Here is a 576,716-nt window from a genome sequence, read left to right on the forward strand (position 1 = left end):
AAGTAGATGTAATGTCCTGATGCAGCAGTCTCAAAGAAACTGGGTTTAGACACTACTAGAAATCTTATTTACTGGACACGCTGGAGAAACTTCCACTGTTCAGTGTGCAAACTGTTTAATTTTTGACTGACCAGGCACAATGGATGCTTCTTTTTCAACATTAGCACTACTATTTCCTCCTACTATTTCAGTAATATTAATGACTACTCATATGACTAATTTTTTTTTGCATGCATAAATGTTTATGGAACTGAGCTTGCAGTATATTTTAGTAAAAGTAAAATTCTAGTCAAGTTAATTAATTGTGAAGTGTTACTTACCCATTTAATAATTCCTGAAGAATTTCAGAAACTTTATAATATATTTCCATAGACATTTATTAATATTTATCTCACAGTTCATTAAAAATATAAAATGTATGTTGCATATATATATATATGTTCCTATAAAGTTATGTATTTTGTGTTAATATGTATTTCCTTACCCTGCAGTGCAAGTATGGCTAACAGTTGGGCTCAATGATCATAAAGGTCTTTTCCAATTTAAGTGATTCTATGCTTCTGTGATCTACAGCTCACGACATATTGACAACTCTGAGACAGACCGTTGATTCTCTATGTTTTGGTTTCTGCTGCTCAAGGTAAGCATCTATTTTCAAAAACATTATCTGTCATTTCTCCAAGTTGGACTTCATGATAGGAGGAATTTTCATGTATCAAGGCTGGATAAGCACCACATTTTCCCTCTGCAACAAGAGAGGGTCCAGACCTAAGAGTATGACAAAATACATACATAATAAATAGTTAAAGATCCGTTTCAAACGTATTATTAAAAAAAAATAATAAAAGAAACAAACAGCAACTCCAGCAGAGACCACTAGAGTTCTCCTTCTCCCAAATATCCCTAGCACCATCCTAAACCCTGTTTACCCCAGAAACCTGAACTGTGGACAGACAGAAGAGGAGAGAGAGAGAGAAAATTCAGACACAATAAAACTCTGAGGGGAAAAATATGTGGAAGGAGGAGGCAACAGCGGCCTGGGGAAGGGATTGAAAAGTTTCCCCTGGCTTAACTTCTCCCCCCCTGCAGCAGCAGAAGCAGCGCCAGCAGCACAAGGTGAGAGAGACTTTTAAGTCTGGGGAGGAGGGGTGTGTGTGCGGGAGGGGGGGTGAATTTACAGCCCTGTGGATATTTCTGTGTCTGCCTCCCTGGCTTTGGGGTGCGAGAGACGCCGTGTCTCATGCTGGGTGGATTTTTTTTTTTTTTTTTTTAATATGATGGAGGATTATAAACATGGCGCCTTAAAAAAACTACAAAATCATGTACACACTGTTCCAAGGAGATGGGGGAGAGGGGACAGGGGAAGGGCTGGGCACCAGGGGAGGGGGCAATCCTTCCCCGCGGGGTGCCGTATGAGGAGGGGGGAGCAATTATACTTAATAATAAAATGTGTGGGGCTGCGGGGGGGAGATGGAAGGCGGGATTTTTTTATTATTATTATTATTTCATTTTCGGAGTGGGCAGGATTATCTGGCAGCCCGCTTGGAAACCGAGGAGGAGAAGGGGACGGCGGCGGAGCGCGTGTGATTATTAACAGCGATTATTTTTGTCCCCACACCTTCCCCGGTCGAATTTCGGCTGGGAGGCGGCGGCGGGTCCCCCGCGCCCCCGTGCCGAGTTGCAGCCAGCCCCGGGGCCGGGACGGGAGGAGGTGGGGTGGGGAGAGGGGCGCTCCGGAGAGAATCGCCGCTTCCAGCGCTCCGCGCGGGCCTGCAGGGCGCGGGGGAGCCGGGGACTCGCGTGAGAGGCGAGGCCGGGCAGGGTGTGGTGCAGCCCGGCCTCAGCCCCGTCACTCCCCGGCCCCGCTGTCTCCCGCACGCGGGGCCACCGCTTTGCTCCCCACTCTCCCCCGCTTTCCTTTCGCTCACACACCCCCGCCGCCGCCGCATTTCCTCGCTGGGGAGGGGGATGCCTGCTTGGAGGACGGGTCTTGGCCCGAGTAATGGCAGCTGCTCGACAGCGCCGAGGCTCCACAGGAGAGAGACGGCGGGGCCCCCGCAGGCCGGGCGAGGGGCCATGGCTGCCGTGCCCGCGGGGGGCAGGGGAGGGGACGGGGAAAGGGTGAACCCAGAGCCCCAGCCCTCCTCCGCCGGCGGCTGCGGGCGGTGCCACTCCCGCGGCCGGGACGGCCTCGCCGCCCAGCGGGGCACCGGGGGCCCGGCATCGCCTTGGCCCCCGGCACAGCCCCGGGGGCTTCCTCGCCTCTCCCGATTGCTCTGGGGCAGAGCCTGGGGGGTAAAGGGGGCGATTTCTCCGCTCTCCCCCACCCCGGTTCCCCGCGGCCTCCGGGGCAGCGCCGGGAGGGGCCCTCCCGGGGCTGTGCCGGACTCGGCGGTTCGGGGAATGCGAACTGGCGACGGGCTCGCTTTTGTTTGCGTTCTGGAGATCTTTGTGTGTGTGCACCCCCGAAGTCGTGTCTGCAGATAACTGCCCTCGGTGCACTTTGTGGGGTGTTCGCCTTCGCCCCCTCCCTCGGGGCTGCTCAGAGGCCTGTCTCCTTTTTCCTCGGGGAAAGGATGGAAGTGTAGGTGGGGGAGTGCCCGTGGTGAGGATGATGGGGAGCGTCCGTGCGCTTTCCTGACCTTCCGTGTGTTCCAGACAACAGCCCCTCTATAAAATGCTGATGTTAAGGATTTGGGAAACTTCGTGTGTCTTTTGGGGCTTATCCGGAAACCAGCAGGCTTTGGGAATTTGTTTTTGGTCATCTGTGAACTTTACAGATGCTAGAGATGGGGTGGTTTGAGAAGAGATAAAGGAGTGAATAAACTTTAATTTGGTGCTGTTTGGTTTTATAATTTACCTGGAATCATCTGGCATGGTCTCTGTATTGTTGGAGTAATTCTATTCATTGTAGTTTTAAGAAGGCCTTATTGCAGTAGGAAAGAAAAAGTGGAAATGCTTTCTTGTCCTACTTAATGCTGATATTTTTTCGTTTCTCTTGCTTTTGCAGGAAATAGTTTAATTCTTTAGGGGTGAATGCTGAGGCAGGTGTGAGGAGGAGGAAAATGGGAGGGGAAATGCCAGTTTATGGTTCAGGTTGTACTCCTTTGGGTTTTTCGAGTTCCTCATCCTTCAGTATGAAGGATCTGGCATCTCTCCACTTTTTTTTTTTTTTTTTTTTTTTTTTAATTATCAACCACTCTTGAGTGTGCTATGGAAAGTCTTTAGGGAAGTCGACTGTTTGCTGACTAATATGCTGTATAAAAGTGGAAGTGCCCACAAAATAATTTCCACTTTTATGGGATTTATGGCATTAATTAATTCCCACTGTGGATTTATGGCCTTAAAATGCCAGCTTTTCCATGCCTAAACAAACCCTCTCTGCTTTGACCAGATAATTGCATGGGGAAGGGAGGGAAGGGAATGCTTCATGGGGTAAGCAGTTCAACAGAGAGCACTTTCTCTTGCTGGTGGTGAGTTTGGTTTTAGTGAGTGGGGAAAAAAGTGACTGTGTTGATGGCTCTGTTGATTGTGCTATAGATGGTGTCTGCAACTAATACTTAGTATCAGGTTCAGTAGCAAAGGTGTGAGTGAGAAAAATGACTCTTCCTCTCCACCTCATGAACTAGATAATGTGATGGAAATTGTCGTGTGTTGAAGTCAAGTTTGTAAGGGGAGTTGTGAGTCTATGAATGTTGGGAGGGGGGGGTCTTAAAACTTTCGTGATGTGCTAGAAGATACTCTTCAACAATTTGAAGCTTTGTAGCAAAAATTTTACGAGTAGTTAATCTCTGAAGTTGTTGTTTGTTTTGTTTTTTAAATCTAAGCAAACACTTGGCAGCTATTAAATATAAATATAAAAAAAACCCAAATTGAGTTTGTTCACCAGAAACCAAAATAGTTCTTAATAGTTTCACATAGTCCTTCTGTAGTATGAGGCAGAGCAATGCTTCATAACTTTTCAGGAAAAAAGTGAGCACTATTGGAGTGACAAGAATTTCATTAGTGGAATTGCTGTGCACACAATGTAGTAGTGTAGTAGTTCGTGTGCTGTGTGTCCTTACTGTTTGCAGGCAGTAGGAGTTCTGTAGGCGTCTGCTGTTCTAGTGTCCTGGGTTTCCGCTGCCTTGGAGCAGAGAGGAGAAGGGACTGTTCAGCATGACCTGAGGCTCCTGCAGCAGAAGAGCCTGGGTTGTGTTTTTGGCCTAAGGTCATCTCAAAAGCGAGTGAGATGGTGAAAGGCTGTGAAGTGTGCTTGGTATTTCTGCCTGCATGTAAATAAAACATACTGGGTGCTGTTAGTGATGTGGTGCTCCCTGAGCAGATGGACCATGAATCTGGCCTCAAACTCACCTTGAAGTGGCTCAGGCTCCATCTAGACTGTTGTGCATTTCTACCAGTGCACCACAGCTTGGGGACCACTGAACTGTGCCATCTGCAGTCACTGGGTTAGAATAAAACACCCCAAAAAGGAAATAGATAAAAGATAACATTGAAGACATTTTCTCAATTTTAGGCCTCTAAACATCTCCGTAGATGCCTGCATTATCTAGTTAGCTAGCAAATTGTTTCATTTCACACAGCTTGAGAATGAGGGGAAATTTTAGAATTAGGAGACATGTTTTGAAATTGAGTACCCAATTTCAGTCAGCTAAAGTTCACAAAGTTTGGACATACCTGTAACTAATTTTTGTAGTAACTGCCTCCCACAGTATTTAAGAACATTTATCTCTGGAAGTGTGTGAAGACTTCAGGCAGTGTGAATTAGTCTGGGCTAAAAGTTCTGGAAGAGGGACAAGGTTATGATGAAGATGTCTTCAGGAAATTTTTTATTTGCTTCTTAAATGACTTTTTAGCTAGATCCAGATTAGCATAAATGTCAGTAAAAGAGGTCTTTTACCCATAATGCAGGTTGTCACAAATGCTAACTAGAACTATAAAGAAAATTAATCTGTGCAAGGTATATGTGCCTCACTCCAGTGATGAACTTGGCTCATAAAATGTGGAATTCTTTAAAATTACCAACAAAATGCACACAAGATTTTACTTACCTGAATGAAGTAGAGTTTGGAGATTTTTTTCAAAAGTTAGGTCAGAATTGTTGGAGTAATTCTTTTTCTCATATTTATCCAGCAAATATATACATTTGTTAAAAATCCTGACTACTGATTTTATTAATTGCAGTGATTTTCCTTCCATATAATAGGACTTTGTTTAGCTATCCTTCTTGCAGTGATTGTTTAGGAGGTAATGTAAGATCATGTTCTTTATCTGCAGAGGGTTTTGTGCCTTGGTTTTTGTTGGGTTTGTTTAGTCTCAGGATGTGGTGAACGCTCCCACATTATGTGTGTAGTACCTGGAGCATGGTGCCCTTGGTAGCTGGGCAGTGCAGCATATGTCATCTTTTATATAGCTCATACATTTTAGGCTGTCAGTGTTGCTTGTGCTAAACATTGTGAACAAAGATTATTCTTGTCAGGTTCTGGATCATTTTTCATCAGTTGAATGTAAATTTAGCTCATAATTGGGTTATTGTTCTAAGGTTTAATCTTCCAGTCGCGAGAGTACAGCCTGCAAAGTAGGTAGTTTATAAGATGATGTAATGACTCCATTTTTCAGGAATTTCTTTATTTGTTATTGCTGAGAGCATATGAAATACAAAACAAATGTGGAAACCTCCACGAACTCCTTCATTTCTGAGTGTAATGGAGGTAACCACTGGACACCAGGGTGGCTGTGTACAGCACAATAAGCACTGGCCTCAAGCCTGCACAGGTGAACTCCTGTGGCACATGGGGTTGTCTGGTTTCCAAGGCCTCTCCACATGCAGCTCCCAGAAGTACCAGGGCTGGATTGAGCCCATTTTTTTCACCATATTTTCAGCTGTAGTATTTAAACATAATTTTATCATCTCTTTAAACCAATGTGTGCCATGAAGTAAATTGTGAAAGCCTGAACTCTGTCTTTTGATTTATTTTTGTCATGCTGTGAATATCGGATTATATGGGGAAAAAAAAGGGGGGGGGTAAACCTAGCATTTTAGTAAGATTTCATTCATATTTTTTTCTTCTCTTTTTTTTGTCCCTGAAATGACCAGGGTCTTTTAGTCCTGTGGGCAGGCTACATCAGGCACAGTGGTTATACATCCTGACATGTCCATGAACCCAAGTTAAAGCTCATGGTGTCTAATTTTAGCCAGCTTTGGTAATATCCCATCAGAGCCTGATCCTATAGTTCTACCATGCAGATAAATCCAAAGTGTAGCTATTGAGAGTTTTGTGTACAAAAAGACGGGTTTTGATTTTCTTCCAATGTCTCATTTTATACTTCACTAAAATGCAAAAGGTGTCTGTAATGAAAATACAGAGAAATGTAGTTTGAGTTTCAAGTAGGTTATTGATAAAAAGTAGTATTTGTAATTTCAAAATTAGAAATGTATTAAAAATAAAAGTAAAATATGGTTTATTGGTGTACTTACTAACAATTAGGATATCTTTGCATGTACCTTTACTCTGTATTCAATTTTAAATTGCAGGATTAAATAATTGCAGAATAAAACATTGTGAATTGATGATTATTAGTCTTCATACAACTCTCATTTATACCATCATATAAAACTAATATTTAACAAATAATTTTAACACCAGACACATTGAAATTTGAAGTACTAAAATCCACTTACTCATTAAAAAATTAATTTGAACATGCCAACAAAAATAGCAGTAATATCCCATTCACCGTTTTTGTGGAAATTGTATTTTTTGCATGCAAAGAACTGGGCTCACTGTCTTAATTAATTTTTTATCTATAATAGAATAGTATTGATTTGACGTCTAGTAATTTTGAAAAAGAAGAGTTAAACATATTCCTTCTTACCTCTAATTTCTCCTATGTTTGTTACTATGTTAAATATAAACCAGCTTGCATTATATTCAAATCCATGGTTTTAATGCAGCTGGCTTAACGATGTTTTGGTTACAGAGCAGAGGGCTCTGCTAGTAGGTGTAGTGTAGTACTCCAAAGCAGTGTTTTGGCAAGTGGGTATTTGTGCTTTTGATCCCATGCACTTAGGGCATGGCATTGTTATCTGGTCTTTTAAAGAGAGCTGGATGGAAGTTGCGTGCTGTGACTCATGGGACATGGCACTTAGTTCACTAATTTTAGCAGAGCGATTCTTGTCTGTCAACCTTAGGTTTTATTTGAACCTTCTGGAAAAGCAATGAAGTGAAACAAAATGGAGTTGAGAGAAAATGATTAGCAGAATCCTGAAGTAGCTCAAAATAGTACGCAGTGAAAAAGAAATTAAAAGTATGTAAGATATGTTTATTGCTCAACAAATCTTTAAGATCTGACTGATCAGAGAGCTTTATCTTTCTTAGCACGCTATCATTTTCTGTTAAGTCTCACACAACATTTATGCATTCAGTAAGAGAGGATCTCACTCTACAGATACCTGCTTGCAGTTACAGATGCTTCTCAAGCCAGAAACCAAGCACCAGCCAAATCTGCACTGGCTGCTTGTGCCTTATTACTGTTTTCTTGGTGTCATTGCTAGTAAAAGAAAACTTCCAAAGAGGACAGAGTCTGTGCCTTGCATAACACTGCAGTGTGTGCATTCACATGCACAAATTAAAGTAGAAATTCTGCCTCAGAATGGAGCGGGGTTTCTCCAGTTTTCCTTCTGGTTTGTTGTTAATTTTGTGATCAGTAGCTTATGAGCTGTCATTTACTTCAGAGACAAGCTTAAACCCAGAGTTTATGCACCATCTCCTTCCCCCAAGCAATTACTAGGATCCAGGTTAAAAATTGTACAAAATCAAAACAAAAGAATTGCTATTTCATAAAATGTAATCACAGGCCACACAGTCACTGATTGTTCACTGATGAAAATTGATATTCACTGCAGAAAATTCATTGTTACCCATAGATTAATATTAATATAATGATGGAGACCTTGATCATATAAGCACTTGTTTCCCACAGGCATGAAAATGCATAGGCCTTGGAGCATACTGATGAACAAGTTTAGTTCCACAAAATAGTTTTAAAAATTAAGACTGTACATATGACTGCAATATTCAAGGAAGAACACAGTCAAAATTAGTTGTGCTGATATAATTTTATGTAATGCTGTATTTTTGATTCTTCTATGGAGTTACATAGCAGTGTTACATTGGCATTTTTATGCCTTTTCAATATCAACAGCATGATTTGGTTTTTTTGCCCATGCTAAATTTTACATGATTGTTTATTTCCATTGAAGTTAAGGCACTTTTCCTACATGTACTACTACAGTCTTTGAAGGAGTTTACAGTGCTTAGAAAAAGAACAGAGAAAGTGTGGATAATATTTTTCTGTTAGTGATTTCTGCCATTTTCTGTATATCTTAATTCCTGTGTGTTATGGAAAACCTTAATTATAGATAAAGAAAATGGTGAAAGAAGAAATTACTACTGGAAAAGCCAATACCATTATGAGAAGAAAGGTTATTCTTACATCAGGAAAGGTAGAAAACAGGTATGTCAGGGATCTGTGTATTTTAACATAGTTTCAAAGTTATGGAAATTGTGAAGGTGCAAGCAGGTTAAGTAATCAATTTATTTTTTATCATAGAACATAAATTAAACATCTGAATTCTGAAATTTATCTCGATTCATCCTGTTTTTATCATTTACCTGCAAACAGTAGGCAAATCTAGACAATCCTTTTTGTTCCATGCAACAAATTGTTTAGAGTGGGTAATGTTCTCCTCACCTTGTGCTTCTATTCATTCTTTGCTAAACATTCAAAATTGCAGGAAACTTTCTTTTTAATTAAAAGCAAAGAATTGTTATTATTTCTTTTCCGAGGAACAAGACTGACACCATTTTTAGCTTCATGTAAGTATAGTTGATAATTTAGGACATTGTTAACAACTGGCTGCATGGACTTATCTCAGGAAGCTTCAGTGTCAGTCATTGCATGCAAGCTGACATTTGAATACAATATGGCACACTGAATAATTTGGAATTGTCTCTAATACTAATACTAAAAAAAAAAAAAAAAAAAAAAAATTAAATTTTTTTCCCAAATAAAAATAGCTTTCTTAAAACCTCTTGGTGACAGTAAAATATGAGGAACAGTGAAAAGGGATGTACATTTTGCTAACAGATAACTCAGGGTGTCTGACCTCTTAGCAGTCTGACTAGAATGCAATATCAGGCTGTTTGAAAGCTGCCGTATTAAAATATTGTTTGGTAGGTTGGGTGTTTTTTTATGTGTTAAAAGAAAATGTTTTGTTTCACTGACATAACTTTTTGAAGGAGAGTGCTGATGCATACCTGGGAGTGTTAGAAAGTGAGAAACATGGGCACTCCCAGTCTGTAATTTTGTCTTTCAGTTTTTTAGCTTTGTGTTCATCTTCTGCTTACACTGACCTGAAGAGACTTACAGGAAATATTTGTTGTAAGAAAGAGATTCTTCCTTTTCCTGCACACTTTCTACTCTGCTGGCTCCCAGAAGGCTTCTTTGTAAATCTCCTAATTGGAAGCATACTCCTAACTTCTCTCTGGTTCCAGACATGAAATTTCCTTTTGTTATTGAACTTGCACCTTTTAGGAAATACAGATTAAGAGTCAGTCATCTCCAGGAGCCAGTTTTATTGTTTTTGGGTTTTGTTCAATTCATGCTGATATTCTTTTTCTCAATAGTTCTAAAAAGTAGCATAAAAATTACCCATTTTCCAGTCAATCAAGTATTAGCCTAAGTTGTAGCACTAATTCCTGAAAACATGGAGCTTTCAATAAAATGAAAGTCCTTTTGTTCCTCACACAGGCACAGGAGATACCAATAAAAATCAGCTAAAGTTGCATGGTGGCACAGATTCTTGGAGTGCAGGTGCACCAAGGAGTGAGGAGCTGAACATGGTTTGCTCTGCCAAGTTAGTGGATAAGCAGTTGCAGTATTTCCTGGGCCAGTGGGAAGGAATGGTATCCAAATTTCCACTTGGCTCTTCTTCTAGGAGAACTGCCTTTCTTGATCAAACTAGTGTGTCATGTAATCCAGAGCCTCGTTTCAAGCCATCAGATGTCTCCTAAAAGGTGTCAAAAATGAGGAAATATTCTGAGTAGAAAGCTACAGAATACTTCTTTTCCATACTATTCCAAACAATAATAATTTAGATTATATGGCTCCAGTTTTTACACATTTAGAAGTTTTATTTGTTCCATTTTTGAATGTTTTAATTTCTATTTCCTGTTATAACTGAATATTTTAGCTGTAATGTTGAAACCTACTGCTTTTTAGGTCAAGCCTGTTCTGTCCTTTCCACATGCCTTGCAGCCTTCCACTGCAGTGCTCTTTCTCTTTGCACATATTCCAAGAGCTTCTTCCAAGGTTGCAGGAAAGAGCCATGTTACACCTGCTTCTCTGAGGGATTTGATGGAGATAAGAGACCTGAAGGGGTGAGTTAGTGAAAGGATGTAGTGGTTGTCTGCTTAGTACCAGTAAGAGCTGGGAAATGCACATTTGAATAGAAGAAAGGGAGAGTTTGTTGTGAGATGCACATTAAGTGGAAGTCGAGGTGCACCCTTGTCACAGGAGACAGGACCACTGACTTTGTTAATGTCATTTGATGCAGCTCTCTTGACTTTAGTGGAGCAATATTAGTTTACACCTGCAGAAAATTTTCCCATGAATCTCTGGGAATGAGAATATAAAATGAAGTGTTTATGGGTGAGTGACAGAGAGAGTGCATGTGAGAGAGAGCGTGCACGCACACACTTTCAGGCCTGATTGATTGTATGAAAAAACCCTGGAGTTGAAAGAACATTATTTTAAATTAACATTCATTATCTTCACGCGTGAGATAACAGTTCACTTTGGACCAGATCCTAACACCATTATGTTTCCTGAGCAGAGACTGCTTTTTTTCTTGAGTGAGGTTATTCAGTATGAGAATGGCAAAATGTAGTCAGATCTTTGACAATTAAAATATATGGATTAGTCACTATATATTAGAAAAAAGCTGTGTTATTTCTGTCAGGAAAATGTGTATTTTTTTCTTTTTAAAAGAAATGGTTACATTTTCTTTGAAATGTGAAATAAAAAAGTAAGGTACCTTTTTTTTTTTTTTTTTTTAGGTCTCATCTTATGCCTGCAAAAGCTTGCAGCCATTTTAATTCATGCTGCATTCATTGATCTAGCAGTTAAATCATTTAATCACTGTGCAGCTAGGTCATCTACCTATTGGACACTGTTAAAGTGTTCAGTAATACACTTTGGGTTATTGCCTCCTATATGTCACTTTTGAAAAAAAAAAAACAAAAAGCAAACAAACTTATGAACACCCCAGTTAACTGATGAATATTATAAAGTAAAACGCAATGTGAATTCATGGTCTTACCAGTCAACTCTTTTTTGCTCTGTACATAAAATAAGTAGAAAAAAGCATATTGTAGCAAACAAAGGAAAAAAATCTGATTTTGATAATGTTTGGCAGTTCTTTTAAATACAGAGTTTTCTAACATTAAGTCATCTAATTAGGCAGCAGCTTGTATGAAATATTTTCATAACAAGCATAGTTTGTGAGCTATGAAAATGAAAGCCACATTTTAAAATTATAATCCCAAATAACTTTCTGAATTTAAATAATTCTCTGAAATTGATTATTCTGTAAGTATAATCATGTGAAAGAAAGTGGGAGAAATTTCTGTTTTATGTCAACATCAACTAGACAACACCTTAGACTTAAATGCTGCAGCTATAGAAACCCAATCGTCTAAATACATTAAAAGGGAAATAAGTGTAGCAGCAGCTAATAGGTGGCAGTGAAAAGCAGAGGAAAATGTTGTGTGCCTTTAAGTGTCCTGTATTTTCTGAGAGGAAGCTACTCACAATCAAATAAATCTCCTCTTGGTATGCACTAGGCAAGTATCTTGTCCAGAGAGGGATGGTAAATTCTTTAGCAGTGATGCACTTGGCACCATCAGTTTTTAAAGGGTTACCCATGTGCTTTCCAGTTATTTCCCTGCAGAAATGAAAAGACAGGTTCATGCTCTTGTGAGGTACTGTTGTCTGAGTGCAGGTGGAACAAGGAAGTCGTGTTTCATATGAAGATAAGAACTGTATTTCCCTCTCGTTCCATGAAGGCTCAGAATGCAGACATGCCAATTCCATCTGTTTGTGTCTGGATCTCTTGGCCTATTTCCTTGTGCTTTCCTGATCTACATTGAAAGCTTCACCAAATGAGAAGTTATGATCATGTTAAGTATCTCCCTGTAGCTTCAGCAGAGAGACTCTAAACAGAGGAGAGGGTCAGTTGTTCATCTTATTTGGTGTTTTCTTAATTAGCAAATTTTTTAATGGTTTCACTCTCTGGCTTCCAAGAGCTCCTCTGCTTTATTGTGTTAGTTTATTACAATTTTAGTACAACTTCTTGTTATACTTTCATCTGGGCATTCTGGGATGTCATTCCCTTTTTGAAGTAATGTCATGATATATGTGAATATGAGGAATTCAACAGTTGAGGAGGAATTTGAGTAAAGGTTTAACAAATGCCATCCCACTGCTGAGTAAGATCTCAGTGAGACACTTTTTATAGGAATGTGGTACTTTTGCTCTCTTTCGTTTGGAAGAACATTGAAAGGGCTGCAAACTCAGAGGAATGTCCTGTGTCCTCACTGTGTATTTCTTTACCAGTAAATAGGGAATTCAGTCATGGAAGGCTACTGGGTGAGCTTAAAGAAAGAAAGGTGCTGAAATCAGCAGCATGTCAAAGGAAAATGAGAATTCAGTGACAATAAAAGCAAAGTGTCAGTGTTAATGCAACATATTTTCAGGTTTTGAAGAACTGAAGATGCCTCTTAAAAGCTGTTTTGGGTGGCTGAATTGCAGTTTAGGAGCTGTCAAAGAAGGCTGAAGTCCTGGCAGGAGAGCAAACAAGCATCCCTTGAGCTCAGCCCGTTCTGGTGGGTGTGGTGACCAGATGATTATCAAACAATACATGAAGTGCAATATTGCAGTGGGTATCAAACCTTTTCACATGTATGTTGCTAAATTTAAGAAACAAAAAGAACTCTTGTCAGCTTGAAATTACAGTCCCGGTTTCCAATGTTTCTTCCTAGTTCCACTGAATTAATGAAATTAACTGAGCTGCCAGACCGGGTGGAGAGCTGCTGGTGAGCGCTGTCGCAGGAACCCCAGGTCGGGCAGAAGCGCTGATTTACAGTCGCTTTGTCTTGAATTTAAATGATGACCTTCACTTCCTGCATCTCAGACTACAGGAGGCTGCAATGGACGTAGCTTTGAGAAGGTGTTTGCTAATGAGGCTCTGGCACTTCTGATAGCTATGCTAGATAATCAGAAGGTGATAGATGATGGTGTATTGTGTTTGGGAATTTCATTTAAAGTGTATTATTTATGTACTTACAATTTTGACCCATTCAAGGCATTTGTATGATCTGTTGGTGTTTTCCACGAGAGTAGTGATGTTGCCCTGGCTGAATTCCAGTTTGGCTAATTACATTCTGAGTACCTATATTTCTGTAAAATTTCATCTGGATTTTGTTACTGTTGTTTATTTAAATAGTAATGCATATGTAATTGGAAACTTATAAAATAACAGCACAGGATAAATAAGTTAGGAAAATCCCTGCTCCAAATTACATTTGGTATTTGTGCATGAATAAGTATAGTATGGCGTGATACAGTACAGAAAAAATATGAAGTGGCATATTCAGTAATAGCATTCATAGAAGAGGTAGGTTTTCAGAGTTTATGAAATAGGTTAAGTTGCTGAGTAGTGTGCAGTGTTAAACATATGATATATTGTGCAGCAGGATTGGCTATAATTCACTGGTAGGAGAAATAATGCTTGTTTGTATTGTAGTTAAACTGTGTATATTTTTACAAGGTTATCAGACATGGATTTTACATGTGTGTCAACAAGAGAGTGGGAGCCAATTTGTGTGGTGATGTCAAAAGAATTTAGGCAATCACAGATCTGCACATGGCAATCATCTGCTGGCGCAGAAATGTTTCTTCTACATACAAAGGCACATTTTATCATTTACCATTCAGTCTCTCTCAGAATCCTGCTTAAATTACAGTAGGAAGCCCTTGCTGTTTGTTACTGTAGAGTAAGAGGTAGGTGAAAAAGAACACAAGCCACATCCTGTTGTGGAGAGTTATTTTGCAGATATACGAACTTCAAAGCTGCAAGCTTGCTCTATGAACTGATTGATAATAATAATCAATATTAACCTGGAATGGATTTCCAGAGGAGATCAAAATAATCCAGTATTAGGCCATACTGCATAACCATAGCAGTCTAATATTTACAAGAACTGTTGCCGTGTTCTTCCAAAAATAACTTGTCTGTTTAGAGATGCTTCATCCACAGTGCATATGTACCCCATTAGACAAAGATATTAGAAGTAGATGGAAAAACAGTTTTCATTTTGAAAATGATTTCAAGAAAAATACTTGTGACTAGTACTTCTGAGTGAAATCATACCCAACTCAAATAGATTGTTCACAAAAAGAGGTTTGGGGTTTCTTTGGTTTTCTAGAAATGGGAAAAATATTTTGAAGATACCTTAGAATTTACATATTAACACTTATTGCTAGGTGTTTCTTATTGCTAGTAGTCCTTTTTACATAATCTTCATTTCTAGTAAAAAGAGTAAATAATGTACTATGTACTTATGCAACAGAAAAAATTATGACAATGTATGGGCTTCTGAAAACTGCTATTCTTTTAATTTTTGTCTGTTCAAAGGCTTGGCCTTGTTTTTGGAAATAATTTTTCTGTGTACCCCGGCTGAAATAATTTTACCTATTTCTTCTGTATCAAACTCAGTGAAAATGCCATCACAAGCCCTTGTGACAGCAGCCAGCCTGCTGTGTGTAAGTGAAAGGGTTGAAGCCCCATCTGTCAGTGCTCTGAGACAGACAGGTATCTTACCCACTTTAGTGTCTGTCTAGTTGGAGTTTTCTGTCATCTGTGGACTTTTTCCTATGAAAAAAAATCAGGAATACTTCAACAAGGAAAGCCATCCAGCATCTACATGCTGCACATTATGGGAATAAGATCCATGTGGCTTCTTACCTTTTTTTTTTTTTTCCTCCTGTATCATTTATTAAAGCTGTTGTGGAATATCTGCTTAAGGGTAAAAGAGTTTGAATTATCACTTAGCCTCATTAAGGTCTTAGGCTTGGTGTTTACCACTTCTGTTTTCATCAAGGCCACTTCCTCAGAGGCTTTTGCAGGAGACACATATGTTCTTATGAATAACATTCTTCATTTTCTGTCTCAAATCATGGTAGAATTTTACTTTTTAATCAGCAGGTTTTCTTTAAACTCAAAATTTTATTGCTGGTGATCTGCCTCTAAAGCAGAATTTGTTATTTTATACTTTTATGTCGTGGGTTGTCTACTTCTGTATTCTCACATTTAAATGCTTCAGGCTATTCATTGTGTGTTTTCTGGGGTGTTTAACAGTTCAGCCATTTCCACACAGACTGTCAAAGTCAGTTGGAGACTGTCAAAATTTGCTATCAGACTGCTAAGATGAATCTCCCACTGTCACTAGAGAGTACTTCTTCAGAGCACAAAACATTGTTAAGAAATAGTTGAGGCACTGGAGGTGATGCTATCTGTAGCTCCATCAGTAGCTTCACCATGTGCTCTGAGAATGGTTTCTATAAAAGATTCCATGCCCTCAGGAGCTTAGTGGCCAGGTGTAGCTGTTGAAGTCACTATGATGAACTGTAATAGTGCCCTCAAAATAGAGAGAGTTGATTTACCAAGAGGCAACTTTTTAAAAATATGTTTTGTTCACATAAACATTTTCTATTTTGATTACTTTGTTCTCTTTCAGAATTTTTAAAATTTGTCTGAGTTTTCTTTCTATGGTTGGGAGGAAACCAAAAGTGGCACAGTCAGTACCTTATATACTTATTCATTACAAAGATAAAAGGCTGGTCTTAAGTGGAAGAACATATATGCAGCCCAGTAACTTGAATATACATGAAGAATTCATGTCTCAAAGAATTTTGGTTATTGGTAAGCAACCTCTCTTTATTTTAGCTGTAAATTTAAACTTTGAACAATGAGCATGCTTAGACTAGTGATGTGCTCATTAGGTTAAAAAAAGAACAAGATTTTAATAGGAAAAAATTATCACAAGACAAAACAGCACATGATCTCATTAACATTTATGGATTGCTAAACTGCAGTTTAAAAGTCACATTTCTGTCTAAAGAAGTTTTCCACAATAGTCATACAAACAGCATTTAACAGTGTTGTTTGAGTTTGTTTACTTGGGTCAGATTTTCAATGTTCAGAGTGATTAAAGTTGCAGTTGTCTGCAAAGGCAGCACTAATTAGCTGCAATTGATGTTAGTGGGACTTTGAATAAATGTTGGTTCTGAAAATCTCATCACGTATGGACTTCATATCTGTTTTCAGTCATCTTTGAAAATCTGGCCCTTAGGATAGTTTACATCTTCTCTTGTTTCAGTGGTTTTCCCTTAGCAGTTCCCCATTTTACTGTGCTCAGGAAGGTCCATCAATTTTAAACAGCATTTTGTAGTAATTTCTGTATCTAAGAATTTTTACTTGTCAGGAGGGATAGATTGACAGAAGAGACTCTGGCTTTCCAAGCAGTATTTTATTTCTTTGCTCTAAGAACATAAATAGTTCTTTGGATGGTACTTTTCATGCATAGATGTTTAAGTGCTGCAGAAAAGTGATTAGTGTAATTAGTTTTGCATTTGGAGATGGTAGTGTAGAGATATGCAGTGACTTGCCTGAAGTTAACTAGCACAGGAGGCGACTACAAGTCAGGAGCCCTGGTGCTCAGTCTGATTCCTTCAGCAAATGGACTTTCAGAGTGCTTGATCTATCCACACAAAATAACCAGACAAGAATCTTCTAAATGTAGTGATTTGGTACTTATGCAGTGTGAGTCATGTTCTGGGATGCTGGCAGTGTTTTTTTGTGATATTTCCGTTTCACATTCAGCTTCGGGGGCTCAGCGGGGGCTTTTGGTCTGGTTGCCATATGAAGTTCATTGGGGGTGACAGGGGAAAGCAGCTTAATGTGCTTATGTTATTTTTGTCTATAGTAGAAATTTGTGATGGGGACTGTTTCTGTTTTGCATAAAGTCACCAAAATAGTGCATTGACTGTAAGCTAACTGGAGGTGCCCAGGACTATTTACAGCAGAATTGCCTGGACAGTGTTAGTTACTGAGTGTAGTTATTTTGATCTCATAGAGAGCAAAGCATAAAAACCTCTTACCAGACTTCTGAATTGCACACCCTGTTAATTGTGGTGCTGAAGTTGGGTACCTTCACTAGGCCTTCCAGGGTCAGCTTTTTGTGTAATGGTTCTTCAACAGTAAAATTAAAAAAAAAAAAAAAAAAAAATAAAACCAACAAATCTTACAAAGTGCTGTGGGCATAAGGCATAAAAACGTTCAAGGGTACAAGATCCCCTGCCAAGATGGTTTGAGGAAAAAACACCATGGAGTACTTACCACTCCTCCTCTTGTCTTGCTTTCTCAAAATTGACTGTAGAGGAGTGTCCGCTGTAGGTACTGTGAGAACTCTTGGGCCAGTTTGTTTGCTTTTCTCTACCCCATAAACTGAAGTGGATTAGAGCAAACATTTCAGGCAGGAGAACAGTCATATGGTCAGTTTTCCTTAAATTAATTCCTGTAACTTGCTCAACTGAGGTTTGTTCCTGATCCCAAAGGCTAGAGACCCTTACCTCCAAGGATTCAAGTAGGCAACTCTACTTTAGTGGCCCCAAGCTAAGGACAGATTTCTCTTTAGGATTTCTTCTCTTCAGCACAAGGAAAAGGCTCAGGATACTTAATGTTTCAAATTAAAAGATTCTCCAGATGCCTTGTAGCAGTCAGTTCTTCTAGTTAGAGCTTGATTTTGAGAAAGAACTGGTGTTGGTGGGCCTTACAGGTGTCTTAGATGGGAAGGCATCTGTTTGAAACATGCAGATCTGTTTGCTGAGTCAGTAAAAATACCTAATCTTTGTTACTTTTATTTACAGCCTGCTTACATTAATAAGCTAGGATTTAGATTTGTTGTGAATTAGATGTTGACATCAGTGTTCCAACAGAGATGCTGAAACAATGCTGTTACTTATGTTACCTTCTCCATCTTTAGCCCTGGAGAATCCCATATATTTAAGTAGCTTCGTGTCATGCACCAGAAATTCAGTAAATGTGTCTTTGATCAATCCCTGTGGTTCTTATGATCTCTACAAATATGTCTAGAGGGAGGTGATTGTGGAAGAGAGTAAAAAGCCACTTAAGCCACAGTATTAATGTGAGGGTGACAGCACACAGCCAAGTGTGGATTGCAAGCCAGGCAGTAGGATCTAAACATGAGCATTTCAGATGGAGGAACCTGATGTGATGTCTATATCACACATGTTGTGTTGTTACTGCTTTTAAGTGTTTACTGTGTAGGGCAAATATGGCCAAACTGGCTCACCCTGTGGGGATTACACACTAAAATTCCTATGTGGACATGAGCTAAAACTCCTGTACCCTGTGCTTTGGAGAGCTGAGAGCTCCCAAAATGGAGGCTGAGACTTGTCACAGTGTTGAGTGCTAGGCTGGTGTTTGCTTCAGTGACCCTTGTAGACTGGTTTCTTCCAAATCCAGTGACCAGACTTTATTCAGCAGCATCAGCATGGCCCTGCTGCCAGGTACATGACTGGCAGCCTCACAAGAGCTGTACCTGAAATATTGTGAGCCAGGAGCTGTGGCTGCCCACCATGGGCTGGGGAGAGTAACTCATCAGGTTTCTGTCATGATTTACCAGTCTCATTTTTGTGCTTGTAACAGATTCTGAATATACTTCTCTATGGCATGGTAAAGTAGCAGCATCAGCACTTTGCTGTATTACGAGGCATTTGGAGTATAAATTAGAGGGGGAACAGTTGCTAAGGCATACACTTCCATTTCATTCTGTGAACAGGTCTGCTTCTAAAGCAGAAAGAGATAAAGATAATATGCCAATACTTTTAGCACTAGAAGAATAGAAAATCAGAAGTAAGAAGAGATGAGATGGAGAGAAAGTGGTATTGATAACAATGAAGGCATGTGCAAAAGCAAAAGGCAAGCAGATTTAATATGCTAAATTGTTTAATAGCTCAGTAAAAATGGCTGGAACTTCAAGTTGCTGGTATCCCCACAGTAGCAGGAAATGGAATTTTGCTTAGGTTCTAGAAATAGTGAAAAACACTTGCTACTATGATATTCGGATTAGTTTTAAAGAAAGTGCTACAATAAAACTAGCAAATTTTGTACTTAGTAACTAAATTAACTTTACTTTGAAATTGAGAAACTCCTTATAACTTGGGAAGGAATGTCATGAGAAATTGCATCATTTTCCTCTAGAGAAATAGCTTCCTTTAAAATCTTCACCAAGAGACAAGTAATCTTGCTAGCAATTCTCGTTCCAGCACTGTACTGCTATTTTTTCATTCAGAGTGAATGTCTCAACTCTGGGAAGAGTGAAATGCATTTCAAATTTACATTTGCCCATAGCCCATTTTTTACTTTTTGCTGTGACATCAGAAGTTCTGTTGTCATCAACGAGCTGAGGCATTCACTGTGATACAATCTGGAGCTGCCCTCAGAGCTTTTGAGAGAACTGAATATTGTTACAGAAATTGTCTGGTTTCAGGCTGTAGCTCAGAGGGTGCGTATGCTGTTGAACATGAGTCCCATGCTTGGAAACATTCTCTTGGATTTCTTTCTTGGTATAATTAAACAGGAATGTTCACTCATTGCATCTGAGTGTTCACTCATGGAATCTGAATGTCCACCGTTCAAGAGTGACTGGAGAGTTCAGTAATCAGCATGTGTATGATGGCGTTTTTTCCATTTTACCAAAAATGATGATTTATGAAATCTCAAGAAAACAGATAGAATTTTTTTTTAACTGGTTAAGAAACATTCCTGGTGTCACAGAAAACCTGTAGCACTGCCAAGAAGTGAACTTGGACATACCTGCAGGACAGACCTTCTTAAACAAATGTATCTGCCATACTGTTGAAGCTGGCTGTCAGCAACTGGCCATGCATTGTCATTTCTGCTTAAAAAAGGTGGGAGTGGCACATGTGACAGGAGACTTAGTACCAGAATAGTCAGTGCAATCTTCCTGCAGCTCAGCTTTTCTATTTCTTAGACTTTTAGCTAAGTCTTCCAGAGGGCTTATGAGGTCAGGCAGTCTGTTTTAATTCTTTCTCAAAAAATAGTTGCACAGATTTTACACAAGCTTTTCCTTTTCTAAAGAAAAAACAAGAGAAAGTAGAATGAGAAGAAAACTTTCTTGTCTAGGATCATAAATTATTAAAAATACAGTTTTTCTTAATTGAATACATAGAGACAATAGAATTACTTCTCACATTTCCTCATGTAGCTTACTTGAAACAGCAGCTAAAACACTCCCAATAAAAAGAACTATTGCATTTTTAAATAATGAGATTTGCTTTCCAATATGTACTTCTGTTGCTTGTTTTCTTCTGACTGTTAGCTGTGGCCACTTAAAAACATAAGTCAATTTTTTTTTTATTCCTTCTAATTAACATTTTCATGTTCACTATATGCACTAAATTTTCAAAGCAGTTTTGGGGTGTATTAAAAGAATATTTGTAATTTATTGGTTGGTACTGCTTTTTACAAAATCTTTGGGCTTTTTGAGATGCTGGCAAATGGGGGGGAAAAAGGCGATAAGGATCTTCAAGAAAATCAGGCAGAGCACAGATGAAACATCTCGTATCCCTTTCCCACGACTGCAGGAAACAAGATACAAGAAGGAGAGGGGAGGATGTCAAGGAGGTGGCCTATAATCCATGAAAATTTATAGCAAATGAGTTGGACAACTGAGAAAGCTCTTGGTGTGGGAAAATGACTAAAATAAACTGAATTCAGCAGAGAAGTAGTCAGATACTATGGCTAAGGAGAAGAGCAGTGAGCAGGTCATGAATGTGGGAGAAATAGAATTTAGGGTACCAACATTCTATCAGTGTAATGGATTACCTGAAGGAAATAAAATGCTCCGATGTTTCCCTTGTTCTTTGTCTTCTTGTTCTTTGAGAATAGGAATTTGCAGGAAAATATATAATGTGGAAGAGGAATCCAGTATTTTTTTAATTATGAGAGGAAAAAAATGATGAAGTGTACTACTCCTTCTTGGATGAGATCCAGGGAAGGCAAAGCTGTTGTTTAGGATTCTGAATATCTTTATCCTGTTTTTAATTGAAGTAGATGTACACCTTGTAACATCCCAAAATAGTTATGAAGGCATTTTGTAGTGTGAGATACATTTTAGCTGTTACTGACTACTTTCATTTCAGAATTACTGAAAAATCTATGTGTTTTCCAACTAGCTGCCCTATACCAAACAGATTTTTTTCTTCAAGAAAAACAATCGAGTGTCTCAAATTTTTGTGTACTTGTTATTTATCATGTAAATGATAAGTCCAATGCAAAATGCATATAATTCTTCATGCCATCATATTATTTCTTGTTTCACCGTCTGCTACCTCCTGTGCTATAAAGTGCAGTCTCTTTGTAATACAGTTTGGATTTTTTTTTTCCCCAAATTGAGCGATTCAAAGATATTACATGAGGGAGAAGCAATTTATGTGATGTGGCTACATTCTTAAGCTATAACAATGATAAATTAGGAATGTTGCTTTAGGAGTTTGCAGTCATTTTGCTTTTGATATGATTTGAAGAACTGTATTGCTTTAACTTGTTTTATTCTTCACATACTGTAGAAATTTAATAGTATGGTTCTGTACAGATTCTTGACTGAATTATGGCTAAATTTTTTCCTTAGACTAGTTTGCTGGAATATATTAATGTATAGATATCTAATATAATTTATTTCCCTGGCAGTGTTGTACATTTGTATTTGATTTATATTTACAAAGCCAAAATCTTATAATAAATAATAGAAGCAAACTATTTGCATAGCTTTCTTTTTGATCTTTGTTTTCTTATCTGCATAAACATTACTGCAGGCTCCTGGGCTGTACCTGTGGTAAATGGATGTTTGATGTTTTGTATTTCTGTTCCATCTTATCTGTCTGTTTATCAGCCATGGAGTCCAGCTCCTCTTCCAGAACATGCTTATTCATAAAAGCTATTGGCTGTTGTCAGGATTGAGACTGGAGGGCTCTAGGCAGTAATGAGATGTGAAACTTGGAACTCATATCTTTAAGACATCCATCTACCTGATTTGCTGCTGTGTTGAAAAGATTGTTTATTCATCTTGGTTGTTTTGAATTGAGTTTCTTTTAGTTGATTTTTAGAAGAGAGACTGTAACTGGAGCAGAGAATTGAACTGAAACTCTGCTTCTCTTAAAATCTTATTTAGAATTCATGTCAGAACTGTATTTTTCCCATATGCAGTCTTTCAGAATAATTTCTGTAATCCTTGGGATAAAGCTCTGGTGCAGGATTATTTCTGACTCATGATGGTGGAGTAAGGGAGGAGAGATGGAGCTTGGAGATTTATCTTTGCTATTTACAGGTCTTGGACAGGCCCTTTAACCTTTCAAAGACTCAACTCCCCCAGCTTTAGATTGTGGACAGGCGTTTGAAATTCTTTGGAAAATTTTACCAAAAAATCAACTTCTGTAGGATGCTAGGAATTGCATTAGAGAAAATTAGTTGCCCAGTCACCTGGTCTTGGTATCTTCTTGGAGGTTTATCTATGAGCTTTGGAAATTAAATATTTTTCTGGGGCTTGGATAATATTTAGTACCCTGGAGCTCTGTATCCTATAACAAGTCCAGTTTTGAGTGTACTGGCCAAATACATCCATTTGTGGTTTGAGCTGTGGGATTTTGCCATGGAATCAACCTGAGGACATTACCCCATGGAGGATAATGCTTTCTTCTCCAGAATTAGCCTGAATCATCCCACAGACTTTTTCTTTTGCCACTTTCTTTCTGGAAAGCTCTCTGGAGCTCCTGCTACCATCCCATCATCACCCTGGTTTCTGAGCACAGTGGTGCCAGGCTATCTCCAATGAAAGCATTTCCCAGTCCTGCACTCGTGGGGATCTGTCTGAGGAGCTTTCTCCCTCTCAGGCCTGACCTTGTGGGGCCTCTTCTTTGCCAGGCATGTGTGAACAAGGACTTTCTGCTTGTCTTTATGCTCCTGTGTGGTGGTGGAGGGCATCTCATGACCATCTCCACTCTCACACTGGTCTGGACATGCCCTGTTCTGTCCTGGGGTCATTCAAACCCATTGAGAGTGGTTTCCTCTGCTTTCTTACAGTGCCATTGTGAGAATTGTCACCTGCATTTAAAATGTTATGAATGAAGGCCATTTCCATTTTTGCCTTTAACAATGTATTGAAGAGTTCATAAGCTCTTTAACTAATCCAGAGCTTTGTGTTAGTAATTAAAAAAATGAGTGGTGGCAGTTTTCATCAGAGCTGAAGGTCACTGGAGGCATAATGTATTAAGAAAATGTAGCACATAATTTCCTTTCTCCATATTCTTTTGTGAAAATTGAAATAGGTATGGTTTTTTAAAATATCTTGTTTTTGTAAGAATTTTGCTTTCTATAGTCAGTACAATTAAGAGTACAATTTAAAAAAGAAAAACCACTGTAATTTTAATTCTCGCTTCTATAGGGATGAGAAAAAATTAAATTCCAGGTAGAAACTAATGGTCAGTATCATAGTGATGAATATTTATTCACTGGAGGTTTTAATAGTGTACATGAGAGTTAGTTTCTCCTGCCTAGTATGATCTTAAGCTTTTACATTTAATGGGTAAGTGAGGCGCCTGGACATTTGGTCCTAACCTTAAAGAGTATGCAGCTATCTAGGATTTGAGGGTTTGTGCCATGTTAGAATAAATATGTAATTATTTGTGCAAGTGGCAGCACTCCAGCAGGGCAGCTGAGCACTTCCAGCCTGGGTTGTCTATCAGCTGCTCCAGCTTTGGAACACCTCCTTGCTGTGGAGGATGGTGCTGAGCATTGCTGAACCCCAGGTGAACCATGCTGTAGTCAAGAGCCCTGGTGAATCACACCTTTATAGGCCAAATATAAGAAGATCCTACCTTAACTTCCATAAATGACTGCAAATACTAAGGCAGAGATGTCACAAATATTTGGGTTGTGCATCTGTTCATGATCCTACAGCAGTCCATAAATGATGGTGCAGAACCTAGGTGCACATTCACAATTGTTAATCACTTTTTGTAGGGTTTTTGCAATAATTCAGTTATTAAAATTAAAAGTACTTCAAGATTTTAATAAAAAATCTCAGGATGTTTAGCAGTGTTGGTACACACTTGCCTACCCCTGAAATGGGGCCTCAACTCCCACTCTTCCAGCATCCTCACCAAGTATGAACAATTATGAAAACTCTGCTGACCTTTCTGACACTAGAGTTTAAATGAGTCCTTAAAATACACTGTCTTCACTTTCTTGTTTTAAAACATTAGCTTGTTAACAGACTACTGCCATTCTATCATATTTTTAATGTAAAGCAAATAATATTTGTCTGGATTCACCATTTGTAAAGAAACTATCCTGGTGATGTGTTTAGCTTGGCTTTGTTTGTGCAGAATATTTGTGTGTAAACTTGGCAGATACAGTTTTTCAATGTTCTTTTTTGTCTGCAGTACTTCAAAGTGTTCCTTGTATCATTTCATATATCACTTAGTCATAAACCCTCTGAATATACATTGTGAGAGGCTCAGAAAAGTGTTAATTGTATTCTACTGCAGTGGTAGCCAGAAGGTCAGGATGTAAAATTAATGTATTTCTGCATAATTTGAATTTTGTATCAAGGCTGATTTTGCATGGTTACTACTCAAAGTAGCATGCTAATTTATGGCTAACATATTACATATTTTTCCTGTAAAAACAAGGAGGCCTTTCCTTTCTCACAGACAGAGGCATGCTATCTAAACATTTCTGCAGTAGAAATAATTAAATGCGTTGGTAGATTTTTGGACTCAGCTCAAATGTGTGCAGAAACTCTATAAAATTGAGAAAAACTTTATTTTGAAAGCAACCAACTAGAGATTTTTAGGTGAGGGTCATTAGCTTTTATTGTTATTATCAATATGTACATCTGAAGGCATTTTGAAAGAATAATTAATTTATTTCTTTAAGGAAGATGTGTATTACCTGCCTTCCAATACATTTTTATTCCTCACTGGTGAACAGTTGAGTATAATTATCTTTGGATTAATCAGTTTTTGAAGTTTTTTCCAGTGATAATGTATAGAGAGGATTAAGAGAGAGATTACCAAAGCATTAGGACTTTTTAATGGTTGTTTTTAAGAAGGAATCCTTGCCTTAAGTCAATTACAAAATTATTTCCTTGTAAGAAACTGTTGAGCAAACTAAAAAAAATAAAATCACGTATGACAGGGTGTGTGTCCTGGAGCTTGAGAGGGAGATGTGCAAGCAGTGAGGTCCTATTTTGGTTTTGCACCTTCTTTTCTAACTCTTTCTTTCCTTGTTATGTGGTAAAGCAGGGCTGTCTTTTTACCATTAGAAATTTTGGAGTTCCTTTTTCTTTTTCTCTGTTAGATGAGCAGCAATAAAGGAGAGGAATAATATCCCTTCTCACATCCTCTGCTACCATTTTTCACTGGGGAATAGTTTTGTTTTCCTTGTGCTCATTTTTCATGGGTATTAACTTGCTCTATAGTGTTCTCTAGTTTGACCTTTATTTTATGTTTTGCTTTGGATATCATCAGAATGATGATACAATTTAAATACAGTTCTGTAAGGCTATTTTAATTGAATGTTTGAGTAATTCTGCTTGCCTCTGTAATGACTGAAATTAACTTGATCTGAAGCTTGGAAAGACTGTCCTATGTATGATTTCATAATTTGAAAAATAATGAAATTAATACAATGTTCTGTTGAGCAGATCTGAGATCACAGTTCATTTGCTTTTGGCTTTAGGGAACCAAAGTGCAGCCACACCCTGAATTCCTGCTGGTGAAAGACTTCTTCTAAGCCTCCAGTTACACCAAAAATGTGTGACATAGTTCCAGCTCTGGGAGCCACAAGCTAACCTTCTCCTGCAGGAATCTGCTTTCGAGTCATGAGTACTTCTTTTTCATGGCTGATTACAGTAGCCCTGGTTTAGTTCCGGGCTTGGATCACACCAGACAAAGCTGTGTGGATAGTGTTAGGTAGCTCTGTAATACCTCCATTCCTTTCATGGCTTTCAGTGTTTCTTGTCTGGGATGTTGGGTTTTTTTCTCATTTCAAATTTATTGGAGAGGCTGGAGATTAAAGGGTTGAGAATGGCTTAGACCATACTCTAAGATGAGAATAGTTAAACTTAATATCACAGGATACTGGTGGGATCTACTCACCATTGCTCTCCTTATTCTTCTGGTACCTTGGTGTCCCAGTGTGGAGCCTGTTCTGCAGTTTGCAGTTTGTCATTATTTGCTTAACAGGAAGAAATTCTGCTTATCTGAGCCATTTTTACTGGCATGTTTGTATCCATGGCTGCATGTGAGAAGGAACAAGCCTGCCATTTTCATTATACTTCCAAAGTGGCAGAAGTTTCCATTACAGATCAGTTTTTATTATATCTGTCCAAGAGTCATGCTCTGCTTATATCAGGGAAATACCACCTGCTAAATGACACAGGGTACTCATGCAAAAAACTGTGCATGTGAGTCCTAAAACCCATAAAGGTGGAAACAAAGAACAATCTGTCATTTGAGATATCAAACAAGACTGATTTTTTCCAAATGTCCATTGGACTTTGCTTTGAAACATAGCTGATTTTAAGAGTGACCCTTATTCCTTGTCTATAACTCATCACATGTGACAAGTGGAATAGGAAGGGAGTGTACTTTACATGAGATTTGCCCATGGGTCTGGCCAAAACCTAGAGACCCAGCCAGGATGGTTAGCAAAAGGCAATATTTGAGCTGGGTCATAAACCTTGAAAAGGCAGTCATAAATCATAATTAAGGTTTTTTGTTTCCTCAGTGGTGTAACTCTTCAGAGAATGGAGACTGAAATTGTTTAGCAAAGCCCATTTTTTTTTTTTTTGTGTTCAGAGAAGTGTTTAGGAAACCTTAACCAGGGTTTATTAAGCATATCTCTGGGAGACAAAAACAGAATTGTCTGCAAGCAGCATTGATAGGCTGACTGGTGTGGTCAGAAAGGATATTTAATTTCAAAGGATAAACTACAGGATTCTTTTTTTCTTTTTTTTCATCTGAAGTCAAACTTATCTTGTTTATGCCTTATCTAGTTTAATGTATGAGAACTGTAAATTCAGCGATGTTAAGTAAACAATTTATTTTGGTTTGATTCCATTTTCTCTTTGTTTTAGTAAATTTTGTGTTTGTTAGGATTACTGTTGTGTCTTAATTTAATACAGATGTCTTCAAAGAGTAAAGAAAAATCCATAACTCTTAAAGAGACTAGCTGAAGGGGAAAAAATGTCTCTGGAACTCCTTTTCATTCCTCTGTGGTCCTGCCGGAGGGGCTTGGATTAAAGGATTGTATCAGGAAGTCATCTTGCTGCAGTTGGTAACCATAAGAGAGAGACCAAAAACCAAAGAGATAAAGACTTAATGTTTACAGTCATTTTAAAATTTTACAAGTTCTATTAAAGTATAGAAGCCTAAATAATATAAAGAGGAGTGACAGGTCCTGTCTGTGAGGTGATGGGGTGGGATGGATGTGTATTCTGTTTGTTTTGGAAATGAAATAGTAAAAAAAATTAATTTTGAGATATCTAGTTATATGAAATTAGAGGTGAAATGATCAGGCGGTATTTCTTTCTTCTTTTTCATCTTCATAAAACAAGATCAAGAAATCAGATATTTATGAGTAACTTGTAATTTTATAAGGTATAAATAATGTTTTGGACAGGGGGCATTTAGCCTGTAGAATAGGAGGTCATATAGTTAAATGTAATGGTTCAATTTTCAAAAAGGGCTTGATGATATAAAGTCTGATAACAGTGGCAGCAAAGCATGCCTAGAGAAGGCTAATCAAATCTCACGATTTAAGATGTAAGCGCATTACCTGTAGCATCTGGAAAGGCCTCCTGCCTCTGTGTCACCTGCAAAGCTTTCTGCAATTAGTAAGGTTCCTTCTGGTTCTTTGTAGTGCCTATTTTGTTTGAAGCATTGCTCCTAGCAGTTGTTAGGGGTAGGATACAGTCTCCTGTATGTCATCATGTCATACCAAATGCTCACACAGAACAGTGCCCTGCTTCCCTGGGCTGCTGCTGCTGCCTTGAATGACACCAGCACTGTCTGAAACAAAAGATCCTGGCGATGTGATGCTGTGAAACCACAAAATTGCCTGAGCCAACATCAAATAGAAGTGAACTTGAACGGTTTTTGCACATTACTTTGAGAATTAATGCAACTCTTTTATAAAAATCAGTTGTTATATTTCATGCAAAAACCCCCCATCTCTTATAAGTCGCAGTAAGATAATTGAATGCATGAAGTAGGCAATTTCTTTTGACGTAAAAATGGAAGTGTATTTTATATCTGATTTTTGCTTTAGCTTTTTATTTCTGTGGTTTGCTCTAAATAACAACTGCTGGTTAAAATATTTTATTTGAAGTGCAGTATGAGGAGTATATACAGAGTTAAATCCTATGCGAGGTCCTCCTTTGTAAGTAAAACCTATAGGAATGAATTTACATGCAGTTTCCTCTTAATCAGGAAATTAGGAAAGAGTAACATGTTTCAGCAGATAGAAGAACATTGTATTAACCCTTAAATCAAAGGAAGACATAAAGATGGCTTCTGAGGCTGAAGGCCTGAATTAGAGTGTCAATTGTCTCCTAAGTGTGAAGTCCTGGATGACTTCTCCAAAGTGAAGTCCTGGAAGGGACTGGGGCATGGCCTGTGAGCAGGGATGTAGGGAGTGGGATGTAGTTCCATATACAGCCTCTCTGGAGACAGAGCCTGAAATCTGTGTTTGAGCATTTTAAAATTTATTTTACATTCCATTTTATAACTTTCCATGGAGTCCATAAAAGTCAAGGTCAAATTGAAGGAATAAAGGAAGGTGTTTATTTTAAATTATTGAAGACAAAGACATCAGTATGGAAATTTTTTACTGCTTATATGTTTGCAGCTTCTTTTTATTGAACTTGTTAAACTGTTTGGAGGTAATCAGAAAATTCATGTAGGAATCAAGCTCAGACCAACCAAATAAATTTGATTAACTGAGTGCTGATAAAGACAGGAGGGTGAGATGATGGTTCCAGTAGTGATATGATACAGAGGACAAAGGGCTCAACATTATAAAAAGGGATGAAAAATTTGTACTTTACTTTAAATGAAGGTACTGCTGATCTGAAATAAACAGCCTTGTGACCTAGGAGTCAGAATTAGAGAAAGTTAGCCTTTTGAAATAACTAAGGATATTAATTTTCTTTTCTAGCTCAGTTTCTACTTGAATAAAGCACTGTTGTAAAACACTGAAGAAAATTCTGCAGTTATGCTTTTGCAGTTTCATTTTGTCTGGATAGATAGCCACATTTATTAAAATCACACTTCTTACAAGAAAAATTAAGAAGTGTCTTACACTGCACTTTTTCTTAATTAAAAACTCAATCTGAAAAGAAAAAATTTCAAAATACACATTATTCCCATTGAAAATTATAGTGTATATCAGACATTAATCAGCCCTTTTACTAGAATTACAATGATATTACTCAGGTTATAAAGGAAGTATCCCTGTCTGTATTTGGGTTTTTTTTTAGGAAAATTTGCAGTTATTCAAGCTTTTCTCAATGAAAAACACAACTGCACTTTTTTTCTCAAGGCAGATGGGGAAAGTAAGATATTTTCAGTTATTCAAAGATGTCCATATAGAAAATGAAAGCATAATGATGAAATTTTTCATCCAAAAAAGGCAAAGTAGCAGAAAAATCAATAATGTGCTGGCTAGAGCCCTTAGCTGAGATGTGAGAAATTCAGTTGCAAGCACGACCTTATACCAGGCAAGTGCAGGCACTGGTTAAAGCAGGCAGCTTGAGTGCAGTGTGTGTGATTTAAATCCAGCCACATCAACTTCTCATCCTAATCTACTTTGTCTTCCCTGGAGAGAAATGGTTAATTTTAGGGCTTAATTCATCTGACCTATTTGTGATGTCTGCTTCACAGCAAGATGAATTGTAGCCTTGAGTAGATCATGTCAAGTGTGAAGGGAGTGTGGAGTGATTAGCTCAGGAATAGATGTCTGCATTCAATCCTTTTCCAGCCTCTCCCATCGGAGGCTGTGCTAACAAAAGGACAGAGCTGCAGGAGGACTCCGGCTGTGGAGCTGGAGCTTCAGCACCCCTCACCTGCTGTGCCAGATGCTCCAGGTGAGCTGAAGGGATCTCGGATACATTCCCACATATCTACTACTGTATTTCCACAAACCACCTGGGGACCAATAAAACAACATTTTTCGAAGGAGAGAGCTTTATGAGAAAACTCTGCAGCTCAGAGTTCATTTCTACTCTAGTGTGACTATATGCTTCACTGAAAGGATCATAAAGCACTTGGACTAGGAAGAGGGAGCACACATGCGTTCAGCAGCTTTGCCAAAAGTAGAATAAACATTTCTTGATTTGGGGAGATGAAGTTTCAAATGTCCCCCTCTGAATGACCACATTATGGAAAGAATATCAGTTTTGTTTGTCAGTGTTATTTCCTGTTCTCGAGTTGCTTAATATGCTCTCATTTTTGCAACATAGCTCACAGGGAAGAGAATTCTTGGTGTAGTGCTTCTCCTCTTTCTTTGCATCAGAAATCTGCTCATTTGAGAAAGCTAAAACCCCAACAAACATGCAGGGGCTGAAAGTGCCTAGCTAAACATTTCAGCAGGTTGAGGCAAAAAAGAGTTTTTATCTGTAAGGAAAGTTTGCGTGTTTCCTGTCTCAAGCTAGCTGAACACACTGCTGTGCAAAAGGGGTTTTTGCTAAGGCTTTTACTTTTTTTTTGCTTTGAAAACCAGATTTTCAGCCTTTCCAGCACATTTTAGGGGTAGAAAGTTTCTTTCTTCTGTGAACAGGTTAGGTAACTTTTGTTGGCCACATTTTTTTCTCAAGTAATTATACTTTAGGGGCCTTGTGTTACATCTTTTTCTGCCTGCAATTGCTTTTACAGCAACTGGAAGCCCTGCTGAATGGGGTTGCTTGGTGCTTTCCCTTCTCTGTTCTTTCCTCAAATGCTTACACTTCACTTAAATGCTGCCTATTTGCCTGTTACCATAGAAAACCTTATATGCTGTAATGTGTTGGACTTTTTGCCTAACACTGAATTTATTTTTCTGTGTGGAAAGTGCTCGTAAGAAAATACTGTAATTGTTTAACCTGTATGAAATAGCTGAAAGACTGTTTATAATAAATAAGATAGTGTATTCAAACCAGGTAGGACAAAGAAGGGGATGAGAAACGGAAATTCAAATGAAACTGCCTTTTTTTTTTTTTTTTTCTTCTTTTTTGTCATCCTCTTGTGGTATTATGTAGATCCCCAGCCAGATGGCTACTGGCTATAAGCTGTGCGTGGATTCACAGGATTTTAGCTCCTCTGTTGGTTTCCCATCTGTCATAAACTCAGAAGCTACAATCCAGAGACTGACATGAATATCAGTGTCTTCTTTAGCACACCAAAACCATTATTGTTTCAAGGCTGCAATAAGAGCATGAATGAAGACAGGACACTCTCTGGTTTAACAACCATGCTACTAGACTGGACAGTAGAATTTCTTGCAGTTGGTTTAGAGTAGTGCTTTAAATTAGTTTGACCACTGTGGTGGCAGCAGTCTCCAACAAACAATACCTGAAAAGTCTCCTCAAAAGTTTGGTTCTGTCGTTGGAACTCAGCAAAGATTGTAAACCCACAGTTGATTTCAGTAGGAAATCTCATGTCTAAAAATAAATAACAGACTATTTGCAAAAGAAAAAAAGGTGGTAAAAGTCAGACTCTCTCAGCACTAGGAGAACAGATGTGAAGTGTTTAAAAACAATACCTTTTTTGTCTTTCTTCAGTTTAAAATGACCGGTTCAATTTCCCGTAGGTTTTCCTTCAGCATGTCATCACCTGGATGAACACATTCTGTTTCTATTAATGAAGGTGAAAACAGTGAAAAACATTTTAAATGTCATGGTATAGAGTAGAATAAATCATTGGTCACTTTGTGGTCACCCACCGGGGCCTCAGTGTCACTGAAAGAAAAAAAAACTTGCTCCTCAGTGTAAAAGAAGCTCTCATAGTCTGCTTTATGTCTTGTTGTACTCAAAAGAGCAAAATGAAAAATTAAATTAAATGCTAGGAAGCGGGCATGGACAAGTGAGAAATAGGGGATGAGCACACTCTAGAAACCATTTTAGAAGGAATTTTAGCATGTAAGTGTATCAAAGAGAAGCAGCCATATAAGCCTGTAAGGAAATCACTACTATTATGAAGTCCTCCCAGATTTAGACATGGTGTTCTTCATTAATGGATATGACTTACACGAGAAGAAAAGCTACACCCCTGTGAGAAAATAACCACTTTCCTAAGACGTAGCTGTCTGAAATCAAGCAATCCAGCTTCAAAAACCCTGTCAGGAGCAAATGACCCTCTCCATTTCCACTTTGCATTCAGTCCTGTAGGACAGGGAGCAGCTTAAGAGGATGATGGAGTGTTAGACTGTGTTTCAGGTGGTTCCTAGTGCTTGGTGACGTAGCCCTAAGTTAAATGCCTCTTTCAACATTAGGCATCACAACTGGAGTCATTCCAGGCAGGTGCTTTAACAGCTCAGTGGACTCCAGGTCTTCTGCCTAGGTTGAAAAAACCCCACATGATGAAAGAAGATATTGATTGGAAAGATTTCCAGAATTCCAGTATTTTGTTTCCTGCAGAATAGTGTATTGTAAATCCAAATTCCAAGTCAACAGGTTTGGCCTTTGTGATAACACCATAATGTTATGATATTCTTGCAGTTCATTTTCTTTGCATTACGTAGAAAAGATTTTTGCAGAAATCACAACAGGAGGCTATATTTCATGAATGACATTTTCTGAAATTTAGAGGAAGCTGATTGTAGGATTAGTTAATTTTTCTGGGCTTTTACTTCTGTTGATAGCCACAGGGATGGCACACTATTCAGTTATGTCCTGCACATCTAGGAAGTTCCCCCACCCTGTAGGGCTAAGTCTCAGTGTCAGAGCTCCCTATCATTCATCTGCATTCAGGTTAAAGGAGTAAAATAAAACCACAGCCAAATGTTGGTAGTAGTGAAAACTGAAATAATCTGAAAAATGAAGTCCTAGTTTTGCTGACAAAATTATTAATCCCATGTTTCGGTGTCTGAAGGAAATGGCTGAGAACAGAACAGCGTGGTCCTGTTGCCTTTAATAAACCTCAGCCCTAGATAATGATAGAGCAGGAAGAGCTCTTGAGTGTTCAGGAAGTAATGTCCTCCCCAAAGGGCCCTTGTGACCTGCTCTATGTCATTGACATCACCATCAGTGCTTGAAGAAGTAGGTTTCACATGCACCCGCCAGAGGAGACACAGAACATCATTCTGCAAGTGGCAAGTGCTGTAGTCCCAAAACAACACAGGGCTCTTTGTAGCTCCAGCACATGCCATGGACGTGCATATGAATATAATAGCAAGCCACTGATCAAAGTATTCATTTTACCAAAGAAATGGTACAGAACAGATATAACATGCAAGAATCAGGCTGATTTGAAATGGATTTTCAGGAAAAAATGTGTAATTCTGTTCATCCACAACTGGTCCTCGAGAAGCCTTGGGAAGAATTCTCTGCATTAAAAAATAAACACATGTAAGCTGGCTTCAGGTAAGAGAAGATGAGAAATAGGAGTTGGAAGCATCTGAAAGTTATAGGTAATAGAAAATATTATAAAAAGAGATCACACTAGAACTCCCACCAAGGTCTTTGAAACAGCTCAACAAATTTGAGAGTGCAGTCCCAGATTACAGTGTTGGGAAAAACTCTGTGCCAGAAAAACCCATTTCCCAACCTCTGCCACCCAATGAGCCACGCCAAGAGCTGGTTATAAAGTTAAGTGGTATATTCCTGCTCCCTGCTTTTAAAGAGCATGTAGGAAGGACATACCAACCTGAAATGGTAGAATGAGGTTTTCTTGATATCACCTATTACCAGGTTTGCTGAGAAACTGGTGTTATGTGAAGTAATGGCAACATACTTCCATCATCTGCTCTGATCTTTGGAAGATCTTTCTTTCTTTGAGTAATGTTTTGACTTTTCTCTTTATAAAGTTTATGATTTTGAAAGTTATTTTCTTCATTTTTTCCATTTGTTAACTTTTGCAGCAAAGATAAATAGAAAAGATCATGATTATACTCAGCTGTTTTCCACTTCAGGATTTGTTTAGTTATGAATGCAGTTGTTTTTCACTGTACATTGGTTTTCATGAAAACTGCTGTTCTCACTTGTCTGTAAATTGTCCTCTAGGCAAGCTTTGTCCTTGTCCAGACATGAATGTTTTGGGGGGAGAGCTGAGGGCAATCTGAAGTAAGAAAGTGCAAACTTAATAAATTACCTGTTTTTGAGGTATAAAAAATATACCTAAGGAATAGACCTTAGAGATGGATAGGGATTAGGCTTCACTAGGAAGTGATGATGGAGTTGGTTTGGGGCAGGATGAGAGGAAAGCTGTGTAGGAATGTGTGTAATTAGTGAGTTTGGGTACTGCCTATGAAGGAGAGAACATATGCTTCAAATGTACTTCAGATTGTACTTTTAAGCCAGATGTCTGTGCCCAACTTAGGAAATACATTCTCTAAAAAACATAGAAGAGAAAGCTAAGCAAGATGAGCACTAGGGGAAAGGCTTCCATTTCCACCATGGATTGCTCTTTCTCTTGATGAACTGTCCCACAGCTGGGAGAGCATTGACTGAAACTTTCAGGTCCATTATTTCTGATATTCACCTTGAATTTCAGAAGCAAGATCTAAAGATCAGATTTTACAATTTGATCCTCTCCCTGCCTGAAAGTTTCTTTTGATTAATGCTGTAGAAGCGTGTAAGCTTTGGCAGTGTTTTTCTTAGGCTCATCTTACCTGCGTTACAGATCAGTGTGTATTAACGCTCTAAGTTCTGAGTATATTTCTGAAAGTTTCAAGGGTAAGCCCAGGCATATTGGCCTTGAAGGAGCTTTAGTTTGGAAACCTTAGTTGGTTCAGAGTTGTGCTTGTTTTCTTTCTATAGTACCAGTTTTCCTGCAGATGAGTGTTGACAAGAGAAAGTCTCCTCTGAGTTAATGTTACTTGTGGCCTGATTGCTGGAGAAAAGTGGTCATGCCTGCATAACACACTCACTTTTAAAATAACTCAATATCTGAGCAGTTTTAGAAGTTCTGTAGCTGTGCTTTTATTTACAGAGAGGGAGAGGCCAAAAAGAAGAGCTTTGAAAGAAACAAGTCCAGGCAGACTTTGTTTTTGTTAAGGAGCAACAAAAATTGATTCAGCTGCCTTTTGTCAATAAAAATGCAGCCTGGTAGAGGAATAGTTGTTACAAACATCTAAGGTTTAGGTCCTGTTGCTACCACCAGAATCACAATTTGTACTTTAAAGATAGCATCAGTTGTGTGTAGTTCAGAGAAAGAGAAAAAAAAAAACTCCAGCAAATTGGAATCTCACATTAAATTGGAAAAAAAGTCAACATCAGCTCAGTGTTACACCATATAGCCTACATAATCTGCAATGAATTTATCTTTTTCATGATTTAGTACTTTTCCATACATTCATGATTCTTTGACCTGGAAAATATATCTCTCTTTCTCATTGTTTAGTGTGAAACGGACCTTACGCAGAATTACATTACCTGCTAATATACCATGAAAAATCATTTATTTATTTATGTCATCATACCTTATTTATTATACCTTACTTACTGACAGAGAAATTTACTGCATCGGTTCAGTTGAGGCTTACAAAACAACCAAGCTCCTTAGCTTTCAGAGCAGAAAGGAAGATGATGATCAAAAGCTTGCTTTCAAGAGAAGGAGCTACTCTTCTCATTTATATTTCTTAGCATTTTCTAAGATGTCTTCCACCTATCACTTTTTATTAGAGGGAGTTGCAGAATCAAAGTGGCCTCTATTTATCATCCAAACCGAAATTCCAGCCCTCACCATCAGCCTTCTTTGGCCATGATTTTTCCTGTTTTACGACCAAGTGAGCATTGGAGCCTGTCAGGATGCACAGCTGCATTAATCATCTCTGCTCACTACAACCAAGTGAGAGGACAGGAAGCATCTATTTACTAAGGGCTTGTCTACATGGGGAAACAGCCCAGACTCCTCATTAGGAGTTAACTCCTTCCATGGATTCTCCTTCAGCATCTTTCAGTGGTTTAGCTTCAGGCTGCTTTGGAAAATATATGGGAATTGGTAGTGGGTGGAGTTAAACCACAGAAAGCTTGTGTTAGTGTGCAGTGTGTGTTCAGAACATGATCCTCTCTCCACGTGCCATTTAATCTCCTGTAACTGGCCCTCCTCATGCTCTTAGTCTGTGGCAAATGGAAGGTAAAATGTGTTGGCTGAAGCCCCTCTCATCAAGGCAGGTGTGTGTGGCTTGCTTGTATCGATGTGCCTGTGCATTTGTACAGGGGAGCCCAGAGTGCTGCTGACAGCAGCTTGGACGCAAGCATTATTTTTGATAACTCCCCAAAAAAACCAAATCTGATGAGACCTTATTTTTTGTGATCAAGGACAAGACGTGTAGGATGATCTTTTTACACCTTGTATGAACCATGTATTATTTAGTGATGTTGAAGGTACTTGTGTTGGACCATCTTTTGTATAGACATTTCCTTTGCCCCAAGATGAGTAGTCTTATATTAGTCTAGTACATCATCATCCTGAAAATAAGAGGCTTTGCTACTATGGAAGCTGAAGTTTATCTTCCTGAGAAACTTGCATCATTTTGCAAGACCTGTGTTTTTAAAACAACTTGCAAGCTCCATTGTGGAAACCATTTAGCATAACTTAATTTCATTAGTTAAGCATTAATTAAACCAAACTAAATTTCTTTTTTTAGAAGTTCAGAAGTTTGTTAAATGTATTAACAGTGTATGCATTTTCAGTGGTCATATAAAATAGGAGTAGAATAGAAAAGAAAAGAATATTTCAGTTGTTAGAGTCCTACAGTAATCATTTAGTCCAACTGCCTGACCACTTCAGGACTAACCAAAAATTAAAGCATCTTATTAAGGGAAAATGCTAAATGCCTCTGAAACACTTAGAGGCTTGGGGCATGAACCACCTCTCTAGGAAGCCTGTTCCAGTGTTTGACCACCCTGCAGGTAAAGAAATGCCTCCTAATATCCAGTCTAAACCTCCTCAGAACTGCTTTAAAACATTATTTTCTCAGTAAAACAGAAACTTTTGTGGTTCTTGATGTTCCTGTTTAACTGTTAATTCTCTTACTGGCTATAAAAACTAACTCTCTATGCACTGAATACCAATTAAAAGTTGAAATATTAAGGAAAATACTGCTTGTTTTAGAAGATCAATGTGGAATCTTGTCTTAACACAGATCCATAGCAAAAAATATGTTATGAGCTTCAGCTTGCCTAGGCACAGTCCCGAGAGTAAAACATGATGACCATCACCAAAAAAGTCATTTGAAAGAAGCTGGTGTAGCTACATTGCTGGTTACAGCTTTGGCTCTTTGCTTTCAGCCCTTGCAAGTACATTACTTTCTTTGGCAGCTATGCTTTTCTTTTTGTCCAAACTTGCATTGCTAGATAAAGTTTTATTCAGTGATTTCTGCCAGACAGGAACAAAGGATAGTTTCTTTCAAATATTAGGTTGGCATTTGCTGTTGTCTCTGAAATTCCAGACTAGCATTGGCTGGAAAGGCAGCAGAATGTATTTTAGTCCTGTGCATACATTTGTATTTGATAGCCAACAAGACCACTTGGACAGCCTTTGTTTGGAGTATATGGCTTTTATTCAGCCATGTACTTTCTGAGCATCTTGCGTTGATGCTTCATATCAGATTTTGTTATACTCTATTTGCACTTACACTTTTAGAAATTCTCTTTTGGGATGGCACCTCAACAGTTGTATCAAGTTCCCTCTAACAGGGTGAGTTAATTAAACAGGAAAGTCCAAGTTTGGCTCCAAAAGCAAAATAAAGAGTTCTACCATTTGTATACTGATGATTCAAAATGTCTGAGCTTAACATTCAAGTGCTGTATGCCTTGGCCCCAGTGAAGGACACTTACTTAATCATTATGAATGGAATACAATACAAATGAAATAAATGCAGTATCAGGGATTAAAATAGACCTTGCACATATGTGTAGTAAAAGTATTCTTGGGGCCTTTAATTCTGTAATATCCTTGGCTCAGATTTCTACAGTGGCTCACTGCCATCCTGAAATGGCACAAGGTAGAAGCAAAAGCTTTCATGTATTCTGTGTACAGGAGTTGGGGAAAATTAAATTGCAGAGAGAACAAAGAAAACATTACAGTTTTATATTCATGCAGTCCTGTTTTGTGTCTGTACTGCACTTCAGGGGGCTATGCAAAACCTCACTCAAAAAGTTGCATGACATCAAGGTTAGAAACCTTGCAGTTGGGAATGCAAGAGGTGGAACTGCACAGATCAGCAGGGATGTTGTACTTGCACATGGGAAATATTTAGGATAATTATGCTAATAAAATTTCCTCTTTTGAATAGACTGTATAGTCCTTAAGCTAACAATGAAATAAAAATATTTTCATCAGGAATGACACACATTCAACATGCAAAAATCTATGTTTTAATAGCTTCCAAAATCATAGCAGTACAGCCTGAACTGATCTCCTAATTAAGAAAAAAAACCATTATTTATTTATAATCTATTTTTCTGAGTTTAGTTTAATTGCCAAAAAATTTTGCCTATTTCACTCACAAGCCTTTGTTACATCTTTCAGGTTCATTAAAATCATTCAACACATCCCTAAGTTTTTCATTGTGAGGATGTGGCAATACAACAGCAGTTGAAAGTTTACTCCAAAACCCTGGAAAATCAGCAGAAAGGCATTTGTTGATTTTAGTGGATTGGGATTAAGTCCAAAATAAATATCTAATATACCAAACCATTTGCTTATTCTTCAACATTTGAAAATGACTTTGTATGCAAAATCTTTATTTCTGATAACCCTCAATCTTACAAAAGAGAATCTCCTGCTACCAGATGCCCAGCAAATCCTTGGTTATGCCTATAATCTTGCACACTCATGAAGACAAATAAATAGTAAGCAAAATATGGAATTTCTCCTACCAAAAGCTTTGTCCTCACCCTAGCAGCTTCTCCCCACATTTTTGGATCACCAGCTATGGAAGATAGACATGAAATTAAACCGTCTCTTGCTTTTACCCCATGCATGACCTATGCTGCTGCTTAGTCAAGACATTTTTACCTGTACCTTTCCTATGTAAAAATAGAATAATTACCACTTTTAATCACAATTGTTGTAGGAGGGGAAGACTAAGAGTTCATACTCCCACTGCACCAGTGATGAAAGATAAGATTTAACAGCAGTTTAAACTGTAAACTAAATTTTAAGCTTGTAGAAGTTCACAGTACAATGGAGAGCTGTATGAAGTCCAAGAACCCAAACTCTGCATCAATTTGCAAATCTGTATTTTAATGGTAGACTCCTATATAGTACAAGAACAAAGCTAGACATTTGGAACTCTTTGTACTGCTTTGTACAGTTTTATACCTGCTATAAAGAGTTATACTTTAATAAACACTAGACCCCATATTATAAAGTACTTACAAATATGAAATTGAGCCTGTGTTTAAGTTCCCAAATCACCCAAACTTAGCATGAAAGCCACAAAAACTAGGACTGAGCCTAGCTTCTTCCTGCTTTTGAGCCTAAAATCTTTCACTGTGTATTATGGAAGAAACAATAGCAATAGTCCCTCACAGGGCTGTGAGGCCAAAAGGCAGCAACCACTAGCTGAGCAGTGGCAAGGATGAGCTCCTTAAACCTTCTTTCCAGTGCACTTAAGTGCACACGAAGTCCCAGCCAAATGGTGGCTGATAGCAGGGATGGAGTTTAACCTGTTTGACTTTGCACTGGAAGGGCCGAGCACCACAGGTAGCCTCACTTAGAGTGAAGCACAAACACAAGATTTAACAACCTACTGCTTGTCAGCTCTTAATTAGCAGCTCCCATCAGAGCAGCAGCACCCAACTGCAACGCCGTCTGCTTCAGTGCAAAGTCCAAATTACCAGTGGAGTTTTCAGAAGCATCATATTTTGCTTGGACAATGGTGTTTAACAGCTACCACGTGGCAAGATTTGACTACCTTTGAGTTTTTTCTGTGTGCAGGGAGAGTTTCTAGCTAAACTTAGTACTTGATAGTATCTGCTAAATTGGATGCAAGCAGCAAGTCAGGAGGTTCCTTGGGCTAAATCCCTTCACTTGCTGCAAGGTGATTTTTGTTTCTTTTGACTTGCAGTTCAGATTTCCATATCCAGCACTGTTGCAGCAGACAGCTGCACAGTATTTGGTTCAGCCAAGTGCGTGCTGATGACTGGTGGCATTGCTGTTGTGACAGTGTCCACCTTGCCACTGCCGTGTCACCGCTGCCACGCGGCAGTGAGGCTGTGCTGGGGACCTGGGGAAGATAAGCCCTGCTGTGTGTGTTATCTTGTGTGTTCACAAGATAAAGAACAGGTTGTTGAGCCTGCCTGTGAGAAGCGTGGGTAACATTTGGCTCTTGAGGAAAGCTGCACACAGTAAAGCAGCATACTTTTCAAAATGTGTTTAGGACATTAAAGAGGGATTCAAAATACAAAGTGCAGTAAAACCATACGCAGAGTGCATGAGGAAAAGTCGGAGAGTTGAAAATTGAGAACATAAATAGTTTGCTTTGGGCAGTTGAGGGTGTGATGGAAGTGTGTGAGCTGGTGCATCAGCCACATAAAACTTTCTCTGTTAGGAGGATATTTCTTATATTCTTCAGGTCGCATGGATGCCTACAAAACCTAAGACAGATCCTGCTGATATAAATTCCTACATTTTCAGTCATCTATGTTTGTCAACCTTTCTCTCAGAAGCTGTATCCTACCATAAACTTGCTGACAAAACATGAATGAAGTGGCATAGAGCAAATAATTTTGTATGGACAGGGTGTACCATAGCTAAATGAGCACAGTGCCCAGCAAATCAGAAAAAGGAATTGAATATTTACTTCAGCTTTTAGTTTTTCTTTCCAGGATTTTTAAATGAATGTTATAACAGAAGAGGAGAATGAGTAACATTTTCAAGCATTTATCTGTAAATGTACAATCCAGTATTGTGTTTTTAAAGAGTCTCTGGACTTCAAACTTGTTTAAAAGACTGCATGGGTGAATCAGCCTCTTTGGATACTTCACCTCTGAGCCATAGATTTTTACACATGCTCACACGCACTGCATGTTTATGCTTGTTCTCTCCAAAGTGTGTGTGTGTGTGAGCCCACACATAAGCACATAATCAGGAGTGATAAATACAGACAAGACTCTAATGTGTCTCCCATTAAAATGTACACTACTATTTGCATGAAAAAGTTGTTCCTGTGGAGACACTGGGAAGATTTTCTGTTGCTTGGAAGTAGCACTCGAAGGCATTGATTGGATAAAAGTTCCCTTTAAAATAGTGTAATAATGTAGAAAACTGCTTATATTTTTGCAGGAGTGCAGGGAGTAGACTGTTGTGGTTAGTTTTACTGTAGAGGTAGAGTGACTGTGGTGAACAGCAAGAAATAAGCCACAATCTTTTAAACTTTTTCTGTAATGTAAAAAGACTCTATATTTTTTCTACACCATGCAATTAAAAGATTAAAATAACACTAAAGTAGTCTGCGCTTTTGGGAAAAAAAAACTCTATTTTTGTATTTTTGGCAGTATGGTGTGTAAGAGCTGCTATTTCAGTAGTAGAGTGTCAACTCTTGAGTTTAACGAAAGTGCTCTTAAATAGTAAACCAAAGTTATGAAAGTGAAATGTATATTCTTTGAAGGCAGAACACCTGCTAAAATTACTGTACCTTGAATTAAAAAAAAAAAAGGAAATAGAACAGGTGTGATTGCTGTGTCCCACATGTGTCCCTGTTGCTGTTATTTGCAGACAGAGGGGAAGAGCCATGGCCATGCCCGTGTGTGCAGCAGTGGGAGCCAGCAGGGAGCCATCTGGGGGGCACCCACAAGGGTTGTGTTTTGGGGGTAACTTCTGGCCCAGTGATGTGACATCCCTGCAGCATTCAGGACAGGAGGTGGACACCTGTCCTGAGGGCTGTTAGCCATAGCCCAGGGCATGGCCTGGGCGTGCTTGAAGCCAGCACAGCAGGATAAGGATGGAGTGAGGGGCTGGTGGGAGAGTGATCCCATAGGGCCTTTCCCACTCTGCAGCTACAGGGCTCCAGGAGCTCGTGGTTACAGTGCTCCTTCGCTCTCCCTCTCCCTGCCTCCAGCATGGGCTTCTTCTCCTGCCCTGGAGAAGTGGGAATTCCTTATTCCCAAAGGCCAGCCTTCCCTTTGGCTGCAGTGGGGCCATGGCACCGCGCAGAGGTGGCAGGTGGCTTCCCCAGGACCCTGCTCTGTGCTGTGCCCTTGGGCGCAGGCGTCAGGGGGGTGTGAGAGAAAACCCCACTGTCCTCTGCGCCGGGTGAGACGCTGGCATGGCAGCCATATGCTGGGCTGCCAGAAACAGGGGCTATTTTTAAAGGAGTTGGGATTGCTAAATAAACTGAGAACTGGTCTGTTGTTTCACACTGCTATCGGGGTCAAGAAGGACGAACGCTTGCTCCTTGCATGGGGATGTGATGCTGTGCAAGAGACCCCGTGTCCAGCTTGCTGGCTGCCCTGTCGTCTGACAGCTTTTGTACAGAGGGTTTGTGCAGAACTGGAATAAGAAGAATGATCTTTCAGTCATGCCTGTGCTAGGAAAGAAGTTTTGTGCTAAAACAATAGGTCTGTAAAGATTGCCACATTTTGTGTTAAGATCTAACTTCTTTTGCGCTTTACTCTATTTATCTTAAAACTTTTTTTTTTAACTTGCAATGTTCTGTGAAATTAATGCAGAGGAGCTTACAGGGATGAAATGTCTTTTCCTGCTGTTCCCAATGGAGACTTTCTTTCTCTGAATCATTGTCAGGTGATGCTATCTACTGCTGTCACTCTTAGCTGAATGTCTGTCACATTCCTTCTTATCCTTCCTTCAAAACTGTGTTCTTGGCCTTTTTTTTCTGGGACATCCCTCTAGTTGCCCTTCCTTTAAACCCCAGAGGGAGGAGATTTCTAAAGCTGAAATGTGGGATCGATGTGTGACCACATCACATCATCTCAAGTGCTGCTCTGTTCTGCCCTTCCCTGATATCTCCTGCAGCCAGGAAGGCCTCACAGACCTGGGCGTGTACATACCACTTCACAACATCTTTTTTATTTTCCTTATTTTTTTTTCTTTAAATAGGCTACATAGCATTAAGTATAATGCTTTTAAATAATTTCTTATCCTTAATAATGGAGTGAATGTTGCCGTTCATTTCATAGCACCTGTAAAGTGTCGCCGAGCTTATATCAGATCTAAAACTTGAGAGCCCTCTTTGATAAGTACCTGTAGGTCCCATAGACTTGAAAATTACATTGCTGCAACTGATGGAATACTCAAATCTGTTTCCTTTTTCTGAATTTGAGAGCAGGGACACTTTTAGTACTTAAATTCCCATCTTTAACATTGCACAGATGGTGAAATGTTTTTGCATTTTTTATATTATTTTGGGTTACTGAAGTTAATATTCTGCTAGCTACAAATATCTGTGTGCATACCACAGGGTTCATTCCGAGGACAGAGCTCTAAAATAAATTATAGACCTTGGTAGCACTCATAAATCAGTCATTTTTTCATTGAGAAAGTGGTGGCAGTGGAAGAAAGTTATTTAGTGATCAAAATGCATCGTTAAGCTTTTAAAAAGGGATTCGGTGCCTGTAGTGGAGCTGTAGGCGATTTATGGCTTATCTGTACTCATTGCCTCCAGCTTTTGGAAAATTTGTAAACAAAGCCAGATGCTCATTATGTTCCTGTTCAGGGTTGGTTAGATGGGCAAATGCCATCAGAAGCACTTTGGCCCTGTTGGGTTTTAGCATGTTACAGAAAATGGAACTGCTCCAAAATATTTTTTTAAAGACTTATCATCCATGAAAATATACTTCGGTTTTCTCCTCATAGAATGGACTTTTTAAAAATAGCTGTAAATGATAAGAACATGAAGGGAATACTCCAAGGACTGTGTTTTATGTTAAACTGTGGGTCCAGCTTTTTCTCTGTGTCAGAATTCATGCTTATGCTGTATGATGTAGTCAAGTACCACACGCCCTTTTTAAGGGCTTCAGGCAATGCAGGAGTCTGTGGCAGCTTCAGGCTGGGGTCGTTTTGCATTTTTACCAAATATAAGGAGCTGAGATATGACCTAAATTTGCTATTGATTTCATATATTTTACTGCTTGCTTTTGGTCTTCTGTTTCAATTGCATGATGTGAAAGGGGTTCTTGTAAACTACTTTTCTTTCACTTTGTACTACTCTTTAAGCACTTGAAAACATATTGTTACATACAAATTGCATGGCTATGCAACAATGCATTTTTCCTTGTAATCATATTTCATGTAGCTTGTTTTATAATTCTTGGTTAACTTTTTGGTGGTTTTTTTTTTTTGGTTTTGTTTTTTTTTTTTTTTTTTTTTGTTTTTTTTTTTTTTTGTTTTGTTTTTTTTTTTTAATTTCTTGGCTGCAGCTGACCAGGTGAACAGGTCATGGCACGCCTAACGAAGAGACGACAGGCAGACACAAAGGCTATCCAGCATCTTTGGGCAGCTATAGAAATAATCCGGAACCAGAAGCAAATTGCTAACATTGACCGCATTACAAAGTAAGTGTCCTGCTCCAAACAAAGTCTTGGTGAGGGGGAAGGTTGATGCTATTAAAAGCCCTTGGGGACAGAGATAGTAAGCATAGTGAGACTGTGAAACAGTTACACGTAATTCTATGTTACTAATTAATTAATTATATATAAAAAAACCAAATTTACTAAACTGAGCACCCAAAGATCCAAAAGTGAGGTTTAATTCCTTGAATTGAGATCTTACCCTGTATTTGTTTTGCATAACCATCTTTAGGAAATATGTAACATTTCTAGTACTTTAATTGAATTTAGCATTTTGGAGTTGATAGCTTGGTCAAAATACAAGAAATAGATATAACAGTTAAGGAGAAAAGGGCAATAAAATCTGTAAATAATCTGTTTCTTTAGGAAAATCTGAGAGGTTAGTGTAGGACTTTCCCAGAAGGTAGAGAGAAATATGAAGTGTTAGGTCGCTCAAATAAATAAGAAGCCATATTTGCCAAGATGTGTATAAGATGCTCTTAAAGAAGACACGAGATGATTACGACCTTTGATCCATACTGTCAAAATATTCATCAAGGTGTATTAGGTGCTGGATGCACAAAAAAATATATATTCTTTGTTCTGTGGAGCTTGCACTGTGTAGAAAGGTCTACAATATAACTTGTAGCAGCCACTGTAATAAAAACTGAGGTTTTTGTGCCCCTCTCTGCTTTGTGTGCATTTCCAGGCTGACATGTACATCACATTTGTCAAAGTAATCAATATGAATAATTTAAAAGAACTAAAGTAACCAGTTGGCAACTCTTCAGTTGTCAGAACCAATGTGAGCTGATAATGAAGGCAGAGACCACTAATGAGGAGAGTTACAAACAGTGCAGGTGACTAACAAAGTGAAAGTCATTATAACATGGCCCATGACAAGGGTCCACTGACAGAGTTTGGAAGTTCTGGGGTGGAAGTGACAGGCAAAACTGGCTTCCTAAGTGGAAGAAGTGTAACAGTTCAGGTTCTCCAAACATAATGAACAGTGAAGTGCAGAAGGAAAGATGATGTCCCAAATGAATTAATGTGTACCTGGCCTCAACAAGAAGCAAAATGGACCATCAAACTGAAGAGCACCTCTCCAGAGATGGGGAATTCCAAGAGGATTTGGAAGGAGATTGTATTTTTGGGAATTTCACTTTTGAGGTCACAGTGGAGTTCTAGAATACATTAAAGCATATATATATTTTCATGATGTCTCCACGGAGACAAGTGGGTAAGCTAATGCTATACAATTTCCATTTTAACATTTCAAATTACTCTAGGCTACATATTAGCTGAGTTTGTTAGCTGTTTATGCTCTTTCTAGATGTAATAAAGGGAGACAGGCATGTCTAGCTGGGAATTCATCCCACTCTTATGAGAGATGCCTAGTTTAAGATAGTGGGAATAACATTTAGCTGGGTAAAGTTAGGTCAGACAAATTACAAACAAGGTTGAGAAAACAAATACTCAGATGCTAGAAAAAGAAGTACTGCTCTTGGTAACTGATGGGTAGTTTGATTTTTTTTTAAAGTCTAGGTCCAGATTGTATGAGTAATTTCCATTCAGAAAAAAAAAATAAGTGACTAAACAGAAATGCAAGAAGTACTTTGAGAAAGATGAACAAGGTGTTAGCAGTGAAGAGTAATCTAAAAAGTGCTCGGGCATTGTAAATTCTCCCCATGCACATCAGTGACAAGAGTGATGAACACTGATCTAGTTTCAATTATGTGACATTTCTAAGGAGATAACTTTTGACAAGGAAATGATAGAGACCTTTTGAATTGCAGTATGGTACCAGTGGTTGATGAAGAAACACAGATGACATAGTAAATGAGTATGCATAATACATAATATTCAAAATAAAGTTACAAAATTACCATGTCATCAGAATATCTCTTCTGATGAAAACTGAGCAGCTAATATATTCTTCCAGGCTCAAAATCATTTGGCCAGGTCAACTGCAATTCTTTAAAAGATCAATCAGTGTCTGGGCATATAGGCTAACATACAAATACTAAGAATTTTTAAACACAGTGGTCAAAATTGAAAATTATGAGCACATGTACATAGTTGGAGCTATAAGGAAGGTTTTAATATTTGTACTAGTAGCATTTTTTAGAAGTGTTAATACCTCTTGGGATTGACAGAAAGTAATAATAACAGTGACATTATGGAAGCATGTCATATTCCTGAGTAAGAATACATAAAAACAGCAAGAGAATATTTTTTTTGTAAATCCATGTTTAAGGTAAGTAACAGTCTTCCTATGTGTCATATAGTGGATGACAAATGGCTGCTTTCAGATAATTTCACATATTAAAAAGATGATTCATTATTTGGTTTTTGAATGGATTTTCTTTTCTCCTGATTTAGGCATTCATTTGCTGCTAGAGACAAGTTGTCCTGTGTATTTTGTGACCTGTTAGTCTAAACACTTTATAGCAAATTGCTATGAAGAACTGTTGCTTTCTTCATTGGATGGTTTGTTACTTCGAGCAAATTGATTTGTTGGCTTTTCTCCTAATGTACATTCAGCATGGTTGTCTCCCTCTTCTTTATATATTCTTGTTTATTTAATTTAATTCTTACTTTTCTCTTAGTCTTCTGGTGCTGAGTAGAAGACAATGTACATCTCAAGGAACATTTACTTTTAATGACCTGGGAGGAAATGTTCATAATATAAAAAGAGGATTCATTGTTTGTAGATTATGAACTGTTCCAACTCAATATGCAAAACAGACAAATTTATATAATACATGCAAGTATGCAAATTGTTACCTGTACACTTTAAGTATAATTGAAAGAAGATTACTTGTGTAAAGGAAGACTTCCAGAAGGTATTGTCAATGGAGAGTAGACAAGAAAAATCTACAGAACTAGGCACACATTATCTGTAGAGAACATAAGAGTAGGAGGATAGTGTAGGAGGAGCCTAGAGCACTAGAATGTACTTCTGATATTATCAGGAAAAACCTATAAGGAAAGAGGCCCTTTAATTAAAAGTAGATGAGATCAAGTATGCTTTGCTTTTTAAATTGATGAGGGGGAAAGGCAAGAACAGAAAAATGCGTGATTAGAAGTGATTGAAAACTGTCTTACATCAAGGGAAGAGTCACTTGGAAAATTTGAATATGCAAGTTAGAGCCTTTAAGAAATTAATTAGTAAGCTTTTTGAACTTCTGGCAATTTTTTTAGAAAAGTCATTGCATACAGAGAAGTAATAAGAAGCATAAGAAAGGTGTCTGTTTTGTAAAGAATTTAAAACGCAGTTATGAAAATGGCAAGAATATAAGAGAGTTAATTGGAGTGTTATATAAATACTTAAGGCATTGGTAGGGAAGAGACCACACTGCACAGACTTGATGTCTCAGAAAAAAAACCTCAACAAATCATCATATGAAAGGGATTCTGCAGTTTTACTGACTTCCTATGAGGGTACATTATAGTTGGAAATGCACTTTGCATGGGTTGGAGAGAAGCATTCTTCAGTAACTTGCAAACTGACTGAAGGACTGAAAACCAATACTAACAAGGAGCAAGAGCGATGTGACTTTAAAAGAATTACTACTTTGAATGCAAGCTACCTTTGGAAGAGAACTTTAAAATATATGTTTAAGTTCCTAGCTTTGTACATAAGCTTCAGTATATTCAGTGCATTTTTATTTAATGATAGAGCTCTCTTGAAGGCAGTGGTAGCATTTCTGTAAAGGTACAGAAAACAAATATTCTCACCTGGCTTATATTGTCACAAGATATCTCAAGTCCATGAATTGCAATAGTTTACAATTTGACTACAAGAACTAGCTAATATTTCTAAATCACCACATTTCTTAATAACAAAATTGCATTTCTAAGAGGTATTTATCAAGAAATACGACTTCTTTTTCTGTCTAGACTTGATATTGGGTTAATTTGACCCTAGTGTATCAATTATTTAGATGAATATTATTGGTATTAGTTATGCTGTAGGCACTAGTGAAGAAATGGCTTTCCATATCCTGTGAATTCTCTGTCAAAAGTGCAGCCTGACAAATTGTTCATCCCTAAATTGTGTTAAAAATTATAACTATGCTTTGACTTCCTGTTTTTTCCTCATTATCTTCCATCTGTTCTGGTTTTGGGGTAACCTCAAGAATTGATTCTATGGAATAAAATGCCTTAAATACACTGGGAAAAAGGCATGCATATTTAGATTAGTAGGATAAATTATTGACATTCAGTTGCATAGCAGATTGGTAAGTATTTCTGTACAGACATGTTTTTAAAGTTCTCTTTTTGACTATTCCAATCTTCCAGTTCCTTTTATATTGTTTTCTCCATAATTCCCTTACAGATAATTGGACTCCTAAGATTTAATTAACTATTAATTAAATATATACCACTTTTCTCACAAAATATTTGGTTTCCTCAGTAGCAATTATATGAACATTTCATAATCTTTACGATTAGTTCATTAGCTATTACGTTAATGTTATTAACATACCCAGTTGGCAAATCTGGTGTTCTATTGGCAGCTTTCAAGATTTTTTTTTTATTGTAAACAGATAATTATTCTGGTTTCTAAACTATTCCATGAAGACTAATGTATAGAACCAAAACATAATTCTTTTCTTCTGCACATCCTTCTTCATGATTTTTTTTTTCCTCTTTCCCTTTGTGGCATTTCATGATTAATTAAGTTGATTAGCTTTTCTTTCTGTCTCTTATATAGGCTGTGTCTATTCCATCTCCATGTACTATGACAGGGAATGCTCTGGCACTCTCTGGAGCAGTTATGCTGGGGCTACATCTTGTTGCCTTTGGCTCACAGAGTGTTTCTTTGGCCCTGGCATATTCTTTGTTTGTTTTATATGTGTGTGTGGTTCCTCAGTTCAAAGTGCCAAAAATAACACAGCCCACAGCAATGCTTGGGCATTTCAATTCTTGAAACCTGAAGATAGAGACACGATAGTTCCATGTGCAGGCATCTGAGGACGCACAGCGTGCTGCAGCAGGGCTGGTGCCCTTGGCAGAAGGAGCTAGTGTTGCCATGGTTCACTTTTGGGTTCTCTGTCACGAGCAAACCAACCCCTGGGCCATGCTTTGCTTTTTCCTTGGGGGAAGAACTTGTCTTTCTCCAGAATGGAGCCTGAGAATAAGTTAGTTTGGGAATGAAGCCAGGAGTGCCTGTAGGACACAGGGTAGAGGTATCACAGCTTTGGGGGGGATAGAGCTGATGGATAGACCACTAGCTAGAATATGCTATAATTGGACACTTTATATTATTTTCAAATAAATACTGAAACCATCCATTTAATCAATCAGAAAGCTGTAAAGCTGTTTTAACCCATTGGTGATACAAGAAAATACTGTTTTTTCATTAACAGATACAAAGACTTTCATCTTCTTCTGTAATTGGCTTTCAGATAGGGTGGTCCAGTACTAGGTCCCTAAATTATCATAGCTGTTTTTCCCATATTTGTTCTGTGGACTCATTCTTGCTATATTGTAATTCAATATAGGTGCAGCCAAGTCAGAGCGTCAAACAGGAATGAGCAGATCCCAAGCCAGTGTCGAGTAGACTCTGTTAGCTCTGTGCAGACTGACATTAATCAGCATTGATGGGATAGCATGCCAGAAAGGAATTGCCCACTATGAAAGATTACTGTAAAATAATGAGATTTTTCTGGTCCCATAGTTGAGATGGAGTTGGTAACAGTTGTAGATTGACTGTGTGACCCTCTCAGTTTGACATTTGGACCTAGGAGGGGGATTTCCTCTCCAAATATCAGTCTTTGGAATTTTTCTAGTCAATGTCTGAGAAGAGTTGAAGTTCATATATCTTGTTTTGTTGCCTTAGTTCTTTTGCTCTTCTTTTTCTAGGCTGTCTACTTAAACATAAAACAATTTATGGAAGCAGTGATTAAAGTATAGTTGAGAATGAGCAATTTGTTCTCAGGTACAGAATAAACACAACTGAGTATAAATAAGAAAATTAGCAATTTGAATGGATAGGGAATAATCACACAAGTATGTAAATAAGAATATGTGATGAAATGGCAAGAAAAAAAATTGGAAGAAAAAGATTCTTACAGAATTTCTTATTTGAAGCTTAGATACTTACTAGAAAAAATCTTTTACTATTCATAGTACTCTTGATGAAAATTTAAGTCTTCCTAGTACAAGCTCAGAAGTGGGATTTTTTTGCTTTGTTGGTTTCTTAACCTTTGTCAAGCCATTCCCCTAAAATATCTGTCTTTTTGTTGCTGGAAAGCAGGCTTATCTGAAAGCAACTGTTTGAAGTAGAACATTCCCCTGTTAGGCAAGAGAATGCAGTGATCACTCCTGTTCACTTTTTACCAGAGTTACTGGCTCCTTTTCCATATCTGTACATCATTTTCATGTGTGCTTTAAATGTGGCTATTTGAAGCAAACAGTGTAATTGAAGCCGTGGCCAGTACACTGAAGATTTTTTATTGTGCTATGCAGTGTAATAGGAATTCCTAGTAATGCAAGGGGTAAGCACAAGTGTGGAGTCCAAGGTCCAACAATAAAAAGCATGATACCTCCTCAGCAATCCATGTAGTTGCTTCCAGAGGCTGCTTGTCTATGCAGTGTTCACCTGTGAGAAAACTGACTTCAGTTTGTATTGGATTGGCAGAATTATAGGTAATATGCATTACAGAATACATCACTGGGTGGTGACAGGGTAGAAAACTCTTAGTTTTCAATACCTCCTCATGTGTTTTCTGTTACAGGTAAAGACAAGGCACTTTTTTTCTGTCTGACTCCACTATGTCAATCTTCTATGTAATTTCTTTTGCTTTCCTTCTCTGTTTCTTATGATAAACTTCAGCTACTTCTTTAAGCTCCAAACCAGTGTGTGGTTTTTCTGTTTTCAGAAAACTGTTTTTATGTTAAATCAAGAGAATGAACTGAGGAAAGTTTTTTGATTGAGTTTGGAGTTTTAAGTCTTGTAAATCCCTAGTCAGAGATCATACTGCAGAAAACAAAAGTCTTCTCTGTTTTTCAGTAATTTTTGGAGTGACTTAGTTAAAAATCATTGTATTAATAAAACAAAACCAGTCTAAAAATGATCATTTGATTCCCTAATAACAGATTTTTTAGTACAAGTACTACTTTGGTCATATATAGAAATTGTATTATGGGTGCATAACTAGCAGTTACAAGCATAGCAATACATTGCAGAGAAATATGCTGGACACCAAAATGCTTGACTTGTTTGACACATTATTTTTTTTATACTGATGGCTTTGCAGTGAGGTTAAATGATGGATTCAGGTTAAATTTGTTTTAGATTTTCAAAAGCTCAGTTATATTCTATAAAGTAACAAAAAGAACAGTGAGAGATGAATATGTGCAGAAAAGTACAGGGGTGCTCACCTGCTATTGCATCATAACTGATACACAGTTTTGCTTGTCCATTTGTACTGAGACTGACCAATGAGGTAATACTCACCAAGCTAATAATGATTTTGAATATCTAGGTTAAAAAAAGAAGTTGAAATAAAAATGAGAAACTAAGCTAAACACTTTTTGTAAAAAATCTTAAGAAGGAATGAAAGATTGTGATATAATTGCACAAGGGGTGTTCACAATGGCATATGTTCATTGAATTTCACCCGTGTTCTGTGTAGATAGATACATTCACCATACAATTTTTACCTATCTGTTTATAGGGTGTTTAGTCTTAATTTTGTTTAAGATTCTGGATTCTGGATTTTTTGGTTTGGATATTATTTAGTTTTAATATTGCTCAAATTAATGGTCCATTTTAAGTGCTGCCTTTAGACATAATTGACTAAAGAGAGTGGAAACAGGGATTGCAGGAAAAAATGTAAACTTTTCTTGTAAAAAGGCTATCAAGATCCTATCTGCATTTGTTCTGAGTAGTGGTGGAATTAAAATTGCTAAATTAGTAGATTTGGTTGAAGTATTACCATAAGTTTATAATGTATATTAGTAATTACTCTTTTTCCCATTGAGCTCCTTTACTGATAGTTTATTTCTTCAATTTGTGTAACAATTCTATTTAATCATGTTAATTAAACTGGTTAAAGGAATACATAAAAAGAAGTCCACGTGTATTAAACAGTGTTATTTGTAACTTCTTAGGGGTGATATTTCCTTCAACTTGGTACTGACACATTGTCCCCTGTTGCTTCCTGAATTGCTGGGTCTGCTTTCCAGTGCTGGCTGTCAAAGACTAGTTCAGTGCCTGGTGTGGAAAAGTCTTCACCAGGGACTGACAGATTGCTCCAGCCTTGCTGCCTTTTTTTCCTGCTTTATGCAGAATACAGAGGAGGGAAAGGATGCTGCAGCTGGCTGTGCAGCCATTATACCTGTAAGAGTTTAGCATAAATGGCTATTTTGTTGAGGACTAAAGCTTGAGGTAGAGTTTTTTGTGTATTTGCTTTGATCAGAAATATTACTGTAGGCACATCTTGTTCCTACAGTTCATTCTGCAAAAAAATAAATAGTTGCTCAGATGTTCTGATGAATTTTGCTTGATCAATTTTCCTTATCTGGTAATTCTTCTCTTAGGAATGCTCTTACATGGTTTTGCTAGAGTGGCATTTTTCTTTTCCTGTCTCAGAGGTCAATGTACTTCATTGATTCAGTAGGTGAAGTCATCTCTGGGCTGAGCATGACTATGGTAAATAAAGTGATTCACACAAACAGCACAAACACATCGTTATTAACCACAGCCATACTCCTTGTTTGATGTTTGTTAATAAGTGCATGCTCATTTAAACTGTCTTTATTGAGTGTTACTATAAAAGCTGTAATATTCAATGTTTAATACAATATATGCAAAGTATGAGCTCCAGTAGGAATACTGAGAAGGAAAGAGATGGAATAGATTTGAAAATCACTGTCCCTTTTTCATGTACTTCATACTTCTATTAATATTCATCTTGAAATTGTATAAGTTTACACAGGAAATTACAGAAAAGGCTAACTTTATTTCTAATTATTAAAAGCAAACCAATTTTTATGTCACAACAATTATGGGTTTTGCTCAAATTATAACATTTTTGTAATATTTGGAAGTGGAACTTCTAGCTTATGTTTGCTTTCTTTGCTGTAAATAGATGTGACTTTCTATTAGAACTAAGAGATAAAAATGAGTGAGACATGGCCATTTAACAGCTTGTTATCTGACCTGAAGTGCTCATCAAGGCTTTCTCTGTAATCAGTGGAGAGAGAATGCTCTCCAAAGCACTACTCATACCATCTATTTTAGGCTGTGGTTTCATATTTCCATTCATATAAACAATATCATCACCAAGAGCAGCAGCCCTGCCCTGATGGCTTTTCCAGCAGTTGTGCTGTTCCCTAGATGGTAATAAGGTGAACATTTGTGTGACAGAGTGATGATTCTGAAACTCAGCTACACTGAAAGTAATCTAACAAAAAAAAAAAAAAAAAAAAAAAAAAAAAAAAAAAAAAGAAAAAGCACACACAAAAAACCTACCCCAAAAACAGAAAGAGAAAGGTTTTGACCCAGATAAGAATGGAAATCAAATGAGATAGAAAGCTCTAAAAAGCAGAATCATTAAAGCATTCAAATCTTCTTTTTTTTTTAACATATTTTGAATTGAGATGGTGGATATGAGCTGCCTAAGTATTTAATTTGCAAGGTATTAGCTAGGATGTTACACTCTGAGTCATGTAATACTTTTGTCTCTTTAGTACATCCAAAGAAAGGAGCTGGGTGGAACAGTGGTCCTGCAGCTACACGAGCATTTGTCCCTGTGCATGCAGTGTCCCTGAATGATGAGTGCTTGTTGCCAGTCATGCTCAGTGCACACATGTGTGCATTAACAGCAGTGCCACATATGAGCTTTTAGGTTGGAAAAATGGGAGTAGAGCCCTTTTTTAGATAAGTTCCTCCATAAAAAAAGTGGTGGCAAGATTTTTCTGGATACAGGTGAATGGCTTGGTAGCTAAATTACTTGCTTTTTGTGGTCATGCTGGTGGGTTACACAATCTAAAGTGTATAGAGGAGTTCTGTGAGTGGGAGTTTAAATTACTGAATCAGGGAATTACCCGGCTTAACATTACTGTGCTTTTTACAGAAATGACCCAGGTGATTACCATTATAGGTGCATGCATGGTGCCTGGAATATCTAAAGCATGCACAAACAAGGTCACTCCTTAGCTTCCTTTTAGCAACAGCAGCACAAACATCAGGCAGATCTGAATTTAGCTGAACTGCTGGATTTCACTGTTGCACTATCAAGTTTATGCTTTTTTTTTTTTTGGTGTTATAAAAACATCACACAAAATTAGTTTCCACATTCATGCAAATTCTGACTTTCTAGACTTCAAAGGAGAGATGAAACAAATTTTAAAAACATTTCCTGCTTGGATAGTATATGTGTCTTCAAAATGAATTTTGCAGATACTGATGTCAGAGGGAAATGTAAATGCATGATTTCTCTGTAATTCTTGGAATTTTGGACTGCATAAAATGTAGATCATGTAAGAATTTTATTGCAGAGGCAGCAGCGCTGTCAGTGCCTGCGTGGTCTGTGCATGTGCTGTTGGTATGTGGAGTGCAGTGGAAATCAAATACAGCCTGTTTGTGTACCTGTACTTTGTGGAGTACAAATACACAGTTAGAACATTGTGCCTTGATTGTTTTTATCTTACTGAATATAATCCGTAATTGAAACTTCAGAAAGTGTAAACACATCAAAAAGGGTCCTAGAAAACAAAAGCAAGCTGCTACGTCCCCACTGTAGCCAGTTCCACTTCCTCTGTGTGTCTGTGCTGTCTTCAGCTCTCAGTTTCTGGCAAGCAGGGAATATCTGTGTCAAATACCCATAACGTTTAGCCTGTGTTTTATGGGAGTTGATTGGTACCAGGGTGCTACATGGTGGAAGCAGAGAACCTGAGCTTCAGAGCTGAGACCTTGAGATACAGCTGTGAGCACAGATCTTCACCTGGCTTTCCACAAAGAGAGCTGATGGATTCCTGAGATCTGAGCCTGTGTATTTCAAGTTCTTAGGTCATGGAGCTTTATTTCTTAAAAAAAAAATTAATCACAGCCATCTCTTCAACTTTTTATTTCAGTATGACCAGCTGGCCTATTCTTTGCAAATTATTTTTAAAAAACTCTCAAAAGAAATGTGTGGGCCTTCTATAAAATAGCTGTCATGCCCTGAAACTGAAGCAAAAGGCATCATTTCTCACTAGAGGTAGGAAGACAATATAAAACTCAGAACAGATTTTTGGCTGCTTTCCTTCTATTTTATGTATTATTCCTTAAGGTCTGTCCCTGAATCTCGGACATTTTTATGTACCTGTAGGTAACATTTAAAATTAATGGCAGACTTTCAGTTGAGTTTAATGGGATCTGCTGTATTTTCTCAGATGTCAATTTTATCAGACCTCAGTTTATCAGACCTCAAATTTATCAGTTCTCAACTCATCCCTGGATGAGTTGCTCAGCAGACAGTCTGCTGGCAGCAGTAGGCTGCTACTTCCCTTTGCACTGGGGAGGGTGGAAGCATCCAGCATAGAGAGAGATAATTGATCAGACCAAGATTACAGAGTTTGCCATGAAAATGAACATCTACCTACCCTTTCCACACTGTTGTATTTTTGCAGCTATTTGAGATATGTATTTTATTTCAGTCTTGTACAGATACCCTTGCTGTAACATTTTTTCAGTTAATTTCTTTTGATTGAGTTCAGGTGGCTGAAAATGCAATTCCTTATGAGTTCAGAAAAACTGAGATAGTTTTAAAATACCTGTGTCTCCTTCCTTCCTTCCTTCCTTCCTTCCTTCCTTCCTTCCTTCCTTCCTTCCTGCCTGCCTGCCTGCCTGCCTGCCTGCCTGCCTGCCTGCCTCCCTTCCTCTACAGCAGTGCCCATGTAAACCATTTTCTGCCTCTCAGTAGACCACAGATGCCTTCAAGAGGACTCTTTGGGAGCAAAGTTAGATATTTTTCCATGCTCTGTTTTGAAGCCACACAGATTTGACTCTTTGAGAGAGGGTTTACCTTCGTGCTGTGTCTTGCAGAGCACCAGCCAGGAGCTGTGAGCTGTGTGACAGCTGTAGGTGAAAAGTTCACCATCTGATCCCCTGCAAGTGCTGGCTACTTCTGTGTCTATTTTGCTCCCATGGTGATCACAGCTTTAGAGTCTGCTTCCTCCACACCCCTAGGATCAAACCAGACTTCCTTCTTTAGTTTTAAGGTGTGTTATGAAGCACAGATTTCGGTTTTTATAGAAAGATATTATGAACACTGGCTAATTTGAGAAAAGTATTTTGAAGTTTTAGGAGTGAATTGGTGATATGCTGACAGACTTTGGTGCTTCTGGAATGTCCTATAATGGCAGGTGATTTAGAGGTGGATCAGGTACTCCTGTGGTCCAGTTTGTGTAGCAAAGGGAGGTGGCAAGATCCAGTTGTCAATTGTTAGGGCAAGAGATAGAGGAGATTTTGTTGTTGTGAAGACAAGGGTCTGTACCAGGTTTCCCTGCATATCTTTCCTCCCCAGCATTCAGTGTGCCTCAGGTGGGGTGTGCAGCAGGTGCCTGTGTGGCCCCTCTGAGAACTGCTGGAGGCCCCCCTCCACATGTGCTGACCCTTTGGGCTCTCCCTGTGGTGCCTGAGAGGTGGTCAAGACTTTAGGATGGGTAACACTAATAATATAATAATATAAACAGAAGCATATGATGATATTTTATTCTTATTTATACCTGACTACTGTTCATCTGCAGTCCTGAAGAGGTTTGAACTTGCTATTTCACATTTCTCTGATTGGTATTTTGTAACCTCCTCTAAAGTTTTTCTTTTGCCATCAGACAGATGCACACATCTATTAGGTATATGCACATGTGCATCTACTCGATTCTGTTGGTAGTATTTTGTTTCTGAAGGTCACCACATTTAAATATACATTTGATGGTATGGCAATGAGGTTTACTTAAGGGTGGTAAAGAACAAACTCCATGCTAAAGGTCCTTATCCTTTGCTTTCCAAGTGGTGTTGCAATAATTGAAAACATGTATTATTAGGCCCTTAGAAGCTGATTACAAAAACTGTAATTTTGCTAGATTTGCTAGATTCTTCTGTGCTAATGTCAAGGAGATCTGCCCTGCCAGTTCATAAATGGAGAAAATACTGACCTATAAACACTCTAATTTTCAGCAGCAGTTCAGTTGCTTCTGTATTCTGCAGACAAGCGGCCTCATTTGGTGAGATTTTGAATTTAGCACGCAGATTATCAGGCCTAACCTCCACTTTTCATCAGAAAGACCCTCATTTTATATAGTAGGGATTAGCACAGTTAAATTGTATTTTGAAACTGTTTCTTCAGCCCCCTATGTGATTAGGGCTGGTTTTCTGATTTAGAGGATTTTACTTTGTCTCTGTGCCTTATTCTCACTCCTTTGAGTGTATTTGCTTTACTTCTTGTGGCTGGGTTGTATTGCACTCCCAAATCTGTTGATATGGAGGACTGGGCAAGAGCATAACAAACCAGTATTCCTTCAACTCCCTGTTTCCAAGGTAAGGCTAATCAGCTTTTGTTGAAAACAGCAGCCAGGGATTGCTGTATCTCCCGTACTTGTTTTTTAACTTGTTGGTGCCAGATGCTTCAGTGCATGCAGAGCCAGGAAAAGACTTGCATTCAGTGGATTAGTGGTGTCACTTCCACACAAAGGCAAAATTTCAAGGTTGTTTTTCCCTGATCTAGTAATGAGGCTGATGTAGTAGCTGGGACTCCAAACATCATGCTTTCTGTCTCTGAGCTGGATTTTAATTCATTCTGTGTTTTCAGCATTTTTCATGATGTGACAGTTCTTCACATTTCATTATTAAAGAACTTTAACTGTCTTTTCTGATTTGAGTCCTGTGCCTTAGTCATGTCTTTGCTTACCTGCTGTCCTTCTGGCTGAAAAGAAACAAGATAAATTTTCATCCAAACCCTACAGTGTTGTTTTCTAGTCTTTGTCAATATCTAGTCATGTACACTTCACAGGTTTTAATAAAATAAAAATCTGGGGGAGGGTTCATTTTTCTAACAGCAGTTCTACTCTTTGAAGTAAAACCATTCTCTTTACATGTGTGTTCTTTGCTATGAAAGCTGATAGCATTTTATTTTAAAAATAGAAAACATAGCCCTTGTGACTCCCCGTGGCACAGTCTGAACATTGACTAAATACTCTTCAAAAAGCCACTGGGAATTTACTACTCCTGATTTACAGCTGGAGAAAATGGGGAGATAGTTGAGCTGGTAGCAGTACTTTTACTCTGGTTGAGAACACAGACTGGATTTGAGAAATGGGCGATTCTGGGCCTTGTGCCTCTTTTCACTAGTGCACAACCTGCTACAGTGGAAATAGGCAGATTAAACCTCTCAGCTGATTAGAGTTGGTTTAAGGCTTTCTGGTTTGCATTATATATGTCTTCTGTTCAGAGATAAAAGTGAGAAATCATTAAACCTGTAGCTTGCATTTAAGAATTCTGTAGGGCTGTGTTTCTGCGACCAGGGATGATACAGTGCAAATACATAGATTCTTCAGCAGGATACCCTGAGGTTTATGGCACTGGGTTAATACCTGATTTCTGTTCTCAGACCTATAGCAGCCCACCATATAAGTGTAGGGAAATCACTTCTGTGCACAGAGTCTGATTTGTTCTGTCAGTAAAACAGGAAGAATGATAGTTAGCCTGTTCTCTGTATTTTGAGACCTATCAAGGAGTTGAATTAATTACTGACACATGAATGCTATGGCTCTGTTGGGGACATTGTTAGCACTGAGTTAAAAATGGAGATTTGGTGAAAAAAGAGTAACATTAGCAAATGTTAAGAAAGATAATTTGCACTTCAAAAAGCTAGTTGTGTTTGCATAAATGTGTCCATATGTGCACACACACATGAAATACATGTAACATGATTATATAAGCAAATGAGCTGTTTTCATGTGGCTTTAAAGCTTCAACATTTTATGCTTCTATAGACCAGCGGTGTTCACTTGCACTCTGTTTGAAAATGAAGTCAATAGACTTGAGTCTATTGACTTGAGTCAAGGTTCACACATTGGAGTTTGGAGAAATTTGAAAACTTATTTGTGGTGTTTAATCTCAGTTGAACAGGTGCTCACATTGAGTTTTGTTTTCTGTAGAAGTAGAGAGGGATCGAGTTGGGCAGATGAGCATCCAGCCAAGATGATACAGACCTGAAGACCTGCCTTATCTTCTGATTTTGGCCCTTTGGCCCTATGTGCAAACCACCAGAAGATTAATATATATTAGCTTGGAACACAGACTTGCACAGAATATTGTTATTTCTGTATCAGTTGCTTACCTTTTATACAGTGCTGACATGCACACACCAATTAGGCTTGGACCATGTCATGGTAGACATTGTAAAATATGGTAAATGGCATCATCTGCCTCTAAGAGTTTTTATCCTAAAAAAATTAAACCCCAAGACCCTGTAAACATGCTGCATTTATGTAAATGCCTCTGATATCACACAGAAATTCATACATGTCCTGTGCTGCTCTGATTATTGTATAATTTACTGTACAAATATATACTTCAACTCAGTCAGAAAACTACTATGCTATTTTATATACAGTTTAGAGCAAAACAAAAATATCAGATTAGCATAAACCAGTTCTACCAAAAGCTTAAGAGAGAGAGCAGGAAAGGAAAAGACCTTTATTCATACAAAACAGTAAATAGTTTGAAAGTAAAATGTCTTCAAAGGGAGAGGTTGATCGAAGACTTGACCATTGGGGTGGTCTTCACTCCTTATTGCACATTTGTAACCTCTAAGGCATTAAAAATTCCTGTCAGCCATGTTATTAAAAAAAAATCTGAACAGATTTAATCCTCTTTTTTTTAATGCAATGCTACTGCTTTAAAATAAATATTTCTTGAGTTTGCTTGTGATCATAATTACATTTTTTGTGAAGGTATTTGTGATGACAGTCACAAAGGAATTGTGGTTGATGGAATTCATTATGAAGCAGGAAGGCAAGGATACTATAGCTGACAGCTTTGTCTTAAAGCAGGCAAAATTACAGATTTCACTCTTAGGAAACAGGTCAAGACAGAGTACCTGGAGAAACAAAAATGGAGAGAAATTCAGTTAACTCTGTAACTTTAAGAGATCCATAACTAGGAAAATATTGTCCACAAAATAATTGGTTCCAAGTCAATTCATGTATCTGCTGATTACATGAGACTGCAGCTCTCCGTGTGCAGCAACTTCTGGATATGTTCTCAGAATTTTGTTAAAAAACCTGAATTGTAATGACCTTAATGCAGAGAGGTCATCTTTATTTGAGAGAAGATAATTTTATGTTATTTACTCCAGTTAATATTTGGTGTTGGTCTAGAAGCAAATTATACTGGATAAAGGTCAACACTACACAGCTGAATCTCATGTATATACACAGTTAAAGCTACATGTGTTTTTTTTCTCACCAGGGCAGTTTGTCACAGTGTGATCATTGTGATTGACTCAAGAAAAGGAGAAAAACCACTTAGCACAGTAACTTGAGCTGCTGGGTTTTCATATGTGATATATAAATTTCACATTTTTCATAAATGTGTTGTACACACAAGCATCGCAAAGATTCATTGGTACATTCATTGGTACATATGTATGCTATAAGGAAGTGTTAGAGAAATGCAAGTTTAAAGTAATTTAAAGGGCACAAATGGAGGTGGCAGATACAGGCCCAAGCAACATATATGTTAATTTTGGGATTTTTTTTGGTAGAAGTTTACTGTGCTACTACTTGTCTAAATGTGTACATGAAAGCTGCAAGAGGAAAAAAGCTGATCTGAAGTAAATGGGGAAGTTACATAAATTTTGACTGTTTGAAAACAATCTAAAAACTTAGAATGTGTATTATTTTAACTCATTTGCAAATGTGTGTATTTTGCTGACACATTTTATAATTTAAAACTAACACTGAAAGACTTTTGTGCTTTGTGTGCAGGTATATGTCTCGAGTCCATGGTATGCATCCAAAAGAAACCACACGTCAGCTGAGTTTAGCAGTCAAGGATGGTCTCATTGTGGAAACCCTGACCGTGGGGTGTAAAGGGTCAAAAGCTGGTATTGAGCAAGAAGGATATTGGTTGCCAGGAGATGAGATTGTGAGTATAAAGTCTTTGAGAAAATAAATCACGATTTCTGATATCTTAGCATGAAACTTGTTTTAATTTATATTTCAAACTATTTATAGATTCTGTGTTGGTGCTTGTGAACAGGGAAGTAATGCACTCTTAATTTTTTTTTAACCTTTTCTATTCCATAGAAGCTCTTTCCTCTTGAACTCTGAGTTTTCTGCTATGAAAAACTGGCCAAGTCCTTTGCTGGGTTATGCCTCACTTTTATGTTGTATTCTCTTCTACAGTTGTACAGGAAGACAGTAAATATTATTGGTATTACTTGAAATCCTCAGATGTTCTCAAATCCCAATGGTGTATTTAAAAAAAAAAAAAAAGAAGTCACAAACTTTTTAATCTTGTTTTAATCTGAATCTGAAGAACAAAGAACACCCTTTCAGGAGTGCAACATGAAAGTATAAAATTATATGCAAACACACATGAAAAGATGTGTTTTACTGATATTCATGAACACCAGGGCATTCAATTAGAAAGAATTTTCTTAGCAAATCAGCTGCAGGCATCCAAATAGTGTTCCACTGGATGTCTAACATAAATATTAAAATCCATTTAAATAGGTTGAAAGTTACATGAAGAGAAAAAAACCCATGTTTTTGAATCCCTCCATAGCTGTGGTGGAGCACACTCACAAAGTGAGGGTAGTCACATAGACCAGGAAAAAGCTTGAACAATTGTTTTGCCTTGTTCAGAAGCCTCATCTCTTTATTTACAAGACAATATTTTCCTAACTAAAAAGAGTTTTGCAAAGCTTTAAAATACCTGAACTGGGAACTATTGCTTTGGAATATAAGTTGCATTAAATACTGATTAAAGGGTCAGCATTGTCTCAGACATAGCTAATACATTAAATTTTTAAAAAACCCAGAAAAACTCTAAAAACCACCAAAATTGCTCCTTGCAATATGTAAGTTATCAGTAAGATCCTGAAAGTGAAACAATGTATTGGTTTTGGTTTTGTGGAAACAAGCAATATCCATAACAGAAAACATTATCATCAAAATTATCTCACTTACACGAATTTAAAGTATTGAAATACCTTCATTTCAATGCATTGTATTTAATGTACATTATGTCACTGTTAAGATTTTCATTCTAATATCATTAGAAACTCTCAAGGGAACCTTTAAAGGGCATTTTACTGTTCTCCCTGGAAGGAAACATTTCAAAACTCCAGCTTAGCTCTTTTAGGTGTTTCTTACATGAGTTTTATCTGTTTAGAAGTGATATTAACTGTGTAGACTCAACAAGACATAAAGCCTGAGATCTGTGATTATCTCAAGTATTCTGTATGTTTGTTTCCTCTATTTTTAAGAGAAAGGAAAAAAAAATTATCAAAATGCCTCACAATAGCCATTTCTTATATAATCATTCAAATAATGTTCCTGCTGCTTATTAGCAACATTTGTCTAACAAAACATGAAAGAATTTGCATCCTGTAAATTCCCAGTGAGTCATTAGAATTGCACAATTATTTTATGTTTGAGCAAAAAACGCTTTTTTCTTGACTGAAGATGCTGTTCAAGTCACATGATTAATAACCCTTTAGTTAGAAGCAGACTGCATTTTGTGTATTACTGCTAAGCACTCATACTTTGGGCTGTGACCATATGTGTGGTGGCTGTCTCAGTAGTTCAGAACACCACACTTGACTTAACAGTTTTATGCAAAAATAAAAATCAGCTTCTGATCCAGGCCATGTTTCAAAAGTACCCAAACCCAAACTTTTTGTTCCTAATACTGAATCAAAATGCTGCAGACAGATGAAGCAAAACACATTGACTTGGTATAAAGTCATTCTCTTTGTTCTTTTATTCAGAAAGTTTTAATGAGTAACAAAGTGTCATTGTCATCACTCAACATCAGATCAAGTATTTTCCGTTCTCTGACAATTGGTGCAAACCCATCGAGTTTGGTATGTTCTCTGCTTTGGACACACGGGGTAGTTTTACAGATGCTTTGTCTGCACTTGATCAAGAGGCAGTTTGTAGTTCTTTGTAATTCAGCACTGCTCAAATCTGGTACTAATGACTGTTGAACCATGAACTCAAGTTACATTTCAGTGAGGATAAATACACAGAATTCTTTTTGGAGATGCGGAGTTGCGCTTGGAGGAGATGGAACTCTTCAAAGCAGGGTTGTTAATGTTAAAATAGGGAATTCAGGCTCAAACTTTGGCACTTACAGACCTTTGACCTAATTGTCAAGTTTGGTTTGACTGGTACTACTGGAACTTGGAAAGCTCAAAACAGGAAAGAGAAGACTTAAGAACCAATCCACCACCCACTGACATCAGTGCAGGAATGCTTTTGCATTTTAGCTTCTTTCCTGGCACCACAATGGAAGTCAGCAAACAGAGTCTGCTCTAAGGAGATAGCAAAGGGACACATTCTTATCATCCCTCCCCCCACTTTTTATTTGAATATTTGCTTGATGATTTTTTACACTTTTGAAGTTTTGGATCTGAATTTTAGCAGGGGAGAAGATTACTGGCCTTGGCCACAAAACTGCTGAGCTTCTTTGTCTGTTCCTGTAAGAAGTGCCTGACTAGAGAATGCCACATGACCTGAAAGTGCTGGTTGTGATGGTGACTGATGGCTAAATAGTGACAATAATTGAAAGTATAGAGATTATGAAAATACAGCTCTACTTGGAAAATATTAATTTGATAATCTGTGGTGCTTGCTTAGGGGTTTCCAAACATCTGCCCTATCCAACAGGTTGACATAATGATAGATCTATGCAGTAAGGACATGATCTCTGATAGGGTTACTCTTAGCCTTCAGAAAAATTATACTACTTTGCTCTCATTATTCTAGCAGTATGCTAAAGCATACTGCTATACAGTAAAAAAAAAAAAAAGTTATCAAAACCTCACATATTTAGTATTATACAAAGGACAAGCTGACATGCAAAGACAAAACATTTTGAGGACATCAGGAGGTTCTTCCAAAAGGGAGGTCTCATGAAAATTAATATTCAGAAAAAATGGAAAAAAAAAAAAAAAAAAAAAAAACAAAAAACTAATGGTTGGATTTAAGAGTGTAAAATTATTCTGTCAGATATATGTGGGAGAAATATTTTTATGTAAGTTACTAAATTTAAAATGTGGAGTCAGTAACAAAATGTACTGTATTCCAACTGACATTTAAAGATTGGTGCCTAAACAAGAACTTTGCTGCAAATATTATACCTCCAGGGCTTGTGCAGGTATTCATTGTGTTTATTCATTTGCCATGTCTCCAGATGTTTTGCACATTTTCAAAATGTGTTCTCATCTTACAGGCCTTCTTATCTTGCAGATGATTAATGCATTTGCACAAAATAAATGAGAGAAGAATTTATTTTCCATTTTTATTCAGGATTGTAGTTAGGAATTTTGCATTTTTCTGTTTGTTGATGCACTATTATACAGTTGAACAAAATCTCTTCAGCTTCTTGCCTTGCAAGGGAAATGTCACTCCTGAAGTCTGGTAATGGAAGTTTACTTTTTTCTTTTTTTCGAAATTCTTTATTTCTATTTCTCACAGAACTTCTGGAATTTGAACATGCTATTTATTATCAGCATAAAAAAATCTTCTTGCTCTTTGGGTTTAGAAAAAAAATTGTAAATCAGTGTTGTTAACTATGTTTTGAATGCAGTTGATAAAATAGAAAGGAAATGTAGTTCTTCAAGAAAATAAGAATGAATCTTCTTACCTATTCATTACTATTTTCTGTTCTGCCATGATTTTATGTACTTTTATCTGTGTAACATAGTACTGTGTCTAACCCCAAGGAAAGAAATTGAATTTAAGTACCAATGTCCCATGGCTTAATGGGGGGATTAGATGCAGTTTTTAGAGTTAGTTTGTCTTACTCATTTACATTTTTCTACAGTGTGCACTGAGCTATTTTGAGCATTTTAATGTGCTACTTCTTCTCCTCATGATTAAAGTCATAAAGCTGCTCTGACCCAGAGAGAGGCTTCGTGAATGTATAATTTCAAATTTCCTGTGTTCATGAAGCCAAACAATATTGTGCTCTTCTAAAATGGAGATGTGTTCATAACATGGGTTCATTGTTTGCATCTGATTGCAACATACCCCACAACACTGCTGTGGTTTAAAAATGGTTCATAGTGGCCAAAGACTCTAATGAGATGTGAAGAGTGAGGCTTCACACTTACTTAAGGCACTGTGAGCTATTTCTTCACTGAAGAATGCATAAAAGATGATTATATTTTCAAGAGATTATTCTTTTATAGAGTTCTGTTTTCTGATCATTTAATTGATTGTCTATAGAAAGAGGCAGCAATTCTTCTGGGTAGTTAAGTCTGACTGGGGGGTTCAGTTACAGTCCTGTGTATTTGGTCCTCTCTGTACCTAAATTATTGCCTTGCCAATTCTTCCCTCTAAAGAGGTTTTAGTTTAGTGGAGAGCATACTGTTTGGAGGGGAAGTTTCCTTGCTTTTTCCTGCTTTCAGAAAACACTAGAGATACAACTTGCTTTTCCCCAACACACACATGTATTCTCAGTGTGCTAATTCATTACTGGGGATTTTTCTGGTATTTTAAATTGAGAAAGTACTGGTGCTTGCTCAAAGCAACTCCAGATACTTCCAAGTCACAAAGCTGCCTAAATAATCCATCTCTCCACTCTGTCTGTATTCCCATCATTATAACATTTGTTGTAACCCACTGTCAGCACTGTGAGTCTTGAAGGTGATTTCGATAACCCAAGTGATCTCAGGCACACACCCAATTATTTTTGTTATTTGATGTGTTGCAGGTTTGATTTTGCTAGGATCAGTCTATGAGAAAGGAGTATTTTTGGCTGTTATGTTTGTGTTAATCTAAATTACTTTAGATTGAGCAAAGGCTTGATTCCTTGCTTGCCATGCTTAATTGCTTTTGTAATTATATTGATTTTTCCATGCTAAGTCAGTATTGGTAGCCAGAAGCTGTTTTTTGAACTGACTGTGTCATCTTGAGTCTCCATAAATGTGAAGATAATTGTAAAAAGCTTAAGTACTGTCACTGTGAGAGTCTGAATCTTTTCTGTACATAAAATACATTTTAAATAATAATAATAAAAAAAAAAAAAAAAACCCAAACAACAAAAGAGAAAACCAAACCTCAATGCAAAACCAGCCTGAATAGCTACCAGTTCCTGCTAGCAAGCTGGGGGCTTCTAAATAACTAGGCTGAGGAATGGTTTTAATGTGCATCCCATTCTTTTCAGTTAGGGGCAGAAGGATAATATGAAACAGCAATAGTGACAGCCAGTGCCTTCATCATGAAAGCTCTTACAACTGAAGAGCACAAAGAGGAAGAACATGTCACACCAAATGAAGAAAAATCTCCTTCAGTATTTAAAAAAAGTCTCTGTTTGCTTTATCCATCCGTATTGCCTTTAATGTGAAGTCCTGCATGAATTCACTGATCCAAAGCCAAACACAGCCCAAGCCATATTAGTTAATATTTTTTACATATTGAACAAATTGTGAATTTTCCAGGCTGGAATGTTCCAGAGAGATGCCTAATTATTGTGAAAGTGCCAGAGTTCTTTACACTTGATGATTCACTGATTGATCCCATGAGAGAAGAAATTCAAACTGGCTTCCATCTCTTAATACCACACATCAGGGAGAGAATGAGGAGGCTTTGAGGTCAGGCCACATGCCAGCCTGGTCACACAAGAACACTCAAGGAAGATAAGCTTCTGAAACTCTTTGAATCTTTTCTGTCTGTCTTTCCATCCTTTAAGGTCCCATCATTCGGAGCTTAATTTTCCAAAGGCTGCCATCAAATCAATCCTTCATGTGCTAAATGCAATGAATTTTCTTGCAAATTATTGTAACAAATTGCAGATGTGATTCTGCTTATTAATAAACTAAAAATAAGTGGATTTGTGAAAGTTCAGAAAAGTAAATATATTTAAATCATCAAATCAAAGCATAGACTATTTTGTCCTAGAGAAGCGAATTAGACTTTTGAATTCCCAACTCATGGAAGAGAAATTCTTTCTGCATTAAAGCCAAGACCCTCTGCTGTCTTTGCATTAAGGCTGTTAACGTGCAGCTCATGACAATGGCCTCACAGCCATTCCAGTGGTTCTTCCTGCCTCTAGATGGTTAAGAATAGTGAGCAATTCTCTGCATTCCTTTTCCAATCTTGTTTTTCTCTTTCCATCTGTTCAGGGGTATTTCTTCCCTCTCCTCTGCTCATCTTTATTTTTTGTTCTCTGGAAAGGGAGTTCAGGATCTTCACATTGCTGAAGGTGACACTAGTAGACTCCATCTGACTGCAGAGGGATGCTGCTTCTTTTAAACTGGTGAAACAACCTTGTCAGCATCTTCACTTGACTCTCTCAGCCTTGCCAACTTGACTTTTAAAAATTCAGTTGATGTAATGCTGTATTCTTCTTTGAGGCTTTCACTCTCCATTCTGGAGTTGAGATACTGATAATGTTGTTCACAGATTTCACAAAATGTTCTTTTTGGATTGAAAGGATGTTTTTAAGAATGAGTATTTACCTTTGAGTTTGAAGTAAACTAGTCAAACTAGTCTGTAGAAAGGTTCCATCATGGGATTTAAATTATGCTAATAGAATAATGACATATATCAGTCTGTCTTGAGTTTGTTTTGAAAATAATGTATCTTGGGTTTTTTCTACCCCTTTTGTGCCCACCCTCACCTAGTAGAGTTGTTTGTATTAACTTTGTGGGTTCAAAATGCTCTGTATCTCTGGCATCTGATTTGAATCTTTTATTATTGTGCCATGCTGGTCACTGAATTAAACTTCATTGAAGCTGATGGGCTTATTAATATTCATGCTTAATTCACAATAAATGCAATCCCCATGCCTTTCTATCAACTGACAGCTGAAACAATACCAGCCACACCTACAGCACAGGACACACGGACAAGAGATTTAAGGAACCTGTTTAGGAGGTTCTGCTGTTGGTTCAGATAAAATGTTTCTGTGTGTGCTGAAACATTACCCTAAAGAAAAACTAAAAAATAAGACCAGAGAAGCAAGGTAAACTTAATTTAAGCAAGAAAAGGAAAGAAGACTATTTTTGTGCACAGTTCTTGAAAGGAGACTTGGAACAACAAACAAAGAGTTGGTTTATTTCTGGTCTGGATTTCCTTCTTTCTAGGGGAACAAAACCATAATGTGGACATAAACAGCATTGCACCTGATAAATTCCTCACTCCATTACTGATTTATCTCCCTAATGAAAATAGCCTACAAACCTCCTCTTGGCTCCTAAGTTAACCTAAGTTAAAAATTGTGACATTAATAGCAGAGCGAATCCAGTTTCTGAGGAGATAAGTTGAAAGTTTCTATTAACCTTGAACTTGCTTGGAATGTGAAGAAAGAAAAAAAACCATTTTCACTTGAAATTATTTTCTATTTCTAATATCTTGGAGGAGAACACTTGTATTGTCTCACCTTAAATAATGTATACTGCTACTACCCAAATATGATATTCTTGGGAAGGAAATTGAGATTTATTCATTACTTCAAGAGCACAGCTCATAGGCTGAGCAGATAAGTGTGACAGGGGTTTAAGCAGTCAGTTTGGCTGCTGACATGCTACTGCACTTCTTGGAAAAAACTCCATATTTTAGCACTGGGAGCTTGAGTCTGGCTCTGTACTTTGGGACCTATCACCCCAAATTGTCCTGAACACGGCTTCAGGGCGGGAAGATGAATAAAAATCTACCTGTCCTGGCAGAATCCAGAGAACATTTGGGTGGTTTCTGCCAGAAATGGAAGACTTCTAGGACAAACTGGAAATAAATTAATTAGATTAAATTCAGTGAAAGAAAGCCAAAAGAGTTCTGAGAGGATGTGGAGTTCTCTGCAGAACCTGAGTCTTCCTGCATAGTGCATCAGGAGAGGAAACAGTTACCAGTGAAGAAAATGGAAATGGATTGTTACAAGCTCATACATACATGGACTACGGAGAAGGAGATTTTGATCTCTCCCCTGACTGGTGGTTTTATGTTGGTTCTTTTTAGAATAGAAAAGGTTTCTAAAATAAGAGAATTTAAAAACCATGTAAAACAAGAAATTCCGATTAATTGCTGAGATTGCTAAAACCTTGGCCATAATAAATAAATAAATAAATAAATGCACTTGAAAGAAAGCAAGACACCTCAGTAGTTATGAGGACATATGAATTCATAATTATTTTGGATTTCTTCATGATAAAATATGAATAATGAGTACTTCCAAAGTGTCCTACAGGGGCACTTTATGGGAATACATTTTAAAGATAAAGCTCAGGTCTGAGAAGGAGAGAATCCATAAAGGCAACTGATCTGAATGGATAGATTATCCTGTCTGTAAAAGCACACATTGTAGCTACCTGCTGTAGTAGTTTTCTAGAAAAAGAAGGAAAAGATAAAGTGAAGCAATTTTCACAAAGGGATTCTAGCTGCTGAAATTTTTTTGGCTTTGGAAGAGAGATGGATGCTTGTTTATTTGTTAATTCCTAAGATGAGCAAAAGCAGTAGGAAAAACATAGATGCAAAACAGGAAGAAATATATCTAGTAAACACAGGGATACAGAAAAACTGCAGGGAGAAAATAAGCTTATTTTGGTGCTGGATTTACCCCAAAGCATTGCTCTAGCATTAAACGTAAAACATGTGACGATCTAAGAAACTTTTATCATTGGAAAGCAATCGTCCTGATCAAATATAGAACCTTTACAGTAATGATGAAAGGGAAATACTTTATTAAACAGCTAACTCACCATTTACCTGCTGCAAAGATGGAGTAAGTCCTCTGAGCCATCAAGGAATTAATCACACCTTCCTCGGTTTGAAGCCTAACCTTTTCATCATTGTTCTGATGAAAAGATAAAAGCAGATCCTGTAGGCTACTGAAAGGATGTTTACAGGAGGATTCATGCTTGCTAAAGAATAGATGGAGCCAGGGACGTGGCATGAAGAGAAGACTGACCAAAGGGCAGTGGGAAGACTGCCCTCACAGCAGACCACGGCCTCTGGTGGAAAACACACAGAGTGTCCCCACTGCATTTGAAAAAAACACTGGAAATTATGTTCCATGACACATAATGTTTGTTCCACCCAGGTGTTATTTGGTGCATGCTGATGTCTGAATGGAAACCAGTACATATGCCAGGGACCCCTGATAAGCTGCAGATTTCTTACTGGCTGCTGTGCCCAATGAGATAGAGCCTGTTTAAAATAGGCCAGTGTGCATCTACCACATCCACTTGAACTCTCTGAAAAAAAAAAAAAAAAAAAAAAAAAAGGGGTAAGGCTCTTATCTGTGCAGCTCTACAGATAATCAGCCACACTTTGTAAAACTCCTCTTACTACAGAGCAGTTACTTGGAAGTTGAACAGAATTGCAGAAGTAGTGGATAGATGAGCAAAGGGAGGCATTTCAAAGCTGAGCTAAATGCTGGTATTGCGTTTCTGCAGCTCATCAGGGCTGTTAACAACCCTGATGCTCCTGTCCAAGCCTGCTTCAGGTTGCCGTTTGTGTGGGGCAGGGATTCCAGTTATTTACACTGTGAGAGAAGTACAAAACAGATAAATTAAGTGGGCAGTAGCTATTTGCAGGAAATGTAGAAGTAAGAAGCATTTCTTCAGGTTTTGTACTGGAGGACAGAAGTCTCATAGGTAGTGCACCCCCACTGTGGTTCCTGATAGTCGTGAGTCATAAAGATGTACTGCAAGGTTTTAGCAATTACCTTTAGTAAAGCTCATGTCTAATTGAGAAAGCTTTGATGGAGCAGATGCTGCCTGAAAAAGACAGAAAGGAACTGATTTATTAAGAATGGAAAATGTGTTCAGACAGAAATAGATGCTGCTTTGTTTAATGTGAGTGGGGGCATAGTTTCCTGCAGCATACTCTGAGTCCTCTTAAGGAGGGGACCCAGACACCAGAGGAGAGTAATGAAATGGTAGACAAATCCATGCTAGAATGCAGTACCACCATTTCTTATATAATAAAGGCTTTTAATTTACAGCAGAAAGTTTGAAATATGAAAGATTAAGTAAAGACAGGAATTACTTCCCAACAGCAGTTAATGACGGATGCATGTTACAAAACCTAAGCAAAATCAAAGATTTGAAAAAAAGAGCATAATTCTTGTGAGGCATTTATTTCAGTGTATCTTTCTACTTGATATGAACTGGTAGTCAATTTTGTTGGGTTCCAGTGAAGAGTTATTGAAGGCCAGCAAAAAAAACCTTGACATCAGAACCCAAGATTTTAAAAGCTTCTCTCTTAGTTGAAGGGGGGAATATGTAAAGAACTCTGATTTTAAGGCTGATAGAGGTGAGAAGAGATGGAAGTGTTCTTTATGGCTGTTCCCAAATCCTAAAATATCAGAATCCAGAATATTTGTTTCAGAAATTGTGTCTTTAAATTGGGCATGGCCTATCTCATTATATGTTAAAGAAATTAGAATCTAAGAAATAGTAGGAACTTATTTATTGACATTCTTTAAAGGGTTATGAAATAGTCATGGAAAGATTACACTAAAGTCTTGGCCTGGTGATGAAAATTACTTGAAATAAATGTAGCATGTAAATACTACTATTTTTAAATAATTTATATTTTTAAAATTACTTCTATCTGCTGGCAGATTGCTATTCTAGATTCCACCACTGTGACTGACCAAAAGTGGTCAGTGGTGGGTGAAATCTACTGTGTATCTGCTAATACTTTTCCTTTAAACTAGTGAAAAACTGCTGTAAGTTCCTTATCCAGTGGGCAGCTGGAGCTCTAGGGACTGTTAAAGCATAGAGAACATGCAGGGCTGACAATGAGTCTGTGCACAGGTGGGTCTGAATGAAAATCCAGTGATCTGGAAGGAGCTGTGTGTGCAGGAGTGTAGGGGAGAGAGAGTGGAACACCACAGCAGCACACATGTAAAAGAAATGCTGGAGAAGCACTTAGAACATCTGGGGGAGGGGTGGGGGGGGAAGTGCAAAGAGTGCTATGGGACAAATGCCACACAGGAAATGCTGGGAACCATGAACTCCATGGGAAATTATTTCCTTCATTTGCTTCAGATTGAATTTAGGACAACAGAACTGTGTGTATTCTATTCGTAAATGAACATGATCGTGCCAAAGGGGTAACTGACTTATAATTGTCTTTCCCATCTATGTGACCCTTTTTTTTTAGCTTACTGGATGGGTCCAAAGGATATCCATAATTTGGATTGTTTGGGAAATCTAGTTCAACTGTGTGAAACCAGCAAATCCCCATAAGGGGGAGTTTCATGAATAGAGTTTTGCTTTTTTCCCCCCTCCCTTTTCCTCTCTCCACCTGATAGTAGTGACTTAATACCGAGTATCTGGGCTACCATTAAGGGACTTGGAGAAAACTGATTAACAGGTAAGAAATGAGCTATGTTAATGGAATGTGCATTATAAAAAGGCAAAGTGGTCCTTTTAGACAAAGTCTAAGAAAGGAGGTTATACTGTTTTCATGTGTTATACCTACATATAATTTATATGAAAATGAAAATTTATTACTTGTTTTAACATCTTTTTTTTTACAATAATTACGGGCTTGCTGTGGTATGGAAGTGACCTAATAGTTACAATTGTGACCTCTAAGTTATTGTTAATTTTACTGTCAGTATGTGCTTCACATCTCCTACTTAATGGTATGCTAATTGTACAGCAGGATGTCACATTCTCCAACATACAGATTCCCTATTTCAATTACAGCTAAGTAAATCTCCATTACTAATGAGTAAGCATTTCTTTTCCATGTACATTTGCATTATAATGGACATTTTCTTTGTGCACTAAAATTATTCTTTCCTTGACAACAACTATGTATTTTATTTTACAGTAAATGCTACGACATGATGATTCATTCCTTTCTGTTGGGTTTATCTGTATTTAAATTGTCAAATGCTCTGGATAGCCTGACATTTTCTATCCCATGTTATTTTTCTGTACTTCCAGAATAAATGTATGTATTTTCTTTAAGACAACCTACTTAAGACAAATGACAAAGAAAAGTAAGCTTACATGCCAGTCATAAATTAAGATGTATATTTGAAATTGTTGCAGTACTTCACTCATGTTGCCGAGTGAATCTCAGCTATTTATGTCAGTGCAAAGTGACCTTTATGATATAATGTTTGACAGATTTGAATATAAAGAACAAGTGGCCACGTGTGACACATATGATGGCAAGATCCCGCTCTGCTTAACAGAGCGTAGCTCTTTGGCTATTACACACAGTCCCCCAGACTCATTTGCTGTCCTGCTGGTGCATAGATCCACGACTGCAGCGGGCAGCTGGGCAGGACGAAGGGGGAAGGTCTCCTGTTGGATCTGGAGCTTTGCTGCCAAATCCGCTCCCTCTCGGGGCCAGTCGCTGGTGCCGCTGAAGCGCTGAACTTGGGCAGAGGATTCCCTTTGTCTGCAGCACAGTGACCCGGGAGCCCTTCCCTGCCCTGAGCCAGGAATCTCAGTCCCTGTGGCGGAGATCCTTCCTCAGTCTGCATGGCCCTGGGAAAATGTGTCACCTTTTATACACAAACAAGGACTGTGAGTTTTATTGATAAAGTGATAGCCTAACCTTTGATGATATACAGCAAAGGTGTTGCTTTGCTTTTGGTGGGGCAACTCCCTGTGCAGTAAATTATGTTAGAAGAATCTTATTTAGATGCCCAGAGAAGGTTTATGTATCAAAGAGAGTGCATTAATTAACAATCATTAATATTCTTGATGATTTTTAAATTGGCCTGGTGGTGGGTATGTATATGGATAAGAATGATGGGTATGATTCTTTTAATCATATAAGTACGTGGGATATTTTAAAGAAATAAAATGTGGTGAAAGTGTCAGGTAGCATTCCAGGAATGCAGGAGGAAATGTATGCAACCAAAAGTTAGAACTAACAGATTGATTTCCTGATCACTGTGCATGAATTCTTTCTAGCCTTGTGTATATCCTGATAATCAGATGGCTTACAGTATAGATACAAAGTTTGTTTTGTTTTTATTTTGAAAGGCCTACGGTATGCAGCCTTTTTCCCAGACAGCAGCAAAAAACAAGGTGAACAATTTTTGCACTATGTGGTTTTGAATTCTGTCATATTTTCTATTACGTTTCTGTCTTCCATTAGGATAGCTTAGTTTACTCTCTTAGCCACCACCATCATCCATATCACTCCCGGTCCCGAGCTGAGTGTGCCCCCCGTGTGTCCGGGGCTCCGGGGCTGGCAGTGGCCGCTCGGATGTCGCAGCTCCCGGCGCTGTCACCGCGGCCGCCCTTGGGCCGCCGCTTTCGGGAGCGCCCGGCGACACCTGGCGGTGCGAGCGGGAACTGCAGCCCCGCCGCGCCCGCGGCTGCCGGAGCGGCCTGACCTGCCCGACCCCGGGCGCTGGCGGCCAGAGCTGGGCGCAGCTAAACGAATCCCATTTCCTGCATGAAAATAAAGAAGTTAATAAATAAATAAAGTGCTGGGAGCACATTCCCCTCCCATTCACACTTAGGTAAAACGATAGAAGCAATAACCAACATTTCATTGCTGTTGGAGGAAAATTAATGCCTCTGACCTCGCTATTGAAGTCAATAGGGCAGTTGTCCACAAGGGTTATGTACCTTTTTTTATCTTTTTTTTTTTTTAACTAGCTTTTCAAATATGTTGCACAAATGACTGTTTTATGTATACTTATGCACTAAATATACTGCATTAAACTAAAACTTTTTTCTGTGAAAAACCTTGCATTTAGAAATAATGAGGTTTTCAAAACTTTAGAGTGTGAATACTGAAGGAAGCCTCTTCTGCTGTTTTATTTAACGTCATGGTTTCTGGCTTCAGTGTATGGTTCTTCTTGCCAGCAAATATATTTCCGTATGTTTATGAAATTCCACATCTCTTTGCCAGCATATTTCTTAACAATGGAATATCTGGGAGATACGAATATTTAACTAGTACAAACAAAAATTAAGAATCTTGGAATCCTGATTCTGTGGTGAAACTGCAGGACCTCTTGGGGTCTTCTCAGTTTAATTTTTATCTAAATATACATTCAACCAAAACTGATTATTTTTCTTGCCTAATGGACGCTTTACTGCCACCTGATTTTTTTTTTTCATCTCCTACATACAGTTAATATAAATGAAGTACAAAACACTACTTTATCCTGATTTCTCTCAGTCTACAGGCAAATCAAGTACACCAACAATGCAGTATCTTTAGTTGTTTACAAAATATCATAAACAAAGGGCTCCCAAAGTACACAGCCACTGGACTTTGGAAGGGGAAAGATTTGGTGAAATAAGAATGTGTTCTTTTAGCCAAATTTGGTGGTATTATGCCATTTTGAGATACACAGAATTTGCCAGTAAAATGAAATGAGGAGAAATGACAAAAGGTCATGTTACACTGTTAATCTGCACAACAAAGGAGGGCAAAGTTCTGAGTTCAAAAATCACTGGTTAAGATTTCATAGGGTGGTTTTTTTCCCCCCTCTAAACTTGCTACCCCTGCAATCCAACATTCGTGGTACATCAAGTTTAGTGCAGGCAGTCTGGGTTGGGGCTGTCCCAAAATCTCTGTGTGCATGGGGGCTCTGGTCAGATGAGTTCTGTGCACAGCACGGCCGCTCTTCAGCACGAGGGACTGGAAGTGCCACTTGAGCGTGGCACTTCTTACGCTTCTCCGCTGGAGGAGACCTTTCACACAAGGACTGCACTTCCCAGGCACAGAATAATGAAAATCAGACAAATGCCAGTCCTGGCAGTCGGTGGGAATTGCTAACTCCACCTTTACAACGTGACATTAAAACCAGCTTGATCAGATTTTTATCAAGATAATTTATTGAAGAATAGGAGTAGTTTTTTTCAGAGATCTGAACCCATTGGAAAGTGACATTTGACATGAAAAGGCATTGGGAGTTTTATCTGAGATATGACAGCTATTTTGTCTTTTAAGTGTAGAGAAAACTGTGGCATTTCAGATAACAAACATAAACATTTCACACTGGCCACTGGCAATTCTGCTTGGTTTTAGAACTATAGATTCCTAGAGCAAAATTCTGCCTCCAAATTATATGCATGCTGCTCTCATTTATTTCAGGAAAGCTTGTGCACATGTTTCAAAGGTCAGAATTTGGCCGTTGGGGGTGAATTTTCAAGGAAGAGTATATTAAAGACACCTGTGCATCAGCAGAACCATATCCTTTGTCTACTGCAGAACATTCCAGGAATGAGCCCAGTGCTATTGAGCACAGCAAGTGAAACATTTTATATGTTTTGAATTGCATTGGGATTGCTTAGCAGGAACATTTCTTGCAGTAATTGGTTCATGATTTCATTTATTTCTTGTAACTCAACACTTTGATGCTGAAAAGTTGTCAGTTTTAAGAGAGTAAAGACTGGAAGGGACCGCCCTTCAGAAAATTACAGTTAAAAATATAATGTAACAATCAAACTAAGGGAAATAGTCCAAGAAAATAGGTGTGGTCTGTTGAGGTGCACAAACTTTTGTTTGCAATCTAATACAGAGAGGTCAACAAATGTTTTACACAAAGGTAGAAAACAAACCCACTTTTTATTGTGGACAGGGCTCATATTTGAAATTGTAACTAATCAGACAATTGAAAAAATTAATACTTGGCATTCATATTCTATTGGAGTTAGTGTGTATTAAATTGATGAAGATCTTTAAGCACGTAGGTTTTCCCCTGATTTTTAAACATTATACACTTCTTAAAAATGTTTATAATGTCTAATTGCTGCTGGATTTCAAGACATATCAATTTTGTTCTTAGTTCCTGCAGATTTTGACAGAATGTCATACCAAAATATTTTGTATTTTTTGTAGGACTGGGAAACAGAAAATCATGACTGGTATTGTTTTGAATGCCATTTGCCTGGAGAGGTGTTGATATGTGACCTGTGTTTTCGTGTGTATCATTCCAAGTGTTTGTCTGATGAGTTCAGGCTTAGAGACAGCAGTAGTCACTGGCAGTGCCCAGTTTGCAGGGTGAGTACCTATGAGATTTCATGTGCTGATTAGAGGATTGATATTCATTAATAGATTTATGAAGGTGTCCAGATGGTCTGGCCAGGTTATTGGGTAAAGAACTGAACATTGAAATGATGGTTCATACCTAGAGCATCTGTACAGAGGTACCAAAATGTGGTGCATGTGGCAGATGGCTGTTTTTGAAGACTCCAGCAAGTTTTACTTGCACAGTACCCTGTGCCAGAGTGTGTGCACCTGAGTGCAGTAAACTGTGGGAACCTTCAACAAGAGTAAACAAATTGCTGTATAAGATGCTACTGTTTTTACTTAATGCTGTTTTAATGAATCATTTTTGTATTTTGATGACTTGCATTCTTAATATTTTATTGGAACGGTATTTTACATTATAAAGCCACAATCATGTTACTGATGAGGCTAGTATCAAAAATATGGAGTTAAATCCTGCTTTTCATTTACTGATGTGAATTCTATTGGTGCAAAAAGGGCAATCTGGATTTCACTCATGGCATCCATATCTATATTGGTTTTTCTTTAAAAATGCTATTCTTATGAATATGGCAGGGAGACAGCAAAAAGCATTTCTTATATACTTTCCAAGAATAGGCAGATATGTTCTCTACATGTCATTAGAAGATTAAACATTCTGGTCAGGATGGTGCTTACTGGTACCTAGCCTTGAATCAGCCAAATACCTGTTGCTGTTGTCATCTCTGTGTCACCTCCCCAAATGGAGCATGTCACTAGGCTTCCTACAGAGCCAGGCTCCCTTCCTGTGGAAGGAATAATGCATATGAATGTTTCAGATAAAATTGTTGCTACAGAAAGGCATAAAACTGCCAGTTCCACTCTGCTTCGGATTGCTGGAGAGAGAGGCACTTCCTTTGCTAAAAGCTTGGATTAGCTGTAGAGCCCCAGACTGACCTCAGGATGATCTGTGCTGCAAGGAATGTAAGCTTTCAGGCACTTTGTGGGATGGGGAAGCAGTTGTTGAAAACATGTGGATTGTTTCGTTTCAAAACAGCACTTTTTGACTGCTGTTACCTTAGCATGAGTTCCACAAAACCTGTTGCTGTTGCCTCGGACTGGGAGCTCTCAGGGTTTAGGGAAATAGTAAGAATATCAGGCCTGCCTCAAGGAAGCTGAAAGTAATGAGAAAGAAGTAGTGGCAGGGAAAAAAATTGTTAAGAATAAAGACATATACTGTATCTCTCCGTATTGAATTGCTAGCCTTTAATTTAGCTACTCAATATTCCCTCTGTTAAAAACAAAAAGAATGACCATATATAGATGAATTATTTTCATATTTTTAAATAAATCTCTTTAATAATTGTTGGGTCTTATTACAAGTATTGGTTATTCCTATAAATAGTTAAAATTAGGTAAACTGCATCCAGTCTTCAGTTTGCTAGGAATTTTAGATGATGCCTAGTGAAGGTAGAGGATGTGGATAGTTTATGCCACCTTGTGTATGAGGTGGTTTCATAACATCTGTCTTGTACCAGAGTGGAAATGCTGAATCATTGCTTGGAATATGCTCTGATACATCAGCTTTGAGAACAGTTTGACTTTCATCATGAAGCCTTGAAGTCCTTTATGGCAATGATATTAAATAAATGTTTACCTTAAAAAAAATCCTGTGAAACTTGAGCCATGTGCTCTCTGCCTATCCTTCTGCATATTGGTTCCTTTTTTGTTATACAAATATTAAGGAGAGGATTTGGGGCTCTTAAATACTTCCTGCCCCAGAGGCCTTTGGCTTGCTTAGTGCCTCAGGTGATGATCAACCTATTTTTGTGGATATTGTGAACACCATGGCATCCTTTCTCCCCCAGTGCCAGCAGCTCCTATTTTTCTTGTTAATTCAAATCACTTCAAGCCCTAATTCTGCAAACTTGGGCTAAGGAGGCTTGCACAGTCCCTGTAAGTGTGGGAGTCAGCATCCTTGTGTCAGTAGTCATCCTTCAGTATTCTGTTACTTTCTCCCCACCCTCCTAGGAAATGACTGCTCTAATTTCATTTTAAAAGCAAGAAAGTGGCCTATATTCAAAAAACTAATAATGTGGAGAGAGCCCTGGCTGATGTCCAGAGGGCATAACAGAGCTTAACCATCTTGCATGAGGGCAGTGGGGGATTCACACTGTGTTATCAGCAGTAAATAAGTATCTTCAAGAAAAGTGATAGCTGGGACAAAGAGATACATATATTTTCATATTTAATTCCATAAGTGGACATGGCACTTTTCACTTGGAGATTTCAAAGCTCTTTACAAAGGTGAAGTAAAAGTATGTTTAAAACATAATGTATTGAGAGAAATAATCGAAGAACACTTCATTCTTATGTAAAGATTGCTCTTGTAATGCTTCCAAAGTCAGCAAGCCTTTGGATTTTTCATTTCACAAGTGCTGGTTGTATTAGTTTGATCAACCAGTGCAGCTTTATCTTGCACACTTGGCTACTCAGAAATATTTTATAAAGGCCATTGCTAAGGATTTGTTCATAACTCTAAAAAATATTTTCTTCCCATATCATTTATAACAATCCCTTTCAAACCTTGTTCTGAACTCTGTTTGCCTGCTCATGGTTTTTCTCCATTGCATCCATAAAAACAATGTCCAGTTCCTCATTTGTTTCTTTTTTAAATTGATGGGACCGCTCTGAATATTTTTGTACCCTATATAACTCTCAGCAGGAGTCAAAAGTCAAACAAAGTTCAATTCAAACCACATTGCACTGATTGAAATTTTTCCCTGACTGTTGACTAATCATTGTCTTAAGTGAAATAAATTGGCGTTATCAGCAAAATTCCTGGTAGACAAGTCACAAGAGAAAAACTTAATATTGAATGAGCTTAGAGATTACATTTTTCACTACTGGAATAGTCCGTTCCAGACAGGGTTAGTCAACTCAGCCTCTGAAGGAAGGATGTAGAAAACTTGTACATTCATTGCTTCTCTTCAGTTATATAAAACAAGGGAATTAATTTTCTTCAGCTGTTACTTTAAGTACCTAAAGACTACAAAAAGTACTGCCAAAATACTAATTATTTGGAGGGGGAATAGATATATATGAAATTATGAGTAGGGGAATTTTGATCATGTTGTTGTAACTAGCTATTATTATTTCTTGTCTAAAGATCCAAATTAAAAAAAATATTATAAGAAGGCAAAATTAAGCATTTTGATATCTCATTTGTCAGAGAGAAATAAGAAACAGAAGGGAAGAATTAATCATGTGGTTTTGCTTGACTACTAAATTTTTTTACAATCATCTGATCAGAGATTGGTCTTCCATGCATGTTCTTTGCAAGGACATACAGCAAATTTACCTGTCATAGTCAGAGTGGGTATTCCAATATTCTTGTGGTTTATACATAAGAGACCAAAGTAATCTGTAGAGCTTAAGATATTAAACACTGTGTTGGTATCTATTCTATAGATAGGCTTTCTCTGAGTGCTGGTACTGTACTGAGCATTTCCTAGAGTACATAAAAATAAACCATTATGCAGTTCACAATCAACTTCAGGCAAAATTTGACAAGTGAGAATGACAAGCAGTGGCAAGTTAGAAGCACAGGAGGATGGAGGTTACTTAAGTGAAGTTACACAAGTGCTTAGATCAGGGGGGTTTAGGTACCAGCTGTCAGTCAGGGTGGTTAATGTCAAATACAAGGAGGGAGGAAAGAATCTGGCTTTATTGGCTTATTTCATAGCGTTATGGTAGGAGTTTGAGACCTGGATGGGGAAAAACATATCCTTGAAACAGTATTTGGTGTGATCACACAAATAATAGTCATGGGTTGGTGGGAAAAGGGCAGTCCTAGTGTAGGACCAGTTTTAGCAGCACAGAGGCCACACCTGTGAGTTGTTAGTCCTCACCAGTCCCTCCGTGCACCCTGGAGTAAATCAGGGAGCTGACAGAGCTGGGCACTGCATAGGGACATACTGAATAAAGTAGAAAGGAATTTGTCCACAGCAGTGAGAAAACTGGGTAAGCTCCACTTAGAGGCTCCTGCCACCTTCTTTGTGCAGATAAAAGCATATTTAATTCATACAATGCTTCATATTCAGAAAGTGCTTAATGCACCATACATGTAGAAATCAATTTGTGGATTCAGCTGTAACATTTCCAAAAGCACCTGATGCTTTAAAAAGTCTAATTTTACTGCATCTGATCATGAAAGAGGCAAATCTTAGGGCATATTTTGCTCCTGCAGAAGCTTTTCTGTGTGATGCTTAAGGCACACAGTGCATTGATTGCTCTGAGACCCATTCCATGTGCCTGCATACCTTTCTTAATGGTACAGGAAACCTGAGGACCTGAGGGTTGGAAGTTTGAGAGGGCAGCAGAGCAGTAAAGCTTTCCATATGTAGCACCAAATTCCTCTGGCAATTTAAGCCCTAAAAAAGTCCAAGGGCCAGTGTGTAAAGCAAGAAGTTTCTGAAGAGCAGTGGTGAGTGTGTGTTAGACTCATGTTTATAGTTCCCCTCTGCAAATAAACCCCTGGAAATCTGAATTGGTTCTGAAAATGCAACTGATGCCTTAGAAACACATATCTGGCATTGAGCAGCCTTCACATAATCCATCACTGAACTGAAATGCAGCTCTTTGATGTGTGTATACACAGGACAGGTGAGAGAGGAAGGGAAAAATATTCATTAATGGGAGATTATAGGGAAACAAAAACCTCTTTAAATGGTACAAATATAATTTAAATGCCTATAGCTAGACAGAATGCTGGCGCTGGCACCTTGCATTTCTTAGAGTTTTCTTTTTTTTTTTTCTCTTCAAATGAAAGAAAGCAACTGCATCACAGTGGCCACTGCCACCCTGGGAGTTGAGAGCTAACTCAGAGTGCAGAGGTTTGTCACTTCCATCATCCCTAGTGCTACTGCAGGATGGTGTTTCTGGGAAGTGCTCCTGGCTTCTCTAGCTTCATGTGGTTGGTAAAGTCTTGCAGTGAAGTCCTGCACTATAAGCATCTCAGAATTGCTAAATAAGTCACACCTGCACAGTAGCAATATATTGCTACCCTCTTGAACAGCTGGGCAGTATAGTTAACCTGGAATATTGAATATAAAGAACAATGTAACCTTTAGGTACCAGCTTCTAAGAAACAGATGTGCTGCAGAGAATAAGGCTCATAGAAGGTATTTCCTGCACCCACAAGAAAAGAGTCAGGCTGCAGGCTTGGCCTTTCACCTACCAAATCTCATTAATCTCCTACATGAGGATTGCTGTTGGGAAGGCTATTACTTCACTCCTTCATCCCCTGTCTAAACACATAGGCCTGACCAAGTCTTTCAGTTTACCTTGATTCAAAGCAGGAGGTTTGCAGATTTCTCTGTAGCAGGGTGTGACAGGAATTGTCCCTGCTGCAGGTTAACCCCAGCAGGCAGCTAAGCACCACAGGGCTGCACGTCCACGTCTCCTCAACTCCCAGCTGAGAAAGAAAACAAAACAAAGGTGGTGCAAGGGCAGTCACCCCCAACCAACCCTCATGGATAGATCAATGCCCAGACAGTTCCTGAGTTAAAGATGGCTAAATTCCCCCTAGGCCCCCTCCTCTTCCTTTCTATTGCTGAGCAGGAGGTTATATGGCATGGAATAGCTCTTTGTTTTGTGCAGGTCATCTGCCTTGTTGTGTCTTCTCCCAGCCTCTTGGGTTCTCCCCAGTCTGTTCACTGTGGGCACAGCGAGAAACTGCCAAGGCCTTTGCACTGTGCAAGCACTGCTCAGCAGGAGCTGAAACATCCATGTCTTACCAACACTGTTTTGGTCACAAATCTAAACCACAACACCACACAAACTGCTGTGAAGACAATTACTTTCATCCCAGCCAGACCTGCTACAGTCCTATATTAAGATAATTTATCCCACAGATAGGTATCTAAAAGTATAAGGATCCTGACATTTTGGGGGCTGGATTGAATCTCAGCAGTCTCCTTGAAACAAACTTGAACAAGGTTTCCAGTAGAGTATCTTAGTAGATCTGACAGGGAAAAGAAAGTGGATCTTGCCACTATCATTGTTTTTGTTTCCTGAAAGTAGGAAATTAGAAGACCTAATTTTCATTTATATTTGCTTCTACATCACTCTGCCTATAAAGGGGGATCTGAAAGTGGGTATATTATCTTGTGTCAGAGCAATATAAATAGATTTTATGCAAATCATAGTCCCCATCTAGTATTATCTATTTTCTTGCTTTAAGTAGCTCTAGGTTGACGACTCTGAGAACACTACAAGTCTTCAAAATACGAAGGAGGGTTTTTTAATTAAAAACTTACACATTTTCCATTATAACTTCCAAAGAATGTGTGAATGCTACCTCCTAAATGGCTAATTATTGTTGAAAAGTGAATGAAGTGCTTGAAATGTAACTGGCTTTCTACAAAGGGTGAGCAACCTTGCCATAAAAAGACATTTTGCTGGCTCATAGGCTCCAATTCCCTAAATTTATTACCTTTCAAAATTTAGTAGAGGAACATGGAGATCAAGTTTTTCTTAAAATAAACCAGTGTAGGGAATTGAAGGAAAAGTGGAAAAATTAAAGTTTGCCAGAATTGGCAAGTTAATTATATCATTTTCATTGGTGCTTAAGATGATATTAATTGCTGACATCAATAACTATACAAAGCCAGCTATCTATCTTTTCTTATGATCTCAAGGATAAGACTGTAAACCATCTATCTCAACAGTCTCTTTCAAACTGTCTTGCCCAGCAGGGCATGAAAAATGGTTCACATGAATTCAGAAATACTTTCAAAGGATGATAAATTCCAGAGCCATGTCAGAAAAAGAGGTGCAGGACTAGTCAGTGCATGTGAGTTTTATTGTGTCCTTATAAGTTTCAGTCTTTTAAAATGCTGTGTCATTAGCAAGCACACAGCACTCCAGTGCCTGAAATGACAAAATGACAGCAGTGTTTCATAATGCAGATAATTTAATGCACATTTGGGTTTTCATTTGCAGTGGCAATGTTGGTTTATGAGAAACTGAGTAGGTGATTTGAATTCCAGCAGAATGCACGTTTCTCCTGGTGGTCAGAGTGAAACATGAATATACAGAATATGATTCAGATATACAGTGCAGGATAAATTCTCTGTCAGTCCAGAGTTTCGAAGGAAGGTCAGGCAACCATTAATATTATGAAAATAATGCTTAAAGGGACTGTAGGTTTAGAAAAACCTGGGGCTGGCCCTTTCCACAAGAGAGAGTTTGTCCCAGTCAGGAGGAAGCTGTAGTGTTGTTATGCACAATGCAGTGCTGAGTAGGTTGGTGACTGAACTGGTATTTCAGCACAGTTTGGAATGATTCTAATTGCTGTTAAGCAATCAAATGAGCGGCTTTGCAGGTAGTGCTGTGTACAGTTTTGTTTCAAGAAAGGTAGTAAGTACAATCCTGAGAGGTATAGGCTGCAAGTTTGCTGTAGCACAGAGGAACAGCCTGTGGTTTTCAGTGTCCTCAGTGTCTTGTAGGAGGAATATGAACAGGGGACACACAATCAAATCCTATCGGCATTTTTTGTGCTAATGTGTAATTTTACTCTTGCCAAGTAAATTTGTAAAAGCAGGTGCTCTGTACTCAATGTGTGTGAGCCCTATGTCCAGAGTCATATATAAGTAATTCAATGAAAAATAGCACACTTCTAGTAACTGATAATTTTTAAGCCTATTTTATTTACATGTTAGAACATGGATTCATTTTTTTCTTGTGTTTGCTAAGCAACCATCATCTTCACAATTATGTGGATCTTGCTAAAGACCATCAGATTTTGAGGATGCAGGTGTAACTGAGCCAGTTTGGTCCATACAGTTTGCACACAAGTGGTGAAATGAGGCATGAGAAGAGGAGAAAGCCTGGCAGTCAGTGCACAAGGAGGTGTGAGGAGGAGTGAATGCCTAGCAGGAGATGTGAGCAGTTAGAAACACTTCAGGGAAATAGACCTGGAGCCCATGCCACATGTTTCACTGTGCTTTTGTTTTGGAGAGCTACTGTAGGTGAAAGCAGGGAGGAGGTAGTACTTTGCAGACAGCTGTTGTAGGGCTCTGCAGAGCTGTGCACAGCTGCTGTGAGCTGGGATTGGAAAGGCTGCTTTGTAAGAGCACATTAGGCATTTGCAGAGACACCTTCTCTCTAGCAGCACATTTTCAGTATGCAGGGCTTCCCACTAACCTGGTTATACTTTGAAGGGTGGGGTAAGTCTTTATAATAGTCTAAGACGAGAGGGAAAAACTCTGGATCCTGAACTGCTAAAAAGTAGTGATCTGTGTTCCAGAATCTGGGTTACATTTTGTTAAGGAAGAACCACAAAGCTCCCAGACTGCTATGTTTCTTGAGCAGTAAAAAATGCTCTGAGTTTCTACTGGCTAGAGCCAATTTGTCTTCCTCCCAGATGGTGTCATTTTGCTTAGTAAGCACAAAATTTGTAGCTGGTACAGGATATTATTTTTAAAATTATTTCTTATTTTACTAAAATTATTAATGCCTTGCTAATAAAAAGACCATTAAATAAATTTTCAGCTGCTCGCTAAAATGACTTTCTTCATTGCTTTATTTTAATTAGACACTTTCTTATGCGAGGTTTTTGACAAACTACTATGGATACAAGTGGAAATAAAACTTGCAATTTTTCTATAGCTGAAGTTCTCAGCTCAGGCATAATTCAAAGTAACAGATATAGTCATAGTGGCATGTTAGTGTTACTAACTTCTCAGAAAATATTTTCCCTAAGAAATAGTGTTTTATGTGATTCAAAGTTACCTTTTCAAATAAAGTGTTAATGCAGAGAAAATGTTTATTGGCTGGATTTTGAAGTCAAGTTTAAAATACTAATATGATCCTGTTTTTCTTTGGCAGAGTATCAAGAAGAAAAACACAAGTAAACAAGAGATGAGCACATACCTGCGGTTCATCGTGTCCCGCATGAAGGAGCGGGTGAGTCTGAGCGGGGAGCTTTGCTCAGTGCTGTGCTGCACTGCAGAGCATCACTGTGGTTGCCCACCTGTGACTGTACAGGAAGGAGGGCTACAGGAGGGTGTTTTTTATTTCTCCTGTCATGAACACTCCTGTCATACACTAACCAGGCCTTGAGGTTTGGATCAGTGTCACCAGGTTATGCCACAGACCCGTGGCTGCTCGGACATGGACACTTTTCAGGTCTGAGACACACCTAATCTCATGGGTTGTGGATCCCCAGTTTGCCCTTGTGTAGTCCCCACCTGAAATATTCCAAACTATTGCACTTTCTAATCCTCTTTTATGTGTTTTAAGCAGATTCTAAATAACAAACACTGTCTCATGGTCCTTTCAGGCTATAGATCTAAACAAGAAAGGGAAGGACAACAAACACCCAATGTATCGAAGGCTGGTGCACTCAGCTGTTGATGTTCCTACTATACAGGAGGTAGAGTGACTTGCTTTCTAACTTCAACACTGGTTTTGGTGTCTTTTAATAGTGAAAGTCTAAAAATTCCTAATCCTGTTTAATTCTCTTTATGATCAGTATTTCAGTTTTGTATCCAGCATTAGATACGGAAGCTTAACATGTCAAACTTCTCCTCATAAATAGGTAATTGAGTGAAACCATTTTCAGTGGTGCCTGGTTTTCAGACAGAGTATCCTCAATTGCTTTTATACTAAGGTTACACTAGCATCTGCAGGTAGCTAAAGTCTTCAGAGAAATTATTGTTTAACTAAATCAGTGAATATAGATTCAAGTGCCTATGTGTGCTTCTTTACCCAATGTTTTTGACCATATTCTGATTTCAGTCATTATGCCCTTGTGTGATGTCAGCTTTATAAACATCTAAATGATTCATAAAGAACCAATCACTTTGTTGATCATGAAAAACCAGACTCGCCCAAAACATCTGTTTTGCATTAATTGTTCCAAAAATAAAGTACTAATAAATATATTGTCCCTTTTTTCTGAGCCAAAGGTCTGATCATGACTCAGATAAATCAACTGCACATGACCATAATAAACAGGATATTCATCTTTACTCATTCCTGCAACTGGATTGCTAGGCAGTGCTGTGGTATATCTTGCCCTTTACAAGCACAGATGTGAAGAGCCTTTGTTTTATTATTAAAATGCACAAATAAACAATAGCTTCACTGACAGTATTGGAGACCAGCACTGCTGCTTGTCTAGAAGTGCTGGCAACACTGGTTGAGCCTGAAAATAGGTCAGGCCTTTCTTTCACTCTGTCAACTTCTCCTGCTTCCATAGAAGGTCTTTTGGCTTTGATAGCATTCTACAAGATGATGCTGTTTTTTTTGATAATTGGAATTGTCATAGAGGTTCTTGAGAGAGCACAGCTGAAAATGCCGCATTCCCCATTGGACAAAGCCATACTAAGAAAATGAATTGCATGGCTCCATGTAGGCATTTTTTATGAGGTTGGAAGACTGGGACAATCAGCTTTCATCAGATAACACAGACTGTCAAGTGAAGATCCTGGAAGCTCAGTCCTGAAAGGCAGTCAACATTGATTTGAAACTAACTGATATTTTAAGGTACAAAATGTTCAACTCAGGGAACATATTTCAGTTTGAACAAATGTTCTGTGCCACACCTTATACTGCAGCTACTGCAGCTTCACCTTGTTACAACCAGGAAAACCTTTTTTAAACTTGGTCAAGTATTAAAGGATCTGTTTTACTTCTGGGCATTGTATAAAGGGCAGCCAGTGCTCAGGTACTAACAAACCAAAGAGTTGTAAGTATTCCTCTTGTATGCAGGAAAAGCAGTGTCTGATCTATGTTGCATAATGCAGACTTCTGTGAAAGCTTCTCTGCATAAAGTAGGTAGAGCACTTTGAAGAGTTTTCTCACAGCCTTGTGTTTTCTTTTGTGTAGAAAGTAAATGAAGGAAAGTACAGGAGTTATGAGGAGTTCAAAGCAGATGCTCAACTGCTTCTACACAACACAGTGATTTTCTATGGAGGTAAAATACTATATTTACTGCTTGCCTTGTTTGATTTGTCTTTATTTGTAGGAAACTCACAAGTCCAGGATGAATTTGGTATTAATTAGTCTTAAGTGTGAATGAGATAATTTGAAAGCCCATAAAAATCAAAGTGCATAAGGACTTTTTAGGGCCTTTTCTGGCCCACCTACTACAGAACTATTTTCATCCTCCCTGACTAAACCTCTTAGTGAGAATTACACTTTTTCCATTCTACTTCTTCTTCAGCAAAGCCCTAAGTCAGTCTATACTGCAGATTTTTGCCAATATACATATGTTATCCTAGGGTAGGGTTTTCTTTGCTGTGTCAGCAGGAGCATGTACTACAGACATATTTCTTTTACTTTTGGGCAATATCTGCCATATTGTGACAGCAAATGTAGCTACATCCACACCAGGAGTGTGCTGCTGGTGCAGTGGGGAGGTACAGCCATCAGAGAAGCTGCCAGGCACTGGGAAGGTAATGAGTGACTGATTGGAAGGCAAAAAACACCACCACCATGTCCAGAAGCTGTAGCCAGGTCCTGTTTTCCAGAGCCACCATCTCAGGAAGGATGTGGTTCTCCACTGCAGACGTGGCCCCCATCAGGGGGACTGGGAGGAGAGTGGCACCAGTCTGTTTGCAGCCCCAGGAGATTCACACTGTGGCAGGTGGGGAGAGATGTGAATATGCCAAGAGAGGAATACAGGGAGACTCAGTGATAAACAGTCTGTGAAGCAGCACTCAGAGCACAGAGCAGAGAGGAGAGGTTTTAGGACATCTGCAGTGTGACATTAAGACACAAGCAGAGAAAGGAACTGAGCCCATACTAAGAGCAACTGTGTCTCCCTGCTGCTGCTCCTCCTCAGATACGTACTTGCATTGTTCAGTGTAAAAGCAGTATTGTAGCATATAAATATGACACAGAAAACAAATATTGAACTGATTGTTAGAAAATTTTAAATGGAAGGGCTGCTCAAGCGATTAAAATATGTTTTTTCTTCTTAAGCATGACAATTATAGCATGAAAGTCACAGCAATGAGAGCTGCAAATCTTTGTGAGCACTGTGATCATACTGTGATTGTTTATACCATCTATTTTTAATTTATAGCGGACAGTGAACAAGCTGATATAGCAAGGATGCTTTACAAAGACACCTGCCATGAAGTAAGTACTACCAAGTAAACAAGATGTAACCAAGATACTTCATTTTCATTTCAAAACCTACGAAATTATTCTTCATATTACAAAAAAAAGCATGTGAAATTGAATTATAAATTTTCTCCAGACAGCAGAAAATATAAATTTCCTCTAGCAGCTGATTCAGAATTCCTTTTACTTTTTCTTTAGGTTTTTGTTGTTGGTTGGTTGGGTTTTGTTGTTGGGGTTTTGTTGGTTTTTTGGGGTTTTTTTTGCAACTAGATGATAATTTTAAAAACACTGATATTCAAATATTTAAAAATAATAAAGCAATACAGATTTGGACTAGAAATATTTACTTAAGTGGGTTATTATTATAACTTACTAATATAAATTGAATCTGAAGTGAGATTCCTACCAAATTCTGTAATTGTCATTAAAACATTTCTCCATATTCAGGGGAGACCAAAAAATACAACTGAGGATCTGGCACACTTTCTCCTTTTGTACAGTTGAATTACTTCTTTCAAAATGTACTTTAAATATTTGATGAATTTTAAGAACTGTTCTTTGCATTTCATCTATAATAGATCATTAATATGTCAGTTAGTCTTCTCCCTCTGCCTCGGTTTTCTGAAACACGAATGATGTTTCTTCAGGTTGTCTTTCAGCCTCTCACAGCCCACCTTTAGTTTGCATGGGCAGAAATAACTCCACCAAACTAGCAAGCAGGGCTGAAAAATTTTACTACTTTAGAGAGAGGGACGCTACTGAAATCACGTAAATAGGATTTTTTTTGCTTATTTACCATTTTTTGTTTTTCAGCTGGATGAACTGCAGCTTTGCAAGAACTGTTTCTATTTGTCAAATGCGCGACCTGACAATTGGTTCTGCTATCCTTGTGTACGTTGCTGACACAGATTTTTATTTGTTTTCTTTTCTGTTTGAAAGCGTGCAGTTTTGGTGTCATTAATGCATTGAATATTCCATTTCAGAGGGCTTGTTTCAAAAGCATGGTTAAGACTCTGTAAGCCTGGATATTTTACACAAGTGAAGTGTTGATTGAAGTTCAAAGCTGTAACAATGTAGGTTATAAAACTTGGGTATCAGCCAGTTACAACAGTTTCACAAGAAAATAAGGAGCTTACAGAACTAAAACTTTGCTCCTGAATGAAACTAGAAAGACAAGTTAATTTTTAGGCTGCTTAAGATCTCTGTTTTCAATAGACAGTTGCACCCTTTTCAGACTTCGCGGTTTTGGGTTGGTTTTTTTTTAAGTTGATCCAAGCAATCTATCTAACAAGGAAATGTAAGAAGATAAAAATGAAGATAGCACTAGACACAAACAGTAACCATACTTTTAAGGTACTAGCATATTATCACAGCAGAATACTTGTGGGAGATAGCAATATAATATTTCATATCCGCTAATAAATACAACTTTTTTTTCCAGATACCTAATCATGAGTTGGTTTGGGCCAAAATGAAAGGCTTTGGGTTTTGGCCAGCCAAAGTCATGCAGAAAGAGGACAATCAAGTTGATGTTCGCTTTTTTGGCCATCACCACCAAAGGTAATTTATTAATTCCATGTGCTGCTTTTTACAACAATATTACAAGACTTTATCTCATCTGTCATGTTGTAAATCCTGGTTTAGCTTGTTGCCAACATTAGAAATACTGAATACTTTGCCATAATTGTTTCAGAAGATTTAAATTTCAGTCTAACACATCTGAAGTGTCCAAATTCAGTGGCTTAGAGGTTCTCTTTCCACAGTTGCCAGAAGGATGTTCCTTAATGCCATTTTAATTAAAAACAGTAAGTGAACTTCAGCTGGTTCTTCAAATGTGTAGCAGTCTCCTAATCCAGGCCAAGGTGAAAACTGGACAGAAATGTACTCCTTCTACCAGCAGTATTGACTTCAGGCAATTTCTCATTTGAGCTGAGGCACTACAATTTTGTGGTTTAGTACCATGATATATATCACAAATGTTTGTGTCTCACTGCTAGATCATTGACAGGCCTCCTGCTGGGAGCCAGTTTGCAGTTTCAGAGAATCCCTCTTTACATTGGAAACTTGTCTCTTAGAGATCAGATTTTTGTTCTCTCTCCAGCTGGTTGTTCAACATTTGGGAAGTTTGTAGCAGTGTGACAATGGATGTACTGGTTTGGATTATTTTACTCTTTTATTTATATGCCTATAATGTGAGGAGAAGAGACATTTCTAAAGTAATTCATGGTATTTGGGAGATGGTATATTGTGGTGCATCCCAAAAGGACCTAGACGATTCAGTAACAGAGTTTTAGTAACTGTTTATTTAAATTGCTTTCATGTAACTTGCACAGTATGTAACATCTTTTCACTTTTTATATGAACTACCAAAACTTTCTAATAATTATAAAGTGAGTTATAAAGATCTTTAGTGGTGCCTCAGTCACAGAATGTTTTCCCCTTGAATCTGTTCATGTATATAGTTTAATTTGTTAGTTATCTTTGGCTTTAAGTTCACACAGTTTTAAATTACTTAATAAAGTATCCTGGCACCTGTGGGATGAGGTGCTTGCAATTTCTTAAATGCATGCTGATACAAAAGGCAAAGGATGTTTAACTGCAGTGCCATTGCTTAGTTACTGTGCTGGGCTTGGACAAAAGGCCAAACTCCTGGTTGGTATAAATTGGCATTGTTTCTTTGTCTTTACTCAAATTAAATTTATATTGCAAGAATCAAGAATCTTTTCACAAACATGTCATTTGTTGAGTATTTAATCTGTTAGGCAGATGTGCCTGGCAGTGACTCTATATCCAATGTCCAATGTTGCCTGGTGCTTGGTATAACCTTTCAAAATGTCAAGACCTGCCTATCTAACTCTCTGAGGATTCTCTGAACATATTTAAGTGGACAAGGTAACTTTGGAACCATGTTACTGCCATGAATTCCAGTCCAAAGAAGTACAGCAGTCCCCATGGAAGTTCAGTCCTGGTAGACAAGGGCCCAGGACACAAAATGTCTCTATTCAAGGTGATGAGTTGGTGCATTCCTTGACAGTTTTAGGAAAGAGGTCAAGAGCTGAATTGGATTAGCATAGGAACCTTCAGTAAAAAAAATTTCTGTGTCTGAGGGCATTTAGCAAGAGAACAGGTAAGAGATCGTGCTGGGGAAGGTTTGTGGCTCATCAAAAATGAGACTTTTAGCCATAGCACCAACAGCTAATGAGTATTTATAATAACAAAAATTAACAGCATGCAGTCCATTTTTTTTGAATGTGTTGAGTTTAAAAAAAAATCAAAAAGGAATTGTCAGTGATTGACCATTGTGAAAAACTACTTTTGAAGTCAATTTCTCAGGTTGAGATCCTTCACCTGTATTTCATGTTTCTGAACCTGTCTGTTCTGTGTATTCAAAAGGGCCTGGATCCCCTCTGAAAACATTCAAGACATCACAGTTAACATCCACCGGCTGCACGTGAAACGCAGTATGGGATGGAAGAAGGCCTGTGATGAACTGGAGCTGCACCAGCGTTTTCTTCGTGAGGGGAGATTCTGGAAATCAAAGAATGAGGACAAAGGGGAAGAGGAGGCAGAGTCAAGTATCTCTTCCACTAGCAATGAGCAAGTGAGTGCTGCTACAATATTAGCAATTGGGGCAATTCATTAAGGAGTACAAAGACGTGTTTTTGATTAATGTGCTGTTAATTAGCCTTGTGCTCTGTCTGCAGGTTTGTGAGGACAAGAAGGCTTAGCCTCCCTATCACTTATTCTCCCTATCTCCCTTATATCCCTATCTTGCTATCAGTAATAGCAAGAATATAGATTTTCCTCTTTCCTCAGTTTCTTGGATGACCTTTGTGAAGTTTCAAAGCACTTGTCATGTACAGCACCTTGATGAGACAGATCAAGATTTCTAAAGTTAAATAGGAATGTTCAAGTCAAATGTCACAGATATCAGATGGACTGCAACACTGCCTTCTTGGAGCCCTATCAAGGGACAGCCCTGTGGCTGCTCAGCCTTTTCACAGCTAGAGTATGTTCACTTTGAGCTCTATTCTGCCTTCAGATCCACAAGTAACACCAGCCATGACATTTTCAGCAGGTCCAACTAAAGTTAGGTGCAAATGTTGTACTTGAGGACCACGTGACCAGCAACTGATTAAAGTAATAAAAAATAATTCTGCAAAACAAGAAAAATTACATTGTCTTAACAAAGAGCACAAATGGCCAAAATCCAAAACTTTGCATTTCCACATTGACATTCCCTTATCATAGCTGATCTTTATTAATCATTCATTGTCCAAGAGGGTGTTATATATTCACTGCTTTTCAAAGTTTGCAGGATGCTTCTCTGTATTTTTAGCAGCCCTTTCCCTGGCAACATCTTTCCTCATTTAAAACCACTATCCTTCCTCTAAGTCTGTATTCAAAAAAATTGGTGTATTTTGACCCTCTTCCTTTGTCTTTTTGTCAAACAGGTCTATCACTCAATCTAGAACTAAAAACATAAAAGTTTATAAACCTCTATGTTGTGGTGGAAGGTTGTTCCTTATCAAAGTGGTTTTTAGGGGTTTTTAGCCTTTGTAGCCCATTTATTTAAAGTCTTGTGTGCTGTCATACAACAGCCTGTTGGTAAAACAGGAAAATCGTCACAAATAAAAGATAACTGATATTTCCCTGTTTTTCCAGAAGTGTCAGTCACAGGGTCTGAAGTGTCCATTTACATATTTTCTCTATGATGCCAATTATTTATCCATGACTTGGCTAATGCTTATACCTGTTTTACTGGTTTCCCAGATACAGGAACACAGGAGTAGCCATCAAACTCCCTGTTCTGCTGTAGTCTGCAATATCCTGTTACTAAGACTAGCTAGTACTGCATGCTTCAAAAGCAGGCATAAGACCTTCTCTACAAGCACTGTAAGATAATTACCATCCGCTTAGATCTCATCCTTGTTTCTACTGCGAGACTGACCTTTATTCTAAAGCATAAAGTTCCATACACCTCCAGTTATAATCCACTCTGGATGATCTTACCATATTTACATACTTATATTCTCTTTATAATCACTGCTGTCTTCTGGCATCCAGCAAGATCTGATTTCTAAATATGGGTCACTGATATCAGAATATCTCAGAAAACAAATGTTTGAACTTGTGTGTGCAATGGAGAAAGGAATTATTAAGAGTATTTTAGCAAATGCATGTTGAATGGTAGAACTTGTTCTTTAATTTTGTTCCTTCATGCAGTCATAGTCATCAGTGATAATGTAGAAAGTTTATTGTGTGCACTTCTCATTTAAGAACATTTCATTAACATTTCTATTTGATACCCTAAATAATTGCAAATAATGACAAATAAAAGCCACATCAGTCATGTTACAATAAAAGCCACTTACATTAACTGTTTTTTTTGGGTTGATTCAACATGCTTTTCTTAATGTTCACAGCTGAAGGTTACTCAGGAACCAAGAGCAAAGAAAGGACGACGTAACCAGAGTATGGAACTCAAGAAAGAAGTGAGTAACCTCAATTACTGTGTTTATAGAGATAGCAAAGTACAAAATGTCTGAAATTTTAATAGACATTCCTTCAATTTCAGTCACCTTTTAGTGATGTTACAGTATTAGCCTTGGAAGTTCCAGTCCCACAGCTTGGTACTCCTTGCTAACAAGTGTAACTGTGCCTCCCACATGCAAGTAATGTGTGTCATCATGAGAATACCCTGTATCGTGAATACAGCAAGCCAGCTTACAACATTTCTTTTCTAATAACAAATTCAGGATATCAGTGAGTCCATGAACAGCAGAAATTAGGAAGTGCAATCGAGACTATTAAGTTTATGAACTACCTTACCCAGTTTGCGGGGCTTCCCCGTGTATCCCGCTTGCGGGATCAGGGAGCCAAGGGCTGCGCTATTGCGCGTGTACACAAGGGGGCACTTGCAGAGAGAGCCGTAAATCTGTTCCCGAGCCGCCAAGGACTTTTCCTGGCCTCCTTCCAGCTGCCCGAGGAACGCTGAGAAACATTTGCACATATGTGTGTTCCCTGCCAGAGTACTCGGGATGCCAGTGCAGAGCAGGGTGCAGGTACTGTAGCAGCAGAGCTCTCTGTGGTGGCTGGAATAGGGACATGGCCACTGCTAATTCCCAGGCAGCTGCCTTCCCATTGTACCTGATCCTGCAGGAGGAGGATTGACATGCCATGGATGTCATGGATGGGGGCAGTGACACAGTCGGTGCTCCCTGGGGCACAAACTTTGTTTGAGTGCAAGATAGGGAGATTACAGGAGATGTCTTGCCATTCTTACTGTGTTTTCTGGCAAGCAAATGCTGTAATTTGCTTCATATATTTATGTCTTAACATTTGCCTTCTTGGCTTTGATCAGTGATCCAGAAGTCAATCACAGTGACCTCTTAGAGAGTAATTGATTGCAAAAGGGAATACACAGCCTTTTGAATGATGTGAGCAGTGCCTCATCACACAGACAAGCACAAAGTCCAGTCCTGAACAAGGCTTTGTCTCTACACTGCTAAATGAGCATTAAAACATCTAACCTTAATAAAAAAAAAAATATCATTTGTATCTTCAGACACTTCAAATAGCAATAAACATTTCCAGGAGTATAACTTCAATCTGCTCTAAAGAGCAGGAGCAATTGGTGTTACATTGTAATAACACAGACAGCTTAATTCAGCAGAGTACACTACAGAAACAGTGACTTCTTTCTTGATAATTGTGTAATTATACAGAGCTTCTGTGGTCATCCAAGTCTGGTTCCATATTATTGGAAGCAAGATGTAGACTCTCATTAGCCTTTCATCTTCAAAGGACCTTTGAAGTACTGATCAATCTTTGCAGCACTTCTGTGGAGTCAGTGGAATATCACAGACTCCAGTGCAGCCTGTTGGGTCAGAGTAAGCCCAGAGTTTGCCAAAACAATGCAGGAGCCTAGGCCATGCAACTACAGTCTCTTTAGGCAGAATATTGTGGGGGAAAAATATCTCTAGCAAACCTCTAGTAATCCCAAGGAGTCGGCACAGCCTCCAAGGTTTTTCATATTTTTGGGGAGGTGAGGCTGGCTGAAGTCAGAAAAGCCTGACCCAAGAGTCTTCCCACTCTCAAGTTGGTTTTCCACAGGGATCCCACATTTTTTCTTCAGGGGGAACTGATCAGTTAACAGGTTGACTTGTTCTATTTTGATATCTGATTTACAAGTTTGTTCTTTCTCTGCAGGAGCCAGAACCTGAAACTGAAGCAGTAAGTTCAAGCCAGGAAATTCCCACAATGCCTCAGCCCATTGAAAAAGTTTCAGTCTCAACTCAGACCAAGAAGTTAAGTGCCTCTTCTCCAAAAATGCTGCATCGGAGCACCCAGACCAGTAATGATGGAGTGTGTCAGAACATGTGCCATGACAAATACACCAAAATCTTTAATGATTTCAAGGACAGGATGAAAGCTGATCACAAAAGAGAAACTGAGAGAGTTGTGCGAGAGGCAGTGGAAAAGGTAACACTTGTTGAACACCACCTACCCTGGATTGAGGAAAGGCAATTTTGGGGATTTTTTCACATTCTTTTCTATTTTTGTAACAACCACTCTTACCAAAATTAATAAAAAACGTTTTCCAAAAAGATCACATAAAAATAGTCTCCATTATTGCTTTTTTAGACCATTTCTATACCAATAAGCCTACTTTAAACAGAAAACTCTTGGCTTTTTTGATTCTTGTCCAGTGAAATCAGTTTGTGATCCAAAACTGAAACTAATTGTTCATTCATGAGTATCTGTTTCCAAAGCCTTTCTCTCCATTGTTAAGTGTGATTCTAAACAATGTCATTGTTTAACCGCTAGTCATAAATAATTCTTTTGTCCATCTTCTGACCTAAAGATCAAATCGGGTCACTGAAATTTGTTTGAATTTTCTTATCTAATAATAACTTGTTTAAAATTCAATGTCTAAGCTTGACCTGGTCACCTTTGGCTAGGGCAATTTGGAGGATGATTTGTCTGACCTCACTTAAGTTCCTGTCTTAAGATAAGATGAATTTCCTTCTGGATGAAGGACTGTGAAATGAACCTAGGCAGTTCAAGTGTTAATCCTGTAGGATTAAGACACTGAACATTTAGATACCTGAGCAGGTGCAGAGGAACCTCACAGACAGTGAATACTAAAAGGTACCTCTTAATGAACTCAGAGATGTTCTATTTTGTATTTTCCATTGTGCACTTGCTGTAGATTTATATGCAGTTGTAGATTTGGAAAAAACAAAGTATTTTTTAAAGAGAAATTAATAAATTTATGAACTTATATGCAAATATGCATAGAACTTTTTTAGCTGTTATTGTAGATGCCTAGCAGAGTAGAAATACAGTGACATTCTTATTTTGATTAAATCTGATTTTGTTATATCTCTAATTGAGTAATTTTTATTTCCTAAATAGGAGAAATCTCTAATTAGGTGACCTCCACCTGCATCAATAATAGAGGTTTGAAGAGTAGAGGTTTAAATGAGACACTTTTAATTCCAGTAGCTGTCCCTTGACTTCTTTTGCTGACTGTCTTTGACAGCTGCGTACAGAGATGGAAGAAGAGAAAAGGCAGGCTGTAAACAAAGCTGTGGCCAATGCACAAGGAGAGATGGACAGAAAATGTAAGCAGGTAAAGGAGAAGTGCAAAGAAGAATTTTTAGAAGAAATAAAGAAACTAGCAGGTCAGCACAAGCAACTGATTTCGCAGACCAAGAAGAAGCAGTGGGTAAGTGTCAAAAATTCATCACAAGAGAGTAAGTGGAAATGTATAATGCATCCTGCAGGCAATTGAAGGGATTTCTTCCTTGCTTTTAACTGAACTGCTCTTTCATTGGTCTTTAAGCATTAAGGCTTTTTCCTTCATATTGCTGTTTCAAATCTTCTTCAAACTTGTTGTTTTGATTACTTGCCATCTTAATTTGTTAGTGCTAACAGCAACACCTTCTCGAGTCCAATCAGATCTTAGTATCAAAAATATTTTTTTCTAAATGCAGTTTTACTCTGTATAAACATGCTTTCCATTATGTTAACACTTCTTGGATCTTGAGACCTCAGAGGGTACAATATCTGGCTGCATCAATTTGGATTCCCCTGCTAATAAGGCTGTTAGTGATATCCTTTTTGGCCTTTTCCTCTCCTTGCTTTTTCTATAGCTCTTTTATATTCCTTTATATTTAAGACATAGCATTCTGAAATGTATTCCTCTCTTGTTTGTTCCTTAAGTGCAAATCTGCAGCATCAGCTACAAAAACCATGTTGGTGTGCCCTCTAGAAACATAGAAATAGACATCTAACTTACTGTTCTGTTACACACCACAAACTTTTCCCTGCTTTTATTTGGACTGTGGCTGGTGTTTTCTCAGGCTGGAGTGTGTCCTCCCACATGGCTGTACAGCACTTAGCCAAACACTGCAAGAACCATAAACTGTGCTGCTTGCCAGGAGCAGAGTGCAGGTGAAAACTGCTCTGCTCAGGATCTGGGACCTGGCACACACACAAACTCTGCTATTTCTTTGATAACTTTCACAGAACAGGGGAGCAAAAGCTGTACCTGAGGAAGTTACACAGCACTGTGACACCTGCCTGTAACACACAGAAGGGTGGGCACAGGATTGTAGCACTGGTGGGGCTGGAAAGGAGCAGGAGCCTCTAGGAGATGGCATGAGCCAAGGGACAGCCAGTCCTGCCACCCCCCCTGCAGCCCCGTTTGCCTTCTGCTATAAAGGGCTGTTTTGCTGCTGCTCAGCCTCATTAGTCCCTGTGCTTACATGAAACAATGGTCCCTGCAGGGAAAACTCTGCTCTGAAGAAGAGTGGAAAAAATACTCAGGCGAGGCAGTCGGTCGCTGACTATCACAGTTATGAGTTTTGGTTTTTGGAAAGAGAATAATTACTTCAAATGCCAGAGCTCCTGTAGAGTCTTCAATTCTGTTCCTCACAGAGGTTTTATTGTGGGTGTTAGGATGGTGCAGTGCTTGGGTCTCTGTCAGTAAGAGAATTCCTCCCTGTCTACCTGTCTCTGCAGACCAGATAAGTTGTTTTTGACTGACTTGAACGAGATACTGTGTTCAGTATGTCACCAACTGCTGTGTGCATGTGCTTTTCTGTGGCACTGGAGAGGGAAATGGAATTGCCTTTGCCCACTATAAAATATGGCAAATTAGCTCTGTTCTGTCAGAAGTGAAGAGCACATATGTGAACCATTGTCACCATTCAGCTGACATGCAGTAACTCGGGCACAATAACATCATTGTGAGGCTGGACTCTTAGCTCTAGCTGCTTTTTGGTGGTTTTGAAGGTAGAATTTTCAAAAGAGACTGACTGGAGTTATCTGCTCCAATGTGCCTTTACTATATCCTTCAGACTAATCAAAAAATGCCCTGGTACCACATCACTGAATTTATTAATGAGGGCATAAAGCTTCTCTACTGAACAAAACAATCAAAAGATAGAAAGAGTATTTGACAATCTTGCCTACTTCTGTGGCCTCAAACTATCTGTCAATCACCACCCTAAATGAAGGCATCATGCAGGCAGCTGGTTTGCATGTGGCAGGAGAAGGAGGGTCAGGATAAACACCTCTGCATTCAAGCTGATGGATCTGCCTGCCAACACACAGCCCCAGGCAGCTGGACTTGGTCCAATTACACAACTCCCCAGTGATTCTTCCTTCAGTGGTACTAATGACAGTCCCTGGTGTGTCGTACTGCACTTGTACACTGCTATTATAATGATACCTCCTTACCAAAATCTCATGTAATTAACACACATACTAAATTAGTTTTGGTGGCTTTGCTTTTTAATTAGGAGCAGAGACCTCAGGTTTTGTGTAATGCTGATGTCTATGCTTGGGAATACAGCTGCTATTATTCACACTGTATTTGTCTTTTTCTCATACCTAAAAAACAAGTCCAGTTGGGACAAAGGGATCATTTTGCTGGTGGTGTACAGGGACAGGAGATGTGCTTCCAGCCCTCAGAAGACTAATGAATAGTTAAAGAATAACAGTTCTTCTTTCTCTAGCTGGTCACAATTGGCTTAGCCCAATTTCATTTTTATACTTTCAGAAAAAATTGGTTTAATACAGATACCTCAAGTAAATAGCAAACAAAAGGAAGAAATGTAAAGGCAGCAGTAACAATAATGAGATTATGCAGCTCCATGGCCTCCAAGGTTCAGGCTGGAATGTTGGTTTTGATAATGTTTCTGTTTTAGTTTCTCCAAGTTCTTTTATTTGTGTATAAGACTTACTTAAATTGGTGCATAGATTGTTTTTCCATTGACAGCTTTTAACCTTTTTTTCTCAGTCAAATTTATTTACACATATATTTATTTTAACTTGCAACAGGTGGTCTTTAAGTGAATGAGCATTGTCTGATGTGTACTGTCTGAAACAAAACCCCAAGTGATTGATAACGTTTAGAAAGAGGAAAATACAAAGAAAAGAGGAGGCCTGAGGCCAGCTGGCATTTTGCCTCCAGTGCCACATGTGCTGGCACCAGCACAGATGACACTATTTTCCTTTTGTAAGTGGAGATTTACATCCCACACTTATGGCCAGCATATGTAAAGGGAAGTGCAGGACTCACAGATCAGTTGTCCTCTCCTGTCATAGCATTTTTTGATCTCTCCAAGCCAGCAGATGTGAATTTGGTCTCTGGGCTGAGGCCCGTGCTGTACATAATGGAGAGAGCCACAGCTGTTCCCTGCACCTTTCCAGCAGATGATCCTAATGGCTCCCACAGGCTTGTGGGCAGCCAGCAACATGAAAAACCAGGAAAACTGCTCTCGAGAGGACACTTGTTTGCAGACATTTTTACAAATAAACTTCTCAGGAGCTAAATTATGAAAGGAAAATGAAGAGGTTCCCTTCTCACACAGCTAGGGCAGTCCCTTTATTGCTGATGTAAATAAATGGTTATCAGTTTAGCCAATGTAAATGTTGGCTTTCTTGGATCTGTCTTTCAGTAGTGTGGGTTGTTGTGGTTTCTCTTTTGAGGCAGTTGGGTTTGTTTCCTTTGTAATTCTCTGTTTTATTAGCAAAGCTGTAGCTAGACAGGACATAAAAAATAAATTGTGTGTTATTCTGTGGTTTGATAGCAGCCTGCACAGACTGTGTGATATCCCTCCCCCTGTTCCCCATCATGCAATAAGCATTTCAGACTGGATTCCTAAAGATGCCTCCTGATTTTGAGCAGACCAAATTCAGAAAGACAAATTTAAGGCCATTAGAAGCTGACTCTCCAGGATGCAGAAGTATAAATGGTACCTTAAGCAGCAATGCCACCTTACTTTATGCAGTTTTGTCAAAATAACAGTTCATGCTTTTGCAGCACTGCCTTAAAAGGGCATAAACCTGCCTGAAGACAGGGCACGCTGTTTCTGGAGCTGCTGTACCTCCTTGATGGCCACCCATGGTGCTGACCAGCATGTTGCATTCCCTTCCTTAGTTCCTCAGGGGCCGCAGGGTTATTTTCCAAGTAGCTCTTCCAGCTATCAGAAAGCTGGGGGTGTTCTCTGTGTTCCAAGGTAGAAATCTTTGCTGCAGCTTTCTCCAGAACCAAGTAATTCTGTATAAATCATAGGCTATGCAACGTCTTTCTTTCAGGAGTTTTGTGCAGTGCTGGCAGGCACAACAAAGGGCAAGAGCCCAGGTAGCCAACCTGTATATTACAGGCCTTCTTGGGTTTATCTAAGGCTTGGAGGAAAAAACACTTTTTTGATCTGCTCAGTAGCACTGATGGAGCACAAGGTTTTCCCTTCAGGAGGTGGCAGTGCTGGCTGCCAGTCAGCAAACCCTGGTGACAGCAGTGTCCTTACAGGCTGACCCTAGATGGGCTACAACAAACCAATAATTCTTGTCTCTTGGGATGTTATTGTTGTGACTTTTGAGATTTTCTAAACCAAAAGGATCTTCCCCAGCAACCTCTGGACAAGTCAGGCTTATAAAGAAACCTCAGAAACACTGATTTTCAAGCCTGTGCAGAGCCTGTTGTGCCAGCAGCGCCTGTTGATTTATTGTGGCTTTTAAGACATAGATCAGGGTGCTATTACACAAATGTAGGGTAAAAGATGGTTCCTGCGCTGTGTGCCTGAAAAATGTCACTCCACCATTCTGAGAGATGAGTTTTCTTAAGTGAGAGATGATTTTTTGAAAAGCAATAATCCAGACTCTGGAAAATAGGAAAGCATTGTGTGGGTTTGCTGAAGATTGCTGCTTCACTCAGCACGTGTGAAAAATGCCTGGATGCCCCCGAGCATAAATAAGAGGAACATTGCTCTGCACGTGCTGGTGTGTGCAGGGGTGAGGAGGGATCCTGCCAGGGGGGTAATCCCATCTCATTTGTTCTCCCCAGTGCTACAACTGTGAAGAGGAGGCCATGTACCACTGCTGCTGGAACACTTCCTACTGCTCCATCAAGTGTCAGCAGGAGCACTGGCATGCTGAACACAAACGTACCTGCCGCAGGAAAAGATGAAAGAGTTACTCCTCCCCTAGAGCACCACCCCAATGATTGCTATTCTCAGACAGAGCGGTTTTTGTTTCCAAAAAAAAAAAAAAAAAAAGCCAAAATTGTTTAGAATTTGCTTCCCATTTTGCACCAGCCTTTAAACACTTTTCTTAGAAGAAATTTTGCACAGTTATTTCAGTCTTCTGTTAAAAATGCTCCTCCAAAATTTTGTCGGCAAAATGAATTGAATATCTGTTGGAGCAGGTTACTTCAAATAATTTTAAACTAGAGGATTTGTTGCATTTTCAGCAAATTTTAAGACATTTTTAGGTTTTACAGAGATTTTAATCTTTAAAAACAGCAGATCTAAAAACAGAAAAAATGATGCAAGTTTAACAAAAGTTTAACATGTTTAAAAAACATTTAAAAACTAGTTCTGAATGTAAGAAGTACAGAACTGTTTCAGAAAAACGAAGCATACTACCTTGATGTAACATTTATTTCTTAACCTTGTTGAGCTGGTTTTGTTCAGCTTAATTTTACTGTTTAAAGGCATTATCTATTGGTTATACCAGTGGGTACATGATTGAATTTAGGGAACAGGGTTGACACAGCAGGTGCTAGTCCTGCATATTTTTTCTTAAATATTTCCCAACTGTGTTTTATTTTCATTATTTCTTTTCAATATATAACTTTTATAACAAAATATTAGCTTTGATCTTGTAGTTTAAAATCACAGGGAACTGGGGTAATCTTTTACTGAGCTGGATCTTAGAGAAAAATGAATATTTAAATTTTGAAGTTTGCACATTTCGTCTTTGTTCTAACATGAGTGCTTATAACAAGAATAAGAAAAGCCAAAAAAAAAAAAAAAAAACAACAGACAAACAAAAAACCCAACTACCTTTATTCATACTTGGAATTTTGAGGCATACAAATTACTTTATTGCGCCCCCCTTCAGCCTCCCAATTCAATGTCATTTGACCACCTCTGATCTGGTGTCACCTGGTCCATTGTAACTGATAACAAAAGGAGAAAAAGCACTTAAGTTTCACAGAAGCCGTTATGTTTGTAGTAATGGGTCATTGCCTAATAATGAGCTCCATCACTGTACTCAGAATGAAGAATAATGCATGTTAATTTTCTTGTATTAAAGATGCCGTGATTTGTAAAAAGTCTGTATTTTGCGGAATGTCTGGATTAAGAAGCATTACCAATAGGAATGGATCGATAGTTGAAAAATGATTTTCTTTTTGTTTGTTTTATATATAGATATATGAATTGCATCCATGTTCAGAGACAATTTTTTTAAATAGATGTAAAGCTTACTTAAATAGCTTTTCTTTTAAAGTGTCTCCACATTTTAGTTTCTTTCAAAGATTGGTCTTATACTGAGTCATATGCCCATTAATCATCCAGCTATTTTTTGAGAAGTTAGAGGAATAATTTGTAAATATTTATTTAGATCTTTGATATTTATTGAAAGCAATTACATGATGGAACGATGGAAGCTGAAGAATCAGGAGGAAAGCCTTTTAAAAAGTTTTCTCTAGGATTTGTCAGGGTCATTGTAAAGACAAAAATATAACTAAGACTTCTGTGAACTACCACTGAAATTCTGACCTTTTTTACTTACAGTGGTGATATAAGTTAATTGACTAGATACCGCCAAATAATGCCCAATATGTTGCAGAAATTAAGTGGTAAGTTGATTGGAAAAAATAGTAAGTAGATGGTAACTTGTATTACCACAGCTGCATTATTGCCTGATAAATGTGTAATTAACTTTTGTCGCCTCTGTGTTGTGACTGTAAAACACTTCACAACTAAAAATCAATCTTGTTCGATTACTTTACAAGTTCCAAAACTTCGATCCACCCCTATGAAAGCAAGTATTGTGGAAATATTTTTGGTGTAAAATCATTCCAGAATATGTAATATTTAACTGATAGCTGCATGAAAGTAAGATTCGTGTTACTTTGGCTTTTTTGTCTCTGTTGACACGGTTGCACATTTCCAAGTTACTACAGCGTGAAAACTGTGTGTTTTAAAGAAAAAAAAAAAAAAACAAAAGAAAAAAAAAAGATTGTGGCCTGGTTTTGTATAAGTTTTAGGTAAAATTACAATTGATTGTTTTAGGAACCATGATTTAAAATTAATTTTTCTGCAAATCATAAAGCTATATTAAAGTGTTGAGCTTAGCCACTATGCACATTGTAATTATTCATTGTGGCTGTCCAGTTTATGATGCATTCTGGCATTTTGTAAGCTGCTCTGACTAGCAATATATAGAGTCATTTAATGTGTTAACATTGGTTAATAAATGTATTTAAAAAAAAACCCTCACTGAATGTGTCTGTGTTGATTTTGGCCGGTTATCCTCACATCCTGGGGTGGGCAGGCATGAGGCTGCTGTTAGTACTTGTCCTCACCAAGGGAGGCCTGAGCTCCCAGGAGCCTTGGTCCTGACTCGAGGGGAGCCAGCAGGGCCAGGGAAGGGTTTCAGCATTTAACATGGCTCTCAGCACCGACAGTGAATCCTTGCAGCCCGTGCAGGGCCAGCAGGCCCCAGGGGCTGCACCCCAAGTCCTGGTTTTAGAGCCAGATCCTGCACTGGCAGCAGCCAGGCTGGGGCTCAGCCCTGCTGTGCCCTGGGCTTCCCCTCACCAGAGGCCCCACTCTGCCTCCTCCCTCACCCCGTCACCAGCCTGAGCCTGTGCCTGTCCTGGGTTTTATCAGTGAAGTAATTCCCTCTGGGGGACTGCACGAGCCCAGCTTCACCTGAGTGCAGCGCGGTTTCTCCTGCCAAGCCCTGAGCAGCCAGTCCCATGCTCTTGTGAAGCCACACTTGGTGCCACTGAGGGGTCTGAGGGAGCTGAGGGCCCATGGAGAACGTCCTGCAGCCACCCAAGAGAAAGGGCCACAAGGGGACGAGCCAAAGGCAGAGCGGGTCATCCTGGAGCTCCACCGGGACTTCAGGGCAGCCGGTGGGACGCTCTGGGAGCTGGATTCAGTGTGGCAATTCAGAATTTCCTTATGGAAATTAAGACCTGGCAAGACCTGCAAGTCCCAAGGGATCCCTCAAAGTCACTTTTATTGTTTCGCTATCCAAACAGTTCTGTTCTTACATGAGCCATGCTTTATTCCTTCATCTTGATGAAACTCAATTAAATGTCACAGCATCACATAAGCTGGCAAAGCAGGATCAGGAATAAGCAGCATGTCCCTTCAGCTCCTGTCCCAGGGCATTTTCCCTTTTTGATGACTTCAGTCACTCTTCGATCTCAACACTGCTCACCAGCACTCCAGTGGCAGAAATCCCCAGTGAAAATGCTCCTCCCCTCCCCTCCCCTCCCCTCCCCTCCCCTCCCCTCCCCTCCCCTCCCCAAAAAAGATTTTGCCCGTTCACAAGATTTCTTTTTCACACAAATTTTTCCACATTACTGAACATTCAGTCCTGAAAGCAGAAGTGGTGAAAGTCACCCAGTGTCACAGCCTTTAACCCCCTACCCAATGCACACACCTGCAGCTATTTGCATTTGAAAACACACCTTTAATGCATGGACAGCTAATTACTGGCTAACCAGAAAGGCTCCCAGTTCTTAGGTTTGCAGTTTCCAGTGGCCCCATCATCCCTGGAAGCCACTCAAACTATTGCAGACCCTCTTTTTAATGCTTTAAATTGGTTAGGCCCACTGTTAGAAGCTTGAGTACTGATAGCATGGCTAGAAATTATTCCTACTAAAACAGGGATACTAGATTAAAAAAGAAGTGATCAATCAATATTTGGATGTATATATATAGATATATTATTCAGGTATAACAAAATTATATCAATAATCACATAAAAGATTTTGGTTGAAATCCTAAAAATTAAACTTGCCAAACACTTTGAACCTGTCTATGTGGAATGTCATTGCATCCCATCCCATCCCCTCCCCTCCCCTCCCCTCCCCTCCCCTCCCCTCCCGTCCCCATGTGCATTTGCCAGTTCAGTTGACACCAGTGGGGCCAGGATAGGGATCAAACAGATCCCTGGACATGCCAAGGCACCTTCCCTGCACTGTGTCACACAGATCATCTGTGACCTGCCCTACTCCATCCCTGTCCCACACTGGGCCCTGTCACTGCCACCTGGCAGAGGAGCAGAGTTACCCTTGCACTGCCCCAACTCTGCGAGTTTCCTTCCATCAGGAATCTCAGGGTGAGTGGGGGCTTCTCTTTGTTCCTGCAGCGTCACCACTGCAGGCGGTGGTCCTAGAGCATCAGTCTTAAAGGCTTGAACATTTTATTATTGCCTTTTTCTATTATTATCATTATTGTTGTTGTTGTCATTAATTAATTAATTTTTATTATTTTTTTAAACTCTGGCTATTCCTTTATTTTAATGAGGAGGAGCTGTGGTTTCTGCCTCCTGCTTCCTTTAGGTGGAGTGAGCTGCCCAGCTCATGGCTTTGCCTTTCACAATCTTAAATGACCAAGTATGTGAAATATGTTTGGGATTTATTACTGGTAGTTAGGGGCCACCCTGTCAATTTTAGCCTCCTTGAGTGTGAGTACATATGTGATCTGTGCCTGTGCTTCTCAAATGCTTTCATAAATGAAATTGAGGAGGGTTATCTAAACCAGAGAGGCCCTTCTTGTGCTGTTTCATGTTAAGGAAATGCAATTGCAAGTAGAAAGGTCTATCCGTTTGTGAGAATACTAGAATATTGTTGGGTTTAAGTGGGAGATGATTATAGGTAATGTAAAAGGAATAAAACCAACTATCTTGGACTTTCCAAACCCCATATTTTACCCTAATAAAACCTATTTCCAGATGTCAAAAGCCTCAAAAGTATGATAGACTGAGTAATGCTCTTTGAAAAACAAATGCTGGTTACTAGAGGTTCAAAATTATAAAATCAGAAAGAGAACCAAGAGAAAATTAACTCTGAGTTGTCCCTCCTGCTCCCCATGGCCATGCTTGCCCCAGAACCTCTCCAGCACCATGACCCTGGAGCCACTAATGAGGTATAGAAGATATTTTATCCGTTCCAGGATGGCAAACAGCAATGAAGAGGCTGAAATTAAGCACAGCATCTACTTTGCAGATAATTTGTACGTAGAAGGGGACTGATAATTGAAGATTATTCAGAAGAAATGCCAAGAGAGCCAGAACACTGCATGCTAAAAGGCAGAGCGATGTGTTTGTTTACAAAGCCACTGGCCAGTTGCTGTAAACTCCCTGAGTGAAAACTAAGCTGGCGTGAAGCTTCAATGGAAATAGGATTTACCCTAGAGAGGTATCTAAAAATAAACTCAGTTCTGCATCAGAAGACGCTGTGAATCTGGTTGCACAAAATGCTTTAGTAGTGTTTGGAAAAGGACTTCTGCAGAAGAAAACAATGTTTATTAATAAAGCCAGAGCACGTTCATTTTTAACTATTTCGTTAACAGGAAAGGTAGCTTTTTCAAATAGCCACTGTAGGTGGTGTGGGGCCCCACTTGCTGCCACAATCTGGCTCTGCCTCTCTCCTGCTCTCACTCGATGGGAGCTGTGGGAGCCACCTCTGCACTGGGCCAGTTTTGAGCCATGATCCCACCATGCCTGACCACGGCAATGTGCTTTTGTCCCTTGTAACAGAGCCTTCAAGGTGAAAAATGGCTTCATTAAAAGTGAAAACTAACTCAGTACCTCTTGAAGAAACTCTTGAAGTCCTTGTCACCAGGAGAGAGGGTTTTGTCTGGTGTGGGCCGCCTCTCTGTGCCTCAGCCAGCTGGGGCTCACTGTCCTCGTTGGGAGGTGTGGGAGCTGTGTGGATCTGCTGTGACTGGGGAGGGAGCAGAATGAGGCCTCCAAACCCCAGGGCACAGGCAGGGACATCCCCTGCTGTTGGCCCTGCAGCTCAGCCCCTCCAAGGGGCAGCAACACTGGCTCCTTCCCAAAGGAGAAGCACGGCCAGAAACTCTGCCATGCGTGGCTTATGTGCTGGAGAGAGAATTTCTTTGGCTGCCACAACACTTGACTGAGTGACAGAGCCTTTTCCTGTCTTTTCACAAGTCCGTAAAGGCCACAAGGGCTGGAAAGCCTTTTAGTTTTGCCCCAAAGAAATGCAAGATGTGCAGCTCAGTCATGCAATTGCTTGTTCTGTTTTCCCACTGACACTGGAGCCAGCAGCATTTTAACCCTGAGCTCCCCAGTGCCAGTGGCTGCCACAGCAGGGAGCTGCTCCAGGCAGGCTGGGAGTCAGCGCTGGATGCTGAGCCGGAGCCCAGCACTGCCCAGCCCTTCCCACCAGCAGTCCAGCAGTTCCTGCTGCCTCTCTCTGACAAATCTGGGTGGGGGCAATGCTGCACTTGCAAGGAAAGCCCCCAAGCCCTGGAGTTTCTTTCCCTCCAGTCAGTGGGGTGGCATCAGGATTTTGGGGCCAGGAAGGGGAACAGGAGGCAGCTTACACAGCAGGGATTGCTGCAGAGATTGGATCTGTCCTGAAATGCCACAGACCATGAGAAGCTCTGAGCCACCCCATGCTTCTCCTGATGCAGGAGCCTCCCTTGGAAAACTATGGACAATTGTCACAGGGAGGGGCCCTTCAAGCAGCAGAAGCTCAAGCCTAAAAGCCAGAAGCATCTCAAGCTCCTCCTCAGCCTGGCACAGCCCAGACTGCCAGCCTCTGCCCCTGGTACTGCATCCACTCCCAGAGCCTTTCTCTTTAGCCCAAGGCTCATGGAAGTACATTCTCTGTACAGAATCATCTCCAGAGACAGAACCTATTTATGGGCTCCTTTTAACAGCTTGTTCAGATTTTGAATTTTTTTCCTCTCAGTTGTGATCCTGCTCTGCACCTCCCTGGGCAGAGGGAGTGTTTCCACTTCTCCCAACTACTGCTACTTCACCATTTGGTGAAGAAAAGCAGTGTCTGGAGTTCCCTGTCCCATTACAGACCTAATTATTATTCTTCCTGTGACTCAGCATTTCCAAATCAAACTGGGACTTTGCCGCATCCCAAAATGAAAGGCTGCATCCTGACTTTGTGTTTTTGTGCATCCTGACTTTGTGTTTCTCCTGTGGATGCACTGGCTTTCACATGCTGGAGAAATAAATGGTGCTGGTAGTTGTAAGTAAAGTCCAATGACAGCACATGTGACTTATGCAGGCATAGCAAGATGCAGTCACACCAGTTGGGCAGTAAAGTTATGGCCCTGTTAGGTGCTCCACTGGAAACAGGAGTTTTAAATGAAAGTTTTCATTTAAGAAAACATGGGGTTTGTTAAAAATTTTTCATAACTGAGTGATCTCCAACAGCAATTTTATTATGGCTTAAAACAGTAGTTAAAAGCCTCTTGTACTGTAAAAAGGCTTTGCTCTAAGATTAAAAAAATACTTCCCTCCTCTGAAGGAAAGGAAATAATTATAGCTGAGACCACACTTCTTCTTTCTCTTTGCTAACCAAAGAGCTTTTGAGAGAGGAACTAAACATTCCCATTCAGTTTTTGTGGCCCTACACCCTGGACTGGCAGGATAGGCTGTGGGTTTCCACAGTGCATGCCCAATGTCTGCCCTGGCAGCCAGAGGCATTTTCAGGCTGTGCAAGTCCATCCCTGCCCCTGCAGCAGCCAGCCAGGACTGAGCCATGCAGGGACCCTGCAAAGCCACACGAGGGTGTAGCCCCACCCCAGCTCACAGCTACTTGTGGTTAGGAGAGAGGGGGTTATGAAGAAAAATTACTCCTGTGGACTTCAGGAAAGTACCCAAACCCAAATGTTTAAGAGAAGCATCCTAGAAATGCTAATGAGCATGTGTCTGCAATGGAAAGTTTAATTCCTTTGTGCATCCTCAGCCACTTATTTCCTTTGGGCAGTTTTTGGCTCAAATTCTTGTCTCCTGCTGCTCTGTGAATACTGCCCATTCCATACTCACCTTCCAACCTGGCTTCATGGAAATGTTATTTTCTTCTTGCCTGCATCTGCTTTTCCTACTCTTGTCTTCTCCCAAGGTTTCTGTTCTTCAGTCCTGCCACTTACATGATACAGACATGGTTGTTTTTTAGTTTCCCAAACCATTGGGGTTGGGATAAACTCAGTCCATGCCTTGCACATGTCTGTCCTCCTACCTCCATACACTTCCTCTCTTGAGACTTACTGCAGAGCCCTTGGCTGAATTCAGCAGGGGTAGCTCATCCAAGCTTCCAGTCAGAACCTGGGGCTAAGGGAAGTGAGGTGTGTCCCAGCATCTGGAGCTTCCTGATTAAAATGCACTCCCCTAGGCGAGAAAATTAAAATGTAGGCCCTTAAAATTGTGTGCCTGATGTCACATGGTTAGATAGTTTCAGCTGCTTGATCTTTACTTCCATATGCACAATTTTCTTTTTGCAGGCCTCCCCTTCTACGCCAAACACTCTTCCTAAAACTGCCCTTCATTTATGGCTTCCCCCTCTGGTGTCTTTATTCTGGTAGCTCAGTACAGCTCTGATCTTGGTGCCTTTCCCAGCATCTCCAAACCTCTCCCACATGCTGCCAGTCACATTTGGAAGCCACTCCCTGTGAAGATTCCATCAGTTTTGTCCCCTCCTCCAGCCACTCTCCACATGCCAAAGCACAAAATTAAAGCAAGATCAGCTTTGTGCCTTTAGGATCCACCATTAATTGCTCATTGCCATAGAATATTTTGCAGTAAATTTTAAAAAATATTATTATATGTGTTGTGGGATCTTTGGGAAAAAGACTTTTTTTCCCCATGCGGATGATAGAGAATACAACAGTGCCTTTGGAGAAACCTTGTTTGTGCAGACCAGAAGGAAGTAAGGAGCACTGACTTTGACTGGCATGATGCAGCATGACCTGCTTAGGGAACCTGAGTGAATCTGAAATGCCACACAGTTCCCAGTGCCAGGGTGATGACAGAAGATGCAGAGATGGCCTCATCCTGGTCTGCTGTGTAGGAAAGGGGGAGCAGCTGTTTCAGAGATGCTGATCTCAACCAGGTGCAGCACAAATGAGGCAAAGCTTGAGAGGGTTTTTGTACCAGCTTTAAGGTGATACCCCTCAAAAGAGAACAGAAAAGCCACGAAAAGGAGAACCCTAAATCATGATGAGTGGTGCTTTTGGAAAGGTGAGCTGCCAAATGGAGCACTCCAGATGTAAAAAAATAACATACATTTATCTTTAAGAAAAAAATGAACAATATATTATTTTATATTTTATCCCCCCAGAAAATGATTCATTTCTACTTTCACAATGTAGAATCTGGTTGCTTTTTTCTCTTTTCCCTCTTCAAATCTCAGTTTTCAAGCAAAAATTTCTTCCAATAAGAAAAAAAAAAAAAAAAAAAAAAAAAAAGAAACAAAAAATTCAAAATCAGTTGGCTCTTACCCTGGGGACCAAGGGGTCCATCTCCCTTGGGATGATTCCTGTAGGCTGCACCTCTCCCCCACTGCCCATTCAGCCACAGCCCAGCCCAGTCCCCTCAAACCAGGAGTGTGCCCTGGCAAGAGCCACAGCTGGATTTGCCTCTCCAGGGGTGCACAGGGTTCAGTGGCCCAGCAGGGGACTGCGAGAAGCTGTGGGGGAGAGAGCTCAAAACTCCTCCAAACTCAGCTTTGCTCACAAGGCGACTTGTGAGAATTTGTTGATTTCTGTGCACCCCCCTCCCTCCCTCCCTCTCTTGATAATAACAGTGCATAAAGCAAATCTTTGTGTTGAACACCAGAAAAGGAAAGCTGTGTGGTCTTTTATCAGATGTTTTTCCAATTCTTACATTCTTAATATCAATGTCATAATGAAGAAATTATGCAGTTTGTATTGTGCATGATTCTTCTAATCCTACTTTTTTTTTTTTTTTTGAGATTTCCCACCAGCTTTGGAGTGTTATAGCCAAAATAATTTTTAAAATATGGAATTGAAATATTTTAACCTTCTAAAAACCTTAATCGCATTAACATAAAAATCAATCCCCTTTTTGCTTTAATGAAACGATTTGTAAAATTGAATCAGGAACTATGTGCTGTTCTGCCATCCACTTGCTTCTCCCATCTCTAACTTGCTTTCTCCTTCCCACAATTTTTGGGTCTCTCTCTCTCTGCTCAGGATAATTGTGGGTCCACAAAACTGCACCTACCTCTTGTGATAAGCAACTTGAAATCTGAGCCAGCAGAGATGGGATTTTACACCCTGAATTTCCCAGATAGGTCTCCAAAGACACGAGGACTGAGAATTTCACCCTTCGAAATCACATTTGGAAAATGAGAGCTGTGGCAAAACCTTTTCTCTGCTACTCAGCAGCTGGGAGCCAGCTCTGAAATCAAGGTCTTTTTGGAAAAAGCCAATGGAAATAGGCAGATCACATTTCCAAGATAACATTTCCATTGCCCAAGGCTGCTGAATCGATAGGGAGGTTCTAGCCCCACATGTGAGTGACCAAGCTGTAACCCATAAACTTCCACTGGCAGAAAGCTCCATCAGAGCTACAAAACCTGGATCAGTAATTTCCTTAGGTGACTGATTAGCAGCATGACAGTAGCAAGACCTTGCAACAAAAGTGATAAGTGACAAATTTGAGGAGTTTTACAGTACTAATGCTTGTTATTGCTTCTCACAAAATGTTACCAAGCTTACAATAATCTTTACACTTTCAGCAAAAATGTGAACAGTATATTTGAATATATTAAAAAGAATTAAAAAAACATTTCACAAAAAACATTTGTTGCCATATGAAAGTCTTTCAGCAATAAATGCCCACACCAGTATTTAAACATTGTTAAAAGTATAATGATTTGTACTAATAAATTATGCAACAAGAGAGGTAAACAAAATAAAATTACAGTATAGCTCTCCATGTTCCTCCACCGAGCATCCACAGCTCTTGGAAGCTCCATTTTAGATGACTAATTAAGAAACTGATATTTTCAGAGCAACAAAAATAAAAGCTTTTATTTGTTCATTTGAATATAAAACAGGCGTTATCACAGATGTACAAAGCGTACTGGTGGTTTAACATACAAGAAGGTTGCTGTCCTTTGCACATAAAAATTTTTGTTTGAATCTGTGATTGGCTGAGTTACATGAATTTCTCTAACCAGTCACCACACTCTATGAAATAACGCTGCTAACATTCAACTGATAAAAGGGACAGTCTTCCCTTGGGTAAAGTGTCAAGCAGGATTAAATATATATAATAAACAAGCACCATGAGGAATCTGCTCCTGTTTGATTAGTTTTGTGTTTAAATGTTCATTGTGTACCCTCTCTTTTTGTGCATGTGCATCGAGTTGATTACATGGTTTTGTCTGACTCCAAAAGCACAAGGTCACAAGACAAACATTTTATACATTCTCATGAATGGTTTATCTACAGTACAGTTTCTAATACAGAACAATCCTTCTTTATTGCTCAGTCTGATGGTGCTTAAATGTTTCCCTCCTTTTGCTTGCACAACAAAACCAGAAACTCAGTTTATCATTTCTCTTAACTCAGGATTTAACAACCACAGATGACAGGTTGCAGAAGAGAGCTGTTATTAACTGCGTTTCACAACTGCATTGCAGTTCTTTTATTCTCTACAGATGCAAAGTTGACTTCGTGAAGGTTAAAATGATGCTTTGAACGACAGCGAGATTTGTTTTGCAGTACTGAGATCAGCGATAGCAGGACTTCACAAGTTAGTTCACACACTGCAATTATGTTTGTAATCAATCAACATCTTGTCTGAAACCTTACAACAACTTGCCATTAAGAACAGATTTTATTCTTTTTAGGGAGCAGAAAATGAATTTGACAAAGTATGGGATTGGTCTGCAGAGCAGGAATAGGGCTATTCACAGGACAGTGAGGGCGGAAAAGATGGCCTGAAAGAAAACGCGTCTGACGTGGCGAGATGCTCTGTACTGTACATGCAGACTAAAACGTCCCTACCTTTTAAAAAGATTTTTAACACCCAGCATTGAGACTCCCTTATACGTGATATAAACATGATAACATTTGCCCTGCAACAATCTTAGTCATGCATATCCGGTAATGAGAGCCAGCACATGAACGTCATTTGAGACAAATAAGAAAAGCATTCTTGGACTGCAGCTGGTAAATCCCACTCTTGATCACAAACAGGTCAATTCAGTTACAACCACATGAAGGAAGGGCAAGGTTTTAAAAAAGGGGGCATGGGGGGCAGGGAAGACAACAGAACTGGGGAATCAAACCCCTCTTTTCTCCAAAGGTAGTAAAATGAAGGCAGCTGTGATGCATGTTTTCCTACTCTTCTCCCATGATGGCCTCAGGCTGGAGACCACGGGACTCCTCGGTTCCTTAACCAGGCAGATGGGTTCCTCTGATGTTTTAATGTGTTTAGGGACTAGTTAGCAGATGCACGATCTGTGCCAAAGGGTGGTGGTGACTGTTCGCTCCTCTCTGTTAAGGAATAAATTAAAGACCATCGAAACAATCGTTTCCTGTAAATGTAAACTGGAAGCGTTGGCCACCGAGCTACGTGTCCTAGCTGAGAGGCAAATTGATAACTCTGTGCAAAAAACCCCAAAACTTTTCCTTATAGCAGTAAAAACACCAACTAAAACAATGAAAAAAATTGTGCAACAAAGTTCTGCAGCTAGACAACAGTGCTATTCCTCAACCTGCCTTTTCTAAGTCTAACAAGTGTATGCACATGCCAGCACGAATATTTATTGTTGCCTCCATGGCAAAGAAAAGAAAATTATTGTAGTGCATTTTTAGTCTTAAATTCATTCACTGCCTTAAAGGCAGCAATAATTCCACTTGCTGGTATCTAGAGGATTCTTTTTGACAGGGATACTTAGCAATCCAGGATTGCTTTTTTTCTTTTTCCAAAAAATTTGTGAGTAACATTTGATTATCTACAGTGGGAGACACCATGCAAGTGACAAGTACTGCATTTTAAACTTTAAAATCTTTTGTCATTAGTGAATTTATATTTCATATATATATATTTGATGTGATACTATCCACTCAAGATAATACAACACTTTGTTTTTTATATTAGCAAACATTTCAAGAGTTTAATATTCTTGAATGTTTCTTCTCTTTTATACTTCTAAAGAGATCAAAATAAATTAAACGTTTTGTACATAATTACAGAAGAAGTAGTTAACTTATTTTATCTTTTTAGTTTAGTACAAAGATATTTGCAAGCTCATTGCCGAAATACACCTTATTTATAAATTTCTTCCATTCTAACGCTAACAGCAAAGGCTCTTTGGCCTTTGGGCTTTCAGCATCTCTGACAGAAAGCTGCAAGATTTCTAATTGAAAGGTGCTACTTTGGGTTTTCTCCTCGTACCACTACGTATTTTCCTAAGATGTGGGATCTAAAATGGCTTAAGTTAGTAATGGATCTGTATTCATCAGCCTTTTATGACATATTAAAACAAATGAAGGAAACAACTATTTGTATTAGTATGCAAATTGTTTAAAAAGAATCCATTTGGAGGGTAGAATAAAAAAAAATCTACTTCAGCTTACGTAATGTAAAATACAAAGCCACATTTACTCAAAAAGCAGTATTGTCCAATAAGCAAAAAAAAAAAAAAAAAGTTTAAAATGGGCTTTTCCAACACACTAAAGGGCCTTACCCCATAGTCCTTCTTTTCTAAAATTTAGTGGTAAAAGAAAACATTTCACATTATATTTCCTGCCAATCGTGACTGCTTTGAAAAGTCGTAATAGAAACAGTTCCATTCTGATGAGTGTCAGTATCTTATCTGCACACTTTTTTAGTGGACACAAAAAAATTTTATACATCTATAGTAAAGTCTATGGAAGCTTTAAGGTACAAGACTACATGTTGTAGGCCACATAGATGGGATCTAGCTGGTCTGCCAAAAATCCATCTCGTAGGTGCATACGTTGTTTCTCTCCACGGGAGTTGATAGGAATTACACCAATGTCCACAACCACCACCACCCCTACAATCAGATAGTGTTCCTCCAGGACCACGTTGGTGACCAAAGGAACAAGGTCCAAAGCTTCTTGCTCAGATCCATCCAGCTCAACTACAACGACCAATAAATTTGTCCAGGTAAACACCGCACTGGAACAAAAGAAAAAATAATATTAGTCATGTTTTTTTTTTCACCCATTTCATTTTTTATCCCTTTTTTTGCACCTTGGTTACCTTTTGTTGGAGCTCCTGAGGCTCTTTCCATGTGCTCAGGACAAAGTGTAAACAGCAAGAGAGAACATGCTGCAGGCAGGGGCAGAACAGCCCCATGAGCTCTCTCTTTGATAATGCTGCAATTTTAAGCATTAGGCTGAACTTTAGAGAAACTTGCCTGCCATGGAACAGCACATGGTTCCCTCTGAAGCCAGGGAAGTGCCACAGCTCTGCTGTGTTCATGGAGTGATGTGTGTATGGAGGTGCCTCCTCTGGGGTTTTTTGAAGAGCAGCCCAAAAAAACAAGGAGGTTAAGAGAGCAGGCACCAAGAACAGTAGGAGCATAGTCTGAGCTGAAAGGTCTGTGGGATATCTCCTGCTACTGAAGGGTGTGGAGCCCTGGGAAGGCACATGGCACAGTGCAGGCTCAGGGGTGCCCAGGGAGGGGGCATCCTCCCCATGCCCACTCGGCAAACACAGCTACGCGCCTTCGGGACTGGGCTGGCTGCTGTCCAGGCAGGTCAGAGCTCAGCACAAAAAAGCTGCAATTCTTCTGGACCGATTGATTTCCACAGAAATAAGGCTGTGTCTCCATCTGCTTTATTTTGGCTGTTTTATTTCTGTTGGGTTTAAGGGGACAGGAGTTTTAACATTCCTGATTAACAGCTGAGACCATGAAGGGAACACCATTATCTTCAGTATCTCCTCCTTGCTAAAAGAACTTTGTAAGACCTCAAAGTTTTGGTTAAGCCCTTGAGCCAAAGCAGGTAAATTTTGGGTTCTGCTATCTGGGACCATTTCTGGCTAAAGATAATGCATTTATCCTTCCAAATATGGAGGCTGGGAGGGTATCAAAGTCTGGTGTATGCTTCCACCCAGAGTAATTTTATAGCTTCCTTCCATCCTCATCCTCCTCCTCCTCACATCTCCAGAGTCTCCAAAGACTTTTGCATTTCATGGGAGATCAGCACAGCTGAGCCACAATCTCATTCTTCCTTGCAGTGTTTAAGACACTTCTTCCTCTAGCTTATTCTACAGAATAAACAATAATATTCCACACATGTAGGCCATACATCAAGTCCTGTACTTTAGTTGCCATTACCTCATAAAATCAGGGGATAACTTCCCAGAACTGTCTTGAGCATAAGCATCTGAAAGTCAGAATATATTTTGTACATAAGCCATCTTCAAAAAGAGCTTCTTACCCTGAGGTCAATGCTTGATTGAGACAGAAGTGCATTGTTTTAGTCTCCTAAGACAGCTCTGAAAACCCATGTACTGTGGAAACATATCTTACTTTACCCAAAAATTCGGTACGAAAATGTGCTCTATGTTGATGCTTGACAGAATAGATTTTAGAAGAAAAGTACTTAACTCTTAAAAAAAAATTCAGATCCTGCCAAAGTACTTTTTGATTGAATTGTTATGTGCTTATTGATCTGGAAAACTAATGAGCAGCCAAAGCAAGGATGAGAAGGCCCCTTTTGACTTAATACTGCTGTGAGATGAATTTTCATTTGTAATTATGTTTTCACAGACATTCTAGTAACTTTGATTGATGCTGAATATTAACAAAATAAAGTATCAATCTGCACAGGTGACCATCTCCAGAGAGGTCCTGGAACTTTTACTGATTGCTGTACAAATAACTAAATTAGTATTATATATATTTTAACAAAAAAAACTGGGGAAGTTTAATTGAAATGTAAGTTAGCATTTAAAATCATGCCTGGAAACTACTGTTAGCTTGTTACTTGGGAAAGCAATTCATAACAAGATTCAGGAGCAGGTCCCTAAAACATGGTTTAGAATAAATTAGTTTGTCTGAATTCAGGAAACTGATTCCCAAAACTTTCATGAAGCTTCTATTAAGCCCTAAAATCAATGACACTCCCAAGAGGTTTCAATATAATTTAAAACTCATTTCATATGTCATGGTTCTAAACTCACTGGTGATCACTGGGAGTAAAAGGAAATATTGCTCTTTATATTCTTACTGGCTGAGATGAAGGTAGATTAGCCAGTCTCTCTTATACATGCATCAACTTTCTAGCACTGATGAATAAAAAATCTCAAACCAAAAGCTAGGGATCAGGAAGGCTGACCTTTCCTTAAGAAATAATCAAGTCACAATAATCAAGTCACACACAATAGATGCAAAACAGTTAATGCACTGGGAATGGCCCCTCCTGCTGCTTCCACATCACCAAATGCTACAGGAAAAACAAGGAAAAACACCTCCAGGGAAAGAAGCTCCAAATTGTTTTCTTCTCCAAATACCTTGTGTAGCTTTGTGTATAAACCACTTCTAAGCAAATTCCAGGAAGCTCTGTTCTGTTCCTCTTTTGAGACTTTGACATTTAAATGAATCAACCGTGTGCTTTAATTAAAACACATACATTAAAACACATTTTTTGGTATTAGAAACACTTTCAAATTGCACAGTGTGGGTTTACATCACAATAAAACCAGACTCTGCCACTCTTTCACTTTTTATGTGTTAAGACACAGGAGGTCCAGAGTCAGAGGTTGTTGATTTTGTGCTAAAATTTCTTAAAAGACAAGAATAATTTTAAATGATCTTTCAGATCTGATCCTCAATGACAGAAGCTGCCCAGCAGGATCACATGTCAGTCAACAAATCCCTGAGCCCCTCAGTGTTACAATGTCCAGTGTTACAGAACGAGCTGCATTTCTCAGAGGCTTTCACAATCTATCAACTGGACATACCCAGCACCTTCTGTGTGCAACAGAAATTGATGCAGTTAAATCCTTACTGGGGCATTGTAACTGAAACAAGAAAGGAGGCTCATGCCCCTGTCCACAGAAAGGATATACAAATTAAAAAAAAAAAACCCAAAAGAGTTAGCTGGCTATTATTTTGTCAAGAGGTGTTTCGCAAAGACAAAAGGAGGGCCCCTAAGAGAAGCTGAAAAAGTTACATGAGAGGAGTCAAGGACAGTCAGGACAAGGACTGTGAATGAAAATTCCATGATGGTTATTTGGCAGAGCATTGGTTAGGAAAAAGCTGGGAACTGTGAGCAAACCAGATGTTGGCACTCTGAATAATTGTGTGTCCCTGTTCTGCAGGGACCACATCTGAGACACATCTAATTCATCAGCAATCTCTTTTTTTGAGGGAAAACAACCCTGAAATACTGGCCTTAAATATTGGCCTTTGGGCAAAGGGTAGCAACAGTACAGAGTGTTTTCTGAGTTCTCACTCCTGTGCCTTGTACATTATCACCCAACTACTGGGAAGAGTTAACGTACTGAGAATTATCTGCATGTTCTTGCAGAAATTCAGTGGTGTTTTTCTCCAGTTGTTCCAGCTTAGCCCCAACCCTTTTCCAGTTGCCATTTTTCACTCAGGATTTCCATGGTTGTGGAACAAAAAGGATCCTTGAAGTGCTCTCAGCAATCTTGAAAGCAGGAATATAATTTAAGCATTTTTTGGTATTGAAACCCTGCAATTTCTGCAGTGTGATATGGCTACTTTATTCACTGCCTGTGAGCTCATAATTTGAGGGGACACAAACCTCTGACAAACAGATAGTGCTGAACACAGCAATTTATCAATCTGTGGCCATCTTATAATAGACCAGTCCTTAAACATCTTGCTCTGAAAACTTTCCATCCACTGCTGGTACTGATCTGACACATTTTCAAGGGGAATTTCATGACATTCATAAAGTGTTCATACTGTTCTATATGAAGGCACAGAACCCAGCTCCCTGTGTAATGCCTGTCTGGCACAAGACCATTCCAGCAGTGATGATGCTCAAGGGAGAAGGCAATAAGGCAAAACCTCAGTTACAGTCAGCCAAGCAACTAATTGTATTCGTTTTAACTGATATTTAAGAAAAAAGCAAAGTCTTTTACTAAAGACCAGTTCAGCTGCTGTGCTTCATTCATTATTAAGCTTCCTGCTCCAGGCCACATCTCTGCAACAAGGATTGAAAAGAAAAATGCACAAAATTGCTCTGGCTATTGCAACAGATTCATTTTGGTTGAAAGGTGAATAGCTGAGCTGTGGTTGTAGCAAAACAAAACAACTACCTGACTGAGTCTTCTGATGCAAGAATAATGAAAAGCAATTTGTGCTCATGTTGGACTAAAGAAATGATTTCCTGCCGTGTACATCTGAGGATGATACATTGATTAAGATAACATTATTATTAACTCATTGATTTACTGCTTCAATTTCCATTGTGACCTTGATTTGATCACTGCTTCATTTATTAATAACCAATTCAAAAATAATAGTGTGTCCACTAATAAAATTTATTAGTGTGTTCATTTATTTGAAATATTTGCTTGCGAACTCCTTAAAAAAAAAGAAAAAGAAAAAGAAATACACTGAATGAACTTATCTGAAATCAGTCCTTTCTGATTAAATCTGTTTGTGAAAAGTTTCATCCTAAGGACACATTTGCAGCTGGGTTATAAATCCTGTGACCATCCCTACAGGCCATTTCCTGGATCAATTGCAATATCCAAGGAAAAAACCCAGACATTATAGACATTTCAGCTTTTTATAAGGGCCCTGGTGTTATATAATCCTTACCATTCTGTGATGCTCTTGTGTGCTCTGATGACAGAGGTTTCAATATCGATCGGATGGTACCTCATCCCTCGCAATTCCATGGCTTCATCTAATGCACCCACCACATAAAGTGCATCATGGCGTTCTGGGGGAATGGGATAAAAAAAAAGAAAGATTCTATTCTCCAGTACATTAAATTAGAGAAATGTTCACATTAAGAATTAAGTAAAATAAGTGCAACATAAGTTATCCTCGAATTTCTGAAACCCTGAAGTGATTTCCGAACTAATAAGCATTTTCCATTATTGAAGTGAAATGCAGAGCAAAAACCAGAAGAAAGGAAGGCAGAAACACTATTCCCATTTGAAAAAGACAAAGGCAGAATTCCTGATTTTCTCCTAGGTGGATGCAGAACACATTCTTTTTTTTTTTTAAGGCACTCTGAATAGTCAATAGGTTCCTTGTCTCCCTGTTTTTTCAAAGAGAAAGAATAGAGTTGATCCTGACAGTGTGGCTGATGTTCTTCCAATTGATTTGAGATGGCACCAAAGTGCACCTCTTCAGAAGGTGCCATTACAAGGACACGGCAGCAGGCCTAATCCACAAGGATTATTAAAATTCTTTCTTGGCTGAATAGCAGCTATTCTAATGGCCCTGGGATCACTCCTGGAGGTGTTCACAGCGTTGCTGGAAACCCTGCCTGGCCAACAGCCTCCCATGGCCAGCTCAGCCACAGCCACTTGTGGCACTGTGCTCCTCAAAAATCACAGAAAAGAAACTTCGTGTGCCTGGCAGCACTGGTTCACTTGAATGAGTACAAGAGACAAGGAACATTATTAAAACAAGTAAGGGAGTCCTGTACCTTCCTGACAGAAACCCACTCTATAGTGTCTGTTGCAGGCTACTGCTTGTGTTACATTTCAATACCCAGCCCTCTGGGGTAAAACAGGAAAAATCTGAAGAATGGACACATCCTGTGATTAGGTTTATAACAGAGCTGGTGGTCAAAGGAGGGACAGAGCTCAGACTCCCACCAGGATTTTTCCACCTTCACAAATGTATTTCTGGGGACACAAGTGCCAGAGCAAATTATGGCAGTTTCAGCTGTATTTCTCATTTTTCAAGCTGAAGCACTGGGTATATTAACAGTGCCAAAAGGTCACTGGTGGAGGGGATTTATAGTACCTGAGGTGCAACAAAGGAAAAGCAACTATTTCAGTAGGGAAATCTTGCCCTCTGATTTATTTTCTGATTATTTTAATTAAGGGTTTCTTTGCAGTTTTACAAGTTTCACAGACGGAGCATGTTAGGTACCACAGAGCCAGAGAGGTCATGTCACTCTCCAAATAATTCAAATTATTTGTGTAGACCTAGATGATGAGAAACCTCTTACCTCCGTTTGCATCTGTGAGTTCTGTTCTTCTCAGGAACCCCAGATAACCAGTTCTTGCCCAAATAGTCTGTGTGTCTCCAAAGCTGAGTCTTGAGTTAAAATGATCTGATTGCAAAGATTCATCTCCATAGATGGTAAAATACCCACTGGCGTTGTGAGTGCTGTGAACCCATATCTAAGTTAAAAGCAATTATACTGGTATTAATTAAAGTAGCTTTTGAGAATGAAGCATTATTAAAAATTCTTGATGCAAATATTTTTAGTCATAGCTAGATAATACTAAAAATGTCTTTTAACACTGTTTCTGGACCCATAACTGACCCAGTTCTAGCACAGAGACACCAATCTACTTTTGTGGAAGTTGCTGGGCAGCTCTGAGCCCAGCATGTTCCTCACTCCTGGTTCAGTGTATTTACCCCAGAAGAGCATTCTCCATGAACACCAGACAGATTTATTTTAAAGGGTGAGGCCAGGGACCTTCACCTATGGAGAAGGATTCATTCCATCAAACTTGAAGCATCATGGAAGTTTTTACAATTTCAAATTAATGAACTCTTACAGAAACTCACAGATTAGACTGTGGTTTTAATTATGATCAAACATGTTCTTCATTATGTTAACTAGATTTTTAACTGCTTGAAAATAACATATTTTTTCTCAGTCTAGAACATAAAATAAATTTGAAAAACACATAGTCTTGCTCAACTCAGCTAATGAGAGTACTTCAGTGCAATGAAGCACAATGATTATGGAGAACAGAACAAGAAAACCATCTAGCTGAAATTAGACTAATCTATAAACTTAATTTTCATGTAAGCTTCCATCAGAATTAGTGAAGCACCCAATATATAGTTAGGAAAAGCAGATTTTTTTTCATTTTTTTAACTTGAGGTATTAATATTTAGAAACAATTTACTAACAATTTTAATAATGACACAAATATCAAGATCCACACTTTATAGGATAAGTAGAATTCACTATTTTCTTAACTGGGCACTTGATAAGATGTATCATAGGAAATCCTTAGCATGCACAACAATAGCTTTGTCTCTGCAATTTAGTTCAGAGCATACAAAGTTCAGGTTCTCATGACTCACCTCACCAAGATGAGAATCTCCTAAGGGTCCCTTTGTTTCTGGATTAGCAATAATGATACGTACTCCTGGGAGGATCTATTGAAAGAAAACATGAGGCAGTAAGAAAGCAGGTACCACCTTATGCAATTGTATGCTGACGCTTTGTCCCCAAAGAACCCTCATTGCAAATTACAAGAAATCCTTAAAAATCCTTAAAAAGTTAAAGTAAACTTATAGTGCAAGAAATATAAAATAGTCTATAGATATGATAAATTCTGAGATAATTGGGAAATATGACAAAACTGCTTCTCTTTGTGAACGCTGTTCCGTCTATAAACCTCCTCAGAAATCAAATGTTCACCTGCAGAACAAATGGCCCCTGTGTCTATGAGAATACATAGCAGAATGGGAAAACTCCAATGGATTTTCCTTTGGCCTAAACCTTTGGCCTAAAACAAGGAGAAAGCCAGAGGCATCATGCAATCTCCCAGAATAATGACCTGCCAAAGTCCTCATGTAATGGACATTCAGCAACTACAGAGGTGGATGTTGAGCCCTAGAATAGAAAAGGGAGCATCCTCTGACCATGAATGTCTGCAAAGCTCTGGACAGAAACCTTTAGATGAGCACCTAGAGCACCAGAGCCTGCCCCTTTGTCCTCACCCTCTCCCCAGAGCCATGCCCCTGCAGGGACAGTCCCTCTGCCCGTGAGCACAGTGTTGGTCATCTCAGACCAGCTCCCACTGCAGGTGGGTTCTACATCGATGCCTGCACCAGCACCACATTTGTCAGCTGCTTCAGGAATGACACGTAGGGGATGACAAACTTGCTTTTTGCATAAAAGAAGGAATTGATTTCTGCATAAAAGAGCAAGGTACACGTTCTGAGAGAGCAGTAATGCATCAGTTACTGCCATCATGCTGTAACCTCAACAGTAAAGGAAGAACATCAATCTGCACAGCTAATAGTACCTTCCCCAGTATTACATTCATGTAAAAATGAACAGAAATGGGTATTTACTGAAAATATTGTCCATAAAAGTTACACTTAAATCTTCTTTCAGTACTTACTTTTCCAGACTCCATGAGAGGCAAACTATGTGGAGATCCTCTTTCAACTAAACGAACTCTGTAAAATAATATGTATAATACATAGTTGTGTTTATTTGCTTTTCATTAACATTTATTTCTAAAAGGAATGGTTAATGGTTGCAGAGTTTAATGTTATTTTTGGAAGAGTTGAAGCATATATCCTGCTGTGTGGAACATAATCAGACCAAATATGTAATATTAGTTAAAACCTACGGAGGGAAAATAATAAAAAAATACGTGTGTGAACTTTTTATTAAATAATAAATTCTTTGAATGTAGTTGGTGCCTTCTATTTGTTTTTGATTGACTTTTGTAAATGGAATTCCACGCACAAATTTATTCATGACAAGAGGGATCTAAAATATTGATTTCCCACAAGATTGTCATAAAAGCCAGGGCACAGACACAAAAGCATGTGAGCTGAGTGAGCAACCACATTCCACAAGTAGCTGACAGCTAAAATCAAAATCATATCAAAATAACTCATAACCTGGCCTCAGCTTCAAATCTGCATTTGCAATCTTTTAATTATTTTCAATGGACAGTGGTTGATAAACATTTTAATATTAAAAAAATCATTGAATGAAAAATGTTATTACTGCTGAGATCAGATCCATTCTCAGAGTGTGACTTTCTGGTTCTCTCTTCTTTTTTTAGATAATTTATTTCCCCAATAAGTGAACTGGAATGTCATCTCTCCTTCCGTGATATCATGGTCTGGAAGGAAATTTCTCAATTAACCTTAGAAAAGTACTCAGTAGATTAGAATTAAAGAGACTCCCAAGTTCTCAAACAGCTGATGATCTTAGGCAGTACATGGCAAAGAAAATTTGGTAACATCTAGTTATTCCTGTATCCTAGTAACTTAAAATTTCTAGCAACCATGAAAACCTTAAACTTCCCACTCCTGAACAACATCCATAATCCACTTAACCAAATTAAATCTGAACTTGTGTCTGAAGAGCTGTTCTTACCTCTTTCCTCCCCCCAGCTCTGGGCATCAGAAAGACAAAAGCCCACAACACAAGATGCCTAAAAGCCAACTATGTAAAGGGTAAAGATGAAACATCAAACCACAAGAAAACAGACAGGAGCAGATGGGTGGAGACCTGGATCCCATTAAGCTGAGCATAAAACTGAGTCTATTAGGAGCAGTCACAATAGATCTTTTTTAGACTGTTTTGAGGTCTTTTTATAGACAGAGCATCACAGTGCTCAGTTTGAGAAAGGAGGGCTGAGACACAGAGACACCTCAGCTAGAGGTCCCTTTGGAGAACAAAATCATGGCAAGTTCAGACCCTAAGCAGAAAGGAGATGGAAAAAGATCTTTCTATTCTTTTTTTCTCTTTCCCCCCCCTATTTCTTTGCTCCAAGAGTCTTCTATAAAAGGTGAGACTGTTGAGGTCAAGGCAGGAATAGTGAATAGTGTTTTATCTGCAGTTCTGGGAAGTCTCTCAACCTTGATGAATGGGGCAGGGCTAAGCCCTGAGATATTGCACATCAATGTGAACAGCTCCTCTCACTAACAGAAAGATACAACCTAAACACTCAGGAATTTCAGACCTTTTTCCAAGTTGTGTTGAGAGGAAAAGGATGTGAAGTGCCCTACAAGGGGTACTGCCTGGAGCAGGCACAGTTGGGCAGCTGCAGCCTGACCTACAAGGTGTGTAACAGGAATCACTTTTCAACACTTGTTCAACTGCCACTAAACTCCCAGACCAAGCCTAAAGCACTAATTACCTCCTTTGTGTGTTACATTGATGTTATACTGCCCTTGTTTACACTGCTGTAAACAGTGATCACATGTATAACACTTCTGTGGTTTCAACATTTCCTGCTGAGCCTCCCACCAGCTGAAAAGTCACCACTGGATTGATGGCAAAAGCAGTGAGGTTACAGCATCCATTTTTCCATCCAGGGACACAGACACAGTGCAGCAGAAAGCCAGGCCATGGGAGCTCTCTAGAATGTGTGTGTGCAAGGCTAAATGAATGCTGCTCTATAAAAAGTACATCTACATCAGCCACACTTGTGGCAGCAAATGGCAACCAAATAGCACACAACCACACAAATGGCAGCCAAATCATAAGTATTTAGGAGTATTCAGCAAGGGTTTTAAAAATAACTCTCTATATATTGAAATGAAATAAAATATTGCAAAAACCAGTTGCTACTAATGCCTATATATTTCTGCCTTCATATATATATATATTTGTTCTGTAAAATCCATAGTAGTCTAGAAATAGAGAATGCCTTTAACTGAGTTCTTCCAAACAACTGACATCTCCAATCTTTCAATGGGTGTTTGCAGACAGGAAGCTACTCTTGGAAAAAATAGTCATCATCTCACCCACTTGGTACCTCCTTCAGAGTTATTTTACACATTATTTACAAGCATTTGTGAAATTGAGAAAATATTGGAATATTGGAAAAAAGGCAATTTAGAAAACCTCAGCCACAAGCACTGTTAAGAGTGATGGTGTAACAAAGGTCAGGAAGCACTTTATGTAATTTAAGATAGGTTTAAAGAGAATTCTATTTGGATAACAGTAGAAAAAACCTCTGGGGCAGGAAGTGTATGTCAGAACTGTCCAGCTGCCCTGAGATACTGGTGGCCTTTGCTCCCATCCTGTCATTAAGACATGCCTCCATGAAGTGTTGCTGAACTACAGGCAATAGCAAAAATCACAAATAATAAAGCAACACATTCCATAGTCAATGGTGTGACTACTGGAAATGAATCAACAGTGATAAATTTGACAATCCTCTCTTTGCTTTCAGCACCTGTGCTTCCCATCTTGTTCTTATTATCCCTAGCGTATTCTTCTAGTTCCCTTCTCCACCTGTTTCATTTAACCGTGCCTGATTTTTTAGCACATGGTGATCCACAGAAGGTGCAATTTCTCACTTTCCAGCTCTGTTAAACCTCTCCCACTCTGTGCTTCCCACCTCACATCCCTACAGAGTTTTCATGGCACTGCACTAAACATAGAAATGGCATTTCCTGGAGGTTTTCTGTGAGGGCCCTCTTAGCACCCAAAACCTTGGATCCCTTTTTAAAAAGTTTCTGCTAATCTCACAATTCATTGGGGAACACACTGTTAAACCTCTAACAAGTCCAAAAAGAATAAAAAATATTTTTCAAGATATTTAAAAAAGATATTTCAAAAAGATATAAGTAAAACATGAGATTCTGATGTTAGCAACTCTCATGCGCATTCCTAATTTTAAGTGCTTAATAGTCTCATTAACTCTACTGTGACTATATACTGTGAATAAATGATGGGCATTAGGCAAGAATTTTAAAAATTAGTTTTATTGTGCCTCAGCATAAAATAATTCAATTGTTCCCACTCTTCCTCAAGAGATTTCCCTTTTTCCACTGACAAATGCAGACACAATTGAAAACTTCTCTTTCCTCTTGAGCAAACAGCATCACAATCCAGGCTGCTCTGGTAGGCAAACTAAAAATGCAGAGCACAGGGCTCATCAGACCCTTAAAAACACCACCTCTGAATTACCTAGGTGATGCTGGCAAAGAAGCACACGGCTCCTTGCAGCCTCCCTAGGACAATGACAGCAAACCCTCTCCAAATTCACAAATAATCTCAACCCGCTCCCAGGCAGCAAAGGTCCAGGAAGGGCAAGTCCTGTTTCTCAGCAGTGCTCCAGAGTTCTTTGTTGGGAATGAAAACAATCTCTTACAAAGTGAGCACAGAGCCTTCCTGCTGTTTTCTTCTGCCGCCGAGTCTTGCTGGGAAGGGCAGAGGAGAACACGGCAGTAGAGCCAGACTGGGCAAAGAGCCTGAAAATCAAGTGGATGGGAGAAAACGTGCTGCCCTTGGGTGTGAAAGCTACTTTTGCACCTTCTGGTGGTTTGCAGCCAAGCTGAGAGGGAAAACATAAATGAGACACACAATGTAGGGCAGACACGGGGTTTCTCCTCCACTAAAATATCTGATTGGAAGGGGGGGTGACAGAAGATGTTTAAGAATTGTTTCACTGTTGCAAAGCTATACCCAGGGATGATACACTATGAAACTGTAATATTTACACAGAATAGTATAGAAGAGTATATTTTTCACAACTTTTTTCCACTGGTTCCTAAGAACATTTTCTTAAAAAATTCTCTCACTGAAGCTGTAGAGTTGAGAAAACTGTTTCAAAGTCTGGTTCTTGGGATCTAATGGGAAATGCAGCTACACCCCCAGGATGTGCAAACCTTTTTTTCTTGTTACAATTTAATATATTGAACATATTTCATCTTCTTTAAATCAAACACTTACTATAGAAAAGTAGGACTGAAATCTGACTTCAGAACAGGAACTGGCCAGCTATAACTAACCAGGCACTGAAATCACTGTGCAGCAAAGGGGTATCAAAATGCAGCAACAATGTCTTCTGCCCAAGTATCTTACATGAAACTGAAAATTTTGTTTATGCTCCATTTTAAATCTGGTTCATTTGGTGATGAAAACTCTCCAAAATACACTGCACAGCTTGCTAGTGCTCCACACTAATCAGAGAGTTTGTCAGCAAAGCTATTAACTCTTGCTTTGGGAATCTGTAGGGGCTGGCACATGTAGACTGGTACTAAGCAAGACAACAGTGCCAAAACTGGGCAATCCTTCAGAGCTGGCTGTGCTGCTGCTCAGAGAAAGAGTTTGGATTGTGTGATTCTAATAGAGATGGAAAGAAGCTATGAGGTCATCCAAGTCTTGCTCCCTGCCAAAAAAAGACTGCTCCCTGCAGTGCACTTTTGAGTGCTTTGCCTACTTCTGTTAGAGTATTTCAAATGATGGGGCTTCTTCCACTTCCTTTCAGGGCTTATTTCTCAGCTGAATTTATTTCAAATCCAGGAACCTTTTTCACTCTGCGATGCTTGGCATGAACCAGACTCAGCTTCCTCTTATTATTTCTAATTCTCCACATCCAACTCAAAGGAGTTTTTCCCCAGTGCCCCTGTTCTCTTTCAATATAACTCAGCTGAAGAGATTGCCTTTTACCCTACCACTTGGCCAAACCCCACATCTTGAACTTTTGTCTTTCCTTTATAGCCATTCCCTCAAGCTGAGCCATGGTAATTGCCCCCTTCCTCCTCGCCTGTGTGCCAGCGTCTTCTGTCAGCCAGGCTTGGGCACTCACATCATCTCCAGCTCTGATTTCCCTGCCTCTCCCACCAACCCTTCCTCGTGTCTGGAGCAGCTCTCACACCATGTCACTTCACAGGCATGCCAGCTTGGAAGCCCAACTCTTTGGTCTCTTTCACATCAGCTATTATTTTGCACTCTGATTTCTTTCAGCATCTGTTCTTGGATGCTGCCACTCTTGAATACCTTCAGCAACAAAGCCTAGAGGAAACCAAATAGGGTGTGATGAAAATATAACCCAATGTATTCAAGCCCCCTCCTTGCCCACAGTCTTTCTGTGGCAGAAAGCAACAGCCAGTGGTCCCTGGTTTCATTCCAGCCCTATTTCTTAAATTTACCTACGGACCATCATCTTACATTAAAAGTTAAGCTTGTGGGGGAAAAGTGGATATTTTTCTATCCTGCAAGATATTGATGTTTTGAAAATTTTTGAAAATTTGAAAATGGAACTGGAACAAAGAAGTTAAATATGTACAGAAGTTGTAAATAGAATCTAAAAAAAAAACACGTGGCAGGTCAGAAAAAGAGGTTATTTATGGTTAATATTTCAGGGCATTTTGTTTTGTTTGAAATTAAATGAATTAACTCTCCAAACTGAAAATTATTTCACCCACATCATGAGCAAAAACTAAAATCCTTATTGTGTTTTGACCACTTTGAAAACTTTTTCCTTAAGCTGAAAAGGATCTACCCAAACTGACTCTTCTGAATTCAACACAATGGTCTTTTACAGTGAAAAAAAAGGCCAACTACCTAATTCATTGGAAACTGTAACCAAAACCAAATTGCAAGGCAAGGAGACTTTTTATGTGGCTACATCCAGAGCACAGAGACTTCCCAGTTCTGACTCAAATCATTAAGAACTACTGCCATCAACAACACTTTTCACAGATATATCAATGTCCAGTCTGAGATGGTGCTTGGGTAAGACTTCTGGTGGGAAAGGGCTGCTGCAGCCTCTTCTCATTCTCTACAGCTAAAAGAAGGATGGGCACTGTAGGTAACAGTAGGATCCTGGCCTGGGTCAGGGCTTTTTGACATTCAAGACTGTTGGTGCATTTTCTCTTAACTCAAATAATAAAATGTTTCTATGTAAATGATTCCAGAATTAACAAGTCAACGAGCTCATTCAGCCAAAAGAGAAAATGGAAATATGGATCAAAGAACATAAGCTCTGCCTTCCCAAATGACAGGCAAATTCAAATAGCAAATCAGAAAAGTAGGAAAATTGCCTGAACAATTAGGCTGAAGGGAAACTGTAGATAATGAAGATGTTTCCCTGCATCATCCTGATTTCCTCAGACCAGATTTTCTCCTATCACATTATATATTGAAATAATGGGTAAATACAACTGAGATTGAAAAAAGGCTTTGGGATTTAGGCAAACTTTAACCAACCGAATGAACAACCGTTAAACTTTCTGTATGCTTAGGACATATTTTAATCCTGTTAATTTGATGATCAACAAGAATTAGCACTAAATCATTTCCTTTAATGCAAAGGAATCCTTCACTATAAACCTAAATTACAATTCATGTGCTAAATTCCCTGAGGCCAAAAGCTAAGATCTTCCAATCCTTCAGATGGCTGGACAAAGAAGCAGAAAAAGTTACACAATGATTTAAGACAGTTCAAAAAGCTGGAAACAAATCAAAATGGGGCAGGAACTCTGGTTCAGGAAGGGAACACTCAAAGCTTCACAGATTAAAAAAGCAATAGCAATTTTATCATAAAAGATTATGGGAATATATAAAAAAGGTAAGTAATGATTATGTTTGCTTTCAGTTTTGAAGTACTTTAAAATGTTCCGCTGCCATCACACATTAAATTTGTTTAAATTGACTTTACACATTGTTTAAAGCACAATATACAACTATTTCAAGAGACTGCAGTGGACTAAGTCTCTGGAGAATCTGGTCTCCCACCTTGCACCTCGAGCACCATCAGGTACAGCATATCCTTTCTCTGTGCTTCAGGTTCAGCTTTGCAAAACCAGGCATAAAGCTGCTCGCAGCTGTTATCTTTTTACTCAGATTACAAACCTCCCAGGACATGGTGTTTATTACTAATTGTTTCTACAGCACTTTTCATATCACAGTTGAGATCTGACAATTCTGTTTAATGCAATATGCTTTTTCTATTTTGTAACCCTTTGTCTTCCTAGTCCTAATCTCTAAAGAGACTTCACATACAGGGAAAAATTTAATTATAATGAACTTGGGAACTAAAAACATCCTGAGATAATGGAATTAGCTTATTTGTTGTTAACAAATGATGGAAATTATTTTAACATTGTTAATAAAATATTCACATTCTACATTCTCACAATGTAATCAAAGGTGGAGTTTCTGAAATCAAGTAATTTTCTTTAACCTGACCCCTTCTCTTTCTCTAACCTCCAAATTTCCTACCCATTAGCTGGCTCACCCTGCATTTTTGGGAAAGAATCTGCATAAAGTTCTCAACCAGGGACATTTCCTGTGCATGGAACACCAACACATGAAGCTATTTTCTTGGTTCAATGAAAACTGCAGATGAGCACTCAGAAGGAAAGGTCAGTGGTGCCATGAGCAGCACTGCCTTGTACACCTGCAGGCACTGGAAAGGGACTGTCCTGTCACAGGAGACTCACTGGGAACTGTGGCTGAGCTTCTTCAGACTCTGCTTATGCAAGTTCATCTTCTGCTCACAGACACTTCCACTACATGCCACACTAAAAAGGACAAGTTAGGCTTGAAGCAACATATTAAGATCCATTGAAAGGAGACATTTAAGAGGGTATTACATCTCTAACCAAATTAGTGTTGTATCCTTATATAAATAAAGAATGCTTTTACTATTCAGAGCTCTCCTTCCCAAGCCTAACCATTCCTTCAGTTTTCCTTCAGCCAAAGATTTCACTGACAACAGGAGTCAAATGAGTGCCTGAGGCTGGCAAGCTGGAGTGGGTCCCAAGGGTGACAGAGCCCATTTCCCTGGGGTGACTGGCAGCACAGCACCCTGTGCTGAATTATTTGTCACAAAAACGTGAGAGTGTGTGGCATGGCAAAAGCCCTGTTCTCCTGCAAAGGCTGGCAAGAGAAGAGGGAATGGGAAGGGGGATGGGGAACATGTAGGAAACTCCAGCTCCCATAGCACAGCACAGTCTGTGGCTAGAGCTGCAGAAGCTACAAAGCCTTGCTCCAAATCTTACATATATTCATTATTTCCCCTTCCAAAGCAGATGCCTTGTGAAATGCCCTCTAAGGCAGCAGTGTGGGAAAGCAGCACATTTTCCTCCACTGCTGAAACTGCATATGTACCCTATGCTGATCACTTGGCAATTTAAAGAATCAATGTTTAGCATTCCATTAAGATCTTCAAATAAATCTTCCTCAGAAATCTGAGCAGCCAGCTTATTTTATCTATTTCCAGCTTCCCTGAGAAGCATGATCGAAAAAGAAGGACCTGTAACACCAAAGAAAATCAGCATACTTGGAAATGGGAAATCCTTTTTTTTTTAACAGTGTCAGAAACTCTTCAGGAATAAATATGTTGGTATATTTAAATAAGTTGGAAATCTAATAAGCAGTGAAATCCCCAATATTTTTACTGAAATTTTATAATTTCAGTGAAATTGTAGTTACACTCAAAACTGCTTTGTAAAAACAAAAATGGAACCATTTTCCATCTATTTCTCTTCCAGTATGAGTTTTTAGCTGAGCTAAAAACCGCAGCTCAGCTAAAAACTCATACTGGAAGAAAGACATGCAAATGCTACTTGCAAACAGTAACACAATAACTGTACAACTGCAGTACGCCCACCTTCCTGGAAAGCTACAGCTTTTTGTTTTCCCTTTGTCTCTGTCTTACTTGGTACACAGGACAGTATTCTCTTTCCCCTAAGCCACCCACCGAAATATAACTGGAATTTCTTGATTTGTAGTTAAACTATGCTAAACCACATCCTCTCTCAAAAACCATATTTGGAGCCAACTCCTCTTGTCCTGTTCCACTAAAATAATGATAAGCTTTTCTCTTGAAGATGATTTTATCAAGGAAGAAATGGGCTTGCGTCAAGGGAGGAAATACTTCAGTGACAAGTAATCTTGCCTTAGAAAGCACAAAAGTTACTTTGTAGGGCTTCCACCCCCCTTAGTCCTTGGACATTTCTCCCTTTCTTCTGCCCTGCACAGAACTTGTGCTATGCCTGGAAACATGAGGCATCTTTAAAAGGTACATTTACTAATTTGGTTATAACTCTGGATCCTCATGGGTAAACAGTACAATTTCTTCAACAATATTTGCTCCTCTTCAGTTTCCCAGACCATCAGCTTTATTCCTAATCACTGACTATTCAGCGCAAGGAGATTAAACAAGTTGGTCTCCTGATGCAATCAGAACAGCAAGAGAGAACCTTTCCTCCTTTCTAGACAGACTGGGAGTTCTCTGAGCCAAAATTGAAAGTGTTCACATGATGCTTATCACCACAAATTAACTTTTCTTTCTGGGAGATTTGTTTCCCATAGATCAGAAACAACACCAAGGGGATTTTTGAGACAGCAGTGTTTGCAAGGCAGAAAGAAAGCACAATACTGCTAAAAGGCCAAGGCTGTATCTTCTTCTGAGGAAAAACATGAAGAAGAAGGAGGGTTTTGCCAGTACCATGACAAACAGCTTATACTCACAAATAAGATTCTGAAAGTTAATAGGCAAAATGCCTAAAAGCCAGGCGGATCTACAAAGACTCCTCAAAACCAAACAGCATCATTTCTTTTTGTACTTAAATCTTTGAAGGACTCAGGTTTTATTTTAAAGACCTCAGGCCCTTCTCTCAGCTGAGTTACTTCTACTGACTCCATAGGGGTGAAAATCTTTTCACTTTCATGAAAAAACTATTTCTGTGATAACAGAAAAAAATTCCAAACAGCTAAAGCAACAGACAATTATAAAAAATTATGGGTGATGTGTGGAACTTGGAATTGGAGCCACCCATATGTGAATATCCCTGAAGCTCAGGGTGACAGGACTGGCACTGCTGGAGGTAGCACTTGACAATTCCATTGGCAAAATGAGCTTATTGTGTCCAAAGCACTCTGAGGACAATGACATGGGAGGTCTGTTTTGAACAGTTCACCAAGTAGGTGGAACTTTACCCCTCAAAACAACCCATGCCCCTCTGCCTACAGAATCTCACTGCAAGGGAAATGCTGGCTGGGTGTCACAGAGGGTAGTGATGGATTTTAACCACCCCTTTGGACCCCACACAGTGAACAGCTGAGGACTTTGATTTTCTCTAACCTGTGAGTGGGCTCTGTATGCTGTTACCCATTGCAGGAGCTGGAAAAGCCCTGCTCCCCCCAGCACCAAGGGAGTACTCCTCCAAGCTTCTCTTTTGCTACCATTGGCCAATGGCTTTCAAATACGTTTAATCAATTGAATTTGTACAAAAGGTAACTATTTCACTGTCACTTGCTATTAGCAAGTCTCCTGACACACCTCCCCGTGTGTGTTCTCCCTCCTGTGTGAATATAAAATGGTTCCACTCCACACTATGACTGCTACAGAGCACTGCTGGGGCTACAGCTCAGCTAAAAACTCAGCTAAGGAGTTCTTTTGTGTGGTAACCCTTTAATAAAAGTATTTTTCAAGGTAGATGGAGAAGTGTTTGAGAATAAGGGAAAAAAACTCCTGTGGCTTTGCTGTTTGGTATTACCCCAAACAATGTATACATAACCTGAAAGTTTCAGTAAAATGCAGAGAAGAATAAACAATCGACAGCCATAATAAAAGGCTATTTTTCTGCTCCTGCATGAAGTCTGAAATGCTGGAATATATTAAAATGAAGCCAAAGCCTTTACTGATTCCTTTCGACAGAGCCTGGATTTCAGACTGGGCTCAGTGTATAAGTAATCTATAAAAATAAATCCTAAGTAACTGTTTTCTCATTTCTTTGAAATGCTACAAGTGTTCCCTTTTTTTCTTGAGAAATGAGATTCAGAATTTCTATTCTGAAAACACGTTTGTCAGGAAGACAATGTCTGAGCAAGTCTGAAGGAAGTTCAGAGAACTCTGAATGCTCTTGGAATCCAAAACAAAAAGTAAGACTTGCTAATTATTGGTAGTACAACACACAAATAACCTCCTAAGAAATGGAGTCTGCTAATGACAGACTAAGTATATACAAGGTAATTTTTTTAAAGAGCTACATTAATTTGCATCGCTCTCCGAAGATGTCAGTGGCCACATGGGAAAAGACACCTATTTTGTACAGCTCCACAGACTGCTTGTTTAATAAAGAGGGTAATAACTGGAACCCACATAGATCTTTGTACTTCTGGTCTGTTTGGCAATATCCCGCACCTGGATTTGAGTCCCTCTTTGGTGCCAGCTGCCTCACCATGTCTGTCTATCCCAGCAGCTCACCATTACATGTAGCTCAAAAGGAGCTAAACCACAAAAGAGTTTAATAAATTAATTTTTTCATCTTTATTACCCTACAGACTTAACTAGATGAAACTGAATAATTTAAAAGATCATTTAATGCACCTATTATTTCACCACAGGGTATACTGAAGTTTGGAGACAGGATAAGAAGGACATGATGGGAAAGGATGTGTGAAACTAGAGATGGCATCAAATAAAAAAAGAAAACAGTGTTTACCAGCACTGGCTGAAAGTCTTCATTCTTGCCCAGTTTGATGCAAAATGTCAATGCAGTTCAATAAACACTTTAAATGCAATTTGTAGTCAAAATAATGGGGAACTGTCTATGAAAATGCATGCAAAATGGTATCTAAATCTTCATCAATACATTTGTGACTTGGTTAGTGGCTCTCTCCCCCTGGGAGTCTAAGTCTCCACTACATCAAAGCTCATAAGTTGTCATTGAACAAGAAGACTGGTGACATTTTTATCTGCTTTTGAGGGTAGACAGATTGCAATGAATATGTTTCCTTTTACTTTTCTTATCCTTTTAAAAATAAACTTCAATATCGAAGTAGATCTTTCCTGGCCCCACTTAAGGCAGAACAGAGGTTTTCACTTTTTTTTTTTAATGGATAAGGTTTTGATATAGAAAAGAATATTAAGATGTAAGGGGATGTTTATCTTTACAGGATTTGCATGAAGTTTCAACTTTAGGAGAAGATCAATGATGCCTCTCAGCTGTCACCAGATGGATCCTTCAGCTCACTATTTAAAATTTCTGACGAAATTCTCTGTAAGACATTTAGAATATGAAAGATACAGATACCCAGGAAAAGAAATTCCTACATTAAACATTTGAGAAACAATTCAAAGCAGTCAAAATATGTCAATATTTTTAATGTAATTTTATTTCTAATTCATACCTGCTAGTTTCAAATTCAAGGTAATTTCAAAATATGTATTATCAGATTAAAAGAGTAACATTTTGAAAACAGCTTTGAATGAGTCTAAAAAGTATGGTTTAGGATGTTTACAAATATATTGAAACATTTGAGAATCCAGCCTGACCTGCTGCAGAACACTTGAAAATATTTTTGCCCTGTTCATGGGAAAGAAAGATTTATTTTTATTTATTCTCAGATTGATGAAATGGCTTGTTTTGCCAATAAATATTTTTTCTGCCAAAAACTAAGCTGCTGTTAAGGATGAAGAAGCTGTGAAATTTTTATTTTAATATCAGAATTGTGGTTTTTGCTGGACATTTTATAAACACAAGTACGTATTGTTTTAGAACATTCCAGACACAAGGGATGCTTGGGCTTCAAATTTACATATTTACTGGTACCAAAGGATGCAAAATTGCAAAAGCCACCATCTTTCAAGTATATGGTATTTTGGCATGATGAGAAAAGGCTCTCTCTCTCACTCTCTCCCTTTTTTATCTTCCAAGCACTTCTCAGCTTTTAGCATATTTAGGCACCTTGTGCTTAACCACCTGAAAAGCTTTCTGAGGAGTGCATGACCAGTTAAAAATATGATGGAACAGTCTGACAACCAGGTCTTTAGAAGCAGGACAAGAGTATGTATATATTTATTCAATTTATTTTCCTTTTTTTGTGGGGGAAGGGGAATGAAATGGCTTTCCCAGAGGCAGAGAAATGCAGCAAGGAGCTGAGCGGGTGCTCCTGCCTGGAGCTCTGCTGCCCGTCCCTCCCTGGGGATGCCCTGGGCATGTGGCCATGGCCTGAGCTGCACAGGGAGGCAGCAGCCAGGAGCCTCTGTGCTGTGCTGGGAAGCATTAATCCACCTACTCTGTCCTTTGGACCCGAGTTAACCTCTGTGGTGTCTGTAAACTGCACTGCTCTGCACTGCAGGGGCACATCACCCACCTGGTAGATAACTCAGGAGTCTTCTGGTTTTTATTAAAAGTATCTGTGGGACTTGCCTGTCTTTGCTCACTCTTTTCTCAGGCCACCCTAAGGACATCCTGATTTGTAGAAAATCAGTAAAATATCAAGTACAATGATACTGATATCCTGTCACCACCAGCAAGCCAGAGCTGTATATTCTTGCTTTTTGTGTTACTCAGATTCCAAAAATAGGTGTCTAATGCCATTTGAGACAGCTCAGGGTGCCTGAGAACTTACAAACACAACGTGACTCCATGTGAGATGCTACTTGAGAAGCTGGAGCACCTAGAACTGCACTAGATGCTCACAGCCAGGCAGTCAAACCTTCTTCCAGTGTCAGAACTGATGCCAGTCACTGACCAAGTGGTCAGTGTATCATCCTTTGATACAAGTTTCCTGAACCTCCAGGTGAGCCCACTACTATGGCCAGAGTTCCAGCAGCTAAACCTAAGCTGTTAGCTCAAAACCACTCAGGGACACACACAAAAAGGTGCTTGAAACCTTCCACCCTGACCTAAGAAGCAAACCCTCCAAATCCAGGGGGAGCTGCGAGGAAAGAAACATCTAGTTAGGTTGAACAACCACCCCTAGATCTCTACACAGATTCTACCTAGCACAAGTATTTTGACCTAAATGCCTACAAGAAAATGACATTTTCATAAGCTGTAAAGTGTGCAAGCACGTAATTACCAGATGAGCTTGAAATAGTTGTATTGAAACTGATTATTAATTTTTATGGATGTGAACAGGATTTGAATAATCTCAGAGAGATGAACTACAGCTGTTTTTTGAAGCAACTAGAGTGTGTTATCATGCCAAGGAAAAAAAATAGTCAGTCTGTTTCAGATCCCAAAAAATATCTTCTAAAGTATAAATTATGAAAAACCTTTCCTCACATTAAGTGTACAGTGTAAAATGTTCATATTGTTGGGGGACTGGCTGGCCTGCCAAGACTCTGTGGGTTCCTACTCTATGGTCTCACAGATATTTACAGGGATCTTTCAGATAATGCTAAGTAATAGGGACATTCAGTTCCACTAAAATGGTTAGAAACAGCAAGTGTGAGGAGACTTTGTCAAATAGAGTTGTTTACTCCCTTAATTTATGACTCACTAATCTAATTCCAAATTCTGCAGGACTGGGTAAATGAGGCACAACCTTAAACCATCAAATTAAAATCTGCATTACCACTCTAAGAGAACCAGCTCTAAAGACCATCTTTCATGTTCTGTAGAACTAGTCACTAAATATAAATTGACACACTGCAAAGCCTGATCTTGGTAATGATGCCTACTTCTCAATGACATGCTAAGGCAGGGAAACAGTATGCCCCTGGTTTATACAACTTTCATGAAGAGTAAATCTTAATTCCTCTCTCTAAACATATTTTTTTTTATTATTTGTAATTTTTACTGACTGTGAACATTACATTCTCTTCCTACAGAAAAGGCCTTTTTTTTTTTTTTTCTGGGTTCAGTATGACCATGGACTCTGTCTCTACACTACTGCACTTGCTGGGCCAGGAACACCAAATTTCTGTGGCTGGGTAATGCAGACAGTAGTGTCCCAAAGGACAGATCAAACCTAAGTGTTATTATTGGAATCATTGTGTGCAAAAGGAATAAAGAAATCATGAGTCAACATCTTGCAGCTCCTTTCTTCTACCTGCCAAACTCCATGTGCAACAAGAAAATACCTACATGTCTCTCTGACCTAACTACCCAGTGGTAATTTGGGCCTGCAGTGCCCTGAGGTTTGTACTTTGCAAACTGAACTGGTCACTTTGATAGAGCCAAAGTTGGGGGGCAAATTCTCTGTTACATTTTTAAGAAGGATGAAAGGAAAACAACAAAGAAACTCCCTATTTGGATAATGATTTTTATAAGGGAACCAGGACTGTTAATTAAATGTTCACCTTTTCCACAGGTCATAGAAAACGTCTTGGTTTGTTACAGTTCTGTAAAGAGACTCATGACAAGTGAGTATGTCATGACTCATGAAATATATGTGCATGGGTATTTTTTAAAACAACACCTGAGATCTCAAGCTTGCCTCCAACCACTAAATGATAAATTTTATCTCTCACTCCTTGTATACATATCTAACACTCAAGATGGAACTGAAAAATACCCAGAATTACAGAATGTGGTTGCTCATAGTGGCTGAAGCAAATAATCCATCCCCTCACAGTCCTGCAGCATTAAGAATTGCAGCAAACCCCACCATGATCTCCTGGCAGGCAAAGAGCTGCCAAGCCAGGAGAAACACCTCTGTGAAGCTAAAAGGCCCAACAGGACTCCAGTTTGTGGGGACTGGCTAGGCTGCACCACCTGAATACAAGTGTCATGAAATCCTGATGGCAATAAAGACAAGGAATCTTGTTACTCGTTGCTGTAGTGATGTCAGATGCCTCAGTTTTATCCATGGTAAAATTAATTAACCATTATAATGTGTGTGTCTGCTGGGTGGTAGGAGTCAACACAAATTATTTATTATTGCAATGGTTTCCAGGGTCCGTGGGGTGTGCTGTAAGCAGTTTACTTGCTAGAAACTGTTAATTGTGTGTATTAGAGAAAAAGAAAAAGGTGGTTCCGACCTGTCATGCCTCAGTGCCCTCATATCAACATACACTGTGGTGGGATCTGGTCCAGATGTTCCCTGTAAACAACAACATCAGCTAATCAGAACATGAGGGCTGGGAGGAGAAAAGAGTTTTACCCCCAGATAACCAAACATTTATTTCAGTGCTAATTATGCTAATCAAATGACAAGTTATATTTAAGGTATTCATCAATCAAAGCTCAGCTTTACAGAATCAGAACAAGCACTGGAAAAATACCTACCATCAGGTACTTGTCACCTTGGGAGTTCAGAAAAACATCAAGCAGTCAGACTACTTAACCAACACATGTCAACAGAGGTTTTATTTGCTACAAAAGGCCAAGTAATCAGCACATGGATACATACAAAAATGTTAAACACATTTTGCCATATAAAGGAAGGCGGAAATTGCTGAGGAGACACAGTTTAATGGCAGAAGCACATGGTCAGGAATGTGAAGCATGGTTTACTGAGAGTCTTCCATACATGCAACAGAGAATATACTTGAAGCTAAAGATAGTAAAGGTAGCACGCATGACATGAACCAATCTGGACTGAAGGTCTGTTAAGCAATTATTCTGATCCTTTTCAGTCTTCCACTGCATAATTTAAACTCTTGCTTTATGTCACAATATTTAGTTACTTGAAAAGAGTCAGACTAATTTTAGTTTCCTTTCATGCAGAGATGATGCAGTCTTTAGGCCTTTCCACCCACAGCTTTTCTGCAGTTTTGCAGCCTGCTATGATCTGCCCTTATCCAAAACTTCAAACTCATCACCACTGAACATCATGTGAATTCTCAATGCTCCAGGCTAGGGCTCTCTTCTCCGCTGCAGACCTCATGCTACTGCTAAGCACAAAGCTAGAAGAAAAGCACAACTTCATTCTGGAACACTGGCACGTTGGAAATTTTCTTTTCAGCAGAGGAATTCTCCTAAACCTGGTAAACTCCAGATGCACAAACTCCTTTAGCAGTTATTTAGATGTCTACTACTTAAACCAGCAGGCAACATGAACTCCTAGTGATTTCTGTCCCATTTGAGATGCATTGTAGAGTATAATTCTTCACATTAGGAATGTCTAGGGCTAAATTTTACATTTCTGCAACGTTGGCTGATTGTTCCACAGTTTTTTGAGCACTAAAAGTTGCAACCCAGACTCACAAATAGCCAGTTTTTGTATCTATGAGGGAGAAGTGTTACCACTACCAATTGATACTTACTGGACAGGTACTGATCATCACCCACCACCAGAGGAGAACAGCAGTAATAGAGCTGCACATGCATGTTAGCCTCTTTAGCTTGTTATACACAATACAAGGTACAATATCCTCTCTAGCTATTAACGACACGATTTTCAGTCTACTGCTAAACTCAGCAGTGTAACAGACTAGTGCTGAGTGGAGAACTTATTTGAAATATAGAAAATGTTGAAAAGAAAAAAACAAAACCAAGGAAAAATTGGTTATCTTTAAAAATAAAACTAAAGCTGATTTGATTTGTAAAATAATGGAAACAGTCAAGTTTGAAAATCAAAGACGATCACTATGGCATTTATTATTTTCAGCATGAATGAAATAATTACAGCGGACATCTAATGTTTGATGAAACCTGCATCCAGATAAAGCTATACTGGACTTATTTATAATTTTATAGAAGGATCTGAAAATCCTCAAATCTCCATACTCAATTTCTAGTCTGTCCCACTGTTGGAAGCTGATAGGTGGGTATTGAGGGAACATGAAAATCCCCTACCTGCTCGGCCAGCTTCCCCAGCCTGTGAGGCTATAGCAGCAGGAATAGCAGGGATGAGGGAGAGAAGGAAAGAAGGTAACACAAGACAAAAATAATAATAAAAAATGGGAATGAAGGGTGGGAGAAACAAAAGAGGAGAATGCAAAAAGCAGGGAGTAAAATAAAAAGAAAAACAATGTCAAATACAGGAATTTTACAAATTAACCATTATACCATTAAAGGTTAAAAAAAGTAAAAAATGAGGTGTCAACATTTTAGTAGAGCAACAGAAGAGACAGCTGTAGACTGCTAACCTTGGACAAACAGATTTAAATGGTTTTAGGACACTACAGACAATGTTGTTAGTGGAAAACACGTGTCTAGCATACTGATTTTTTTTTGTTTGTTTGTTTGGTTTGGTTTGGTTTGGTTTGGTTTGGTTTGGTTTGGTTTGAAGTCATTAAACATTATGGCCCTCCTATTTTAATGCACTTTATTCAATTGAGAATTCAGGTCTGCCATTTAACAGAAGTTTGCAAGTAATGTCCTCTGGAAATCAAAAGTGAACTTTAATTTTGGAAAAAAAAAATATTTAGTATACAACAGAGAAAGATACTTACACCTTCTTGCATACAGATTAACCTGATCCTAAAGCGAAATAAAATCAAGGCTTGGTGCATAATCTAACTACTGGAAGTTCATAAAGAAATGGAGTAACTTCAGAGCCCAAGAAGTCTTCATTCCTATTTGTTATGGTAAACAGTGTAATATGTACAAAGAACAGTAAAATGTAAAGTTGATAAAAATCCATCAGCTCTCCCCCATGACTGATAACTCAGCAAAGAGATAAAAAATCCTCAGTGGTGACTAGTCCTAAGGCACTACTATCACGTGGAGTATCTAACACCAGATGGCTGCTGTGGGATTTGCCCTATGACTTGTGAAAACAAGCAGCTCTGAAAGCCCTGGCATCCCACATTCCTCTCACCAGACTTCTGAATGCCAGCAGAGTTAAAGACTGCAGGAAGCTGCCACAGCAGCACCTTAAGACAGGTCTATTTTGGATGCAAAGGAAGATGAAACATTTAACAAAAATATGATGGATCACTGATGCCCCAAAATGGTATTATTAATAATCCAGGCTGAACACTGCAGTGAAACTGCAAGAAAGCAGGAGAATTACTGAAATCCAGCAGTTATATAATTAATTGCCTGTGACTATACTGCAGGTGCAGAAAGGACTTTGAGAGTACCAGAGTCTCATATGGCTTTTAACTATGGAACGGCTTGAGAAACAGCAGCTGAATTATCAGCAATGTCCTTCTGTGGCCAGTTGCAGCTGAAATACTCTGAAAAGTATTTCAAAGGAAGCAGAGTCTAAGCCAAGACCAGAATGACTGACTCAATTTGTCTGTGCACATTTATTTTGAGAGACAGAGATAGAGAGCATCTGTTATGCTGGTAACAGGAAAAAAAACAGCACAACTTCTGGAGTATCTGATATTTACTTAGGATATGCCTGGTAGTGTTCAAGAAAACATAATGGGACATGCAGAATTTTCTGTCTGAAAATGGGCCTATCGTAAGTCACATCTCTTGGATTAAATAAATCTCTGCCCATGCACAGGCTGCCACTGGTGAACCATCCATCTGAGCAAATCTCAGCAATAGACGAGGCTTTTATTCTCTGGGAAAACACTGCAGGTCAGAACTGCTTGAAGCACCACCCCAAAAAGTCAGCTGTAAGGCTGACCACATGCCAGGACTCAGTGCAAACCTAATCTCCACTCAAGTTAAAGGTCAAGCTGCATGTTCTCCCCTACTTCCCTCTCCAGAGTTAAAAAAACAGGAACTAGGCTATCAAAAATCATAAGAATTTAAAAGTAACTGTTTTTTTGGGTTTTATTTAACTGCCTAAGGATGTGGCCTCAGTGTTTACTCCAAGTCTGCTTCTGTTCCAGCAATGCTCAGAAAAGGAATTTTTGGTGGGCACTTGGCAATGTCACCTACGCAAGCACAGCAGCTGGAGCTGTGAAAAGAACTTCATGGCATGACTCACAGCAAAGGTGGGAAAACAGAATCCGAGGGGGCTCACCCTGAGCTGTAGTACATTGCTAAGTGTGAATCATACCTCTGACACAGTGCATGGTCTCCTGTGGCACTCTTTGCAGACCTACCCTTTATTACTTTTAATATGGAAGATCCTCAGGGAGTGTGATCTATCACTAAGTAAAAAGAAATATTAACTTTATGCCCTAAACTGAGTAACAAAGATTCCTTTGCTAGACAGTGAGGAAAGGGTCCATTTCATGTAACTTCAGCCATTAGAGAAGAAAGTGTGCAGTATAAGGTAGGAAGGATCTCCTGATGGTGATGGATCCCATCCCCAGATGGGCACCTGAAATGTCTCTTGAAATATTTCTGTGATTCCACTGACTATTGATGGATGTGGGATAACTCACTTAACCTTGCAGTCTCAGTTAGAGGAGATAGAAAAGCAGCAAGACGAATCCTGCTCTCCTTAGCTTGGACAGATTTGTTAGCACATTTTCAGGGTTAACTAAGGAAAATTAACAACTTCTAGAAGTTTTCCCTCAACTGAAATTGAATAGCAGGTTGAATAAAATGAAAATATTTATTCCAAGTGTTTAAATGGAAATCAGCTAAAATCCTAGAGAACCATCTGTGCTGTTGTAAGAAACCAGCTACTTTTCATATCTATTTCTCTCTCTCTCTCTCTCAAATGCTGAGGCTAGTTAATGAGAATTAAAATATGTGAGATTCAATCTTTTCATCTCACTAATCCCTAGGCCATTATCTGTGACTATACAGCCATAAAAGGTCAGATATTAATAGCATTTAAGTGCCTAAAGATGGAGAGAATTATTTATTTTCAAAAGCACATCTCTAGAAATCTAGTCTGCAATGACTACATCAAAGGAAACATACTAAATTTGCTCTCAGTTTGAAAGGAAATGAATACAAATGACAATTCATTAGTCTGTCAGTTATCACAGCCCGGAAATTAAGATAATTTGGTAGACTAAGATTATTTTGTACCAAAGAGATTATCACAATGATTTCTTTTTCAAGGTAATTTTTAATAAAAAGTTAAATTCTTCTATACACACACAGACACACAGAATCACACACACATAGATACACCCACAGGTACAGGTACATATACAACTTCCTCCTCTTCTTTTTGGAGAGGTGAACTGTAAAAGCTTTCTGGAAGAATCATGAAACCTTTCCCTTTAAACATTTGAGTCTTAGATTTGTCCACAAAATTGGAAATCAAGAAGGTATCAAAGATAATATCCAAGTTGTATTAGAGGTAGCCCACAAAGAAACCTGGATAAGGGTCAGTAGCTGAATCCTGAGATATGTTTAGTAAGGTGATTAGTAGAAGCATATTTTAGAAACATATTTTGTTTAGAAACATATTTTGTTTAGAAACATATTTTGTTTAGAAACATATTTTAGAAGCACTGCAGACCAGACTGGATCACCATTATCCCTGTGAATAATGGAACCACGTGCTGATCTCATAGATGACATAACTTGGAAGAAAAAAAGCAAAGGCAGATGCTATTGACTCAGATATCTTGAGAAGTAGTTTTATGCAGTGTGAAGAATCCAGAAATCATAACCCATTTCTGGAACATATTGGAGACAATGCTAATTGCAGGAATACTGAAGAAGAGGGATTAAAATTTAATTTGTTTCTCAGCTGAGAAAACAGAATAGCCCACAAGCTATTCTGGAATACCACTAGCCATAAAGTTCCAGACAATTTGGAAAGAGCATTCAATCTAATTCAGTATCCAGTCCCTGGCAATGTCTACTGCCAGATGCTTCAAAACACGTAAGTCTCTATCTTTGTAGCCTCCACCAAAATGACATGTTTTGTGGTGACAATTGCAAGTAAAACCTTTAGTAATTTTTCAAACACCTCTAAAACTTGCCAAACAAGCCTCAGCTCAAATGCTTCAAAAACAATTCTGCTTGGGAGCAGAATTGCTCTGTTGCTACATATAGCCTGTCCTGAAGTGGCTTTTCTCCATTCCAGCCACATCACTCTCCAGACAGTGTTTGGCTTTTAGTTTGTCCTATGGACTGAGATGCCACATCTTAGTAGAACTCAACAAAGCCTGATATTAAGCTATACAATCAGGCAGGCTGTTTAACCATCTCACTCAAGGCTCTCATTCTGTGCTGTTCCTAAATCCATAGGCACTATTATTAACAATATTCCTTCAGAGATTTAGCCACTTTTACAGTTTGATTCAATGACTTCTTCAAGAATTTCTGTAAAGAATCTTCAGCTAAGGAGTTAGCACAATCAAAAGGCAGATATACATAGTCAAGCCATAATCCAGCCTAACTTCTTTCTCTGAGTGTAGCCAGCTTTCCTGCATGTTTGCAGTGGGTTGACCCAGTCAGCAGCTCAGGACTCACCCAACTCCCTCTGGGACAGGGAAAGCATAGGAAGAGCAAAAGTGAGAAAATGCACAGGTCAAGATGAAGACAGTTTAATGAGAGAAGGAAAGAGAAAAACCCAAGTGAAGCAAAAGCAATCATTCATCACCCCCTTTGAACAGAATGATGCCCAGGCAGTCTCTGAGCGAAGGCTGCTCTGGAAGACCAACCACCCTTTTTCTTTAATGCTGAGCATGACATTATGTGGTATGGGATATTCCAGGTCAGCTGGGGCAGATTTCTTGGCTATGCCCCTTCCCAGCTTCTTTCTCCTCCAGCCTGCTTGCTGGAGGGCAGTGGGGTGATGGTGCAGGGGACACAGAGAGAAATGGGGACAGCCCTGATGCTGTGCAGGACTGGTCAGCATGAGCCCAGCCACTGGTGTGCTCCCAACACTGTTCAGTCACAAATAAAAAAGAGCTCCACACAGGGTGCTATGAAAAACATTAAATTCCAGGCAGAACAAGCACAATATTACTTCCAACAGGCCACACTTTGATATTGCACCTGGCTTACTGCTCCTTAGTGTTCTCCCCTGATTTTATTATTTGTCCTGAATTAAGGACTTATCAGTGAAGCAACCACCATGAACCATCCAGAAGTTGGTGCTTGTCTAAAATGGAGATTTTAATTAGTGGCAAGCAAACTTCTGCAGCTAAAAATTTGCCCTTGTAATCTAAAGTATCCTTCATGTCTGGTCTCTCCAAGGACCAGAAGCCAGAGGAGTTGTGCTGTCTTTCAGAACCAGCTCCACCACAGCTGCTGGGAGAGCTGACAGACCCCATCCTGATCTGTTTCCAATGAAGGTATGTCATCTCTTCCCTGATTCCCCTCCTTTCTAAAACTTTTTTATTCCTGGAGAATATTTATGGCAGCAATTACAGAATGGCAAGCCAAACAACTCCACCTCTGGGCAACAGAATGACTTTTAACCCTGCTCAGCTTTGCCTTGTCAAATGATTGACAGTAATAACTAAAGACACCCTAGGGATGTAGGGATCCTCTGCTGCAGAAAGAGAGAAAGCAAGCAGTACTGTGGCACACCTCCTTGTATTCATATCCTGGTAACATTGCAAAGGGCAAGAGGCTAAAGCAGGCACAGACATACTGCTCTGTGCTGAACCCATAACCTCAATTTGTCAGTTTTCTGTATTAAAAAATATTTACATTTACAGTCAGAAAAGGAATAGCAGATTCTTATTTGCAGTGTCACTGAGAAGATTTGCTCTGACTTCCACACCAAAGCAGATACCCATGTGATCTTCATGAGAAATCCTTCACATAAACCAGGGGCAGCTGCCAGGTTTGAAATGCAAGATGGACCACAGAGTACAGGCAACTCCTACTGAGGACACAGTGACTTTGAAGAGGTTAGAGACATGGCACATGACCAAATGGATATGGAACTTCCCAGCCAGAGCAGCTGCTGATGCAGAAGATTATTCTTTTAGTATTAAAAAGGTTATTAAATTAGAAAACATATTACATCTGAGTTGGACACCTATGGTATTATTACAGGAATAATATGTGCAACTCTGAAACCAGATTTGGAAGGACGGAAAGAGATCAAGAGTCACAAAAATGAGACAGAGATCAGGAAAGCATGTATTAAGATTCTTTATCTATTTATCAAAATTAAGATGTGTATTAGATGCATGACAGAAATAAGATTCTTATTCTAGAATAAAAAATGTCTGGATTTAATGCCAGATGATTTTAAACTGGAAATAAGGTGAAATTAATTAAAAATGTAACATCCTAAAAAAAGGCAAGTTAACTTTCATCACATGAAGTCCTCAAAGATAAAATACTATACTCTAGATCAACCTAATTTGCTTGGTGCAGTTATCACTGGTTGAAAAACTAGATGCTATTCAGAAATTCAGACCAGATAGCTACAGTGTTCCATCAGTCATTAAAATCACAACTCAGTAAAGATTCCTGGAGAATGCACATTACATCCTGTATTATCCTTGGGACTTTTCTTCTGATTAGAGGATCAAAACAGAAGAGATATAGCAAAATAATTTTCCTTGTGTGCAGAAAATATCTACCTAGTTAAACAGGTAATGGTTGGAAGTATTTTATGAACAGAAGGAATCCATTTTGTAACACACTGAAGTAAACACTTGGAAACTGTCGTTTACATGACATGATTACATACTGGCTCTGGAGTACAGAGTACACGTTCTGTCACTGTCAGGTGCTTTTCTAATTGCTGTATTCATGGGCAGAATAAATGCTATGATTGCAACATGAGAGGAATGAATTGTTGACAAAGTAACAGAAATTTACTACCTGTGTATGCAAGAACATTAAGTACTACATGCATTTTCTTAGTATCTCTATGACCAAACAGCCAAAGGAAATACAATGAATGCTTCTTACTGAAAACCATTTCCTTAAAACAACTTTAGACTTAAGGAGTGAAAAATCTTACCTGCAAGCATATTGCCAGGTTTACTCTACAGCCAAGTGATGTGCTGACAGCCCGTGGATGGAGACCCAGGTCTTTAAATAACTTTGAAAATGACTGAGTAAGAGCTATCCGAGGTCGTTCTTCAGCCACTACTACACATGTCCGTACACGTGAAAGGTCCAGTCCCCTTGCCTAAAAAGAAGTCAAAATGTAACAAAGGCCTCAAATGGGCAGGTTTAATGCAAAACAGAAGTTCTTAAGTGTATTATACAGGTGATATGATTCAAGAGGAGCAGCAGAACAGAGGCTAAGGTATCAGTACAATTTCCATTTTTCCTGGAGGCCAGATGGCCAGATGACACTCTAATAGCTGAAGAAGCACATACTTGCTTGTCATCTCAACATTAGCACATAGGAAATGATGGGCATGCTAATTCTGAAGGGAGGGAATGCTATTTCCCCAAATTAATCAGACGACAGTGAATAACAGAAAACAGGATGCAATGTCTAGACTTGGAAAAACTGATTAGGAAATTATTAAGAGAGGATGGTAAAGGCTGGAGACATCATAAATATCAGCAGCTCAAGATTCAATTTATTTTAGTAATATATGGGAAATTCCAGATGATTTCAGATATTTTACCAGCTACCTGGCTTTTAATTCTGGAGGGGGAAGGAAGATATACCCTCCTCTCCATACAACAAGGACCATCTAGTTAAAACAACACAGTTCTTTTAAGCATGTGATTATTTAACTATAGAGGTCAAAACCAAACTAATACTTCTTATAATCAGGGTATTCATAAAACACACTGTACAGTGTAATACTCCTTGAGCCTCTTGGACATTTACATCTCTGTTTTCCAACACTTGCCTATCAACATAGGCTGCAACACACACCAGAAAGCTTAGGTAAATAAAAGCTTTTCCTTGATGTTTAATAGCCCTGTGATCTGAAGAATGACTAGTATTGATACACAGCCTTTGGCAAGGAGTAACGTGGGTTCTGTGGAAGCTGCTTGTGCCCTTTGATGATTTTTTTCTCCCAGCAGACACTCAGCAGAGTGTTCAAGGCTCCCACCGTGCATCGGCAGGGCCTGCGGGAGAGCAGAACCACTCACCTTCAGCGACTCTGTTTGCGAACCGAGTCCCTTAGTACAGAGCTCCATGACTGAATAGGAGCAAAAAGTGTCTCTCACTTTGTACTGACTCACGGCAAGAAGCCACAGGGCAGGGTTGGTCTCCAGCTCTGAGGGAGGAATCAGAATAGACTGGTGTCCTGAATAAACGCTGCAAGACACAAGATTCATTAACACACACTAAACACCCGTGTCCACAGACAAGCCATGGCGTAGGTGAATATACAATTTATCACAGCACTGGCTGGATCACGTAAAGCCTTACAGTGCTTCACAGCTCCATAAGTTTAACATAATGTTTAACCCTGTTTTTTTGCTGTTCTTCCAGAACCTATGATGAATCATGAGGACTGCAGGCAGCATGTGCTCCAAACTACTAATTCATTCAAAATTCCAGTGGACTTTGCTGTTAGGACTGTACCACAAAGAGCAAAATAGCTCAGTTATTAATGGTGTGAATAAGCAGTGTAATAATATTAAGAAAAATTAAGTGTTGCTGACAAATACTTTGGATTGAGTAATTAGCATTTTAAGAGACCTTGACTAAAAGAATATTACTTAATATGGAAACAACCTGCCTCCCGCTAAAGCAAGCAAGAGGTCTGCAATAATTTTCAAGGGAGTAAATCTGGCCCTAATTTAACATCCCTTGTAGTTTTATATTTCTTCTGTGAAAGTTTTATGAACTTTTGAAACTCAAATATGCTACATCTCTTGAATACTGGATACCCACTGAGCATAAATATTGCAAAAATACACTTTCCAGAGTCCCTGAGGGAAAAATTATGTCAGAGCTAATTTCTCTGGTACCTAAGATCTCCCCAAGGGAAAGATATTCCCAATTTGATGAATTTATTTCCCATGGGTTCTATGTTGTTCACTCATCTCACACAGGCAGATTTGCCATCAATTTTACAGTCCCCTCTCATCTCAATTTGTGATCTGTAGATATTTCAAATCAGAATGGTGACAGCGTAAAGCCTCCAAACCATAGAAGTTCTGAGAAAGGACCATAAAAGCCCCCAAGATTTATGATGCATAAAAGAATCTCATTTGTGACTTGAAAACTTGAAATGCCAGCTTGGTAAAGTAAAGTCAATGTTTTCAAATCCAAGTGTCTGAGGTAGGACATGAAATGGAAACTTATTTTCAGGAATATGAGCATCTCTGTCACAGTGGACATCAGGCACCTTTGCAATTCTTGCAGATGGGCTGCGCGCACACACACACACACACACACACACATTCCCTCCCCACTTTCCCCAAACCCAGATGAGAGTGCTTTCAAAAGCTGTGCCATGTACAACGAGGTTTGTGTGACCTGGATATCTTTACTTGGCACAATAAAGGCAAAAGAGGTGAACAATTCCAGCCACAACAGCAGTTAATAATCCAAATTGTTTAGGTCTCCACTGAAGTATGAGCCTGAGGATGTCATGGAATATGTATGAACTACAGTTCAAGCATTTATCACAGAGGAGAAATTTTATCTTTGACTGCTTGTCCCCATTTATGCCACACTGGGTGATTGATGAGCAGTGGCTTGCTGTGCAGCATTGTGTTCTGGGATGGGGCTGACACGGTGGCCATGCACGGGGCGGGCAAATGAACCATTATCCTTTCATGGAATCAGAATAAAGTATCATTGAACCTTGAGCATGTGCTGCATAAACATGTGAAAAGAGATCTTGGCAGCATTACCCACACCTGAAAGGGGAATGCCCTGAGCTCAAGCAAAAGATCAAACCAGCCAGGGAGTAGTACTGATTTTTACTATAAATATTACCTCAGTCTTTACTTCTTAGCAAAGTCTATTAAGTTTTTCAGAGAAGACCAAAAGCCTGCTTAGGGCTCCACAAACAATCAAGGTGTGCAATCTCTCTGGCAAATACATAATTCTTACAAACAGGAAGCAGTAACCACTCAAGTAAAAATCTGGGATGGGCTCCAATCTGTACAAATATGGTATACAAAGATTCACCTTAAAACCCTTCCCCCTGACCCTGAACTTCTCTAATTGATGCAACCAGTATCAGGTGAAAAAATTATCTGCATAATAATAAACATGATGCCAGGGTGTCAAATGTGGGAGAACTATTACTCACAATCACATTAAGATCCCTTAGGTATCACTCATTCAACTGGGCAGACATAGCAAAATCAAAACCAAATCAAAAGAACAGATCCCTGTACTGAAAAGTGTTTGCACAAACTCCACAGTAATATTGGAGAAGAAAGCTGCATTGCTTTGGTAGGAAAACAGGAAATTGATTCCAAGTGTATCTTACCAGGAAATCATACAAAATAGCATAATTTACACCAAAGACAAATGTTTTCCCACTCAGCAACGCTAATGTGTGAGGGTGAACTGTCTACCTGTCTTGATCAACTTATGGACAAGAAAATGGTTTTCACAAAATTCACACAGAATGACTGGGTTGGAAGAGACCTTAAAGATCTTCAAGTCCAACCCAGCCCCAACACCTCAACTAAACCATGGCACTGAGAGCCACATCCAGTCTTTTTTTAAACACATCCAGGGGTGGTGGCTCCACCACCTCCCTGGGCAGGCCATTCCAGTACTTTATCACTCTTCCAGTGAAAAACTTTTTCCTAAGTTATCCAACCTATATTTCCCTTGATGCAGCTTCAGTTTTGCTCCCACCAACAGTCCTGCAGCAAAGCATGAGGATCTAGATGCAAAATAACCCATTTTCTTCAGACTGAGGGAATGATCAGGCTTAGACTAAAAAAACTACTCCAATTAGACTGAAACAAATTAAGATATTGCTAGTAAGTTTTCTGAGTTTTCTAATGCCTCAAAAATACTGTGGAGTTCAGGATCAAACTGCACAGCAGAAGGAAATATCTAGCAAGAAGAAAACTATCTGTGGTGGAGAGCCTCACACGTGCTGCTTTTGACTGCAATACACAAACTTACAGCCAGCTGATACCATGCCTGCAAACTTCACACCCAGCACAGGCTTTGCCTACTGAGCTGTGGTTTAATAATCCATGCACATCCTCTGATTTGCAAGAGCAGTTGGTGCAGCTACAAGAAGAACTACAAAAGCATAATTGTGGGGTGAATGTGCCAGTTCCACAGCTGAAGTGGTTTATACAGCACCTGGTCACTGTGACGTCGGCCATCATTTGGCTCAGCTCCCTGAATCAATCTCTGAAACATTACACAGAATTTGTGTATCAGTCCAAGCCACAAAATGCTACATATCCCTGAAAATTCACAGATCTATATTCCCCTGAGAAGCTGTCTATCACCCATGTTTTGGTAGAGAAAAAGCTGAGGAAAAAATACCCTTGTACAGCTGGTTGAAACATTTCATACCATGCTAGTGGTTTCAAACCACTGTGAGATGTTAGAGGGTGCTTGCTTAGCATGAATGCCAAACCACAAACAGGACCACGTGCTTGAACAAACTGCAGTTGTGCAAGGCTGCATTGGAGGTGCTGGATGAAGCTTGATATGGTTCTAAACCTACAGAAAGTTCTGTCAATGCTGCCTCCATGTAATTCTAGGAACGGCAGAGAAGTTTGGTAGGTTCATCCAGGTATGGAATTCCAGATTTGGTAGATTTAATCCTGAAACAGAGGCACTGAACAAGGTGAGGTAGTTCCATCTCACCTTGAAACAATCATAGTTAAGATGGTTAAGCTGTCAGCTTGGCTATTCTCATACAGGAACCAACAAAATAATGGTGAACACTGGCAGCAGGGGGGTGAATGGGATATTAGGAAAAATGTAGGAGTTTAAATATAAACAGTTGAACTTAAATTCCCCTTTCTGAGATTGCAACAATGTATGATACAATGGACTAGGGGTAAGATTTTACTTATGCAAATACTGGGAAGGAACTGTATCAAGATTGTCACAAAAGTATCCACCTCCTGATGTAGGAGCAGGCACAGTGCAGAGCACCCCTGGATCACCTTGTCACAGCAACTTTTGGGATGCAGATGAGAGTGAGTGAGATGCAGGAGTGGCTGAGATGCAAGATCACCTTTTAGAAATGCTGTCTTCCTTTAGAGGACTGCAGAACAATCCAGGAAAAAAAAAAAAGTATTCATGTGGTGGACAAAGCTTTGGATTTTGGCAGTAAGTGAAGAGCCCTGTCTGTCTGCACTAAGCAAGGACTGCTCAAGAACAGGAACAGTCCAGGTAAAAGCACCAGGATGTATTTTGGTATGACCTTCACCATCTGATCACAGCACTGGCTACGCTGTTCCGGCAGCATATGGACATTCCTGGAAGGACCTCTTGGCACTCAACTACTCCACTGAGTTGGAGCTTTAGCCCATATTGTGCTGAGGCAGCTCAGCAGTAAAAGCTGAGGTTCTATTATAGTCCCAAACATTTCAGCAGGTCAATAAATGCTGACAATGGCAAGTGCAATTTGCAATTGCATTCTGGCAGTTACTGACCCATCACTGCCCTTACTCCTGTGTCCTTGTCGGGTGACATGAGCTGCTTCCCCACTTCAGTGGAGGAGGCAGGTGGGTACTGCTGAATCCTGTAGGTGTATGCATTTGGTTTCTGCATTTCTACAGATGGTATTTGTCACTTGGTGATGAGGGACAGGTATGAGAACTGGGTGTTTGGTAGAACAAAAGTCTTCACAGTCACCTGGACCAGAACTTGTAGGAAGGACAGTACAAGCTATAGAGGACAGTGTTAGGGAATATATCTCTCTTAGGCTTCAAAGGACTTGGGCCAAAATTAAATCTTCAGTTCTGGAGATCCAACAGATCTCAGGCACACAGTGCTCTAAGAGCATGACTGCACATGGGAAGCAGATAACCCATCAGTACCAGAGACAGCAGAAGGCCATTGCTCAGCCTTGAGCATCATTCTGATTCCTTATCACCATCTCTCCTGCCTCACTATACCCCATGTATGGGCATGCCTCCAGAGGTGATGGGGTAGCTCTGCCAACTCATCTCATAACTCACATATCAAGGTGACTCTGGGCGTTCAGCTGCCCTTGAACTTTCCAGGCTTGAGGCAGGTTTAACAGTACTGATGTAATGTAGAAGGAAAGCAAATTGCCTCTTCCACAAATTGCCACTGGCTACAGACTCTCCAGGAAACTGGCACACGGCAGTGTGTGGGCAGACAACACACCTTCACACTCCTCCTGTGCCAGTTATGCACTTTGCAAAATACATGACAGATGTTTATGTTCATATCCTTCACTTCCCATGTCAGAGTTATCTGGTTCTGATGTGGCATTTAGGCTTCTTTATGCAGTCTTGCCTTTAATTTGCTGCACATGGGCTGGAAATTGGAAATGCTTATGCCTGCCAGTTATCTTTAAGTTAGCCTAAAAAACCTAACAATAATCAGTGATTCCTAACAAAATACACTTTCCTAAAATGCAGTTCTCTTGTCAGTGTTGCAATCCCTTGCTTACTTCTTGCACAATTCCACCTGTCTGGTTACTAAGAAACCTTGCAGTCTTTTTGCAGCAGAAGCCACCTGGCAGCAGCACTGTGGATTTTGGCTTCATGCTATGGCACAGAGGCAGCAGGAGCAGGACAGGAGAAAGTACCTTCCATGGAGAGCCTTCCCTGGACCACTTCACAGCAGCCATGTTATTTATTGCATGGCTGCTGCAGAGCAGAAAATTCAGTTCCTCTGGTCCAGTCTGAGTCTCACTGACTTACACTTGACAGGCTCAGTTTCTGAGAATATATATATATAAAGTTTATTAAAAATTATTAATGTACTTAATTTTAATTTGAGCAAGGACAATTCTGTCTTCTGGCAGTAAAAGTAGGACTGCAATTTGAGTTGGCTTAGCTGGGCTAAAGTAGAGGGAAAATCTTATTCTATTGCATTACTTATCAACTATCAATTAAGTGAATCCTCACTAATGAACTGCAGAATGCTGTATTCTGCCACACAGGGACATCTTAATTTCAGGAAGCATTTCTGAACAATGGGATTTAGAGTTCATTTTTTTACATTTGAGGAATTTTTTTTTCCTTTTGAAGAATGTAATACATTTTAAAATGTAATGCAATACAAGTCAGAATACTAGGATCACCTTCTCAGAATGGATAAATGAGATTGTTAAAGAGAAAAACGCAAAGATAATGTATTCTTTTATTGAATCATGAGTAAGAACTCGTTAAAATTAGGAAGTTAGGGGTTTGTGAACTCACATGGGGATGACATCTGCTGCCACACCCAGGACTTGTTGTTCAATGACAAAGGTTCCAAGGAAACCCTGCTGGAGCATGCAGCCAGTTTAGAGGGACCAGTTCTTTTTAATGTATTGCTCTGCTTTGCAAGGTTTCTTTTCTTTATTATTTTATAACCTTTAGGCCATAAAATAATAAATTTAAAAAAAATAAAAAACTTTGCAAAACTATGCAATATATTCCAAACTTACCAAAGGGCTGGCTCCATGCTCCAGCAGCTTTCCTAAGTAGCTTTGACCTCACAGAATGGGGCATTCTGGGGCACCGCAGTGGAGCAGGCCAGCACAACATCTAAGCACCTACAACGGGGATAAAAGGTTAGTTTTTCTTTCAATTCCTTAGTCAATGCCTCCTTTGGTCTAGTTAATAAAGGAATTTAAATGTACTTTTAACTGCACCCAGCACAGGAGGTTGCTCTTGCTTCCTGCTGGGCTCCAAAAACAAAGAGTTCCTATTTAACTCCCAAAAGCCCCTAACTAATAAAAAATTGAAGATCAAACTTCATTTCCATATGCCATTAGAAATATTAATTTAGTAAGTGGAAGTGGTGACAGACAATCGTAAGTTTAGAGTAGAATTCTTTGAGATAGAAATCTGGGTTGAAATGTTGGGCAGGATCCAGTTATGCTAAACCACAAAGAGTAAAATGTAAAGTCATAAAATTTTAAATCATGAGGAGTAAGAGCCTTATAAACTCCAGGATGTATTTTTGTTTTCCTTTCACATCAAATAATACTCATTTCTAAAATAGTAATGAAACGGAAATTAGATTTGTAAGTGGAATTAATTGGGCTGTGTCTGATTCCAGCTTTCTTCAAATGACAATCGCTATTCTAGCAGTTTTTCTGATTTAATAGGAACAGGGGATCAGTGGCAAAGAAGAGATTGATGTGAAGGTTCATAAGTCTAGAGTGTTGCTGGCCTGATCTCAGTTCCTTCAAATCCCTTGTCTCCTTTTTCTTCTTTGAAAATGGTATATAAAATTTTCTATTCCTTCTGTAATGAGCACAGACTCTGCTTTCTCCCAGAGGCTTGGTGCCTTAATTCATTTGTCAGTCATAAACAATCTTCTCCTTCTGAAAGGCTGAATACTATCAGTATTGGGAAGGACCTAAGGGCAGCAAACACATATTTGTTGGAAAAATGGTTCTGGAAGGAAAATAAAAAAAATTGCATTCAGGAGAGTCTTGGGCACCACAAATTATTTGGGTTTTGGACAGGTCAACATTTATCTGTTTTATGGCTCTTTCATGATGTTGCATAGAAGTTATTTCTGGATGCTCTCTGTTCCAGCACTATCCCATACAATGATACATTCCTTAGCTGAACTCTCCTCTGGTGCTGCACACATCTTCCCTGGTCTAACAGTGCTGACATCAGCACATGCTGGAACACTCAAGTCTTTATCAGAAATAAAGTGACTTTAAAAAAGCAACATTTAAAAATTAAACTTAAAACAGAGTTACTTAATTAAAATCTCACTATTTCTGAAGTGTTTTTTTTGCGGCCTCAATAGTTTTACTTTTATGTTGGTTAAATAAAACACTGAAAACCCAAAAGTTTTTCAAAACAAAGGCAACTCTAATCCCTATGTAAAATCCAAAACAGTATTAGGCAAGTATAGCTTAAATCAAGAGAAACTGATCAAGAATGAATAAGATAATACTGCTAATCTTTAGCCTATTTGATATATAATAACAAATATTTTTAAAGGGCAATAAACTGTGCCAATAGCCTCCTTTTAAATAAACAATAATTGCTGAAAAGAAATTGTTGCAGTTGTTTTCAAATAATACTTCCTTCAGGTATTTAGTAAATTGGTACAAAGTTGATCCAAAGTATTTTTAATGCTGTGGATTATCTTCATTTCAGCAACTAAAAATAGCAGTACTGCTAACACCAAAGAACTTTCTGTGGAGAGAGCAAAGATGTCAGACCACTGTGACTCTGAGATGCCTTCATCAAAATGGGCTCCATTAACACTCCCACAGTTCTTTTCCTTTGCCTCTGTATCAACCCACCTAACTTAAAAAAAAAAAAAATCAATAGACCTGCTTTCAGTGCTGAACTGTAACTTCTCTGGAGTACAGAGATTAACAGAAATGTTATATTTCCAGATTTATTAACCAAAAAAGCTGATTCACATTTCACTAGAAATGTTTTGTTTTCTGATAACTTCGCTACTGCCATACGAGTACCTGCAAGAAAACAGACTTATGTGTCTCTGCAAAAATCACATCCTGAAAGTCTCACAAATGAGAGAGTCCCTGATACCTACTCCTGCTTTCAGATTAGAGAATGAAAAAGAGGACACAATTCCTTAAGGTAATATTGGTAAAGCACTGCTTTCATCGAATAAAACAAGCCAGACTCTGCAGAGACAGCAGTAAAGCAGCAGGAGGTCAATGAGCAGCCGTGCTGATGCTCTGTACGTCCAAGTCTAAACACCTATGGCCATGCCCTGCTCAAACAAACCACATCCTCCACACAGCAGCTTCCACACAGCTTCCAGCAATTCCAACTGCCTGTGGCGGTCCCAGAGGCGCTGTCTGTTCCTCCCATCCTTTCATCACTCACATCATCCATTCTGTTGTGCCACAGTACAATGGAAACCGTGTTTCAGAAAAGGCTGAGGTGAAGCCTCACCTGCAGAGGCACCAGAGGACAAACCCAAGTCCACAGTAGGGGTCCAAGCAGATTGCGACTTCCCGGGAGGGATAAAGCTCACACTGCAGCTTAATAGAACGACAAAAGGCACTAGTGGCTGCATGAGACATCTGAAAGACAACAGCAAAGCAATTAAAATGATCAACTGTGTCATTGGAAGGCTCACTCCCTGACTGCACCAAGTAATCACATCAATTACAGGATAAAAACACCAAATAAATATTGACTTTATGCTCAATGTAATTTACTTTATGAACACAGGTAATTTATATCTTAGAAAACGTAATTTTCCTTCAAGAGGGCACCCACATAATTGTGAAAGGGGAAAGGAGACAGAATGAATGGTAAGTTTGAAGTGATTTAGGAAGAAAGCTGTGAGTGGTTTAAAGATGTGCTCCAAGCTGTATGCAAAGCTAATGATAACATGATACACTTTCTGGAAGAATAATGGAATGAATGACTGAATGAAACACTTTGTTGATCATCAGTAACATACTTTAAAGTATGTATTTCTTAACAAAATAAATGAAAAATGCCAAAGCACTTTTTAAATTGAAAGGGATTTTGCCAGCAAAGCAATACTAAGGAGCTAATCATTCAGCAATAAAAATCCCCAATAAACTTAGAAAAGTTTCTGTAAATAAACATCTGTAAAATATCTTCATGTTATCCAGCTCCTAGTTGAGAAACAGGCTCTTAAAATCTTGGTAAGGAAGCTTTTAAAGATAATACAAGCAGAAAGTAGGAAAAACCTGATCCAAAGGAAATTATTCTGACTTCTTTCCTAGTTTTAGCATGCTTTCCACACTCACCCATCCTGACTTACAAGTTCTAATGACAATGGAAACAGGAAAATATCTTTTAATGTTTATCCTCTCTGTTAGTAACAGGAAAGACACCAGTGTTAGAAATACAGTCTGGATAGGAGTTAACCTATCAAAACTTTGATCTCTGCCACTTGGGAGCTGGTTGCTTTATATACTGATCACTGCGAGTCAATGGAGGAAAACGGGCACTTGGAAGGTAAAATTTATTTGATCTTAAAGTAAACAGGGGAATAAATCTCCAGAAGTGACTTTTTCTCCATTCCAATGACAGTCATAACTGAGGCTGGATGTGGTCCAGGTGATGCAAAAGGACCAGCTCTGAATGGGTGTCTGTGTGGTGATCATCTGCAGCCTGCACATTAATTCTACTCCAGCTGAATCAAGACCACTTTTTCACATGGGATTAAACTGAACTCTACTGATATGGAACTGCTGTTGTTCTGTGAATTTTTACATCATACTGCATGTAAGCAATTGAAAATATTGAGAGTAAATGCAAGTGGAATCTACTACTTTCAAAGTGATTAGAAAACATTTATCAACTTTTCAGGAGCCATGGGAGTTATTTAGCCATTTCTTTTAATTTAGTACCACTGCATTACGAATATAAGCCTTGTGGCCTCTTTTGATCATTTTATAATTAATTAATCACTAGTGATGATGTAGTAGATGGTAACTGTTTACATAAACCTGCTGAATCAGTGACCTGCAGGCTCTGTGACCCAGATATTAGAAGCTAATCAAGAATTCCTTGATAGATTTATCTCTATTTCCCTCTAGCCACACTAAGAAAGGCTCATCGACTTGTCCTGCCTTTGACTTTCTTTGAAGTTTCCCAAATACTCGCTTTGCATAGTTAGTAGTCATTTCTGCAAGTCTGATAAAGTGTAATTCAGAACTGATTTAATACAGATGACTGCATCTGAAACAATCATTTGAGGCTTTCTCTAGAGGAAATGAAGACTTATGTGACATTCACCCCTTTAAAAAATAGCTGATGTAGATAAGTCAAATAAATTACACCCTTAAAGTCCCTGCTTCTCTCTGTTGGCTACTGAGGAGCCCAATGACTACTCCACATCTCTAGGCATTGTAGCTATTCAAAGTTACATGGAATAAATGCTGCAGAAGTGTCCAATATGTGACCATCAGCCAGGTCAACCATTTAACCATCAGTCAGCCTCAGGCTGGTCACTTCAACAGCTCTGTGCTTCCATCTCTTCATCCAAAAACTGGGAAAAGGATGTTTGCTTTGTTTATAAATTATGCTGACAGTTTCTGCAAATAGATGGGTGATACTAAGGAGTGTGAGGAATTCAGCATAGGCTCCAAGTGTGATACATCAGCAGAGTTGCTAAAGTAATCATAATCCTTGGATACACAATAAATAGGGGTAAGGAAGAATAACAACAGAGTGATTTTAGTATGTCTTGGTGAAACCAGTAGTGGGATACATAAGTTAGGTAAAACAGATTTGATGAATTGTGGCTAGAGGGTTGGAGAAAATGGCAGAATAGACTTCAAGAGCTCAAAAGGCCTTATCTTAGCAATCAAATCTATCAATGAATTTTTGCACCTTACTCTGATACTATACTGGGTGAATATACCGAAGAAATCATCAGGTCCCTGAATGGCAAGAAGAAGAGAATATTGAAAACCAATGGCCAGTAGCTGAGTTGCAAAAGAAGGGAGCAATGAATGGGCACTGGAACAAGCAGGAAAAGGATGACAGTCTCATTTCCTTCATAAAATGGAAATAACAGATGCCTAAGCTGAAAAATGTTTCAGGCAGACAAACTAGTGGTCTATGCACAGGAGTAATGGAATGGAAGTTTTCGCCTGAGGAGGAGGAGAGGGACTAATCCCAGCACACACAGTCCTGTAGACAGTAGAGAAGAACTAACTGAATGTCAATGGATTCAACTATGTTTGCATGGGAGGAAGTACTTCAATTCCTGCTTCCAAAAATCACGAGGAATCACAAATTAGGAGCAACCACCTGCCAGCCAGGCAGGATGGCAAGAAGGGCAGCTTTAACAAGAAGTCCCTACCTTTACCCCTGCCAGCATGCCAGTGGTGGAGACACTGAAGTCAAGGTAAGCAAGTGTTTCAGGGTTAGAAGGTTTGTAGATCTGTGCAGGCCGCTTCTTTGGCAAATCGTCTGGTGGAGACAGAGACAGAAAACGTGTGTATGCCACTGACAAGCCCAGTGACAAAAGAGACAGAGCTCCCCTGGCCCCAGCACTCACCTGTGTCCAGGACCGGAGGCCATGTCCTGATATCCACTGCTGCCGCCGCCTCTCGCGACCGTAACAATTTACAAATTAATTGCGTGGTCATTAAGCAGGCAGAGCGGCTCACCTAGAAATTCAAGAAATAAATTAAAAAATGATGGGATACTAATTAACTCCCCCATGAAAATGGGCAAGACTGTGACTTATTTTCTGCCAGAACAGGACACGGGTGTACCAACTTTATGTTTTCTTAGAGGCAGGTGGGAAGATGCTCATCAATGCAGCTCACGAAGACAAAGTCATGTGAGTTTTACAACTTACATGAAAACTGTACTTTGAGAAGAGCATTGTAATGAAATTAAAAGCACCTTAATAGTGAGAATGTGACCTTTCCAGCACATTGTATCAGCTCTAGTGCCAGTAAAGAAGACTGTGTCCAAAAGATTTCTTATGTGACAATAACGTATCTTGGTTCATAAACAGTATTTTCAGATAAACCCAAACCTAGTCTGACATCTTATTTTAATGATTTTACCATCTTAAGCCAATTTTATGTTAGCCATGTATTTCTAATTCCTGTGCTAATGATAAACCACTGGGAGCTCTTCTGATATTGGCAAAAGTAGCTCTAGAACAGAAATTATGGAAGTGGCACTAAGAAATGAAATGGTGAGCTTACAGCAAATTCCATCTGCACCAAAATTTAAATGATAGATGCTGAATTCTCCTTTTAGATTTGCTATTCTTAAAAGTTCATAGGTATCAACTACAACAATATTTCTTACTTAATGAGAGTACTTCTTTATCTTATTAATAAAAATTAATGCTTAAGGAATTCAGGCAAACATGCATAAAAGCACTGAAATCACTGAAGATAAAACACATGAAAAACTGGAAAGGCAACATTCTTTTTCTTTTCCCCAAACTTTGAAAATCTGTGCAAATGCTGCTAAGAATATTTTTTTTTAAGGAAAATGAAACATTTCATGGCACAGTAAATTTCCCGTGTTTAAACTAATAAAATCAGTAATCATATATACATTATATTTTACCACTGAGCAGAAGAGAACATCTTCCATTGACAGTGATCTCATGGAAGTCAATTTTTAGAACACCAGAAATTTGGACATTTTGAAATTTGGAGCAAACATCACCAAATCAAACTCCAGTCTCTTGACACTCTAATCCCATGACTGCCCTGTTTAAATACTTCAAGATAAAAGTGAATACAAACAAAGCCACTGCAGCACCTCTTAATCCATTTTCATTGTCATGGCAAGGCAAATTAATTCTTACATCACTAATCTTAATCCATGAAAATCTTGATTTGGGACACTAAACCATAAACAAAAGGAATTTCAAGAGTTGGTGGTTCCCAGTACCCTCAGGAATAATGTAATCTGGGTGATCAGAAGGTTAATTATAATACAAAATATCTATGCCTGGAGAATTCCACATCAGAGGAATTGGGAAGGTGGGATAGTGGGAAGGTTAAACACAGGGATAGTGGGAAGGTTAAATAACACAGCTTAGCTACAGGTTAGGAACTGCTCAAGATGGGGCTCAATTCAGTTATAGTCTACACTATCAGCTCATCACAAAAACACAATTATGCAGGCCAAATTTTATTTAGAAGTCATTCTGACTTCAAAAGGTGCTGTGCCAGACATACAACATGTTACAGCAGGTATTGACAGCATCACTTCAGGAAATTTGAGTGACTGCATTGGCAATGAAAGGACAACAGCAATATTTTAATTTCTACAAGGCCATTAATCTCAAAATTGAAAGAAATTCTAGTGTAAAACAGAGCTGAGAGGTTTATAAGTCAAACTGGCATTAATATGGCTAAGAAATGTCAACATTTTATCTAAAGTTAGTATATTGAAGGGACAATGAACACAAGTCAGCTGTCAGTGTTTTATCATGAAATTGAACATCTAGTTTAGCTATTAAACATCAAAAGAAAAAAAGCCCACATTTTACATTAATTCTGTCTGTTAACAATTGATGTTTAAAAACACTGAGTGCCAAAATATTCAATAACAAGAATCCTGAAAATAATAGAACAATTTTTCATACCTCTTCTGATACATTGTGGCATCTGATGCCATAAGGAAAGCCAAAAATTACAACTATCTCTACTAGTTGTTAACTGAAAATATCAAAATTAATTATCAATGGTAAAAACACATTTGTTTAAACTGGTTTCTTCAGAATTCCAATCAGTAAATTAGAAACTGACTGATGTTAAGGGCTATCTAATTTCAACTATTTTTACTTCCCTCAGTACCAAGCACATTGCAGTTATTTATGTGCAACAAAGGTTAGACATTGTTAGATAAAGCCAAAATATCAAAAGAAAGGAAAAAGTCTGAGTAACAATTTCCTGGATGAAACAAAAGACCAACCAACATCTTCGCAACAAAACTTCAAAATTGTTTTAAATGCAGAACAATTGGATATTCAGAGGTGATCATGCCATCAGGTGAGGATAAACTTCCCACTGAGATTCTTCTCAAGAGTCCGTGGGGCTCTGCCTGTGAGGAATCCTACCCCTCTTGGTATATAGCTAAATATAAAGAAGCATTTTAAACATGTTTCTTGAAAAGAGTCACGCAACTGGGGCAAAATGTGACAGCTCAGGTGAGCAGGTTGCATGTTGCCCAAGCAGCGTTGATTTTGCAACCTGAAGTCCTGAGTCCTGGGAAGGAATACAACTCTGCAATCCAACCACCCCTCGCTCAGGTTACTGCTCCTAAAGACACAAATCTTTCATCAGACACACCCATTTCATGCACTGGTGCAATCTGAGGTGTCTGCTCACCTCCACGATCATCTTCACGGTGGGCAGCGTGGTGGCGATGTTCTGGGGGTGCGGCGGTCGCACCGTTATTGGCACACAGCCCGCGTACAGGCACCCGTAGAACGCCGCAATCAGGTCTATCCCTGCACGGAGACAAAGCAGAAAGCCTCCCCTGAAAATCAACCAGCTTAATCACAGACTCCTGTGTCAGCATAAATATTACTTGGAACTGAACCCAGAAGGTTAAATGAGTGACTAAGCCCTTTAACAGACTTATTTTTTAGCCCCTTGTCAGTATTTGTTCAGCTTCAGTGATTCCTGCCAACTGCACCATTCTGAGCACGAAAAACCACAGGTGACACATAAAACTGCAGCCACATAGCAACATTTAGGAGAACTCCAGTTTGTTGTTCAGGAAGTAACCTGTTAAAAAGACTGATTTCTACAGATTAATTATCTTCCTAAATGTACATCTATAGAGCATACAAGAAGAGGGATGTCCCAACAAAAGGACAAGGTAGGGTGATGTTTGGTCCTATCAGCTGCAGAAAGAACATCTGGAGTGCCATAGAACACTGTCTTCCTCTTGCCATTTTTAACCTCACATAGGCAGTCTTGACTTATCTACCTGATATTTTACAGTAAAAAAGGGAGTAATGATTTTGAAATCCTGTTTCTAACATAATATTTGGTGCTGTGCCATATAGATATTGACTGCAGGTGGTGGACAAGGGACAGCACCCTTCAGGCTACCTAAGGAGGCTGAACAGACAACAGTTCAAGGATGCTTTGAATACTGCTGTTGGTCACCTCCCTGGTGCTGTACACAGCCTATGATAAGATCACATAGGTCATCTTGGGGCTGGTTTATTCTTTCAGTGGAAAAGGATCTGCAGTACTGGTAGGTTATTGTTCCTTCAATAAAATGCTTCATTCATGAAAAGTGAAATACAGAAAACAGACATTTAAGTGTAAAGTCTTGGTCTTCTTTTGTGGAAAAGGTTTTCCCATATTAATCACTGCGAAACTGCTCCTATAACTACAAAGATATAACCAGTGTCTTGCAGTCCTTATAAGCCAAATATCACATTATAGATCTTAAATCAGACTGTTTATTTCACTAACACACAAGAAATGTTAAAGATAAAAGAGTAGCACTAGATCAGAAATAATTTCAAGCAAATGTCAAATATGTTACCAGTTAACACAAACTTAAAAGCCCTGATGCCAAAGAATGAAAATCAAAACCAAGAGAGCTATCTAGATTAAGAATATATGGAGAGAATTGTAATGACAATTTTATATTTCTTAATTGTTTGCTACTTATCAATCAAAATTCTACTCTAAAAAATCCTCATGTATTACTTCATGGTTATTGTTGCTTTACCCTCATGAAATGCAGCACTTCCAAGAGGGAATTGAACAGGAGAACCTAAGAACACTTAGCAGATGGAACTGCATGCTCATAACATAGTCTGTATCCAGCAAATTAAAAAAAAATAGCAGTAATTAAATTTGACTGCTCATAAGAGACAGGTTTTAAAAGCATAGGTTAGTCTTAATCTGAACCCAAAGAAATAAAATCTGTGTGTATGGACAAAGAGAGATTCTTTTAACTACATTTGACTAAATTCAAAGGAATGTGCATAAGGCAAACACCTTGTGTTTGACAATTCCCATGGTGCACACGGTAACAGCCCTGCTGCAGCACCGTTCAGAAGGATCTTCATTGACTTCCACGAATCCCAAGGTACTGCTACAGCAATTCTTTACCTGGTGGGTAAACCAAAGCCACGTGGTCTCCATCCTGTAAATGTCCCCTCTCCATCAGCATGACAGCTATCTTCTCAGCTCGTTTATGCAGCTGGACACATGTCAGTGAGTTGGCTATTGTTCCCTGCATGGGAAGAAAGATAAATGTCACAGGAGATAATGTGATGGGCTGAAACTCTGTTTCCCCCTTCACCTTAGAAGTTGTGGGATGAGGGGCAGCCACAATATGCGATTCAATGAACTTAAAATATGGGAACATTCAGCCTTAGGCCAAACTGTAGTTGGAAGGAGAAAATGTTTCTAAAGTAGAGGAATGTTCTCTGTTCCTTTCTCTGAGCCTTCTGCCCTCAACAGTGTGTCTGCCCCCACCAGGGCAGTACAGCAGTGTGCCAATGTCCTGTGCTTCCCTTGCTACACAGGCAGCATTCCTGCTGCAGCCAGGGAAGTGCCTCTATGGTCTCTGTAGCAAACCGGAGCATCTGTGGAGAGCAATTCTGAAAACTGCATTTTGTTGTCTGCACATTGGAGTGGAGCCAAGTGGCCCAGCAGAAATACTTTAAAGACAAAAGACACAAGACACAGGAGAAAACAATACTTTGTGATGGAAAAAAGAATTAGTCTGGAACAAAAGATAAACACTTATATTGCATATAAATGAAAGAGAGAAGAAAGGTATTTGTTAAATTTTAATAACTCTGGTCAGCATGAGCTTGGCATTTATGAAGCATTTCAAATAGTGCAAACACAAAACTAACAGTCACAGTGTTTCAAATTGAATGAGTGTTACAGTTCTTGCACTTCCTAAATATATATGCATGTGTGCATATATGCACACACACAAGTACACATTTAGAAAAATATATACATCTGTATCACAAAATTCACTACCACTGCAGGCAGACACCTCAGAAAACTAAAAGCAAACGTACAGCACAGACTGGCTGCACCTAGAGCTCGTCAGGCCAGGTCTGGGCTGGGAGAAAGGGACAGGGCAGTATGGGAAGGGCTGCATCTTGGCTTGTGTTCTTGTTCTGTGGAAAAAGAGGAGTTCAGTCTCCAGTACAGCTGTGACACACCTGGCACCTATCACAAGCACTAAGTTCACTTAAAAAAAAAAAAAAAAGTGTTTCTGAAAAAACTGGGGGGGGGAAAAAGGTAAGAATATGTAAGAATATGTAAATACATATATACTAAAGAAGAACACATAAATGCACACTAAAATAGTGCCTCAAAAATGCAATGTAATACAATAAAAAAGTATTACATCACTATCTTCCTTAAGGGAGAAAGCAAGAAAGTCTACTGTTTCAAGGAAATGTTCTCTACACTCTATTTTAACAAGGCAAGGAATAATAAGTGTTTGTTCTGGTGCTGGTTTCTGTCCACCACCACCCCACACACCACTGCAGTGTTTATTGACCAGGCTTCAGAGAGGAGGGAGCAGTTTGCCAAAGGGCAAGCACTACAAGCAGTGCCACGTTACCAGGATCACCTGGCATTCACAGACTTCAGTACAAACTGGCAACAAAGAGCACAGCCCTGGAAATAAAATGGACAAAGCCAGGGTTCAGCATTCCTCTTCATCATCCTCAGCAACCCCACTTATTGAATTGCACTTCAGACAGTTTTAATCACTCTTCTGATCAATGTGGAGACACTTTCACTAAGAAGGCTTCCTCTAAAGACATATGGAACTCTATGGATCCTGGACCAGAGATGACTTCCATCTGTCCAGCCCTGAGTATGCCAAAGCAACATGAGGTCTGGCTGCCCTGCCACTGCAGACCTGTCAGGAGAATGTACCATTTACAGAATGTGAATTCTCTATTTCTTCTTTCAAGAAATTGCCTGTTTCCATGGTTATGAGAAGGACTCTTTATATCCCCACACACATCAGAAGCACAGGTCCTACCAGCAGATGGGGAATTGCTATAAATCAAGTGAATTTGTGCAAAGCTTGTTTACATTTAAGACTTCTGGCACTTGCTGCCTGTGAACCAGTGGGAAGTCACTGTTTATATGAAGTGTAGGGAAGGAGAATCCTGTTGTTGGACAAGAATCACTTGCAAGCATCAGGCAGCTACTCCCTTTGGGCCTTTAATGAGCTATCCTGAAATATAAAGGTGTTGCAATCCTTCATGACACACATTAAAAACAATGTACTGCACTAATTTTGAAATATTTCAAATTCTCAAAGCTTGGGTTACAGGAAAACACTAATCTCAGTGGACTTTCATTAGTCATCCACTGCAGGATGCCTGAATGTTTTAGAACAAAGTGTACAGACAATGTCCAAGGAAGAGAAAATAGGAAAAGTTACGAATCAGAACAAAAATTCAAGATGGGCAATAAAATTTGCCTGGGGCAAACCCCACCACATCTGTCATCCTTTTCCATAAAATATTCTCTCCAAAAAGCATTATGTCTCAATCAAATTTCATATGATGAGATACTCTTCACTGAGAGTAACAGAGAAACTGTATTTTAAAATCCAACTACTCTTCACTTCTATGGAACAGGAATTTGTTTTGTTAATCCTTGTTTTGCACATTGTGTCCTTACTTCCCTTCCCTGTTTGAACCCTTCTGCCAGCATGGGAAGTTTGGCTTTATTTAAAACTCAAAAGCAACAGCCTTGTGTGGAAGAGATGGGATAGCACACATCAACTCTTTCTCACAGCATCTTTATTCCTAACTTACAGGACACAGCAATGCAGTACTTTAATGGTGCAATTCTGAACTTGTAAACAGTATTGCCTCTCAAGACTTCTACTTTGCCATAAATATACATTATTACTTCACTATTTATCTGCCAGGTTTCACATATTCACAAATATGAGCTATTAATCTGAATTTAAAAAAAAGTTATTTAATGACTTACTGGTAGCTTCAAACTGAACTTTGTACCAGCACTGTAAAATGGAGAAGGACATTCTGTAAATACTGTAAGTGGTGATTTCACAGGGGTCCACAAATTACTGGAGGTTTAAGGACATATTCAAGTTGCATAAAGACCACATAGGCTGAGACAACATCAGCTACTACTCCAGGAGAACAGCACTCTTCCAGGCCTCCCCTCTCCTGAAGACCCTCACACACTAAGTATGTTTCCCAGATCTGACAGATATGTGTAGGTGTACTGTGATGGAATGGTTTGAAATCAGACCTTAATTCTCTCTGTAGTCTTGAGAATTATTGGTTTGTCATCTGTAATCTGTAATCATCCAGGAAGTAAAGAAGTTACACTACAGAAAGCAAGGAAGTTTTACTCTTAGCAAAGCCAAGTTCTGTACCTCTCACGTTCATTAACTCATTTTTAGTAAGCAATGAAATGCTGTGCCAGGCTGGCATCTCATGTAGGTTATGCAGAGATTTATTAGTGATCCTCTATAGATATGATTGTATTCTGGACATACATTTTCTTCTCTTCACCTTTTCTCATTCTCACACCTCCCCCAGATGGTCCAATGTCACAAACAGCAGCCATTGTTATATTTCGGGAAAATGCTTTGGTTTTGCCAAGCCTGTGCTTTTCAAACTGGGAATCGGGATGGTGAGCAGTATTAAACACTGTTATTCAACACAAGGACAGATCTGAAACAGATTCAACAGTATTGAAACAGATTTGCAGTGTCAGCTCACACACAACATGTATGTGGTGGAAAAAGGAATGAGAAATGTGTAAGGCATGCTGTCTGATACAAAAGAAATCTATAACTTGACAATTGACAATGATGATTCTCTTTTCCTTTCTGCCTCAGTGAATATTAAATAAAACAGCTGCGTATTAGTGGAAATGGGAAGAGAAAGGTCAAATCCAGCCACAGCACAAGCAGATGCTGCTGAAATCCCAGTGTGCCTTTTCCAAGCCTGTTGGAGCCATGGCCTGAGATTCTTACCCTGCAGTTGAGCAGGGTGTAGAGCACATGGTCAGGGGTGGTCTGAGCTCTCCACTGCAACACTTCTGACAGGAACAGGAACTGCAATAAAGCAGAGTGACAGTCACGACACCGAACAACTTCTTGGCTTTAAAATCCAGGTCACAATACCCAGAAGCACTAAACAGGAATTAATTCTCTTCTTGTCACACATTTATAGGAAGGTCTTTTTAGACGGTAGCAGCACCTCTCTGGAAGTGAAGCCACTGCTGGGATTATGATATATTACTGCATATACTTCCAAAGCAATAAAAGTTCTTACTGATCCCTCTGAATTTAAGCACTATTTAATTCTTTAGCTTCCTCTCTTTTTCTTTCTTTAAATACATAAGCACTTATACAGCTTAGAACTTACTAATTTAATTACTCACATAAGCCCCCAAAAGAGCTGAATTTCAACTTAATTTTCCAGGGTTAAAAGAACAATAAATAAGGTCAGGACCTTATATGTAAACAAAATTCTCTGGATTCCACTTGAGCTGGAAAAAATTATGTAATAGAGGGTTATTTCTGGTAGAAGGCCCAAGAACACTTTTTACCACATTTTTTCTGCTGCCCCATGTAAACTTATTTCCAAAAAATCCATAAAACTGAAATGCAGTGACTTCTCATCATGTCTATTTAATATTTATCTGTGAAGAAGGCATATTAAATATATGCATTAATTAAAAAGAAGCCATCAAAATTTGGTGGTAATAATAATAATAATCATAATCATCCATCATATCTCTGAACTGCTGAGTGTCCTGATGTCAACTGTATGATGTTAACTATATATATGGATGAAGTTAAATTATTTTATGATGAATATGATGCTAAATACACGCTGTAACAGGAAAGTTTAGCTTACCTTTCTGGCCTGGTCATTATCTTCTATTTGCCCCAAATCTCTACCGCTGGCCTGTGCAATTCTTTTTCCAGAGACCAAGTTCCCCACCATCACAGAGGCAGGGCCAATTTCTAGAATAAAGCAGAAATACACCAAATGCAATAAAAATCCTTTGCTTGTGGATGAAAATTCATGTGATTTCTTTTGCATTACGTTTTCCTCACTGCCATCCACAAAACCAAAATTTGAGCACATCTCTGCTGACATAAACTTTGGTTAGGAACCAGAAGAGGTTGAAAGATACGTTGGACTGGATTAATCCTCTCAGAACAGCTCTAATTTAACATGGGCTCTCCACAACCAGAGACATATCTTGTCTGCCTTCACAGGAGGAATCTGGAAAATTTAGCTCCTACTGTAGGCATGTCCATTCAAGTGCCTCAGTCCAGAGTGACAACATTCCTATTTCCCTCTTCTGTTGCCTGGGCTAAGTTGCATCTGTATTAAGACTTCTGTAATGCTACAGACACGGAGTGACAGGGATTAGGAAGGCAGATGGTGCATATGATAAAATACATGCAAGCCCTCTAGAATAAGATTGAGAGTGAAGTAACTTCAGAAGAAAATAAGATGCCGTGGCTGACACTCTTCCATTAGGTGGATTTCACTGATCTTTTGTTGTTGCCATTAGGGGACAATACCTGTCTCACAGATACCATTTAAGCTCATGCTGGCATTCGTTTTCTGCTTCTCCAGCATGGATTACTGATCAACTGCAATTTATACCAGGCTCTATTTCTAGCCTATGATGTCCAAATGATTGTTTCTGGTATAAGTAACCAGATAATGTACAATCTAAAGCACCTACAGACTACTCTGCTTTAAAATTATAAAAGCAATACCCTCTGGGTATGTCACAACAACACAAAATGGGAGAATGTGATACTATCAGTTTTGTTTCTATGCTCATGGCATTAAATATTCCTATTTCCATAGTAACACTTAATGTATACATAACATATCTGTAACAATCTCTATTGATTCTAATTCAGCAATTATTTTATGGTAGAGCAACAAGGAAATACCAATGTGACCACTGCAGTAAAAGGTCCCCTTGCTTTCATTAAGTTAGTTCAAGTCACTGTTAACCTCTGACACTCCCAGTATCCACAAACCGAGATTATGGTTTTGATTCTGAAACATTTGTCCAAAGGTTTTAAAAAAAGATGATGGTTTAGGTAAACTTGCACTGAATTCATGAGGGATAGTCTCCATATCTAAGATCCAGAGAGCAAACCCACTTCTAATTCCAAGGTGTTTTTCAAAGTGGAAAATAACCAACACTTAGTCTAATGTAGCTGAATCCAAGTCTTAAGCCTGAGGCTACACATCCAGCACTCCTTGAAATTAATCTGAGTACTAAAACCTGCAATTGGATTCAAAGGCAAAAACTTGTTAAAATTTCCTTGTACATTGGGCACAAATAACCAGTGACTGGATTACAGCAGGCTACAAGGGCATTCTTGGTCTCTTGGGACAGTCCCTTGCTGAACCATTTCATCCTACATTCTTCATGAAGAGGCAGAACATCTGAAGAACCATGTTAAAACTAGAGTTTTTCCTCTAATACATCTGCTGGAAGAGTAATACAGAATCTCCCCACAGAGGTGGGGGATTAAAACACTCATTCTTTGGCTTAATTTATTCATGATCAGTTTTGAAGTATTTGCTCTTCCAACATTGTTATTTAGTGTCAACAGTCCTCTTCCTCTCTGTTTCTAGTTTACAAACTCAGCCTTCAAAATAAAGATTTTATCTTTCTCTCCATCATCTTTAAACACAACTGAAGAGGGATTTACAAAGAACTCCAGGTGTGGTCTCAGCAGTGCCTTGTAGAGTGATAAAAATCTCATCTTTATTGAATTAGTATTTTTCCTTGCACTCTCTGTGAAGGTGCTTCTAGCTCCTGGCAACACCAATGATCTCCTTGACATGCACAGAATATTGAAGAGGAAAGCTGATGAAGCTGATTCTCACCTGTATCAGCAATTACTTGACTTTGCTCCTTTACAGTACCATAAGCACACAGCATGAAGTCACAGGCCCTGGGCCTTCACTCCTCTTACCTGGTTGCTTTTGCCTTGGTTTAGGCAGGTTTGTTACGCAGGTGTGGGGACACATCAGCACGTTACAAGGATGCAGAGATCCTTCCAGGAAGAGCTGTTTGGTTTCTGACAGGTGAATCCCTCCCAGTGGTGTCTTGGGAAGCGTGTTTGCTGGGACAAGTGCTAGGCAGTAGACTCCCACTTGATGGATGCTGTCAATTGCCTAAAAAACACACAGGAAGTCGATTTTAATGAAAGGCTAATTTTTCATCACTCTAATAAGCATGTGTTCTGAATTACTGCATAAAACAGCCCTAATAATTAACTGGCAATGGAAAACACTTCAGCTATGTCAGTGATAAGGAGGTTCTTTTCACTGGGAACAGGTGGACAGAAATGTTGCTACACTCATTCCAGCAGATAAAAAAGCAACTAAAAACCTGGTGATAAATGCACACAAATCTAGTAGGAAACGCTACCTTGTTTCAGGCTACAGCCTTCCTTATCACCTCTTAAGCACACATTAGCAGCAGATATCGTGGAGTTTTTTTACAAAGATGGGCTGTCAGACCACATGAAATTGCTTTTAATCTATGCACTTCTCAGAGCTAAAGTTCAAAGGATTCCTATCAACTTAATATCCAGACCATCTTTCTGAGCAGGGCAAAATTTCAAATAACCCCTACAACTAATGATGTATGCAGCTTGTAAATATTTTAAAATTTTTTATCAGGTAATAACTGCTTCATTCCTGATCACAGTGTAAAATATTTTCAAGCAGGAATGGAAAATATATAAGAGAAAACTATGAAATGATCCACTTGAAAAAAAAAATTGGTTGGACAAAAACCCAAAAAAGAAGCATCTTTGAATATATAGCAACCATGTTCACTGCCTGATATGAAAGTGAATTAAACTGCATCACTTTCAATAAAATTATAGTGTACAGTATCTATGTAATTTATTGAGTTAAACATGAATATCCATGCACATAGATTTTAATTCCCCACAGATTTAAAGGATTTATTTATTTTAAGTGTGTTAGAACACCAACTTCAGTGTGCTAGAACACCAACTTCAGGCATTTACGCAAATTGAGAAACAAATTACAAATAGCATCTCTAATGAGTAGTTAAATGTTCAAAAATATAATTCACTTATCTTGCTTTTTAATTTTAAACTGTGGGAAAAGTGAATTGATATGTGTGCTGCCTTGAAGATACAATCTATACTCTGAGAATTAAATAATCACTTACAGTTATGCATGTACTAAAGTGCAGACCAATAAATTACTGGTTACTCCTACAGACTAAGCAATGCTTCTCTTTTGGCTTCTGTTTGCTCCACTTCTTATTTATTTGACTGCAAAATCTCATAAGGAAGAATAATAAAATGGTGACTCATTTAAAAGCATTGGAATTTTAGCAGTAGTAGCTCTCATAGCAGAACTGGAAGCCCTTGCTGCTGGTCTACAGACACCACCCAAAATATCAGCAACAGTGAAATATTTATGGCAGCCAGCACACAACGGCTCATGTTTCTGGCAGAAACCACCAATACCTACTAATCATAATGTTATTTGTAGGTTCTGAAAAGCAGTGATAAATCATGGGATCCTCACCTGACATCAGCCTGAAGGAAAACCATCACAAGCCAAGTAACCATTTTTACTCAAAGACAAAACTCTGTGGCTCCTACAGGTGGTGAATGGAAAGCAATACCCAGCTGTGGTAGGATGAGTGTATGCAATGATTCCTCAGTAACTTCTGAACTGTCTCTGAGAGATACATCTGCTAAACAATGCCACATAAATAACATGGGTCATTCAAATCTGTCACCTTTCACACCTTTGAGTTGGACACATTTCTGAAGCAGGGAATGACTTTGTCACAAGGATGACAGCTGGTGAACTGAGCCTTAAAATTTTGAGGGAGAAGAGTACCAGTCAATTTTAATACTGCTGGCATTTATGCATCCTGCTGATTGGATGGCTTGGTTTTTGAAACTACTGTGCCCAGCCAGAATCAAACAGTATCTGAAATCTCTGTCCCTGTCTTTCATTGTGAAAATGGACAAGATAAACCCAAACTTGAGGAGAGTCCAGACTGCTGTGTTGTTTGAGCTTGGAAAACATCTTGTTCTGACACAATTCTCTGGGTAAACACTCTCCAGTGCTGCAGTGGTAAAACTAACATTCAGTCTGCCATACCGGGACCACAACCCTGCCTGAAGGGTCAGTCTGCAGCAGATGAGTATCTAGGATCTATCTGACTGAACTGCTGGGTGATCTGGGATCTTCACCCTTCTACTCTCAAGAAACTCCATCCCCAGCCTGACCACTCCCTCCCAACCATCCCTCTGCTGAAGCCCACAGATGCAGTCCAGCATAGTCCCACAGGTATAGCAGCTCTACCATCCTTCATCTCCCTGCCAAGGGGCAGGATGGGTCAGGAGAGTCAGAATATGTGCAAACCACTGGAAAAACTGGTTCTGCCAGTTGACACAGCTCAACTGCAGGGAAGAGACAGCAAGGCACAGCAGTGCAGGGCTGGCACAGAGCAGCACTCACAGAGTGTCAGACAACTCACAAATAGCGTTAAAATCAAGTAGCAATTTGATGGGAGTTTGTTACCATGGACTTCACTGAGAGTCATGACACAGGTTGTAATATTGTTATGTTGTGCCTCACTAGCAGATGATTCAGATACATCTGGTTACCACTTCCTGACATCTGTCATTAAAACTCTGATTGGGAAGAGGCACAAAACATCCCACATGTTCCTGGCTTCTGTCCTTCCTCTGCTCTCAGCTGTGTGGAAACAGAAACTTCTTGTTCACATAGAGGTGCATGCCAGAGTTGCAGGCTTCACACGTGGGTGATGAAAGCAGCCACACATGTGAGTACTTTGATACATGGCCTACTATTCTTAGACACTGTTGGGACTTGATCAGGCTCAGAATAACAGGGCTGACTCTTGGCAGGAGTATTGGGACACAGGATTCCTGCAGTTTTTAGTGCAGAACTCTACTGGCCATAATTGTGTAAGACATTAGTTTTGTAAAAGTCACAAAGATGCTTCACTGACAAAACAGGACAAGTGTTAAGCCCAGGGTTTCAGACCCTTTAGGAGCCTGCTACTTGACAAAAGTGTGGGCAACCCAAAGCCTCTCCTTCTACAGTAGTTGCCCTAGGTGATACTAGGTGTTTCAAAGGCTTTCTGTGTGATGGCAAGCTAGAGGTTCTATCTTTTCTTGGTATTAATTTAGATTTACTGTGAATATGAGATGCCTCTAACTGTATGAAATGTAGCTGTCTTTTGAATAAAGAGAGCAGATAAGCCTGTTTTGAGATGGGTGAAAGCTATTTTTTTCAGTTTCTTGAAGGATAGTGTAGATAGATTCCCTTTCTTATTCAGTAAAATACAATGATGAAAAAAAAAAATCTCTGAATTTTGTAGAATCTTTTTCTTTGCTCTTAGGTAAAGCAAAAATATGCCTGCAGTATAATTACTGAGAAGAGTCCTTGCAGAAGGACAGAAAGGAAGGTAGGAAAGGGAAGGAGAAGTAACAGGAGACCAACTGTAGATAGAGTTGAGACAACAAGGTAGCAACAAACAGATTTAATCTGACTACATCTCCATTAAATCTATTGCTTTTGAGTCTGAATTGGATTAACCACAGAGATGGAAGATGACCCTGTCTAAAGTATCTAACATTTTTGTGTGTGGACATTAGAGTTGAAAAAATCCCTGAGTATTATATTGATATTGCCAGACTGCTGGAATGGGATTCTTTGGAAGAGGTGTTCCTCTTAGAAGATAACCTCATTGTAGATACCTAGATCTGAGCTAATCAATCACTTCATTTCAGTGGGGGGAAATTGGGATTTTTAGGCCGAGTTTCATTCAGTTTATTTTAGCTGTCAACATGGTACACTAAAAACACATAATTCTCTTTCACCTGCCAAAGAAAATAAATCTGGATGAGGCCAGCTCTGTACCCATGCTTATAACTGTGAGCAGAGACTGGTAGCTTTTGATAGTAAGAGTATATAATCAATTCATTCATTCATTCATTCCCCTTTCGAAGTAAAGAATTACAATATCCTTATAAACCATATGCTACTTTCTCTTTGCTATTATTTACTTCAATTCATTCCTGTTTTCTCATAGCATTTTGATTAGGAAAAGGATCACACTCTGGATGTGTACAGACCAAATAGGAACTGTCACTCAGAAGAATCTCATTTTGTGCTCAGTAAGAGCAAGTGCAACTGAAGGTGGATTCACAATTACTCAAACGTCAGTTACCTTAGGGGTCTGAAAGATCAATAAAAAGAATATAAAGTAAGAAAAAAAATAGCTTCCAAACGTACATATAGAGCATTACCTGGAGAACTCGACTCATCCACTGAAAACTGTCTTCTTCTGTGGAGTCTGGCCTTTGCTCAGCAACAATAACTATTCTTTCATCGTGCAGCACGCTCACAGAAAACACTGCTATTCTATAGAAGGAGAGAAGAGCATTTAGTGCCAGGACAGAGGGAAAAAACTGTCTTCTGCATTAACCTTCTACAACTCTGATTTCTTTACTTATTAGTTAGACTCCTGGTGTGTCAATTATTAATATATTTATGGGAAAAAGCTACAAGAACAGTTTTAGATAACTTCTGGAGTCGAAACAGCAGGCTTTGTTCTACAGCCATGTATATACAAGCAGAATGTCACAGCAGGATTGAGAAGTGAACATTCTTGGAAGATGAAAAGCACTACATTTGGGTCACACCAAGGTTATTGCTAAGATGTTATATAAGAGCCAGCATAAGCAGCTTCCTTGGCCCTGTCTTAGAAGATGGTAATTGCAACATCATTTTGTGAGAGGTCTGACATGTGATGGAGTGTGAGCACGTGCTATTGCATGAGGCTCAGAAGTTTTGGATGTCTCCTGCTCAGTTTCAGCACTGGGAAGTGAGGAAGGTCACACAAAGAACCACTTTCACATTCAAAAACTTCAGTGTAAGGCATATTGGAAATTTCAGTGCACACAGAAAGGCTCCTGTTGAGCCAACACCCTCAGAATTAACCAGCTGTTCAACTGGAAATTTCAGTAATCACAGTTTCAAGACCTTGGTATCCAAACATTGCCTCAACATTGCATTGGTCTTCCCTCTGCTGTCTCCTGGTTCAGGCAATATGAATGGAACTGGAGAGAAATTACAATGCAGATCAGGCACTGCTTTCTGAAAGCATCTGGATCATTTACACTTCATCTAAGCAAAATAAAAATTTCTACATAATATAAAAAAAGAAAAGGTCAAACCTCCCCCTGTAGACAAATTTCATGGGTTCCACGGCCAGTGCTGTTGCTACAATGTCATCAGCATTATGTCTTCTTCCACTGACAACCATCAAACCATCCATTTTGCCAATAACAAAGACAAGTCCACCTGGTCCTATAAAGCCTAGGAGTCCAGTCCTTATGAAAGGATATTCGGTGATAGGGCCACCAGAACTGGTCATAGGAAACACCTGTAAAACAGAAACATGGGTCTTCAGTTCTATAGACAGAGATCAGGCTGCAGAGTATTTCAGGCATTTTCTCTCAGATGGCTATTCTGAAACAAAGTAAATAGGTCACTGGTGATGCTCTTTATCCTTCACTGACCATAAAGGGAGTGTCAGGAAACTCCTACACTGGTGTGTACCTGAGTTCCAGCAAATTCAATCCCATTCTGTTTACCATACACATTTTCTGTAACTGTGAGTCTGTAAATAATTTATGACCTTAAAAATATATAAATCAACATCAGTATTAAAAAAACCCCCATGCTGAGCAGACTGCCAACTCGAGGTGCTGTGTATAGGTTAACTGAGAGCTTAACTCATGAACATTTCAGTAGAGTTTTTTTTTCAGTACCTCATGCCCATTTCCAGCACAGTGTAAGAAATAGGCAGGCTAGAAGTGAAGCTATTTTAAGGTACAGTACATTAATGATTCTTTCAGCTGACCACATTTTTATTTAAGGTCAATTAAGTTCTCAGAATACTAGTGATAATGTCTTCTGTAGCACACCAGGAAGTGAAAATACAGCCCTACAGAGCACCTCTCTAAATGTCTGAACACCAGACATACGTGACTTCCACAGACAGATTCCTATGGCTTTTTCTACTCTAATTAGCACAGTGTTATCCTTTTGACACGTGAGCTACTCTGAGCTGCATTCTAACACAACCACACTTTCCTGCAGTCATTTCTTTAAACTTAAATAGTCTAAAGGCAAAAAGACAATGGCAAGTAGAATGCCATGCCTATATACTGTTCTTGAAGGCTCATCTAAAAACAAAGGTCAAATTCTGCTGCCAGATGCCCATGGATGACTCTTATTGAACAGATTTAATGCTTATACATTCTTGGCCATAATTCATTACAGGAACACAAAACTCTTTGACACTCTAATACCTGCAACATGAAATGCACAGTAAAACAGAATAGAGATCCACTTTGAGAAAACACTTAAAAACATGCTTAACTTTAAAATAGAGTAGTCCTGATCACTCAATGGCAGTTTATTTGCTTAGCATTAGGAATTAGTCTAAATCAGTCTAAAAATGATGTTAACCTGCTGAAAGTCATGAATTATGAATGATATCATAATAACAGCAAGTACTACAAAATGAACATTAAGTACCTTTCTACCCTTGAGTATGTAAAATCCAGGATTATCACCCACACTGAGTATTGCCAATTGTATTTGCAGCATAAAAATCAGTTATCAACAAATTTCAGATCACAATAGCACAGTAGGATTCCTGACTTCAACAGTAGAATGTAGAATAATACCTACTTGTCTCCTTTAATTATATAACCTGCAGTGTTTACAACATTCAGCTCTGCATTTTGCAGGAGATATTAGTCACATTAGTCTATTAAAAGTGGTAATAACAGAGAGTTTTTTAAGAGAAACCTAAATGTATTAGTGTTAATTTCTGCCATAAACATTAAGTAAGAAAGAAATGCAGCTTTAAAATAATTTTTTTTTCACTTTTTCTCTAATTTCTTCAGCCTTACACACTGTCTTCAGCAGAAGTTAATGGTAAGAAGTGAGCAGGTACTACAGAGCTATCAATACATCTGTGTGCACTGGAGTCAGAAAACAGATTCCACAAAGCCCAAAGGCTTTCAACTAAGGAAATTCAAACAAGAGCAGGTGGGGACTAATCAGGAAAAGGTTTCTCTGCTCTTCAGATACATCTCTTGAAGACTACATCTGTCAGGATTCTGTACAAATACAAGCCTTAAGGCTGGAAGTGCTATGGAAATGTAGAAAACTGCTTTCTAGAGATACCAAACAGCTTTCTTACTGTTTGCAATAATCAAATTCTGCACATAGACTTGTACAATATTACCTTTTGAACTTGGTCTTTCTTACTCCTTTCCTTCTGATTTTTTTCAGCTCCCGGTATCTTATTTGAATATTGAAGTAAAAGCTCTTCAGAGCCAAAACTAAACTCACATAAAGATCTACTATTGCACTTAATGAAATGGACTTCAGTGCAGATTATCTGGCTAGAATATAGGTACCAAGCCATAAGCATTGATTAATATTGCTATTCTCATACTGTTAATATCAATACTTCATGTCAAATACTACCTTGAAACAGAAGAAGTTCAAAAGGAAGGATTTTACTTAGCACTTTTTGTCAACTTACCTCAAAAGTATTTTTGGTCATGCCCGAGAGTCCATAATATGATGTACCCGTTGCAATAGCACATACACAAAGTTCTCCTATTTCATCTGTTTTACAGAGCTGAGGAATTCCATCTGGCTTCACTGAACACATTATAGCTAGAGGGAGAAGAAAGGAATTAAAAAAAATATTATAAAATGAACCACAGAATAACATAAGTGCTGTGGGAAAGACATCAGGGTGGAGATGACATAAACAAATGAATTACATGTAGACTAATATCTAATAATCAGTTTCTTGAACATTACGGTGTTCAACATTATCAAGTGGTTTTCTACTATGAATGATATTTATATAAAGAATGCAATGTAAACTCAGTCTTTACATTGATAACAATACCTATTTGCCTTGCTCTCTGAAACTGCAGTTCATCTGTAATATTGCTGTGAAATGTGATTGTGTTTCCAGCTTTGCGTACTGAAAATCAGATCTGCCTCAGTCGGTGCAAAATTAATTACCCTAATGGAGCCCTTGATAATTACTATACAGCCAGGGAGGCAGGCAACCAGGAAATCCATCTCTCAGATAGTAGCAAGTAACACCATATGAAAGATCAAGATATTCCAGCAGACTAATTTTACTGAGAATCTATCAGAGTTCAGACTCCTGTCTGGTCTTACAGGCCTGCAGAGACAGCAGGAGCTAAACATGAGGATTAGAAAGCACTGGTCTGAGAAAGAAGCACTATTTTATGTCAACCATTTGAACAAGAATCAGGAATGCTGCTTTAGCTATCATCTCTGGGGCTGGAGTACAGCATTGGTAGATTTTGTAATTGCACAGACGATATGATGATCAAGGGAAAGTAGAAGGGAATCAACACATCTTTTAGGTACAAGGATACAAAATCTTGAACAACGTTTCACTCAGAGGATAAACAGGAGCATGCACTTTCATTAAATTTATCAGAACATAATATGAAGTGTAAGATGGCACATCTATTATAATATCTTGTATGATAACTGTTAAACAACAATCAATTGTATCTTCCTTTATTTTAAGTTGTTCAACTGAAATTTTGTAAGATGCATCATTATGTTTTATAGCTTTGGTCCATAACATTCTCTTACAAAAAAATTAAGTATTAGCCTTTTCTAGTATCCATAGCATCTTATTTAAAATGTAGCTGCCTTATGAAAAGTGTTATCTTCCTCTTCAGAAGCACTGGTTTCAGTTTGAATTTATCAACATGAACTTTTCAGCCATACCTCCTCTATCTAGTAACTGTGTGATAGCAGAAGACCTTTGGAAAAACATTCTGCAAGAATGCTTTGGAAAAACATTCTGCAAGCTTTCAGATAGCAATTTTATTGATCCTTAGCATAGGCTATGAAAATTTCCCTACTGAAACCTTTTGTCTTGGTTAGACTTACAGATATTTGTAGCCCCAGTACTTTAACTTCCTTATTTTGTCTACTAACACCTCACAGCTTAGGAACAGATGTGGTGGCAGGTTATTTAATACATGTTGCTAATGCAAGCACAGACAGACACTGAGGTAAATGCAGACAAGAAATCTTGGGATTTCCAAACCATGATGCTTTGTAAGGTAATGCTTTTGGACTAAAATATTTTCAAGGAGCTTGTAGTCCCAAAGCTTGTGTTCCGGCAACAAAGAATGGTCACCTGCAACTTTCTACTGCCAATCACTCAAATTGATGAATCATTGTAAGTTTGAAAGGAAGTTCCTCACCTCCTGGCATCACTAAGCCAACATCCTGGACAGTCAGGACAGACAGCTTTTCTTCAGAGTCCACTCGAATCACTCCATAGGTGAGACCATGCATGGACAGAACTCCTCTTCCCGGCGGCTGGTTGCTGTCATCTGTTGGCCTACAAACACGGGTTAGAGCATCAGGGCACCATCAGGCAGGTGTAAACATTTACTTGTGCTTAATGGACCACTACTGCAAATACTCCTCTGTTTCAAGGGTTTAAAATTTCTCCTTCCTGCTTCCCCTGTTAGGCCCAATAAGATCCTGTTTTTCAGTCATTTCTGAGTAATTACATCTTTTATCTCTCTTATTCAGTACCCATCCACATATATGGGACTGCTGAGATGCAAGTAACCCAAACTTTTACCCAAACATTTACACAAAAGAGCCTGTATTTAATTTTCAGAAAAAATTATAAAGATTGCCTAACCACCCAAGAGCTTTTACCTAACTTTTAAAATACTGAAAGATGATGTAGATGAAGTGGAAGGAAATTGCATTACAAATATTTGGAATTGATCAGTAAACTTGTTGAATTTTATATGTTATCTATTTTGAGGCAACCTGGCTGAGATTTACTGTCAAGTATTTGTGGAAGACACAAGGACTTCACCATCTTCATCTGAGTGCATGTAATTGAATCCTTCCTATTCTAATTTACCACATGAAAATTAAAACAAATTACACCTTCATCAGTCATGGTCAAAATGTGGATGCAGCCTCTCAGTAACGCCTCACTTTGCTCGGATTCATTGCTGTAAAATTCCACAGCATCAGCACAAGATGCCTGTCAGCTTGCTTCAGCATAAAACCACCTGCTGCACCAGTGGATACAATTATACCTATGGAGAGTGTGGCTTGAGTAAATGAGTGTTGATGTATGCAAGTTGAGTGTTGATGTATGCAAGGCAGGGGAAGGTGTCAGAGCTTTTCATGTCTGGAAGGACTCTCCTGCTGTCCCTCATTTTAAAATACAAACGGGAAGGTGACATGGTGCTGATTTGAGTTCAGATTACGCATCCATGAAGAGCAGACTCCAGCTCTTTTCAGGATGGATTGAACAGCCAATATTTAGCTCACAATTCTGCATTTTTTCCAAATACTCCATCACAACACAACTATTTTTTAACAGATAATGTCCTTCGATCCGACATTTCTCCTCTGCTGTGCTTGAAATACTAGATGGGCCTCAGCCAGTCCTGCTCATGTAAGCCTTGCCCTGATGGGCTCTATAAATTTCAATTAATAGGTTTTACGAGCCATATTTCTCAAGTGACATTGTCAACAAAGAAGGATGTGAGCACACTTGAAATTGCATTAGAGCATAACAAATGGTGCTAGTAAACAAGCACTCGTGATAAATAACATTCCCATCATGTAAAAGGAACTTTCAGTGACATTATTGATCAACTTTCTCTCATCCCTGCTCCCCAAAAGACACATTTCTCCTCATGTGCTCATGAGAAGAAAGGTCTCCTGGAGGCTTCTCACTGACTTCCAGAAGTAGAGGCCATCTGGACTTTCACCACATCCATTTTCTTGCACTACTTATCACACAAAGCATTTTGAGAGCAGCTCCTCCTACCATTTACAATCTATTTGACCACTGCTTTTTGCCAGCCATTTAAAAGGGAAAAAAAACTGTCCTCAAACTTTTGCATTCCCTTAAGCAAGTGGGTTCAGACTAATATGCAGTAAACCAAGGGGGAATAACATGAATTATTTGCATGACACATCGCTTTGAAGATTAGGGTTTGTGATTCAGCACTAAGGCTGAAGCACCTCTAGCCTATTACTGTCTTTTTCTAAACTATAAGGTTATTTCAACTGAGAACTGGTTTTGTTACTCTTGCTTGTAGGAAGTTCAATGAAAATACACCATAGATTTTGAAAGAGTCAGAGCATTAACAGGGAGCTCTCTGGATGTCTGCTCTGCAGGGAGTAATTTTAATGCATACTTCAGCAGTAACTCTTTGGGAATTGTATGATAATGACTTTACTGTCAGTGGAGATGGCTTGAACAAAATGAAAAATACTACATCTCCCGAGTTCATCTAGCATTATCTTACCATTAAACAGAGTTCAAATAAAAGGAGATGTGTTCTGTAACACTCACTGCAGTAAGAACTGCTCTGTAATTACACAGTGAGGCACTGAAGATAAAATGCATATTTTTTCTTTTTGAATTATCCAGAATGCTATGTGCTAATAATTTATTTTGTAAGGTCTCAATGCTAGTTAATTTGGAAATGAATTTTTTGTGCTTCAGAGGGCTACAGGCACAGAGCTTATGTCTTGAAAGGGCACATCAGTCATGCCATTATGAAGTTCTCCCACTTCATAACCTGTGATTTGGGCCAAATTTTCCAGGGTTGGCCCAGGAAATTAAAAACCTGCTCAGTGCTCAGCACAAGAGATGTTTGCTGCCCATTCACTTCCTCTTTGAACTTACAGGCAAGAGTTCATTCCAAGGGAGCAAAGGCCTGCACAGCCAATGGTAGGGAAATCCATCTAAGGGAAAGACACTGGGTACTTCTTGTATAAAGCTGAGAGCAGGCTGGTGGAGCTGAATGAAGGGCTCTCTGGAATCCTGTAGTTCACAGAAAGACAACTAACCTGGGTAGGGTAAGTTCCTGATGGATTGCTTTCAGATGTTCTAAACTAATAATAAGGTGGCTGAAAATCAACCACACTCTTGGCCTCATGTCCTTCCTCCTGTAAATGTTTTGTTGGAAAGCTAATTGAAAATCTAGTTAAATTTCACTTGGATGGTGTATTTAGGAATTTGTGGCAGGAAGTATTTTACTTAATGCTATTTTAGTGCTTTACATGTTTATATTGCATAGTCTAACGTGAAACAATTATAATTGGCTGCAGAAACACGAACTTCAAAACAAAGTGATTACTGTTCAATGTACAATTTTTGGAAAACTCTGCCAAAACAGACAATACTTAGACCATTTACTGTGTGCTACAGCACTCCTGACAGCATACTGCTGCTAGAGTAAAGTCTTATGAGAGGCTGAGGGTGTTGGGGGGCTCAGCCTGGAGGAAAGGAGACTCAGAGGGGACCTCACCACTTCCTAAGTGATAAGGAAGGCTGTAGCCTGAAAGGCTGCAGCCAGGTTGGGCTTTTCTCCCAAGTAACAAGTGACAGAACAAGAGGAAATGGCCTCAAGTTGTGCCAGAGGAGGTTTAGATTGGATATGAGGAAAAATTTCTTCACCCAAAGGGTCATGAAGCATTGGAACAGGCTGCCCAGGGAAGAGGCTGGGACACCATCCTTGGGTATTTAGATGATGTGTGCAAGTGGCACTCAGGGACACAGTTTAGTGAAGGCTTTGCAGTGCTGGGTTAATGGTTGGATTCAATGATCTTAAAGGTCTTTTCCAGTCTGAACAACACTGTGATTGTATAAAAATAACACTTAACAGTTCGAGTAGCATTTAGCAGTTTTAGTGGAATTTATCTATTTTATTTCTAGTCACAAATCCCTTAGACTCAAAGAGCATTTCCATATGATTACTGGGAGTCTGTGAATGGTTAAAAAATGCCTGTCAGCCAAAAGCAACCTGCAGAATGTCCTAATTCTCTCTAAACAGAGTACTTAAGAATATGATTTTCCTCAATGGCAATTCCACTTAATTCTCCCATTTTAATTAATTTTATGCTTACGGTGCTTACGGTGGCATTTTTACATCTTTATTTACAGAATTTCCTTGTGCATTTCAACTTATTTAATTTAAAATGATTTAATTTTACAGCAATGGGAGCCATAAAGCATTCTGAAGTTAAATCATTACTCTAAAAATTCTTATTGTATGTCTTCCTTGGACATAAACAAATTGCAAATATGCATATTAAATAGAAGTTAAATATGCAGATTCATATTTAATTTTTTTCTTCTTTTTTTTTTTTTTTCCAAATTACCAGATATACACATTAAATGGGTCTATTTTCACTGGTGTAACATGTACCTTCGAATAGCCACAGTGAGAGCTTCTGGTGAACTAGCACAGGGACAAATGACCTCCTGCCTTAGACCTTTACTTTGGAAGACATTGAGAAATGCATCACAGGAAGAAATGGACCCTGGGGTAAAGAAAAAAAAAACAATTAGAGAAAAAAGTAATTTGATTTCTGAAGTGATGCTATTCAAACTGCAAATGTACTGTTTAATATATAGGCTTTTCAGGAAAAATCATTTAAAAAGGATCCATGTCCACTGGGAAATACATCATAGCTGCTACAACTACATATATATATATATATATATATGTATGTACGTATGTATGTATATGCACTTGTGTATATGCGTACAGGGAATAAAGACTAATTTTTAAACATTAAATCTTTTCATTATGCTTACTTAGAAAAGCTATTAATGCTAGATTTACAGTATCAATTTCATTGCACTGTTCCATTTCAGGATGAAGGAAATTAAAGATTTAATTCAGAAATTCCAAACAAACTACTACAAACAAGCAGAACAGCTCTATGCTGGTATCTTAAATAATACAGAGAAACAGCTCATGCTGTTAATTGCCAATGAAGTGATTCAAATGTGTTTCTCTAAAGTAGCTTAATCATTCCCCTAAAATTCTCAGTTACTTCTGTATCTGAGAACCGTCATTCAAAGGAAATGTTCTGATCCTTTCTATAGCTTAAGGTCTTCATTGCTTCAGCTTTTATAGATTCAGTCTTTATACATGACTGTGATGTTAAACAAAACTGGATTTACTGCAACTTACATTATATGGAATATCAAGTTTGTTTCAGGATGAGCTAAAGAAAAATATACTTTGAAAAAAATCCCAGACTGATTATTGTTTCCATAAATGTCACATAGTTTGTAGTAGATTGAAAATAGTAGTATTTTGAAAATATTTTAGCTAAGATGGGTGAAGATTGAAGCTTTAAGTGCAAGAGAGAAACCCCTTCCTGTTCTGTCCTGTGCTGGAGCAGCAGAGCTTACATGGGTTTGCACCATCAGCCACTATCAGCATCCGCAGCGAGGAGAGGTTGATGTCCCTCTGGTCTCGATGTGCCACCAGCGCCCAGTGCATGTCTCTGGACTTCACACAGGCAACTTTTGCTGCAGCAACAATGAGAAAATTACTAACACACCATAGAAAAGCTAGACAGCTGTGTTATCAATTTGCACTTTTGATTTTGACTATCAAGGAAACTTTTGTATATTCTTGTTCCTTACCTTTGTATTGACAAACTTTTTGTATCCATGACAGAGGATTCACTTTCATTAAGGAGTATGGAATGCTTATGACATGCATCATATTCATGACACTCTGAAATCAAAAAGATAAAAGGGTTTTAAAAAAAATTGTGGCAACTACTCATATTGTGTTATGGGCAGAGGCATCTATTGAAATCACTCTGTGCTTATTTTATTGTCAGTGCTGGCACTCATCTTTTCCTATCTAGCTACCTACATTAAGATGAAACAGACACCCATTTTCCAATGTTTTAATTAAGGATTAAGGATTTATACTAATCAGATCATAACTTTTATGCAGTACTGAAAAAAAAAAAACCATTTTCTTTCTATTCATACTTAAAGAGGTTCACTCTAAATAGAAAAAAATGAAAAAAAACATTGGGTGAAGAATGTCTACATGTTTGCTATGTACTTAGATATTATGCCTAAACCTGATAAACTGCCATGTATATGAATACTGTACTAAAAAGGACAAAAGCAGCAAGACATCTGTCTATGGAAATCCATCTCTGGGAAGACTAAAAGCTACCAATGGTAGTGGGGCACAAATTATTTAAAAGACAGGAGACAAAGAAATTGAAATCCTAGACTAAGCAGAAATTGATTTATTTTAACAGAAAACAAATGAAGGAGGTTTTAGTCTCTCTCCAGGTAAGCTAATTCCATATTTGTAACACGGTCATGAAAAGTTCCAGGAAGTTTAGAAAAAGCAGCTGAGTGAAACCAATGACAAACCCAAAGCTGATCTCTCAGTCTGAGCCCATCAATTGCATCAGTGATTTCTCAGTGTTAAACACACACCCTGTAAATGAGTTGCTGCTTTACTTCTGTTAGCATTTGGAAATATCTCCTCAGGGCAACACACTTTCCCTCATAGCAGCTCAGGTTAAATACAGTATTTGTTTTGGAAAACCTAGGTTTAAGAAAGGTTAAGTGTCCCAGTGGATTAGTCATCTAAACACTTGGAGAACTGCAAAAGACAGTTCTCCTTTCAGTCTGGCACAAGTATAGGTACAGGAAAACAGGCAAGTACTGGAAAACATGACGTTCAGAACAAGACTAATAGCAAAGGAAGGCACAGAACAACTCTATTAGACATTTGCTTTAAACCAGTGATAAAGATCTTTTTTTTTTAACATGAGATTCTTATGAGTGTTAAGCCTAATAGTTTCTGCTTCAGAAATGTTATTACTTGCACTTTGAGAGTAAGAACAGTGTAACACTCCATGGGAAATACATATCAGATCACTGGGAATCCTGGGGACCCCCAAAATCATGGGACCCCAAACAATGACCCTTCAAGACTTGACATCTGTTCTTAAAATGATCAGTGAATAGTAAACAATTTGTCAGTCATTGAATTGCAACAGCACCTTAAGAAGCAATCCTTAAAAATATGTCAATTGTCTCCCATGTCAGTTGAGGAAGACATTCCAACATCAAGTAGAAAATTAATGCCATTTAAAGTATTGGGAATAATTAATGTTAGCAAAAACATCTGTTGGGGGAGTTTTGACAGGGAAGCTAGTCAGGGGCAATAGAACTATGCCACTGGATCATATCCCTACAGAGGCACGTACTAATTTGATTACTTTCTGCTATAAAATTTGATCTCAAAATCACATATTGGTGAAATAACATGATAAGAATGGGGTCATAGTACTTGACATGGTACATAAAAATACATGGACATCTTTACCATGCTCATTATGGGTAAGTGCACTAGGAGAAGACCATGGGTTTAAATGAAATTTATTTTGCTTTCAAAGCAGAAAAAAATGTATTAGAAGAAACTGCAGGACATCTCAGTTTGTGACAGCACTAAGCATATTAGGTTAGTTTATTTTCAAATACTCAGAGAGAATAAAAAAACATACTTACTGTAAGAATTCCATGCCATAAACCAACATCCTTCTTGAAATCTAGTACATTCACAATTGTTTCAGCTGTCCAACAAAAACAAGGCAGAATTTATTTTTTAGAACATGGCATTGACCCAAGGCAAACCCACTCAAAGGAAGGAAGCTTCAGTATAACATGACTGATGACCTCAAAGGTCAACTTTCAAAGTAAATCTCCACTGCAGGATTTATATTGGTTAAGACATTATTTGTATCTCTCCTATAGGTATTTTAAATATGAACATATTTCCTGAAACAAATGGAAAAAAAATTCACGTTTTTAAATCTAGAAGCCTTTGGCACTGAACTGTGTAAAACATAATATAGGCGACTGATGAGAAATAAATTGAAAACCCCACTTGATTTTAAGGATGATGTACATGGATGATGTACACATGTTTTAAGGATGATGAGCACACTCTGTACCTTCTGTGTATCCACAGGCCTGGGTCAGAGCTTGGCAGTGTGTCAGCAGTGCAATCCTTGTCACAGTTACCCCAAGCACACTTCCATCTTTACATGTTTTGTACTAAAAAGAAATAAGCAGGGAAAGTCAGTGTGAAAGAATTGCCATGTTTCCATTATTAATAGCAATGCTTAAAGTGTTTCCTCTGCAGGTGAATGATGGACACATCTAATGACTCTATTTTAAGAAGGCAGCAGTACTGGGGAGTTTTGGAGGCATTTCTTTGTTAAAAAAAAGGCAATTTTTTTTTAAGATAGGCTTTCTCTTTTGACTGAAGATTCCCAGGTTTGGTAACTGAAATCCATGTGTTGTTTGAAAACAGTCATTATGGAAACGTAACTCTAACAATTCTGATCATGTCAGTGACTAATGGACTGGCTAGATTTAGCAGAGAATAACCTAGTTCAGCCTGTTCAGTGTTTACATGTTAGATTTTATAGGCCAACCACTAAACCCCAGCTTCTCCCTTCTGCATCTTATAAGGCATGTGATAAGAGCTGACTGCAGAATCTTTGCTGGGTGCTGTGATAATAACCTATATGTATACAGTCTGAAAGACACAAGCTCTTTGATCAGGAGAATGTGAGACTCATGAAAAAGCAGCAGAAAAGAGGCGGGTGGCCATTGGTGATTATTGAAATAATTTTTGTAACTTTATGTAAGTGTCTGAGAACTATCAGAACAGATAGTATCAGAACAGAACTATCAGGGACAGATAACAAATTAAACATTTATCTTTCTCCATGATGAAAATGATCAGCAAGATTGAGAGTGAAGACATCTCTGCTTCTCTAGCCCAGTGTCCTGACTGCACAAAGACAGGAAACACCTTTGGTCCATTCACTTGCACTTAGTCTCTTTGAAGAATAATTTAAATTCAATATTAACATCACTGAATTCAAAGCATTTGAGTCTATGCAGAAGGGGGAGAAAATGATGGGGGAAAAAAGGAGGAAAATTAAATTTCAACAGCATTGCTAACTTTCCCTTCCTGATGCTGATCTGTTCTTGGTAGTGTGACTCATAAAGCAGTCAGTGGCAGGCAAGCATTTGAACAAGAAATTCTTTCTCTTTCAAAGGGTATGAAGGTTGTGATATGAGAACTGAAGCTTCACTGTGAACCTTGTCATCTATCCATCCCAAGGCTAGTGGGCAAGCCCACACTGAACAGAACCAAGACTGCTCAAGGCAAATGTAATATAACACTGCAGCAGCCATATAAAAACATTAATGTTAGAAACACTCAGAATACAATTTAACATTCTATTGACTTTTCTGAAATCAGTATTGGTTGAATTTATTAAAAAACATTACTTATTAACAAGCTAAACCAGAATGTTCTTTGCTTCTGTGACTCCTGAATGAATAATGATGTTTACCTCATTCAGAGTGCCATATGTAATGATTTGAGGAGAAGATGCATCTTCATTAACTCACCTCAATGTAAGCTGTGTCATTGTTGGCATCCTTGATGTGTGGGAACCAGTCACGAGGTGGCTTGGAGAGGTGTTTAGACTCTGTGACAAACCACAGCAGCTTTGGCCACCCTGAGGTACAAACAAAAGCCAGCTTTTGTTGAGTTTCTGCTGGATAAGACAAGACAAAAGCCTTCCTTGCCAGAGTTTTATTCTTGAAAAGTCTGTGTCACCATTACCTAAACATTACTTCCTTTGAACCTCAGTGTAATATGGGAAAGAAGAGTTTGCAGAACTGCTTTTTAACGCAGCAACTGAGGTATTTTTAGGCAGTCCCTGAGGGAATGGCTGGGCAGTTTAAGCTGTTATTGACCCCAGCAGTTTCACTGACACTCCCCTGTCAGAAGTTACTGTCCCTACACTTCATTAAAGGAGTGAATTGTATGAACATTTCTCATCTACTACAGTCCTAAGTCTGTTGGTTGAATTTTTGTGGCCACAGATGGTCTCAGCAGCCTGGCTGAGCCAGCAGAGAACTGGATTGGGGGCACTGGTGCTGCTCTCCATCCATGAGGCTGGCACAGCCATCACTGCTACAGTGACACACCAGGACAGCAGTGTCCCAGCAGCCCAGCTGCTCCTGTGGCAAGGGTTTCATCACAGGCCTGACCCTCATCCACAGCCATTAAACAAGAGCAGTTTGTTGTAGTAAATGACCAATGAGAGCCACGATAAACTAGGGCTAGATTACCTTTAAACTGTGGTATCTCCCCTGTGGGGCTTTTAGGCAGTCCTTTATGGCATGCATCGCTGGTCAAGGCCACAGTAACTCCACAGCTTCCAAGCAAAAAGCCTATTTGTTGACTTCCTGCATCCTAAAAGATGACAAAATGCACAGAATTGATTAGAAGTGATTACAGGCTGAGAGCACTTTTGTCCTTGGGTCATGTTATTTTGAGAGGAAAACAGTCTCTTTCCTTTAAATTGATTTCCTTTTAGGTGACTATCAAAACTCATCTGTATATTGACAAAGGAATTCCACAAGCTAGGTATCCTCTTGTCAGTAGCAGCATAAATCATAAAGACAGTGGAAGCCATCAGATGGCATCTGCTCTTGCATCTCTTCAGAAATGACAAGTGGCTGGGAGGAATGCCTGATCTGACAGAGGGTTGTTTCATCTGGAGGGATCCCTGGAGAAATTGCCAGACAGGGCCCTCATAAAGTTCACCAAAGTCCTGCACCTGTGGAGGAACAAACCCCTGTGCCAGAATAGTCTGGAGAGCAGCTTTTTGGTGAAGAACCTGGAGGTCCTGGTGGACAGCAAGCTGAGCATGAACCAGCAGTGTGCCCTGGCACAAGGAAGGCAAATGGCATCCTGAGCTGTGCGAGGCAAGGCACTGCCAGCAGGCTGAGGGAGGGGATCCTCCCCCTCAGCACCAGTGAGGCACATCTCCAGTGCTGGCACCAGTTCTGGGCTTCCAAGCAGAAGACACAGAGCTACTGGAGTCAGCAAAGGGCCACTATGATAATTAAGGGACTGGAGGATCTCTTCTATGAGGAAAGAGTGAGAGCTGGAACCGCTCAGCCTTTTACTGGAAGGGTGACTGACACAAAGTGCCCATAGAGGTTGTAGAGTTTCCATACTTGGAGATATCCAAAAGCTACCGTGGATATAGTCCTGGGCATCCTGTTTGAGCAGGGAAGCTAGACTAGGTCACCTCCACACATTTCTGCCAATCTCAACCATTCTGTGATTTTGTGACAATTCTAGAAAATTATATGGATTACAGATGCTTCCACCTGGAGAAAGCTTTTAACCATTAAGATGTTATGATGGGTGTACAATGGTGAGAGTTGCCCTATTTATGTTGACCTAAGCTGATTTGTCAATAACCATTTCATTGAGTAGTTACAGGCACATTTCAGGAGCACTACATACAGTCAAGTTCCCATTAGAGAAAGCTCATTACAGTTTACTTTCATCAAGGGGATAGAAGCAGTAAGACTAAGAAGTCATGTAATGATTTCCCAGCCTAGGCCATAGTTGTTCTTTAAGAGATGCTGTGCTTCTACAGCATTACGTCTGCTTTATGTATAGAGTTTTGTCATTACTCTTTTATGAACTTTACATCTATCCAACAGACTCTTCAATAGAGCAAAGCCCTGCATGTAAATGCATATAAAAATCTTAACCCTTTATTCACAGAACTATTCTATTGAAAACCACCTAAAGAGACTCAAAAGATCAAATTAAAATATCTTTCAAATCACCATAGAGCACACTTAACAATGGAAACAATCAGAAATATGGAACAGTTGCCTTAATCTATTGATTTGTTCAAAACAAAATTCTACGATGGAAAAAAAGCCCCAGAGCCTGACTAATTCTTAATGCAATTTTTATGTAGTCAAATAAAACCATCTAAAATGGAGAAGCAATGAGAACAGAGGAAAAGGAAAAGCTTAATTTTCCATACCAGCTCAAAAATATGTATATGGCAGCAATTATCAGAACTTTGATAGCTGAGCAAGCAATGTGAGACAATTAACTGATCTGTCAAAGTCTATGCTATATAACTCCTCCTATCCAGAACTATTGTATTTGATTTTGCTTACTATAGCCAGAAGGCTTATAAAACCAGGAAAAAATGAAGATGTATTTTTTCAGCAAGGCTTTTTAATCTTAAGCTTGTGTATTATCTTTGCCCATATAAAAACAGACAATGAGAGTATTCTTTGAAAAACAGAGAATAATACTGGTGTCTCCATGAACAACACTTTGGGGAGCATGTTGTTGATCCCACTACACCTCCACCAGAGGGGCTTCCAGGACTTAATGGGCTTTGTCCAGCATTAATTACTGTCCTCACTGACTCTCATGTCAGCTGCTCCACATCTCTGTTGTCAAACCTAAGTGGGACAAGCACTTAGCAAGATCTAATCCTGGTTCTACATGAGGATGAGACCTGTCTCCACTCTTGGAGTCTGCTCAGAGGAAGGAAATGTGGGTGCCTGAACAGTGCAGGAAGGATGGCTGTCCTGAGGGTCCCTCAGAGGGAATGGCAGTAAGATGAAGGCTGGAATGCTCCATGGAGAGCACCACTCCTTGGTCAAGACAGCTTCTGAGAGCTGCTACTCTGTCACCTATAAAGGGAGGTCATGAGTTCCTTAAAATATCAGATTCATACTACCATTGCTCAAAATTTCCCATTAAATTTAATCTAATAAATGCTTATTAATATATGTATGAATTTCTAACTACCAATTTAAAAAGGCATATAAATTTTATAATTGAATGCAGCAATGGCATTGATCTCAGTTTTAAATTACAATGTTGTTGTAACTGCATATCCCATAAAAGACTGCTACAAACTGTTTCACCTCTATGTCAAGAAAATGCCAATTCTCAAGCAATGAAATTCCATTTAATGCAGCACTTTGTAAACAGAAATTAACCTAACAAATTCCATTAAGAAGTCTAACACAAGGAAACCAGTAGAAAGTGCAGACCCTCAAGCATCAGCATACCATGGCCCTGGGGGATGCATCAGCTAAGAAATCACTTGTCAAACTCTTCTCACAGCAAAAGACCACAACAGAAAAAAGAAACTTTATTAACAGTGTAGTTTTTATCTAACACAAGAAAGAATGACTACACTTTCCCTCAGTGCCATATCAACTGCCTTAGAGGATATCCACATAAATATTATTCATTCATTTGTAGCAGTTCACACACATACATAGATTTCTTAATACAATCTATGCACATGTAACAGTTTGTAATAGCACAGTGCTTTACATCAAAACAACCCACCTCAAACAGCATTAAAATTGTCACCTGATTCTTTTCTGAACAGATATTCTTTTAATTGTAAGGAAAACATGACTGAACAATCATGTGATATAACACTGCCACAGGAGATTGGAAGACTTTCACCAGTCATGGACAGTGTGTTTCACAGGCTTTCAAATCCCACACCATGCTTTGGTGGCCACAATAAATCCTGCCTTGCAAGACAAAGGCAAATCAAGATGCTGAAGCCGAGGTGCTGTGAAAGACACTCTTCTCAAGGGCCACAGGAGCTCCAGGTGAGGATTTTGCAGTATGAACCCAATGACTTGGTGTCCATCGATTCCACCTTCAGTCTCAGTCTTTCACACATCATAAGTAGTTATCCTCACCTTCTGCCTGCTTCTGGTGGTTCCATCCTGACCCAGAACCTAAAACTACTGCATAGAACAGAGACATGAAGAATCCCTTGCCCCATATAGGTTCTCCTGTGATAACTGGTGCCTCAAAGAAGAATTTGTTTCTAACTACTCAAGTGGTGTTGGGATACTGGACTGACAGCCAGGAGGTGGAAGACCTGAAACCTTTATACATCCCACAGACACACTCAACCATGTAAACACGACAGTCTTTGCTGCTCCTCATACCTCAGCATGACAGGCCCAGAACAGCGAGGACCCTGGGCAAAACTTGTGTTTGAAAAATGAAGTTTGAGCTAAAAGTGCAATCCTTTGCCTGGGGCTGTCAAAGATTACATGTGGGCCACAAAAACGGCTACTGACTTTAAGGGCAATGATTATTGCAGATTTGACAGACAAACTATTGTATTGGCCTGCCTTTTGAGTAATGTGAAATGAATTGTTGCAATGGTGAAAATTACTCTGTAAGTCACCAAGAGACACAACCAAATAATATTCTGCCAAAACCCCCAAATCCTCTTCCCCTCTAAGTAAAATCAATCTCCTACCTGTGAAGGGAATAGATTTTCAGGACACACTGGTTTGTCAGAAGGGTTACTTGCTATTTTAGTTATCTGCTACATGGCAACCCCCCACTTGCCATAAACACTTTATTTTGCTGAATGTTGTGGGGGTAGAAAACAATTGAGGGAGCTAGTGGAGACCAGGTGAAACAACTGAATGCAGTCCCAACTGCAGACAGGGAGAGACTTGCCAGAGATGCTCATTGTCAAATCCTCCACAACTGACAGTCTGAAGTAACATGTAATGCAGGTGGAAGGCAAAACGCAGAGCTGAAGGATTGTAGCATGAAGTTTGAGACCAATTGCTGACTTTGGAGCTGTCACTTTACATTTCTTGAAGACACAGCACTTGCTGGAGTATGAAAATTGAGGTGTGCATAGCTTTAGACTATGTCTGCACACACCTAGAGAGATCAATCTTTCAGATGAAGCAAGCCAGAAATCCTCTCTGCTGTAGGCAGCCATTCAAAGTTCTCTAAAGACTTTTATTAAAGGTTCCCTAAAGGTTTTCACCAGTACTTGGAGACAAACTGTCTTCTTCCTGCTGCAGAGTGATAATTCATTGTCAGGATAAAAAAATCCCACGTGTGGCTGCATTTCAGCATGCTGTTAATGTCATTTCTATAATGCTTTGTGAGAGTATCTGTGTGAAGGAAAACAGTTATGATCCCGTCTCCGTGAATGAGAGTGCATGTCCTTATCTAATAAGGAAGGAAGAGACAGCCTGTGCAAAGGTTGGCCTGATAAAGGTTACTTCTGTTCACTTGCAAATCCCAGACTGCTTTCAAAATGAGAATTATGTGGTGGAGCATCACAGACTGAACTAATCTTGTTTTCTGTTACAATGCTTATTTGAGCTCCAGTGCCCTTACCCTAACAAAAATTTGCTGGTAAAGAACCAACAGGGCAATGATCAGATGTAAAGGCCAAGTATTACCAGTACTGAGGCAAAACTGAAAAGGCATCAAGGAACCCTTCTTTTTTTAAAAACACAAAGACCTTAGTAAAAATTAAACACAGTGCAGACACAATCTTCATAACCAGCTTTATGGTGAAGAAATTAACTGTCTCCTTGGACAACAGCTTTGATATCTGCCTGCAATTTGCATGTGAAATCTGCAACTATGAGCACCTTAACGTCCAAAAATCTTAATAAAAGCAAGACAATAGTTATTTTTGGCAGTGGACACTGCATGAAATACGATATTCTCTCCAGGAAATTACCATTTCCTAAACTTGAAAATATAATAAGGAAACACAGACTTCAAAGGATCTAAGATTCACTGTGGCAAACTGAGCAAGGACTTCTTGGTGCTCCACTGCTGAAGTGTATGAAGAGGGATGGACAGGCACAGGGCTTGCAGGGCCCAGCAGTTTGCACAGGAGGCTCAGGGAACTTACATTCTTTGGAGGGACTAGAAGACTGTGCCACTGAAAAGAGTATATGAAACGTTTTATACATATTTTAAATCCAGAGGAGAAAGAGATGCATTGTCAAAAGATGTTCAAAAGCATCTAGAGCTCCAGTGTTTCTGGCACACTACAGCTCTACAATGAGTAAAGCTGAGAGAAAGCAAAGCTCATTTTATCTCGAGCCCTGAAACACTAGGAAAGATGTCAAGGTGTATTTCCTTCAGACTAGAATTCTTCTTTCAAAGAAAGGTATGACTGGGACAATTTCACTTATTGGAAGAGATATACCTCCCTGGCTACTGTTAAAGCTTTAATACCTTTTTGGGATTTAATAAAAAGAGCTCCTCAAAAACAGTTTTTACCCTGTATGAAGCATCCTTTAAAAAAAAACCTCAAGTGCCCAGGAGTGGGTATCTCCAGATTTCCTATGACAATACACAATTCTTCCAATCATATTGTGAGAGCCAGCATCTGGAAAAGTACAGAAATGCCTGCTGGAAGCACACATAACATTAAATCTAATAGGCTAGGAAATAGCATTTTGAGTGAGAAATTAATTTTTACATGCTTTCACATCACACACACCCTGCTACAAATTCTGCCTATGATAAGGAGGCCATGAAGATCTGTGAGGGATAGATTTCTTCCTATGTTCACAGCATGTGACTGAGGATAACTGTGAATGTGCTTGGAGGACAAAAATGTTATTTTTAGATTAAAACTGATTAGCTCCCCTGACTGTATCAGAGCAGAATAATAATATTTTTCACGGCACTGATCAAATGGAAAAAAACATTGACCTAAAAAATATAAAGAAAAAGAAATCAAAACCTTATTTTAAAATATTTTCATGAGGGACATAGTAAAAATCACTGTTTGAACTAGAACTCAACATGTTGAAGCTCCCATCTCATCCACTTTGACAGCACATTGTATGACACAGTTTGCAACTCACATCATATCAACACATGCAATGAAAGAGTTTGTAACACTCAGCTTCAGACAAGATTAACATAAGTGGCAGTTCTGAAGGAAGAGATGCTGTATAGGACACATTATTTGCTAATGTTTGGGAAACATAAGCAAATTTTGAGACAGGGACACCATTCTGAGAGAACAGAGCCTATAAATGAAGGGATGAGGATTAGCTCTAACAATTTTGGGGGGTGCCGATGACAAAGGCATTGCAATGGTATTAAATTCAGGGAAAGGAGGAGAAATAAAAATTCTGCTTGTTCTATTGTTACAATGACTGCAGAAACCCTGACTGCTGCTTTTAGAATGAAGAGTTGGCTTGGGATTTTGATTTTTAATTTTAGATCGGATGTCCCAGATGTAAAGAGCCAACACCATGCTGCAGGAATTGCAATTTCCAATTTCCAATTTTTCTTTGCCAAACACTAGGAAGCTTTCTGGGAATAAAACTGGAGAATGCTGCATGGCTGCTGGACAATCCACCCCAGATGCCAGGTCACACATCCCCTGAAGTCCTGGGGGTATTCTAGGTACTCTGTCAACATAAAGGTGGGATGCAGAAGGAAAGAGCAAGGCAAGATGGACCTTCACCTAATAGTGAACTGGGAAAAAAAAACCCTGTCAAAATCTTAAAAAAAAAAACAGTTATGCTACAAAGAAAAGGGAAGACATACAAAATCTATATGCTGGTAAAGCAAAAGCTGCTACTTCCATGTGGGTACAGATGTCTGCAGAGTAATCTGTAAAGCAAAAGCCTACCTGGCTGCAAAAATTACTGCTCAGTTTTAAAATGCCAGGGACAAAATTCTGCACAGAGCTGTGAATAGCTCTTCTTTATGAAAACATAGAACAGTATTAAAGCTGCTAATACAAACTTTTAATATTAAAAATGGCTGCTAATATAACTACCTGAAATAGCTCATCCTATATCAGCTTATTATTCTGTAAGCCTATAGTATAATATAAAATATAATTTGCTAGTTCACATCTCTGTCTTCCAGAAAGCAACCCAAAAGTTGTCCACTGCCAGAATGTACTGGAGGATACAGAACAGAGAACAAATAATGGCAGAGCATAAAATAACAGTCTAGGCCATTGTGTGATGACAGGAATGACATCTTCCCATGGATGCCAGAAGCAATCCACTGCCATTTGACCAGGCAGAGGTATTCCTTCTGGGACTACTCAGAATGTGATTTTCATCTCATTGTTTCCACTCCAGTTGCCTTTCCATATAAACAAATGCAAAGATATTTGAAATAGTATATGCTGTGAGATTGCATAGCTTTATTTATAGAGTATAGATCATGTTGCTTTTTTAACTGACATCTCTGTTATTGTGTTATTAATTTGATATTTAAACATTGTGCCAGAAGATAAACAGTCTGTGTCTGTAGATATTCCTTTACATAAATATATATATATATATATATACATGTGTAAGTGTATATTTATATATCCATATATAGATACATATTTAAAAAAAAAAACACCCAAGAGGTGCAGCCAAATTAGGGTAAGTTATTCATTTGACACAGAGTATTTACTTGGACAGCTGGATTTTATAGTTTACAGGGTGGATGTGGTATCAGATGTTCCAAAATAAATCAAATTTACACCTATCTATGTGCTTTAAAATGTCGTTAAACCTCGGAGAATATTAACAGGGAAAGACATATTAGATTTTTTAACCCTCAAAACCATGTTGCTTCTTTATTTTTTTCATGTAACGAAAGTGGATTACCCTATTTGAGCACACTGTAAGTTCTTAAAATGTACATATTCTGCTGGCCTTATTTTATTGATGCATATAAAATCTCTGGGTTTTATCAAAATAATGCACCCTGTTATGCAACTGCCTTAGACTAAGTGTACTGCCCTCAGATGTGAAGGCACAACGAGAGCCCAATGCAAACATTTCTACTGAGATCACCATCCTCATTCTACAGCCATGTCCTCCTCTCAGTGCTCTCAAATGCAACATTTTAGACATGAAACAGCATACTCCCCAAGGCAGGTATGGTGCTTGAGGTCCCATCCCCTCCCCTTGCATGGCCTTTCCAGCTCACCTGCATCTTCCCTCCAGTCTCAGACAGTTAAAGCTGGGGCACATCCTGTCTCCTCTTTCCCTTGGTGTTTCCTTCTGCTCAGTGCCTCTCAAGTCTGCTCAGCTGGATCATGGTCTCTTATTGTCTGACCCACTCCCTCCCTCCATCTCTCTCCTCCTTCACCAGTTTATCAACTGCCCCCTCCTCCTGATCCCAGCCCTTCTCTCCCTGCCACCTTCTGGTTTCACCATGGCAGGGGCTCACCACAGATGATGGCTGGGACATGTGCGATTGTAATGGAGAAATGTTGAGGTCAACTCAGCTTCCCAGAGGTGAGAAAGGTCCAAGCAGATTCATTTAGGAAGGAATCTCCAGGTATTTTGAGCTGTTAATTGGCTGTTGGCTGAGATGCCCAAACTGCAAAGGCTTTGTGAGGGCTTACAATCTTGTTTTTATGGCTTTCATTTGAAAGGGAGGGTTCCTGTCCATGAAGCAAAGATTTGAGCTTCTGCTCCAGAGTACTCTAATACTGGAGCATTTCAATGAAAAGCCCTTGACAATTGAAATATTGAAAATGTGACCAATGCAATACATTTGCTCAGGTCTTTGCTTGGCATCTCATGGCTTCAGTCAGCATTTTCCAAAACAATTCACTTGAAAAAGAAAACTTGTAAAGATTAAAGAATGCTCTTTGTGTGGACAAGCCCAGACCAAATAATTAAAGTAAGGCATTATTAGTGCTAGCTAATAAAAGAGTAATTATACAAGTGGTATGTGGGAGCAGCCAGATATGGAAAATTAAGGGGATATGACCAAAACAACCCTTGTAATGAATAAATACATTTTGCTGTATTTTACAGCCTTCAAGGCATACGTCCTCAGATTCTGCAGAATCTATATGAGTGACCCAGCTGTGGTTCACCTCCACCCCTCACTGCCCCCAAACACTCCTTCCAGCTGGAACTGCTCTAGCTGCCTCCTAACACTTCTCTGGGATACGTGGTTGTATCTTTGAACCAACACTGGATGTGAAATGCTTTTGATTAGCAGTGGTCAGTTTTCTCTATGAATGTATGTTCTGTGGCAAGAGCTCCTGAGCTGAATTTGTTTAAGTAGCACCCTTGGCAGAGGTGACTGTGGTGACAGAAGCTTTGGGACACATATAGACGCAGGGGAAGGCATTTCCATAACAGCTTTGAAGTAGCACACACAGCACCAGTGGCATTATAACATAGCTTGGGTTGCAGGGACAGGTGGAAAATCAGCAGTTGTTGCCAATGATTCTTTGTCAGTGGCCAATACCAGAAGGCTTTAAAAGGCAACAAAGGTAATCCATCTATGACTGGCAGAGCTGTTCTCTTGGAAAATTTTCCTCTCATTTTCCATGCAGACCTGCATTTGCTGAAACTGCAAGCATGTCTTCAGATTTTCTATCACAAAACAGAAGAAACTATATATAATTCACCACACTGCACCATCTTGGTATCCTCAGATTCAGAGCTAGCTAACCACAAAAATGTACTCGAAAGCTATGTCCAGTTGTGATTTATTCTGACATAAGTGCTAAAATGGAATAAAGAGAAAAAACTCAGTTCCCCACCTTTCTTGTAAGTGGCACTTCAATAGGGACGGGGACAACTTCCGCAAGCAGGCAGCCATAAAATGCCACCATGAAAGCAGCAGGGTCATTGTTAGGAAACACGAGGGTTACCTGAAAGAGAGAGATGTACATTAAAAATGTTTTATCCTAGGTGTCAGATAATGATAACTGAAGTTTCCATGCTTCCTTTTGGATGCAGATGATACTGGAGCACTTCTAAGACAGCTATTCAAATGCCTAATAACAGATGAATGAGGAATCAGAAGGAATTTATCCTGATAAATATTCTTTTTATTCATATTTTCACATAGGATGTAGTTAAATGTTTTCATGCTGCATTTTTTCCTGCATTGACAACACCTTCCATCTGGTTCTGAATTAACTGATTACTTTACCTGTGTTAAATAACCTAAGTAAATGGAATGAGAAGGATTTTAGATTCTAATGTAATAATTTGCTTGAAGTTACTGAAACTGAAGTGCACGTGTGACCAAATCAAATGATCCAGACTTAGGATGTCATTATGCCAATCATTAACACACTGTTTTGTTTCACTACACCTTCCCTCATACAACAGTTTTGTTCTAGGACTGTCCTGTTGTTCCAGTGTAAAGTTTCTGTGTGCTGTGTACACACAAAAACTGGTATCTAGAAGCAAACGTCACATCCAGAGCTGGTCATATCACATGCCAATCTAGGTGTGGATCTGTTGAACTTAACAGCTTCAGGGCTAGGGCTGGGGAATTATTTAGATAAAAGAATGCCAAAACCAATCACAGATCACCAGAATGATTAGTGGCTGCTGAGTTGTGCAGCTTAACTCCTGCAGGCCCTGCCTGAGGCAGGACAATGCCTGAGATCCTCCACAGGCAAAGGGAAAGGAGGGGTCACAGCCTTGCTGAGGATCCAGCCACTTCAGAGAGCCCACAGCTCTCCTTGCAAGGGCAGGGAACAGGACTGCTCTCACTGGTGAATGGCCTTACTGGCCAGATCCTCTGTGTGGTTTTGTTTCAGTTCAGTCAGATGGGCATTCTCAGCTCATGTCCTAAACAGCTGTAACACAGCTGGTAACTCCTGCACACTCAACTGCAGCGGTGTGCAAAGGCACAGCAAAAGATTCCAAACCTCTTTCCTCTGGGCTCGCACATAGGACAGGGGTGAGTTACCACAGCACCTTGCCATTTGCTGAAACTACTTAGCAGCTCTTGAGTTTTGACTGCTTTAACATCCATTGAAGTTTTGTTGAAGTAAAATCATGATGTTTCCATGTATGCTCCAAAGTTCTGTTACTGGAGATTGTAAGTGTTCCAGGAATTTTTACATGGTTTCAAAGGTAGACACCTTCCATCATCAACTTGATTTCTTCAAACTAGAAGAAATCTAACCAGCCTTGTCCAAATGGGTCCAAAATATCTCTAGTTTTTAGGCTGAAGACTTTAACCTCGGAATTCTTTAGAGTCAGAGCAAATGCATTGCTACTTTATCTGCACAGTTACACATTAAACATTCCATGGCTGTGCAGAGCTTACTATATGCAAATACAGGGATTTTGCCAGGTGCATGGAGGGGATGGTAGAGATTGCTGAGCCCAGCAAACATCTGATAGATACCAAAATTTACTTTGAGGGTTCTTAGGTTTTGCATTGGTCTTTGCTTACATAAAGGCAATGAAGGTTTGGCTGGGAATCTTTGAAAAGGAGCTGACAGAGGTGAAAAAAATCTCACTGAAGTCCAGTGGGAATGAGGCATTAACTTCCTCTCCAAAAAACATTAATCACTATCAGACTTGTACCAAATAAATAATGTGTGTAAAAGCAAAAAGGGCTGAAGGAACAAAATCATACAGTGCATATTAGCAGATGAGAATCTGGTTAGCTAGTAGATATTTCAGAGAGCAAGATTAATTTCCAGGCAGCTGTCTGGGGTGATACAAGGTTAAATTTCTGAAGTTACTATAGAAGGCAAATGCACTTTGCCATGTATAATACCAGAAACAAGGAAGGAAATGCAGGCACATTCATTTACTTTTTGGCTCAGACAAAGAACCTAAAAGGTGAGGTAATGGTAGTCACGAAAACCAGATTGTATTGACAGAAGTTGTTTTTAAAGGGAAAATAGAAACTATTTTATACATATCAAAATAAGGAAACAAATACATTCTCATTTGGAAAAGACCAGAAATATGTGCCTGTATTTCATTTAGTATTTAAAACTGTCTTTAAGTGTTGCCACACAATATACATTTCGTAGAATAAAGTCACCTTCAAAGAGCTCAGAAAGCTTTTTTGTTATTACAACAGGGGTGTAACAGCCAGAATCACAGCCTAGATCATCAGAAGTGCTGTAACACCTCATCTTCAATGTGAAATTGCCTCAAATGATCACGTTCCTGTTACACAGGGATGCCAGGCAAGATGTTTTTTACAACACAAAGCATATGCTTTCAGCACTCAGCTACAAACATCGTTTTACTCTAATCTAGGCTGACTTATTTTAGATGAGTTGCAATTTGTTCCTTCCTGTCCTGTGCTAGCTAAACTTCCAGTTTTCAGCCTGAACTATCCACAAATCCTTTCTTAATGTTAGGAGATGTCAGTGACTGCTGCAGAAAATGACTACGAAGATGGGCAGGCAGCACACAGTAAATAAGGAGAGATGCACATGGCCCATATGTGAACTTTATTCTTTTGGAGATTTCTGGGTGGACTGTTTTGATGTGTACACTTGAATAACTTGCTGCTTCTGCTGTTGCAGAGAGACACACTTTTAAGTCAAGTAAAAGAGAGTCTTCAGATCTTAGTCCTGGCTGAATGCCATTGTAGGAAGCAATTTAGATTAAGGATATAGAGATATTTTAGTTAATTTCTTTATGATTTATTTCAAAAAGAAACACAGGAAGGACTGTCACTTTTGGGTTTTTTCCTCTTTTTTCCTTCTGTGAAGCATTAATGCATGCTTTCATTTTTGAAGCCCTAAGATGTGTAATGCAAGCATACATGTTTCTCACATGTGGCACAAGAGGATCAAGTGAACCAATAGTTTGAGAATTGCTATCAGACACTGGAGGGGGAAACTTAATCCCCCACTCCCAACTCTAAGCACTAGGACAGGACTAAAATTTGCATTTCTGACAAATTTGTCCTGGAATATCCATTCCATGGCTTAGATCCAAACTGGAATGGGACCTGTGGAATTTTCTATACACACTTTGTCAGAGAAAATGAGCAGCAGGCTAAGCTAGCCTTGGCAGTCAAAGGGGTAGGTTTGTAAGTACATTGTTAGCAAAACCATAGGATGTTCTTGTCTTCATTTAACATCTTCAAGTGCTACCTCTGCAACTCTTGCTCTCTGTGGGCTTTATCCATCTACTTAGATTCAGCCTCTAGCAGTAGCTGCATCAGAGACAGAACCAGGAATGGAAAAATTCTCTCTGTTACCAGTCAGCGTCATTTATTTATTCAACTGACTGCCAAAATGTGCTGACTTTGCTTGTCTTTGTCCTCCACAACACTTCTCTTGTTTCTACCATCTCAACAGCTACAAAGTCATTAGTAAGTAAGTTTTTTATCTACATGACACCTCCAGGCTCCATAAGCAAGCTTTTGCTAAACAGACTTGTTCAATGTCCAAAAATCACTTTCTGTGGGAATGTTTATTGTTGATGTTGCCACAACTTCAAGTTCGGGGGTACCAGCTCAGGTTACTTAATATGCAGCTCAAAACATCTGTCTGAATGATCAGTCTTAGTGAGGAAACAGCAGATTTCAGCACCCTGTCCCATACCCCATTATTTCACTTCACTCATTTCCTCTGAGCACCCCAAATACCTCATTCTCTCTTTGTCAATATTGGATTTGAACTATTACAAATAATCATTGGGACACTCACCCTGTCTCCAGGCCGTACCATTGGTTCTTGTTTTGTGCCTAATTTATGTAGTATATTGTAAGCAACCTTCATACTTCTGGTCCAAAGTTTGCCTATTAACACAAAATTTTCGAAGTTAATATAAAAATTCTTATGTTTTACAAGATTATTAAAGAGAAAGAATATCTGAAAAGTCAAAAACACACAGTAGGAACATTTATATTAGTTTTCCAACTAAATATGACACCACTACTGGGACTACTGGAAATACTTCAATACTTATCAGAAGTTTTCTTTGAACTTCTTTTTTCAAGACAGCAGCACTTTAAAAATAAAAGGAAAAGTGAGAATAGCTTTCTCTATGGCAGAAGTTTTTTACTTTGGAGAAACCTGGATCTTGACTCTGAAATTAACTGTTAGAAGGGGCTGGTACATCATCAAGTCCAGACATCACCCTAACACCTTAGCTGTAGCAAGGTGGACATGGCACATTTCAGCACAGACTGAACTCGAGAGTGATGTTCTGTTTTGAGCACGGCAATTCTCTCACCAAGGAAAAAGGAAAGGAGTCCCAAGAAGCAGAGGCAAAGAAAAGAAAACCCCAACAAACAGAAAACACCCCACAGCCAAAGGGGCACACTGAAGCAGCAGGGACCCTCTGAACCTTAGCACATCCATATGGCTGTTTCACTTTTAATCCTGGGCCTTCTTCCATTTAACTTGGTTTTTCCTTCTCACTTGCTCCCATACCCTCCCTCCTCATTCATTTCACTTGCCCCAGTTACCTCTCCTTACTGTCTCTCTCCTGCCTTTTTTCACCTTTCCAGCACCACTCTTATCTAATCCTTATCAAGTCCCCACCCCAACATTCAATAAAGAAAAATTCTCTCCCCAAGATCTCTTTGCCCACATTACGGGCCTTTCATTAACCCTTCAAGTGATTGGCATCTTTGCTCTTCCAGATGCTCTTTGTTTAGAGACCTTGTTACTTCCATGTGAACAACACCAAGTTTAACAGCCCTTGTGCTTGGCTGGCCCCAGGTACTGTCTTTAAGCACTATTCAGTCTGACAGTAACAAATCTTTAATTCATGCCCACCAATAGCTGAAACGATAATAGGTTCTGACAACGGATTACCTATGGAGTTCAGCAGTTCAGGCCCCCAAACATGCACTATTGCTATTTATAACTAAGCCAAGATGTTGCTATAATAAGAACCTCCACATCCTGGTTATAAAATGCAATACTACTGAATCATTTTTATGTGCAAATCCGATGTAAATATAAAGTAAGATGAGAAGGCCAGATTTTCTTTTTTCCCCACTTACGGAAAATTGGAAGGGTCACTGCTGCTTGTTATGGAGAAAGTATAAATGCAATTATTTCTTATGAAAACAGTAATATAGTATTATCAAAATATGCTTTGCAAAGTTTTTAATTCATTAAAATTACTCCAGTATTTGCACGTTGAACTGTCTTGCTGCTCAGAAAGGAACACAATTCTGTTTCACTGGAAGCTCAGCACAGATAAAGGAGTATGTCTGCAGGATTAACTCTCACTGAACTACCTCCATTTGATGGAAAGGAAGTCTTTGAAATCCTCCCTGTTAATACTTGAACTTGACAAGTGAGTAGGGTAAAAAAAAGGATGCCTTAAGAAAGCAAATATTCTTTTTACTAAAGTTTTTCAACATTAAAGCTTCAATAGCAACAAACTTAAAAGAGCAATTAGTAATGATAAAGAATATTGGAGAATGGAAATCAAAAGCCTGGCAAAAGTTCTGAATTGCAAAAGAGAACCATCTTTACACAAACACTTTTAAAATTGAAATGAACATTGAAGGAGCTGGTGTGAAAAGTTATATTTGAGCTCTAAAGATTAAATCTGTTACAAGTATTAAATTTACATTTGTGACATATTCACACTAATTTTTCATCTATCAAATGTACCAAATATCAAATATTTTCATCAAATATTTTCTTTAAAAATCTAAAGGCTATTCATATTACAGGATTTAGATGCATTCTTTCAGAGGTGCCCAGGTATGCAGTACAATCATCTCCACCTAAAAGTCCTGGATATATGCTGAAATTAAGTTCTCTCAAAGTCTAAGAAAATTTAAAGGAGCAGTTTCTAGTAGAGTTTTAAATAAGTTGAAACACATTTTGTCATGATGCTCTTTTATTGCCAAAATTTTATTTCATCTTCTAAGACACAGATAACGTAAGACTGCCTTCCTAATTCCTCACCTTTCTGTTTCTGTGAATACACAGTGTATTCTGTGAATACACTTTGAACTCACAAAAATGGCCGCAGCATTTTCTAGTGGCCAGAAAAGACTTGAATTTTCTGTCACCACAGCCCTTTCCTTCTCTATTTACTGGTGTGATACCAACCTGTGTTAAGTAGCTGAGGCACACATGCCTCTGAGTATGAAACTGTGGAAAACTGGAGTGAAGCAGCTTGCTTCCAGCTGGGAAGGGGCTGGAACACAAAGATCTTACAAGTTCTGTAATGTCACTCCAACCCTTGCAGGCTCTGCCTGCTCTCAGCTGCTGCCAGCTCTGCTCCAGTGTGGGCTGCCAGGGGCAGGCAGGGATCCCCAGGCACCCTCATGAGCAAGGAGAGCAAAGTCCAGGCAGATCTTGAACTGAACTGTTCAACAGGAAGTCTCTAAATTCTCTAGTAGGGTATATAGCTGTGTTCCAAAATCTAAATTAAAAAATGGCCACAAAAGGAGCAGTAGCCCAGAAGCTGGAGCTAGGACTGTACGAATGATCAGGGTCAGATCAGTGGCTTCTGGATGGGGCACAAACTTCTGACCAGACATGGACTGAACCATGGGTCTGTCCTGTCACCTTGGCTGTTTGCCCTCCCCGGCCTGACAGCAAGAGAAACACAAAGGACTCCACGTCTGCAGGATAACAGCTCTGAGAAATGGAGGATGTTATAAAGAAGGAAATCTTTGAAGTGTTTCCTTCCTTGGTTCTGCCTAGGCTGCAATTCAAAGCAATTCTTCCTTTGCGAACTTGAGAGATTAGACGCTGCTGGGAAAAAAGCTGATTGCTAAAACCTCTCGCACAAATCCCGATGCTGTGACCTTGCTGTGACCTGCAGGCAGTGCCACATCTGTGCTGTGGGAGTGGCAGGCCTGGTGAGGAGGCCAGCTGTGCTCCAGCCAAGGCTGTCTCTCTGAGACGGGGCTTAGGGCCCATCCCCGTGCAGGATAAATCGCTTCGTTACACGGCCTCCAGAGGAAATCGGTTTGGGCCACCGGGGATACGTCCCATTGTCCTCAGCCCAAGTTCAGCGAAGCGCCAGCCCTCCTCGGATAAACACACTGCCATTAATCTTCTGAGCTGGCCTGAAGATGGGGGGAGGATGTAGGAAACTCAAGCAACAGCTTCATTTGGTAGTGAGTGGAGCAGCCTGTGTCCCAGCTCAGTGCCAGAGCTCCTCTTTCCCAGCCATGCCACATGCCTCAGCCCTTTCTGCGGCAGAGCACAGGTGCCAGAGCCTGGACCTGCACTGCTGCTTCCCTGCCATAAACACCACACCCCGTGAGCCCTCCTGCTCCTGACATTCTTGTCCCCATCCCCACTGCAGCAGGGTCCTTCCAAACAACGTGCCTACCCACCACACCAGCACAGGATTTGTGCCTGTCAGGCCCTGATCTCACTAGACAAACATTAACAGCTACTTTCATGCATTTAAAAATGAAGGATTGTTATGTCATGTACAGAAGTGTCCAGTAGTGTTTATGGCACAAGGGTTCCCTCTGGAAGGGGCCCAGGCTCTGCAGACCCAGTGCTGGGATTGCCAGTCACACACACATATCGTGGGTAACATAGGGAACTAGACATTTAGGAACACGAATTACCCCTCAGTTTTCAGGTCACAAAACCGTTTCCCATACAAAGCAGACTGGTAGAGTTCCCCTAGCTAATTCTGGAAAACAAAACCCCAACAATAGGCAATTGATGCACACCTTGTTACTCCTACAATTTATTACCTTGTTCCTACCTCCCACTGAGCTGCTAATCGTGGTGCTGCTTTCCAAAATCTTGTATAACTCCACAAGATGGTTGGAAACAGAGCTTTTCTGTCCATCTATGATTGCCTAACTTATAATTGCTTATTTACCGAAATAAATCTTCCTCTAAAGATTTTCACTTAGCCACTTCTGTCACTTTGCCAGAGTGCTGCTGCCAGACTCTCATGCCCTAGCAGCATGCTGCTGCAGGGAGGCCTTTCAGGTTCTTCACACACTGGCAAACTGAGCAGAGAGCTCCCACTGTCCAGTGAGTAACAGCAAGTACCACTGTGCCTCTGAGTGTGAGCCATATCCGGCAGACATCACATGTGCAGAAATGCTGGGAAGGACAGGATGGAGAAAGGCCTCTCGCCTTCTGGCAGCTGTGACAAACACTGTTAGCACCCATGTGGAGCTAGGCCTTTTTCTCCTGACACTGGGGTTTTGATTTAGTTGAGCAGTAAACTCTACATCAGCAACGATATGTTTTGTAACCAGTCATCTTCTTTTTTTTAAGTCTACTGAGATGGCAATAAAATTTAGCAAGTGAAGGTAGTTAATACCCAGTCCCATCTGGTTAAGCAACACATTATGAACGTAAAGGAAACCACAAGTCAAAACCACACAAAAAGGGATCTGTTAACAAAAATTAGGTAATTTCCACATGGCACTGAGGAAAATCCCCTTCCTCTTCCTTTCCAAATCTGTAAAAGGACTAAATGTTTGTGTTGAATGTAAAGAAGGTTTTAATAGAAAAGCTGTATCAGGGAGAAAACTCAGAAAACAAACCACAACGAATTTCCTGATTGTCTTCAGGACACGTTTCAGAACCACACAGCACTAACTCAACAAAGCCAAACCAGTGGGTGCTTACCAATCTCCGTGCACAGCAACTGCGAGACTGCCAAAGTTTAACTGCAAATAATTTTGTCAAATATTCATTTTCTCAATACCACAGTACAACATTCCTTGTATTAAATTGAAACAAGAGCATTTATTAAATCTAGTGTAAATGGCAAACTTCCTAATGCTATGCAGGTAAAGGTTGTTTTTTTTTTTTGCTTTGCAAAATAATAGCTGCAGCTTTACTACTCTGGTAATCCTTTCTTCGTGAACTCTTTAGATCCAGCCTAAACAGAAAATGAAATTGTTGCCTTCTGGGATAAAAAAATCCAAAGAAAAAGAAAATATTCTGTTGCAGAGAATTAAGGACTCCAGACACACTCAGAATAGAGCCAACTATGCTATTACAGTGCTTGATATTGAAGTCTGAATCATATAATCCAACCATTTTCAGTTTTTTTATTAAAGAAATAAAAGTTTAAAGTCTTGAACAATCATAAGATTAATATCTGTCTGGGGATTTAAACCATGACTATTCATACTTCTGTGAGTCCTGAGTTATTTCAGAGGTAAGGACAGTTTGGTTATGTAGCTACTTGTTCAGAAGCATCTTGAATCTGTCTCTTTCTTGCTGATAATTGTGAAATTCCTGGTCTAAGACATTCTCACAGAAAGGTCAGGAAATTGTACATTGCACACCAGGTGCAGAATGGCTTGGGGTTGGCTGCTTTTGGCCTATTGTTACCTTTAAAGTATGCCAGGATATCTCCAGTATGAGCAACATCACTTCTGCTGAGGCACGATCGCTTCGGCCCCAGAATGTTTACAGTTGCTTTAAAGTTATTTTTAAAATCAGCAATTCATTTGCAAACAAATGCCATTTGCCAAGCATTCCCTTCTCCACAGAATCCAAATGGAAGAAACTGTCCTCTGCCCAGAGTCACATCTGCTCTTTTTTCTGAGCCTTGATGTCTCTGGTGGGCCTCTGATGTGGAAAACACTACAACAGAGCTACTGAAAATGGTTTAAAAAAATCTGATTACAAATAGTGTTAGATTAAGGAAATTAGATTGTTTGAATCAGACAAATTTAACTGGTACTCATTTTGTTGTTTTTAACAATGGTTACAAAAAGAAGGCTCAAGACTTGTTTATTGATTAATTACTTTCAACACTTTACTTTTTTCCCAGCCATTCTGGTTCTCCTTAGAATAATCATTTTAAGTAAGAAAAGTAGTTCTGGTATCATAAGAACTACACAGGATTTAATTGTCCTTTATTCACATTTCTCCTCTAAGAAATCACTAAGCAGTTCATTACAAATACCAAAACCAGATGCCTCACTACTCTGATTAACTTTGAGCCAGAAATTGTCTTCCTTTTCCTCAAAGTACACATTACTTTTCTAGTCAGAGTTCAGACTCTCATAAAACCTGATAAAGACATATTTCCTTCTCATATCTCAGACATTTCAATTTATGCATATTCAGTGATTTGATTTATAAAGGGATTGAGAATAACTTAACTAAGATGTTCTCCACTTAGACAAGTTCCCAGAGGAACAAAATATTTGAGAAATAAGTGATATTCATAGTGTTTCATTCACTAGAAAGAATTTAAGAATTTTGAGTACATTAAATAAAGATTACAACTGGGGCACTGAGAAGAACTTTAAGAACTGAGGCAAGCGCTTCAAACACTTGCTTGAAGAAAAGGATTAAGTCTGCAAGTGCAGTTATACATTTATTCTACCTAAAGTAATCTGAGACACATGGAAAAAAACAGTCCTGACATGCTATGAAGATAAGAAGCTAAAAAAACATGCAGAAAAAACCACAGGAGATACAAGGCATTACAAATTTGATGAACCCCTGTAGAGAAATGGGAGGGCAGCAATGATTTTAAGCAACAGCTGGAAGGGCAACTTCTTTAAACTGGTTCCCCTCCTGGCCCAGAAGCCCTTCACGACCTAGAGCACTCCCCACCCAAAGCCACACTAACACATATCCCCATCAGCACTCTCAGGGGCAGAAATCCATTCCAGTGCATCACACAAGGTGGTCCCTGCAACATGGATCCACCACTGTCTGCCACGGCAGATCATAGCCTGGCCTCTGCTCTGAGCCCTCAAAGGTATCTCTGGAAGGGACAGCAAAGGGAAGTTGTGAGGAAGACTTTGGAGAAGCAGAATTTTGTGGACTCTTAGAGCTCCTTTTCAGCATGCAAGCCCACCAAGGGTGAATAAGAAATCATCCTGGATAGATGCAAGAGGTCAGCACTGCTTTTCAGGGCCAGAAGAGAGCCTGATGTAAGAATCGAGACCAAGGTCACAGATGAGATGAGGTTTCACCAAGTAGATACAGCAAAAGTCCTCAATTTGAAAATATTTCCTCCTAAAATAACCTTTGAGGTTTGGACACAGAATGGTTGTAAAATAAAGAAAGAAATAAATGTCTGGGCTGTGTATGGTACTCTAGTTAGAGCCTCAAAGATGGATGGGAAGGCAATATTGTCTACAACAATCCACAAAGGAGGAGGTAAATATGCTTGGTGTTAAGGGCATTAGAATTCCTGCTCAAGATGGGCCTTGAGCTATCTAGTTGATAGGTACAAAGACACTCCTGGAAATCATCTTGGAAAAGTGGAAAAAAGTGTGGAATAAGCAGGCAAACCTGCAATTCACACATGGAGGGACAAAAATCCGGAGAAGATACTGAGAATGAAATCAAAAGACATCGAAGAGAAGCCTCCTCTTAACCAGAAAGTTGGAGGATAAAGGAAGAGGATTTCCATGAAGACAAGGAGGTGTAAGAAAAGACTGAAGCAAAAACAGTAAATAGAGGTAAAATATTCAAGAGGAGGTACAAGTGATGACAACATCTCAAAAACCAAAACTATGGAAAATTAGAATGATACTTAAAATGCATGAATATTTGTGAAATAGACGAAAATTCCTGGTAACAGTATTTCTTTATATTGACAAAAAATTGAAAATAACTGTGGAGTACAAACTAGAGGCTACTGAAAATCATCAGGGTTGATAGTTAAAATTTTAGTCACCTGATCATAGCAAGCACATGAGGAAATTGAGTGTCACAATAATATCATGTGGCAGGATTGTGCCTAAGCTCATCTTTCAAAAGTTTATTACTGGCAGGGCCAGTGGAACTATGCACAAGGATAAAAAGTCATGAGTAGGAGTGTCTTTAATGATTTCAAGGCTTAATGTCTATTAATTTTCAAGTTAAAAACTGCTATGCCTGCAATTGCTAGAAAATATTGCAGGCACAGAAGGTGGACTAGTAAAATCATTCATAAAGTCACCAGTGAAATGGCAGGTGGCTGTATTGTTAATGACATTTCCAAAGCAGTTTTCATTTAAGGAAACTGCTATGGCATAGTAAATGAACATTTCCCATGAAAAATAATATCAGCATGAAATGCACCTAGCAGAGAACAATTCAGCAAATCTATGAGATGTTTTGTGTTTTGGTTTGTAATTTCTTTTATCTATTAAAAGAAGACAAAAAAAAAAAAAAAAAAAAAAGAAAAAAGAAGAACGGATTCTTTTCTGACCTCAGGAAACTACTGAAAGGCAACAGGAAAACCACATCCCAAAGTGCTGCCAAATGAAAGGTGAGAAACACAAATTTTAGTCCTACTTTTCTCAAGATTCAGACAATGCAGAAAAGGAAAGAGTTATTTTAGAATAGAGAAGCAGGCTAGGTGGCTCCATGAGCCATGCAGATATGTTCCTTGGGTTGATTTGCTCACCCTACAGCCTCGGGCAAAGCAGGACATATGCTCAGACTCTCTGGACAGAATCCCAAACTCAGAAAAATGGTCTGATTCTCAGTAACAGCTTAATTTCCTTTCCTGTCCAATTTATTTAGAGCATTCAGTAGATGACATGACTTCTGCAAACATGTAATTGCAAACTTTAAAATTCTTTCCTAGTTTCAAGTAAATGTCCTTAAGGAAGAAAAACATTCATCAATGGTGAATCCTATGTTTGCCCCTGAAATTAAGTCACTTCTTAACTCTGAAGTACCTGAAGGGAAAATGTTTCATGCATGACCCTCAGTTGCAAAGGTTCTCTTATGCTTTAAAAGCCTTTAACTATATTTGCAGCACCAAACTTGCAGCAGACAACTTTTTGGCCAGAGACCATCTGGGTCTGACTCCTGAATGGAAATGAATGTTCAGCACTGAACAAAACAGACAGACCTCTATATCAGAGCCTGTAACAGCATTCTCTGCACAGAACTCCAAGTCCCTGAGAAGGTAGAAATAAAAAAGCAAAATGATTTTTTATATCCATATCAATAGTATACAGAAATGTTACAACTCACTTTCAAAGTCTGACAGTTATTCATAATAATTCCTTTGAACATCTCCCAAATGTCCCCTGAACATCTCAAAATCAGAAGCAATATGGGAGTTATTTGTCAGAGATACCCTTATGTTTATTTTCATTTGGCATTTCTTGGTTGCAATACATTGCCAAGCATTACACATTGAACTACATGAACATGCCAAAGGTCACACTAAAATATATCCTGGCAAATCTATTTCAAGGGGGTACATTTGCTAGTTGTACAACTAACCCATCAGGAGAAATAATTCAAATCACACTTACTACAATGTCAGTAAAACAAGGGGAAAAATCCTATTAACTTCTTCAGGAAGCTGATGAATTTTGTAGACCCAGTTAGGCTTTTGCAGAACAAAGCCTGGGTGATATCCAAGGGCAATGGATTTGGACATCAATCTTCAGGAAAATCTGACCTAGGACACATTTCTATTTAAAAGGTGGTTTCAATTTATAATCTATTATTCCATGGGTGTATCTACTCGGCTCTTTTCCTCTGTCTGAAATAAATCATACTATAACATCTCAGCAACCCATACTCAGACATCAATAGCTTCAGAGCTGTCTTACCCTACTCACAAATGGAACAGGTGCATCATTACAAGACTTTTTTCACTCTATATTTATGCATTTACTACACACACAGTACAGAATATATAAAAGCACAATCAGTTTGAAGAGTGCTCACCATAAGTGAGAATATACAGTGGTTTTCCGTTGGTATCCATAGTGGTTAGGCAAGGAGCTTTCGGTGAGATGGTTCCCCATCGCTGCAAGGCTGCTTCCAGGGAAGGCGGCCAGTTTGTAACCACACCTAATTGTTCCCCACGCATAGCCAACATCTGAGCTCCTTCTGGCTTTGGCTGGTTTGGATCTGGCTGTTGAACTTATGATTATGAAAAGATATACAGTTACCATGTAAATTCTATACCTTGTGTACACCTGTGTAATCAAGAGAATAAGTTACCTTTGCAAAATGTTCTGAAAACAGTAACATAAGAAGGTATTGAGAAGCAACAGAGAAATATAAGAGAATAATTTACTTTTAACACAGATCAAGCAACTGATGCACCTCAGGAATGAAAAGTCCTTGTTCTTACACTAGTTCTACAAGAAGGGAAAGAAACTGCTGAGGCAGCATGCATATATTTATTTTCAAAATAGTAAACCTTTCTTTATTCCTAAAGAGAGGTGGAGAAAACTTTTTCCTGGAAAAAATGTAGTAATGAGATGAACTGCAGAGCTACTGACAAAAATGTACTTTAACAAGTAACAGAATTATATAAGTCATGTTCTGTTACATGTTTTCTTATAAATTCCTGTGAAGACTATTTAAATTTCCACATCCTGGTGAATCTTAATTCTCAAAGCACTGGTCTTTTTTAAAAAAAAAGCTCAACTTGTTGATTTTATCTTTGTTTCTTTCTTACAATTAGTTCATTTTTCCTACTTCATTGTTACACAAAGGATGTTGTAAAACATTTAACATTCTCCCTCACTAACATATTTTCTCTTATTGGTGTTCCAAAGCACTGGCTGTAACCCACAGCTGAATGTTCTCAAAGCAAAGCTTCCCTACACTCTCTTCTGTTATTTCCTGGCAAACAGAACCAGGAGCTGAGCAAACAAGAAACACTTTTGACTCCACAGCACTATGTCCAAGCTTACTACCAACAGTTTCCACTGAATACCAATGGTTTTTTGGTACTTGCCAGTATAAGAAGGGCTTACTTGTCTTTCTAGAAAGTTAACATAGGAGACAAACATTTTACAGAGTTTTAATAAACGATCCCGAAACCTTTTGAAAATCAGTCATTTTACCTTCTAACAATTCCTCAAAGTCATCTACAAAGAACTCTCGTAATGGTGGTCGTTTGGGCCGTTTTAGTGTGTTGACCAGCTGCTGAATCTTTGCTGACACTCTGCTGCTCACTGGTACTCCTGCAGGACAGGGATCAATGGGTGAAAGGTTGCAAAATTAGAGGGGAAACAGCACAAAGACTGAGGGAGAGAAGTGCAGAGGAAAAAATGTCCCTACAGCAAATGTCAGTAACCTGAGAGAATTGCCTCAGCAATGGTCAGGGAGAAAACTGGACTGGCCTTCCCCATGATCATTGGCCATACCAGCATTGTCTGACTAGAATGCAGCCTGGTGAAGAGTGTGGGTCATAGGCTCTGCCCCGTCATTTATTCTGGGTTATTTTTACCCTGCAGGGGACATCTGTCCAGTATCCATCTTAAACATGGTTCACGTCTTTGTATTACTTCAGCATGCCCCTGCATTCTCTGAACATCCCTGCAGCCAATCCCACCAGCCAGCAATCTCCAAAGGGAGCAAGCTTGCCCATACAACACTTTGGAAAACATATCTCTGAGCAGCAGCCTGGGGCAAGGGGCATTTTTATAATATAGTCCCATCAATCACCTCCCCCTTCCTTTTCTCTAGTTGAGTGCAAAGCCTCTCCAATGTACACATCATCTGTTCCTGAACTAATAGCTTTCTGTCACTGCATTGCAGGAATTTCAACTTCTTACCCTTCCATAAGGTTGGCTCCAAAACTTTTACCAAGTGGTGTTTACAGCTGAAGATGCTAACTTTAGATACAGTACACTTGGTCAACAATTCCATGCTGTGCTGAAATATTGTTTGGTAAGTTTTAGAAAAGAGGAGAGGTAAATAAGGAAGGGTTTACAAATAACTGTTTTTTAAAAAAAAAAAACAAAAAAACAAAAAAACAAATAACCAAACAAAACTCAGAGAATAAAACTTCAAACATGTCAGTTTTTAAGATGTAGCTGTCCTAGCACACCACATTCTTTGTCATTAAAAAAACCAGACTAGCTGTAACCAGGCAGCATGATAATGGCAAATCTAAAGAGATTCTCTGGGGGTTTTTACCAAACAGTTTCTTTGGGGAGTCGGCTCTACTGATTAAGAAATATTTCTCTGTTATCTTCATATGCTATGTTATCTTCATTGATATCAGCTTATTTTAGAACTGTAAAGGTGCTGCAACTTTGTGTTTACAAGTGAAAAGTGCCCAGGAAAAAAAACACAAAAAACACCCAAAAAACAAGAGCAGATGCATACAGTAACCACTAAAAAGGTCAGGATACTCAAAATAACCCCAGTTCTGTTTTGTGACATACCATCACCAGTCTCCATAAGCTCAGCATTGCCATACTTTGGTGCCACCCGTGCTGTTGATCCTTGTGGTCTTTCTACTTGTATTGAGTGTTCTGAGGTGTAAGTGGTAACATCTGGAGGGGCAGAATGATTTTCTGTGAAAAGTAAGTTAAAAGGTTTAACCATGTACCTCTAATGTCAAAGGGCAGAAAAGCAAAAGGCAGAGGAAAGGAGACCATTTGAGGTTTTTTCCCCCAACATATGAACAGGCATTAAGGTTAATGCACAAAATTATTATACTGAACTATAATGTGTAGTATAATTTTAATAAATAAAGTTTGCAGTAATTAAAGCAGGGCTGTATACCTGCAATCACATAAGCAATAGGCTAAAAGAATAATACAATTAGGTTGTAGGTTCTCCACTGACATCTGATTTTACTTAAGGCTTGTGGACATCTGCAAATAGAAAAGACCCAGACAAATACACTTCTCATGGATTATTGTGTCAGTTTTTCTAAGTAAAAAGAACACAGCATGCTGTCAATCACTTGCAAGTGCCAGTGCATATCACTTTTATAACCTCTGTATTTTGACTATGTCAGTTTTAGTTAAGAAAGGAAAAAATCAATCATAGCAGGTTTGGAAACCAGAGGCAAAATTTAAAATGTAAAGAAACATGAACTTTGCATTCTTCATGGACACTTGCTTGTCTACTATTTTTAGACAGAGATATTTCAATTCTTCCGCATAACAAAGCCTTGCCTTCCAGAAGCAAACACGATTTGGTCTGACTCATGCCAGCACTGCTGAACAATTCCACAGAGATAATCCTTCTCTTTCATGGCCTGATAACTCAGCATGCTACCCTAGTTCATCTTCCCATGTTTTCAAGTCTGAGTCTGTATTTCCTACGTATTTGTGCTATTTCTATAGGTTGTCCCATAAATTTTTTGCAGGTTTTTACCCATATTAGATTAGATGGAGATAAACACCACAAGCAAATAACAACTTTTCTTTCAATTGACATAAATGATCCCCAGCAGCCTTTAAGTTACAAAAGAAGGCAGGTCTTCACTCTGCTGCCATGGAAGTGAAGAGAAATGCATTCTATTTAACAATAGGGTAAGAGTCTTTCAAAGTGCAAAAATTCTTGAAAAATATCATCATGTTCCAATACTGTTTTCAAGATGTGCTTCTTACTAAACCTTATCTTTAAGATTATGGTACTGTAAGTACTAGAACACCAACTTCTACAGTAAATTTCATCTCAAACATAATTTTAAAGCACTTTCATTTTTATGAGTTTTAAACTTTGAAACACTGATTCTTGTGCATTTAATCCCAAATTTATGCACCATCAACACAGAAAACTAATTTTTTTGCTACACATACCAGAAAAGGATGCTAATAGATGTTTATTTTGCATGCCTCTCATCTAAAGGTAGCATTTGACAGAAAATCATCATGCAGATTTAAGACATGACATTAATGTCTGCAGCTGTTATTTAATGTTTATATTCATGAACATCATAAGGGCTCAATCCTATCACCCAATCATATTATCTTGGTTGAGGAAAACTCAAAATGGCTTTTATTGAGCAACTCAAAAACATCGTGCATTCTACAAGTGTCCAGTTGGAGCTTTTGCTTCTGATCACATCCATTGTTACAATTTTCCTGAAACAAACAGCTTACATTGTGCTATAAGTGACCAACTGAAGTACAATACATTGAAGTTTATGCCAGTAGTTGTTTGAATAATGTCTTCATTTAAGGTCTTCATTTCTTGTCATTATCAACTATTTTAGACTCAGCACAATTTTTTGCCCTTTCCTGGTAAATGGCAAGAGCTTTTTATAGATTTTTATTGTATTACTCAGTAAGTAAGTCAATTAAAAAATGCTGATGTTTATCTTTTTCTCTTTACTTATAATGCAGTTATGCAATGCATATGGGAGATCATGACTAAGAAAATAATTGTACTTAGTCAGCTATTAGTAACATGAGAAAGTATTTTTAAAGTGAGCTGTATTTGCTTACATCTTTCCAGTGAAGTATTCCTATCTTTCAGACTTTACAAGGCAAAGTGGAGTTAAAGACTAATTTTTTTTTCATGCATGGGACAGAAGATACATGAGCAAGGATGCTCTCCCTTCAGAACTCTGTGCTTAAAATCAAATTCTTCTTTGTTACACATGGTGCTGAGCAGGGGGAAGAACATAACAAGAGTCCTGCTCTTTTGTAAAAGGCTTTCCTTTTGAACAAACAGCACCTGCACTTGAAGTTGCCTAGAAGAAACTGTCTTCCCAAGGTTTCCACCATGGCTCAGTCAAGGAGTTCTTGTGCCCTGGCTGCCCAGCTGCTATTTACTTCTATCTTGAAGAAAAGGAATACTGAGATTTGTCTTGATGTGTTCCTTTATAGTATCTGCTTAACAGATGTCTTATCACGACAGTATCTACAGTTCTAAGTTTCATCCATTAGATTTACAAATCTTTGGTTAGTTAGCATCTCAGAGTAAGGCCTGGAGAAATAAAAATCATAAAGACACAGATTTGGTCTGAATGATTTCTAAAGAAAAAGATAATTGTTATGTTATGTGAAATGTACCCTTTTTTTGGCATAGAACAGTCAATCCAACCTCTGTCTACGGACGCAATCTGTAGAGAGTTGCTTGGTCTTATGTCAGGTAACTTGAAGAATTGTTTGAGGTTTCATTAAGAATCATGACCCTGACACATCTGTTCACTAAAAAGTAGAAACTGACAGCTGCATGACTTCAAAGTACTTCCTCCATCAAACATACATATTTGCATCACCTCCTATTCCCATCTCTTCCAATATCCTTGCATCAGGAGATCACAGACAGAACAGCTGTTTCCAGTTAAGGCTCTCTTCATTTCTGCCACTGGAGTGACATCATTTACCCCATTTCATGAAGATCAGAAAGGCCCAAAAAAGCAGAGCACATTCATGGAGGGACAGAGCATGTGTAGTGACAAAGCCCCATGTCTGAAGAGAAGCAAAGAAGTGGAGGAATACTTTCAGTGGAGGTTTGGAAGCTCACACAAGCACCAGGTATTTGAAAAGTCTCCAGAAACTCAAAAAGCATTCCTGAAACACTGTACTTGAAGAAAATGCAGCTTTTACTCCCAAATAAGTTGGCTCTTCTGGTTGTCAGGGAAGGGAAATCCAGAGTCATACATGCAGCTCTTTCCATTAGCTGGGTTTTTCTTGTATTGATGTCCAGGTGACAGATTGTATTTTAAACTAGTCTCCTGTTTAAGTTAACATTCGCCCTCAGAACACAAGAATTTCCAAGCTGTTTGAAAACCATCAGTCATGCTTACGGCACATGGTTTTATATTTATTTGATTAGCAATCTATGTAGCCTTTAATGTGGATAGAAGCCTTTGATTTTCAAACAGAAACATATTTGAAGTATATGAAAGAATCATTAAATGCACCTATAGGATCAAATCTTTGAAGTGAGATGATTAACTTTATATAGATTTACAATGACAGGCAAGAATTGTGTGATTTTCATTGCATGACCTTTGTAAACTTTGGGGTGTGCTTTCTGTCCCTGATTTTTATATACATAGAAATCCAAACCATGTAATACCAACAAATGAAAGCTTGAAGATCTTAGAAATGTGCACAGCACTGACCCAAAGAAGCATCAGAACATCAGATATTTTTTCCAGATTTCACTGGTTTGACCTCTAAATTCAAGAATTACTAAGCACAGCTGTGATAACTATGCCAAACTAAAGATTTTGCCTGTAGCTTAGTGCAGACCCCTGAGCATCTTAAAGTTGAGAATAAATATTTAAATTATATCTATCCCAAACTAGAACTTTGGCCACAATAAAGCAGCAGCAGTCAAATTAATTGAATAGTATAACATTAAAATTGTATAATAGCTTATGCAAATTATCCAAATGATTCACAAAGATAACTCTGATTATATTATAGCTAAAGTTTTTTATCAAATCCCTTTTCAGGATTGCATTAGTGTACTTGAACTGGGAAAAAAATCTCCCTTTCACTCTGTGATACACTCTGGAGGTAAAATCCTAGTGGATATCAGAATAGATGTCTGTTTTGGTTTATCATTAAGGTCTTCCCCATTGCATCTTGAATTTTTATCAAAATTGGCACCTTCAGAGTATGGCCTTACAGTTGATTTCTGTGTTGCAGGCTGGTCTGTCTCTGGAGAACAACTCCTGGACCAAACAGACATCAAGGCATGGTAACATATGGTCTTTGTGACCAAGAACAAACTGTCCCTGATAGCTGAGGAGCCTTAAGGAACAGGATTACTCTTCTCTCCTACCAAAGATTGTTATTCATCTACCATCACTGGCCCACTGCCTTGGAAAGAGCCAGGCTTTCTGTAGGGACACTTCAAATCTATTACCTCTTAGAATACATTTAAATGTAAAAACTACCTTCTTGGATGGGAAAGAAACAAAATAGCAATTTAATTTCAAATTTTTAAAGAATGCAGCTCACCCATGAAGAAATACATATTACAGTTATCAACTGTGCAGCTTCTCTTACATTTCCAGTGATTTTAGCAATGACTGATGGCAACCACAAGATCCCAGTTTCATCAATCAGATTTTGTGCCCAAATGACCTTTACATTACTACAGCTCAACAAGTGTCCAAGAAGAGATGCAATTTAATGCATCTTATTGTCAAAATGAATGGAAATATGCATAGACTAAGATAAGCTCAACTGCTCCCTTCAAAGGCAAGATCTTTCTAGTCAACAAGGCACAATAAAACAAGCATAAGAAACAGTAGTTTCCCTCCTCTGCAGAATAGTGCCATCTTAATTTAGCTCTATAAATGCTGTATTATTTACCTCAAACTCAGTGATTATAAAAGATTTACTGTGCCAGATTTAAAATTACTAAAATGTCAAATTATAAAGAAGCTATATTTAAAGACACATTAAGACTTTGTGTATGAGTAATGCAACCTTTCAGAGTCTGGATAAATTTAATTCTCTATGCCATAATTTCCTGTAGCATTTCAAGATGAAGTCACAGAAAATAATCAAATGCAATGATTAACATGTTCCCAATGTATGTGTTTCTAAAACAAGGTTCTAAGCATTCATTTAGCATGAATTTATGAATACAATTCAAGTTCTTCCCCTCACTGCAATTCAGCCATTCTGGATCATGATGGGAGGATTACTGAAAATACAGGTGATGTATATCAAGCTATATTCATAGCAAAACCCAAGGGATATCTACTCCCATTCCAGCACATAAAATCATGAACACCGCAGATGCTTTCATGTATCTCATTATATATACTTGAAAAGGAAATGTCAGCTGAAGAACAGTCACACAAAACTGTAGTAAGACAGTACTAAGATTGCTTTATCTGGTCCAACAAAGACTGCAACAGATTTTTAGTGAGAGCCCAAAATACACACCCCAGCAGGAACATACACAAAGCAAAGGCCTTGTATGATAAGCAGCTGAAGAATGAATGGAAACCAAGCCTTGCTTTCCACATATCCAACCAAATAGCTGCCTCATGTTAATAAAGACCAGTGTCAATGGCACAATATTCAGAAATAATGTCTGTGAAGCTTAGCCCTAATGGAAAAAAAGCTTTGACTTCCTAGCATCTTTATAAAGGAAATAAACAAGCTATTGATAATAACAGCTCCCTTCTCTGAAGCTATATAGTGGCCTCTCCCATGGAGTACAATCGCTAGATATCCCAGTTCAAGCTCTAAATTCAATTAAGGGCAGAAAAATATGTTTGAGAGGACTACTGTTAACAGAATTATCAAAAATAATTCAAGCTATGTAATTAAAGTGGTGCAGCAGTGGGGGAAACTCATATGCAAGCAATCCCTAATGATGCATGCACTGATTTTCCTTACTGATGAATCCTACAGAGACCTTTATAGTGCTAAGTAATGGAAGTCATGCAACTGTACATTTTAAGGTATTTGGCAACCAATAGCTAGACCCTATTTGCCACAACATAAGCTTACTCCCAAATCTAAACTGCAATTTTTCCCCTCCTGAAATAGGAACATAGGACTATCTCTCCATATAATATATATCAATATTAAAAAGCAAGGAAGCAGTACAGGAAAGACTTTTGTAAGACTTCACACAGCAGCATCAACTGAATGTGAGAGTCAAAATTCATGTTAAACTGGACACACTCAACACATCTGTATACTGACCTATATGTGTTTGAGCCATTACATCAGCTAGTCTGTGTGCAGCACCACTGCCTCCACTTTGTGTTGAGGAGGAGGAAGTGGTTGATGTGGTAGAGCCGTGGATCGCTTGACTGATCCAATGTTCCATGTTTATACTCCCCTGGCTTGAGGTGGGAGTTCCCTGGGAGTCGCCCTGCACGGAGCCTTCGTCTTCTGAACCAGAAGAAGTATCTAGTAATTAAAAACAGCTTGTTAACTTGCAGTGCTTTGGGGTTTTCTTAATAGAAATAACTCATATTCATATCAAAAATCTCAAGAAAATGCCATGAAGAAAATCCCAGGAAGGTAGGAAAACATAATGAGAAAACTGCAGCACTGAAAGCCCTGAAACTACGTCAGTTGCTAACTATGCACTTCTCCTGCTCTAAGGTCATGGTGTGTGTATTATTGTACAAAAAAAGAAGATAATTAAAGTCTTCCTTTATAATGTTAAACACAGAATCTTCTGAAGATCTCCAGCGAGCAGAGAATATTAAAAAAAAAACTTTCCCAAGCTCACTCCACAAAGTCTGTGAGATACTTTTCCAATTCTAAAAAGTCCAATCCTCACTGAAGGATGGGAGTCTCAGCCAGATTCAGTGAGTATGAGAAGAATGGGATATTTTCACACTCTAGTAGATAAAAAAGCAGATAAACCTGAAAAGGAACGGCACAACTAATTGCTAAGATAATGTTACATTACATTGTTAGGGAATAAACCAGAAAAGTGGAAGGAACTTAGACTACCATAAAATATGACAACCTGGCCATAGTTAGGTGCTTGTAAGCCCAAAAGGACCAGTGCAAGCTAAGGTATCACCAAGGCCAAAGCAATCATGTGACCTGTCCCTGTTGACTTTTCCACTACTCAGTTCACCTTCTCTTCAAACATACCTCAGTTAAGCTCAGTGTGCATCAAATGACATTTCCATTACTGTCTATGCTGACAGATTAGCTGTTCAGAGCAGCACAAAGAACCATTTTTAAAATTTGTGTAAAAATAGAGAGATACTCACCTGGAGGTGTGTAGGCATCCATTGATGTTTGCACCACCAATGAACGTCGTTTTGAGGGCATGGGGACTGCCATTTTCCTTTCTTTATGTTTAGCAAGGGCTGCCTGCACTGCTTCTGTGTGGACATCTGGAAGGAAAGAGGTTTGGAGCCAGAGTTAGACAGAAAGGAGCTGTTCTCTGTGCATCCAGCAGACCTGGCACACACTCATGCATGTGCCAGCTGGGCTGACAACGCACATCCCATGATGGGAGGCCAGGAGCACACGGGATGGCAGAGGAACTGCAGGAGTTCTCCTCTGTAGAAAAAGCAGCCACAGTGAAAAGTACTGTACTAACAAGCCCTTTGAGCTGTATGATATTCCCAGAACAGTGCTGCAGTATTTGAAGAGCAGGAACATCACTTCCCCAGGGCAAACCTCTGTTTAACCAGGAGCTGCTGCTTCAGTGACCATTGCTGTTTTCAATGGAACCACGGTGTATTAACATTGCCCATTTTTTAAATGGATAAGGTTTCCAATTTACAGAAAAGTTACACAGAGTAAGTGAACAAGAACATTTTCTTGAAGGGTAAAAGGTATGTAAAACAAAACAATAGAAATGGCAACAGGTCCCTCATTCCCAAATCCTTCTCCTGCCACTGTCACTTGGCATTATTCACAGAAAAGTAAGTACTATGTAGGGCTGGCCTGAGGTGGAATGAGGAAAAAAACACCCTAAGCACAGATCTGGTGCTTTGCAGGCAGGTGCTGCACACAGCTCATACCAGCCCACTCCACAGTACCCAACAGATCCCTTCTCCTTGGGGAGCTGAACAGCTTCTCTACCTTTCCCATGTATTTATAGCTGCCTGCCTGCCAAAGTTTGAAAAAGGCCATTTATCATGTCTAAAAGATGTGAGTGACTTTTTGATAATGACTTTGTTTTAAGCACTATTTTTTAATTACTACCATAACTACATATTGAAATGTCTGCTTTTAGTTTACTACCTTGCACTGTTTGTCTATTTCTAGACACTGCACATTTCCAGGGAATTGGGACATATATTCACATGAGGTGAATGTATGCAAAAGACATTGCAGCCAACAGGAGTTCCTTGTGTGTAAAGAAGTTGCCACATATATTGACCCTCTGACATCCTGCATTTTAACCAGTTGCCACTGGTCAACTGAAGAAAATACAGCAATTTGTGTTTAGTTGTTCCCATTTGTGGATCACTTTAGTGGTTCCCATTTGTGGGTCAGGAGCACAGTGAATCAGGTCTAATCCAGAGTGATCCCACTTCTGCTGCTGCTGCATCTCCTGGAAGACCACCCTCAGAGGCTGGGTTGGCAGCACGCTGTGATTATCCTACTCCTGTATGGATGTGGTGGCAGCTCTAAACAGGCAATGTGCCCCAAGAAAAGCAACAGGAAAGAGAAGAGTGTGTGTGTGTGTGTGTATATATATATATATATATATATATATATATGTCTGTGTGTCTGTGTGTGTCTGTGTGTGTCTGTGTGAGTGTATACATATATTCTTATTTAAAGAAGCATTGGTTGAATCACATTTATGCAAGTACTTTGTGAGTAACAACCTGGAAGGATCACTAGAAGCATTAGATGATAAGCTGCAGTGTCTCATTTCCAATAATGGTATTTCCTATCTTTTGCCAGGATTTAAGCACCTCTCAGTAGAAGTACAACAGGGAAGAGTAAGAAAAAGCACATTAACAGCTGCTTCTGTGAGTTGCTTTCTTTTCATTTGTTTTGAACCATGAAGAGAATGAGAATATCAGCAAAGAAAAGCAAACAGCAAAGCTGGAAAACCATTCTCAAAAGGTAAAAAAGTTGTACAGCTGATGTACCAAAATGAAGGAAGAAGCTATCATCAACACAGAAATTGTCTCCTGTCAAGTAATTATTTTTAAGCAGAAAGTTTAAGGTCTTTCTTATTATTAAAAACTGATGAAAAGTTTATGTGAAAAGTATCAGAAAATTTATGTGAAAAGTATCATACTATGAAAATAAAGAATGTAAGTATTACCTAACAGCATGACCCCAAGATAAATTCCTACCTGCTCACTTCACACCAATAAGGTACACAGGACTGAACATGCTCCCTAATATTTTCTGATCTGTTAAAGGGGAAAATTCTTGGTTCTCCTTCAAAGGATAGCAATTAGATATCAAGTAGCAGGAGAAAAAAAAAAAAAAAAGAATGGAAGAAAATAAATTTTGCTGATCAACACAGGAGGGACTATTTGTATATTATTGTACATAGAATTGTGTTTTAACTGTGCCAGGAGGGAGAAGAAATTCTGCCAAAAATTTTTAAAAGAGGACAGCTGACAGAAAATCATTACAATGCTTAGTGACAGCTGGATGCTGAATCAGAACTTGTGAATTCTTTGCTTTCCTTTTTGATATAAGAAGGTAGACTCATCAGCTTAATTAAAAACACTCTGCAGGGTTTTAATTTTCAAATGAGTCCACAGGAGTCCAGGAATTGAATTGTTTTCCTAATAAGGCACATTCTTGATGTATTTATTTGTAATGGGCTACCATGGAATAAACCACACTATAGATACCTAAAAAAAACCAAACCCAAAACCTCACAGGAAAGCAAAACAATGTCAAAGACAAGAAACTCTGAATAAACAAGAGGGAAGCTGACTGGGAAGAAAGAACATACACACCTGCTCCCAGCCCAGCCTGCAAGCTCAAATATTTAGAAGGCATTACTCAGATTATGGAGGCTACCAAAAACCCCTGAGACACATGTCTAGAAAATGCTGAGGACAGAAAATCCACAGATGGTCCAGGGAGCATCAACAAGAGTTTACAGGGTTTTAGGTGAGTTTACAGGGTTTTAGGGAGAGAAGAATAAAATGCAGCATAAACAGTCAAGCTTGGGTGAAAAATCTTTCCACAATGTTCTCTCTCAGGAATAAAACTCTTGGCTAAACAAAGTTTCTCCAGGCATATAAAGAATGGCTAAGGATTGGGTCAAGAATTAATAACAGCTGATATAGAATGTATGTTCTTCCTTTTGAATGAAAGCCTGTTGGTGGGTTCTGAAGATGCTCTTAACCTGTCTGGACAGCCTTGTACAGAGTGGGACTTGGTTAAGATAATGAACAGCCTTCAAGCCCTTCATGCCTTGAGACCAAGACCCAAATATTGAGAAATCAGAGTAGTGAGGGAAAGCCAGACTGATACTTCAGAATTACATTTGAGAGCAATTCATGGGTTACAATATCTATCCTGTCACCACAGTAAGACAAAAACTGTAAGGAGGTTTGTTCCCAGCAAATATCAGCTTCAGATATGCATTTTGCATACACATACTTTGCTTTTCTCGAGGTTTTAGCTTTGCTTTTCTGGTCTACAAGCCGACTTTGCTTATGTATCACAAGGAATGTTAACCAAAATGTAACTAATAATCTCTTACTGTACTTTTGTGAAGCATGGATTTAAATCCAAGTTGAAGCATACATTCATCACCAGTACCCCTGGTAATCTGCTTCTCATGAATTTGAACAGGAGTGTGGTAGCTCTTTCCCTTTACCTCAGTCAAGGATGGGCTGTGGTGTCCATCATATTGTATGTAGTTCACTGCTTCCTCAAAGCTGTCCCTAACAGCTACTGAAAAAATACAAGGGGACTTGCAACAGGCATTTATACAATAGGAACTGGATGCTACTTGTTCTCTAAAGAAAGGAAACCACATTTGCGATGCACATTGGGACAAAGTAAGAAGACATATCCAAGTTCCTTTGGGACAGGAAATTGCTGTCCCCCAAATCCCATCATCACAAAGCAGTTTGTATTCTCCACACATCAGACACAGCATCAGCAGGAACGTCACATTAGAATTTCCAACAATCTCTGGTAGGGTGATGCCTCTGTCTTGCAGGTCTGATAAAAGTGTCTCAATTCCTTCTCAATCTACCCTGGCATGCTCAGACTAACTGAATTCATCATACTATGATTGAGTATTGCTATAAAATACAGTTTTTTCATTATTTTTTTCTGAAAAGATTGTTCAAGTATGAAAACTCGGTCCATAAACAACACACTGAAATACCTGCATTAAAAAAAATCATTAAAAGAACACTTCTTCTGTCTTTCCTTATAGTGTTGCTTGCTGTAGTTTCTCACCTACTATAAACTTTGATAGAGTTTCAAACAGAAATATACCTTGATGTAATTGCACTCAAGCCTTCTGAGTGGAAGGCTTTTTCTAAGTGGAAAAATCATGCTTTTAGGTGAAATGTTCTCTCATGTGACATTCTAACTGTACTGTTATAGCTGAATAAAATTACTCCAGATCCTGACCCTTCAAAGCTCTCCTGTAGGTAAAAAAATCATTTTACTCTTCCCACCTGGCTTTTCCACAAGAACGTCTTACAGAAAATCCAGAGCATAGAGTAAAATATCATGACCTCTCTCTACAGTAGTAGGAAGTAAGGCACAGTGACTTATCTGCTATTGTCCTCCACTGTTTTAGCTTGGCCAACCACACATGGAATCCAATTTGTGTGTTTGTACTCAAAGAATCAATAAATGGGAAAGAGCAAAGCACCAAGCTTGGGAAAGCTCACTACTTGTGCTCGTTGCTTAACACCAATCAGCCTGGTGTTCAGCATTCAACCTGACATATTTCTTATGAGCTGCAAACTGCAGACACAACAGCTCTGTCCCCAGTCTTTTCCCTGTTGCATTCAAGCATTTTTACTTGTTTATTCTCTTCCTTTACTTTCTATGACAGGACAGAAAGGGCAAGCATACATTTGGGAATAAACTCAGTAAGTGAAATAGAAAGGAAGTGGAACTGTAAAAACAAGCAGGTGGTAGAAAGAAAGTTTCCTTTCAAAGAGGTAATGATCTGTTATTATACAATATGAGATGAGGTCTCAAAACAAAGGGCAGAGAAATTAAAACTGGCACAGAGAATGAGGGTCTGCAAGTTCTGACTTCCAGAGTGATGACCTATGGCTTTGGCCAATGAGCTCCATAACCAGAATCTCTCCACTGTTGCAAATTCCTCATGCCACCAGCAGGATGGATTGCCCAGCTTTCCTGGGAGGTGCTCTGCTTAGTGCAGTCACTCTTTTCATCTGGTTTATCTCATAACTTGGCACAACGGTGTGCTCCTGGCTTAACTGGAAAAGCTTACAAAAAAAAGCCAACCCCACTAAAACAGACATTACTGCACAGACACAGCTTGATATGGACACCCTTCTCAAATGGGGTGACTGAGTGACAGAAGATAGGGACAGAGCAGTATTAACTGCTGACAGGTGGGCAGTGGTCAAAGGTGAAATAGTAATGCCCCGAAATACAGAAATAAACACTGTTCATTTCAGACTGCTCATACTTTTGACTCCTTGTTCACAGTGTTCTTTAACCATTTATTCCATGCGCTGTCCTGAAATCTTTTTCAGGGGGAACACTACGCTACTAAATTTTTATTTAGTCAGAAGTTGAGCTGGATGGTTTTAACTGGCTCAGAGATCATGTAAGTCTCTTTGGAACTTTTCATGAAGACTTTTTTGAGGAACATACTTTCACTCCTCCTTGCAAAAATTTATGCATACTTAGAACAAGTGGAGACTTCCCTCTATGACAAGCTGCCCTCTCCTACTCATTTCCTTTAGGGAAGACAGTATGCATGATCCTTTTAGGCTCAGCTGTCTCCACAAGCAAATCAGTCTTCTTTTCCTGAAGCAAAAAACAATTGTTGTGTGATGAACAAGGCCAGCCATTTCCTGCTCCACATGTGGAGCCCTGCTGCAGCATCTTGTGTTTCTCTACAGCTGCTAGAAGAGCACTCTTCCAAAGAGTGCATTCTCATCCGGCATGAAGCATAAACCTGACTCACCCTACTCCTTCCACCCCATTGTTGCTGTTCAGGGATGCCCCATTCCTTACTTGGGCCAGAGAGAGTGTCCTTTAAAGCTCTGAATTGCAACTGAGACATTTGAAATATGCTGCAAATTCCTAGTCCTCCTAAAGACCTTTGCAGATTTTAGCAAATGAACTTGCTCTTTTTTCTTTGGATCTTTTTTAAAAGAACAAAAACCTATTCAACAAATTACAGTTGCATTCTTCCTCAAGGTGGAGGACTTATTATTAGGGTTTGTTTTTTTTTTTTTTCCCTACATAAATTTAACTTGCCTCAGCAGCTTCCTTTATTCAATATTAGCTGCATTTGCTCCATAGGCATGTCAAACACTCAAAATACTGTAAGCAAAGCAGTACCTCCTCAGAGATCAGGGATCTGGGTATGAGTTCTGCACAGATCACAGAACAGGGTGCTCCTCCCATGGCCAGCAACAGCTACATTAAAAAGTTTCACATTATAAAACTGTTCTCACAGCCCTTGCATAAAATGCCTCAGCACACAAAAGAACAACATTATCTTCTTTTGTACTTAAATCAGGTCTTGCCGTTGTGTGTCAAGTAGTTCTCCTGCATCTCATTTACCACGCAGCCCTGTCTCTTTTTGAGACAAGAAATTACACTGGCTGTAGATGGGAGTCATGCATTGCTAGAATCAAGATTTTAGAATTTGTTTCTGCCTCTGTTTCTGATAAAATATATTCCTTCTTCTGGTTTTGCTCACGTTTTCAGTTTCCCAGGAATTATAAAGCCTTCATATGCAATCACCAGCTGTTTAAGAAAAACAAATATGAAACAACAAGCTGTTGCTTATTTTTTTCTGTACAGATGCAGAATTACCTAAGAGAGTCCCTACCATCTTCTGCAGCCTGGTTTGCCCGTTGTGAGGTAATGGTACTACTTCCATCCCTCCTTTCAGGGGACGTATCCCTGGAAGAATAAAACTGCCTGGAGACAAACCTAGTTGTGATATGAATTCATCCATCTCTTCCTTTTGGCTCATGTAATTCCTCTCATTCCTCTCCCCTGAGCTCTTTTTGTCATTTTTTTTTCCTTGTTTTGAGCTAGCCATTGGAAGCAATCTTTATTCCTTTGCATTAGTAGCCAATTTCTGGCAACATGATGGATGACACAACTGGGAGTAAGACAGGCCTAAGGCCTGAGAAGGTTTAGACTCCTTGCCTGTTATAGGATAGCCCTCAAACACAACTAACTCACTCAGAGAAGGGCAGATTATTGAGATCAAGAAGGCTGATGCTCTGCTCTAATGAGTTGAGAATACCAAAGGATTTTTAATTAGAGGTTATTTACATATGTATAATACATGTCTCATTTATATTGCAGTAGAGGATCAGCCCTGAAGTCAGACATTTAACAAATAAGTAAAACCACAAATAAATCTCAATCATAGGGAAGCAAGTACCTGGGATGGCATCAAGGAAAACAGCTGGAAGAACACACAGAGGAGGCAATGGAAGCAAGGCCATTTTCTGCTGCATCAACACAGAGCACAACATAATAATAAAAATAACAATAACAATAATAATCCCTGTAATAACTAGAAATTGTTTTGCTACTAAAACAATTTCTAGTTATTACAGGGAAACAGCTGATACTATAGAAAAATAGCATTATCAAAGGTGAATTTTGGCTGAAAATTTTGGATAAGACAATGGTAAGTATAGCAATTGTATGCTAAGCAATTATACAGGGAGAAGGTTGGTAATTGCTGTCTTACAGGAAACCAGTATTTGAAAGCATGAAAGTTGCTTCTGAGTTTAATCAGACCTTTGTCAGAGCTACCATGGAGACAAAGGATACACTGAGAATTCATTTCCTAATAAGCAGCTTGTAAATACTCTGAATAGAGATAACTTGGTAGCTACATTTATTGGAAATGCAATCAGGACGTGCTAAATAGGGTGAAACATGGTAAATGTGGTATCATCAGAACTGATTACAGTTGGGTTTTGTCTTTTCGTTGCCCTGGCTGACATCACTGAGTTATTTTCAGGCAGATACAGGGCAAGTGATTTCATAAAAATTCTGCTGTGTTCATCCAACATAGATCAGTTCCTTGGAAATCATCTCACCCCTGGGAATGTGAAAGTGAGTCCATATAATAACAGATCTTTGCTGGGGGTGATGCTATAACGAAGCAGTCTCAGAATACTTTCACAATCTCTCTGGGTATTAAGATAGGAAAGCATATGGCCCAAACAGTGTGACACCTAATTTCTCTCCATCTGGAAGCAGATGTGCTATTAATTCTGAAATATGGCATTCACAATAGTCAACACATGATTGAATGCAGGAACAGCTGCTCTAAGATAACTTTCATTTACAGGAGGGCTGTGGAGGTTACTAACAGAAATAAACTGTTGCTTACCTTTCAAGAAACAACTTATGTGTGCAAGGTTCAGTCTTTGGGATATTTAAGCTATATATATTAGGCCTCTGGCTTTACTGGGAACTGGGGATACATGGAGATGCAAGGGAAACTTCTCTTGTCTTTTCATGAATTTGGGGCTGAGTTTTGTTGATTTGTACCATTTTTGGCAGTTAAAAGTCAGTGGTTTAGAAAAGATGTGCATTCCCATGAATGTGCCACTGTAAAAGGCTTGGCTTTTCAAGGATGCTGCAGGCAACAATCCCCACTGGTGCAGGAAGCTGCTCCTTGCACTCCCTGAAGGGCTGTGCCATCCTTCAGCCAATGCTGAGCACCCCCTGAGCATCTTCCATCCCCACCTGCTGCACACATGCACAGACCAGATGCTTGGTATGTTCTCATGTGGTTAGAAAGCTAAACTCTAAGGAAGGGAAGCATGGCTGTCATCTCCCACTTTGGCTGGCACAGCAGTAATCCATAATTCTGGGTAGAAGGAAGAGAGAAGCTGAACATGTGGCTGGGAAAGCTGCACGGGCAGGATGTGAAACACAGAGCTCACATGCTGGAAACAGAGGACACCAAAACAGATTGAACTCTCTGACTCCACAGCTAGTTTTGCTGAAAGGCATAGTTTTTGCATTAATTTGGATTCTTCTGGTATTATAATAAAGTTAATTTTAAAATATTTTTTCTCAAAACTCTGAGAATTTTTAAATATTGTATTAACTCTACTCATAAGTGAAATAAAACCCCAACATGCATGTCTCCCACTAATAATTTCCATCCCTCCATTTATTTATTATCCCATTTGTAATGCACTCTGGAAGTCAGCTTCACACAGTGATCTCATCTCAGGCCCCCTTACTATGCAATCTGAACTAAACTAACTTTATATTTGTTTCTCTCTGGAGATCCTCAAATAATTTTTCTCAAGAGCTCTATACTTATCCTCACAAACTTTTTGTTCTGGGTCAAAAGCAAGGATGTGGTCATATAAATTACATATTTGCCAGCATTTTTCTTCAACTTCTTTTTTGTCCCAATTGAGTAATTGCTTGAAATTTGTAAGCAAGCTAAATCATATAGGAGATTAAATAATTTCTGAATAAGTCTGCTTACAGCTAGGTTAATGATTTCAAATTAACTTCTACAAGTAACCCTCACTCAAATTTAAGGTTAAAATATTGTTTTATGGTCAGTCACATGAACATTTATATGCAGTCCCATTCTAATACATAGCATATTAAACATATTTTCTTTTCTCCTTATTCTTTGGGGAAATGCTAAATGATGAGGGTTCAGTAAAAATGAGTCCTCAAATCTTCCCATTCCATCCTTTAGCATGCACAGCTCTCATAATGTCATAGTGTAATTATTTTTTGTCAGTTCTGGCAGGATTGCAGAACGATATCTTGACTCTGCTTTCAAAACCACAAAATATAAGTAACCTGTATATTTTCAAATCACCACAAGGTAAGCTGTAAAGTCACAAAATGGGACCAACCTTTGTTAGGGTTCATGCACACACCTACCTCATGGTAAATGAGAACAAATACATGGTGAGAGAGGTACTGAAGCTCCTAGAGCAGAGCAGCTCAGCTAAGAAAGGTCTGGTGCCAGCATCTCTAGGACTTGGATCTACAGGGAATGTTCTTTCATTCCTAATTATCATATTTCAAATGACCCTCAAACCTGGCCTGGGATGATTTGTTCTGAAGTTTAACAATTTCATGCTCAGTATAAATTGTTCTGTCTTTTCCCCTTTGAACACCAGTGTGGGAAAGGTGGCTCAGGAGTTTGAGCTGTGAAAGGTGCAGTTAGGATGCATTTGTTTTGGCAGTACCTCCAAGTATCTCCTATATTAAAATGTCTTTTAAAAGAAGTGCTGAGTGCACTTGAAAAATACATGAAAAATACTTGAAAAACCACTGCTGTTCTCTGCAGTGGTGGGATCTCTGGGGCAGGGGCTGGCAGCTCTCCAAGGATGTACCAGACCAGTTTTTTGGTCTCCAAGGTATACCAGACCAATTTTTTCTTTTTTACTTCTACCACCTAAATTATGGGGAAAAAAATCACCAGAAGAGTGTCAGAAGGGAGGTACTCTCCCAGCTGGGAGTGCAGGTAACACAACCACCCTACAGCCCATACCCTTCTTCCACACTACCGGCTGGGAGATGTTGATTCCAAAAATGGCATTTCTCAAAACACTCCACTTCTCAGCTCTCAGCTCTGTGCTCACCTGCTGCTGTGCCTTTTAAAACCTCTCCACTGAGTCCATGCAATGCATGTGCTCTCTTTTGCTGGTCTTACTTCTAGGACACCATTAACCTCCAGACACAGAGGCAGCACAATTTCACTTACGCTGCTACTTCCCACATCATTCCTGACATCTGGAAAAGTCAGATTTTAGAGCTCTTTGGTCTCACTTTTATTAAGGATTACACTGCTCCAGGCAGTGCTCTGGTCATCTTCAAGGCCTATTACAAAGCTCATGAGAAACAAGAAGCTTAATAACCTTGGCCCAACTCATTTATCCCATCCTTGTCTCATCAGAGAATTGTGGTGCAGTAGAAATCATAGAGACACTATCTCATGCCTAACACATCCATATGCCTTTGAATATATTACACCACATTCTTTAGCAATTAATGTTGCTCTTTTTTTAGTTTTTAAATTTTATTGGTGCACATTTTTTCTGTTATCCATTCTGGTTTTAGGTGGGTTTTTATTACTGACAAGTGTGGAAACAGTAAAAGCCAGGTCCTGGCACACGAGAAGGTGCTCTGGGATGGAGAACTCAAGCTTCTTGCTTTGGCCTCATCTAAAGGCCACAGGGTGTCCTTTTGGGAAAATGGAAGTTGGAAAGGACCTGATGTTTCAGCTCCTTGTGTGTTGATCACCCAGCTGAGGGAGGATAACACTCTTGTTCTCCAGAAAGGTGCTGAAGGTCTCTGACAGGGAGTTGCTCTCTGAACCTCCCAGACCACGACCGGGCTGGGAAACACAGAACTGGGGGGGGGGGATTTATGGTGACCAAGACCACAATTTCTGATCACAAGGACCTCCCAGTTGCCCAGGGGCTCTGTCACCTGGCGGGGCCCCAGCAGCTGCTGCTGTACTGCGCTGCAGCCTTTACGTGGCAGCAGAGCCCAGCTCAGCTCCGGCCACCACCACGGCAGCCACAGCAAGGGCCAAGCTCGGGCAGCACGGTCACCACAGGGCTACACTGCAGAGGGGCTTTTAAGCACCAAATCAGTTAAGACCATTCTTCCCAAAGCAAGACAGCTGATATGATGGCATTTTAAATAATGGTGGCAGAAACTTCAGGTTCTCCTATGAGGGTTTTCAGCGGTAGCAAGAGCAGAATGCAGCCACTGCTACCAGCGCGCAAACAGGGCCCTAGTGACAGTATGGAGGGACAACAGCCCCTGAAATGTCAGTATTCAACTGGGTCTGTCATTCAGACAGCGGTGTGAAAGCTAAAGCTAGGCTGTTCAGGCTACCCCCTTGCCCAATCCACCACATAATTCCCATCTCCTATTCTCAACACACCATTCCAAATCCATGGATCTGCAGCTTCCAAAAGTACACGAGAAACCTAGTTCCTAAACAGCACTAAGGAAACAAAAGCTGTATGGCCAACTGCAGCTACGTCTACATGTCCATTATTCACTCATACTCCAGTCTGTGCCTGACTCTGCAGTCCCACGAGCAGACCAAGGCCGATGCTGACATCTATTCTGCATGCAGAGTGCTGGGAAGCCAGCATTCCTCTGTCTGAGCTCTCCTGCCTGAAAATCCACTGGGCCAGAAAAGCCTCTTGGCAAAAGTTACTGATCCAGCCTACAGCACCATTTGGCTTCAGTGTCATCTTGAGCCCCCAGATAATGTTATAGCACAAGCACCGGATAAGGAATGGCAGTTGCTAAGAGAAAAACATTGCCATGATCTACACTTGACAAACCTTTCCAAATATTGTTTCCAAATGTGGAAATACTAAGAGATTTTTTTAAAAAAAATTAGTAGTAAACAAATCAAGAAATGCTTTTGGATTAACATCAGCTAAACTATTTGCCACATTTGTATAATGAAAATAATATCGCTTCACCCTGCACTAAATCAGTTACTACACTTTATAGCATTTTCTATTTCTTTAGACATCAGAAAAATGATCAAAGCTGACATTTTGAAACATAGTGGTTTCAGGCTCCCTTCCTGTACAAAAAAGAAGCAGCCAGGAAATTTTAAACCTTTTTGATTTGAAGAATTAGACTGAATTTCCAGTGCAGGCTGAATTCTAAAATCCAATTATCTTGAAGCAAAAAATATCCCAGGAACATTGAGGGAAAAAAATAGTGTCCACAAACTCAAGTATTAATTTTATTTAGAATATAAAATCATAGAAAGCAGGTTTTCAAAATTATAGTGCTGAAAAATTTGGTTACAACATTAATGAAATAATAATAATAATAAAGATAATAAAGAAATAAGAAAACAGATAGGGATTAAAAACATCACAGTTTGACATTTTGCATTGTACAAGAGAATAAGCTGAAGGTGATATTAGTGGCAGCAATGATTTTGAGTCTCCAAAGAGAGTTCATTAAACAATCTTTGCTGACATCTAAATCCACATAAAAAGCAAAGGCATGGAAGGAGAACTGGATGACTTTCAGCATCTTAGACTTCCAATTAGGAAAACCTTACCAAGAAGAGACAGAAAAGGACTTTGATCAGAATTTGAATGGAAATTTATTTGCAGATGTTAATTGAAATAAACTGTGCATAAACACTAAGGAAGGGAAATGTTTTCTAGATGTGAATTCCTTATTGGTTAAAGAGTGTGTATTCATTTTTTTGGGGCTTTTTCCAAGTAGATGTGCCAAATACGATAACAAACACTCAATCTGGGTAACAGCTAGGATATAACAATCACAATGTGATCAGAGCAGAGATACTGAAGTATTAAGCACAGCAAAACAACAAGCCAAACAAAGACTTCTACCTGAAGCAATTATGAATCTGAAAATATGATAACCAGAATGAAATCTGACTTGCAAGTTTGCAACCTACAGTAATAACTGAGTAATTAAGAGACCAAGAAAGAAGCAGACTTTTGATCTCACAGGGGCAATAAACAGAAGGGGAGTACATAGTTAGGGTTGTTTGAGGTTTTTTTTTCCTAGGGTGGAACATTCCACTGTATCTTAGCAAAGCTCCTCTGAAAGTAAATTTGAAGACAATCTGATAACTTTTAAAAATTGAAATGTATACTTACATTTACTTTCACTGACATTTGCTACATTTGGTTTTCTTTTGAGTGAGTGAAGATGCAGGAATTGTTCAAACCAGTTTGCTGGAGAGCTCGTGACTTGCTGAGGAGTCATGCTATACAGCAACCAAGCTAGGAATTCAAAGCCTTGCCAGAAGACCCCAAAACACTGTCAAGCTTCTCAGTTTTAATGCTGAGGACATTTTCAGAGCAGCAAAATCTGAATTTATAGTATAGTCCTGACTCTCCTACAGTGAGATTCCTGCACTAATAACAGCCCTCTATACTGAATACCTTACTTTTCTTCTCAGTAATGAAGTTTATGTCTTTATTTTATACATATATGTATATAATTACAATTGCCCCATCCCTAAGACAGGACCTCATGTACCCATGTACCTCATGTACCCATTTCACTGAACAAATGCCTTCCTTTAAGGGCAGCAGGCAGCAACTGAAACCAAGAGGCAACAACACCAACTCAGAGCACTCTTGGGGTCTCAGAAGAGGCACGCAATGAAGATAGGCAGGATGTCTCCTTTTGCCCATCCCCAAACTGACTCAACATCTTCATGTAGAAATGGCAAACACAGCTCAAGCAGACAACTTTCACCTCACAGTCAAATGCACATGTTTTTAAAAGAACTGCTCTGGCGAGTCACAGCTTGGAGATTTGAGGACCATGTGTTGAACGCCCACAAATTAGACAAGTTCAGGAATAGTATTTTTTTACCTATTTAAAAACTGGGTAGAAATCAGACCATTTATAGTGTAATGTTGGAGAAGCTCTTAGGAGCTTATATATCAAGGAATTATTACGCAGATACCACAACCATTATTCAACAGAAAATTGGCAACATCTACAGTATGAACCCAGGGTTTCCGAGGGGAGGAGGGAGTTTTAAAAATTTATCAGAATGGTCTGGACACACATGAACTTTCTCTGTCACATTTATCATTTAATTTTCCTTTAAATGGGACTGGCAAACTCTTTGACTAATGGAATGAACCAGAGATATGTTACAAAAGGTTTAATAAGGAGTTCTCCACAATTTTCCAGTTGTGTCAGCACAATGAGTCTGACTTCATCCAGCAAGAGACATCTCTCAAACACAATCCAGAGCCTTCACAGTCAAATTTACTCTCCTCGAGACCTTCCATAACCATCAGGCCCTGGCTTCTGATTCTCAGCACACCAGGGTCTCTCTGCCACAAAGGTTGGTGGGTGCTGCTGTCTATGGCTCCCTAATTCTGCCTAAATACACCTTCCAAGGTAGGAGTAAAGAAGTTTCAGAGCTTACCTTTCCTTTATGGAGTCACAAAATTGTTAAGGTTGGAAAAGATAACATCCAAACCAACCATCAACACAGCACCACCGTGTTCACTACTCATCCAGATCCCCAAATGTCACAACCACATGCCTTTTGAACACTTTCAGGGATGGTCATTCCACCTCTTCCCTGGGCAGCCTGTTCCAATGGTTGACCACTCTTTTGGTGAAGAATTTTTTTCCTAATATCCAATCTTAACCTCCCTGGCCATAGCATTTTCACTTGTCCTATCTCTTGTTGCTTGTGAAGAGAGGCTGAACCTCACCTGTCTCCAGTTTCCTTTCAGGGAGTTGTAGAGAGTGATAAAGTCTCCTTTTCTCCAGGGCAAACACCTCCAGCTCCCTCAGCTGCTCCTCACAAGACTTGTGCTCCAGACCCTTTGCCAGTTTTACTGCCCTTCTCTGGACATGCTCCAACACTTCAATGTCTTTCTTGTTGTGAGAAGCCATTATAAACCAGTTTTAAACCAATCACTTCCTTCACTTTGTGTTTTATCTGGAGCAGTATCATCAAGAAAGTTGGATCCCATTCACTTGGAAATGAGTTATTACCCTTCTGTTCAGCTCTGAAATTAATTTTGTCTTCCTTTAATCAGTGCTTCTATTTAGGGCATAATGATGTTCCCAACTTGCTATACTGCAAATTAAATATTTTTCTTATAGTATTACCAAACTAGAATCAGTACAGTAAGATTCAGCAGTGCCACAGAACCACAGACTGGAGTAGGTCAGCAGGAATCTCTGGAGACCATCCAGTCCAACTCCCTGCTCTAGGCAGGGTCATCTACAGCACACTGCTTGGGGCTACATCCAGTGGGAATTTTAATAACTCCAAGAATGGAGACACCACAATTTCTCTTGGCAACCTGTGCCAGTGGAGAGAAAAAAGCTTTTTCTTAGGCTTACTTCAATTTTTTCATATTTGAATGAGTCTGACTGCATCCAGCAAGAGACTTCTCTCAAACACAATCCAGAGCCTCCACAGTCGAATTTACTCTTGTCAAGACCCTCCATAACCATCAGGCCCTGGCTTCTGACTCTCAGCTCACCAGGGTCTCTCTGCCACAAAGGTTGGTGGGTGCTGCTGTCTATGGCTCCCTAATTCTGCAGCTGCAAGAGAGGCAGCACCAGATGAACCAGTCTGTGGCCTCAGGCTGCTGTCTGGGAAGGATGCTCATATTGCAGCAGCCTCTGAAGTAATTCAAACAACAGCTGAGCACACCTATCCTTCATCCTGTTAGGGTGCAGTACATGCAGTACATGCAGTTACACCTTCAAAGGTAAGAGTAAAGAAGTTTCAGAGCTGCCCAGATCCCTCTGAATGGCATTACACATGTGTGCTGTATCAACTGCTTCTTCCAATTTAGTATCATCTGCCAGTGTGTGAAGAGGGCACCATCTCACCTGCAAAGTCACTAATGAAGCTATTAAGGGGTACTGGAGCCAGTATTCACTCCCTACAGTACCATCAGAGACTGGTGTCCAGCTGGACTTTGTGTTACTGATCACAACTCTCTGAACTCAATTTCAGCCAATTTTCAGACCACCTCACTGTCCACTTATCTAATCCACATTTCACCAGTTTGCCAAGGAGGATGTTATGACACGGAAGGCAAGGCATCCAACTTCCACTGCTCTTCCTTCAACCTCCAGGGAAGTCATCTCATTGTAGAAGGTCATTAGGCTGATCAGGCATGAATTGACCAAGCTACTAAGAGAACTTTGTAAATCCATGCTGTCTACTCCCAATGACCACCTTGTCCTTCATATGTTTAAAAAGAGTTTCCAGCATTATTTGCTCTACCACCTGCTCAAGAGATTGAGAAGAGTCTGGCTGGCCTGTAGTTTCCCAGATCCTATTTCTTGCTGTTCCTGAAGACAGCAATGAACTTGCTTTCTCTCAGTCTGCAGAAACCTCCCCTGACTTTCTGAGGAGTTGAAAGTGGACTCCCATTGGTCAGCGATGCATCCCCATCATGTCCCACAGACTTCTACTCGTTCAGTTTGTTCAAATATTCCCTGTCCAAATTCTCCTGCACAGAGGGTAGGCTGTCATTGCTCAAGACTTTCCCACGGGTCTCAAATGCCTTGGTTTCCAAACTCAAATATCATCAGCACAGACCAAGGCAAAGGATACATTAATTATCTTGGCCTTTTCCATGCCCTTTGTCACCTGGTCTCCTGCCCCATTCAGCAGTGGGACCATGTTGTCCCTACTCTTCCCTTTTTTATTAATATGCTTGTTGAAGGCTTTTTTGCAGCCCTTCACACTCACTGCCAGATCCGGTTCCAGATGTATCTTGGCTTCATAACTCCACCCCTGCACGCTTGGACAGCGTCTCTCTATCTGTACAAGGAATGTTCCCCATGTATAGCTACACGAGTTCACAACAAACTTCTTTTTAAAAAAGTGAGAAACACAACAAGACATTCCAAATTTTCGTTCCAGTTCTGGGGTCTTCAGTCCCACTCACCCGATCTGTAGCGCTCATCCCGTGACCCTGAGGACCTGCGACGGTGATACCGAGAGGAAGAGGACGGAGTGACAGGAGTTCGACGTTCTTGTGGTAACGCCTGGTCCACCCCTGCATTAATGAAAAAAAAAACCAAACAGCTCATTCTGATTGAATTTTGGAAGATTTATAGTGAGGAGGAGTTCAGCATACACTGGCATACACTGAATGAACATTCAGTGCCTAAAGCGCATCGTGTCAATTGGTTACACACTACTTGCCTCTGGTCAGCTTTTCTGATGTGGTTATTTTCCTGGTTCTCTCTAAAAAACCTTTTTTCCAGGGTCATGGACAACATAGAAAGAGCAAACAGACAGTAAGCTTGGCATTTTTTATTTCACAAACAAATGACTTTTCATAAAGTAATATTTAGGAAATATTTTAATGAGCTAATAAAGGTAGACAGCATTGCAATAGAAAATTTCCTGCAAAATGGTTCCTATGAAAACTTAGTGTGTATCATCTAAAACCTCATCTGGTTGGATGGTGTTAGCTGGTAACAACATAATACTAACCTATGGAAACTAGGTCCTGCAGGAAGGAAAATATAGTAATAACTATAGTTATTTTTACCTACCAATGGTCAGAAAGTAAACTATAACTGCACCAAACCAGGTTGAAAACAGTGGCCTGTTCCAGCAAAACAACAAAAATAGCCTTGTAAACCTGCAGCATTTGAATATGCTGAGCCTAAACATCCAGTATTTTAAGATTCAAACCTTTTATTAATCCCTTTCCCATAGTGAATTTGCTTTTTTTTTAAATAGGATTTTCTTGAAAGCTTCTTAAACTATAGTAGTAATATAACAACAGCATGACATATCAACACTTCTAGAAACTGATGTTCTTTGACAACTTCCAGAAAAGAGTGAAGGCAATGACTTAAACAGGAAAGTTCAAACAATAGGAAAAGAAAGCAAACCTGCACCTGTAATAGTGGCATGATGTGGTTCCCTGCTCTCTTCCGAGAAGAACCTGAGCAGACAAGCCCAGCTGATGCATTCAGCTTTGAGCCAACAAAGCACAGAGCCTTGGATGTGTGATGCACAGGGGTAAAGAACAGGAGGAACCTGACAAAATTAAATTGATTTTTTCCTACAATTTTTTACCTTTAAGAAGTATTTACACACTACATGTAACTGTAAGAACACAAGAAAAAACTGGCCCCTTGCACCTAGGGCTCAAATGTAGGACTAATAACTTGAAATTGGATTCAACAAAACAATGCTTGGAAATATGTTCATATTTTTCAATTAAAACATAATGTAAAAACTCTCCACTACTATTTCCAAACAAGCTCTAATGCCAGCTTATTAGAGACGGATAAGAGTTTACATTTGTGGAAACAAGAATTTTTATGTAGACTACAGACCAACCAAAAATCCTGTGATTACTTCAATCAGTCTCAGTTGGGTTTCAATGGATTCTTTAAAAAAGCATCTTTTGAAAAAAGTTGGCATTGTATGCTTATTTCTTTGTGAAAATAAACTGCACTGGAAATCCAGCTTTTCTCTTAAATCTTTGGATTATCAGCAATGTCAAGTCTGCTTTGATTTTGTGGAGGAATGGCTGGTTGGCTAAAAAACATGCTTGGAGTAAAATCTCATAGGCGCCTACAAGACAGAATGAATCCATAAATTTTACTCTACTCAGATTGTGATTAATAATTCACTCTCTTAAATCAAAAAAAAATGTCTTCATTTAACTCCTCTGTCTCCATACTATAGTACTGCATAATTTCACTTGCTCTCATTTCCCTTAATATTCTTTCAGCCAGGTGAACCTGACTTCTAAATCACTGTAATAACCAAAAGGAGTACTTTCTACTCCCTTTTATATTCAGAACTTTTCCTTCTTTATTTGGCAAACCTGAAAATGAGCAATATACAGTTAATAATAAAACTAATTTTAACTGTAATTTTTCTAAAAATTATGTTTCAGTCTGTATGAGATGCTAAGCACCATTACTCATCTCAGTCCTTATCTACATTGTCAGGAATGAAATAATTTCTGGAAATCACATGTATTCACAAAAATCCTAGACAAACACACCCAAAAATTCTACACCTAACACTGATGCTGTATGACAGAAGTTTTGCTAAAAAAAAGTAGTGCCACATTTCCCATGGCAAGTGACTTGTGTAGGGCAATGGCATGTGGAGAAAAACAACCAAAGAAAATTGAGATGTTGCCGCTGCAGTACAACATCAAGATGATACAGGAAAAGGGGATTAACTGCATCTTCCAAACAACAAAACCACATGCAATAGGCTTTAGAAACAGCTAGGGGAAATTAAATTCTGAGGAAAAGCATCAGTTTCAGAGGTACACAACTGCTGTAGGAGGGAGACCTTCCAGGTAGACCTGAAAGCCATTGGGCAAAACACATTCAAGCCTGAGGCTTCCTTCTCCTGGATTAGTGACTGTGAGATACCTCAAGTACCTCAGTCCCTTTTCTGCAGCTGTGGGCAGTACACAAACATCTTTTTCCAGGTGCAAAATAAGCAGTGCACACAAGATAACATCAAACACTGACCCTGCCATGGCAGAAAACAGCAGGACACCCAACTGGCCAGGCAGCACTGCTGCCCACAGCACTCCCCAACACTGCCAAGGGCTCTTCCCTCCTCCAGTTCACTGTGGAGATTGTGTTTTTACTACAGATACATTAAGTAGCTAATCTAATCCTAAAACTGAGACACTTTAGCAAGTTTCATTTCCTTCTACTTTGTATACATCTATTTGTTTTAACTAAGTCAGTTCTGACCCAATGGGCAACATGAAGTTTCTTCATATAGTCAGAAAAGAGGGAGCCCCAACTCATCATCCTGCCCTAGTAGTCATTTAAGGAAATAGAAAACTAAATGAGAATATCAAAATGTCATATGAGATCTGGGGGATCATTTGATGGTTTTACTTTCTACTTATCCATATATATAAAAACAGTGAATAAATCTCTGCCCAAGAGTGGAATAGGACATGTGAACTTGGCTCACTGACAACACCAATTAAGATGAGGAAGTTAATTGTGTGCTAAAATACAAGAAGAAGCTCTGCATCCGCCAACTGTGGGGACACCTCTTTGTATTAAGTTCCTCTAGGGTGAAAAACCAGAAAGCAGTGTCCCAGTTTGGAGAGACAGCAAGGAACTGGATGACAGTTCTCTGCTGAAGGGGCTGGAGCAGGAATTAGCTGGATTGCCCGGACTCACATCTTGGCTTCCTGTGCACCCGCTGGCTCCCAAGGCACCAGCAATGGTGTGAGACAAAGGACACAATAGCAAGAACCTACACACTGCCATTCCTAAGCAATGGGTGGGAGTAAAAGCCATGCAGAATAATGAGTACCATGAAATCAGTGAAGTGTTGCCACAAATAACAAAGTGGTGTTAACAGCCAAATTGTTCACCTCCATGAAGGCTCTAGCAGTATAGTGCAGTAACAAGAATATATATTTTTTCACTTCTGCTTCTGAACATAACTAAACCCAAAGAATTAATAGCTTTCACAGCCAGCACAAAGGTCTGTGAGTTAAGTGCTAATGCTTGTTCATTGTTCATAAAGCTTTACTCAGACGTGTTTGTGAATTGGCGGCTACCCAGACGTGTTTGTGAATTGGCGGCGTAATGGCTTGAGAATCCATACTTGGATAAATTCCTAAATTTAAGGAGGTGGTAAAGCAATGAATGGCTTTCCTAAGAGAAAGGCCAGTGTCTTGACACTGCCCTGTGCACAGACACATTCACAGCCACTGTCAAAGTGGCATAATTCTAAATAACACCGTGGTCTACCCCAGTCTTGCAGCTGAAGCAGGACTTTACCAGGTAAGTGTGATTAGCACTAGCGATTGACTCTTTGCAAGTCATGAAGAATTTCAAGAAAATGTATATGCCTGGAACACAGTTATTTTATATGAGAGGCTTAGAAATCTATGCATCACAATACACACAGGCATCAGCAGGTGCATTGGAGCAAACAGACATGTTCCTAACACAAGCTAAAGCTCCTAAGATCCCTATATTTAGGTATCTTCAAGAAGGTGCTTAAGCTAAGCTCCCATTATGAAAAACAGTGACCTAGACCAGAACTCAGGACTCTAAACAAAGGTGTCAAATTTCTTTGAAGATGTTGTGGACTGTGATACCTGGCTGGGCCAGAATGGCATTGTCCCCTTGAAGTCCTGTTTTATGTGTGCTCACTCTGTGCAGATGTCTCCAGTACAGTAGGAAGTCTTGAACAGTACCAGACACCCATCTTCAGGCAACTCTGGAAGTCCAGTGAAGCCTTGAGAGCTGTGCAAGTGGTCAGTGGAGGTATCTGCTTTGGAATAAACTGAAAAGCTCTTTGGGTATCATCAACTGAATTAACTATATCTTTTCACATAAGAATAGAAGCATAAAGTTCATAGGCAGACAACTTAATGCAGATATATCAATCCACAAATCCTAATCTGTAAGCTGGATCCTGTTTTGACTGAATTTAGCTAAAAATGCAAGAGCCTCAGTAAAGCTATTTAAGCAATACCACTACAAGCTGGATAGCTTTATTTTTAAGTGCATGGAAGGTACAAAACTGTCAGCTGGAAGCAGGCTTTGCCTCTTTTTAAATTTTTTTCCCCCTTCACCTCCTTGTTCCTCCTTTCTTTATTACTTCTTTTTGTAGCTAAATTGCAACACTATGTGCTGATAACATGGCAATAGCTGCACTGCCCTCTCCAACAAAGGACAATTATCTCCCTAATGTCAGCTGACAAGCTGCTTTGATGTATCTCTTATTCCTATGTCTGTGCCAAATTATTGAATCTAAAAATATTTAAAAGCTGAAATGTCTAACTGACAAGAAATAGAAGGCACTCTTAGACAGAGGCTACATTTATTGTTCTAAAACTAACTTAAGAGTGTGTGCCCCCAGGAGAGAGAGCTGTAGGATAAACCAAACAACTCCAGGGCCAGTGGGAAGGAAGGCACACAGTACCTGCAGGCAGTTTTAAGAAACAGTATTTCCTGAGCTTCTATTCATTGGCTGATGGCTCAGCTTTAAAAGTAAACCCAGGTATGAACACACAGTATATTTTGTCAACATGCTAAATGTCACACTATCCCCATGGAACTCGTTATTAAGTGTGGCATTTCACTCTTCCCATCAAATGTACAACTAAGTAATGAATTCACTGGATCAGCCAGAGGAGACTTAAAATGCAATACTTCTAACCAAAGACATCCAAGAAAGTGGAGCCACATTCTGCTAGATAAATCTGAAAAAATGTAATTTCTAATTAGATTTGTTTTATTAAAAGTGTTCCTTCACAGGTGAGCCTACGCTTGGTCTGACTTAATGCACATACTTCAAATTTTCTTTCATTATTACAATCTCAATTTTGCCTTCCAGCATCTCCTTGAAAGGTTTAGCTTTCAATTCAAGTTTAGCATGGATATCCCAGGCTTCTTTTTTTCTCTCCTTTATCCCAGTGATGGTGGACATCACATTACAGCTCCAGAGCATATATGTTTGGTTTCCATTTTCCTTTCTACAGCTTCAATATCCCATTTAATGATTCTTTTTAGAGAATATGTAAAAGAAGACTACCTATTCATAAAGCAAACATCTTCACCAAGGGGCTGGTCAAATCACACTTCAGGCAAATTCATGCAGCATTGTGAATTTCAGCAGTTTGTCATTTTGACAGCAGCACCCAACTCTTCAAACACCTCCACAGGCTCCACCTCCTCTGCTCCAGCACTGGTTAAGCTTTAAGGCCCTCAGTGGTGTTTTTCCTTTCTACCCTCTATCATTCACCTCTGACATCTTTCCTCACCCATTTGTAAGATTTTAGACCAACACTTTCATGTTTCCTCCTATGCTCTTATGTTCTGCAGATGGCGTCCAGGAACATCAACAGATATTTCCTTGGAAATCTTCAAATTCTTTGAAAAATATACCAACTCTGATGTGTACTAAAAATATCCTCCACCCAAAAAGCATTACACCAAGTGCTGAAACCACTACCTGCATTACTAACTGATTTCATCATGTACTCATTAGTGAAAAGTGAAGGAAGGTATTTTTTGCTCTGTGTTTGAACAAGGTTTAATATTATGAGACCTTGATACAGGATAGAAAACAGAGATGCCATAAAAAACCCAAAGAATAATAAAATGGTAACTGGACTCTCAGTCATGGTGGCAAAACCAAAACAGTAACCATCATATTTAAGTGATGGCCTCAAGGGGTGCTTCTCAGAGGCTTTCAATATCTTCATTTTTATCCAAACTAAGCTCTGCGGGTATCCACCAATTCAAAACCAAACTCTTTTTTAAGCTCAAGACTTATTAGGCATTTGTCTGTGTGCTATAGTTTCTCATCTGTGAAACATCTGCTGCACTGTTTCAGGGATGTGCCCACATGTGCCCAGGGATGTGCACGTGCCTTTCAAAGAGATCCATGTTCTCAACACACATACACTCTTTGAAATGTCCCATCATGGTTATCCCTTGGTAAGATCTTTGAGAATTAGGAAGGCAGATGTGATAGGAATACTTGTTAGTATTAATAAAATGAATACATGAGAGTACTTTTTCAGAATCAAATTTTGTTTAAATATTTCCTTGCAATCTTTGCAATCCAAATAATGTTGCAATACAAACAATGTCTATGGAAGAAAAAATGAAATTGTAATCACCAAGTTTACTTGGACTACCTTAAGACTTAGCAGCAGGAATAGCTGAAAGCAAAGGCATGCACATACACACATAGAAAGTATGCAAATATATGCACAGAGAACAGATACATAATATATGTGTCATGCTAATAAGAGAGGCTATGGAAATTGGTTCCTGTAATTCTACAGAAAATTGTTTTTTTGTAAGGCAAAGGGATCTTCTGCACAAATGTATTATCTTCTCTGCCCTGCATAGCTTGAAATGTTCCCAGGCTGGTGCTGTTGGGGCTCCAGCAGCAGGAGGTGCAGGGATCTGTCTCTAGGCATGTGAAAGGAGCAGCAGGTGCCTTTTAAGCACCACATCTCACAGATTTATTAGCCATAATAAATAAAGCACTGATGACTGGTCCACATGGTTGCACTACAAATAGAGCTACACTGGTGGTACCAATGATGGGAAATTACAGAAAGCAATCTAGTGGAGACACAGCACTTGATTAAGAGAGAATGAACCACCCATGTCTGAGCTGTTAGAAGCAATGCTTAATTGATAACATTGTCTGTGAATGAATAATCAAATTTCCTGGCAAAACACTGGAAGTGAATTGGGTAAAACCACAGCTTATGGGGAATACAGGTAATTAAGTTTGCTCTTTTTTTTCTTATAGGGAGGGTTTCTCTTTGTAATGTGCATGCAGTTGTCCACATTATCTTACCCAGAACTGAATGATCAAATCAAGATAAAATTCAGAAGGTTATTCTGAAATAAATCCCTGTTTAAGTGGTTACTTCACTCTTGGCTGTCATGGCTCCTCTACAGAGGCAGTAAGAGAAAGGTCACCACACAAGAGGGACTGAGAGATATGTACAGATATAAAGGTCTGGATTCACTATTATTTTTAGACGTCTGACACAAGGGCCCACTAAGAAAAGAAAAATTGCTTTGCACACAGAACATCTCCAGCTACAAACTCACATCCTGAGAAAGCATCTTGAGAAAACAAAGCTGTACTTTTGTCTCCCTGACTTAAAGCAGGTGGGGATTTAATGGGAAAGAAAAAGGAGGCTCCCCCCATCCCTTGTCCCATTAACACTGCCAAATGCAGCATATCCGTTCCGGATTTCTGGATGTTCGACAGCCTGTCTGGAACAGTCCAAATGTCCTTTGCATATGTGCAGTCTCTGCAGCATCTGGATTTGTCAGACCTGCTATGCATGCACTGCAGAGTTAGCCTGCAGATGTGCAGTGGATCTGGTATATCCCCTGTGTGTCACTGCAGGTTTGCTGTACAGCATGTGACAATACGCTATCTGGGATTGTCCTGTGAGAAACAGGGAGCCTAAGAGCCAGCTCCTACATCACCTGGAGGACTATTAACCACATGGTTGCCTGGCTTTACCTTCCATTAATCCCACTCCTGAAAAATAACAGTTCTCCCTTTCTAAAATGACAGCATCCCAATAAGCATGACAAAAAGATGATATGTGTATGTCTGTTCATATATTCTGCAGCCTTTTTACTGGTTACATTTATCACATGTTTTAATATCACTAATACTGTTAAACCTGGAATTACAATTTACATTAAATCCTTCCCATTTTGCAAAAATCTGAGGCAGAGGAAGTTAACCATATCAGACTGAGGGAACCTGACCTAGAGCAGCCCTGTGTAAGAGAAGAAATACAAACACAGTCAGAATCCAATATAAGTCTCCTCCATAGAATTACAGCAAATTGGTTTGAAAATGAGTGGAGAAGGGTTTCTGAAATAGACAATCTTTTTACAAGTATGTTTTGTTCTGACAGAACTGTAAATCTTATCTTCCCTCTAGCCGTCTCTTACAACATGTCTGGACAGCCTGTGCGAGTGTGGACAAGCACACAGGCTAGAGTGTGATGTCCTCCATTTGCCCACATGGTTGGCAAGAGAAAATCTGGTGTCTTGAGGGGCTGTGGATCCTCTGCAGCCTTGCTACAAATGCAGGAATAAGGGAGAATGCCTACCACCAGCCATAGGTCTTGCCAGAGGGATGGGTATCTGGGAAGGCCACAGTTCTCCAGGCATGGCTGGAGTCATGCCTTGTCTTGCAGAGATGTAGACCTGAGGAATGTTCTTCCTCCAGCCTGCTCTACCAGCCTGATGCCTGTTCCTGGAAGTCAGTCTGCTTCTGAATGGCTTGGATGTGAGCAGAGCTCAGGCAGAGATCTCTACTTGAAAATAGCATAGAACTAGGGGTGCTTAGACTTTCTGCTTCCTCCAGAATCTGGTGAGCTTGGGCCTATTGAGAGCCCTGTAAAAAGGCAATGCCAGAAAGAGAATTAGAAACACATGCATTCCTGTGTTTCACCAGCTTATTGTATGCAATCTCCTCCAAAGTATCCATGGTACGGAAGCTAGAGAAGTGTTAATACGTTCAAATGTTACTAAGAAGAGCTATTCCTTCTCCCTTCCCATCACTTCACTCTTAGGCAGAGAAAGTCAGCAACGGCCTTCCAGATGTCATCCTTTGGTTGTCCTGCCTTGCAACTGGCAGCCCCATGTCCATCCTACTGATGTAGGCATCTACCAGAGGCCTCCAGATGAGGCACAGTTATATACAGATACGGACTGGAAAAGATACATTCATCGTGCTCACCAAAACGAAAATAAAAGAGAGGCCGGTTTCCTGCTGTGCTGGCTGCTCTCTCTCTAGCGGCCGCTTCCCGGATGTCACAGACACCAATGTTGGCAGTGCGGAGCATTCTTCTGGCAGCTCCTTCACTGTGTTGCAGTCTACACCGTACCGCGGCAGCTCCATTCGCTGCTGTAACAAGTTGAAAAAAACTAATTAATTCACGTTTAGTTTTTTTACATTTGTTACAGCAACGAGTGGAGCTGCTGCCCCCATGCAGTAGAGCACACACGCACACGCACGCACAGACACCACAGGACACCCACGGAGCCAACGCGGGTCGATGTTCCACTCTGCCAACATGGGCGTTAGGAGTGTTAGCAAAGGTGCAGCGGGAGGACTGGATGTCCCAGCAGAGGGGAAATGCCTTTGGATTTCCTTTAGTTTGTTGAACGCAGTCACAGAATGCATATTCCTACCCTTTCCCATCCCAGCAAAAGTGATGTCCGTTTCCATACCGGTTTAAAATATCTCCAAACCCTCTATTCCCTTATAACACCAAGATCCAAGTCCGTCACAGCTTATAAATTCTTATATTCCCCATCAAAACAGCTTACAATCTTTTTTTTTAAAAAAAAGGCTAATTGGTCATATATGTGATTGTTGAGATATTAACAGAGGCTTACAAAATGCAGCATCTGTTCTGTCATCCTAATTCTTCTTGGAAAGGATTCATCTCCCCCTTCCTAGTGAGCAGGGACTTAAAGCCATTCAGATGAATAAGGTCTTAGAAGGATTACATCAAATCAAAGCATTCCAAGTGTTGTCCAAAAGGTAACACAACAAAACAAACAAAAAGTACAAAGACAGCAAAAGACCCAAGCACAAATAGTATCCATTTATGGAGGAAAATACTTTAATACAGCAGAAGCAGTTTCTTCCACTACAATAAAATAATCCATTTAGCCATCAGCTAAATGATTGAGCTTAATATATTTGCAAGGAAACAGTGGACAATATTTCAATACTTTGTTTTTCTTGATCTTATTACCTTCACATCTATATTTCACATTCCTTGTGAGGGATTTCGCAGCAACTTGGTGAGCAGAAAATGTTCATTCCATTTTGTCCCATCCTTAAAACAGCTCTAAGTCAGCTATATTCTCAATCATGATCTCTTGAAATTATTGAATGGACCCCACGACAGGACTGGCTTACAGACATCACTCTGCTTCTCCTTAGACTGCAAAACTTCAGTATCACAGTAGAGACCTTGAAGGGTAAATCTGTGAGGGTTCTCCATGTTCTCTCTTTCATCATTACATGCATATGAATCCCCAGCAGTTTCACCCATGGATATAGTTTGACCAGAGGACTGTGAGCTTTCTGGAGAAACAGCTCTATTTGCTTGCGTGGAGAAAGGAGAGTAACAACTAAAAAAATAAACAGATTCTGGTACCAACTGTGCCGCTGAATTGAGGACTGCTGTGAGACTCTCCATAACCCAGCAAATCTAAGCAGGTCTCATGAGAACCAGCTGTGAAGACTAATGTGTGTCTGATAGTTGGGTTGGACCGATAAATACCCAGAAATTTAATATACTGCACCTCTGGTATTGTAATTCTGTTGATTTGATTTGCTTCACTCTCTAAGGCTCCCAGTGGTTCGGGAATGTCACAGACACCCTCAAACCAGGCTGTATCACTTCAGAAAACAGAGGTGTCTGTAACACTGATCTCTGTTGTGGAATTCCCACCAGTGGAGCAGACCAAGTGAAATCTAAAGGCACAAAATCAGCATTCTGCTATGGAGCCAGACAACACATATACAAACCTGATGAAGAGAGAACAAGGCACTGCCTTCACATATCAGCAGTTTAAATGAAACCCCATCAATTCCACTAAAAAGGAAGGATTTTGAAAAAGAAGGAGAAACTAGTGCTGAGGCCTGCAACTAAAACAAGGCTTAGAGAACAACCAAGCCTAAGTGGAGCCTCTATAAGGTCAGTGAGACCAGGAATGCATGAGCACACTCCTCTCAGACCAAGACAGAAGAGAGGTCTACACCAATACCTACAACTACACATTGAACTTTGTGATCCAGTGCCTCACATGAGTAAAACAACTCCGGAAAGTTCTTATACGCATATATAAAATAAATTCAATTATGCAATACATTATTAAATTTAGTTTGAAGGTACATTTACACCTTTTGGGCAAGGACATGCATCCCTTAGTACTAAAAGGTATGTGTAAAAAGTCAGCTGCCCACATGCCTTAGGACAAGCTGAACTCCAAGGATATTGATGGTCTCTCTAGTGTTTTCAAAAGTGAGATGTGGACAGGCAACCCAGAAATGGAGGAAGTTACAAAGATCCAAGGTTCTTTTCCACTCTTGCATACTTCTGTTCAGAAAACTTCACATGGCTGAGATGTTAATGAGTTAGGACATCATGTTCTCCTTTGGATTCCTGCATTCCTTCCAACAAACAATGCCTCTCTAACAAGCCTAGGCTGATTTAATTTTCCAGACATGACTGCCAAACCCACACCAACGTATGTAAAAAATGTACACACACATCAAAGCAGACATATATATAAGAATACACACAGAATGGATGGAATAAGCTTATTCTGCATAACAATAGCTTTGTTTTTGCCACATCTATTTCTTCAGAGATGCAGATTTCTACAGTGGCAACAATCAGTACACTTGACATCTTCATATATCACAAGCACAGATACACATACCAGGAGGCTGTGGCAGGTAGGCCCCAATTAATTTTGATCTCTTCTTTTCATATCCCTTCTGTGTGATGTCACCTGCCAAGAAAAGAAAAGGATAATCAATAAGATGTGGATAAAGACAGTGTCTAGCTTCTTAATGGCAGCACCATCAGCTTAGCCACTGCCCTGTTCATCTGTCCTGACAATTAGAATGAACAAATGAAAAGCACAGAATGATCATTCTACCCAGAAAAAACTCAATTTAGGCCAGAGCCATTCTGGCAAGAAAATACTCAACCTTGACTTATTTCAGCAACAAAGTCCAGCAGCATGGAGTTTTAAAATAATTTTGATATGCTGCACACAAGCTTTCAAAATCTGCAATGACCTTCATTAGGTTAATAAACAATGGATTATATAGAATGTGTGGGCTTGTAGTGGCTGGCAAAACACATCAGTGATTAGCATTTTCTGTCATTAATGGGATTTTTCTAATCGAGCATGTAAGGCACAAAAGACTTGAAACTGCTGCTATGTCATTTCTGCAATAAAAATGTTTTAGCTAATTTCTGAGCAGTACTGAAGAACAAAACAAAACCAAAACAGATCCACAACAGATCCACTAGAAAATAGTACCATAAAGACCCTATGTCTGGCTTTCCACTTAAGTATCAAAAAAAATTTGGAGGCAAATGTCTGTATTTCCTAAATTCAATTAAAGTGACACTTCACTGCGCCTCAAGCTTCCCCAGGTAAGCTATGTTTTTTTAATATAAAGATTAAAAAACATTTTTCTGTAAAAGTTTTCCAGCAAAAAATGACACATAATTAGTCATGTAGAACAAAATATATTCTTTTAGTCTTCTTACATTTTGGGAGAAATTTGGCACCAAAGCAGAGATACAATCCTGACTCTGGAGCTAAATATTGAATTTAGTACATGCATATATGCTTGTGTTCAATATAAGCTACTCCAGAAACTAAAAAGAAGGACAGCTTTTACAATTCAAAGATTTTTTAAAATAACATCATATTCCCTGCCCTATCAATAGGCCTATCTGTTATTGTGAGACTCATCACGCAGCTAAAGCTCTCTTGCAACATTAGACTTCTATATTAGTAAAGGTTGAGGGCTTAAGAGGGTGGAAACCACAAAAAAGAAGAGAAGCTTTGACTGTAGGGTTCATCTGGGCACGGCAACGTGAGCCTGTTTGTGCTGCTCCATCCCTGTGCTCAACCTTTACCTAAGGACACCGTTTGCCAAGGGAACAACACACTCATTCCTATCCCAGCTGCTCTGGCAAATGGGTGCTAAATTAGCACCAGTGTCTGCTGGTCTGAAATCAATAACTACATAAAAACATCTTCAATTGCTATGCCTTGCTGAAACACCTTTTCTTGGGAATTAGTCCAGTAAGCAAAAAGGAGGCGAAATTCTCCAAATCTCTCTGCCAGTGTCCTGAGCCAACCTCTCGCCCTTGCTTCAAAAACAATCCTTAAAATAACACCTATACACTTCACTACCATATCTCAAACTGCTCTACAAAAGAAGTCAGCTAAAATATCTGTGTTTTTAAATGAGGAGAGCGAGACTGGAGCACTTCAAATGATAATATTCCCATATTTACACAGGGAAGAAGTGGCAGACTTGGCAAGAGGTCCTAAGCCTTTAAAGTTCAAACCCACTGACTTTTCAAGCACATTTCTTCCCATTTTGAACACTTCTGGCATGTGTTCAAGCTAGTGAAACATGCTCCCTCTCCATTGTAATCACTGACTTCTCACAAACCAGACTAACAATAAATACCACTTCATTAAAATGTTTTAATGAAAAATGTGTTTGCTTTTATGTGAAAATTATAAAATATGAAGAATATTTTCTTTCAAACTGTTGCTAAACAAATTACTATTGACTTCCTGTGCTCATCAGCACCAAAGTCTCATGCATTCCAGACATAGCCTGAGTAAAAATTTTTCATTTTTATTTTACTATTGCTCTTTTAGGAGAGCAGAGGTACCCTGTGGAGAACCACAGCTCCACTGTGGTATGTGCAAGCTGGAAATGACATTTTAGATATGAAACTATTAACAACAGGTGCTTGACTATTGGTTACTCTTCCACTCACATGGTAGTACATACACATGCCAATCAATACCTCAAGCTATACATTCCAGACATGGCTCATGCAACCTGCACCCATTCCTGCCTTAAAGCTTCTTCCACTAGTTTATAAAACTATATTGTCTTAATGGAATGAAATGACAGAAACCAATCATTTGACACCAAAGTGGCAAAGATAAAAATCAAGTGTTATCTCTTGTCAGTAATAATCTTTTATTCAAATTGGTATCCAGACTCATTCTTTTTAATTTCACCATTAAAAAACTACTCTGAGCAGAAACAATAGTAACTCCTTCCCCAGACCACTGACACCACCAAAAAATCACCAATAAAACAAGGTTTTGAGACAATTTATTATGGAAATATTTCAGTTTCCAGGAGCAAACAGCAAATTAATTTGGAATTATCACTAAACTTTCTATAATCATGTCCATCATTTCCATGCAACTATAAAAACCATGCAAAAGCAAAATATAAAATCTCCCCAGTTTTCATTGTAGCATCACTTTCACCATTTTGAGGTGGAAGGAAGTCAAGTGTATCACATACTTTGGGGAAGTACTGTGCTTTATTTATCATGATTAATGCTATTCATATTCATTTGTGTTTTTTCAGGTAGACTGACTTTAGATTATAAACAATAGCTCATTAACCATTAAAATATTATGACATATGTAAATCTATTGCATTTCAAAGCAATGTTGAACTCATTGTGTAAGCTCTAAGATATACTAAGCATAGCTCACCAAAGGTTAGGTGAGCTTAAACTCTGTTCTTATCATAAATCACCATTCACTCAGTTTTCTCAACACAATACTAAGACCTTTGGACTATGTCCTTCCTTCCTTTGCAAAGGAATGTGATAATCTTACATCATCTGAGGAGCAAACCCCTTTCCAGTTAGGTCCACCTGGCTCATGTTCTTCCACTGTGCAATGCTGCATTTAGTCTTGGCTTTTTGAGACTATCAACAGGATAATAACTAGAACTATATTTTCTTGCCCTAGGAAGAAAGGATTTATGGTACCTTTCTGTTTTTAACTAACTCTTCTCTTGAAAAGCCATCAGACTCAAGGAGGGGAAAGGGTCTCACCCACAAAGTCCTTTGAGCAGCCAGAATGCGTGGGGTTTTCTACCCACTCTCCAAAGCCTCTGCAGATTTAGATCTCCTTGCACAGGGACAAGGCTGGCAATGGGTTTAAGGAACAGGCCAAGCCATGGATGAACAGATGATGACAAGACTCCAGCACTAAGGATGTGAGGGAGCAGAAGGAGCACCTGGCTGCAGGGCACTCTGAGGATAGGTGTCCCTGGGACAAGACACCATCACATAATGTCACACAGCTGAAAGGTGGCATCTCCATTTAGCATCTCCCTGCAGGCCTCTGCTCTGCCTGCCTGTCTTCTGCCCTGGCCTTGGCTCTGCTCCCAAGTGCTCTGTCCAGCTCTGCTACTTCTCAGCTTCATCCCACAGCTGGTCCCCAGCCCCTGCCCTCCTTCTCACTCCCTTCCTCCCAGGTTGCATTCACGTCACTGCACCCAAGGATTTCAGCCTCCTGTTTGCATCAGCACTCTCCAGGTTTTTTTCCCCTGGACCTGTTGCTCTCTTCTTCCGCACCTCCACTGGTGATCTGACAGGTTTCCACCATGGGAGGCCACAGGTGTATTCCCTGGGGGGGTCCTGTGCCCAAGGGCCAGCAGGGGAGAGCAAAGCACAGGCCTGAGAGACCCGAATGCACCAACAGTGACCAAATATACCCTGCTTTTTTCTGTGTTTAAAACTGGTTGTCCAAGGCCTGCTGAACAACAGGCATGCAGTACACTGACCCTCTTTCACCAAAACAAGTTCATTTCTATTGAAATAAGTCTTAGAGAGTCTCTCCAGGCACAAGAGGGAAAATGCCACTTTTACAGTGAAAAGGACAGCACAAACAAAAGACCATCCACCCCTCCAAGGAGCAAGGTTGCCCAGTTGAGCCGAATATAGGACCAGGGCTCTGGCAGTCTGTAATCCCACTGCCATCTCTTTTATTTGTGATTTGTGCCCCTGTTTCTGCTGCTTCCCCAGCTGCAGATGGCAATGCTCTCCGACACCAGCGCCCGCAGACAACAAGTCTTCTGTAGCTATATTTAGCAAAGCCACGCCAGAGTGTAAGTTCATTCGACTGTGCTCATTCCAACTGTTACTGTTTGCATTAGACCCTGTGTTTCCTATGAAAATTTACTGGGTTTTCCTCTTTCCTTCCAAAGTGCTGGATTTCTGCCCCATTACAGAGACAAAGGTGTAAAGCTGGGACAGGGAGGTCAGAGCAATTTAACTACAGCACAAACCCATCACGAGCGAGAAAGGAGCACCAGGTAATAAAGAGCCCCTGGGGATACTCCACATTGGGCAAGACACTTTGAGGAGCAAGAAATGCCTGTAAATGTTGAAGTGATTCCCATTATCCTATCCCCTTTCTGGGCCTCTCCATGAGTCAACTCCATCCATTTGTATGTCATGTCCTACACTGAATCACAACTTAAACCAAAAATGAAAAGGCACATTTTGTAATCAGCAAATTATTGACTTCTTAGTGTTTTGTTGAAGGGAAGGTTATTAAATGTGAAAATATGAAGGTTATTAAACATGAAAATATCTGTGCATTTCCACCCTTCTTTAAAGCATTTGCACTTTCAAAGCTGAGAATGGTTAGAAACAGCAGTACCACAGAAAAATAAGATGCTGTACTGCTTTCACGAAAGTAAAATTCATAGAGTTGATATAGTACAAAAGTTTCATTTTCAACTGAAATACCTATTAGCTGATCTATTATCACTTCTGAAAACAAACACTTGCAGTTCTGAAGAACTGCTGCCATGATATATAAAGTAAATTTATTCAAAATTATTGCATTATACAGGAGAGGAAAAAGAAATTACAAAACCCAATACAAGCTAAATTTCACATCTTTTTTTCCTGAAGATGCCAAGAATTTTTACTGATCTCAGCCTTTCATGACATAGCATAGGTAAAAAGCTCATGACAAAAGCAGGGACCAAAATCACCTAATTTAGTGCAGTGAAAACTCAATTTTATACTCCATGATCTTGAAGCCTGACTGATGCTGCTACACATACATGTTTTTGAAATGAAATTTCAGGCTGGGACTTTGAATTAGTTTAAGGCACTCATGGAAAAATCCACCACGAGAAATAATGCAATCAATAACTCCTCTCAAGCACACACTAACACAGAGCTCAGTGGTGAGTGTCTTTCCTTTGCCCATGATTTTCTGCCCTCTAAAGATTCAATTTTCTGTATGACTTGTTTATTGCTGATGACTCAAATTCAGTGTCAGCATCTTGGCAAGAGGGATTTGAATGAAACAAAGCTCCTCATAAAGAGAACTGTGAGTCATTTACTTCTCCCACTCATGATGCAGACAGTCTCCCTGTCTGGTCTCCCAAAAATATGCTGAGAGACAAAAGATTTCATTTTGGAGGGTGCAAGTACAGAGATACCAGAGCTCCACAAATATATCACGTAACACATAGAAGAACACAAAAATATATATCAGGAGAAATTTTCTTTTCCAATGTCTTTTAAAAATGATCTTCAACTAAAGTTCTTAGAAAACTGCTCAGAACTAGGATGAAGAAACAAATGGCAAACTATAGCAGTGGGCAGAAAAATTAATGGGATCCCACACTCTCACTGCAACCAGTGTCATAAATTACAGAACTGCTCAAGTGCCTTTAAGGAGATTATGCTGTAGCTTAAAGCTTTCCTTTTTTTTTTTTTTTAAAGGTGACAATTTTACCCACCTATATCTGAATTCCCTTTTCCCCCCAAGGGTACATTTTATTCCTGTTTGTTGCAAGCAAAGCAGAAAATGGCTGAATTTCAGTGAAAGATAAGGAAGAGTGTTCCATGTGTACTTACAGTGTGAAGCTTATAATGTTTCCTAAAGAAGATTCTAATTCAGGAGAAAATATTTGAACAGATTATGCTATTAACAGAGAAGGTAAACTATTTTAACAGGGTTTAAGAGATTCGAGGTCTTTTGAATTTGGAAAGTATTCCTATTCAAAATAAATACTTTCTTCCTATTTTTTTTTTTTTTTTGATAGAGAAATTAAGTATCTGCTGCATAACCTGCCAAGTGCTTAGTTTTAATTCCAATTCTACTGTTTTAAAGTAGTATGTGAGCAGTAAATAAATTTGTATGGAAGCCAATTTTTAGTATCTCCACCTTGAACCCCAGAAGACCCTTAATGAGTTTCCCCACTTACTTTCTGGTACCAAAGTCTTCAGCACATTTTTCCAATACCCAAAATACTCCTGGGCTTCAAAAGAAAGGAAGAAAAAAAAAACCAAAAACTGGAGGTGAGGGGGAAGTCCCCCAAAAGGAACCCCGAAACACCTAATTTAAGCCAATTAAAACAATCCCAGGGATTTTGTGACTCAGACTTTCTCTGGGCTGGCTGGGCTGGGGTGCAGCAGTGTCTGCCAGCAGGGTGGCACAGGGCCAGGAGCCAGGTAAGCTGCTGAGACCCCTTGGAAGCCGGGGAGCTGTGTGGTCCTCGGGCATCCCGGAGCTCCCCTGGAACGGGGAATTTGCGCGGCACTACTTTTATGGCCTGGATTATTGTAAAGTAAACAGAGGCTGGTGGAACAGTGAAGGTTTCCATTCTCAGTGTCAAGGGTTTATTTCATTATTTAAAGCTTTAACGAACACTTTATATAATGAAAGCAACCCTTGCCATTTTTGGAATTTTATGACTGTTAGGACCCTTCATAATGTTGTTTTCCTTCCTTTATTGCTTTATAAGGCTTATAGGGCACCCTTGAAGTGTATATCCTTTCTGCAGCTGCTGGAAGCTCATCTTTCATCTCTCCACTGGCTTTCCTGTTGCCTATGAGGCATTTGCCTCTTCTAGTTATTCTCCCTGTCTCTAACAAACGGTGCAGAGTCAGATCTTGCTCAAGATAAAAATAAAATACAATTCTGAAATCTATGCCTAAGGAAACATTCCTGATAAATGTTATTTAATAGGCAGGCTTTATATTTCAAGTTAGAAATGTTCCCTACAGAAAGATAATTACAGCAGTAATTCCACTTATCATTATTTAGAATTTACAGTTCACAGCAAATCAGACATTTCCATAAATGCCGCGCTGCGTACTGCAAATTTGTGTCCCGATTTTTTCCAGCCCTGAAAATGCCTTGGAAAAAAAAATACAGCAGAAGAAGGAGGAGGAGGAATCCTAAAGGAGGAACATATAATAGATATATGAAACCAAATTGAGAATACATATCCAAACAAGTCTGTGTGCATATTTGCTCCTCTGGGTAGAAAAATATGTCAAGGCTTTTCACAAGGAAACCCCTGCAATATCAAAGTAGAATGGTAAAATTTGTTAAGAGTGAAATTTCTTATTTTTGTCACTTCTCCAGGAAGTAAGCCTATGAAAATAATTCTCCTGCTTGCAACCTTGTGCTTTTAAGCCATCTTTTCACTACTTTTGACATTACTAAGTGAACCACAAAAGTGCAAATGGGTTAATCTTCTTGGAAGAAAACATAAATCTTTCAAAAAACAACAGACTTCTAAATCCTTCATCCATAACTTTGCTCCCAGTATATTGATGCATCACAGTATAATTTGAAATCTCATCCCAAATTTCAGTTTAGAACAGAAATCTTGAACTCCTGTTTTCTTTCATATGCTAGAAAAAAAAAAATAAAATAACTGCTTTTACCTGATGTATTGCCACATTCTCCCTATTGACTTGAGATTACCATAAAGCTTTTGTATTTGGTATTAGTTATGCTAGTCAATAATAGAACTGATTCTATCTACAAAATCTAAAATAATATTATTTTACTCTAATGTGGGTGAAAGACATTATGTTGATTTTAAAAATAGGTATTTAGAGCAGTTGTACTGTAGTATTAGAATGCCAAAATGTCCAAATCTCTTCCCACAGTTTTTGTAAAAATAGAACCTCTTCTAGGGGAAAAAAACCAAAAAACCTCTTCATGCAAATGCAAATTTCCACATACTTTGACAGCTGGATGCAAAGAGAGAAAAGCACAGATATCTTAACTACCATGGGAAAGCTGAAGCAGGAATATTCCCTTTTTAAACAATTTGAAGACCATGAATGGTTGTGGAAGAGTACTGAGGAGTTTTAAGTAGTTGTCAACAGGGACTGGAATTACCATGACAACTATGCTGAGTGACCATAAAGTTTTTAAAAATATATCACTTGGGAGATCACTGAGCTCAAAAACCTGGTCTACAATTTTAGTGCACCATGTTTCGCTACATGACACACACGACTTTGAAGAATTAAAAAAAAAATTATGAAGAAAACATAAACGTCTTCCATGGCAATATTCACATTCCTATTCCTGATAGTGGTGTTTAGTTTTTTCCCTAATGATGGTGTTTAGTTTACTAAATTGAGTAAATAAGTTATTTCCTGTATGATCACAAACTTTGTTTCAAGCAGTCAAGGATCATAAATGCCTGTTCACAAGAGCCTGATACATCCATCATCTGCTTTTCCACTACCAACAGCTGAGAACCAACGCTCTCCTAAGCTCAAAGTGCTCAAGGGTAATTAATGTGAACAATGCAATGCTCAAGGAAGCCTCCAAACATCTCCAAACCCTCAGAAGCAATTCCTTCCTTCATCGTAGTCCCCAGTAACTCCAGTTCTTTTTTCAAGCTTTCCAACAAGAGTAAAATAACTTGTTTCCTTCCAAAAAAGCCTCCAAAAGTATAGAAACACATTCATTTCAGAAACATCCAAAAGGAACAACCTCCTCAATTGCATAGTCCAACATCCTGCTAGGCAAGAACAGCAGAGCAGAGTGAACACCCTTGCTCTGAGTGATGGGAATTCTAGCAACAACATTGAATAATTCCTCACATCCTCTCTGTCTCGGCAGATTTTTAGCTATTCTGTGCAAAATAAAACAACCTCATTTAGAGTTCCCTTCTTAGAACTGAAAGATGGCCATTGATGGATTCACCTAAGAGGCAAGATGTCGCTTCAAATCTGGAGGAGAAAGGAAGTTTAGTTTTATGTGCTTTTACATGTACCCTTATACATGAAGGCATCTTCTCCAGTTTTATTTTTGTGAGACAGGCTGGATATGGTCCAAAGCACAGAGTAAGTCACATAAATTTAGAAAAGCCCACACCTCTTTCTACTGTATTTCCTCTTGATGTTCCATTAGGTTCTTGCTATGCTGGCTGCAATGGACCCTTGTGTTATTTCACCCGGGAACACGGTTTCACTAAGCAGAAGAGCACTTACAACCCAGACACAGCAGGAGGGTGCATTCAGGTACATTTTATGAATCCTCTGATGCACATTCCACAGTCCAAATAATCCTAAGCAGGTGCAAAATTGTGTTACTCTTGTTCTACTTCTCACACAGTTGAAAAATAACTCTGATATTACTGCTAGACACAGAGGACACCACACCCAGGAATTTCTGAACTGTAATACCATAGTTCATAAATACTGGCGCCGTCTTTCCAAGGAAATTTGTTCATAATTTTGTGTCTCAGTACTTCACACCAGCCCCAAAGCAGACCATCTGCATTTCAGTTCTGTCCCACTGAAGGCCAGTGGTGATCTGCTGACTGGTGAGAGAGACCACAGAGGCTGCTTGGGGAGTGAACAGAGCAACCTGGAAGCAATGCCTTCCCTGAAGAAGCATTGTGGAGGGAAGGACTATGGTTTTGTTCACAAACCTCACTGCTCACTTTCACTTGAGAAAAAAGTTACCTCCCATTTTACCAACCTTATCCTTCAGGAGGTCTTAAAAGATGTCAGACAAGTACATGGCAACGTCTGGGTCCCATGTACTGCAGAAGAGCTTGTCAAAGACTCTCAGAAAAGAACTGAGTCTCATCTGGAACTAAATTCAGCTGTACTCATATATTTTTTTTTTTATTCCAAGCTGCTATAGCATCCTCTTTACCATTCTGGGGGAATTTTTTCACTGATCTCAATCTTTTCAACTTGAAATAATTATTTTCCTTTTAATCCTATTCCACTGGTTTTCCTGGTTCCTTGTTAGACAAACTTCATTTGTCTAAAAAAAGTGAACTACATCAAAAAAGCAAGAGATCAGCCAGTTTTGTAAAACCTATCTTATCAAAGATAATTCAGGTTGTGTTTTTTCAAGTTTAAATTCACCTCCCAGTCTTTAATTTTTACTTTTAGCATTCCAGTGCTGATATTATCTAGTTGCCTATTTCAGCAAATTTTTCTTCCGCTGTTATTAATATATAATAACTATTACACAAACTGTTTCTAAAAAGACAAAGGCTTCCCAAACTGCAGTTCCTGGAAGTATTTATTTTCCTGCTAACATGAAAAAAAGTAAACACTCATTTCTATTAATATGCAGTTCAAAGAAAACCCAGTTCAGATTTTTAAGCAAATCTGGGCCTGAAAACTAAGGAAAATGTATGCAGAGCAAAATTATCTACCTATCCTGCTAATGTAGAGTAAATGAAATCTATCTCTGGTCTCAAGAAATCAGAAAAAATAATCCTTATTTTATAGCCTGCAAATGCAATTTAGGCTGATATGTTAAAATACATTTTGTTGACAGTCTATTTGATCCAACAGCCAGATATGGCAAAACAAGCAGCTGTTTAAAGGCCTTTGCAATACATGATCTGCAACTCCTGTTATTAAGACACCCAGATCACTTCATCTTTTTTATGCAAAAAAAACTACATTTGAAAATTGTCACTAGGGTACTTCTACATGAACCAGAGTACTGAAATTCCACTTTCAAAAGAAATAACCTAAAATGCATTCATGTCATTTTCCCAATCCATTCCACAACGACCTCAAACAGCAAGATGAATTAACATCATTTGATTACTCAACTCAATTCCTAGCATGTTACTAAAGGAACAGAAAAGCCCAAAAGCACCTCGCTGTTCTCCTGTTATGTGGGCAAAGTGTTTATGAAGCACTGGAAATATGCATCCCTTGACTCAAGGACTCCTATTTCCCAGAGGCTGACTCAGATCCTACTCTCTTAAGCCTGCAAAACAACTTGAAAGGAAAAATTGTTGTGTTACTTCAATTACCTCAAGACACAATCGATGTCCCTGTTCTCCACAGGTTTCACAATATTTGACAATTCCAATTTTTTCCCTGCTGTTGTTCACCTCTGAAGGCTCCTAAAGGTCTGTAACATTATTAGAGACTGAATGTGACAGCTCATACTGATGTTGGCACAAAGCAGCTGTTCTCATAGGAATTATTACCCTCCAGAGCCTGTGAAATACTTGGAAATCTGCAAGCCTCTGCTAGGTCCAGGGTACACACTTGCATGCAGCTGGAAAATCAGATCTTCATACTCTCATCCTTCTTTTTCTCCATTCCCAGCTTACAACTTCTCATGATCAAGATATGGAAATTTGCTGTGGTAAGCCAGATGTGCAAACATTTTCTTTTTCTCCTCAGTTCTGAGTTCGTGATTTATTTCATACGTTAATGAGGTTATTCTGTGATTTCTGTAGCCTTTTCCCTCAGATTTCAAAAAATAATAAAGTATTTCAACCCAAAAGAAGCCACTAATTTCACATCCTTGTTACATTCTTTCCTGCAATATAGAGTTCTTTTTAAAAAGAAGTTGGAATTAAATCATAGCTATACTTACTAAAATAAAAGCAAGCAAAATTTTACTGAGGAGTGTTTATTTTCACCTGTGCTAGAAGCCAAAACCAGCAGTGCTTTTCTAACAGGCAGGCGTTTGCAAAGGCCATTTCCCACGATGACAAGTTTCAGCACTTGAGTTTGGCTTTCACAGACAGGGCTGGTGGTTTAGAAGTTTTTGAGAAAGCCCATGAATGCATGTTTGTATCAATAGGTCAAAATATACTCTTCTGCTCTTGTTCTCCAATTGTCACATGGTGAAAAGTAGCTAATTATTATTGCAAATGTTTGTTAATTCACTGATTTGCAGGAATTCCCCTTGTGGCTTATTTAGTTTCTGGATCCATGGGTAAATTGGCAAACATGCCAGCCTGAGGACTGAAGGAACACCAAAACACACCTTACAAAACCCAGCACTCCACTTGCTTTTACATTTATAGTACAGCTGTACTTTAGAAGTGCCAAAAAAGATTACTTAACATGCAGAAAAACAACAAGAGACTTGATTTAATAATCTGTTATTAAGTCCTAGCTGGGAAATAGGACTAGCAGAGCCTGGGAAGATAGCCATCTTTTAAGAAACTAAGAAATCAAGACTTAAGGTAGGATTTACACAAATATACACCAAACACTGAATTTTCAGCATAATTCAGATAGCACATCCACCTAGATTGCTTTGGACAGAAATGCATGTGACCAGCATCACACATCAGCTATCAGCCTTTGGCCTTGTACTGCTGTCCAGGATCCTCAGTCCTGCAGTTGTGTCCTTGGGCAAGAGTTTGGCCCTCAAATGCTGCTGACCTGAGTGCCCCACGTGGGTGGACACCTGTCCACCTAAACCTGACAAAAGCACAGATGAAGTATCTGCTGAAGGCCACCACTGCTCGCTGTCCTACACAAGCAGATCCACACATATGAACAAACATCTGACTCTAAGTGGGCAGAGCAATACACCATTCAGAGCAGCTGCTGGACCAGGTGATGCTTAAAAAGTAACTTGATAAACCTGAAACACCAGGCACAAACCATGCCTCAATTTTCTTCTGCTTATTTCTTACCCAGACTTGATATTTTCCTCATTCCTCTCTTCTTTCCAATGGACACTGATGATGCAAGGCTCTGCCACAATCTCATTTTCAGAGATCTTCATTCTTATCTACATTCTTTTCTGCCTTGCAAATAATCAGCTGCTCAGCTCTGCTTCACAGGTGTCCACACACTACCTGAGCACCGGCCAGCCTCACTGACTTGCAGACCCTGAAGCTGCATTGCAAAGGTCTCCAATCACCCCCTTGCTGTTTAATGTTCACAAGGTTTATAAGTTTGGGTTTTTTTTTTAATTTACATTTATTAATTATCTGCAATCTCATGTACTGCTCATCCTAACATCCTCCTGGATCAGCTAAGTTGACACCAAGGTTGCAACAAGGTTGACACCAGACCTTGCAACTGCTCCCCTCTGGACACAATTTGAAGTTTGACTGTCTGGCCCACAGGAATTCCTCACCATTTCCATTTGATGTAATCACTACTGCATGACTTCCTGCCATGGTAGCACTGCAAAGCTGACTTCACCATCTGAACATCTCAGTTTTCACTGCAATCTTCGTTTTTATAATTCAAACAAGGACAGCATAATCAGAAGCTTTCTTTAACTAAAAGGAGATCCCCAACACAGTTATATAATTAAAATAGTGAATGGTATCTGAAAACCTGTACATTTAAGATGGAAAGATGCATCATCTTTGTGTCTTCCTGAAGGCAACTATGGCTTCTGCCAGATCTCTAATAATGCCATGCTTTGGATGTCTGAAGACATTAATTTTCATGGACAGAAAAGTGTAAGAAACACAGGAATGATCACACTGGATCCCATCCAGTCTCAAAAACAGAGGAACAGTCACACTGGATCCCTTCCAATGCTCTTTCCTGTCTCTCAGCCCATACAGTTACTTAGAGGACATAGTAAGGCAAAAAGTTTCAAAGAGAAAATGTCAATAATCTACTCTTTCTCCTCACAGTGTCATTATATCAAAAGCTATTAGAGATTTACCTAAACCTCAGAGCACGACATTGCAAAAACCACTGCCACAGCTCAGAGGAAAACTGGAACCCTGTTTTGAATCTTGCTGAAGTCTTGGCTCCAGTGATTTTCAATGAAGAATTAATTCCACAATGTAATTACACTCAGTGTAAATTTGCCAAGTTTTAAGTTATTTAAATATCCCCCTACCCTCTGCCATGAAAAGTTCATGACACACCTTCTCTGCAGCATTCATTATTTGACACACTTTTATCAGTTCCTCCTTGCAAGATAATTAATTCCAGATTTTCAAGACTTTTTAGATGCAGGTTTTTTTCCATGCTGTTCATCATTCTCACCCCACTGTACCACAGTCACAGGCCAGTTCCCCTGTGGGTAAGGCAAGGCAGTGGGTTGTGAAGGGAGAAACACTTGGATCATGCTCCAGCCTGGGGTTTCCCAGAGCTCCCAGTCTACAGCTCCCAGCTGCCAGTCCTGTGCAGCGCTGCCCAGCTACTGACACCCATGTTTGCATCTCTCTTCTAACCCAACTGTTTCCATCTTGAAAACTCTGAATACACACCTTTATCCCAGAGCCAGTTTTACAACCTCTTATCAGCTCCCAAACATAGAGATTAGCTATGTTAAACTGAGGAAACTCAACAGATCTGCTTTTATAGTAAGGTGGTCCAAGGTCAGAGGTTTAAAAGGCAAATAAAAACCTATATATTGCACAGTGAACATGTTTGGAGTACTTCATACATCCAAACAAAAAAATATTATATGCATAATTTATTTCTATATTGCTAAAAGCTTTCCTTATAATGCTTGCAATTTCAGTACCATCAATCATTGTGTCATCATTAGGACTGAGTTTTTCTGTTGGATTTTTTTCTACTTTGTATTTCTCCTCTTTTTTTTCCTTGGCTGCCTAGTTACTTACTGATGTAAATACCACATTTTTTCCAGATAGCACAACTTCTCTGGTTCTTCCCAATCAAAATTATGCTGCCCCAGAATGCTCTCTGGATTGATGCAGAAAGGTTTGAACGTCCACGTCAGTCTAAGCCTATCTCGTTTGAGAATATTAAACCCAGGAGAGTAACAGGGTTGAGGGGATTATGAAGACAAATATGTATTTTTGCTTCCTCCAAGTTAGAAAGAAGGCTTTAGCTAACAAAAGGAAGAATCCCCTTTCCACTTGTTTCTTGTTAGGAATCTGTTCCAAAACTTTCAAAAAGAAAAATAACATCATATGCACCACACTCTTAATACCCCCTTCCCTACAACTTCTCTCCAAAAAGTGATTAAGGTAGTAGCTACTGAATAAATATTTAATATTTCTAAATACCTTAGTGGCTTGTGATTTTAAATCTGATATACACATGCAGTTTCCTTTTCTTTATGTCTTTGAAACTTTGTATCACACACACACATATAAAATAAAAATAGAAGTGACTGAAACTAGAGAGAATCAAGAGCTGAAACTAGAGAGAGAAATGTAGCAGTCCAAATCTCACCAACAGCACATCTTCCCCCCAGTGACTATCAATTTACTTTTTGTTTAGGAAGCTGGAAGAAACAATCCCAGGATAGCTTCCTTTTAAATCTAAAAAGCAATGTAGTCAAGCCTCAACACCCAAAACATTTGCTGATTTCTTTAGACACGGCTAACTCCTATTCTGTTGAATAGAGTTCTGCATGAGTACAGGATTACTTAACAAATCAAATGCCAATGTTATCAGTGAGCGCCAAAGTGAAATCAGTACCCATCTCAGTAAGCTGGAGGAATAAAGTCCTTCCTTTTTCAACTTGAATTTGCACTGGTATTTAGGCACATGCCTTATGTAAAGGTATCTCAGACTTCTTTTGCACAAAATTATGATACAACATACAACCACTAACTCTTTAGGCTCATAAATTCTGCACGGGCTCAAAATACCAGAGCATACTAAAGCTGTAACTTGGGTTATGATTACAGGTACGTCCAGGTAAGACTTACCCTTGCTCTTAAACATGTGGGCAAATTCAGGAGCAGCTCTGCAAGTATTTGCTTACCAGTGAGCCACTCTTCTAACAGTTGACTAAGGGAAGGAACATGGACAACCAAGATGCAAGTAAAAATTTTTAAAAATATATATATTGACTACAGTGTTTTTATTAGGTAAAGTTCCCATTTGCCAAAAGGGCTAATGTAAGGCTAACAGCTCTTAAGAACAAAAACTGAAATGCCTTTCTTTTAAATTATATTAATTTACAAAACTGACTAGCTCTGACCCAGAAACCATCATTGTGTAGTGCTGACTTGTTCTGTAGTTTCAGGGGCACTATCAGACCATATTAAGACACACAGTGCTGGAACAGCACTTTTCTCTGTACCTTCTAAATACCACTGGAATACCAATAATGTGTAATAACAAGCATTTATACCTTCACCATGAAAAAAGACTTGCCCTGAGTTGTATACATCAGGCTGTGTATACATTTTTACTCTTTGACCTCTGCAAGCTGTATGTCAAATAGCCCCTTTAAAAATCACAAGTTTTTGCAAAGTCAGGCACTGCATAATGGTTTATTTCAGAAGTTGCACTCTGCATACATATGTATGAAGAAATTACAGGGAAAAAAAGCAGCTCAGCTTATTTGTCTTTTGGTCACCTAATCAAAAAGGTGACTGAATTCATTTTTACCATATCCATGAAGTCATTGGAGAGCAATCACAACTGTTTTTCCATGTGATAGATGAATGACCTTTGCCATGGCCTCAGAGAAAGACAAGCCATGCTTTGTCCAGGTACACCAGGGCCATGGTTCTCTTATGCTTGCACATGTAGGGACTATCAGATGTGCTGCAGCAGTGCTTGCTCTCTTTCCTTTCTCACAGCATATCAAGGGGCTTATTTAATTTCTTTCATAGGAGACCAGGAGGACACCAGCCAGGAAAAGATGTAAGATATTAAGGATGCCTGCTATGCATGATCAGAAGGGGTACACAAAGTATCCTTTATTTCCCAAGGGAAATCACTGCCCTAATACAACCAAAGTATTTAACACTACAACTGAAGATTCCAGAGTGGGGGACAGGCCTTGACTTACATACGTAAAACCCACACAGGCATCCCTGAAATTCAGTTCAGCAATTTTGTTTGCCAAAGAGTATCTCAGATTTGTCTGAAGCTCACTACTGTCTTTCCTCCTCCAAAACATTGTCATTTTCTGATTTCTTGTTCCCATCAGGGTCAATTCAAGGCACTTTTTTCAGTACTATTCCACCCACAACTTCACAGAGTCCTCTCTTCTTGACCTTATCTCTTTGTCAGAAAATGGCACTGCTGGCTTTCATTTAGGAGTTTGGTAAGTCACTGATGGAGCCTCCGTGGGTCGCAGAGATGTTATTACTATGGTTTACAGAGGATTTCCACACCCAAACTTGCAGGCAGGCACTGCTTTCAACCACAAGGTTTCCACAGGAAGCTGCACCTCAGCAACCTGAGTGCCTTGGGATGCTTTCTGCCCTTCACCTCCCTCCTAAAGCAGGAGCCCTGGCACACAGTGAATGCAGGGCATTGCTAACACACTGGTGGATCTTCAGCAATGGATTCAGCAGGTACTGCTCCCACCATGAGTATTTACACAGTCTCCAGCAAATCTCATTGGTAAATTCTAGAAAGATTCTCAGGTAAGTAAGTTACTTACTTATCTGGCTATCCCACCAACACAGAACTAACAGATTTTGGAAAAAGTTGGGATGCAAGCTCCTGCAAAGCTATGGGCTGCACTGGCTATCTGAAATGAGTGGAACATAACAGAATAATAGAATATATATTCATTATACATTCATTTTAAATAAGAAATAAGTATATGAATACATAGTCAATTAATACATTACTCATAGTAGCTGGAAATAAGTATAACAATAATGGGAAGTCTCGGGTACATTTGTCAAGACATTGAGCAAGCCCAAAATATAGAGCCATAGCAAACTCAAAAATTGAACAAAATTCCTTTGTGTTTTAGAACAGGGAGGGAAGAGGGACATAGGGAACCCAGATGTAACCTTGGCACCCAAATGGCACTTGGACTACCTACAGATCCTCCTTTTAGCCTCAACCTGTTCTCTTTCAGTTACAGGCTGAACCTACTCCTGCTGTAACCTAGGCCCTGCTGTGAGAGGCAACCACAGAATCACAGAGTATCCTAAATGGGAAAGGACCCACAAGGATCATGAAGTCCAACTCACAGCCCTGCACAGGACATCCTAGGAGTCACACCCTGTGCCTGAGAGCATGGCCCAAACACTTCTTGAGCTCTGTCAGGCTGGTGCTGGGACCACTGCCCTGGGAAGCCTATTCCTGTTCCCAAACACCTTCTGGGGGAAGAACCTTTTCCTAATATCCAACCTAAACCTCCCCTGACACAACTTCAGGCCATTCCTCTGAAGTCTTGTCACTGTCACCACAGAGAAGAGATCAGTGCCTGCTCCTCCTCTTCCCCTCACCACAAAGTTTTAGACAGCAACAAGGTCCCTGAAAGACATTAAGAGCACAACTCTGCTGCTGCTCCCTTCTCAAGTACAGGATACCAGGATCAAGACACAGGATGAAGTCTTTGGTTGTGGCTAAGAAAAAAAGAGCTCCATGGGTAGAGAGTTCAGAAGAGTGAAGGAGATGGATTGCAGATCTGTGAACCTCAGCAAACAACACTTTTCCTCTATTGTTCAGGAAAATTCAAGGTTGCAAAGCAGTGTTACATTGGACAACATACAGGCTGCCTGTGTTCTCATTTATACAAACCTAATTTAGTATTACACTTCCTCTTCTTTCAGCCACTATCTCTGTTTCTTGCAAGCAGCAATCCCAATATGGACTCAAAAAAAAAGCAAAGCTGCTGAAAGCTCAGCTTTCTGAGTACTGTTGTGTAGTTACTTGCATCTGTAATTTGCTCTCACAGAAATAAATGCTAACATGCTTGGAAAATGTGACTTGATTTTGTGATGTGAATGAGTTCTCCTGTGTAAATCTCTCTATACAATTTTCTGTTATTCTTTCTAAAAAACCAGAAATTACTACTGCATTCTAGTTGCAGTTCCAGAGTGAATACTGAGATTTACACTCTGAGTTTTACCACAGCATGACACAGGGGAAATGCTCTAACTCCCCTCCCTCATTTACTAACAGAAGTGCTTTGTTCTCATTACATTTAGCAGTTAAGATGGATGCATTTACTAAACATGAAATAAAGAATTGAAACACTGAATAGTGAACAGACATATTTCCACATATTTCACAAACCCATCTAAGAAATCCTTGGTCATTGGTGCAGAAGGCTTTGACTTGTTACTCATCACAACTTTATCTCATAAGAAGAAAATCAAGGAAGGTGATTTATCCCCAGACTCTCACCTCTCTAGCACCCAACCTCAGGCAGGCTGATGGCAAGCCACTGCTTTACATACATCTTCCTTTTTGTGTTCCAAAGAAAGAAAAAGGAAAATCAGAAAAAATTAAAAACAAAAATAAATTATTCATTAAAGAAAAAAACTACACTACAAGTAATTATAAATATATATTCATTTCAGAAAGCAATACTAGAGAAGGACAACTTTATGAAGCAACAGCATCTGAGATTTTGCCTTCCTAAAGCAACTAACACAGGAAGTATTTCACCTGTTTCCTATCTGCATGCATGTATACGTCCTGCTATTTGGCATGGGGATGCAGCTTAGATAAGATGGTTTCTCAAATCACATACCACATATCAATATTGCAAAAGCCATGGAAATTACAGGTTCCACACACCCATCTACCCACATATCATTCAGATAAGATATGCTGTAGCCCTGGTCCCCTTCAGATTGAGGCCACTGTGCAGGATCATTTGCATTGCTATTCTGTATATTGCTATTGAGATGTTGACAGTAGCAACATCTCAATGCAAATGTTTCTATGTAATAAAGAGAGTAATTACCAACAGCATCATGGCACCATATCCTTTTGTTGTACTTACTTTAGTACATGAGGAAATAAAATAAGTGTGACTTGCCAGAAGTCACTAGGCAGCAGTGAGAACTGAATACAGATCTCCAGGTTGTGAATTACACATAATATCAAACTACCCTTTTAAGAAAGTAGAAAATCTTTAAGAACATGATGGTTTTTTTCCCTTCTGATGATTAAATAGATTCTGCATTCTCTTTTTCTTGCTTTCATAGGTCACCAGGCTACACAAACAGCTTATTCTGTATGTGTAGAAAAGGCAGTTGAAAAACACCTGTTCACTTTGGCTGGGCTGAAATTGTACATCTTTTTTAAGTACAAAGGCTGACAATTCCTCCAGCTCCCTGATTATCTTTATGATCTACATGTTCATTTTGATTAATACCTGACAATGCTTTTCTGTAGTCCTGGCAAGGTTAGTTGCATATCATTACCAGCTCATTCATGTTTTTGTCCAGGAAAAGCTATAGGAGCAAATACATTTGTGATATTCACATCTTCTCTGAAGAAGAAAGAACCTGTACCAAGAGGTTGCATTCAATCATCTCCTCCATAGAGAGAATGTTAAATACTGAGATGTGGTAAACATCAGAGTCAGACAACAAAATATTAAAACAATAGGAAAAATCATCTTTACTCATGTCTTTTATGCAATAACATACCTACTGCAGTTTAAGGACATAAAAAATGTGTGAATTATTTGGATTAAGCCTGTGAAATATAATTGAAAATAACCAGAGGCCAAAGGCAAACAGATAGCAGCAATCACTAGTAGAGATTGGAGAACCTCAAATGTACATCATCATTTAAATTCATAGTGAGCCCCATCCTTCAGTGCACTTAGTGAGAGTCACCTCACCTTAAAGAGGATGTATCAGGCAGACAGTGAGGGTGAACAGATCTGTTGAAACACTTCTTTATATTGAAAGTCCATGAAAACGTGTTCCCTCCAGGAGAGAGAATAGATTTCCATATAATCATAAATAGCAGATACACGGCAATACAAAGGTTTCTCTTTTAATAAAATAGGAGAAATAGATACCCCAGGATAACTATTGAGCAGCAGATTTAAAAGAAATTGAATAAAGCAGTCCTTTTCTACCTGGCACATCACTCCCATATGGAACTGACTGCTCCAGCACGCTCTACAGGGCAACAGTAAGATTAGCTGCAAAAAGGGATCTACAGAAAAAGAACGTCCAGACACATGTTGGACCAGACATAAAAACTTATGCCTCTCACTTTAGAAACTAAGAGGCTCTGTGAAGGACAGAGGAACATTATACCCAACTTGTGCTGGGTTTTTCCCCTAATTATCCATCCACAGGTGGTGGGTGATGCAGCATAGACAGGCTGTGCTGCTGAGATGAATGGTTCCAGCAGGGCACTACAGCTCTTGTGGTGGAGTTCTCAGATCTCCTGGCTTCTCTGCTCTACCGAATCTGCTTCCAGCCATGGGCACAGTGCAGAAGCTGCTGTCAGCACTGGCTCATATTCTCCTTAAAATGGATAAAGATCAACTGCCATTGACCAGCCAGTCTCATCAAGAAGCCTGCAGCCCCCAGATGAATCACTGCTAATTGCATCTCAGGTACTGTCTGGAGTGCAAAAGAACATTGTCACCTCAGCCCTCTTTCATCATCTCTCCTTATCAGTCAGCATGTATGAGGTCAATGGTGAAAAGAAAGCCAGGTGGCTCTGTGGACACTGATGTCAAAGGACACAGTTTAAGGAGAAGGAACAAACAGCAGTCTGTTTTCTTCAGGTTTTCTCCATGAGTAAATAATTTCTCCCTTCTCCTTGGAGATGATGCAATTCAAACTTTCAGTCTTCCAAGAAGTGGAGAGCTGAAGGGACATATGCTATACATGTCATTTTGGGCCCAGTTGTTTCATTAAGCAAGTAGACAAATCATTCGAGTTGGGCACAGGAATTCCTGCTCCATTTGTCTGATTTTTGTTTATGTATGCAAAGCACTAGCATGGGTATCTCTGGCAAATGAAGGAGAATATAAATTAAAGCACGTATTCATCACACATTTATCTGCAATCTAAACTAGCAGGTATTTTCATTCTATATATGAACATATTCTTGAAGCTGCAAGATAGTAATTTAAAAGACAAGCAATTCAAAGCTTCCACAGATGACACTGCAGGTAATGAGCATTTTTTCCCCTGACATCTTGTGTTTCATCTTACCTCACAACTAAATTATTTAGTGCATTTTTAAATCTATATATAAGCATTCTAAACACTAAGCTGTGTATGACCTACTTATTTTGAGTTTTCAATTAAAAAATAGGTATTCCAGGAAAAAATATTTCCTATGCAACCATCAACTGAAGGAAGTCGATTTAATCCACGAAACAAAGACTTGTGAAGGTGAGACACATGCACCAGTAAGCACGAGAAATCTTTTGAACTGCAGTTCTAATTCAGAGAAATGAGTTCTCAATTAGAAAACAACATTTCCCATGTGACTCTCGCAGTCACTAAAGCACATGACAGCTTCAGCCGCTGTCAGTGTGGAGGCTGTGACAGGTCACCCTGCAAAGGATCTTGAAAGTGCAGCTCATCTATAATTGGCTTGATTGTGGGGATTTGCATATACATAAAACACGGGCTGATGTGAAGACTTCATCAGCATGAAATGGAGGTGGTTGCATTCTCCATGCATGACCAAAGCTGGAAGGACAATCAAATGAGAGTTTTTAACACTTTAATCACCTCTGCTGAATGCATGAATAGACTGATAGGACAAGAATGGAAGTTGAATTATCTGCAGATTTTACTAGCACTAGATGTTTACCCTGTCTGTGCCCTTGTTTCCTCCTACTAAAATAAAACTAAAAACCAGCTGAGCCAATCATAAAGAATTTTAAGTCTGTTGTAAAAGAGACCAAGTGGTTAACTTTCAAGAGGCTTCTAAAAGACCCTTTGAAGTCTGCAGAGAAAGTCTCCATCCATGGCAGCACCTCTGAAGGCACACCTGTGGGACAGGGAGAATGGCCACTCTGGAGGGAAAATAACCCAAGGGACTTGTCAGAAGATTGGGACATAAAGAAGAAGGAGAAAAGGTAGTGAAATACAATTAACTCTCTCCTCCCTGCTGAGCCCCAAGAGGGCTCAGGATAAGTCCCACTTTGGCTTTGAAATGCTCACACACAGGATGGCTGGCAAAGGTAGTCCCATGTACGATGAAGGCAAAGAGTGCTGCTTAAAACAAAGAATTTAGAAAACTGGTAAGACTTTATATTGGGGTTTGAGCAGGCAACACTGAGGAAGGTACCATTATCTCAAGCAGGCATTTGGAGCCCTGCAAGGAGTGCAGAAGAATGCAACTACGACATGGAGAAGAATTCTCCCCTTGTTGCTTTACACAATCCACTGGCATGGCTTTTTCACCTCCTGGAGATCCACAAGCCTTCACATCCCCATGCAAATGTACTTTATTCCTGCACATAGAGCACGAGTTCAAGAATCTCTGCATCTGGCTGCCTGTGCCCACACTGTGAGCTGCTGAGGGCAGAACTATGAAAAAAGAGGATTTATAATATTTTTAGAATATATAGCTTCGTTCAATTTTGTTTGCCAATCTCTTTTACATTTTACTTGAAATCATAAAACACACATCACAGAGGGGAGGACAACTAAGTAAAATGAAAACTATAACTATGACCAAGTTCAAAAGAGTTTGATTTTGTAAAATTAAGACAGAAACCTAAAAGCACAGTCCTGGGTTTTCCTGGTAAGAAAGTGAATGATTTTCCAGGCTGCACTGGATTTAAGATTTTAACAAAAATATGCCAGAAAGCAGGAACAAGGTTACAGCCAGGAACATTTAAGTTTTTATGCAGGCAAAAGAAAGCTATAATATATTACAGAAGATTTGTCTAGAATGTTTAAAATGGAGAGCATGCATTTATCAGATATTGAAGTATGATTTACAGCCTGCACTTCAGAAACAAAATGGTAAAGCATTTCCAAAATGTCTCACAACTTACATCTACCAAGAAACAAAAGATGAAACCACATAAAGGTTTCACACCCTTTCACAGCATCTCGGAATCAAAAAGAATGGGAAGTTATTGTAGAAAGACATTTGCATGAGTAATAAAAACAAATGCTTTAAATAAACTTTCTTGAGTCAATGGCTTCAGAAATGTGAAGTTACATTGACACTTGAGAAATTGTTTGACCTCCCCCATTCCTGTGCAAGACTAAAATAGAAGCTTACGGATTCAGAGTTGTCTCAGAAACATTATTTTGCCCATATAATTTCTGTCTTTTCATTGCAATGCAATAAAAATGACTCTTTATCTATTAGATAGAAAAGTATCTAATAATAATAAACAAATAGAAATACGAGATTGTAACCTAATAAAAAAATTTGACAGAAAAAAGGTGTAAAAGTATTTCAGATAGTCATTAACCCTTCTTACAAGTCATTGCAATAAAGTGTTAAAATGGGATCACATGATGCAATTTTCCATGGTGAAGAACTGCAGCCCTGCCAGCACCTTTTGCAGACAGAGAGGACCATGGAGTCAAAATGAAGGCCAGGAATTTTGCAGGGAGAAAAGATTCAACCAGTGCACACTGGAACTAAAAAATAAGCCTGCACGGTGTGCATGTGTTTACACACCTAAAGTGCTAAGATTGCTTCAGTGGATGTTCAGAACTACAGTCTCACCTTCCCCCTGAAGCACTGAGCTGGGAGCAGCTCTGGGTCCCCTTCCCCACAGTGACAACCGGGGTCTGCCCCACACAAAGGCCTCCCAGTGAGCCAGGCAAACACTGCCACGTGCCTCTGCTGCCTGCCGGAGTGTGCCCACGTGGCCGTTCTGCTGGGAATTTAAATGAAGTTGGAAGTTTAGTGCACTGCCTGTGCCTGCAGTGGCTGTGGAACAGCAGATTCCAGGGGCAGATTAGGGCACAGGGCTGGCAGTGCCAGCTGACAGCTCTGGCACAGCGGCAGGGATGGCTGGGATGGCAGGGCTCACTTGCACCAGGCACCTGGAACAAGGCACCAGGTTCTGCTCCCTCAGCACTACCCAGGGTTCAGGTCCTGTTTTGTGCCAGGGTATTGAACCTATACACAACATTTGTTCCTCATCCTTCAGCGCAGCCCTGATGCTCCCAGCCTGTGACCTGGGGGAAGAAGGGCAGCACACACAGACACAAAATAATGCCACCATCAGGCCAGGGGGGACCAAAGGAGCCCAAGCACCACGTAGCAGGAGATGGCCAGAGAGCTACAGCAGGACAGTCCTGCTCCTGGTGGTGTTTGCCACATAGGCAGTGCCAGAAAGAATTGAGCATAAATTTGCACTGTTATCATGGAAATTTCCCACAGCAGCTTTTACCACAGGGTAACAATAGGGTCCTGTGAGAAATTAAAGCTTATTTGAACTGGGTGATTTGCCAGCTCAGAACACAATGGCCCCTCTTCAGCAAAGGGGAGGTGTAATTTGATGTTTTTGCAGCCAGGAAGGATGGTCTGTGGCTTACACAGCCCATGTGTAACTGAAGGCATGACTGCCAGGGGATGCAAACAGCCCGGCAGGAGCACAAAGCTCCCTCCATCACACACAAGGAGCAACCCCGAGCCACAGGCTGGACAAACAACAGCTTCTGCTTGGAAACAAAGCCGCCTTCATTGCCCAAAAGTGACAGCTCCTTGTGACCCAGCACAGGTTTCTCCCTGCCTGTCACATGAGGCACAGCCCCAGAGTGCCCACTGTTAGCACGACCTTTCCCAAACAGAAGCCCAGTCAAATTGCTGCGTGCCCAGGTCGGCTGCCTTTGCTGAGGGCATGGGGAAAACAAGGAAAGCACCAGCTCCCAGTCCCACCATGGGTGTCTGATATCACTGGTGGGATTTGCCCAGTGCTGCTCCCTCCCAGCTACAGCTTTTGGGAGATGCACCATGGAATAAAAGTGCAGACACAAGCATGGAGGAGTTGCACAGTGAAGTGAATGAGGATCACAGTTGCTTCCCTGAAGTGTTGTTTAGAGCAAAGGTCAGGAGAAGAGCAGGAAAAACTTTGCAGCATCTTCTCCTCTAAAATCGTCCTCAGAAAAAAATCCCCCACTGTCAGAAATGCCATGCTCGTTGGAAAATGAGATGATGAAGAACACCATGGGTATTGAAACCCAATAACCCAAAGCTCAGGTCATGTTGGAGGAGTCCCAGCTTCTCCAGGAGCTAAGAGAGGACCTAGGGAATCAACACACAATTTCTCTAATTACGTTTCTGCCCTTTGGTTTTTCCTTGTTCTTTTCACTAGCAAGAAGTCTCCAAGACTGCTGTTTGTACACCAAATAAATTATTTTTGCATATCTTGTATTTGCTTCTATTTCTCCTGGAAGAATTGGCTTTGCTTTCCCCATTTGAGAGGTAACAGAGGCAGGGAAAGGTCCGTGACCTGAGGGGCAAGTCCATCACAGAAGGGGCAACACAGCAAGAACAGGTGATTGCTTTAATTCAGCTCACACATACACCAGACATTAATTCAGCAGAACTAAAACTCATGGGAATTCTTATCAACAGCAACCAAAACCTCTCTTACATCATTTGGATTGACACTAATGGACTCAAAACTGAGCTGAGGCTAACCAAGGTTTTTCAGTTCTTTTCTGACAAGCCCAAACCTGATTTATTCAAACTGTGCTACATCTGGATTCTGTACTGAAATAATACAAAAACTTCAAATTCAGGAGAACTTAAATTTGTGTTTATTCAGTTCCAGGAGGAAACATAGTAGATGAGCATATACACAGTTGAAAAAGCTTAATTTCCAGGTAAAGGCTGTTCACCTCTTCAGCTGGCTCTGCTCAGAAGTCCTTGTGAACTACCTGATGTGTGACACAGCCTGCACCACAGTCTACCTAAAACAGCATCTCCAACTCACTTCCAGGTGAAAGGTCCTTTCATCAATACAGCTCTTGCCCACCAAGGAAACCAATAGAAAACAAGTTAACTTGCAAGTTAGGAATTTGGAAAGAATACAAAGCCAGGCATGGGTTTCTCGAAGTTGGTGGCAGTGCCAGCAGCACCACTGAGCAGCGACCTTGACAGGCACTCCATACCTGCATCTGCAGTTGAACATGCATGACTTCCACAGAAGTCAATCATTCAAAGGCAAAACATGCAGTGTCTCTGTTCTTCAGCTGCTGTTTTGTTTTATAGCATTTACACACAGTACACACCCCACCCCAGAAAAAAATCCATTCTCCATTAGCAAGAAGGTGATGCATGGAAGAGAATCACCATCTTTGGTGCTGCTTTTCACCTGGGTTATCTAGTGCTGCAATTTTAAATTTTACCTGTGTAAGCCTGATTTAACTAAATATTATCATAGAAGTCACAGCTCAAGATTTCTGCCATGGATTTTAAATTACATTGCTGTGATTTACTAGACATTGCTATGAATTCTTTATAGCAGTTAATTGTCATGGTGATACTTAATCTTTTTTGGGTGGTACTTCAATTATTTTCAATACTTTAACATAATAGATATTCAAATAGCCAATAATAAGCCAAGTAGCAGTAAAACTCTTGCCAAACCAAACAACTTTTCATCTTAAGCCAAAAATCTACTTGGTCTCAATAATTTACTACAATGTTCATACAAGTTCAGTATTCTTCCATCAACTTTCAGTTGTGTTGTTTGATTATTTTTAGTTTATTCCTTCAGGGAAAAAGAGGTTTCATCAAATTCAACAGTAGCTGAAATGATATGGAATTAACATCTTTTGAATTTCCAAGTACTAAAAGGTGAAATAATATTTATACTTTGTGTGGCTGCCTGATTTTTCACATTAGCATATCTGTGGTTTTTATCAATTTTTCTATTGTGCTCATTTTGCAAACATTCTACGCTTAGTTTGTAAACAGAAGTAATTAGCTGACAACAAACATGATTGAGGTTAAACATGCATGAAATTATTTTCAAGATTGGGACCCAAATTAGTTAAGCTAAATTCAGGTCATTGTTAATAAAATTTTAAAACCCCACTATTTTTATGGATGTCTTTGAAATAAACTCACTTCTCTTTGATCTTCTTTGTTCTTTTCACCCTACTGCTTTACTGGTGACACTCAAAAGCCCAAGTCTGTATTTTTTTTAGATAGCAACACTGTAAAATTTATCTACAGCTTTCTAAACTGAAAATAAAATTATTAAAATGGTGTCTCAGAACTTATTGCCCTCTCTTCCCCATACAACAGTAAAAAGCTTTTCCTTGGAGTAACAATACAAAAGCATTACAAATTTTTATTTCATCAAGTTGGCAGCTGCATATATGTCTCTAAACTGGTTAGGAAAGAAGATTGTAGGGAAAGTGGTAGCAATATATTCCTTCACTGTATATGACAATACTTCATTACAGCAGGACAATGCTCTTGTATTTGCACATATATCACTTCTCTCAAATTTCTATCCCTCTTTTGAGACAACTATTTTGTTCACATGTTTATTATACCTTGGGTATAATAAACCTTATTACCTTGGGTATTGAACAGCATTGCTTAATTTATGTCTGCCTAGGTCTGTAAATAAGCAAAAAGTTCTTAAAAGTTGTATTTACAGTAACATGATGATTGCATTTACTCTTTCTCCTACTAAGCACAGCTCGTGAGATCCAACATTTCTCTTCCTACTGACCACAAAGATAGTTGTGCTCCAAAGCTCATGCCCATTCAAAAATAAATTGATTATAAGAAATTACAATGTGGTTATTAAGTCTTCCTTTCTATAAGAAAGGGAAAAACATAGGCATATCAGGGCTGAAAGAACCACACAGGCAATCATGTGCAGTACTCCACAGCCAGAAGTATCTATGCAATAGGTAGTTTATAAGAGAAGTCTACAAAATACTTATTCCACTCCCTTGCTCATTACTTTACTGTAAGCTTTTTAACCTTTTGGTCTGTTTTAAACTGTCACCTTCAAATGTAATTTTAAAAAAATCCTACAGAATCCTACAGAATGAGGAACACTAAGTCAAAGCAGATCTTATCCTCATTATCTCTGTAACACTACCATGTCCCCTCTTACACCTCACACAGTTCAAACATAAAGAAACCATTTTTAATATGTGTTTTAGAGGAAATGTCCTCTTAGGAAGGAAGTCAGATGACCAGGTGGGTGAAGGGACTCTTCACACTTCTTTTCCTGTGCTACTCTCGCACCTGCACCCCTTTTGCCCTGCATCAGCATTGACAGAGCACAGGTATCTTCCCTCACAGAAAAGACAGGGCTCAGACAATATTAGAAAATCCATAAAAACACAGCTATTAAAAAGTACATTTTATTACTAAAGGCATTGGGGTGAATATAAAAGAAAATGAGCATACACGTAATTAAAAGGCTTCCCCTCATTCATGAGGGTTGAAAGCAAGAAAAAGCACCTTCCTCAAGGCTAGGAAACATGTTTTATGGAAGGTAATTGTGGAGAGAAGCACCACGTGCTCCTTGCTGAAAGCTGGTAGTGTTAACTGGGGGTAGATCCAGAGGCTGTGACAACTCTCCACAGCCAAAGCAAACACTTGAGGATTTCTGGTGTGGCCTGTGCACAGGTTGTGCTGACAGAGTCTTCTGGCCTATTTCCTCCCAAAGCCAATCCCACTTCAAGCTCTTTGCATATTTGAAAAACTACAGGCTTATTGTACATCACACATTGCTTTCACCACCCAATTTCCAACCAAACTTGAAAATAAATTTTCACATAGCACCACATATGACTGGTACGCTGGTATTTAAAATTGGAGTCTCTAGTGTTTTTAAGCAGTTTTAAAAGCAGCAAACTTGCACAGGAAACTCTTTAAATATAGTATAGGTGCCACTGAAGAGCCCTTTATGTTTATCCTTGTGCTTCAAATTCACACCAAGAAGTGCTTCATGGCAGCCACTTTTGTTTTGGTCCAATCTGGCAAAACTCTGGTGTTACTCAATTTAGTGTGAATTCTAGAGCTGGTCAGAGAGTGTTCTGCCAGTTGGGGAAAGCAAAAACAAACCCCTTTATTTTCAGTTGAAACCAGAAAGCCTAAGAAATGTTTATTTGGGTGGGGGAAAAAAAAATAAATCCCCACTTTTTTTTGTTTTTTTAACCTTATACAGCTTGACATTTCAGCAGGGCCACGTTGTGCCCCACACCAGGGTGTGAGGCTGTCACATTTGCGCACGTGGAGACAAGCCCAGCTGGTTCCCAGCCATCACAGCGCTGCTCCATGGAAGTCTGAGGTATGCAATGACTGCCTCTGGCAGCTCCACAGGAGAGACCTTCACATTTGAAAGCCATCAGGCTGCATTCCCTAAGATTTGATAGGCAGGGAAGCCTGCACAGGAGTTCAGCTGGAGATTTGCTCTTCCTCCCTTAAACTGGTGGGAATGCACTCCAGTGGGAGCCTCACCCTCCGAACAGGGAACTGGAGGCCAGTTCTACCTGGCCATTGGAGTTCTCCTCCTGGATGGTGGTGGGAGGCTCTGGAGTGGGGTCCAGAGAAGGCAGACACACGGGAGGCATCACCCTGCTGCTCAACACAGCACTCCAACCTCTCCACCACCAGCCTCCATTTAAAGCTTAACACTCACTTTTAAACAGTTTTTTCTCCCCTAACATACATAATTTTGAAAAGCACAAAGCCATTTGCAAATGTCTGTTTCTTTTTTTCATATTTCTCTTTTCATTGTTGCAATTTAACAGGAGGGTGGGCAGCAGGATTGCCTGCAGGTGGGAGGGGAGGAGGAGCAGCAACCACTTTGTCTTTTGCGAGCACTCCCTGATTGTGTCCACCCCACACTGGGACGTCAAGGCCAGTGATAGAGATGCAGCTGGACAGGTTTCTCCAGGGGCTCGGGGCTGCACGCAGCGTTCAGCAGCCTGTGAGAGGAAATCAATGAGAGCTCTCCCTGCACTGGGCCCTGCCACATTTCCCTCCATGGCCTCTGTACTCATGCAAAGAGTGCAGTCCTTTGTGCCACCACCCCCAGCAAAAGCCATTACAGCAGCTGAACTGTGGAAGGTGACATCGATAACTAAAGCTACAGAAACAGCTTCCACAGCTTGGTGAGAGCAATACAGGCAAGCAAAATATTACAGCTAAACCCCATTTCATCACTCTTGATGCAGAATGGTGCCTGGGCTCTTCTAGCATTAAACACTGGATGCATTGATACATTTTCATGTTGCTAAATCATCAGATGTGCCTGCCTGAAACCCAAAATAACCTTTCTAGTGGCAGAAACCCAGCAGCCATCACACAGGTCTCCCTGTCACGCTGTAGCCTTTAGATAGTGGACTCTGAAATGCCAAAACCCATCCCTCTTATTCTTTCCATCACTATTTCCTGTAGAGTGGCTTTATCTGCTGGGACAGAATGGTATTTTTTCCTGAAGACACTAATATTGTTTACTCTGTCTCCTTTTGAAAATAGTTTCTTTCCATTATGCATTTTTATTGACATTATTCTCTTATTATAGACATCATATGGCAAATAATAGTATTTTTCTTGGCTTTTTTTTTTTTTTTTGCAAATAATTTTTTTTGTCTACATAATGTAGGTTTTCCAAATTCATCTAACCCTTCTCTAATTTTTCAGTAAGCTCTGGCATTGGTACTTCTGCATATTCCCTGTAGCATAGCTGGTGCAAAAAGGCACAATACCAGCAAAAACTTGTTTAAATATATACTCCTGTTAAATTTTTCTTTGCCTGTTTGTAACTAGAAAGCAAGAAGAGTCAGGAGCCACCATGGCTGGGATGATCTGACGAGACCAGAGCCAGCTGGCTACGGGGCAGTCACAGATGCAGGCATAGGACATGCAGCAGGAACATCCCAGTCTCTTTTTTACATGGGACATTCAAGCAAGACACTTCTTTCCAGCGAGTTTCCTTCTCGAAGTGCTAAACTAATTGAGAGGAATAGAACAAAGCATAAGGAGAAGATAGCTTAGGCTCCAGCCCCACTGCAGATGGGATGGCCTGGAAAGCAGTGGATGAAAACCAGGAAAAATCATCCCCCTTGGGCCAGTGGCCCTGGAAAGCCAGTGGAGGAGCCAGGATGCTCACAAAGGCTGAGGTCTGGCAAGGCAGGATGGGTGTTCAGCCTCATCAATGGATTGATTTTATATTCTCCAAAGAGATGATGCACTTGACTGCAGAGAGAAGAAAAACCATGGCCCAGTAACAGCCAGGCCCTGGTCTGTCCTGTATTTTATCTGCTGGACTTCTTTAGTTGAACTTAACCCTGTTATTGTAAACTTGCAGATTTAAAGGCAGTCATCTGCTAATATGTAACAATTATAGTTCAACTATTTGTGAAGTCTTATTAAAAAAAAAAAGTAAAATATAAGCTTCTTTTAGTGCTAAGAAAAAAAAAAAAGTCCAGCAAAAAGAGTAACCCAGCAATATCTAATGATCCAAGAGGATGAGGATGAAGAAGTTATCAGTTGGGAGATGAAAGCATTAAGCAGTGAAAACAAACTATAAACTTACTTCATTATTGTGGACATACAGACAAAAGCCAGGTCTTGGTACAATGAACACCACAATCTCTGGAATTAGGAGCAGAAACATTCAGTTTTAAATCGAAATGCTAATGTTTCACTTCTCCATGCAGGTGTTTTGCCTTCCAGGCTTCACTCTACTTTCATTTTGTCTTTGAAAAGACAGACATGCTAAAGCAGAAAGCTTTTCTGCATGGACAACTTCAAAACATACTTGTTCAATGGTCCCATTATGCAAAACTTTGGAAAACTCCTTTCCTTGCCAGCAGATGCTGGTAGCATTTAACCTCTCCACTGCCACAAACCATTCCCAGGCACATCAAGGGACTGCTCCCAGCCACCCTGCACCAGTCCTCACTCACAACACCTCCCATTACAGTGCAGCAGTAAAATCCAATGCATTTTGACTTACCCTGTGGTTATTCCACAAAAACAAAATTTAAAATGTGTCTCAAACTCTTTATAGATCTGGTATCAAAGTAATTCACAGCCCATTATGAAAGCATGTACTTTAAGACCTGAATCAAGCTATTTTATGCACGTCCAAAGCCTTCATTCCCACCTCAGAGAGCTTTTAGCTTTCCTGGTACCTAGTCAGGCTCCTGCAAGCAGCCACTGCCTCCAAGCCCCGTGCTGGGCACTCTCCAGCTCAGGGAACACTGGGTTTCACTGCTGAGTGCTCAGCACAGGGCCAGCAGCCACCCCAGCCCTGCCTGCCACTGCCATGCTCCTGGCAGAGGAAACCAGCAGGTACTTGGAAAATATAAATAATCGTTTTCGTTCAACCCAAATGCTGCTTTGCGACATCACCGCCTTGAATAATATGTCCTAGTGTGCCACTTTGTTCTTCTCTCTTACATTATTTATCCTGTAAAGAGTTCTGCTGTGGGAGATGCAGAACGCTGCAGTCAAATACTAAGCACAATCAAATAACTGCATTTCTCAGGGGGGAGATGTCAGAGATGCAATTCTAACAGGACCTGGTCATTTTTTAAATTCTGGGTTTTTTCAATCAATATAATCTGGTACAATATTTCAGTAGAAAATTCAAATAAATAAATTGGGATTAAGATGAAAGGACTTTTGTTTTACACAAATTTCATTTAATAGTTTCAGAATTTGCAATCAGAGAGTAAAGATGGGTTTTATATGGTTAGGTCCTCAAACTATGATGCATTGTTTGAACAGCAGAAAGATTTGAAAGCAATTATGTTGCCTATCACTTTGTATTTAATGGAGTACAGCAGCAGGGACCAAACAGAAGATATTTGCTCACTGGTAGTAAATGGTTGAACTTTAATATTTGTTTGTCTGGATGATCCTCTCTTTGCAAGCTCTTGGTGCAATCCACTGTGGGCAATTACACCTTCAGTATCTGGCAGAATGAGAAATATCTGTGTTGGAAATGAAAAGCAGCCAGTAGGGAAGAAGAAAAAGATGTAGCACTTACAAAACTATTAAGGCCATCTAACAAAAAAATGGGAAAATCTTTGTAAGCCAACAGCCATAGCAATTCCTTTCAAGTGTTCCTTTCAGTCCTTTACAATATCAAAAATTAGGTGACATGGTACCACAAAAACTAAAATCTCACCAAAATAAATACCTTGGGAAAGAAGCAAGTAGTTATATTAAATGTGAGTGAACCAAGCAAGTTCTTTAATAGAACTCTGGAAAGTAAAGGTTGTCTGTAAAAATGAAAGCAACACAGATCAGCAGTAACCAATGCTGTGTTATCCATCATTTTATGGTTATGTGGACCATAAACACTTTAAAGAAAGAGTATAAATGCCTGGTGAGATGTCCATGAAAAGGGAAAAAGGCTCCATTGCTAGAAGGAGCTAGGGGAGGTGCTCTGGGCAGTTTAGAAATGAAGACGTGGAGTTTTTTAATTTGGTTCCGACACTGGATTAATGACACCTAATTTTAGCCATATATATGCTTGACATTTGTTCTGCAGTAATGATTGATGCTTCCTCTAGAATCAGCAATAAGTGACAGGCACTTTCAGCTGGTGATTCACTGGATCCTAAAATAGTTTATAAAACAGGAATCTCCAGGGATGATTCCATCCACATCCACTGACTAGAAGTGTACTTAGCAGCTGAAGTTAAATGAAATAAATTCTGCTTGAATTTACCAATCACAGCACAGGAATATCTGCCAACCACAGAATAAGAAATAAAGCTGACGAAAGGAGTTATAGTGAAAAAGCCACATTTTTGGGCATGCTTCATCTTCTAATAATTAGGATTTTCGGATTCATGCAACTGCACTTCGAGCAGAAAAAACATGTGACTTCTTTCTTTTAAATTGTCTATGTTTATAGTTTTCTTCCTCAAAATGTAAGCAGTTCCTAAAGGCATCATATTATGCAGCACTCTTTCTTCCCAAATCTAGTTTCATCTGGCAATGTGAATTGTGCTCCTTTACTGGCAGTAGATCCCCACTTCCTTGGGAAACCTTAAAAAATCCCCTCTCGTGCACTCACTCTTCCTAATGGAACACAAAGCATAAATGTAAAGGTGTCTGCTTAGTCCACTAGTGCAACTTCTGACAAATTACAGTGGCAGAATTAACAGATCTAAAGAAATTAGAGAAATATTAAAATGTATCACTAAAAGAACACTATGTCCAAGTACCAATACTTTAACTTTTTAATCACACAGTTTATGTAAAAGGTCATAGCAAAGATAAAAAAATAAGTAACACAATCAGATCACTCATAGTGAGATATCTATTTTAAATGTCTAGAGCTACAGAATTATAAAGAAAGCTATAAAGCTTGTAGGAATACATAACTTACTTCTATGCAACTAAGATGTATATACTGAAGAATGTAATAGACTGCAATTTCAGGAAGCTGCTTCTCTAGAGATGTCCATGCAAAAGTCTCATATACATGCAAAGCAACACAAAACTCTTCATTTTTCTTTCTTTATGTATCTTTAGGTCAGACAGATTTTCTTTTGTTTTTTTGTGCATTTTTTTCTTAAAAAAACACTACAGCTTTACATTCATATTTTCTGAAATGCAAGAGGGCTGAAAGATTAACAGATTAAGCAAAATAAAAGGAAGGATTAAGACAAAAGAGAAGAAACAATCAACAACAATATTGTGAAGTGAGAGATTGTTCCATCCAATACTAGCAATGGTAAACATTCACCATCCATAAAAGAACTCCTGGGACCTACTAACACTGCACTATTGGAAAATTAATGGGCTTTGCAGAGACCTCTCATCTGCAAGGACCTTCATTCCACAAACAAGACACACCATGCAAACTCATAATTCTCATTGTATAATCTGTGGCAGAGAAGACCTTTATGGATTTTTTTTTAAATATACATAATATGTTTTACAGAATACACCGTAGGCATATTTCTTCAAAATGCCATCGACCAATGCTGAAAATCCACCATCTTGAAAAAGAAAGCCAGGCATATATAAGGAAAGAAAAACAATTTCCCATAAAAAGATTACAGGCAGTAAAATATGTATATAAACTGGAAGCCAGTTATACCCTTCTGAGGAAAGGCTGAATCCTGCAGTTGGGTAGTGTCCATCCCCCTGAGCCCCCAGGAGCACCCCCAGCCAGAGCAGCCTGGCATGGGGACCGAGTTAAACATGCCCAGCAGCATTCTTCGAGTGCAGTGAGATGTGGCCAGATGGCTTGAAGGCATGTCTAGAATCCAGCAATTCTGCTGGAACCAGGAAATGCCCTCTTCTGAGTGGTACATAGTGATCTCAGTGAATCCACAGAGAAGCAGGACTGCTGGAATATAAAAAAAGCCTTTCCCAGCAGTTATTATCCTGTAATAGAATGCATTTTTTTCCACACTTTGGAAAGTACTCCCTATTCAGGGAAGCAGTATGGCAGCTGCTATTAAAATTTGACCCCTGTGATATTAAGATAATAGCTTTTGACATAGCCATACTAAATGTCATTCCTCATTCTTCCATGTCACTACCAGTAAATCAATACCAGAAAGTAATTCATTGCTGGCAGAAAAGTTCTCCTGTCTTTTTACTGACATAAATTAACGAGCTACATAACGTGAAATTATCTGAAGTCAACTGCTATTTGCATTAGTCCTACAGAGGTCACTAAGCAGACGGAATGCATACCTGGCAAAGTCCCATACCAATGGCAAAATTTAGTTTACATGTAAAATATAAAGCAGGCTATTTTTATTACCAGGAGTTTTACATTCCTCGTCTGCTTCAACGGGCTGGTCCTGCTCTGGCCTCACCAGCGTTATACTGACACTGCTGCAGTCAACAGCGTGATGTGAGAGAAATAAAAAAACACATAAAATGGATAGCTAAGAGCTAAAGCCTGGGGGGGGGGAAAACAACAACAAAGAAAACAAATAAATCAACCAGAAAACTCCAATAATGTTGCAAAGGACTGGCAGCATTCTGCTGAATTAGAGCTGCAGCTCCCACTTGCAGCTTGGCTGTCCATAAATAGCAGAGCAGCCATGCCAGGCAGCCACTGGAGGCTTTCTCACAGTCACTATACACTGCCCAAGCTGCAAAAAATCCAATCCTTTTCCCACAGCTTTGCTGGCCACCAAGGACTTTCCAGCCAATTGTCAAGTACAATCCTTCTCAGTGGGATAATAAACACTACAACCCCCTCCACATCCCCCCCGCCAGAGCCTTAAATGTCCATTTTTATATAAATTAGAGGAGCTGTTTTGCATCAGGTGACTGCCTGATTTGTTTGGAGGAGTGTGTGACAGTCTCGAGGCTGGGAAAGGAGCCTTCACGCCCACTGCCTGGCCCTAATTAAGGCAAAATAAGCGCTCCTGTCACGCCCGCCCCGCCGCACAAAGAACTCCCGTATGACGTAGAAGACAGCATGCACAGATGAAAGGGAAATTTAAAAGGCAGCACCGTCCTGGTTTTCTTACTAGCACCATCAAAAAGGAAGGAAGAAAGAGTGTCAAAGAGCAGTGGCATTTAGAGTCAGAGATCCCCAAAACAATACTTTTCTGATGAAGGACCTGCAGGTCCAAAAACTTCTTGGTTCCCTGCAAATATTTTGGTTCACTACATGCCATTACATTACCCCATAAAAAATCTCCCAACCTTTTTTTTTTTCCTATATAAGTTAAAAACAGCTGATAGAAAATTCAACCATTTTCTTAAAAAAAAAAAAAAAAAAAAAAAACAAAAAAACCCACTAAACCTCAAATTGGAGGATTCTGGCATAGTAATGCATTTCAAAACAGAAATGTTGTAACCAGAAATAGAATTCATGCTTTAATGTTAGCATGGAAGCATTCCTACCTAAAATAAAAGAAGCTACCACCTTGATTTAGCAAGCACTTTCTTCTGCTTTATCAAATTACCAAATTATCATTTTATCTATGCACAAATTCTTTTGTGTCATGAAGAACAGCTTGTTGTATCTACCTACATCAGCTGACCAAACCTGGATGTCCTTGGTGATTACATAGCCTTTGTTAAAATATACATAATCACAGTTAGGTATTTCTGTAAAACATCCCAGAAGTCAATATAGAGAAGATATTTGTATACTTTCACACATTAATACATTTTCTGTAGCTCTTCACTGATTCTGTTCCATGTGTTTGCTGTTGCCCTTGCAAGAGCTCACCCTGAAGAGCACCAGCATTTGCTCCCTCCTGAGTAAATATTTTTCCAGCTTCTTTCAAAAGTTATAGGTTGCCTACCTGGGCTTGTTTTTTGCTTAAAATAAGTCAGCTTTGAGCTGTTCCCTTAGAAGAGAACTGTGAAGTTAAAGGGGTTTTTCTCCACTTGACGCCCAGATAAATCCATATATATAAATCTAGAGGTTCCTCACAACGATCGTGTCTCCAGCAAAAGGGGTGAAGGATCTAACACATTGCACACATACCTACAGAAATCATACAGTCCTTCAGAAGCTTTGTATGAGCTGGAGATAAAGTAGAAAAGAGGGAAAAAAACAAATACAGTCATGATTCTGTGCCAGGAAAGGCAGAAGCAGGAGAGAGCGGGCCCTGAAATTACACCCAGCACCAAGAAGCGATGGAATGGAAGCTGAGGGAGAAGAGGCTGCCACCTGGGATGAACATGAAGAAGGATTAAAAAAATCATTCCTTCTTATATGTTCAAGTTGGAAAGCATCAGCTCTCAGTCCTAGTGCTGGTCTCATGAACCATCACCTCCAAAACCCTCCCCAGACAACTGTCTGTCCAGAACAACATTTTTTCTGTGGTCTAAATTAAGAACTGAGCCTGAAGCACTGCTGCCTGCAAGCTCTAAATACAGGAAACACGACTATATTGGTCATGGCTTTCTTACCAGCACAAACCATCCTACAGATATTCAATGGGCTAACCATGTTAAAGCAAACCTTAAAAAAGATCTAGTTAATTTTAGCTCAGGAGAGTCAACTTCCACGCCAAGCAATCACACAGTGCTCCACAGCACTTCCCCTCATGGTTTTCACATTTTTTTTCCAGTTCCCGCTACATGAAAGTAGCCTTAATCCCCCATGCTTCCTGAACGCCCCATCAAATACAAGTTATTCTACAAGCTTTACACATCACATAGCTTAAAATGTCATTAAACTCAAGAGAGTTTACTGCAGGGTGCTCAGACCTGGTTTTTCAGAGGAGATGTTGAGTAGGTAGTGCTAAACAGGGCGGTCTATTAATAAATTTGTTCAGCAAGTGCTCAGTTTAAGATCTAAATAGAAGATACATCATTCATTACTCCAAATGAAATCACTGACAAGACTTAAAAATATATGCAAGACTTCTCCAAAGAAAGCAGAATATAGACTGCTATTTGCTCTTCATGCTAAATTAATAAACTACACTATTAAACACATGAAATTAACAGCCATTTATTATTTTTGCAGCATATTTCCGTAATTGATAATGTAGTATAAAAATCATGAAAACTGTCTGGGGGTTCATTTGAGAGATTTATTAAAATTTTACATGCCTTACAACAAGTACCACCAAAATGGAACAATGTCTACACGAAAAAAAAAAAACTACAGACATTTAATTACTGAGCAAGGTTTTAATCAAACCTTTCTATTTTCCTTCATGGTAACAAAAGAGATGTTTCGGCACTGGGCCAGAAAGTAACTGTAAATTTGCATGTTCTTTGCTTCCGAAGAAAAGAGGTTAAAAATTCATCTTTAGCTCAATGTAGTAATTATTTAAAATCTCTGGCATGAACTGTTGAAAAGTTAAATGTATTTAAAATTTAAATATGAAACAGAAAAAATGGGATAACAATGAAAAAGGACCACTTCTCCAGAGGCTCTTTATGGATTAGTATTTTTTATAACATCGGGTAAAGAGATTCCTAAAATATGGTATGGTTTTCAAATCCTCATCTCTCTGGGTCCTGCAGCCAGCCCAGCCCAGCCCAGTGCAGAAAGGCTTGGCACAAATTCTGCACACACTTCCAGTCAAGGAGTTTCCAATGAAATATAAAATCTGCATTTCTTCAGTTGGGGAGCATTTTAACTCCTTGGCATGGTTGGAGAAACCTCTCCCACAACAGGAATGGTCTGAACACTCTTGCCTAATTATCAATACACTGAAATCCATGACCATGTAAGTGATCCACTACATTCAGTCACACAGACAGATTCAGCCACATCTGGCCTGCAATATTGTGTTCTTCCATCTGCAGCCTCTGCTTAAAAAACATATGAACTAAACCAACTGCAAAGCTCTATTCTGCAGATATTGTCAGTAGTTCAAACTTCTCCCCTCCCACAAACACAGACAATGGTCCTAACTGGTACAGAGCATAGAAATAAAGCTCAAAAAATTTCTTGAGAGAGAAACTTGCCTAAAGAATTTGCTATGTTTTCTATGCTTTTTAAAGTATACATATTTTGTCTAAGCACCATTCTGTTCGTCCATTCTTGCATCACCGAGATAACTTCATTAATCTTAGGAGGTTTTGTTTTTGTTTTTTTTTTTTAGAAAAAGAGTGAATCTTTTTCTAAGTAGGGCAACAAAGTAGAAAATTTCAAGAAAAATTAAGGGAAAATTTTGTCTAGCATCATTGTAACTTGAGTTTGCACAATTTTTTACAATTACTATGTACCCATTGATCGGAAAGATTTTAAACAATTCAAGTAAAAATTACATTACTACAAATGTAACACTTATCAAGAGCACAACACTTGGCCAATGACTTTGAAAACAAAGCTCTAAGTTGTAACCTGAGTTCTGAAAGAAAAGAAAATCAGCCAAAGTCACATTAGAGCAATTACCTTTAATACCCTCCCATCTCCCAGAAACCTCCAGCAGTTACACCTTGTGCATTCAAGGGAGTTATCTCCACTCTCACAACTAATTTACAGAGGTTACTGAGGCTCCCTTGGGGGGGAAGAGGGTCATTCTCATAGATAATTTTGTCCCACTACTGCACATTAACAGGCTTTGTACATTTAAATGTAGGAAAAAACTCTTCAGGAAAGACAGCCTACGTGATTCAATTTCTCAGCTGGACGTGTACAGTAAATTCAGTGAGCAGATCATCATGGTGAGAAACCTCTGTGGGCAGCACAGGTCCTTCCACCCCAGAAGACACCTGCCTTCCTTCAGAGCAGCTTTCCACTCCCAGTCTTAACTCTCCTCCTCATTTCTATACAAAAATACCATCATTTGGTTGCTCCCCTGACCTACTTACTCAATGGAGCATCTTTTCCTTCTGGAAGCAACTTAACACTACCTATAGGAAGCTAAAAACAAGACAAAGCTCTATACAGAGTGCAGCTGAAAAAAAGATACTTGGAATTAAAAATAAGACAGATTTTCAAAGTTTTCTAATGTATCTGCAAAATGGGGTGTGCTTACATTCCATCAACAGGAAACTGGCTGCAGTTTAAAATAACAATACTAGAAAAATAGTGAGAAGCAGAATAGAAGAAGCAGAAGACCGGGTGAAAAGAGTTAAATCTGCAGTGCTTTAGGAAAGCTTACATGAACTGCAAGAGAGCCACCCTGACAGAGGCCATAATGCTCCAGGACAGTATTCCTGCTCCACCACTGGCACCAGCAGAGGAAGATGCTTAAGCTCATACTTAAGCCCTCAGCTGACCCTGGTAGCTGCAGTTATCAGTCTGACAGCCTGCCATTCCAATTCAGCTGACAACAGCCAAGCACAAGCACAATATTCACATGCTTAAAATGAGTTGTGCTCAAGTGCTTCAAGGTATTGGTTCCATCTCCCATCTCATTGTTTAATTAAACCATCATGTTACTCGGGTCATTGGTATTTTTGAGCACCAAGGAAAGTTTAAATTACTGTCATCATTTGCTCCTCTCCTCCTAAAAATATATCAGGAAGATGCTTTAAAATGACAAAATGTTATGAATGATTTTGATGCATTTACCAGTTCTCACTGTTTCAGCTAATTGCTATCAGCTGAGTCTGAGTGTATCTGCCAGCCAGAATGATAGCAGATATCAAGGCCCCACAGAAAATGTTCTTGCACTGCATGCTGCTATGGATGGTATGTGTGTATGGCACTGTGACCCCTCACGTGGTTAGATAGGATAAGTCAGTATATTTAAAGGTGTTAGAAGCTAATACATGTGCCAAACATCACGTGGTGGTCTTGTTTTTTTTTTTTTGTTTTTTTTTTTTTGGCTCGCTTAGCTGTGGTGAAGCCATCTTGCCTAAGAAACAGCTTGGTTTAAAGTTCTGGTTTTCACCTTGACACAGCCTAAACTCCTGTAGTTCCTGTTCATTTCTGTGTAAATTTATTCCTGCAAGTTCAAAAGACACAGATGTCTGTTGGTGGAGGAGATAAGTATAGTCCAAATCAGAGCTCATGATTGCTGCTCTAGCACTGGATCAGGAATGAAATGCCATCAATCACAGAACCCGCATGCTTCCAGCTTAACCTCCTGTAGGATCCAGTCCTTTCCTTCCTGAGCAGGCAACAAATCAAAAATCCCAGGGCCTTCACTTCCCTGATTAAAACATATTTCATCAAAACACACTGAAACTAAACACCAGGATTTAAAGGTGATATCAACAGTTCATTGCAACTGGAATGGGGGTGAAATCGGATCAGAGCACGTTGGGGAGCTGAGGTTGTGTAATGGCTGTGTGCCATCGATTGTGCATACCTAATTTCAGGTCATTTTGTGCTTTCTAAATACCATAAAAGTTTTTTGTTTGTTGGTAGTTTTGGTTTGTTGGGGTTTTGTTTTGTTTGTTTTTTGTTTTGGTTTTTTTTTTTCCCTAACTTAGAGCATATAAATGAAAGTTTATAATAGGATTTAGCAATTTAGGAGAAAATAGCACAGTCAGGTGTGTACTCACTTTTTAAGAAACCAGTTTTGGCTTTGGTACTACATATTTTCATTTCATAAATTTCACTGACCTTTCTTTCAATGAAGGATCCTATTGAAGCAAAAAATTCTACTTAGAATTGTTTATTAAAATTTTATTTTGCTGTCATACTTTCATACACTACATCAGTAAAATATAATCACACCTTCTCCCAGCATTACTTAAGTTTCTAAAGCAACCCTTCCGAATGCGGAAATTTCTTTGATTGCTTTTTGCCCAGAATAAATATGAAAGCTGCTTAAGAGCTCAGAATTGCAAAACACTTGGTGCACTTCTACCAAGATCTTTTGAAGATGAAGGTGGGCTGGCTGAGTGTGCTGCCCTGAGCTGGCCAAATGTCAGGAACTCTACCTGAGTGCAGGGTAGCCACATCACTGCTGTGTGTCACAGAGCACCTCCAGCTGCCTGGCAGGCAGGGTGTACAGCCAGCAGAACCCCAACACACCCCCTAAAGCCATTCTCCTCTAAAATCTATTAGTGCCCTGCAAAGGCATTCCTTAGCTTACACTTCCCACTCAGAAATGAAAACCAAATTTCTTCTCTTCTTTGCTAAGCAAAGTTTTAGCCAAAAAAAAAAAAAAAAATCAAAACAAATCAACTAAAAAAACCCCACCCAACAATGAAACCAAATGGAGAGCAGAAAAACTGACCACAAACATTTTTTCTTAGTTCAGGATGATCTAGAAGATCAATGGGACATAAATTATTTGTGAGCCAAGCTATTTCTGTAAATTCTACTGAATCTTACATCAAAGGCAAAGCAAAAAGCCCATAACAAGAAGTTCAAAATAATTTCCCCTAACCTCCTTCAGTCACTGAATTCTCAGGTGTTTCTTCTAATCGAAATAAAAATATTTCTATTTGCGTCATTTCCAAACTGATGTTCATGATTTAAACTCATCACTCCTTACGTATTCAAGGTGACTCCAAAGTCTCTTGATATTTTCTGTGTATGCTGCAACACACAGGCACAGTGTGGGGTATTGAAACTGCTATGTATGCTTTCCTTTATTACTTCATTTTGCTTTAAAAGTACTTTTTATATTATAGGATGCTGCTCACAGGCATCACCACAGCCTCATAATTTTGCAACACAAAGTCCAAGGAGCAGCTTTCAAAACACAAAATGAAGGGTCAGCTACTAGGCTGAAGTTTACAAGATGACATTAATTTTATGGAAAACAATGAAAATGGATGGAAAAACCTCTTTTCTGTTTACAACAGATTGGACATGACAGAAAAAAAAACATTCCTGACCCTTCCTCACGCAAGTCCTTTGCCTGCAGAGAATCTCAGTGTTAGAGGCATTTCCAAAGATTAATGGAAAACTCAGCTCACGCCAGCCATGTGACTCTCCCTCCACGGGGCCCATGACACCTAGTCCAGGGCTCTCAACTTGAAATAAGGATGTGCCCAGCCTCTCTGCTCTGGCAGGGGAAATTACACATCAAGTATTACATTGTTCCCCCTACAACCCTTCTTTTTTTCCTAAAATAACTTTAAAAATAACTGGATACTAATAATTTGACTGAAAAGCAAACCAGTTACCCTGGAGAAAGTACCACAGACACACAATTTTATACAGTAAAATACACTCTCTTTTTGTATAAGTGTTCAACACACTAATGCTAAAAAGAAGAATTTTGCTGTTTGTCTACTTCATACACAGTAACATTGCTTAAGATAACATCTTTATGTTATTTTTAATGATTAATAAGAGCTCAGATAAAGTTATATTTGCTTTCTTCATTTGTGGCTGAAAAGGAGAGCACAATTGTTTTTAACTAGATTATTGGCTTTTGTCAAAACTTGTTAAGCCAATTCTGAACCCTTTCCTGCTTCTGAATGCCTCAAGGCCTTCTGTAATTAGGGTGCTGCTGGAGTGTCAAGGAGCAAAAGGAAAATTGCTGGTTTGGAGCACCTTGGACAGTCAAGGTCACTTTTGGTGGCAGTGTACCAAAAATCCATCATCTTGCTATCTATGCTTCAAGGAAATAATACTTTCCTAAATGTCTGAAAACATGCAAACTTTGACCAGCTTAGAAAAGATACAGTTAATTAGTCCTGCTGTGCTGTAAGTTGATATTGCCAGCAGCAGGTGGACCTGGATGTCGACTCTGTGTCCTAAAGTCCTGTGGTACCTGTTCCTGTTCCTCCAACCAGCAATATATTACAGTCCTGGCTGTTGCCATCTGGCAAAACTGTTTGAGTCCAAATTTCACAAATCCCTGTTGTTCTTAATTATTTGAGACATATTCTGTAAGCATACAAATTATCATGCCAAATAATTTAATTTACTATATCTAAATTATATTATTATATTATTATTAATTTCACAGAAAAATCTTGGAAGTCACTGCACAATTCAGCTCCTCAACACATATCAGTATGCCTGGCATAAGTTATAAGTAGCTGACTTTAGTTATTTTCCTTTTAACTGTTTTTAAACTTTCACAGGAACAGAAAAGTTGGAGCTAAGCTTTGTCCCTTACCACTCAAGAGCTACCTCCAGCCCAAAAGGCTTATATTGAAATTTATAGTTGTATGTTTCTATTTATACTATATTTAGTACAAAATTAACACCAGTATTAGACAGTAAACAGCATTTATACACGTGGACATTCTTGCTTTGGGGAAATTTGAGTTCTCGTGATGTCTGCACCCATTTAAGTGTGCACGATCACCTAAGTATCGTTTTCAATTTCAATAAAAGCATGTATATGAGGATTAGACTGCTATGAACACTGCAGTGCAGATCTAAATAACTCAGTCTGCCAAACTAGTGTTACTATGGAAACTAAACTAATGTACTGTGACCACAGCTCTGACTGCATTACTTAAGACCATCTGGTTAAAACAAATATTTTCATGGCACAGTATTTGTTCTTAATTGTGTAGTGATCCTTTTTCTTTTTTTTTTTTAACATGCACAATTATTACTTTTTTTATTACTGTATTCTGTTCAGGTTTTCACAACACTGCATATGATTTTAGTTGTATTTAACATGCTTATGAACAAACCCACATCTCTAAGTTAAGCAAGACTGGATGAAGGTTAACAGTCTGAAGTTCCCTGCTCTCTTGCACCATGTTTTAGAGGTATTTTTTCATATTCCTGCATCACAGCACCACTGAAGAAACACTTTAGGCCATCTGTTCTCCCTGGGAATGCAATGGTGCTGCAAAGGAAAGCTGAGCAATGAGCTTCCATCCACCCATCCCAGGTCCCTGACTGCTCTGAGGGTGCAAAGCATCTTCCAAGTCCATTGGTAGCTCCTCCAGCAGCGCCCTGCTAGGAAGAGGCAGAGCACTTCCAAAGTGGTTTATTCTACTTTGAAGCATTTTTCAGAGTAATAACTCATTGCCTGTCTCCAGCCAGGGGAAATTTAATATTCTGAATTGAGATGTGTCACTGCAGATACTGTTCAGATAAGAAATCAAATGCTTTCATGGCAAAATTCAGATTGAACAATACAGATACCAACACAGAAAGGTGAGGACCACTTTTCCTATCTGTTTCTAAAACCAGAATGAATATTTTATTCCAGGGAAACATTAAATTAATGAACTAATAAACAAGTAGATCTATTTTTCATTTCAGTGTTTCTACAGAACTGTAATGTTTAGTTCCTACTTAACAGGGAATAGATATATATATATATATATATGTATTAATGGTGGGGATTTTCAGGGTTTTTTTTGATGATGGGTTGACCCTGGCTGGATGCCAGATGCCCACCAAAACCTCTCTTACCACTCCCCTCCTCAGATAATACAGAGAAAAGCTCATGGGTCAAGATAAGGCCAGGGAGAGATCACTTACAGTTACTACCACAGACAAAACTTGCCTTGAATAAATTAGTTCCATTTATAACCAACCAAGTGAGAGCAGGGTAATGAGAGATGGAACCAAATTTTAAAACACCTTGCCTGTATCCCTCCCTTCTTCCCAGGCCTAATTTCACTCCTGAATTCTCCATGTTCTCCCCTGCAATGGTGCAGGGGAACAAGGAATGGGGGCTGTGATCAGTGTGTCTGCAGAAAAATAAGTCAGCCCCACAATCCAAGTTTGTCTGTTTTTTGCAAGCTCCACAGAATAACCATGTATTGCAAGGACAGGTTTCCAGGCTGCATCCTTGAACTACATTATAAATTTGAGGATGTATGACTTGAGAAAAACAGAACATAGCTGGTTTTCCAATGATGAAAGGAACTAAATGCTGTCCATTATGACAGTGAGGCTTTTCTGGCTGTCCAGTCCCTGGCCATAGAGGTAGACGCATTCTCTTGGCCTCAGCTTGAGCGTTCCTTAAAGATATGACTTGGAGATGCAGATTTATGGATTATCCATGCTGCTGGAGGAATGGAAAGTGCAGAGGTTAATAGTCTGAAGTGACTTGCAATCTTCTTTAGGCAGATCTGTTGCACAGAGCCTGTGAGACCTACAGTCAGGAGGGCAGGGAGGGGTCTCTGCCTGAGAAAGGCAGCAAAGACACCATTTCCTTCCCTTTGCTCGGCTAGAACTGCTGCTCCATCAGTGCAGCTGCAGGCACTTCTGGCAAGAGCTGTGGCAAGCACAGCAGCTTTCAGGAATTGTGGATGATACCATAAAGAAAACTAAGAGCAATTAATCTACTGCTCTATTTGTTTGCATGTCCATCTGCACATTTTATCTGGCCACACCATCATGATATGTGGGAACTTGTAAGGTCTGAAATTAAACTAGGTGTTGTATTCTGATCTTGGAAACCATGGCAGAAAGTTAAGAATTCAGCTAGAGCCACCACCTATTTATGAAATATACATCTAAGGAAAATATTCATGTTTTAAATTATGTGCTTCTGAATGCCACCACTGGAGGCTGAAGAAGGAAAGTAGCTTTCAGTACAGAGCTCCTTCAGATTCCCCAGGGTAATGCTTTTTGGAACAACTTTTGCTCAATCCTGCCAATATTTCACTTTTTTTTTTTTTTCTTCCTAATTGAGAAAACGATGGGAAGAAGATTATTTTTTTAAAGATCATGAATATTAAGGAAGCACAAACTTGTTAGTTCATAATTACAGCCTTGTATCAGATTGCCAACCAGTCAAGCATTTCTTATCATTAAGAAATGGATAATTGCAGCAGGAGATGATTGAAGGAAATCAGCCAATCTCTCTAACAAAAAAAATCTATGTCTTCCTTTATCAGATGGGTATAGGAAAGTCAGCATCAAATTCTGGCTAAAGGTTCCACAAAAACATGCCAGGAGCTAAAAGCAATATAATTAAGAGGTGATTACAGAAGAGCTTTACCTACAGCAGGGCGTGCAAAGCACCACACCTCCCTGTGCCACACACAGATCACTCTTCGGCCAGGAGCTCCTAGTGTGGCTGCTAGGAAAGTATCCTCACAGGGAACACTTCCAAAGGGATCTGCTAGCAAGGTGGGAGGCACCAGCCTCCCTTCTACAGCCAAGAGCTACACAAACACCCAACCATGTGTGCATAGAGCTGGCTCTGACCTCAGGGCTGCCCTCGCAGCTCCTCCAGTGGTGAGCTTCGAAGACACATTAAAATAAACTTGTTCTTCCAAATCTGACAATTGATGCTGGAGTTGCTGCCATGTGATGACTTGGTAAAGAGACTGGAAATAGGAAAGAGGAACTACTCTGACTCCAAGACTGTTAAAAGCTGAATTATGTTTGGCTGACAGGAAAAAAAAAAAAAGCTAAATAAGTTCTGTGCTACGGGAGATCTGAGGGTAGATAACTAAGAGAGCAGGATAGGGAAAATCTCCAATTGTTTTTATCATCTTTGCAATACCACATAAATAAGAAGAATACTTAACAAAAGAAATCCTGTTACATTTAACTATATTTCCACTAATGACTGGCATAGTTTATGCCATGACTTAATTACATGTCCTGTCCTAGTATGAGTTTCACAAAATTTAAACAATGTTACTTTGGACACAGCATCCACATGTCCAGCATGGCAGAGAAAGAGGGGAAAATCAGATCTAATTTCTGCATATTCCACCTCCACAATACAACAAGGGTAACCTGCTTTCAGATTAAATTTATGGAATCAAATTTCTTTGGACTTAGAAGAACATCCTACAGATTCCTCAAGTCCACTGAAAATATATCCGGTTTTAGCATATCAGAACATGAACGTGACTGTATTTCTAGTCCAGTTTGGCAACCATCCCAGTACTGGTGTGATGACAAAATCAGATCAGCTCTGATTCCTCCTGACACTCTGCTTTGATGTGACAAGCATCGATATGAGAAGGTCCCAAATTTCAGTCACTGTTTCAGGTGGGCTCCTCTGTTGTGAGGATGATGAAGATAAGAAATTCTGTGGGCAGAGCACGAGGAAAGTGCAAGGCTCACCTGGCCTGCTCAGCTATCCAGTCTCTGCCATGAAGGGTGTCTGAACAGCAAGACTGACCCCAGCTCTGCCCACTCCTGGCCTTCCAGCTGCCCATCCAGCAGAAGCATCCCTGGAGACAAGAGAGACAACCTGTCCCAGCCTTTGCCATCAGCTCTACTACCTCTGGCCCTTGGACTTTCCACCTGTCCTCCTCTGACTCTGAATCTCATTCTTCGTTCTTAAGGGAATGTATTTAAAAAACAAATCCTGATTGCAGCTTATCTTCAGAGTCCACACCTTGAGTCACCCCATGAAGGTGTGAACCTATGCTTATGTGGATGAACACACAACATGAATTTTGCATCACTGCCCTTTCCTCTTCTCTGCTGCTGCTCATCACCTCACTTTAGACTGTGAACCCTTCAGTCCACATAGCATGTCTTGTCACATCTGGGAAAAAACTTCTTTCTGTCCCAATTCCATTTTCATGTACCTTTCTTGCTCGTTGCGTTCTCTTTGTATACATGTCACTACCAACAGCCTGATTAACTCCATTTCTGGCAAATTGTTTTTGCAAGGGAGAAGAAGAAACAATACAGTGAAAGTAAAGGAGTATCTGCACTAGAGAAGTACTTTATAAGATTAACATTATTGGATTTGTACTGAAGGATTTCAGACACCACTGTGTCACGGTTGCTTCCTTTGCAAAACAAAACACATTTTCAGCCAACAGCCAGAACCTTGGCCTCTGCCTGGACTCAAACTCAACTTGTTCCTCATCTTAGATGAAGAACTTGCCTAGAGCATCCCTCCAGTTTCACTGGGGCATATACACAGCAATAAGGGTTTTTAGTAGGATTACTATGGTGGTCTTGGAGTATAAAGAGAACAGATTCACACATGAATAGCTGAGGACTCACGTTTACTTGCATATAAACAGAATTCAGAATTCTTAAGTAGCAATTCTATAAGCAGTAAAACTTCCTAACCACTGAAGATATTTGTTTTAGAAATCACATACATATATATATGAATTGTTTGCTCCCCCATTTTCACTTTTCAGGTATATGCAAATATCTGCAGATTCCTAACTTCGAAAATCAGATACAACCTCACAGACCAGTATATGGAAATTTTCCTTTTTTTCATAACAAAATGGGAACATGTAATTTCTAGTAACTTATAATATCTGTAAGCAAATTTAATAAGTACAAAAAGTGTCTGCTTAAGCAAAAATTTTGGATACCCTAACCCAGAAGCCTACACATGGACCACCCATTATTTAATAACATGCCTTTGGCAAGCTCTGTTGATTCTTGCTAAGAATACTTTCTTTAAAATATAAAAGGATTAACAAAAAGTTAAATCTTCAGTGCTTGACACATGAAGATCACCAAGGAAACTGTACTTATTTGACTCAAGGAGAACAGTGCTTAGATTTAAGGACAAAGCATGCATGGGATTCTTCATGAGCTTTGTTTTGCTTGCATTGAAATGAAGCATATCTAAACCCAGATCATCAACTTCTAAAATATATTTTTTAAATGCTTAACATACTTGTGCCCCACAATACATATAGAGATGGCCCAAATGTGTAGGTACTAATGAAAATTATTTATGACAGTCCTTCCAAACACAGTTTGTTTCACCCCAAATCATGTGCTTGTGGTACTCCTAAGGGGATACTCCACCTCAGCAACCTGGACAAGTGCTCCAGCTCTATCTGAGGGAAAAGCAGCCACATCAGTCTAATTTACAGGCTGGTCTACATTTGTCTACATTCCTCTGCATTCAAATGTTATCTTTAAAAAAAATACACTTTTCTCCCCTCATTATTTCCTTTTCCTTCAAGTAAAACACTTTCCAAATGGGACATGAAACTAAAAGCTCTTCATGTCAATTCAGCTTTAATTTTCCTGTAAGTTATTTGCTGTTAAGTTGACAATCTAAATGTATGTTTTAAAGAAATTTCACTATTTCAACATTTGATGCTTCAGTTTTACATACTTCATTTTATATTAAAAGAAAAGGGGAAAAAAAAAAGAAGTATCAGATGTCTCTCCTTGAACTTTTCAGTTAAATCCCTAAGTGACACACCCAGGGAGTTGCTTGCTTGAGGCATGAAACACAATTAGGGTAAATGCAGGCATGTCCAAGTGTCCAGAGGTATCCATTTCTGACTGTTAACATTCCATAGAGATCCTTGCTCTATTATAAACTTGAGCTCTGCCACAGAGCTCACAGCTACCATAGTAAGCAAAAGCTATTTGATATCATTAACTGCAACAGCATTTTCATTTTGCTAGAACTGACTGGAATGGCTGCAGGAAGCCCTTATCTGCAGTCCAACATGACTCCATCAGTTTTCATGATATCCTAAATTAGGTTTCTAGGAGCCTATTAACAAGAAATGTAAATACCTGCCCTTGGAGTATCTCCATGGTTCACATACCATGCTGCAACCCTTTCATCCAGACATCAACAGAATAATGTGTATTTAAAAACACAGTTCCCAGTTCCTAATATGAGTACAACCTGATGGCAGAAGTAATGGAGAAAAAATGGAAAGAAAGTGGAGAAGAAGAGTCAAGGTGACTAGAAGAAATAATATATAAGGGGATAACTGAAAGCAAATATTTGCATTACTTTTTTTCTTAAATTCTCTTTGGCCAAAATTTCTTGTTCAGTACTTGTAATTCATATATGCTGCACAAAACAGTCATATGATCATCACCCTAGAATGTAATGTTAAATGTGCTGTAGGTGTTGGTCTCAAAGCTCTTTCCCCCTGGTGTTAGGCAATCACACCTCCTTTTAGAGACTGTCCTACCCATTCACTTTGGCAAAGGAGATTAGTGCAGAGCCTCAGCCCTGGGAACAGCTGCTAAAAGGAAGAAGCAATGGCAGCAGGAGCCCTATCCTTGTATTTAATAGGAGGGACCCATAAACTCAAAGAAGAATTAGTGACAAATCACGTCTGCTGATTAAATGACTGCCAAAATAATCTCTTTTTGCTAGAGAACATGTAAATCAGAATTCATCTAAGAAGAGGAACAACAAAATGGGAAGGTGTGTGTCCACATATCTGAGCTGCAGAGGTGATGAAGACCCTAGACCTGATTCTCAACCAGACAGCACCTATTTTCACCAAGCATGTAACATGACTGCAAAAAGAGCGACTTGTCTAGAGTTATCTTTGTCATGAACTTTTCCTTACTGTTTGGAGGAGGTTTTGGTGTAGGAGAAGGGCAGAGGATTGAGAGTCCTCTATTTGATACATGGACTTTTCTTTAAGTCACATGGCTGAACTGGTGAGACAGGAACTAGAAAAATGGCCATTGTGGGTGGAAAATTGACTGTATCCTTGACTCAAAGGATGGTGGCCAGTGGTGAAGTCCAACTAGTGCCAGTTTCTAGCAGTGTCAGAGGGACTGACAGTGGGAAACATTTCCACGTGGATGTCTTGATGAATCACCTGAACAGCAGGACAGAGTATGCCCTCAGCAAGGTTGTGGGTGGGACCAAGTAGGTCAATGTGCTGGAGGAATGGTCTGCCAGGAGCCTCGTGAAGCTCAGAATGACAAGTATGAAGTCCTGCATCCCCTACAGAATAATCCTATAGAAATATCTGGAGTAGGGACCGACTGGCAAGGAAGCAGCTTTGCCAAAAACCCCCCTGAGGGCTCTGGTGAACTCAAGTGGGAAACCCAAGCCAGCTGTATGTCCCTGTGGCAGGGAGGGAAGGCTGCACACAGCTCTATTACCAAGTGTAGACAGCAGGCTTACGGAAATTATTATTTCCCTCTCTACAGAATTTTTGACAATATTTTTAGAACAATGGATCAGTCTCAAACAAGGCTATAGGAGGAATGCCACAGAAGGTTAGATGGAGTCTTGATGTTTTAATGTGGTCAGTTTCACTGCATCAATTAATGACATTTCAGCCTACAGATCTCCATCAGGAAAGAGGGCACCTCTATGAACCCTCAGAAAATAGTGAGTTTGATACTGATTGCTCAAGATAGTATGAAATAAAATCTTTTACAGAATATATAAATTTCTCTTTTGATTTTTCAGTCTGTCCACATCAAAAAGCACTCTATTCAAATGTTTGAGCAAAGCAGTTCAGCTGATAGCCAAGGTTTATCTAACCATGGACTATAAGGTGTTGCAGAACAATTATCTGATAAAGAAAAGAGAAATAACCTGTTATTTATGCTAATGACCATACAGCCAGTCTCTCTGAATCATAATGATTAATCATCCCATGGAACAGGTGTAATGAATTATTCCTGAGTTATTCTCAGGCTTTCAAACATGTATGAAAACATGCAAAAAACAATTACAAGTGGCAGGCAGCAAAGGAAAACAATGACAATCATTTGTTCATATAATGTGTCTGAACACTAGTTGGCCTGAAATCTATTAATTAGATGTTCACAGTAATTCCTTCATGCAAACTGATTCATAACACTGTTGCCAATTCTTCCAGCCACAAATGGGTCATTCTCATAACAGCACAGCTCTATTTATCTTGGCCATCCCGTCAGGAGCAGAAGCACAGGCAGTAAGGCCAAAGCTGAATGAGGATTTACACACTTTTATTGAGAAACTTAATTTTTTCAATTTGCCTAAATCATCATTTACTTTATGTGCTGCAATACTGCTACCATCAGCATTAATAAATAATCTTGGCTTCGGCCTCCAGGTTGTGAGATTGATATGTACCATGCTCATGTTCCTCCTCCCTTGTTTTTTAACTGCTAGTATATGCCAAAGCCTGAATTTCAAAATTTTCTCCATCTCTTGAGGATTATTGATTTCTTTAAAAGGAGAGGGGAAGTAGGGATGAGAGATGTGATATTTTCACACCATCACTAGAGAACAGGAACCAAAGAAGGAAAAGGCACAGCGTCCAGCCCCCAGCTACTGAAGCTGTTGATCATCTGCTGCAAGGGCTGCACTCCAGGCAAGATTAGGAACATCAGAGGTAAATAAAGAAACAGCCTCCATCAAGGAAGATTCTCCATCCCCTATGCAGTGTTCACATACCTGCTTGATTCTTCTGTTACCCACTGATCCACAGTAACTGTTCAATGGCAATGTACATAATAGTCAAGAAGAGGAAATAACTAATTTGCTTGTGGCTCATTGAGAATTTTGCCAAAACATCAGTCAATCCTGTTATAGTCACTGATGTGTAAAAAAACAAATGGTCTTCAGTAATGACAAAAAAAAGGCAAAACTGTCTTCCATAAACCCTACAAATAACATACTCTAAAAATTACTTTTTCTGCTCTAGTTACAAAATGTGATTAAAGCTGTATTTCTGTGTAAGAGAGAATACTCGTACATTAGTACAGGATTTGTTGCATTGAATTCATGAGTTCAGCCACACTTGAGGACACAGTGTGGAGTGGCAGGAACGAGAATGCAGGTGGAACAAGAAAAGAAACTCCCCTTCCTGAGAGGGCAGAGGATGTTCCCAGCCAGGTCATTCCCACAGTGGTGGTCTATGTGACCTTGGATTACCTTCCACAGCACATGCCCAAAGCTTAGGTGCAATAAGCAAAACTGATTAAATGAAGGCCATTCCTAGTGCATCCTCAAATTGGTGACAAAGTTTTCCTTGAAAATGGATGGGATTAAGCCTTATTCTTGTACCTGAGTTTGAAAAGGCTGGTACTATCATCAAAGTTACTTCAAAACTCTTTTCTTGCATGAACATCCTGCAAAATCTTAAGCAATCACATCACCTGCCCTTTGAATTTTGCTTACTGGCTGTGAAGAATAGCATTTTTCCATTACCTCTTACCTGAACTTCATTACACCACTAATTACATTATTATTTGCAAGACTCTGACATGGGCCAGACAAGCAGTACATCTAAGGAGACAGCTGAGAAGTTTATAAAGGAAGACACCTTGTCTTCCCCAAGAAATACACAGTGGTCATTGCAGATAAATTAGAGAGTCATTCCAATTTCTGTTCATGTGCCACAGTTTTAACAGCAATGAAGAGATGCTGTGTGAAGCATGTAAGTTTGCTGTTTCTTTGCTGTTATTTAGAATTTAAAAAAATAAACACACACACACATCAAAAATAAAAAAATAAAAAAAAAAAAAAAGAAAACAGAAAAAAAACCCACACCAAGTTGCACAAATTGGTGATTGATACTAGGAAAATGCATTGAAACAGCTCCTGGTAGGCAGCAGGAGGCTCTGCCCATCTGGCCCTGGCTCCTCCAGTGCATCCAATGCTGCCAGGAATCCAAATCTGTAATTACAGCTACCCAGTGCATGAAACACCCACGCTCCTTTGCCTTCTATTTTCTGTATTCACACAGTAGAGCTTCTCCTGCAGCTGGCTGCTCCTTCAGAGCCCACAAAGCCCGAGCCACACGCCGTGTACGTGACGGGGCACCCCGAGCTCGGGGCCCCGTGCCGAGATGCCCCACTTGGGCTCCAGCCTCCTTGCCCAGCGCCTGGCTGGTCCTCACATGCCCCCACTGTCTCCCCACTCTCTGCAAAAGCTACAGGGACAGCACAGAGCCGGCTCCTCCCAGGGACTGTGCTCCTGCAAATGCAGTGCCAGGCAGGAAGGCAGCCTGGTATTTCAAGTGACCCAGTGACAAATCATTGGTTACTGCGGGGCAGCCCAATGCCAACAGTGCACTGCAGGCACAGGATCCTGTGCCAGATGAGAATACAGCAAGCAAGGAGCACAAAAGCATCGTGACCAGAATCTGAGAGGCAAAATCTGATGATGGACTGCAACCCTTCCAGTGAGATGAACTGCCAGCAGCATTAATGAAATGCAAGTACGTAACTTATGGCACAGAGCACTAGAGGTATTGAACTGAGAAAGGGAAACATTTCCACAGCCATGAAGGGCTACAAATAAAACTGGGATTTATAGCAAACAGTTCCTAGTGCAGAAGCACGGCTCCTTGATGGTATTTCCACGTGAAGAGCAATGATTGGTGTCACATATCAGGGAACTGCAGACAGTGTAACAGCTTCTCTTCCTCTTCTGCAACTCCTAGGTCATGGGCTGGCCCCTTTGCTTTTCTGATAAAGCTTCCAAAATCTTAGGAGGAATCCCCTTCCCAAATACAAGCTCATTGCTCAGACCTAACCTCAACGGAAGTCTGCTCTGACTACAGCCTGTAGAGCACCTGTTAAACACCACATCTACAAGGTTGTTTTGTTCCTCTGTCTGAGTTTATCAGTGGAAATACACATTTTGTTTAGATGCATTCATCACTGGAATCTATGCAACTACAGCAAGGGTCACAGAAGCACACTGGTATCTAGACATAATCTTAGACACTGAGGATCAATACATGTACCTGGTACTCCTCAACCCTATCTCCCTTTCCTTAAAATGGGTATATGTGATGGAGAAGCCAGCAGCACGTGTGCTGCAGTACTTTTGCTAACAGCTCTGGGAAATGCTCCTGCCTGGGAAGAACAGCAATGGATTTCTGCAGTATCTCAGACACTGAAGTGCTTTCTGTTGGTCAGATTATGTAAGAAAAATATGTCTTATGGAGGAAGTTATTTCAAAACAATGCAGAAACTTCTGAATTAGGAAAAAGAAAATCCCAGCAAATGTAAATTTCCCACCTTTCTCAGTAAAAAACCTGGCTGCTGCAGTTCATTATTTCTGAAACTCTTCTATTAGTCTTTGCACTGCTGCAGACATCACTGCTGGTATCGAGGCCCTATTCTATATATTCAAAGTCATATAAATGTGAAGAGACATCAAGTCATGTTAGGGAAGAAAACCCACAGAAGTTACAAGTAGGAGTACAAAAATATTAGTGACAGGATAGAAACTACAAGGACTACTATAGTTCCTTGGTTCATCAGTATTACCTTTACATTCTTCATCTCATTGTAATTTTACGTGGTGTGCGTTACAATGTGATATTTTATGATTCCAAGGTTACAGAATTCCTGATTTCAGTATCCCATCACATAAAATAACCATGTTCTAAAATAAAAATCTCTTCCTGACGTTCCTGTGGCTGTAAGTCTACACTTATTTCCTTCACTTCAAGCTTTGCAGAACAATTGCTGCAATTTTCTCAGTGAAGAAATAGAAAACAAAGAATTAGTATCAAACGTTGGGAGATCAATTTTCACAGACCCCATTGCTTGATAATTTAAATGCTAAGTACTGCAGCCAATTAGTCTAGACTGAAGTATTTGATGGGGGCAAAATTTAGGTTAACAAATACTGCATAATATTATCTGAATAATATAGAGCAGACTTCCTACAAAGATGAATTTTGAATCTGCCCATTATATGAAACAGGTGCAAAGAGTGCGTGGGAGAGGTGAATTCATCCCTCCTCTAAATGGCAGTATAAAATAAAATTCGGATATAAAATTTGGGGGTGTCTCACAGGGCAGTTTTTAATTATATACTTAGCAGCATCTTTGCATATAATCATTACCTCAGCCTCCTCGTTTGCATGTATATATTCTTTTGTGCCATGATCAAAGAACAAAGGTTAAATCCTTCTGAAACTCTATTCAAGCAGTGAAAATTGAAAACAGCTATTTTGAACCTTTGAGCTTTTTTTTGTGTTTTCCAACTGTCTGTATAATCTGCTTAAAATTCTGTTTACTTGTTAAACCATGTACTCATAGTGTGATGTTGTAGAGCACAAGTAGAGCTTTAAGGAGAGCCCTTTCAATGGTCCTCCCATGGAAGAGGGAGCAACAAAACGAGGTCTCCAGCTGGGACACTGGAGGACTTCCACTAGATCTTCACCCCTCCCATTCTTGTCCTGCACCCAGTTTTGGTTTGCATGAAAGGGTTTGGTATGGAAACACTGGAATTTCTGTCTAGTCCTTTGTTGTCATGCTTGTGGCACACAAATGAAGTCCCTTCTCTGTCCTGAGTGCAATGGATAAACATCCAGCCTCGGCAGCTGGGGAGGAATTGATGGAGAGGCAGAGCCATCCTGGTGTCAGTAAGGAATGATGAGACTGGGTCTGCTGCGGACATGGGGCTGCTTTCTGTCACTTCTTTCCTAGAAAATGTCTGGTTTGTGAGTTTTTTTTCTTCCTCTATTGCCACCTGTATGAACACCAAGCTGTGTGTTATGACCATTCAGTATTCCTGGCTACCTCTGAGGAAGTCCTCAGTGCCCAGTTAGAATTCCTGGCTTGTGTTTGGGCTAGATTAACATCAAAAATAACCCATATACTGCAAACTTCCTCTTCTTTCTAAATAGAAGCTGGCAGGACCTGATCAAGGGTTGAAACCTTTAGAATAAGACAAGGGAATATGAACTGCTGAGTAAATGAAAAGCACATGGCATGGAAACAGCTCAGCAATCCCTCTTTTTAACAAAACCTGGACAGATGCATTTCTGTAACACATCCAGCTTATCCTGGTGTCACATCACCAAACCAAGAGAATATTGACATAGAGGGTGTCAACACACAAATACCACATTCACACAGTCACAGCTTCAAGAAGTATTTCAAGGTTCATCTAGCACCAGATACTGAAATTCACCTGCCATCCCAACCTATCAAACTAACTCAAATGCTCACTGCTGGAGAAAACCTCTTCCTTCTTCCAATCACAGGTTCCTGAAGTTATAGCCACTGAAGGCTGGATGAGATTCTCTTTCTGGGTTAGTAACCACCTTTTAGTAAAGAAAAATTTTAACAGCTTTAAATGTTACTTTGCAGCCCTGCAAAAATGAAAAGATAGCTCTAGAAGATTAGCTCTTCCCTACAACCTCCTGATGATCTGAAAACATGGAATAAACTTCCTTTCTGTCCCAGGCACACAACCTTTAATATCAGTTATGAACAGCACATCACCAGGGTATTCTCCAGGACTGGGCAGTTGCATCAGTTATTTCTATTGCACCACAATCCATTACAAAGAGGATGGCCAAGTTCAGCCTTTCTCAACCGACCCATGGCTCAGGTCTGCCACAAGACGTATTTGAAATTTCAGTTACCAAAGGGCTATTTGGATTTTCACTGATAATTAATTGCTTTCCATTATGCACACATAGAAAGATGCATAATGGGTGGATTGACTGGAAAATACTACATTTAAAAAAGGTTTTTGGCTAGTAAAATGTTCTAGAGAGCTCTTCACTGGACACATGTTACTCTTTTACACTGCTAGTCCTTTAGATAGATTCACTTTGTCCAAATTTTGTCTACTGAAGATTTGCTGGGGATAAAGTGAGGATGACTCGGGAGCAACACTCAGATGCACTGTTCAGCTTCAGCCTCTTCCACAGCTTTCCTTTAGATGAGTTGGACATTAGGAATGAGCAGCAGAGAAGGAAGCCCAGCAGGATGTGAAGCAGGTGAGGCTCTCTGGCTACGATGCTCAATATTAATAGCTTCTTGGAAATAGAGGAGAATTTGAACATCCTATTTCTGTCATGCAGTGCCAAGGCAGACTTGGATTTTGGATGGAGATGTTGGAGCAATTCTTTTTACTCCACCAACTCTGTCCTTTCAAGAAATGTTTCCACCATATGGTAGAAAGAGCCATAAAATCACAGAAAATATCATCTGGATATTTAGTCAACTGCTGTTTCCAGAAATGGTGGCATCCTCAGTCATACAGGAAAAAGGCAGTAAAAGTAGGGCTTCACCTGCAAGTCTAAAGGCCCTCTGGCATTCTGGCCACTTCAGAAGACTGGCTGAAACTAAGTTAAAATCTTCAATTAAAAAATGTCAATTCACTGAATATATATTCAGGACTATGATGTTAAAAAACACCCATTTGCTGCCTTTGACCCTTTCCATCTAAATACCAAAGGTCTGATTTTTATTATTTTAATTATTGTGTCCACACACAGACACAAGCCTCTTCCTGAAGGAGGGCTGCACATGCTCAGGGACATCTGAAAAACAAACTACTTAGCAAAGGAAGAGCCTATAAACTACAACAATATGAAAGAAATTATCCAAAGGGCAGCACTCTACACTACTGGAGTACTACTGTCACTGTAAATTTTCCCTTATTTTCCCCCTAAGAGCTATCAGTATGTCTTGATGACTGCAAAGGCACACAGGCATGTGTCTCCTGCCTTCCAACACCTTTCCAACATTTCAGGTTTCCTACACAGCACCTGAATGAAGTTCACTGCATCACTCCTGCTCCCTTCAGCACCTGCCTCCTACATTCAGAGGAGAAGAAGCTCATCTACAGTAAAATAAAGCACACAAATTTTATACATAAAATTAAATTTACATTAAATTACTTTTGAAGACATAGAAAGAAAATGGAGAGAATAAAGACAAAGGGCAGAGCCAACATTCTAGGAAGGCAGAAGTGTACAAAATATACTTTAAGTGCAATTTAAACCCCTTTATAAAGCAAACAAACAAAGAAAAATTCAAAGTGATACAATGCAGTGTAATTCAAGTCTAATGTTGCAAACACTAAAAAAATCAGCAAATGAACTAGATGCCTCATGTGGCTCTTTCACTATACTGTGCATAGAGAGCAACTTGGAAAATTATACTAAAAATTTGCATGTATTCCTCCTCATGATGGCAAAATTTTTGTCTGATGATCTTTCATCATTTCAGAAAAAAACATGCCATAAAATTAATAGTAAGAGGAAACTAATTAGAGTTTGCACCTATGCAGAAAACACAATTCAATCTCCTAAATAATTAAAAGCATTTCTAAGCGTCAGCTTTTCTTATCGCTATCAAAAAAAAAAATCGGTTTATATTGCAGCTGAGATTAATATTTTTGGTATCTGAATGGAAACAAATGTCTATTAAAACTGTGTGATGGCCTACAGCTTTATAAATAACCACATCCCCTCGTTGCCAGTTGCAGTGATGACTACGGATGCAGCATGCTAAGTTATTCCATCACAAGTCACACGCTCGCAGGAGCACTGCAAAGTGAAGATCAAGGTTAAATAGTTAGCAGGGATTTCTAAGAGGGAAGATGGCCCTGTGACCTTGGAGCTCTGACAGGCTCCAATCCAGGGAAACATGGTATGGAAGGAATCAGATGTTACCCATGTTCACAGGAGCATTGTTTTTAATTACACACAAACCATTTCACGTCCAAAAGGCCAGCTAGGCAAGTCAAGAGTTCACTGCAAACAGTGTGCTGTTTCCAAAAGTCCCCACATTAATTTGCTACAGGACACATGCTTTACCCCCAAATTCAGTGCTTGTGCTCATCTGATATAGAAAATTCTCCTGCACTGAAACACTAATGGAGGCAGCTTTGAAAAAGACGCATGACACCTATTTTCACTAGAAGGTGTGCAGCTGCTTTGCAGTATTTCCCAAAAAGCTAGCACTATTCTCATGAATGGTTTCCCAATGTGAGCTGATTAGTATTACAGCTAACAGCACTGCCCCAAACTTTGCCTGGAATTTCCTCCCTCTAACTGTTGCACTAAAGATGCAATTTCATAATCCAGGCACGAAGGTGACTTCTGCCAAGCAGAGGAAGGGACTGGAGCTTGACAGGGTGCCGGCTCCCCTTGGCTCATTTAGGGGACAGAAAAGCAGCTCAGCAAGGCTGTGTCTTACAGAGAGCCAAAGGAAAGAGGCCAGGAAACTTCATGCTGGGATTTTTCCCAGGTTTAACTCTGTATATTCATCCACAGCTTCCCATGAGCCAAAGCAAAGTTGAGATTGCTTGGTGTGGCTGCAGACCTGGTAGCAGGCACAGCCCTATGCCCTGTCCGAGTCCTTTTCCCCTGGCACATTCCAACTGTCCTTCCCTCCTGTCCTCACCTCCTACCTCATCCACACCATCCCAACATTTGCTTCAAGCAGCCTAAGTACTCCCTCCCAGAAAGATACCTCTTGAGAGGCTTAAAAACTTGGCAAAAATTAGGGTATGCTTTCACAGAAAAAGATTTTTTTTAAAGGTAAACCCTGTTTTGGGTTACTGATATGTAAAAAAAGCATGGGTTTAAAGGGTGAAAAGAAATTCCACTTTGTTCTTCATTTCAGAAACAGCCTGAACAGTTCTGGATGCAGTTTTCACACTGGAAGCTGTTCCAATGGAAATCTTGGTGTAGCCAAAATGAAAGGAAGCTCTGCTACAACTTCCAATGGTATTTCCATTAGTTTTATTACCCCTATCTCTACTTAACACAACACCCTTAAAAATTATTAAAAGCAGTCAAATGCCTCTTTTTTTCCTTCCTTGTCTAAGGAAGAACACAACATTAACCAAACCAATTTCTTTAACTAAAATTACACTTTAGACATCTCATTTTAATTTGACAACCACTTAGTTTGCTTTCAAATCAACACCCTCTGCATTTCTAACTACATGTTAATAACGTGGCTGAGCATGACCCATGTTTACATTTTCTAAGCCCAACTCACTCTGCTTTCTGAATTGTTAAAAATTAAAACTTCTAAGAAAAAAAAAAGGCTACTATTTGTTTCTAAATTATTATCAGAAGAAGGTAAGTTTCAGATCACTCCACCCTTAATAACTACTGCCAGAGTTGTTTCTACCCATTAGGAGTTGTCAGCAGATTGGTTTCACTTAATGGACAGCCAAACTCAGCTTCACTGAACAGCATTTCCTTGGGAAAAAAAGGGTTTGCAAAAACCTTCATGTGGAGCAAATGAACAGGACGCATGCAGTAAGATGTACTTTGAAATGAAATGCAATCTGCTCACAAAACTGTGGCATATAGTTTTGTTCTACTTTTTTAGCAAATCCTGTTGTCTAGCTGTGTATTCCAATTGGCAAAAAAAATATCCTGAGATAGCAGAATTTTGCATGAAATTCATAAATAACACTAAGTTGAAAAATAACTTGTTTTTTTTTTTCTTTCAGGTATAGCTCCAACTCTTTTTCTAAGGAGATCAAGAGTTTGACATATAAGATCATAATAAGACATGGAGGAAAACAGCTTTTCAAAAAGAAAAAAATAATCAAACTATCCCAAACTGCTTCCCTACCTGCTGGGCTATTTGTTTCATAACCAGAGCAGAAAAAGGGGTTACATAGTCTGAACAACAAGCTATGACACTTGTAATTCAGCTCATTTCTCTTATCCTGACAGAAAACTACTGGGAAATGTATGGTGACTTCTGGGGTGGTTTTTTTTGTTTGTTTTTTTTTTTTTTTTCATAATTAATTCCAAAATTGAATTGAAACTAAAGGAGGAGAAAGATTAAGTGAGCTGTAGCAGAGCTGTACCCTGCCCTTCACATGCTGCCTCCTGGGATGCCTTGCTAGGAGAAGTCTGCCCAGACCTCATACAGAGATGTGAATGCTCTGCACTTGGCTGGAGATTGAAGCTCTAATTCAGTACCTGTGGGAGAACAAGGAGTCTCCCTCTCTCCCTGGTGATGCCCAGGAGCCAGAGAGCAGCCAGAGACAGCCACTGCAGCACATCTCTGCAAAGGGCTCTCTTGGCAGCCTCAGCAGTTGCTATTTCCCCTTTATATTTTTAATGTGGGGTGTGCATGTCCATGTGTGTTTGTGTTTTCCTTCTGTTATAAACTGGTTTTAACACACGAACAAAGCCTGGGGTGAAGTGATGGGAAAGGTATGGAGGAGGATGCTTTTGAAGAATGGGGTTTGATAGCTGGATCACTGAACGTCTGCTATTTGTATATGGTCTCATTTACATTAAAGAGGAAATACAAGAGTAACCCAGCAATTCATGGATACAGAAGCAGTGTCCACAAGTAGATGGGGATGCCTGTCCTGCTCTATTTAGTGTCTGGGTCTGGGTTTAGAAGCTTGCTCAGAAGCAAAAGAGCCTTAGTCCCCTCCTCGTGCTTCATGTACGCCATTCCTTTACAGAAACAGTGTCTGCAGATGAACACTGGCTGCCAAAAATGTGACAAATTCAAACAGACAAGCTCTCGTAATTACCAGAGAAATCTGTATACAAAGGAGGAAAGGGAACTATGCTCCATGGGAAAAAAAAAAAAAAAAAAAGCCCAAACATCATATATGAAAACAAGACAAAGGGAGCTATTGTTGAAATGAGTCTTGCCAGTTCCCAAAACATTTGATGTTTTTTTTTTTCCCTTAGGCTTTAACAGTAAGTGAATACCTTTTTTTTTTTCTTGTAAAAATAAAGTCATTCTGTATTTCTTCTATCTGGGAGAGAGAAAAATACAAAATAAGAAAATCAGCCTCTCCAACAATCCTGCCCCATGCAGTACAGATGAGTCTAAGCAAAATGTAACTTCCCATCTGAGAACACCTGAATTCAGAAAAAAACATTATCACAAAACTACTAAAGGCATGGAGTTGCCCTACTAAGCCCTACTCAGCAGTACAAATTCAATAACCACCCCACTGCCTCAGAATCAACATCCACGACTTTTTGTTGCAGGCACAGAGCAGCAGAGCAGTAGGTCAGCCTGAAAGGCTTCATCTCTCATATAGGAGTTATTCAAACAACACTGAAAGATTCAACTGGAATATTTTCATCATGTTCCTGAACCTCTTCTCATGATTTTGCGCTTTGCAGGTGGCAGTGCCTCCTGCCCTGCCCCAGCATGCTGCAGCAAATCGTGCTCCCAAATACAAAAGCAGCACCATCCCATTCCCGTGGCCACACAGACTCTCCCATCATCCTGGTAACACTCATTAGATCATACTCTTATCACCATTATCTCTCCACTGAAAGCTGATTTGGAAAAAATGACTTTGTCATCTCATGGTTCCACCGTAAATCATTAACAAGAACTTGCTTATTTTCTGACCTCATCCACCTTTACTCCTTTTTTTTTTTAATAATTCCTTTTTTTCTTTTTAATTACTCCTTGAAGTAACTCTGAATCTAACAACTTCCATTTAGTATCTATGTGAACAGCAGAAAATACTAACATGGCCATTTTTCTCTAGTGAAGTTTTCTATTTTATCTCAGGTTTGTAGGCAGAATTTCTAAGAGACTCCCACTCTGCTCAACAGATACACATACAGCTTTTACAGGCTGTTCTGTAATGGGTAATGTACCTACCACACCACTTCAAAATGATGCCAGTATGCCAAAAATGCAGTGCTACTACTTGGAGACTATTTCATAACGCATTCATGAAAGAAACAGGATCACAGAAGATATTATTGCCATTACCTGGGAAAGTCATTACTGGGGAGCCTGACGCCAGTGGAAAACCTTCCACAAGCACTGGCTGCTCACAGCCAGTCACCTGGGCCAGCAGCACCACAATTAAATAACCACAACCATCTCCTCCTCTCGACACAAATCTCTCCACAGAAATTTGCTCCACGCTAATGCCTAAAACTGATTTTTAACACTGCAGATGAGACATAAAGAGAATGAGTTTATCTTCTCAGAAGAAAGCATTTCAGGCCAATCCAGTGGTTTCAAGATGCATTAGGGAAAAGCTAATTCTGACAAAGTAATTCCTTTTATTCCTCTGATTTTCAGAGGAATGCTTTGCTGATATTTCTAACCTGCACACTTCTTTTCTAACTCACTTCAAAATGGATAATCAATCACAAAAATCACAAAAATGTTCAGAATCTGTGATGTTGGGATGCCCAAGAGACAGGTGGGTTGGCATGCTCCTGATTAAAACAGTCACACACTAATTTGCAAGGTCTACAAAATTTGGAAATCTTTTGCCTGACATACATTGCACAAGAATAGAAATTTTCTTTGCATTGATTACTCATATATTGCTGAGGATCTGCAACTTGCCCTCAAAATGGCCAATGTCATGAACTGGTAAGGATTATTATTAGCCTCCACACTTGTAGACTGAACAAAAAAAGTGTAGTTTTCTCAGAGCATAAATTAACAGCACTTAATATGATGTTTTGGAACATTCACACAAAAACATGAAAGGTTGATTTTGCTTTTTAATGCTGGAAGGGAATTTATTAAGTTGCTTTTATATAATATTTTGGCACTTATCTGGCAGAAATTTGAGATTAAATACATAACATTGATGTAACAATGTTTTCTGTGAAATATAAAATAATCTGGCACATTCTTCTCTCTACCATATGAAAAATAATTCAACTACAATCTCTCCTAGATATATATTACTTTCTGAATTTGAATATTTTCCCTTTCCTAGTTTAAAGCAAAACAAACAGAAAACCACAAAAACCTAAACCAAGAAATCAACATTGCCAGCTGAACAAAGTTGTTGGGATGTACTATCAATTACTCTTTCTAGCCCCACAGTCACATATTAAGAAATCTTTAGGACACACTGCAAAGGAGTAGCACAAGAAATGCACAACTGCAAAATGCAAAGAAAATACCCTCCAAGGCAGGAAACTAAACTTCCAAGACTGTCTTGTTCTGATGGTTTTCAGTTCTGCAGAGCTTTATATTTTTCCTCTTCTTCAATTTAGCCCTGGGAAGCTGTTGTAGGAGGTATTATCTATTTGATGGGGATTTTTTTTTCTCCAGATTGTAGCCAAAAATAGATGATGAAAGAAAAAAAAGGAAAGAAAATCTCATGTAAATAGACTCAGAAGATGTGATTTACAAAAGAAGAAACCTGCCAGCAACAGATTAAACCACACTATATTAGTTCTGAAACAGAATTAAAATGAATAGCATCATTAACTGCATCTGCTAAGAAGTCATCCCCCTTCTGTACAGAATGAGTTTCTGCTGAGGAAGATTCCTTGCCCACATCTCATCCCCAGACTGTGTGGGATAGAAACACACACTGGCTGTGGTCTCCTGTTTCAGACAACTGAAGGTGACAGAAGACAAAGAGAGGGACATACTAAAATGGGCTCACCACAAGAAGAGGATTACACAACCTTAGATATAATTTGCACAGTCAATGAAGAGGGATTAAAAGAGGAATGAAAGCATTCAGCAAATTACATATATATACACACACACACACAAATAAAAATGAGAAAAATCTCACCACTTCAAAACCCAATAATAAACAATATTATTCCATTATATTATAGTGTCAGAACTGTCAAGCAAGTCTGTAGATATTAAGAAAGTTATGTAATTGTTTAGACTGAAATGCAACACAGTAATAGCTAAAATACTCTGCAGATGGGAAAAAGACTATTAAGTCTGCTCTTGATTCTATGTTTGCTCTTAGACACCCTGACCATGTGTCTAAAAGCAAACAGAACAGATTTTTTATTTGACTTATTCTTAAAAATTGATACCATAAAAACCAAGTAAAGAAAATGGAATATGAATCTGATCCTAAGTTACTGGGCAGAGGTGCTGGGTAGAGTCTGTCTCTATCTTTTTCAATTACTCACCAACCACATAAATAGTCCTTAATATTTTTCCACTTTCAGAGTTGTACATGACAATTTCAGTGTTGGAGAAACATGGAGGTATCTTTGTCTAAACCACAACACCGCAACAGGCTGTGTTCTGCACCCACCCTATGTCTGTGGGATAATAAGGTCAAACAAATTAAAAAAAAAAAAAAGAATTTTTGACACAAAAGGAAGAATTATTTTCAACTTTAAATTTGAAATTTTGGTTGAAAAACTATGGTCAGTCAGAAGGACAAAGTGCATTTCTTTCCAGTCTACAAAGTACCACACAAACTACTGAACATCTGCTTCAGAGGCAGCAGAACAGAGCTACGTGTCCCAGCCAATGCATGACCCATGCAAACTCTCCCTGATGTTACATTGCAGTAGCTTATTCAATCTCCTCTTTATACCAAGAAAGTTTGTCAGCAATCAAGGGGTTAAATCCCTCTTCTCATCTTCCTCCTCTCCTCAGCTTCCCACACAAGACTGAACCTATTTCATAAATGAGAGCTGTCCTCCTACGTAAGATTCATATTAATAAAACTACTCTTGGAGGAGCACAGGCTCCCTCTATCCCAGCACATCAAGCAATGCCAGCAGTGCTCCTGGGAGAGGGAACCTGCTGGTCTGCACTCTCACAGTGGGAGATGGCCCCTGGCAGCACCTGGCCCCAGACCAAGCAGGGCTCTCCCAGACCAGTCTCTGGCCATGCACCAGCTGGGGTGTGACCAGCCTGGGTTGGAGTGTGAGGCTCAGCAGTGCTGGCCAGGGCTCTGCTGTGCCAGCTGGCCCCACTGCCCGGGCAGCCACAGCCTTTCCATGCACTTGCCAATCCCTGCACCCTGCAGGGTGTGCAGCCTTGGAGCTCCAGCTGCTTTACATTCTGGTGTCTTTACCAGTCCCATGCACAGCCCTTGGACAGCAGAACCAGCTCCATGGCACGTGGTCCCCACAAGTTAGTTCTCCTCTGACTGTGGATACTGACAGCATTGCCAGCAGAGACAATGCACTGTAACGCTGGTAAGGGATCTCCTGTGGTCCAGGCAAAAGCATCTGTCATCAACTGGGTAGTGTAAAAAACCCAGTGAGTTTAAGTCTGGGGAATGTGCTCTGTTTGTGTTAGCATACAAACCTGAGTGATACTGGAACAAACTATTATTTAAAATGGACTTTATGAGTGCAAAACACAGGCTCTAGATACCACTGCCTTCTACAGCTCACTGAGCTGGGGGACAGCTCTTCAGCAAAGGCATTCAAAACTGCCTGTAATGTAACTCTTTAAACTGACAAATCAAGATCTTTTCATGGACCCAAAAATAACTTTGCCATACATAGGAGAGGTCAGACAAGTGCCACTGGATTTGATTCTATTGCTTCAATAAAATACAAATGTTAAGAGGGCAGAACAAGTGATCTGAGGGCATTATTATCCTCACCAGCCAATACTCCACATTATGGATCTCACAGAATTCAAACCTGTTTCACTCCTAGGTCTGTCACACATCCCCCATGGTCAGAGGTATCTGCAAAAGCTGACAACAGAGAAGCTTCCGCTAAGACTGGTTTTAACTGACTTCTGCCATCACTTTCCTTAGCACCTGGAGTGAAAGACAGAGCAGGCAGCCACACACACACAGGGATCTCTGGTAGAGCAGATGAAGGTGCACAGTCCACGTGCAGCCCTCCCTTTGGACCTTAGCACCACCAGTGGTACCAGAGACAGTGAGGAAACAACCAGCACTTCAACTGGCCAGCTCAGCATTGCCAGTGGTGTAACTGGGCAGACTCAGGCTGCAGGACAGGCACCAAGGTATTCTGGGCTCTGACACGAGATGCAAAAGTTGAAGGTGTTACTGCCAAGTCTTATGGTTTCCCAAAGCCTTTGTTCAGCCCTTCTGCTGGAGGTGGCAGAACCAATGTGGTGTGTGCCACAGCCAAGGGCATCACCACCTCAAACTGTCCCTGTGAATCCCATCCTCAGTAATTACAGTCAGTGATGAAGATGCAGCTCTCAAGACACAGAGGACAATTAATTACCAGAATCTAAACTGCTGGTTTTAAGTATCAAATTAAACATGCATTAACGAAAGGCAGCGCTGTGTTATATATTTTTGGATCAGAACACTCAATCAGTACATGTAGAATACAAGAACATTAGGTAAAAGCAACAATAATTTGAAAAATTTGATCTAAAAATCAAACTGAGAGAGAAATGGAGTTTTCTTTTTCCAGATGACTGGTATAACATGAAGTGACTTAACTCATCTGACAAGATGGATTACAGCTGGCCCCTTATCTCTTGGCCTGCTTAGTAACATGAAAGGAAAAGAAAAACAATGCATTAATTGATGGTGGAGAACGTTTTTCTTCCTAATGGTTTCCAGCCAGAATTTTTGAGCCTGAGCCATTTCCCAAATAATGGCTAGCATTTGTGTACACATTACTTTCTTTCATGTGACAAGGAAATGTAATTTTTCTTTGAAAACACACTCATTAAGGAAGCAAAACCCTTCCCCCCCCAGAAGCCTTTGCACCCCATTCATAAGTGTGACACAGTATAATCACTTTAAAAGTCTGGAGGAACCACAGATCCTTTGAAAACTCCCACAGCAGAGACACAGCCATGTGCCTACTCTCCAATGCCCTCTATTAGATCAGACCTACCCAGTATTTTAAGGTTATTTGCAAGGCAACAACCATCAGAGATCTCAATCAGATTGAGAGTTATTCTAGGAAACACATTAAAAAAAATTCAAAGAAACCAATGATTATCACAAATAATTGAAAGGAGCAGGCATCGTTAATACAGTCATAATATTACACAGGCTGATTATATGCTCAGAAGTCACTTGGAAGTATTTATTTTCTCTGATAGATGCTTTTCAGCTTGGTTTCACAGAGCCCTTTGAAGAAAAGGAAGTGCACAAAGGGAGTTGCAGGTGATTGTGCTGTACTTCTCACCAGCCTTAGGGAGATCTGAGTGTGACGGCAGCTGTAACGCGGCACGGCCAGGTGAGCAGCAGTACACCCCAAATTCCCTTCTCTACTGCCAACATGTGGATCCTCAGAAGAGAAACTCAACTGCAAAAGGGTTCAGTGGAAATCTCCAGCCACTCTATGCTGTGTCTACCAGAGGCAGAAAACAAATACCTGAGGAAAAGACAGATCAAGACAGTGTGTCCTGTAAGTTTGTACCACCCTGCCAGCGATGCCTTGGGTTAAACAAATGCATCTGTGCTTGAGCCTCACTTTTCTTCCCCTTCATTGAGATATGGCTCAGACCACAGAGAGCATGGTATCTCTCCAACACAGGAGCCTGAGTTGTTGTCAGAACAGAGACCATTTAGCACATGGCCAGAAGAAATTAAGATTCTTTTTCTATTACAGCAAGAACTGCTTGGGCTGCACCCCAGGAGAGGCTTAGTAAAAAGAAATGGCAACTGCAGGAGAGTTCCCTGCCTGAGACTAAAGCTGAAGCTCAGTTTTACAAGGAAACAGATGCATTATGAATGTGCAGGCATGCAAAATTAATTTAAACCCACCCTGAAAATAGGGAGCTGAAAGATGCTCCCTTGTGGAAGCAATCCCAGCAGTGCTGCCATGCCAAGCACTGCCTACCTGACTGGGCAGAATGGGATGCTGAACACCCACCACTTAGAGCAAAGACAAGGCTAATGCTGCACATCAATTCCTATTATTTTATTTATAACCCCAGTGCTGAGATGTGTACTAGCTATGTGGGGCAAGGTACACTTCCCTACTCTCTCTCTCACTGATGGATCAGCAGAAAGCTGGTGCTGTAGATTTCAGTGATTAGCAACAATTATCACATAAGGCTGCTGACCACCCATAAGAATGCAGCCTTCTCTCATGTATGATCACAAACTGGGGATCCAAAAAAGGCCAGTCCTCTGCTGTGGTGGATCTCACAAGATCTTACAGATCTCTGTAATTTGGGAATGCTTCAGATAATGCTGTATTTTTCAGGTGATGGCAAGGTATTTAAGAAATACACTTATTCCTGTCAGCAACTCTCTGAAACATTTAGAAGTTCATTCTAAGAGTAATAAATATATTTCATAACCGTCCCAAGGGAGTTTTTCCTCGTCAATGAAGCTACTGTACTTGGCAAGGAAGCGGTGTGACATTTTTTCCCCAAAGGCTTTGGAGTGATAAATGATAGCTAAAATGATTTTTTCTATTATGCTTAAAGCCTTTGCAGAACAGGCTTTAAGAAGAAAGGTTTGGATTAAAAAGTCTAAAATTTAAAAATCTAGAAATGTAAATGTTAGAGTATTTGAAACACAGACACAACTGATACACAGAGATTAAACATTTAAGGCAAACTCCCAGACAACTCTTTGGTGTGAAACAACTGAGGGATTGGAGATATCTCTTACTGCCTTTCACACAATAAACTTCCTTTGAAAATGCACCATAAACAAAACTAACCTTATTAAAACATTATGACATTTTATTGATATTGAGCTGTGTTCAGATATTAAAATAGTTCAAGTATCTTTCAGCATACACTAGAAACATGTTTGTTCTTGAATGAGCTCACTTGAAGTACACATAGAGAGAGTAGCAGTAAAATTATCAGCCTGAGGGCTTGACATTTTTAGAATCTAGAAATAAAAAGTTAACACCCAAAATCTTAAGTTTAGGTCACCAAATTATGAAGGTTTTAAAAAAATCAAATTGGATTATTTCTCTTGTGGTTTTGAATTGCAAGCTATATATGTGACTCATATTTTCAAAAGTGTTAATGTTAAAATAATTTTATTATGGTTTTAATGGAATCAGATGCAATCTTACAATTTACCAGGCTGTCTGGGTATTAAGAAAAATGTTCCAAAACTTCACAGTTAACTCTTCTTGACAGCTTAGTGTGGAATTTAGTTATGTTCAAAAATTGCATTGACCCGTGACTACCTTACTGAGATGGCACTATTTACATCTCTCAAGTCCCTGTGAAAATGCCTAACCATTATGGCCACTTAAACTAAACTTAGTTCTGGATCTGGAGTCTCACACTGGCTGAGAGAGTGCAGTCCTGGCTGCACACTGCAGATGCCAGTCAGTCATTCCAAAGGGACACAGAAGCTTGTGACAGCACCCAGTGGGAGGAAATTTGTGAGATTCACCACCAGGTCTGAAGCTGAGAATCAGGACTAAAGAGCAATATGGTAATTAATCTGTTCAATACCTCCTAAGTGAAATAACAAGATACACAATGGCTGATTACATGGGAAAAAATGTACTTCTAAAAAACTAAATAGATAATAATTTTTAAGTCTACAGAACAAATTTACAAGAGGCAAGAACTTCAGCTTTATCACTGTAGTCACCAACATCCTGAGCTGCAAATGGAGAATCAAACAGTTGTCAAAAGACCACTACTTTAAAAAAATGACACATCAGCTAAACAGTGTTTCATAATTACAGACAAAGCAATGTACTGACATGCTTTTTGTTCCCACTTGGGTAATATTAGAAGTCAGTGCGATTAATATCAATTTGGATTAATTTCTTGGGTATCCCACTCCCATTCCTATCAAAACTCAGTAACTGAAAATAACTGAAGTCAAATGTTCTCTGTTTTCTAACCTGTAAATGTCTGTCATACTGAAAGACATTTCCACAGGTGATTGAATGAGGCAGGGGAGCAGTTTATCAGACACAGAGCATTTCACCACCTGGCCACTGGTTCCAGTCCAGACTGAAACTGATAGTCCGTGTTTAACAAAAAAAAAAAAAAAAAGTCACTAAAACAGCCCAAAGTTTCCAGCAGCTGTTCAGCTGTCCTTATTACACTCCCTGGTAACAGTAAACTATTTGTACAATCTCTCCGTACAAAATGCGGCATTAAAATGAAACCTTGGCCAAAATTACTGACATTTCAGTCCAGACAAGATTATTCACATGCCTGAAGTCTCCTGTCTTGGAGAATGATGACCAAGATGTGTTTCTTCCCAAATGACCACAATTTTATAGTAGATGCTGCTGAACTCCAGCAACATCCAGACTGTGGCTCTGGGCTGCCTCCTTCTATCAGTTATAATCTGTATTTTCACATGATACTGATCACGAGGGTCTAATGCAGACAGCCAACAACAGACTGCATTCATCTACAGGCAGACATATGTGTCGAGTCCCACAGACTCCTTTTGTGGGAAAGCCTTTATAAAACTGAACACCCAATGTCAGGCTGCTACTGACCTGGCTCTCGAGGCTCCGCTTGGCTGCCAGCTGACCCCATCCCTGCTCCCCACCTCCTGCCTGCCTGGACCAGTACAGCAGTGATGATGGTTCCAGGCACTTCCAGCCAGAGCCCAACTACCAATGAACATTCCTAAGTGCTGGGTCATCTTATACAAAGCATGGCATGGGAAATACGCTTTATTCAAAGTCTGATGTTTCTGAGAGTGTTCTGAAAAGCACCTGAACACACCCAGGTAAGTAGGAGTACAGCCCATAAATTTCTGTCAGTGCAGTGCTTACAACAAAAATCAGGAGAAATCTTATTCCAGAGCCTCAGAGGCAGATGGAAGTACCACACACAGAAAATACTCAATACTTGACACTGAATTACTGCAGTAATATACATATGGCATATGCAGCTTCAACAATTGTGCCTGAGCACTGGTATCCCACAGAAGCATGTTTGGGGACAGGACCACGGGCAGCATTCACATGCACAACCTCACTTGGCAGCTGTTTTCCTGTTTGCTTGTTTGTTTGTTTTTCTGGGAGGGCAGAATGACTAACTCAGCAGCTCCTGTTTGCAGAGTCTCAAAACAGGGCTTGGAAGAGTGATCTGCCCATTTAGGTCAATTTTTCTTTTTTTTTTTTTTTTTTACCTGGGATCTCAAGGTAACATTTACATGCCCTAAATACCAATTCCTTAATATACTTTTAGCACAATTAGGTGATCAAGCAGAGCTCTAGTCATGTATTTCAGCCAAGCAGCCATTAAGTACTGGGAGCAGCAGCATTAGCAGTTGGGAGTTTATTTCAGGGAACAAGGATAAAACCTTTCTCCTGATCCATAAAAAACCCCATTGCATAGTGTATACAAAATGAGAGGGACATGAATATTAGATGAGAAACCACAATGAGACAAAAAAGATGTGACATAAAAAAGCAAAATTTTCAACCAGAAGGCAAACCTATGGAATGTGAAAGAGAAGAAGGCAAGAAAGAGGGAAGCAGAAAGATCATCGAGAATTCTTTACACCCAGAGGCATTTTGAATAGTTACAGTTTAATTAAATTAGAAATAACTGAATGAAATTCCATGACCAGTGTCATACAAGAGAGCAGACTAGAGGATTTAAGGTTGCTTTCCAGCTTTAAATCTAAGACCCTATGAACAGAAAAGGAAAGAAGGTTGATTGGCAGCAATGGAGACATAGCTATACAAAATGTTATTTCAGGCAGAGAAAACATACTGCCAAAAATAGTAAGAAAATATGTCTAACATATGCATGTACATGCTCTGTTCTCTACTACCCACATCAGTACTTACTTATTTAATGTACAATTTGGCAGGAAAAAAAAAACAATAAAAAAGGATACAGTGGGTCCCAAGGGAATTGTTTCACAGGTGCCAATAAACTTAGAAAAATAGGAAAATCCTCAGATATGGTTGGTCTTCAGCCCTGCCCAGAGCACAAATAGGGAGGCCACAGCCCAGCAGTTCCTTGGATTACAGAGGTATCTGCCTCAGCCATCTCAGCCTCCCTCCACTATGCCCAGGATGTGCAAGAGTGAGGCACTGCCAAGGGAAGGGCTGGCCCAAGAACAAGTTGTTCCAGCTGCTCACAGCTGCTGGACAGTCCCTTGGGATCTGGGGACAGCTGGCACAGGTTGGGTAGCCAGCACTTCTCAATAAACAAAGAAACATGCAAAGGACAAAATCTAGACCAAGATTCCTAACAAAATCATGGTCAGCAGCAATCAGCTTTGCTGTGTTACATCAAGCAGAAAGAAGCACTGGAAGCCTTTCTGGAGAGTTTGGACACACAAACTGCAACACAAGTACGAACTGTCACTGCTGGATACCTTCAACTCGGTATTTTTATCGCACATTAGGAGCACATTTATCCCAGGAGTTAAAAAGAAATACTGCATGCAAAGCAATGCTTACAAAGCTGTAGTGCTGCTGGCTTCAGTGACAACCACACTGATTGTATTCATAGAGTGAGACATCAGGTTTTTGGGAGCGTGTGCTCCAGCCTCCAGAAAACCTGCTGCTGTAGGGCTGAGACTGAAGAAGCCCCTGAATCCTGATGAGCTGCTTACCAAAGGCTGGGCCTAAGTCAATTTGCACAGTACAACTGCAGTGATAGGAAAACAGAACTGTTTACACCCAAGAGCTCTGATTCCCTCTGAATAACCCACCTCCCCAAGGAATCTCGAGCACCCACTCCTCCTCTCTGAGGGTCCTGCTGATTTCCTACAAAAACTGCCAAGTACAAGTCTCTGGGTGCAAGATTTGCCATAGCCTATCCTAAGTAAGTAGCAAATGCACTATTTCAGAAATTGCCAAAAATACACAATGAAACCATCACAGTATTTTATTAAATCAAATCTTTAATATTATTGTTTGCAGTTCACTGTAGAGTATTTTAAAACTAGTTCTACAGAAGGCATTGCCTGCCTGTGCTGTGCCTACACAGATGAATATATGCAAAAGCCTGCGGCTCGTGAAGGTACAGTCATAGGGAAAAAAAAGAAAACGGAACAGAACCAGGAACCAAACTCCCACATATTTGCCTTTTTCAGCTAATCTTGCTAATAATAGCAGAATTGTTTCCTTGAAAAGGAATGCAGGGAGGTTTAATTATCAAAGTAAAACTTGATGCTTTTAAGGCTAGGGGGAAAAAATGAAACCACCTTCCTGTATTTCCTAGCCTTTAGCATAAGGACTGTACTTAGAAACAGAGATCTCAAATTTAGCACTTGGGTGTCACTGGAGATTTTAAAGCGATCACTCCCCTCTTTTCTTCTTCCCAGCTCACCCACCATCACACAGCACACCAGCTCCCAAGAAAAGAAAGCAGTAATTTCTGAATTGCCAATGTAAATTTTTGTACAGTAAAAGGGGGTGAAGTCAAGAAAGAAGCCTTGACTCTCTAATGTCTGTATTGAAATCAAAGTGCCATTCACAAACAAATGGTCTTACAGCTTGATCTCCATTCCTTTACCACCTCCAGCACCCACAGAATTTGTAAAACATCTTGCATTCAGGCTATTTGTTTTGAATATTTCAGATGGTGGAACAAAGATGTGGCAACCATAACTTTCAGTTTCACATCTGGAGTGTGATGGCCAAAGGTCAGGACACTCAGCACAGTGACCTGGTAGGGTACTGTTAGTCTGTAATAACCACAGTAAGATCCAGACCACATCAGACTTCAGACAGCTGAAATATTATTAAATAAAGGGTTTTTTCCCCTTCAGTTCTAGATTCAAAATCATTAAACCATAAAACCTGTAAAGCTAGGAAATAACATTATCATATACTTGCAAATTCAAGGAAGTAGACAGAGTTCTGAGGCTAAGCTGTATTTAATTTCTGCCCACCTGTCACTAGCTTTGGTGTGATATGTCATCCTGAATAAAAGAAAAAGAGGTACCAGATTTCTACGTTCTCTCTGTTAAAAAGGAAAAAATCTTTCCCATGTTCTTGAGAACCCCATCTATTGAAATGCACAAGTAAACCTTAAAATAATTATAACAGCAGTAGTCTCATTTATTTATGATGAATAAAACATGATGGAGGGCTGTCATAAAAAAGGACAGAGATCTAATCTCCTAAGGCACACAAGTGCATTTCCTGTTCATGTCAGTAAGAATAAACAGCCCTCTGCAAAGCCCAATGAATTTACTGGGGCTTAAGTGCCTCTGTCATATAAGAAAAAATTACTTAATATTACATGTTTCACATACAAAATGAAGGGGAGGAAAGTGGGAAGATGGAGGAATAGCAGAAAACATGAGAAATATTCACTAAATTCAAATTCAGATTTATAATCCATTTTTTCTAGGTTTCCATGATCAGTGAAAAAAATCAATATTCCTGACCCCACAGGAAAACTGCTTAGAGTAGGGTGTTTCTGATGAAAAAAAAAAATTATTCTGAATGACATCTCTAATAATCTATCTTCAGCAAACAGGAAATTCAATGGACTTAAGAGGTTACTTGCATCCTAAATTTTGTGATATTTTATCCAATATTAGCCTATTTGTTTCCACAATGGTTCAGTGTGGAAAGAAACACCACCACAGACACACAAAACTGTAAGACACACATTAGTAATTCCATGCAATTGCACAACAGCCAATTACCACGTTTTGGAAATACAAACAGGTGTTCAGCGTGCAAAGTACCTGAATATTCCTTCCACACTGTTCAGCTTTGCTAGACCTCAGGTGCAACCTGGCAATCAGCTCTGGGCACTACACATTATCTCAGCACCTCCTAAAGCAGTCTGGAGTTACTTAACAAGGAATGACAGAGGTCCAGAATGTTTCATCTGTGCCCTGTTTAATGTCCACAGAAAGGCTTTGTAAATCACCAACATGAGATATTATGCAGCTGATTCCAGACAAAAGCAGGGAACAGACTGGGCAATCTCTCTAGGTCAATCCAAACCCTATTTCCTAAGAACATTAAAGTTCCCTTTTCTGCAATCCCAAGTGAAATGGCTTTGACCTAAGGACCATAAACCTCAACAAACCTCACGTTCTATTACCACCATAAATTCCACATCCATTGCAAGGCACCAGCCCAAGGATCTCAGCAATACAAGCCCAAGTTACACAGCAAGCCAAAGCCCAGTTTCTCAAAATGAGGATTACCACATTGTGCTTGAGATAAAATAGAGCTTCAAAGACAAATGGTGACAGCTCCAGTAACATTTTAGATCCATGTAAGAAGTGACATGATTGCTGACAGCTGTACATCTTCCGACTAGCAGTTCCATTTAAGAAAACGGAAGGAATTATTTTAACATATTCTGGGGGGGAGGGAAAACGGAACTATTTTTAAATTCACAGTTAGCAAAGTCCCACTTTATTCATGAAGGTTAGCCACAGAAAACCAGTCTTATGGTCTCAATAGTGTGCTGATGCTCAGAAAAGCAGATATGAGAAAACCACCTTTTCTTAATAGATATGCTCTACATGTGACACACAGATTAGCTCTGGCTGCTTTAGAGATTAAAATTACTTTTCTCCTCATTTGCAGCTCTTTGCAATGCAAAATCCAACAGAAACTGAAAGCAGGAACTAGACTGTTTCTGGGTCATACTCCATTATACCTGTTAGTTAAATGCCAGTTGCAAAGCTGCTATTCCTGGTTGGAATGTGTGAGCCACAAAATCATGGCCTGACATTCAATTTATAGGGTTGGCACTTGGGCATCTAGAAACAGAACAAATTTTTCACAGATTATGCATATTTCAGGTAGATGTCTTTAAAAGGCTCTGAATAAGGAATGTCACGTTCAAAGAACCAGTATTCAGATTTTTGTCACATATTAGGTATTTCTTTAACTCACAAATTTTCACAATCTTATGTTCAACTTGTAGAAAGGAGCAACCAAGAAATCACATTGACCAAAATGCTCTGTTTTGACAATAAATCACTAACTGTTAAAATAGGAACCTGAATGCATGACTCTTGAGACACTGGCCTGCAGTATAGAGTTTTCTAAACTAAAGTGATCTGTTACATGAAAGAAATATTTTGCCAGGTAATTAAACTTTTTCGTCTGCACTAGGAAAAAGAGACTCAGGAAAAAATCAAATCCGGACTGATGTCTGCAGGGATGTTTTCAAATGCATAGTTTCTGTAGAAAATTTATGTACTTATTACATTTACAAAGGCCTGTGATTTCATTAAGGACTTGAAATGTTAAATTATTTTCCCCCTGGTTCTAGTTTCTATTACTTTTGACTGCTTCAAGAGAATAAACAGGTCACTCTGCTCATTGCTTAAACCATGTGACACTGTAAGACTGACCAAAATTAACAAAACACAAAAGATTTAACGAGGAAGAAAGAACACAGGAACTGACTTTAATTGGGATCACTACATTGTGCAGAACTAAAGGAAGGCTAACATAGAGGAAACTGCTTCAGAGGAAAGTACAAAGGAGTCAGGATCTGGCAAGCAAATGTGATACACATGTGGTAAGGCAGTCTGTCATCCATCTTTCTAGAAGGAGATCTCTTTGTTGTTCTGCTGGGACAGTTTGTAGATGTCCAGCTTGCAGAGTGTGCAAGAAAAAAAACTGGTGCACTTGTAACAAAAAATAGTGATGTTTGTAAAACACAAAGAGATTCAGGGACCAGCCCCAAAAACAGGGATGTTCTTGGTTGTCAGGGTAACGTGATCACCCCAGACAACAGAGACGTCAGCAGCAATGTGCAGCACACACTTGGTACCCAAGCACACAAGTCTTCCTGCTTCCCTTTTGTAATTAAGCCACAAAGGGATATAGGTAATTGCTGCTAAGGTGGGGATCAGTCTTTTCTCTGTGTTAGGGATCCAAGAAAACCAAGAATCTGGTTGATGCTTAAAAAACAGTGTTTACTGGTGTTACCCATCAAACTTTCTGCCATTAATTAAAAAAATCAACAGATAGGAGAAAAACAGTGAACCATAAGGGACAACCCTTCTGTTTAATGCAGCAGTGTCCAGCAAACGTGGTAAGATCTAATGACACACAAAATAGTACTATTACTTTCTTTAAGGTAACACTCATGTGGCTTTGCTTTCCTTAGATCAGATGCCCATTGTGTGCAGTCTCACAAGAAGCTAATAAACAGTTTTCCAGTTTTCTGCAGACTGGCCTCTTGAAAGCTGCATTGCCTTCTCCATCAAACCAGGCTTCAAATCACCACTCAGCTGCAAACATACAAAGATTCAGATACACAGCAGAATAAATGACCAGATGAAGAAGTCTGGCTTGTGTACCTTGCTGATGATCCCATAAAACAATGTGAAGTCATATGTCTGACAAAAGTAAAAATGTGCAAATTTTGAAGGATTTTTATTAATGAGGGTGGATACAGTCAACTGATCCCACAACAGCATTACCAGTGTGTCCTCCCAGATCACTCCTATTGCAGTTTACACAGTTGGTGTTTTGGGTAGACTGCTGTGTTTTTACCAGGCAGGTACCTAAACATCACCCAGCTCTAACTTGCTTCCCCTTCCAGTTGGACAGGGGAAAGAACTGGGAAAAAAAAAAAAAAAAAAAAAAAAAAAAAAAAAAGTAAAATTTTTGGGTTGAGCTAAAGACAGTTTAATAGGACAGGAGTTGAAGTAGTAGTAGTAATATTAATAATAACCAAATACACAAAACAGGAGATGCACAATACAATTGCTCACCATCCGCTGACTGATGCCCAGCCAGGTGCCAAGTGCAGCCTTCAGCTGATTTTTTTCCTATTTTTTTCACTGAACATGACCCCAAATGGTGGGATACCCCTCTGGACAGCTGGGGTCAGCTGTCCCAGTTTGTGTCCCCTCCCAGCTGTGTCCTGGGCTCCTTGCTGGTGGGTGGGGTGAGAGGCAGAGAAGGCCTTGGCACTGTGTAAACACTGCTCAGCAACAACTAAAACATCACTGTTTTATCAACATTATTCTCATCCTAAATCCCAAACACAGCACTGTACTAGCTACTAGGGAGAAAATTAACTCTATCCGAGCTGAAACCAGGCCACCCTGAAAAATTTTGCAGAAAGCTATCTACCAGAAAAGAATTCCCATGGAGTAGAAAACATTAAATATTCTGAATTCTGAATATTAAAGTTGACAAGAATAGCCTCACGGGTTTTTAATCTTACTCTATGTCACTGCTGTTGTTTTCTTTGAAGACTATCTTCTTAAAAAAGAGAAAAGTATTTAAATCACTTTGTTTAAATCCCTCTAGAGGCTAAACCAGCTCTTTAGCAATATGGAGTGAATAAAACATTCACTCACCAAAAGGGATAGACATTGATGGTTGTGCAGGAGGAAGAAATAATATGATTTTAAAAAAAAACATTCAGGTACAATTAAGTTTATTTCTTCATTGTTCTGATATTAAATGACAATTTATACTCGGCAAGGATTAATGGAAAAGGGAGATTAAAACAAGCCTCAGGAAAAAAGATGGAAAACATCTTAAATTTTCAGAGTAGCAAATGGAACAATCAGCGTAGGTTAACATCTACACTTTTAGTCCTAAGCATTGTTGGGACTCTTTGCATCCAATTTTGTAACACAGCCCTGCCCCAGCTGGTGAAAGATCCTGTTTCTTCACTCCTGGAGTCCAAGAAACTTATCTGTGCTTGCCCTTCCCTCTTCCCTCCCTGGATATGTCATAAATTGGCCAGTTTGCATTTAGGGCTAATAGGTCATATGCAATAAATGAAAATCTTTCCACAACAGTTTCACAGTAAATACAAGATGCCAGTGAGCTTTCTCTGTTCTACTTGAAACTGAGCTGGTGTTGCTAGCATAAATATTTACTTTATATCCATAAACACACGTACACCTTCCCACACACGCCCCTGTGACCATTATGTAGCTACATGGCTCTTATTACCACCCTACAAGTAAAGAAGTTTTTCAAGTTATAACTTGAGATGTCTCTTAGCAGATGTGACAATGACCTGCAACAGCAGCTGGCACTCAAGGTAGCTATAAAACAGCCATACCTTCAGCTAATATCCCGCTTTGCATAATTTACAGATGATTAATCTCAAGTTTGCTTCATCAGCATGGGGATAGCACTTCCCACATTTTGGCAGGAAAAGCCCCTTGTCCCTGTGCACTTCCCTCCCTGCCTCACCCAGCAGGTTCCCCCTCTGAGCCACACACCCCAGAGCTGCTGGGGAAGGAGCCCTGGGGTTGCACCAGTGCTGCTGCAGGACTGATCACAGAAGAATCATGCTAGCCAGCAAATATGGACTGAGCTAACACATGAGCCAGGTAACAGATATAAGTTACAAATAATAATGTTCCGTTTGTGTGTGACAGCAATCATCACACTCATTACAGACAAATAATAAAAGAAATAGTTTTTGTCTCTTTTTGTTTGTTTCATATTAAAAAGCTCTTAAAACCTCTCACAATAGCTGCTCTACCCTGTGATCTAAAATACAAACCAAACTCTGGCAAGGCCAAGTACATTAAGTTTAAAGTCTACATCAAATACTTCTCTGGAGTTCTTTAGGTGATAACAGATTAAATAATTTTTTTAATCATTGTATTGTTTTCAGTTCCACTAGACTAACATCAGACAGGAACAGCAGCTCAACACCTTTCTTAGAGGAGCTCTGCCACCACCTGGCACAAGGCAGGTGGGGATTATAGACAGTATGAACCAGAGTTGAAAATGCCCCTAAAATAATATGAAAGCAGAGCTGGATCTCAAAATCACTTCACATTTCTAGCTGCCCTTATGATTTCTCATAACCTTATGATTTCTAATGATTTAGGTCATCTCTTATGATAACCTAAAAGTAGAGCTTTGTCTCCATGCTTGACGACACAAAATAAAATTATTACAAAATTCTAGAAGTTAGAAAATAATAAGACATTACAACTCATATTCAATTCTTCAAAGAAAAAAAATGTGGCAGGGAGAGGTCAAAATCCAGTGAAGTTAATTCCTTAACTAGGAGTTCATCTGGGAGATGTATACATGTAGGCAACTAGCTTACAAAATTTTATAGGTGATCTCAACGTGCATTTGTAAACAAGGTCAGGAATGATTCATCTCTTCCTGAGCTCTTAGATACTTATTGAATTCCCAGATAAGAGTGAGGTCAATGAACAGGTAGACATATTTAAAGGAATCAGATTATGAGTCCTATCACAGAATCAGTGATATGTTTTTTGTAACTCAACACAAAATTTCCAGGCTTCACTTGAACGCCTTATCCTAAACACCCTGCTGCAGAAGGACATCTATTCATATCCCAGAAGAAAGGAGTAACAGACATAACTCAGGAGAGGATTAGGCTAAATATAGCTAATATTGGTTTAAAACATATTTTCAATCAAATCTTGATTTGCATCAGTATTCACTAATTGGCTCACATGAATCCAGATTCCTGTGTGCAGTGTAAGTGCTGTACTCAACTGCTGAATTTATTATGCTTTCCATTAAGAAAATGACCCCGGCACAGTTGGTACCAGTGACCCAATGGTTTTGTTACTAGTTGCCAAAGGGTACAAGCTGGAGAGCTGCAGAAGGGTCTGGCCAATGCACTGGCTTGGAGTTTTTATTTTATTCCACAGCCTAAACCCACTCCTTCCACCTACTAGGTATCTGTTTCTCTCTCTCCACTATGGACTTCACACCTTCCTGGTTTTGCTGATCCTTGACTGCTCTATGCAATCTAAACTTCAAGAGGTAGAAGTTAGTTATCAATCATTTATCCCTATGACATGAGGGGTTTTTTATGGATGCATTCAAGTATGTCTGTATGACACTCCAGGATCAAGGATGATCTCTGCCTCCTCCTTTCAAGCACAAAAGCAATCAATGCAAATACTTTAATAGCAATGTCATAGCCATTCATCATTTCTTAAAACTTTAGATCTCTGCTTTGAAGTGATAACAGGTTAAATGACAGTACTGGCCCCCTCTGTAATTATGTCCCTTTTGTGGCAAGTTTTCTGGTATACAACAGCTGGTTTTATTATTATTAATGCTGCACGATGACTACAAAAAATCTGACCTGAATGGGATAAAACCAAACCAGCTGTTTCATCTCCTTTCATCTCTTCACATCTCAAAGGGGGCTTTGTGCACAATTGGTTTCCACTGAAGAGCTGAAAAATCACGTGTCACAAGAGGGGCCCGAGGTATGTGGGTCACAGAATAAGCGGCAATCCAGGGCCCCGCCGACGGAAATCTCTGCCCAGCCCATCCTCCCCCCTAATCTCACCAGGATGAATTGGCACCAAGGAAAACAACCAGCACTCACTCACTCCACTTAATTTCCACAGAATAAACATAGAAATGAAACATCCAGAGTATTCAGTTGTAGAATCTGCCCTGAGAGTCCAGATGAGCAGTAAGAATGGAGAGGAAAGGGTTTTAGTCTCCAAAACAGGAAAAACAGAACCCAAATTTAGATCCATTACATTGTTTCTTCACAGAATCTAGAAATCACACTCTTTTTCTACTGCAGCAAATGACTTCTCCCAGCCCTCTCCCTGACAGCCTCCTTAGTTACCCTGGTTTCACAAACCATATTTCTGTCACCTATGCAGATACAACAGTGCTGCCCACCAACTCAAGATGACAAAAGTTCAAAACCAGAATGTATTAATTACAGATCTCTTTTAATTTTACTCACAAAGAATAATAATTAGAGAGTGAAAGAAGCCCACACAAACCCAAAAACATCCCAAAGACACGCCATGGACTTCACTGAGGTTCACCCGTAGTTCCCATTTAATGATCCCAGATGTTGTTACTGGCAAAACTTGGAACTAAAACAATTTTACAGAACCATCTTAAGTACAAACTTAACTCCCTAAGATACTGCAATGGTTAATTAGTACAGACTTGAGATGACAATGCAGAAGATTATTATTACTTTACATGTGTAAAGTACATTTTAAGGTATTATTTAGCCATGTCTCTGACATTTTAATGAAAAGCCATTCAATACATCACTTTATGTAGCCTGAAGAATATGAATCATTCAAATAGATGTTTATTTTCAACAGACATAACTATTAAAATAGAATGCAAAGAACATGCATGAGCAGCATTATAACCAGCTGCTGTGATTCCTGCATTTTAAGTTGTCAGTGTAACAATTAACAGTGTGGTACCTCATATGTCCTTTAGTGAGTTAAATAATCAGTCACCTTTATAACAAAGCACAGCTGTTAATTGAACACGTGCCAATAGTGGCACCTTGCATGGAGGGCAACGCTGACCTTGCACAGCCAGGACTCTCTGAGAGCAACAACCTGGGTGCCAACCCTGCACCAGCTCCAGGGGACCAGTGAGATTTCCCTGGCCTTTGGGAACTCTGTGTATGCAACACAGTCCAGCAGAAATAGGGGTGTCTTGAATCTGGACACACACTGGCACAGAGTCAGTATCCCACAAAATTAGGCAGGAGTGAAGAGCCTGGAGGGCAACAGTGGAATACAGAGCACAAACACCCAGAAGACAGAAAATAATTAGCCTCAAGAGCAAAGCCTAAATCAAAATCCTCTCTGCTTTTCAGCCCAAGACACACATCACCAGGGAACTGTGCCAGTGTGCATCACAGCATTTCCCACTGCATGGACAAGTACCTAGTGAAAAACATTGCCCTAAAACTTGTATTGTACTGCTGCAAGCCACAATGTCAGGGCTGCTCTTAGTTTTATTAGGATCACAGGACAAAATTTTTGTCCCTCCTCTCCACACCAAAATGCCACAGTGGAAAAGTTCTCTTCAGAGTAACAACCTGACACGCTCGTATGTAAGTGAAGAAAATTGCATTCACACCACTACACCAAGAAAGAACCACACATCTTTGTTAATTAACATTATTTACGTAAAACATGACTTTGGTGGCTTTCTACAACTGGCCTTAAGCTAACAGATCAGCCAGAGGGCAATGCAGAAATTCACACTGCTCCAGATCTGAGTTTCAGGGCTGAAATCTTCAGGAGGCCTGTGCACACTTAGAGTAACATCGGTGTTCTTAAAGGGACCAAGGTGAAGAACAACAGTATTCAGATTTCCAAAATATCTAATATGCAAGTTACTGTGCAGTTTTATCAGCTGCAGCACTTTTACACAGTCTTTCATCTCATGTCTTGTGTTAATGCTCAAGCAATAGTTTACAAAAAATCTCTAATTTGGAGAAATGTAATAAACATTATGAACAACTTCTTTGGGATTCTTCTAATACAGTGTGAAAATTAAACCTCAAGTAGAGAAAAAAACAAAGCAAAGCAAACTATTTGCACAGTTCTGTTAGAGTAACTCCTCTACAGTAACCATTCTTTGCAGGATCAAGGATTTAGTGTTACAACTTGTGATGCTCTATTACAGCCTTGGAGACAAAAATTCTATAAAATACATTTCCATACTGTGGCCAAAAAGAACAAATTAAAAAAAAAAAAACTAGTTGTGAGCAACAGATTTTTATTTTATCTGAGCTAGCCATAAATTTACATCTGACACCAAAACCCCTTGTTTTTAGTATTATGAAGCAATGAAGATGCATGATAAACTGTAGTCCTATCAGACACAAATTATAAACAAAAATATTTAAAACTATCATGGAGAACCACTGAAGTTTTGATGATGGATACAAAGACAACAGTAAACAATTTCCAACTTGGCAGACTGACTCAAATCAATCTGTTATGGAGATTAAACACTTTGAAGCTTAATTGCACATGCCTGTGTCACCACACGACAAAAATAAAACCAGAGATAAATATTTCAAACATCCGATGCTTTCACTAGTTCCTTCTATCTTACATGCTCTGTAACATGTGAAAGCATCCAGGAAAAAATTCATGTTCCCTCTTCTGAAGGTAAAAGATCGAAAGTTAGATTTTCGTAGCTCTTAATACAGTCTTAAAGGGGCACGTAATCCAAGCAGATACATGCTTGCACATTTCCCTTCCCATCCTTCTCAAATCCAAGCTAGGAAATGGGGATTAAAGATCAAGGCAGGCTTGAGCTGCAAACAGGTGAGCAGAGGCAGTGTGTGAACCTTGGACACCAGTCCCAAGGGTGCCCTGTGACATGGTGCAGCTGATAGCTTGTTTCTGCAATCCCCCATGTGAATGGAATGAGTCCTGGCGTATCTGCAAGGTCACCTTGGCTACTGCTGGCCACCCCCACCGGAGCTGTCACCCCTCTGCGCTGGGCGGTGTCAGTCGGTCCCCTGGCAGCACCATCACTGCCCCAGGCACACGGTGAGCCCCAGGTGAGTCACCCCTGGCAGGAGCCAACTTCCCTCCAGTGGCTATAAATGGAGCAGAAGGACCGGTTCTGACCCAGGCTCCTCAAAGCTGAGTGAAGGTAGATGAATCCTGCTCTTCACCTCTGAGTCACAGCTCCTCCTCCGATTTTCACCTGAGGCTGCACAACTATGTAACACCCACATGCAGGATTTAAAATACATCCTGGCCAGGAGCAATCTGTAAAGCAGGAGGATACAAAATTTTGACAGTTTTATCATAAATAGCCCATAGGCCTTCTAAAAAGAAGCCATGCAGGGAAAACAATTACGGCCAGATAACCGTATATTTTAATGGGAGTGCAGATCTCCTCTGAAAATTAACTTCACAGTCATCTTGTAGGAATATGTTTATTGCTCCTCAGTGATAAAAATAAAACCATCATTTAATTTGACTGCCAGGGCTGAAACCTCCACCAGAGCTTCAATCTCCCTGGTTTACATAGCACCATTAGCCCCATTGCTAACACCACAGTAGTACTGCTGGCCTAAGAGATGCAAAGTCAAGCTAAATATTCCTTTAATGCCCAAAATAAACAGACAATACTTGAAGCTGCAGAGAGAAAGCATTTCTGTTGTAACAATTTTACCCTTTCATATTAACGAACTATAAATAAATCTAAAAATATTTACTGAAGGCCAAATTCTGCAGAGCTGAATTTACCCAGTGGTGTTATGTAAGAAAGGGTTTCAGAAATGCACTAAATGGGGCTGATGTTACAGCTCTAGAAATAACGTCTTCCATTTTCATGCATTCCACTTTTTTTCTCAGTTTCTTAAACTGATAAATTTGCAGTGATGTTTTTCTCTTCAAACACATCTCCAGTACCTGATGATGATGATTTGGAATGAAAACTGGCACTTGTGGCCCCTTTATGCCAGTCTTTCCTCCCTCGTCCAAAAACAGTTCTGCTGTAAACGCAACCAAAAATTACAGAAGGGCAAAGTTAAACAAAACAGTCTTAAAAAATTATTAATTTAAATCTCCCTGAAAAACTTTTATCATTGTCATTTAATTTCACTGAGCAGATTTACAGCACGTGAAATATTTTGGCAAGTATAATAGATGAGTGAACGGTGACACAAGACAGAGATGATCTGGGTCAGGCATTTCTGCCAGCTGACCATCCTGCTGCCTGCCTGTCTGAGGTCCCACACACCCAGCTCCACAGGTTGCTAAAAGAAACTCCTGAATTTGTCCCATATTCAGGCACAGTAAAGTCAGTAGCACTGACAGAGAAGGACCAAGTTGCTCTTGTATACCATATTTTACTCTTAAATGAAGACAGCCCTTGCTTTTAGGCCTACAACCAAGCATACTGCAATTCCTTTACTATAATGACAATGATAATAGCAGAATATGAAAGTTAGAAAGTTAACAATAGTAGGAAGTTAGCAATAGTAATTCCATAGTAAAATTCATTTTTCTCAGAGCATAGAGAAGTTTTTCTCACCCACAGCTTCCCATCAGTATAGGTGACATGCACAATGGCACATGACATGCACATGACATGTTCAATGGCACAACTGGCAAGAGTCTCAAAAGCCAGAGAAAGACAGAGAGAAGATTCCTCACTGTTAATTTTCCCCTTTACTTCTACCTCCACACTATAGAGGACCAGGGGAAACACCCAGGGAAGAGCTCACAACAGCAAAGCTTCCCCAAGGCACAAGATTCAAGACCCTGCTCCTGCAAGCTCCGTAGGGACCCACAAGGTTTGCTGGTTACATCCACATTTCCCTGCAAAGCCGTTACCGGCGGAGGCCGGGAGCTGCCCCACATCACAACTCTAAAAGCAGTTCTAATTCTCTCCCCAGAGAATCTCATTTAAAACACAACCACATTGTTAAACCACCATGATTTGCTCGCCTGCAAGACTGAACTTCCAGGCTGCTCTCTGTGACCTCTCCTAAGTGGATGTCCAAACCCTTCTGTATCGTGCCAGCAGGTGGAACAGTGTTTGGCCAAGAGAGACCCAAGTCCCCTTTGCTCAGCACTGGCAACAGCAAGTGAAATGCTGCCATGCAAAGACCTTCCTTGAGACAACCCAGATTTTGGCTCTGCCTCACACAGATGAGTATCCAGCCTTCAGTATGGTGTTTCAACTAGTGGTGTATCAGGGTCAAATGATACCAAGGAATATTATAGAAAGCAGAAAATATTTCTAAATCACTGCTTCACACAACAGCCTATTGAGAGAGGATATGAAGTCTGACTCACTGTAATCTTCATACATTTAATGGATTTTTCCACACTCCAGTTGGGCTTCATACCAACAGGAAGAAGGTTATTTTCCTCAGTGAAGATTATTAACAATTCATATGCAGCAGTTTCTGCCATATGTGGCTCATCAGCTGACTGCCTTGATCTGTTAAACAGTCTGCTGGTGGGGTTCTTCCAGCTTAAATGAGGAGCACATTATTTTATAGTTTTAATAATATTACCAAAAATGATACTAAAGCCATTTGCTGTGAAAGAAATGCCACTTTTATTCAGAAAAGGTTGTTAAACCATCTTCTACCTAAATGCATTGCTCATTTTTTCTCATTCTCCTCTATTCTTGCGGGGGAAGAAGGAGATGTGGGAGGACATTTGCAAGACATAAAAAGCTTCAGAAGTTTCCAATTGGTACCATGCACTGATAAAACCTTGTTTCAATAGGCCAGAAAACAAGACAAGAGAGAAAAGGGGGAGAATTTGTAGTAAAGAACAGTTCTCCCACTTGCTTCCAATCACTGCTTAGTTCACTGAGAAAGGGGTAAAAAAGTATATTCCCATCAACATAGAAAAAGCAGATTTCAAAGCAGTTTTCTACAAATATCAGCACTATCTCTACTGCACTTCCTCCCTGCATTGAATCACCATTTTGCAAATATACAAGTTTTGGTTAAACATGAGCAATTATAGGAAGCAAAAGAGAAAATCATTATTTCACTTCAGCTTTATGCAAAATTATACTTATGGAAATCAATGAAAATATTATTGTTGTGGAATGAGAAGAAAATGCATTTTACATTTCTCCAAGCTACTTACATTCTGTGCTCCATCTCAGATAATGACACTGTCACTAGTATTGAAGACTCTGGTCAACAGTCCAGCAAATTTGTCAATTAATGATGATTCCCCTACTCCATAGTCAAACACATACAAAGTTACACCCTGCATTCTGGCCCTCAGCTGACTTCGTCTTCTCTTCATAATCCATATAAACTACTGTACTTTCAACACATATTTCTAATCAGTTCATCTCAGAGTCCCAGAGCTGTCTATATGTATCACACAAGCAAAATTGACTTCATCAAGGAAATAAAAACCTCCACAAAAGAAAGCACCAAAAGCAATCAATGCATCCGTGTATTCGGATGTTTGGGCCAGAACAGATCTGTTTCCAGAAAAAAGGGACAAATCAAATGTGACCTTCAGTTATTATGTCTACTCTTCAGATTCCTAATCCCACTCCATGAAACCTGTATCTACTTCAGAAGGATGGTAAACGAAATTATTCCAAACCCAATATTTAATGGTTTCTGCAGTGACAAGAAAACACAAGAGTTCCTAAGCGGCACAAAGATACTGCCAGAAAACAAGTTAAAAGAATTTTGGCCATTTTCCTACAACATTTGAACAGCCAGAAATACAAATTTTACAAACACAGAAAAGGGTCATAAAGAACCATTCCAGCTGTGTTTGTTTTGAAAAGAAACTTGTTTTAAAATAAAACTTAATCGAAGCCTCAGCACCAGAAAGATGGGGAAGGTCCAGCACAGGCAACTCCAGGATTCTGCTCCTCACCTCTCATGGAGTTTTGGGCAAACTGTGCATCTCCACAGCATTCTCAACATCCCTCACTCTTCATCTGCCTGGGGGGATGTGAAATGCAGCTACAAAGCTGAGATGCAATAGAAAGCATTTTTAGTCCAAATGTTAATGGTTTAGTTAAATCTGAGTTCAAGCTATTAATATTTTGTTCAAATTCTTCATACTATATTCAAGGGATTGGTACAGAGATTAGTATGAAGTATTCTTCCTGCCTTAGATTAGGTTATAGCAATTATTTATGTGTTTTACATTTCCTTGGCATGGAGAGCTAAATTAACTGACTGCATTTTTCAGGAGTAGCTCTTAGATGGTTTCAACAATGACCTTGCTGTATTACCAAATATCTATCTCCGAAATAAAAAAATAAATTCTGACAATCCTGGGAAGCTGAATATTGTTACAATATCAAGACTTAAGGAATTTGGTTTATGATACAGTAATAACATGGCATATTGTTAGCAAGATGAAATCAGCTTAGTGGTCACAAGAACAAAAGTGAAATCAAGTTAAGATTGTTTCTCTGAAAGGAAAAGATGACTTGACAGACAGTAATCAAGAGTTATTTTGTAAATGGATTTGCTGATGCTTTCCAAAGGAATTAAAAAGGCTTAAGTTATTCAAAATAAAAATTACACTGGTTCATTTTTAAATACTTCTGGCCTTATTTTTAGAAAATTTGAAACCTGTTTCTCTTTCTAATAGAAGAAAAAGTGAAAGCAAGATTTCTGTTCCAATAAAACAGTACTGGGATTTATTTTCAGTTTGACTGAATATTCAGGTAACACTGAAGGAATTGTTTCAGTGGGACTGAAGAAAGAAAATTAGCCCAGATCTGGAGGCCAGCTTCTGCAATGGTTCCATAGATTTGAGATTTCCTTTCTGATGGATTCATGCTGATACACTTTGAACTCATTTAGAGTTACATCTTCTTTTATCCCTACACTGTTGATTAACTTCAGCTTCTGAGCTGGAAGGAGCAGCAGGGAAAGGCAGAAGACCTTGCATCTTGATCATGAAAACAAAGGCATGTTTGAGTAAGACTGATCAGCACTGCAAAACTGGAAATATGTAAGCTAGAGGAGGCAATGTTTTTCCAAGTAATCAATCTCCTACAGAAGGAAAATGTGATCCTGAGGTCTCATATTAAGACAACATGCCTGATAAAAAAAAAATTATTATTAAGAGCTGCCTAAAATTATGAAGCCTCCAAACCTTTATGTGATATTGTTGCAGCATTTGTAAGATCTGATTCACTGGTTGAAGTGCAACTCCCTTCTGCTTCAGCTCAACAGCTGAAAACACATCCCCATGACAACCCAGGAGCCGCGGAGGAGAGCACAACACCCAGCCTGCTGCCAAGCACTGCCAGAGCAGAGCCCTCCTCCAAAGAGGGACCTGCCAACCCACAGGAGCACATTTCTGTCACTGCTATGGGGCCTGGACATGTGTGCATCGCCCTGGATTAGAAAATTTGAAGAGAATGGCATTAGGTGCATGCCAACAACCCTAACACTCAGGCAACTTTTTAAATTCAACAGTGACAATACCATCTTTGCAATCTAATACATTATTAGTGTGAATAGATCAGGGAAAATGACAGGTTATTTAGATGCCCAAATGTCTACCTCCTGCTTGAGCAGGACCAGTGACCAACCCAGACTTGCAGTATGAATCCATTACATCTCAGACCAGCTCAGGGAAGCTGGTTTTCCTCCTCAACAATATGCAAAAGAAGTCTGCTAATGGTAAGGTTGGAGTTGAACAAAACATAACTGTATTTGTCTAGATCAACGCTGCAGACAGAATATAATCATTTCAGCACTAAAAGCAAAATAATTAGCTACATTTATCACAAACAACATCAAGCACTGTGTATCTCAGCAGTTGTACTGCTCCTTCAATTATTCTGCCTCTGTTACATAAGCTCTACTCTGCAGCTCCAGGTGATACAAGAAAAACTCAAATTTGTATCACTTTTGTAGTCTACTTTATAGCATAGAGACAAAGAAAAATATGTTGGGAAAAATCGAGAAAATCACCTGGTATACTATTTTGAAGTAGTTCCACTTCAGTAATTTCTTAAACATAGTCTCATGATCCACTTTGGGCAAGGACTTAATGAGTTTGGCAATCAGAATTACCCAAGCATTGAAATGATCCCTAATTAAAATAAAACCTGACTGTAATAAGTACAAGGTAGTTGGTACTTGTGTGCACTATTTCATCCTCACCAAATACAACAATTAACTCACATGGTGAAATCCCAGCTGAAAAGAAACCAAGAGCAAAACCTCATTACCTTGAGGCCATGGTGACCTCTCATAAAAAGACTGCAAAAATCCTGTTAAATCAGAGTCCCCTTATTACAACATTATGGTGAGTACATACAACTTGCCACATATTTTCCTGACCAGTATTTCCAGAAATTAGTTCTGGAAAACAAATCCTACTATCTCTGTCCTCAGCTGCTGGCAGGCTCCCAGTTCAACTCTTCCCAGAAAGCATAAAATCACCATCAACAGACTTCAGCTGGCATTTAGTGTCAGCTATACAGAGACAAAGTTGCTGGTCAAATATTCCATAGCTATTGCTGCTTAACTCTTAAAAAATCCTCATGTTTAAAACTAGAGTACAAGATTGAAACTTGGTACTTTCTAACATACCATATTTTTCAATCATCTCTCCTGACAACTTGTTCTGGTTTGTGTGCATCTTACTTCCTATTATTTCTTAATTTGGTAAGTAAGTTCACAGTATTCATAAATTCATACCAATTATACAGTGTAATCAATAACAACCCACTGGGAAGTCAGGCTCTAACTCTTCAACATCTTCTATATTCTTTCCTTGCCCATACCCACACTCATCACCTGCCACGTGAACCAAAGCCACCGGCAAGAAGAGGCTGGCAAAGCTGGTTACTGCAATTCAGAGTGACACTGCTATGCATGTGCTTTTCAGAAGCCTTTTAGGACAACACCAGTTTAAAAGAAGCCTCCTGGGAAACAGCACATGGCTGATACCCACAGAGTATGGGTATGAGTATGGTACCCAGGCAGCTTCTGGGAGCTGCCTCAGCTCCAGGCCGTCGCCGGGACCCGGCGGCCGCGCTCAGGGAGAGCCCACACACTACCTGTGCCCAGCAGCCTGCACATCCCATCTGTCTCCTTGACAAGCAATTTCACATTCTTTCTAGGAAAGATTTTAGGACAACTGCCAAAACACGCTCCTTGCATTGTTTCTGCCTCGTGCTGTCACCAGAAGGTCACATGGGATGGCTGGAGATGGGGACCTACCACAGAGCAAATACAAGTATCTGGGATTTCCTAATGGGCATGTAACCAGTGCAGGACACACAGGCAAAAGCAGGCCAAGAAGCCACCCAGGGAGCCACTGCTGGAGTCAGTGCCACCAGCTCCCACTGTGTATTGATCCCACCCTGCCAAGTGGCACAGCCTGCATGGGCTGTTTTGAATATTGCACCAAGTGCATTCTGGGGTGAAAGTCTAATTTTTCAAGGCAAATTAGACACACAAGGACTCACATTAATTACAGGTTCTGGGCACTAATCCATGAAGACAGGTGCAGAAACCACAAGTTTACTGCTGCTTCAAGAGTTTAGCGATGGTGAGCCAGAACCAGTGTGTATCCCATCCCAGGATATAAGACCTTCTGTGTCTGAACAACAAGAGCGAAGCAGCACAAAATAACAAACATTCACATGTGAGTGTTGCTCAGAACTTTACTCTGAGGGAAACTCTGCTGGCTCTGTTACCAACAAACCCCTCTCCTGACCTTCTTCACTCCTTGCACTTACTTCATATATTCCTTTTTTTATATAAATAAGAGCTCTACTACTGAAATGACCAGTCTAAACACACAAGGGTTTTCAGAGAAGTTTTTATTAGCCCCTTTTAAAGAGTCAGAACAGGCTAAAACAGCATTGCTACTAATGAGTCACATTGGTGGGCTGCAAGAAAAGTACCTTTGAACACCACCAACAAAACTGTTCTTCATAAGGCTGCTTACCATTACACTCTACCAGATAAAGCTTGGAGAACTTGTCTGAAAAGGTTACTGTGTTCTGCATTCCCATCACTTGCACCTACGCCGGAGGGACCAGGGTCAATCTGACAAATGACAGCTTTCCTGCTTTTACTGAGACCAAGACCCAGTTGTATGGCTCCTGTTCTGGCTCAGCAAACACTTCGAGGCCAAAAAAACCCTAATGTGGGTCATTAGGTGGAGGCATTGCTACTGAAGGTGTTTCTCCCCTCCAGCAGCTGAGCTCAATGCCATGTTCCCAGCCTTTGCCAGCTGAAAAAAATACCACCAGTTTCTGGTCTCCAGCTGACTGCCAGGGCAGATGCACAGCACATTCTCTTTTCTGGAGACAGATAAGGATGAAGGTTCCATACACTCGTCTCACCCATTCCTGCGGCTGACTCAAATCCAAGAGGGAGAAGAAGAGGTGAATTCCCACAGATTCCCCAAAGGGACAAAATAATTTCCAGTGGAAGAACATATTTCACAATCACCAAATCCCTTTTCTCTTGCTCTTGATCAACAGCCCAGACATTGGCAGTACCTTCAAAACAAAACAGGACCAGCACAAACCCTAAAATGAATGATTTAAACCACTAAAAGCCACAGACTGGAACATTATAACTTCCCATATACACCTTTTCCTCAACCAGGCCCTTAATGTGTTTTCAATTATGTGAATAATTTGCATAATTAAGTTGCATTCAATACAGGTTTTTTCAACTGGTCAGAATTAACTTGAAAAAGTCTGCTGTCACAATGATTTCATTTCTGAAGGCAACCCCCTAAGCCACTCTGGTTTCAATAGTTTAGTTTGACTTATCTAGGGCAGATCTAGAGCAAATTTAGTGTAATTTGGAACTTAAAAGGCATTCTGAACCTAGCATTTTTATTAGTATTTCAACATCATGGTTGGGAAGTTCAAACATACAAGACAAGTACAAGCTCAAGTCCAAAAAATCTTCAGTGTGTACAACCACTGAAGATGGTTCAATGATCAAAGAGGTAAAAACCCTTTCATTGTAGGGAATTACATAACATTTCTTCATCCAAAGCATATTGTTCTACTCCTTTCCCACCTGACCATGCCCAGCCTGCTGCAGCTACAGAGTTTACACAAACCTCACAAGTGCTCATAAAGTGCCAATTATAATCTCATGCTTTTTGATTTCCCCTGTTCCAGTCCTTGCCATTTTTTAGGAGATGGGCCAGAAGCTCTTCAAAAGGATCTAGTTACTTTACAACAGTCCCGTTCAAGTCAGGAAGAGATACAGATGGCCTTCAGTGATTTCTTGTGTTCAAGCCAGCTCAGAGAACAATTGTGAATGGTCGAAAGACTGACTTTAAAACATCTTGATAAACAAATACACCAATAACCCTTAAATTAATTTGTTTGCCAATAATTAAATGCATTTAGCTTCCCAAAGCTGAAATGCCAAGGATGCAAATGTTCATTAAAATTTAAACGCACTATAATCAATACAAGATGCAACACTAGTTAAATGAGCGTAGTCTAGAGCTCAAAAGGACAAAAAGATCTACAAATCTTCATTTTTGTTTAAGTTGCATTGCATGTTAAATTCTGCTGCTTACAAGCCAAACACTGTGTGCTTCACTGATACTAAATTGTCCCAATGAAGTCAATAAAAATATTTCTGTAATGAAATAAAAATAATTCAGCTCTGTGCTAACAGAAAACTTCATCCAGGGAAAAATGTTTCTTCTTAAATATCACATGAAAATGTAAATTAAGCAGTGGGCTGCAGTGGGTGCCTGTCGTGTAGTTTAAATGAAGACTACTAAGGCAGATTTAATTTTGAATGCCAGGAAACTAGGATGCCTTCTGCAGATTTGAGAAAATACGATACCGAAGTACCAGTATGACTTACCCAGTGAGCAACTGGTACTTCAAGATACTGCAAGCAGTGAAGATGCTTCAGCAGTATCCAGGAACAACCTTACAGGCACCTATAGGGACACTTAACTCAGTGCCTAAAGTATCGTATATTTCTGGACAATATGCAACACATTTCCACCATATAAGCATGGAAATACCTGGTAAGAAACTTCTGTTCCTACAAGAAAATACAACCCTGCAAACTGAAAGGGCTGTGAAATGCACTTTAATTGCACTGAAGCCAACACTGCCCTCTTAACATCAGTAACCAGACACAGACCTTTGGGTGCAGACTGAAATGGAGATGAGGACAGGCTCCCCAGATGTCCCTAATGATGTCCCTTGTCCATGGCACTCATGCTGTCAACCCCTACAGGGAGGATCCAACATGGCCCATGTGGAGTGGCATCCCAGAGGGATGGGCTTTTCTAGGTATGTTGACCAGAACAGCTCCCAGCAAGTTTGGAACAGGGAATGGTGTTGGTTCATTCCATTTCTTTTCTAGACATGTTAGGAACCCAGGAATGGACAAACATACCTGGAAATTATCTGAAATGCATTCCAGCCATGAATAAAGGCTCTGACTTTTCTTGTTGTCCCTTCTACTAAGCAGATCTTGCAAGAGAATCAGCTCCCTGCATCACATTGGTGTCTGGTGTCTGTGATGCATCTATCCACAGACTGTCAGTCTGGAGTGAGATAGCTGTAAAATCTGTAAAGCAGCTTTTGGAACTGAAAGGCCCCTGAAGTCTGAAGTAAAAGGACTTATTCTGATTATAACAAACAAATCCTATTCCAGCTGTAACAAAGGAATCCATTCTTTCTCGCATGAAAAGCCATGTATTTTTAAAAAATCCTTTTCTTTCTACCTTGCTGGTTATATATACAGTACTTAGAATAACTTTAACTAAAATCAACTTATCAGGTTACTTGGATTTCTAGAATACATAGAAGTTTTAGTCAGAATTCCTGTCCCATTTTCCCATTGTTTGGCAGTAGAAAGAGTCACTGAATCAATTTGTCTGGGGCCTGATCAGAAACCTTGCAAATACCAATAGTGAGATTCTCTGGCTAGGATGTTTCAGTTTTGTCAAATGAATCCATCTCATTAATCTGGTTTCCACTCCTAGACAATGGTTAGAGACAGACACTCCTGGGCTGCAATTCACGTGACCCTCAGATGTCTAAAAAAGGATCAGGTGAATCGTGTCCAAGAAAAAACTGTTCTTTTCCTTTGATTACATAGGGACCCTATAATGATTTGATCAGAGGCAGACACTCAAACTGCTATCTATCCTTACACAAGATGATTCACAGCTTCAGCAGCTCTGACAGAGTCTACCCAAGACCTCTGTGCAGCCATTAGCCAAAATAAACCAATATTCTCCACTCGGTTGCCAGGACCCACAAGGGTCAGTATAAGAACTGAATGTACCCCTTCAGCTCTACTGCTACACAGGGCTGAGTTATCACAACCAGTTCTATGGGAAATCTCTTTTGTGTTCTATATTCACATTTCAAAAAATACACAGAAGAGAGATGCCAAAACAGAAACATTTTGTTTCAATATCACTTTTTTTTAGAATTAAATTCTACATGCAATACAAGCTCTAATGTGTTGGGCTGAAAATTTCTGTCCAAGTAGCAGGAATGCATGAAAATCCCAGCTCATGACAAACCACACTGTGGTGCCTTCATTCCTGTGTGATCTGGCTGATCCTATAACAAGAAGCAGGTAACCTCCAAAGCTTGATACAGTTTGGTCTCACACAGCCAGCTCCATACAAACGCCCTAGCTATCACCAGTGCTTCTGGGTGTATCTATATGGAGAATATTCCCTCCACAAGCTTACACAATTATGCTTCTGCAATGTTACAATAGCCAACAGGACAGTCAGTATACAGCATATTTACATGTATTTTCAAGAAACAGGTGAAAGGATGCACACAGGTTAGATAAATTAAACAGTTCCACAAAAACCACAGGTATTCTGCATCTCATTCTTTCTAAATTAATAATTCAAAGATACTGAGCACCTGCATTTCTTACCAACAGCAGTGGAACTGCTTCTTGAGTGCTTCTTCTGCACTCAAAAGACATTTATCACCAGTACAACAAGGAGGATATTATTTGAGTGATGACCTGGAGAGGCCTTATCCTGCAAGATGCCAAGTGCTTCCTGTGGTTTGAGAGTGACTCTTGTGTAGCCATGAGATCTGTCAACACTACAATACACACACCTTCCTTACCCTGCCTCCCCCCTTGCCATCTCTGCTCACCAGGACTTCTTCTGACCCTGGAATGTAACATCTTTGGGGTAAAAATCACTTCTTTGTATAATAAACTGTATAACTATAAACTATATAAACACTTTCGTATAATAAACTGTAGTGACCAGGCCTGACACTGACTCTATTAAATATAAATAAAAATCAGCACTGCACATCTATATTGCTCTGCCAGAAGAGATTAATTAGAACCATTCATATAATGACAGGGCTCCTTCTGTCTCACCTCAAATGTCACCAAGGTAGCTCACACTAGATATATCATTTTATTTTTGACCCTACCTTTTTGTAGATGGGGGAGATAATAACGCATCTCATGTACCAACTTTCATTTCTCCTGTCTATTTATATTGTAAACTCTTATGACTGCCCCTGCCTCTTACTTTCCACAACACTCAACAGCAGTGGCTTGAACCACACTCTACTGTAATTAAAGGATCTACACCATTTATTATCTCCAGACAGAAAAAAGCCCAAGTGGCTTAAGCAAGACTAGATCTCTTACACACCTATGGCAGTATAGTCCTACCTAATAAACAGCCTAGGTAAAACCATAAAAGATGTACTAAGAAGACCAGGGGGAGGGAACGAAGATGACAATGCAGTAGCCAGTAAACCTGAAAGTCCCTTGAAGGAAACCATTGACACTGGTGGCACCAAATACTACTCTGTTTCAAAGGTCCTGACAGATTTTTTTTTTTTTTTAATTTAAATTCCCAGATTGCACATAAAGCTTCAGGAAATGGGAAGATTTCTTCTGTTGGGTAGGAATGCATCCATCACCGTGCACCAGGATTTGACAGCAATAAAACAACAGGTCTTGAACTGGCTTGAATACATTATAAAGTAAGACTCCACTTAAATAATGAAGTGTTGCAATACCCCTGGCAAAACACTAATCTATGCAGTGAAAGCCAGGCAAGAAGAAAAATGTGTCTTACCACATAGTAAATAAATTTCAAGTGTTTAGTAAACCTTTATAAACACCAGGATTTGAATGCCATGACAAATGTAGCACTGAATCAGCCTGGAGGAAGGGCAGGTTGAGGAAGCACAACCCACCTTGGGGCAGAGGACACCCTCCCAAGACCAATGATTGGGATGCAAACAGCACATGAAGAATCCAACCTCCTCTGCTGTTGCAGACCCTCAGCCTGATGTAAAGAGGAGTAGATGGAACTCAGACCATTTACTCCTGCATGGCTGTGAAATCCTGAAACCTCCTCCCATGGATAGGATCACTATTCTATCCATGATATCCATGGCAAGGCAGGCTTTTTGGGTGGTCCAGAGGAGGGGAGAATAGTCTGCATCACTTGCATCAGGGCCTACTGCTCAGCCACCTTTATATTTAAATAAAAAATAACCAAAAAAAAGACATCATATTTCACGACAAGGATGTAGTCTAACAAGCTTGCTAAAACACAAGGCCCCTTGTGACAATGGACATAACACAGATGTCAAAAATGGCACAGTTATCTGTAACTGTAAACTTAGGGATTTAATTGCCCCAATGATCAAAGAGGTAAAAATTACTCTTTTTAAAAAATGTTTCAGGTTCCACTGTGTGGATCCAGTGGATCCAGACAGCTCTTATCTGTGAAACTCTGCAACATCTCAATTACCAATGCCACAGAGACCAGACCAGCTTCTCAGCTGTACAGTCTGGCCCAAGACCATAACCTATGTGCCAATATGCAAATCAACTGTCCCATTGTTAATGATTCAGAAATGCTAAATTTTTGGCAAGTTAACAGTAAAGAGAACTTGAACTAAATACATTAATACACTAAGGCAATGTTGCATTGCAACCCCCCAGGCACATCAGCAATTATAGATATTAGGCTTTAGAGATACTTCTTTTTGCACAGTTGAAAGGTCTGAAAAAAAATAACATTAGGGCATAAGCTGTCATCTGTCTTACATGACAATTAGGTTATTTGGGGGTTAATAATTTTGAGGTTATTATTTTCAAATACAGTTCTTATAAAAACAGGTTTTCATGAAAACATACACAATGACAATTCCTGGATATATTTAAATAAAATACATCTGTATACTGGGGATTCTGTGAAGAGCTTTTATCACTATTTATGGTATTAAGTGTTTCTTCATCTCACAACTACAACATCCATGAGAAAGAGAAAGACATATCTAGGTCCTGCTACTAAAATTATCTGTCAGGATAAAGCAGCTCTGATCTCAGGGTATATTTTCTGACTTGCCTTTAGCTAAGACATTGTTTCTAAGAAAGGAAAGCTAAGAAAACCCGGCCTAAAGCTGCATGTGAAGCTGTGAGCCTCATCTGCTCCCTTCAGGCATTATCCAGGAAAAGGAGCAGCCACCCAAGCCCAGTTCCCATCCCACTTGACTCAATTACTGAATATAAACTTTAATACCTCTGCTTGAGGAGCTCTGACCATTTTTAATTGCCAGTTATTTTCCAGATCGCTAATTACGTTTTGCACAGTTCTTAGAAAAAACATTGCCAAGATCAATAACTTTTCAGATCTTTTTCATAGTTGGACTTTACTCAACCAAGATTTTCCAAGCTTTCTTTTGAAACCATTGTGTGAAATGTTATTCCTAAATTCTGAATTCTTCTAAAAATTTAACAAAATACAATAAGCCAATTCTCTTTCTTTAAATAGTGTGAAATTGAAGGAGGACAAGGGTACCTCCTGACATACACAGTCCAAAACATTTAATTGATGCCCAGCATAAAGTAAAAGACAAAAGATTAAGTGTCTACACTTCTGAATTAAATACATATACTGAAATTTCATTAATATTTACAACAAAGGAATACAAATAATTATCAAATGTGCCATTCGAAAATGCAGTATTTAATCTGATGTGTCCAATGGTTATAGTTTGTGTCATAAATTGTTGCAATCAACTAATTAAATATACAGTATTACTTGAGTAATATGGCTATGTTCATTCTAAAATTAAATATACTGCAGCTGTTAGTGCTTTGGTTACATTTTTGAGATCATCCTCCCTTTTTCAGCATGAACAGCAAATGCAGGAGAGCATTTTCCACTGTCTTCCAGCTCTGGGAACACCAATGCCTACATTTCACTTAAGCATGGGCAGTCTCATTTCAGCCAGTGGGAATACTTACAAGTTTAAATTTAAGCAGAATCATGGCTTAGCTGTTCACATGTAATAGTCAGAACATAAATCAAATCATACTAGAAAAAAATCCTGTTAAAATTCTTATTTCTGCCAAAATTGGCCATCATTGCAGCCTGCTGGTCACAACCTTGAACTCAACCCACTTGAGACACCATCACTTTTAGGCCCAAGACTTTTTGCTGATACATAAAATTATTCCAATGAGTTGCATGGAAAAAAGGCAATGTCTTCCTCCCAAACATTGTTATTTAAACTCTATAGTGAACATATTCTTAATGCTTATTACGTGGGGCCCACTCTGTTAAAAAATGCAATTACAGAATGAAAATAGAGGTCAGGAGCAACTGACCAAGGAATTTAAGAAGTGTTTAAAACTGGCAAGGATGAAGCATAACAAACCACCCCAACTGGGAACACAATGGCACTTGCGACTGAATGGACACCTCTGTCTTTATCACAGCTACCACCGTATATATTAACAACAGATATGCAGCACATGGAAGGAAAGAGTTGCTCAAACCCTAATCCACTGCCATACAATATGCAAAACCTGACCCTTTAAGAAGCACCTAAAAGCTCCTATTCTGGAGAACATCCTGGCCTGAAGAAATAAAAACTGCAACATTACCCAGAAAACACTGAGTGAGCAGTAGTCATAAACAGAAATAAAGTGAAAGTCATTCTTCATTCAATTATGGACTGCCAGGGAAATGCCCCTGTGAACTCCACTGGGCATCCCATTCTCAAGGTAATTTATATGAAACAAAAAACACCAGATACATATGAATCAAATTCGCCTTTTATTTTCTTACCACCAAACATTGTTCTCAAACAAAGTAACCCTTACTGTGCATAGTTACACAGTAATACTTAAAACCCAGTTAAAGTTTTGATTTGGAACATATTATCACTCAATAAGAACTACACTAATCACTGTAATTAAGTCTCTATTTAAACAATTATTTTGGTATTAAAACTGTTTTCCACAGCCTTAGTTTTAATGCTATTAATCCACTGTGAAGTTCCTTTCACCAAGCAAGAACAAAACTTCTGTTGAGATACTTAATCACAGAGTAAACCTGTTGTTGTTCTAATGCTGACTTATGGTCTTAACAAGAAAATCTGTTTCATTTACTTTGGATAACAAGGAGACTTTTGACACTGTTACATCTTAGCGCATACAAGCATTTAGCTTTGCAAAAGACAGAGAATTCAATTCTCATCACAGCCACCTACACTTTAATAATCCCAAGTAAAAGTGTGGTCCTGCACAAATGGAGTCAAGGAAAGAATGGCCACAGTTCTGCAAGACCATTTCCCCATCAGAGTGCAGCAGCAATACTGCACCCGAGGAGCAGTAACAAGGTCAATCTAAAGTCATCACCATGGATCTCTCCTGGTTTTCCTGTCATTGACCTGAGTTACAACAGACAATGTCATTTCAAAATTCTAGCAAAGACCAAAAAGGAGGCAGCAATCAGAAAGCATATTGCTATCTGAGCTATTGATTCTAACTTTCCAACCCAGCCTCAGTCTTTCAACCTACAGTGAATTAAGAGTGTATTCCTTAAATACTGATCAGTTCTGTCTGTAGTTATGTTCTTATTACAAGATTAGTGCAATAAACTTTTCCACATTGAATTTTACCTTCACGGAAAGAAAATTAATTAGGCACACACTAAACAGCATCCAAAATTCAGAGGTTATAAAAGTTTAAATGCCGTATGTAGACCCTGTTGAAGTCTTTTGGTTAATTAACTCCTTTTCTCTTGCAGTGCATGCCACATGCTTTAGATAATTTTAGCCACATTATCTTCAATAAATTTTTCCGCTTCCAGTGTGTAAGAAGTAATATTCAAAAGACTAAACTTTTTATGCCTCCATAAGTTATGACCTTAAAATACAAGAACTACTTAGTTATATTACCTTTGGTTGCTGCTTCTGACTTCTGTCTCATGACTTCTATTACATGATCAAAAAGTAGAAGACAGCAATATTTTTAATATAGCATATATACAAAATTATTTACATTCCCAAGCTATTGAAAAGGTCTTTATTAAGTGTGAAATGCCTATGTTTTATTACAGTTGCCATTAATATTCGGGTGCAGTCACAACCTACTTTATTGTGTGTTTTGAGTAAACCAGTCCCTGAGGGATCCTGTTATGGTCAGGCTTACACAGGGCAAAGCAGAAAGCTCAAAGAATTTCAGACACTGAGCAAAAGTGAGCTTGACAGACACCCAGCATTTCAATGAAATTCAGGATGGAAAAAGAAGAGACATTCCTCCTTCAGGCATGTGATGCAGAATTGGCATGCATGTATGGGCTACATTCCTACCACTTTGGGGAAAATAAATTACAATTATGGCAACCCACTGATAGTTGAAAATGTGGTTAGTTCAATATAAAAACTAGTTTGCAATATCTCTAGTTATAACTACAAAAGAGGAGGGGATTAGGATAGGATAGGATAGGATAGGATAGGATAGGATAGGATAGGATAGGATAGGATAGGATAGGATAGGATAGTTCATTGGGAAGGAACCTACAAGGATCATCTAGGCCAACTGCAATATGCCAGTTTTTCCAGCAAACCTAGAAACTGAAGGTTTTTCATAGTTGATCCATCAGTCATTAAACCTTGCACACCACAAAAGAAACAGCACTGTTTTCCTTTAATAAAAATTCTTTTTCATCACGATGAGTAATTTTAGGCTTCAGTAACTTGCATTCTCACTTTCAACAGAGCTAGTAATATGTCCAATTTCACTTTCAAAAAGCAGCACAGTATATGACAAACCTCCACAGAAAAGGTATTTGAAACAGAAACCTCCAGTTCTGTTGGGATGCTCACCATTTCAGTAAAGAAATGATCCTTGCAGGGAGAAACACTGCAGGGGTTGGAGCTCTCACACTACACAGGAGCCTCCAGAACAGCAGCTTCCAGGCTCTCGACTGCTCTGTTGTATTGACAGCTCTTAATTGATAAAGCTTTATCACCACTAATGAAAAGCGTTAATGAGGAGTAGGCAGGGGAAGAGAAAAAACTTCAAGAAAATGTTATTTATCATTCAGGTGTTATTGGTGAGAAAGGTATCACCTGTGGGACACATGAAGTCGTGGGGGGTAACACAACAGTAAAACTGCTACTCCTGTATTCAGATGTATACAATGCTACCAAACCCCAAATCTGTAAATCCCAAAATAGAAAGAGTCACGGATCTGCAGAGCTTTGCTTTGCCAGCGTGGGGAATGACATCAGTGTGACTCACAGTGCACAAGCAGAAGAGGCAGCAAGAGAGCTCAGAAAGGGAGCGAGGAGGGAGGGAGAGCAGCCATTCAGTAACTCTCCTGCTCCGCATCCCATCGCAGTAGTCATTTACACATTTATGTTCCTGTGCCTTCATTTGCAAATGAAGAGGACATGCTAAATTTAGTTCAAATCTTTTCTCATGACACATTTTAGAGTCTCAGTGGCAAGCTGTATGGAAAAGCAATGCAATTAGGAGTTAAAAATCTAATTGCAAAGGGCCTGAGAAAATATACAATCCTGAAATTGCATCTTATGGATAAAAACATTGGGTTTAGAAAACCCAGTTGGCTCATGTTAACCTTGAGAACTGATCCTATACATAATTAATCTTGCTGCTTAATCCCATACTTCAAAACAATCTTGAAAACATAACTTTACTTTTTAGATACCCATATTTCAATAGTATATGCAAGCAGGAACCAAAGGTATCTCACAAATAGAGTTCTCCTGATTGAACATACACTGACATGATGCAACTTTTTTTTATACTATTTTTACCCTAATAACAATAGTGTGATTCCACCTCTGGCAACCACCTTACGAAGCATGTTTTTCCTTTTAGTCTTCTGTTTTGCCATTTAGACTTCCTAGAGTCAATACAAAAACCCTACAATTAATTACACAGGAAGAAGTTGCAACATAAACACTTGTTATTCCTTAGGAGAAAGCAGCAGCAGTGTTAAATTAAAAAAAAAAGAAGATCCAGTGGCCACAGATAATGAACCTATTACAACATACACATCTCTAAAGCTGTGTACATTGCAACAGTGCAACAGCAGAGCCAATGAAGTCCAGCACGGACTCAAATCAATGCAGGAGAATGTACCTTAAACATCCCCCCGCAGCACAGCTGTAAATAAGCTCACTTGAAGCCTTCATTAAGAAACTGGCTAGCTGAAAGAAATGACACAGTATAATCGAATTTGAAAAGACAACTGACACAGGTCAAACACTGTGTATTTCTTTTTCACACTATTCTCCAGTAAGGTAAACACAAGTACTACACATAACAATGGACTCGACTAGCCCCGACAAAATCACACTTGCTGTGGGTGGGAGGATGATGAGAGGCTAGAAGAGGAGAGATATCTTTCACAGACTTTCATCAGTGTTTCCAACCTAAGTCAAAACCAAAAGCTAGGACGGTTATATTTGCTTATGGTCAGACAACCATAAACGAAGACACTTTTGGTATAACAGAGGTGTTCCATCACGCATGATGTTTTTTTGTTTGGTCAAGATCATGAATCGAGTTCCAACTTTTTCAAACCTCACCACCAAAATACTCTTCTCCATATAAGCCTGGATATTTTTAATTATAAAAAAAATCCTGGATATTATAATAAAAAAAAAAATCATCTGCTTGAAAACTAGTTGCAGTAGGACCCAGATGAATTCCCTCCCTGCTGCCATTGCTGCTGAACTCCACCTGGTATCTGGCTATTAAAGCAGATTCTGAGTGTGACACTCTAAAAGATCTCATCAGTTTTCACACAGCAATTTTCTTCTTAAATTTAGAAGACCTCTGTAAAAAGTACAGTGATATAATACCTGTCAAAAGCATGGGGAACAGGAATTCATATTCTCTATTAAAACACATCCCAGGGAAGAGAAAGCAAACTGCAAAATTTTCAACTCCCTTTTTTTTGATGAATCTGCTCTTAAATGCTGTTTCCTAATCTCTTGTTCTCATTTTCCTCAGTCATTTTGGAGTCAGAACAGAAATAGCCAAGAATACATGCTTCAATTTTTTAACCTTTAAGATATTTTGTAACTGCTTTAATTTCTCACTCCACCTCTTCACATCTCAAAGTCACTGTAGAAAGCTTAAGAGAGAAACAATACATAGAAAATTGGGAACATTTTAATTCCCTATTGTTCAAACAAAGCTTGAATCCTTCAGATATAGATGTGCTGAGTTTCTCAAACTTTTCTAGCTGTGTGCTGGTTTTTGGATGCTGTCACCTACTGAGATACTTCATTTAAATGCTGAAGACTGGTTAAAAGGCAAAAACCCAAAAAATATTAATATACTCTCAGAGAGACAGGAAGTCAATGCAAAAACTGGAGCTGCCCATTTGCCTGGAATATCACTTTCCTTAAGAACTACTAGCAGGACTTTACAGGAATTTCACCTCATTATTTGCAGGAATGAATGAATTGTTACACAGGATGAAGCCAAAGGTCCATCTGATTGAGGATATTTTCTCTAGCAGTTTCATATTTTATCTAACTTTTGGAATTATTATCCTCTCTCTTGTAAACACAAAAAACTCATGGGGATTCACAGAAATTACTGTTCAGTGGGTTAAAAAAGAATCCAACTAAAACAAAAGGACCTTTCCACACAAACAAAGTCATTAAATTGTGAAACTCTGTGCTGCAGAGGCCAAAAGTATAAATGGTTTTACGGAAAAAATTCAGGGGAAGTAAGTTCATTGCAGACTATTGACAAGATGAGCAAGCTAACAGCTCGGAAAGCCTCCGGCTTGGCCAACTGCAGGAAGTTCAGGGGATTCACCAGGGAAGCACTGCCCTGTGCTTACCCCTTCCTAACACTATCTGTGCTGGCCAGGAACATGCTGGGCTTGTCAGAATCACTACATCTCTTCCTGTGACTGAAAACAGCAACAAGGAGTCTGCAGCTCAAAGGACTGAAAACTTTCACTTTATTCAGTCCTGGTGCACAATTTTCCCCTTTAGCTAACATTGTCCTGTGTGCTGATGTGTGAGCAACCAAAGGGGTTAGAAAGGATATAGATTCAAGAATATTTCTATGGGTGGAGAGTCTTCCTAATTTTGGGCAGTGCAAGACGATTCACATCCTGAAACACAGGAAAGAATTTTCCCTACACCTACTTAAGATGAGTTCTCAAACTAGTATGAACACCTCCCAGAGTAATGGAAGTAAGTAGAGTAATTTAAGGGATGTCCATATAAATGGGCTGTACCAAGCTGTGCTGCCAACTGACTCACTAACATCCCTGCAATGTTTTGCTCAGAGATCTAAGTGAATGCTGCTTTCACATGTGCCAGTGTCTGGTAGCCCCCACATCAGCTCTTTGTATCAATTCACTGAATCACAAAGGAATTGGGGTCAGCAGGGATTTTGGGAACCACCTAGTCCAATCCTCTACCCAAAGCAGAATTGATCAGAGCACGTGGCACAGGACTATGACCAGTTGGGTTTTGAATAGCCCTAAGGATGGAAATGTCTCTACTTTGTTTATTGTTCTTTAGCAGAATTTTCTGTATTTCAGTTTGAGCCCATTGCCTCTTGTATCACTGGATACCATGAGAAGGGCCTGGCTCCAGCTTCTTTACTCCCTCCATCAGGTCAGCCCCACCTTCCTCATGTCACAGACAGAAGTCAAAATTGAAAAAACCTAAAAGAAAGTAAAAATAAAGCTTCACTGCCTGATCCTGGACTAAAAAGACAGTGATCTTAGGTGCCTGTCTCAGCTGTCTGATCCCTGCAGTTTGTATGGCCATCTCATCCACCAGCAAGCACCACTGAGGCTGAGCAGCTGCAAAGCAGCATGGCTATAAGGGAAGAAGGGAGCAGCAAACTCACTCTCAGGCAGAAAACTTACAGCAGTTTTCATAGGATATTTAAAACTCCAGATGATCTATTAAAGTAAAATAATCAAATACCAGCAACAATTTTTAACATCCCCAGAAGACAGACTATTCAACCCAGAAAGATGAAAATAATGCTATATGGTATTTTACTCCTCCAATAAAATATTTATAATGCAGCCCCACAATAGCACACAATATAAAAATACACTGCCCCTTTCACAAAAGCAATTAAATAAATAAAATATAAACCAACTCAGTACCCTCCAGGCACTCAGACCAGCAGAGCCAGATTCTCCATCATGGTCCTTTATCCAAGCACGCTCACACAGCCACAAGCACATCCCCTTCTCTTGTCTGTCTCTTCCATGAACACTTAAGTCCCATTTATGCCCTGGCGCTTCTCTACACTGTTTTTTGCATAAATTATAATGATTAACAGCAAGTGGTAGTGAAATATCAATGCTGTCAAACACATCTATTACTCTTTCTTGAAGCTAGACTGAGAAAGATGCTTTCCAGCTGTTTCAGTGCAGACAGTTTTTAAAACCAAGTTCCCCTAACCAGCCAGCTCATCAGTCAAACACACCCATTCTGCACCAAAGAGCAGCCCAGAATCTCAGAGGTACAAAACGTGGCTGAAAGAAGGCAGGTGGCAAAAAAGGCTAATCCAAACCCTTAACTCCAACCCTGCTCTTCCCCAGCTTCAGCCGAGTATCTGCATTTTTCCAGTAGCATGAAAGCTCAAACTGTTTCAAAGCTCAACACTGGCATTTTCCTAAGATTACTTAATGATACTTCTTCCTTTTAATTTGAGCAGAAACAGTTTAGCAATATAGTTGGAATGAACAAAAAATGGTAAATTGGAAGAAAAAATATAAGTGTGCACTGAGGCACAAAATGCCCTGACAAAAAGAGAAATACTCCATAAATAACTTCAATAATATAATTATTTTTAAAATGTCATGTACCTAACAGAAAAACCAATAAAATTATGATCCTCATGGAAGCAGCAAGTCTACTCTTCAGTTTTAACACACACAGAACTAAGGAGTTGGCCCAGAAACACAGAGCATAAACCAACATGGTGGAAAAACTCTAAAATCTAAATTTTTTTAATTTGTGTTCCCTCTCCTGTTATAGTCCATAAAAACATGAGTTCATACTGAAAATAGAAAACTGAATACAGGAAAAGGATGGTGCCAAAGTTAAAGAGGAACATCCCCATAAATTAGCACATTAACAAACCTGTGTAGATGAGATGAAGTAAAAGGACAACGTGCTGGAGTCTCCAGGGCATTAGACAGCTTCCAGTTAAAATTGCCATGTGGGATCAAAAATCATCATTGCTTCTGAGCAATGAGTTACAGTAGCATAAGCTTTTTTGTTCACAAATAATCTTCCACTGGGAAACTCCCAATCTATACAGTTCTTTTTCTTTTTTTGTTAGCAGGATATTGACCTACAAATTGAACAAACTAAATTAGAAAGGTATTTTTTGCTACAAACCCACATTTCTGGATCCCATTCAAGGCAGCTCTCCAGGGCATTCCCAGTTCTCTGTCCTTCCCAGAAGGCAGGACAAGCTCCAGCCTGTGTGGGAAGCAGAGGGTGCTTGGCTTTGCTGCTCCCCTGCTGTCAGAATAGCTCCCCCATGCAAAGAGCTTGTCAATCAGTGACAGATTATAAAAAGGAAACGAAATGTCACATTCCTGCAAGAACCTGGGGACAAGTGAGCTTACCTAGAAAAGTGGGATAAGCACAGCTACTGACCTGTTAAGTCAACAAGGTCAGAAAAAGCACAAACCCCTGTGCCTACAAACAGGATTTCAGCAGTCTCATGCTTCCCCTTGGCATTTCCAGCCATGACCCCATGGGTAATGCTGAGGGGAGAGGGATAAGGAAGAGGGTGATATATTCTCAGATAACCTTGACCCTCTCCTTCAGAGTAAATGAAGACTCTACCATGCAATGCAGTGCCAGATGTGAACAGGACACAGGGAGGATGCTACCCAAATACCTTCATTCCATTACAAAAGAATTTTGAGGCATTAGTTTTAATAACCACAAATTTTCAAATAGTGCTCCTCAGCACCTGGAATGTGAATGGAAGGTATGGAAGCAGCTGAGGTAACAGGAGTTGCCAAGTAATCTGACTTGGACAAGATTCAAAGCACCTAAAATTGGTCTGATTTTACAATCTTGGCAGGAGAAACTTGATTAAGAAAACCATTTTTCACTAGTTACTGCTTTTAATAAATAGCCTACTACTTGTAGCCTACAGAAACTGGTATAGTGACTGAGAGTGGGTGAAGCAGAAGAGAGGATGACTTGCCAGGCAGTTATTATTAGACACCTGATGTCAGAGCAATGATGGTTACCTCTGTGAGAACACTGCTCCTGAGCACAACATGGTTCATCTCTCAGGGAGGGACATGAGCAGAGGGAGACATCAGCAGACCCCCCTGCTGTTCCCTGGGGAATATTAATCCACTCTTCCCATTTTAAAACAATATTCAAATAATACCTGACATACTGCCCCTCTATGGCACCTACAAAAGCATGAAGGTGGGATGGTTTGCCCACAAACATTGTGACCATCCCCTCTGACAAGGCCAGAGGTGACACCAACCACTGTAGCAGCACAGCCTGGATATGTCCTACTGTTTGCAAAAACCCTTCATCTTTGGCAAGGTAGTGAATGGATCTCCTCACATCTGATATCATCTGCTGGCACTTGCCAAATCAGGAAAGAAAAAAAGGCACCGGACTAGAGTGAGGAAAGTAATTTCTGTTCTAAGGAAAGCTTTATCTTCTCAGACATTTGAAAAGCTTACTGAAAATCCAAGAGCAGCAGGATGGATAGCTTGTTAGACAGCCATTATGTTGATAGAGAACATCTGAATTTTGAGAACAGCACATAAAGCCTAAACTCAAGTAGTCCACTAGAAATGAGAAACCTTCTGCAAATGGAATCCAGACAGACACAGAGCATGGATAAAATAAATCTTGGCAATCACTACCTTTGTACTGAATCTTCACTTTTCAAGGGTTAAAACATAAAACACTCACAGAACTGAAGGAACACAGCCTGCAGTGCCCCCAGAGCTGCACCACTGCCAGCAGCTCCTCTCTTCCTATTGCTTCTCCAGCTTCCCCCACTCCCCTCCTCCCCAAATCAGGAACAGGGTCCGTCTGTCAGCACATCCTCAATTAAGCAGTCAGTTTGGTTTCTCATCTTCCACACACAATCACGCCTTTGTCCTCAGCTGGAAACATGGGGTGAAATCAAAGTCAGGAGACCAATCTCTACGGTCAAGTAATCAAGCTAATTTTAGCTCATAAACCCATGTTCAGCTCTACTCCAGCGACTTAAGAAAATTTTTAAGCTTTTGCATCAGAGGGAAGGCTGGGGAATGACAGTGTCCTCATGTCTGCACTGAAAAGTCACTCCCACCCAAGTCGCTTGGGCTGGCTGTGGCAACACAGGGATGTCAGCAGCCAACCAGCACAGCCTGCCACCAGCAAGTTGTCTCCATCAGGTAGATTTTTAACTGTCCTTCAGCACTTTCAGCTGAATTAGGTCCCTGGCTTACTTTAACAAGTTATCCAGTACTTACAGTAGCTTAAATTCTCCTAATCTGCTGGAGTCATTTTTGGCAAGTAGCAAAAACAGTGAATCATCCCACATTATCCCAGAGAGACTTCATAAATAAATCCTCCTATCTGAGGAGAACTTGCTGAAGGCTTTTTTATGTGAAGGAAACTATTTTGGTCCTGTAAATAAGTAACAATGATTCAGTCCAATAAATGAGCCATTTGCTTTTTCAAGCTGATCTTTACTAGAGAATGATAGGGCTAGTATACCGCTGTACACCTCCAGATTTCATTCATTCCCCTCCAGCAACCTACCAAAAGAGAGAGAAAAACTGAAATAAACTCTCTTTTTTTACATGTTTTCAACTGAGTCCTGTGTAAGCTCATTTTTATTATAAAAGCCTCCCAAAGCAGAGGTGACTCAGCAGTCATTACCTCAGACATCAACATAAAATTAGAGATGTTATAACAATTATGTCAATTAAATTAGCAAGACATCTTTAGCAATTCTGATTATAACCAGATATTAAATTTCAGACTAATTTGAATTGCAATCAAAGCCCATATTTACATCTTAAATGAATGCCAGATAGAAATGTCAATTAATTTGTATATATTGTTTGAAAGACCAATTATGATCATCAGGCACAGTGTTAGACAGTAGCTGGAAAATTCGCAAACAATATGACTTCTTTTCAAAGAATGAGTTTGCCAATTTCCCTCTTTCTGCATTTTCACATTGTTTGCTTATTTTATAGGTGGAAAAAAGGAAAATACACCATTTCAATAAAAGGTTTTGGTTTTCTTAAAAATGTTAAATAAGCTCTCAAATCCAGTAAGCCTATAATGTGCATTGCTGATGGCATATTAACTCTAATAATTATTCTTTGTTAGCAAAGTAAGCTGTACGAATTTAGCTGAAGTATAAAAGTCACTAAACAATGAGCATCTGTCATAAAATGGTGCAATACATCATGCACAAAATCTCCAGTCCCTTCAGCCAATGGTAAAGATCCTCTCCCACTGTCTATGATAGGATTTCTGAGCAATGAATGGGGCTTTCTCTTCAGCATAATCCTTTCCTAATCTAGTGTCAGGATTTTGTGATGCAATTCTCCTATTCTGAAGCTGAAACAATCTCAAGTCTCTCCTCACAAAAATAAAACATTAATAACTCTGTCTTATTGACATGAGAGTTTTGTAAACATTGAATTGCCTTTCTTTCCAGAAGACAATACCAACAAACACTTTCTCTTTGCCATTTAAGGTCTTTATATACTTACAGGGGTAAAGAGTATCTATAAAATTGCAGCTGACATACGAATACAAGGTTGGAAGGTCTGACACTCACTCGGAGCTCATGGAGAACTAAACAGTCTGTCAAGCCATTTAGCAAGCAAATTGGATATCTTATTGTTCTAAATAGGATTGAAACAGGACCTGCATTGTTGTACAGAATTAAGAGTGACAATGCAGATTACTCAATTTTAAAAGGAAGAGAAAGAAGTAACTGGACCTGAAACATAAAAAGGGGGTTGCAGTTTCTCACCAAAAACCTTTCATAAGCAGAGAGGGACTTTTTTCCTTATAAATACATTTTTAATATAGCCGGGTAGATTTTATTTACACACAGGTAAAGAAAAAATTATCCCTGCAATACTTTTATAGGAAATTCACTGCTGGAGAATAATTGGGTGAAATATTCACTCTCTGGTCATAATTTGCTGTCACAAAGCTCACTCCTACAAACCCAGAACACAGCGCTGACCCCTCCAGTGTGTACAAGGCCTCAGTCAGCACTTGGGAAAACCAAAGACAAACACAGAGCCACAGTTCTGCATCAGATAGGAGGATGTGGGACGACTAACCTTCCACAAACACACCCCAAACCACCACCATCAACAACACCACCAAGTTTCCAAAGTTTCCACACATGAAATGACTGTAAGTAAAACAAAAAAAGACCTCACCTTAAAATATCTCTAGTTCTAAATTTGCCAACTTCATTCCTATTTCTGTCCCTAACATTAAACAGAGAGCCTCTACTCAAAGTGAAACATCATCACATGGGGAGCAGCCTCAGTTAACTGGCAAAGCAGGTGAGCAGGGCCAAGCAGAGCCCTGCAGACAGACTGACTGCACTGTGCAAACCTACCTTTCCTGGTTCTTAACATAAGATTGCATAGTTAAAATACATAATTACACACAAACACAATTTTGGATAGTGAAAATGCCAGTTTGTTATGTGCTGTTTTAAAGAAAAAGAAAACTATTTTGACAACAGGGCTTGAGAGTGGTATTTTTAGAATTCACATACGGCACAGCATTTCAGCCAAAGAAAGAAAGCAGCAAAATATTTCTAAACTGAAATATCAGTGTATTTGTGCTCCATATTCCTGACTCATTAAAATCTCAAATGCTTAACTTCAATCTTCCACGCAGTTAAACAATGCTTTTTTTTGCTTTATGCATTTTCTTATCTGCAATAAAAATGCTTAATTCCATGTCCTTCCTATATGAACCCTAAATAACTTTTTCATTTAAAACAATTTTCTGCTATCACGATTTACACTGCAGTATCCTTCTGCTCAGCCTCCTTTTTTTTTCAAAATAGATCTGGAATATCAGATTGGACTAGTCAGCTATTTGGTTGAATATCCTACCCCTGAAAACAGAGGCTTGTAAATGTAAAGCTGTAGTAAAGCTTCAGGAAACCACTACACAATAATGTGCTCTTGGAGAAATTTCTTCAAAAATCTCCTTTATTTTCAGCTAGTCTCAGCTCCCAGGCATGAGAGTATGTAATCCATAACTTCCACCACGTGCTATAATTGAGGCCTCTTCTTGCCTACTTCACCTGAGTGCTACTATGTTGTACATATGTTTTCTTGGAATAGCTTCACAGAACTCACAGATTAATTTTACATTATGTGTGGGTTTTGCTTCCTTTTTTGTTGAGTTTATTCACACCTCAGTGATCCCGGTGTGATGCTCCCTGTGATCACAACTGTCACCTCCGTGAGCGCGTTCTCAGGACTTGGATGCTCGGACAGATCTAAGGGATGCCTTTGAACACAGCTCTGGCAGGATCCAAGACTGTTTGGAAGCAGATGGCACATTTGCCAGCAGGCTTAACCAAGGCTGAACTGAGTATTGTTAATGAGGTCTTGTCACAGAGGAACTGCAAAACCATCCCTCCGCCCTTGGCTGGATTATCTGACCTACCCACATTGCTCAGATGCACAGGACACAACTGCTGCTTGTAATATTTCAAACACAATAGTAAGGAATCCAATGACTCTTATAGCTCCTGGCCCTTCCCAAAATCATTTTAAACATTTAACTGTCCAACCATGTGTAAAATGCCCTTGAGGCCGCAAAACAATTGATGACATGTAAGTCATATGAGTGAACAATATTGAGTGGGATCCTTTAATGGCACAGGGCTTTCTGAATAAGATACACCACTCTTCCAATCAGGTGGAAAGAATACCCCCAGTCTGGAAGTGTCCAAAGCATATTTTCTGACTTGTACCCAGTGTGAACAGTACACACAAAAAAAAGAAAAAAAAAAAAAAAGAAAAAAATAATTCACTAACTGTGAAAGTCAAATACACTGGAGCTTCTTTGCACAAAACAAAACATGGTAATAACAAAAATTCCTAGAGACTATCACCCTACTTTGCTTGTCAACTGAGCCTTTAAAAGCAAGTGAAGACAAATTAGGATAATACCAAAAATTAAAATACAGTATTTTACAAACTAATAAAAATATCAAGCCGTGATCCATGCAGTGACCTTGGATACAAAAGATAATATGAAAGGCCTTTACACAGGGAAACAATTCAGAGTTTAAGTAAATTTCACCTCACCACTGAAGGCATGCAAATGAATGTAAGTAACTGGGTCTCATTACCAAGGTTTGCTCTAGTTCATAGTCTTTCTTTCAGGTATTCTCTGAGTCTCCCAAAGATAAAGATCAAAAAAGGAGGTCAAACTGAAAGATTCATCTTACATCCACAACCAGTTTTTCAATAAAATTAAAATGGGACACAAGTGTCATAGTTGGCGACAGCCATTCCAAGAGAGTCCAAGACTCCATAACTCAGTTTAAAGCTATATTCCAACCCAGTTCCTCCCCAGATACAATGTAAAGCACCAGCAATTCATTTTGCAATATAGACCAGAGTATGATTCCTCTTCAACAAAATGCCTTAATGTTATTATTTCAGCTTTTACTTCTCCTATTAGGACCAGTAATATAACTGGGGAAAAAATTCTCAAGTTCTTCAAAATTTAATATTTTACACAGGTTTTAATGACAAAGCTCTCGAGGACATGATGTGTTGGGTTACTTTTCTGCTTCACAAAGTAATAAATCAGGAGTAAATGGATTATAAAAATTTCATTGTAATTCTGACCCAGTTTAACAATTTTTTTTACAAAATTGCTTCCACAGATACTACTTCCCACACAAAGGCCAGGACTAAGAACAACAGTTGGGGATTGCATAGGAAAGGAACCAGCACAGTGCACTGGGTGTTAAGTACTCTACAAGAGACCAGCTGATTTCTTCTCACTATGGCACTTCAATTATTTGGAACAAACAGGCAGTGTCTGCACTACTGTCTCTGCAGTGTCTGCACTACTGTTTATCCTTTCTCACCTCATTACTGCTCTCCAGTTAAATACATTCAAAGGTTTTGCAAGTCTTCATCTAACTTACTTTGCTATTTCCAAAAGCACTCTAACTATAATACCTGCTACAGAGAGTGAGCATGCAACTGCTGCTTGGCAAAGCCTGGGATGGAGATTGGAGTATGTGCATTAGCCATGATTTCACATTTCAATTTTCCTTCCAATCTACTCTATCCATTCTGCTAAAAAAAAAAAAAAAAAAAAAAAAAAAAGCCAATACCAAAATCACAAGCTCAGAGCCTTTTAATCAGGGGAGAAATAAAAGCTGAGTTCATTCACATGGTTAAAAACAGTAGGATTCTCCACCCTTCACAATCCTAATGGTGACACCTGGAATAAGCCAGGTTTATCATCCTAGTCTGCTTCTGGACACCATTATTTTCCATCAGGAATATACATTGAAAAGGGACTTTTGCTGGTCAGTTCTTGCTCCTTGCATTATGTGGTTCTAGCCATTACCTCTGCAGCAGGGAAGGGAACAAAAAATCATCAGAGAGAAATGTTACAGTCTTTATAATCCAATGATAATGACAATGATCATGAAGTAAGGAGAGATTTTACGAGCAGAAATCTGTGTTTTCAGTGTTCCAGTTTTTATTCAGAGTGATTACAGGCTTGATCCTTATACAATTATTTGCTCTGCTTTCTCGGCCATTACAGTCAGCACTTGAAATAAATGGCAACACTGTCTTAGAATGGAAGACAGAAGTTCCCTCTTAAAGCAGGTGGCATCATCTCAAAACGAGTTCAGTGTTTCCAATGATCCAGCCAATGTCAATGTCAGGACCTAATCTTCTCCTTTCAAGAGGATAAGTGCTACCAGGACCTTTTATATCTTTTAACCCTTGCTAAAGTCTTGCCATCCCCTTGACTTCTGATGACCCTTTTCTTACCTCTGAGCAGCTCAATCATGCACCAGGCAGCTGCTTCCAGTACAGCGAGCTTGGTTCACACCTTTCCTTTCTCCAACATGGGAAACTGAAGAACTGAAGAAATGAACCTTCCCTGACACACTCCACTATTCACTGCTTTTTTACCATTTATTTTTCAGCTGGTGTCTGCTGTGTAAACAGGAAGCTCCTCCAGTGGCTCCCACCTTGTGTTCCCCTTATGGAGTAATGTAGCTCAGGGTCTGAACCATGCTGTCATTCAGATGTCAGACACAGCCAGCCAGCCCCTGCTGATAAAGAACAGCCATGATCTTCTAGGAGAGCTTTACATGGAAGGAGACTTAGCCCTTCAGCAGTATCACTGAGTCACAGCCCCTTGCACTGTGACCTGTCCCAGCATGGCACTGTCCCAGCATTGTGACCTGGAGTCTCTCACATCAGCCTGCTGAACTCCAAGCATCCAGCTCTTGAGTTTGGACTAACTTGCAGAAGGAAGCACCCCTTGCTTCCTTCTAGTTTCCTTTGTGGATCTGTGTTCAAAAACATGAAAGGCCAGAGCCAGACATGCTATTGAGCAGCCTTGAACTCAATCCATGGGTTGTAAAAGAAAGCCTTTATACCATTATGCAGGAAAACAAAAGAAGAAACACTTGAAAGTATTCCCTCACTTTCCTTGGACAGAGGAAAGTAACCCTCTTTGTCCCCAGACTTCATTCAGCTCTGTCAGATAAGGACTTTCTGAATAAAACAGCCGCCCCATACCACACACAAACTTCTGACAGAACAGGCGGTACTTCAGAATGGAAAAACAAAGAAAAAACTTACTCCTGTTCTTTAGTGGGTTTTGAAATCTCAGTCAGGCATTTCAACTTGGAGGTTCAGGTTTAAACCTGGAGATCCAAACAGAAGTACAGCCCTAAAATTGGAGAGACACTTGTGCAGCTGGCCACTGGATGAATGCAAGGAAAAGAAAACACTTGAACTCAAAGTCTGCTTCTTTGAAAACAAATCCTGTATTATTTCTTTGCAAACTAACCTCTGATGAGGTTCTGGTGAGCACATTAAGCAGCACACCCTGCATCTGCCAGCTCCAGTCAAATTAACACAGAGCCTCATGACAGTGACTAAGAGCAAGCATGAAACTGGCCTGAATACAGAAGCGCTCACAGTTTTTAAAGAAATGGATAATGGGTAATTTGTAGGAGTTGGTTGTCAAATTATATATTTAGGGGTTTTTTTTTTGTATGCAAGCTAATAAAAGGCTTAAGCCTGTAACTTGCACTAGGAATAATGATTAAAGTAGCAAGCTTTGGCAGGTTCCGTCTGAAGGACTCTCTAAGCTGAACTCCTCCCACAGCCACAGCAAATCCTAAGAGGTATCTTAGGAGTGGATAATATGAATCACCATTTTTTAAAAGCAAGAAGGATAATGCAGATTGGCAACCATTTTTTATTTTTTTTAAAGAGCTAAACCTGTCATGAAATAAAATCACTGCTGACCCATAGGAAGCCACTGGCACAGCCAGTGATTAAAAGAATCTCATAAAACACATCCAGGGAAGTTACATCCTTAACTCTGAATGATTTTTTGCCATTTTAGATGACAAATTGTACTACAGTTTCAGTCTCACTAACTTGACCAAATAATTTTTGAAAGTGTCTGAAAACATAAAGATCTACTTAATCTTTTTAGTGATCAATACCACTATATTACATAGAAGATTGTGCAATAGATTTAGCAGAAGGTAATAGAGAGTTATTTGTGAATCTAAAATGGTGACTTGACTGGATACATCTAAAAGGGAAATTAGTATTAAGGGGTGATGTGGCAAGCTGAAGACTGGTCAGGTAGTAAAAGACTAATACCCTTAAAGAAAACAATAAAGAAGTAATTTTCACTTCCATAAAACCTTGATTGATAAAGCACTGACTGAATATCTAAAGCATGCAGTGAAAAGAAAAAATTCAGTCCTGAACCTAATTTGAGGCTTGCCCATACATCAAATTCGTTTCCTGATAATAGGATTGGTTTAGAAAGACCAACCAACAGTGAATGAACTGAAATTATTTCAAGAGATCTTTATAGCAAATTACCTTACAATGTACTCTTTCAGCAATTCAAGGGCCAGGCAAGAGCTTTTTTGACCATTTTAAAGATATTGGGGGTTTATAAGCAAGGCTTGTGTTCTGTGGGAGCTGTAATAGAAGTAAATTGCTGCACAATGGGACTCCCCAGTAACCTCCATCTGTCTTCCTTCTACCAGCTTCCAGTACACTGGATGGTAGCAGGGACTGCCTGATTTTTTAAGTTTTTTTTTTTTTTTCATTTACACAACGTTAGAAGCACACAAGAAAATGAAACTTAAGAAATTAACAACCACAGTGGGTAACAAAAGTTGTAGCTAAAAGGAATACTCTTCAAGAAGCAACAACCAGGCTTTGGACAAGTGCTACCATTAAATTAAGGTTTGGTTGCCTTGCATAAAGGCATCTATTCATCTCAAAAAACCCATAGTGCTGAGCATTAGAAACAAAGTGTGAATCTTCATATGGAACTAAGTCGTTATCTCTTCCAGAACACTTTTTCCATTTAGTAAATTACCCACTGCCACTATAAATTGCTAAAGTGGAAAAAGTAGTCAGAAATAAAAGCAGAAAAATTTTAGTTTTCCTTATCATTGCTTTAAGTACAAACATTTTCAGCCTGCAACCAGAAGAATAATTTATGTCAGAGAAAAAGAAAATAGCAAGAAAAATTTAAAGACATTCCATAACTTCGATATTTAATTTTTACATATAATAAACATACGTTAGATGACTGCAACAATATGCCTACTTCAATAACTTATTTCAGCTAAATGAAAAGGTTAATTATAAGGCTTGGATAATTATGAAAAAAAAATATAAAAGCCCATCATGAATCTTAAAGATGACATCTTTATTTCAAGACAAAAGCCACAAACCTTGTTGTTTACACATTACAAATGGGTATGTGTTCATTTTATGAGATGGTGCCAAAAAGAAGGTCACGATTAGAGCAGTAAGGAAACACTTACATTAGTTAGATTCTACTTTATTCAGATCAGGGAAAAAAGGTGAGTATAAACTAATATCATCCTTCAAGCATAGAAGTTACTTCAAGGACATTAAACATGAGAGAAGTAAATGTTTTCATCAGTAACTCAGTAAAATGCATTGAGTCTATCAAAAGCAAAATCAAACTGATAACTGCTTGACACTGTCATGAATCAAGTGGTTGGATTATTGCACACTGCAACATTTTTCATCTCTACCTGAAAACAAAAGCAGTAAACCAGATAGGCAACTCCAAGCCTTGATATAAATGGTTGTCTCTACTTAAACCACAAGCTGACTTTTGTTTACCTGGCCATGAGCATCTTTTGACCCAAGTGTGGACGGTCCCAAATGTCCCAGGCACGGCTGGTCCAGCCACACTCATTCTGGTGGGACTCCCTTCCAGTTTGCTAAAAGCACAAGACTCCTACAGTGCAGGGTCAGGGAAAAGCAGCTCAGAGCTCAGAAAAGGGCAGCCTTGCCTAAGCCCTGCACCTCAAACACCGCCTGCCCACTTGCTAGAGTGCCTTACCAATCCAAGGGCATCCGGAAGAAATTCCGTGTCTGGAGCCAACTGGGTACAACAGTGCAAGCCAAATGGGTACAAGTGGCCTGTGAAGGAAGAATGGCTCGTGCAGGAAACAAAGCAGGAGGAATAAGTATTGGAAGACTCACAGCTTTGCCACTTGGCTACGAAAGCCACAGCCATGTGCAGCAGTGAGCCCTGAGCAAGGAACCCAGCAGCTGAAAACGCTCAGCCCTCCAAGCTGCAGTGACTGTTCCTGAGAACAGACCACAGTTGTCAACGTTAACACAATTTCACACTGTCTCTAATCACATTTTAATTTTAAAATAGCACATTTCCAATGGTGCATTTCTATTCCTTCCCATTTTACAAGGAATTTGCATTTCTTGGAAGCAACTGGCTTCTCTGGGCTCACACACTTTGCTTGAGTCATACATTAAAACCTGCTCTGCTGTTAAATGGCCGTTCCCTTTTCTTTACATCCAACAGCAACCAGAAATGCAAACGCACCAAACTCAAAAGGGTAGGTTTGAATCTGATTCTTTGCAGACACAAAATAACAAGCAAATATGAATGTATCAAAAAGTAGCACTGAAAGCCACTTTTTCTTCCAAGTCCTCACTCCTATTTTGCTGCGCTTGATTGCCTAGAAACCACAAAAAATGAAGCTCTAAGAATACAATAACTTAGAAATATGATTGCAGCATGGAACAGGTAATTTGAATTCTATATTCAGCACATATGCATATGTTAATGCTGACATGAACAGCTATTAGAAATGCCTAAAAGTGTCTCAACCAGAGCTTTTGCAACTAAGTTTTTCATGGTAAACACAAGATGAAATATTTAATATTCAGAGTTAATAGTTTGGAAGAGCTTACATTTCAGACTGTTCATCACTGTTTATCATAAGTGCACAACAGGTTTTATGTTAGCCAGGAAATACCTTGAAGCCACCAGCTTTAGAGAAATACATTAAAAATTATTTGTTTGTATTTAAGAAACAAATGGAGAAGAATTCCTAGACTGGTTGATTAAAGATGCAAGATTTGAACCTGTCTCTCCTCCCTCTAGAGTGGGAAACACAAGAGGATTTGCTAACAGACAGATAAATCAGCATCACTTTCAAGACAAAAGCACCACACACTAGGAAGGAAGATACCAAAAAATTAATGCAATTTAGTCTACAGAGTAGCACCTAAGATGGGAAAGTACTGGATTTCTACAAATTTGGGGAGCTGCTTGCTTTCTGTGGCAAAAAGCAGGAGCTTTGCCTTCTCATCCCTGCCACATGCTAGATGAAGTGGGGAGAAGAACAATCTGTGACTCCAGCCCCATGCTGGGCTTCCTGACAACTTGTACTGAAGGCTTGGAGGTGAGTGCTTTGGTGGGAGCACAGTTTGTCAACCTGAGACAAGCACTCCTTCCTTAAGAAACTTATAGTTGGGGTGAAACTCCCTCACTCCAAAATAATACAGCCTCTTAACATGGGGAAAAAACCCTGTGTTATATTAGGAATCACCTTAAAGCTGGTTCTGAAGGAGCAGCTGATGAGCCTTCTCAGTTGAGAGGAATACTGAGACACAAGCCTATGTAATTATCACCATTCTAATTCCTTCACTGTGTTTTGGGCATCTCAGCAGAGAGCAGAGAAGCAGCACAGCACCATTTGAAGGGCAGAACCCAGCACAGCAAGCTGCCAGTGCTGCAGCCTGATGCCCTGCCATGCCTTGGAAGGCACAAGGCAGAGCAGCCTCTCTCATCCCAGCATGAGGCAGAGCCGTGCTGGGGAAGCGCTGCAGCCACCCCACCAACAGGAGCAGCTCCAGAAGGACCAAATGCTTTGTGATCTTCACTACCACAGGAAATCAATGAGGCCTGCCCTTCCAAGCCATTCACAAAATTAAAACTAATATGGTGTCAAGTACACATGGAAAACAAGAGAGGAAATGAAAAACTCAAAACATCTCCCTCTGATCTCTTGTGCTAAATAATCCAAGATAATGCATAGAACAGACATGCTGTAAGATGAATTTAGGCTGATATAGCTGAGCTTTAGGATGATGCTAGTCTTCCAGTAGGCCCTTCAACAAAAATTTTCTGATGTTTTTCCTTGTTAGGTAACCAATTTGGATTGATATTAGCTAGCCACACAGTTCAGAAAACTTGTTTCACATTTCAAATTCAGATATCCTGCCAAAATGTACTTCAAGTGTAGGTGTAAGAAGAGAAAAATATAGACTTTTTATTTTTCAAAAGAAAGAAAATATGAAACAGGGAAGATATCACTTAAACAGTGGAATATAATTAATCACCAGGTTCATTAAAAAAGGGTGAAGACACACATTACAACCAGTTCTCCGCAGAAATCAATTTTACATTAAAAAAAAAGACTGCCAGGTTTCCTCTTCCCATTTGCCTTCAGGACTGCTACCAGTTCTGGCTCCTAACACTAACAAAATGGGGAGGAAAATGAAGCATTGTCCCCTTACTATGTTTTACAGAAGAAGCAATACACAACTTCAGTCAGTGTTCTCTCAAGGAAGCCCAAAGGAGCTTCCAATCCTTCATAACTCTCACAACAGCTCTTTCAGCAATGGAAATGACCATGCCTCCATGAGGGTTTTTTTGCTACAAAGTGGTAATCTGGGATTCCTCTTTTGCTACCAAGGAGAGAGCATAGCTGCTGACAATTTTAACACCTTTTCTGGACTAGTACAGACAGTTTTCTAAAGGCACTAATTAAAAATACTGAAATGTTTGTGACTGGAGTCTGATTTAGAGCAACTCTAACTGTTGTACTGCACCCACACAGAGGGCAAAGCAACAACTGAATCAAGCACCTTGGTTCCACCCAATCCAGCCTCTTTGACTATAAGATCCAGAAACTGCTTTTTCAGGCTTTTGATTTCTCTAGCTGAAAAGATTTATGACAGTAACACACATCATGATACAGTTCCTAACAACTTGACAAAGAAATACACTGTTGATGTTGGCCACAATTACTTCAACAACTTTGCCTTAGAACGTCTGGGCATGAACATACGAGCACCTATGGACAGAAATCCTCCCACTCTGACAGGCAAAGCTTCAATTTAACATTTCCATAATGAGTTTCTTACTGCACCATGATCCTGAAAAAACATCTCTTAGAGCATTTCACTACTAACTCCAGAAAGTATCATTAATACCTTAGCAATGAAATAGTTACCAAATCTACACCTCCACAGCACCTGAAAACAGTAGCCATTAGTAGAATTTCTACTTACAGTATAACACTGAGCTAGCAAATGGAAACAAACTCCAGAAACAGAACAAGCCCTGCTCCCACAGGAATTCTATGGCTCTGGCAAGAACTGAGAACATGGTTATGAAGACTCTCTATCCACATAACCTTTCTAGGAACACAATCCTTTTATGAAATATGTGATTCCTATTTATGGTCTATATTCCATGAGGATGTCATGCTTAGAAAAAAATGGCAGCTTCAGTAAAACACATCAAGAGAAATCCAAGAGCTTATTCTGCCTATCTGTTTTGATCTGCTGAGAGTTCCTAAGACACAGGGCATTTTGTCACTCTGAAGTTATTTTTAAGTAGAAGCCATGTGCATTTTCCACAGAAGAAGAAATCAAGGGAAAAAAAGGTATCATGCACTTAATGACTAATTAAAATAACAAACTGAAGGAATTTTCACACCTCATTGGGCTAAGGACTTTTTACAGAATAATTCCTGAAAGTTTTACTTGGAACCTTCACAGAATTGTATCATCCTTTTAGAAAGTCTGTAACCAGGAATCTGCAAGCAATTGGTAATGGCCTCAATGCCTGTTTGTGAATAATGAACTTAGTTTTTTCCTAACTACTACACCTCATGCTATAAGGAATTGCATAGTAAGCTAACTCATCACTACACAATGTACAGAGGAAATAATTAAAGAATCTACCTTTTACTTATTGATTGATTTCTTCGTTTAGTCACAAAAGGTACTGTGACTAAATGAACTGTGTATGCTTTCACAGTCATCAGAAATAACCAAACAAGCTACAGGACAGCACCTTCAAGGTCCTAGTCTCTGTAATTTAAACTTACTGAACTTATTGAAGAAGTTAAGTTTCATTAATAACCCACCATAACACCACACACAAACCCAGGGCCACCAAGATGAGGCAATGGTGAATTGCAATGGGCTTCCTAAACACAAGGCAGAGGATACTTACAGAAAGCTTCCAAGTAACTAAAATAGTGCCAGTCTCGCTCATCTTATTTGTGGGGAACAGCCTTTTTATGGAAAAGAAGTCACATTGTGTCCTTAGCTTATTTGTGAAAGCAGCAAGGTGGGAAAATGGAGCTCAACCCTGAGGACAACTTCAGTAGTAATACTTTTAAGCATTACAATGCAACTGCCAGAGCTTGTTCTGTCAGACAATAAGTCAATATTAAATATTATCAGTTATCTCTGTAGGAAATGTTAAAGAGTAAATAGTAACTCAATTTCAGTCCAAAAATAAGAAAAGGAATCATAGAAAAAGCAGTAATTCAAAAGCCTGATTTCTCCTTACAGTACAAAGAGGTATCAAAGCTGAGATTTGTGAAGAGTTGGGAAGAAAGTTAAGCTGTACAATAAAGAGAAGATAATCCCATGCATTCAATGAGTCACTGACCCATTTCCTATCCAAGATCCTCATATAAAGAGATCTTCCTCTCTTATCAGTGCACAAGTCACACCAATATTGCAAACACCTGGCAACACTGCTGAGGACCAGGGCTATACCCTATTCCCATTCTGCACACCAGGAACTGGTGCCAGAGCTGTGTGCAGCAGAAACTCAACCTGAGGCTTTCTACCTCCTGGGCTAACTCCCCAGGCACAGAAAATCCCTCCTTGTTAAGAAGACCTGTTACAATAATACACAAAGTCCCTTGCATCATGTTATCTGAGGTTTAAAATCTCCAGGTAACACAGGTCACTTCAGTTTGCAACTCAATCCCTTTGCCAGAACAGATTTCTTTTCTCACTAACACCAATTAACCCAGTTAAATAGATTTAATCCATTATTGGTGTGGGAACTTGTTGCAAGGTGTAAAAAATCCCGAGTTACCCTCTAGAGTTTTCTTCTGGGACCAAGTCTTACAAGGCAAAAATACAGAATGCACCAGTGTGACAGCATCAGAGGGAAGGAAGCCAAAATATTAGCTGTGGCATACAGACTTAGAAAGACAGGTTATGATAATTGCTTTTATACAGACACTTTGGCATGGTACTATTTGAGATTAATGAACAGAGATAAGGTTTAACAAAATCAGTTCCACCTGTTGCCCTGCTCTGACTCAAACACATATTTAGAAGGCAGTGCCTCCAAATGTAGTGAGCACTGAGAATAAAAAGGACCCTTGAAGTCCTAAACTGCCAGAAACCAAATGCAGATGGAAAACTGATCTTCTGTCCTTCATCCATTTGACTGAAGGCAGAAATTGACTTCCTATAAGTTATTAATTAAATTTACTGGGCAAACATTAATCCTTTGTGTGCGGCCATCACATTATCTTTCACTATTCAGAAGACTGAAATCATACTGTTCTAGCTCACTTCACTTTCATTTCACCAATCCTGGAAGAGGGTATACTGAAGTGCTACTCACATCAGGCTAAGCCTTTAACAGTGGCATCAATTATTGTTCTGTTCTTGCTTCTGGGTTGATTCCTCTCGTCCAGCTTTTCTAAAAGCAGCTATTTGTTAAAGAAGTTCAGATAAAGCAAAAGGGGCTTCATTCATGAGGTAAATACAAATGAAGCTTAGACCAGCATTTGGACCATGTCATATGTAGTGAATGAAATAACAGAAGGAGCTTCAAAAATAGGAGTGCAATAAAAACCTATTAAGGACTCATCCTGGCAGCAGCTGCTGGAAAATGCCCCCTCCAGCTCGGATGCAGCTGGGGCAGCTCCACTTCAGAGGGGACGGTGTGTGGCTGAGCCCTGGTCCCACACTTGGGCTAGAGAGGGAGCCTTAACCTGGAGCTACTGCTCCAAAAGCCCTTCCTCAGCAAGAGGAGATCACAGTCCATGACATTTGTACAGTGCAGAAGAATGGGACAGTCAACATCACAAACTCAGAGAAAAAAATTAAAGAAAAATGGCCAAATTTTTCAGAGATTAAAATCATTATCAGTCCACCCTCCACTGCCTATGAAAATGTTCTCAAGAACCATGAGAAACATTAGTTTTAAACTACAACAGACACAGCATTGTGCACATTACAGGAACTGTTTTACACAGCCCCATTGTTGGAAAAGGTGGTTGTTACATCCCACCCCTCAAGGATTTAACTACACTAACCACTACCAGCCACTGAAAATGACTCACTTGCTCAGGAATAAGAAAGACAAGATGGTATTACAATTTTTGGCATAAAAAACCCTCTCCCTGAGCATTTCCAAGTGACCAAAGGCTCTACAGGCTCAGCTCTACTCTGTATTCCATGAGGAACAAAATATCTGAGAGCACATTTTCATGTGTTCCCCATTTGTCCATACATGGCTCCACAAAAATGCACCCTGCAAACACTGGCATACCAATCATTCATGCTCACAAATACATTTCTTTTCTGCTGGCACAAGCAGGCTACCTGCAGCTGCCTTTTCTGTGCATTGGTCAGTGTATAGAAAATTTAACACTGAAAAACAAGCCCCTCAGATTAGAAAACAGACTGCAATAAAGCAAGAATTGAATTAGCCGATTATCTCAATATGTGGTTTTAATTACCTCTAACTCATAGCAGTCTGCTCATTTGCATCCTTCAGATGAAACCTTAAATATCCATACCCTCTGTGCCTGCCTTGGACAAAGAAGATAGCTTGGGGCTTTTTGGAAAAAAAACAGATTCCTGCCTCGTTTTACTTGGCTGCTACAGTCCTCTGAGGTGGCTGCAATTCAGCAAAGCCATAGGGCTTGCAGCTTGGGAATTAGGATGGAAATTGTTACATGAATGCAAATACTGTTCTTGGTCTTTTCTTGAAAAAAAGCACATATTTACTCACCAGCCTTAAAAATTAAAAAAGAGGTTTTAATTAAGAAACAATAAGCCACAAAGAAAAAAACGAAACCTGACAAGAGTAGCCCAAAAAACACAATTTAAGACTAAACAGATCAAATAACCAAGTTTTCACTTTAACCAAAGTTATCTAAAAAGGAAACAAAAGAATAAAGGACAGACAGAATTTTAAATTACCTTGGCAGAGTCAAGAGAAAAGCTGAGAAAATGAAAGACAAGGTATAAGACCTTGGCCACAGAAGCTGATTGGAGTTTACAAGTGAACAGAATCCCTGTTTAACAAAAATGCATTATTACAGCCTGAATGTGCCTAGCTCATTGTAAGGCACCCAGAGAGGATTAATCTTCTGCCCCACCTCCTTTTACACACAGTAGCCACAATCTGGCCCTTCAAGTCTGACTACTGCAAAATGCCAATCAATTTCTATAGAAAGTGGCAGCTTCAAATTACATTTCATGGCTTCTTCTTACTCCAGATAAAACAAATATTCCTTTAGTTATGCCATGCTCACAAGAACACCAATTCTGAAGCATCAGGTTGAAATACTACACAGCAGATACACTACACTGTTGGTTTTAGGCACCTGAATGAAGTTTAAAGTTATGGTAAGGCACTGCTGCAGCTTACAGCTGAAGCACAGTATGGAACTTGACAAGTGTATCTGAAATCCTGTCATTTTAACCTAGCTGTCACTTCACACCACAGCTAATCAGCTTCCTCTAACATGTCAGAACTATCTATTGCATTTTTAGAAGCCTTCACCTTCCCTTGTTCTTACTAGAAGCCTCTCCCAGTCCGCAAGCCTGAGGATGAGGACAGGTGCAAAGTAAGCACATTACCTAAGAAAGGAAAATCATTTTTAATTACCAGATTGAGCTGCACAAATGCAGAGACCTGTAATTTTGATCCCTGCCTGAAGATATGCTTGGCACTAGGGCAGTCTTCAGGGACAGCAGATTGTTTCAGATTGCAGGGTGGCAGGATCCTGGTTGACAACTGCAGAGTTTTGGCAGCAGGAAGGGCAGAAGGGGCTCCAGCCCCTGGGTCAGCCAGCAGCCCCTGCAGAGAACAGCTCTGCCCAGGGAGGGAGAGGCTTCCCCATCTCCATAGGAGTCTGTGCCTATGAAGAGGTTTAAAGCCCCTGAAGATCGGTCTAATAAAATCAATTCCAACTCTGTGGAAATAAACCTTAAATTTGGTACTAAAAGCTGACTCTATTTCCTTCTTGCTGGGAGAAGGATTTCTGCCCTGTTTTGTTTGAACTGGTTAGTCACACACCAGGAGATAACACTGGAGAAGGCAAAGAAAAATAAACTACAGCAACAATGAACAGTTCTAAACAAATCAGGATGGTTTCACACTATGCAGGCAGCCAGGGAGAGAACTCGGGGGGTAAAAGCAGGAGGTGAAGTCATGGGCTCCAGGCTCAGCTTTACCTCAGTCGACAAGCTTGTTTAGAAAGGAGCTGGCAAACACAGTGATCTCTCTGCCCTGCCCTTAAATGCTTATCGTGTTTTGACTAAAAGGGTGTTATCAAAAGATGAGCAAGTTCGCAGCACTATCTCATTAAACCCTCTGCTGTTTTCCTGAAGAAAAGTGCACCAATGGTACATCCTCCAAGTTCCGTTTCTTCCTAAGAATTACACCACAGAAATAGTTTCTTCGTATTAAATATTGGCAGGGCAGTTCTAAAAGAATCAGTAGCCAAACATTGCACTTAACATCTGCCATTTTAATAACCACCTCTACCTCTACTGAACAATTTAATAGATAGTTGTAAAATTCTAATAAATCTTGTGACTGGCATCCATCTCTCTCTGTTTTATATCATTATAGGTTTCTTGCGTGCTATAATTTTGTAGAAATGGTAGCTTTAGTTTTCCAAGACAGTGTTGAATTTGAAAAATTAAAATGTACACCACACAGTTTCAAGACAAGATAAAAAGCACCTCCATTCACTGGAGGTGCTGTAACTGACTGCTCGTACTCTGCAGGACACTTCCATCACTAACTCACCCACCCACCCTCTCCTCTTTTTAAGCAAGGCTGCAGCTGGTCTCCAAGAGGTTCTAAATTAAGGCAGGAATGTGGCACAAAGTGCATGTGCACGAATTCAGATCTCTCCACACCCACTGAAACACATCTCCAGAGAAACAAAAGCCCAGCACAGCAAGGGATGGAGAAGTCAGCACTTGTGCTCCGTGACACCCATCTTACAAAGTAACTGCTAAATGTGTCTCAGGAGATAGCTCATTCACCTCAACAGCTCTTAACCACTGTTAGTAAGAAACATAGAATGTTCAATAATACATATTCTATTTCACCTTGTGCTCTTCCGTGGAGTAATAAGGTAGTGCAAAAATTCAAGAGAACACAGAGCTGGAGATTGTAAATTATGTCAATAACATACCTGTAAATAATATGAAATCAAGATAAATAAAACCGTCTTTTAAAGGACTGTGGTCTCAATGAGAAGTGGAACAGTGTTCAGAAATAGATTATATTTACTTTACAATACCTTTGCATGCTGGAAGATGAAGATCAGATCAATGTATGTGTACTCCACTGAAGGCCAAACCCACCAGTCAACCTCCACTTGTGTGCTGCAGGGGTTTTTTTCTTAATTCCAGGAGCAAAACAAAGCCCCCTGAAAGTGAGGTGAAATGTCTTTGCACCTCCTGTGGATACTTCCACATATACAAAAGATGTCTCTGTGTTTGTTACACTTCCATTTCACACAGGACACAGGCAAGTACATGATGGAAGATGGAGCAAAGTCTTTCATTAACCACTTACAACTGACCACATGTATTAACCTCACACTCTGAGCCTACGATCCCATTTACCTCCTCCAGATGCCAACCACCCTTCTCACATCTCTCTTGCATTCCCCACAGGCTCCCATTTCTCCTCCCTTCCTTCATCCTCTTGCTGTAGCCTGTCTCCTGTTTCACCAGCAGCTTCTGGTTTTGTACTTGACGTGGTTTAACAAGGGCTTCCCACCTCTGCCATTCCTACAGCTCCTGCTCTACCTGTACTGCACTGACACATTCTGTAGAGCCATGATGCTGACTGGATCAAAAACCATTTATTTCTGTGCACATGTAAACTGATGATGGATGAGATGAAAAGTCTTTTTTGAAAGAATTCCTATTAAAAAATGAATTAGTGAGAAATACCCAGCTTACTATGTGCCATTACACACTCTAGCTCAATTTTGATCTATATTGATTTTATTATATTTATTGGAGCTAAAACTAGCTGGTATGTTATTATGCATTTACAGAAAATAAAGAACTAGAAATCTAGTGGTACAGGTTAATCAAACTGTCAACAAACCTTTGCTGCATAGCATAATCCACACAGCAATCTCAAAATACATTACAGAGCATTTTATAATGCAAATAAACTTTAGCAGGTTTTATTTTTTATATAAAACACTCTAAGACACTACAACATTATATCAGAGCTGGAATTTTACTTGAGATCATGCATGTTTTTGAACTTGGGCAGTCTAGAGAGTTCCCAGATGTTAAAAGCAAAGCCCAGGACCCCGTGGTTGAGCTGGGATGATCAGAACCTCAACTAAAACTTCACTGGTTACCTCTACATCCTAAATGCAAAACAGCTACAGAACATTGCTATGCCACAACATACAGGCAACAGGGCCAACCAAAGCTGGGTGGAAATTTCAAAAGCTCATTTTATTTGCTTTTTCCTGAGGAAGTTATGTGGAAAAACTCAAATTTGACTCAAAACAGAGGGAGAGGGGTCAAGCCTCACCTCAGTCACACCATCTTTACAACCACTACAACTCTTATTTATTCACAAACATAATTTCAGCTGAAATGGAAGTGACCCAGCAAAGTGTCTGCAAGAGAGGAGAAGCTGACAGTCTTTAAATTGGTGTTTCATATATCTTACTGCAGTGTATGGAGGCTGCTTTTATACCCTCTCCATCTCATTCACGGTGCTTAAAGACAAAACTGCAATGCTAAGCATTGCTTGGGCCATGAATCATAGTGTGGAGCAGTTATTCACACAGAAAATGCACGACTTACTGATTCAACAGCCTTAACACAGTAGACCCCTGTCCTACAAGGCAACTTAAATCATTTGTTTAAATTAAACATGACCCTTCAAGGCAGTAAGCTTGCTTTCAAATTTCAGATAACAACACAGGTCCTGGTTTCAAGTGCCATTGAAATCAGTGGAAAGATTCAAAAACACTTCCAAAGGCTTTGGATTGAGCTCATGGAATGCCAGATCCCATCTGAGCCGAGCCATTACCACCAGCAGTCTCAGCAGCAGAAAAGCAGAAGGAAGGGACTACAGAGAAATTACATAGCACAGCTTCAGTGCCCAGCAATTGGTCAGCCAGGCTATGAAACACCAAGTACTTGACCTCTTTTTTGTTGAAGAATTATGTATTTCTGCAATCCTTACTTGGAATTACTAAGGACAGGAAGGATAATGCCATCTCATTTCAAGCCCTGTGGCACACACAGTGTCAAAACACAGAAAAATTCATGGCTGCCACCATACAACTCTTAATTCCACATCCAAAGTTCACCTCCTCAGAAGCTGTGGAAATCTTATGTCTCTCTAAGGTCAGTGATGAGCGACAACATCAGATCACAGGAAACCTTATACCAAAATCAATAAGATACATTCAAAAATTCTGTGGATACTCAAAAAAAATTAGAATTAAATTGGATTGATGGATAAATTGCAATATTTAAAGATTGAATATACGTAACATTGTTGCAAACTCACTTTAAAGAAGTCTACACATCAAAGACGAAGGTACCATCCTAGCTACATATTTTGTTGTAAAAATTATCTAATCCTCCTACAATAGTATCACCCAGAGACCTCAAGTGACATGCTGTATTCTGTATCTTCTGCAGCAAAAGGCAGGCAGAACAGAAAAGAACAAAACGTGGAAATGTGTTGCTAGGATAAGACGTCATGGAAACCAAATGCATTGCACTTAAATAGTGTGCCATTCTGTATGTGCTTTAACACACAGAAATACTTCATTTTCTGAAGTTTAATCATTTGCCTTTGGTGGATTTAGATTCTTTTTTTTTTTTTTTTACAGCACACCTGAGTTTAAATTCGAAATGTGTTAACCAAATATTGTCTTAGATTTTAATCTCTACCACTCAATAAGGATGATGGGATAGTATAGATCCAATTTGGGCAGATTTTTTCTGCTAGAGCCTTGCAGAATCATATCCCAAAATGTCATGCGAATTATCACTTCGGATCAGATGCATCTCTCTTCTCTCATCCTGCAAGTTTCTGAAGCTCCAAGGACACTCTGAAGGAGAACAAATGAAAATGAAAATTTAGTTGCTGTGCAGAGCCTCAGGGGGCTTTTCTATTGATGTCTCTGGGGAGCAGGGAGCTAAGGTGGGGAAAAGTTTTGAAGAGAGAGAATTTTCCAGCAACACAGGCCGTGGCACAGGCCATGGTCTTCTCTCTCTTAAAAAAAATCCATTAAAGTTTCAAAAAAACTTCCAGTCTTTCAAGGATTACATTCCCTCTGCACACTTGAAATTACAATATCATGGGTTTCTAAACAGTAAGCCACTGTTTGCCAGCTACAGCAACAGAATGTAAAAAAGGCACATTGCCACTTTGTAAGAGCACATCCCACCATGAAGCCACATATCCAGTACACAGTATTTTCAGGATGCTTGCCCATTTTGAAAACAACACACAAAATGAAGTTAAATGACCTTAGAATACCTGAACACAGTCTCCAGAATGTCACGCTGTCACTTCTCAGCTAGGGAGCTGGGATTTACTAAATACATTTCATCACTGCTAAAGTGCAAAGAAGACACTGTGAACAGCATTTTCACATAGCATGATCACTACTATATTTTCCTCTTGCCACAATAATAATAACAATAATAATAATTACTATAATACTCTTCATCACAGTACAAGTGATTCTGCTTGTCAGAATTTGAATGGCAAACACTTCACATTGTCAAAAAGATCCTTTTTCTTCCACCTGCTATCTGATGAAGAACCAAAAGTATCATTGTGATGTAACCTAAAACATCCCTCTAAGAATTCAGGCTTTGATTAGGAAAAAGAAGTTGGGCTGTGTTAAAAACCATTTCCATGCATTTCCCAACAGGCCTTTTACTTTGCCTGAATACTGGGTAAAACTGTCCTTGTACAGAAGATGTACCTTTTGAAAAACAAACAGGTCTGGTAGACAGGACTTGATACTACTTCAAAGCACACCATAAGAATCAACAGATTTGCAAGTGGCTTTGGGAACAGGATAAGGTCTCACCCACAGTCCCAGACTTGCAGCTTGTAGAATTATAAGCATTAGGAGAGCAGGAAGCAGGACTGAAACGGATTTCATGGTAAGTCCTTCATTAGTCCTGGCAGCATCTCAGAATTGGACTGCACACTGAGAAAGTTTCCTCACTGTATTTGTATGTATTTATATGGCTTAAATATACCCAAGTGTGGCATTTCCATGATATCTTCTAATCAAGCTCATTTTGGAAAATATCCAAAACAGGAGTGGAAACAAATGAGTTGGAATTAGACAACACCACAAGACAACTACAGTCTAACCCAGAAGGCAAAACCTCCTTTTTTTTCAAGACTGATTTTTTTTTTGGAACCATTTCCAGATATTGTCACCTTTTTAAAAGGAAAGATGACTGCAAGTCTGACTATTTGCTATCAGAAGTCAGCATTTCTGCAGCATCCAAAAGCTACAAAGGGCATTCTTTGATCCTGTTAATATGGAAATGAGGGCACAGAGAGTGCTTTCTTTAAAGAAAAACAGCTGTATCAATAAAAGCTATTTGTGAAAGCAATGAACAATTTTCTCAACAAAATTATATTTAAGTTCTTTAAGCTGAAAATCCTTTAGTTTAACAGATACTGCAGAATCCTCCTTTTGATGAGTGATCACATACAGCCATGGAAGTGGTTTGCCCACATTTTCCATGTGCCAGCCTCACACAGAATACTGCCAGATCTCCTGGGGGAGATCTCCAGCTAACATCACATGAAAGCAGAATAGCTCATGTGAGAGACAGGCAGGATCTAACTTCAGTGGGGACAATCAGTAAGAAAAAAAAAAAATACAACTTGCCTTTACTGGCAGAAGTGGGGAATAAGTACCCTTCAGGTTAAAGCCTGGCAGAAAATATAAAGTAGCATTTGCTTTCTTACCAAATGATGCCCAGGGAGATTTCTAAACAGTTCCTCCACTCTTCACAGCAGAGGCCTGGGTCTGTTTCTGAGAAGAGCTTTCCCAGCACCAGAGTGGCTCTGTGCAGGGCACCAGATGAAAATAAGAGGAACATGGGAAAAGGAAGGATGTCAGCTCACTACCAGCACTGGCCAAACTCTGTGAAAGAGGCTGTGATTGGGAGAGCCAGGCATGCTGTGCAGAGCAAATCCGTGATTCCTGGAGGACAACCTCCAAGCTAATGGGACAGCAGAGAACCTGGCAACCAACAAGCACTCACAGGGTACCAGCTCAGTAAGGAAATCAGTCCTCGATTTCAGTTTCTGTTCCCACTGCAGATGCACCCCTCTGCTGCCTGTTTGCTCCCTTCAGAACAGGAGTTGGTCCTTGTGCAGCCCTTGCAGAACAGCAGCTGCTCTCTACATTCCACTGCAGCAGTGATGAATTACTCTCTGTCAAGTTCAACACAAGATAATGAAGTGAAAAGAAGAGAGTGAGAATGCTCTGATATTAGAATTAGGCAATCTATTAAGTAGCAATAGCAAGGCCCTTGTTACTAGCAAGGATCTAGAGCATCCCTTCAACAGCTTGTCTTTGTTTAAAGCTTTGTTTCCTGGAAGTGAGAAAGTAACAAAGAAAAAGCCATAAATAATTGTTCAAGACATTAACTCTTTTCTCCCCTGCAGCTTTTAAAAGGAGTACAAGCTATAAACTACCCTATAAACAGATCTTGAGCTTCCTGTGATAACTTTAGTGTCAAGCAAAGCCTGGCACTGAGCAACAGTATGAAGTTTTCCACCCCCATTTTGAATATGGATACAGTTTCAGACTGCTGTGCAGCCTATTTTACAAGTTTTATTAGGTCTCTCTCCAATTATCTTTATATTGTTCATATTTATTGCACAATATTGTGCTGTGTTGTTCACATGCTTCTGGGACACACAGTATGTGAAATACTACTCTAAGCAACACGGGATTTCCATTTTCTTTTGCAGTTGTGGACAGCAAATACTATCAAGCTACAACACTATTCAGAAGCTGCACACCTCCTTGTACAGACAGTGTAACAGGCAGAAGTTTATAGTATGTTAGTTATAAATTTACTTTTATTTTACTTAACATTTCCTTTCTCCATACAAATGATGCTGCACTCACAATTAATTGACCATATGTATTTATGCAGCATGTGCACACATCATACCCACCACCACTTCCATGATTACTGCTAAAAATCCACGCTATTAAAAAACTAGGCACACTTTACATAAAAAAAAGAGGAGCTATGTATTACTTAACAAACAGTAAGGTCACAATCTCCATCTGGCCAAAAACCATGTCATAACAAAAGGAACAGCTGGAACTTGTACTGCAGAATTCTGCTCTGCCTTTATTTTTCTATGTATGTATTTAGCACTTCCCAAAGTCATCTTAGCAAGACTTTTTAAGACTAATAACATCATCAGTTATATCAAAGGCATACTATTTAACTACTTCTATTGCATATTTCAAGTGCTTTTATTGCACCTTTCAGCATGATTTTATTCACATCACTCAATCTGCCTACTAATAGCCACTCTTTAGGAGTTGTTAAGCTACTTATGAGCCAAGGCACAAGCTACCCACTGACACAGTTCCAGTCCTCACTTACAGAGAAGGCCACACCAGCAACCAGGCAGCCAATCCAGGGAAGGACAGTTTTTTACAGATCTAGTAATTTTAAGGGAAAAAAAAAAAAAAACAACAAAAACGAAAACAGAAAAAGAAACTTTCAAGGCTTTGTCTTCATGCTCAGTAGCAGACATTTACTGTAACTGATATTTGGAGACTGAAATCTGTAAAATGTTCATAATAATACTTAAGTCTCCTCTTCAGCCTAAACCCTGGAGTAAAAATACAGAATGAGCAAGCAGAGAGAGACATACCAGTGCTGTTAATGTATTCATGCTCACAAACAAACGCACTATAATTCTGTCTGTATGATAAGGCAGCACAAAAAACATCTCTAGAATAATAATCCATTCAGTGATATTCTCACATGCTTCTGTGATTTTGATGCTTTTAGTTGATTAAAAATTGATAGCCAAACAAGTAAGCATTTGCTCTGAGTGTCCGAGTGTCAAAGAAATTGACATTTTGTTAAATGAACACTCACTTTTCTAGAATATTCAGTTGAAATTTAGTAATACTCACATTCTAGCATGAGCAAATGCTCTTGCATTTGAATAACACTGGTGCTGTGCAAATTACAGTGCACACAGAGCCCTGCATGGCTCCCAGGCTGCTGGGGAGAAATGTCTGTGCAAGCAGCAGTAAACCTGGCAAGGATGGAATCCCACCCATCCCTCTGCTGATACCTCTGAGACTAAACCCAGGCTCCAAGGAAACGGATCAAACCTTTGCCTTGACTTTGTCTGAGCTAAGACTCACTCAGAAGTTTCAGCTGGGGAAAATGTGGTCTATAAATCTTGTCCTGAAGGGATACAGGATATATTTACATCACTCCATGTTATTTGTGACTGAGCCTTGCAATCATCAAAACCGAGGATGCTCCCAACAATCATAATGAAAGAAAAATAGGTCAGGCTCCACTGCACAAATTTTGAAAGTTTCACATTGAGCTATCATACAAAGAGTAAGAAAAGAGTAACCACATCATTTTCTCACATATCCAGAGCTAATATCTAGGAACATGACAATTTGATGCCTGATTTTGTTTCACACTGGACAAAATCAGCATCTTCTTTAGCTTCCTGTTGATACAAGATATTTGCAATATTGGATCACCTTTAGTCTCCATTTCTCAAGTCATCAGACCATAATACATTTGGAGTAAGACTGAAAACCGACATTGATGTTCAATCTGCTTAGAAGTGGTTTGCAGTAAGTTACCATTTGTTTACAATATTAATTTATGTCCAATAGACCTGGATTAAAAGCATAAATATGATATAACTTAAAAGTGCAATTAAAATTTCCCCATACCTCTCAATTCTTCTAACAAAATCCACAAATATGAACTAAATATAATATGAATATATATGATATATGAAGGTCAAACAGCTTTTTAAGACAACAGAGTCATAGAAGGTTTCAAAAATCAATAAGACATATAAAACTGATTGCAACCTTATAAAAAGCATCAAATCTTTTAGGCTGGGTGACATAAATATAGCATTTCACACTGTAAGCAATTTCCTGGCAATGTAGGCCAGTTTACCTTTGCACTATGAAGGGGTTTTTTTGCATCTCTAGACTACAAGTAACTGCAGAGGTTATTTAGGGAGCAGACAACCCCATAAAGGCACAGTGCAGGACCAGGAATAGCAGCTCTTTGCAGCTGAGATGTGATGTCACACATGGGTCACCCCACACCTTGGGAGCAAACAGCCTGGCTTTGTTTTCAGGGTGGGAGTATTTGTCTCTAAGGAAAAAGGATGCAGGGCAAAATAACTTAGCAGAAGGGGGGGTTGTAGTAGCTGATGTAAACATTCAATCTCAAACCCTGGCTCCCCAGCTAACCACTTCCAAAGACCTCAACACTCCCCATAAGATGGCAAAGGGGTGTAGGTGCTCCAAGCTCTCCATACCCAACTGTGGCAGCAGCTCTCTGGCCACAGAGAGCAGGCACAGACTTTCCCAGGCATTTTCCCGGGGAAGGCTGTGAGAAAATCAGAGAAAAGAATGAGAAACAATTCTTATCTTCACTTGTTACACCTGCTGATGTACACATGTGGAATGTGTCATGGAGATTTGTTTACCAAAGGGTGATTTCTTAATTAGACACTAGATAGTGTTTAGATTGATTGACCAATTAGGTCAAAGCTGTATCAAACTAGATGTAAGAGTTACTAAGTTTCTTAACAAGTATAGTGTAATATAACATAATATAATAAAGCAATTAATCAGCCTTCTACAATCATAGAGTCAATGCTAATTATTACCTGCCTGGGGTCCTGTGGCAACACCCAACTGCCCTCCGTGGATGGCCAACAGTGCCACTGCAGCAGCGTTTTCACAAGGACAGTCACGTGAAATCCACAACAAACAGGTGAAAACCACAACAAACAGCCCAGGTGTGATGTCAGGACACCCTCAGGCCTTCAGCAAAGCCCTGTTTCATGCTCAGAGGTGCAGTCGTGCATCCAAGAGATCAGATCCTTCTGACTGGTCTCAGCCAGGTGACTCCAAACCCTTAGGCATCTTTTATATTCAGTTTGCAGAGCCTACACTATGTCCAAAAATGTTCAAATCACATTAAGTTTCTAGGCTGTTTTTGAAGATGAAACAGATAAAATGGGCATAAAAATTTCTAATAACATGATTTTTTTTAATATACACAAGCAGATTCACACTTCCCACAAGTCAATCATCTTTGACTAAAAAGGACTTAGAGGAAACACCAAAGAATGCCAGCTAATCCCAAATTGTAGGGATCATTCCTTTAAACCTTGCAGTTACAATGTCTGTGAGCAGATGCAGAAGGTACTGAAATTCTCCCACTGGTGCCAGAGGTGCAGGCAGAATGCTCTTCCAATGAATTCAAGAATATCTTTGATACTTTCTGCATCAAAACAATGCCAGTTAGAACACTGACATTTAATCCTGTGGCTGTGAGCAGAGGACACAGCTAAATTTACTCTGTGGATATGCCCTAAGCAGTAATCTATACAGGAAGGGAAAATACTAATACAGAAGGTAGAAGGTGCATCTCTAACACCATTATGATTTTGAAGATGTACTGAAATAGGAAGGAAGAGGTGAAATGTCACAGCAGATCTTTATAGAACACCCAAAGGAAGATAATGTTGCCCAGAACCAGTGCAGAAAATATGAATGTTAATACGATTTTTTTTTTTTTTTTACATCTGTATTTCTGCCCTGATACTGTGTGACACTGTTTTCTGGAACACAATGCACTATTTCAAACACAAAAAGAAACACTGTCCACTGAAAATTAATATGTGGTAAGAACATTCCTTTGCAAGATGTAAGTGATTTAATAATGAGATTTGGGGTTATGTCATCGGACCATATTGTTTCTATGGTCTTTATGGCAAATTAACTACTTACATTTCCAGCATCACAGCCAGACCTACAATTTTCATTCCAGGATGATATCCACACAGGATGAGCTAAGAATTAATGAGAAACACTGAACAAGTATCAGGACACACACTGTTCTCAACAATGCCACTGCTTCAAAGGTATTTTTTAATGCTGCATTATATTTGTAGATATGCAAGAAATTTTTGCCAGTTCATGCAAGTAGATGTGGCACAAGGATATTCACTGATGTGGCATGATACCACCAAAATGCACGAGAGGCAACCCCACCCATCTAGGGCTGGAACAGCAAAAGACAATTCAGAGATATACTTAGGGGCTGTTTAGTTTGTCACTCAACCAAAACACACACAAATTCTTGGCAGAACAGGGTAAATTATTAACTTTATTTATCATCTTTCAAAGTAAACTGTAACAATTCATAAAAAAAAAAAATTCAGAACATTGAAACCACACATTAATAATAATAAAACCCCAAAACTGCAGATCACAGAATTAGACTCTATTAGGCACATTGTTGTACTAAGTGGCACCCATTTAGAAGAAGCAACAGAGCCAAAAAAAACAGTCGTCTACACAAAGATCCAACATGAGCAAATGGAGCAAGATTAATACAGCAAATTCACACAAATTCAGGACAAGAACAGAAATCAGGCATGCTTTTCCACTGTTGTTTGTTTTTCATTTTGCTAAGACAAAAAATACTATGTTTGCTAAAATGTTTTAATTAAGAAAAAGCATCTATATTTAGGACAACCTTTATTTATTACTAATACTGCCCTTCTTACATGTCAACATAAGCTTATAATGTAATTTTCTTAAATCATGTCACAGTCAAGGGACACGAAATGGTATGCAGCAATACGAATACCCTCTTTCACAAATTTCCTGGCATAACTGGACTTCCAATGCTGCCTTTGCCCCTTCTCTTTTCCATCTTACTGAAAATACAGCAAAAATAAAAATGCTAGCCTGAGTAGTTTCAGGTATTACAAATTCTCCTTGACACCAGTGGCTGGAGTCCAGTCACTCTGAAGCTCACTTCTTTTAAGATGGGACATACACCAAGCCTGAGGAATGCATCAGTGTAATGAGACAAGAAATATTTTAAATATCCACAAATGTTAATATTATTACTTCTTACACTAAAAGACTTTAGCAAAAAAAAAAATATGGAATTACTGTATAATAACAGTCATTTCATTTACTGATAACTCTGGTTATTATTTTGTTTTAAACAATTGTAAATAAAACTTTATACCCTCTTGATAGAAAACTTACATTGTTAGTCACATATCTGAGTCAATTCCTTCCCCCTGAGCATAACTTTACCCTCTGAGAAGTAAGTATACAAGAACATGGCCTGAAGGGACTTATTTCATGTATTTTCAGAGATGTGTCAAGGGAGGAAACAGGAAATAAAAATCAAGAAGAGACAGCCCTTTTTAATCAGTGTTTTTCCATACCCTACTCATGCCCCCCATATTCCCATGACTTTGCAAATACACTCAATGCAAGCTTGAAATTCTAAAAAAGGACCCACTGAAGTCACAAACAGCTTGATCCAACTTGCTTTTGGTTCTACAATGTATATTGCTTAAAATTTACAAGATTTTATTCAAATGGATCATCTGCATATGGTTCTAAGAAAGACATCCTGGGTCAAAACTGAAAAACTTTAATACTATGATGCAATCCAAAGCAATAGTTCTGAAACTGCATGGTGGATCCAGTGATGACATCAGCTCATGGGGAAAAAAAAATTTTACCAAAATACAGGATGTCAAAACTAAGAAAAAGTATTTATTAGCATCTCTGATGAAAACCAGATGCTTTCAATTCAGAAACTATTTTTCTGTCAGTTCTATTTTCTTCTTCCTGCTTCTCACTAATGACCTCTCCTCATAAGGCAGCCAAGCAGTCACCTTCGTGCCAGGTCACCAGCTACATGCTCATAAACTCTGCACTGGCACCACACAGTACTCAGCAGAGGCTGCAGCAACCCTTTGTGTGATGCTCTCTCTTCTTATTTCAAAAAAAGTGTGAATGTCAACACCTGAAACCTTCACATCTCAAGGCAAGGTTATTTTACCATGTCTTATCCATCTGTTAAATAGATAATTTCCAGGAAATGTGAGTGCTCTATTTAATTACTCCTTGGGAAAAAAGCAAGGCAAATGGGGCTGCTGCAGGACAGAATTCAGGCTGGTTTCCATTTCTCTGCAAAGAGCTTTGTTTTTGAGGCTGTTGCCATGTTGTCTGCTCAAAACCAAAGGTTTTCCTTGGTGGCTGAGGTACCCAAGAAATACAGCAGGGCCGGGGCACAGCAGAAGCAGAGCCCCACGTTTCTGTTTGGCAGCTGCTGCTCTCACTGACACAGTTCTGGCCTATGACAGCCAGCACTGCCCCAGGCAATGCCAGGCAGAGGGAGCAGCACAGATCTGGCTGCTCACACAGGCACTTTGGGTATGCCCAAACGTGAGCCAGGCTGGGCCACCCGACACAGGACCTGAGAGCCATCCCTGGCTTGGGAGATTTTCAATGGCAGTTTTGACAAATGAGGGCTTAGGGTTTCAGGTGCTACTTATACACACTAATTCTGTGTAGGAAAGGCAACAGAACTCTTATTTCACATATCAAATCTTAACTATGAGAAATTGTGGAGAAAGTGGTCTGAAGAATTGCTTAGGTGTATATTGCACATATAATGCCAGCCTGACCTCTGCAACAGACATCAAATGCTGTTTGTGTAAACTGATCCCTGATTTTCAGATACTAATTTTTCATAGCTGGCTGATGTGGACATTTCATTGGCTGCCTCCAAAGTCTGAACTGTTCTTCATCATCCTCTTCAATATGCTCAAAATTCCGATGAGTTGTTTTTTTTAATTAACAGAAAAAAAATCTAAAAGCTACAAACAGTAGATGTTTCTGGGCCATGAAAAAACAACGTGATAAAATACCACAATTAACTTTGAAAATCAACCATTTTTTCCCAATATAATATACCCAACATGAAAAAATAAACCCCAAAATTATTTTTACACTAGAGACAGGCTTTAAAATCCCCAAGGAACAGAGTGGGAAAGTCAAATAAGTATCCTGGAACACCAACCTAAACATTTCCAATCCTGTTGCATCTTTTTTTGGTAAAGTTTAATTGCAGAGACATGCTCTCATTCTTGCTGGGATCCAGCTGCCACTGTTTCCCTCTGACTGCAGCCACGAAAGCCACAGCAAACGTGGCAGGAGTGCACATGTGCTAGCAGGTCCTTCCATTCACAGTCCAGCACATTCATCACGATATTAACGAATGTACAGAGCTAAGCACTGGCACACTTGGGTACCACACACACCCTCAGCTGTCTCAGCTGCACACACAAGCATGGGGACAATGCAGAGGCCAGGGCAATGCCACCTGAGGGAATCCCACTGACCAACACAGCCTGTCTGAAGGCAAACAAAGCCTTGGTGCTGAAGAACAGATGCTTGCTGCTTCACTGATGAAATGTTCCAATATTGTATTTTTCCTGTTGTCCACTGGACACTATTACTGTTTTTCCTTCATTGCCTGTGCCAGACTTAAAAAAAGGGCAGGAGGGAATAAAAAGAAACATGTGTTTCCAAGACTGCAGTTCCTGCCTATTAAAAGAACATTTTTAAAAAGTTATAGCTACATCCAGAATACTATTTATCCAGCTTTAAAAGTGGAAGCATTTAGTCCAGTAGAAGAAAAGAACTGAAAGGACCATCAAGCTTATTCCTTCTTTAGGACTCCTTTTGCAGTGTTCAATACTACAGCATTGTAATCAAGATGATTTTAAAAAATGAACAAATTTATTCCAGATGTGAAAGTCTTTGAGTCTAAAGAACTCAATAACACGTCAATACTGCAAAGATTGTAGAGATTAAAAATAGCAGCAGAAGGAGGTTTCGTGTTCACTTCGCTTCTATTGGAACAAAAAATGCTGAAGACAGTGTAGTCCCCCAAAATGGCTGCGATGTCTCCTACAGTCTTTCTCATACTGAATCCTTTACATCACCAGTTGAACTCTTTTGGGATTATCTAAGCATCCTTTCTTTTTACATGGCCTTTTGGATGCTTTCTTCTTCTAGTTGTGCAGTCCATCCCTGGACAGCAGAGTCCTTAACCATGCAAGCCCCAAGTATATGTCCACTTATAATCACGTGTTTCAGCTCTAATTGGTTTCAATATGACTTAAGCCCATAATAAAAGCACTATGACCCATGCAACTATGTTTGTGCCTACACATTTCCATAAGCAAATAAAAAAATCCACAGTTGCACAGCTTTATAACACTATTCTGATAAAAAATTTCTTCCACATAAATGTCACACGGCAATTCCAAGTCCAGTCAGTTTTTCACAGGACAATCCACAATAAAATGCCCCACAGCTTTTTATGCTAGACTGTAAAGAAAGATGTAACACTTGTTCTTGGCTTTAAGTGGTAGCAGAGTGCTCCCAGAGTAGCAATTCCATTTCTTAAACTATAATGATGTCCAGCCTCAATATACTATGTTGTATCAACCTGAGGTTTGTCAATAATACAGAACTTCATGTCTGAATCTAACATTTTTTAAGAACCCATATACAGTATTAGTTTCCCAAACATAAAAGATTGTTCTAAACCTAAAGATGAAACACCACTGGACAACTACCATCTGGAAACAAAGTACAGTTTTTCCTGCAGCACAGGAAAGAATGGCATCTAGGAACTGTAGCTCATCCACAGCACATTAGAACCAAGGTAGGAAAAACAAGAACTTTTTCATGTCTGATCAGCAGAAATTTGAATTTCTTATGACCTGAAAGAAAAACTCAAACAAAATAGCTATCAATTTATGAATCCTTGAGATATCACAGTAAAAAAAATAGGGGCATGGGGGATAATCACTGCTCAATGTCTCGAGTTCCTGGCATATATTATTTATATTCTGGAGCCCTTATTGACACATTAGTTGGAGACTTAACTTTAAGGGCACGTATTCACCTAGAGATGTTTCAGGAGAACTGGGCATGGGCATCAGCAAACTAAACTGCTATTGACATGACCCCACTGCAGCTTTGCTGCCTGCCCTGCTGAGGCTCTCAGAAGAGCACAACACTGCTTCTGCCACTGATGGGAGGCTGAGCATGCACCTCCAGCCACCAACCCAAGGACAGAGGAAGGACTCTGGCTCAGAAGGAGCATCCACCTCTGCCTCAAGCTGCTGGGCAAGCCTTAGAGTCAGCTTTGGATTTCAAAGCCCTTTTGCTTCCAGCCCAAAACCTTCTGTATGTCTGTGTCCCTGTCCACCAAATTGATCTTCCCTCTCTCATTATTTTCCCAATCCTTTATATGGGTCTGAAATTGCTCCAGTTTTCAATTTGGTTCAGTGAGAGCCAGACACTGCAAATGGAAAGGCACAACATGTTAAAGTAAACCTCAAAATATACATAATAGAATTTTACTTTATTGGCTGCATATTTTGACGTACCAAAGGTCATAATGGTCAATTGTTCCAAGCCAAAAGACATTGTTGCAAATTCAGCAAAGGCAGCATGTAATTCCTTTCACGTGACTGAACAGAAACACATAGATCACAAAACTAACTGTAAAAAAGATGTCTTCTAAGTCTGTTAACAACAAAAGCATCGGTGACTCCTTTGAAAGGGTGTGAGTCAGTATAAAAGCCAAAACACTCCTGAGAAGCAATAAATATAATGGGATTAAAATTATCTTCTTGCACCAGACAGCTGAGACTGAGCATCAAGAAACCCCACATACCCTGGTGTGATTTAGAAGGCCTCCTAGTGACAGTGATCTGTCCCTTGTACTTCTTGACCTCAGCTGCTATTTAAGGAATTGGGAGCATGGTGGGGAAGGGGCTTGCACATCTAAACCACAAAGCTGCGGAAAAATCCGTGACTCAGAAGGGGCAACTTGCGCATGCCTATCCCTAAGGGAGCTGCTGCCTCCCATAACATTCCCTTAAGTGGGAAGATTTGCTCATTTGAAGAGTCAGTGTGTAAGGTTTTTCCTTCCCCTCCTTCTATGAATGTATATTCCTTTATATCTTTAAATATGCCTACATACACGCGCACACTGCTTGCAAAAACAATGACGTCTCTGCACGGATTTTTACATTTCGAAAGCTACTTCCTTAAATATCACTGAAAATAAATCATTGCCTAAAGATATGTTTCCACAGCTAAATTCTTAAGTTCCTTAATGTGCCACATTTAGCCTTTAATGGAATACATAGTCCTTGTCCACATTTTCATGTCTAAATTTTAGTTTTTCTATCAGTGACAGACTAACTTCTCACTGTCCTCACCCCGTAGCAGTGGGTAGAAACAATTGTGTACTTGACTTTGCAGACCATTCCTTTTACTACACAACCAGAAGTTTCTGTTATCCAGATCTTATGTAACAGAGTAACAGAGGACTAAACCACCATAAATGCTGGATATCACAAACGGACCAAGCTCTTTGAATCAACTACATTTTCATACAGTTAAATGAAACAAATCTAATTCATTGAGAAAACCATGAGGCTTCACACCGAGTTCAGCAGATTCCAAGTACACCAGGAAAACACCATGATGAATGGTAAAAGGAAGATGAAAATAAAAAACTAGTCATAAATGTATCTCATAGTCCTGAACAGAATCTTTTATCTCATGTGTTGAGCACAGCAATACACTTTCAAATTCCTAAAACAAATAATTTATGCCTTTGACATACAATGTCAAAGGACAGAGACACCAATCACTTGGCTTCTCCCATTCTTTTGATATTTTGAAAATCCTGTGAAGAAATTAAACAGATCTTCTCACCCATCCCTCAACTGCCTCTTTTTCCCATAAGAGAGTGGCTTGAATACAGTCTTCAGGAAATTATCCTGTTGTATCCAGATTTTTCTTATCCCTGAGCTGCAAACCCAGCCCTGGAAAGCAGGAGACAGATATTTTTGTCTTTGGCTGGTGATTACACTAATTGCTCTATGAACCACTTTTTTTAAGGCAATACTAGAAAAATCAAAAAGTGCAAGGCTGGAGCAATGCTTCCTTGCTTCCTCATGATTCTTGCCTTGCAGCAGAAGGTAAACAGAAACAGCTTCAAAATGTTTTCCAGAAGATGGCTGCTTAAATCAACTCACATTCAGGAGGAAAGGCAATCACTGTGTTCCCTCATTTCCTCAGTGTCTTGAAAGCAAGGACCTGCCTTGGGATTTTAAGGTGACTGAACACGTTTGGCTGCAGACAGCAGGTCCCTGCCCGTGACATGTGTCTTCTGACAAGCTACTGAATGTATCCTTCCACAACATACATTGTATGATGGGATTCTTCAGCTGACACACATTCTCATGGAGTTACTCTCTTTTTGTTCCAAATTCAATAAAGCACTAAGGAAGCACAGAAAATGAGACACAGGTATGGTCAGTTCCATTCTTCATCTAATGACCTGACCTTAAACATATAGTGAAGCATCATTTAAACAAAAAATGCTTGAAGATCCCTTTCCATTTACTTAGTAATCCAAAAGAAAGACTGTTGATCCTTTGATTTAACACTGAGTCTCTTTTTTAAGCAAGCAATGAAGATGCCAATTTTTTTTTTTTTTCCATGCAGGAGACAAATATGCTTGGTCCATGTGTGACAATTTGGTTTAAGTTAAACTGGCAGTATCAATGAGACTGAAGCACATGCCTAAAATGCCTTGCTGAACTGGGACCATACTCTACATAACTTTCTCTCACAAAAGCTATGTCCAGCTGCTCACTGAACAGTCAGGAGATGATGTGGGTATGGGAGTTCTTCCATATTTGAAAGCTGTGTTCATAGCCCAAAAAATACAGTCCAGTTCCACTTTTTATAGAGAGGAAAAGAAAGCCTGGTGGCTGAGAAAGTATTAATAGTGTGAGGCCAAACATTCATCTGAGGACCACAGCCACCACATCACTTTGATAAGAAGACTTACTTGGTTTGTTCTACTACACCAAAGTATTGGTGACTGATTTCTAGCTCTGCCAGGGGACTCATTATTGCATTATTGACATGAAACTTTGTAAAAATATGCACTATTTAACTGTACGATTACAGCTGCATACTACTCAAAACAGATTTCAATAAAAGTAATAAAAGATCTCATCAACATTCAAGGTATTTTCATACCTAAAATCGGTCTTAATAAGTAATCGAACAAAATTATTTTCAAAGCCATTCTGCTCTGCTCATTTCCCTGCTCCTGACAGAACCAAAGGAAATACTTTTCCACAGATATAAACAAGCATATACTTCCATCATACAGAAAAAAAGACAGGATTTGTCTAATTGGCAGTCATATACCTGAGTGATGATCATAATGACAGTATTAAAATCATCACAAGCACCCTTACCCATGCTTGGATTCTAGTTCATTTACATAATATGTAAATTTACTGCCATTATCAAGTTTTGCATACAAAAACCAGTAACATTATTTTAAGGGAAACAATTTCAGAACCAAATACCTGTTTAATGCACTGTGCTTCACCTCTCATGTGGCATATTTTTGCTGACTATCACTACGGTGCACAAGTCATAATTACATCCAAAATTTTAAAATTTGGTGTTACAGCAGATCTCGGGTATGAACCCACTGCAGGAGAGGCCAAGTATTCCATTCCAAGAACCACATATAGTGTGTGACCCACGAGAAATGTGCTGGGAAGCACAAAATTACTTATCAGTGAAAGGGTGGAAATTTAGAGGGGTATCACAGAATGGTTGAGGATGGAAGGAGTCCCTAGAGGCCACCCTGTCCAACTCTCCCTCTCCAGCAGGGCCACCTAGAACAGGTTACCCAGAAGCACGTGCAGACAGCTTCTGAGCATCTCAAAGGATAGGGAGTCCACAACCACCCTGTGCAAGCTGTAATAGTGCCTCACAGTAACAAAATGTTCCCCTTACCTTCACTGTAGTTCTGTAAATTATTTTATTCAGCAGAAAAACTGGATTAAGATGCTTCTATACATGCACCCCTTCCCAATGCATCCATCTTCTTCTCCATGTATACTGTTCAGAGCCCTGTTCTCAGCAGGATGCAGTTATTTCTGAAGTTGCACTTTACAGCAGACTGTTGAATTGATCCAATTTTAAGTGCTACAAAAAGAAACTTACTTAGAGGAAGGAAAAAAAAAAAACAAGCTCTACAAGATTTTCTTCCTTTTCTTATTTCTTTTGGTTTTGTTTTTTCTTGTTTGTAAACCCAGATATCAGTGGAATCATAACCCACCTGCAAGGCAGCAGTGACAGTGAAAAGGACTTAAAATCCAGCTTCACATCACATCGTGTGCAACCCCCAGCCCTGTTGTTCCAAGTCTGGCTCCCCAGGAAGCTGTATTTTGTGGGTACTCAGGTTAACACCAGAGGCTAAAGTGGGCATAGCACTTGCACTGAGCAGAGAAGAGGTGCAGGATACAGCAATCACACAATCCAACTCTTCTCCTCAATATAGGCCTGGTGCTGGAAAAAGGTGCAAGTAACATGACTCTGCCCCAGCTGGCACTGAACACTCCACAGCTAGGAAGTTCACAGAAGCCAAGAAGAAGGTCCTTTTTTTTTTTTTTTTCTTCTTTTCCACATAAAAGTGTGAAAGGAGACACGCTTCAGTATGTCAGGGATGTTTTACAGCCAAGCTGCACATTGTGCTAAATGACAGTGCCAGGGAGGGGCAGGGTGGGAGCAGGAATCTTTATATAGCACTGAGAGCCCCTGACAGTCACATGAATACAGCCCTGCTGAACACAAACAGTGTCTTTCTCTGGCATTAGGCTATTAGGCAGATAAGGCTCCACTCTGGATTTGAAAGACTTACCCTGACAAACGATCTTGGTTTTTCTTCACTCTGCAAACGGTGGCAGAGGACTGGAGGAATCTCAGCACTTTCTACTGCTTATATAACAGGTGTACTCATAAATATGCAAAGATGATTTGAAGATGCAGTTTCTAATCCGTGCTGTATGCCTGAACAATTTAAATTACTTTTATCATGTAGACAGCATTGCCAGCTCTTTGCAAGTAGTTCCTTTATAATTTTAGTCTCTATTAGATGTATTTTTGTTTAGTGTGGGTTTCACGTGAATTGAGAGGAAAAAAAACCCCACCCACACTGAATGGGGATCTAATTAAGAGAAATGCATTTTTAGATGGAAAATAGATGTCATGACTTAGCTCCAGATCAGATTTCAAGAAATTTAAGATGCACATTTTCCATAAATGCCTTGCACTGCATGGAGAATATCCTAATCCAGCTCTAAGCAAAAATGACACAGTAGAACTAAACAACAATAACCAAAAAAGCAAACATCAAGCATGACTAACAGAACACATAGCTCAGCTAGTGTCTCTACAGACTGTAAGTTTCAACATTAACAAGTTTGTTACTCCAAGACAAATATTTGTTTGAAATCAACTTAAGAATAAAAGATCTCAATGTGCAACATGTTGGCACTGACATGCTTCAAGAGCAATCTTTCATGTGTGAAAAAAAGAAGCAATTGTAAAAGGGGGCATCACATGAATTACCTGCATATGATCCCACACCAAGTCTACTATTCTACTACTATTCTAGTAGTGATGGAAAGAGAGATAACCAAGGAAGGTGGGGCAGGATGGTGGAATGACCCTGACAGGCTACACCACAGCCAGATGGCTTTAGAGAAAAGAAAGTCAGAAATTAAACAATTTGAGGAAATTAGAGAGGTGAGGTGAAGCTAAAAACTGAAGTAAAAGGCACACATGCTGGCTGTCACACAGAAACAGGTGATACCAACCATGTATGAAAAGACCAGAAATGATACAGAGCTTTTGTGGTAATGAGTTCCTTCCAGCAAATGGGTAACAACTTCTCTAAATATGGACTGGTTTCCCAGTCCTGAATGAGGTCCCCATCTTTCCACTGGGAGTACATCACAGCCCGTTGTTCCATATAAGTAAATGCTCTGTCTCAAACGCAAAATGTTCTCTTAGTACCACCAACGACCACACACAAAGTGAAGAAAAAGTGTCTGTTTCTTTCTGCCATACACCCTAGCACAGATCCCTAAATATCACAGACTGCTTCTGACTATTCACAGACCTAGCTTTAAGGGAAGTACACCCATTAGTGCAGTCCTGATGCCAGCATAGCTTTTGCCATTTATTTTTAGGTGAACTGGATTTCATTCTGAGTGAAAAAACAAATACAAGAATTTATTTTGGAAAAACTTATACTCCCTCCTATTTGAGCCCCTGAAAATGAAGCTTCAGCTCTTACATTGAAAGTACTTCCATACTGCTATTTTGGGGAGACTTCAATCACCTTTCAATTGTAATTCCTTTTGTAATTTTATTGTAATTCCTACTGTACTCTCCTAGGAGCCCAACTCTGTGAGGTGTGGCTGCTTTATTGCCCATGCTGGGCTCAGGGGTGGAATGCAGATACCAGTAAAGGAGGTAACCCAGTCCATGACAACAGTCATGCAATATTCTCAAAAGGAGCCTGGAGAAGAACAGGTGCCACAGTATTTCAGAATAATGTGGCCACTTAGATGCTTTATCCTCTCTTAACTCTAACACAACTACATGAGCAATTTTTGAGGAAGAAGGACACATAATATGCTTCACTAAAACTTAAGTAAGATCTTTAGGTAGCATGTACCAGCTACCATGATACCCACTAGCAAAAGAACCTTTTACTCTAGGGAAAAGTCAGGGGAGATTTCTTTGGGTGTCTGAGTTAGAGCAGATTTATGACAGAATAAAAAATCTGTAAAATTGTGCTGGTTTTGCATCACGGAAGTGATGCTTTGGGAGAGGCTGCTGGCAGTTTCCTCTGTGTCTGAGCACAGAGCTGTTGAGGGTTAAAAGCTCACTTTAAAGAAGAATTGGATTCTTCTTCCCAATTTCAGTCTAATCTAGTCCTAGATACAATTTGCTTTGGTCTGAAGAAGGCACAAAGGATCAAGCTGGCAGATGAGGCCTGGTGGTATTTTTAGTATCTATCCTGCACCAGAATGGCTCACTTAAAAAGTGAAATCTGAAACTGTATTTGTTATTTACCAGAAGTAACCAATTACAATACTTAAGAGCCAACGTGCATTTGAAGAAACATACACGTGCAATTTCACATTTTGAATGATGTAGAATAGACATAACATTGCAGGTGATATTACCTTATCAAAATACACAGAAAAGCACTTTGCAGGTCAGCCAAAGCCAGACCACCACCCAGGAATGGCAAACAGCATCACACTGTAAGAGGACTTCATGTTTCAGAGATGTTGTGGTTTTTGCATGATCCTCAGGACAGACAAGAGCCCAGAGTATTTCTTCAATAGTACAAAAAGTTGGTACACAAACCAGCTGGGATTCCTCTCAGGAGAAACTGGCACTGGTGAGAATGGGTCCAGGCTTCCTATACTTGTTTGAAAGGTATCCTAGGGAAAGAAAACTCGCATGGACTAGGTTACCACAAGTTACCAAATGTCTCTGAAGGGTCCAGCAGACAAAAGATGAAATTTAACATCACCATGGCTATTTCTGGCTGAATGCATCCCACACACAGCTTCCCCACGTCTCACAATCACCTCTCTTGGCCACACAGCATCTTTGGTAGAAGAAAAAACAGACAGGAGGCTGACTTTCAAAGCCAAGGAAGAAATATCAGACTTGCCAGGGCCCCTCATCTTCCTCAGAATTACCACCAGGAGACAATACCAGCCACAGCATTATTGTGCTCAGGAAGAAAAACAGGGTCTGGGTTAAGCAACAAGAAATCTCTTCTCCCACTGCAAACAAAGGAATATGTTCTCTGTTTCACCTTGCTCCAGAAGTGACTGCTGGAGGTCAGAGGCACCAGCTTTGTGAAATTCCCAATAAACAAAAACATTTCCACAGACATTCAGCACAAAGGCACGGAGTCACTTTTGCTGCTCCTACACCTTCACCTATCACTGCAATGAAGGGCAAATACAGGTTACCACAGTCAGCCACTGAGGCAGAAGCAAAGACATCACAGCAAAGAGCAACCTTAGGCATAGGATGCAGGAAGGATTAATCTTCAGAGGAAGCGAGTGCCTTCTTATTTTTTAACCAAATTATTACAATGGACAATATATTTATGTAAAAAACAATTATTAAGTGAAGTACAATAAACTTTAAGGAAGCTTTTAAAAATGTCATTTTCCTGCTACTTCTTGTTTATATAGAAGTCCCCTGAGCTACAGGCAAATATATGAGTAGCCAGTATTTAAGCAAGTATTATCAGAGCAGCTGCCTTTGATACCCTCTCAAACTGTAATGTATGCACATCCTTACAGTGTTCAATATTGACTTAAAACAAATTACTACTGCAAGTAAATGTCAAGTCATCTCTAGTGAAATACTGAAAACATACTAAACCTGAAATTCTAGGATGTTGCAGTGCCTTTTGGAGTCACCAGGAAAACATATACTATTGGACTAGACGTTTAAAAAATGCCACTACAAAAGTACTTAAACCAGTATATTTCTGCTCAAGGGTGGCTTCAGTGGTTTACATACCTATGTACACACATAAACTTCTTACATTTATTATGTCTTAGAAAGGAGCCATCCATCAGTTCTACTTGTGGGTAGATTTTTTTAGAAAGCTGTTGAGTCTTCTCTTCTATGCAAGTGTTTCAGTGTTTATCTAGCATTATTAATATTTTCTGTCTTATCTTCAACCTCCATTTGTCTCATTTCCATTCTAAGGAGTTCAATCTTCTCATGTTTTGGACTGCTAATGCTTTACAGTATGGGAAAGTATTCCTCCATCCCAAACACAAGACGTCTCAAATAATCAAAATAAACTCCAATCTTTCTCCTGGTAAACAACTTTTATTAAGACTGCTTTAATCCCCAGTGTCCATGCCTCTACTCTTGGTCACTCTCCCAGATCTCTTCTGAGCTTCTTGTCCAATTCTCCCAAGCCTGTGGTATGGATATACAAATTACTGAATTCAGCATTTGTAGGAGACACAGATATAACCTTGTGACTCGAATGTGCCAAACTTTAACAGCATAAAATTCATAAACATAAAATACACGACTTTTTTTCATCATCATAAAAAAAATATTAAATCTAACTGCTGATAGTCCCATTGTTGTTGCTCAACATACCAAATCAACCTTTTCTATTACAACACAGAGCCTATTTGAAGTATAGCAAATTAAAAGTACTAGCTGTTATTTCCCCTCTCAGAAATAAACATCACTCCACAGTCCAACAGTACTTTTTCATTAAAAACCCCTCACTTCACAACACTCAGAAAACTTACAGCATCTACAAAAAAAAGTATTTATTATTTTTTCACATTAAAAAAATACAGCAAATGAAACTGAGCTCTTCCAGCAAATTCAGCAAGGGGTTTGCCATTATCATCATTCAGGAAAGAGCAGGGATATTTGTACATTTTGTTGTTTCACTAGGTAACTGCTGTTTGTTCGTTCTCAGGCATCTGCCAAAGAAATTTAGCATTTCAAACAATTTTTACTTCAAGATTCTTCACTAAATTTGAACTGCTTGCATCCCACCACAATGCCATAATTTTATTTGTTCAAACATTCATCAAAAATACTTGATTGTTTAAATATTTCTTTCAATAAGGATAAGAGGCATGGTGCACAAAATTCTAAATTTTGCTCATTCTCCTTGCAATTCTAACAATGAAAAACACGAGTTAATATGACTAAGGATATCCCCTCATGAAAAAAAGGTGAAGTTTTATTATTTGCTATTACTGGAAAGAAATTTTCTGTACAACTCCAGAACTGATCTGTAATGTCATATGAAAAGTCCAAAGAGCAGTTTGGTCTATTTTCTTACTAAATGGCAGTAATAGATGCAACACCCTTGCAGCCATCCTGCTAATACCACGTAACTCTTCCTGGAGGATCCACACAGATGGAATAGTCCAGGGCTGCTTTCTCTGAGGAGACTGTTGCTAGGGTCTCTCTATTTTGCCAGGCTGTTTATGGACACATGGACATCCACACAGTAGGAAAAAGAGTGTCAGAACACTTTGTTTGGGCCTCTATGCCAACCAAAAGTCTCTGAACTCTTGCTGGTCTAGGCAAACTTTCAACCACCAGCCTACTAGTGAAAAAACAGGCCCCATTACTTACACTGTACTTGTCACAGAGTTCATTAAGAAACATTTTCCTGGCTTCTGAGCAGCTCTTACCAGACCAGACTTAAAAATCTTTTTTTGATATTTTAATCTTAAATATAGATCAAGCCAAGATTTGAATTAAGAACTGCAGAAGTCACAGTTTGGAGATCTGGACTCTGGATCCAGGGAGACATAGGACCAAACAAGTCCTAACATCCATTTCTACTTACATGCACCAACAACACTTGAAGAATCCCTCTGTCCCCTCCACTGCCACCATTCTGCAAACCCAGCCATACACATAAAAGCAAAACCCCCTCAAGCGTCCTAAATAATAGCATATGTATGGTTCAGGCTTTGGAAAGCAAACAGCCCCTTCAAAAGTCAGAGGAAACACATTCTCTTCCAAGTTATGATACTTCATGAGAGTCCTTTCTCTAGTTATCCAGCCACTTAAACAATAGTCTTAAAAAGAGATCGCTGAAACATCATATACTTTTCAACATTAATTTCTGTTGTAAAATAATGTGGCAATTATCCACACCCTGGCACTTGATGCTGCTCTAAGCACTGCAGGTTATGTGTCCAATAGACTGTGCCTACCAAAGTGCCAGGAACCAGCAAATGACTCTGCTCTCCAAAAAGGGACTTCAAGAAGCACTCTGGCACCTCCATCCCCTGAGAGCCATGCACAGAGTGTCCTGGTAGGATTCCACATGGCTTTAAGGCAGAAACATCCTCTTCTGTGGCAAAAGGATCCAGCTAAAGCCACAGTCTTCCCAGCATCTGTCTCAAGCTGTATTGCTTTAAGTATTCCTACTCCTATATAGGCTGTTTTATTGCAGAATATGATGGTGTCCCCAATATGCTTTACACTGTTTTGAAGTTACACTTAATCCTAGTGATAAATAATACTGGCTAGCAATTAGAAGCCCTAGCTAAGATTACCGGGGGAAAACAAACAAACAAAAAAATTTCTTTACACAGGTATAAAACTAGCAATTCCCCATGTGCTGCACCAAGTGGAATTAAATAAAGCCAGTTCCCATCTTTTAGTGTTAAGTTTACCCTAGTAATAGAAGGAAAGAGCAGAATTCTGCAGAAAGCAATCATGTTTTGGAAATGCCCCCACACCACCACAGTCAGGAGCTGTGGTTAACAATCAGGAAAGGCTCTTCACAAGCCAGGAAAAGACTGCTGCATCCAGACCCTGCACTGGGGCTACTGACTGCAAGAAGGCTCTCAAGAAGAAAAGTGGGGGGAAAAAAGGAGGCAGGGGAGGAAAGAAGGCAGAATGGGATCATCATGAGTTTGGCAAAAATGAAGCTCACCCACTGGGAAGATAGGGGAATATACATGCATAATTTTACATGGATTAAGAGTTTGTGTCAAATCTGTGATGCGCTGTGGTGAATTCTTATACTGCAGTGACTCATCTTGTCTGACAGTTGCTGGGGAATTAAAGCAGTTATTTTTAAAAAATTATATGTCCTGCTTGACGCGTTATACAAATAGCCTCTTAAAAAATTAAAACGCAGTCAATGCATTTTTAAGTATAGGAGAGCTATGGTACATTTAGGATTCTGCCTACTATACCACAAACAAGCTAGGAAGACCTAAAGGAATCTGCTGATATCCCTTCAGAGAAACAGTGATCTTTTTGCCATTCCCAATCCAAATCCTGCATCAAAAATTAGTTTATTATCTCTGTTTTAAGACAGCATGCAAACACTTCCCCGGGAGAAAAATTAACCACAAAGGAAAGAGGTGAGCTAAACCCAAATTCCTCCGATACCAAAGGATATTTGGTTTGCTGGAATCAGAATGACTGCATTCCCCTTCTGATGGATTGACAAAGGCAGGTCAACCCCCTTCCAGGGAAAGGCAGCACGTTGACTCACAGCCACAGGTGCACACAGGTTTGGCAAGGGGAAGCAGTGCTGGCTCCTGCTCTGCGCAGCACAGCCACGCAGACTACCCTGAAGCTGCAAAGGGCAGCTCCTTGCAGTGTGTGTTCTCCTTAGGAATACATTGCTTACTCCCTGCTTTGCCTATAAAACTGACACCCCCTCGGCAACTTTCACACATCCTTGGGAAAAGTGTTTGGAGTATGTCAGTTGTGTAATACAGTAAAGATCATCTGAATGATCCATTAAGTGTAACCCTTGGGCATCAATGCTGCTCCACGGCAATAAAGGTATATTTACTGCATGCCTTCAGGACAGCTGCTCCGGGAACATCCTGGAGATTTGCATAGTCTGTTTTACAAGGCATTACCATGTACTTCTACCGAAGGAGTGGCAGAGAGGAGTGGCAGAGAATTCTTTCGACACCCATTAAAAGCCCTTAAGTCCAAATAGCACAGCGAAGGAGGCAAATAAAAAATATTCAAAATTTAAAAAAAAAAAAGATTTTTTTAATTCCAATGCCTTAAAATACTCATGAATGAATTGAACCTGTTTTTAAAATAATCAAGTTATTGTCCCTCTCCAACTTGAGCACCATCAGAGAAACAAAATAGCTGATGAGAGGATGTATCTTTCATCATACAAAGAAAGGGTTCTGTTGACAGTGCTCTTGATTTCATCATAATTTCCATGATATCCAGTACATTTTCCTAAAGCCCTAATCTTCCACGTAACTTATATGAAAATTCCAGCTTTATGTATTTTGAGTAAATTAGTCCTCTCTCCACCAGAAAAAAAGTAACTGAAAACATGAGCCAACTGCATCCTAACAGTTCAAAAAACAACAAGAAGCAAATGTGACTGTTGAATTTCTTAGTTCATGTCTCACCTAAAGTCAGACACTCTGTCATTGCACAGGTGATACTCACTTTCTAAGCAGAGCATTATCTCTCAAGGAGTGAATTAAAAGGATGACTCTGCATCCCAAATCACAGAGGTGTGCTAGTTATTGAATTTTTCACACTTTAAAACCTCTCTGTGAGTGAAGTCAGCTGGCAAATGTTAGGGAGAAATAATAACAAGAGAAGTTAACTACACATCTCTGGTCTCAACACAGCAACTACAGGCAGACAACAAAAGACATAACTTATACCTAATAAAATAATAAACTTGGCCAGAAAGTGACTCAATCAACCCAAGTAATATTACCAAATATAATTGAGCCAGTCAATACAGTGAAAACAGAGGACCAAATTAATTAGGTGACTGCAAGTCCAGTGCCTTTGGGAATAACTAATCACTTATTAAAGATCTGCTGAAACTTTTTTTGAAAGTGCTCCTTGGAGAAAAGTTGAGACTTTCAAAAAAAGAAACCTGCTATGCCTCACATGTTTAAAATGGAAAAGGACTGGAAGTATAGCATGGAATATAGGGAGAATAGTTTCTGAACAGGATGGTTTTCAAATTTTCCATGTGGTGCATGCGGTTCTTTAAGTGTTTCTGCTATGTTATCTGACACTTGGATAAAATACTGGAAGAAATATAGAGCATCTTTACCCAATTAATTTTGGTTCACGAAATAATTAGAAGGGCAATTTAACCTTGTATACCCTGCAATTGAGGGCAAAATGAGAAAAGGGGGAGGGGGCATTTTTTAAATTCTTAAGTGCTTTTAAGAATGAAGGGGTTGTAGGGTTTTGTTTTTTTTTTAATAAGACAGCACATTTCAGGACTCCTGGTTTTATTTAATCAGTTCTTCAGTTAACAACCCCCAAGCTATTCTAAAAAACAGTATGATTCATCTATTTCCACCCAGTACAATTTTATACATCGTTAGAAAACTAAAACCTTGTAAAATCCTAAGCAGCCCCAAAGTACAGCTACTGCAGAGTGACACGTTGATTGCATCAGCCTAGAAGGGCTACTTCTGAGCAATGCAAGCTTTAGTAGCTCAGGGAAACTACCAGAGTGTCAGAGAACATGTACATAACACACCAGCATCAAGCATGTTCACTCAAACACAGCCTAACAAATGTCTCTAGAACATCTGGAATCAAGGACGATTCCACAACTTCCAACATTTAAAAAATTTAAAGTGCTCTTGAGCCGCTGTGTCCTGAGAAACACAGAAGCAATATCCCCTTCCCAAAATGAAGTGAAAACACCAACAAGAAGTGTGCTGTTGATGCCTGAGGCTGAATGTAACACTACATGCCACCACATCACTGTGAACATCCTTCTCAACACTCTTCAGAGTGCCAGGCTACCTCCGGCACTCGCTCCTCCTGTGGGGCAGGCAACTGCACACAGACACAGAGGAACCTGCTAAGCATTTCTGAGTCTGGCTGATCTCCACCTGCCAAGTCATACCATGAAACTAACAAAATCTAAAATGGTTGTTCTCATTTGCATCCATAGTACCTTTTAAATAGCTATGTTTAAACTGAAAAAAGCCCATTCAGACCACAGCAAAGGGGAGGTGGAAGGCATGTGGCTTGCCCACAGGAACCAACAGGTTAGGCTTGTCACACAGACAAACTTCCCAGAGCACCATTAAATGCCTTCTGACCTTCCTTCTCCCTTTCAACTCGCAAGCAGTGCACAACTGCTAAAAAAGAAAAGAAAAAAAAAGGCACTTTGCTCTGTGGTCTACAAAGCACGTGCCACGTGCCCAGCAGACACTTCCTGAGGCTCTCCTGCCACATCTCTGCTGCCAGTGAGGCTGTGAGCGCGCAGCTGAACAAGGAACTCAGGATTTGGCTACACAGGGTGGGGAAAATGCCACGGTCAAAGTGAAACATGTGATGACAACTACCAGTGAAGACTGTGATTAGAGCACCTGCACGGTGCCCGCTGTGCTAGTGGCACAGTAACCAGGTCTGGGCACAGGGACACCAGCTATTTTATGTTCAGTTTCGAGATGCTCTGCGTGGGTAGGACCCACGCTATCACACTTCCTAGAGCTAGGAAGGAGACAACTTTAGCTCACAGCTGAGGAATAACCACGCAATAATCCTGCTGGTGCTCCTCTCTTTCTCACAAAGCAGCAGCTCTCTTTCAGAAATTGTTCTAAAGCTGCACTGGCCAAAGCAGGTTTTGGCACAGAGAACCACGTGGCTTGGGTACAGGCAGCAGCTCTAAGACCCACAGCACCCAGAAATAAAAACTGACACTCAAACAATACAACAAATACAATGTTTCAGAAATGCAGCACTTGAAAAAAAAACACCTTCCTAGCGAGTCTGACTTGGGAAAGCACTTTAAAAAGGGGCATAAATTACAGCAGTCACTCTGCTCCCAATATTATTAATGAGACCCAAACACATCAAAGCATGAAGTTGCCTATTGCCTCCAAAAGTCTCCTGCTTCACAAAGGCAGCAGAGACACCCTAACACATCCTGAGCAGAACACACGTTAAAACCTCAATCACGAACTTTTATGCACTTGCATGAGTGTATCTCAGTGAATGAAGGCAGTGGACTGGCTCATTATGGCCAAGCGAAGCACAGGCATAAGGTACTGCACATTCGGGGTGTAAAGAGACACAGAGTTGCCTTGAAAACCATTTAACTCAGGAGTAGCATAGCCAGAGTATGACTTCTACAGCACAATAAAACTGTACAAATTACTGATCCCATTCTCTGCAGGGACTAATTTTGGGAACAGGCCAGGAGTTGCAATATGCCTAAATGTAGGAGTGTTAAGTAGTAAATTATTTCATTTTTTCAGGCACTGAACACTGTGATGTACTTGACTAAGAACACACCAAGAGCAGCCTGGGGGAAGACACTGAAAATGTGATATTGCCTGTTCTTTACCTGCCTTCCAATTCCAACTGATCCTCATTTAGGCTGCCACAGTCAGAATACATGAGCCACCTCGTCTGCTGGGTGTAACACCAGTGGCACATAAAGAAAGATACAGTCAGTGGCTTAAACTCATTCCAGATCTAGCTGCAGGGAAGTTACAGCAGTGCAGATACAGATGCCCAATTTCAAACCATGTCCCACTTCCTCAGAGCTTTCTTAGATTATGCTTACAGCATCAGAAACTACACCATAAAACTGTATTACAACTTTGGTACAGTACATTAACATATTCATGGAAGGTCTATGCCAGTTTGATTTCAGTTTTTTTGTAAGCATTTAGTAACAGATGTTTTAATTAGTATCTCATTGGTGTGTAGACAATGATGTGACACACCAAGAAGCATTTTCTGCATAAAGCGACAACGTTACATGTACCATGAAACAAACAGCTCTTCCCACCCTCACTACCACAGAGAAGGCCAATGGACTGGCAGTGCATCACAGAAAGGCAATACTGTATTTAACTCCTCTCACTTCAAGTTTTCAGGGCACCGACAGGGAGGGGGAGGCACAGAAATGAGAGTCACAAGCAATCTCAGTAGTTCATTCTCTTCACCCTCAAACCGTTAAAAGGAAAATACAATGTCAACATCAGCTCCTCCCTGCTGATGAAACCGGCTCCAGCACATTTTACTTTCTGGCTCCGAGCCCTTACAAACCGTTACAAAAAGACAGAAGACAGACAGACAGCTCAATATATTGACCACTTCCAATAACTAATTTGGGACACGCTGGGTCATTTGTCCCTTCTATGAAGTGCTGTAGCCTCTTGGTGGTGAATGAACCCTGATATTTGGGGGGCATTATTAAAAAAAAAAAAAAAAAAAAAAAAAAAAAAAAAAAAAAAAAAAAAGAGGGGGCAGCTAATAGCAGATTTGCGTTTCAGGAAAGAGCCAACGCTAGCATCAGTACATATATACTGCCCACTCTCTTCCTCCGGGAGACACCGATTACATCTGATACACTAAAACCGTCTCCACGACTCTGGTCGCTCAGTGCCCATCAGCGAGGGCACTGACAGGCACTCCTCGCTGCCTGCCTGTCGCTCCTACCCCGGCGCTGGCACACATGGAAGCGGGGAGCGGGAGCCGGGTTGAGGAGCGGAGGGCGGGCTGGGGCTCCTGCTCATCCTCCCTGCCACGGCAACAGCTCGGGCTGCGTGTGCGCCTTCCCAGCCCGGGGACCGGTGGAGCATCACAACCAACCACGCCAAGAAGCCACCTCAAGCTTTCAATCATACATTTAAAAAAATAAATCCCGCAATTAAATATAGATAGATATATATCGTTTCGTCTGAGTGACCTGACTGGTATTGTCCACAACGACCTTATCAGAGGATGTTTTGTTGCAGCCGACACACACACGCTGCGTGGACTCCGTGGGAGTCTCTCGATGCGGCCACAGCGGGGTCTGGCACACAGGTACACTGCACGTTTCCGTGAAGCCGCGTTTCCCTGGCAGGGCAGGAGCCCCTACAAGCCATCCCCACAGATTTTTCCAGCTCCCGCACCACCGCGTGCGCGGCCAAGCCCCGCCGCCAGAGCCCCCCTGCCGCCCCCGCCCGCGCCGCGGCGGAGCGCGGGGGGCTCGCAGGTAGAACAAAACCCCCGCGCCGGGGTCCCCCGCCAGCGGCAGGGGCCGTCAGGAGAGCCCCCCCGGGCGCCATCGGGCTGGGGCCGGCACCGCAGGGCCGCAGGGCGGAGGGTGTGCGATGGGGGAGCGGGCCGGGGGTGCCGCTGCCGCTGCCGCGCCGCCCGCGCCCACCGCCGCCCGCCCCGCCGCGCCTTTACCTTCGGAGAGCTCCAGCTCCAGCTCGGCCAGCCGGGCCCGCACCTCCAGCGGCAGGGACACGCTCTCCAGGCTGCGGTCCGCCATGCTCGTGCGGCGGGGACGGGCTCTCCCCTCCTCTGGCTGCCCGCTCTCCCCCTTTGTCCGCGGCTGGCGGGGCGCGGGAAGGCGGCGGGGCCGCGGCGGGTGGCTGAGTCCTCCCCGCGGTCTCAGCCGGGCATGCAGGGGGAGGCGGGCGGGCGGGCGGGCGGTCCGCGCGGGGGGACGGGGCGCGGAGGGAGGGAATGCGGAGGTTTCTCCTCTCCTCCCCTCTCCTCCTCCTCCTCCTTCGCCGCCTCCTTCAGCGGGGCCCCGCCATGGCTGCTCCCGCCGCCCGCCCGCGATCGCTCCGCATCGGCTCCTCGCCGCGCCCGGCCCACCCCCCGCCCGCCGCCGCCCGGCACCGCGGCGGCGGCTCCCCCTGGCCTCGCCCCGGCCCCGGCCCCGCTGTTCCCGCCCGGCTCGGGCTGGCGGCGGCGCTGGCGCTGCGGTGCCGCTGCCGCGACTGGGGCTGGCCGGGCACTGCCGCTGTCACATCCACGTGACCGCGCGGCCCCAACGCCGCCGGCAGGGGGCGCCCTGCGCTGCTCGGGCCGCCCCGCCCGCCCCGCGCGTCCCGGGGCCGCCGCTGCCGGGGGTGCACGGGGGGTGCGGGACCGGGGCTACGCGGGACGGGGGTGTGCGGGACAGGGTGTGCGGGACCGGGGGTACGCGGGACGGGGGTGTGCGGGACCGGGGGTACGCGGGACTGGGGGTGTGCGGGACCGGGAGTGTGCGGGACCGGGGGTGTGCGGGACCGGGGGTGTGCGGGACTGGGGGTGTGCGGGTCCGGGGGCGTGCGGGGTGTGCACGGCCGGGGGTGCGCGGGGCGTGCGCGACCGCGGTGTGCGGGGCCGGCGTGTGTGAGGTGTGCGGGATGTGCAGGGCCGGGGGTGTGCAGTGCTGGGGGCGTGCGGGGTCGGGGTTATGCGGGGCCGGAGGTGCGGGGGCAGCGCGGGCAGGGCTGTACTGGCTTTCAGTCATGCCAGCTCCCAGGAGCGGGGCTGCACGTCCCCGTTTTGCCGAGGAAGACGGGGAAGGAGTGATGTGCTCGACGCAGGAGATTCGACTCTGAAACCCTGTGCCCCCTTTTCCTTACCCACCTGCCGAACAACTTCCAGCCTATCCCTATTTTCGCTCCTATTCTCTGCATACAGCCAATGGAGGACTGCATAGTGTCAGGTCAACAGTGGGACTCAATGATCTTAGGGGTCTTTCCCAACCAAAATTATTCTATTCTATTCTATTCTATTCTATTCTATTCTATTCTATTCTATTCTATTCTATTCTATTCTATTCTATTCCAAACAAGCCATGGCAATTCTGGTGCATATATCACTAAACTATAGTTGCACATTGCCATGGAAGAGTAGCAATTTTAATATGATGATAAAGAACGAAATTGACACATGTACCAACTGGCACTGAGCCAGTATCTGGGGAACATGGTAAAAAGGACTGAGGACTCTTAATTACACCACTCCAACAAAATGTTTTGAAAACAGAATGTTTTGAAAACATTTAATAAAACTACCTTTCAAATCAACAAATATATTCCACAAGGAGCATCTTCCTTTTTTCCTCTGTACATATTTTCTTTCTTTTTCTTTGTTTGGGCTGGGGGTTAGTAGTTTGGCTTGCATTTGGTGGGTTGTTTTAATCCCTCATGAGAAGGAAGGAGCAAGACACCACAGCACCTATGGTTTCAAAAATCCTTGGGAGTCCCAAAGGTAGAACAGGTCTTTGTGTGACACAATGTTAGCAAAAAGGAAAAGTCATAATCAACCCCAGGTCAGCCTTGACTTAGCTTACTGTTCTAGTCAGGGAAAGAATGTAGGGGTTTCTTGAAATATAAAACTTAGGCTGCAACTATACTAAACAAAGTATTGTTTTATTACGTTGTGGAAGGAAACCAAATTACATCACGTTACCAGCTGTGCTGTACAGGCATTAGCACTGGAGTGGTTCCTGCAGCGTGTGCAGGGCTGGTGGTTTCTCGTGTTTTCACTGGTTACCAGCCCCAGACTGGAGAGCTGTTTACACCCAACCGTGGCCCATGCCAGCATCACTCCAGCCAGACCAGCAGCAGAACAGGTTGGGATACTTTGGTGAGTTTGCCTGCCTTAAACAAGGCTTGAGCACACACAGTGTTCCTTCATTTTATGGTGCTGCTGTTTGTTTTATTGTCATATATGTTGTTTTCTAGTAACCTCTCGTGAGTTTCTCTTCAGTGCAGTGAGGAAGAAACCCACCTGGTCAGTCTCCTTTGATAAGGGCCATTGCTTTCAGCAGCATGGTGACACACATTATTTAGGGCTATACAAATGCCTCTCCTCCAGCACAGGAGTAAGAATTTTTACCATTCGTTGAGCACTGCATGTTTCAAATACAGATATTCAAAAAAATATCCAGGTTTTCTTGTTCATTACACCCAGATCTAAACAAAGAAAAACAATTAAATCCAAATATTCTTCAGGGTTCCTACCTGAGAATCTGAGTTTTGTTTGTTTATTGTGTTAAGTGGGATGAAATAGGCTGAAAGTATCAGCCTTCTGCAGAAGTGGCTTTTTCAAGTATGATGGAGGCAGCCTAGAAGGAGCCAAGGGAAGGCTTTTGGTGATCCAGCTGCCTTCACCAATGTGTATCTCTGAGTTGCAACTTTACTTCCCCAGTGCTGATACAATATGATTATTTAACTTGTTACCTGATCATTACAGAGTCTGTAGCACTGGTGTTTACACCACTTTCCAAATTTTTCCTTTCAGGAAGTTGTATAAAGGGACCTAAAGAGAAGTGGTTGAACATTCACTTTGTGACTGAATTTTCTTGGCTCTTCCATGACAAGCCCAGGGTTTCAGCTGTTGGGTGCTTTAACAGGAAGAGTAATCACTTGGGGTTGGAAGTGGAAATGGCTGAATTCAGCAAACAGTCAGGGTGGTGTCCTTGGTCTTGGCTCCTGTGGAGGGCACTTGAGGTCTACAGGGCCAGGCAGGGCCATCCCATCACCTGGGGTGAGGTGCAGACAGGGGCGAGTGCTGTGGGAGCCTTGACGTGGGGCTCTGACAGCTGAACCCTGGCATGGGGACATGCATGAGGCCATGGCAGCCTCCTTTGGAAAGCCCATTGGTTCCCCTTGGGCTGATCTTGAGAGGAGACATTTCTTATTTATGCAAAGTGTCAGAGCCCAGACTCCAGGAGAGAAATCTCAAGCATATAAATTTGCACAATAGTTTTGATGAAACACTGAAATTGCAATGAAAAATAAGCAAGTCAGGACTTTTGACTAGCTGGTCTTTATTCATAGATCCTTTTAGGTTTATAGGTAAGAGGTTGTGACTTGGGAAAATTCCAGACTCCAAGAAGAGCAGGATACCACTTGCACTTTGGATGCAGTGATTAATTAGCACGGTCAGAAAGAAGTGTACTTTTACTTAACAGTACATGTGTAGCAGTCAAATCCTGCTGGTGCCTATGGATCACCTTATGGTATTGATACCTGAGTGAAACCTCTGAAGTACCACATAGAATTGACCTTGCTTAGGTAAAAATCTTTTTCCCAGCTCTCTCACAGCAAAACATGTATCCACATTTGCAGAGATTTAGCCCAGAGCCAGGTCTATACTAGAAAACATTCACAGCATCTCAACATTAGGAAAGGGACAAGGCACTAAAAATATTTAGGGAAAGGGAAAAGCTGTTGCATAGAAACACCATTAACTTAAAGCACCTAAAATGATGTGTGTGTCTCCTGCACACCTTAGCAAAAACAAGAGGACTGGGTTTGTGAATGAACAGGTCAGCTTCTCTTCTGTCTGAGAGAGGGGAGGAGTGGGAATTTGGCCAATGTAACAAAAATGTCAAAAGAGGAGGCATTCAAAGAAAAACAACCAAAATAATCAGCTGCCTGGAGGGACTGGGTTATAAGAAGAGATTACAGAAATGCTTACTCAGTTTGTGAAACAACAGCAAGAGATGGCCCAAACAGCTGCCCATGATAATTTGAAAGGCAGAAGCACCAGGGAAGTTGAAGTGGGGAGAAAAGCAGGGTAAAGAGGATATAACTGAGTAATGTAATGGAAATAAGAACGGCAGCCGAAACACGTATCGGGGAAAGCTTCCAGGGGATGAGCAGCATTAGACTTCAGAGGAGGCTCTCAAAGGAAATGGTGGAATCCCCATAATTTGAAACATTAAAGCCAGAGTAGACAAAGCAATCATGAATATGCTGTAGGAAATAATCCTACTGTGAGATGGGATGAATGTGCTCTCTGGCATTGCTTATGCAAAGATGTACTACTTTTCTTTTTTTCCTGTTGAAGTCAATTTATTTTTTCCCCTTCACCTCTCCACTTCCATTCCATCTGTTTGCATCTGTCTGCTCATGTCTCACAAACAGATCATGAAATGTATTATTCTTTTGCTGTATCTACCACATATGTGTCTGGATGGCTCCCTGATGCCAACTGTAAATAGCAAAAGAATTCATTAGTTAGATAAATTAATCAAGTTTCCAATGAATGGCATGCAAAGGGTTCTATAATTATTTCTAGGTTGGGTTCTAATCTCTTTTCATGCTTAAAATTTAAATCAAATCACATCTTCTAATTTTTGTCCTGGGGAAGCAGAAGGGAATAGGGAAGAGATAGGGAAGGGAAGAGATAGGGAAGAGATAGGGAAGGGAAGGGAAAGGGAAAGGGAAAGGGAAAGGGAAAGGGAAAGGGAAAGGGAAAGGGAAAGGGAAAGGGAAAGGGAAAGGGAAAGGGAAAGGGAAAGGGAAAGGGAAAGGGAAAGGGAAAGGGAAAGGGAAAGGGAAAGGGAAAGGGAAGGGAAAGGGAAGGGAAGGGAAGGGGAAGGGAAGGGAAGGGGAAGGGAAGGGGAAGGGAAGGGGAAGGGGAAGGGAAGGGGAAGGGGAAGGGGAAGGGAAGGGGAAGGAGAAGGAGAAGGAGGAAAGCCACTCAGCCTTTCTCACACATGGTTTTCATTTTCTGTTATGCCACCTAAGCAAGTACCATATTCCATTTCTCCAAGCTGTTTAGACACCTGAGATCTGTTTAGTTATGGTGGGCACATGGCAGATGTCAATTGCTGCATATCTGGGCATTTGATTCTCTGTCTTAATACTTTGAAATAATTTATATGTCCCTCTCTTAATTCATTGTGGTTTATGAAAGTGAGTCCCAGGAAAGCCAAATGGATACCATGGATAGAGTGTTCAGTGTACAGAAAAGTGTTCAGCAAATCCTGGACAGCTGAGAGGAAACTTCATAACCTTCAGTCATTTTCTTCCTTTGCACCACTGCAGATGAGCTCTGGTGGTGGGGGAACTGCGAAGTTCCTTTCTCCTCCTGTTCCTGTGCCAGAGCTTACTGGCCTCCTAGCACAGCTGGCAGCAGGGAACATGAATTCATGCCTGAGCTCTTTCTGCACATAGTTTGGCATATTAGCTCACATGCTGATGAAACTGGATTTGAGCTAAGATGCATAAAAGGGAATTTTTTTGGCTAAATGTGAGGTACTGCACAGAAAAATGAAGGAAAAGGAAACCTTGGGAGATATATTTTCCCTTAATATATTAAGTAGTTCTCTCTCTGTGTTGTATTTTCATTGTTCCTAAAGAAACTATTTGATTATTATACAGTTAAGGTATTTTTTACAATTGTATTTTGTGTATTTTAATGATTTTCATACATTGTTCTTTTTATTAAAAGCAAAAATCTAATAAAAAGCTTTCCTTGGCACAGTTTAAATTAACTTTGGTTTTAAAGTTAGTCCCACATAAGATGTGTTTATTAGGCTCCTGCAGTCTGGCAAAGCCTGTTTACACAAAATAAAGATCCTCCCCACTGCTCTGTTTGAGGTTGGAATTGATAACACATTTCACAAGTTCAGAGAATTTGAGGGTACTGGAATCTGGAGATAGGAAATGTCCTGATATTCTGTAAGAAAATTCTGTAATACAGGAGAAGATCCAAACACACACATGTGCATAGCTGGTTTCTCACCCCACCTTGGGCCTTATAGGAATAATAGCTGTTTACCCTCTCATCAACGTTTGAAGCATCAGTCATGCTTACAGTTTTTGGAAAAGTCATCAGCTTTTCTTCAACAAAATTTTTAAACTTTTTTAGTGAATTTTTAAATCTACTGAAGTAGAAATGTGAAGTTGAGTATAGGAGAGCAAATTTTCTGGAGAAAATTCCTCTACATTCTTCTGTAAAGTTTTTTTTAAGGAAAACATTCATGGATGGAAAAGGAACTAGAAATTTTTAATCCCTTGCCTTCCAGTTAATTCATTATATCATATTTTTAGCAACAGAAAGGCAGATTGGTGCTTTAAGATGTCATACAAAACTGTTGGTGCATTGTAGAACCAATATAAACAATATTCTGTTATCTAATATGCCTCTCTGAGCTGATCATCTTTACCTTATCTAAAGAACATGAAATTTACAACAGGTTAATTATCAATTAATGTATAAAAATAATTTTCAATAACCAGAAAATATACTGAGATTTTTTCTACTGACATGGATAAACTCCTATTTGAACATACCTTAATATTTTCATGGATTAACGCAGTCAACAACAAATATCCTTAGAAATGTGAAATTATTCAGAAAATGAGGAAAAATACTTATTTTTCTATTAAAAATAAAAGGACATTTTAACCATTGACCATTTTGCCTAATTTCTACTACCTGAGATAGATTAAATCCATTTCAGTTTGATTATTATCACACAAAGTTAGAATTAAGATTGCCATCTGAAGTGATGGTGCATTATAAAAATTCAAAACATTCCACTTTTGAATGTTTTTGATATTTTGGGTAGTCCTGGGAGAGTATCATGCTTTCTTGATAATAATCAGGATAAGTTACTCTTTGTTACTGCAGAGTAACAGATGTACATCCAAAGAATTTCAGTGTCTCTGTGACTTAAATATTAAGTGATCATAGAAAAAATACACTCTGAGAGGAATATATTTTTTCTTACTTGTCTTCCCAGCTGACATGGAGCTAGTTTGTTATGTTAAGACTTTGAGCATTTATGCCAACCAGATGTAGAGCCTGAATTATCAGTGACTTTTGGAAGCAAAAATGGTGCCCATCTAACATAGGCATTCACAATGTCTGCGGTACCACCTTTTCATTTTCATCATTTTCTTACTTAGCAATGAAAAAAAAAAAAACAAAAAAGCTTGAATTGTAGTCTGAGAAGTGTGCTATAATTATCTTTACAATGTGCTCCAATTACATACTGTCTTACATCTGACATCTACCATTAGCAATTTTGCACAAATGGCAGTAAACAGATGACAATTACTGATCTCACTACTTACCTGCATCAACTGATTTCTTCTGTCTTTCTGGAAGTAGAAAGCTTTTGCATTTCTGAGGCAGTAACTTTACATTTGAGAAAATACTGCTCATCATCACTTTTACCATCGCCATCCATGTAAGAATGTAACTCAGCTAAATCCAAGTAACTAGTACTCAGTCTTAGCTCTTTATCACCTTTTAGTCTGTGCACCTCAGTGCTGGCTCAGCTGGTTCTGGATACTTGTTCCCAAAAAGCAAGTGCACATTTTGGTCAACCTCCAGCAAACCTAGTGCAACCTCAAGGATGCCCTCTAAGCAGTCAACCCTCATTCCTCCCAGCTGTCCAGCAATCCTTGTTTCCTTCTGGCTAGGCTCTTCACCTGTGAGCAATTGCCATAGGTAAGCTAATTTTTTTTTTTTTTTTTTGAGAAAATTGTCTAATTTAATCCTGTCCTAAAACTCCCACATTTGCTTTTCTTTAGAAGGAGCCACTTCTTCCTTTTAACATTACCATGAGGTTCTGACAGCATTTCTCTGTACTCAAGTTTGCAGAAGCAGCTTCTGAGCTGAAGTCTTTTAGGACTTGCTGAGACCTGGAGAACATTTGAAGAGAACTGTACTAAAGCTTCTTCATAGAAATACTTGTTCTGGAAGATCTGGCTTCCCATTGTCTTTCAAAACTTTACTCTGAAAAAAAATTCTCACTGGCCATTTGCAAAACAAATTCTGCCAGATTTTAAACTGCAAGTGTTTGCTGTTTGCATGGCCTTTAATGAAACAGGCCAGAAGTTTTCTCCCTTGCATGATGTTTCCTTATTTGATTCAAGAGTGCAAAACCCAGGATTTTGCACTAACCTGGTTCTGCAGGCAAAGACTCCAAGCACACTCCCACTTGTTATTTAAGGGGCATGATTTATCATTGCCTCAGGGAGGCACAGAAGAGGAATGTCTTACTTGTGAATTTATGTCAATTTTTGTTAAATAATTACATGGAAGTCGAGTTCAGTTCTGGAAACAGGATTAACCAGCAGTTATTTTCATTTCTGTGTGCTCTCTGCAGATGTCTAGGTCATTGATTTAGTCTTCACCTTGCTTACGCAGCAGATTAATGAATTATGGTTGGACTTGATGAACTTAAAGGTCTGTTCTAGACTAAATGGCTCTGATTCTATGAATTAATATGTATTTCTCAAATGAGAAATCAGGGCTCAGTGTCCCCTGATGTGTGAACAAATGCACCCCATGGTGAGCACCACTGTGAGCAGTCACATCTGGCAGGAGAGGGGGACAAAACATCTGGGCAGGACCGGGGCAAGGCTCACCACAGTACTGATTTTCATTGTGCATGGACTTTTTTTTTCTTTCCTTTCTAAGCAAAAAAGGTTAATGTTTGACTATTTATTTGGCTGAGCCGCCTTAAAGGCATGAGCTCAGTGGACCATTTTAATAACAGTAGACAGTGCTTCCTGCCCCCTCTTCTCTCTGGCCCTGGGAGCTATTCTTACCAGGAAATACTGAAAGTCCACAAACACGACATCACTGGCCTACAACCCCATGTCAGCAGCTCAGATTAATAATCTTTAAACTGTTTAACTTTCAGTGACAAGCTTTTACATTTGTATTTTAAATAGTCCAGGAAATTCAGGTCAGGATTGACAGCTGGGAACTTCAGTTCCAAAGTTTAATATTATTTCTTTCTTCATCTTCTTAATGCTTTTAAGTACAGACACCTGTCTAAGGTTTGTTGGCTTCCAGAGGCTTTGGAGCTAACAGTGAAATAATTTAATTTTTGGGGGTTATCATCCAGAGAATGGGGTAGCTGTGTAGAAAGAGAATAATATTTACTTATATCATCAGACATTGTGAAGACCACTTATTTAATAGTACTTGTGTGTTTCTCCAGGGAATGCCATGACTTCCACAGATACCATGTTTATCTAACATTAAACATTTCTTTAGCAATATAATGAAGCAATTTTACTTAGAAACTGAGACAAATCTTATGCATTAAAATGTCTCCAGTATTTCCTTCTGGTTTTAAGACTGTCCTTGAGATTTTACAAAAATGTCCTTTCACCACAATTAAGAGGGATAGGTTTTCACTTTCTCGGATTTAAATCTTACCTTTTGGAGAAAGCTGGAGAGCTTAGTACTCTCCAAACAGGGCAACCCTGCATCACAAGAACAGGTTTCAATCACACACCTTGATCTTGCTTCTTTCTCTTTTCCTACTCTTTTTCTACTGTTTCTTGGTCTGATTTTTAGCTGATCTGTTTACTGACCTTTAAAAGCTCTCCTACATCACTTCAGAGGCAAGAGGAGGACTCTTGCCTTGCTTTGCAGTGCTATCAAATGTATGAAGTGCTAAACTGCTGGAAGCACATGAGTACCTGACCTTGGGTTTGTCTGGGTACTAATGAGCAGGGAAAAAAATAGATAGGATGAAATTCAAACCTTTGTATATATTTGGTACAAATCTGTGTATGAACGTCTTTATTTTGATGGGAGGCCTTCAGGTCACATGGGAAGATATTACAGATTGCTTCTAAGCAGTTTTAGTTAAAAATTATCTAAACCACTTTTGTTTCAAATTAAACCGAAGTTATCTCAGTTAGTTTGCATCAGTTGGGAACAAATCAAAACGAAGATGAAGTAAAAGTGCCATTAATTCAAAGTCAGAACGGTTACACCAGTTCAATTGGTGTGACTGTCTGTAATAGAGAAGACTTAGTGTAATGAACTATTGAAATAATTTATTCAGATGTAATTCTGCCCAAGGGAAGATTTCAAGCAATTATTTCCTTTTCCTCAACCTTCTTTGTAGAGAAAGTTCGTTAAATGTACTGATGCTTTGTCATTTTTTGTTATTGGTAAGAAAAACTTCTTCCCATTTAGTTAACTTGTGTCCTTGGTTTTCTTATGTGTAGCTCCTCTGGAAAAAATAATAAACCAGTTTGTATTGCAGGAAAGAATTTGATTCACAGTTTTTTCAAGACTTCACCCCTCTCTGAGCTGTAATGGTGATTCAGCACAGGTGAGCTAACCCCAGATCTTCATATAATGTTTTCTGGGATTTCATTTGAAAAAACTCATGATGTGACTGTTTCACACACACAAGGGAAGAGGACATTATTATGTCTTTAGCCAGAATAGCCAGTTGATATGGTTCAGTGCATTTTCAGGATGAAAATGCAGTTTATATGAATTTGATATATTCTTTCATATAATGTTTTCATTTGGCTAAGACCTTGGTTTCTGAACACACCAGGGACAAACCTCCCAAATCCCCAGCTTCATCTTTCAGTTCTAAAGCCAGATGTCTCTGTCTTCACTGCCTCTCATAATCCACACTCCTCACATTCCCTTGTGCCCTGGGACCTCAGCCACCAAACTGGGTACTCTGTGCTCCTTATGACTTTGCTTCTGAAAACCTCATCTGTGACCCAAAGCTTTGGGCAGGGCACATCAGCCTGGATGAGGGATCAGCCTGGGCTGTGACAAGTGGATATTCTGTCTCTGAAAGCAAGAGAGAGCCTGCAGGGATGGTGGTGAAGGAGGTGCTGCAGGAGGGTGAGGAGAGAGCTGCTGGCCCTTAGGCTCAGAGCAAGCAAGGGATGTGAAATGCTCCTGCTCCTAGGAACTGCTGCGTACTCACTTTTCCGGGTGACATTAATGCCAAGACCTGGTGGCACGTGCTCACCTTTTGCCAGTGACACCTGAATGGCTTTGCCAGTGACACCTGAATGGCTTTGCCAGTGACACCTGAATGGCTCGCCACCTACCCCATTATTTCAGCTTTCTTCGGGCACCTAAAAGGATGGGCCAAAATTTTGTCCCTTTCATGCTTATTTCTGTTACAGAAAGGGGGGTAACGCCCCCCCCCGCCCCCCCCCGTGTTGTCTTGTTTTTAAATGCCACAGGAAAAGCATTCTTTTCATTTAGCTTGAAAGCATAAAATAGATGTTGCAAAATCAATCAATGTTATTGTATGTAATGGATACTTTTCAACAAAATTGCCTTCAGGTTTTTTGGTATGTTACAGTGTAACCATTCATGGACAATTTTTTTTTATTGGAAACTACTTGCAGTTTAGTGAAAGGGGTAATGCTGGGGCACAATTGTGATGGATAGGTTCATGGAAAGGCATACATCAGAAAAGAATATTCTGTGTAATGCAGATATGATTTATTATTTTAGGGATATCGCATAAAGGTTAAATTACCACTGTGAACAAAGTAGCACTTAGAAACTCTTGAGTTACTCTGCTATCAGTTCTATGATCAACTCAGAATTTCATATGCTTTTAGGATCATTGCTTGTTATGTGGTTGTACTGTGGAATTGACAGATAGATAGTTTTGCCTTTCCTTCAAAAATCTAGATTGTTATTATTATTGTTATTAGGAAAGAAATTCTATAATGGTTTTTCTAATACAGGCTTAAATGGTACTAATAAAGCAAAGTACTTAGTTCACTAGCATGTCAATAAACCATTAAAACAATCCATACATAATGCTAGTTCTAATTGGTAGTATATTAAGAGCCTGAGTTTTTCTTAGGGAGACAGAATACATACCTCCTGCTTTCAACTGGAGTTACATTGGTTGTGGAGAGTTGTACTGGATGACTACTGGGAATGTTGCTTGGTTTGGATTTGTGTCCTTTTTGTTCAAATACAAGATAAAAAATGTACAATGTTTTTTACTCTGTCTTTCTGCGGTAAATATATATCAGAATTGTTACATTTGGCTTTCCCTGATGGAGGGCAAGAGAGAGAGAGAGAGAGAGACACCTTTTCACTTCCTTTGAACTGTAATGAAGGAGTGGGGGTTTCAGCCCTGCTCCTCCTCAGTGCCCAGTCCCCGTAGCAAGGCCCTACACCTCAGTGCACCCAGGCTTGACCCATAGCCCTTCTTTCTGGGACAGCAACTGGGGTCTCCTTCCTCTGCCCATCATCCATTTCCACAAAGTCTGCAGCACTCCAGTGTCTTTTTCTCCTCTGACAAATTCAGCAGAAAAGGATAAAGGCAAGAAGTCACGTTTATCTTTAAAAAAAAAAAAATGAATTGAAAAAAAGAAGCTTAAGGGTTTTTTTCTCTTTGTAGGTTACTTACAGTCAAAAAGCTAGAAGATTATATTCAGTGCCAAAAGGATTGATACATGAGTAAAAGCTGCATGGGAAAATCCTGTATTGAATTATTTTTGTTGGAAGGCACCTTAAAGATGATCTAGCATTTGGGTAGGGACACCTTCCACTAGACCAGGTTACTCAAAGTCCCATCCAATCTGACCTTCATCTCATTGGTTTAAAATGTTCCCAAACTGTAGCCATTAATAGGCTTTCTAGTACTCATATGAATATTCAAAGACATTTTGTAGTCAAATCATGTTTTACAAGGCCACGGAGAAGAACACTTGACACAGCTTTTGCATCAGATGTACATTAATCAGGACTTAGATACCTCAAGTAGAAATTACTTCAGAAAAAATGTATTTTTTAATGCAGAAGTATCTTTCAGATATGTAGTTAGATGGTTTCTGTCTTTAATAAGTGTAAATTAAAGCATACCCAGTGCAGTTCATGTTGGGAGATAGCAAAGGAGGTACAGAGTCAGGAAATGGGAATGTCAGAACAGTTAAAATGAGAATATGGAACGGAGCTCACCACAAACCTTAACCCAGAGTTTACTTGGTACTTGGCCATGCCTCTTGGAAAAAGTGGATCTAGACTATTATTAAATGAGACTTTTTTAATACAAAAATCAAGCCATGCTCATCAATATGCAAAAGGTCAGGGAAGAAACCCTGAAACTTGAGTGCTCTTGCTGCTACTCTAGGTTATTTCTGAATGCACAGGAGCATCCAGCTAGCAAGTTACACAGCTTTCTTTGGAGTACAAAAATCCATGTATTGTCCAGTGAAAAGGTGATGACAGCTCTTGAGACACCCAACACTGCATGTGTAACTTATGAACAGTGTACCCTGACTGTGATTATATTTTGCCTTAATCACTTCATGAAAAGGGTGACTGGTTCAGTGCAGACAGAGGTAGAAATGCTTTGCTTTCTACTACCCCTGACATTAAAATGCTGACACAACACCTTAGGTAATTAATACCAAAAAAAAAAAAAAAAAAAAAAAAGAATCAAAAAACCTGGAATATATTTAATGCCAACAGATTTAAGCAGCCTGGTTTCCAGCTTTTCTGGATCCCATTAAATCCACAACAAGACTCTGTATTCAGCACCACTACAGATCAAAGCAACTTTTAAGGACCTTTAAAGACCCACTCAACAAAGCAACAGCACAGGGGCTGGCAGCCCCTCAGTGAACAGTGTCAGGTGCTCCTTTCTCTCCCAAAGCTGGAGCTGGAGGGTGCTGGTAGTGCCTGATTTTCCTGAGCCTGAACTAGAAAAATGGTGAGTGTCCACATTGCAGTGAAGGATGTGACTCCTGGCTGGACACACTATTGGCCATCAGCTGGGCCACTGTCAGGGAGAACATGGTCACTCCTGCCAGCTTGCAAATCAGTTCTGCTCAATGTCTTACTTCACATTTGCCAGAGGGCAAGGACATGTACCTGGTGAGGGGCAGTGGCTCAGGTGGTCTGTGATGACTCATTAAACGGTGGAAATTCAATTGTTTGCCTTTAACCTATGCTTTCTCCATTCTGGTATGTACATCTTTTGCTTTCTTTATGAAACCTGGGTTCTAATTTATATTCTTGATGCACAGAAATAACATCCACTTCTGAATGCATTTTGAAATGTGCCTCGCGGGGTATAGCTTAGTGAACATGTGAAACAATTTTCCAACTCACTTTCAGCAAGCAAGCTATATTTGCATCAGTTCCATCTTGCATTAGTCCTACCCACACAGCAAGAAGTGTCTGAGTATTATCAGTGATATTGCACAGAATTAACATGCAAAGCCCAGTAAAAGCAGGGCCATGTTTCCTGGGTAGTGAGAAAACTCTACAACCCTTACACCCCATCAGATTTCTTTCAAGCATTACAAGCAACTGGTTCTGAGGACACTGGAATGACATTCAGTTAACATGCATTTTTCCTTCTCCTTTCTGGTTACATTGATTATTTTTGCTATGGGATTCTTAAAAATTATAGGCTATCAGGGGATTTTCCACACTGCTATGTATCCATCAGACATTCTGGGAGGTTTATGGGAACAGCAAACCCTTGGTTTCCCATGTCATCCTCAATAGGATTGATAGTTATAGAATGCAGGTACTGGAAGACTGGAAGACACTGGAAGATGAGCTTTGCAATTATAGATTCAAGCTAGCACAGCTGGAGAAAATAAATATCCTGCCAGAAAAAAAGGTGTGGAAAAAACAACTGTGGAAAATCTGGGGAAGCAAGCATGTGAATTTGCTTCATCATAAGGTTGGGAAAGATACTGCAATGGAAATATTTCTTTACTTAAGCTTGGCTTACAGCACTCATTTCCCCAGGATCAAGGCTTGGTGCTTCTATCTGTCCCTAGACCAATATGAAAGACTGGGAAAGAGGTCCTGAGTGCTCACTCTCAGTGATCAGACCACACAACTTGTGTTTTCAGCCTAATCTAGAACTCATAAAGATGGAAGATTTATTGAAGTGCTTTTAAATTCAGGCTAAGGTGTCTTTATAGACTTGGCCCCAGTGGTACTCGAATTGCATCTCCACCAGCCCAGCCCAGCCCAGCCATACTTTTCACGTGGGTTAGAGTGAAACCCTTCCCTGGTGGAGCAGATCTGCATGGATCACAAGCAGAAGTTCTCACCCCAGTGCCTGAGTGCAAGCTCTGTGTTGCCTGAGACAAGATCTGAAGTGCTCTCTCTAGTGGTGGCTGGGTGCTCCAAGCAGTGCAGCCCGGGATTGCTCTCCTCAGTGATGTTTCTGCCCACCAACTAAAGCTGATTTGATAGGTTTGGGTCTGTGTGGCTCAAGGCACAAAGTCTGCTTGGTCCTTTTGCTGCTGAAGCTTCGTCTTAGGGAGAGGGCCAGGACACTTCTCTTGGGCCAAGCTGATAGCAAAAGCAAATTATTATCCTGTATCTGTATAACTGAGAAACCCCCAGCAAGAGACATGGCCATTCTATACAAATATAGCCAGTCCATAGTATAGGCAATTTTAATAACCTTTTACCCTCTGTCTTTCTTCTCTTTTATTACAGACACTCTTGCATAGCTATTCTGTCTCCATCTCTGCTGTTTTCCATTCCTTTGTCTCTGGCCACGTTTCAATTACCTGTTCTGGAAAGAGACCCACCCCTGTGTGCTATCAGCAGTGGAAAATTTCAAGGTGATATTTTAGAAGGGAGTAACTAAACTCTGCATATAACCCATTAATATCAATTATGGGTGTCAGATCAATACCAATAGCAGTGATATTGTTTAGAAGCTTAAATTAATGTCATTATGCTGCCCACTCAGCTATGGGCATTTTCAGACACAATACACTATTTGCATTTTATTATAATGTGTCTTTTCTGAAAATTCCCATCATGGTGGGGACATTGCCATGTCATAAGGCAACCATTCAGATAGATGATACAGAGTGCTGGGCTGACAGGAGCACCCTGCAGTGGCACTGTTGTGACAAGGAGTGTCCTCAGGATGGATTTCTTGCTGCCAACTCCCTCTCTCCCCTGCCAGGTTTACCAGATCCTTTCATGCACCAGCCTCCTCCTTGCTCTGTGCAGTTTCTGGCTTTTCTTACTGGTTTCTCTTGTGAAGCAAAGAGTGCCACCACCAGGGCAGGAAAAATTAACATGGTAAGACAATTTGGGCTTAAAAAATGTATTACAAAAACAATTACTTAAGAAATAATAACTAATGCTCCTTGTTCCTCTTTTTCTTTCCAGGCTGTGTGTGCTCTGAGATGCCTGGGGATCTCAGACTCACCAGTTCTGTCTCAGCAGTCAAAAGAGTTGGCACTCTGTTAACTGGGTGCCACAGGCATATTTTAAATAACCTCATCAGTCTAGATAATTCTTATTTGTTCCTTCTTCTCAGACCTGCCAGAATTTAAAAAAATGAAAGATTCTCAGGAGATTTTCTCCAGCAAAACCAGAATAATATTATTGCCACTTACATAACATTGCTGGTGAGTCTTATTTGAAATAGCCTACACAATTCCAGCTGGATCAGGGTAGTGGTGGCCAGCTTCAAGGAGATTTACAGACCTTCACTTGTTTAGTCTGGCAAGTGAAGGCTGAAAGCGGGGTGTGATCACTGCTAAATTCATTGTGGGGATAACATCAAGAAAGGAGAAAAGCGATTCACACTTAGAGTGATGCTGGCACACTCTCAAATGGGTATAAGCTGATCTTGAATATACTTGGCCTTGGTTTTAGAAGAAAGTACCTGCTACCCTGAAGCAGTGAAATCTTTAATCAGAATAGTGTGGGCCATAAAAACAAAGTTAGATTAAAAAATAGCACTATTCGTTTTTGGAGACAGCTGTATGTTGTAGTGCAGGAAGGTCAATTCTGTGACCCAGAAGGATCTCTCAGCCCTATTTCCATGTTTCTCACAGCCTTTGTCAGAAAAATAAATTGATAACAATATTGACACTAAAATCACCCTTCAGAGACAATCTTCAGAGTCTTCAGACTACTGAAATGAAAGGTGGGAGTTGGGGAAGGATTTCATCTTTCATATTGCTATTGATTTACTACCTCAGCTCATAACAGAGAATAGCATCAGTCTGCACTCAGTTCATACTTGAAAGTTGAAGTTTTTTCCTCTTCAAACAAAGAGATTAAAAATGATTTTGTTTAAAAAATGAAGCTCAGATTCTTTAGATGTTCAGGAATCTTTGATGGGAGTATGGGAGGGACTCCTGATTCATCAGTGATTGAACTAAAGTGTATTTGAGTAGGATATCATTCCTGCATTATAAAAGATAATAGACAAAGCAGAAACACCAACAGTAGCATTTCTTCTTCATTTCATAGTACTCAAAATACAATGATGTTTCCCATTGAAACCTTGGATTTGACAAATAGCAATTGCATAAAGTTTTTCTTCTGAACCACTCCTGATGAGAATGGGATATATAGTTTTAAAGAGCCAGTCTCAGAGATTATAGTATATCACTCTTCATATAATTTCTAGTTAGGAATTTGATACGTTGTTTTTTTTTTCCTGGAAGTCCAAAATTTCCCTTCCTCCTAATATTTTTTTGCTGAACATGACTTAAGGGTCAATTTAGGATAACAGACTCTTTTCTTTTTAATTTTTTTTCCTTTCATGATGCTTTAAGGGAGTCTGTCATTCACTATTATAAGGAAAATATTCTAGAAAAACTTGCAATTGCAATTGCTTGATAATTTTATTCAATCAGCAGAAATGTTGAGGCCTTTCATGGGATGCTCCTCATCAATTTGTCCTTTTTAATACAGCATCCCATGAGTCAGGCCTTTATGTAATCCTATTTACCAATGGCTGCAAAATCATTTATACAATGAGGAATGTAGTAAGTGCTCCCATTTGAAATCAAAATATTGAATTCCACATGTGGCTAGTGTAGCAGACAACATGGTTGAACTAAAGATACCCTTTGCAATTCTATCATCACATGCTATTTCTTTTCCTATTTCTGCATAGAAGACTGGAAGAAATAGTTTTTGTTGTGCTATAATTCAAGGCAGATGATTATGAATTAACTCATACCAAAAAGGCTGGTTTTTCACTGAAGGAAATGAGTATTGTTTGCCTCATCAGCTCATTTTTTGAAGCATTAATTATTAAACTTTGTCAGTCATATTCATAAGGGGACATCTGATACAGTTGCAGTCTCATACAGTTGCAAATGATGAGTTAGAAGCACCAGCTTTCCCCTAGATCAGTTTTATCTGAATGAGCACTGGTAAGTGTGCTGGCTAATTAGACAGCAATCAATTGAAGTTACAGCAAAAAAAAAAACAAAAAAGGAATTTTATCAAGATGAATCCTGAGCAACCTTGTTTCCTGCTGCTTCACACATCAAGCAAAAGCCCTTGACCCTGCCATGGGATGTAAGAATCTACACAGGTGAAATGTGAATGAAAGTGGTGAATCTGTGGCAGGGGGGCTGTGCCTAACCTGCAGGAATGCTGTTTCCTGTGCTTAACCTGCACTGATTCTGTGTCCTGTGTTGGAGTCCACTGCAGTCATGCATGAAGAATGTCAATCTGACCTCTGAAAAAGATAGGAATTCATAACAAATCCACCTCCACCTGTGTGTTTTTACTTTTATTGTCATGAGCCTTTCTACATCTTCACCTCTAAAGTAATCCCCTAAGTTTTACACCTGCAGCTTCCCAGTTACTCACTCACTAAAGGAAGATAGCTGATGCTCAGCAGGTACAAGGCCATCAGACCTTCAGAGCCCATCAGAAAACCTGTCCCATGTCAGTCTGGAGTGGCACTGCACCACAGCAAAGTGTGTGTCTGCATTACAATCGATAAAACACCAGCCACAGGCCCTGCCTTTCCTCTCTCCAGGCAGCTGCCGTGGGAATTGGTCTCTCTTTTCTCTAATGATTCTTAGTGGCCATCTCCTCTTGCCTCTAACAGGGACAGATGCTGGGAAACAAACCTCAGGGACTTACATGGTGCTGAGGCATTACTCACAGGCCCACATACATAAAGGTTCCTACAGAGAAACTTACATATGTAAAAGATGGTTTGTTTAAATAAAACAGAAAATGAAACAAGCCATTGTCAAAATGAATCCTGAACAGATTTATTTTTAAGTCTAATGCTGCTTCCCAGCACCAAGGTAGTGGCAAAAAAACTATTAATACTTTCAAAGACAAGATATGATGCAAAGTCTACATGGGAAGAAGGAGCTAAAGCCAGCAAAAATGGACAGTCTGCAAAGAGCACAGAATCTGATCACTGTGCACATTCACTGGATCAAAGAGGAACTGATAATATATATGAAATCAGTGGGACATTTCCACAGTAATAGAAAGGAATTTAACCTATCACCTACATCCTGGGTGAATGCTCCATTCATTTTATTACTGGTTATAATGAGAACTACCTCCTCTTTGAAAATAAAAAAGCATATGTAACAATCTTCTTTTTACAGTACTTAGACCTCACTTTTTCCTGAAGAGGATTTAGGCAAAATAATCTGAGGAAAAAATTCAGATTACACCTTTATCTCACCTTAGTGTTGGTACGTCCTATTCTAGGTACCCAGGAGTCACCTAGCTCCTACCTGTGGGTAGGAAACATCTTCAATCTGCTCATTGTCAAAAGCTGGGCACCACTAAACCCAGAGTGTTCACACCTCCTGTTTTAGCTATATATCTCAGATATTACGGCAGTGAACACAGTGGGAAGACTAATGAGGAAATTTGCTATCTAATAATTCATATGTAACAATCTCTTTTTTTAGAGCAGATTATGAACAGTTTTCAGTGCACAATGTATGTGACCATTCTTGCAATAGAGATAATGGACCATAAAACACCTGTCCACCACGTGAGCACACTCCTCAACAAGCCATCAGAGCAAATCTGTCGGCTGCTTAAGGTGATAGGAATATATCATATCTGATGTCTGATGTGCCATGGAACAAAGGATGAGCAAGTCCTGCATCAGGGTCTCTGCAGACAAAGCCACATGGATCACAGGTGCAGCTCTGGTTCTCCCCTGAAGGAAATCAGCTCTTTAATGGACTTTGCAACATTCATGACAAGCAATTATGTCCAGGTCCATGACATTAAATGCACAGACATGGCAGCACAGATCTTGGGGGCTGTACCAAATTGACACTAAATAAATTGTCCAGGACCCTGGCTTGGTACAGCAGTTGCTTTCTTTGAAAACAACACGGTGTTTTTTCCTCTGTAGCCTGCATTAAAACAGCAATGCAATTGCTTTCTGTTATGAGGATTAATTGACCCACTCATTTACTTTGAGCCAGTGAAAGTTAAATGGGGACATAAAATCTGAGCATTACTCAGTTATTTAGAGCCTAACTAAGGACTCTTTCTTTTGTCTCACCTCATTCACTGTACCACCCTGCTGTCAAAATGTAACTCTACTTAAAATGATGACATGCCAGTACGTGTTTTGTATACAAATTATTAAAACAAAGTTGTTCAAGTTGCTCAAACATAGAAAAGAGAGGCAGTGTCAGAGCTACAAGTTTAAATGCAATAAGGCTGGTCTGCCCGCTTTCCAACTTAATTCCTAGAACAAATTTACTTAACATCCATCACTAATAAATCTGAATAGGAGATATATGCTGGTACAACACGTGACTCTCATAGCTAGCAAAATGTGCCTCAGAAAGAGGTACCATCTTTTTAATGACTGGACAATCTTACAATCCTTTAAAGAAATTTTAGTTAAGATTTTGTTTTGTGGCCTTAAAACCAAATTAGAAGCTCAGCACTACAAGTTGTATTCCTCTTGCAAGTTACTTGAGGTCATAAACCAAGACTGATATTAAAAGAGGAGATGGGACTGATACAGCTGGAATGAACATATGTATGTAAAAATATATCTGTATCTTTAAATATGTATATATGGGAGATGGAAATGTATGTTAATATAAGATATTGGAAGAATAATTTCTGTAGAAAAATCTACTTTAAACTAAGGGGGAAGTAACATTTGCAGAAATGGTAAGAAACACTGCACTGGGAATTAGTCTTTCCTGTAGTACATAGGTTACTTTGATCTTCCATAGAAATATGAGACTGCAAGTTAGCCATAATTGCTTTGCCCTCTGTTTTTAATCTCATAGTTATTCTCAGCTTCCTCAGACTTTGAGAAAGTCATAAGAAAATAATATGTTCTCTCTTCAAATTAGAATCAAGCAGCATATCTTGTGCTCTTCATGGCACACTGAAGGGTTAAATCTGTCCTGTAGCTGAGGTGTCCCCACATTCCCTCTTTCCTACTGTGTGGACTGGCAAGATTGTACCTTGACATTGAGCCCCTTGCCTGTGTTTCTACATGCCTCCGGTCAGGCTCAGAAAGAATCAAGTATAGATGTGACTTTCTGGAAGTCTTGAGAGAATCAGGGAGGGGTAAAACCAAAATTAGAGCTTGATCTGCATCCTGACAGTGTGACTGAGGTCATACTCTTTTATTCATTGAATAGGCATGGAAGCACACTCATAACATAAGGAAGCTTATTAATATGAGTAAATGCTCATTTTTGTGAGTGAGGCTTTCAAAATTCTTTCTGACATTTGATTGCAAAATGAATTAGTGATTTAGCAAGGGAACAATGGGAAGAATGGAGCTGCCTGCATCTCATGGTCGAGGCAGAGGTACCATGGCACCCAGCAACCAGTCCTACAAGTCAGTCCTAAATATAGACTGCAAGGTGGGGACAAAACTGAATAGTGAACATGCCTGGGGAAAACTGCAGTGAGAACCTGATCTTGTAAACTGTGATGAGAAAAAACCTCTCTGGTGGCACATGCCTGGGAGATTGTGGGGAGTGGATGTGACATTGCACTTTCTTGGAAGCAGCTGGGGTCTGATGAGGTTGGATCTAATTTAGATAACATAGAAAAGTCACAACATCCAGCCTTAAGGCAGGCCCAGAAGATAGGTAAAGTGACCAAGTGGTGTTTCAACTGCTGTTTCACACATACAAACCACAGCAGGCCATGCCATGGAGATCATGCAAATAAAAACAGTGAGTTGAGTAAAAAAGGCTGGAAGAAGATACTCCTGAGCCTCAGGATATCCCCTCCAATCTCAAGTCTCCTACCTAGAGACTGCAGTATAAGCCACAGGATGACTTAGCCCAGGGATGGATTCAGTCCCTGAATGAGGGCAGGGATGTCCCTGGCTTGGTTTTGGAGACGGAGCATCACCAGTCTCCCAGGTGAGCATGAGTGCAGGTGGTACACCAGCTCCAGGCTGATGCTGAGCTGATGCTCTGCTGCAGTCACTGTAGGACACTGTAGGAAAAGCAAAAATACTTGTCTGGGCTCCATGCTGGGCAGGAATTATTTTGTCTGTGTCACAGATTGCTCTATATCCTTTAAGAGACCATAGCCCAACTCAGACATCCCACTGATGGGGCAAGACAGCTGGTGAAGAAGCAGTTCAGAAAGATGTGTCAAAGCCTGTTTCTAACAAACAGGATTCCTTTCCAGCTTCTAGCTTTACTTAATCTATCAGGGTATTTGTAATATTTTAGCATCTGTTTTACTGAAAACAAGCTCTTTTTTAATATTACAGTTTTATCTTTTTTTTTTCTATTTTTACAGAGCACAGTGTCTCTCCATGCTGCAGTCCTGTAGAGATGCTCTCCCATCCAAGATAATTAACTGCTCATTAATAATATTACAAACTGGCTGGAAATTGTCATTGGCTTCCACAGATTCCCAAGAGTTTATGATCAAACTGGCCAACTTTCCTTTGGTCATGGAAAGAGAGCAACTTAAGAGACATGAGGAAGTTCAGCAGTACCTTTGGTACTGCTTTAGCAGGGAGACATTCAGAACTTCATCCACTGTGTCAAACAGAGTTAACTGGAACCTTCATCTTCCTCATGTCTCTCTTAGATATATTGCTGGGATCCATCCATCCATCCATCCATCCATCCATCCATCCATCCTTCCATCCGTCACACTACGACACGAAATAACTCACACACTCACACTAAGATAAAAGAGTAAAAGGAAGTAACTTTTATTTTTGACTTTGTAATATATAGAATTCTAAAAGTGACAGTGGATTGGAGGATAAAATTGTTACTCTCCAACCACACTGGCTAAACTAATAGTTCATTAATTTTCTCTTCTTACAAAGACAAATGTGAACCAATCATTATTTACATGAACAGTGTGTGAGAACTCTAGTAGAAATATGTAAACATTAGAAGGTATAGAAAACTTTTAAAGGAACTTCAAAACTTTTAAAAGAACAGGGCAACATCCATCCATCCACGCATCCACCCATCCATCCACCCACCCACCCACCCATCCATCCATCCATCCATCCATCCATCCGTCCATCCATCCATCCATCCATCTCAATGCGATGGTGAGTGCTGGGGTAACTGAACCCAGCTTGTTGTTCTGGATATGAGCCCATGGCTGATCCATACTATACAAAGAAGATCTTGACTCCCTTTGGGATGAGCTGCAAAATAAAAGCCTGAATTCAGTTTTTATGGGTACTGGTCACTTCAGAGGTCTCTGTCTATTCCCACTGAGGGTTGCATGAGTCCGTTGTCTGCATGGAGAAAAAGCCAGGGTCAGCACCTCTCCAAGAGTGAGACACAGCAACTCCAGAAGGAAATAAAAGGACTGATCCTCTTCCTCTGCTGAACATCCCAGTCACTTCAGTGAGCTTGTCCTGAAATTCAGGAAAACATCTGAGCCACTGCAGAGGCTTCCACAGAATGATCTCCCAGCTTTCCTCACTTCCTCACCTCTTCTTTACCCAACAGTACTGATCAGGGCCCCCAGTTTTCTGCAGTGACTCACCTGTGCTGGTGAGGGAAATGTAGCTGCACCCTTGAGGAGGCTGAAAAAGAAAGTGTGACCTGGAAAGTCTGGGAAAAATGTTTTTTTTTTCTGCAAAAGGGGTCACAAAGCAATTCACAGTTTTCAAGCTGGTTGTGTGGGATGGGAGCTACAAAGTGATCTCAAGGCATCAGGTAGAATTCCCTTCCATTTCTGGCTGTGCCATAAATCCCTCATAGTAAATAAAGGCTTTTGTGAATACCAGGTGTCCTGATGGCAGAACCAAGGCATGCAGACAAAAAAGAAGTACTGGTTAAGCTGTGCTTACTGGGCATCAGATGGTTTTATTCAGAGTTCCAGCTAAGGGGAGGATGATCTTCTACCTAAAGTATTCTGAAAGATTCAGTCAAGCCCTGGCGCTTTCACAGGGAGCTGTGGGGATGCGTTTGTAATCTAGTGGGAGGCTGAGCTGAAGGCCATATATGTAGATGAAGAGAAGCTGAAGAGAGATTTTTTTTGATTTATCCCTGCTGGCTCAGACGTACATCTTAACCCTTCCAGCATTAGCCCTCATAAACACAGAGCAGTACCTCTGTGGGAGCCCAGGAACCTCGGCGCCTGCCATCAGCTGTGCTTCCTGGCTGTTTGCACAAAGCACAAAGCTAATGGCAGACAAATCTGTGCAAACAAACAGAGGCTGCATAACTGTATCTCGGGATGGGACAAAATCCCCAAAGCTCACAGTCGTTTCCTAGAGTAAGCTGGATGCATTTACAGGACTGCAGTCCTGGAGGAGGTTGGATTAATGGCAGGGACGTCCCCTAGGCAGCCCTGCCCTGGCTCCCAGCTCTGTCTCATCACAAGAGGGTGCACAGGTATGTGGGGCCTGGGCAGGGTTACCTGGGTGCTGCTGTGCACAGAGAGACCAGGACTGGGCACTTGGCAGGTGGACGGAAGGAAAGGAAGATCCTGAACTCAGAGGGCTGCAGGGAAAAGCAGCTGTGCTCCCCCTGTGAGCTGGAAACAGCCTGGGGAAAAAGTGATGGGGGCAGTGTGCCTCTTAGGATCCCTTCCACAGGGGCAGAAGGAACATGCCCGTTTCGTTTGCCCTCCTACGCTGTCCTTCCCTGGAGGCTGCAGGTGCTGTGGTGGCCACAGGGCACCTGAATGGGACATTTTGGAGATGAGCAGAGGAAGGACCAAAGAGGGATGTAGCCACAAGGATATTTCTGCTGAAGCAGCTGAGACCCCACCACTGAGCCTCCTCCCGAGTGAGGCCAAAGCTTCGCGCTCAGCTGTCAGAGCAGGTTCACAGCAGCCCCTTAGCCACAGAAAGGTCACCCAGCCCACCACAAAAGCCTTTGTCTACTGAGAATGATTTTTGAGACAAGCAAACCTCACAACTGCTTTCAAAGCGCTGGTTTTTCTTTGATTATGTCTCTCCAGGTCAGCCAGGGGGACCAGGGGTCCTGGTGGGGGCTGCATTGCAGCACCTTGTTCTTTCCTCACCAGGGTCAGATGATGCCTGCCAGGCTTTTCTTTGCTGTGTGCACACATGCGGAGGTGGAAAACTAATGGACAATTACTTTTCCTGGAAACTGGTGCTGAGCATCACTTACCAGAAGCACAGAAAGCCTTCCACATCCCACAGCTCACCACGACCCAGGAGGCCAGTGTGTAGGGAATGGTGGCCTGCAGGAAAAGCTTGTCCCAGTGCCATAATTTTCTTAACTCACCTTGTAGTAAAGCAAATGAATGCAGTAAGTTGGGTAATAGAAAATATAGAAAGGACATTCCTATATTGTTCAAGTTATTGTTACACATGCTTTAGGACATGGACATTATTTATTTTAAAGTACAGGAGACAGTCCAACACTTTAAAAACACAGACATTATAGATAAAAGTTGTTTATAAAAATCATGAATCATCTTATTTTAAACAACGGTCACACAGAAGTATTCTACCATGGGTCAGCTTCCTGCAATCAAAAACTCTACTGGGAAACTGGGTTTAATTTCCTCTCCACTGCCATTTTTTTATGTGATGCTGAACAGCTTTCTTAATTGCTCCACATCTCAGTTTCCCATTCATAAATAATTGTTCTTCCTTTCCCGCAGACTTTTTTTCTTAATTTTAAAATTACATTTGAAAAAGCTACTCAGTATGCAAAACCTGTGTACTGCAATGTTGAGAAATTACTGCTGCATTAAAATTGTCTTGATTCTGCCTCTTGAACTCAATTTTGGACTGTCCCCGAGGCACAAGTGATCTGACAATTAAATTCTGTAGCATAATGCAGATAGGGGACAGAATTAAGTTTGCACACTAATCACCCCTTTCTTTCATCTCTGTTGCATGACTTTGAAGCTTAAATAGAATTCTTTTAATGCATTGCTAAGTGTCACTTTCTGTGTAATTTTTTAAAAAAAGAGGTAAAAACTGAATGATTTTCTGTCTGCTCTTGTATTTTCCTGTGTGCATTTATGATAACAGTGTTCCAGGTGAGGGCACGCTGACTCCTGGGCATTGCCACCACCTTGGCCACCTCGGCCACGTCTGGTCACACACCATGGTGCTTGTGCAGAGCTGCTGACAGGACAAGGGGTCACACACCCAGGCAGGATGAAAGGGGAGGATTCACAGAATGACCAGGTTGGAAAAGACTTTAAAGATCATCAAGTCCAGCCCATAACACCTCAACTAACCCATGGCACTGAGTGCCACATCCAGTCTTTTCTTAAACACATCCAGGGATGGTGACTCCACCACCTCCCCAGGCAGACCATTCCAGTACTTTATCACCCTTTCTGTAAAAAACTTTTTTATAATATCCAACCTGTATTTCCTTGATGCAGCTTCAGACTGTGTCCTCTGGTTCTGTCAGTTGCTGCCTGGAGAAAGAGACCAACCCTCACCTGGCTACAGCCACCTTTCAGGAAATTGTAGAGAGCAATAAGGTCACCTCTAAATCTCCTTTTCTCCAGGCTAAAAAAACCCAGCTCCCTCAGCTGTTCCTCACAGGGTTTGTGTTCCAAGCCCCTCACCAGCCTCATTGCCTCCTCTGGGCGAGCATCTCAATGTCCTTCCCAAACTGAGGCCCACAACAGGATACAGCACTCCAGGTGTGGCCCCACCAATGCAAAGTACAGGGGAAGGACAACCTCCCTGCTCCTGCTGGCCACACTATTCCTGATTGAAGCACCCAAATCTCTCTTTCCATGTTTCCCCAACACCGTGTCCTGCCAGAGCTGGTTATCAGACCTGGAAGGGACTCACAGGGCAGCTGAGGCCGCCCCAGCTCAGCCTCGCTCTCACAGCTTGGAGGCTCTGGCCGTGCTCTTGCTGCATGAGCTTGTCCCATCCATGGCTCTGGAGCTGCCCTTCCCAGCACTCTCAGCCCTGCTCTGTAGACTTGTTTTGGTGCACAAGAACGGTCAGGATCAATTAGTCTGGAAATACGCGATTAACTTTTTCCAGGAGAAACGTGAAAAGACAGAGGAGAAATTGCCGTTTTCAAAATGCATAACTCAGCAAAATCTAGGTGAATTCTTGTGGAAAAAGAAAATGCATTTCTATAGCTCCAGGGATTCCTTCTGCAACATTTCAAAGGCTGGCTGCAAACACCAGCAGTGCAGAACCTCTCAGTGACAGAAAGTATTAAATGGTCCAAACAGAGGTGGCAATAACACAGTGCTGCACCAGTCTGTTTGGTGATGCTGGGATCAGTTCCCAGGCCAGCAGAACGTTGCTGTGGTTCCTTGGGCTTTGGGTATGGGTGTCTCTGAGTGTCTGCGTGCTGCTGTGTGTGTCCCCTCTGCATCAGCCCAGTCTGCTGTGGAAACCAGAGCACAGTGAGGTGTGCTGGCCTGATGTGCTTCCCTAGGGAGGGCTGGCAGTTCTTGCTGCAGGGGGAAAAGATATTCACTGACTCTGCAAACTGTAGGTGAGTGTAGTGTTATGGGTGGGTTTTGTGATTTATTTTGTTTCCATTTAGTATAAGTTTCTTGTACAGCAAATATCTATCCTGCCTTTGTTTTTTGGATTGCTTGGCAGAGATGTCACATCGGTATCAAAAGGTAAGATGACCAGGAGGATTGAAAGCCTGCTAGTAACATCATCCAGTGGCAAAGAGCATCACAGCCTGCCTGTCCTGCCCAGGAGATTGTAGGACTCAAATGGTGACCAAACTCCTGACAAATGGGGAAACTGCTCTTTCCACCAAGAATGTCAATGGTCTGAGCAGGAACTGGTAAGGAGGGAGCAGCTGGGATGGCTACTGTTTTCTCACAATTAAAATGGAAGAAATAATAATTTCTAAAGAGCTGATTAGAGAGAGGAAAACAAGTGAAAAAAATCAACAGATTGAGTAGGATGGGTCATTTAGACTCCTGGAGGAGTCAGGTTCAGGAAACACAGAACAAGTGCTTTCCATGTCACACTGGTCAGTTCCAACAGATCCAAGGGCCATGGTCATTTTTCTGGGTGCCAATCCTCATCTTTCTTATCTTCAGATGTTTTCTGAATCTATTTGGATAAAAGAGCTGGGTTTGGCTGGGATGGACTAAGTTTTATTCAAAGTAGCAAGGTGGAGTTATGTTTCAGATTTGTGCTGGGAGCAATGCTAACATCACAGGGATGTTTTCGTTACTGCTGAGCAGGGCTTACACAGAGCCAGGGACTTTTCTGCTTCTTGCACTGCCCCACCAGTGAGGAGTCTGGGGGTGCACAAAGAGCTGGGAGGGGACACAGCCACGACAGCTGACCCAAGGGTGTCCCACACAGGATGACACCATGCTCAGTAGCAGCTGAGGGAAGATGGAGGAAGGGGAGGATGCCTGGAGTGATTGTGTTTGCCTTCCCAAGTCACCACTACAGGTGATGGGGCCCTGCTGTCCTGGAGATGGCGGAACAACTGCCTGGCAAGGGGAAGTGATGAGTGAATTCCTTGGTTAGTTTTGCTTGTGTGTGCAACTTTTGCTTTGCTTGTTAAACTGTCTTTATCTCAACCTATGAGCTTTCTCACTTTTACGCCTCTGTTTCTCTCCCCCATCCCACTGGGGCTGGTGAATGAGATGTGTGGGATGTAACTGCCAGCTGGGGTTAATCCACAATATTATGTCATTCCAAGATAATTTTGTTTCCTTATGTGGCTTCCGTGGCAGTGGTTTCATGTGAAAACATGGCCTTCCCTGTACACTAGTAAAAATCCAAACCTGAGGTTATTAACCCTCAGAGAGAGGGAGGGCAATGGTTGTTCATGGCTGTGGACATAAAGGTTCACAGACCTCATCATGTAGAAAATGGAGGAGGACAGAAAAGAAAACTTGCTCTTTTTGAAGCCCATAAATCCATAGTTATTTGCCAACTATATAATTTTCATAGCCCTGTCTTTGTTTGGTGTCTGAAGAGTTTTCAGCATTTACTGCTGACCCCACACTTGCCTCCTTCAGAGCAGGATGTTTTCTTGGGGATGAGAATGGCTGCAATATTCTGGCCAAGCCAGGGGCAGCATGAAGCCCCAAGGCCCTTGGGTGGAGTGTGATTGCAGGAAAGGTTCCCCTAGTCCCTGGCCATGACAGGGCAGAGCTGTGCAAACCACTCCAGGATTTACCACATGCCTGCCCAGGAATTCAAGGTGAGACAACGCTTCCCTCAATTCACATGCAGCACTTAAAGGCTCCAAACTCCTGTCAAGAAAGGCTTAAAAATCTTCAGAAAAAGCCAGCAGGTGAGTGGGAGCAGGCTTTCCTCCCTGCTCCCTGACTGAATAAACTGGGAGTTGTAAAAAGAAATGGTTGGTGAAACTTTCTTTGTATTTTGCCAGTGAGTTCACAAGGACCCAGATCCATTCTATTGACTTCTTGCTGAAAGGTAAGCACAAGCCTTTATCACTGGGTAAACATACTGCACCCAGGAATTTGTTGACCATGGTCACAGCAAAGGATGTAGTAAACTCACATATTGGATTATTTGCAAATTGCAGCAGTGAAACTAATCTAACCTTTCAGCAGCTCTTTTAAGTGGTATTATTATTAGCCCTTGTTCAGAGGATGGCAGGCAGGCAGCCAGTAAAGCACTTAGAGTTTGCCATCATCCATCTGCTCCTCTATAGATTTGAAGATTGTAGGAATTTTCCTTTTTAGGACTTACTTGGAATATGATTAGTAGACCACTTGCCACGCTGCTATACAAGTGTGTCTGTGTGCTTCAGGCAGAAGTATGTGACAGGTATTTTATCAATGAGGGACTCTCAATTGAACAGTATTTCCATTCATCCCTCTGTTTGTTTATTTGTGTAGTAAAACTACCCCTGGTGTTCTCAAAACACACATCGGATTATAAACATTTTGTGCTGCAACAAGAGAGTTATCCGAGCAGATGCTCATAACCTTCCAGCTCCCCAGGAAATTAAGCATAAAATTAAAAGGCCTTATTTTTAAATACTTGAATGATATGGATTTTTTTTTTAATTGTCACAACTATAATTGCAAGAACAGCTAGTTGAACAGTGTCTGTTATCCTAGGTAAATCACAGTCAGGGATTAGTATGATGGGATGCAGAGACAAGGAAAATTTAGCCTGTGCCACTAGACCTATGCCTAGTCCAAGTAGTCAGATTATTCTGCTTTTCCTGTCATTTTCAATATGTAGCCTGCTCAGCACTGGCCTGGCAGAGCTCATTGCAGTGCTGACATTAATGGGTCTGGGAGCACTGAGGGCAGTTCAGCCCTTCTGGTGAGGCACTGAAAGCAGAGGAATGTGATTTACAGTGGACCTCAGTTCACAGGGAAGATTTAATAAGGTAATTTCTTCCTTGAAATCCTTCAGGGTTCCCCATTCATTATTTCATAAATATGGACAAGATCAAATATGTAATTATGTCCAGTTATGTTAATATACAAGAATTTTCTCTTTCCAGCAGTCTTTCAACACCATAGCTTTTACCCAGGCTCCCAAAAGGCCCTGCAAAGCTCCTGGGTTTCACCTGCTCTGCTCTGCTGCTCCTAGCTCCCAAAAGGTGCATTTCCAGAAGTTATTGTTTTCCATTTGCTCTCTGATGAGCTAGGGAAGGGCTGGGAGCACTGTGTCTCCCAGGAAGCCTACAATATTTCTAGCAATATATCTGAAATGGTCTGTGTGCCAGAAAGCTGGATTCCCTCCTTCCAAGAGGGAACTTGACCTGTGGGGAGGTGAGCTGTATAAATATACCTCTAATTCCTGTGCAGCCTGATCCACCCACATAATGTTCTGATGACCAGAGCACCAAATGTGGATCTTAGTTTGTGGATCTTGTGTATCTTGCAGCTGCTCCCAGTGGGGCAGTGAGTCCAATCAAGAAGCAGTTCCAAGGATATTCCAAGGATACAATACAATTTTCTAACCCAGACTAGGACATGTGGCAGGATTTATCCAGCACATCCCTATCAAAGGGTCTGGACAAATGGTTTCGTAGAGACCCAGATCTGTAGGCTGTAAATAGTTCAGTTCTGCCATGAAATGCATTCATGGACAGAGGGACAAAATGATACTTCCTTACAATATTTGCCTTGTGGACGGGGACAATTCCTGCAGGGTAGATAATACTTGTGAGAGGGGCAGCTGGCAAGGTCAGAATTTGGATGTGGGACCAGGTGAGATGCCAGCTGACTGCTCCCACCAGCCCTGGGTCGGTCACCCCGGCAGGACGCGTGTCCCTCCGTGAAGCCTTTCCCGTGCAGCTCCGCCGGTGCCGCGCTCCATCTGCCAGGCTGACCCAGCCCAGACCCTCCCCAGACACGTTGGGATTGAGTGTCTGCTGACTGAATGCACCACCAAGCCTTTGAAGGCCCATTTTCTGTGTCTTTCACAGGCAAAATCCGTCACTAATATTTCCTTGCGGCTTTTGGCAAGGTTTGTGTTGGCGGAGGCTGCGGGGCAGGGAGTGCTGTGATCTGAGGGCAGCGCTACAGACTGGTTGGTGTTGCTTTAGTACATGCACAGACCAGTGTGTGAGGAACACAGAAACTGGGGGAGAAAGAGTTGAAATTGATGTCTTTGAAAGCACTGAAGCATATGTTCAACTCCTATGGACTCCAAGAGGCTGTAAAGACCTGCTGAATAGGGCTTCTGACTGGAGTAAATATACTCAGATTAAACTTGGACAGAGGAATAACAAACTCTTCCAGGTTCAAAAGGTGCATCTTGAGGCTCATAAAAATGGTTTTCCCCAAGGCTCCTCTGAACATCTGCAGTCAATGCTGCACAATACAATCTGTCCAAATCCTTTCCTTGAATATAAATGTATTTTTATCTGGGAGAAGGTCCCCTTCACCAGGGAGGGCCCCTCTCAGCAGGGCTTCACATGCCTCCATTTCAGTGACCTCCCTTCCCACAGCATGGACCCTCTGGCTTCCAGGAAGAGCAGCCTCACACCCCTTGGCAGGCCCTAAAAAACAGGCATCCCATCGCTGGTTCCCAGACACCGCTGTTGCACACACTGGAAAATCCATGAGTATTTAAAGGTAGTAGTCATATCATTTTTCCTTTGTGTCCCTTGTGCCTGGAGAAGAAAGGAGAATAAAAGCTTTCACAAACACTGGCGGCAATAGGTCCCCTACTTGAAATACATGGGCAGGGACATGTGCTTTGTTCTCTGGTTTTCAGGGTTCTTTACAGCAAGTATTGAGCACCTCTAGCTTTCAAATCAAGTTTCTCTGAAGACTTCTCAAATTGGTTGTCCAGACATACCAACCATTTTTTCTTTAAGCATTTCAGATGTGAAACTCAGGCAGGCTGTTCTTTCTCTATATAAAAACTGAAAGAACATGAGGAATAGGGGGAAAAAAGAAACTATTTTGCATAGGAAAAAAGCAGTTAGCAACCATGCTTAAGAAAATTGCAGAATCTAAAAAGAATAAATAACTTCACAAAGAAAGGCATTTTCACAGTACCTGTTAAGATATCCAAACTGCAGCATAGGCAATTAACAAAGACAAAGCTATTACAAGTGTAAGTCTGGTTTTAAAACCATGTAGATGTGGCATTAACAAAAAACCAAAGGTCAGTTGAAGTTAACTCTAACAATATTTGGTGTCCAGGCTATGTTTAGAAAACATTATTTTCTGGCATTTTTATTTTCAACAGGGCTTTGACTGAGCTGTGTCAGATATAGGAAGGGAGCACTGAGCATGTGAAGACTTTCTTTACTAAATTATTTAGTTCTCATGAAAGGTGCCAGATGGAGAGCCTTGGGGACTCAAGCCTTCTTTTCATCTGCAAAACTTCTTAGAATAAGAAGTGACAAATTCACCAAGCTCCTGTTTCGGGCAGCTCCTGTGACTGCCTGAGTTTGTGACCCCAAGGGGGACAGGTTTGCCTTGCCAGCCTTCCCTGCAGCCCTGGGTGTTCCTGCTGGGATGTGCCATGAGGGTGACACACACTGTGTGAGACAAGGCAGGGACACAGCTCTCCCTCAGCTGGCTGGGCTGCTGTTTGCTCATCCTTCAGATGTTCTGCTGGCAGGTGGGTTTGAACTGGTTCAACAGTCCAGTGGTAAGTAAAAAAGAAAATCGCTTCTTGACAGGGGTGGGGCTGGATGGTTTGATGGACTATTTGTTGTTGTGTGTCTCCCACTTTGATGATCCTGTAAGTAACAAGCCATCCAGTCTTCTGAAACACTCCAGAGTTGTTGAGCCCGGTCAGTGTGAATGGAAAATACTTTGCAGATTAATAAGATGATGAATCTCTGTCCATATAGTCAAACATTTAACAATTATATGGTGAACAAAAAAAGGGCTAAGGAAACCCATAGCTGCCATATGCCAAGGGACAAACAGGTAAAAATTCTCTTTATGCATTTTTGTTCCAAGACAGAAGGCAAATTTGTTCAGTTTGAGGTGAGTTCATTACCACGAGTGCAGCAAAAGTCTGAACTGCAGCCACTCACCATGACGTAATTCACTGCTGTGAATGGCAACCTGACATCTCAAAAGTGCTCTGAGTCCATCTAAAACAAATGTTGTTCTCTTCAAGCCAGAGTGGGATCACACCAGCTGGTAAACAGTGGACTGTGCAAATAGGGAAGGACAAAACTGAGAAGTGCTGACAAAACTCTCATCATAACTTAGGGCTGTAAAAAAGGAATAAGTGATAAGGAGTCCCCAGTCCACAAAAGGTGTGTCCATGACTCATATATGGGATTATGCCCAGGGGTGCAAGAAGAATGTTTCCTTCTCTATCAGAAGAAACCTGATTGCAGAAACAATCTTCAGGTCCCAAGAAGGTGCTCGTAGGAAACCACATCAGCTGGCCAGTGCTGCCTGATCATAGACCTGTCAGGTGTAGGTAAAAGCTTTGTCAGTTGCCTCTGTCAGAGGCCACAAAAGGGGAGGAGGGCTTGTGTGCCAGCAGGCTCCATGCCAGACTACAAGTAATAAAAGGAGTTCTGCAGGCCCTGGAGAGGGAATGTGTAGGTCTGGCTCTGATGCAATCCAGACCTTGTCTCTGCTCTTCTAGGAGAAGTTTTGGGACACCTGCAAGACAAACCTTGCTGGACTGTAACTCCAGACCATTCCCCTGGAGACTGGCTGGTGCACCTCAGGCTGGCTTTTAGCCCCGAACCACAGCGTGGATGAATGGGACCAGCTCTGCTCTCCAGGACAAGGTGAGGAAGAGGCAAGAGGTTGGCTGTCCTGCCTCTGAGCACAGGAAGAGCCAGCTGTGGAGAAGGAAGCACTGGGAGAGGATGGTATGAGAGAGGGGGGAGCCATCTTCCAGATGTTCACATACCTGATCTTGTGGAAACACCAGCCAGGTCCAAGGAAGCAAGCCCCAGAGGGGTCTCTTTTCACAGCAGCTCTGAATGGATGATCCCAAAGAGACCCAGGCAGTTGGATACATCATTTTGTGGATCTGAGCCATGATATCTTAACTGAACAAAATTACACATTGAGGCCTGAGAATTAAAAAAAGAGAGAGGTCTCCCTTACTGTTTTTGGTAGATTTCCACTCCACTTTCCCTGTCTTGTCTAGGAGAGCCCTAGATTGGACACCGGTGCAGTTTCTCAAGTCCTGCATGGAGAAGAAGGGTTATATTCATAGCTACAGCCAATACTGAGTTTTCTGAGGAGTGGCTAGAGTTAGAAAACCCTAGAACTCACTGAAGACAGAACTGTGAGTCTCCAAGAATCCTGTCTCTGCAGTGTGACATCTTGCCTTGACTCAAACTTGGTCATCAGAAACTGTGTACAAAGAGGAAAAAGGGAAAAAACCCCTTCCCCCCCCAAAAAAAAAAAAAAAAACCCACAAACAACATAAGCAGGAGGCTGTGGGGGTGAGGTGGTGATTTGGTGCTGTGAAAGGTGCTGCAGAAGCTCAGTGCCAGTGAAGCACTTCCCATGGGAAGCTGGAAGGTGTGAGAGCCAAAGCACCTCTAGTGCAGAACCTGCAGAGCTGCAGGGCTCAGAGTCCAGTGGAGCAGGCAGGCAGGGATGTCAGCGAGAGCCAGGCTGCCAAGCACAACTTCAATGCAATATCAAAACCTTCAGCACAAGATTCCCAGCAAATACAAAGGAATGGGGTAAGTAATCTCCTATCACAGAAACATCTAAGATTTGAATTAACCTCCCTAGTCCTTAAATTTCATTGCCTCACATGGGGCTAGTGTGTCTCAGGTTAATTGTGTGGACCTCTGATAATTGGCCCAAATATAGCACAAAGAGATTTTCATGCTAAGCCAACATCAATAATGTGCATCAAAGGCTGCCCTGAATTCTCCCCCTTGGTTGCTCAGTCATCTTTGATCTAAAAAATGAAAAGAGTAAGGGATTTTGTTGTTATTTTTATTTCTTCTCCTCCATCACAGGATTGAGGTTACTGAAAATATAAACAGAGAAAAGGTGGCAAAACATTAAAAAAAATTGTAAAGACAAGCAGGGGTGATGAAGTGAAGTAAACAGAAAGAAACAGGCTTATAGAAAAGAAAAAAGACCTGCTGATAGGAGAAAGAGAAATGCTGAGACATGGGATATGATAGTGAATGAAGAAAAGCCTGGGCAAGGTATTATGGATGAGAGAAAGGGATCAGCCCATGACTTCTGTAGGATTTGAGAATGAAATCCTGTCTTCTTAAGCCATCATGGTGCTGGCCATCTGACCTCGCTGTGATCTGCTTCAAAAGCCACCAGGAGGCCACTGGGAACTGCAGTATATATGCAGAAATGTCTTGTGCACTTGATCCTCATTAGGAATAATAATTATTTGGGAAACAGATACTCCTATGTGACATTTGTACCACTCATATAAAAAGCAAAAGGGACTCACACCACCACATCTGCTGGCTGTACAGGAGGAAAGGAACTGCTCCATCCACACAGAGCTTGAGGGAGTGAACCAAGGCTCTCATGGGCTAAAGAAGGAAACCAAAAGAGCCAGAGAGAGGAATACGTAGAGAGAGGTGAGAAGCAGAAAAGAGGGGACGTGGAATTTTGGAGATTTGGGTATTTAAAGTCTTTGTTCCAAGATTGCTTTGGGAACTCAATTTTTCCAACAGTCCCCAGAGCTTCCTCTTGGCAGCTCCACAAAAAGAACTTGTTTTAGCAACATTGAGACCAAGTAGAGTTGAGTCCCAAGGCTACAAAATTCTGGCTCCAGGAAGGGTTGTTCACAGGCTTCCTATTCACACTTGAGCTTAAGGCCCATTAATTACAGAAGGACATATCCCCAGCGTGGAAATCTGCATGAACTCACAAAACGCACGAGGACGCTCAGACCTTAATCCCCCAGCTTGGCTTCACTCCCAATTTACAGCCCCAGATAATCTATTTCCAAGAAAGTGTCTCTTCCTTATCCTGTGCTGTTACCCTCTCTCCTCCAGGCATTGCATTTACCTCTGTGGAGTGCAGGTTTGGAGAACAAAGACGAGGAAAAGCAGGAGAGATGGATTTGTGACCTTGTAAAATGCAGTGTTTGCTTATATTTGATGCTGAGCTGACTTCTTAAAGGGGGTAAAAATTAGCTCTTGAAGAAATATTGTATTTCAAACCAGCTCCAAATGCACGTAGTTCACTGGCCCTTCATTTTCCAGCCTGGCCCCTAAACTGGAAAATTTGCCATTTGTACAGATCTAATGGTAAATCATTTGTGCTTTTGGTTATAAACATGATTTCAAAAATATGCAAACAAAATCAAGGAGAAATAAAAGATCAGGAACATGCAAGAAGCAAAAAAACCCAAAAAAATAGAAGAAGAGGAAATTAATTCCTGAAGATGTTTCAGCTAGTTCGATAATAATGTCACGAAAAATATTTGCTGTGTTCAAATAAAACCTTACCAAACATTCCTTCTGCTCTGCATCTAAATCAAATACTGATCACTAATACAACATTTAAAAAAGTTGTCAATGTGAATCATGAGCTAAAGAGATTCCATGTTTTTTATTGCAAATTAAAATTATAAAGCAAAAAGAGAAAATTATGTTAGGTGTGAAAATGTGTTTATCTGGGCATCTGATGCGAGAAAGCATCAGGCAGCATCACCAAGGTAAATAGATGAGGTATGAAGATGCAATATTTCCCCCATGCATCCCTGCCAGGAAAACAGCAGGCACGTTTGACATACTAAAAATGTGCTTATGTTGACTTTAAATTGGAATCATTGGAACAAATGTCCATAGCAAACAGGGCTTTGCCTTCCCCCCCCTTTTTTGCTGTGTTTTTGCAGTCTCCCCAGTGGGCTCCTGCACTGCAGGCTGTACCTGAGCCTCGCCTGTGCTGCTGGCAGGGCTCTCACCAGCCGTCTGGAGCATCACACTTCCACACAAACCACTATCAATTCCCCTGCAAAGCCAGATAATGGGATGCACTCTACCTTCTTCCTGTTACAGCCTTCCAAGGGCCAAATCCTCCCTCCATTTACAGTCCAGAAAATCCCATCCACCCAGAGATGTTGTGCTGCATTTACACTAATGCAACTGAAGGCTAATTTTGGCCCTAAGTTATTTGTATACTCGAATATTAACTTAATGTTGGACATTTTCTGAGTTCGGTTCCTCTCTGCAGTGTGTATCAACTTACTGAAAGTGAGACCATCCTCCTTAGCTTCCCGTATCGCAGGGAGATGTTCAGGCCATGGGCAGGGAATTTTCATTTTGCCAATTATGGCTGTGGTGGCAGTTGAATGAGATTGACTTGCACTTACATCCATTATTGTGTTGCAAGTTTTGTTTGGTATGGAATATTTCATGTAATGGGTCGCCTCTGTAGCATTTGGCAATCAATCCTTCATAATTTGAAGTTCCCTTTCCTCATTGAACTGCTCTCCTCCTGGTGGAGCTGGTTTGCATGTTGATTTGGAATAGAATGAAAACTCAGTGAACTACAAAAGCCTGGTGCAGAGATTTTTGGCAGTGTATGACCAATGTTCTCTTTATTCCTGGGCCATTATTTCCTTCAGCATCTGCTCAGCTGATTAGTTTTAATGAGCAGTAGCTCCACTGGTGCATGAGGGAATTCACAGCTCAATAGGTAGGGGAAAAGAAAATGAGCAGTGGAAAAAGGCTGTGTGCAGGTAGCTGTCCCCAGAACAGGCACCTTTATATGCACATCAAACATGCGACAGGAGGAAACATCCTGCTTGAACACTGCAACCACTGAGAAACTCCTCTTTACTGGGTAGTGGTTGCCACTGGAAGAGGCTCTTTGAGATCCAAAAAACCACAGGGAGCTGTTACAGATACACAGGGAAAAGCAAAGTTATGTCTTGGAGCTGTTGTGTCTCCAGGTGCATGTAAACCACAGCAGGTTATTTCCCTAAAAAATACCATACCACACTATGTATGATCAGAGGAGGAAGACTCCATGCTTGGATTTTATATTTTTGCATTTTTCCACTGGTTTGTCTGTTTGCCCTCAGCTTTCCCCTCCTGCCCTGCACCTGCTGAGCAGGGAGTGCAACGAACAGAAACCAAACCACAGCAATCCTCATTTTCATCTCCCTGCAGAGGAAGCCCTGCACTTCCATCACACCGTGACTGTGTGTTTTTGGGTGAGTAGCCCCAGAAATGGGTGAGACAGGGGCTGTGACTGCCAAACATGCCAGACACAGGCCAACCCAGCAGGTGTGACAGCCCTCAGCAGCAGCACGGTCCCTCTGCCACGCAGGGATGCTGTGTGCCACAAGCTCCCACAGGACAGATCCGGGGTTAGGGCTGGTGGTACTGCAGGAAGGGCACTGCAGGAGGGGCAGGGCAGCAGTGCTCAGCACCAGCATCATCTTCGCTTATCTCCTCCAGGTAGGAGATATTGCAGTCAGACCTTGGGGTTGCCTTCCCCTCCCTTGAGACCTCCCTCATCTTTGTCTCTCTCCCTGTGGAGAAGAAGAGGAAGGGGGATGGCTGTGCTGCTGGATTGTGCAGGAGGCTGGTACTGTCTGAATGAGCCTGGACATGTCCTGCTGGGCAGCAGGACCAGCTTTGAAATTCTCTCCTGCATCTATCCCATCAGGAAACAAACCCTTCCCGCTTTCCCTTCCTGCGTGCATCTCTCTTCTCGAGACTGGTGAGAGCATTATGCAATATCATTTGTCATATTAGCAAGCTATAGTTGATAAAATAAAGGTGTATTTATTATCCTGACCTGACAGAAAGGCCATTCTCCAATGCACTCATTGTCAAGGCTGTTGGAGGAGTAGGCTCCACCACTGGGATGCCTCTCACCATCAGTCTACTGCTGCCTGAAAAAATGCCAAGAGAAAAGAGCCACCGTATGCATGGTCAGACTGTGCTGCACACAGCCCATATGGAGCCTATCTTTAGACTATAAAAAGAAGAAACAGTGATGGTTGCTCAGAGATACAGATTTTTTTCCCCTTTCCATCTTGCACAGAAGGAGCTCCCAACACAAGGGTGCTGAAGTACACGGAGCAGAGAAGTCCTTCTGGGCCACCAGCACACCCTTGCTCTGCCAACATCCCCCTAGGCCTCTGAAACCATGAAGGTGATAATCACCTGGAAAAGTTTCTTAGCATCCCCCACGGCCTGTGTGACTGAGCTGTCAACTGTGGCAGGGTCAGGCTGGGCTGGGCTGCTGAGATCTACCTCCCCTCTCTGCAGAATGCCACCACTGGGACTGCTGACATGGCATGGATTGCAGCTCACCCCATTTAACTTAAACACTTTTTCACTTGAAAATTTTCAGCAGAGGCTTTAACAGACAGGCTTTGGGAGCAGAGTGGGCAAGTGGAGCAGTGGCAAGTACCAGCTTGTGCAGGTATCTGCTGCAATGGTGTGCAAGAGATGGAGGCTGGGAATGTCCTGTGCCCTGGGCAGCTGCTGCCAAGCCAACAGCCACTCTGTGCCCCCAGCTGCCATTGTGAATTCTGCTGGAAGTGCTCTCCTCAATTCCTAAAATAGGTCAGAGCAACAGACAGGTGTATCACACCCTGCAACAGGGTAGGTCACAGAAATCCTCTTTGCTTCCTTTTATCCCCTTTCCTCATCAAACATACACTGTTTATTCAGGTTGCATTTCTCTAGCTGCCTTGAGTGCACGTCTTTAGTACAAATCACTGTGATGTCTTTTGTGTGCTAGAGATGCCACAACTGACTTAGGACAGAGCCCTAGGCTAACACACAGGGCTGGAGAAAGCCTTGGTTATCCAGGACTATGTTCATCCTTTGGCATGATGCCTGGAAAACTCTTGTTCTGTACTGCAAAACAATTCTGTACTGCAAAACCTGTTCCATAGGCAGTACAAACCAAAGCATCCTGTGCCATCCTCCTTCCTGTTTCCATGTTATTAGGAGTCCCCTCAGGTGAGGATGAAGGAATTAAGTCTCTGCCCTAAAGAGCTTCCAGCTGAAGGAAAAGGATAGACCAGAAATGTGCAAATGTTCTATTAACTAAAATATTTTATGGAGCACTCTATGACCAGCCAAGACTTGGTCTATTTTGACAAGCAGTAAGAGGACCTGGTGGTGCTTGGACTCCAGAAATTTTAGGAAGGACGGGCACCTCTCCCACAGAGTGATCTCATGAGACAAACATGCTGTTAGTTGTTCCCCTGCAGGGATTTTGAAGTAGTTGGTAGGTTTCATTCTATACAGAAATAGTATCAGAGGTAAAACTGATGTTTCCTATCCATGAGAGCCTTAAACACATTCATTGAGGAACAGAGCAGAGTGCACAGCAGCTGTTTAAGGCCAACAGCACTGAACACAAACACCTTTTGCCTGAAACTGCTTGTTTCCAATGCAGAAGTGCTAAGCCTCATTCCCTCTGAGCAGGGATCATTTCCTGTGCCTGTCCCACATCTTGTTGTTTATGGACATATATTCCTGACATCTTCCAAATGTTATCCTGGGTAAAACACTCAATGATTTTTTCAGCCTCCTGAAAGTTTGCTGACATTATACAGAAACAGCAGCCTGGATGCTTCTTGCACACATTTTGCTCTGGTTTGTTTAACTGCTCTTTATTTACAGTTTATGACAAACATTTTTTGGTTTACATGTTATTTGGGAAATAAACTTAACTGCCAAAGAGGTGTGTGTAACTTGCTGAACAACCCTTACAAACCCATTTTAGCCAGGGATTACTTGTTCACCCAAAAACCTGTGTATGAGTGAGTATTATCTGTGAACCAGTTTCTGAGGTTTGTTTTCAGAAAGATAATAGTCCTCGAGTTAACCAAAGTCTAATTCAGCCACCAGGCCTCACTGCAGAAGTGTCAACTGTCCAAACATAAAGAAAAGTTCAGGTCCAATAGACATCTCTTCCTTGGTCCTGTCCTTCCATTCGCCTCCCCTAGGGCCAGGAGAAGGAGCTGGATTTTGCAGTGGCTCCTGAGGCCCAGCAGCATGGGTACAGGCCAGGGATGAAGAGCTATGCATTAGACCACGAACAACACTGAGCTGCTAAATTAACTGCAGGATGCAAATATCAGCATCCTGACACTGTGGTGTAGTGCAGGGAATGACCAGTGCTGTGGTGGGAGTGCACAGAGCTTGGACCTAGGACATCACTCCTTCCCAGGTGCTGCTGCAGCATGAGGTGAGACAATGCTGGGCTTGGTCCCAGCTTCCCTCAGCATTCCGAGCTCCTGTGGCAGGATGTGGTCAGGAGATTTTACAGTTGTTCTCTCCACTCAGGAAATGTTGACTTGTTGAACCAAAATTTTGCTTGAAAAATCAACAACAAAAAAAATTTTGCTTGAAAAACTGTGCAGAAGAGCTGAAAATGAGAATAAATCCAGTGTCAGCTCTTCTGCAAATTAAGTGTCCTGACCAGTGGAGTATCCACAAGCTCTTCTGGTGTCCTTTTTACTGCCAGCATATGAGAGATTCCTTTTCCTGGGCAGAAAACAAAATAAAATTCGTAACTTCAAAAGGCGTGGCAGACTGTGAAAACCTTTTTCAGTGCACTTTCATTTGAATATAAGAAATTTAGTTTTCTCCATTACCCACAAACGTCAGATAATGTCATCCTAATAAGGGATACGCTGAGGAGATGAACTGAATGAAAAATAAAAAGGAAGAATATTTTTAGTCTTATTTATCGATTAAATAACTAATATCATGCGTGCTAATTACAGACGTTGCAAAAATCCGGCGAAGAATAAAATGAATTAGTTCAACAGGAGTTGCTATCGGCTGCCATCCAATAGCAGCAGCTGGGGGTGCAGGAGGAGCTGGTTCAGTTGGTTTCTGCTTTTCCTCATCCCAGAGCAAGCTCGGCGTTAAACCCAGCGTGCCTTTCCTTCCCCGGGGGCTCCTCCTCACCAGGGACATCCCGCGGCGCTCCCGCTGCCGCGCTCCGCTCTCCCCGCGGCAAAGGCAGGCTGGGAGCCGGGAATTCCCGGCGGGGTAACCCTCCGTGCCGCAGCCCCGCTGCCTCCCAGACGGTGCTTCCCCGGCAGAGAGAGGAAACGCGCGATGAGGCATCCGTCTGCGCGCCCCAAGAAAGCGCCCCCTCTTCGGTGGGTTTAATGAGAAATCCTCCGAGCCTGCCAAGAGCTGGTGTTTTGTAATGTGGCTCCAGCACCCCCCCGCCCCAGGCAAATCGCACCCTGTACATCCCGCTGTCCTCCCCTCTGCCCTGCTGCGGAGCCGAGAAACCCTCCCACAGGCACTGGGCGGGGGGTCACGGCTTTCAAAGGAAAGGGATGCTGAGGGCGGGCAGGCAGCATTGCCACGAGGGAAGAAGCAAGTTCTCCATCACACGAAGTCATTTCCCAAATTACAGAAACCACAATTGCCCGCTTTCAGGCGGGGGCGCCGCTTTGGCGCAGTGCCTGCTCAGGAGCACGCAGGGTTCGCGCTGTGTTACCTCTGAAACGCCATATCGAAGTATTAAACTTTAATAGCACTAAAGAGGCTGGGGCATGAAACTCTTGATGAGCGCTCGTAGTGGGCAAAGGGAAAAGCCTTTCAAAGCAGATTTATTTCTGCACCCTTGGCTAGCTGCTGAGCCAGGTCAGAGTTGCACGGCTCCACCTTCCCTCCTTCTGCCCTCTAGTGCCGGAGAGAAAAATTAAGTGTAAGGAAGGGAGCCTGTGATTTATTCTTGAAACACACAGGATAAATAGAGGAGGAGGGAGAAACCATTATTTGTAACTCTATGCTTTGATACTGGTTTAGGTAGAGCATGCCAGGAAAAGTGATGCCACAAGAGCCACTGCCAGCAGCGTTTATGGTGCCTTTTAGGAGCCAGATGTGACACTGCAGAGGGTGGCTGGGGACAGGACACGGGGGCATTGCTTCTGCTGCTGAACTGGGCCCAGGCGTGCCAAAAGCAGTGGAGAGTCCCAGGTGAGGCAGGAGCTCACGGCTTGGCGGCCCAGGTTGGGACAGGTGTATCTCACCAAAGTGACTCTGCTCCAGTCTCGCTGCTTCCTTTAGATTAAAACCTGACAAAGCTTTGAGGCAGTGTTTACACTGGGGAAGTGCCTGCTGCTGAACACTTTGAACCTCATTTAATTCACACTTGCTCTTAATCTCTGCCTCTGAACACCACCTCATCAGGCTGAGGCTGTGAGCCTGTTAACCTCACAGCTCTCTCCCAAAAATGGGAAAGGCAGCTGAGCTGGGGAGCGCTCCCAGTGCCAGTGGTCACTTTTGTGTGCACCTGTACTTGACAGCATTTCGCTCAACAAAGTCTAAGGGAAAAGCCCCGCTGCCATAATTTCAGCAGCTTCTGTAAAACGGGGGAGCTGTCACCTGGTTTTTAGCTGCCAACAGTAGGGGAGAGCTCCAGGACACCCCAGGCACAAATAGGAACAGGAGATGATGTGAAAGGGAGATGAAGGACTCATCCAGTCTCAACAGGGCTGGCTGATGCAGCCCTAGGATGATGCTGAGATCCCACCGTGTAGGGCTGGCAATCAGCCACCCTGAGGTGGCCAGTGCCAAGCCAGCCCAATGAGGATTAACAGGGCTGGGCAACTTGGCCACCAAATGGGCAAGAGGCCCACAGGAGGACAGGCAGAGCTCTCTGAGCCATGGAGCAGTGTCACACTGGCCTCACCTCCCATCACACTGCAGTCTAGGAGGTTTAATGTCCTTTCTTGAAGGATGGATGGTGGCTCCTGACCAACTGCTCATCCCTCCGAAAAGACAGTGCCTTGGGCTCCCTTGGAGTTGCCATGGGCACCAACAACATCCTGAAAATGCTGTTACCCACAGTTTTTCCCTCCCCTCCCTTTTCCTCCTCTGTACACTCACAGAGGAAGCAATTAAGAAAAATAATCAGAAATAAGTCTTCCCTCTTGTTTTGTTGCCTGACAAAACAAAGAGTTTTAAGCCACATCCTCCCTTGGAGAAAGCAAGTTGTGATTATGTACATTTTGCCTAACTACTCAATTTCAATTTCAAAATGCTTGTTCTTGTTTCTGATCTATTTCTCTTGTGCCTCCAAATCAGGGTGTTTCAAAACTTTGACATTAATTTTTCAGTGTTACCCTTTCGACTCTAAGCACTGCAAGGTGATGGGCTGTTCATTGTCACACACAAAGAAAAACTGGTTTGAATTTCTGCTTCGCTCAGTGTGTTTATCTGTTCAGCTAGTTCCTCATGTCTGTCTACAAACAGGATTCCTGCTCATACAGGGAACAAGCAGTGCAAGGTGCCAGGAAACTTCTCCAGGAAAGCCATTGCCATTTTAGGGTACCCTGCCAAAAATGGGATCCAGGGGAATCTGCAGCTGAGGGGTGCAGGGGAGGACAGCAGTGCAGCTTCAGATAAGATGCAGAGAGTGGGATCTAATTTGCTAATGGAGAAGAGATAACAGGACAAACCCCACACCTTAATCAGGGTCTTCTGTGGTCTTTCCTCCAAAATCAAAATCAGGGCTTCAGGAGGACATTAGCTTTCTTTCCTTTTTCTTCTGCTCCCTAATGTTCTCAGGGACTTAAAATCTGACATAGGCTCTGTAGGAAGAAACGATGGAAATGGAAACTTCTTATGGCAGCTGCTGCTGCAGGCTGGTAGAGAAGGGCATTTCAGGAAAGTTGCAGCCCCCACAAAGCAAGCTGTAAACACAATACATGCTCACTGCTCCTATTTCCAGATTGTTGTGGGAAGCCCCAGCTTTCTTTTACAGTTTCAGGTTGTGAAAATCATCATAATTCCACAGTAAATGCCAAGACCTGAATTCACTTGAAAATACAGCACAAATAAGGTACAGGGGGTGCTCTCTGAAGGTAGTGACACAGGGGTTAAAAAACTTGCAGAGGACACAGAAAAGGCATCTTGCACAGGAAAGCTTGGACAGAAAAGCTGAGGGAGAGCACTTCTGAGGTTCATTTCTGCCTATCAGAGTTGAAACTTAGCTTCACTTCAGTCACTCCTGTGATGCAGTAACTCTATATATGCTTGTCCTATGTCAATAAACAGGGTAGGATCACAGAAAATGAGCTTTCCAACAGAACCTTTTCCTCTTTACAGAAACAGTTCTCGGAATGGTTGGACAGCTGCTGGGTCCCATAAAGAGCAATACAGGTGCACATTCACACATGTGTGGGCTCCTTACACTCACACCTGCACAAGAACATCTCAGAAGTGGCTCAGGCTGCTGTTTTCCACAGGAACAGTTACAGGAGCACACTAGAGGATGCTGAGGGATAAGTCAGTGCTCTGTTCCCTCCCCATGAGATGGAGTTCCAGCTCCATCTCCAGTACCAATGCTGTGCTAGGTCCACAGGCAGGACAGCTGCCCACACTGTCCCCAGCCCTGCTCTGCCAGTTCCCATCCATCACTAATCTGCCTGGCCACAGGAGTTCCATGGCAGCCTGAGACTGATGCCCTTCTCCTCACCAAGCTGCTGTATTCTAATGCCATCTCAGCCTGAAATGATGCTAGAATCTGTGACCTGCTACCAGTTAAAGCCTTTTTTATTTCATTTAAGAAACAATCCAAGCCTCTTCTGGTTAATGTCTTAGAGCAGCTCAGGAGAGCAGTGATGGAAGCCACAAGCTTTGCCTTCATGTCACACAGGCAATTAAAATAGAGAAGAGAAGCTCCCTTCTCCCCTACCTACCACTCAATCTCTCTCAGTCCAGAGATAATGTGCCACTTTATTGTGCTTTAGTGAAGATGAGGCATCCATCTCTCCTGACACTGCTTAATAAGGGAAGGACCCAGGGACTTTGTGGAGAGGAAGACAGCACCAGAAAGAGCTTGTTGAAAACAGTGCATGGCTGTGCCTCAGGTCACATGGCCAGCAGGAGCTGGGGGAGGGATGAAGGAGCAGCACCACACAACCACACATTGGCTGGGAACATCAGGGACCTCTTGAGATCATCCAGTCCAATCCCCTGTTCAAGTAGGGTCAGTCAGAACAGTTTCTCATTGCTGTGTATTTTCAGGTTTGAGTATGTCCAAAAATGGAGCCTCCACAACCTCTGGTGAGCCTGTGCTTGGGTTTCCCCACCATAAAACAGTCTTTTCTTATGTCTCAATGTACTTTTGAATGTCTTGGTTCGTGTCCATTGCCTTTCATCTATTCTCTGGATACCCTGAGGAGATCTTGGCTCTGTCTTCTCTCATTACTCCCCTCAGTATATATTTTACACACAGAGAAGATCCCTCTGTAGTAGTCCCAGCTCAGGACTGGAGCAAAGATGCAGCAGGTACAACATAGGTGATAGACAAAGAGCCAGTGACAAATCCTCGGGCAGGATGGTGAGGACCTCATCAAGAGCAGGCTCATAAGCAGCTGCTGGTCTCACTGGTGGCACAAACATCACAGCTCAAACACAGCTTCTTCCCAGCCCAGCCCAGCCCAGTCTGCTCCAGTGGGTGCCCATGGGCACTGAGGCTGGAGTGTGCTGGGCATGAGCCCATGTTTGAAGTGCAAGGAAAGGAAGGGAAATGATGGTGGATATGCAGCAATGGCACTTGTGTTTTTCTTACAGCAACAGGGTCCTCCAGGGTTTTGTTTTCTGTTTTGCTCTCTTCCAATTCTCATGTTTGTGTTTGCAGTAACCATCCTACAGTTGCTATGTGTAAATATGTCACCTGTCAAAGTGTTCCTTCTCCAGACAAGCGCTCCTGTCCCAAGCTGAGTGTGCCAGATGTGCCCAGGCCCTAAGTCATGCCCTCTGCTGCTACAGCTCATGGTGAGGTGTTTGAGTGCACTGCCAGTCCAAGCTGCACCACGGGACTGGGCTGCCACAGCCTGTGTTTGCTCACAGCATGAGTGCTGAGTACTGCAGGGGCCTGACGTGACCCATGGAGACAGATCTCCCCCTTCCACTGCTTCCACCACCGCTGGTACCATCCTTGGTCAGACCCTGCCTGTGACCTCCTCCTACCTGAGCCAGCTCAGCTGCCTGCCTGCCCCTGCTCTGCAGCAGCTGATGCTCCCTTCATCCAGCACAGCTCTGCCCACCTGTGCCAGGTGTGTTGCCTTGAACCCGCTCTACCGTTCTCACTGCCGCTGGTGTAGATTTGGGATGAGGCCAAATCCCTGCTTCACAGCTTGGCACCCAGAGGAGCTGTTTGCTGCGGGTGCACTGGTCCCTGAAATTCCAGCAGTGGGGCCTGATGACAGCTCCGTGGCTCCTCTGTGCTCCCTGCCGTGCAGAACCGTCCTGCAGCCTGGCCCCTGGTGACTCAGATGCTTCAGAGGCAGCCAAGTGCATCAGCTGCTGCAGAGCAGCGCTGACAGACACGCCAGGAGAGGAACAGCCGAGAGGAGCCGAGGCACAGCCAGAGACTCCCCATGTGAGACGTGTTTATTTTTAGAGTGTCGTAGCACTCAGGGTATGGAATGAGCCGCCTCCCTCTCGTCACTCTGACGCCATCACCCGCTGCCCACGCACCCACTAAGTGGGTTATCACAGCCCATCAGGCTCCCAGGGAGAGGGAAAACACAAAAAGGTCACTTCTCTCCTCCCCCCAGTAAACAGCAGAATACAAAGAGTGTTGTGGTGTTTGTTAATGGACTTGGGTTTAAAGTGCTGAAGGTGTCTCGGGCGAGACATCACCTCTCCTGCTGTGCAGAACTCAAGAACCAGGTATAAGTCACCAGCCTCACGAGTTCATGGGAAAACCAGACCCACAGCACTTACCGAGGGCTCTCCTCTGTCTCAGCTGATAAGCCACTCCCTCTATCCTTGATTCTTCCCTGACCTGTCAGTATCCTTTCTTCTCAGTTAGACATTGCTAAAATCACTGGGATCCCAGATACCAACCCTCTTCTCAGATGCCTTCTCTGTCATTCTAATTTTCTCACCTGACATGTCGAAATTCGCACTTATCTGAGATGTTTGTCTCCTTTGTGCCACAGTGTTTACAGGGATTCTCAAGGGATGTTGTTATCCTCATCTAACACATCTAATACAGGGAAGCAAACTCCCCATTCCCTACACCAGTGTGAGATGAACAATGTGCTCAAGATGGAAAAGACCATCCCAGCCCTTTGCACCTCAGGGTCACTCTTTTCCCTCCTTTCCTCTTTTTCCTCCAGTTGAGTTAATTCATCAATCCACAGAGCCCACTCTTCCCCAGCCACCGCTCTGTGTGTCCTTCCAGCACAGAGCTCTGTACTGGGAAGTTTCAGCCCATGCTGTTGCACATTTTCCTTCCTCCAACTTGCTTTTTAAAATTTGTGGCACCAACAAGGTGCCTGCTGAAGTCGTGCGTCTCTGCTTTTCATCTGCCTCACCATCTACCTGAGAGAGTGTGGGGCAGTGTGGTTTCTGCAGAGATTTGGAGACTGAAGGTCAGAAAGAACCAGCATGATCTATATTTGTGGCATAATAAATGCCATAGACAACCAGGCAGCAGTTCCCACAGCAAGTCCTCCATCGCTCTGTGCTCTATCCCTAACCAGTGCAGACCCAGCTTTCCTGCCTTTTTTTTTTTTTTTTTTTTTTGAGTGACACTAATTAAAGTATTTTTTGTACTATGAAAATATGTAACTACACAGAGAAAGGGCAGCTAAGGTTTGGAAATCTTAATGACCATATTTGGGAAGACTGCAGTCCTGTGAGAGAAGCAGTTATTCAGGCACAAGTACACACAAACAGCATTTTTAGCTTGCACAGTTTAATTAGATAATAATTCCATCCCATAAAATATGTTGACATTCCTAAACATTTTGTTTCAGTGAATATCGACACCTGTCTCCTCAGGGAGCACTGAAATACCCAGGACCTGTGCTGTGCTGGAACTCATCCCTGGCATAAACCCAAAGCTGTGTGGTGGGAACCTCCCACTGATGCCAGCCCAAACACTGCTGGGAGAAGCCATAAGAGCACCAAGGCAGCAGGAACAGATTCCACCTGGGCACGCTGCCCCTGACTCAGCTTACCCCAAGGACACTCTGTCCTGGGTAGTTGTGCCTCCGTAAGCACAGATCCAGCTTTCTCCCTGCCACCAAAAGCTGTCATTTCACCTGACCTGCAAACACTGCCACCACTCCTCAGCCTCAGGTGGCTGAAGAACTGAAAAAGCCTTAACCTGGATGGAAGCCTGCTATGTTCTGTTCCCAGCCAAGGGGTACACAACTACAGAGGGGTATTTGCCCAATCCTAGCTCTGTGTGGTGTCCTACAAGTCTCAGTTTTAATTCCACTTTCCAGGAACACTGCCAGATGCAGGGGGGACTGAAGCCTCCTCTCCCCACAGCCATGACCAGTAGACTTATTTGGGTCTGTCAATAAGCTTGCTCTGACTGGCTCAGAACAGGTCTTCCAGCAAGTCTTCTCAAAAACCAAATTATAGCCCTGATCACCAACAATAACATTAGCCTGGAGAGTTCTGGGAATTCCCTCCTTGGTGTAAGAAAATATCCAAAGCTGCAGCTCACCAGCACAGGCCTAACCTTGACCCCAGAGCCTGAGGTGGGGTTTGAGGGGGGTGATTTAATCTGCCTGTTATCTCCCTGAATAAAGGGCAAGAGAAGCTAACGGATGCAAACTCACTAAAAATATGCATGGAAGTATTTATTTTATTTGATTTTTCTTAAAATAATCAAGGACTTGGTCCTTTTTTAAAAAAACATCACTAAAGCCTCCCCAGCACATGCTAAGCCTCTAGCAAAAGACAACATGATCCATGGTGTTCATTTAGGTATCTGCACACAAGAACATACTGCAGGCACCTCTGTGAGACCAAAAGTCATTTTGTGGAGTGTTTCACAAACAGCTCCAGCATTTCCCTGTGTGGGACCAATATCATGTGGGTGGTTCACTTGGGTCTCCCAGGGACAGGAACACCAAGAAGCAACCTGAAGAGTTCTCCACTGTGAGCTGGCAGGAGAAGGCTGTGCCAGGCTGCTGGGAAATTTCTGTCCAAGAATATCTGTGAAATTGGACAATCTCTTAAGTACTGTAAAATATAAAGAGGATCCTACAAATCTTTATCTGCAGATTTCTTGCTTAGTAAAAACCACATTACTCATGGTCAAAGAGAACTGACACTAATGTCGTGGTTTGACAACTAACAATTCAGTATTTAATGCCACATTTTAGTAATTTTAAGAACCAATATACTCTAAATAGCACAGCAATCTGCTATCTATGGCAAATCCCTTTTTCCAGTGATGCATTTAAGTACAAGCAGAGTGGGTGAGAGACACTTAGTTGATTTAGCAACACTGGTGACTGATTCTTTTGAAAGACACTGCTCTAAAAGGATGCTGCTTTCTCTGCAGCAGAGAAAGCCCCCTTTCTCTGGGCTGAGATTCACAGTCACCAGAAGGAACCAGTAATCAACAGTGCAGTAACCAACTGCATGTGTGCTCTTTGTCTCTGTCAAACACAAGCTCATCACAAGTCAGACCAGCAGGGCTGGTGCTACCAGCACCATGGAGACGTGGAGGGATGGCTCTGGTGGCTGGAGAGTTCGAGTGGAAGGACAAAGGCTCTTTAGGAAGGAGAGGTAGGGGAGATGAGAGGGGGTGTTTTCCATCTGTGTCAGTGTTGGAGTGCCTGGAGCTTTGCCTGGGGATGGAGGAGAGCTCATGGGTCAGGGTTAAAGGGAGGGCAGGGACAGGTGATAGGGGAGGTTTGCTACAGGCTGCTCCACCAGGAAGACCAAGCAGATGAGACCCTCTACAGACAGATGGGAGCAGCCTCACAAGCCCTGCTCCTCATGGGGGTCTCCAACCACCCCAGTACTTGCTGGAGGGAAAACACAGCAGGGTACAAGCAATCCAGGAGATTCCTGAAGGTGTACAACCCATTGAACCTGATGAACCACGTCTGCAGGACCTGAGGGAACTGTTGGATAAAGTGGTTGAGCCACTCTCCATCATATTGGAGAAGTCATGGCGGTCTATGGAAGTTCCAACTGAGCAGAAAAGGGGAATCATAACTCCATTTGTAAAAAGGAAACAAAAAGAAGACTGAGAAAGTCAGTCTCACCTCAGCACCTGGCAAGATCATGAGGGAGATTCTTCTGGAAACTGTGCTAAGGCATATGGGAAATAATAAGATGTCTGGTATGTCAACAGGGCTTCACTAAGCACAGATTGTGCCTGAAAAATGTGATTGTCTTCTAAGATGGAGTGGGTGGTTATCCACCACATCATTGGCAGGTAATGGAAGAGCAACTGATGTCATCTACCTGGGATTACGCAGAGCATTTGACGCTGTCCCACACGACATCCTGTGTGAAGACAGGCTGAGAGCTGGGGCTGTTCAGCCTGGAGAAGAGAGGGCTCCAGGGAGACCTTAGAGCACCTTTCAGTATCTAAAAGGAGTCTACAGGAAACATAGGGAGGGACTCTTTATCAGGGAGTGTAGTGATGGGATAGTGACAGTCTTAAACTGGAAGAGGTAGATATAGGTTACACATTAGGAAGGGTAATGTGAGGGTAAGGAGTTACTGGAACAGGTTTCCCAGAGAAGCTGTGGCTGCTCCATCCCTGAAAGTGTTCAAGGTCAGGCTGGATGGGGCTTTGGGCAGCCTGGACTGGTAAAAGCTGTTCCTGCCCATGGCAGGGGTTTGGAACGAGATGATCTTTAAGGCCCCTCCCACCCCCAATCCATTCCAGGATGCTGTGAGTGAGGTAGCTCAGCCCTCTTTTGTACAGTCCCAGACCAATGCTGGGAGCACACAACAGCAGATGCATCCAGATGATTTCTTCAAACAGAGCAGCTGAGCAATGTCCAGTTTTCTGACTAAGTTCAGATCAACTGAGCCATCAGATGACCACTTAAGACAAATACGTTTAGAATGGTGTGCTGGTTTCAACTGGGGTAGAGTTAATTTTCTTACAGGAACTGGTGTGGAGCTGTGTTTTGGATTTGTGCTGAACATGGGCTGGTAACACAGAGATGTTTTTGTTATTGCTGAGCAGGACCCACACTGGGCCAAGGCCTTTTCTGCTTTTCATACAGCCACAGGAGGCTGGGGGTGCCTGGGAGGGTGGGAGGAGACAGAGCCAGGACAGGTGACCCCAAGTGACCAAAGGGACACTCCAGACCGTGTGACATCCTGCTCAGTATATAAAGTGTAGGAGAAGAAGGAGAAAGTGGTGAAGTTTGGAGTGATGGGGTTTGTCACCACAAGTCACCACTGCATGTGATGGAGCCCTGCCCTCCTGGAATGGCTGAGCACCTGCCTGCACGTGGGAACCACAGAATGAATTCCTTGCTTTGCTTTGCTTGTGTGTGCAGCTTTTGCTTCCCCTATAAAACTGTCCTTATCTCAACCCAAGAGTTTTCCAGCTTTTACCCTCCTGATTCTCTCCCCAGTCCCACTGGTGGGGGAGTGAATGACCAGTTGTGAGGGGCTGGGTTGATCACTGGAGTTAAACCACAGCAAATGGCTACCCTGCATTTGTCAATGGTGCAATGCACTAGAAGTGTATTTATAAGACAGGGATAATTTCCTAGTCCTTGAAAAAGAACACTTTGGGAAAGCAACTGCTCCATCTAGCAAAGTATTCTTGGATGCAGTCAAAAAGGCATTCAGAGCATTAGTTTACTATGATACAGATTTGTCCAAGAGTCACTCTTCAGGTTGCAGACATGGTCTTTGGTTTTATAACTCATACAGCTGAAATAAGTGCCAAAACACTGACAACATCATAAATCACATTGTACAAGTTCTCTGCTTCTTCTCTATGACCAGATTAAATAGCAGCTGCAATGCAAACCAGAACAACAACACTATTTTTTTATAAAGTGGGTTGTACAATTCCAACAGGGAATGATCCTGTTACTTGAATGCCAGCAAAGCATTACACTCAAGCCAGCACTGTCTGGAAGAGATATTCCAAATAAATGTACCATATTAGTGCCAGCAGGGCTGGGCTAGTGGGGCCAGGGCAACCAGCCAGGCTGTGCAGCCTCCCTCCACTGCTGGCCACGGCCCTGCTGGCACACAGAACAGTACAGAGCACCAAACCCCTCCTCACCCTCCTAACTCCAAGGAATCGTGGCTTTATTCAGCTTTTCCCTGACTGTCCCTTCCTTTGCCCCTGCTCATTCCTAGTTCAGACTCCATCCCCATGCCCCAGAGGAGCAGGGAGAAGAGCCAGGATGGTTGGCTAAAGTTGGACAAGGGAAGAGGCTGGGAAAAGGGTAATAAGGTCAGGACAACACTGGACTAGACTGCTTGGGAAGGTAGTTTCCATTGTGGAAAGAAAATGAATGCAACAAATAATCTGTCTGGCATTAAGGGAACAAAAGGAAGGCAACAGATTCATTTTCTGAAGGCCTTTCTAGAACTTTATTCCCTATTATACTGAGCAATCCATACTTTCAAAAATTTACTGTCTCATAATAGCAGCCACTGGGTACTAGAAAAAAACCCAAGCAAGTATTTATCAACCCAGAGGAGCAGTGATCAGGGTTATAAGCAGCCTCTTTGTTTCACTTCAGACTTTGTCAAGTATTAAACAACCTCTTAGGAGAAGCAGAGTTCTGAAATGTTTTGAGTCTCTAGTTATGCAAAGGTGAAAGACAACAAGAATAGATCTCCTTTGTGTGGAAAATTCTGGAAGGCAGACTGCAGCTCGAGTATTGGCTCAGGTTTTAGGCCAATAAAACCAGCAAATTGGAGCCACTCAGCACTGAGGTGGGATTATTTTGGGGAAACTTACCTGCAGCCCCCTCCATACCTATGGGGAGCCAGCTAGGAAACAGAACGGGGATCTGTATAGCAGGGCAGAGGGAGAACAAGAGGGAAGAGGCACAAGGGTTTAAGGAGAAAGTCCTTCCCCAAAAGGGCAGTGAAACATCAGAGCAGATTGCCCAGAGAGGTTGTACAACTTCCATCCTTGGAGGCTTTTTGAAATGGATAATGCCCTAAGAAACCAGCTCTCATCCTCCTTTGATCAACATGTTGAAACAAAGACCTCAGAATCACAGAATATTCTGAGTTGGAAGGGACCCACAAGGATCATCAAGTCCAGCTCTCAGTGAAAGGCCCATGGGGGGATTGAATCCACTTCTTTGGCATTATCAGCACCATGTACCTCATGAGACCCCTTCAGACCAGAACTCCTCTATTTTTCTATAGTTTGTGCTGAATGGGAAAACATTTAATAGCAGATAGAAAACCATTCTATGAGTTGCAGCTGCTTCCTAACAAAGACTGTAATAAAAAAACATGCTATGCATGTTTATATTAATAAAGAATTGCATCACTTGGCCATTTGTACATATGAAATCAAGTTCACACATCAAGCCTTTGAGCTACAGGTGTGTGTACAAGCTGTGAAAATGTGTGCCTTCATATTTCTACAGAGCTGAAGAGCTACTCAAGCAGATCCAAGACACAGAATCAAAATTCAGCTGATCAGGATGCAGATGAACAGCTCTCCAGGCTCCCCTGGCTATTGATCCAATCTCCATGGACCAAGCAGACAATTCAATTTATGTACATCTGTAAGCTGAGTCCCAACCACTGCCTAGTGGTCTGTAACTTAATTTCTGTGTATTATATACACATGCATTGCTCTGCTGTGTTGTATTAGCAGACAACAGCCATACACAACCCTTATTTAAGTGCTTACAAGTCAAATCTCATGTCATTTGTTTGGGAGTTTTTACCAGCTCAGACAGAGCTCAGTCTGTGTTGGCAACTGTGGGCAAGGGATGGGAAGACAACTGTAAGAAGCAGAGGGGACCAACATTTTACACTTCTTAATGAAGAAGTGTCTTGCAGTCATGGTCCAAGCCTCCATGGAGCATGAGAAATCCCCACAGGCTCAGCCTGCTCTTCTCTTCCACAGGAATTTTTAAATCACCAATTCTCAGAGAAATGGAATCAAGTCAGAAAACATTTAGATGTCCCCAGAAATACTGTCAAAAAGCTGAAGGTGCCAGAGCTGACTCTGGTGACAATAATTATCTCCACAAATGGAGACAACCTCTCTAGGCAACCTGCACCAGTGTTGAATTATCCTTAGAAAAACCGAAGGGGTTTCTTCTGCCTGAAGAGAATTCCCTGTTCCAGTTTGTGTACGCTGTTTTTGGTCCTCTCACTGGACACCACTGGAAGAATATGTCTCCAACACCTTTTCTCCCTCCCTCAAGTATTTGTACACACAGACAAAATCTCACTGAGCTGTCTCTTCTCCAGGATGAACAGTCCCAGGTCTCACACTCTCCTTGTTTGACAGATGCTTCAAATCCCTTCATCATCTTCACGGCCATTCACTACACTCACTCCAATGTGGCCAGGACTTTTTTTGGATAGAGGAGCCCAATGCTGGACCCAGCAGCCCAGGTGTGTTCTCACAAGTGCTGAGCAAAGGAGAAGGATCATTGCCCCTGACCTGCTGGCAATGCTCTGAGGGCTGCCCAGGATGCCACTGGTTTTCTGTACTCTATGGGCACATTGCTGTCTCATGTCCAACTTGTTACCCACCTAGTGCCCCCAGGTCCTTTTCTACAAAGCTGTTTTTCCAGCTGTTTTCCACACTCCAGCTGGTGCATGAGGTTGTTCATGCAGCCAGAGGTGCAGGATTTGGCATTTCCCTTTGTTGGACTTTATTTCTGTTGGTGCCCATTTCTCCAGCCTTGTGGAGGTCACCAACTCCGCAACATCCAACAAAACCAATCTTTGATAAACCATGGTCAGAAATACAGCAATCAGCAACTCACCCCCTTACAGTTAAAGAGCAACCCTCAACAGAAATTACAACTTGAAGTTACAGGAAAGGGGGATTGTACACCTAATTTCAGGCAATTCTACATAATTTGAAGCAGAAACAAAGTAGTGACTTTGCACACCAAATGCTAATGTCTGCTGCATCCTGAGCTGTCAGAACCACTGAGACAGCAGCCTGAGGCTGAACAGTGAAGCATGAGGTGTGCTGCCTACACAAGGTGTGTTGCTAAGTCCAGCTCTGCTGTACTTCCTTGCCTTCCCGTTCCAGAACCACCTGTGGTACCTGTATCTCCTCCTCTCTGTCAGAACTAAAAAATGAGTTCCACAGAGCGTATCTTGCCTTTTTGTTTTAAATTTCTAAGCTCAATGTACATTAAACCCGGCACATAACTTCCATGTGTCCAACCCAGTGTGGCTGCTTTTGGATTTCCTAGGCTGGGATGAAAGCATGGATCAGCACTCAGGATGGCAGCCAGCATAGCTGAGTTTCTGTCTCCAAGAGAATCACTGGTTCAAATGAAAAGTAAAATACAAAGGTTTATCTGAAACAGACTTTGCTACCAAGGAGGCATTTGTCTAGCAGTTCAAGCAGTAAAATCTACTGAGAAAATAACTCTAGCAAATCTGTCACTTCAGTGTCCACTGTCTGAATCAACATGTCTCTCCAACACTTACTTGCCACAGCTTCAAGGCAGGAATCCTCCCTCAGCACCAGCACAAGTCATCCCAGAGATGGACACATTGCCAGTATACAGAAAGGACACAGACTCCAGCAAACACAGAAATGAAGAAAATATCACAAACACCATAAACCCAGCAACAACTGTAAATACGAAAAAATAGAGCATACTTTTTTGATTTTGTTGTATACATTATAGTTTTGAACACATACTTAGATAATCCTCCTCTGAGTACCAAATTTTCTTAACTGAGTGGGACAAAATATAAAACTCCAACAAACTGATATGCTTCAAAATGCTGAGTCTATTGTATTGGTGAAAACAGGTGCAATTCTTAGGAGCTGCCATCTACCACAAGTGATGCAGCTCCCAAGAATAGAAAGCATTGAATCATTAGAGACGAAAAGGAGAGTATAACAAGAGAGGGAAAATGACTATGAATTTTGCACATCCCATTTCTAAAGGAGAACAAAATCCTTGAATAAGAGACTGCATAGGTCAGGACAGCAAAGACATCAAGGATCCCAAGAAGTTCCATTCAGGAAAAATGCCTTCTCCCCCACAGAGCATATTTAACGGCCCACTTTTGTTCCCATCACAAAGTGCATCCTGCTGCCCTCGTGCAGGAGGGGCACCAGCTGCCTCCCACCCCAAACAGGGCTGGCTTGTGGGGGCTGTGAGCCACTGCTGTGCAGAGCCGGCTCCGTTCCGTGCTGACACCCTAAACCTGAGCTAAGTACACTGGAGTCGGAGACAAGAGAGCAAAAGCGACAGATTTCTTGTGTGAGCCACAACCTATGAACTGTAGATTCCTGGAAAACACCCCAGCCTTGGAGGTGACAGGCTGGACCTGTTGAATCTCACTCACTCTTCTACCTGGGCTGACATCTCAAGCTACACGGAGAGCATGCATGTGGCTTTGTTTTGGAAGACATTAGACACATTTCATTGTGTATCAGTAATTTCACCCACGTAGATTTCTTAGATCTGTCCAGCTTTGGCATGTTTTACAACTCTCAATTCTTCCATTCATCCCTCCTCCCTCAGAGCACCCTTAGCCACAGTGTATTTACTGCTCTGCAGATGCTGTCTGCCTTTAGCAAATGGGATGCGAAGCCATCAGGCTGCAGGATGGTTTCCGCACCCCACGTGCTGAACACAAGCACACAGAGCAATCTGCTTATCAAACTGATGGGAATTCAGAGAAATTAGGGAGCGATTTTATCTTTTGACTCCCTTCCCCAGCATACACCCACCCCATCTGCCCTCCATTTTGCAAACCAGTGAACTGCTCCCAAACCAGTTGTGACAAGATGCACAAAGACCTTTAATAGTCTATCATACGAGAGATTAAAGATTTAGCACATTTACAACTTGTACATAATAGCCAAAAACACTAGAGCAGAAATTGGACCCTTTCTCCTCTCCATTGTGAGAAAAAGGCTCAAAATCACCAGGCTTGATGACTGGAGCCACATACACTGGAGGAAGCAAAGCAACATTTAAGCCAAGATTTCTGCCTTCCATTTGTCATAAGCCAATTGTACCAACACTCAGTTTACTTTGGCTGATTGCAGTACAGTGTTCCTGCCAGGACTATCACCATGCCACTCTTCTTTGGGCATCAACTGTACTCTTATTCCTTCCTGCGCTGTTCTGCTGGTACAACAAAAGCTGCTGACCTACTCCAAGTCCTCCTCTTTCCAAGGTAGTTTTCAGACCAGCCAGTGTGCAGATGTGAGAGAGCACACAGGAAGGAAGAATGGCACAGGTGAGGCCAGCCAGCCTTTTTGCAGCATTTCTGTGCTTATTTGGCACAACAGCTCAGGAACTGTGTTACACGTGCCACTCCCATAGGAACTGAATTTCTACCTGATCCATTTATGTTGGGCACTGAAATATATCCCAAGATGTTTATCCATGATGAGTGGAGGCTGCAGTAACCGAGCTACCATAACCAGATGGTACCAGTCTGTTACAGAGCTTATTCTCTCAAAAGCAGAGATGAAGTGCATAACGTTGCTTTCATCTGTACACCAGCAAAATTTGAAATTCAATCACTTCCCGGACTTAAATGGTTGCAGTCATAAAAGCTCAGCTATTACCAGAACAAGAGGTTTTAACGTAAAAGTTTGTGAAGTAAAAGCATATTAGAAAACTTTAAACTTCATGAAATCTTATTTTCTAAAGAAGCCTTAGGATGAATGCATAATGAATCAGTTTCTGAGACAGTAAGTAAACTTTGGATGCTCAAATTGCACATAATTTTCTACATTCACTCTTTCTCATCATGCTCAAGAGGACACAAAACCATGTGTTTAGCATGAACATTGGTGCAGCCATCACTGAACATCATTTTTTATTGAGGAAAATTAGCACAAAGGGGACACTGCCCAGTTTTGTTGTGCAAACAAATAGATCCCCAATTTCTGTCAGAGCTGGGGTGGTCCTACAGAGCCACATTAGAATCATGGTAACATTGCTGACAAATTCCCATGCATTTTTTTACACATTAAGTGGCAGAAAACTTTATCCCAAGGGCAGAACAGGATACTCCATGCTCCAGTGAAAACTGGTTGCCTTCAACTACTTGTAGCCCAGGTCATCACCAAAGTTAAGGGAATTTTCCAGCCTGGAGATGCTCACAGTGCCCAGTGCAGGCTGATATTCCTGTGTTGGCTTACTTTGCTGAGCAGACAGTAGTGAGGAAATAGAAGCAGTAACAGTCTAACCTGTCCAGGAGCTTAGAGAACCAATACTGCAATACTTCCTAAGATGCATATAAACCACAGCAATTGTTAATATTTCCATGCTTACATCCATTGTTATAATTGGTCAGATATAGCTGTATAAGAGGAAAAACCTCAACAAAACAATAAAAGGTGATGGTGGGATAGTGTTTGAATTATTTCCAAAGTTTTCTTTTATGTAGACAGAGGATATCCCAGAAGCTCTTCTTTCCTAGATGCAAGACCTTCTTCAAGAAGAACTTCCAAAACCAGCTAAAGTAAAAAATAATCCAAAAGTAAAATAAAGTAAAAAAAAGACATCTCCAGATTCAAATACCATGCAACCAAAGGACCAACCCAAACATTAAAATCCATATTTAGGACCAAGCCAATACCTTATCTATTAAATTGATGAAACCAATGAATAGAACCTTCAGTAAACAACAAATAAGCTTTTGTGTTTGCTTTAAAAAAAAAATAACCAGTCATAGTTACCTAATAGAGAAAGACACTGCAGCCTTCAGAGATGTATCACAGAGGTTCTTGGTGCTGATACAGAGCCTTAGGTAATGGTTACAAGAGCTATGTTGAACAGGAAAGCAAAAGGGTTTTTTTTCCCAAAATTAGAAATATACAATTTCCAAAAATGGGAGCAAAAGACAAAAGGTAATGAAAAATACTGCTGAAGAAATGTTTAATTAAAAAAATCAGGAATTCAACAGTGCCTAAATCTTTATTTTTCATAACCTACATATTTTTTTCAAATTAGACAGTTTTACATTTTTATGACACAAAATGAAACTTAAATTACTGATAGTTTACATGTAAGCTTGATTCCAGTCTTAATGGAAGAAGAACAAAAACAAAAACCCTCAAAAAGGCTCCCATATTACACTTCTATTTCATGAATTGGCAGCTGTTAGGTCTCCTTAGAATTCTTGGATTGTCTGCTGCTATTAGTGTAATAGGTTACGAAGCACAAAACCCCTACCTGTAGCTGAAGGAGATACACAGAGATAGGTGTGCACCATTACAGTCAGCTGTTGCTCCTGATACACTGACCCACGCTCCAACAATGGCCTTTCCATGCCAAGGGCTCAAGGCTTTGAAGGACAATGCAGCAACATAAAAAATTTGCCACTGCTCACACGTTTCTAAGTGACAGAGTCATAGGGTGGGACTGATCTGAAATTACATTCAGTTTTGAAAGCAACCTTTTTTCTAAAATTCCTGGAAGAACCTCAGATCCCATTTTGACTTGTTTTCAAAATGAAAAGCATCACCACACAGTTCTAACAGGATAAAATGCCAATTTTAATTACTGGATCCCTGAACCTTGAGCTCAGATACTGCTTTTGAGAGATTTTTAATTTTAAAAGCTATGTTTTAATCCCTCTCTGTATCATAGCAACAGTCTGCATGCAACTTCACAACTCTACTCTGAAAACTCCATTTTGTCACTGAGTGGGGGGAGGAGTAAATCTCAAAGCAAAATACAGTAAGGAGAAGTTGTATTGTATATTACACAGCAATTTGGCGTGTCACTTTTTTTAAAAAAAAGCTATAAAACCACATCAGAGGAAGGTTTAAACTTTAGATGCAACAGACTGTTGCTGGGTAAGCAGTAATTACAGTGTATTGACCTATCACAAATGGCAGCAGAATACATTAGAACAGCACAACACATCCCACTGGTCTCAACAGATCACTTCGGGTACCGGCTGAGCACCAGGACGAGCCGCTCACAGCCGCTGGAAGGGACCACTTGCCACTGTTTGCAGCTGGTAAAGCCTTTCACTTGCAGCAGACAAACAAAATGAATCATACAGCTGGCCTAAACCATACACAAATCTAGCTACCGCTTTCACTGCCGCTGGGGAAAGGAGAAGGGGATAAAAAGGTCCAATGACAGAAGTAGTTGAGCAGTTTTGGTGGTGGTGTCAGGGTCCTATCTCCTCCCACAGCATTCACAAAGTGCGCTTTGGAAACAGGAAAAATCAACAGTCTCCACGTGCCCTATTTTGACCAATTCTGCAGCATACAAGAGGCTGGATTTACAATGCCAACTAGTTACCAATTGATGCTTGTAATAGGAAATTTATCAGGAGTCAACTTCTGCAGTTACTTTACAGTTCTATGAACCATGCATTGATACTCTTGAAAGCAGACAAGTAAGCTTCAGTGCATATTTTTGCAGCAGTCAAGTTTTTCCCCAATTAGACTTGATTTTTATTAATGACTTAAAAATTACAGTTTGACTGCTGAAATTCATTATTTACATTGCAGAACACTTCTGAATTGGTTAAATTGTTTGGTTTTAAAGGGACTTCAGGAAAATATTTGAGGGCTTTCAAATAAGATTTTCGTTCCATTTCCCTTTTGCAGTGAAGAGGCAGAGTCAGTTCAACACACCAGAATAAAATAAGAAAAAGAAAAAACAACAAATTAAAGTAATATTCAAACCACAACATTTAGTTTATCTACATCCAGCTCAACAGCAACATTTATAATATCAATAATTTTTATCAGATTTTTTTCTTTAGGGTACCTTTTTATATGTTCTGATTATTTACAACTGTACAAGCAAAGCACACACTTCCAAGTGCACATATTTAATACAGTATTGACTATTTGCATTTACAGGTTTTTCAACAATCTGAAAAAGATCAACTGTTTAAGATCTTTAAGGTATATTACAAAAACTGCTGCTAGTTCCTGTACTACAGTATGTTTACCCAGTAAGACCAGTGACAATAGATACATACTGTAACTGAGTAATTCTGTATGCCATTCATGCTAACCCTCCATGGGGTCAGACCTCATTAACTCTAAACTGTCTTGTACAAAAGTTAAGGCAAAGTCATTTTCAAGTTTAAATAAAATTCAAGTCTTTAAATATTGGATGGAAATAATTCTTTAAAAAAAATCAGTTGTTTAAATAAACATTTTTGTGGAATAAACTGTACTGTCATAGTCAGCAGGAATGAGTTTTGTCTGAACTTCCTGCAGTTTAAACACTTAAAGAAAAGCTTTAGGCATTTTAAAACAAAAATAATTTATATTCAACTTTATTAGAAACTTGCTAATTTAGTGCATCCTTGTCCTTCAGAAAGCGCATCACTTCTAAAGTAAGTAAGTGTGAGAAACCTCATCCCACAGGTAAATATCAGGGATCTCTTCCTCCACCACACAAAACAAACACCATTATCTCACGTCTTGAAAAATTTAAATCCATATGCCAATGCTTGTAGTTACAGGAAGATGTCAACACAAGGCTGACTAAGATATGAACTCTTTCAAAGAGCACTTGGGGCAGAATTTTAAAAAAAAGTCTACACAGAGCACAGGGGTAACCAGAATATACAGCGCTGACTCAGTTAACTCCCTTACAAGCACAGGGAAGCTAAGGTTATCACAAGAAGGCTACTCTGCTTTCTCCTGATAACATCCACTAACAGGCTTCACCACCAAAGAAGCTCACAGACTTGATTCTTTCTATTCACAATGTGCTTTGTATTTGCAAATTATAACATCAGTTTTATTCTGGAGTGAGAAGATGGTTACTTGCTTGCAGTAAGTCAAAAAAGGAAATATTTCAGAAAGACTGCTATGGTGCCCTGTAGAATTCATTTTGTGTGTGCAAAACATCAAAAAAAGATTAAGTTTTTAAAAATGCTAGAAACAGCTACTCATTTAACCTAAAAGTGCAAGTTCATTTGCTGACACAGTACAGCAGCCCAATAAAAAAAAATCTTCAAGGTCACATACTAATTTGTAAAATATTATCTACTTTCTTGCACTCTACACACTAGCTGCCGGTATCAGTCTTTTGGACACTAATTTAGATATGTACTTGCAGACCAGTTTATTAAAAATATTGCAGCAGCATGTTTCTGCTTAACAGTTTAGAAAAAACTCACTATACAGAGCTTGCACTCACACAGCCACAGAGAGGCTTAATAAAAAGTTGATTTTTTCTTAAAGACAAATATTTTACACCTTGGAAAAAAAATATCACACTAAGCTTCACCTCCAATTAAGCACCAATCTAAATGTAAGGTTTAGAACAACTATCCAGAAATACCCAGAAAAATAGAATGCTTGTTCAAGAGGGGGAAAAAGTATTTCACAAAAAAATATCTTGCAGGCATTGTTACATGCCTTGTATCACTGCAAGCTCCTAACCAGCAACTCATTCTCAGGTATCTTAGTGGGAACATGGGTTTAATTTGTGGGAAACAGACCTCTTCTCAAATCCCTCCCAGGTGTTATTTTCACTGAGGAGATTTTGGAGGGGTACTCTGTTCTTTATTTAAGCGTTTGCCAACGGCTGGAGGGGACGATCTGCGTCCTGACTGTCTTCTCTGGTCTTTGGGTTGTCCAGGATGTGACTTTGCAGGAGGAGGTTCTCTGTTTTTCTCTATTGTTTCTGTGGGCTTTTTTTCTTCTTTCCCACATGCTACAGTGTTTGGCTTCTGTTCTTTCTGGGGTTGCAATGTAGGAGGATCTTTAGTTGTTCTCTGGCAAATTTCCGCATAACTAGGTTTTCGCAGTTCCTGGGAAATCAGAAACAAACAGGACAGAGTTAAACAAAGCATCCTGAGGAAAAAAAAATACTTTGATGAACAGAAAAGGGTGAAGTCCTTGTCCCAAAAGAATGCTGCACTTAAATATGCAGATGAGGGTTTGAGTATGAAGTTTACAAAAGCTGCATAGACAATAAAGCTGAAGAAAAGGCAAAACGTAAAATAGCCAGAAATGCCAGAAAAATGGGGTACTGGCATAGGGCAAAATACTTCCCTTTCAAACTCTAAACCAGCTAAAACACAATGAATGCTCTGGTTTCAATATCAACATATGTATTAATACTTCTATCTCAACGATACTACCAAGAAAAGGATTCAGATAAGGAGATCTCTTTTGCACTGTTAATTGCATAATTCTATCATGCAAGTAATCATGAAGCCCAATAAGCAAACTTAAAGCTGCTGGACAAATTCTAGGATGCTGGGCTCACATGATTAGGCAACACTGGGTAGCAATAAATATTCTGTTAAATGCAAACTGGATCATTAAGAAAAATGAATAATAAGGTCACTTACTATGGCAGCCCCATTGACTTGTACCGATTTACATGCAGTACTCAGAGTGGAAGAAGGAAGTCTTTCTGTACTCTGTGTCTCTCTCTGCTGTTTATCCACAACTTTGGAGTCCCTGTAATCATCCAGCAGAAAGCAAGGCTCATGAAAAGTGAAACTTCAGGATAGATGAATGGTTTAATAATAGGTCTAAAAAGTTTTGAGTATGATTGCAAGTAGTTATAAAAAGCTATAATTTGCTTAGCACATGATGACTAGCACTGCATTCAAAAATGCTATCAAAAATAGAAAAAATATATTCCTGTGCAGTGTGACACTACCTCTAATTTGTCATGTTCTAATAGCATTTAGTTACTCAGCTATTTGATTTGCAGGTTCCAAATAAACTGTTACCAAAAAAACTTTTTTTATGGTATGGACATCACTACTGCCCACAGGGCCATGGGTTTACTCTCTCTGTTTCAAAGCTATCTAAATACAAGACAGTAAGATATTCATTAAACTTCTTCTACTCACAGAAACTAAACCACAACACTAAATTGTCTTCTGCTAAATGACTATTATGACTGAATCACTATTATGATATTGTTCAGAAATTAAGCTTTATTGCCTTTACTACAACAAAATATTACTTCTTTCATTGATTAAGATTTTAATAGCTATTTACATTGTTCTGCTTGATGAAAGAAAATGCAAATGTGATTCAGAGCAGAATAATTATACCCATATAATTAAGTGCTTACTCAGTAGGCTGGGGTGGCGAAGGAGACCTTTCAAAGGTCCTGGGCAATGTAGAAGAAACTGGTAACGGCTCTCGAGGAATTCCTGATGGAATAGTGTTTGTACTTGCATCCACATTAATGTTCTGAAGGAGGAAAAAAGGCACAGAAAGACAATCAAAATATCCAGTTAACATGGTTTGCCTGAAAAGTACCACAACCAGGAAACAGTTCATAATTTGATTTATACTGGTAAATTGACTATAGGAAGGTACAAAAGGAGCCAATATATATATATCATAATGAATATGTTATTTTTTTCCTTTACATTTATTTAGAAACACAGACAGATGTGGTTATTTCCAAAGAAGTCAGAAGCTTCAGGTCCCTTTGGGACATATCTGAATGACAAAATCACTTTGAATCATTAAGGTTAGAGAAGACCTTTAATCAATCATCACCTTGTCAACTAGACCATAGTACTAAGTGCCACATCTGGTCATTCCTTGAATACTTCCTAGGGTGGTGATTTCATCTCTTCTCTGGGCAGCATGCTCCAACACTTCACTTGCCTTTCAGTAAAAAAAAAAAAAAAAAAATTTCCTGACTTTCAACCTAAACCTCCCCTGGCACAGCTTGAGGCCATTTCCTCTTGTCCTGTCACTGGTTGCCTAGGAAAAGAGACCAATCCCCACCTGACTATAACCTCTGTTCAGGCAGTTGTAGGGAGTGATAAGGTCTCCCCTGAGCCTCCTTTCCTCCAGGATACACAACCCCAGTTCCCTCAGCTGTTCCTCATAACTTGTGCTCCAGACCCTTCACCAGCTTTGCTGCTCTTCTTTGGACATGCTCCAGCACCTCAACATCCTTCTTGTATTGGGGGGCCCAAAACTGAACACAGCATTCCAGGTGCAGCCTCACCAGTGCCCAGGACAGGGGGACAATCACTGCCCTGGTCCTGCTGGCCACACTATTGCAGATCCAAGCCAGGATGCCTTTGGCTTTCTTGGCCACCTGGGCACACCTGGCTCATGTTCAGCTGCTGTCAGCCAGCACCCCCAGGTCCCTTCACACAAGGCCACTTTCCAGCCATGCTCTCCCCAGCCTGTAGTGCTGCCTGGTGTTGTTGTGACCCAGATGCAGGATGCAGCACTTGGTCTTATTGAACCTCACACAACTGGCCTTGGCCCATCAATCCAGCCTGTCCAGACTCCTCTGCAGACCTTTCCCTTCCCGCCCTCCAGCACATCAACACTCCTGCCCAACTTAGTGCTGTTTGTGAACTTACTGAGGGTGCCCTCGATCCTCTTATCCAGATGACTGATGAGGTTATTAAACCAGACTGGTCTCAGTGCCGAGCCCTGGGGAATATCACTAGTAACTGGACTTCTTTCCACCTGGAAATTTTACACCTGCTGGTGACAAAGCAGGCTTTGCACCTGTTCACATAACCACAGGCAGCCTATGAAGACAAATGTCTCCTAATGCTGTGCACTAAGAACTGTCTTCTTCAAAGCCCTAATTCTGTATCATCCCAATATAATGATTTGCTACCAAGCAAAGGCTTTTTCCATAGCCCTGAAAAGATTCTGCTCGTGCCAAGTGATACTGTGCTTCCAGATAAATGCCAAATAGGTTCAAGACACATACATTAATTTAAATTGTCACAAAATAAGAAAAGACAACTTTGTATCCTGAAAAACATATATCTCGCATTTATAACCATTCTGTTTGTTTTAAAGGGTGCTATGTTCTTTGTATTGCTTCTGACCTGTCTCATTCTAAAAACTCCAAACCACCCCAAAGAGATTCTGGTATGCAGAAGGGGAAGCAATGGGCGAACACAAGCTCAGAAGGAACAAGATAACCCTCCTTTTCCCCCAGCCAAGTCACCATTCAAAAGGGGATAAACCCTAAGACTCCTATGGTCACTGCTAAAAAGGAAAATGGTATTTGATGGCACTGTTTTAAAATCAGGCAGCATAGATTACTGCAGTAGATATAAGCCTAATTTGATTCAAAATAAAAGACTGCAAAAGGTGGATGTTTAGAAATAACAGAACAGCTTTTATAGTTTTATTCAATGTAATAGTGTGTGCAAAGGCTTGAAATTGCAAGCTGCAGAGCATTCTGACCTAAGTGCATCAGAACTTGTAGGTACATGGTTAAATGTGAACAGCTTCAAGTCAAGCAGACATGCAAGACCTTTTCCTTGCCAAAACACTCAGCCCTTGATCTGACAGTGCTGCACTTCCTAGTTACAAAATGTGGGATGATTATTACCTGCCATTCCTCAGAGTTACATCTAGAAAAGCATCACTAAGCAAAGAGCATAAAGATATGATGCTTGCATAACAACTGCTGGAAACGATAGACCTTTAGTCCCCTCAGCTTCTGTACACTGGACTTGCCCATCTGTATGAAACAAGGGAAGCACTGTGTAGCTCTACTTCAGTGCTTTGTAACACCACATCAAGTGACATGAAAAAACATTGAGATCAAGGTGAAAAGCAGCCTGTATACATTGGCAAGATCGATGTTAGCTCAAACAGCTTTGTAGAACACAATTGCTCTTTGGAGCCAGCTGCTGTTATCTTACTCTTTACTTAAAAGCCAACAAGGAAAGGTAGCATAATCCCTTTTTTCCACACAATGGTACAGAATAACTCCTGTACACTGGAAAATGAAACTGGTAAATCGAAGGATGATTTTTAATGTGACAGTGCACTGCAAGTATCATAAAGCCTCAGTGCCTGACTGATATGAAGACTGCCTCTATAGGAGAGAAGTCTTAAGTTCTTTACCACAAGTACAAATCAAGTACTAGATCTGTAATGGGGGAACAAAGGGTTTTCAGCTGCAGCATTAAAAGCAAGTGCTGGAATTGTATTTAAAACCTAAAATACAATGGTCAAAAACTACTTCATAAGTAACAGAGGTAAAATACTTCATAATTAATAGATCTTAGCCAAGAACAGGCTACCATCTGTAGTAGTGGCTGACAGTAAGTTAAACACTGCTCTTACCATGGCTCTGAACTGCACATTCCCCCTAAACGCAATCCTGGAACACAGCGGCCCCTCCTACCACTTGCAGGAGACAGAGTAGATGGCTTGTCTGTACAGTCACTGCCTTGGGTGCAGGCTGCCCTGCTGCCTCCCCCTTTCTTTACCAACCCCTCACACATGGGCACCAAAGAAAACATTCTAAACCCAGCTTATTGCAGGAGAAGACACCAGAGATCGTGGTGGTTCACCATGTCGCTTTGCACTGCTAATCCAGGGCTTAACTTCTTCAGTTGTGGTACAGCTAGAAAAACACAAGCTAAATTTGAGCTATCAAAAAAAGCCAACACAGACTTTCATAGCCCAGAACGTTCCACAGTGCAGAGGGTTAAGTGAGTCTTGCTGGAGGAGAACATACTGTCACTCACAGATGGCATGGCAGAGACAGTTCTAAGAATGAAATCTATGAAAAACTACTGAACATTAATTTTCAACTGCATCTCTACTACATCTATACAGCAGTGTTTGCCAAGTTATTCCAGTGTATTTTTATCTTTCTGAGCAATTTGACAAGGCAACACTAGGATCCAGCTGGTTTTGGTGGCAGTTCTTGTTCCAGCTATGATGCCTAGTGTATTGAGATTATGTAGGCGGCTTCTTTATTTTGGTGCTTAGAAGTTTGTCTCTGTCACTTTAAAGTGTTTTATATATAACGCAGAAGTCTTACTTTCAAGCAGGAGGGAAAACATATCACATACTTTTCACCTGAGTCTATCAAAAGCCTGAGGCAGTTATGTACAGCAAAGAGCATATTTTCTAATCTCTGCTGTTAACATCTACTTATTAAACTGGTGCCCATATTCCCCACCATTTCAAAGAGAACACCCAACAAATTCTAAGATATAAGTGAAGAAGGCAGTAGCACATCATTTGACAGCTGTTTTTTAAGAACATTTCTTACATCCCATGTAAACCCACATGTTTTTCCATGTATAAACCAAATAAAAAAACAAGAGGTATGAAATTCTTTGTTTTCCCAACAAAAATGAACATCCACTACTCACTCTTTCTTTTGACGTTCCTATTACCACACTGGACAGTCTGTTTTCAAACAGGTCTTCAGTCTTTAAATTGCCAGCAGCCCCGGGCAATGGAGGAAAGCTAGATAAACCCAATTCAAAGCTGGGAGATGGAGGTTTTGGGGGTGGTGGAGACTGTGTTTGGCCTCTCTGGAATAGAAATAGCATGTTGGGGTTACTGCACTAGATGACAGAAAAGATATGTACCTCTAAACTGTATTTTGCACTTGATTTGTATCAGCAAACGCCTGGAGAAGGCTCCCCCATCTCATCTCCCAAAAAACCCACAGAGTACCGAGGAATAGATGCTTTCATTTGCCACTGTTGCCGTTAAAATATTTAATTATTATTTCAATGTCATGGTATATGCATCAGCTTTAGGGGCACTGGCATAGTAAGAAGTTTTCTCACTGACTCTTCCTTGAGGACAGACACACTGACACAGGAAGGAAAACAGACTGGATTATGTATCATGATATGGTGAAAATACAATGCCCATTTATGTACAGTTAGTAACATCCTAAACAAAAAGACAGAAGTCAACAAGATTATTTTCAGATATATCAAGAAAGGGCAAGACAGCATGCCTTGTATGTAGTACAGGCAGTAACAATTTATAGCTAATTAGTATTAATCTATATTGTCACTGTGTAAAAATAGAAAGGAAAGTGTCAGAACTATTTTTGAAACAGAAACTTTCTACCTAAATCTAAGAAGAAAACCAATGTCTCAAGCATAAAACAACATCTGTGTGCTAAATGCAACTATTTTGCATACAGAGAGCAGTTCAGGAGTTAAAATTATCACAGTTTAAGATCACTTGTGAGAACTGCTGGTAAGGATTTGTAAGTTATATTTACACAGGAAAAATAAAACTCCTTTGTAATATGTTGTAACTGAAGTTACCAATTAACTTCACCTACATCATGTAAACAAAGAAGTTTTTCTTCAAATAAGTGTTTCTTGACTGTGCTGAGGCCTGTGCTAAAATGATCTCTGCTGCAAAATACCAAATGCAAATCAATCTTTGAAACAGTTCCTATTTTGAAAAGGAAAATATGAGTATATAGTCAAGATGGTGTGAATGTGAGAACAATGCTTCTGAACAAAAAGAACAACAGATGTAAGACGATTTTGAGGTCTTTTCACAAGCTACATGTAATGTCCAAAGAATTATGCGTCAAGAGGAAAGTAGGGAAAGAAAAAATACATAAGCAAGAACAACTGCAACTCCAAGCACTGCTACTGACCTGCATTACCCCCTGGAAGAATGCTACAGTAATGGAGACTGCAAATCTCCAAAATTGAAGCAGATGACCTGTCAAAGGTCAGGGAGAGAGACTACACTAATCCAGCTCAAACTGCAAGAGGAACAACTCAAAATTTTAAAAGTCATTCTTCAAATCACAGGACTTGCTCTTCTTAAAGGGGACTGCAGTTCTGCAATAGCAAATGCTTTTATGTTACATTTTAAGTGACCCAGTTGAATACTAAAACCCTCAAAATATTAAGGGTGGCATTAACATTTAAAATTAGCAGGAAGAGGGAGGATTTCAATGAATTTTAAGCTAACTGCACAAAATTTCTCAAGTTAACTTCTTGTAGGTTCAGTACTTGGCTTATGTCTATAGCCTCAGAAACAATCTGATCAATAAGTTTCATGCTCTTTTTTCATGCAAACGTTCATACAACTCTATACCTTTTCATTTAAAAAGAAAAATCTCCTAAAGAAGTCACTACTCCATTCATAAATATTGGTTTTAGTGGTGTCCTGTGTACACTATCTAATTGCTACAGCATTACACAAGAAATAGGTTACTGGATTCAGTTATTTCCACAGTCTAAAGGGGGAAAACTTTAATCTTTTGGTTCCAAGTACACTTCCTTGCAGTTGTGGGTGTGCTGCAGCTCTCACCTCTGCTCAAGATGCAGCACTGGACACTACAGACTAAAGATTCTTGGCCCAGAAGAGACTGGAAGGAACGCCTCTGCACAGGCTGCATTTATAGCCTGGTGCTGACAGAAGGGAACTGTGGGTCTCCAAAGAAGTCACATCTACCAGTTTTTACATTCAAAGTTCAAATAATCTTTGCAGTCAGCTCTGTCAGAAGTGCTGCTCTGCTCAGGAAGGAGTCCAAGGTAATCCTTTCACTCCAGTCACTCATACCTAACCTGTACCACTTCCTTGTTTTAAATACAGAAGAAAGTTAATAGGAAAACATCACTCTAAAAACTCAAGCAGCTTTGAAAGGGCAAAAGGAAGAAGTACTGGGAATTCTACATGCAATCTGGTCTCACTGCCTCTGGGAAACTTTTAGTTCTCTGATGAGAACTAAAAGCAATCAAAAGGAAGGAATCACTTGCTAAACTTTCCCGCTCCTTTATCTAAGTTCACTTGGGCCACTCAACAGCAGGAGCCACAAACACATAAATGCTGCAATTCCAAACCTTTAGGAAAGTGTTATGGCTCATGCAGTAGTGTTACTTTAAAATTGTACCATGAATAAGGAAATAACCTGGTTCAGCTTTATGAATATGCCATGTGTGGCAAAAATTAATTGCAAGGAAACGACTGGTTTATCAAACCAAACCTTAAATCCCTCAAAACCATGTTTTTTCTCATCTATACTTAGTGCAGCCTTTTCAAGTATCAAGTCTACTTTAGTATTAACCTTGAATTTCAGTTTCCCAAAACCACAGTATTTTAATAGTGGTAGCATACCCTTACCTGGTGGCACTTGAAGAGGCATTTAAGGAAATGAACTGACCACTTCATAATAAATATTTTTGCTACACATTATGCCACAAGGATCTATATAATGTTCTTCACTGTCACCATGACTGATAATGAAGTATCAAGTGTTTTGAACTTCAGCTGTTTAGCTATTCCTGAATGTGAACACTGGCATGGTGACAAAAACTGAGATGGAAATTTTCTGCTACTGCAAGAGTAATTTTAACTTTTCCCTGACTTCTGCATTAATGGAAAATTTTCTCTGATACCCAAATGCAGTAAACTCACATGACTAATGAGCTGTTGCCTTTAATCAACTGTGATGTACAACTGCTTCTGCAGTAACTTATGTCACCTGCTACTCCACATAATATCCACACTCTTGCCTTGTTACTCTATTAGAGACAAATAAGATCATGAACACTCACTGTAAACTTGTCCTCCCTTTTCTTTCGGTAGCCATAGGAGTTTTTCCTAAGGGAAAGAATGAAGATATGAGAACCTTGCCTATAAATGGATGGAAAGCAGTTAATGAAAACAGGAGAAATCAATTCCAATTGCTATGTCATCCATCTTCATTCTACACAGGTTATTAAGAAATGTTTTAGGGAAAAATTCCTAGAAGCTGTCCTTAAAATAAAAGTATACATCTTATGCAAGTCATTGTAAGAATACACTGGTTACAAGTAATTCCTGTGCTAAAAGCATCTCAGTAGAGATTACTTATAAGGGTTAGACAAAATGCTACAGTATCTAAATAAGGGGTCAGGAACGTTTGTATACCAGTGTAACTTCTCAAATACAGCTAACTATTTTCAATCCAGGTAAGGCTCCTTCAAAACATTTTCAGGACTTTGCCCCCAGCCCTTCTTCAGATAAAACCCCTCCAAGCAGCACTGTAAAATTTGCAGAGCATTCTAATTCAGTATCAATATATTTTCTAAGTTAGTTTGACTTTTATTATTCTAATTGTATTCAATACTGAAACATCAAAATATAATTTTAAGTACTGACTATTCCTGTACATTTTTGAGCAATCTTGTTTCCTGAGTTCTTAATCATACTTTCATCTATTAGTTATAATACAATTTGGTAAATTAGATTTAGAAAAGTATTTCAACCCTCGCACAAAATACCCATTTAATTTTGCAATGATACAAGTCTGAAATAGGATCATCTGCAAAACACTTATCTTCCAATTCAGTAAGTCACTCAAAATGTGATTTACTTGCAGTCATAAATATGGCCATTATCAAAGCTGCACAATATTTTTATGAAGCACTTATTAGAACTGTATTTATAAATATGCCAGTTTTCAGCTCCTCAGGTAGTTGGCTGTGGTTTTTGTTTGGTTGCTTTTAAAACAACATAACAATAGTTTCCTTAGTTGCCTGTAGCAGTTTTTCCTCCCTCTACACCAATCCATCATCTTTGCTGTGTGTATGTCCAGTTTGGTCAAAATTCTGATGCTTCAACTGAAAAAGTGAAGGATGAGCACTGCTAATACACATTCAGGTGTACAATCTACAAAACTGAACAATGGAATTGGGCAGAACTCCTTCAATAAAAGTCAAACAAATAATACACAAAAACTTTCTTGCACCAGATGAAGAAAGGATAGAGGATTAGATATTAGATCTAAATTGTTCATCAGTTGGCAATAATAATTTTCATCTGGTACAAAAGTATGCAAGTCTGCTTTGCCTTTGTTCAGTATTTAACACTTTCTGTGACGTACTTGGCAAGATTTTAGGTTTGAGGAGAGAGTCTGAGTTTAAAGCAGCATTGAGAACCGTAACAATACCACACCTCTACTAAACAGAGCAGTTTAGAAGCAGCAATACTTGGCTGTTCAGAGGACAACTACGGAGCACACTCACCTTCCTCTCCCTAATCCAGGGGATGAGTCAACGCTGGTCTGTTCCATCCGCCCAGTTCCCACTTCCCTCTTGGTGTAACTGGTGGTCGCACTCTGCACCCGTGTCCTGCTTTGTCCCGGCTGCCGCGTCTGTGGACTCCTGACGCCATTGATTAAACGATCAGCAGAAAAGTTGAATATTGTAGGACTGTCTAGAAGCCCAGGTCCCCTTTCTGCACTGGGTATTGTATGTCGTATATGTGACTTGCTAGGATTCCTATAAATTCAAAAGTCGTTTCAACATACACACACTACCAGAGATCTTCTGAGGCCTAAGCCTATTCACAGAATTCAGAAGAAGCAAGATCTTCAGTCCTTTATCACTTATTTCATTTATAAGAATGATCAATATTCATTGTAACAGGCCATGTGAATTATCAAAATTAATCTTTTCCCTCTCTGTTTTCAACTAGACCTTTACTATATGAGTAATCTTGCTGATGACATGTCATCTCAGAATATTTCAGCTTATTACCCTAAATCACAGAACAGACAAGTTCTCGGCTTTCAGATTGTCCATTTACATCTCGAAACACTACATCCATTAACATCAGGAGCATCATCTGCCCCTTTAGCCTCACCTTTGGCACCAGATTCAGTTTCACATGTATTCTCAAGTTAGCTGGTGTTACTAAAATAAGCAGATGAAAATCCCATGTGCCAGATAAAAAACAGTATTGTTAAAAGATAGATGAACTTGCCTGTTCCTGGGAGGATATTGTCTGAGTGTTGTCAGTGGAGAAGCAGCAGGCTTGAAGGTTGGAGATGTGAATCCATTGATAAATCCAGTATTTGGAAATGGTGTTACCTAAAAAAAATGTCTTGCATGCTTATCATTATAAACAAACTGAGTATTACTTTTCTTAACCCCATATTTTATGTCATTCTGTGCAGGACAGTACTCAAAAGATTGTCTCAAACAGCAACAGAGCATCTGTCTACTGCCTTGTAGCTAACTTACAAAATTTCTGAAAAAACCCCAAGCTTCTGTTTTTCTGAGAAGTTAGTCACTCCACATATTCAACTTATGATAGTTCAAGATTGAAAAACATCAAACCAAAATTCTTGGCTGTAAGTTAAACAGCTCTCCTCCTATTTCACACCATACCACTCGTGACTTTGGAGTACCAAGATACTTTGTCAGAGCCTCTAATCTACATGGCCTGTAACTGTTTCTCTTATAATTGTATGTGAATACCTTCCTTAAAAAAACCCAACAACTTCCTTTTAGTTCCTCATTCTACTTCCATGTGACATCTAAATAAAGCTTAGAGAATAAGTGGATGTTAAGCAGAACTCTGATGATTTTCAGATCTTATCACCTTATTCTACATGTGAAACACTGTCTTCTTGTCTGAAGAAGCAACATTAGCAAAACATTTTCTGGGATGGATGCATATTTATGTCCTGTAGTAAAAAGATGCCTCAAAAAAACAAAAAAAACCCAAAACAAACAAAAAAACCCACAAACAAACAAAAAACAAACAAACAAACAAACCAAAAAAAACCATTCAAAGTAATTTCTCCAATCTCACTAGCATACTTTTGTGTTTTTTATTTAAATGTGTGAGTTTCATTTAAGGAATGTTACTGTTAGCACCAGCAAATGCTTGCTTGTCTTTTCCTCCTGAAAATAACTACAATACAGAAAAAAAGCATTCTTTCTACAATCTATTAAGTGTTGAGAAACAGCTGGGATCAAGACCATTTGCTATAAAGGTACATTTAAGCTTGAAAAAGGTTTCTTATGCAAGTTAAATCACTAGTCAATGGAAAACAAAATTTAACACCAAAGTGTCATATCAAACTACTGCTAGCCTAATCTAGTATGCACGACAGCAAATGCTACCTCAGGCTTCACAAAAAGGCCATTAAAGAAGGCCTGTAACAAAGCTCCTTGAGGAACAAAGTTTCATCAAAATAATGCTTTGAAGTGCTTTCTGGTTTAAGAGTTACAACCTGAATGCTGCAAAATTCAATCAAAGCTAGTAAGCAACCACTGAACCTGAAAAATGAGAAGACACTGAACATATTAGGGACCCTAGCAATATTCAACTCTTCTTTTTTACAATGATGTGTGATCCTTTTGGAGGAAAAAAAAAAAATTCCCATTTTCCAATAATACCAAAAGCATCTTCACAGAAGTCAACTGGTTCAAATATACTTTCTTTTCTATTTCCTTTTTTATTTTTCCCCAAACAGGAAAAACTAGATCTTTTCTCAAATATGATTTAAGTACATGATGAAGAATGAGGTAGTTTTAGAATCCTGAGGACATGTATTGCCATATTCAAGTTTCAGAACAAAAATGGTATGCCCACACTACTGGGGTATTCAGTCTCAAATTAGAGATGACATAAAGTAGGGTTTATGTTTGAAGCAGAATAACGAAACTTTGCTGTATTTTCACAAAAGTCTCTACATGCAAACTGCAACCCTGTCTCATGAAAATTATTGCTGTGTCATGGTTCCTCATGGTCCCTGTTCTCCTCAAGTGATTTCTATTCAAATATAGCTCTCCCTACAAAAGAATTAAGAAACAACACGTTACAGTCACGTACATAAAATTCAGCTAACCAATGAAAATACACTGCAGAACTGTGAAAAGCAAAGTACAGACAGTTGATTTCCTGTTTTGCTAAGAAAAGCTGGAGATCTTTAATGCTGGCAAACTCAAATCTCCCCCAAAGGCTAGGACTAGTAAGCTTTCTTGGATACAAAAAGTTACAGGTTAACATAAGGTAGATACACAGTATGCTGTGTTTGAACAGGCAGATTCACATTCATTGCAGCTTAACAAGACAGCTTTTTCCTGGAATAACACTGCTCACTGTGTTACCTTGTCTCCTCCACATTTTTCATCCCCCCCCTCCGAACAACTCCCCCTGCAAGGGCTCTGGTTCCCTTCCCTGTGTGTGAAGTGTTTAGCACACCAACTTTTTAATTAGCTATGGTTCAGTACAGAGGATGTTTGCTCAAGTTTGTTCAAGGACACTTTAATCCTCTGCCAAAGAAAACATCTAAAGAACTTGTAATTTTGAGCATGGCTCCCCTCTTTTTTTTTTGAGCTACAAGTAAAGAGTCATCTCCAGAGGGGAGAAAGAGGCTCCAGATAGGAAACCTGAACCTCCCAGTCATTACAGGAAACTCCACATATTTGTAGAGTAACAAAGGCAAACTAAAAGGGGCCAAGGTAATTCTGATGAGACTGTCACAATGCAGAAGACAGAAGAAGCATTGCAGGATATAGTAGATATCTCATTAGAGTATTTAAGGATTTATTGCTTCCACCACAGCTTCAAGCCTTACCAACAGCCCCTTTAAGAAAATAATTTAAAAAGCAATTTAAAAGTGATTTCTGTAATTAGCAAAAACAATTTTACTTTTCATTGCCAAAAGAGGACAGAAGTCTATTGCATAGAAAATATTCTACTTTAAGAACATGCCAAACAGGGCAATTCAGCATGTTAACATACAACCTAACTTCCTGTTAGAGGATCAAGGTAACTTGGTATCTTGACAAGTCTTTATTAAAGAACTGCCTCAAAACCTAAAAGGTTTTAAGAAGAGAATCACACTCCAGTCTGAGATCAGACACAATTTTCAAATAATCCATTTTGTACACCATGGCAAGGATTTTGAAGGACTGTTGTTCAAGAAGAACTGGAATCTTAAACTCCTCTCTTCAGGATAGGTATGTTTGCTACACCTCAATAAGAAAATAGTATCAGCTTGGAAAAGAATACAACTGTTTCAGAATCAAGAGACTTACCAGTGAAGGGTCAAGGTAGCTGTGCGTGGCTGACCAGGTCTGTGGGCCAATTAAGCTGTACAGTGGGAAGTGCTGCTGGGGACTGTATACTGGAGGTATGTAAAAGGATGTTGTGTAGCGCTGCTGCGTGTAGAGGTTCATATCCAGAGGTCTATATCCATTCTTTGGCAAAAATGTGTTTATAGCTATTGCCTTTGCTTTTATCCTTGCCTGCAAAGGAGATTAGATTATTTATTACAGCAGTCTTTCAAATTATATAGGATGGTTGAAATTAGCAGCTCTCAAACTTTTACTGGACACTTATCAGTCACTGCTTTGTCCTTCAAGGACAGCAGGAACAGCTGAATGCTTCCCGGCTGCTGGGCTGGATATACCACTACCAGAAATGAGGAAGAGGAAAGGTGAAGTCATATGTGCTACATTTCTAAACCCACCTCCAGGTCAAACAGCTGCTGAAATTGGACCACTTAAATTTATATTAGAAATCACAATGAGCACCACCAGAACATACACACACACCCCACCCCTAACATCATAAACCTCTATTTACCTTAATTGGTTTTCCTTGGAAAGTCTTCACTTCTTCTCTAAGGTATCTGTAAGCCTTTATAAAAAAGAAATTGTTAGATTTGTCAAATGTAATTTAAATGAAGGAAACTTAAGTTTTGATAGGCTAAGCCTAACAATAATTCTTGGAGTATCTGCTAATGTTACAGTATAGCAAACTCTTGTACATCATCTGCATTTAGCAACATTTAACTTATCACTAAGTGCTTCAGTAGCATTAAAACAAGACTTTAATGGTTATGATTGAAACATTTCAATGTGTCACTCAAAAAAGTCAACACTCTCAGTACAAAAAAATAATAACTTTAACCAGGAAGCCGGGATATGGAAAAAGACAAAAAAAAACCCCAAACTCTTAAGTGTTATGTTTAATAGTTACTGAAAACTGGATACTACCTAAGGGAAAGCGTTATTGTTTTTACATTGTGGGGTGTTTTTCTTTTTAAGTTGTTACACATTTGTAATACAGTTTACAACCTGTCAATTAACCCTCATGTCATCCTTATTTACTCTTACATTCTAATATGCTTCAAAAAACAGCATTACCTGCTGTGCATCAGCTTCCGATTCAAATGTGATGAACCAATTGTCATTATAGGCAAACTCACAGTTGATGAACTTAGGCAAATTGTCTCCTTTGAAAAGTGCTTCAACCTCCTGGGGAAAGTGGTTTGATAAGGAGGTGGGGAGGTGAGGGGGGAAGGATGGAGAGAAGAAAACATCAATGTAAAATGCAAAATTCTGACACTCTGAGAAAGAAAGATAGAAAGCACTGTTGGGCTTACAAAACATAACAGAGTAGTTCAGAACACCTGCAGTAATGTCTCGCCGATCTTCCCACTGGAAGGAATTAAAACTAGCACTAAGGCCATACTGCAAGAGAGGTTTAGCGGGGAGCTATTTAGGCTAGAGAAGACATTTAAACTTGGTATCAAGTGCAGAAAGATGTCTATTTCTCCCCTGTCCCCAAAACCATGGAGCCACATGAAAACCTGTGCACATGGCATGGGACAGGAAAATCCTGCCTTTTCCACAGAAATCTGCAAGTAAGCTTTAACTCAAATGTCTACAGATTCATGTACTTGAAACAGGGCTTATGTTACCTCAAACATGAATGGCTAGTTTCTACAGAAAAAAACAGACCCTGAATTTTTTATTTGTTTTAATTCATTTGCATATTTATTTTGTCACAGATTTGAGATGAGCAGCATCAAATGGCACCACAACTTAGGAGGCCTTACAGCATCTTGGAATTTTGCTGCTTAAATAAAGCCTGACTCTGCTATGCTAGAAAACATAGGTTATTAAATCTGGTTAGTTAAATCTAGATTTTTCCAGCACAACAAATTTAAATACAATGTATAAAACATTTCACTGGAGAACAATTCTTCTGAAAATAAAGACGACTCAGAACTTTTTTGTCAAACATTTAAGAGTGAATATCCAGTGCTAATATATCCAACCTGATGAACTTATGACAGAAAAAAAAAAATCTACAATACTAAAAGTTAGGCAGTCTTTGAAAGGCTACATTTCATTTGGAAAGCTAGAAGTAGCCACTATTTTAAAGCTATTAAGCATATATAGCTTAATAGAATAGCATATATCCAACTTCTCCCCCCAGTTCCTCTTAGAATTTTGTTTCATGTTCCTGTTTATTAAGGCCACTTACTTTTTTGTTACCAGTTTCTAAACTGCAGTACTTCTGTTTTTTGTACGATGGCTATTAAGAAGAGCAACTCTTTCAGAATCTTTAGTCTTCCTTATAAAATTAAATAGAGGAGAAACTAAAATATATACCCCATCATCAAAAATCTGCACCTTCTCCTCCTTTTTGAAAATTCAAGATGGTTAAATATGACCCCATAATTTTTTCTAGTATTTCCATCAGTCATAGTCCCTGCTTCATCAGAGTGGCATTAAGTATCTTTCAAAGAATGAAGTTCTCCAGTCTCGCACTCATTCCACAAGCCAGTGGAGATCCTTAGTGACTTATTGACACCTCTCACCTCAGCATTATGAAAACATTTACAAAGATTTAACTACTTTACTTGAACAAGCTTCAAGGTGCAGCAGTGGCATTTTCTAGTCTAAGCCTTATCTTCTTTCATCTTTGTCTATTTATCCAAGGATCTGAGAGCACCAAGTGCATATAGGTAGGACAAAGCCCAAGAAAATGATGTATCTCTACCAAAGACAGACCTATCAGTTTCACAGCCCTCTGCAGAACTACAGATTCTACCACAGTCTTGCTATGAGCAACATGTGTGTACCAGAAGTATTTCTTATACAAACAAAGATAATAAACTAAGTTTAAGTTAGAAACTAACAGCAGTAGTAAAAAGTGTGAGGTGCTTATTGAAATTTAGAAGAAATCTAACTTCCAAGTCCTAAGGGGAAAGTGTTCTTTACTGAACAAGGGAACACTTACTTCAATGGGAGTAGATTCAGGTACTTCACGTAAAATCACAATACAGCGATTCTGATTTGGCCGAACTTTTTCCCCCTTTTCATCCACTTGAACTAAAGGCAACGCTAAGAGAGAAAAGACAAGAATGCATTTTAGCTGTCAACAAACCTAGTAGCTTTGCACGCCAAAAGATGCTGTGAACATAGACTTACAATGCAGAGCCTCAAATGTAACATTAAGAAACAAGCAATGTTTCTGTTTATCATTTACATGCCTGAAAAACTCTTTCTAGTTTTTTTACAAAACTTGTAGCTCTGGCCAAATTCACTTTGAGATGAGCTTTTCCATTTATAACTGCATCTCTGCACAACCTGGCAATGCCCTTGTAGCTCTCACCAGCTATTCATTCCCCTTTCCATCTCTGGTATGCCTCTCTTTTGTTTTGAGCAGACTCAGAAGCACACAGTTAAACCAAAGGGGTCTCTTGATCCACCTACTTCCCTTATCTTTACAGGGGATGAAATATTTTTGTGCTTCCAGGAGAGAACTCCCAGCACTAATATAGTTAGGTCTTCATCCTCCATGGAAACTTCCCACAGAATTCCTCCCAGCTGTGCTCTGAACAAGCTGAAGTTTGCTCTTGCAAAACATAAAACCTAAGAAACGCTCAGTGTGCTCAGCATGACCCCAAACGCCACAGTTCTGTGACTGGTGCAGCCAAGGCCTCCACTGACTGAGATACACAAAGCAGGTTTTCTCAGTTTCTGAGCAGTGAGTCCAGCAGTGCCTCATTCCTGGTCGGCACATCTAACACTCATGTGGGGAAACAGTTCTCTGCACTTTTCAGAAACTTGATGGATGACACGAGCTGCTATATTGTTCTTCCAACAAATATCTAAACCATTAAAATCAACTGTAAGAACTAGGTTTGGCTGACCCAAAGCTCACTTAAATGACACAAATATTGTTCTGTTGGCCTTATTGTCTTGGTTTAGGTCAGTAGCAGATGCCAACTGTAAGATCCCCCTTGGAAACAACCTCCAGGGTCTTGGCCCACAGGTACTGATGCAGTTGATTGCTATACATTCAAGGCTCTCTTCAACAGGGTGAGACTCCTCTATCCCTTTTTCCCCACCTCTCTTTACAGAACAGTCTAAAAATATCCATCATGATCCTCCAATCATATGAGTTGTCCCACCACATCCCACAATTTAATATCATTAATTCATATGTGCATAGATCATTATTCAATAGCTGGAATACAGAGCAGTTTTGATAAAACTACAGTCCTGTAACTGTGATGATCTAAGCTGCTTGGGCTACTTAATGCTGTACAGAAAAATAATGGCATTTTACTGCAATACAATAAGAAAGAAGAGATGAAAAATTCAGATTAACAGTTCCACACCAATAGCCAAAATGCTTTCTAGCACTGAGGAACTTTTACTTACATCTCAGCACTTCAACAATCAAATCCATATCAGTACTGAGTTTCTTGACATGATCAAGATTTGCTACTGTCATTATTGGCACATACTGATCACTGTCCATCTGTGATATAAGGTACATGTCACTGGCAAGATTTTCTCTGTTGGGAGAAAAAAAAAATAGGGATATGTCACAGATTAACTTTGTCCAATAAACTTAAGACAAAAATTCATCACATAGTAGAAGGCCGATTCCTTCAGCATTTTTGCTAATTAATGAAAATCACTTGCTTAAACCTTGCTAAATGGCTTAAATTATTCAGTTTTAATTATAACCAGTAAAGATCACAAAAATTCGCCTGATCTGTAATTGCTTATAACTACTCTCATTTCAAACCCATATATTTGCTAGTTTATGCATTAGGCACAGAGGTTTCAGGTAAGCTTTAAGAGGTACATCAACATAACACTCTGAAATTTGTATGTTACTTTTTCCAAATTCTCATCCTTTACACTCAGTTTTAAGTAACAACTAAGAAATGTAATAACATACATCCCAAGCTGTTAGTCATCCTCCAGTTTGGTACATTTATGTAAATACCTACCTAGATAAACAGAATTCCAGTGTCTTTTTCAGTAATTCTCGTAAATCTTCCTGACCTTCTGGCTGCAACTGTTCGTTTCCACCTAATAATTAAAATACTTCAAATTAAAAAGTAGCTCTGCTATATTACAAAATATCTATTTTAAACAAGCCATCATGTCTGTTACTGACCACATAACTAGTAACAGATTTTCAAATTCAGTCCATGTTCGTTATGTGTTAGTTACCAACCTCTGAAATTTCATGGCAACTCTTTTTATTTAAGACAGAAAAGAGAAACCATGTCTGACTTTATTTGTTAACCTCTGTTCTCCACATACATAAAAATCTGAAGCACTTTTAGAACAGCTACAAGCACATCTCAAAACAAATACTGAAGTGATTTGGCTCGTAGATCTGTGCTCCATTCTCAGGAAAGTAACCAATTTCTAGCTGACCAAACCCTGACTAATGCAATGCAAGGGAACAATGTAATGGAGGAACTCCATGCTTCTGGTCTCAGTCTAAATTACCAACACATTAATTCAGAGAAGGTTTTCAAAAATATAGTTATGGAATATGAGCAGCTATCCAATCTACTAACAACAGATATGTAATCAATTTACAATCCTTTCGTTAAGAAGGTAAAATTAATTTCTTTCTAATATATGGAAGTTTAAAAATTATCATATGGAAAACATGAACTTCATGTTCCTTTTAGTTTAGACACAATATACCAATGTCAGTAGAGAGTAAACTCATTGTGTCAGTGGGAGAAGTGTTTAAAGAGTAGAAGTTTTGTGTGGCCTTTAGAGCTTTATAAAACATTTAGTAGCACATTGTTCATGTAAACATATATGCATGTAAAAGTAAATTAGCTTTTTAGAAGTATTTCACACCAACTATTGTCCTCTATACCCTTCCCTTCACTAACTTTCATCGTTTTATTCAGCTCTCCTAAGCCTTTCTTCTTCCTAAAGCAACTTCTAATTTTCTCCCACCATGCTGTCCTCCACGTGTTTTACTCTGAGGAAGAGAACACCAACACCTGAGGAATACATGTATCATGTTCTAACCATATTTCCTTTCATAAGATTTTTAAAAATAATTACTAAAAAATGAAAGATCAGATTTCAGACTTGGGACCACATGTCATTATTCCTCAAGAGGAACAGGCCCAACCTGCTATTCAGCTCTTTACAACACTATCGAACTTGTGTTAAAAGTTAACTATTTTAGGCACATAAAGGACACACTGACAAGTTCCAGCTGAAGAATACTGTTCCCTTCTAGAATGTGAGGTACCATTAATACAGTTTCCTGTTTGCCAGCTAGTTATTTACTATTCCGCAAGAGTACCCTTAAGTAGAAGTATTAATGAGAACGTTCAGCTTTTAAATATAAGCAAAGATTATGCCACAACGATGTCTGATTTTCTGATTTCAGTTGCCTTGATTTGCAGCTATTATGGATGCTATACTGGTAATTTTAAATACAAAATCAGCTAAGTACAATGAACAGACCTGTTGTGAATCTCAAGAAACACCCAGCACATTTTCCTCTCCTTCCCATCCCTCATCTCAGTTCCAAGTAGTAATCCTACATGCATCTTGCAGACCTTCTGTCCCATTCAATGAAATATAACCAGGGTGAATCTCTATGCTAACTTCCAGAAGCTTCTTAAAACATACCATCTGGTACAGACTACAGCTACTAACAGTTGCACTGAAGAGAAATTCTGGAAGTTGATTAAATAAGAATGTAAAGAAGTTAATAGTAAAATGTTGCTTATTTTAGCATTTCAAGTACGAAATGGGTCTTTCCCCACATGAACGTTACTACTTGAGACACAAACTGCATGTGAATCTCACCTCAGTACCTGACCCAGCTAGAAACATGCATTTGTTTGATTCTATGCACCACCTTCTAAGATTTAAACCAGGAGGAGACTGGCCTCTAAACACATCCAAGTTTGACTGCAAAAGAGACAGGAATTCCTAGGGTCTGTTTAAAGAATGTGTATATTGAATGAGAAAACTGGTATAGTTTGGGGGCTTTTTTTGTTTTTCAGATGGTCACTGATGTCCAACTCAAAATACATGTTTAGTTTGTTTTTAAACTAAGTCCAAGCACATCTTAGCTTTCTCTTACCTGTCTGGGTGGTTTCATGCATAGACTCATACTCAGAATGATCGAGAGCCAAAGGGTTCATATCCACCTGCTCTGAGCCTGGAACGGCTGCGTTCGGCTCCGGCAGCTCTGTCAGCACCGCGTTCTGATGCTTTTTGTCGCCATCGCCATTGGCATCCAGTCCTGCAGCACACGTCAAAAACACACTCAAAAGTGTTCTTTCTAATCACAGGAACACCATAGTTAAAACTACATCTGAAATGTAGTAGGTGCTTGCATACTTGCTTTAAATTTTTTAACAGAAAATTAAAATTGAGACAGTGCTGCACCGAATTTTAACTTCTGCTTGAGTAACAGCCAGAAATTCTTATTCATACCTTCTTTACAGGAATCTGGAGGCTGGTCAGGTATTTCTTCCCACGTTTTGCTCACACTACCATCAGTGGCACCACTTGCTTCCAAGTGTAACATATGATTTCCCCACACCTTTGCATTGGGGTTTAACTCCGAAACCTTGGTTGACTCCTGCAAAAAGAAATTGATTATGCAATATGGGGATGCACAGCAGGCATCTAGTGCACAGATACATTCAGTTTCAAGTAACAGTATCAGACATACAACTCAAGATTTTACTATCATGTTTTTTCACACCTGAATATATTAACTGAATTCCCATAATCATTTCAGGTACAAACACAACTGAATTGTAGTGCACAGTATTCATTTCCCTGATTAAGAACCACCAAAAAAGGCTATCCAAGCAGAGCAAATGACAACAAACATTTCATTCTTTGCCTTTGACAAACTAACTCAGCCTGTACTTAACCTAGACCTCAGGCATTTCTCTAATATACATGTCTACTTGATGTTCATTATACTGCTATTGTATCTGTTTCTGTAAAATAATACTAAAAAAAAAAAAAAAAAAAAAAATCAAGAAAATACAAAAGTACACAGATTTTTCTGAAATTATATAAACATGTAACAGTTCTAATGAAACATTATGGAAAATCGAAAGCAATAAGATGCACATTAACAGACAATTTCTGTTATTACTTTTAGAGGAGGAACAGAGCATTAGGACAAAAAGGATGAATAACCATATCCAGTTAAATCATCTCAAGATAGTTTCTTTTAACCTGGATTGGGAATGGACACATTTAATGATTACATATGGTTATATACAACCATCATATAAATGGTCACATCTCTGCTTTAGAGATGGCTCTCTGCAGTGCAAACATCTACTACAATACTTTAGAGTAACATGAGACTTGTTTTGCTTATGTTTAAGCAAAATCATTGAATTATTCCACACAAAATATATGTTGAGTATTTTAATGTAATTACACTGGGAAAGAATATTAGTCATGATAAGACACACTAAAAAAGCTTATTAAAAATTTGCTTTCTAAATTTACAGATGCTTTACACATTACAATGTGTAAAGACAGGCACTCCAAAATCCCACGAAGCTTTAAATCTTCTTAAACACATGCATTCAAATACTTATTATCACAGTGCATAGAAAACACATCCAAAAAAAAAAAAAAAACCTTAAACATTTTACTTAAACACATCTCTTGAATGAGAGAGACTTAACAAAAAGTGGAAGTGTTTGACATAAGTACTTGCATAGTAAGATTCAAAGATGACAGTAAGATCCATCAGTTTCCATTAACATAAGACATTCCCCCAGGAGACAACAAAGAGCCTCGAGCACAATCCACTGCCCACACTGCAATGCTGGGCAAGGTCAGAGCAGCTGCTCCAACACAGCCAGTGGGTGAGGGGAACAATTTCAGGGAAGCTCAGCAGGGAAGGAAAAGGAGCAGCAGCTGCTACAGGTTGACTTTTGCAGAGTGGGTAAGGTTGGAGGGGACCACTGGAGGTCATCCAGTCCAACCTCCCCGCCTGAGCAGGGTCCACAGAGCAGCTCAAGACTGTGTCCAGACAGCTTCACTTGTTTCTTAGCCCAGCTAGCCAAGATCCATCCTAGGTCTTTCCTCTTACTTCTCCTGCAGCCACTGTTCTCTGCAGCACTATTCACCTCCAGAAGTGAGGAAGAGATTTCCTAACTGCTACCAAACAAGAGCTTCAGGAAATCTACAAACATTTCTTCCTATACAAAGCTGAAGAGCATTAAGAATGGCTTGTAGCAAGCTTCCTTTCTGCACACTGTTTATCTTAAGTTCAGCTGGAACTGAGAACCTACAATCAAGTTACTTTGCCAATGACTGAACTTTCACACCAAGTAAACAGAACAAAAAAATCAATATTCAGCAAAATTTTTGACTTCTGCATTCTGTACAGCGTTTGGTTTTTCAAAGGCAAGGGACTCATCAAGTTCCAGACAAAATAACATCTCTTTAACTAATGAAACCACAGTTTGACTTGGCTTAGTCAAACTTCTAGCTTCAGCTTTAAGAGCAAATCACTTCTGCAGAATACTTACAAGTTCGTCTTTATTGTGCCATCCCCATGTACCAGCATGTTCCGGTGCTAGCAGCTGATATGGATATGTTTCCACTGCATATGAAGCACTTGTTAAATTTTCAGGTTCATTCTGGAAATTTTCATTTACTATACACAGTCTGTCATTCTTCATGGTATTATTAGAAGCTGCATTATTCCATAAAAAGCCCACTAGATATTCACCATTACCAGAAAGAACTGTGTCAGAAAGCAGCTGATTTGTCCAATCAGCATTGCCAGTCTGAAGATTGATGAAATGTGACCACATTTCAACGTGGGGATTTTGTCTGTCCATGTCATAGGACTGCTTCTGGTCACTTGATCCATCTTCCATCAGACCTAACATGCACTGCTCTCTGCCTTGCTGAAATCCTGCTGCACCAGGAGAGGCACCGGGTATTTCATAGGAAGGAGTAGCAGCGTATTTGTCTACCTGCTTTGGGTCAACACAAACTCCAAGCTCTTTGTTTGAGAAAATCTTGTGATCTGGCTGCATCTGTTCCCAGCTTGTGGTCAAGTCATTCATCTGAGTATTTAATATGTAACTGGTGTTTTTCAGTTCAGTAGTCTTGGCTTGCAACTGCTTCAAATTCCCCCTGGTAAAAGGTTCTAGATTCTCAGCTGATAAACCAAAACCAGTGAGGTTCTCCTCTGTGTGGATGCTGACTTCACCATCCTGAAGATTACATTCATTTACATCACACATACTTTTTTCATGAGTTTCTGATCTTTCCTCAGTAAAAGGCCCAACAGAAACTTGAGTGTTCCCAACTTCTGGCTCTGGACCGGCACAATAACACAACTCAGGCTCTTCTGCTGGTTTGCCATGCTCATGACAACATGCATTTTGACACAATACAGGCAAAAAGTTATGGTCTTCATTTAAGAGTTTACTGGCATCTTCCAGCTTTTTTGTGGCATCTTGTAATTTTACACTCCTGTACATACAACTGTCCGTGGCTGCAGGTACAGTGGAGTCAGAGGGAGCATTCTGACTGTCAGTCAAGCCTTTACTGCAACTGAAGATGCCTTTATCACAATCAGCAATGTTAGCATCCAGATTCTGTTTTACATCTTCTGCCTTGTTATCAATAGACTCATTTAGTTGACCTTCAAATTTTGTCTGTTTTAGAGATTCTACTACATGCCCAGCTATTTTGGCTGACTCAGTCTCTGCATTCCATTGATTTTCCACTGTGTGGAAGGAACATAAATCCTGTTGATCATCTTGTCTGCTGTTCATATCTATTTTATTCATATGCTCACATTCCACAGACATAGAAGAGACACTGGTTTTGTTATCTGAATTTGAATACTGGCATACTTTACCTTTGTTCTCTAGTAATTCTTGTGAAACCTGACACTCTAGGCTGTTTTCCTTTAGGAACATTTCACCTCTGCTTGCATTATGTGCATGAGGTGTCACAGAGCCATCACTTACCCCTGATCTAGTTCTGCTCAAGTTAGCAGCTTCCTCAAGCAAGTCACCTTTTAGTTCAGTGGCACTCGCACAGGTACCTTCCTCCATGCCACTGTGGATTGCAGCTTCAGATGATGTCTTGATTTCAGTGCAATCCTTAATGTGAGTTTGAAAATCAGAGCCTTCCTCCAAGTTTAGCTGTGTTTCAGTCACGTTCAAAGCTTCACAGCTATGCAAAACTGTACCAGTACATTTCTCTCCCTCTTTCAAGGATTCTTCAAAACTGCTGTGATGTTCACTAGAGTCTGGTGAAAATGTTTGGCTATCACCATATGTTCTCTCAAGTGTTTTCTTTTCCACATTTGAGTTTACTTCACTTTCTGGCTCTAGAAAGCAGACTTCTTCATCAAGGCTTTCTATATTGTCCATTTCATGTAACTCTAATGATAATTTAAAGTTAGCCTCTATGTTGTCTACCACCTGTTTAGTATTTATTTGCTCTACAACACTTGAGGGATGTGTAGGTAGTGGCACAACATCAGAATGATTACTTCCTTCAGTTTTTCCTGAATTTGATACTCCAGTGTTTAACAATACATTGGAAATACAATCACTGTTTTTCACCTTTTCTGACTTAGGGCTGTATTGGTCCCCTCCAGCAGCATCCACAGGCTTTACAGAATCACAACCTGTAAGCAGCAATTCATTCCAACTGGTAACACTACCCATGGTATATACTTCCTCTTGCTGATTCTCAGGGATGATTTCACCAGACACTTTTGCTTTTAAGACATCTGTTACTGTACTGTCAGTATTTAACCTATGCACCTGACACCTGTCAGTCAGTAGGTTATCAAAAGAACACTGGATGTCTAGGCTACAATATTCCTTTGTATCCTTTTTCTCCAGGTTTGATCTATCCTCTTTTTTATACTCAAACAGTTCTTTCTGTGAATTAAACTCAGCTTCCACTTGTGCCAATTGTTTCATTGGAAATTCCTTCCCTCTGTCTAGAGGTCGTGCCATGGTGCACATTCCTTCATCAGTAACAGCTGAGTTATCTATGTCTGCTGCAGTCTCTTCATGCACAGTAGCTGGCACCTCTTCATCCCCTTTCAGATCTTCGGCATCTACAACACAAATGCTGTAAAACTCCTTGTCTTTTACATTTTGACTGTTGTCTACATCAAGACAGGAAAATGTTGGAGACATCTCTCTATATGAACTTGAAACTTTCTGTAAGCTGTCACTCTTGCTGTCTTCAACATTTACTGTTGTTTCATTTTGCCTTGAATGGTCACATGTAACTGCATAATCCTCCAGAGAATTTCTATTTAAGGAAATTTCACTCTGTAAGCCTTTGTCTACGATATCTGGTACATGTGAATTAGAAATATGATCAAACAAGCAATGCTCTTGTGAAGCTACATTCTCATTATTAATATCGCTATTATTATTTTCTATATTGTTCACATGCTGACCATTACTATTAAGATTTTTAGGTGCTCTTTTTTTAATTATTTTATCTTTCTTTTCTTCACTTCTCTGCAGATTTCCATACGTACCAGAGACTTTCAAGAGGTGACTAAAGGAATTAAAGAAGCTAAAAGGTCTGCTATATGTCCTCCTGGGGCTCACATGGGGAGTATTCCCCATGCTGTTATATGATGAATATTTTCCTTTTCTACCCAAAAATCCAGATTTAGAATCTGACACTGCACAATCATTACTACAAACATGCTCAATGCCGACTGTCACAGCTGCCCCATTAACTGTCCTTCCCACTGTATGCAGATCCCGGCTTTCCACAGATCCAAAAATTGAAGATAAAGTTTTACTTATCCTTGACTTTGGTGCTTCCTCTTCCACAGATTTTTGTAACAAGCTGGTTTTCTCCTCACTTGTGCTGTTACTTAATTCTTTACTGAAGCAGCAGCCCATGATTAATAAATAGTGTCAGAGGGTCTTCTCATTGCAAATCACCTTCCTCTTTACACTAACTTTCTATGGCTACTGAGGAGACAAGCCAACACCCAACTGCCAAAAATAGCACACTTTAAAACCATGCAGGGGTTCATATGTCATTGCCACTCAAAGTCCAAATCCCAGTTGCTGAGCAATGTTTCAGTATTTCATCATATACACTGTAATATTCAAGCCAAATACTCCTTCCAATAAGATTACAGTCTGTTTAGGAGTATTACTGAGTCTCATGAACTTCTATTGTTTAATTTCCTAAAAGGTTCTGTCCAAATCATTAAAATATTCAAACAACATCTTTCACAATGCCCACGTGTGCCAGAAACTACTTGTTTTCATATTTAATACAACTCCCACTTTCTATACAAGGACAAATGTATTCTGGCTTTACGTGTTTAAATCTGATGTGTAGATCAAACACTTTTTGGACCATTTTCTCCTTTCCCTCCCTTCCCCCAGAGCTGAACCTACACCACAATTACTTCTTTAGGAAAAACAGGCTAAAGATAGATAAGACCTCATGTATTCCATTGAGCAGTCATTGTACTTTATCAGAAGCTAATTCTGTTCCAAGCCTTTTTAAAAAATTTGTTATCTGCATGAAAAAAAAGAGAATACATAATTCCTCAGTGACTTCCAGCACTGAAGGGGACCTCAAGATCATTTACCCACCTCATGGTACTGTGACAGGATTAATTATACTTAAGCTCAGGAAAAAAAACTCTGTATCTTTTTACTAAAAATTCAGAAATATTTTAAAAGTAATTTGACTGAATGCTATTTCTTCCAAAAGTCTGTCCTCAGTATAGTTTTCATTGTTGTACATATACAGACTCTTTCTGACCTCGTAACAACAAAACCTTTTTTATACACATGTATTTACATATTGAAATACTTCTATTACTGTAAGTTCTTGTAGTTGCTAATAAAAAGTGGTTCTGTTGCGTCAAATATAAAAGCCCAATAAAAAATGTGAAAATACCCAGCAATCTTTTTCTGCTCTAAATAGATTTGCTCTTCTTTGCCTTTCCATTACCTCACATCACTTAGACCTTCTCTCAAATGCATTGCTACTACTTCAGATTTGGACCCCATACTTTAGAGAGCTTACAGATGTACAACTACAACACGACTCTACTCTGTTACTTAAAAGATATTGAAATTATGCGAGAGTGTAAGACAAGACAGACCCTCAAACTCTTTCAAATGTTCTTTCAGACGAACTTAACTCAGTGCTATTTTTCCACTGGTTGTGCACCTTATGGCAACTAATATTCCACTGATCATAAAAGATTGCTGAATTGACAAAAAAGTACATCCCCTCTTCAACAAGTCTGTTTTGAAACTGTAAAGTAAGATCAGAGGAAAACTACCCTCCCCCCATCCCTTATCCAACCCAGGAAGACTCCAAGTGCCTGCAGCTACACTGTTCCTATGGATAGGAAGTCTGATGCATCATTGCTGCCATCTGCTGCATTTTTTTTAATTCTCCCCTGGGACAAAGTTATTCAACATGCTTGGATCCAGACTGAAAACTATGCCAAGTCACTCCTCTCTTTAGCATTCCCTGGAACTGAGAACAGGGAAAGGGGGAGGGAGTTACTTATAATAGTTTTTTTGAAGAAATGCCATGAGCAAACAATTTAACTGTTTTGAATGTCAGCTTAAAGTCACAGTAATACTTGAAAAATTCACAACTATTCAGAAAACTCCCTTATCAGGTAAACAAATAGCAAGATTTTCCCTTCGTGATTTAACCATTACTAACTCGTGCTTTCTAGAGAGGAGCTAAGTGTCTTTAAGAGACAGACCAGGGCAAAATCCACTTTTCCAGTGCCTTAACAACCACTTCTCCTATCAACTAATGGGAAGAGAAGGGGTGAAGCAGTTCAGGCAAGCAGAAACATATTCCAGTTTTCCCATACCCTTCTCGTGTGGACATTTTGTACTTGTTCCTTTGTTTTTATCTTAGGGTTCCAGGGATAATTTCTATTTTAAAGCAGCTACAGTGGACATTCATTAAGTCAAATTTCTCAATACTATTTAGTGTGGGATAACAACTTTAAAAAAAAAAGGCAACATGAATTTAAGCAGAAAATGCCACTCCTGTTATGCTACAGCACTCGAGGCACCTTCTGGCTAAGCTTAACACTGCCACCAACTTGAAAAGCACTTAACAGAGTTCATGCTCTGCTACTTCAGAGTGCAACTCATCTGGGGAGTAAATTTTGTTATTTTGTTCTTTTCCCTTTATTCATGCATATTTTAGCTCTGGTAGATTTCTCGTCTACTCAAAGCCTAAACAGGTTTTCTGACTGCATGAAACATAAGTGCTCTGAAGCAGCACTTTCACAACCTGAACAATTACTTTTTTTAATAGGTATTTAGTCTTATGTCCTGCACACACCTACACAAAAGAAGTCAACATGCTTATTAACTAGAGTATACTTACCCATCTTTCATTTCTCCACATACCTTTCTTTCCCAAGGAATAAGGGCTTATCCCAGATATATTTTTAAGCTATATCCCAGATACATTTTTAAGTTTAAAAACGTAATCTATATTTGAAGTTACAATAACACAAGTCAAAACAGTCCTTACAACCTACCAAAATCTAACTTCCTTTATTCTTTCTCTGTCATGCAATAAATAAAGACATGCAAATGTAACAAGTTCTGAAGAAACAGTGATTATGCTGCAGTCCCAGGCCACACCTGATGCCATGCCCATCACCAGTCAAGGGAACAGAGAAGAGCAGCGTCACAATAGATGTTGCAGTGACACTACTGCAGGCCTCTGAAACAGCTGATCAAATTGCCTAACTTTCCCTCCAACAGATCATGGTTAATGGACTGCTAAGAGTTTAAGTACATATTCTACACACTGAAATAACCAAACATGAGCATTAGATGTCATCTACATGTATTAAACCATTCTTATGGCTTATTTACTTTTCTTATGGCCTAAATCTAGAATACCATGACAGAAAAAGCAAACACCAACCAGTATTGATCCTTCATGATGTTAATATTGTACGTGTCCAGTTGAAAGTCTAATTCTCTAATTTCTTGTTTAAAGCTAGTCACGATCTCTTGAATTATTAAATACCACCTACTCATTACACAAACTGCTGCTTAACATTAAATTGGCACATACTGCATGTAATACTGTGTATTGTTCAATGATCTGAGGATTATATGGTATACTGAATTTTCACTGAGCACATGGTCCTGTATTAAACTAGTAAACCTGATTTCCTCAGTTCCTTTTCATTCTGAGGCTTATTCTTGAATGGGCTGCAGAAGGATTTTTGAACAATATAATCCAGCAGCAGTATGCCTGAGTCATCCTTTTATAGTACTTCCTAAGGAAAACATTTTTGGGAAGTAAAATTAAGTGCCATCTTTCAGGAAGTTCTAGTTATTTTTCCCCTGCTTTGAACAACAGTATGATTGAACTTGTATTTACCTATAAGGATTGACAAAAATCAGTGTACCACACAGATTTGAATTCCCATTAACAGAAACCCATGGCAGCACCTGGTAATTATTCAGCTAGGAAAAGAATGGGTGATACTAATATTGCAATGAGATGGCAAGTTTAAATGGCACCACTGTAATATCCTGCACTGGAACACTTACTTGCAGGACTTGTTGTCGCACAAGAATCCCTTCTAAAGGTATATTCAAATTTCCAGATCAGGTCTTCAATTTGGAAAGTGCTCTGAGATGCCACACATTCAAATGTGAGCATGGCAAGGGAAGAGTTTAGGCTCAACAAGCAAGGAAAAAGACTGTGCATACCTTTAACACTAAAAGTCAGTTAAATCTTATCTGGCAGAGACAGGACATACAAACTACCTCCACCATGGGATTTGCACATTGGCCTCTTCCCTCAGAGTGACCTAATTTCTAGCAGCAAAGAGTTACTATTGAAAAGGAAGCACAGAAGTGAGTTAAAATGGAATGAACTGCTTCTTAAACGCTGACTCTCCTGGGTCCAGCCTAACAAGGGCTTTCTCAGAAAGAGTAATTGTCAATCAGGACACAGTCTATTGGAAGATGTCACCTGAAGTGACAAAGCTCACCTCTAGGTTAAAGAAATTGAAAAAAATAGCACATTTAACTCCCAAAGCTAAAAAACCATCAAAGTTAAGAATCTGCTAGTATCCTCTAAGCTATGTACCTCCAATGTGTAAGTCTAAGAAATCCATGAAGATCCTCAAGATGTCAATTTCCTTCAAACAACTTGTGTGCAAAATTCTGCTGTTAAATACCACTAGAATCAGCCAAAGTGATTGGTTGTATTGGAAATGAACTGTACGAGACTTGTGATTGATCTACATTATACTTTAAATAGTATGGTTTCATAGCTACTTCAGTGCAGAAGAAAAGACTGTCTCACTCACTTTGAGGTTAAGACTTTGAAACATGTTAGTGAGCAAGTGACCTGTGTACCTTTAAGCAGCAACCCTGAAAAGTGATTTCTGAAGGATTCCACTCAAACATCAAAACCTTCATTTTAATTTAGTCACTATTGATTACCTATTCAACAATACTCACAGTAGAATGTCTTCAGTTTTGTTCTTGCCAAATAACAGAATGACTAAGTTCATAATTAGAAAAATTAAGTTATTGTTCAAAGAGAAAACAAAAAAATACTTTATATAACCACTTCTGATGAAGAACTAGCCTAATATCTGTTTTTACAGGATCTACAGAAGTGCATCAAGATTCCCCATTGAAATAACTTTCTTTCTGAACAAAAGCATTTGGACAAGGCGTATCAAGATATCTCAGTGGAACAGCACAGCCAAAACAACTGGGAACGTAATTCAGCACATTTCTTTTAAGTCTAAAAACAGACTCCTAGAAAGCTCACTAGGTGCCATGGCATTATGGCCCCATATTACATGCACACTGAAATAATGACCAGCACAAACATGCACCTACATCTTTTTGCAGTCTAGCCCTCTGATCTCAAAATAATTAAGACACAAGAAACAGCAGGTGGTTTTCAACTGACCTGAAGTATGTACTTGCTAAAGGCAATAGAGTCAGGATTCCAGAAATTTTTTCTCCTTCCTATCACATTTATGAAAAGATGGAAGTGTCTTAATGATTTCAGTTTGCTAATTCTTTCCTGCACTCTGTGAAGTTTTTCTCCAATTATAATCTTGTTCACAGAACTTGCAAGTGAAGTCCTGAAGCATTAGCAAAAATCAACTCATGTAAGCATGGCATTACAGAAGGGACCATTTTGAAAACACCACTGTTATCAGACTATATTGGTAATTATGCTCATACCAGAATGACCTTATGATGTTGTGCACAAAAGAGTATCATATTGGTATAACTTAAAGCCTAATAAGGTATAGGTCTCATCTTTTTGAGATAAAATATTCAACCAAAGTAATGCTTTAATCACAATAGAACAAGTTATTTGAAATGTACTATTATAGCACTATGGGTACATTCCAAGATATCTAAATTGACATCAGCTTTCTCTTCTCATGAAAAGAACAATAATGTCTCCTGAAATACAAATAAATGATTATGCTCTTTTTCTCCAAATAAGTAGGAAAGAACAGGAAATAAGATTTAAATACATTTTTTAAAAATAAAAATTCTAGTATGTCAAATTAAAAGAACTAGCACCCATACCAAGACTAGTGAATTGTCTTTAATGCTAATGCACCTGTTGAAAGGCACAGACAGCTTCAAGCTCTTGAAGCAAATCTGCAAGCCACTCTTACTCAAGTTTACACACTGGTTAATTGGCACTAATGCCCTGGGTACTGGCGGGGGGGGGGAAATAAAACAAACAAAAGCAAATCTCAAAAGTTCAACTTCCAAAAGTATGGCAGAAAACCATGTTGAATTTTTTCCTCTACTGTTAAATAAGTAAAAATTCACATCCAAGAAATGTAAAACAGAGAACTCAGAATAAAAAAAAAGGGGGAAGAGGAACAAACAAAAAGTGCACCAGCTTTCTTAGAAATGAAAAGCATGAGTTTTTCAGAATGCTCCTTAGTGCTAGTTCCAAGCTAAGTTGGAAGTAGCAAGTATCTGCTGCATAGCATAGCACAAGTGAAACTCCTGGCAGAACATACACTGGAACCAAACCCTTCAAGATGTCCCAAGAGGAAACATACACAATGTACATTTTCCTCCCAATACACAGTTAACAAAGACAAAAATTTGAATATATTTGAATAAAAATCAAGTCTTCAATCTTCCTGAGAACATATGTGACTTTACTACAACATATATGCACACAGTACAATCTACTGTATGTTCTGCCAAAAGCATACCATACAGCCACTTACTGGATCCTGCACAGCAGCACAGCAACAGCAGCATGTGCCACTTGGCACAACTGACTGAGCAAAATTCCTGTTACAGACTGCAAATTCCTGCTTGTATGGGTTTGTGCTTTTTTCAATTACACATCCATACAAAGTGCATTCCCTGCATTGGCCTCACATGGCAAGGTGTGAGCAAGAACCTATTCAAGATTAGTGATACAATTCCTGCACAGCCTAAACCCCCCTGTACCTTAAATGACTGCAAACTGTCATATCTTGCAGTTTACGTAAATCCCCCCAAAGGGCTGAAGCCAAGCTAAGATGAGGTTTCTAGTCAGTACAGAGAATTAACCACCTCCAACAGCTCTGCTCTGGCTGTTTAATCCTTCAATGCTGTTAGCCAACTGCCTTCTAAAATGTTCTGACCTACAATTTTGATTAAGACACAGTAAAAAGACAATGTTTCCTACAACACACCAGGGCAACATGCAATTATAATACTTACTAGATGAGAACCGTCCTTAACTTCTTGTACTTGCTGCACCTGCGGTTCAGCCACAACTTTAGTGTCCTGATCAGAAGTCATGAGCTGTCTGCTTTTTGGCTGCTCAGAGAGAACTTTACTGGTCACCTTTGTAAGCTGCAGAAATAAGAAGACAAAAGATCCTGTAAGTGGTTGTTGAAATTCCTGAGAACCCGCAGCCACTCCAGACATGCCACCTTGACTCAGAGCAAAGGTCCAAAGAACTTCCACACAATATGGTTGGGATTATGCGTCCAGAGAAAACATAAAATGAGGATAAAGCCACTTTGCAGATACACTCAGCTCCCAGTCACTGGCTGCCTTGGGATTACAGATGAGCACTTGCCACAGCACTGGGCAGGGAAATTCCACTGGAAAAGTTTCTCTTGATTCTCACCTTACTTATTCAGACTGCATTTCAAACCATGACTTCTTCATACAACTGGCAGACTCCACTCACTAAGGAGTATTTAGTCACAAACTAACCCTTCTTCTATAACTACTTAGATGGTCACTTTATCTTTGCAAAATTTAAGAAGCATGTTACAACAGTTCTGCTAGACTACTAATGCTCAACCAGTTCTTCTGCTCTATAATCCCAAAATCTTATTTTGTTTGATTAAACAAGTAAAAAACTCAATAGAGTTGAAAGTCTGACAGCAGCATTGCTTTGAAATTTGATGCTGTTATTTAATACTGTTATTTTAAAAAGTCTTCAAAAAACAATAAAAGCTAATTTAAAGCATGAAGTCTCAAAGTAAATATGTGTGAAAATCAGGCTTTTTAATTTTTTCTTTTCTAAAAAGATGTAAAATGCTTTTTTAGTTTTTTATTCATAGGAAATTGCAGTACTGCATCTTTAACAATGCATGAGAGAGATTTATTGCTTTCCAGTTGGTGACACCAAACATGCAATCTTCTTAAAATGAAAATATAAAGATTTGCAGCACATATAAGTTAATGGTATTGTTCCATTCTTTAGGAACATAAACTCCTTTAAGGCTACCTTGACTCCATGACTAGAGTTAAGAAGACTTTCAGTCTAGGGCATTACAGCCTTCCATGAATCTCCTTTACACTGCATTCTGAAGTGGGCAAAAGCGAATGTCAAATACAACTGACTGAATACATTCTGAAATTTTCAAAGAAAATTATTACATTCAGCTATGAACTGATTCAAGCACCTGTATTATAGGATTATGCAAGAGGTATTTTGTACATACAGCTGAGGTAACAAATATACTGACATCCCCAAGAAGATGAGCATTTAACAGCTGCTTATCACCTCATATATTGAAAAGTATGTTTTCAAAAGAAACACAAGTACTGTGTCACTGTTATATTCTCAGAAGTTTCTTTTCTTAACACTATGTCTCTCACCTTGGAATAGAAACACATTAAGGAAGAAATGGTACAGACAAAAAAACATATTAAAATGGAACTAAAAGATTACACTATCCCTCACATAGTGTTACACACAAATACACTCACAGGTTACGTAACAAATTCTGGAATTCATTCAGGATGCTTATGTTTTATAAAATAACCAAAAACCATCCTCAGGATGAAAGCAAATTTTCAAAAGCAGTATTAATAGCCAGACTCCGTGTTGCTCAAAGCCATGCATGGGAAGAAGCAGACACATTAACGCTGCGTGAAGTGTCTAAGCCTCTTGGAGAACACTTCTGTTCATGTTTTTTTAAGAGATTGTGTTTAGTCTTTCCAAATTTTGGATTAATTTTTCTTTCTAAAAAGAGCCTAAGATTCCTCACTCATTTCATGTTCACTGTATGTAACCTCCACTGCTACTCATACTACCCTTGGGCATAGCTTTAGTCCAGATTCATAAGCTAAAGAGTACTTTACAGAAAGACAAGCATGTTTCAGTCAGCAATGGTGGTATCTACTCAGCATTTTGATCCCCAAACCTATGTTAAGGTACTTTGCATCCTTCTGTCACCTACTTATCTCACATATTCCCATCCCCTTCTAGGATCAGCATGTCCAGAGACATGCTGCAATCATTTCCATCCTCTGGTACATAGTGTTAACACCCGAACTTTGTAGGTCTAAGGATAAAGGAAGGGAAGGGAAATAGCTGCAATCGTGTGAATGTGTCAAACAAAAAGTAAAGTTTCACTACATGTATGTCCTTTAAAGCATTTGCTGACTGGCCATCAAGCACAAAATACCCAGCTAACTCATTAATTGCAGCTGAGGATAGACAGGTTTTCAGCTAACCTGACAACACATAACTGCCGTGTGCACACTGCAACCTCAAATTCCTTGGGTAAGCCACCAGCAATTAGAGCAGCATATCACTCTACTGCTTTTCAGAAGTCCCTTAGATGAGATTATGAAAGATACTTATCACAGGCCAAGTCTAGATTGAAGCCACAGGTAACTTTGCTTACACTACTCAGACTAATAATCATATTCTCATTAGCTACACGGATTTGTTGTGATACACACCATACTAATACCACTCACCTTGTAAACAAATTATTTTTAGTAATTACAATGTGAAACCCATATATTTAAGTTGAATTTTGATCACTAAGTATCAAAATGGCACTCCAAACAATAGCAATGAAGTCATTTGTTTGAAGAGGATAAAACCTGCTTTCCAAATCCCGTGATTTCAACAATGATCAGGCTTTGCCTTTCTGCAAATGGGCAAGCCATACAGAAAGATCACCAACACAGAAGGAGGGAGCTTCTGTTGCAATTTTTCTTCACTTAATACATCCCACTGCTACAAGTCTGCAGGATGTCAAGTGCTCAGCTGCAAAATCCCATTGGTTGTGAGATACTTCAAAACGACTTCACATGCAGGGATGCTCTGGAAAGTTAATGCCACCTTTTCTACTGGAAAGCTGCCACTTATTGGACTCCTAGAGAACAAAACCTACATGACAGCAGACTCCCATGACTATCATGTCAGAGAATACAAGGGCTGTAGAAAAAGGAGAAAATCAATAAAAACCGTGGAATGTTAAAAGCTCTCCATATGATATGTTTTAGCATGTTTTTCATTAGTATTGATATATCTCTTCATATAAAAGCTTATTTATACAAACCACAATCAATAGCTGGTAATTCTAGAAACCACAGGAAGAGATTCACTGTTTGAGAGAGTTTATCAGCTGAATTAGTGACAAGTTAAATGGAGCATTTTAATGCAGCAATAAAAATTATCATCCAACGGAAGAGTTAACTTGTCCATGACTTTAAAAGATCTGGTTTACCAGTCAGCAGTTCAATGTATCTTTGCATAAATAAATGTTGCAGCAATAAACAGGAGACATTCAAGAGAAAAACGCAAGCTGGCAAACCCTTTTGGGATAGAGGTAGCACTACCTACAGCAGAACATTGAGCTATCACAATCAAATGACAATTTTTTCATCACAGAATCACAAAGCAGGTTTTTAGTTGAAAGGGGCCTTTTGAAAGTCGTTTAGCCCACCTCTTCTGCAAGAAACAGGGACATCTTCAACTAGAACAGATTGCTCAGAGTCCTGTCCAACCTGACCTTGAATGCTTCCAGGGATGGTGCATCCACCACCTCTCTGGGCAACCTATGCCAATGTTTCACTGATTTAGAAGCACCCATTAATTTCAATTCTGCAAATGCATATAGTAAATCATTGTATCCTTCTGGCTTGCCGTTTGGCCATCATAGAGTAATAAGTCAGCTTCAGCAACTTGGGAATAACTCTGTTCTTGACTCTTCTACAGACATTCAAGTACTTATTTTGACAACTTATTGAGACTAACCAAAAACAGTCCAAACCTGGTTTGTAAATAGGCAAGACAGAGAACTTTAAAATACAGGAAAAACATTTTTCTTTAGAAATAGCACAATATTCAACCATGTTTCCTTTCCCCAAAACTGTAATACACTGCTCCATCTGCAGAACTAGTAATTGCAACAGCAAGGGCAAGAGTGCCTTATTACTCGTTTTCTCATTAGTCACCCTTCACTTGTAGAGATCTGTCCCTGTGGACACGTGGTGAGTGGTTAACCTGAGGAGTTACAAGAATATTTTCAGGAGGGACTGAGACCATCTGGTCAAGCAACATGGGTATTTCAGCCTACTGGTTTCACTCTGCAACGTCCACAACTGCCTTCACAAATAGAAAGATACGGGGGTTGTTTGGGGGGAGAGGTTGATTTTTAATTTTTTTGTTTGTTTGTTTGAGGTTTTTGTGAGGTTTTTTTGGGCAGTTGTAGTGTTTTGGTTTTTTTAAAGTTGACAACATGGTTCTTCACTGTCAAGTCTTTTCAAAGCCATCTAGTTATAAGAATTCCATCATTTCAATACCAGATACAAACCAGCAATGGCCCACAGAATGACTACACAGACAAGTGCACACAGCCACATGATCACTCTTGCCTGGCTGCCAAGCCAAGCAGAGCTGGGACTGCTCTCATCCAAAAGCCACATGTGTGTGTTATCATGGTGCCAACATCCGACTAACCTTTACACTGCATTTTAGTGCAGGTTTAGGGATCCTAGTACAGGCAGAATTAATGTGCAACTGCCTGAAGGTATTTATAAACATGCTGCATCCACATGCACCACAACCTTGCAAATAGTTTGGAAAAGACCTCTATCTCCTTGATTGTTACAGAGCAAACAAAACCCCTACTGCTCTTGCTGACCTCCCTAAAAACCTCCCTAAAAACCTCCCTGGAGTGTAGCCCCCAATCCTCCTGCTCTTATTACAGACATCTCTAATTTTTCTCATTCATATTCGAAGTGTGCTTTTCTGCAGTCTACTTCATTGTCCAGAGTTACTACAGTCTGAGTAGCAGCATGCACTCTCAATCAAATCAGTCACATAGATCTGTTATTTAAAAACATGCAAAACCCCAAACAATGCTCTAGGGCTGAGATCTTGCCTGCCAACTTTCAGCCCAGAGTAATCAGCCCTTAAAAAGAGATTTACAAATGCAAGTGCTGACAACTAACTTTCACCCTGCAAACAGCAACAGCATAAAACAAAAAAAGCTCACTAGAATAAAAGAACTTTTCACTGCTCTTCAGCAAGTACAAACAAAAATAGTTTTGAGTTTGGCTTTGTGCAGAATTCTTCTTAGCAAACATTTTAGAAACTTTAAACACAGATTAAGTTTTCACAAGGCTAATACAGAAATACACTTCAGTAACATGAGAAAGCTTAAAATGTTTTCTAAACAGAGGTGCATTGCTTAACTTGAGCCTCATAACAAACTTCCAGCTGCAAGCCAGAAATCCTCTTTCTGCTTTGAGAGAGAACACACTTTCTCACCATCCACCACACACTTGGGTACCCATGAGGATCAACACACCACAGCAGAGGTAATCAGAGCTACCACTGACCTCACCTCCGAAAAGTTCTACCACCTGCTGAAGACATCACATAGACATTTATATAAGAAATAAGAGATGCCTTTCCCAAAAGTATGCTACAATTTTAATACATTAGCTCCTCTTTAAACAGTGTTTAACTTTTATTCGTTTCACCAGCTTTGTGAATAGCCAAAGCATATGTAATACATCAAGAGTTAATCATGTTCTCACTTCCAGTAAAGGTGCCAACTCAGATACAGGATATATAGTTTAGCTTATACAGCATCATCAAGGAAAAACCCTAATCCTGAAAGGCTGAGAGTTTTCCTCTAAGTGTCATAAGCACTGATACAAACTTTCAATTTTCATCTGGTGGTTGTTTGAGGATACTTTCAAAAAAAAACATCTCAGCTGTTAGAGCTGACCCATCATCCTGCTGCATGGGGCACATGCTACCATTCTGTAGAGAAATAACATCATCCAAGCTGTATTACGCTCAAAGAGAAAGCTTGTGACAGAACTCAGGAGTTTCCATCTTTCCATTCAAAGCAGGAAATCAGTTTCTTTACAGAGCAGATGTGACAAGCAATCTAGCTTTCAAAGGATGGCATTATTTAAAATAAAATATACTGTGAAGAAGTTCCATTAGCACAGCAGATAATATAGTTGTGAATAAGAAATCTAGCAGCACCAAAAGCATATCTGTTTGTGGCCACGTCTGCAATCATCACTGTGCCTACATTGGTTGTAAAATCTCTATTACACAACAGCAATTAAAAAGCTGACATGACATAAATATTTAGTCACAGCATGTGTCTACAGAAGTCTTGAATGCACTACTATTAAAAATCATCACAAGGTCCTCAATTTGTTTGACTGCTGATTAGCTAAATGGTTGGGGAAAAAGTTGAAAATTCACCTCTGGAGCTTAGTGTTTAGACCCAGTGATTTATGCAAGTCTGTCGGGCGAAGGTTTTAAAACGTACAAGCATCCAGTGTACGTGCCAGCATGGTGGCTGGAAAGTTAGATTTCAAAGAACCTGAGAAAAGTACCATTGGATTTGTTTCAGTTTTCCTTCCTGCCAAGAAATTACTTACGCCCCAGCACTCTCCAGAATAATGCAACTTCTGGGTTCCTGAAGAGGAACATGGACCTAAGCACTGGGGGCAAACCTGCAACAGAACACTTGGAAGACTCAAGGTACTTCAAAATGTACAAGGCAACCAGGTGTTAGCAAGAAATAGTGTCAGAAGAACAATTAAACCTTAATGCTGTACCTTTTTTAACATCCTTCAACAGAAAACACAAATTATTTAGAGCTGCTGCTGCATCTACTTCACAAGTTTGGGTTTTTTTTCAATCCTTTCTGTTGTTTATAAGGTTGAGAGCCTCCAAAATTGTTCTGCAATTCTATTAATTATCCCTTAAAATGTAATATCTCCTTTAAGAAAGGATGAAATAGTAAATTTTGCTGTTTAAAAGGAACACTGCATTTTTTTATTTAAAGATCTATGAAACATTTCTGTGTGAGGCTTCCCAAGCAAGTCACAACTCTCATCATTTACTCAATATTCTCACTCACACAGAAACCTATGTGATGAAGAGCACACCAGAACTGATTACTCTGCAAGTCTGGAAATCCAGATCATTACAGTAATTAGCTGTCCAAAAGATGCCAAGCAGCAAGTTACTAAACAAAGGTGATAAAATACCAAAGAAACCTGATACTGGTAAATGATAAGGACTCTGTACAGAGGCATATGAACAACTCTTTCAGTGAAGAGCAAGAAAAATGGGAAGAGGGTAAAGTTACAGTCTTACTCAGTATCTCAAACAAGACGATGATGTCAACACTGCACAGAAGATAACAGGATGACCTCCACCAACAAAAAATTATAATTTATAATTTTGTTTTATAAATTATGGTTTATAATTGTTTGTATCTAGCCTTTTAAGCACTGTATTTTAAATATATGTGTGTTTGTATCTAGCCTTTTAAGCACTGTATTTTAAATATATGTGTGTAACAAAAATGAAATAATTTCACTACACTCAATGGTCTCTCACAGAATTTCTGCAGCCTGCCTGCACACCAAGAAACTTCACATGCAGTTACTATCTGAAGTGCATTCAAACATCACTCCAGAGATGGACCAAGAAGCCTGTGGATCATATCATCCTCAGTAATGCAATAAACCAGATATTTAATGGTATATAACCTAACAAAATCTTACCATTTAAGAACACTAGGAGTGCCTACCAAGCAAGAATAAGCCACTAGGAAGAAATGTTTATGCCTTATAAGAGTGTCATGTGCCTTGAAGACAAGAGTGATTGTGTCATGAGCAGTTTTCAGTTTGCTTATGGCTTGTTCTCAGTTTTCAAGTCTGAAGCAGCACTCTCCTGACTGCAGGCTGAAGCACATTACATTAAGAAACTCAACTCATTAATTAACAGGAGTTGCTTCATGTTGCACATCCATCACAAAGCCACAAGCTTGTTTTCCTCACTGTAAGTGGACTAACAGCACACACCCTGCAGGTTATTCATAAAGATATATATTTAATTTCTATTATAATTATCGTGTCTGATAAGATATTTATCAGATGATGATTTCAGAAGTACCGCACTTAATTAAAATTCATCTCTTGACTCTCCGATTTGTGCATTTTCCAAGAAATCCCTCAAATGGCAGAGTTAAACTGTTAGCAGGTCAACCAAATCATGACAATTCTGAAAAGTGGAATGCTAACTTAATATAAATTAATTATGGTCATAGTTCTCCACAACCCATTCTCTCTTGAAAAGCTGAATGTAGAACTACACATTCTACATTCACTACCACGGCCTACAAAGAGCAGAAAACATCTCACATTGAATGAAAAAGGTCTTTTAACTTCCTTACGAAAGAGATCAGGAATTTGTTACTCAAGTAGATTAGATATGTACCCTGAAGTATAATGATTTTTCACTAAAATGCTCCATCACTTGCCCTCTCTTATACTTATAGGCCCTCCCTTATACTTGTACACATTTGACTTCCTGCCTACATCCCAGCTCTGACACAACTTTTTACTTTTCCAGGACAGAAAACATCACAAGCAAGAACAGAATTTGAATCAATTTGAACACTCCCTTCTCCAGTTAAACAGAGAACTACACAGTAGTTGCCTGCACATGCATTTTACTTCTGTGGCCACCAAAACAGCAGTAAAGGAGAGAGGACTCAAGCTGAATGCCTGGTGGCATTCATCCTCCTGTCCTGCTCTAGGAAACCAGAGGAGCAGTGCTGCAAACCCAGTACTTCAGTTCTGAGTGGGACTCAACAGTTCAGGTTCACATCACTCTGCTGCTGCTGTTACAAAGCATCACCAATAAAAAAAAAAAAACCCAAAAAAAAAAAAAAAAAAAAAAAAAAAAAAAAAAAAAAAAAAAAAAAAAACCACCCAAAACCAAATAGGAAAGTAAAGGCTACAGTAACATATCTGCAGGACCTTCACAACAGAAACCCCAGCAGACTGAACATTGCCTGTTCTGAATTAGAGTGAAAGGACAGGCTGGTGCAAGCCACTGCCTCTTCCGCACTGAAATAATCAGAAAACTAATGAAGCCTAAATACAGGGCAAATAATGCTTTAAAGTAGCTACTGAAGGACAAGCTTGGAGTTGGACCCCACACTCTGCACAGCACTTCATATCTGCCTCTGCTTCCAAACTACATTTGGAATACATTTGTTAAATAAGCCTAACCATAAAGGCAGACTAATTCTTCATATAATCTTCTAAAACCAGCCAGCCTAAATAATGACTAAGCATATAAACCCCCTTATATTTAAGCCTAATATGGGTTAAGAGAAACTGCAGCATGTGATGGAAGCTCCTTCCTTCGGCAAGATTTTTTCTTTAATTAATATATTTTAATAACTGATTAGATTCTCATCATAGCATAGGCATCACATATTATACCAATGCACCATCCACATTGATTTCTTGTAACATTCCCATCCACCTACAAGGCAACAGCCTATGCTTGCAGTGTCCAGTGCAGTAGGATTCTGATCTGCAAATATAAATCACAGCTGAGGCAATAGAAAAAAAAGTCATGGTATTTTTACTAATATGCATAAATTTAACTGCTAAAAACGTTTACTTTCTACACAAATATTAATTCTAGATGTTTTAGGGTGGTCTTTGATAGGCTAATTGGATTTTCTCTGAAAGTCAAAGCTTTTCAATAACTTCAGAGGTCTTTATGCCAACAAATTAGGCGGGAGATTGTTCCAGGCTTTTAATGTAATACCAATATTTAATATCAAATACTGCTCTCTGATCCAGAAATTGTCATTTCATGCAAATGTTAAATGATAGGGAAAAAAAATTATGGAAAACATCACAAAAGTATGTTTCTAAATTTTAGCACCATCAAATACAAAACCTCACCTAAATCAACTATCATCCATGTTGTTTGTTTTCGCTAATGTGACATGAGTCAAAAACTGCACAACACTTCTGTACACACAGAAAGCAGAAGAGCAATTGATTAGAAACAGTAAATTGAATGGGTGAGAAAATTCAAACTTGCTCTGGAGTAGACAGGGCACTGTTAGCACTAATGACTGGGTTTCACAAAATAGTGTTCATTCTTGTACTATTTTTAAATAGTCATTTACAGAACACTACATGGTAGCTTAAACTCTTGAACTCTTAAAATAAATAGGCCTGTATTGCTCTTTCCCATAGCCAGCCAAGACTTCATGAAGAGATTAACACAGCTATCAGAAAATAGATCCATAATCTATTTCATTCAAACTATTATTTATTTTGACAGACATCTTATCTCCAGCAGGTAAGTTTACTCTGGCACTCTGAACACCAAGTCTGTCTCATCTTACCATACCTTCTCTGAATTCATGCACATATGAGGAATTATTATGCAAAGATAGTATCTTGCATAATAATGTATTTTCTTTGTTTCCCTTCCTTCCCCACATAACTGGCCTGCTCTCTCTTAACCAATGAGGTGTTTTTGTCTTGTTGTTGGTTTTTTTTTTTTTTTTTTGCTGTTTGCTTTTCCCTAAAGTAGCTATTGAAGGGAAGTATACGATTAATTTTCCTATTCCTGTGCTGAAGGAAGCAACAATTAAGCATGCTTCACTTCAGAGCAGTGAAGTTTACGGAGACTGTTGCACTTTCACTGTGAGAGTCAGTTTCAGTCTAAGACAAACTGATTCCTGATTTGGAGTGAAAACTAGAAAGATACTGAACTTTGCTGGGAAACATACTCACCAGCACCTCAGCATGTCAGGCTCAATGTATGTAGACCTATAATTTCGTAAGTTCTGTTTGTTTAACAAAACAACTGCCAGTTCTACAGTATTTTACTAGTTGCTTCAAGTTTTTAAAGCTAAGAGGCAGCAACTGATGGTCTACTTGGCTTTTCCCAGTTCTTCAAAGAAACACTAAATCTTCAAATGCTGTAACACATGACAAGGTTCCAGGAGGTTTAGCACTTGCTTAGAGGGAACAAGTTAAAAGTTGTGCATGAAGAGCGTGAGTTTGGCAATGCTGGGAACAACGAACTTCCTTGTTTCAATTACTGAATGTTCCTCCTCATGATTTACCAATACCAACTCTAAGTTTTCCGCATTCTTCACTACACTGCTAACCAGAGAATGGCTGAAGCACTCACAGCCTGCCTGTGACTCCAGGCAGGACACTTGGCAAAGGTGAAGGAAACAACTAACCCAGCTCTGCTGGGCAGGATTTTATGATCATCTTCCTCAGAAAAATTCCGAAGTTGGCAGAAGCAGATGCAGTATTTTATGATGAAAGACAAGACTAAAAACATCACTTGAAGCTATAGGGTTAATATTCAGTGCAGTTCCAAGGGTGAGGTTAGAAGTCTGACCTTCTTTAACAGATCTTAATAGTGTTATCCTAGAATATTGCTATTACTTGGATTCCACATTTCAAGTCTGCAATCAGTATAATACTTAAGCAAGAGGAGGTTAAAAGCTGCATTTGGAATTTCCAGGACCCTTAATATTTTTAGTACTTTGAATTAATATTTAAGACACGTCCATAGCTTCAAAGCCAATTTGCCAAGTTCTTTATCATGGCATTCTGGGACCATACAATAAACTCCTAATTCAGGGAAGCAGAAATCTAACACCACAGATCTCAAAATCAAATGCAACAGAACTAGAATTCTGGAAAAGATTTGATGCAAACCAATGGGACAACCATTACAATCCTCCTGGAATATATCTTCCCTCACAACAGGGCTGAGAAAACCAAGAGAGAAGAGGATCTATACCTACACGAAGTCCAAGTGAGAGGCATATATAACCAAATATGATGTTGATAACACCAGTGACAAGCAAAAAGTTACAATGACAATTTTTGTCCCAACACAAATTTATACAGCAATCCTTGACAATGCACAGACTATTTCAATAAAGAGTCATTCTGCAAAACAAACAGCCTGGGATGACTCCCCTCAATCTCTGGGGTTTCATGTTTTTTGGGGGTGGTTTTTCTAGTGGTTTTTTTTTTGTTATTTGTTTGGTTTTTTGTGTGTTTTTTTTTTTTTCCAGATGACTTGAAAAGCATTCATTGACCTAAAATGTTAGTTTAACTTTTGAAACACCTTCAGGACCAAATCTAAAGTGAAATTTAACTCCTTACAGAAGAAACATAATTTAACTTTAAGGTTTTGTAAAAGAAAAGGAAGCTAATGTTTTTTGCCAATGATTATGTCATTAACCTCTTTGCCAAAAATAGAATTTAACTCCAATAATCCAGTCATTTTAGTATTACTTCCTCTTTTAATAAAGGCTACCATCCTTCATTACAAGCTTCACCGAAACCAGAAGCAGCTCTTGCTTAGTTTTAAATCACTGTATGAAAGACTATCACCTCCTGGGTGCACATTTGTTCACAGTCAGAGCACCCCACCTTCCTAGAGTATCACTGTAATCAAAATTACTGGTAATTCAGGTTTTGACTCACAATTGAAGGATGGACTGCCAATATTTTACCTTGGATTTAACAACAATAATCCTTCCTTGCAAGTCAAAATAACTGGGCACAGACCCTTCTAAAATTTCCACTTATTCCTTGAATCCAGTTAGAATACACAATGTTAACTAAGAAAATTATCATCAAATATAGACTATAAGCTAAGCTGTAACATATGTTCATTAAAAAGAGTCCCTTCCCTTCTTGATAGCATAATTTTTTTGACATTTATTATGAATAATTGGACAAGCAGCTTTAAATTTGAGCAACAACACAAATCCAAGATCCTGGAGAGATGCCAGTGTAGACAATGATATTCTGACCAAATTGTTTGCCTTGCTGCTTTAAACAGCAACATGGTGACCATTTTCTGTCCCTATCTGTTGGGCAACAACAACATTGAATGGGAATGAAACTCCGGGATAAGTCTGCAAATTCTGCACATCCAGGTAGCTCAGCACTTAAAGTAACCATGCCCCAGTACATTCCTCACTTTTGCTCTACCTTTTAATTCCTAGAACAAGAACCAGAAACCAGAAGGATACATCCAAACATTTGAGCATAAACCCTCAGCATTAGGGTATGGAAAAGCAAGCTACTTTGGACATTGGCCTGTTGATTCATCAGTTCCTTGTTTAAACAACAGTTAGAGTCAGACTCTGTTGTGGGGCAACCTGTGACAGCATCACAACCTGTGAAAATACACATATGGATACCAACAGTGACCGAAAACAAAAGCATAAAGCTGCCAAGAAACATCACTGTAAGCTTTCAAACCTTTAAGTTTCTGCCAAATGAGATTTATGAAATTATTTTTTTTCTCAACATAGTTACTATTTAACATTCTATTATATTCTGTTTCTCGGGCTTCCCTGTCGGATCACTGGCATCCTGTAATTATAAAATACTTCACTTGAAATCAGACTGCAGAACGTTAGATTGGCCGAGAAATACTGATAAACACTTTTAACAAAGTAACAGAAATTTACAGTGTTTTAAGCAAGTTTGCAATTCCACTAACAAGAGAGATGGATGTCCACCTTATGAATAGTACCAATAAAGTATTCACCATTGTTGCTTACTTCCAGAAGTCAGGTGGGAAGGGCCAATAAGAGAGAATTAACGCATCCGAAGGGAAAACATTGCTTACATACTTGTGCAAAAAAACCCACAAGAAATCTAAAAGCCAAATAAGGTGATACAGTATTTAGACTTCAAAAAAGCCCAGCACTAGCTTTAGATAAAATAACTCTATATTCTTCACACTGAAAACTCAGTGCATTCCCAAACATATTCCATGTGAAATTCTGATAGCATCTGAAGGTGTAATTTCTGAAGTCTGTGTTGCCAGTGTTTCCTGTTTTCAATAATGAAAGTTATATTGGCATTTTAGAAAAGAATCCCTAACAGATAAAGCAATTGTGTCCAATTCATCATAGGTTACCATGGTAGACAGATGTCTGTACATTTCTATAGGCATCTATATTTCTATCTGTATGTGCAACAGTCCAGAACTCAAAGTTATGTATACGTGCCACTACCTTAAATACACGTACACTGAACTCGATATATCTGTGAACTTTACATGGCCGTAGAGGCAATCCAGAATAAACCTTTACTGTAGGATATGCTCTCTGGAACACCAGCTCCTTACATGCCAACAGCCTTATGAGAATAACAACAGAGCTGCTGGAAGTGCAGAGGTGGCAATCCATTCAGCTTATGAACAACTGATTCCTTTTGTATTACATCATTCAACTACCCATTAAGGAGCTGGACTGACAGGATCCAGAATATGCATAGCCCAGCCCTCCCTGGTAAACGAGAGCATTCGAAAAGATTAAGACTCAAAGAAATTGGTGATTCATCAGGGTGTCAAAACAGCGCTTCCCCAATTCCCGGCAATGTTCTAGGCCAAGCAGCTAGCCACATATTAGTAACCTCTGTCAGACTTCCAATTTTGGAGTTAATTGTTGTTCCTGAAACACATACCCAGACACAAAATACCTGCAGCAGCACACATCACAGAATGAACACTGCCACGGCTATCCTAATCACACATTTATGCTGTATTACAGTCACACCTAATTTGAGCACTCCAAAGTACCTTTGTTGTCTGCAGGTATTGCTCTGTGGCACCTGCTTCTGAATGGGGGGGCACCCTCCTTTAGAAAGGGTATGGAACAGCTACACACACAGATGTGAAAGATCAATGATTTCATAAATCTTTGGCTCCATCACATCACCAAAATTAAAGTACCACCAGCTAGGAACCAATTAACAGAAATTGTTTCTATCTTGTAATACTTTTATGGAACTTGAATAGATGAATGGGTGGAACAGAAATCAACTGCTGGTCTCCTGTTTCTAACAAGTTCCTCAGACTTGTTGATTGTAGACACATTTTTATCATTAGACAGTCAAAGTCATTATATGCTTAAAGAGAAAAGAAACCGGTTGTTAGAATAGCAATGGGTCTTCTTCAATTATCTAGTATGTACAGTACAAAAACATTTTTTGACCAGGTGAACTATCACTACGTTTTATATTCTGTGAAGTTGCTTTAGAATGCTATTTTTGTGTTTGACTGTTATGATACACTAGCACGTCTTGAGCTTAGCACAGAGGAGTTAATGCACAGGAAAAGAAAACAGAGCTTTCCCAAAGCATTAGCTTGAAAATGCAAATACAATTAGAATCGGTGCCTTTGGCAAAGCACATTATCAGTTCAGGGGAAGAGGTTGTGTGTATGTATCTTCTCTTTTTTGAGGGATTACAAACTTTGAAATAGTGCGAGTTTTATGTCACTTTCCCCTCCCTAATTCAATAAGTGGCTTCTGTGATGAAATCCACCCGTTTAGATCTTGTATATGGACTAAAATCAGAGTATTAATTTCAGCACATGCACGCCTTGCTTTCAGAACAACATTGCTCAAACATCTTTCCAGGGCCTTTACTACAAGAGTAGCTTTTATTCTCATCTTCTACACAGCTTTCCACACATCATTGCCTATTTCAAAACTGCAGGGAGAGGGTTAATTTTCTTCCTTACAACGTCCTGTTTTGTAACATCCTGTCCTTCCTACTCATACCTGTGTGCCCATTCTGAATGCAAATGCAAAGGACTTCCAATACTCCTGTTAGCTGAGTATCCCTGATTACATGCAGGAAAAAAAAAATGCAGCCTGAGATTATTTTCTACAGTTATGTCTAAGACTTAGACAAACCTGTTGTCCAAAAATGTCGTTTACTAGTAAAAGCTTAGAGGAACAGAGAACTTTGTAAACCACTTATTACGTCTTAAGGCATGTAACAGTTTCTCACATGTGTGCATACATGCACACACACGCAAATCACACTCCCAAAGCTTAATATTCTCTGGACTCCAGAATACATTTCTTTGCTTGCTTTATCTCTTTCTGCCAGCAATAGCCCTCCTGACACTGCATTTGTGAGCTAGCTCCACAGCCACCTTCACACCTCCAAGGCAAGAGTGCTCTTCTTCGAGATCGATAAGGCTGTGGCCTTTGCAAACCTGCTCCTTCCAACACGGGCACAAGAAAAGTCAAGTGCTTTACGTTCCTATTTGTGTGCCTTACCTGTTAATTTAAGAGAATGTGAATGCCTGATGAATATATATAGACACCATGGAATTAAACATTAATAGCGCTGAAGGTCCTAAAAGCCACCTAGTTTTAAAAAAATCAAACTGATGGAATACATCTACACCTAATTACTTTGTTTTTTGTAACTCCTTTTTTGCTACCTTTAAGCTGTCACTTTAGATTTGTCATGCACTGTGGTCACAAACATGCCTTTTCCGTGTCTAGCATGTGCATTTTGTGAGGTAGTGTAATAAATATTTAACAAAGAGTTTATATTACCATGCCAATTAAGCTCTCAACTGATTTAAAGCCCAAGCCGCTGCAAGATATGAGACTTAATAATGGACACAGCAACAGATCAGTACAGAACACATAGACTAGACAAACCTGACTCTATTGACTTTGCATTTCAGTAAATAAACCAAGGATTTAACTTCACTCTAATCGAAATAAAACATCATCATCAGAAACTGCCTACATGGTTTCTGTATGTCTCAAAGAAACAAAAAACCCCAAAGTCCCCAAGCCCCTGTAACTGCCTCCAGTTCCAGATCTTCTGTTTTGCTCTGCAAAGAAACAGATTTAAGATACAGCCCTATATCTAAGCAGTATATATATATAATGAATACATATCAGTCATTTGTATTTTCTATGTGTATATTGGCACCACAGCCAGCCATAAAAAGCAACCAAGGCAGCACATACTTGTGCTGACACCTTTAGTCCCTCAGTGTTTGTGTATAAACGGGAAAAAAAAAACCTGGAAAAAATTACAAGGTGAACAATCTAAGCAACAATCTATTCAACCTAACCCAGAACATTCTGTGTGCTTAAGGACCCGATTACATACAATTTTTTATTAAGGAACATCCAAGAGATCAAATATTTTCAATTTTCTGCTTGTAAATTCAATGTTTGTAATTCATTTAAGCAAAAATTTTACCTCCATTTGAATAAAGATTATTTTCCCCCAAAATGTAAGACCAATTAAATGTAGAAGTAATTGTGGCTTCCATAAAAAGAGCATATCCACATGAATGACAACACATCTAGAAGAATAAAATTTTCTGTAGACATTATACATAAAATAGATACTGCTTTTTGTATGTGTATTATCAGGCCTCAGCCTAGTTTTCACCTCCCTCTCACTTCCCACAAAAAAAAAAAAAAAAAATATAAGAATATCAATGTTGTTCTAATAGCTAGAGTGATTAAGCTGATTAGCTTCATATCTTGAGAACCGACTTGAAGAAATGCTTACAAATCAGCAGGGAGAAGTGAAAGTTCAACTGATAAAAAGTTACCAGACCAGAATCAAAACCCAAGAGTTGTGAAATACCAGCAAGTTGAAAAAAAAAATACAATATGCTTCGACCTTTGAGAATTTATCCAATCTCTAAAAACCAGATAAGTCTGACACGAAACTTCAACCACAAGACAGACCTTACAATAGCAATCCTTGAGGCAGTACTTAAGAAAGATTCCTTCTCCAATTTTACTAAGGACTCAGGGGCCAACAAAACTAGGCCAGAGACAAGATGCAGAATCGGAAGCCAGAATTCCCATGGTTTTACCCCAACAGTGACTCAAGTTTAAACAGTGGTTTTGAAACCAGCACTCTCTGTGTGGCCACAGGCAAGTCTTAACCACTTTGCTTCAATTCGCTTACCTGCAGAATAAAAATAATTATACTTATCTGCCACACAGGAATCTCATACAACAAACACTGTTTGGCAAGCGCACATCTGTTTAAACTGTGGACAAAGCTACGTAGTAATTTTGAGCACCTGGACAAACTGAAACCGAGAGTGAAAACAACTTCGCTGAAGCAGCTACCGAAGGCCCAACAACAACTGAATCCTGGGGGCAGCGCAGCGCCCGTGCGCTCCCGCAGGTTCCGCTGCGCAGCCCGGGCGCACCCCCGGCCCGCCGGCAATTCACCTGCTCAGGGCACGGCTCGCGTGGAAAGCCAGCGACGTGCCCGGAGCGATGGGCCAGGGGTTGGCACCGCCTGCCGCCCCGGAGGGTCCCGGCCGCCCATCCGCCCCGGCCGGGCGGCCGGGAAGGCTCCAGGCGGGTCCCCCCGGCTCTCGCCCCCTTCCCGCTCGCCCCGCGGCACACGCGGCTCTCCCCCGCAAGGGCCCGTCGGCGCGGGGGCAAAGCTCACCCGCTGTGCCCGGGGCGGCGAGGCCGCAGTGCGGGAGCGGCCCCGGCGGCTCGCCCGCCCTGCCCCCGCCACCACCGCGGCCCCGAGCCGGGATCCTCCTCCTCCCTCCCGTCTCTCCCCCGGGAACCGCCTCGGGTGGGAAGATGGCGGCTCCGGCCGCCTCCCCGGTGCGAGGGGGCGACGGAGCGGGGGGTGTCGCTCCCCCTTCGGCCCCGCCATCCCCCCCCCCCCACTGGGAGCCGCGGGTGCGGAACGGCCCCGGCGGGCGCCGCCGCCCGAAGGGCGCGGGCCGGGCGGCCCCTCGCACTCACCTGTCACCAACAGCCGCCGCCGCCGCCCACGGGCCGGGGCTCGGCACGGGGGACACGGGCGGGTACGGGGGAGGGGGGGAGGGGCGCTCCGCCGGCGCGGGGCCTTTCACTCCTGTCGGGTTCCCGCGGGCGCCGGGGCCTCTCGCCGCGCCGCCGCCGCCGCCGGGGCCTCGCCGCCGGATGCCGTGAGGAGGAGAGCGGAGCGCGAGGCGGGGCCGAGGGGGCGCGGGCGGCGGCAGCGCCGGGGGCGGGCGGGGCGGGGGGGGGGCGCGGGGGGGCGGCGGCGGCTCCGGGCCCGAAACGTCTCCGAGCCGAGACTCAACCACCCGCTCGCATGAGAGACCCGCTTCCGGCTCCCGGCGGAAGTCCCGCCCCCGCCGGCGGAAGGGATTGGCCGGCGCCGCTCGGCCGGGCGCCGCCGCGCGCGGATTGGCGGAGCGCGGAGGGGGGGGAGGGGACCCCGGCGCGCGCGCGGCGTGTGACGCGCGGAGCGGCGCGTGAGGCGCCTGACGTCACCCGCCGCCAAGGGGCGCGCGGGGGCGGGGCCGGCGCCGCCCGCCCTCCCGCTCGCTCCCCCGGAGGCGTTTTGTCCCTTCGCACGCGCCGTAGCCCCGCCGGGAAGTGGCGGGAAAAGAGACGGGAAAGGGAAGAGAAGGGGGAAGGGAGGAGGAAGGAAAGGGAAGGCGGAGGGACGGGAAGGAAGGGCGGGTCACGGCTCATGGCGCGGAAGCGGTGCCTCCTGTCACGCTGTCTCCGCGTGTGTCGGCGGGCAGTGTCCAGCGGGCGCCGGGCGGCGTTTCAGGCCAGAGGGACGGAGCGCGCCGGGGCAGTGCCCGAGGCCGGCGGGGCCTCACCGGGAGCTGCGGCTGTGGGAGCACGTCCGGGTCTCTCTGCCGGTCTCTCTGCCGGTCTGTCTGCCGGTCTCTCTGCCGGTCTGTCTGCCGGTCTGTCTGCCCTGTTGGTACCGGGCGCGTTGTCGCCTTCTGGAACGCTGCCATGGCAGCAGCGGGAGGGACCAGGTGCCTGTCCGAAATTACCTTACCGCGGAGTCCCAGCTCCTGGTCTAGCAGCTCCTGTGAAGCAAGACTGAGCAGTTGTGGCTCAAAGGGAAGTGATAAACTTAAATAGAATTTTAGGAGAAAAGTAAGAGCCTTGTGTTTCATGTGACCTGGAGAGTCTTGTGTCATAGAATCACAGAATGATTTGGCTTGGAAGACACCCCAAAGATCATCGAGTTCCAGCCCCTCTTCTCATGGGCAGGGACACCTTCCACTAGTCCAGGTTGCTCCAAGCCCCATTCAGCCTGGCCTTTAACGCTTCCAGAAACAGAGCATCCACAGCTTCTCTAGGAAATACATTCCAGTGCCTCACCAGCCTCCCACTGTTCATTGCACGGAGGGAGAGGAGGCACAGGAAGAAAAGGGCTGAGGAACAATCCTGGGAAGACAAAGGCTGCAGCAGGAAGGCAGGATTGTTTTGTTAAGCAGGATCCACACAGTGCTTCCCTCCAACAGCAAGTTCCAGTCCCCACAGAATGGCTCCTCTCTGCCAGTGCCAGGGCTTGACAAGCAAAGAAACTGCTGGGAAGTACAAATGCATTTTGTTTTAAGGTGCTTGCTTCCTCCTAGGCTGGAGAATGTCAGGCTGGACTGAATAACATGCTTGGGAAGAAAAGGGAATGCAGACAGGCAGGCACAGGACATTCTGGTTGGAATATGAGGGACTTTTGGCAGAGGTGAAGTCTCTGTAGGACTCTCCCAACTTCTCAGCCTCAAGCTCTCTCGCTCTTCCAAAGATGGGGAATAGAGTAAATCTTCATTTATATAAAACTGCAGTGAGCCCCACAAGATTCAAGAGTTCTTTTGTTTGACTAAGGAACAAACAAGTCTTGTCAAACAGTTCTAGTTATTTAGTACAGATCATCATCTATTTTTAACTACAGTTAATTAGGCAAAAGGAAAACCTGTGGTTTCCTCTTGGAACTTCAGGAAGAAAAAAAAAGGTCTGGAAAGGATCATCTCCCAGAGCTGCTCCCAGTCCTCAGTTTGTCTACAAGCTACAAAAACTGCAGAACTACATCACATTACAGCCAGTTGTCAATAGTTATCTGTACCATGCATTGCTGCCTGTCTGCATCTCAGAAATTAATCCAGATAGGATAATCCAGTTTTTAATCCTTACTGATAAGATTCACATGCCTGCCTTCCAGGTATCTGCTAGAAATTCCCATAGAGACACTACAGCAATTAGAAGACCTATTTTAAGGACAAGCACCCTTTTGGAATGTTTTTTGGTGGTAGTTTTAATGTTCTTGATGTTACTGTATTGTTAAAAATCCCTTGCTAGTAGGGGCACTAAAGAACAACCCAATGCAAGGAGTGAACTCAGACCCTACTGGACACAGAGCTTTGCTGTTGATTGAGGGAAGTGCATCTCAGTGCTCACTCTTGGGCAAACAAGGGGATGTTTTCCATAGTAAGTTGTTTCACTTTTGTAGAATTGTCATGAGGAAAAAGCCCTGAGCAGATAGGCTAGAGCTTGATCAGGAAAAGGAATAAACCAGCTTTGAGAGTGGGTGTTCAGAGGGACAGACCCTCAGACAGTACCTCAAGCAGTGCAGGGAGTGTCACTGATCCATCAGGTGGTCACCACATAGCCACTGTATAAACAATTGATTGCTTAAAAGTCTACCTATTTTTTTTAAATTTATTTTATGAAGGAGTTTGATATAATTTTGCTCTTTAATGCAGACCATTTTTCAGCAGACTGCAGTACTTATCAAGAAAAGAAAAAAAAAAAAAAAGAAAGAAAGGTCTGATTTTAAAGTCTCAAACATAATAACCCCCATTATATCCTTGTTCTTGAGGAGCCTCAAAATTCCTTACCCCTTTAGGCATGCAGTCTGCCCAAGCTGTATTCCCATGCAACACTTGGTGAAGCACTTTTTCTGGGAAGTAATATGAATTTTCTACCTGCCTGGCCCCCTTCTGATTCTCACTGTGGGGATGTGGAACTTAATCTCTAAAAATGCTTCCGTTTTTTAATGGCACACTGCTGAGATCAGAGAGGTTTTCCTTGGTACCCTGGTAGCTGAGAAATGTGTGCCCAGATAGGAGTGAAATATTACAGACTGACCATGGATGCTATGTGTGGTAGTAGAAACTACTCCTGTTTCTTCTACCTCTCATACTTAGCAGTCAGGAGAGAGCGTGCACCTCTGAAGGAGCAATGTCCAGTAATTGGACCCTTAGTCCACAAAAATCAAGCAAGATTAGACTAACTAATTGCTTTTTCCTTGATCTGTGGTCAATCAGATATAAAAAGGACTCTGTAAGTTACTTCTCAGTATATTAGATATATTCTTAAAATTAAATTTTGGTCTGGAGAAGAGGAGTCTTGAGAGCCTCGTTGCTGTCTAAAACTCCCTGACAGGAGGCTGTAGCCAGGTCAGGGTCAGTCTCTTCTGTCAAAATTCAAGTGAAAGGATGAGAGGGAACTTAGTTGTGCCAGGGGAAGTTCAGATTAGATATTAGGAAAAAAAATGTTCACTGGAAGAGTGGCCAGGCACTGGAATGAGCTGCCCAGAGAGGCGGTGGAGTCTTTGGAAGTGTTCAAGAGGTGCTTGCATGTGGCATTTGGGGATATGGTTTAGGGACAGTTTTGGAAGTGCTGAGTCGAGGGCTGGACTAGATGATCTTGAAGGTCTCTTCTAACCTTGATGAAACTTTCATTCTGTGATTCTGTAAGTTTTTAAATTAGGATTCATAGTTACGGGGTTAAAAAAGAGATCTTTGGTATGCTTAAGAAGATAAAAGAGGAACTGCAAATAATGCAGTGTTCCTGGAAGCTAAACCTAGAACTGAGCAGTCAGAAAATCAAACCCTCAAAAGCATAACATGTCCTTCATCACAAGAGCATAGAGGATTAATTGAAGTTTGTGAAACACTTGGGTGGTATGATAAAAACTTCCACTAACACAGAACTAGATTTCTGCTTAGTAAGGAAGTTCCTGGTCTGGACTGCCTCTTTTTTTATTGTTTGTTTGTTTGTGAGTTTTATGTTTATTTATTTTTATTTCTTTGAAACACACTCATAAAATATTTTACCCTTCAGATCTGTCTAAGCTATCATGAGACAATTCCTTAATTAGATCCAGTGCCAAAAAGCAGCTGGACTGCAGTGGAGTCCTGATGCCCAGACAGCAGCACTGGGTGCCCACACGTGGTTAACACGAACACGTGCACTTTGTGTCTTTATTGGATTTTAGATATCAAGCCTTCTAAAGTGCTGCTGTAGAACCAGTTCAAACAACCCCACTCTCAGCAGATTTTCCCTCTGTCCTTATCCCTGCAGCAGGTGAGTCTGATTTCTTTAGGACACAGAAACCATTTTAAAATAAGGCTGTAGTGTGGGTGCGAGCCGTTGTTAAACCTGAGATTTCATTAACACCCTGTAAAATAATTCTAAGTTGTAGACTTACATAAATACTAAAACTGTTAACAGCAGCTGATTGCAAACTTTCAGGAGGTGCTTTAAGAGTAATAATTACTGATAATTGAGCATAATCACAAATCTGAAAATTGCCATTCTGTTTCATGGACTTTGCACTATCATAAAACTGGCACAGGCCTTACACACACACAGAATCACACAGAATTACAAGGTTGGAAGAGACCTTCAAGATCATCGAGTCCAACCCCTTCCCTGACACTTCAGCTAACCCATGGGACTGAGTGCCACTCTGTCTCTAGATAGCAGGTCTGTAGCAGAGTCAGTACTTGACACCAGATCTTGCATATTCTGGGTTAGGGCAATATTCTGTCTTTGATAGTTATTGTTAATCTGTGACATTTGTGTCTTTAGCTTGGGCCCATTTTTAAAAGCTAATTAAACCTTATGAAAAATTGTATAATTTGTACATTTTCTGGCTGAGTAAAAAAAATTTTAAGGGGTCTGGAATCTAATATTTTCTTAGCAGTAGTGATATTAGCAATCTTCTGCCTTTGTACCTATTTTCATCATTCTATCACTACTGTTTCTGAACACTTCACAACAGTCTTTAGATATCATTATAGCTCCTGTGTGAATATGAGTGTATTTATCCCCTATCAACAGCTGGCAAGCTAAGGCATGAAGATGTTTGAACTCTGTGTTGTAACAGGTCCCATACAAAAGTTGTATATGCTCTGAAAAATGATCATAATTTTGGATCTCTGCCCTCTTAAGCACTTTACTAAGATTCTGTGGGATCATATACACATAAATTTTTATTCTCCAAACTTCCAATTTCAAACATGAGCATCTTTAATTGTATTTCCTGCTCATGTTCTCAAAGATTTTAAGATTTTCTATTTCTATATCTTGTCCTGTGTGTGTGTTTGGATGCAATTTTAATTCTCTCATTCTCAATTATGCTGGACATCTGTGAGGAAAATTATATTAAATTGTCATGCCCCTAATGAATGAATTGCAAAGCTATGAATATCAAATATTTCTAGTTATAGAAGAAATATATTGGATAAGGCATTATAGTGAGCTGGGATAAGGTAGTAACTTAAATACTCAAGACTTGAAAAATATGCATGTACCCTCTATAGAAAGATATTTGTGGCATCTTTGTTTCCAATTTTTCAGGAAAAATGTTCTCCTTGCTTGAAATTGACAATTTGTTTGGCCATTAGTTAATTTGGCATCAGATTGACTGTTTAATATGACCCTCCCATCATAGCAGAATATTATGTGCAAGAAGACCAAATAGATTTCAAGAAGTGTCTCTTTTTTGAAGTTAATATTTGGGCCAAGTGAAATATTAATTACAAATAATTGTTTCTAAAGCAAAACTTTTCCCTAATCTATTATAATCATATCACTAAATATAATGTCATTAACATAGAACACAATATAAATCACAGAACTCTCCTAAATTTTTTATTTACTTGGAGAAATGTGGTTTTCCACTTTAACTCTGCATCAAATATCTCTCTGTGACATAGAAATGCTCTCCAAATTTCTTGTGTAGCCTGTATGGTCCAAGTGATATTGCTTCAACTGGGAAGCCTCAGGTTCTCCTTCCTGTTTCAGTATAAAATATATTCAACAGTGCGATGCTGAGGGCATAAATTTATCCTGACACCACAAAAGAAAACTGCTGCAGGCTGCTATTTCATCTGTGTATTGGATACAAGACAGGTTATACAGAGGGAAGTGGCTAAAGTGTCAGATTTACAATACTTGATGGAGGCTGGTAAATAGATGAAATTCAGGCCCAGTTTAGTATTTCAAATTCCATAAAACAGTGACTATTATTTGTTTAAAAAATAGTTTGAACTACTGTGGTCTAGTTGTAGGGTCTGAGAGATGCTTTAATGTCAAAATTCTGGATGGTCCTTTTTGCCAGGACTTACTAAGGGCATAGTTGCAGAATGTAACGCTTGTTGCATTTTAGGGTCACTGTGGCTCAGGATAGAAAGAAGTCTATCCAAAAACCCTTGCAGTGCTAGTGACTCCCAGGTGCTCTCTAGTCCTTTGAGACCACCAGCAGCTGCTGTAGCTGGGAAAGGGCTTCCCAGGCCATGCCACAAACAGTGGAGTTGCAAATTGTCTCTGGTAGCAGTGCAGCACTTCTTGAGATGTACCGAAACTGCTCAGTGCAAGCAAGGAGACCATGGATCCTTCTGCCAAGTACTGGGTGTACAGTCCCTGACACTTCATTTCTGTGTCCCCCCAAGATGATTGTTCCTGGCCTTGGTTGCTTTTTTTTAACACAGCTTTGAGAACTGTGCTAACCTACTGCTTATAATGAAACATGCCCAACAAAAGGAATCTTTTGAGAGTTTTACACCTTATGGCTGGATTAGGAGGTTACATCTTTCTTAGTGATGCAAAAAGTACTTTTGCTAGAAGGTGTGATTAGGGAGGATAGCAGCGAAGGTGGCAGGAAAGCTCTGGTTGTTGTATTCATCAGTAAGGACTGAAGGACTTCTTGGTTTGTTTCTTTTCACATATCCTTTTGAATTATGGGCTTACTGCTTCTGAAGCTGCAAGGCTCAAGGTGATTATTAGATAAGTCAAAAAAGGATGTCATTCTTCCCATGCTGCAATGCTTAAAGGATAACTCTCTTGTAGATCTCCTCTACTCTGCTATATAAATGAAAAAACGAACAGCTTGTGCATTACAAATAAGAATCACATGAAAATAGGGTCTGTTGTCACTGAAAATTGATGACATCTAGTCCTGAGAATCTCAGATAATTCTTGAATACTTTAAAATAATTAAATAATTTTATGGTGAATTTTACCTATACTTGCACATATATTTCAAGATAGACTTTTTTGGGTGCATTTCAGAGATGCCCACTAACCTCTGTCTACTCTCTGATAAACTGACACCAAGTTCCCTGTAATTCTAAGGAAATGAGCAAAAAAGGGACAGAGAAGAGCTGGTTGTCTCTGAGCTGCTTTAAGAAGACCCCTACCCTTGTCATCTGTGGCAGAGGGACGGAGTGGCCTCTAGTCTTGCACTTGGTAAGCTGGGCTTGTAAATATTTGGGAATTGCTGTACATCATAGCTACTGGGGGTTTATCTGTGTTAAATTCTGCTCTCCTCTCTCCTGTTATTTTATGCCCATAATTTACAGATGCAGTGTAACACATACCCATCCTCATCAGGTTTTTTGATCTATCTCTTGTGCTCTGCAAAAGCAGGTAAGCCCTCAGGGAATAAAGCAAGATTTCAAAAAGAAAAGACCATCAGGTGCTGATATTCTGTAAAGTCATGTCTGATTCTTTGCACCTCTTCCCCTCAGTCAAAGAAGACAACTAGTCTTTAGAGGCCTGTAAAAAAATTACTCCATGCTGCTGAATCCTGGAAATTGTCAAGATGATCTATTCAATACAGTCCTATGAATACTCTTCCCTCTAGCAGAGCCCTTTTCCATGACATGAGGATTCATTTCTGGTTTGCAGCCAGCAGAAGGATTCCAGTAAGAGGGATAGTTTTCACACCTGTTATTTTCTAATGCTCAGAAAGATGATGCAATTCAATCCTGTTTGAGAAGACACAATGCTTTCATCTCATTTCATGCTTCAAGTAGTGGTCTTGGCATCTCAAACATGTTCCACACCAGAGGCCTTGATCCTCAGGATGTTTTTCAGGGGAAGCATTTTCCTGTATAAACTACTGTTGCTCTCATGAAAATTTCTGATTGATCTGCTTTCTCATCTACCACAGAGCTTCTGTGAAGGCTGCTGGTCTCTTTGACACAAAGAGAGCTCCTGCTGAAGCAACTATCTCTGAGGAGGCAGGGGTTTAGAGTTTATTCCTCCTCTCTTCCCAGTGCTTCCTTGACTCACCTGCGATGCTGACATCAACACCAACTCTCTCCTCTTCCAATGATGGTAACACTTAATTGCAGGCAGCTTGTTTGCATGAAAACTTGCTATCTTTCTTCCAGTGAAGTTTTCCCCTTCTTAGGATGTTGTGTGTTTTTTCCATCATATTGATGTGTCTTATCTTCAGTCCACGCCTTACTTCTCCCTGCTAAGTCTGTACACATGGCTCCAAGCAGGCAGAGAGAATGTTTGCTGTTTGATTAGTACTTCTAGCTCCTGCCCAATTAATGGAATCACCCAGAAGGAGAAATGCAGGTTTTTAAAGTCATCCACAGGTTGGGCAAGGTCAGGCACTTGGTGGCTATGGATTAAGTCTGGAGCTGAAGCTCCAGAGTACCCAGGCTGCCCCAGCAGTGGTTGCTGCCCATGAAACAAGGACGAGATGAAAGCACAGCCGAGTGTACCAGACTGAGAGCTGTGGCCACCCCTGAGTGGATAATGTGTGCTGGATGTTGGGAGTGGAATGGCCTGTAAAGGGAGTGGAGGGAGCCCACATGAATGGTGACTAGAGATGTCTCATTGTGACCTACTGACACATATGTTAGACATCAAAACTGAGCATACTTACCTAAGTATGGGGAAATCCCTGTGCACCTCAAGGTAAACATAAAAATTGTATCATTTATGCAGTTTTTTGTGCAGTCTCAGTTCTGACTTCCCCTTGGTTGTAAGAGAGAAAATAGAAAGCTGTTTTAAAGGGAAAAAAAAGCAGTTTGTACTATAGGAAGTCTGAATAGCAAGCTTCAGCTGACTGATTCACTAAGCTAAGTGCAACATGGAAAGTTCAGTGTCAGGAAAATAACAGAGCTTTCTCTCCTGGTGGCAGGCAGCCATGGTTGTTGTTACTGGCATGGTCAGCTAACACAGGCTTTGGACACAAACTTAATATTCATCCTTCTGGTATTACTACAGATGTATAAAATCACCAGGAGAACTACCCTGTAGTGAAAAATACATATTCATACTGTTTTTCTCTCCTCAGTCTGGTGAGGTCAGTTCTGAGCTGGGCCTGGGAGCATGTCTGGTAGCTTCTGTGACATGTGCAGGTGGCTCAGTGTTCACTGGACAAATACATCAGGAAGTTCTCTGCATCACAGCCAGGTGCCTGGGACAGGCCAATGCCTGGTGACACAAAGATGAGCTCAGATGAGACAAATGCAGTGTGACCTACGCATCCAAGAGATGTTTTCTTAACAACCACTTTCTGGCATGAAAGAAGAGTATTTCCTTCCAACCTCCTGTGTCTCTTCTGTGTTTGGAGAGAGAGGATCTCTGAGAGTACAGCTGTGGAATCTGAATAGGAGATAACAGTGCAAAAGTGTGTACTGATTTTCAATACAAAACCCTGATTTTCAATACACAATGATTTTTTTTAAAGAGCATCATGCTGCCTGTGATGCCTTTTGCACTTCTAGTGCCTCTTCTGTGTGTGGCACAGCAGCAACACTTCTTGGTGTCTGCTATTATATGGGTTATACTTCTATACTTGCAGTCATGTGTTTCTGATTTTTATCAAATTGAGTTATAAGTGGGGGTATCCTGCAGAGATAACACAAATTATCTTTTTAAATAAATGCTAGAAGTGATCTTGTCTCTTGTATTTTTCTTGAGAAAGTGTGTCCATGGATTCTGTGAAGTGAGTTGTATGGCAGATAGAGGTGAGCTGGAGTTCATTGGGATAGGATAATGGTAGGTGATGTCCTGAAACTCACAGCAGGACTGATGGTCCCAGGAAATCCAGAGGGGGTCCTGCTGAGAAACCAGTGAGAAACCTACCTGCTGGGACATGGTCCAGCCTGGAGGCAAATCAGCCAAGAGGAATGGAGGCAAATTGGATGAATGTGAGCTGCCTTGCTTCACAGATCACTAGGGAAAGAAAGCCTTTGTATGCCTCTGCTGATAATCCAGCACCGAGCTTGGGAGAGACACCTGAACCAATGGTATATAAGCAGATGGAAGTTATAAACATGAAAGAGAATCTTAAATAGGATTGAATGGAAACATCAAATGATGTAAAGTCCAGTCTTTCTACTGAGAAATACAAATTGCAATGAGAAACAGGAAGGGGGAAAAAAGAAATGAAGCATGTGTGGTTTGGTTAGTTGTTTGGGTGTTTTAAATTGAAAAAAAATGCTTTAATTAAGAAGCATATAATTGTAAAAAAGAAACAGAGTACAATAAAAAATATTTTGCTTCTCTTGACTTTGTCACTCTTACCTCTTCTGTTCATCAATTTTCTCTCTTGTTTTAAACTCCTGGCATCTTGTTTTAGAATTAAATTTTGAGTTCTTCAGGGCAGCAGCTATATTCAGATATGGAGCAGTAAACAGCCTGCAGCAATAAATCCTTACCCTGATTGGCACCACTGAGCAATATAAACACTATGTAAGTAATTAGAAAGTCTGAGAGGTGCTGAGTCCTGGATAAACACCGTTCTTTTTCAGCAGCTTACATTATAGTGGAATTAATTCAAACAGTGCACAAAACCATGTCACTGCATTGGCTGAAGGCAGGCTGGATACTGCTTGGAGGTATGGAAAGTCATGAAGAGCTGGGTGAACCCCATGATGTCCTCTGGGAGGAATGATGCTCTGGGGAGGACCTGATTTGGAACTTGGAGCTAAGCTTCTCATCCTTTGGGAAGGAAAAAAATTGACTGTTGTCTTCTTTTGTGACATTCAGGAAGGATGAAATGTCTCTGTATGAGAGAGATCCAAATTCCCATCACAGGCAGGAAACCTGAAGAGCTATCCCGCTGACTGCTTCAGTTGTCCACATTTATTTATTTAGAGCCATTTGAGATATCCTGTAGTAGGCCCCAACTTCCAGCTGCCACTTGGGAGGGAGAAAGGTCATGTTTAATATTTGGCAATTCTGTGTAAATATCTTGGATACCAGAGGCAAAGCTGGCACGAGACATCTGAGTTTAGCCAGCTAGTTGGTGTGCCAGGATGTCTGCTTTGGGGTGAAGTGGGCAGGTCTCTGGACTCCACGGACTGTAACAGAAGCCTGGACATCCAATCCACATGTGGGCACCTCCTAGGTCTCCTAACCTGCAAGGGAATATTATCCTTTAAGATGTGCCCCAAGACAAGACTTTGTGTAGTGTCCTTTAAGATAGTACATTAACTGATTGATGCTAACATTGTGAAAGTTCTTTAGCCTCTTTTTAAAAATGAGGGGTCTTAGAGGGGAGCTGGAGTTGCATGAGCAGAGCTTCAGCCCTGCTCTGAGCAAGCGTGGTGGCCCCGCAGAGCCGGGCAGAGCCCGCGCCCGCGGCGCGGACCCCGAGCTGGCTCACACCGCGGGCCTGCGGTGCTGCCAGAGCGCCAGGGCTGGCCAGAGGGAGCTCAGGGGCAGCCACTGGCCTGGCATCGTGCACGGGCTTGTGCACAGGGCTGTGCAGAGAACGCATCTCAGATATTACTGAAAATGCATTACACATCTTCTTTTTTTTTTTTTTTTGTCCTTTCCTTTGCCTTAATATTTTTTATTTTCCCTCAGAAATAATTTCGTTCTGAGTATGTGAATTTACTGCAGCAATAAGTAGTGTTTGCTTACATGTTTGTACAAGAGAAGCACAAGGAGCCCCTAGTGTCTGACAAGGACGCTGTGGCAAAACAAATTAAAAATACAGACAGAAAGCCAGCGTGTGGAGAGAGAGGTTATTACACCAAGGATGACAATGGCCCTCTGAGACGAGTCTGAGGTCTTCTGACGTTTGACTCAATACCTCAACAAAAAAAAAAAAAAAAATCCATGCATGATATCAAAAACTTGCATTTGACTGGTGCCTGAAAGTTGTTGGTGTTTCTAGCTATGGGCATATGGAGAAGAGAAACAGTCATTGACTACAAAGGACTACAGCATGAGGTGTAATCAGACAGGAAATGAGAAGGGTATTTAAGATCACAGGTATTTTATCTCAGTGTTGGAGCAGGACAGATGGACTGTCTCTGTTTCCCCAGATGTTCTTAAAGAGAGAAGGAATTGACTACAACTAAGAGGTTTTTTATCTGAAAGTCAGTACCAGTGTGTTTTTTCACCTCATATAAACAAAGAAAAAGAAGGGTTTGTTCTGCTTCACTGGAGCAAAAAAAATAGCACAATAGAGTTTCATTCAGGCACACAAATAGCAACTGTCCTGTGACTTCTCTATTTAAATGGGTATCCATGGTGAGATGTGCCTCGCTCTCAGTAGATGGCTGCGGAGCAGTGCTGTGCTTCACACTGCAGGCAGGGAGGAAAAGGCGTCTGAAAAATTCCCCTTGCAATGAATGAATGAATGAAAAAACGCAACAAGATAGCAAGTTTCTGGTGCATCATGCTGCAAAACATGATGCCTGTGCTTTCCACCGCTGCTTTACTGTCCCTTCCCACTGCTTTTCCAGGCCCATTCCAATTAAATGTATTCTGTACTTGCAGGCACAGGCCTGACCAACAGATGGTACGTAAATAGGTGTAAGAACTGCAGCATCACAAGGGGCTTCCCTGCCAGGCTGCATTTCTTGTTTGCTTTCCTCCTTCAGTGTTGGTAGTAGAGATTAGTAATCTGCTCTGCGACAGCCAAGCCTGGACCAGATCCCTCCAGGCTCTTGCCCAGCTCAGAGCACACAAGGATGACCTGGTGCTGTAGGAACCAGTGCAGATGTCTGCTGTGCAAGTGGTCTCTAGCAGCAAAAGGAAAAGAGCTGGGAACAAGATTGCTGGACTTCTTGAACTACTTATTTTCTGGGGAGAATGGCAAACCTGCCTAAAATTCAAGATACTGCTGGTATGGCATCAATGCTATTTATATGAGGGATCTGAAAAATAAAAGTAAAAATCAGCTGAAGAAGTCTGAGCTAATGAATGATGACTTCCTGGTGCTGGAATAATTATTACAATTGATGACAACAACGATCAGCTGTCTTGCCAAATACAAGCTTTGAAAAATAGTACCTTATAACTCCAAAATAAGCCAAAATTGGGTTAAGGAGTTAAATACAAAAATATTACCTCTTGGGCTGTTATTTGTATTCTGCATTAAAATACTGAGGATTCACACTTTTCAGATCCTATCAGCTAGAAAGTGTCATGTGTCATTTAAAGGTGTTATATTCTGCTAGTAGGTTGAATGTAAAATCCTCTTATAGATCATGACATTCATTGTAAAATTATTAGCAATGCTAATGCTGATACAAATTGTACAATATTGATACACCAGTGTTAATGCATTGAACTTGAATTCCATCAAAACCAGTAGAAAAGCTGTTCCTGACTTTAACTGAGACACACATCTGACCTATACATTTTTAAAGGTTATGCCTAAGTGCTAAAAATGGAAAATATTAATAAAAATGGAATCTCTCTTTGCTGTCATCCAGTCAAAGCCCCCCAGATCTTTCATATATACCTTTTACCATTCATTGTTATATTTTGCTTCCATGTCAAGCCTGGAAGCAGACTCATCAGTAAGGATTTGGTTTATTCAAACCAAGTCGAGTTAGGTGCTAACTCCAGCTGCTACCAATACAGGAGCCATTGAAATGTGAAAGCACGGTTCAGAAGACCTGATTTTGAAAGTGCTTTCCTGTGAAATCCAGCCAGCTTTTGAAATCAGACTTTCACTGTCTACCCTAAACCAACCAAATGTTACAAAACCTGGAAAAGCAGCTAAGGAATCCTGCTGGAGCAGAATTATTATCTTGCATGGCTTCTCCCTTGTCTGTCAGGGCATGCCAGAGTAGGTGTTTGTGGCGTGCCATGATCCTCACTGTTCTTTAGGTCTGTGTTCAGTGTGGTCTTCATGGACAGGCTGCCCTTTTATTTGTGTAGCAAGTATGGGAAAAGGCAGAACTCAGCAGTGCTGGCAACAAGGACTAGACAGGAGGAGCAAAATCAGATGTCTGGGGTTCTGCAAGGGAGAGGCAGGCAAGGTTTATCAGGAGATGGTGGCAGAGGTGGACGCTGGTGCAGTGCGGAGGGACGGAGTTCATGGGTGTGACAGCAAACCCAGGTGAGCCAGGCCATGGATGGAGTGGGGAGGCACTGGGGAGGCACAGGCAGTGCCCGCTGGGTTTGATCTGTGCTAGGGAGGCAGATGCCTGTAGAGTCAGAAGCAAACTCCTGTGGTTTCCAAATGCTCATATATAGCATTCTAGCAAGCTGCAGCAGACGGCAGGTCTGGCTACCCTGGGCCCCATTTCTGGGCAGCGGCTGCAAACCCTTCAAGCCTCTTTGAAGGATGGTGTGGGTATGGCTGCTTAAGGAATGGCATCCCAGGATTTCCTGCTCCTTTCCATCGCCTCTGTCTAGGTTTTGTGGCATGCTCAGCACTCTGGAACACGTGCCCAGTGCTGGTGCCACAGTCTGGAACAGCCCCCCTGAGCTGCACTGGCAATGCCATATGCCCCAGGTTGTTCAGCAGGGGCAGGGTGGGTGTGCCTCCAAGCCAGAGGAGTTACTCCGCTTCTCAGGCGGAGACTTGTGAGAGCAGACATAGCTGGACTGCTTGAATGCCTTCCAGAAGATAAATCATCTGTGAGCACTGCTGAAGTGAACTCAGCAAGCACAAAAAGTAGGGCACAGCTGACTTTCCATCCCCATTCACTTACAGTAGCAGAGTAGAAGGTGTTTCAGAGCAGCCTTGGTCACTGACTGGGAGGATGTCCCAGCCAAGGGTCACCACCAAATGCATCCACCTTCCCAGCTGAGGGCTGAGACAAGCAACACAAGTTTTGTGGCACCCGACTATTCCTCTAGAGAAGCCAAAATATATGGTCTTTTCCCTTTGCAGTTTGAGAAGACCTGTGTAGAGGAGGTGGAATTTGAAGAAAGGTTGACCTTATTATGCATGTAGCTTACAGAGAAACCTCCAGTGTTAAAGGGATTTTTAAACTTTGCTCATTAGCTTGTAGAAAATCTCAGTGTGCAACCACAGAGCTATCCTTAGGCAAATAGTGTCTTCTCTAGTGAGCCTTCTTAGGTTCTCCAGCTGGATATAAATGCTAGGGGGACTTAGCATTTATATCTTTCATGGTGTATTATGTGTATCTTTGTCTTTGGAGACAATTGAAGCTGAATTTGTCTATCTTACTAGCCATGTGGCAAGTAAACACTGTGCTTGGCTTTTGTACAGGTGTCCATCACAGACAAAAAGGGAAAGGAGGGAAAAGGCAAGAAGAACCTATCAGAAGAATTGAAGGGGAAGCTGGAGTCAGTCCTGGTCAGTCCCCCTTTACAAAGTCACACTTTGGGTGACTTGAACTGGCAGGTGAGGGCACCTCACACTGAGGCCTGCACAGAGTGTGGGGCTTTGGCAGTTTTCTGGAGGTTCACCAGTGAAACTAACAGAAGGAGATGAAAAGCAACTCCAAGGGACAAAGCTGCAAAGGAAGTAATAGGAAAATAACATTATGAGAAGAGGAAAGCACCTCTGAAAGCTGGCAAGTAGAAAATTAATTTCAACCTGAAACTGACACTTTACCAGGATGAAATCAGAGAAGTTCTCCCAGGAAATAAGCAAAATGCTCCGAAATCCAGGTTTCAACTGTGAAGTTCAATGTGAGCTGCAAATGCCTCAGGGAAATGGGAGGCAGATCAGCAAATAACGAATTGCAGAAATGAAGTCAGGATGTAATAAAAGCCTCAGTACCCCTTTGAGATAACATTTGCTTTTACCTGGAGAGGTTCCTGAGAGGGTTGTGGGAGCTTGAAAGAAAGCACTAGCTCCAAAATTGCAAACCTCAGAAGCAGGAAGAAAATAATTACCTCCCAAAGAAACACGTAGGTAAGAAGATGCCTCCGCTGGGAGAGGTCAAGTCAGTAACAACCATGTCTTTAGTCATCACTGAAATCCTGAAATCAGAAAGGCAGTCATGCAAGAGAAAAAAAGAATTGCTTAAAGGGCTGAAATATTTTTCTCTATATTAAAGGTGGGACGAAGCCATGAAGTACAGCTCTAACTTGATCTCCAGACCCAAAATTCACAAAAGATTGCATTTGGGTTTTTCTGGGCTGGGTAAATTCATCTGGATCTCTCAGGGTTTGGTAATGTTTAGTTCTTTGGGTTTTTCTGTCTCAGGTTTTGCTCCAGACCCAGACAGGTGTGTAAAATCCGCTGCAGAACAGAACCAAGGGCAGATTTGGTACACATGTGTTTTGTGTTGTCAAGCACCAGCTCTGAAGAGCCAGGACATTGTTCCATTGTCACTGTGCCTGTGCTCATCCTGCTTTTTGTTGAATGTGGTAGCACCAGACAGGTGCTGCCAGCATTGCAGGTGTACATTCATGCATCTGTAACTATGGGATACTAATCACAGTGAAGTCTAGTAAGATTCTGGGGCTGAGGGCACAGATGGAAAGCTCTCTTTCCTCACCAAACCCTGCACTCAGCAGCTAATCTCATCTTGCTGGGACACACAGTTTATTTCTTGGAGGCTTCACCATGGGAAGCCACACTACAGGATTCCATGGGGAGAGGAGGAACTGCTCACCATCTGTCCCCCTCCACTTCCTCATGTGGAGACTCGAACCCATCAGTCATCCTGACCCAGGACCATTCTGGGCTCCTCTGATTCCTCCCGTGTGTTAAAGAAAGGGAGGGATGCTGCTGGGAAGGAAGCAGGAAGGGTTGGAGGGAAGGGCAGTTTTGTGTTCCCCCAGAGGGGCGCGGGAGGGAGGCACCATGCCTTCACAGTGCCTCAAAGTGCAGCCACACTCAGCACGCTGGCTGGGACTGGTATTACAGGAAGTACTACTGGTGCTGCAGGTACTGTTAGTGCCTATTAGCTGTGGTGTGGCTTGGTGCCGTGTCCTTTCAGTCACGGCCCTGCAGGATGTCACCTGTCACTGCTGCAAAGCCTCTGATGTGCAGGCAGGTTGAGCAGCTGCCCGCTCCTCCACACTCCCTTGCTCATGGCAGCACACCACAGCATCCTTTGGAGGATCATACTGGGATATTGTGCTCCTGAGGAGCTGTAGCCCAGGCCTCCCATGGGACATGGAATGCTGGAAGCCATTGAGCTGTTGCAAGAGGATGCCAAGAAATCCTTCTGGTGATTTCTGTATGTGGAGGGCAAACGCTGCCATGGCCAATATACACCTGAAAGTGTGTGAGCAGTGCTGGAGGGGAAAAGAGTGGCATGGAGGGGGAAGTAGGTGAGGGTGTGTCTAGAGAGGTCAAGATATGTGGATGGAAACCACCAAAATTAGAAAGGAGTTGTCTGGAATATCCTCTTCATCAATTTCTTCATTTTGTAGAAGGACAATAAGCTTGTCTTCTAGGTGAATTTAAACTTTATTGGGTAAAGATTTCCTGTCTTTTTGATAAATTCAGCCAAAAATATCAGTGAACAGCAGCAGCACAGTCTTGCATGCTCACAGATCCTTTACATGGCTGTTTTTTTACACGCCTGGTTTCAGACACATAGGAAGGACCTCTTTTCTGTGTTCTTTTCTCTTACCAGAAGCTTTTGTCCAGGCAGACCCAGGCTGTTTGTGTTCTCAGACAATAAGCTGCAATATCCAGAGATTTAAGTCAAAGGTCAAGGTCCTGTTGTGCAAGGCAGGATATTTTTTCCAGAAGTTAGTTCCTGCCCTGAAGAGGTTCCAGAGACAAAAGAAAACTCTGGCCCAGCTGACGACAGAGAAGTAGAAGACACTGGTGAGACACTTATAATTAGTCTAATGAGGATCAATCAGATGACACCAGCTGCCTAACCATTGTCAGGTCATTTTATGGGCATTACAGCAGCAGCATGGTTGTAAAGAGAAATGATAGAGGTATTAAGCAGTGACTACTTTCAGGACAGGCTTTTTCCACTCATGAATGCAGGTTTATGAAATAAAGTGTAGAGTAACAGCAGTTAATTGGGATATACCCGAAATGCGTGCTGCCTGTTTATTGAGTGCTGCAATCTCCCATCTAATGCCCACCTAGTGCCTTAGTAAGGCCCTGATCCCTGTGCACATATTCACTACAATTATCTCCATTTATACCTTTTCTATATGCAGTACAAATGTGAACCAAAATTTGGTCTTTCTAAGTCCAGAAAATACAGGCACAGAATCAATTATAATGCTAGAGGAGAATTCTAACTCTTGGAATTACCTCCTGTTCACAAGCAACTTTTTTAAAATCCAAATCCATCTGGGGGGGAGTCCATCCAAATTTCTCACAATGGTTTCTAGAACATCCAACTACTCACCTCTGCTTTACATTCACTGCCCCAAGCAGCAAGTACGTCCTGTGACTAGTTTTTCCCTTTGCAGTCTCTTCATGTTCATACATAATTTTCCAAGGGTGAGGTTTTTTCCAATAAGGAAGGAATGTTCATGCACAAATGGCAGTAGGTTGAAACGTGCATTGAGCCAACCTGGAACTTGTGGTTTAATAATCCCTTAAGACATTAACCAGGAAGGGACATTTGCCTTCTTGTGTGTTGTATAAAACTTAAAAGAGACCGAGGGAGGGATATGAATTCATTATTCATGCATTATTCAGCACTCATTATTCTTTCCCCTACAGACTGCACAAGTGACTGAACTCACTCTAGTCAGTGGAAGTTCAATCACTACTGGCAGTAGACCTAAAGCACATGCTGGCTGACCAGTGCTGGTGTCTGCTCTGGGGGGAGCTGAATCCCCCCTGCCCAGTGAGCTGGTGGACACAGGTATTCAATGATACAGCTGCCTGTGAGCTGAACTGAAACTGTCCATCAGATGTTGTGTACTGTCAGCAGGAAAGAGGAACAATGTGATTATGGAAGTTTTATCTCTCCTGCTGCTGAGCTCACTGTAGAGAGGCTATGAAGAAACAAACTCACAGACCATAAAAAGCTGTGTTGTAAAATTATTATTTACATACAACATAAAAATTATGTTGTATGGTAATGAAAGGTCATTTGCCTGTGTTTGGGATGAAAGTCACAGACCTGCTATAGCTAATTCTTGGAAGGAATGGTAACTTGTGAATTTTTCACATGCCTATTTCCGGGATTAGTGCATCACTTAATTTATTCTATATGTGATATGAAGAGGTTAAAGAGATGCAACATAAAAGCATGCAAAAAGCCACACTCTCTATCCAGATATATTAATAGTTATCTATTAATAGATCATGTTACATGCAAATATGCTTCATGCTAACATTATTTAGCTAAAATACAAGCAATAAATATTGTTCTCTAAGGCACAGGAAATACATTCAAAACCAGTCTATGTTTTAATAGATTTCTTGTGTCCTTGATAGACTTAAAGTTAGATAATCTACATACCTGACACAGTTTAAGCAACCAAGGCAAAGGAGAGTGTGAAAAACTTCCCAGCATTGCTTCATTGAAATCACAAGAATACTTTTCCAAAATCAATGCCTTTTCTAATATTCACTCTCAATACATTTATATACCCAATTCTTTTTTTTCTCACTTGTGCAATCTACAACCAAATCTGACTGAAATGAGAAAAACCTATTCAGCACAGTGGCTAAGCAGTTAAAAATGTCATCCAACAATTTGCCAGGTCACTGTCACAAATATGTTGCTAGGTGACTGTGGATGTTGTCAGCCACTAAAATACATGCATTTTGCAGATGTATTCATTAAATCATTTTCTCTTGAGTGACTCTGCGGTACAATGAAATTTAACGCCTTATTAAGGACCTAAATATTTTTAAATATATAATGTAATCTGAATTATATTGAAAAGTGTCATTTGTTGTGTAAGTGGAGGAAAGGGATCCAAATATGGGAAATTTGACTAAGGGTTTCTAGAGATTCAGCTCCCTAGAAACTGTAGTTTTACACTATCCTCTTGGGTTTTGTAACTTCTGTGCATACCTAATGCTCACATTCTGCATCTAATTATTCTACAGCTGATCCCTGTTAATTGGCATTTCTATCAGCTAGTGATATGACTCATTAACCCTTTGGAAAGCAGTCTTTCAAAAGTTAATAACCGTAGAGTTTAAAACTTCAGGCTGACGTAATACCCAGTCATAAAAACAGTGGCTGTGAAGTATGAACTCCAGGCTGCTTCAGGTGTCATTCTGGGAGCTGATTGTATCAGTCACACGAAGTTCACCCCATAGTCAAGACCCCAAAAGCTGGGCTGGTTTTCCTGTTCCTGGCAGTGGCAATGCCATGCATGCAGAGGTTGGTCTCTCTGTCAAAGTGAGCCAGAAATGCTGCCAAACTCCTGGCCGTGTGCACTGGTGACATTGGAAATGACTAGGACACACATTTAGGTTCTGAGCTCAGGTATAAAAACCCGTGTTAGAGGGTTCTAATCTGCAAGCTGACTCCACACTTCAGTAATGGGGACAATAATTGGATACAGCTATCTTTTGTAGTGCAAGTCAGATCTACAGATTCATTCTGGCCTTGATATCTACAAATGTACATTGAGTAGATATGAGGCAGGGTTAAAGAATGTGCTACTTGTTGCATTTTTCCTAGAGCTTTGAACTGTAACATCTGTGTGTGCTTCCTGGTTCAATGTTCATCTGGAATGATTGAGAGATTACTCAGAGTGGTTTGGCAGGGACTTGCAAGATCACACTTTTCAGCTCAGACCAGCCTGCATCAAAGGCATTGACACGTGCATGGATTTAAGTGTAAACTGTCCAGAGAGAAAAATGTGCTAGTGTTAAATCCAAAATTATCTCCTCTGGCTCAGGGAGTTCCCGGGCCATGAGTGATGGCAGACTGAGTGTTTTTTTCTGAGAAAATATTGCTATTTATTATTTTTCTGCATTCAGCAAATTTTTCCCTAGGCATCTACTTTTGGCCACATATCAGAAGTGAAATACTGCACCAGATGGATCTTGACCTGATCTCTGTGGCCAGTATTATGTTCTTAGGCCCGTGCAGCACTGACTCTTTGTGACAATCTATGTGATTTCCAGCAGCATGGGGAGTTCATGTCATTGGTCTCCAGGGAGTTGTAATAGGTACAGAAGGAAAATATCACAGAATACATCCTTAATCTTTCTGGCAAAGCTGAAGGGAGGGCAGCAGTTTGTGAGGTTTATGGTTACTGTAGGTTCAGTTTTTAAGCATAGCTTAAATAGTTGTATGTGTTATGCCTCAGCTAAGTGTCTTTTACCACATCAAAAAAAAAGTTTAGACAACATAAAATGTTCTCTGTTCTAAAAGAATGAGGTAGCACTTCACAGTCTGTCTGCTGGAGGTTGTGCTGTCGTGCCATTGCTCCAGGGAGAAGTGGTGTTGGAGGAGATTCATTGCTCTTCCTCTCAGCTTCACTGGCATCAGCTAATGAAACAGGAGACAGTGGCCATTAGTTGTGGCTTGGGATGTTCAGACTGTACTGTGTGACATCTTGAGATCCCTTCCAATCAACATTTCTGGAATCCGTAGAAGGCCTACATTCACCTGAATCAGTAACTCAAGGCAGCTATTCCAGAGCATCTCAAATGGCTTCACATGTTTATGTGATGGCAGCTGCATCGTGTCCCCTCATCAGCAAAATTCAATGGGAGTGATGCAGCTGAACTGGCTGTCTGACAATTCACCAGCCAAGCAGGTGGATATAATCCACACCCTTTGGGATAACCTGGCATATCTGACCTGCTCTTCAGACGTCACTTCAGAAGAACCTGTGTCTATTGTGATTCTACGTCATTTTGAAGGAGGTGATTCTGCTTTTGTGAGATCCCACCTGGAGTATTGTGAGCAGTTCTGCTGTCCCAGCACCAGAAGGACATGGAACTGTTGGAGTAAATCCAGAGGAGGGAGGGTCATGGAGTTGATAAGAGAACTGGAGCACCTCTCCTGTGAAGACAGGCTGACAAAGGTGGGGCTGCTCAGTCTGGAGAGGAGAAGGTTGTGTGGAGACCTCACAGCGACCTTTCAACATCTAAAGGGGATCTACTGGGAAGCTGGAGAGGGACTCTTGATCAGGAACTGCAGTGATAGGACAAGGAGTAATGGGTACAAATTGAAAGAGGAGAAATTTAGGTTAGATATTAAATGTGGTTAGACAATGGAATTAACGGTTTGCCCAGGGAGGTTTTGGATGTCCCAGCCCCAGTGTTCACAGCAGGGTTGGACAAGGCCTTGAGCAACCTGGTCTAGAGGGAGCTGTCCCTGCCCATGGCAGGGGGGCTTGGGACTAGTTCAAACCCTTGTCATTCCATGAGTATCTCATGTGTCCAGAGATACCTCGAATGACAGGACATGCTTGTCTTTAGGAAACTGAATCAAGCCCTGGATATCTCCTGGGGTGAACAGAAGCAATTTTGCTTTTTCATCTGCAGTACAGAAGATGTCAGGGTATCCTCAGTGGCCTGTTCACCTTAAATAATCATTCTCTGCAAGGCTGTGATTGGTAGCTTTAGCTTGCAGAATCCCAGCACGGGGTCAAAAAAACACCCAAGCGCTCCAGTGCACAAATGATGATCTGGGGTAAAGCCTTGCTGTCAGATTACATTTGTTCAACAACTGCAGTTGCCTAACCAGGGCCACAGTCAGGCTCGTGTGCACGGTAGCTCGTTTACACGTTGTTTGGGTTTTGCCTCTTTCTTTCTACTGTCACTCAAAGTGGAGCTGGTCCTGCTGGCTTTTTGGGGAACAGCCACCCTTTAGCAGTTCCCACGGTGGCAGGACAGGGGGTGACACAGCCTGGATCCCACTGATGTTTTAGCACAGACACCAAAGGGACCCTCAGTGCTGGAAAGCATCTGTCACTAGGCCAGAGAAGGATGAGCCCTAGGGACAGTCAGGTGGTCTCTAAAGTTAAAATTACTTAAATCAATTGTTATTCAAGTGCAATTGCTGTAGCTTCCTTGTGGTCTTTCCCAGAAGCCTGAATACACTTGCTTTTCTCAGTACAGACAGTGGAATATCTTAAATAAAATATATTCCTATTGACATTTCTTTTAATGCAATGTCAGAAGTTTCCAGAAAGATGCTTGAACTGTAGAAATTTAAGTCAATATTACTTAAATTTAAAATGAATTCTCTGTTTTGAATCTGAGCAATTGACTGCCTTCATCTTGGAATCAAAGTTCCAAAGAGAGCTTCCCACAACATGATGTGGAAGGATAGAGATGTGCTCCACACACTGGAGATGGAGGGAGTACTGTAGTAGAGCCAGCCTGTTTCCCTGGAAATCAAACCACCTGAAACTTGGCTGTGCTATCAGAACACTGCAGCCACTGCCAAGGTCCTCTCTGCATATTTAAATTTACACCAACTCTGTGTTGTGACAAAGTGCCAAGCACTGATGGGAACCTTCTGTCTCTAGTAAGAATTTTGGACACATAATAACAACAAAGGATTAATATAGCTTTGCTTGAAAGCAGAATTTAAATGAGGTTATTTAGGGAAAAGCAATCTTATTTCTTTGAAATACTATTTCATTATACAAAGTTATAATGTATCAACATTTACCTGGATTTTTTTTTTTAACAACTACTTTTTAGCATTTCCAGACTGAATAATATTTTCTAGAATATATTTATTCTGGAATGAGCTTTTGCAGGTTTGAGTGATAGAATCAATCAAGAAACTGACTGTGTATGTTTAACAAGAAAAACAACAACAGTAACAGTGGTAGTAATAATAATAGTAATAAACCAAACTTAATTCTGAATAAACTGAAAATGTGGAAAACCTCAGTTTTACACTTTGCCTTTTTTTAATGACACATACATGATTTTCTGATGCATCATTCAATCCTTTCTTACAAACTACTTCAATATTCTGAGATTCACAGGGATCTGTTTAGTTTATCCTTGCTTTGAGAGTCCATTTGATTATAGAATATAAGCATTATCAGAGGAACAAAACACTGTAAACTAAAAGCTGTTTAATCTAACAGAGACAAGAGCAACACAGAAAAAAAAATTAAGACTTAAAGCTTTATTAGCAACACATGCAGATGAGATTGCAACGGAGTACCCAATGAAAATGGTGTCTTCTCACTAGTTTTTGTCTTCAAATAGGCACTTGAATGTCAAGGTGATGGTGAGCTCTTCTGCAATAATCTTGTCTCTGGACCACTCTGTGAGACTGAGGGAGACCTGAGGAAACTTGCCCTGGGGGAAAAGACCAGAACATTAAATTTTCCTCTTCTCCTAACACAATTCCCTAATCACCATTGAGCAATTATCCCTTTCCATTTGCTCTAAAAGGAAAACAAGTGATAATGTAGATTAACTTAAATGGCTGATGATTATTCAGAGATGTAGGGTGACAAGAGTTTCCCTAAATTGAGCAGACTGGATCCTGCTGTGATATAAACATACTTCTTCATGACCAAGGCTTTAGTATTTCTCCTTTAAATTCAGCTTTGCTCAGTCTTCCAAAGGGGCTGCACATAACAGCGCCTCTGGATTGGCAGCCTAGTACATTTAAAATAAACTTTGTTACTGGTGGGTTCTTGTAACTGTCACAGAATTTTTAAAAGTTACATTTTCCTACACTAGAAAGGTGTAGGAAACACTAGAGAGGTGTTAAGTCATTAAAATAATGTGTGGTGTGTTTGTTTATTTATTTATAAAGGACATATTAATGGTAGTTTAATGGACCAGCAAACTTTGCTGTTTCAAAATAACAGTACATAACTGTTCAATGTGCTTTCTAAAGCTGTTGCACTGGCATCTGCTGTTCAGACTGTTAATACTTTAATATTTTGAAAATCAAGTTAAATGAACTCTTGAGTGTTAATGTACATTGCACACATACTGGGCACCCAATTTGCTCATTTTGGATGAGGCCATGACTGTATAAACAGAGATATTTCAGAGAAATGTATTCACTGGTTTATCTTCAGCACAAAACACCAAATCATAAGTAGCTAATATTTTATTTTTCACATGAAGCACTGCAGTACAGTCCCACTCATTCCAAGATTGGTGCTGAGAGGAGTAAGCCAGCTCTTGCAGGATGTACCTCCCTTGCTGTGTGTGGTTCATGGCGCACCCCTGCACATTCTTGCTTTTCTTCGAATGGATGTTGAGTTATCTTTAATGAAGTGCACTCCTACTGAGATCACTTTTAATGCAATGGTGGAAGTTTCCAAAAAGACATTTAAGCTGTAGAAATCTGTGGGAGTAGCAATGCTTAAAGACTAAACCTTTCTACCGTGGCACTAACAGAGTGCTTCACTTTCCACATAACTTGCGCTGTTACCAAGGGCCATTTTGTATCACTGAAAATAAACAGAGTAATTCTTATTCACAAAGCCTGTCTTGCTGGCCTCATTCCTAATGACTTTGGACATAACGCAATAAACTTTTGCCACTTCCACTGTGCAGGAACTGTGCTCTCCAGCATCCCCATCACCTCTGTGCATCAGGTGAATTTGATTTTCCTGTAGGCTTTACTTATCCACATTTTGTTGTCCCTGGGCCTGATGCATCCCAAATGGCTCAAGGTTGTTTTTGGGAGCATGTGTGGTCCCTGTGAAAGGCTGAAAGCAGGACAACAAGGCAAGGGTTGAGTTTGAGGGATGCTGATGAGTTGGTTTGGAGCATGGGTTGATGAGGGGAAGGAGGCTGTGTTAATGGGAAGGCTACCTGGTGGTTCCAAGGTACACGGGGAGCTGCAAAGTGTGGAATTGGAGGCATTTATTTTACTGATGCTTTGCTAGAGAGAACATAAAGTTGGAGCAGAGAATGAAGTAACTGGTATTTGTTTTGCTTTTGTGTTTTTACTTCATTTGTTCTGTCTACACATGTCTAAGCCTCAAATTCCAAACCATGATTTAATCCCTTCTCCTCTGGAGCCCTTGGAGGTAGAAAACAAAGTTGTGGTAAATCATATCATTAGACTTTAATAGCCAATATACAGTAAGTAACATTTTTTCCTCCCAAGGGAGTTATTTAATGTTTAATGAAAATACCAATTTGCATAATTCACTTGCAGTATAAAGGTCACCAACAGTCTGGCACTAGGAAAACAGGGTAATTGCTTAAGATAAATATCTTCCATTGACAAAAGAATGTTAATTTGTTGAAAAGGACTGTTAAAATTATTGTATTTTAATTTTAATTATTATATTATCTTTATTCTATTTTTGAGAATGTCAGAACTTCTGCAGCAGAGCTCTCAAAGCTGTGTATCACTTTCTCAAAGGCAGCAGGTGTTGAGACCAGGCAGACCAGGCTTCTCTATTAGCCAGTAGATGAATGGCAAAAATATCCATAAATATGAGAGTTCTGAGGGAACCTAAGTGATGGACAACATAGAAGAAGGTGTTTGGGTCAAAGACACAGCGGTCCCACACTGTGTCCCCTCTGTGCTGGGATCAGGAAGACCCTGATGGTTATACTCCATCACCAAAACCTTTTGAATCACAAATAAAGTATTTGTTTTAAAGTTGTGGTCTAAGAGAAAACAGAGAATGGTTCTTAGTAAAGCACAACTTGGCCAAGCACTGGACACCTGCTGAGCCTTTGCATGAGCAAGCCCAGCCAAGGATTGGACATCATGGCATCCACATAGGAAGAAGCAGATGATGGAAATCTCTGCTGGGAGAGTGTGTGGAGCCCAGCACTGATCCTGACAGCTGCAGACTGTAGGCTGCTTTGGGCCAGGGGCCACCACCATGCCCAGAATGTTTGCCAGGAATATCCAAAACGGGCATCCAGCTACCAGCTGTGCTGGAGCACCGGGCATTCCCAGGGGAATATGTGTCAGAACCGGCCTGCAACAGGGACTTTCTAAATTGTGAGTCTATGCAATGTAGCCACAGCCACACAGGAGGACTCCAGGGCTGGAGCAAATGGTGTCACTTTGTATCTCATTGTCCTGCTTCACCGCGGAGATTCCTATCAGGGCCATCAGCAGGGCTTGTAAAGATGACTCAATCTAATAGAATCCTTTCCCCATTCACTGTAAAGCCAGCAGGATTTCTCTCCTATAGGTGCACCACAAGGGTGTCTTTAATACAGGGAAGTGGCCCTGAGTGACACACTGTTTGCAGAGGGACAAACCTACTTTTGCAACTCAGCACAATAGACCAAAGCCACACTATGTTTCATTTAATGATTACTCCTGCACAAAGCTTTCAAATAATAAGCACTTGCATATTTTAAACCTGAGCAAGCTAAACATTTAATTTACTATTCACTTGACACCACTTTAGTTCATTAAAACCTCTGCAGCATTGGAGAAGGTGAAGAGGGCAATATGATTAAGATAGCATGATTAGGGCAGGGCACGGGGTTCTCTCAGCTGAGAGTTGAGGGAATCTTGTTCTTTCCTTCGAAGACAGCAGTGGTGGTTTACTGTAAAATGCAGGTGAACCCAGTGGGAAGAAATGATGATGTCCAACATCAGTTCAGAAGGCTGAACGATTTCTTTATTATAACTATGCTATAATACATTAATATACTATATAAAGGAAGATACTAAAACTACATACCTACTTTTCTAACTGCCATATCTGACTCACAACTTGTGACTTTCTCGCGAGAGTCCAGACACTGGTGGATTTGATTGGCCATCAGGCTCGAGCAATTCTCATCAGAATCCAATGAAGTAAACAATTCTCCAAACACATTCCACATAGGAAAAACAAGGAGCAGAAATAGAAATTGTTTTCTCTTTCTTTCTCTCTGTGCACCTCTATGAAAAATCTGGAGAGAGGGAAAAATGTGCTTGCCACAGTGGTTGTCCTTGGCTGGGCCAGGAGGAGTTCCAGGCACCAGGTTTCCCTGCTCTTGGGCACTCTGCAAGGTGATGCTTTGGGGATAAGCCTTGCACTGCACAGAGTGATCCCAGCTGTTTACCTACAGGTCCTCAGAGAAGTATTTTTAAGGGATATGATATTGATAACTCAGATCACCTCTGCTGTGATATAGAAGCCATCTAATTTTTTAATACCTTTATACAAGTAATTATATACATGTATATATATTTTAATGTTAGTGTTGCCACTGTGAAATAGAGTAGACTTAATTAATAAAATCCTGGCAGCTATGAAAAGATGGGGGATGCCACAGCAGCAGCAGGTGAGGGCCTACAGGTGTTAGGGCTGATGTCCTGGTCTGGCCTCAGTCTGACCCCATCCCCAGGGAGGTGTCCAGTGCCCAGGGCTGGAGCTGTTCCTGCTCCCCTCCCAGGGATCTGAGGCACCACACACAGCCAAGAACTAAATGTGCAATTTCTGCAAAATCTGTCTTATGCTTGCACTTAATCACAGAACTTCTTTTTCCACCTCCTCACAAATCAAGACCCAGGGAAACAGTACAAGATTCAATGCTGGATTTAGGCAGATTTCTGGTCAGAGGCTTCTCTGCTCTGCAAGTCCTCCACCCACTATGTTGAGCCAGGGTATGACCATCCCAGGTGTAGCTTCCCAGCTACTGGAAGCCATCTCATTTGAGATCTGTGGCTGGTCACTTCTGTTTTGAATTTAGGTTCTGTGTGATTTCCCAATGCAGAACTCTCATTAAAGAGAATTAGAGCACAATAAAAATAGGCTTTAAGGGACCAGCCTGTCCAGTCATTCAGGAGGTTCCTTATAGGATTATTTTCTTGATACACAAATTCATGTAAATGGTCACTAGGGGCTCTTTGGTATCCTTCCTAAGAGTGGCCAATAGCAGACATACAGAAGAGAGCTTTCCAGTAACAGACATATGGAAGAGCTTCCCAACAGCAGCATTTCCACACAGTGTCCCAGCTTTAAGCTGTCTGAAGTTTAGGCCTCCTTAAACCACAAGTGGCATATTTATCTTAAAAAAATTAATGCAACACTGCATCTAAAAATAATCACATGGAGTCATACATTCTCTTGTTCCTCAGCATTTGAATCACTGCAGCTGACTCCAGTGTCACAAAATACATTTTGAGAATGAAAAATATAAAAAAATTTCCTAGAGCGAAATACTTAAAAATAAACAGATTCTCTCACACTGTAAAGCACATACCTAAGTCATGTTGCTTCAGAAAGTGCTGAAGGCTCTGGATGAGGATGAGGAAGTTCTGGTCACTCCTTGGTGCCTGAGGTCACACATGGCCAGAGCTGTGGGCACCCTACCAGCTTGCGTGCAACTCAGCCTGCATCAAGCTCTTACTCACACTTGTTTTCCCACATGAGCTCAAAACCTGAAAACAATTAAACTGCTAGAAACCTGATTATTCTCCAAAGCTGAGATCTGTGGTGGAAGTCCCATGAGTGCTCACAGAGGAGCAGTGCATCAGCACAGGGCTCAGAGCAAACACCAGAAGTGCAGCTGGGGGACCAGAGCCATCCCCACTCTAACAATGCACCCGCAGCCAAGAAAACTGATTCTAACTGGCAACGAGCAGGAGGCAGGGAAATCGTCTTCACTGGTGCTACGGATTTTTTCCCTCTTCAACCAACAGTTTAAAGGAGACACAGAGGAATGACTGGACCCCAAATACTCTGTTGACTGAATCTACAAATAGATTCTGTTGTTCACATTCTGCTGCTCAGGTGGTTTCTGGTAACCCCTAAAATGACAAAACTCATCTCCAAAATGGTCAGGTTGTTAAAAATAACAGTATCCTGTTCTTATATACTACAATTTCATATTAATTTTATTTGGGAGTGTATGAAGGAAAAGAGGTTAAGCCAAGCCTGGATTTATGCACGCGATTTTTCTTTGACTACAAAAAGGAAAAGGCTGAGACACCTTCATTTAGGTGGCTTTGATTCACCCCCAGCGCTAGCTCTGAACTGGCTGTGCGTGGTCATCACCGCGTGTGACAAATACCCCTGAGCGCCCGGAGCAAGGTCTGTACCCAAGGACTGAGGCGCCCTGCTTTGGGAAGCTGGGAAGCGTTGCCCTCAGAGAATGCAGGTTCTAAAACAAAACCTGTCTGCAAGGTGCTTGTGGGGAAAAGGAGGCAGAAGTCAGGTAGCATCTCCCCCTGCTCCACCCGCTTCACACTAATTATGTGACCTGAAAGCTCATGCCTTAATTAGCCCGGACACAAATTACGCTGGCTCCTCCTGGTGGCCGATCCCTCCGAGCTCGCCACGCACGGCCGCGGGTGCTGGGGTGAGCGCTCATCCCCCGGGCGAGCGGCCGTGGCTTTGTGCGCGCTGAGCGGGGCCCGGAGCCGCCGAGCGAGCCCCCCCAGCCTCTGCTGTGTCTGTCACAGCACTCGCGGCCACCACTCTGCCCCTGTCGTCGGTAGGGTTTTGCCGCTCGTGGGCTGGTGGTGACAGTGTCCCTCAGCACCGCAGGAGGATGGGTGGTGGGCTGTGCGTGCTGGGGCTGTGGGTGGTGCTGCTTCTTAAGGGGCCATTCCTGGTGTGCGCTGCTGGGACTCAGCCCTGCACATTCAGCTCCAGAAGGAGAGCTGGAATAGCACAGCTGAAAAGCTCGCTGATGCAGGGGGTAACACATACAGTCCCATAATAAAGGAAAGCAGCAGGATTATGAATTGAGCCAGTTTGTGTTCCCTAAGCCTACCCCAGCATTCATTTTTTTGAACGGAACAATTCCCCTCTCAGCATAGAGGAACCAGCGTCCCTCCCCAGGAAGGCTCGCCTCGGGAGGGGTGTGGGCAGGTCAGAGGACACTATGCACTTTCATGGTAAAATTTGAATAAATATTCTGCATGGAAACAGGCCCAGTGACTGAGCATGCTGCCAGGCTAGCCTGGAGACCTGGCTGCGTTTGAAGGACTGTGGTTATAATTACTGTCACCATTACTTGCATCAAGAATTACAACCACATGAGTTTGGAGCCTCATCACTTTTAGTCAGTGCTTTAAAGCTGCCTCTCTCTTATGCACGCCCAGAGGTTTACTTGACCTATTTTTGGACAGTGAGGAATTATTTATTTTTATATACAGTCTTCCCACTTAACCATGATAATACAGTAAACAGGAGGCTGGGAGGAACAGGAGTAATATACCTGCACTCCCACCCTGACTATACAACTCAACAGGGAGCAGCCCTGGATGTAATACTGACTAGTGTTACAGAAATCCATCATACTGAAAATGCTGGCGCCACAAAATACAGAAAGGGGATGAAGATTACCTCAGGCTGTGTATTGTCAGATATTCTGTATGGAAGAAATTCACAGAAGCCAGAACCTTTTACAGGTGTGAGATATGAGACCTCTACCAGTTCCTTCTTCATCCCTCTTTCCTGACAGCTGAAGTGTTGAATGGTATCAAAGGAATATCTGGTTCCTAGGGAGAAATAATATAAAAGCCCAGTGGTGCATTTATATTTGTTCCAGGAATAGGATAATTATTTGGTTTATAGTTAAAGAGGATCTGTGCTCCCCATTTCCTTTGTATGTTCATCTGTAGCTCCAGTATAAGGGCTACAGAGGCAAATCTTATATACAGCTCGTATTTGGGCTTCAGACTCAACCCTCTTTTGTTAAGCCCCAATAAACATCCATTCATGGGCACCTTTGACCCCCAACACTTTATCATAGCCATGGACAGACACAGCTGAGGAGCACAGTGACACAAGAGAAGCCAGAGGACATCAGAGTTTTCAACAAGTAAAAAAAACCAAACGACAACTAGCACAACAAAAACCAAGACTCCCCTCTTCCATCAAAAATGAGAAAAAGGTCCAGCTGAAGCAAAAAAAAAAAAAAAAAAAAAAAAAAAAAAAAAAAAAAATAGAAGAATCTATAGATGTGGTGACATATCTTCTGTTTTTCTCAGTTTGGCCAACAGGTGAGGGATGAAACCAAAACGTATAAAAGAAAAAAGGTTTGAAATAATTTGGATATATATTTTAATGGGGTAAATGTAATTTAAACATGCAAATATGAACAGCCAGTGGGTTGCCCTCAGGAGCTGGATGCATGTGTAAAGCACAACATCCCATGGGTGGTACAGGAGTGAACACCCATTCAGGTGCAGTATCTCTGTCAGGAACTTCAGCGTGGGCAGCCTGGGTTGGACCAAAGCTCTGTCCAGCCTTGCATGCTGCCTCTTTTACTGTTTCATAGCAGATTTCCAGAAGAGCTTGTGAGAACAAGAAAATGTCCAGCTTTGCCTTCCTGAATTGAAAATACTGTGGCCCAGCCTCCAGCAATGTGCAGCTCAGGGACTTCCTGAGCCAGAGGTAGTGTCTTTATGTTCAGCAGTTGTTCATGGGCACTTGGCTGAGTCTGTTCTCCCAGAGATGAATCCACGCTGCTCACGGGTGTGCAGCTGTGCCAGCTCACTAACTACTGCCCCACCGGTGACGCTGTCCTAGATAAGTGGCATGAGCTACATTTTCCTTTTATCTAGGCTATAAAGTCAGTGTGAAATTTGTATAAATGCAGCACAGATAAAAAAAGATAGGACTATTTCTATAGGTGGAAAGACTTTGAAGGTGGCAGTACTATATTTCTTTAAGACTGACTTTGTGTTTGTTCCTCCAGTGCCCATTATGAGGAGATCATATACTATGTTGGGAATAGCTCTGTGCTGTAAAAGATTTCTATTTCTCCAAAACCTCTCTGTGTGTAGTTCCCTCCTTCTCCATATTTAAAGCAAATTATTCTTTTTCATATAATTGTTGTTTGGAGTCAGAGGCAAATATTGATAGATAGTGACAGAGTTTAATTTATTTCTTTGGTGAAGATTGATTTTTCTTGGGTTTCGACAGCACTGGCTGCCTTCCCAGAAGCGTTTCTGAATTTATCACTGCTGGGTGCCAAACTGAGATGGAAAAAACAGCTTTTAAATATAAAACCCCTCAAACTAGGGGGGCATTTCAGCTTGGTGAAGTTCTGGCCATAACCCCGAGTGCCACTGGGTAAGGACAGCTGAGAGGAATTGTGGCAGTGATTTATTTAACAGTGTCAAAGGAGGGAGATCAGCCTTAGAGAGGGATGCTCCTGTCTGCCATGGGGTAATTACTTCTCACTCCTAACTTTTGGTTCATGCTGAAGATCTTTTCCTTCTTTGTCACAGTTGTGTCTAGGCACTGAGTGAAAGAAATGAGAGTGTAAACTGAGACAGACTTGCCCATCTGCAGTACTTTGCAGTATTCCAGATCTCAGAGCCACTGTGGGAATCCAGCTGCTCAAATCATTGATGGTAAGAAGTTTCACTTCACATTGCCTGGCAGAAGAAAGCTCCTGGCCTTGCTTTTTGAGTCTTCCTGCTGACCAACCTCATGAGTTTTAATAGCTCCCTTCTGATGGCAGTGTCTGCAGAGGGCAGGGTGAAGCCCACTGCTGAGGCATGAAGGAGGTGATATTCCATGGAGGCACACGGGGATGCAGCTGCTGATGTGACTTGTGTAACATCACATCACTGGAGCTGTACACACTTGTACACAGCTGAGCTCAGCCATGGTGCTCCTCTGGTGAAGTACAGCTGCTCTGTCTACTCTTAGTATCATGCTACAAGACAAATAAGGAGCCAAGGCAAAGTAAGTTGAATTTTGTACTAAACTGGAAAGATTAAATACTTTTATTGACTTCATCAGACTGGGCTCAGAGTGAAGATATTTAGGTTTTGTGCCAGGGTCTGTGGTGTATGTCTCAGGCTGCCAACAGCAGTCCATGTAAGCACCATTCAGCTGGTGAAGTTACCACGGCTCCTCTCTGTGTAAACCCCTTGTAGCGGCTACTCCTTGTTGCACTCATCTGGCTGGGCAAGCTCTCAGCATATCCTTCCTGAAGGGGTTGCAGCGGGGGGGATGTGGAACAAACAGAAGTAGAGACAGGAGGTTATAAAGCAGTGTCAGAAGAAACACCCTCTTCCATCACAAGAAGATCAAGGCAGTTAACAAAAAGTCTGAGCACCCGGCAAGATCAAACCAAGCGCCACTGCTCAGTCTGCTCAGAGATCCTCCCCTCCCTGCAGCAATGCGGCAGAGCCTCTCACTCCCTCTAACGTTAAAGCAATGCTTAATTTAAAAGAAAAGGAACTCCGATTGTTCTGCTCTCTGGTTTTCACCACCTCAGGGAAAATGGAATGCCCCTCTCACTTCCCAGGTGGGAAAGTGAAAGCCCACAGACGAAGTTCTTTCCCAGTCCTTTCCCTTTGCAGTGAGCTCTCGTCCTGGTGCGCCCAGCTTGCCCTGAGACAGGAGGGATCTTAGTGCTGGCAGGGGAACCTGGTGTCTCCTCCCAGCGAGAAGCACCTCCCAGCTGATTCATTCGGGTTGAAGAGGAGAACCTCTCTTTTTACCAAGGATCTCACCTCTCTGAAGACGCTTTCTAATTAATTCTGCTCCTCTCTGAGCTTGGCAGCAGTAGCTGGTGCTGTGAAGCACAGCAGCCTTTGTTGATAAGCCCTGCACTGTTCATATCTTCCTTTCTTTGAATGTTTTCTATTAGGAAAGTACCAATTTGTATTTCCTATAGAAATTGCTCCCGGCTGCCAGGCTGGATGGGCTTTTCTTGAACAGAAGTGGAAGTGTACTGAGACGTTTCTGCTCTTCCTCTGTGGCATCAAAGGAAGCAGCATGTGACATAGAAAAGGGACAAAGGGGGATGCAGCCAGTGGTTCCTGCTTTCCTGCCAAGCAAAAGTGCCATGGAAGAGCCTTCATTTCCCTTTGTTCTTCCCAGCAGATGGTTCTTCTGAGTGAGCACAGGAGTGCCAAAATGCCACTTTTTCTCTTGTCCCAGTGTTAGGTTCTACCATTCAGTTTTGAGTTCTGACAGCATTCTATTTTAAAGGAAGCACTTTCCTCCTTTAACCTCTGCCCTGGCGATGGGAGCTGCAGACCCTACTGGTCCCTTTGATGGGAATACAAGACATTCCTCATACTGAAAAGACTGGGATGTGTTTCTGGTTTGAACTAACAGTGTGCTGCATGGATTTCATCACACATGGAGGGGAAAGAAATCCGTAATCCCACATCTTCCATTGTACACAGGCTTAGGTCCTACTGTGGTGCTCTTTGCAGCATGATAATACCATATTAAAGAAGGTCTGAGGAGCTGAGGTTGAGTATAGAGAGGTTTCTCTTCCCATCTAGCTAAATTCTAAAGCATGGGGTAAGATTTCAGCTGTTTAGGTAACAAATACATTTTTCGTATAAAAAGCCCCAATGGCTGGCCTATGTACTAGAGAACCTTTGGGTAGGTTTAAAACTGTACAACATGTCCTAATGCTTCAGAAATCATCTAAAACATAGTATGTACAATAAAGAGATAGCAACACATTGTAATACCAAAGCACCTTTCAAAAAATTGATCCTGGGCATAATCTCTAATTACTTAAAAATTAACCTCATGAATTAGCATTAAGAGGGATAATAATTCCCTAACTACATCAGAGCAGAACAAGTTCACAAGCAAAACTTCATTAAGGAAAACTCTTGGTAAACTATGGTGAAAATGGCTGGAGGGATTCACACCTGTGCCCTTGAGATGTCAGTTCTCTGAAAACCTAATACAGAGTTTAGGGTATGCAGACACCTTCCTCAGAAACAGCAAAGAGAAATCACAGTAAAACCAGGATTTCTCTTTAACTTGTACTGCTCTCTGAGTTCCTCTTGATATATGTTTTATCTAAATCTTAAGAATTTAGTACCTAACCATGCTGGTTTTGTCAGGGCCATGGGATAGAGAAGCTCCAGGCAATGTCCTCCTAAAACCTATTTCTAGTGTGCAAAAACAAAGCAAATGGTGCTGGTTAACCTCTAGGGTCTGTCAGACTTCTGTGGGGGCACTGATAAGATATTTCTGAAGATTCATCTAGTTACCAGCATAGGTTGTTTTGTCACTGTTTCATTTCTGTTAAAGACAATCTTCTGGAACAGGCTGTATGTGTTCAGAGAATTCCACTCAAGATATCATGGTCCATACAGCTGAACTCATCCGATCTGCACACACCTATAGCCCCAAAACTTCTCCTTGGAGCAGAGCATCATTTCCATTCACTTCCAGATTCCTTTAGACTAATCAAGTCATAAAAAGCACTTTAGCTTAACTGATGATCACACTCATCCGACGTCCATCTCACTTAGAGGTAACTGAGCAGGGGATGTATTTGACACATACAGAATTTAAAGTAAAAAGCATCTAGAATCCAGTGTAGTTGACTGGAAAATATTGTACTCATCCTCCAGCTGTTTCTAATTACAAGTACGTGTTATGAAATATCCATTTAGTTAGGCATTGCAGGTCACTTGACAGGGAAGATAAATGATGTCATCAGAATTCCTTTGCTTTTTTCCTGGATGAGGGATGTGATATTCTTAACATTAATATGCACCCATTGTGCAAGATCCCTTCATAGGGATATGTTGATCTGCATTTGAAAATGGACAAAATCAGCACAGTCATGATTGTTACTGGAGGAACTCATTTTAATTGGGCTTTTGTTGTGAGAATATCAAAAAGTGACACTGAAATTTGAGAATTTGCTTTAACTTGTAGCCATATCCAGAATTTAAATTAAGATCTCCCATACGGGGAAAAAAAAAAGAAAACCTCTAGGATATTGTATTGCCCACTCCATTATGTGGTAGTTAATAATTAAAAACATGCTGCAGTTCCTTTTATGAATTCATAATGTGGAGATGAAGGATTACTGCAAGTTGTAATTTGACATACAATAATCTTGACTGTATTTCAGTTATTTGCAAGCAAAGCTTAATTTCCTTTCTCAATTTTGATGATACAAAGAAAGAATTAGCATCAGATGTTTCTTCTGCACTTCCACAATTCTGAAGGGTCTTCATTTAACAGAAAATAAAATTGCACACAGTTTGCTAGAATACCTCTCCAAAGCCCACCTTACGTGTCACACAACAGACCCGTCATCCCTCGGGGACAGGCCCATGACTGGCTGCCCTGGGGGCTGCTGCTACTGCTGCTGTGATGGATGGCATCCCTGCAGGCCTTGGGAACGCACTCTGATCCATCACGAACTCGAGGGGGGTGGATGGCCTAAGGTGGAGTTATTATATTTATGTACTCCTCTCCTAAAGCAGAGTTATTGTATTTATGTCCCCAGACACTGCACCTAACCCTGGTACAGCCAGGACCTCTTCTCCCAGCTGTGTTTACCTGCTCCTGCAGCAGCTCAAGGCCCGGCCAAGCTGAGCTCGGGAGCAGCTGGCACAGAAACACCTCCTGCCCAGCAGCTTCCCAGGAGGGGAGGGAAGAGTGCAAATAAATGGACTCTGGGGTTAGCAAGACAGCATGGTTTTCTCAAGTGCATTTTCTGTGCTGGCTGCCACAAAGAAGCCACTGCCTAGCTTGAAGGGGTAAAGGAAGAAACGCTGAAGCATCTGGAATGACAGAGTTGGACTCTGGTAACTGAGGGGATGGGTACAGTGTGCCATTGTGTCCCAGCCCCTAGGACAGCACAGCCCATCAGCAGTGCCTTCCTTGCACAGTAGTTCCACTTACACAGAGGAGGGTGTGTCACAGGTAACCACGTCCAAAGCCATTAGGGTTTTGTGGGTTCAAATCAGTGTCCTGGTTTCCACCTGTGTACTTACACCAGGTCTGGGCTGTCAGGAGGAATCCCTTGGCTGTGCCCACATTGACAGGCACCCTGTAGTGCCCAGATCATGTGCTGGACCATGTGTGGACCTGGCTATGGCTGTGGCACTGAACTCCTGAGGCGAGTGACACATGTTGGGCACATGTGTGCTGGTACACTCAACAGTGCCAGGGAATGTACCCAGGACTGCACCTACATCACTTCTGATGGATGGCCCAAAGCATGGCTTTAGACATGCAAGACTCCTAACTCCAGTGCTTCTGCCCCATGAGCTGGACATGTGCTCTTAGCCAATATTTCCAAGTCTGCTTCCAAGGATGGTGGGGAGGAGGAGGATAGGACCTGCCTGGTCCTCTCTCTCCCTCCCCACCACCTCTCTCTCTCCAGCTGCCATAGTGAGTGAAGAGTCTGAAAAGGCAGATGTCTGTCTTCAGTAAAGGGCTGGCATGCAGCCCTAACTGCAAAAGGTTGCAGACCGTGTGAGGCACCAACAAGGTCTCCCAAGTACTATGTGTATTTTGTCACAAAAGCTGGCATTTCTGCCTGCAGCCAAGGACTGGTGTCTGAATTTCCATGTCTGCATACAGCTTCCAATACCTTTAATGCAAAACAGCACTGCTCAGTTGTAAAAAGCTCTCTGTACTTTATGTGTCTGGTATTTTTTCATATTGCTGCTGGCAAATCTTCTTGCCAAAGAAGCTGTGGATACAAACATGGTCCTTGCAGATGTGGACCACAGGCACAGCTGCTTCCTAGCCAGCCAGATGTGGCTTCTTGCAGTGTAGCTCTGAATGTGAAGCATGCAGATAATGGCATAGTGTATGTGGGACTCATCTGCAGACTACATGGAAGAGCTCCTCTCTGGCAGTAACTTGCACACCAGTTGTCTCACTTCCAACAAAATGCCAGTGACTGGATGTCTCAGGATCAGTCCTCTGCATCACATGCACAGGATCCTTCATGACCCTTGGTGTTAATACAGTGAAAACAGGAG

At 40.2% G+C, this 576,716-nt stretch overlaps 4 protein-coding genes across 12 annotated transcripts; 1 reads left to right on the top strand and 3 right to left on the bottom strand.

The window, feature by feature from the left end:
• Positions 1–358: 358 nt before the first annotated feature.
• On the bottom strand, positions 359–4,375 carry LOC128795658 (basic proline-rich protein-like). The gene is made up of 3 exons (XM_053956647.1): positions 4,354–4,375; positions 1,619–2,642; positions 359–768 (listed from the first exon to the last, which is right to left on the bottom strand). The coding sequence occupies exons 1-3, from the start codon at positions 4,373–4,375 to the stop codon at positions 636–638; spliced, it is 1,179 nt and encodes a 392-aa protein (XP_053812622.1). The 3' UTR covers positions 359–635.
• Positions 920–104,563, top strand: ZMYND11 (zinc finger MYND-type containing 11). 5 transcript variants are annotated; one of them, XM_053952046.1, is made up of 16 exons: positions 920–1,116; positions 44,814–44,948; positions 61,932–62,091; positions 75,137–75,181; positions 77,958–78,119; positions 86,979–87,056; positions 87,433–87,525; positions 88,983–89,070; positions 90,184–90,239; positions 91,038–91,115; positions 91,666–91,784; positions 93,618–93,825; positions 95,651–95,719; positions 97,437–97,709; positions 98,773–98,958; positions 103,588–104,563. In XM_053952046.1, the coding sequence occupies exons 2-16, from the start codon at positions 44,833–44,835 to the stop codon at positions 103,708–103,710; spliced, it is 1,854 nt and encodes a 617-aa protein (XP_053808021.1). In that variant the 5' UTR covers positions 920–1,116; positions 44,814–44,832; the 3' UTR covers positions 103,711–104,563. The 5 variants fall into 5 exon arrangements, with proteins under 5 accessions (XP_053808021.1, XP_053808047.1, XP_053808036.1 ...); XM_053952053.1 differs by lacking the exon at positions 920–1,116 and adding an exon at positions 1,547–1,583; XM_053952072.1 differs by lacking the exon at positions 77,958–78,119.
• Positions 104,564–114,567: 10,004 nt separating this feature from the next.
• Positions 114,568–421,802, bottom strand: DIP2C (disco interacting protein 2 homolog C). Its single transcript, XM_053949813.1, has 39 exons — positions 421,585–421,802; positions 257,341–257,412; positions 254,615–254,782; positions 245,283–245,393; positions 227,931–228,056; positions 226,897–227,106; positions 220,690–220,821; positions 219,361–219,480; positions 218,228–218,425; positions 208,313–208,404; positions 204,425–204,535; positions 194,367–194,490; positions 193,638–193,747; positions 192,161–192,263; positions 191,715–191,779; positions 189,810–189,903; positions 189,573–189,692; positions 188,575–188,689; positions 184,576–184,715; positions 182,844–182,980; positions 180,454–180,662; positions 179,524–179,638; positions 175,156–175,357; positions 173,051–173,160; positions 172,162–172,242; positions 168,264–168,387; positions 166,512–166,633; positions 163,700–163,811; positions 163,502–163,611; positions 160,603–160,733; positions 151,717–151,885; positions 150,617–150,787; positions 143,716–143,745; positions 141,957–142,018; positions 125,871–125,928; positions 124,822–124,896; positions 123,725–123,899; positions 122,353–122,476; positions 114,568–117,722 (listed from the first exon to the last, which is right to left on the bottom strand). The coding sequence occupies exons 1-39, from the start codon at positions 421,667–421,669 to the stop codon at positions 117,470–117,472; spliced, it is 4,866 nt and encodes a 1,621-aa protein (XP_053805788.1). The 5' UTR covers positions 421,670–421,802; the 3' UTR covers positions 114,568–117,469.
• Positions 421,803–482,091: 60,289 nt separating this feature from the next.
• Positions 482,092–538,141, bottom strand: LARP4B (La ribonucleoprotein 4B). Of its 5 annotated transcripts, none has more exons than XM_053943296.1 (17): positions 537,967–538,141; positions 519,509–519,643; positions 507,198–507,345; positions 506,842–507,003; positions 504,713–504,794; positions 504,132–504,268; positions 502,702–502,805; positions 500,817–500,927; positions 500,254–500,307; positions 499,704–499,913; positions 496,633–496,739; positions 495,894–496,148; positions 494,442–494,487; positions 491,265–491,429; positions 487,220–487,341; positions 486,480–486,591; positions 482,092–485,933 (listed from the first exon to the last, which is right to left on the bottom strand). In XM_053943296.1, the coding sequence occupies exons 2-17, from the start codon at positions 519,587–519,589 to the stop codon at positions 485,652–485,654; spliced, it is 2,178 nt and encodes a 725-aa protein (XP_053799271.1). In that variant the 5' UTR covers positions 519,590–519,643; positions 537,967–538,141; the 3' UTR covers positions 482,092–485,651. The 5 variants fall into 5 exon arrangements, with proteins under 5 accessions (XP_053799271.1, XP_053799280.1, XP_053799266.1 ...); XM_053943305.1 differs by lacking the exon at positions 537,967–538,141 and adding an exon at positions 537,656–537,864 and having other exon boundaries at positions 495,894–496,031; XM_053943291.1 differs by lacking the exon at positions 537,967–538,141 and adding an exon at positions 537,656–537,864.
• Between the last annotated feature and the right edge of the window lie 38,575 nt (positions 538,142–576,716).

Source organism: Vidua chalybeata, chromosome 1 (assembly GCF_026979565.1).
Source record: "Vidua chalybeata isolate OUT-0048 chromosome 1, bVidCha1 merged haplotype, whole genome shotgun sequence".
Classification (NCBI taxonomy): domain Eukaryota; kingdom Metazoa; phylum Chordata; class Aves; order Passeriformes; family Viduidae; genus Vidua; species Vidua chalybeata.

Coding starts and splice junctions, on each gene's coding strand:
- LOC128795658 (XM_053956647.1), bottom strand. CDS start 4,375: ATGGAGCCTGAGCCACTTCAAG. Junction 2,643..4,353: donor GGAGCCTGAGCCACTTCAAG/GTGAGTTTGAGG, acceptor AACACACGGAAG/GTCAGGAAAGCGCACGGACG. Junction 769..1,618: donor CCGAAATTCGACCGGGGAAG/GTGTGGGGACAA, acceptor TCATACTCTTAG/GTCTGGACCCTCTCTTGTTG.
- ZMYND11 (XM_053952046.1), top strand. CDS start 44,833: ATGGCACGCCTAACGAAGAGACGACAGGCAGACACAAAGGCTATCCAG. Junction 44,949..61,931: donor AACATTGACCGCATTACAAA/GTAAGTGTCCTG, acceptor CTTTGTGTGCAG/GTATATGTCTCGAGTCCATG. Junction 78,120..86,978: donor GGCAGTGCCCAGTTTGCAGG/GTGAGTACCTAT, acceptor TTTCTTTGGCAG/AGTATCAAGAAGAAAAACAC.
- DIP2C (XM_053949813.1), bottom strand. CDS start 421,669: ATGGCGGACCGCAGCCTGGAGAGCGTGTCCCTGCCGCTGGAGGTGCGG. Junction 189,904..191,714: donor TATGGCATGGAATTCTTACA/GTAAGTATGTTT, acceptor TTTTGATTTCAG/AGTGTCATGAATATGATGCA. Junction 122,477..123,724: donor ACTCACAGATGCAAACGGAG/GTAAGAGGTTTC, acceptor CCATTCCCCCAG/AACGCCATGATGCACTTTAT.
- LARP4B (XM_053943296.1), bottom strand. CDS start 519,589: ATGACTTCTGATCAGGACACTAAAGTTGTGGCTGAACCGCAGGTGCAG. Junction 496,740..499,703: donor GCTACCTTGACCCTTCACTG/GTAAGTCTCTTG, acceptor CATTTTTTTTAG/GTAACACCATTTCCAAATAC. Junction 487,342..491,264: donor TAGGAACGTCAAAAGAAAGA/GTGAGTAGTGGA, acceptor TTCCTCCTTCAG/AACATTAATGTGGATGCAAG.